The 527,255-nt window shown below is 41.2% G+C and overlaps 13 protein-coding genes and 2 long non-coding RNA genes across 21 annotated transcripts in view; 7 read left to right on the top strand and 8 right to left on the bottom strand.

Annotated features, from left to right (window-relative positions):
* Positions 1 to 3,128: 3,128 nt before the first annotated feature.
* Positions 3,129 to 48,226, bottom strand: LOC309705465 (CD82 antigen-like). Of its 2 annotated transcripts, XM_082531314.1 has the most exons (10): positions 48,075 to 48,226; positions 35,474 to 35,521; positions 29,140 to 29,212; positions 26,673 to 26,745; positions 16,711 to 16,832; positions 12,052 to 12,126; positions 7,565 to 7,663; positions 5,458 to 5,631; positions 5,292 to 5,375; positions 3,129 to 4,654 (listed from the first exon to the last, which is right to left on the bottom strand). In XM_082531314.1, exons 3-10 carry the CDS (start codon positions 29,206 to 29,208, stop codon positions 4,577 to 4,579), a joined length of 774 nt encoding a protein of 257 aa, XP_082387440.1. In that variant the 5' UTR covers positions 29,209 to 29,212; positions 35,474 to 35,521; positions 48,075 to 48,226; the 3' UTR covers positions 3,129 to 4,576. The 2 variants fall into 2 exon arrangements, with proteins under 2 accessions (XP_082387440.1, XP_082387439.1); XM_082531313.1 differs by lacking the exon at positions 35,474 to 35,521.
* A 9,360-nt stretch (positions 48,227 to 57,586) lies between these two features.
* On the bottom strand, positions 57,587 to 62,572 carry LOC309705568. Its single transcript, XR_014276577.1, has 3 exons — positions 62,264 to 62,572; positions 58,112 to 58,230; positions 57,587 to 57,954 (listed from the first exon to the last, which is right to left on the bottom strand). It is a non-coding gene; the product is annotated as an uncharacterized lncRNA (long non-coding RNA).
* A 7,921-nt stretch (positions 62,573 to 70,493) lies between these two features.
* kmt5b (lysine methyltransferase 5B) lies at positions 70,494 to 79,231 on the bottom strand. Its single transcript, XM_082530781.1, has 10 exons — positions 79,089 to 79,231; positions 77,042 to 77,299; positions 76,808 to 76,955; positions 76,541 to 76,706; positions 76,352 to 76,461; positions 75,855 to 76,021; positions 75,727 to 75,746; positions 75,503 to 75,639; positions 75,150 to 75,349; positions 70,494 to 74,927 (listed from the first exon to the last, which is right to left on the bottom strand). The coding sequence occupies exons 1-10, from the start codon at positions 79,096 to 79,098 to the stop codon at positions 73,441 to 73,443; spliced, it is 2,703 nt and encodes a 900-aa protein (XP_082386907.1). The 5' UTR covers positions 79,099 to 79,231; the 3' UTR covers positions 70,494 to 73,440.
* Positions 79,232 to 94,170: 14,939 nt separating this feature from the next.
* Positions 94,171 to 112,858, top strand: pole3 (polymerase (DNA directed), epsilon 3 (p17 subunit)). Its single transcript, XM_082531415.1, has 4 exons — positions 94,171 to 95,320; positions 108,853 to 108,938; positions 110,940 to 111,058; positions 111,923 to 112,858. Exons 1-4 carry the CDS (start codon positions 95,255 to 95,257, stop codon positions 112,102 to 112,104), a joined length of 453 nt encoding a protein of 150 aa, XP_082387541.1. The 5' UTR covers positions 94,171 to 95,254; the 3' UTR covers positions 112,105 to 112,858.
* A 7,704-nt stretch (positions 112,859 to 120,562) lies between these two features.
* Positions 120,563 to 164,157, top strand: tmc3 (transmembrane channel like 3; the record flags this gene model as incomplete). Its single annotated transcript, XM_082530666.1, has 22 exons — positions 120,563 to 120,742; positions 123,660 to 123,806; positions 129,873 to 129,948; positions 130,756 to 130,837; positions 131,701 to 131,807; positions 135,014 to 135,112; positions 135,445 to 135,587; positions 136,015 to 136,162; positions 136,269 to 136,312; positions 137,704 to 137,851; positions 138,848 to 138,957; positions 139,418 to 139,496; positions 142,095 to 142,349; positions 142,911 to 143,039; positions 150,143 to 150,210; positions 150,535 to 150,663; positions 154,061 to 154,171; positions 155,227 to 155,352; positions 155,527 to 155,605; positions 158,942 to 158,984; positions 161,337 to 161,610; positions 163,272 to 164,157. Exons 1-22 carry the CDS (start codon positions 120,621 to 120,623, stop codon positions 164,155 to 164,157), a joined length of 3,405 nt encoding a protein of 1,134 aa, XP_082386792.1. The 5' UTR covers positions 120,563 to 120,620.
* Positions 152,494 to 152,841, top strand: LOC309710506. The gene is made up of 2 exons (XR_014277729.1): positions 152,494 to 152,677; positions 152,720 to 152,841. It is a non-coding gene; the product is annotated as an uncharacterized lncRNA (long non-coding RNA).
* Positions 164,158 to 164,743: 586 nt separating the features above from the next.
* On the top strand, positions 164,744 to 179,315 carry stard5 (StAR related lipid transfer domain containing 5). 2 transcript variants are annotated; one of them, XM_082531339.1, is made up of 6 exons: positions 164,744 to 165,212; positions 167,916 to 167,965; positions 169,552 to 169,774; positions 173,063 to 173,180; positions 175,843 to 175,936; positions 176,022 to 179,315. In XM_082531339.1, exons 1-6 carry the CDS (start codon positions 165,123 to 165,125, stop codon positions 176,170 to 176,172), a joined length of 726 nt encoding a protein of 241 aa, XP_082387465.1. In that variant the 5' UTR covers positions 164,744 to 165,122; the 3' UTR covers positions 176,173 to 179,315. The 2 variants fall into 2 exon arrangements, with proteins under 2 accessions (XP_082387465.1, XP_082387466.1); XM_082531340.1 differs by having other exon boundaries at positions 164,747 to 165,212; positions 169,642 to 169,774.
* A 998-nt stretch (positions 179,316 to 180,313) lies between these two features.
* il16 (interleukin 16) lies at positions 180,314 to 190,265 on the bottom strand. Its single transcript, XM_082530922.1, has 7 exons — positions 189,243 to 190,265; positions 187,778 to 187,923; positions 187,378 to 187,543; positions 183,840 to 183,941; positions 182,131 to 182,362; positions 181,681 to 181,809; positions 180,314 to 181,524 (listed from the first exon to the last, which is right to left on the bottom strand). The coding sequence occupies exons 1-7, from the start codon at positions 190,143 to 190,145 to the stop codon at positions 181,358 to 181,360; spliced, it is 1,845 nt and encodes a 614-aa protein (XP_082387048.1). The 5' UTR covers positions 190,146 to 190,265; the 3' UTR covers positions 180,314 to 181,357.
* A 46,258-nt stretch (positions 190,266 to 236,523) lies between these two features.
* On the top strand, positions 236,524 to 247,986 carry LOC309705445 (hatching enzyme 1.2-like). Its single transcript, XM_082531266.1, has 10 exons — positions 236,524 to 236,642; positions 236,889 to 236,919; positions 237,129 to 237,194; positions 237,348 to 237,497; positions 238,686 to 238,803; positions 238,926 to 239,104; positions 240,765 to 240,846; positions 241,556 to 241,680; positions 247,419 to 247,467; positions 247,779 to 247,986. The coding sequence occupies exons 1-9, from the start codon at positions 236,580 to 236,582 to the stop codon at positions 247,460 to 247,462; spliced, it is 858 nt and encodes a 285-aa protein (XP_082387392.1). The 5' UTR covers positions 236,524 to 236,579; the 3' UTR covers positions 247,463 to 247,467; positions 247,779 to 247,986.
* Positions 247,987 to 248,015: 29 nt separating this feature from the next.
* Positions 248,016 to 289,192, bottom strand: ankdd1a (ankyrin repeat and death domain containing 1A). 2 transcript variants are annotated; one of them, XM_082530935.1, is made up of 15 exons: positions 289,015 to 289,183; positions 272,351 to 272,454; positions 268,252 to 268,350; positions 266,875 to 266,973; positions 266,637 to 266,741; positions 264,643 to 264,741; positions 262,309 to 262,407; positions 258,410 to 258,508; positions 258,227 to 258,325; positions 257,660 to 257,758; positions 257,462 to 257,560; positions 254,998 to 255,093; positions 251,603 to 251,795; positions 249,843 to 249,974; positions 248,026 to 249,194 (listed from the first exon to the last, which is right to left on the bottom strand). In XM_082530935.1, the coding sequence occupies exons 1-15, from the start codon at positions 289,046 to 289,048 to the stop codon at positions 248,932 to 248,934; spliced, it is 1,719 nt and encodes a 572-aa protein (XP_082387061.1). In that variant the 5' UTR covers positions 289,049 to 289,183; the 3' UTR covers positions 248,026 to 248,931. The 2 variants fall into 2 exon arrangements, with proteins under 2 accessions (XP_082387062.1, XP_082387061.1); XM_082530936.1 differs by lacking the exons at positions 268,252 to 268,350; positions 272,351 to 272,454 and having other exon boundaries at positions 248,016 to 249,194; positions 289,015 to 289,192.
* Positions 289,193 to 290,679: 1,487 nt separating this feature from the next.
* Positions 290,680 to 308,466, bottom strand: plekho2 (pleckstrin homology domain containing, family O member 2). The gene is made up of 7 exons (XM_082530915.1): positions 307,955 to 308,466; positions 301,571 to 301,720; positions 301,223 to 301,345; positions 298,666 to 298,770; positions 298,465 to 298,563; positions 295,059 to 295,331; positions 290,680 to 294,951 (listed from the first exon to the last, which is right to left on the bottom strand). The coding sequence occupies exons 1-7, from the start codon at positions 307,961 to 307,963 to the stop codon at positions 293,653 to 293,655; spliced, it is 2,058 nt and encodes a 685-aa protein (XP_082387041.1). The 5' UTR covers positions 307,964 to 308,466; the 3' UTR covers positions 290,680 to 293,652.
* Positions 308,467 to 313,261: 4,795 nt separating this feature from the next.
* znf414 (zinc finger protein 414) lies at positions 313,262 to 317,303 on the top strand. The gene is made up of 5 exons (XM_082531139.1): positions 313,262 to 313,636; positions 315,032 to 315,142; positions 315,952 to 316,057; positions 316,146 to 316,669; positions 316,929 to 317,303. The coding sequence occupies exons 1-5, from the start codon at positions 313,588 to 313,590 to the stop codon at positions 317,096 to 317,098; spliced, it is 960 nt and encodes a 319-aa protein (XP_082387265.1). The 5' UTR covers positions 313,262 to 313,587; the 3' UTR covers positions 317,099 to 317,303.
* Positions 317,304 to 319,550: 2,247 nt separating this feature from the next.
* On the top strand, positions 319,551 to 322,875 carry mesd (mesoderm development LRP chaperone). Its single transcript, XM_082531359.1, has 3 exons — positions 319,551 to 319,754; positions 320,904 to 321,132; positions 322,181 to 322,875. Exons 1-3 carry the CDS (start codon positions 319,595 to 319,597, stop codon positions 322,446 to 322,448), a joined length of 657 nt encoding a protein of 218 aa, XP_082387485.1. The 5' UTR covers positions 319,551 to 319,594; the 3' UTR covers positions 322,449 to 322,875.
* A 936-nt stretch (positions 322,876 to 323,811) lies between these two features.
* cemip (cell migration inducing hyaluronidase 1) lies at positions 323,812 to 480,581 on the bottom strand. 3 transcript variants are annotated; one of them, XM_082530610.1, is made up of 29 exons: positions 480,460 to 480,581; positions 422,121 to 422,306; positions 416,888 to 417,025; positions 414,814 to 414,952; positions 411,836 to 412,072; positions 409,005 to 409,184; positions 401,649 to 401,719; positions 401,413 to 401,508; positions 396,326 to 396,447; positions 390,651 to 390,798; positions 386,607 to 386,798; positions 378,610 to 378,779; positions 372,125 to 372,334; positions 370,003 to 370,208; positions 364,549 to 364,618; positions 363,933 to 364,061; positions 356,964 to 357,049; positions 354,794 to 354,925; positions 354,419 to 354,454; positions 351,772 to 351,927; positions 349,858 to 350,038; positions 349,261 to 349,476; positions 347,343 to 347,554; positions 339,020 to 339,205; positions 338,363 to 338,567; positions 335,353 to 335,439; positions 331,975 to 332,132; positions 331,660 to 331,760; positions 323,812 to 329,282 (listed from the first exon to the last, which is right to left on the bottom strand). In XM_082530610.1, the coding sequence occupies exons 2-29, from the start codon at positions 422,173 to 422,175 to the stop codon at positions 329,155 to 329,157; spliced, it is 4,047 nt and encodes a 1,348-aa protein (XP_082386736.1). In that variant the 5' UTR covers positions 422,176 to 422,306; positions 480,460 to 480,581; the 3' UTR covers positions 323,812 to 329,154. The 3 variants fall into 3 exon arrangements, with proteins under 3 accessions (XP_082386736.1, XP_082386737.1, XP_082386738.1); XM_082530611.1 differs by having other exon boundaries at positions 480,456 to 480,575; XM_082530612.1 differs by lacking the exon at positions 480,460 to 480,581 and adding an exon at positions 480,196 to 480,396.
* Positions 480,582 to 525,539: 44,958 nt separating this feature from the next.
* The window catches only part of abhd17c (abhydrolase domain containing 17C, depalmitoylase), a 37,144-nt gene continuing 35,428 nt past the window's right edge, over positions 525,540 to 527,255 (bottom strand). For both annotated transcript variants that reach the window (XM_082531229.1, XM_082531228.1), the window contains one exon: positions 525,540 to 527,255. This exon is cut by the window's right edge and continues 1,627 nt beyond it. The gene's annotated coding sequence lies outside the window, so the exon portion shown is untranslated.

Consider the following 527,255-nt stretch of genomic DNA (forward strand, 5'->3'; position numbering starts at 1 on the left):
GCAGGAATATAAAAAAATGGACTTCACTGAAATGTGAAATATGTCATCTTCAACTGTACCAGTGTAGACGAACGTAGCATAGCCAGCAGATGGGCCTGAATACCTGGGAAAACAGGCTGGCTGGCTGACGGTGAAGAGGAAGTGTAGTCCTAAACAGACGGCCCCAGTAAACTGTTCATGTCTCTAATCGTTTTCCCCCACTCACCTGCCGAGGAACAAACGCTGGTATTTTCAATTCTGTTTTGAGGCATGTGAAGCTGGAAACACCAGCAACCATAGTGAAATGTCTTCCAGTCGCCAGACACTGAAGGAACCCTGAAACTACTGACTAAAGATACGTGTAAATGATGTCAAATTATCATTTTTGTCAGCATCACACTTGACACCTGGTTACGTCAATTGGAGTTCATTACAATTAATATTTAATCGGTGTGTAACTTTGTGAAAACAATGTCATAGTTTTCTCTTGTCCCCTTCCCAATCGGACCAGGAGGGACATGTTTAGCCACGTGCTCTCCTTAAATTACTGGCTGTCTGAGTGGTGTCCAAAAAATTATGTAGGCTTTATAGATAAAGACTGCATCTGCTCCCAGACCACCAAAAAAAAAAACCCACTAACAAACCAAAAATGAAAAACAAATGATTTAAACATAAAAATTCACAAAGAAAAACACCATAATATCCTCAACTGCAGCAAAGAGTACAAAGCTTAAGTGTAAAACTTTTCTCTCTTCTTATCAGTAAATGATTTAATGATTGATCAAAAAATTGATTTACTCTGTGTTACAGAAACCCAGTTTTACAGGTTTACTGACCCAATCAGCACTTGCAAAACGATGGCTCTCTACTGAGACAATTCAAACTGATCAACACAACCACATCGACTGACGGATGACAAATTCTGAAGGATTGAAGGACCCCCTATGAGCAAACACTTTGGCGACAGTAGGAAAAACTTCCTTTTAACAGGAAGAAACCTCCGGCAGAACCAGGCTCAGGGAGGGGCGGGGCCATCTGCTGTGATTGGTTGGGGTGAGAGAAGGAAGACAGGATAAAGACATGCTGTGGAAGAGAGACAGAGGTTAATAACAGATATGATTCAATGCAGAGAGGTCTGTTAACACATAGTGAGTGAGAAAGGTGACTGGAGAAGAAATACTCAATGTGTCAAGTCTACACCTATTGCAGCATAACTAAGGGAGGATTCAGGGTCACCGGATCCAGCCCTAACTATATGCTTTAGCAAGAAGGGAAGTTTGAAGCCTAATATAAAAGCAGAGTTAGTGTCTTTGACACACCACGGACCCACACAGCGTTCAATTATAGTTACACAGTTCATTTTTACAGCGTGTCAAAACACTAGATGCTTTTCTTCATGGCAGCTCAGCCACACAGCTTCCTGTTCGGTGCTTCGACTGCTCTCGACAGCTTTCCAGCTGTCTCTGCAAACACCCACACCTCCTCTGCAGTCACAGGTAATTCCTATTAACCAAAAGCTCAGGTGTCACATTGCTTGATAGAGTGCTTCATACCTTCCCCGTGTGCTCATACACCCTGTAGAATAGAATTTGGTGTGGATGAAGTGTTTGATAAAGATGGAAAAACAAAAGCAAAACAGTGGAGCTGAAAAGCTAAAAGAGAAAAAGAAAACAGATGAAATCGAAACAGATGGAGCAAACCTTGTCAAATTAACCAACATATGTCCGGGTAGCTGCTGCCGAATCACCATTCTCTTCTGTACTCTCTTCTGCTCATCGAGTTGTGGGGGCACTGGAGCCTATCCCATCTACCACAGGGCGAGAGGTGAGGTACACCCTGGATAGTTCACCAATATGATGCAAGAGTCATTCACACCGATGGGCAATTTAGAATCACCAAATAACCAATTTAGAAACATAACCCCCATTAATGACATGTTTTTATACTGTAGCGGGATGTAGAAGCACCCTGAGGAAACCCATGCAAACATGGACATGCAAAGAGAACTGAAAATAGATAGTGGAGTCAAACTCAGGACCTTATTGCTGTGAGGCAACAGTGAAAACCACTGCAGCAATAACATCAGTATCAGCAATGATTGGTACCAAACCCTGGCAGTTCCAGGAGATTGCTGTTATATAGGTGAGGAGGGTGTACTTAATGCGGCAAGAAACTAGACAGAGGGACAAGGAAGAGATTCAAGTGAAATCAATGTTTCCTTTGACCATGGGCCATTCCTCATGGCTTTTAATTGTAACAGTTTTACCATAATGGTTGTACCATTGAAAACATCCTGACACAAAGTTTGACATCTTGGTTTGTCCAATGAGAAGTGACAACTTAATAGGATTGTTAAGACTGCCAGGAGGATTGTTGGTGCCCCTCTCTCGTCTCTGGAGGAGATCTACAAACAGTGCTGCATACGCAGAGCTATCTCCATCATCAGAGACCCCCACCACCCCTGGCAAGAGGTACAGGAGCATCAGCTGCAGAACCACCAGGATGCTGGAAGCGTTCTTTGCACAAGCCGTGAGACTGATAAACACGGTGCCTTGGTTGTACCTCAGGAGGTAGAGCAGGTCATCAACTGATCAAAATATTAGTTGTTAAATCCCTGGCTGCTCCAGCTAACCCCAAGTTTTTCTCCAGTCCATCCATTGTAGCGTGTATGCTATAGAAAGCACTTAAGGAGAAGAGAAATAAAAGGCTGCTTGAATGAATGGGAGGATGAGGTATGTTATATAAAGCACTTTGAGTTATTAAACTATAGATTATGTTAATTTTACACATTAACTTCATATAATTTAAGACCAAAGAGTCTTGCTGACAGATTTCTTTCATTTACTACTGTATTTTTTTTTACCATGTAGGAAAAACTGGCCGAGGGCCGTTTTCCTATTCTCCTGATTGCTCCTATTTGCAATCAGGAGACGCCCCCTGCTGGTCATTAGAATGAATGCAGTCTTTTAGACTGCAGGATAAACTTATGTAGGTGCATAAACAGTCTAATCTAAGAACAACAGCCACAACAATGTTGTCAGAGATGAAGTTCTGAGTTAGAGACATTTAGAGAGCATGAAAAAAAATTTACACTACATTTAAAATATATATATTAACAACATCGTGAGCAACAAGGAATCACACTGAAGTACTGTAATCAGTTTATTGGCAAAATGAAATATGAATCCATTTGTGAGTACATACTTATGACACCAACAAGCTATAATTGAAGAAGGCCATGTACTTCTAAACAGATGTATCCTTTTGTGTCTTAGAAACCATTACAAGGTTAATGGGATGGTATTTATGCGACTGTAAACAAAACAAAACAAAAAACAGGCCACTGAGAAAACCACATACTGGCTTGAAATTAAAATTGTACACAAATGAATGCCAAGGATCCGTGCTAAAAAATAGTCCCATCATGTCACACAGTTCACAAGTGGTTACAATTAATGTGCTACTCTTCTCAAACGTCTGGATTAAACAAGGTTCCATACTTCAACCTAAAAAGGCTCTATTTGCTTGTTTAAAAATGCCAATAGTAAACTGCAACACTTTTAGAAGACAAGTATCTTTTTAGTACCTTATTATTTCCTTTATTATTTTCAGACTTAAAAGCAATTAGGAGAATGGGAAAGAACATCGTTTAAAAATTGAAGGAGAGACCTGCTGCCATAGAAAATACTGGAAGGAATACTTTGGGGACTCAAATTCTTACAAATAAACACTTAAATTCCAGACAAACTACTATAACTTTACACAATAACTCAAAACACTGGCATATAAAAATAAAACAAAACATCCACCGAGTGGACTTTCCAGAGTCGTCAAAACTTTGCTTTTCTCGACATTTTTACAGTGCTGCAGGCATCTTATCATTAGAAGTAGATACAAACACAGGAATTCCTTTTTCTCTTTTTCTTTTTCAAATGGCCATCATGTGAGATACATGCATATATATTTTTGTGAATGATTTGCTAACAATAGTTTGTGTTTCATTCGAAATTCAGTCTTTTACAGTATATTGTCAAAAGCATTGGAATGATTAACCATAAAGGGTAAAATCTCTGAAATGATTCCATTGGTTGAATTTCTCACAGCTGTTTACCTAAAACGAACATGATGGCCAAACTGGAAAGTTTTAAAATTTTGAAATTTCAATGGCTAATTTTGCTCATTAATGCCTCCAAAGGAAAGGTGAATCCATTTTCACTTCACTATTACAGATGCACAGATGGTTTACTTTCAGATTTTCAAGGGAAACTAAAAGCATGCAGCAGCAAGTTGGCACTGTGGAAACCAGCAACACTGGCAGGGAAAGAAATCCTCCAGTACGACACCTTTCTTTATTAATCTCCTCTAACCCAGTGTCCTCTCAGCATTTTTCAGCTTTGCGCTTTGATCCAAAGTTCAAAACTATAAGTTTTTAAAATAAAACCAGACTGACAAAAAGCCTTAGAGGATAAAATCGAATGAAATCTAAGGAAAAAAATAGACATATTTCATTATTACCCTTGGATACAATTTCGCCAAATACTTTGCTCCCTATTTGTGTGTTTCTTGAGTTCAGTAATGTAACTTCCTCCGCTGAGCTTCAGTATTTTGGCACTTTGGTATAATCCTCCATGTGGACGTTCCTGCACAGGCAGATGGACAGGATCATCCCCAGCAGCTGTTGACCAGAGAAAGACACTTTGAAATTTCTCATTTTTAAGTTATTTATTCATAAACAACTCAGATTGTTCATCTTGAACAAACTCAATCTACAGTTTCAATACATTGGAATTACCAAGATTTCTCCAGTCTGATATGAGCTTATTCTTAGTAGCAAACATTAAAAAACACAGTAAACTAATAACACAAAGAGTCTTTATTCCACTCACTTTGCATCGAAGAACATAATTGTTGGTGAACTTTGCTTTTTTTTTCTTCTTCAAAACAAATATTTGTGACAAAAAATTGTCAGAAATTTGTGAAAAAGTTCTGCATAGCGTAACGCCACAGAAGTGTATGAAAGTGTGTGAGAGCAAAGAAAACATCAGAGCTTTGTGTCACAACACTGTAAATAGAGGAACTGCTCAGCCTTCACTGAGTGATTACTCGGTGTGTTCAACAATGACATGAAGGTGCAGCTGCTTGTTTTATTAAAATTGTATTTGACTTTAATTAACAACATTTTATGATTAACAAAGAATCCTTTAGTGACGTTGAACTGTAACAGGTATTATTTTGCATATTGTTTGTTTCTGTAAACTACTTTCATGGAAACCCAGCTAGTTATAGGTGAATGAGAGTTAATGACGTTGTACCTCAAGAAGAGTCACTCCAAGGCAAATGCCTAACACAACCCCAATGTTGGTGAGGAGCCACCTCTCCACGCTGGCGGCACATCCCTGATTAAGACAAGAACCTTATTGACTGGAAATGCATCTAAGAGACAGCAAGTATGTGAGATGAACGGAAAACACCATTTACCACATCGTATACAGGCCAGTCAGGTGTCTTAGCCTCACAGAATCCACTGTCAGAGAAGTTTCCAGAAATAAGTGAGATGTTCTGGCAGGAGCAGGGAAACAGCAGCTGCGAGCTGTTGACGATGACCATGTTACCACTCCAATCTGTACGATCAATCCAGCCACAACACTCCATCTACAGATGGGGAGAGTTAAGCACAGGTTTCATTTGTAACAGCCAATGTTTTACTCTCAAGGACGTTTGACTGGCACGGCTGATGAAGGGGTTGACACATATCATTCTGGAACAGCTACTTTTGGCCTGATTTCATGTTTTTCAATTTAACACCAATGTAAACATTTCTGAAGAAAATATCAAAGTATTTTATTTACAAATGTTATTAATCTACTTTCATATTTTGAAATGAAATGAAATTCCTGTTAATGTCAACATGTTGCCGGGGAGGTTCTGACATCACACAAACCTTAGTTCTAGTTACTGTTTCACTTGGAAAACACTGGTGTGAACCAGCATTAGACAAGTTAAATGCTCAGTTTGCGCTCATGTAGTGTGAGAATTTTCTGTGATTACAGATGTCTGGAAGCCTTTAAGATCCACACAATGCAGTCAAATGGAGTATTTACAACATGCAGCTATCTTATATTAAACATTATATCGTAAGTGTGTTGAGATAAGGTGACTACACACTAACAGTGCAAAAATTTAAACTCAGGAAATCTGCTGATTAAAATAACTGAGGTTTAGATTACTGAAAATTAAAGGTTGATATTAAGTCATTTTTGCTTATCAAGACTGCAAAGCTATTTTGTCACAAGTGACAGAATCTGTTCATATAAAAATGAAATCTGATTATTTCAGAAGAAACTGGCTGAAAAGAGAAATCTAGAGAGCTATTTTAAGCTACATTACCTTCTTTTGGAAACACATTGATGGAGAAGTGGTAAAAGGCAAAAGTACTGGTCCTTTTATAACCCTTTACTACGTTACCTGAGCACCCTTCCAATGCCCTGCTCTACCTCCTGAGCTCAGTGGAAATTAAGATTGTTATTGCTCAGAGTACAAAATAAATTTTATAATATATTTCAGACAGATTCTCATTAGGATAAAAGATCTGATGTCTCAACAGGACCTGGAAAAACTAGTCCATGCATTCATCTTTAGTAGGCTTGATTACTGTAACAGCATCTTTACAGGTCTACCTAAAAAATCAGTCAGACAACTACAGCTCATTCAGAACTCTGCTGCTCGAGTCCTCACTAAGACCAAAAAAGTGGACCACATCAGTCCAGCTCTGAGGTCCTTACACTGGCTGCCTGTCCGTCAGAGGATAGACTTTAAAGTCCTGATGCTGGCCTATAAAGCTCTGAATGGTTTAGGACCAAAATACATCAGTGACCTCCTGACCCAGTATGAACCTTCCAGATCCCTCAGGTCATCTGGATCCGGTCTTTTATCAGTTCCCAGAGTCAGAACCAGACACGGAGAAGCTGCATTCAGCTTTTATGCTCCTTATATCTGGAACAAACTCCCAGAAAGCCTCAGATCAGCTGAAACACTCAGTTTATTTAAATCCAGGTTGAAGACTCACCTGTTCTCAGCTGCATTTGAATAAAGCACCAAATCCACACTTTTAAGCTTAAATTTCAAAACTTACATTTAACTACTGATTTTATCTGCTGTTCTGATTTTATCTGTTTTGATTGTTTGTTTGTTAATTAGTAATTTTGTTTGTTTGCTTGTTTTAATCAATTTTAAATCATGCTTTTTATTTGTTTTTGTTTCTAATGTCTCTGTAAAGCACTTTGAATCACCTTGTTGTTGAATTGTGCTATACAAATAAATTTGCCTTGCCTAGTCTCTTTAGAAAACGTAAATTCAAGTTAATTTGTCTTCTTTGTCTCATTTAGGTTTTCAATGCATTTTCCAGCATCAGCTGACAAGAGCAAGTCTAACTGTATAGTTACAAAGTGTAAAGCATCAAATTCCCCCTGTTAAAAATGGACTTTCCTGTGCTTCTAGTTTCTAGCTAGGACATTTCTGCCATTTTGTACCACTGAAGATATTTTTATTGATGGGTTTGTATTTCAGGTCCATACTTCCAACTCACGTTAGTCTGGATGAAGTCCCAGGCCTGCTCTGTGATTGAACTGTTCCCAGAGTATTTGTCCAGTACCTTAGTGATGACCTTGGAGATCTGCTCGTTGACCTGAAAGACAGCAGGCTGCCAGAGTTGGTGAAACATGTATTACCATAAACATATAGGCAGCGTAATATGCCCACACTGTATCCATGTTTGAGCCAATGTGTCTCTTTTGTGTCTTCTTTTTGTGAATATATTGTTGGATGGATACCATTCAAATGAACTAAATTAAAACGCCCTCACTACATGCTATGCCAGACGCTAAGTAAAATAAAAATTTCTCAATGTGGCATGTTTTAAATCTTATTAATTAGAAGGACTATGTGAGTTTTTGTCAATCATAACAACAATATTTACAGCCCATCGTTGTATTTTTACTCAGTTGTATATAGTATTTGTATTTGTATTCTATTTTTATCTTATTGTATATTTATTTTATTTTATTCTATTCTGTACAGCTGTGTACTGTATTTATTCTTATTGTATTCTAATTTTTGCCTCATAACTTTTGCACTGTCCACTTCCTGCTGTGACAAAACAAATTTCCCACGTGTGGGACTAATAAAGGTTATCTTATCTTATCTTATCTTATCTTATCTTATCTTCATTTATAATATGATGACTAACATATTGTGTAGGTCTTTCTTGGAAATATTACAGTTCATTTGCAAGAAAGTACAAAAAAGGTTCTTCTGAGAATAATTGGAAAACATAGCTATACTTATTTTACACAAGTTCAAAAAGTTTATGAATGCAAAAAGACAAAAGAAAAAAGAGAAGGACTGTAGGAGCAGTCAGCTTCTTCAGGTCAGCAGATGTTTTATCTCAAAATAAGCCTCTTTTTTTGTTCAGGCTGAACAGCAGACATTTGCATCCAAACTTTTCACCAGAATTTATATTAGTTTACACTCTTTGCTAACAGAATACAGTTTTGCTCCTGCACCCTACGAGCGTCTGCCAGCACAAATGAACCTGCTGCTAGTTGATCAGAGACATCGAAAAAGGCCAACTGAAGACCGGACAGTCCTGATCCTCAAGGACCCCCAGAAAGGGCTGGTCCCATCCAACTACCAGTCTCAATAACCTGCTTCAGCACCACATGGAAGCTCCTGTCAGGCATCATAGTGGCTAAGATGAACAGGCACATGGCTCAATACATGAGCGGGGCATAGAAAGGAAATGGCAAGAATACCAGAGGCGCGAAACACCAGCAACTGGTAGACCGAGCAGTTACCCAAGACTGCAAAACCAGACTGACCAACCTGTGCACTGCCTGGATTGTGACAAGAAGGCCTATGACTCAATGCCCCACACCTGGATCCTGGAATGACCTATACAAGAGCAGAAGAACCCTAAGAGAATTCATCAGGAACTCAATGGGGATGTGGCGGACAACACTGGAGGCCAACCTCAAGCCCATAGCACAAGTCACCATCAAGTGCGGGATCTACCAAGGAGATGCTCTGTCCCCACTGCTGTTCTGCATAGGCCTGAACCCCCTCAGTGAGATCATTAACAAGACTGGCTACGGATACTGACTTCGGAGCAGTTGTCAGCCACCGGCTTCCTGGATGACAAAAAGCTGTATGCCAAGAGAGAGACATGGATTCGCTGATCCACACCACCAGGATATACCGTAACGACATTGCAATGTCATTCGGACTGGAGAAGTGTACTTGGATGATAACAAAGAGAGGGAAGGTAGTCAGAATTGAGGGGATCGAACTAGCAGAAGGCAACATAAAGCGCCTTGAGGTGACTGTTGTTGTGATTTGGCGCTACATAAATAAAATTGAATGGAACTGAACATTGCAGACATTGAGGACAGCTACATGTTCCCACAGGCAAATGGGAACCATGAAGCTCCCCCTAGGAAAGCTGCAGTCACCAAGTACCTGCAGAGGACCAGGCAAAAGAACAAGATCCAGGCTATCTACACCTACACCCTGTGGGGTTAGGTTAATTGGTGATTCTTAATTGCCCATAGGTGTGAATGTGAGTGGTTGCCTGTCTCTCTGTGTCAGATTGGTGATCTGTCCAGTTTGAACCCTGTCTGTCACTATATGGCAGCTGGGATAGGCTTCAGTCACCCGATGACTACAAACTCCCAAGATGTGAAGTTAGTTCAACTCTGATACATAAAGATTATGAGGAAGAATAAATCACCAGCCAAAACAACGTCTGTAGAGACTGAACTGCAGAGGTAGCAAAAGTACAAAAATTCTGCACTTAAGTAGAAGTACAGATACCTAAAAAGTACTCCAGTAAATGTTGAAGTACTGAATGAAATGCACTCAAAGTAAAAAAGTAACTCTTTCGAGGATGTTTTTTTTAACCCTTGTATGGTGTTCGGGTCTGTGAGACCCGTGTTCAGTTTTTTTCAAAAGAAAAATTAAACAATTAATTATTTTTTCACGTGTAAATGTGCTGTGTCTTTCCACTCACTCCACTTGATTATAACTGATTTATTTATAACATTTTATATAAAAGAAAAACGAGAAGCACATTAATTCATAAATGTGATCTAACAAAGGTAAAGGGAAAAAATTAACCATGTTTGCTGTTCATATGTCTTGTAATTGGGATGAAGTAAACATCTGTTGAGTAATTTAACATAAAATTGTTTGATAGTGTTAATTTGGAAAGCCAAAACTCTAGCGGGTCCACCAGACCCATGAACACTGGCTGAGTAACAAAAATACGAACACCACACAAGGGTTAAACAGCTTATTTGTGTAAAGTTAACTGAACCTGTTATGTTAATGTAATAACAAAATAGCAAGTGGGAATACAAACTTTATTTTAGTCAGAGTTTTTTATTCTAATTGTCCTCAGCTTGAACCAATTAAATAGAAATGAGCAGAGAAAAAGAAGGAAATCTATTAAAATCTAAAATCTATTTTCTGTTGCCTACATTGTAGAGGGTGACTTTGCTTCTAAACAGGAAAATGAGTACAGGGTTAAAGTGGGATACAGCAGGTGGGGGAACCCTAAAACTGATTGTAATGGCTCAGTGTGGGGAAAACAACTCATAACTGACGATCATTTCTAATGTGAGCTCCAGTAAACTCTTGGCTCTGACGGAGGCGGTCGCATCTTTCCCCGTGTCCCTCACCTTATCTTTCCTGCTTGGCTTCTCATGTCCTTCTCTAGTCTCAACTAACTTTAAGAGAGAACCTCAGAGAGCTTCTCCATCTTGTTCTCTAAAACCTAAAGAATTATGGATTTGATTAACTGGTCCCTCAACCCAATTGACACCCTTTTGTCGACGAGAAGCCAGGATTCGAGAGAGCCTGATTGTCCTGGAGGGACATTTCCTGCCGGATAAACGATGGATGGGTGGCAGCATTGGCACAGCGTTTTCCTGGCGGGACTGTCGATTGAGGACATAGAAGATTTATACCTATTTGGAACCATGATAACAGGGTTCTTGCTGATCAGAGCTGGCTCGGCGCTGGCTTATCAAAGATTAAAGAAAGCGATTACAGCTGGTCAAAACCCCACAAGGCTGGCCACTATGATCGAAGCGACGGGAAATACCGCTTATGACCTGCAGTCATGCCAGCATTGTGCAAAAAACAAAAACAAAAAATCCCCCAAAAAATCAAAACTCTCAGCCACTTTCAACTCTAACTATAGTGCATGGTTTTGCCTCCTGTTATGTGACATCCTCTGGGATTTACACGTACAGCACTGCCTTTCATGTGTTGCTGTTTAGGATCAAATCGGTTTGATGTTTGAAGCCTTAAATCTGTCAAATCAAAATTAACGAGCCTGTTCTGAAAATGTAAAGAGTAGGAAATACAGATATTGGTTCAAAAATGTAGGGAGTCAATATAAAGAGAACTACTCAGTTAAAGCAGAGATACGTGAAAATTCAAAGTACAGTAACAAAGTATTTGTATGCCATTATTTAACACTTCACATCAGCTAAGCATTTATTGTTGGACCAATGACTGAAATAACTCATAGCAGGAAGGAGGTTTGGCCTGGACTTGAGCAGCAGACAGTGGCTGAGAAGACCTTCCAACAGAAGTTCAGATACAGTAAAAGCTGACGTCCTTTTTCTTGTAGTGTTCTGCTTTCATTTGTCTGTGTGAACACAATCTCCTGGCTCTCTGAGCAAAAGTATAAAACGTAAAGTATAAAACGCTTTGACACCCAGTACCCAGCTCGTATTTGGCAAAAGGACTGACTTTGCAGTTGATATAAACTAAAGAAAACCTCAACCCTCATCTCTCAAAATAAACCAAGAAAAAACAAATAGTAAACACTTTAAAAACTATTCTTAACCATGAAGCTTTCACTGTGTTTTACTTCTGGCTGAAATACCTCAAACTAAATAACTAAGTCTGAACACTGCTACTGTAGATTTTTTTCTTTGCATGGTGGGTACATTTATCACAGCATGTGGATGAACTCAAGCTTGCAATATTTGAAATGCCATCACTCACCACATCCTTCTGAAAGTAGATGAGGGCACCAGCTGCAAACTGAGTGATGAGGATGAGCAGGATGACGCTGAAGTACTGAGGAGGATCACAGAGAACAGTGAATACAAAAATTTAGGGGCATGTGAACAGCTGTATAAATAAAACTGAATTGAATTAAATTGAAATTGAACAGTCAGACCCACCTCTATATGTTAGTTAGTGGTACATACACAAGCATATCCCTCTATTATGTTTTACTGTTGTCAAGAGGGAGAGCAGCAAATAAACTCCATATCCAAATGCAGTTTTCCCCAGGAAGAACATTATATATATATATATACATATATAGTATATACACTGGGTGAATGTGCAGTAGTAGCAGCAAGCAGGTGAATTCTGTACATTAATATGAATAGACATCTGACTATTTTACAGAATATTATACAATGATTGGGTTTAGTGCAAACAACTGCATCCAATTTTTACAATTGGTCTAATGTCCGTCACTGGTCACCAATTCTCTCAATTCTTTTTGTTCTTCTCCAAGATCTTATCTATATTGCGTTCAAAACACAGTCTGAGCACTCACAGTCCTGCCAACCGTCTGTCATGTCGGCCAGCCTTGTGGGATTTTAAACAGCTGTAGCCGCTTCTTGTTCTTCGATAAGCCGGGTCCGAGCCAGCTCCAATCAGCCAGAACTCTGTTATCATGGTTCCGAATTGGTAGATGTCGTTCAATGTCCTCCATCGAGAGCGTCACCAGACACACGACGCAACCGACCATCCAGTATCCGGCAGCAAACGTCTCCGCAGGACACTCGGGCTCTCCCAAGCCCAGGAAGGTGTCAATTCCGTTACGGGACCAGTTGATCAAATCCATAATTCTTTAGGTTTTAGAGAACAAGACTGAGAAACTCTCTGAGGGTCAGAGAATAAGCAAGACTATACAAAAGATGAGAAGCCAAGCAGGAAAGATAAGGGAGAGGGAGAAGGAGAAAAGTGCGACCGCCTCCGTCAAGAGCCAACAGAGAAAAGAGAGCTCAGAGAGAGCTTTTGTGCTCAGAGCTGTTTGTTTGTTGGTCTGAGGCAGCCATTCTTTAAGTTAAAAGCGCTGTGGCTCACTTTAAAAAAACAGAATATGAAGATAAAAAGTCTTTTCCTCCTTCCTGTTTTTTTTTTTTTTTAATATATTGTTAAATTTCAGATCCATCCATCTATGCAACCATGTTTTAAATGTTTGATTTTTAATGGCAACAAAAACTAAAATTAAGCATTTGTGATAATTGGCAATGTGTGTTTCACATCATTGGGAAGGAATTCTGGCCCACTCTTTGCAGAATTATTTTAATTCAGCCCTGCTGGGGTTTTCAAACATGAACAGCTTGCTGAAAGTCCTGCCAGTGCATCTCAAGCTGATTCAAGTCCAGATTCTAACTTCAGAGGTGAACCTGCTGGTGTGCTTTGACTCATTATCCTAACCCAAGAGCACTTGAACATCCTGTCATTCTCCTTCAGAATTTTCTGGTAGAGACCAAAACTCATGGTTCCATCGATTATGACAAGTCACCCAGCTCCTGAAGCTGCAAAGCAGAACACCACACTACCACCACCACGTTTGACTCTGGCATAATATTCTTTTTGTGCAACACTGTGTTAGTAACCAGATACCAGATGTAACACCAGTTGTAACAGGACACAAACCTTCAGTCCAGAGAATATTTTCCCCCAAAATGTTGGGATCGAGATGTTTTTTTGACAAATACACTTTTGTGTTCTTTTTGCTCAGCAGCGCTTTTCGCCTTGGAACTCTCACGTGAAAGCATTTTTTGCCCAGTCTCTTTCTTACTGTTCAATTCAATTCAATTCAATTCAATTTTATTTATATAGCGCCAAATCACAACAAAAGTCGCCTCAAGGCGCTTCATAGATACAGAGAAAAACCCAACAATCATATGACCCCCTATGAGCAAGCACTTTGGCGACAGTGGGAAGGAAAAACTCCCTTTTAACAGGAAGAAACCTCCGGCAGAACCAGGCTCAGGGAGGGGCGGCCATCTGCTGCGACCGGTTGGGGTGAGAGAAGGAAGACAGGATAAAGACATGCTGTGGAAGAGAGACAGAGGTTAATAACAGATATGATTCAATGCAGAGAGGTCTATTAATACATAGTGAGTGAGAAAGGTGACTGGAAAGGAAAAACTCAATGCATCATGGGAATCCCCCGGCAGCCTACATCTATTGCAGCATAACAAAGGGAGGATTCAGGGTCACCTGGTCCAGCCCTAACTATATGCTTTAGCAAAAAGGAAAGTTTGAAGCCTAATCTTGAAAGTAGAGATAGTGTCTGTCTCCCGAATCCAAACTGGAAGCTGGTTCCACAGAAGAGGGGCCTGAAAACTGAAGGCTCTCCCTCCCATTCTACTTTTAAATACTCTAGGAACAACAAGTAGGCCTGCAGAGCGAGAGCGGAGCGCTCTAATAGGGTGATATGGTACTACAAGGTCATTAAGATAAGATGGGGCCTGATTATTTAAGACCTTGTATGTGAGGAGCAGGATTTTGAATTCAATTCTGGATTTAACAGGAAGCCAATGAAGGGAAGCCAAAACAGGAGAAATATGCTCTCTCTTTCTAGTCCCTGTCAGGACTCTTGCTGCAGCATTTTGGATTAGCTGAAGGCTTTTCAGTGAGTTTTTTGGACATCCTGATAATAATGAATTACAGTCGTCCAGCCTGGAAGCAATAAATGCATGAACTAGTTTTTCAGCGTCACTCTGAGACAGGATATTTCTAATTTTAGAGATGTTGCGCAAATGGAAGAAAGCAGTCTTACATATTTGTTTAATATGTGCGTTGAAGGACATGTCCTGGTCAAAAATGACTCCAAGGTTCCTCACCGCGTTACTGGAGGCCAAGGTAATGCCATCCAGAGTAAGAATCTGATTAGATACCATACTGTTGAATCACAAATGATGAATAACTGACCAAATGAGGCCCTATTTATTTCCCCTAATAAATGAAATGACAATTTTGAATTTATTCAGGTTATATTTGTCTTATATATAAGATATATTTAGTTTTATAATCTGAAACATTTAAATATCACAAATAGATGGAAAAAAAAAAAGAAATCAGGAAGGGGGAAAAACTTTTGACAGTATTGTAAATAAATGATGTACAAAGTCTGCTTATTGACAAAGTCTCCTATCATCAAGAAGAATTGGCTGTGTGAAGCCTCAATCACTACTTTCACAACACTTAGAAGAAACATTGAAGAGATGCTAGAAAAAAAGCCACAAAAATTTACAGTGGACTGCTGAACACTGGATAACAACGGTACTGATAAAAGGGCACAAGTGCTCACTGGAAAACACGGTGGCATGTTTCAAGTATGCAAGACACTAACCCAGGTTTAGCCTTACTCTGGCCTGGGTGTAGCTGCTGAATGATGATATTGGATAGAATGGAAGTTGGTAGATAGTTTGGTAAGCGCACGTGCAGATACCAAAGTCCAGATCTCACTGTTTTGATGTCCTTTCTGTTTGTTTCTCTTCAGCTATCTTCTACCTTGTCTCCCTCAGTAATGTATTTGCAGCTATTACTCCACAAGGGTGTGATGCACAATCTCCTCTCAATAGCTAATGCCAAGTTGTGTCTTCTATTTGAACTCTGGGAAACACTGATGTGAACTTCTCTCCAGGTGATGGAACCTCCCTTCCAGGTGAATTGTCAACATATCGTTTGATGTGTTTCTCTGTGTGAACTCGTACACACTTTTATTGTTGTGGAAATCTTCTGGACTTAAAGTACTGCGATTAGCTGAACTGTTCTTTCCAAAACACGCAGTAGTTGAATAAGCTCTTAAAGTAACACAGCTAATGGTCTTCAGTAGTGGTGCAACGGATCACGGTTGATTCATAATCCGAACCGATCCCACTCCACGGTTCGGTACGCACGTGATCCGAAGATTCAAAAACGAAGGAAAAAAAGTATGTGTATGGTGCGCGTGGTGGGTCTGTCAAGCGGTTGCGCCAGCGGTCCAAGTGGAGGAGCAGAGGAGGTTGCGGCATTTAAGCAGCCCTTTGCTGCCCAGTCCGACCGGGCTAAAGCTGTTACAGAAGCTACTGGGGTGTTAGCTGCAGACGGGAGGCCGTATTCTGTTGTGCAAAACAAGGGGTTTAAACGGTGATGAACGTGCTTGAGCCACGCTATGATATCTCGTTGTGCGTCCACTTCCGTGACAAGATCGTTCCAAGCATGTATGAGCAGGAGAAGTTTAAAGTTATGGCTGAACTGTCCCAGGCATCTTCTGTTGCCCTAACTACAAATGGGTGGACCTCCAGGGCAACGGAAAGCTACGTGACCGCTCATTATATCACAGCGGAGTGGTAGATACAAAGCCCTGTACTGTATTGCATGGATTGAGTCTTGAGTTGAATGTTTTTAATAGGCAAAAAATACTTAAATAAGTTAATAAGTTATGTTAAGTTTGCTGATCCGAAAATTGATCCGATCCATGACTTAAAACCGTGATCCGATCCGAACCGTGAGATTTTTGATCCGTTGCACCACTAGTCTTCAGTAAGGATGCAAAAGTTAACTATTGACAGGAAAACCTTTACATCATTTATATTTTTTCATTATCATGTCTAAATGGGGACGGTACACACACATACTCACCAGGCTCAGCAGAGAGCGGACCTCATAAATGGCCCCCAAGCAACCGAAGAAGCTTATGAGAATGGGGAAAGCTCCAACTCCTATCAAAATGTAGCATGCCAACTTCACATCTGTGGAGTTTTCTGAGGATCAGCAACAGAGATCTCAGGTTACAAACTGCAAGCTGTCAGAGCGTGTGACTATGGCTACCATACTGTTAGGATATACATTATGCTTTTTGTTTAAGTAGCAAAGCACATTGGTCACACATGCATGTTTGAGTTGTAACTTGTTTCTAAGGCGATTTCATCACAGTGGTAAGTTTACATTATTCAACTATAACCGAGCAATGTGATCAAATGTCAGACTGAATTTAAGAATGTTACAGCTGACCTACCAGATCCCGACATCCATGGATTGGAATTACACAGTAATTGTGTAAATGTTTTTTTCCTGTATGCCATGAAATGCTAGATATTTACTAAAGTGATTTTTATGTCGTGTAAGATTCAGAAAATAATCTAAGAGACTTTCGATCTTTCTAAGCCCCATTAATTAAACAAAACAAAAAGAGTGAGACAAGAGTTAGTACTTTCCCAGTCCTCCTAAATCTAGCTGTAGGGAGTTATACAAAATATACCTAACACAACAGTTAGACATTAAAGTAAAACAGACTGTGTGGACTTGTTATCAGTGTTGCAATTGATCAACTTTCCCATTAACTGAAGCATTTTGACATTTCAACATTGTATAGTACAGAACTGAGAGAAGAACAAACAACAAACTACATGAAGGTGATTTGAAGTAGATGACTGCACGTCTTCATTATGAACACATTTCTAAAGTTTGACTATAATATCGGAAACACTGCAAACCCATCAGGTAACTTTAAAAAAAATATTGATTCCCAGTCTGCTTTTGTATTGCGGTTCCCATGTGAGCTCTAAAACAAAATCTAAATACTTATTTGAGTATGACCTCAATAATAACGGAGCCCACAGGGCAGATTTAATAATGCTCTGCACAAGTAACGACGTTACCTTTTTCAGTAACGAGTAATCTAAATAATTACTATTCCTATCGTTACAACGCCGTTACCGTTACTAACAAGAAAATGCGGTGCGGTCGTGTTACTATTTTTCAACAAACAGGCGGCTGAAGCTGTCTTCAGCTTACTGCATCTTATATCAGTTGCACGGAAGTAGCTGTAAGTAATCTGGGCGATAACTTTTTGGCACAACACGAGATAAGGCGGCAAAACAATCGCATGAATGCTGCTGTTTGGCTGAGGTAAAACCAGAGTCATGATAAACGATATATACGCGTTTTTTTCTCAATAGTTTCGTCATGTTTAACGTCTAAGGACAGCGCAGCGAGCACTCTCTGCATATGACCAAAAAAATAAAAAAACAAACAAAAATCAGCCCTTTCGTGTTGGTGGAAAAATGTCAACCAATCAAAAAATGATATGGCACCATGACATTTGGTTGTTTAGGAAGAGGGGGAAGTTTTAGGAGTGACGGAGAGAGAGAGAGAGTTTTGAGATGTGAGAGATTTGTGACGTTTAGCGTGTTTGGAGTGTGTACTTAATGTGTTGTCTTGTGTAGTTAGTGTGTAGTGTTGTGGATGATATATATCAAGCTCAGGTCCTCTACCAGAGGCCTGGGAGCTTGAGGGTCCTGCGCAGTATCTTAGCTGTTCCCAGGACTGCGCTCTTCTGGACAGAGATCTCCGATGTTGTTCCCGGGATCTGCTGGAGCCACTCGCCTAGCTTGGGAGTCACCGCACCTAGTGCTCCGATTACCACGGGGACCACCGTTACCTTCACCCTCCACATCCTCTCGAGCTCTTCTCTGAGCCCTTGGTATTTCTCCAGCTTCTCGTGTTCCTTCTTCCTGATATTGCTGTCATTCGGAACCGCTACATCGATCACTACGGCCGTCTTCTTCTGTTTGTCTACCACCACTATGTCCGGTTGGTTAGCCACCACCATTTTGTCCGTCTGTATCTGGAAGTCCCACAGGATCTTAGCTCGGTCATTCTCCACCACCCTTGGGGGCATCTCCCATTTTGACCTCGGGACTTCCAGGTTATACTCGGCACAGATGTTCCTGTACACTATGCCGGCCACTTGGTTATGGCGTTCCATGTATGCCTTGCCTGCTAGCATCTTGCACCCTGCTGTTATGTGCTGGATTGTCTCTGGGGCATCTTTACACAGCCTGCACCTGGGGTCTTGCCTGGTGTGATAGACCCCAGCCTCTATGGATCTTGTGCTCAGAGCTTGTTCTTGTGCTGCCATGATTAGTGCCTCTGTGCTGTCTTTCAGTCCAGCTTTGTCCAGCCACTGGTAGGATTTCTGGATATCAGCCACCTCCTCTATCTGCCGGTGGTACATACCGTGCAGGGGCCTGTCCTTCCATGATGGTTCCTCGTCTCCCTCCTCTTTCTTGGGTTTCTGCTGCCTGAGGTATTCACTGAGCACTCGGTCAGTTGGGGCCATCTTCCCAATGTATTCTTGGATGTTCGTTGTCTCATCCTGGACTGTGGTGCTGACACTCACCAGTCCCCGGCCCCCTTCCTTCCGATTAGCGTACAGCCTCAGGGTGCTGGACTTGGGGTGAAACCCTCCATGCATGGTAAGGAGCTTTCTTGTCTTTATGTCAGTGGCTTCTATCTCCTCCTTTGGCCAGCCTATTACCCCAGCATGGTACCTGATCACGGGCAGGGCGTACGTGTTGATGGCCTGGATCTTGTTCTCACCATTCAGCTGACTCCTCAGGACTTGCCTGACCCTCTGCAGGTACTTGGTGGTTGCAGCTTTTCTAGCGGCCTCTTCATGGTTCCCATTTGCCTGCGGGATCCCCAGGTACTTGTAACTGTCCTCTATGTCTGCAATGTTGCTTTCTGGTAGTTCAATCCCCTCAGTTCTGACTACCTTCCCTCTCTTTGTTTTATATATATATATATATATATATATATATATATATATATATATCTCTGTCCAGAAGAGCGCAGTCCTGGGAACAGCTAAGATACAACGCAGGACCCTCAAGCTCCCAGGCCTCTGGTAGAGGACCCGAGCTTGAAGGATAAACCGCCCGCAGGGGCGTGCTGGGTGTTTTTATATATATATATATATATATATATATATATATATATATATATATATATATATATATATATATATATATATATATGCGCCTCTCTCTCTCCTGAGAGAGAGGCAGTCGCTCCATATATCGGTTATTAAGCTTAACGTGGGAATGCTTTACAAACATTCAGAGATGAACTTACACACTTGCATTACTTCTCTCTGGGATAACTTCCTCGGAGATGAAATGCTGGTTTGGTAGCGAGACTACAAATACACACAGCCGCTCTATCACGTGACCACACTGCTCCGATGTGCTACGGTTGTGAGCCGAGTTACGTGGTGTTGCAAGTTTTGTGAGGTGCTTTTTTGATATTTAATGGATCGGATTACATTTTTTATTTTTCTCCGATATCCGATCCAGTAATTTACGTCAGTATCGGACCGATACCGATACGTAATATCGGATCGATCCATCTCTAATCTGTACATAAGTGAGACATTTCATACGGTTTGCGTTGTATGACCACATTCCTGAGCTCAACTCTCTGGACTTGTGCTATCAGGCCGTCTGTCTATCCTTTCAGCTTTGTCCAGCCAGTGATGTATTGTGGGTTGCGAGTGTGGAGTCATGAGTAAGGGAGTGAGCGCACTAGGCTGATGTGATGCATACTGATGCTGGACAGAGCTGAAAGAGCCCTGTGTCTGATGAGGGCACCTGCTGAGCAGCCATGGCTGACAAACATCCTCAGTGATGTGCGCTGTTCTATTCTTTCTCTATTACACTTGGTCACTGTCTCTATATGTCTTCACTGAACCCTCTTCAGTCATGTCTGTACCTTTTCCCCCCTCATGGACACAACTCATCTTTCTCTTTCTCTTTATCTCTTTTTACCATCTTGACATATTATTACTGCAGGTTAACCTTGTAAGTTTTAAAGATCTTTCTGATGTTAGATTTACAATCTGCTATATCATAACCAACAATGGCTCTTCAGTTACTGAACAACTACAAACAGATGCGTTTCCAAACTGAAACTTTTGGTATATGACTTTGGTTTAAGATTCAGTTTAGTCATGAAAATGTTTCTGTTTTAGTCAGACTTCAAACATCTGACATTTAACCTCCTAGGACCTGGCGTCCACATATGTGGACATCACATTTTGGGTTATTTAGACCAAAATACTAAATCTTGCTCTACAAGGGCCTGATATCCACTTACGAGGACACTATACTGCTACTCTTCTATCGAAATTTTAAATGAATATCCTCATATGTGGCAAAAATTAGGTAAAAAAGAAAAATCTGGTAATTCTTTGTTTTTATATTCATCAGGTCCCAATCAGCCCAAATATCAAAGAGAAATTAATAATGCATGTCATGGAAGCGTTCGGGTCTTAGGAGGTTAATCCAGTTTTCCTCTTTGACACTTTAGTATTCATTCATGGGCTTTAATTTTGTATCCCTCAAGAATTTTGATGTCCCATCAAGTGTTCTTTTGATCTAAAGCAAGGTTATTGAGATTCCTTAGAGACCATGTCCCTCTGGTCTGTACTGCACTGATGCAGACACACAGTCCAGATCAAAGTTTTAAGTTTTGATACCAGTATTAAATCTTTATTTCTATTTGGAAAATATTAACTATTATTGTTAATAATAACTGTTATGTGTAAGGTAGTATCATGCCCAACTTGAACACCTGCAGAAGCAAATATCTGTGAGGAATGCAAAAAAACCCTTCCTAATAAGTATTAAAATAATCATAACCGTTGTTTGTTTTTTGTGATTTTTCCTGACTGACTGAATTCATTAGAGGGTCCTTTTGTCCCTCTTGGGGGGAAACTCCCACTAGGTTTATATCTGGGACTCTCCACCATTTGACCTTAGAACTGAAGAAGCTTCTCGGATGAGAGGTGAAACGTCTTCAAGCAAGTTAAAGAAGTCCAGACTCTTTTCTTTCCAAGCTCCTTAGTTGAAAAAAGCACTTCACAAAAACTTCATGAGAAACTTTAAAACCAATGTCACTGACTGTTATATCTTAATTATCTCATTTAATCATGGCTCAAGGTGCTTTATATCTTAAGGTAAAGACCCTACAGTAATTGAAAGAAAACAGAGAAAACTCCAACAATCACATGAACCCCTATGAGCAAGCATTTTGGCAACAGTGGGAAGGAAAAACTTCCTTTTAACAGGAAGAAACATCCAGCAGAACCAGACTCAGGAATGGATGGCCATCTGCTGCGACCAGTTGGGGCTAGGAAAAGGAAGATGGGACAAAGACACACTGTGGAACAGAGCCAGCGATTAATAATAACTAATAATTAAATGCAGAAAGGTGTGTAAACACGTAGTAAGGGGAATCCCCAAGCAGCCTAGATGCACTGCAGTGTAACTAAGGGAGAATTCAGGATCACTTAATCCTGCCCTAGCTATAGAGTACAAAAACTTCAGTTTTATCTGAATTTAGAAGCAGGTCATCCAGGGCTTTACATCTTTAAGACATTCCTGCAGTTTAACTAATTGGTGTGTGTTATCTGGCTTCATGGACAGATAGAGCTGGGTGTCATCTGCATAGCAGTGTAAATGTATGCTATGTCTTCTAATGATGCTGCCTAAGGGAAGCATGTATAATGTAAACAGAATTGGTCCTAGCACTGAACCTTGTGGAACTCCATAATTAACCTCAGTGTGTGAAGAGGACTCTCCATTTACATGCACAAACTGGAGTCTATTAGATAGATATGATACAAACCACTGCAGTGCAGTACCTGTAATACCTACAGCATGTTCTAATCGCTCTAATAGGATATTATGGTCGACAGTATCGAATGCTGCACTGAGGTCTAGCAGGACAAGCACAGAGATGAGTCCACTGTCAGAGGCCATAAGAAGATCATTTGTAACCTTCACTAAAGCTGTTTCTGTGCTGTGATGAGCTCTGAAACCTGACTGAAACTCTTCAAATAAACCTCTGCAGATGATTTGTTAGCTGTTTGACAACTACTCTTTCAAGGATGTTTGATATGAAAGGAAGGTTGGAGATTGGCCTATAATTAGCTAAGACTGCTGGGTCTAGAGATGCTTTTTGAGTAAAGGTTTAACTACAGCCAGCTTGAAGGCAAAGAGCAAAACAAACAAAAAATTAAGAAAAGTAGCTGGATATATTGGTTTAACTCAACATACTTACAACATATTTTTTAAGATCAATTACTGATAATCCTGTTGCTAATGGAATAACCACATAAAAAAGTACACATAGTCCATACTACTACTTTGAGGAAGTTTAGGAAACAGACAGTTTGTAGCACATACTTCATGTCGATTAAATTATTATAGATTATATTTGACCATCCCCCCAAAAATCACAATCTAAAACCAAAATCTATAACTCATCAGTGTCATAGGCTGTAACATAGTTTCTCTGCACCGGTTTAATGTCTATGATGTATAGTCACAGAAGTATCAATACATTGGATGTAAAAAACATAGATTCATTACTAAAATAATTACTGTAAAAGGGATTTCATGGTAAGCTGTCTCTAAAAATAGATTCTGGTTTTGTTTTACAGATTTTAACCTTATTTTAAATAGGATTTGATGATTGTAAAAAAACAAAACAAAAATCAATTATCCAGAATTCGCTAGAAAGTGTTAAAAAAATGAAATCCTTTGACAAAATAAGAATGGTATGCTTATGTCTGATCATATATTGATACAGTTTTGAGTTTCATAGTTTGTGTTTTAACAATTCAAATAAGTAAACCATAAAATCTGAGGTTCCCAATGTTTGCATTTCTTCTTTTTTCTTCCTGTCACACAAACAAACAGTGATACTTGGAGCTAGAACATGGCCACATTTAGGCTCTTAATCATAGCTTCTTGTTTTTTTGGCCTAAATGCAATCCACAAGGGGTTTAGTGGGAAGTATCCACTGGAGAAAATACAATATAGCATTTCTGTTTTAGTAGGACTCACACCAAACGCTGGTCAAGACAGCAGGTTGTATTTTTATACTCCTATTCAATAAGAGCAGGAAAGTGACTTAAGTAAAGTTAAAACCAGAGGAGGAAAAAGTACAGACTTTCTTACTTAGAACTATAGATACCTATGTCTAAAAAAATACTCCAATAAAAGTAAAAGTACTGAAGCATCTTTTTTACTCAAGTAAAAGTGAAAAAGTAAAGGCTCTGAAATGTACTCTAAGTAGGAAAGTAAAAAGTAGCTCCTTGAAGGACATTTCTAATTCTGTACAAAGGAAACTGATCCCTGTGCTATATTAATATAATAAAATAATATTAGTACATAATAATCCAAATATTTAAATATAAATTCTAATTCAATTGAATGCACTCAGTTTGAATCTGTTATGTAGGGATTCAGCAGGTGGGGAACCCTTAGATCTGTGTAGTGTCTCCGCATAAGGAAAAGAATCACAACTCAAAATGTCTTGGCCGATTCCCATTTTCTAAACTGACTCCACACTGTATATTGTGTTGTTACTAAACTGTTGGTACAAATGTGGATTCAGCAAATTAATCTAACCATGATGGCCCCAAACAGCTGGAGGATACATATGAGAACTGCATGAGAACTTAAATGCAAAACGTAAATGAATATTAGCATATTACAGTTGATTTAAACCAACACTGACCATGGACACCACAGCCACTGTGCACCAGTCCAGCACAGTGCTTTACAATAAATTAACCACAGTACGACAAGCTAACATCTTTATCTCATACAAACAACTATTTTCAGCAACACACGCGTCAAACTGCACACAACAGTTGGTATGTTTATTTATGTTTGTTAAGCTTGAATTTCAAATTACCTGACACTTAAAAAATGTAACTCCCTTCATGTTTTCTCCATGTAATGCTAGCTAGATTTGAAGTACCGCAACCACAACATACGGACACCTGCACTCCTTTCTACAGTGGCTGGGAAGTGCAAATCGCAACAAATTACAAAAACCCACAACAAATTAAAAACCCGCAACAAATTAAAAACCCACAACAAATTACAAAACCCCGCAACAAATTAAAAATCCTTGACGGAAAGGGATTGTCTGAAATACCGGAAGTGACGCAACGATTAGCCTAATAGGGCTTTTGGAGCGTGATGTCACGAGAGGGGGCGTGGCCATGGTTTTTGGTTGTGGTGCCATGTTTCTGGGCCAAACAAAGCGCTAGCGAAAGAGGAGCGAAAGTACACGGATAACACCAGCTATGGTTCGTACTTGCTGTGCGGTCGGTTGTAAAGTTAGATCGCACGACCGGCAAGGGAATAAGGTTGAAAATGGTTTATCTTTTCATTCTTTCCCCATCTGGAAGCAACATGAGGCAGCTCTTGTATCGGATGTTACCAAAAGAAGGCGTCTAGTCTGGATAGCAGCTGTGAGACGAGCTGATATTAATCAATGTATTATAGTAAAAAATGAGACACAGGACACAAACATGGAAGCAAGATATATAATTAGTATTATTTATAATAAATATGAAGAAATAATTGCAATTTCTTTAACCATTGAGAATAACTAAATCCTTCAGGACAATGTCACATCAGTGCACTGAACTCACTATGGCTACGTTCACACTGCAGGTCTTAATGCTCAATTCCGATTTTTATATTTAAATCTGATTTTTTGTGTCTGCTTGTTCACACTACAAATAAAATGTGACAGCAAAAGCGCTCCTTTGTGAACCCTCAAAGTGGCCTGCATGCGCAAAAGCAGACGTCACACACAACACGCTCTGTTCAGACCCAGACCAAACAGTAATGTTTGACTGATGGCCCTTAATATAAAGACTTGTTTTAGACTTTGCGTTCTCCAATTTTGCTTTAAGTTATTTTGTTATTTATATATGGCCTAATAATTATCCTTATTTTTAATTTGTTGCGGGTTTTTGTAATTTGTTGCGGGTTTTTGTAATTTATTGCGGGTTTTTGTAATTTGTTGGGGTTTTTGTAATTTATTGCGGGTTTTTGTAATTTGTTGCGGGTTTTTGTAATTTGTTGCGGGTTTTTTTTAATTTGTTGCGGGTTTTGTAATTTGTTGCGGGTTTTTGTAATTTATTGCGGGTTTTTGTAATTTGTTGTGGGTTTTTGTAATTTGTTGCGGGTTTTTTTTAATTTGTTGCGGGTTTTGTAATTTGTTGCGGGTTTTTGTAATTTATTGCGGGTTTTTGTAATTTGTTGCGGGTTTTTGTAATTTGTTGCGGGTTTTTGTAATTTGTTGCGGGTTTTTTTTAATTTGTTGTGGGGTTTTTGTAATTTGTTGTGGGTTTTTGTAATTTGTTGTGGTTTTTTAATTTGTTGCGATTTGCACTTCCCAGCCACCGTACCTTTCAGCCCACTTTGACTCCCAAGTATACATGCTCTAGATAAGCGGCCCCCAACCTTTTTTGGTCCACGGACCGGTTTAACGTCACCGGTTTAACGGATCGGCCTTTAAGGTGTCGCGGATACATACAACAAAATAAAATGATACCAACAAGACAAAAACTGTTGTATTTTTTAAATATATTAATAGACACGAATTCACTGTGTAATTGTGTAACTTTATTAGCAGCGTCCGCCTGAAATGCGCCAACAATATGAAGAGTTAGATCCTCCTATCTGCCCCTTAATGCTCTCTGGCTGCTATGGTAACGTGTAAATACTTCTTTCAAAATAAGACACACAACTACAACATGGGAAAAGACTCAGGGAAACCATGTCAACAATAAAAACCCTGAAAACCATCAATTTAAATAAACACTCAAGTACAGATACCTAAAAATTCATTCAAGTACAGTAACAAAGTATTTGTACCTCGTTACTTCCCACCACTGGTTCAAACACACAGAGAAGTACAGATGACCTCAAACCTGATCAAGCACTTACTCAGGACAACGATGAAAGTCTGATTGTCCAGGAGAATCCAAAATCCAAAGCCAACGATGACGGCCCCAAACAGCTGGAGGATACATATGAGAACTGCATGAGAACTATCAGAATGAAAGGATGTCACAAGAAATTTGATAGTTACAAGCACCACTTCCTTTCCATGATTTTCATGTATTTAAAAAAACACTTTGATCAAAATGGATTCTAAAAACTCACTAATGAGAAGCATGAAATTATGTGTTTTCAGAAGTATCTGTCAGAACAAATAGGAACACAGTGGAAGCTGCAAATGCAGAGGGTGAAATGCAGGTACAATGAAAACCCACTCTATTAAGAGTTTTAATGCAACAGCGCAAATTGTCCTGAGTTGATTAATTTCTTGACATTTTACCTTTATTTTGACTAAAAGTTGCTGTATTGAATATTCCTAAATATTAGCCAACAAGCCAACAACATGTTTGTCTATGTTTGTTTGGAATTACATTTACATTTACATCCCACTTTCTCAAATTTTTTATTGAAAATTATGCAGTTTAACATCACATTGCACTCTGAAAAGAAAGCATAGTACAAATAAGCCATTGGAGTTAAAAAAGGGAATCATGTAATCGACTTATAGCCCAAAACGTATTCTAAATCTTTGACTCATCAAAGTAGCCACCTTTGGCAGATATAACAGCTGAACACACCTGTGGCATTCTTTCCACAATAGAAATCCAATGCAACTCGTCCTGTCAAACCTGCAGCTCAAAGTCTTGTCTTCATAGTTGAAACTGAGACTTGCTTACGCATATCACACAACCTGTTAACTCTCAGAAACTTGTCCTCTGATTCAGTTGTGGCTTTAGATCTGCCGGACAGAGTTTGTTTCTGAGTGGTGAATGAAACTGTACTCAATGACACCTTGACTTTTTGCTATGATGGTCTGTCTCCATTGATAATGGCCCTCTCACCATTTTTGCAGCAACGCACTACTTTCTGCAGTACAAGACTGTTCAGCTGATTTTTACAGTGCGTTCCAACACTGCTAATATGCACACAGAGGGGGTTGTAAGTAATCTAAAACAGTTGAAACAGCTGTAGGAATTAGTAGCACCAGCTCTCAAGGCTTGATGAACCTCCATTGCTGCAGAACAGCTTTAAATTGTTAACCCATTTTGAAAAGCCTTTTTGTATAATTCTAACATGTAGATTACTTTTCAGTTCTGGGTAACCTTACCTTTTTTTTTAAAAAAAAGGTCTGGCAGTTCACCCACTTACCTTTGTATCATTTCGAGCTATTCATTGGACATGAACGACTTGAATTGCAATAAATAAATGGACAAATTGGGGTGTTCTAAAACTTTTGACCAGTAGTGTATGCCAAAAGTTCAGTGCGCGAAAACCACCCCCAAACTATTGCAAGCACAATTAAATTCCTTACATGTTAATTTTTATAACATGCATGCATAGAACTCACAGCCACTTGCACAAAAAAGCCATCATGCATATGAGAGTGTCTGCGTTGCACTCACTGCTACAGTTTCGCGCAGACAGGTTGCTTAATGTGCTCAAAGCTGAATCCTGCTTGCATAAACTAACTTAACTTTTCACTGTTTGGAGGGCAGAGCCCAAAGGAAGATTGGTCACTTTGGTGGACTGTTAATGTTAGTGCCTTAAACTGCCTTACACTGTCAGAGCAAAATAAGCGCTACTTTAAACCATATTTATATATCCATCCTTTTTCTTCTGCTTATCCAATTTAAGGGGTTGGAAAGTCTATTTCAGCTGTCACAGAGCAAAAGGCAGAGTACACCCTGGACAGGAATGCCTTAAATGCCTGGGCCCTTGGTATCCCAACATAACATTGCATTATCTTCTTACAAATCAATGTAACTGACATTGACACTGCACTGGCAGTCTTCATAAAGTTGAAGGAAGGATGAATGGCAAAATGTACCAAGACATTCTTGATAACAATCGGCTGCCATCCACCAGGATTATGAAGACCAAATGAGGGAGTATGCTTACAAATCATTGTAAGAAGATGATCTGTCCCTAACCACCTGTCAGTGGTTTAATCTTTTGTCATTTTAGTTATATTTACATGTTCAAAATAAACTCTATTCTATTCTATTCTATTCTATTTAGCACCATTTGACAAAATCTAAGATTTATAAAATTCTTCTAAAAAGTAGATCTTAGGCCAAAGCATGATATTCTACAATACAAGCTGGACAGTTTCCCCATGCTTACTTATGTGTTATCAAATGTACTTTGTTATTGTCAGGTTTTTATCTCACCATATTAAGCGCCTTGAGGCGACTCCTGTTGTGATTTGGTGCAATATTAAATCAAACTGACGTGAACTGAATGGAGTAAAAAACTCAATCACAAACATACAGCTGCTCTAACACCATCCTAAAGGTGCATTTTTCTGCAACAGAACACTTTTATGAGTCACTAGTAAATTTAAAATACTTACAAAGAAGATGAGGTTGAAGAAGAACAAGAAGTACTTGCTCGCTGTCATGCAGCCTTTCCCCATGGTCATTTATCTGTGAACATGAGACAAATGAAGAGTCATAATAGAAATTTACATTAACAGCCCCAGAAGCAGAGATTATTACAGGATGCAGTTTAATTGTAACAGCTTTAGATCAGGGATAATCTTGATGTAAAGAAGTGGCGACAGATGCTGTAAGAATTAGAGACCACTGTGGATCATGATGATCAGATCAGGACCAGGGGCTCAAATCTAAAAGATTACAGCAGCAAAACCAGTACGACCTCAATCTGTGAGCATGGGGAGACTGCACTGGCAGTCAGATGTCTATTCATATTAATGTACAGAATTCACCTGCTTGCTGCTACTACTGCACATTCACCCAATGTGTATGTATGTATATATAAAAAAAAAAAAACACCCAGCACGCCCCTGCGGGCGGTTTATCCTTCAAGCTCGATCTTTCGATCTTTCTAAGCCCCATTAATTAAACAAAACAAAAAGAGTGAGACAAGAGTTAGTACTTTCCCAGTCATCCTAAATCTAGCTGTAGGGAGTTATACAAAATATACCTAACACAACAGTTAGACATTAAAGTAAAACAGACTGTGTGGACTTGTTATCAGTGTTGCAATTGATCAACTTTCCCATTAACTGAAGCATTTTGACATTTCAACATTGTATAGTACAGAACTGAGAGAAGAACAAATAACAAACTACATGAAGGTGATTTGAAGTAGATGACTGCACGTCTTCATTATGAACACATTTCTAAAGTTTGACTATAATATCGGAAACACTGCAAACCCATCAGGTAACTTAAAAAAAAATACTGATTCCCAGTCTGCTTTTGTATTGCGGTTCCCATGTGAGCTCCAAAACAAAATCTAAATACTTATTTGAGTATGACCTCAATAATAACGGAGCCCACAGGGCAGATTTAATAATGCTCTGCACAAGTAACGACGTTACCTTTTTCAGTAACGAGTAATCTAAATAATTACTATTCCTATCGTTACAACGCCGTTACCGTTACTAACAAGAAAATGCGGTGCGGTCGTGTTACTATTTTTCAACAAACAGGCGGCTGAAGCTGTCTTCAGCTTACTGCATCTTATATCAGTTGCACGGAAGTAGCTGTAAGTAATCTGGGCGATAACTTTTTGGCACAACACGAGATAAGGCGGCAAAACAATCGCATGAATGCTGCTGTTTGGCTGAGGTAAAACCAGAGTCATGATAAACGATATATACGCGTTTTTTTCTCAATAGTTTCGTCATGTTTAACGTCTAAGGACAGCGCAGCGAGCACTCTCTGCATATGACCAAAAAAATAAAAAAACAAACAAAAATCAGCCCTTTCGTGTTGGTAGAAAAATGTCAACCAATCAAAAAATGATATGGCACCATGACATTTGGTTGTTTAGGAAGAGGGGGAAGTTTTAGGAGTGACGGAGAGAGAGAGAGAGTTTTGAGATGTGAGAGATTTGTGACGTTTAGCGTGTTTGGAGTGTGTACTTAATGTGTTGTCTTGTGTAGTTAGTGTGTAGTGTTGTGGATGATATATATCAAGCTCAGGTCCTCTACCAGAGGCCTGGGAGCTTGAGGGTCCTGCGCAGTATCTTAGCTGTTCCCAGGACTGCGCTCTTCTGGACAGAGATCTCCGATGTTGTTCCCGGGATCTGCTGGAGCCACTCGCCTAGCTTGGGAGTCACCGCACCTAGTGCTCCGATTACCACGGGGACCACCGTTACCTTCACCCTCCACATCCTCTCGAGCTCTTCTCTGAGCCCTTGGTATTTCTCCAGCTTCTCGTGTTCCTTCTTCCTGATATTGCTGTCATTCGGAACCGCTACATCGATCACTACGGCCGTCTTCTTCTGTTTGTCTACCACCACTATGTCCGGTTGGTTAGCCACCACCATTTTGTCCGTCTGTATCTGGAAGTCCCACAGGATCTTAGCTCGGTCATTCTCCACCACCCTTGGGGGCGTCTCCCATTTTGACCTCGGGACTTCCAGGTTATACTCGGCACAGATGTTCCTGTACACTATGCCGGCCACTTGGTTATGGCGTTCCATGTATGCCTTGCCTGCTAGCATCTTGCACCCTGCTGTTATGTGCTGGATTGTCTCTGGGGCATCTTTACACAGCCTGCACCTGGGGTCTTGCCTGGTGTGATAGACCCCAGCCTCTATGGATCTTGTGCTCAGAGCTTGTTCTTGTGCTGCCATGATTAGTGCCTCTGTGCTGTCTTTCAGTCCAGCTTTGTCCAGCCACTGGTAGGATTTCTGGATATCAGCCACCTCCTCTATCTGCCGGTGGTACATACCGAGCAGGGGCCTGTCCTTCCATGATGGTTCCTCGTCTCCCTCCTCTTTCTTGGGTTTCTGCTGCCTGAGGTATTCACTGAGCACTCGGTCAGTTGGGGCCATCTTCCCAATGTATTCTTGGATGTTCGTTGTCTCATCCTGGACTGTGGTGCTGACACTCACCAGTCCCCGGCCCCCTTCCTTCCGCTTAGCGTACAGCCTCAGGGTGCTGGACTTGGGGTGAAACCCTCCATGCATGGTAAGGAGCTTTCTTGTCTTTATGTCAGTGGCTTCTATCTCCTCCTTTGGCCAGCCTATTACCCCAGCAGGGTACCTGATCACGGGTAGGGCGTACGTGTTGATGGCCCGGATCTTGTTCTTACCATTCAGCTGACTCCTCAGGACTTGCCTGACCCTCTGCAGGTACTTGGTGGTTGCAGCTTTTCTAGCGGCCTCTTCATGGTTCCCATTCGCCTGCGGGATCCCCAAGTACTTGTAACTGTCCTCTATGTCTGCAATGTTGCCTTCTGGTAGTTTAATCCCCTCAGTTCTGACTACCTTCCCTCTCTTTGTTACCATCCGGCTACACTTCTCCAGTCCGAACGACATTCCAATGTCATTGCTGTATAGCCTGGTAGTGTGGATCAGTGAATCGATGTCTCGTTCACTCTTGGCATACAGCTTGATGTCATCCATGTACAGGAGGTGGCTGACAACTGCTCCGTTCCGTAGTCGGTATCCGTAGCCAGTCTTGTTAATGATCTCACTGAGGGGGTTCAGGCCTATGCAGAACAGCAGTGGGGACAGAGCATCTCCTTGGTAGATCCCGCACTTGATGGTGACTTGTGCTATGGGCTTGGAGTTGGCCTCTAGTGTTGTACGCCACATCCCCATTGAGTTCCTGATGAAGGCTCTTAGCGTCCCATTGATCTTGTACAATTCTAGGCATTCCAGTATCCAGCTGTGGGGCATTGAGTCATAGGCCTTCTTGTAATCAATCCAGGCAGTGCACAGGTTGGTCAGTCTGGTCTTGCAGTCTCGGCTGATTGTTCTGTCTACCAGTAGCTGGTGTTTTGCGCCTCTGGTATTCTTGCCAATTCCTTTCTGTGTCCCGCTCATGTATTGACCCATGTGCCTGTTCATCTTAGCCGATATGATGCCTGACAGGAGCTTCCATGTAGTACTGAGGCAGGTTATTGGTCGGTAGTTGGAGGGGACCGGTCCCTTCTTGGGGTCCTTGGGGATCAGGACCGTCCGGCCTTCAGTTAGCCATTCCGGGTGTCTCTCGTTAACTAGCAGCTGGTTCATTTGTGCTGCCAGACGCTCGTGGAGTGCAGTCAGCTTCTTCAGCCAGTAGGCGTGAACTATGTCGGGCCCTGGTGCTGTCCAACTCTTCATACTGGAGACCCTTTCTTGGATATCTGCCACTGTGATGGTTACTGGACCCTGTTCAGGGAGGTCGCTGTGGTCTGCCCTCAGATCCTCTAGCCACTGAGCATTGCCGTTATGGGCTGCATCCTTCTCCCATATGCTCTTCCAGTATTGCTCCGTCTCCAGCCTTGGTGGTGCTGTTCTCTTATTGTTCCCTTGCCACTGAGAGTACACCTTTGCTGGTTCTGTGGAGAACAGCTGGTTTATTCTCCTGCCTTCTATCTCTCTGGTGTACCTCCTTAAGCGGCTGGCCAAGGCTGTGAGTCTTTGCTTGGCAGTTTCCAAGGCCTCAGGTATGGACAGCTTGCTGTATTTCTTAGGCACCTTATTTGTCTTAGTATTTAGTATTTATTTATTTATTGTCATTGTCAAGAACAATGAAATTGCGTTTGGGGCTTCCATACAACTCACGGAGGGAGGTTAGTTGGCTAACCTCCCTCCGTGCTACTTTGATCTTGCCCTCTAGCCTCCTTCTCCATGGAGGGTACTGCCCCTTGTCGCTGTTCAACTTGTAGCCAAGCATCTCACTGATCACTGCTGCCGTATTGTAGATCAGCTTGTTAGTGTCGGTAATCGTGGTTGTAGGTATTGCCCGTAGTGCTGCATTAACATCATCTAGCAGACCTTCTGAGGGTACTTCACGTAATCTTGGTAACCGGCTACGGGGGATCCAGGTTTCAAGCTTGGCCATGATCCTATTTTTCAGGTCAGTTCCTCTCGCACTCAACGATCCTTCTCCTATCGCACTTGGGGCTATGTACCCAATCTCGGGTGGGGGTGATGATATCGCCCCCCTGACCTGGCGTCCTGACTCCTCCTTGCCGTAGCATTTGTGTTGTACCTCGTCAATCTCTAGCTGTGAGAGCAGTCCCTTCTTTCGAATGTTGGAACACTGAGCTACTAGTTGTTTCGCCGTCATTGTGGATGTTGGGTATCGAAGAATCCATAGGTCCCTCATCCTATTCATGTAGCCCCTTCCGCCGGGGTTACTTGCGTAGTAGCATTCCAACATTTACAGCAGAAACATAAAATGTACAAAAAAACAAAAAGAATAATAACTACAATAATTAAACAGCAATAAAATAACTGTCAGTTACCCACTGAGTCAAAGGCCAGTGAATAAAAATGAGTTTTTAATCTGGATTTAGAAACCAGCACTGATGCAGATTGCCTAATGTGAAGAGGAAGATCATTCCAAAGCTTTGGGGCAACAGTAGAGTCTCCTCTAAGTTTCAGCCGTGATCTACTGACTGAGAGCAACAGCTCAGCTGACCGGAGTGAATGAGGGGGGACAATGAGGTGCCAGACCATTTAAGGATTTTATAACCAGTGAAAGGATTTTAAAATAGATTCTAAATTCAATTGGAAGCCAATGTAAGGAGGCCAGAACTGGAGTAATATGCTCAAATTATCTTTTTACCAGTTAAAAGCTGTGCCGCAGCATTCTGCAACAGTTGCAGGTGTGACAGAGTGGATGCACTCAGATGGAGAAAACAACAGCCATCGCATCCTGCCCGCGTCCCAAGACCAAAAAAGGTTCTTGGGGCTGGCTGGGTACTACTGTTGGTTTGTGCCTGGGTTTGCAGAGTTATCCAGTCCCTTGACTGAGCTCACCCAAAATGTGAAGCCAGATCTGGTCCAGTGGATGGAGCAGTGCCAGAGGCTGCGGGCCATTTTGTCCCAGCAGGTAAGGAGGCCATTGTGTACATCAGCTGAAAGCTGTCAGAGAGCGTAAGGCCACATATATCACGGAGGAGGAGTGTCTGACCACGTGGTGTCCAGTCCACTCCCTTCGTTATCTGGTCGTTAAGTGATGACGTGACGAATCCTACTTCCGGGCCTAAAGTAGTCTGCGTTTAATATGGCTATGTGTTAACTATGTGTTGTTAACATGTTTAATGTTTTGTATTTTCTTCTATTTGATCTCAAAAAGCTCCTAAAACAGTCAGTGATCACTGTTGACCTCCCTCGGCTTTTATTACCGCTAATCATTTATTTAAGCTCAGTTTTTAAAACCTTAGGATGTAACTACAGCCCAGCCCATGCAGCAGTATATGAATGACTAACCTCGTATTGTGGATGGATTATCTCAGTTGTTCTCCTGACTGAAGTTTGGTCCTTTTACAGCATCCTGCCATGCGATTACATTTGTTCCTGACCACCGAGAACACTCACGTTAACTTTTATCCAGTGGAAAAAAGTTAGCTTGTTTATATTATGCTAACATAGCTGTGTCGCTAGCGGTCACGTAGCACATCATTATATACCAGCTAGCCAAACTTCAGTAACCCTACAAACGTCACTGCTGTTTAGTTTTCTGTCTTCATTTATGCTGGAAGTGATAACAGAGCTGTACGTTTTAATTTGTTTCCAAAACCCCGCAGTCAGGACATGCTATATTGTATTTAGATAGAAGCTAACGAGCTAACTCCCTGCTAACTTCTAACTCCGTTAAATGTCATAAATTCCGTTTTCATGGATGCCTGGATGTTAAACTCAATTGTTACACCTGGTAGAGCAGGTGCAAATCGTCATGGCCAATTTTCTCTCTATTTGCAGGTGTAACTTACTGGATTGCCGTACCAAACTGCAAATTACTTCTGTGTGGTGGCTCATATCTGTGGGGGAAAAAAACAAACCAACCTGAATGGACCATCAATCAGCCCTCACTCCACAGAGTAGTGGCATTTACTGTCCAATAAATCTATGGAAATCTGAGTGAGATATGGAAAACTTGCTCAATGCTTCCCCTGGCAGTGGAGCCCTGTGGGCGACCCACTTTCCTGTTACTGTAAATCGGTTACACCAGTGTTTGTTCCAGCTTGGAAAGGGTGGTACCTGCAGTGATGGCAGTGGGAAGAGACTATCCAGTGAGAAAAATTTTGGTGACTTCCTGTAGCAAAGTCAGATTGAAGTGACTGTCTAACTACACACACACACACACACACACACACACACACACACACACACACACACACACACACACACAATTAAGCCGATCTTCTATGGTCTGATTTCAAACTTTGGATCTTTTAAGGACAAATTGTTAGCGGGGTTGGGCGATCTAAAAGTGAAAGTCAAAAGCATAGACATTTTTTATGAGCCACTCAAGTAACTCTGGCATTCAATATATTTGGAAAGGCGCTACTGAGATGAAACTCTCACCGGTTGCTGGTAAGAACCCATCCAATCCACACATGCAAAGAAATCAAACAATAGATGTCCATAAATTATGTGTCATTATGAGAAATGGCACAAGGAACAATATTGAACACTGTTACTGAAATGTATTTATTACTTTGTACAGAAGCTTTTGTTGGTGACGACAGCTTCAAGACTCCCGTACGGAGAAACTAGTTGCATGCATTGCTCAGGTGTGATTGTGGCCCATTCTTCCACACAAACAACCTTCACATCCTGAAGGCACCTTCTGTGAACTGTGAGTTTTTCAATTGGATTCATGTCAGGTGATTGGCTGGGCCATTCTAGCAGCTTTATTTTCTTTCTCTGAAACCAGTTGACAGTTTCTTTGGCTGTGTGCTTTGGATCATTGCATTGCTGAAAGATCCACCCTTATTTCATCTTCATCATCCTGGTAGATGGCAGTCAATTTTTATCAAGAATGTCTGGGTACATTTTTCCATTCATCCTTCCTTCGATTTTTAGAGGACTGCCAGTGCCATATGCCAATAAACAGCCCTACAGCATAGTTCCACCTTCAAATGTCACTGCTGGTATCGTGTTTTGGGGGTGATACGCAGTGGCTTTTGACGTCCAAACAGGATCTGTATTGTGGCATCCAAACAGTTAAATTTTGGTCCGATCTGATCAGACTCTCCCCAGTATTTCACAGACAGTCTAAATGTTGTTCAGCAAACTTTAAATGCACTTGAACATGCTATTTCTTCAGCAATGGAGTCTTAATTATACAAAGAGCTGACAAAAAAGCTGAAACACAGTCAGCCTTTGGTTTTATTCTGAAACGTAATAAATGAATAAAACTAAGACACGACAAGCAGACTTAACTCTCCTCCTGCCTCTCCTTTTCTACCCCCTCCTCCTTTTTCCCAGCCTCTGCTAGTACCAGGCACAACCCTACATAGCTCAGCAGCTCTCAGTGACGCAACACACTGTGAGATTAGGGCACAAGGGTATACTATGAAAGAAGCTCAACACAGCGAGGCTTTCTTTGCATTAATTGACTTGGCAAGCCCAGTCGAGACAGTAAGTATCACAGTGGTGGTTATCAGCTATATCTGTTAAACTAGGCTTTTTGGTCCAGGCTCTGTGCACACTCACATATAAATGAGCATTTCACATGTCATATGCCTCTTCTTCCACACAAAATTATCCCTAGTGAGTCACGCAGGAGGAGGAAGCAGGATAAACACGCTGGCGTAAAGTTGCTCCTGAGAAAACACCCGGCTTCCCCTGCTCTTGGTTATCATGGCCAACGTTCTGAGGAGCAAACTGAGTGTGCTCCAGGGAAACATTGATTCTAAAAGGATTTTAGAGATTGTGGCATTTTAGCCTTTATAGAGACATTGCTTAGTGGGGCCAAAAAGGATTTCAGACCTTTTTCTGGAGGGATTCAGATTACCCTTTTGTCTAGATCGAAAGGCCGAGGTGACCCAGAAAACTCAAGGAGGCGACGTATGTCTTTATTTTACTGAATGAAACTGTAACTCTGTGACTGTCATGGAACTAATCTGCACAGCAGATGTTGAACTTTTATCAGTATCAGTTTGTCCATTTTACCTGTTCCCACAGCTTTTTATAACAGCAGTGATGTAGTGAATAAACGGCAATCACTTTCACCAGAGGCACCTAACTTCATTCTAGATGATTTTAATCACGTCTCGCTTAAAGACTATTTAACTTCTATCAGTATTCAGTTTTATTTTATTTTATGTATACAGCATCAAATCACAACAACATTTTCTTCAAGCCACTTTACATTGTAAGGTAGACCCTATTATAATACAGACAGAGAAAAGCCCAACAATCATATGACCCCCTATGAGCAAGCACTTTGGTGACAGTGGGAAGGAAAAACTCCCTTTTAACAGGAAGAAAACTCCAGCAGAACCAGGCTCAGGGAGGGGCGGGGCCATTTGCAGCGACCAGTTGGGGTGAGAGAAGGAAGACAGGATAAAGACATGCTGTGGAAGAGAGACAGAGGTTAATAACAAGTATGATTCAGTCCAGAGAGGTCTATTAATACATAGTGAGTGAGAAAAGGAAAAACTCAATGCATCATGGGAATCCACGGCAGCCTACGTCTATTGCAGCATAACTAAGGGAGGATTCAGGGTCACCTGGTCCAGCCCTAAGTATATGCTTTAGCAAAAAGGAAAGTTTGAAGCCTAATCTTAAAAGTAGAGATAGTGTCTGTCTCCTGAATCCAAACTGGAAGCTGGTTCCACAGAAGAGGGGCCTGAAAACTGAAGGCTCTCCCTCCCATTCTACTTTTAAATACTCTAGGAACAACAAGTAGGCCTGCAGAGCGAGAGCGAAGTGCTCTAATAGGGTGATATGGTACTACAAGGCCATTGTTGGACAAATGTATGTATGGATGTCTCCTGTCCTACCAGACAGTCCTACTAGACAAAACGTTGCCTCACTGTACAAGTTAGTCCCACTACCCGCTACCTCCACTTGGTACTGCAGACCACAACCGTGCCCACTTATAAAGCAGTCTTAAAAAGACAGAAAGCACAGATGAAGGAGATAAAGAACTGGACAGAATAATTTGTGCTCTGCTTGCAAGAGTATTATGACTGCACACACTGGGATAAGGGATTTGCTGGAATGATTTGGACACACTTACTCATGTCATATGTTCTTATACTGCACTTTGTAGAGACATGATTATTCCTTCCAGGCAACTTAAAACTTATCCTAACAATAATAATACTAACAATAATAAATCTGTAAAGTCAAGCATACAGAAAAGAGTCAGTAAGAACAGCAAGGACTTCCTCCCGATGTCTAATGTCAGTGTGCTGCTGCCTACCCTGTGGAGGTCTGTGCTTCCCTCCATGGATATGCCTCCCCAGACCATCACTGACCCACCACCATGTTGAACGACATTAAAAGCAGCATAAATACTCCACATCTTACCCAGAAGCTTTCATGTTTGTCATATGTGCTCATAGTAAACAGGCTCTAATCTGTAAAAAGCATAGGATGCCAGTGGTGGACCTGCCACTTCTGGTATTCTATGGCAAATGCCACAAACATCAAGACAAGAAGGCTCCTTACCATACATGGAGGGTTTATCTCCAAATCCAGAACACTAAGCGGAAGGAGGCCGAGGATTACGGTAGTGAGTGTCAGAACCACTATCCAACAACATGAGCACATCAGACAGATGGCCACAACTGATTATGTGATTAATGAATATCTCAAGCAGCAGAAACACGAGAAAGAAGAACTAAAAGACACCCCAGAGGCACTAATCATGGCAGCACAAGAACAAGCTCTAAGCACCAGACTGATAGAGGCTGGGGTCTACCCAAGGGCGTAGATCCGGTTTTGGCGTTGGTGGGGACGGATGATTCAACCACCGAACCCTGCCGTGTTTCCTTTCTTTTTCCTTTTTGTCTTTGCTTCTTGATAAAAAAAAAGGAGAAATATACTTGCCTACATATGCTATTCTACATGCTTTTAAACCATTTAAAATCACAATTCAAAGTTTTATATTTGAATTATATAATGTTAAATTACTATTAAACAAATGACTGAGTATTTTAGGCTTTAGTTTACTTCAGCCATATTCCATATAAATCAGGTATCATTCAAAAATAGCTTCAAATACAGTCATGACAATAAAAGAATATGACCTTAAGGACTTAACAACATTACTTCAGTTACACCAACATCTCTGATGCATTAGCACTAAGCGAACACTGAATGACCTGGTGGGTTTTGTCCATAAAACTACTCATCTAAGATGACCACAAAGTAAAAGATCTCTCAGCAACATTATGCAACATTTTAGGCACTACTGCCCCGATCAGATCAGTGAGCTGGGATTTTTCATTCTAAACATGAACTACTGTTACAGCAACAGACATGGACTACTGGTTCCCCACACAACAACTCAATGTCCACTATGTGAAGGAGCCAAACACATGCCTGCTCCTCTCGTTAACTGAGGTAAACTGCTGGCATATTTGTTTTACATCTATACTGTCCAGTCTCTGCTGGTGGACACGGCAACACTTTTTTCATGGTTACATACAATTTTAGACTAATGTGGGCCAAAGCCTAGCACATACTTGCCAACCTTGAGACCTCAGAATTAGAGAGACATTCAAAAGGGCTGTTGGGGGGGTATACATATACATACCAAAAGTTTTTACAGTGTTTTCTTATCGGATAAAATAAGTTAAATGTCACCGTTATTATTGTCCGGCCGGAAACAGGCCAGGGGTGTCCAAATACAGAAGCTGCGTCCACCTGAGGACCCGGCCTTCGCGGTCTAAGTGGGCCGGGTCGTCTGAAAGCCGGGTGGACCGGAAATGAGCGACTGTGAAATTGGACGGTCTAGCCTTCAGAATTACGTCACCTCTGCCGTCTGCTCCTTTGCTGTCTAAACTATAACCGGATGCTGGTGTAGATTCTCGACCATCTCACACTTCTGTTCAATCAGTTTTCTGTTTAATCAGTTTTCTGTTTGACGTTTATTCAGCTGTGTGAAAACCCCGGAGGAACTCTTCCGAGGGATTAATAAAGTTTTATTTAATCTAATCTAAGATAATAACTTTAATCTCAGCCAAACCGATTTACTCACAAACAAATAAACCACTGAAAAAGGCCAAACAACAACATGTTTAGGTATTTGAAGTTTACACAGCTACATTCTCGCCTGAAAATATGTTAAAAGTTTATTTTGCGACCCTGAGAAATTTATAAGAGTAATATTAAAACTAAGTAGCTGCAGCAGTAGCCATTGTTGGAAACTAGAATTAGCTGGGCCAACCTGAGATATGGTTTTTCAATGTTGTTGTCCGGGTGGAAAATCGGGAGAATGGTGGCTCTGGGAGATTTTCGGGAGGGGCACTGAAATTTGGGATTCTCCCGGAAAAATCAGGAGGGTTGACATGTATGGCCTAGCATAGCCTGTAACGTTATTATGACGGACACATTTTATGAGTGAACTTGACTTTAAGTGATTTACAGGTTTGTTTGAAAAATATTTTTTTTATATCCAGGTTCTTCCTTTTTGCTGCCATCCTCCTCTCCTCATTGCAGCGCAGGCTTGCCGCTGCTAAAACTGAACAGAGCTCCCAGAAAGGCTCAGCCAATCACATTGGCCATATTTGTCACATGAGGTAGGACTCCGGTAGAGAACGTAATTTAACTCTTTCTGCACCGCTGGGTGAATGAGACGTTGACAGATCGTTTTTTTTTTCTTTCTATCGGGTTTGTTTGTCTTTGCTCGAAGAGATCAAATTATTGGTGGGGAAAATTCAATAATCGCTGGATATTGGTGGGGACATGTCCCTTCCGTCCATGCCAAATCTACGCCCTTGGGTCTACCAAATCAGGCAAGACCCAACCCAGATAGGAAGAGAGTCCAGGGCCAATGTGCCGTCAGGTCAGCAGATCTGCATAAATTTCTGGCAATCTGGAGAACGCATTGTTAAACAGCAGACCCTCCAGATAACATGTCTTTTCTTTCTTTTCTTTTTGTTTTCATTCTTACCAGCTGTTCTCACAAAGAAAGTATTGGACAGGATACTTTTCTAAAAGTAGTACTGTAACTATCGTATCAAACACCATTTTAGTGAAATTATACTGGAATGAGATAATTACAGTTACGGGTTATATTCAGAAACGTGAGAAGATTGTTGCGAGTGGAGTTGGGTTATAGCACATTAGCTTATGTGCTCATGCAGGTGGATGGCAATGGAGGAGAAGGAAAAAGGAGGATGAGGCTCCATATCAGGGCTCATCATCGTCTTCTTTCTCTCTCTCTTTCTTTTTATTTGAAAAGCATGATTGGTCTGCCTATAGTTAGAGCACTGAGTCTTTGTTACCTTGTCATGCATTTTCCTTTTGTTTCTGGCCATTTGACAATACAGAAATGTTTTTATGCTTGAGTAAATTAAAGCCCCATTTTAAAAAATCTGGGTAAAAATGTTTTTTATTACAATCTTCCTTTGATTGGAGGCCAAAACCTGTTGGGATGGGTACCAGATATTTTTTGCATGCAGGAAAAACTCAAAACAGCAAAAAACCTTTTAAAGCATACTATAAAAGCAGTTAAAATACAGTCAGACAATTTTATTATGACTCTTACATGTCTGACAGACTAAGGAATGGAATGATACGATATGATATGATATGATAGATTTCCTCCCTGACCTTCATGTATTTGATTGTTACCACTGCACTGCATAGGCTGGGTTCCAAAAAACTAAAAAGTTGAATCAGACTAAAGTTTTTCTACCAAGCAACATAAGCACTTGGCAGCAGAAGAGCTTTAAGTTGGTCCTGATATTTGCATGTGCATATTTCAGGTGGACGCTGTGGCTTAATGTCAAACTTAGTATTACTGAGAAACTGAGGAACTGACAAGGAGACCTCTGGGCTGTAGAGTGGGGGTTAAACAGAGATCGAAGAGGAAGAGGTTTAAACCCTGTGTGCTGGCAGTCATTGTGGGGAATGTAAGGTCCCTAGCTCACCCAGACCCAGAGAAAGTTCAGAGAGTCCAGCATAATGTGCTTCACTGAAATGTGGCTGAACGATCAGATACCGGACTCTGCTGTTTTGATCCCTGGCTTCTTCACGGTTCGGATGGACAGAGATACCGACGCCAGCGGCAGAAAAAAGGAGGTGGGGTGGGTGTGTTTGTGAACTGCAGGTGGTGTAACCCGAGACATATCTCTGTTAGAGTGTTTCTGCTACTGCGATGTCAAGCTACTTGCCATCAGACTTTGCTTGTATTATCTGCCCAGGGAGTTTACTTCTCCTTCCCTGCTGAAGGAGAAGTTGGAGGACATGCAGGTGGAGGCTCCACTGGTCTAGTGGATCCGCGACTACCTGACAGGCAGACCACAGTTTGTGAGACTGCAGAGCTCTGTGTCAGAGAGTCTGAACAGCAACATAGGCGCACCCCATGGAACTGTTCTGTCTCCTTTCCTCTTCACCATCTATACAGCCGACTTCAAGTACATCACAGAAACTTGTCTCCTCCAGAAATTCTCTGATGACACAGCCATAATTGGAAGTGTGGAGATGCGATGGGAAAAGGAGTACAGAGGACTGATTGATCGTTTCGTGAGATGGTGTGAGGTGAATCACCTGCAGCTGAATGTGGCCAAAACAAAGGAGCTGGTGGTGGACTTTGGCAGAAACAGATCCCGACCCTCCCCTTTGTGCAACAGTCACATCCTACAAGTATCTGGGAGTTCAACTGGATCACAAGTGGTCTGCCAATACGGACGCTGCCTACAAAAAGGGTTCGAGCCGGCTTTACTTTCTACGAAGGCTCAGATCTTTCAATGTATTCAGCAGGCTGCTCGATATGTGTTATCAGTCTGTTGTTGCGAGCACCATCTTCTTTGCTGTGGCGTGCTGGGGTGCACGCATCAAAGCAAAGGACACAAACAGACTGAACAAACTCATCAGGAAGGCAGAATCTGTTGTTGGCATGAAGCTCACCTCGCTGGAGGTGGTGATCGGTGACAGAAAGCTGGCAAGACTGCTGGCAATCATGGACAATGACTCCCACCCCCTTCATAACATGCACAACAATCTGAAGAGCAGTTTCAGCAACAGGTTCCTTCAACCTGGCTGTCTGAGGGAACATTACAGGAGGTCGAAATCATAAACGGGACCTTCAGGATTTGAAGACTGTGAACTATAAGTGGCCAAAATTACACCTGGGCAATGCATGCAACTGGTTTCTCCATACAGGAGTCTGTCATCGCCAACAAAGGCTTTTGTACAAAGTATTAAATACAGTTCAATAAATATACATTCTCCCTGTGTCTTTACTCATTATTATACATAGTATAATGTATGGACATCTATGGTTTGACTTCTTTGCAGGTGTGCATTGGATGGCTTTTTAGCAGGTATAGGTTATAGGTTTGATTACAATTACTACCATAATGCCGTTAAATTGGGATGCAACGTCATCTAAACAGCTTTGACAGGCAGAGACGGAGAAACTTGCATATCTCTGTTGTGCAAACGCTAAGAGGAAGTCCAGCGTTTACTTTCCCGCAAAACAAAAACTGACTAAAGAAATCACTCTGAGGTCAAACATTGATTAAGGTCAGTGCCGTAGACGTCACCCAGTGGAAATTTGTATTTGTTTTAATAATAATAATAATAATAATAATAATGGATTGGATTTATATAGCGCTTTTCAAGGCACCCAAAGCGCTTTACAATGCCACTATTCATTCACTCTCACATTCACACACTGGTGGAGGCAGCTATGGTTGTAGCCACAGCTGCCCTGGGGCAGACTGACAGAAGCGAGGCTGCCATATCGCACCATCGGCCCCTCTGGCCATCACCAGTAGGCGGTAGGGTAAAGTGTCTTGCCCAAGGACACAATGACCAGGACAGAGAGCCCAGGGATCGAACCGGCGATCTTCCGGTTACAGATACGCTTCCCAACCCCGGTCGCCCTTTTATAGGGCGACCGTTGTTTATAGAGAGAGACTGGAAACCTCCATCATCTCATCTTTGCAGCTCTCCTTTTAGTATATAAGGCTATATCTTTCTTAACAAACAGCCCACGTGTCAGCTGTCAGGAGAACTGAAAAAAATGTAAGAGCAGAACTTAAGATCGTGAAGTGTGCGAGGAAAGGATCAGCTTTATTTGAGATCTGAGTGACAATCATCACATTTCAGTTTGTGATGATTCTGTTCTCTTTGTGATTACAGAAGCTACTGCCAGATTAGACCTCAGCACCACCCAGTGAGAACAGACAAATCATCCCATATGCTCCCTGTTTGTAGTAACTCCAAAATTAACTGATGAAAAAGGCACAAAGGCCATATTACATGCATACTACTACACCAACAAGCAATATCTCTACTCAAAGGAGACATCTCACAGATGCCAAACGTGCAAGTTTTGTCACCCTCAGATCAAAATTCACTGAACCAGCAGCAAAACATGACCAAAACGATGCTTCAAGTTTGAAAAACATTAGTATGAATTCTTTCATACCCGTGCTGTCTTGCTTCCAAAACTTAAATCCACCGCAATTAAAAGGCATTAACTGAATAACTCGATCTCCCACAATGCCTCAAAGCAGTTCCTTGCCAAAAAAACAAAACAAAACAATTTTATGCCCGGTTACAGAGATTTGTGTGTGGGTAATAAAAAAAAATTCAAAAACAAGCATTGTTTGGAGGCATGTCAATAAAGTTAAATAACTTCTGCTATTCAGTATTTAAGAAACAACTCTCACAGATTGTGCCAAATGTGTTGAGTAAAACCTCTGTAACTTCGCTCTGTTTCACTTCAGCAGCATCAGTCTGTGCAGACATAATGTCAGTATATATGTCTACTGCAGCATGTTTTCAAAAAGGCTATATTCTATAAGATACAGAAAGAATTAGGCGAGGAAAAAATTTCTATGGCTTTATTTTGATATACAGAGTTTTTAAATTGCATGTTGGTCGTGTCATTTTCAATCAGGAGCCTCAGAAAGGCTCTTGGGTTTTAGAGGTTAAACTCATGTTCACATGTTGTTAGCTGTGGAGTAGAATTTTAATGAGGGAGCTAAAAATGGGTAATCCCATAATTAGCTCTAAGGCAATTCCAAAAAGGAAAAACAAGTTGTGGACTCACTATGGGTTAATGTTTGAAATATAGCCCTTCTGTAATCATGCAACACTGATTCAGGAGACAGACACTATCTCTACTTTCAAGATTAGGCTTCAAACTTTCCTTTTTGCTAAAGCATATAGTTAGGGCTGGACCAGGTGACCCTGAATCCTCCCTTAGTTATGCTGCAATGGACGTAGGCTGCCGGGGATTCCCATGATGCATTGAGTTTTTCCTTTCCAGTCACCTTTCTCGCTCACTATGTGTTAACAGACCTCTCTGCATTGAATCATATCTGTTATTAATCTCTGTCTCTCTTCCACAGCATGTCTTTATCCTGTCTTCCTTCTCTCACACCAACCGGTCGCAGCAGATGGCCCCGCCCCTCCCTGAGCCTGGTTCTGCCAGAGGTTTCTTCCTGTTAAAAGGGAGTTTTTCCTTCCCACTGTTGCCAAAGTGCTTGCTCATAGGGGGTCATATGATTGTTGGGTTTTTCTCTGTATCTATGAAGCGCCTTGAGGCGACTTATGTTGTGATTTGGCGCTATATAAATAAAATTGAATTGAATTGAATTGAACACCGAAGAGGTGTAGTACTGAGTTAAACTGTGAGCCCCCCAAGTCTTCTCATCAAATCTTTCTAGAATGGAGCCAAACTGTTGCAGAGCTCGAAGAGATGAAAACATTCTTATCTAACAGTCATTTAGACTTTTAACCTCCAGCTGTATCCAGCGCAGTCCAATTTATCCAACAAGACAGGCTTTTCTGTTCGTGGTATATGGAAAGTCACCAAAGTGAATCGTGGAGCTGGCCCTGGAGCTGAACCGATCTATTGTCTCACATTGTGAGAAAGAGATGAAGGTCCTCTGATGAGCAGGCAGCTAAAATATTGGCTGGGCATTGACGCCACCGTGGAAAAAACAAACTGACCCACATTTTCATCTATAACAGAAACATGTCCTCAAACAGACGGCCCACTCTGCTTTCAGTGAGAGTTAGAGTACACTGTGAACATTAATTTATTATTTATTAATTTGTCGGTGTTTGCTGAAGTGTGTAGCATGATTGCAAAACATCCTAAACATCGTAATATAGTAAAGATGGAGAACTTGGAGAATTAAAGTGAAAGTGCACTGAAGCTTCTGGCTACACGTTTCAGTGGTCAGTGTTTATCTGTTTTGTTTGTCCTTTAGTTTAACTCCTGCTGAGAAGATCACAACATACAAGCACCTTCTTTGTAGTGAAGTGAAACAGTGTGAAAATCACACTGAACTCTGCAAACACTGTCTATACTTGTGCTGCTTTTCTGATCTCTGATTTCTTCATGCTTGTTCCCTTTTGCAGTGAACATGCTATTGTTTCCTTTCCTGCCCAAGCCCATTTTCAACTAATCCAGCTATATCATACTTGCATATAGCATCACCATCATCCACCATTAGACTGGACAGGACTGGACACAAGAATGTCTAAATACCCCAAATCAAGTACAGCATAATGTGAAAAGATGCAGTATTGGTGGCTTGTTCACTGTAAACTTAATTATCCACAAATGGATATGATGATGTCACACATTTCTTTTGTTTAGTTAAAAAAAAATTAATTATTTTTACCAATTTGCTTAAATACACTTCTCAGTAATTACCTTGCAAAACTACTTCTTTTTACCTACAATATTAATGGATCAAGCATAAAAGCTGGTGTAAAAACGTATTTATTCTTTAATTTAAAGTAGATTTATTATAAATGCAGTATCCTGTTAAGTACACTGTATGCATACTATAAAGGCAAGTTTCTTCCTCAGTTTAAACCATTAAATAGTAAGCCGTGCATTAGCGAATATTGGGAATAAATGCCTGGCCATGAAAAGATCCCAGATATTGACTGTACCTGATAAATAAAACTGCACTTCAACAGAGTCCAATGAGTTCATCAAGCCTGCCTTCTGTTTCTCTTTGGACCACATTTGCTCAGGCTTTAAACAGATCACTGCATTTCTGAATGACAAACTTTGCAGCAAGAAAACTTCTGACGTTTATTTTTTGTATTTTATTTTACTTCATTTTTGTGGGGTTTACTACAAGAGACTCTAAGAGATGAGTTTCTAAGCAGTGTAAAAGGAGACTAAACTTTAGCTGTAGAGCAAAGAATGGTCCGACACACAAATCCTCTCCAGAGGCGCCATATCACCAACCCCTCCACCTCACAGCATCCACAAAGCAGCTGATATGTGGCCGATTTTGCGAACTTCCACTCGTGATCAGCTGAACTCAATCACCATAGCTGCTACAGACGCGCACAGGTAAGGAGAACAGGGCTTTAGAGAAGCTGTTTCTCTAAACGCACACAGTCGGAGCAGCGGTTACTCACGTGTTTCGGTGTAAATTGTGAAGAAGAAAAGGTTGAGCGCGACTTCTGTTAGGATCCTGTGCCCTCTGAAAGACCCGCTGCTGGGACTGAAGCAGCGTGCCTCGGCAGCAACAACTGTCAGATACTGTCCCCATCATCCCCCAGGAGGAGGAGCTACGCCGCGCTGTAGCTTGTCGTGTCGGAGCGCAGGACTCCTCTGTCACAGTAAATGCTTCCATTCTTCTGTAGAAACGGCTTGTTGAACCCAAAACTTCATACTGTTACACTTATAATCCCATTTTAACACATTGCTGCCCGGTGAATTCTGCTCGAAACGTAACCGTGTGGAACAGACCTCAGCACGGTGACTATCTTATTTACTCACCAGCAGTGTTGGTCAAGTTACTTGAAAAAAGTAATCAGTAACTAATTACTTCCCCAAAAAGTAATCCAGTTACTTTACTGATTACTTATTTTCAAAAGTAATTAATTATTTACTTTTTAAAAACACGATTTACAACCTGAGTAGGTGATAAAGCGATAGATCTTTCAGACCAATTCTACTTTTTCTGCATAATCCATCATACAAAATGTAATCAAATGGAAAAGTCTCTTTTTAAAACTTGTTTTATTAGTTTTAATCTTTTAACTTTATGCATCACGCAAAAATTTAATTATATGCAACATTCTCTGACTGGAAGAAATTAGTTTAACATTTAAACCTATTTTCTGCACATTCCAGCACATAAAATAAAATATTTTTGTGTTTACACTCAGTCTTTCAAATAGATGCAAGTAAAACACAGCAGAAAATAAATAAAGTCAAAGACTCAGCGGTCCTGTTGCTCTATTTTCACCTGTATAGCAGGCGGAGGGTTACCCTGGTGCAGGTGTGCCGCGGTCAGTGGAAGAATCCGTGAGTTTCTCTGTGAGTTTCCCATTACGTCGTAGCTACTCGGTGCTTGTTTGGAAGTTTAGGGGTTTTTTCGCTGTAAAAAGAAGTTTTCTTCCCACGCACAGCGGACACTAATGTTTTTGTCACTTTTTATGGAATCAAACTCAAAGTAAGGTCAGTACTTCCACGCTTTAAACGCTGCACGCTCATACTCTCTCTGCACTCGATATGTGATCCACTGTTGATCTGCACACAGCTGTTGTCACTAACGGTGCACTCGCTTACGTCACTGTCGTGAGACATTCTCGCAAAAAAATCATGGTTTTAGTAACGCAGTAACGCAGCGTTCCTACGGGAAAGTAACGGTAATCTAATTACCGTTTTTGCAATAGTAATCCCTTACTTTACTCGTTACTTGAAAAAAGTAATCAGATTACAGTAACGCGTTACTGCCCATCTCTGGTCACCAGTGCAAATAACAGCCCCCTGCCCTTTCTAAAATGGCAAATGGTGGGCAAAATGTTAATAAAACTAATAATAAAAATACATTTTGTTTATACACCTGTATTGTGTACCTTCAGCATCCTACTGAAGTACCAGACTGGACGGGGACTGTTCCCGTCCTTTCACAAAGTGTTTTACTTCATCTGAAATAGAGCTTGTTAAACTTAGCAAATATGTTGGTCCAACTCAGCATATTATGCTGTAAGAATTGTGTACAAATATTAACACATGACATCTAATGTCTCTACAGAACATGCTCATCTCTGTTAGCGTTTGGAGTGCTCAGTCACTTTCATGTCACTGACATTACAAAGTGTGTTATGAGAGTGTTCATAAACAAGTAATATCTGAAAAAAAGTCTGAACTATTTTGAAGAGGAATGTAATTTTAAACCAATCTAAAAATTTCTTTTGTTGTTGGAAAAACGGTTCATTGTACCACTTTCAGGGTTTTTTTCTCACATTAAAATCTGGCAATTTTTGAACATGAATGTCTCAAAATGGCTCCCGTACGGAGAAACTAGTCACGTGCATTGCTCAGGCATGATTTTGGCCATTCTTCCACACAAACAAGCTTCAAACGCTGAAGGCACCGTCTGTGAACTGTGAGCTTTAGTTCTCTCCATAGATTTCCAATTTGATTCATGTCAGGTGATTGGCTGGGTCATTCTGGCAGCTATATTTCTTTCCTTGAAACCAGTTGAGAGTTTCTGTGGCTGTGTTTTGTCATCATTGTCTTCATCATCCTGCTACATTTGGTACAGATTTTTCTCAGGAATGTTTCAGTACATTTTTCTAGTAATCCTTCCTTAAATTAAATGAAGCCTGCCAGTGCCATATGCTAAGAAAACAGCCCCACACCATGATGTGCCCGCTTACTCTTTGCAGGGTAATTTTGGGGGTGATATACAATGCGCGTTGACCTCCAAACATAGTGTTTATTATGGAGTCCAAAGAGTTCAATTGGTGAATACCTCATTGTTCCTCATGTATCCAAGTTTTGACTAACGGAGGACCTTCCCAGGGAGCCTGAGGAATGTGATCCCCCTGTCATTGAAGCACACCCTCCAGTCCCCCATCTTAAAGATGGAGACCACCATCCTAGTCTGCAAATCCAGAAGCACCACCCCAGATCTGCACATGATGTTGCAGAGGCTTTATCTAGAGCAGGGGTGTCCAATTCCATGCCAGTGTCCTGCAGCTTTTAGATGTGTCCTCATCACAGCTGATTCAAATGGCTAAATGACCTCCTCAACATGTCCTGAAGTTCTCCAGAGGCCTGTGAATGAACTAACTATTTGATTCAGGTGTGTTGACCCAGGGTGAGATCTAAAGCCTGCAGGACACTGGCCCTTGAGGCCTGGAGTTGGACACCCCTGATGTAGAGCCTTTAGGAACTCAGAGCCAACCTGGTCCACCCCAGGGGTTTGGCCACCAAGGAGTTATTTACAGATAAAGCCACTTAAAATAGCCGCCTCGTCCCTGACAGGACCATGTTGGATGCCCGGACGATTCCTGACTGATTATCATCTGATGATCAGCGGTAATAATATCCTCGCTCATGATGTAGATGACGCAACTGTGAGTAGTAAAGCTGCTAAGTATCTATGAAAATCGGTGGTAATGTTTTGGATATCCACCAGGGGGAGCAGTGTGGCAGCACATTCATTTACAGGCAAATAAAATAGATAGAAGACATAAAGTGACGCTTGCAATCTATAACTTAAAGCATAAAATGATTATTTAACTGCACCGCTAATGTTCTTATATGAAATGTAAACGTGAACGTGAATTAATTAATGGCTGGATCATGCAATACCAAAGGTTTTTGGTTGTTTGTTTGTGTTTAGCCTGTCCTGTTCGGCATTGTAGCAATCAGAATTTATGCAGCACCAAATCACAAAAACTATTGCCTCAAGGTGCTTTGTATTGTAAGGTAGACCCTATAATACGGTGGCCCTGAGAGGCCAAATGGACTGCAACTTAAGAAAACACCAGCAATAAGAAAAATGCTGCAGAGGCACACAAAACACAACGGAAATAGGAAAAACAAAAACTGAAACGGGAAAAAACTGATTTCCAACAGCACAAGGGAAGTGTTTCTGGGAAGACAATAACCCGGCGGACCAGTTGCAGGAACCAAAATATGCTAAGAATTGCACTGGGAGACACAAGAAGTGGAGGATCTATCGCTTTTGTGAGGAAAGAAAATATGAGAGGTAAGTGTGTTAGCCTAACTATTAGCCTAAAAATCCGTCATCAGTATTATATGAATCATGAGATCAAACACACTTACCTAGCATGTTTTTGTTCCTGCAAACTGGTCCGTCGAGAGGCATGAGGAGACCTGGGCCCCAGACACCCTGAGGCCCGCCAGAGAATGAGATGTCTAAGAGAGGTGGAGTCGAAGACCCGACCTGACACATGGACATAGACAAACAGGCACACACAGAAACAATTATGCATTTCCACCCTCATGCACACATATACATATACTCACACACTCGCCCAACATGGAGACACACGTACACCTGCAGCAGCAGGGAAGCCCACCAGTCCAGACCCCGACCAGGTGGTCAGCTCCTCCTCCAGGCCCTCTGCGAACAGAGAAAAGGTTGTGAGATGACTCCATGCCTCCCTCCGCCTGCACATATGTGGAAAATGGAAATATAATCTATCCACTTTTATCTTCTTCAATGCCAGGTGCCAACACAGTGCAGACCAGCTACCTGGACGCTACTTTCAAAGAGTTTGGAATGAAAATTATAACGGAAATTAGTTTCAACTGTGACAAACAGACTTTTAAAAAGTAAAAAATATCCATTAAGTTAATCATGAATAGTGATTTTTTGCATATAGCCACTCAGTGCACACACGCTGATCAGGGGGCTCGAGGGTTATGGTGAGATCAGAGCCAGTTTGAAGAGAACAATGCTTCTCCACAGACCACAGCATATACAATAGTGTAGAACATGAGCTGCGTCCATCTGCCTGTAAATGGTGTCATTCTGTAGCTGAGACACACAATCATGACAGTTGCTTGCTCGCTTCAACGTCAAGCTGTACGAGTCACTTGTGGATCTGTAGGCGTCGCTTGGTTCATGGCAAAGCGTGACATTAAAAACTGGTGACAATCTCTGAGCGCTAAAGCTGAGGACTGACCTCAGAATCGCAGCTGGGACCTCTTCACTCATCGGGTTTCAAAGAGGCTTCATTGATTCTTTCATACATAAGATGTTAAGAGACAAAACTTGAATTTGGATTCTTGAATCTACAAAATGTACTAGGTATCTTGTTTTAACACTCTGGGGCTAAAGATATACAATGATACGTGAAACTTCTGGAAGATTTCCGTTGGACATTCATAGAACATCTTTAAATCATACACAATGTGACTGCAAAACAAATCATTTTAGCAGCTTGTTTAACTCTATCCATTTACTTTGGTCAGACAGGTATATGATTTCAGTGACAAACTCCTTATTTCATACCAAGTCCTTTACGCAATGCAACAAAATCTTAGGTAGTGACAGTAAACAAGTGAGTTTTCAGTAAGGTTCATGATTTGGGTTTATGAGGTTATTTATTTTCCGGTTATTCAGTGTTTCATCCTTGTATTTATTGTTGATCTTAGTTTCCTATCTAGCCTTTAGCTTTCTGTTATCATTCCTCCCTGTGTTCCCCGTCCGCTTGCGTCCTGCGTTAGTTCTTTGTACCTCCCTGTGATTTCAGTTTCCCCAGTCATGTCTCAGTGTCTCTCGCCCTCTCGCTCTCCGTGTCCCTCTTTGTCTGCGTCATCCTTTGACAAAGGTCTGTCATGTGCTCCCATATCTGTTTATCCCCTGTTTATCCCCTGTCCTAATGTCAAGCTTTATTTTGAGGGTACCTCATCTCATGTGTGTTATGTTCAGTTTTGTTCCAGCTGTGTTTCCACCTGTTGCCCATCCTCTCATTATCATGTGTATTTAAGTCCTCGGTCTTCCTCTGTTCCAGGTAATGTCATTTAATCCTGCATTTGGGGTCCTAACCTTGCCTGCCACACAGCAAACCCATAATCCTTACACATATACAGTGGGGCAAAAAAGTATTTAGTCAGCCACCGATTGTGCAAGTTCCCCCACTTAAAATGATGACAGAGGTCAGTAATTTGCACCAGAGGTACACTTCAACTGTGAGAGACAGAATGTGAAAAAATAATCCATGAATCCACATGGTAGGATTTGTAAAGAATTTATTCATAAATTAGGGTGGAAAATAAGTATTTGGTCACCTCAAACAAGGAAAATCTCTGGCTCTCACAGACCTGTAACGTCTTCTGTAAGAAGCTTTTCTGTCCCCCACTCGTTACCTGTATGAATGGCACCTGTTTGAACTCATCATCTGTATAAAAGACACCTGTCCACAGCCTCAAACAGTCAGACTCCAAACGCCGCCATGGCCAAGACCAAAGAGCTTTCGAAGGACACCAGGAAAAGTATTGTAGACCTGCACCAGACTGGGAAGAGTGAATCTACAATAGGCAAGCAGCTTGGTGTGAAAAAATCAACTGTGGGAGCAATCATCAGAAAATGGAAGACATACAAGACCACTGATAATCTCCCTCGATCTGGGGCTCCACGCAAGATCTCATCCCGTGGGGTCAAAATGATCATGAGAACGGTGAGCAAAGATCCCAGAACCACACGGGGGGACCTGGTGAATGACCTGCAGAGAGCTGGGACCAAAGTAACAAAGGTCACCATCAGTAACACACTACAACGGCAGGGAATCAAATCCCGCAGTGCCAGACGTGTTCCGCTGCTGAAGCCAGTGCATGTCCAGGCCCGTCTGAAGTTTGCCAGAGAGCACATGGATGATACAGCAGAGGATTGGGAGAATGTCATGTGGTCAGATGAAACCAAAGTAGAACTTTTTGGTATAAACTCAACTCGTCGTGTTTGGAGGAAGAAGAATACTGAGTTGCATCCCAAGAACACCATACCTACTGTGAAGCATGGGGGTGGAAACATCATGCTATGGGGCTGTTTTTCTGCCAAGGGGACAGGACGACTGATCCGTGTTAAGGACAGAATGAATGGGGCCATGTATCGTGAGATTTTCAGCCAAAACCTCCTTCCATCAGTGAGAACTTTGAAGATGAAACGAGGCTGGGTCTTCCAACATGACAATGATCCAAAACACACGGCCCGGGCAACAAAGGAGTGGCTCCGTAAGAAGCATTTGAAAGTCCTGGAGTGGCCTAGCCAGTCTCCAGACCTCAACCCCATAGAAAATCTGTGGCGGGAGTTGAAAGTCCGTGTTGCTCGGCGACAGCCCCAAAACATCACTGCTCTCGAGAAGATCTGCATGGAGGAATGGGCCAAAATACCAGCTACTGTGTGTGCAAACCTGGTAAAGACCTATAGTAAACGTTTGACCTCTGTTATTGCCAACAAAGGTTATGTTACAAAGTATTGAGTTGTATTTTTGTTATTGACCAAATACTTATTTTCCACCCTGATTTACGAATAAATTCTTTACAAATCCTACCATGTGGATTCATGGATTTTTTTTTCACATTCTGTCTCTCACAGTTGAAGTGTACCTCTGGTGCAAATTACTGACCTCTGTCATCATTTTAGGTGGGGGAACTTGCACAATCGGTGGCTGACTAAATACTTTTTTGCCCCACTGTATATATATTCTTTTTGTATCTTTATTTTGAACATGTTAGCATAACAACAACAGAGAAGAAGAGACAAAGCAAAACACCAATTTAATGTTCTTTCTTTAAGATCAACTTAACTGTTCAAAAAAGGAGTCGGAGGAAGCATATGCTTATTTTACCCCATTTTCACTATTTAGTAACTAATAGTCAACATTTTTTCTTCCTGTTGTGCCCTATCCATCATACATTCTTCCTTACAATTCGTTACATTTGCTTTTATAACTCCAGTAACACATCAAAAGATATACAAATTTACAGATATATAAATTTGAATAAATAATGCATATATAAAAACAATCTGTTCCACAGCTTCACTCCACACACACGCAAAAACTTCAAAGTAAACTTTATTGTCATCTCTGCTATATACAGTACAGTATATAGAGAAAGAAACTAACAAGAAAACGTGTGTTTTACAAATACAGGATTGTTTTAAATTGCATCCTCGTTCCCTTTTGGAAAACCATTTTAGAATATTGTCTCTAGGCAGTGAGAAAAAAAAACAGATCTGTGAATTTTAATTAAGTAGATAAAATGTTTACCACATGAATTTTGCACAACATGGCAAACACATTGCCTGCAGCCCGGCGAAAAGGATGATGGAGCGTAGGGACCACGTTAACAAACAAACAAACATTATAATAATTGTCAATATTGTTTTTCCTTCAGTTCTATGGAAGCTGTTTTATTTTGGGTTATTATTGCTGCCACATGTATGTGTTCTTTGTATATTATTTCTGCAGATGTTCATATATATTCTACTTATATAGTCTACAATAATGCATCATCTTTTATCTGCTTTTTGATCTGCTGTTGAGATGGTCAGCAGTGTGAAGTTCCTGGGTGTGCACATATCAGAGGAACCTGAACATTACCACCATCATGAAGAAAGCCAAACAACATCTTCACTTTCTTAGGAAGCTGAATGAGACTTCCTTCTCCCATCATTTTACCAGGGAACCACTGAGAGTGTCCTCTGCTGCTACATCACTCTCTGGTACGGGAACTGCACTTTCACTGAAAAGAGTCTCTGCAGCGGATAGCGAGGACAGCAGAGAGCATCATCGGAGGCCACTCATCTCCCAACTCTAAGACAAACACATCATCCGACGTGCAAACAGCATAGTGAAGGACGCGTTCCACCCCTCACATGCACTGTTCTCCCCCCTTCCATCTGGCAGATGGTTTCGCAGCATCAAAACCGTGACGGCCAGACACTACAAGAGCTTTTTCTCCCAAGCAGTCAGAACCCTCATCTCACAAGGACTGATAAACACAAACACTTTTACAACATCCAAAAGACTCAAACAACAAAAACTTCCACAAATCCACAACAAACTGAACCTTTTAACAGTATGTTTATTTGCACACCTCAGTCACATCATGCCTTAACACATCTGTATTATACGATATTTGCACATTTTGCACCTTGCACATGTCTTCCTCCCGTCTTGTCTACAATGTCCTGACCATAACTTGAACCTGGCATTCAATACCTACAGCACAGTCATCTCACGTTACTGTAATTGTACATGACCACTTTGTATTATATCTGTCCTGTCTTTGTTTATTGTACATAGATATAGTTAGTAATAGTACCTTTTTATCACGTAATTTTACCCAAATTTAGCGAGTTATTATTTATTTGTAATTTCTAGTTTTATATCTCATGGAGATGTTTTTTATGTTCTTATAAATGCACCATAGGGGGCTTGGGGTGAAACAGCATTTGGGTATGCTGTATACTGTGCATATTGTTGTATTGACAATAAAGACCTTGAATCTTGAATCTTTATGAGGATGCTGTGTGTTTCACCTGCCCTGCTAGACCCACTTAGTAAAAATCATCCCGTTTAAGGCTCTGATATCTTTTCATAATGTGACTTAAGACAGTTTTATGGTATGATTTTCCTCACCCAAGAAAGGGAATATTTAATAAATCAGCCTACTCTTCAGTTTATTAGAAACATGCAACTTGTGAGTTTTCTTTTTATCCAAAATAATGTAGTGGTGCAGATATATTAAAATAATATCCGTTATTCATATACAATATAGCAATAAATACACTGTACACATGTTTCAGCAGCTAGTGTGAGCTGCTAACTGACAGGCCGAATTGGAAACCACCAGTGTTGGAAATTACCATTTAACAATACAAAACTATAGGCTACAGTCACACACACCAACACAAACCACTATCCTAATGAGGAGACACGTGTTATCTTTCTATAGCCACTGTTATGTTCCCACCCCCACATGGTGCGGGCTAAGGCAGTTAGGAGACAGCAGAACATGACAACCAAAATTAATGAAAGAGAGCAGGTTTAAAAATCAGGCAGTGTTTATTTATCATTTTTCATGCCTTAACAACAATACACTTACAAGAAAAAGGTGGGGGAGGAGGACCAGGGGCTTGAGTCAAATCAAAGAAATGAACGAAACAAAAGAGGCCCGGGGCTTCCCTAAAAGCTAAATCAACCAATACCCAAAACTAAAGGCTTGTCTAAGCTGCTCTACAAAAAGGTCAGTCAAAACCATACAAAAGTGGCATCAACCACATAACCTAGTGTTTCTAACAATTGTTGCTCTGTTGCATGTGTACCAGGTACCCCAAACTTACCTGTCCAGCCTCCAACCACAAACACCATTTGCACACAGAACCTACCAAACAGAGGTCAGAGAGACTCAGAAGCAGCCCCAGGGAGCTGCCCTTTTGCAACCATTCCTGGTTAATGATTGGCCTACTGTGCCCAGATCAGCCAATAGACACGTGGCCAATAGGTCGAGGCTTTACACCTGAAAGACAAGAGCAACAGAAAAACAGCAGTGCCACTCATTGTGGCATGTAACACCACAAAGCCAACAACACAAAACAAAGATGAAAACCAGCACAAAGAAACTTTGTGTGATCTCAACAGTGACAAGAGTGAAATATGAAAGAACTAAAACTCACAGTTTACAGAAGGTACCTTCAGGAGTTGAAGACTGCATTTGAAGGCTCAGGTTTGAGCAACGCATGCAACTAGTTTTTCCGTACAGGAGTCTTGAAGCTGTCGTCACCAACAAAGGCTTCTGCATAAAGTAATAAATACATTTTACGGTGTTCAATATTGTTCCTTGTGTCATTTCTCATAATGACACATAATTTATGGACACCTATGGTTTCAGTTCTTTGCATGTGTGGATTGGATGGGTTGCTACTGACATCTGGTGAGAGTTTCATGTTAGTAGCACCTTTAGAAATATATTTAGTTACAAAATTGGTGATGTGTTTAATACTTATTTTACCTGCTGTGTGGTTCATATTTGACATTTAGCACATTTATGAATAACAACCTCGTTCATTTTTGTGATAGATTGTATTAAAAAAAAAAGAAAAACTGGGTCATGACCAAGATATGGGTGGAAATAAGCATGGTTATACTGAAGAAGAAGAAGAAGAAAAAACATTACATGAATGCTACATTATTGTGTACTGGTATTATAGTTGTTCACCTAAGGGATTTCTCAGGATCAAATTTAAGCACTTTTTAAGCACTTTCAAGGTCCATTATCAAGCTTTTCCAGCACATTACCAAAAAAACAGTTTGCATGTTCCACTTTGCATCACCTCAGTAAGACCATGTAAAAATTAAAACAAATCGTCTTAGGTTGACTTAAATGTTCTTTGTTCCTCTTTTGTTAAAACAGAAAAATGCACCACACAAAAATACTGAAAAAGGAAATGGTTGTCTTATATGCATATAGTGCACAAACTCAAAAAACTCATTTCTCTCAAAAATGCAGATGTGCAAATGTGAACAAATCAACTTGTTAGAGATGCTCATCTCCACTTGGAAAAAACAACCACACAAAAGAAGAAATCTGCACAAATGAACAAGTCTGCTCATCAGATATTGATGCTTCTTTCCTACGGGACACAACAACAGGAGACAGATGTTTGGTACTTTAACTAGTTAAGCACCCACACCACCAAAAATGGGGGAAAAGAGAGGAGATCACATTTAATCGGTTATAACACGAGGTCAGAAATATAAGTGCAGACATGAGTGTCCACAGAAAATCTGAATCTCAGCTGTAAACCATTTCTACAAACACCAAACAGTTAAAAGAGCAGTTACATCACCATGAATCTGTGGACAGGTAACATCCATATTTTGATTTATGATTTTCTGGACTTAAATGCAGTGTTGGGACTAACGCGTTATTAAGTAACGCGTTACAGTAACTACGTTATTATTGTGGTAACGAGCACAGTAACTAGTTATTATGCCAAAACCGGGAACGCGTTACTCGTTACTGGGATTTAAATAGGCTCGTTATTCGTTACTTCGTGTGGCGGCATCGCGGAGCTTCAACAGATTCAATAACATTAGCAAGTGGTGGAGGCCAGCAGGTGGATGAAGGAAAAGGGAGGCAAGAGGAGAGACCCGAAGCGGCCGCTGGTCCGAGAGTGTCAGGTGAACTGAACTTCAGGTAAGAAGTTATGACCTGCAGTCCATCTGGGTCAGATATGAACCAAGTTTAGGTGGAGTTTATTTTCGTTGTGCTGACTGCGTGCTAGCTAGCATGACGGAGTTTCTATACAGCTGGGTGGTGCTCTGTTACTGATGTTGAACTTTATTTTGTTCATAAGGTTAATTATTAGAGTTGCCAACCGTCCTGTAAAAAACAGAATCGTCTCGTATTCAGAGAAATTATTACGCGTTTGGTGTTGAGCTGAAAAAGAACACAGTTTGTCCCGAACTTCAGCTAGAATGGAAAAAGACACGAAGCTGGAGTTACTCTGTGTCTTTGCTGCACAGCGGCCTCTTCTTCTCTCATTCTCCCCCCTCCCTCTCCTGTTTGTACTTCAATCATGAAACTGATCAATGATCAGCTGATTGGCTCTCTTGTTTGTTTATCGCCCACTTTGCGCCAGAAAGAGGAAACCAGCAGATGTCGTGGTAAACAACAGCAGCACGTTTAAGCTTGATCAGCTGTTGTTAGAATTTATTTAATATTAATTTCTAGTATCAGCTGATGTTTGCTGGAGCCACAGCTGTAAAGCTGCTGGTCATGATGTTGGTTTGGTTATCTGGTGAGAGGGAAACATGAAGATGAAACCAGGAGACGTCCTTACTGAATCATCAGAGCTGAACAGGTGATGGAGAAACAGGTTTACCTTTCAGGTGACATGAATGAGTTGAAGTTATGAACTGTTTCTGAGAGACAAATAACACCAGGATCCTTTTTTAGGTAGCTGACAGCTGGTAACTGTGCAGGGGCAGGTCTAGCAAAGTGTTGCCAGGGGTCCATGTAGGGCATTAAAAGGGAAAGGGGGGCACAAAGAAATACTTTCTTATTCTCATTTAAAATGTCTCACTTTTAAAAAAATAATTATCTGAGTCTTGCAACAAACGATTGATAGATTGATGCATATATACCATCAGAACAGTGAACATCACTGTCACAACAGTGTTTATTTTCATTCAAAGGCTTTATGATTTTTCCTATAATGGTGGGCCAGTCTCTAGTCAAAATGCCCAGGCCAATTTTCTGTCCCAGTCCAGCCCTGTAAGCAGCTCATCTGCAGTCTGGTGTTGCCTACATCTTCCTATTCAGAAGGCAGAATTTCCGAGTTCTGAGTACAATCGAAAGCACCACGACTGCAGTTTTTGTGTTGGATGTAAAAAGCGAGGATAGAATGGCTAGGATAAAATCAGGCGTGGGATTTCTCTCGTGGAAATGTGCACGTTATCTTTTCCTTTCTATTGGTTGGTGGCACAGTGCACTTGTGGCAAGTAAGCAAGCTAGAAGACTGGCAGTCTTGCTGGGTATCCAGTTAGCAACACATTAACAAGAGAATTCTGAGTTAAACCAAAGTTACTTTCCCTAGTAACTAGTTACTCTGAAAGTAACGAGTAACTTGAAGTAACTGAGTTACTTTTGATAGAAGTAACTAGTAATGTAACCAAGTTACTAATTTAAAGTAACTTACCCAACACTGGTTAAATGTGACCCAAAGTATATTTGATAGCATATAAGCTATAAAATACTTTTAAAAATTAGGTGAGGGAAATAATCATTTTTTTCTATGTTTGAGTCCCAGTAACTTTGACATAGTAACATCTGCAGTAATATTTACCCCTCTGATGACAGCTCACAAGCGTTAGCTTTATTTTGATACCAAGACTGTTTACACAGAGTTTGTAATTGCAGAGAAATACTCCATTTATTTTGGCCTCTTCATTTTCGAGCAGGAAGCTCAGAAAAGCCCTGGGGGCCTAACAGGTCAAAGTTCATTCCCAATAAAACTAACTGTGAGATGTTTGACTACATTGCTCTCTGGATTATTGTTACAGTCCTAAATGATCAGCTTTAAAGTGTTTGTGCTAATAACACCATGTACAGTAAGACAGGCATGGAGAACAGCACTGACGGGAGGCTTTGAACAGATGACACACTCAGTTCAATTCAACATATAAGACTTTAAAAACGCACAAACATCGACCTAAAATCTATTTATTCAGTCCATCACCTGTCATAGAATTATGTCAAATAATAATGTATTGTTCATCTCCCTTAAATAAACAGGCAGCCTTAAAGTATGAAACATTCATTCATTAAAACACTAAAATGTGTCTGTCGTCTCCGTGGCTGATAGAGCCCCACAGGCATCAATGTGAGCTTAAAGCCATTTATAATTTTTAAATGGTTTAATGTGTCGGTGCTCACGATAAACACATTTTGAATGAAAGCCAGGGAACTTCAGCAGCACAAGAAATGGCTTCTTTGTGCCCACATGCATCAGTCCCTCTTTTTACCAGTTTTTCTTTAAGGCTTAAGTTGGCTAGTTAAGTGTCGGACTAACGATTAAAGCTTTCACTTGAGTGAAGTCACTAATATTACTGCTACTGCTAAGTAATGTTAGCCAAGTTTAAAGCACACTGCATAAATCACCATGCCATAACTAACTGCTGTGCTAGCACTGCCGTACTCTATCACACTCAGTGCATTTCAATCATTTCTCCAGCAAGTTTGATAGCTAGCAAAATAATAATCATAGTTTTAAACATTAGCCTGTGTTATGTACACATACTCGAAATTATTTACTAGGACTCACCTGTCATGTGACTCAAATCCCGCCAGTGTCGTTTTCCATCAAACACTCATTAAAACAGCAACGTCAAGTTAGCGCACTCATCCCCGACTGTCCGGAGGGAGGGGCGGGGTCACACATTGAAACAGACTGACATGTGTGCGAGGCAGCCCAGGCGGAGAAATTTAGCTTTTACACTTTGCAACTCATTTTATTTCTCTGATAAGAAAACTATTCGGTCAGATAGTTGTTTGTGGTGAATGAAATACGCGTTTCAAGCACGTTTAAGCACCACATCTGAAATTCAAGCACTTTTCAATCCTTGAAAAGACAATATTAAAATTCAAGCATTTTCAAGGATTTCAAGCACCTGTACGAACCCTGTGTACTCTGGTTTCTTACGTTCTTCTTTCGTTCTTGCTTATTTTCCTGTAGTTTTTCCTTCTTCTTTCTTTCTGTGTCAAGCATGTATGTCTTAGGAACTAGCTAACACTGACACCTGGACTGTCTTACATTGATAGTCTCTCCTCCTGTGTGCATTGTGTTCGGTTTTGCTTCCCGTGTCTCTTTAGTGCACGATTAGTTTCAGCTGTGTTCCCACCTGTCATGGATATCAACAATTATCAAACACTCAGGTGAAGAAACGACACTTAGTCAAAGTCAAAAGTCAAAGTCAGCTTTATTGTCAATTCTGCCACATGTACAGGACATACAGAGAATAGAAACTACGTTACTCTCAATCCCTAGATAAAATAGCAAATGAACATTTAAATATAAGAGTGATTAAAAATGCAAGTAAAATAATTAAAAAGTAAAATTTAAATAAATAAATACAATACAATTTTTACATATAACAAGAAAGCTAACTAACTTAGACACTTGGAGAGATTTTTAACGTGCACGGGTGAGAGCTCAACAGAGCGACTCACACTCAGTTGCAGGCGTTTCCTTTATTTAAAGCATAGATAGCAGTTCCTGTTTTTCCTGTTCGTGTGTATGTGTGTGTGCAGCAAGTCAGTTTCTAAGAATAATAAAGATGTGTATTTTTGTGCTGATCTTGGGCCTCATCACATGGCACACGCGGCTTGCAGTTTCACGTTTATCAAGCTGAGCTGCACAGTGAAAATATGAACATTATCAGTATTGAAGCAAAGCATAAAAACATTTAAACATTATTCTTTGACACCACCTCTGTCCTGTTCCCTTATTATCCTCTGTGTTTATATTCTCTCAGTCTTCCTTTGACCTCTTTTGCAATATCCGTCTAGGCCAGGGGTGGGCAACTCCAGGCCTCGAGTGCCGATGTTCTGCAGGTTTTAGATCTCACCCTGGGTCAACACACCTGAATCAAATGATTAGTTCATTACCAGGCCTCTGGAGAACTGAAGTCACGTTGAGGAGGTTATTTAACAATTTGAATCAGCTGTGTTGGCTCAAGGACACATCTAAAACCTGCAGGACACCGGCACTCAAGGCCTGGAGTTCCCTACCCTTCGTCTAGGCTGTGGAACCTCATGTGATCCTTTGTTTGAGCTGAAGGGAAGGAGTCTGAAGTTGAAATCATAATAAATCACATTTTTCTTTTGGTATTATTGAAAAGGGTCCCACAGATGTGAACATCATATAATGGTTAACAGAGACAGGCAGTAACGCTTACCCGATTACTTTTTTCAAGTAACAAGTAAAGTAATAATTAGGGATGGGTACTGGTATCCGGTGCCATGATGGCACCGGTTCTGACATAAACGGTAGTAACCAGACCGAAAAGCAGCGCATATTTCGGTGCTTTTTTCCCTGAGCTGTGATACACTTTGGATTCTAGCCAATCATTTTATGTTTCCGAGGATAGTAGGCGGGTCCAGGTACGTACGTTCTTTTAGAGCAGAGCTACAGATTAAATGTCCAAGGCAAAGCGGTCAAAAGTCTGGCTGTACTTCACAGCAAAAGATGCAAACTCAGCAGCAACAAGTGCTTTAAGCTGATACTGTGATGCTGTCAAAGGAGGTAACACCTCAAATCCGATGAAACACCTGGCGATGCATAGCGGGTTTTTTTAAAAGCCGAGAAATGCACCGTATTTGATAGCTTGCTGCGAGACCTCACACCGAGCACATCTACTGTGGGTGGGTTGCCAGTTATCGGACCCGGAGTTAGCAACATCCCCCAAAAACCCGAAGAGGAGAGTCCTGGCCCCTAGCCCTGCCAGTGTAGCAGAAATGATGACGGATGATGATGGCAGCAGCAGCAGCCGTTCTTCTCTGCGTGAGTAGCTTAATGTTGTTCGTGTGTAATTTACGTTGAGTAGGCTAACCACGTTATTACATTAATGCATGTAAGGTGAACTAGCAAACATCATCATAGCTACATGCGGCTGTCTTCTTGTTTGATGGCAGATACTCCCTTCACCCTGGCCAAAAAGGCTAAAATGACCAAAGAAAAAGTGGAAAACAGTTAAACATGAGAGGTTTTTGGACCAATTTTGTGTTCTCCATTCTTTAAGCACCGGTTCGAGCACCGTTTAAGCACCGGCACCGTTTCAAAAGTACTGGTTTGGCACCGGTATCGGATAAAACCTAAACGATACCCATCCCTAGTAATAATAAACTTTATTTATAAAGCACACTTAAAAACCAAGGGTATGCCAAGGTGCTTAACAAGTAAGATAGAGAATAGGAAGAGGATAATAGAAATAGGACCAAAGCAAGTACTAAGTATGCAAGTAGGTAGCTGTCACTGATACATAGGAAAGCAACAGGTACAAAGCAAACAAGAAATTAAATGAGCATAAAAGTGCATGACATAAAATCATAAAAGAAATATTAACTAGAGGGAAAGGCAAGCTTGAATAAGTGGGTTTTTAGTCGTGATTTGAACAGTGCAATGGAATCAGATGCGCGGAGGTCAAGAGGAAGGTTATTCCACAGTACCGGGGCAGCCGGAGCAAACGCACGGTCACCCCGGGACTTTAGCCGAGATCTGGGTTGGGTCAGAAGTAGTTGAGTGGCAGATCTGAGTGTTCTAGCAGGAGTATGTGGTTTGAGAAGTTCACTAAGATAACTTGGCGCTAATTTATTAATAGTTTTGAATGTAAGGAGTAATATTTTAAATTGAATACGGTACTTTATGGGCAGCCAATGCAGGCTAGCTAGGACAGGGGTAATATGGCAAAATTTCCTGGTACCAGTCAAGAGGCGGGCTGCTGGATTTTGGACTGTTTGCAGTCTAAGAAGAAGAGAAGAGGGAAGACCGTAGTACAAGGAGTTACAATAATCCAACCTGGAGGTCACAAAAGCGTGAATAAGCCTCTCCAGGTCCTCATGCGGAACATAATGCCTAGCCTTAGAGATAAGGCGCAGTTGGTGGAAGCTAGATCTCACTACAGCAGACACTTGCTTATCGAGTTTGAGCGAGCTATCCAGCAGTGCACCCAAGTTACTGACATAGTCACAAGAAAAACTAGCAAAGGAACCCAGGGCAGCACAGAGTTGGGCACGAGGGATTTTACTGTTGAACACCACAATCTCAGTCTTCTTATCATTCAAAACAAGGGAATTACTCAGGAACCATTCTTTGACCTCCCGCATGCATTCTTGAAAGTAGTGCAGGGACACAGCAAGGTCGTCAGCAAGTTCAAAATAGATCTGTATGTCATCGGCATAACAGTGGAAGGCGATATTGTATTTTTCAAAGATTGAGCCTAGAGGGAGCAAATACAATGAGAAGAGAATAGGGCCTAAAACTGACCGTCTTCTCAGGGGACCCACTTAAGGTCTTAGAGTGGAGCACTAGTTTCAAAGCTTTGATAGAACGGCGATGCACAAATCCAGCTGACAGGTTGTTCTACCTACGCAAATACATCAGTGGAGAAGCACGGTCTGTATTGGAGGGAAGCTTTTACAGAAAAGATGACGAAGCATATGACTAAGCTTGGGAAGCTTTGAATGCTCAGTATGCCCACCCCTTTATAATCCAGCATGCATTTAGGGAAAAACTGAACAACTGGCCAAAGATTCGTTCAAGAGAGTCGCTTAAACTGAGACAATTCAGTGATTTTCTGACAGACTGCAGCAATGCTATGCCATACATCAAAGAACTGCAGGTGTTAAATGACTGTGAAGAGAATCAAAAATTGCTCCAAAAACTTCCTGACTGGGTGACTTCTCGTTGGAATCGTCATGTCACATTGCAGTTACGGCAAACAGAAGAATATCCAAGCTTCAAGCAATTCGCTGATTTTGTTGCACAAGAAGCGGAAGTTGCATGCAATCCTGTAACATCATTTCATGCCTTGAAACACACTGAAGAAAGGTCAGCTAGGGACATAAAGCGTCCAAAGGCTAATGCATACATCACAAATGTGAAAGCATCAGACAGAACAACCACAGGATACAGCGGAGTGGAGAACAATTCAAATGAGCCTGATATAGAAAGAAAAGCAAATGCTTTGCCATCAAACTCAGTCACATGTATCTGCTGTGGAGAAAGCCATTCTATTCACAAATGCCAGACCTTTGCTAAAATGTCCGTGGAGAACAAAAGAAAGGTCATACTTGACAATAACCTGTGCTTTGGCTGTCTGAGAAGAGGACACAATTCAAAAGACTGTAAGCCCAAGGCGACTTGTGGGGTTTGTAAAAAACATCATCCAACAGCTCTTCACGAAGACCGTCCAACGACTGCAGTGAACACATCATCACGTAGAATGCAGGCAGAAGAAAACATATCTGCACTTTCTTGTTGCATGGACAGAGGAGATGGTGGGAGCACATCCATGATCGTGCCTGTGTGGGTTTCTTCAACCACCACTCCAGAGAGAGAGACCTTAGTGTATGCTCTATTAGATGCACAGAGTAGCAACACTTTTGTAGATCAAGGGGTATGTGAGGAGATGGGGATGAGTTTAGAGCCAGTGAAGTTAAAGCTAACCACTATGATGGGAAGAGATTACATTGTTCAGAGCGAAAGAGTTAGTGGGCTCAGAGTTAGAGGGTTTTCCTCCAAAAGCTTTATCAGCTTGCCTAAACCAGAGACTTCATCCCACTTGAACGTTCACACATTCCCACCTCTGAAACTGCCAAAAGATGGGAACATCTAATCAGAATAGCACAGGAAATGCCTGAGTTAATGGATTGCAAGGTCGGGCTGTTAATAGGCTACAACTGTCCTAGAGCACTGGCACCACGGCAAGTAATCGCGGGAAGTGACGAAGAGCCATATGCAATCAAGACAGACCTGGGCTGGAGCATTGTTGGCAGTTCACAAAAAATGGCAACATCAGCAGAAGTGACAGGCCTGTGCCATCGCTTATCTGTTAAGGAACTTCCACCCTTGACACCAGCCACCATCATCAGAGTGCTTGAGTCAGACTTCAAAGACACAGCTCCTGGAGAAAAGAGCATATCACAAGATGACATACAGTTCATGCAACTGCTAAATGAGAAAATACACCAGAATGCTGATGGGCACCTAGAGATGCCACTTCCCTTTAAGGCACGCCCTCAGCTGCCAGAAAATAAACTTCTGGCTCTGGTGTGACTTAAGCACCTGAAAGGGAAGTTTGAGAAAAATCCCAAATTTAAGGACGATTATGTAAGGTTCATGGACAATGTCTTCAAGGAAGGTGATGCTGAAAGAGCTGAAGATGATCCCAGAGAAGGAAATGTGTGGTATATTCCACATCAAGGCGTCTATCACCTGAGAAAACCGTAAAAAATCAGGGTTGTGTTTGACTGCTCTGCAAAGTACAGTGGCACAGCTCTGAATGATCACCTCTTGACTGGACCTGATCTCATTAACAGTTTGACTGGAGTACTCTGCCGATTTCGCCAACACCCAATTGCAATCATCTGTGATGTAGAGAAGATGTTTAACAGATTTCATGTAAACAGAGAGGACAGAAATTACTGTGGTGGGAAAATGGTGAAACAAACACAGAGCCAAAAGAATATCGCATGAAAGTCCATCTTTTCGGGGCCGCATCCTCACCAGGCTGCGCAAATTATGCAATGAAGTATCTTGCGGGCCAAAATGAAAGGGAACATCCCACAGCAGCCAACAGAGAAGTCCTGGAGTTAATTCCAGATAGTGAACGAGCTAGTGGAGCCCAGGAAGTGGACATCAATCATCATGAACTCCCATTTTAGACTGTGTTGGGAGTAAGGTGGAGTGTAAGCAGTGACACCTTCTCCTTTAAAGTTGCCCTGGAGGAGAAACCAGAGGCCTCAGGTTCAAATTGGCTCATTGGACCTCATTTCCTGTGGGAAAGAGAGTTTGTCACACCAGACTCAACTCCAGACCTTCTGGTAGGTGATCCAGAGGTCAAAACGACACAAATACTACAAACAAAGGTAGTAGAGGACAGGAACTTCTTGGAGAGACTCTAAAGGTTCTCAAAATGGCATACAGCAGTAAATGTAGTTGCCAGGATCCAGCAACTAGCCAAAAGAGCCAATGCAACAAAGGGTATAAATGTGGAAGACAGGAGAAAAGCAAGTCACGTGCTTATAAAATTAGCACAAGAAGATGCTTTCAAGGAGGAAATCCAAGCACTGAACCATGGTAAATTACCACAGAGCCATCCTTTGTTCCAACTTGACCCAATATTGCAAGACGGTGTTCTCAGGGTAGGAGGGCGGTTAATGAAGGCTTCCTTACTGCTTGACACGAGGCATCCAATAATCCTACCCAAACATGGCATAATTACACACCTGATTTTAGATCAGTTCCATGAGAAAACCCAGCATCAAGGCAGAGGACAGACACTTAATGAGCTGAGAGCAAATGGTTTCTGGGTTATATGATGGATTATGCAGAAAAAATAAAATTGGTCTGAAAGGTCTATTACTTTATAATGTATTCAGGTTGTGTGTCATGTTTTTAAAAAGTAATAAAGTAACTAATTAGATTTGAAAATAAATAATCATTAAAGTCACAGAATAACTTACTTGGAGAAACAATCAGTAATTAATTACTGTTTTCAAGTAACTTGACCAACACTGTGAATGGCAAAATCTTAACTTTGTTTTGATATCTTCACTTTTTGCATTAAATCATACTGGGATGTTTGTTGTAACAAGCGTGGAACTTCAATATCAGAACTCGAACAAGAGATACAAAGAAACTTCATATAGCTTACATTTTCACTGTGCTACTGTGCCAGAGGGGCCGATGGCACGATATGGCAGCCTCGCTTCTGTCAGTCTGCCCCAGGGCAGCTGTGGCTACAACTGTAGCTGCCTCCACCAGTGTGTGAGAGTGAATGAATAGTGGCATTGTAAAGCGCTTTGGGTGCCTTGAAAAGCGCTATATAAATCCAATCCATTATTATTATTATTATTATTGTGCACAACTCACCTAAGACCCCATCAATTGGGTTAAGGGCATTACTTTGACTGGACCCTTCCACCACTTGATTATTTAGCTTTCAGACAGATAGCTTCACATTTAACTGCAGAATACTTTGGTATATCGGAAGTTTAATCAAATTATCAACCCGGCACCACTGCTTGACAGCTGATGGGGGGGGGGGTATCAATATGCTGTTAAGCTTTCTCAAAACATGGTACTGTGCATTATGGTCAGATATTTACATATTGATTTATTGTCTTTTTTAACTGTCATGAACTTCAACTTTTTTTTTCAACATTTAACATGCTGAGGCCCTTAGAGCCTGAGACTTTTGTCTTCAGATTTTTTTTAAATTATTTCACTATTTCATGGTTTGACTCCCAGGAATACTGACTGTCTCAGGCATTTTCCACTTACTAATGTTTCTCGCTGAAGAATGACACTTTAAACTGTTTGGAATAATAAGTTCATCCAGCACATCTGATTAGCAGAATCTGGCTGCTACCTGCCCTCTTAATAGAAGCAGTAAAGGCAGACTTAGTTTTCACACACTGCTTCTACATTCTGGCTTAGTTTTTGTTGAATAATGGCACTGTGTAATGTGCTGCTATTTATCTGAGGTTGATATGTAAAACCTTAGAACTAAAAGGTACATACTGTTTTTTAGCTATTCCAGTTGAAGTGCTTACAGCAGATTCAGAGCGTTTTTAATATTAGGAAATAACATGCTATATAGAACTTTCATCACAATGGTGTGATTAGTTTGCATCGTGTGTTTAAACTATGTTTTCTAATATTAGTTTGCAATTTCTTCGGAAAATGCACAACTGAACTTTTCAAGGCACATGTCCTAGCACCAATAGGGGGAAATTGTACACTTTAACAGCAGAACTCAAAACGCTCAAGGAACAAGAGTCACAAAGAAACTTTATATAGTTTTCAAGTATTCAAAACTGTTAAATAAGTACAAGATGTGTTCACATGATTTACATATTGGACAATATATGCACTGCCCATTTTTATTTGTCTTTACATGATTCCCACTACCCACGCAACACGCTAAAAATTTCCGCAAATTATTCACATTTGTTTAGATGTTTTTCTTTTTACTTTTTGAGTGAGCTGGTTATTGTGACAGCTTTCTATTGGACAAGGATCACACAGATGGTAACACCTGGAAGAGTTTACAGTGTGGGATGGACAAGTCCAAAGGAGGGGATATTGGGGCCACACTGAGCATGGTCAAAATGGTGATTAGCTGCTGGTGATGTCAACAGTACATATTAAACACAGGAAATAAGATTAACATTGAGTCTCAGTCTTGATCCCTTGGGCTGTTCATTTACATCCACACAATAAGAAAATAATATACAGAAGGACTGACGGTGGGCTTTTGATGAAGTGTTTCTCTGGGAAAAACAGATGGCTTAGCATTTACACTCTTTCATGATTAGCTATGTGAGAAATTTTGTCAAAATGCTCTTTAAGGCACCTAATGCTGTTGGAAAGTATATGCGCTCCTGTAAAGGAAACTAAAAAAACAACAAGTGACTAAACATATAAGTGATACACTGTATTTCTAAATTCTAGGTTAATGCTGCCATTCGTACATGGAAGAGAAAATCAAACAGGTAGGAAGGAAATAAAAGTAGCACCACAGAATGTATATTGGGAAAAAAACAGAAAAAAAGAAAGCCTCAGTACAAGATTCAAAAGTTCAAGAACATTTGAAACAGTGAAAGGTTCCTCTGCAAAGTCTAGTGTCAACAGACATCACTTCTGATTTTACAAACTCTCACAGTGAAGAGTGAGCGTGGAGAAAAACATCATTCAACGATGACACGGAAGCCAGTCATTCTGTACATTACTTTTAACATTTCGGATTTCAAAAGCATATACTGGTAGCCTTTAAAAGTGGATCTGAATGACCTTGAACTACCACATGTGCCATGTTACCATTACAGAGTAGCTCCAGAAATGAAAAACTTTGAAGAATACAATTTTATGTATGCTGGATTATAAAATTGTTTTTGATGTTGTTGTTTTTTAAATTATGCTGCTTAAAGTGTGTATTTACATCACTGAACAAGCTACAGGGATTTACCACAAAGAAATGTGCTCAATGTCTGAACAATGAAAAACACACGTTCCTTGCTGCTAAAGCTGGATTACTTGTTTACTCTGTCAGTTGTTTCCAACACATAACAGAGCCTGACCAATATATAAGCCTACCACAGATCTATCTGTAGACCCACACATATTGTTTGAGAAACCTCAATATTAATACCTTTTAATTAAAAAAAAGAAAGAAAAAAAGATCCTCTTGCTGTCCATATCACTTGCAGCAAAGTAGCATCACGGCGGGGGAAAAATGGTGGGGTGCCTCCACTGCAAGTTCCTAACTACTTTGTGAATTACTGTAGACAAAATATAAAAGTTTATTTAAAGCCTCAGCATTTGCATTATGGCTTGCTTTACTTTTTTTTTTTTTGGTTTGTTTGAAGTGACCATATGACATGACCATATGACCATATGAGTGGCTGGGGTGCTATGTTAACAGCTAATGCTAGCTTTGTTTGGTAGAAAGGTGAATCGCACCTGTTCCTGCAAATTAGTACTGAGTAACACAAAAACACAGGAATCTGACACCCTAAACCTGGAGAACAGACTTCTCAGAAAAATAACCACTCAAAAAAACATTTTGTACTAAAACAGACAACAAAAAACACAGACAAGAGATCCAGTTCTGTGACTTCAATCACCTGAGGTGACATCCTGCAGACAGCGTGTGGCACTATCAGTTATACAAAAAGTGATGCATAATCTTAAGTCGATAAAGACTTGAGCAAAATCTAGAGTCACACAGTTGTTACGAAGGGAGTAATAACCTCCCAAAGTAGCTACCAAAACTCTGCTGTAAAATGTGTAATTGTTCAACTGTGTAACACTTTTTATCATGGGAGTCCACAGAGATTGACTAACTTTTGGAGCTGTAATCATATTACCACAAGAGGAACGTTTGACGTTTCATTCATTTTTCACTTTAAACTAATGCATGTCCCTCTTCCAATACAACTCACTTGCTATTTTTATTTAAGCATGCAATACCGAATTTTTGGGTAGCAAAGATTTAGTATATGGATCGATCAGGCTCTACCTACCTGATATACCATATATAAAAACTGTTCCTGTGGGTAAGCCCATGATAGCCCAAATTTAACATCATAATTCAATTCTACACATACATACACATGATGAACTTAAATTATACTCTGAAAAAAGACATTCTTTCCCAGGAAAACTACTGGAATAATGAGAACATGGCACCTGCATCCTAAAGGACTGTCTGGATGATGTTACAATGCCTCTGGACCAACCACTCTACACTGTTCATTCAGTGCAGTTTGCCTACTGAAACTTACCAACTAGAGACAAAAACCAAAAGTTCAGTAAAATACCTGCCTATGAGACAGAGAGGAATAATCACCATACTGTACACTTTCTACAATATCCACGTCCATTATGAATAAACAAGTGCATTTACTTAAAGGAATAGTTTAGCTTAAAACAAATTCTGTTTTCACTTAGGAGCCAGCTAGATCATTCCCAAAAATGAGAAAGATTCCTATCACGGGATGGACTTGTAAAATTTCCATAAATCAATATTTTGGGTGGTTGGTCTTTATATGAAATAAAGTGACAGAGTGAACAACAAATTTGTTTCAAGTTAACAGCACCCTCTAATAATGTTCAATTTCTCTCTCTCTCTCTCTTTTTAAATTACTGTACTTCTTTTACATCAACACAACAGTTGATTAGCAGGTCGTCTATATTTACAGGGAAAAGTCCACCGCTTATGCATTGAGCCTCAGAGACTGATCCTCTCTCCTCCTGGAGGAGATATCAATGTCTATGGAGTCTTTACCCACAATGAGTCGGAGCCGCTTTGCTGGAGGAAGTGGAATGAAATCGTCTTCAAACTCATTATCAAAGTAGTCATCGTCATCCTCCACTTCCTTGTCCTCATCATCAGACGAAGGGTCTGCCAGGACCTTTTGGGTCAGATGTCCACCATTCCTGGTCTCTAGACCTTGACTCATGTCTCCATTAAAGGAAATCTGGTCCACCTTTGTCTGTGATAGTCTTCGTGCATCATCCTCCCGCTTCAACTGGATGTTCAGCTTGGTGGAATTGCTGTGGACCACAGGGGCAAAACCGTTATTCAGTTTGGCGATGTAGGAGCTGCCTTTATCCTTGTCATGATCCTTGCTGAACTTTATGCTAATTTTGCTCGAAGAAGGTGAATTGACCGTAGATGCCGAAAGATGGGAGGAGCCAACAGGATCGTTGGGGTCAGTGGTCTTGCTACTGCTGCTATCCCTCCGCCGGCGGAGCGTCAGTTTGGGGATGCCTGTGTTATTCTCTAGGATCAACTGAGCATCGTATCTTGTGATCCGACGCTTCTTCTTCCCCTTGTCCTGAGACCGGCAACTACCCTTTCCCTTGTCCCGGTGGAAAGATTTGCTGCCATGGGTGACGCAATTGTAGTCTCTATGTTGGTCAGCAAAGCTCAAAAGCATATTTCCACAATCTGAGAACTCTGCAGCATGGCTGCCAACCACTTGCATGAAGGACTCCCCATATGTGTCTTCGCATTTAATTGTCCGCTCGGCCCTGATCCGTGCTGGCCGTTTCTGCCTGGTGCTTGAGCGTCTTCTGGCATAGCCAGCATCTAATGATGGATGTTCTAGCTCAACTCCGTGGTGGAGGTACTCCTCCATGTCAGCTGGCTCTGTTTTGATGACCACCCCACCAGGGACTGGACTCAAACCATCCATGGCGCTGGGCTCTAGCTTAACACCAGATGCTGTTTCCCGAGCCTTTACAAGGGTCCTTGTGGACCTGCGAGTTCTGTACATCGAACACTGGCTGCCTTCGCTGCTCTGCACAGCTGGGAGGTGGCCATTTTCCTTGGCAGTATGACGTGTCAGATAGCCTTGCTGGCCCAGTGTCTGCTGCACTAGCTCCTGCCCATCCTTCTCCTTCTTTACAGTGACGCCTTTACACAGCGACATCTTTGAGTCCGTGAGACCCAACTGGCAGGTCTCTCGTTTGGCCAGTGCCTTGGGCTCTGCACCCCTTTTCCGACTTCGCAACTGGACTTTACTTAGCGAAGGCTTAGATTGGGATCTTAGTCTCTTTGGTACCCTGTTATTGTTTGCGCGACCTTGTTTTGAACATGAGGTAGTAAGGGCTCTTGACAAAGTCTGTCTGGTTTGAGTCCTGTTTTTATACTTCAGGCCAGATGATGATGACGATGATGATGTTCTTTTTCTGGCAGCTGGAGGAAAAACAGAAAAGGCTGCACATTATAATGTTTTTAGATAAGTAACTGCATATAGAAAAAAATAAATAAAATGTAACATTTTGGACTTCTAGTGGAGTCCTGCAGCACAAATGGGGATGATTCATGGTACAATTAAGAGATATAAGACAGTATTGCCCAAGGAGTTTCACATCTGCAACAGACGAAATACATGTTTAACTGTTAGAGGACTCTTACATTGATGTGTTTTTGGCATTTCCTGAGAGTCTACATCGGTGTGCGAGCCTACAGAGTGACTGTCTGAGGTCCTATTTCCCTCCCCTAGCTTCTTCAGCCTGTTGAGGCGCTTGTCTGTCTCACGCAATCCATACTTGCTGTTGATCACCGGTACTTCCACTGGCAGTCCAGCTTTGGATTTGAAAGCACCAGTACCTCGTCTACATGACAGAAGGGGGGGAAAAAAGAAAGTATGGTTTAATTGTTCTTATCGTACTCAACTGAGATTCTGAGTTTGTTTTACTCAAATTCTTTTGTTTTTCCAACCCACACTCAAACACTGTGTTTAGTTTTCTCATGACGTATACTCCTACCTTTCACACGTATAGCATTCACAAAATTCATTGTTTTCCCCAAAAAAACCATCTCCATAGTAGCACGAGATTTCTTCTCCTGGCTCAATGTCCCTTAAAACTTTCACACAAGCTGTGTCCCGACCTGTTGACACAAACTTAGAAGACAAACGGAAAAAGTCTTAATAACCTGAGTTTCCACATTTAAAAGTGACTGATCCCAAAAGACGCTGAAGAAAGCCTACCTTGCAGTTTGGCCGACAATCTGTGAGGGGAGGGCACAGCAATTAATATACTCGTGAAAAACAGTGATGTCAAAATTTTTAACAAGAGGGTGTGATAAGATTTCCACAAGTAAAACGAAGATTACTACCATGATTGATGAATGCAGCTGGTCCAAGCCACAGCTGCGCACAGTTCTTGCGGGTCGAATACATGACACTGAAGTCATTCTCTCCATGCCGCAGCAGTAAGTTCTCCTCGCTCTCTGAGAGCTCAGCAATGCACCCAACCAAGTACTCAATCTTATCGTTTCTTTTCCTGCGATATTAAATTAGGCAGAAAGGGTTATCACCCAGGTTGAAAACAAGTTTGTAAGTTAACATCACATCCTACCACAACTCTGGTTATCTGTTTCTTCCAACTTCTAATAAACTGCTTATGTTTCTTCTTTTTGCAGTTTTATTTTTTTATGTTTTAATATATTTTACTCACATCCTGTGAAGGACTTTTAATAGTGTTACAATTATTATTATTAGATCAAAAGTTTGAAATCACTGTAACTAGAATTATCTTTGAACTAGACAATGGCCAAGTTTAAACAAAACCAAAGTTCACAGTTATTAATAACATATATCAGTTGGTTCTCACCATTCCTTTGTTGCCACAATTTTAGCTCCATTTTGCTCAGATGAGTAACGGTTACAAGGGAGAATCTCAAACCCACTGTCTGTAGCAAACATGCGCAGATAAACAAACACCTATGGAAAACACATAATGAGCTTTGTGATTGGATGGCTGGCTTGCACAATAGTGGGAAAATAATAATAGTGTATTTACATGCTGCTTGAAGAGCTTTTCTTGAGCCTTCGTCTTGTGGAGAAATATATTTCGAGCCCAGTCTCCTGATGTCAAAGCTTTGAAAGCTTTTTCCAAGTTGTCGTGTTTCTTGAAGCGCTCAATTATCTCTTTCAGCTCTTCTTGCCTTCCCTTAATAGGTCGAAATCTATCAGGAGACATTTGAGATACAAAAGTAACTACAAGCTTATCATCTGGGATAATCTCAGGAGAAGCTGCAAGAAAATTAGCAGATGCATATTTGCTAACCTGGTGTTCATTTTGTGTGTCTGAAAGCCCAGATATGGATCCAGTATGAGGCTCGTGGTTAGATCGTCATTCTCACACAACTCCTTGGCAGTCATTCCAGAGGAGGGTACATAGCGCCTTTCTGCCTCCAGACTGGCTGCATTAAATCCTACAAAAAGCACAAGCATGCTAAAGTTAAAGTATGCTGCAGTTGAAGAATCATTGCATTAGTAAAAGCAAGCATATTGAACTCACTGCGGCTACATCTTCGGTTTCTGGTGTGGCTCTTGCTGTGGCGCAGAGATGCACGTTGTGGATGCTGAGAGCGAGTCTGGCTCGGGCTCACAGTCTGCTCGCCAGTCAACTTGTTTCCATGTCGTCTGCCATTTAATACCATGTTCTTGGATTCGCCCAGCCACTTCATGCCCACAAGACCCCTGGTCCAGTTGCATTTAGTCTCTGAGATGAAGCAACACTCTTGAGTGGGGAAGACTGGGGACAAGACTTTGAAACCTGGTGAAAGAAGAAACGGACGAGAAATTTTTAAACTGCAAAAATTCAATTGATTAACAGAAAATATCTTATAAACTGGAATGATAGAGTTAATCTATCAGGTATAATCAGGTATAAAATATTTTGTTCCTAACTTCAAGGCAAGCTGAATATTTTTTTGACTAAATGACAAACTAATATTGAATTTGCTGGCTACAAACGTTTCATGTTGCATTAAGAACACTATTTGCTCTGTTTAGCATCGCTACATCAAGGCATCTTCATTTTAGATACCTCATCACCTGGGTTTGTAATGTAATGAGAACACAGCGGAACACAGTTACTGTAGGGTTTGTACCAAGGTAACCAATGCTGTGAAATGACGCTATATAAAGAAGACTGATTTGAAAAGTTACTCAGATACCATTTGGCAATCACAGAGGTAGAACAGTGAAGGTAAACATTTCTTGCATTTCTTTCTTTTCTGATTTCACTGATATCTGACCAAACATACATACAAATATTATTCTCTTAATCAATCTCAAACTAATTTCAAGCAAAAAGGACACATTTGCTGCTTTTAGCTTTTCAATGATGACAATTGGTTATTATTTTTGTTTGCCCAGTAAACTGCCATTTAAAACACTACTGGCATAATGTGATCAGCATCAGTGAATGAACCCAGCGCTGTGAGACACTTCAGGTTTGGGCAATGTCAGTACAGAAAAATAATCCTCGAGCGCCGCTTAGCGTTAATTCCACATACTGCATTGGCTTACTGTCAAGTGCACCAGAAATTACTTCTCTCCTGTCATCCATCCACACAGTGCTGCCCTGTTAATGTATGCATCATATGACAGACACGTTTTCGGCTTCATTACCATGCCATGGTGTTTATAAGTCTGTCATACGAGCAGTTTCCAGGGCGCTATAGTGTGGCATCATCGCAGTTGTGATCGAAGCAAATGTGCTTCGTCTTTATGGTTCAAAAGCTAACGTTAGCTACTGGAGAACACAACATCCTCGGGGAATGGGAGAGGCAGTAGAAACCCGGAAGGCCACACCGTAATCTGAGGCCGAAATTGTACCAGAGTTGTGAATATAGCAGGGTATTGTTTGCTGACAACTCCCCTCTCTCCAACCGTTCGCTTCGTTAGCCTGAGGCTAATTACCACGAACGAGGCCAGAGTGGTTAGCTTGCCGGCTACATGCCTAGGTATTTTCCAAAGACTAAGCACGTCTCACAAATACTACCCATCAAACGCAATTAAAAACAAAGACTGATGTCGAGTACTGTTAGACTGATGCACATATTTAAGGACCATCTCATGCCACAATATACCAATTCGACATCACAAACTGCTCTGACGTTTCCCTATCAAGCTGCTAAATTTCAGCAAAAAAAAAAAGACCAAATACGGCTCGTTTGCCGGGCCTGCTGATTTAAACCCTCAGCGTATCCTCAAGCATTAACGCACTCCCCGATTCATGTTAGCCGACATGAAACTTCACCTACTAACTTAACTTGATCGTCAGTGAGCAACGACTAATTGCAGTTATTCAGTCTCTCCTCATCAAATTTATGTCGTCTCAAAAATCATGAAATATTCGGTGATTACACGGCATTTAGCTCCCAGCATGTCCCAACAAATAGTTTACGGTATGCAGTCTACCTACAAACAACTGGAATACACCAGCTAACGCACGCTATCAAACTGCATTAGCACAGGTTGTTTGATATGGAAGCCATTAGCTAGGTCGATGGGCTAAATATTCAGTTTCTCAGCGAATTAAAAGTTACTTAATGTACCTGAATCCATGTAGATACAATATACTGTCGTTATCAAAGAAAGCAAATAACGAGTTACCGGGTGTAAGTAATGTTATACATCATAATGAGTTCAAAAGGAAGCTGAGAGCGTTACACGGCTTGGTATCGTTAAATAACCCCAGTCGACAACAAAAAAACCCCACCAAACACACAAAATACTTACAATCTTAAAACGCTAAACCGTCGCGTAACAAAACAGCTCTTCTTTAAACTAATCCAAATGTAGCACGATACCCTAAAAGAAAATAACACAGGAAACACATTTTTTAAAAGAAATTAACATTAAAATTCAAGATGGCGGCCACGGACAACAGAGGGACAGAGAAAAACGCAGCACAGCCATCCTAAAGAAAATAGGTCCAACAAATACGACGCAATCTCTACCGTCTGTGCTTAAAGGATAAACATAATTAAAAAACGCAATGTAAAACTTGAAAAATGGTCACGATTGGGGATTTTTCTAAACCTTTTTTTTATTAAACAACGCCGAAAATTGGTATCTTAGTTTGTAGCAGTAATTGTCGGAGGTACACAAAAGTAGTGCTGCATAAACAAACCTCGTTACACTTCCTAAAGAATCCACCGGTGTGGGAAGAGCTGGTTCTGCTGCATATTTTATGGAGAACCGTATCTGAACGACATCGGGGTATGGAAACTTCTCTTCCCAAACACAAAAGTCCTTCTTGTTCTGCACTTTTGTTTTTATCCAACATCACTTTGTAATGAGAGTAGTCCTCATTCATATAGGCTTATCCTTATGTATTTATACGCAGAATAGCCCTAACCAATTTTTGTTATAAAATATATTCTGACCTTCCAATATTTGTTACCTTCATTAATTACACCTTACTAATTATAAATGGGTTTCAAAAGTACCCTCCCAATTGGGGTTTATGCATAAACCCCAATACTCCATAAAGCAGAATTAGTATGGGGACTGCACCCTCAGCTCTGTTTCAAGAGGACTGTATGGAGGACCAGAAGCGCCAGATGTATCAAAATAAAGAATTTTTGTGCTTTTGTAATGAATTGTAAAATAAAATATGCATTTTAAAATTTAATCACCATTTATTTTGATTATTTAAACATGACTAAAGTAATTTATTATTTGATAATTTAATTTAAAAGAAAACATTACTTGAGCCAATATTTCAAAATTGATTAATCCATTAATAAACACTTCAAATCAAAAATGGATTTCACATTAAAAAATTAACCTTTCAATAAAAAAATTGTTTTCTGAATTTTAAATCAAATAATAGATTTTCAAAATCTTTTTTAAAATACAATTAAAAAAAGAGAAATAAGTAAAAGGATTTAAAAATCAAAGATTTATTTCATGGTATTAAGTATGGGATTACTTCCATATTAGCTAACAGATTAACAATCAAATTATCTTTCACATTCCCTTTCCCCCCTTTCTATTTTATTATCAGTATTGACATGAAATACAGTTAAGTATATTATATAAAAATATCAATTCGAGACTTATGAAGTTGAGAACATTTACAATGTAAAGCAATAAATAAAAGAAATAGAAAAAGAAATAATGAAACATACAGGAAATACCTGACATGTACCCCACATGTGAGATATTTTAAACACAATCTTTAAAGGCGTTAAAGTTACTTTTTATGGCTTTTCAAATCTGTTAAACCTTTCAAAGTCCCAAGGTGAGCTTTCAGTTCAGCCTTGAATTAAGGGGAATTGAGTTTTGTATCAGAGTTTTCCAAATAGAATCAAAAAATAGAATCTATTTTGTAGGTTCATTTTAATACTAAAATATAGTTGAAATAATTGTTCAGTTTCAGTCCAAAAAACAGAACATTAATACAATCGTAAAAAAAAATGCAAAATTGATTCTCTGACTGTTTTACAGAAGGTAAAAGATTCATCCAAATCATTTCTATATTTTTTTAATAAAATGGTTTGTTGTATATATTTGATGACTTATTTTAAAGTAAATGTCTTTGACCTTGTTGGTGACTAAAGACTTAAGTCACCAACAATTAGTATTCATAACGTTACCATTCCAATAAAACTGACAATGAGCAGTTACAGGACAATGAATCATATACCTAAGAAATTTTTTATTTATGAGAACATCTTTATATCTGGTCCATTTCTTTCTTGTAGCAGCCTTAAAAAAATAATTGCAATTGCATCAAAAACTGTACTGTGTTCTCTCACAGACCCTGGGACATCAAAAGTCCTCAACTCCTGATGTTTTTCATTCATTCGTTTGGATGCATAATTAATATTATTTTAGATCCATTTCTTATAAAACATTGATTTATTTTTGTATTTAATATTTTTGTTATTTCAAATCAGAGATTTATGTTGGGGAAATTTATGCTTGTAGACAAGAATAGAATAGAATAGAATAGAATAATGCCTTTATTGTCATTGTCACATGTCACATGTATAACGAAATTAAAACTGGAATAAAACATAAATAGTAAGACAGCACCAATAAATGACAAAAATGAGAAATTAACACAATCAAGAGGAATATAGACAAACCATAGGAATATATATAAAACAATAGAAAGGCACACTTTGGAGAAAAAAGTGCTTGGAAGTAGTTGGACTGATTGCAGTCAGTTGGTAAGGAAGTCTTTGATCCAGCAGCAGGTGGAACGGGGGATCTGAAGGTGAAAACGCAAAAATGTGCAGAGTAGAAGCCAACATGATCATGCCTGTCTGTGAAAAATAGATAAGTGAATGGGAATTTTGTTGACATCAAAATCACATTTAAGAAGGAATTCTTAAGGTTTGGTGTTAAATATCATAATCTATGTTTGTCTCTAATGAAAAATTTTGATCCAGTTCATCTTGAATATCACATCTGATGTATTGAAATTTAACATATTTAAACCCCCTTGATTATAACGGTAAGTTCATTCATTCTTCTTTTTAATTTTCAGACTGACCCGATGAAGCTGTGCAAAAGCTAGCAAGCCTGCCTACCGTTCTGGTTTTATGCATGTTGTCATATAGGAATATATTGTTTATTAATAATCAGCACACAGTGGTCCTGAACATCCGTCACTGCCTCGCTTTTTCGTTAGCAAATTTAACATATTTAAATTTAAAAACTGACATTCAAAAGGTCACGTGATTAACCGTGGACATGGCTTCCATGTAAAACATGGCTTCCTTGTAAATGTTATGGTTCCTGTAAGCCTATGTAATACATCGGAAGAGCCGTTTTGTCGGCCATCCAAACGTTCAGCAGTAGAACACCCTCAGCAGCTGCAGTCTCCACTTCACAATCGCCGATGGCTTGATAGCAGTGTTAGCTAAACTAGCATAACTAAATTACTTAGCTAGTCCTCACTTTTTCTTTTTAAATTTGGTAGCAGCAGACAGACATCGAACAAAATACAACTTAATTTATTTATTTGGTAGGCAACAGTCATTCTTGATGCAAATATTTCCTTAGGAATCCAGCAATGCACCTGGACCAACAACACCTGCCGTCTCCACTGGGATAACATACCGCTTGGTAGGCTTTCTTACACATGTACAGTGGGGCAAAAAAGTATTTAGTCAGCCACCGATTGTGCAAGTTCCCCCACTTAAAATGATGACAGAGGTCAGTAATTTGCACCAGAGGTACACTTCAACTGTGAGAGACAGAATGTGAAAAACATAATCCTTGAATCCACATGGTAGGATTTGTAAAGAATTTATTCGTAAATCAGGGTGGAAAATAAGTATTTGGTCACCTCAAACAAGGAAAATCTCTGGCTCTCACAGACCTGTAACGTCTTCTGTAAGAAGCTTTTCTGTCCCCCACTCGTTACCTGTATGAATGGCACCTGTTTGAACTCATCATCTGTATAAAAGACACCTGTCCACAGCCTCAAACAGTCAGACTCCAAACTCCGCCATGGCCAAGACCAAAGAGCTTTGGAAGGACACCAGGAAAAGTATTGTAGACCTGCACCAGACTGGGAAGAGTGAATCTACAATAGGCAAGCAGCTTGGTGTGAAAAAATCAACTGTGGGAGCAATCATCAGAAAATGGAAGACATACAAGACCACTGATAATCTCCCTCGATCTGGGGCTCCACGCAAGATCTCATCCCGTGGGGTCAAAATGATCATGAGAACGGTGAGCAAAGATCCCAGAACCACACGGGGGGACCTGGTGAATGACCTGCAGAGAGCTGGGACCAAAGTAACAAAGGTCACCATCAGTAACACACTACAACGGCAGGGAATCAAATCCCGCAGTGCCAGACGTGTTCCGCTGCTGAAGCCAGTGCATGTCCAGGCCCGTCTGAAGTTTGCCAGAGAGCACATGGATGATACAGCAGAGGATTGGGAGAATGTCATGTGGTCAGATGAAACCAAAGTAGAACTTTTTGGTATAAACTCAACTCGTCGTGTTTGGAGGAAGAAGAATACTGAGTTGCATCCCAAGAACACCATACCTACTGTGAAGCATGGGGGTGGAAACATCATGCTATGGGGCTGTTTTCCTGCCAAGGGGACAGGACGACTGATCCGTGTTAAGGACAGAATGAATGGGGCCATGTATCGTGAGATTTTGAGCCAAAACCTCCTTCCATCAGTGAGAACTTTGAAGATGAAACGAGGCTGGGTCTTCCAACATGACAATGATCCAAAACACACCGCCCGGGCAACAAAGGAGTGGCTCCGTAAGAAGCATTTGAAAGTCCTGGAGTGGCCTAGCCAGTCTCCAGACCTCAACCCCATAGAAAATCTGTGGCGGGAGTTGAAAGTCCGTGTTGCTCGGCGACAGCCCCAAAACATCACTGCTCTCGAGAAGATCTGCATGGAGGAATGGGCCAAAATACCAGCTACTGTGTGTGCAAACCTGGTAAAGACCTATAGTAAACGTTTGACCTCTGTTATTGCCAACAAAGGTTATGTTACAAAGTATTGAGTTGTATTTTTGTTATTGACCAAATACTTATTTTCCACCCTGATTTACCAATAAATTCTTTACAAATCCTACCATGTGGATTCATGGATTTTTTTTTTCACATTCTGTCTCTCACAGTTGAAGTGTACCTCTGGTGCAAATTACTGACCTCTGTCATCATTTTAGGAGGGGGAACTTGCACAATCGGTGGCTGACTAAATACTTTTTTGCCCCACTGTACTTTAACTGACTGTTTTTTGTAAATTGTAACTGACAAATAAAGGCTTCATACATCAGAAAGGTTTCGTACATCAACCCACTGATGTTTGTACAACCCGCATCAGTGGGTTGTGTGTATATGTGTGTGTAAAGATACAATATATGAATTCAGCTAACGGCAATAATTTTATGAGTAAAGCTGCTGAGATGATTTCATTGCACTTTTAGTAAGTGTTGAACTTTCTTTGCAATTTCTGTTTTTAGAATCAACAGCCCACATTCTGATTTACTTTTGCAAGTTGCTGATTTCACACAGATCCACTGCTGAAACGTGCCTTTGAGTTTTTCATCATTTAACAAGAACAGTCTCAGGCAATAATTAGGCTTAATGTATGCGACAGTACATAAATGCAAGCGACAGCACAAAATGACTTTCATCTATCTAAATCCAGATTTTAGTCCCTTTTATTGTTGACCATAATGAAAAATATATACTCTTTAGTATATATTCACTCCTAGATGTATAATAATATATACAAAAGGAATTCTGAAACACATTTAGTGTTACATTTTAGATCACCACAATAGGATATCCACAATTTAGGATTCAGGCGTTTGTTTTAGTTCGATATCACAATCATTCTATGAGTATTTTAGAGAACCAGCAGTTAGCAGCAGTTACTTCAGCTGCTTCAATTCATTGACATTTACAAGCATTCCTTTATACACAGCATTTAAGTCAGGTTGAGGTCTGGAGATTTGCTGCTGTGCTTGGGGTCATTATCCTTTTGCATGGCCTAATTTATAAGAAGCTTTAGCTGACACACAGATGTCCTCACATTTGACTCTAGAAAACTTTTAGAAACGGATTGTTTGGCAGTGACAGGTTTCTGGGTGATGGAGCTGACAAAAAGGTGTTATGTAATTGATGCTTCCTTCCTTGTGAAAGTGGGTTCCACTGGACCTGCGTCTGTGAACCATCTATTGAGGGGGATTTTTTTCCTTTGCCTGTGTGTAAGGATCAACCACCAAAGTCTCAGATCTGTTGCATTAAATTTTATGTTCTTTGTAAGAATATTAAGAAAATAGTCAGAATGCTGAATTCTCTGCTATCTAATATGCTGCTCAGTGTCCTTTGCTGCCTGCTTTTAAATCAGATGTCACTCTGAACATAAACACAAGCTACATGCAATGCCTCTGATGTGTATCTGTTTCTACCCGTGCTGATGCTAGCATGACTAAAGTTAGCCAAGCAGCAGTAAATATGTGAAGCAAGGCACAAGGATATACTCATCAAATGAACAGGATCATAAGAATATAAGACCACGAGCACTACTAATGTAACAAAAATATGTTGACATAAAATGGCATGTTATTTGAAATCTACATGAAACAATGACACAACTACTTTTTCCAATTTATTTATTTATTTTTACCAATTGTCCAAATTAGTCTGTGATTGGCCTTAGTGTCCCAGAAATCATATTTATATACAACTAAATATGACTCAGCAAACATGTTTTAAATGGATGATTCCTCATCCATTTATATATTTGCTGAGCCCTAAATTTGACGTCAGTGAGCTTATCAGTGGTTGGTGTTAAAAAAAAAAATCCCCCAAATCCCCTATGAGCAAGCACTTGGCGACAGTGGAGAGGAAAAACTCCCTCTTAATGGGGGAGAAACCTCTGACAGAACTGGGCTCAGGAAGGGGTGGCCTTCTGTCTCAACTGAGTGGGGTTCAAATGTTCACTGACAATTTGGTTGTATATAAATATGATTTTTAGAACGTGATGTTGAGACCAATTAGGTGAACTTGGGGACGCAGACAGTTCCGTTTCTTCTTCTTCTTCTTCTTACTTGGTGGACTCTCTGGCAGGCTCTTAACTTCAGTCTCGAGTTCAGCCACCTTCACAGTGAACATTTTCTGCTTGTCTCGTAGACTTTGCAAAGATTCCTGCACAGACAATGCAGGCGAGTCCTCTTTTTCTTCTTTTTCTTGTTGTCTGGTGTCTTTTTCTTTCAGAGGCTCCTGCAGAGACATTGCAGTGGATGGCAGTGAGTCCTCTTTTTCCATCTTCTCTCCTCCAGCGTGTTTTTCTTTCAGAGGCTCAGATGTTTGCATTTCATTTGCATCGGTGGAATTTTGTTCTTCCGGCTCCTGTGCGATTTTAAGTGAGGAAGCTTTGGCCTCTTTCAGCTCTTGTCCAAGAGACTCTACCTTCAAATCATGAAGGGCCTTGTTGGGGCAGAGCTGGGATTTCAGGTCACTGATTTCCAGGTTGAGTGTCTCCTGCTCCTGCCTATGTTTAATGGCCTGCTCTTCAAGCTGATTTTGAGCTGCTAGGAGCTGTTTCTGGAGCATCTCAATCTGCTCTTGCTGAATCCTACATTGGACCTCAAATTCAGCCTCCTTAGAGGACAACATTCCTACAGAGTCAATGTGTGAAGCCTCTGTGGTTGGAGTGGCAGACTCCACACACTGCTCTGTGGTAGGGTGGCTGATTTGGTCCTGCAGGGTAACCATCACCTCATCCAGTATGACAATAGCTTCATTGTCATTTGTGAGAGTGTCTGTCTCACTGATGTCATTGGGCTTATTGCTAGAAGCCTCCTCCAGCTGCTCTATGAGGTCTTTAATCATTTCCTCATGATTTCTGTTGTTGTCCTTCATTTGTGCATGAAGGTTGTTCACCTGAAACTGGTGATAAGAGGCCCTCTTGTTTGCAGCTACCATTTTCCAGTAAAGGTAGTTCTGATGGTATTGGGAGGCTTCCAGTTGCTGTCTGAGAGCAGCAATCTCGTGCCAGGGATTAAACTGGACACTGTCCTGATGGGGTCTAAATGTGGGATTGGGTTGATATTGCCAAGTCCCTCGATTAGGCCCAGGGTTTGGTCTGCTGGGGTTATTCACATTTCCCTCTCTCTCCATATTCATGTCCTCCTTTGCATTTGAAATGGTGAGGGATTCAGCTTTTTCCCTTTCAGAAGTGGCTTCGGTGTTTTCTTGCATTTCTTCATTTTTCGGGTTTGCTCCATCACCCATGCTGTTTTGAGCTTCAAGAAAAGTCCAGGCATATGCCTGAGTAATTGGTCTTCTTGGTTCTTCGGCCACTCTTTTCTGTTTTTGCTTTTTTTGTTTTCTTTGGTTTCACAACCATTTCCTTTTGTGGTTGTGCCACAGGAGACTTTTCAGGATTTGGTTGTGCGGCTTTTTCAAGCTCAGGTTTTGGCGTTTGCACGATTGTTATTTTTGGTGTGATGACCATTTCTATTTTTGCTTCTGCCATTGTAGATGCGTCAGCGTTTGCGTTTCTCTGTGTCTGCCTTGTCTTTGTTTTAACAACCAGGTTGTTTTGTGTTTTTGCCATCCGAGATCCACTAAAGTTGGTTGAATGTCTCCCCTATTTAAGGGTTTTTCCAGTAGAATGTGCACTCTGACATCACAGGCTGTTCCTTTGAAGTGCCATGATTCGAACAATTCAAATTAAAATGCCCACAAACCTACTGTAAAGGAAAAGCTTTTATTTTGTAGCACATACTGAATCAACACTATCTGGTTGTTCAGTCTGACGTCACTAGTCGTGTCTGGGTGTTACGGTCGCTGACCTCTAGTGGCTCTCCCTCTGTCGAAGAGTTGTTTTTCTCCTTTTCTTGTGTTGCAAGTCTGCCTCATGAGCCGCAGCTGAGGTGTGTTCCAGCTCGTCAGCCACGGCATATAGTCTGCCATCCTAAACTGCCACACCCCCTGCCATTTTCCCCATGTTTGCCAGAGCTGTGAGCTGTAGAGTTTTGGGCAGCGGACCTTTGTGTGTGTGTATGTGTGTGAGAACTTACCCTCTGTGAACTTTGGTTTTTCTTTCTTTTATTGTGAGCGAAGGTGTGCCCTAAACTCCGCTGCAGGTCCATATATCAAACGATCACTATGGCATTACTGAGAGTTGAAAAACTGTCTAAAGTCTTTCATCTTTAATAAAATGATCAGCGTTCTGCTCTACCAGGTGTAACAATTGAGTTTAACATCCAGGCATCCATGAAAACGGAATTTATGACATTTAACGGAGTTAGAAGTTAGCAGGGAGTTAGCTCGCTAGCTTCTATCTAAATACAATATAGCATGTCCTGACTGCGGGGGTTTGGAAACAAATTCAAACGTACAGCTCTGCTATCACTTCCAGCATAAATGAAGACAGAAAACTAAACAGCAGTGACGTTTGTAGGGTTACTGAAGTTGGGCTAGCTGGTATATAACGATGTGCTACGTGACCGCTAGCGACACAGCTATGTTAGCATAATATAAACAAGCTAACTTTTTTTCCACTGGATAAAAGTTAACGTGAGTGTTCTCGGTGGTCAGGAACAAATGTAATCGCATGGCAGGATGCTGTAAAAGGACCAAACTTCAGCCAGGAGAACAACTGAGATAATCCATCCACAATACGAGGTTAGTCATTCATATACTGCTGCATGGGCTGGGCTGTAGTTACATCCTAAGGTTTTAAAAAAAACTGAGCTTAAATAAATGATTAGTGGTAATAAAAGCCGAGGGAGGTCAACAGTGATCAGTGACTGTTTTAGGAGCTTTTTGAGATCAAATAGAAGAAAATACAAAACATTAAACATGTTAACAACACAAAAGCCATATTAAACGCAGACTACTTTAGGCCCGGAAGATTCGTCACGTCATCGCTTAACGACCGGACAGGCCGCAGAGGGAGACTTTAATAGAGGTTTACTAACTCTTACTATCATGTCCATTGTGGAAAAATCTGTCTATATTTAGCATAATATATTTGAACAATCCAAGTATGCAAACTAAAATTGACAGGAGAGCTTATGAGACCACAAACACTGTTGAGGTCCAGTTCAGAGACACAGGTTTTGCACAGGTGAAGCCTAGAGGGGAGCTGGCAGCTACAGATTTGCTGATCTGTTTTTTTCCACACAATATCCACATTTTAAGTAAACAAATGCATGTATGAGAATCAGGCATAGGCTGTGTTCCGAAAAGTGTTTATTAAAATCTGTATTAAATGTGTACGTATTACATTTTTAAAAATTAGAATACAAATTTAATGCCACAAACCTGAGTTGTCATATACATCTGTGAGTTTATGTGCACAACAGTATGCACATGTGGTCTGTGCATGTACACACATGAAGAATTTGACATTGCAGCATCTATGAAAGTGTTCATTGTGTAAAACTCACAACCCAAACCTCTACTAGAAAACTGTCTAAAAGACTAGTTTCAATATTTAAACTGTCATTTGTAGTTTTTCTAAGCAAAATCCCCAACTGTTAAGATCTAATTGATATTTGTGTTGATGCTGTCTCCACTGAGTGAGCAGCAGCGCCCTCTGATGTTTGTGTGTAGAAGATTACAGCACCTGGTATTGCATAAACAGATTATTTGGATTTTGTTCAAGATTGATGATTATTTCACATTTTAATATTTTTAATGATAACATTATAAGTTTTGAATATCCCTTATTGCAGAATGAAGATCTCTTATGAAAGTTTGTTTGGTTTTATTCCAAGAAAATGACCAGCTTCAAATGTCGTCAGTGTAGGACACATACAGGATATCATGTTGAAATATAGAGAACTTACAATAGAAGCCACTAGAAACAAATTATTCCAGCCTAACTGATGAAATTTATGGCATTTTTATATGCTGACTGATATGCTGCTCAGTGCTTTGCTCCCTGCTTTTATCAGATGTTTTTTTTCCCCTCAAACTTTATTGAAATTACAAAGTGAACAGCCAGTCATTCCAGTTCAGCCTGACCAGTAAACATACACGGCAAATAAAAGTAACAATATACAGTACAATGAAATAAGATGGACAAATAAATAAAGGGGGGGGAAAAAAAGGGGGGGGGGGGGAAATGTGACAGACTTCATAACAACTTTGTACTTGAAAGTCGTGACAGCTCATTTGTTAAACATTTCTGAATGAATTTCAATCAATGATAAACCTTTTTTATTGGAAGTTAATTTAAGAGAGTTTAAATAATATTCAATTTCAATCAAAAATAAATTAAATGATGGGGTTGTGTTTTGAAATTTACATTTATGTATGTGGAATTTCCCTAATAAGATATAAAGATTGACAATGGCACATATTTTTTTTTCTTTAGTTTCAAAATAAGTGATAATGTTCTTCCCTTCAATTTTGATTTCGTATGTTGTCTTGCACAGTATATAATTTTCAAGCTCTCTCCAAAATGTAGCACTATATGAACAGCCATAAAACAAATGAGTAACACTTTCAAGTTCAGTTTTACAAAAGGTACATTTTCTATCAATGTCACAGAATCTTGAAATGTACATGTTGGATGGATATATGTTATGTAATATTTTCAAATGTAATTCTCTAACTTTGTTTGTAATACAAAATCTAAAAGGAACAAACCACGCTTTATCCCAGGTGATATTATCAAAAATAGCATTCCAAAAAAACTTCCCCCTTGGAGTTATTTTCTTCGCATTATACAAACATTCTCTAATATGTTTATTGGTGCATTTCTTGCTTAAGAAATCAATACCATTTATATAAAGAGTGTTAACGGATGCATGTGGTGTGTTCTGTTTTATGTAGCTTTTCATCAACTCAGTCAGTCCGCTGGGAACGGACTTTATTACAGAGCTAAAATCTTTAAATTTGATAGGGAATGTTTTTTCTGTAATAAAGTCATTGTAACTAAGTAGCTGGCCTTCAGAGTCAAATAAGTCTTTTAAATAGATTATATTTTTATCAATCCAATTCTGCAAATAGTGATTTGTTCCTCTTAGTAATACATTCGTTATTCCAGATAATAGATCTATGTGGAGAAAAGTTATGTGAATAACATAATTTCCAAGCCAACAATGCCTGTTGATAAAATGCAGACATTTTAACTGGTAACTTTGATATACTGTAACTACAAGACAATAGGAAGTGTAATCCTCCAACATTTCTAAAAATGTTATGTGGAATGAAATGCCATAATGATCCAGGAGATTTTAAGCATTCTTTTAGCCATTTCACCTTAAATGTATAGTTCAGGTCCATGAAGTCCAGAAGGCCAAAACCACCTTTGTCTTTAGGTCCACAAAGCAATGATTTTTTTAGATGATGGTGCTTATTCTTCCATACAAAGTTAACAAATAAGTTATTAACATTTTTACATGTGGAATCATACACATTAAGGGAAAGGGCTGGATACACAAATCTGGAAACACCTTCAGCTTTAGTCAAAAGGATTCTACCAAAAATTGATAGGTCTCTCTGGAGCCATCAGTTCAGTATAGTTTTAGTTTTTCCATCCTGGGAGAAAAGTTGAGTTGTTGACGCTCTGTATCATTCTTACAGACATGAATACCAAGGTATCTAACACAGTTTTTGACAGGAATATTGTGTAAGGATTTGATATTTGATTGGTACAAACATAAAATTTCACATTTAGATTTATTTAGTTTTAATCCAGAGGCAATTGAGAAATCATTTATTAATGAAACAGCATTTTCAATCTGATCTTTGTTTTTTTAAGGATAAAACGGTGTCATCTGCTAGTTGAGTCACTCTGATTTCTTTACCAAAAATAGATAAACCTTTAATGACTGGGCTATTTAAAATGTGTAATGAAAGTAGTTCAGCCACAATCAAAAATAAAAAGGGTGAAATTGGGCAACCCTGGTGAACAGATCTCATGACTGGAAATCTTTTAGTATAGTATAACACAACTGTCAATATTTGTATAAAACATTTCGATAGTTGACACAAAGTTTGGACCAAAACCAAAGGTTTTGAGTGCTTTAAATAAGAAATAATGTTCTACTGTATCGAAAGCTTTATAAAAATCAAGAAACACAATAAGGGAATCATCATCTATATTGTCAGAGTAGTCTAATAGGTCAAAAATAAGCCTTATGTTTGAACTGATATGGCGGTTGGTCATAAATCCGGTTTGCGTTTCAGCTATGATCTCATCCAGATTTTTCTTTAATCTTTTGGCATAGACCAATGAGATAATCTTATAATCTGTTCAAAAGCGTGATAGGTCTCCAATTTTCTATAACAAGAAGATCTTTATCAGGTTTAGGAATTAAAGTTATAATACCCTGTTTCATGCTTGTGGACATTTCTTTCCCATAAAGGCATTCCTTAAACAATTCTAATAAAGGATCAACAATGATATCCCAGAACTGTAAATAAAATTCCACTGACAAACCATCATTACCTGGAGATTTGCCCTTTTTCATTGATCGAATTGCCTCTGAAATTTCTGATTTTGTTATGGGACGTTCACAATTAGTTTTAAAGTTTTCTGAGATAGTTGGTGCAAAGTTTTTAACTGACTCGATAAATCTATCACAATCATTGATATTACAATTTGATTTGTATATATCTTTGTAGAATGAACCAACATGTTTTGAGATATCTAAATAATTAGTGGTTATGTTATTATCAATCTTAAGAGCAGATATATTGTTTCTTCTTTGGTTTCGTTTCTCAAGAGCAAAAAAGTAACTAGAATTTCTTTCACCTAGTTCTAGCCATTTTGCTTTGGACCTTATAAAAGCCCCTTTAGCCATATTAATATATCCATTATCTATTTCTTCCTTTAGTCTTTTCAATTTAATTTCTTCATCATCTGATAGAGCATCTTTCTTCATTAATATGTTTAATTCATTCATAATACTGATTTCTTTAGTGTCATTTCTTTTTTTAATTTCTTTGCTTCGCCTTATTGCCGCTTTCCTTACCTTGAATTTGAAAAATTCCCATTTTAGTGTGTGATTCATATTGGTAAACCCCCGAATATCTGTTCTGCCGTTTTTTCCACTATACTACAAAATGTATCATCATTCAATAAATTATTATTTAGCTTCCAAAAACCACGTAGTTTACTTTGACTTTGTTTATTGCCAACTAAGAGAATTGTGATGAATTTGTGATCAGTTAATGGAGCAAAATCATGAGAAGATTCTGAAACAAAATGTAAACACGAAGAAGATATTAACCACAAATCAATTCTGGATTGTAGAGATCTATTTGCATTGCTCCAGGTAAACTCTTTTGTATCAGAGTTGAAGAATCTCCATACAGCTATAACTGCAAGTTGTTCACAGAAAAATGCAGTGCTTTTAAATTTTGAGTGTTGAGATGTTCTTATTGGTACTCTATCTATAAGATCGTCTGGAGCATCATTATAATCTCCTCCAAGAATCATGTGGGCTCCCTTATATTTTGATTTAAAAAAAATCAAGTTTCTCAGATAATTGTATGCACATAGATTTGGCCTGAGTTGTGTTATTATGACTGTATAAATTACAGACTATAAAGAAGGTGTTGTCCAATTTGAAAACCAGAATAATCCATCTGCCTTCATCTGAAGACAATGATTCAATAATATTACCTTTAAAGTTGTTAAGGAGAATGGCTACGCCTGCCGAATGTTGAGAGGCGTGGCAAAAATAACACTGATCACCCCACTGTGCTTTCCAGAATTTTACATCATTATCACTCGAATGAGTTTCTTGTAGAAAAATCAAATCAGCATTTTTCCGTCTACAGAAAATGAAAATTGACTTTCTTTTGGTACTGTCGCGAATACCTCTAACATTAAGGGATAGTATTTTTAAGGAACTGAAATGTAAGTCTGTCATAAGAGAAGAAGGGAATGAATAAAGTGAACTGGATGTCTGTAAAATTAACTAGAAATTTATAAGGTGCTAAGGTATAAACACCTAAAAGATACTCTCAAACAGGAAAACTAAATGTTGAGTACCTAAGTAAAAGTCTTCAGACTCTATTTGTTTTTCTTTTCCCCATTGAAGTGACCCAAATACTTAAGCAAATTAACATTTATACACCAATAAAAGTAGGATGTTTAACTACTCACGCTGTAAAACATAAGCAAGTCCAAACATAACCATAATAATGTTTGCCAAGTATTGGTACACCTAACTTGGAGGTATGAAAGTTTTATAGAAAATTTAAAGAGGATATTATTGGTTGTAAACATATTACCTAATGAACCTGAGGTATTTCAAGCAAAACAAAACAAACAAAAAAATACAATATACAAGTGCCTCCATCCATCCATCCATTCACTTCCGCTTCTCCTTTTCAGGGTCGCGGGGGGCGCTGGAGCCTATCCCAGCTGTCATAGGGCGAGAGGCGGGGTACACCCTGGACAGGTCGCCAGTCTGTCGCAGGGCCAACACACAGGGACAGACAACCATTCGCACTCACATTCATTCGCACATTCACACCTAGTGGCAATTTGGATTATCCAATTAACCTATCCCCACAAGCTGCATGTCTTTGGACGGTGGGAGGAAGCCGGAGTACCCGGAGAGAACCCACGCAAACACGGGGAGAACATGCAAACTCCACACAGAAAGACCCCGGCCTGATGGTGGAATTGAACTCAGGATCTTCTTGCTGTGCGGCAACAGTGCTAACCACCGTGCCACCGTGCTGCCTGGAGCATATACAAGTGCCTCAAATTATTAAATATTGAACAGTAACATTGGGAGCCTGAGATAGTTGAAATACCTGTTAATGTTAGGTAACTTACAGAGTGAACTTAAAGTATTTCAGTCATCTTGCTGATCTTTTATCAGATGTCAGTCAATGGTCAACAGCGGACATACGTCACAAGAAGGTCAGAGGTCGAAGTTTATTGCTGACGTAGGAGCTTCGTGGTAGTTGGAAGATTCGCGGGAAATGTCTGAAAACAAGTCGGCTCTGACGTGAACGCGTACAACTTCAACCGGAGTTTGTAGTTTAACCTTTCAGACTTACCAGATAAAATATCAGTGTCTTCATATAACGTACGAAACGGAGAGAGTTTTAACGTTGGCTTGCTTAACTGAGGAACTCCACGCACACAGCATTGTCAACGACGCTAATCGGTTAGCTCAGCGGTAACAGCCTTTTAGCAACGATAACGGCTAAACCTGTTCTCCTAGGACGGCGGAAACAGCGGCGCACATACAACGGGCCCAGATAAATGCACATTAAACGGTGAGAACAATGGCAGAGAGGCCAGAAGACCTGAACCTTCCCAACGCGGTAATCACCCGCATCATCAAGGAAGCGGTGAGTGTGAACATCGAAACACGGTAGCAGTCACAATGTCGCGCGCGGTTGGTCTTTTTGTGTGTTTTATACACGCCGGGGATGGTTAAATACGCTAAACAAATACACGACGCAATTCTGGGAGGTCGCCGGTGACCCAGGTTAACTGTTTTTTTTTACGTTAACCGATTAGATTTGTTTACGTATTCCACTCTCCGTTTTTCAGATGTTCCGTTCGCTGTCTTTCTGTAACATAAATAACGTGGTGACATTTCCCTCACGACACCATCGATCAGCTCGCCGGTGTTCCAGATTATCTGGCGTCGCGAATTAACTGGTGACGGTCGAACAGACGTGTGGCAGACTTGCTTTTCAGGAGCCGCTACCGACAAACCAGCATTTGAGTACACACAAACTGCACGCTTTAGTTGTGAAGCGAAAACGCTGAAATCTGAGTAATAAAACGCACGAGGGAAACTATAACGAAGACGAGATTCTCCAGATCGTTTACTCTTGCTGTCTTGTGAACAGCATCGGCGTGGTGACGTTTATTTGTTTGCTGTTTTCGCGGTCGCCTCGTGCACGAGAATATCACCAGGTAAACTCGCAACATTTTTAAATATCTTGTTGTTCACGAGCAACAGGACGGACTGTGTTTGAGGTAACCTCACAAATGTCACAGATGAACTATTTAGTGTTTATTTGCTGGGTTGTCGGTAGCGGCTCCTGAAAACAAAGTCTACCTCACCAGTTAATTCGCGACGCCAGATAATCTGGAACACCGGAAATCCTGTTCACCTGCTTAACAACACCTGCTGATTCAGAAAACACAACTACATTAACTGGTGAAAGTTAATGCGGGCAGCTGCTGATCAATATACTATAACGCCCCACAGTATTCTGCACAAAATAAGCGAATGTAGCTTGTTTCCTCAGTGCAGCGCTGCTGCAGTTTGTGTGCCCCTTCAGAGTGACTCATGTGAGTTAAAAAAGCCAGATGAACACAGCACTGGGGTGAACCAAAGCTCCACACAATCCTGCAGGACATCCAATGTTTGATGTCGTCAAGGCAGCGTAATAAGAGCTGGGGATGGTCTGACCTAGGGGTGGGCGATATAAACAATATCGGCGACCGTGGCTCAGGGGGTTGGGAAGCGTATCTGTAACCGGAAGGTCGCCGGTTCGATCCCCGGGCTCTCTGTCCTGGTTGTTGTGTCCTTGGGCAAGACACTTTACCCTGCTGCCTACTGGTGTTGGCCAGAGGGGCCGATGGCGCGATATGGCAGCCTCGCTTCTGTCAGTCTGCCCCAGGGCAGCTGTGGCTACAACTGTAGCTGCCTCCACCAGTGTATGAATGTGAGAGTGAATGAATAGTGGCATTGTAAAGCGCTTTGGGTGCCTTGAAAAGCGCTATATAAATCCAATCCATTATTATTAATACGAGGTTAGTCATTCATATACTGCTGCATGGGCTGGGCTGTACATCGTAAGGTTTTAAAAACTGAGCTTAAATAAATGATTAGTGGTAATAAAAGCCGAGGGAGGTCAACAGGGATCACTGACTGTTTTAGGAGCTTTTTGAGATCAAATAGAAGAAAATACAAAACATTAAACATGTTCACAACACAAAAGCCATATTAAACGCAGACTACTTTAGGCCCGGAAGTAGGATTCGTCGTGTCATCACTGAACAACCGGATAGTCAAAATCTCTATCGCAATAGGGCATGTTGATGATGTCATCAAGCTGCGCCTGTTTTGGTCAAAAGCATCGCAGCGGCTACAACCATTATCATCTGCAAAGAGATGAAGCACTTTTGAAATATGGGGAAAGCCAAAAACTGCGCTTCCTCCACTTCCGTAACATTTAACATTGATTCATTAATGTTGAATTGTCTCGCAGCTGCTCTGTTCCCATGTTGTTGCAGTATATTAATAACTAACCTCGTATTGTGGATGGATTATCTCAGCTGTTCTCCTGACTGAAGTTTGGCCCGTGTACAGCATCCTGCTATGCGATTGCATTTGTCCCTGACCACCAGAATCCCTCACGTTAACTTTTAATGAGTGGAAAAAAAGTTGGCGTTCATCCTCCAGCTTCACTGTGCTAATGTTATGCTAACATAGCTGTGTCACTAGCAATCCCATAGCACAACATTATATACCAGGTAGTCCAACTTCAGTAACCCTACAAACGTCACTGCTGTTTAGTTTTCTGTCTTCATTTATGTCAGAAGTGGTAGCAGAGCTGTACGTTTGAATTAGTTTAATTAGTCAGCAATGCTGATGATTTTATTAAAGATGAAAGAATTTAGACCGTTTTTAACTCTGTGTTTGTTTGACTTTGGGACCTGAAGGGACGGAGGTTTGGACCCAGATTACTTCGCGAAGCTCCTCACTACAACAGCCGTAATGCTCTGACAATCCATCAAGCAGTGCGGCTTACCAAAGTTGTACTAAAACATTTTTTAACAGATTTCTGCAGCCAAAATCGGTTCGAGGTCAGTAAGCACAACCAGAATTCATACATAAGGCACACTCTAGATTTTTGAGAAAATTAAAGTTTTAGTGTGCCTTATAGTGTGGAAAATAATAAGTTATACAGAAGAAAAGAATATATCGCGATATATATCGTTACCGCAAATGCTTCAAATTATATCGCGATATGAATTTTAGGCCATATCGCCCAGCCCTAGTTTGACCCTGCTTTTTTTTCCAGAGTTCTAAACAGAGGCATTTTCAGAGTTCTTGTTAAAATCAAGGTGGGCCTGCAACTGTAAGTAGACCACTTTCTCCAAAACTTTAGACAGGAAAGGAAGCTTTGAGATTGGCCTGTAATTGGACAGTTGGGTCCAGGTTATGTTTTTTAAGAAGAGGCTGAACTATAGCTTGTTTAAAGCATGATAGGACACAGCCCGTAGCAAGGGACGTATTAATTAATCTCAGGATAAAAGGCCCAACAGTATTAAACGTGTTTTTAAGCAAGCTTGGGGGGAGACAATCAGAGGGGCAGTGTGATGATCTTAGGTTACTAACTACCTCAGTCAAGTCATTAAGGGAGACTGGCTCAAACTGCTCTAAGACAGCTGGGCACATAGGAGAAAGACTAGGATCTGAGGTAGCAGTTGACGAGACAAGGGCCCTAATAGATAGACTCTTGTCGTAAAAAATGCTAAAAAAAATCATCACAAATACTTGGTGAAGAAATGACTCCAACATTATCACGTGAACTAAGAAAAAAGATTAAGGACATTAAAAAGTACCTGAGGCGTGTGACTGTTTACTGACACGAAGTTTGAGACAAACTGTGTCTTTGCAGTTTTTGATGGCACCAGATGTCATGGCACGCCGTCTCTCGGTTCTGCAACGTTTATGTTTTATGTTCTTAGTGGTGTCCCTGCTAGTTTTAAAAACCCACTCCCTGTTGGTATATGAGCGACAGACGCTGCTTAACCCTTTAAGACCTACCATAGAACCAAGTCCGCCAGAGCTTACTTTATATTTTTACATGTTGTAGTGCCATTTTTGGGAGCATTTCAAGTTGCTATACATCAATACAACTGTTATAGCCCATATTTTAATAATATGTATGCATTATGTCCATAGTAACTACATAAATTGCAAAAAAGTTGCAATAAACTACAAAAAAATTGAAAATCGTTTTTGTTTTTTTACATATATTTCTACTTGGAGAAATTTAAGAGGTTTATTCCTCAAAACTTTAAATACAAAAAAGTTGCAAAAAACAGTTTACAACAACAGCAAATTTAGCTCTGGGAAGCGTGTTTGGGTCAGAAATTGGATGCGGTGGGTCCTTACCATCGGTGACTGTGGCTGTTTAGGACTTTATTATGGCCTCAAACAGCGCTGCCTTCTTCCTATTTACCCGACGTCATCGGAGCACGCTCACCTGAGGCTGCTTTATTGGTCGCCATGCTGACGGGATACGAGGGGAGGTGGAGCAAATATGAACAACCTACAAATACTGCCTGCTGCCACGGATGGACAGAGAGTTAAATTAGCTCTCTTAAACTTCACACAATTTGTGTCTGGGCCAACATGCAAGGGCCACACTCTAGACCTTGTCTTGGGCTACGGGCTGAATGTATCAATGACTGAAAATTGTGTTTTACCTATTCTAGACCACTCCGCAATTTTATTTGATATTTTAATCCCTAAATCTCCAGCTTCTGAGAGGGGAAGATTGCCCCTCAGATCATCTCGTAATATTAGCCCCAAAACATTGCTTGGAGTTAAATTACATCTACCTGATGTGTTGGACCCTATTTTTACCCAGGAGTTATGTGTGGACACCTTGACTGCCAATCTTAATAATGCACTTCTTGAACTACTGGACTGTGTTGAAATGTTCAAAAAGGAACCCTAAGCCTTGGTTAAATGAGGAGCTCTTGAACTTGAGAAGAAATTGCAGAAAAGCCGAGCGTCACTGGAGATCTTCCAGACTAGAAGTATTTCTCCAGGCTTGGAAGGACTCATTGTCTTCTCTTCAATCAGCGATGTTGACAGCGAAAGCAAATTATTTCTCAAATCTCATCATGAGCCATAAACCTAACTCAAAACTCATTTTCAACAGTGTGCAAATTAAAGAGAGTAAGTCAACTCTCTGCTGTTCTAATTTGATAGCTTATGACTTTCTTACATTTTTCAGAGACAGGGCTGAAACACTTAGAAATCGTATTACTCACTCTAGGTGTTCATTAGACTACTCAGCTGCTTTGCCTGTTGGTGCTGATAAACTGTTCTCTGACTTCAAGGTTATTTCTCTGTCTGGATTAACTAAGGTTGTAAAAGCAGTTCGATGTACAACCTGTTCTTTGGATCCTCTACCAGCCTGGGTTATAAAGGAACTGTGGTCAGCATTAGGACCCTACATTCTGTTTCTTTTAAATACTTCATTGACGACTGGAGTCTTTCCTGAATGTTTTAAATCGGCTGTGGTAGTGCCGATCTTGAAAAAGCCTGGACTGGATGTTGACATGGTCGCAAACTATAGACCCATCTCACATCTGTCTTTTTTGTCTAAAATCTTTGAAAAAGTGGTTTTTAAGCAGCTCACTGAGCATCTGTCAACTAACAATCTGTTTGAACCATGTCAGTCTGCCTTTAGACCAAATCACTCCACAGAAACAGCTTTAGTCAAAGTGGTAAATGATCTGCTGGTTAATGCAGACAATGATCGCACTTCAGTTTTATTACTGCTGGATCTAAGTGCTGCGTTTGACACTGTGGATCACTGGATTTTATTGGATAGGCTTGAACATTTTATTGGAATTACAGGAAATGTTTTATCATGGCTGAGATCTTACCTGTCTGGGAGGTCTCAGACTGTTGCTTGAAAAATGATCTCTCAGAGACTTGTGCAGTGAGGCATGGGGTCCGTACTTGGACCATTGCTGTTTTCTATGTACCTGCTGCCTCTTGGTGTTCTTTTACGTTCTTTTAATGTAACCTTTCATTGTTACGCTGATGACCTGCAGCTTTATGTCCCTCTAACCATTGGAAATTGTGCTGAAGTCTCTAAACTAGAATGTTGTTTATCTGCAATTAAGGGCTGGTTATCGGATAATTTCTTGCTCCTAAATACTGATAAGACAGAGTTGATGGTCATTGGGCCACACAAATTTCAGCACTTGTCCCAAAATTTCATCTTGAAAATTGATGACAGTGCCATAAATTGCAGGAACAAGGTAAAAACTTGGGTGTGTGGTTCGATATGGTGCTCTCCTTTGAATCTCATGTAAAAGAGATAACAAAGACCGCCTTTTATCATTTGAGGAACATAGCCAGAATCAGACAAGTTTTGTCAAGCGACACTGCAGAGGTTCTTGTCCATGCATTTGTGTCTTCCCAACTCAGATATTTCCGTGACGCACACATACAGTCCGTGGGAAAGCGCCAAGTCTAGTGTGTGACCTTTTTCATGCATGGGACCAGTAACCCACTGGGTCAATTTAAAAGCGTCAATAATATTTAAAAAGTCCTTGACCAGAAGTTCAGAGTCACAGCAGACATGGATGTTAAAATCACCAAGGATTAAAAAACTGTCGAATTCAAGAACAATTCCAGCCATAAAATCTGAAAACTCTTTGATAAAATCCTTATTAAACTTGGGAGGACGATATATGAGGGCACACAAAGGCGCAGCAGAGCTCAGGTGTAACTCAAAGAGCTGGAGATCAAAACTAGAAAATGAATCGTGCTGTAATGTGTGATGGCAATGAAATCGAGCATTGAACAAGCCAACCCCCTACCAGAGGACCGAGGGAGGCTGAAAAATGAGCAATCAGGAGGAACCAGTTCCGAAAAAGCTACAGACTCACCGGGTTGAAGCCATGTTTCTGTCAGAAACAGAAAGTCCAGCTGTTGGGACTTTAGGAAGTCATTTAATACAAATGTCTTGTTTGCTAAAGATCTTACATTTAGTAGAGCCATTTGAAGGGTGTAGATTCTAACATCAGATGCTCCGGCTCGGTTAAGCGTGCAAAGATTTCTGTGGTCTACACCAGCGGTCCCCAACCTTTTTTGTGCCACGGACCGGTTTATGCCCGACATTATTTTCACGGACCGGCCTTTAAGGTGTCGCGGATAAATACAACAAAATAAAACCAGTACCGGTACTGGGAAAAAAAGATTTATTCATAACACACGTGAAAAGACCCAGGAAAACAGAGTTATTGATAAAAACGATAACAAAATAACGCTGAAAACCGACAAAAACCCTGAAAACCAGACATTTCACACCTGAGCCTCAAATCTCACGGCCCGGTACCAAACGACTCACGGACCGGTACCGGGCCGACGCCCGGGGGTTGGGGACCGCTGGTCTACACCACATCCACGGGTCCGAGGCCGCTTGGGGAAATAAAATGCTGACCGCACTAAGCTGGTCAGCATAATGATGCAATGTGTGCTAGGGCTGTTCGATATATATCGGATGACGATATAAAAACGTCTATTTCATTTTACGCTATCGTTTGATTCGTGGTGTTGAAAAATAAACTGTTTACAGCAATATTTTTTCATGGTTCTGATGGACACTGTAGTGGCTATATTCATTTCTTAAAGTTCTCTCTTTCTCTTATATTTAATATAACCACACTACTGACAGACAAGCGCTTGTTTTTATGCGTTGTGGTTAGCAACAACGACGGTAACAGCATCGGGTGTCCGCTTGTTTATGTTCCACATAAACCTTTCACAATAAAGCTCAAGATCCTGTTGAGACTTTTCAAAATAAACTGAATCACGTGAAAGAGCAGATTGTTTACGGATGAGAAGTAAAAAAGAGCCGCCAGGTGCTAAAAAATAAACCTTAGACTCAAACGTTAGAACAGGCTTTTCCCCGCAGCACGCCGTGTAATAAATACTCACAAAGAAAACGGCGGATGTTACAACTTATGTCTAAAAATGTATCGTTTCATTCATCGGTTAAAACACTCGACTCCAGCTACATGACGCACAGCTGGAAACACTTCACGCAAGTCGAGCTGCCCGCGATTCACAGAATTTACAGAAAATGTTACATTTTTGTGATTTATATCGTTATCGGACGATAGATGTCTTATATCGGGATATGAGGTTTTGGTCATATTGCACAGCCCTAATTTATGCCCACAAATGGCATCGGGACCACCAGCTTTAACCCTCTGAAATTAGAGATGATTGACACTATGGAGCCTTGCTCTCAAAAACAGACATAGATGTAGTGCTGCCTGTGAAGCTGGATTTAAGACACAAGTGCTTAAAGTTTTTAGAACACATCAGCTTGTCATTACAGAACTTGACATTACTGGGTTGGTTGTTTGCAGCTAACAGACTTAAATTAGTTTATGTTAGCGATGTTGTTGTTTAGCTAGCTGCACTCACATGGGAAAATCCAGCTGTTAGGATTTGTAAAACGCATTATAAATGAGAACAGCGGAGAGCCCAGTCACCAGACAGACAATTTGGAGTCCAACACTTTAGGTTTTCCTCACTACGCTGTGTGTAAATCAGTCTCCAGCTTGTTGGTCCAGGGAACGACCTGTCACCCGATTCAGACAGGCTCTCCATGACACGGGCCCCATTTAAAGTGCTTTACACACCCAAACATTACAACTAACAGCTGGATTTTTGTGTTTCAGTGCAGTTGGAATAAAAACATAAAGCCACTTACTGCTTTCAAATTCAAATTCAAATTTTATTTGTCACACACACACAACCATACACAGTATGACATGGGGGTGAAATGCTTGTAGCTGTACAATGCCCGACCATTAAATGACAGAAGAAAAGTTTTACAATATTTACAATTTACTACAAAAATTTACAAATTAACTTAGGAATTTACAGTAAAGAATGTGCAAATAGCAGAAGAGATTATAAAGATAAGGATTATAAATTATAGGAATTATAGGATTATAGGAAATGTGTGGTGGTGCGTGTGGTGACGTGTGTGAGAGTCCAGTCTTATAGTGACGTGTGTGGGAGAGTCCAGTCCTACACCTGGTTCAGGCCCCGAATAGCCTGGGGGAAGAAGCTCCTCTTCATTCTCTCTGTTTTGGCCTTAAGGGAGCGGAAGCGCTTCCCAGACCTCAACAGTGAGAAGAGTCCATTGTTGGGATGGGAGAGGTCCATCATAATCTTCCTAGCTTTGGACTTGCACCGCTTGGTGTAGATGGACAGCAGGTCAGGGAGCTCTGATTGAATGATGCGTTCTGCCGAGCGCACCACCCTTTGCAGATCTCGTCTGTCCTGCTTGGTGCTGTTCCCAAACCAGGTGCAGATGTTTGACGTCAGGACGCTCTCGATGGTGCAGGAGTAGAAGTTCTTGAGCACCTTCAGTGGCAGATGGAAGTCTCTAAGTCTTCCGAGGAAGAAGAGACGCTGACGGGCTTTCTTAACCAGGGTGTTGATGTGACAGGACCATGACAGGTCCTGAGTGATGTGGACACCCAGGTATCGGAAACTGTCCACTCTCTCCACTGGCGTGCCACTGATGATGAGGGGTTTGTAATTCCTCGCCTGCTTTGTAGTGAAGTCCACGATCAGCTCCTTAGTCTTGCTGATGTTTAGGAGGAGGTTATTCTCCTGGCACCAGGTCTCCAGGTTCCTAATCTCCTCCAGGTAGGCCGTCTCGATGTTGTCGGAGATCAGGCCCACAACAGCAGTGTCGTCAGCAAACTTGACAATGGAGGTGGTGTCGGATGTGGCAACACAGTCATAAGTGTACAGTGAGTACAGCAGGGGGCTTAAAACACAGCCCTGAGGCACTCCAGTGCTGAGTGAGATGGAGGGGGAGACTTGTTTTCCTACCCTCACTGATTGGGGTCTGTCTGTGAGGAAGTTGAGGATCCACTGACACAGTGATGAGCTGAGTCCTAGATCCGTCAACTTGGTGAAAAGCTTAGAGGGAATTATTGTGTTGAATGCTGAACTGTAGTCCACGAACAGCATCCTAACATAATTCCCTCTGCCAGTGTCCAGGTGACTCAGGGATGTGTGGAGCAGGTGAGATATGGCATCGTCTGTGGAACGATTAGTCCGGTAAGCAAACTGAAGTGAGTCGATGGTGGGAGGAAGTGAAGAAGTGATGTGATCTCTCATCAGTCTTTCAAAACACTTCATCACAATTGAAGTCAGTGCTACTGGACGGTAGAGATGGCACGATACCACTTTTTTATGTCCGATACCGATACCGATATCATAAATTTGGATATCTGCCGATACCGATATGAATCCGATATAGTGTTTTTTAATCAATAAAACTGTTTTTTTAAAATATCTTGCTGCATTTTGCAAGTCTGCAAGTTCATACTCAAGTTTAAAACAACAACTACACTAAAGCTATTCTGTTATACCTGTATGCAAAAAAAATATTTCATAGTTCAGCAATACTGATCAATCTAATAAACTTAAACCTACACCATCCTCCCTATTCTGGTATTTTAAAGAGTACTTAGCATAAATATTAAGCAACCTAACTAATAGGGTTCCAACTCCCAGCAACAACAAAAATAAATAAATAAAAAATAGGGAACCACCCCTCACGCTCCACCTCATGATGCTTAATCGACGTAATCAACCTTAATTTGATGCAGTGTAAAAATGCACAGAAATCAATTATTTTTCAAGAAATATTAAATAGATTCAACATCTTTCTTCAACAAAATTGCAGACTGCACAGATGGTACCTTCCCAAAGTAAAAAGTACTATAGCTTACTAGGGTATATATATTAGACTTAATAGTCACTATATACAGTAATTGACTTCTATTCATTTTACATCAAATTAAAACTTTGGGTTTCAGATAATTATTTATTAAAAGCTCGACATTTTAAATGAGAATAAGAAAGAAAAGTATGTCTTTGTGCCCCCTTTTCCCTGTTCATGCCCTATCGGCCCCCCTGGCTAAACTTTGCTAGATCCGCCCCTGCACAGTTACCAGCGTCAGCTACGTAGAAAAAGATCCTGGTGTAGAAATTAAATAAATTCTAACAACAGCTTATCAAGCTTAAACGTGCTGCTGTTGTTCAGCCGCTGGTTTCCTCTTTCTGGTGCAAACTGGGCCAAAAACAAACCAGAGAGACGGACTCGCGACAGAAAAGCCGATCAGCTGATCATTTAAGCAGTTTCACGATTGAAGTAGCAGCCGGAGAGCGAGAGGCAGTCGCTTGTTAAGCTTAACGCAGGAATGCTTTACAAACATTCAGAGATGGACTTACACACTTGCTTTACTTCTCTCGGGGATAACTTTGTCGGAGATGAAATGCCGGGTTGCTAGCGAAGCTCCACATGCTATCCAGACCACCGACAGGTCCCGCATGCCACAGCTGCTCTATCACGTGATGCATACTGCTCCGAGTGCTAACGTTCTGAGGTGAGTTACGGCGTGTTGCAAGTTTTGTGAGGTGCTTTCGTGATATTTAATGGATCGGATTACATTTTTTATTTTTCTCCGATATCCGATCCAGTAATTTAGGTCAGTATCGGACCGATACCGATACGTAATATCGGATCGGTCCATCTCTACTGGATGGTAGTCATTGTGGCAAGCGGGCTGTTGTTTCTTTGGAACAGGGACAATAATGGACTGTTTGAAGCACGTGGGAACCACAGCTTGGGCCAGGGAGAGGTTGAAGATCTCCGTGAACACCGGTGCTAGTTGATCAGCGCAGGCTCTAAGGACCCGGCCAGGGATTGCATCTGGTCCTGCTGCCTTCCTGGTGTTCACCCTCCTGAAGGTGTTCCTCACGGCATGCTCTGTGATGACGAATGCATTTTCTTCACTGGTGCACTCCGAGCGCGCGCAGCCGTTTGTTGTTTTAATTGCTGCAGCGTCGAAGCGAGCATAAAACGTGTTCAGCTCATCAGCCAGTGAAGCATCTGCATTCATCATTGAAGAAGCTGGTCGTTTATAGTCCGTTATAGTCCGCAGTCCTTTCCACAGGCTCCTAGAGTCGCACTGTCGTAGCTGTGACTCTAGTTTTTCCCCGTAGCTCCGCTTTGCCTTTCGGACCGCGCTGCGCACGTTGTAGGACGCAGCCTTGTATAGGTCCATATTACCGGAGACAAGCCCTTCATTGTAGGCAGCGGTGCGTGATCTCAGAGTGTCGCGGATGTTTTTATCCACCCACGGCTTCTGGTTGGGAAACGTTCGGATGATAGTTCTTTCTGCTGTGTCGTTCGCTAGTTTCCCGATAAATCCCACAACCGCTTCCGTAAACATGTTGATGTCATCAGAGCTGCGCCGAAACATGTCCCAGTCTGCGTCATCCAGTGCGTCCTGCAGCGCGGCTTAAGAGACAGTTGCTTGTTGGTAGTCTCTGCTTTACGGTCAAGATGAAAAGGAATACCAAACCCTGTCAGTTCCAGGTCCTTGCCCCAGTACACAAGTGTTCCTCATTTCATGTTTAAGTGAGTCAAGCTTATAGCTTGTTAAGCTTATAGCAGTCTCTAAGGTTTGTGTACCTGAGTTGCCTTCCAATTTCACCCATTCTCCCTCTTTTCCTACATGAAGATTTTCCGTACAGTCTGAGCTCTGGAGGAATATTCACCGGCTTGACTCAGCTGATAGACCATAGTGACAGGAGGAACCCTCATCTAAGAATGAGTTTACATGTTGGTCGTGGCCTGATATACAGTTCTGCTCAAAAGCAAGAGGAGATAAGACCACAAATAACCTCATTATCAGTAAACCGGCTGACCCGACCGATCATTTTTGGCAAATACTGGAAAGCACATCTGGTACCGGAATATTATAGAGGGATATAAATGTATATAGATTCCATCTCCACAATGAGTCCTAATGGCCACGTTTGCTATCATTACACCTTACTGTAACAAGCATAGCATATGTAAGCATATATGTCTCTGTGTATATTATCTCCTAACCTAATGGGCCAGTCTCAACAAAACTTTGTACACATACGCAGGTTATTGACATCTATATATGCTTTCTTTTTTTGAAAGCATTTATGATAAATTCCAGTTGTTTTGATTTTCATATTCATCATCACCTGTGAATGTAAGCTACATTACGTTCTGTTTTTGTTTGTTTGTTTTTATGTTCAATGGCGATCGCCCTTATGTAACTTCAGTCACCACTCGAAAAAGTAAAGCAGTCAGAAATGTGTTGCATTATCAATGCAGAGAAGCATGGATAAGAATTGCACAGTTCGAGACAGAACTGCAGTGGAACCCCGATTTACAAAATTAATTCGTTCCTTTCGTAAGTCGAAGCACCCATCGTGCCTTTTTGACTGATGCTGAACAATAGGCTAATTGCTAACTAGAACAACAATACGTCGTTCAAGTGCAACAGCGAAGCGCAAGTATGGAAGCCAAGGGATTGTCACATGATTCGGAAGGCATTGTAAGCTCAGCCAATCAAAGCCAGCGGATTTCCCGAGTAACGAAATCAGAGTCAAGTTACGAAGGCACTGAACATTGCCGTTCAGTGCCTTCGTACCTGTAACTTGAATTTTTTGTGAAACGGGGTATTCGTAAGTCGGGGTTCCACTGTACTTATAGAACTAGACTATCAATAATTATGATTGTGTTGTTGGAGAAAAGATAAATGATTATTGCAGGCTTAGCAGGTTATGCTGTGACTAAAAGGTTGTGAATTATTATGCTCTGCCTGACTCAGCTGGTTATGTTTATGGCGTTTCAAACAGGTGTTGCCAACAGGGAAGATGCCAAGTGCCCTCAGGTGGGCAAATTTTGTAACATCGACTCTTATAACCAGGTTAAATGATGTTACTCTTGTCCCTTGTTTCTTTATTGGCTGGTATTGATACTGATTGACCGATGTATCAGTCAGGCTCAATGTTGGACCTGATATTGAGTTTTGGTGAACAACCACCAAATATAAGTTCAACACTTGGAATCGTCTCCAGGTGCAGCTTCATTTGCTTGTTACTTCATGAAAAAATAATTTAATGCAATACTGGCCAACCCCTTATGGGCCTTTGTTGGCTGACTGTGTTTTCTGATAATGTGTATGTAGTGTACCCTTGAGATAACACTTCTGTAATGTTTATTTTCAACAGCTCCCAGATGGGGTGAATGTGTCGAAAGAAGCAAGAAGAGCCATATCCCAAGCAGCCAGTGTGTTTGTGTTATATGCCACCTCCTGGTAAGAACTAATAAATCCCATTTACATAATGTGACCACTATTTATTTATTTTAGCAACTATAATAGGGGCGGGCGATATTTCTAATATACTTGCTGTATCTCGAGTTTTTCCACATATGATGGTTAAAATGGCTTAAACATAATCATCGAGTATAGGTTGCCATGGAAATATTAAGCTGTCTGCATTTAAGTCAGTTTTTATTTTCTCTCACATGCTGTGAATTCATCAATAACCCCCCTGCCCAACACTGAGCATGCGTGTTTATATATATTTATATAGAGAAAAATATGTCAAAGTACAGTAATTTGCAAAACATGCCGTAAAATTATTGGCGCAAAAGGTAGCAGTACCACGAAATTATTCCACCAGCTGAAAAGTCATCCACTGCAAAATTAAGACTGTTTTAAACTCGGCATGTGAACATCTCCCCACACACCAAAGACAACTTTAAACCCGCTGTCATATGAGCTACAACGCCTATCGGCAAGAAGCTGAGACTCTGAGGTTTCTGTGGACCACACATGCTGATATTTTCTTTAAAAGAACAAACAAACAAACAAAAAAAACTGACTTCACTGAGGCTTACACTGCAGCTCACCCCCTTTGCCCCCAGGGGGTGTTGGGGCTCAAGACATATCACGAAATATATCATGTTTTGCGGTATAGCCACACACACAAAAAAAATTGCGATGTTGCATTTTCCTCATATCGCCCAGCCCTAAATTATAATGACTCCGACATACATGCACATATATTTATTAGGGGTGCAACGATACACAAAATTCACGGTTCGGTTCGATACTTTGGTGTCATGGTTCGATATTTTTTTGATACAAAAAATGTTCATGCCTTTTTAATTTGTCATTTATTAAAATTATAAATATATATTTTAACTCAAAAGTACAGTTTTTAAATTTAATGTTGCTGAAACAACAAAGTAATAAAAAAATCTATCTGATGGAGAAATCACTCATCTTTGGAAAAGAGAGTTTATTACAGAGAAATGGCTCTTTCAAAATAAAAGCTCTACTATACGCTTCTTCTGGGCTATATTCTCAGCAGCATATTAAACATATCAGGTCCCCATAAGGAGAATCCTGTGCTAACGGCTGTCTAAACGACTCGGGTAAAGTTTGTAGCATGCGTGCTTGTTGTTTTTGTCTGCTTCCACTTGTCTTTGCACTAGGATGATGTCGGCGTAAATGTGCAGTCATATTCGTTGTGTTCCCACTAGTGCTTTCAGGTTAATCTCGTTGAAATGACATTAACGCGCCATAACGCGGCAAATCGTGCGTGGGGCTGGACGGTGAGACCAATTGAGCATTGCGTGGCACATCCAACATACTGTTTTACTTTAGTCCATGACGCGCTTATCTTCAGGGTCATACTTCACATGAAAACCAAAATAGTTCCAAACACCAGATCTGAATGAGGGTGGGGGAGGTTCAATTTGCCATGTTGCCACGAGCTTAGCTTCTGTCTTGCTAGCTTGCGCTGCGCTCAGTGGATCTGCGCTCGACAGTGCAGCCTAGGCGGAGTAGTCGAACGCAGATCCACTGAGCGCTCAACACAGACAGCATCGTCAGAAGAAAAGTTGATAAAATAAATTAAAAATTTTGTATTGTTCCATACATATGCGTACCGAACCGAAAGCACTGTATCGAACGGTTCAATATCGATACGAGTATTGTTGCACCCCTAATATATATATATATATTTTTTGTACTTTATTTATTCGAAATTCTGTTTTTAAATTTTTTTTTTTATACATAGAATAAAAGTTTATCAAGAGTGCATGTAATTTTGTTGTGCTTTTGGCACGACAATAAAATCAATTTTTATTCTAATTTCCAGCACAGCAGCAAGCTAAGAATGCTATGATGTGAATGTTAATTCACAAACACTGAATCAAACAACTGCTTCAGTTTAAATGTTTTATTGTTTCCCCCCTGCTTTTTTATTTTTTTTTCTTTTTTTTTTCTTCTTCTTCTTCTCCTCAGCGCAAATAATTTTGCTATGAAGGCCAAGCGAAAAACTCTGAATGCAGGAGACGTCTTGGCTGCAATGGAGGAGATGGAGTTCGAAAGGTTCCTGGAGCCCCTCAGAGAAGCTTTGGAAGGTGAAACTTTGAAAATACTCTCAGCTTTTAAAGATATTTTAATAAGTCCACAATAAGTTCAGTGACATCAGGACTTTTATTCATTTCCTTGTGAAGTTGTGAAAACAACACTAATGTTTGTATTAGGGATGTTTTTGTGACTAGTTTCTAAATGAGTGGGACAAAAAGTAAACTCGCCAGACTAAAACTGAGAGACGCTCAGATATCAAGTGAAATTTGAGAATGTTTAATGGAAAATGTCAAAAACTAATAACAGACAACTCTAAAGCTAATATACACTCTGATAGTAAGTTAACTTTAATATTTATTTATTGCCCCAAACTTTCTAAACAGAGGCATTTTAAACCATTTATCACATTCTTCAATAGTATATCATGCTTTTTAACAATGCAGCACCTCTCATTGTGCATTATCAACCTTACACATCCCCAGACAGACAACGAAGAAGGAAACACTTAAAACACACTGATGTTAAATTGCGACTAAGTAGTGTGGTGCATGCACTATAACTAATAGATGTAATCTCTCCAGCGTGTCCCGGGTCTACGCTGGGGCCGCCTCCTGGTAAGACATGCCCATCTGGAGCTTAGTGGGCTCCTTTCAATGTGGAGAAGTAGCAACTCTACCTTGAACCCCTAACCAATGAGTGAAATCCTCACCCTATTGCCCATCCACCTTTTGGAGAAAGCTAATTTCCTCATTAAACATTAAAATCACATGTTGACCCTTTTTAAAAAAAAAAAAAAAATGTATTTATTTATTTTTTTTAGTCAGTATCATCAATTATGTCAACAAATCATCGCAGCCCTAAAGTAAAATATAATTAACTGCAAGTAACAGCAGGTGTTTTTCATTTGTCAACAGTGTATAAACAAGGACAGAAGGGAAAGAAGGTGTCTGAGCAGAAACGGAAAGATAAAGAGAAGAAGGTCGACACAGAGAATAATAAGAGCAGAGATGAGGAAGGAGAGGACGACGATGAGCGCATGGAAGAGGAGCCTGAGGTCGAGAATGAAGCCGAGGAGGAGGAAGAGGTGGAGAACTGATAACATTCTCCCCACAGAGAACTCCGTCACATACTCTGAGATAATTCCTGGCCAAATAGGATATGTGTGCGTGCAGCTCAGCGTCACCATGTATCAAATGATAATGAAATGTGAACTGAAAACGGGTGACTTCTAGCCTGAAAACATGCAACACAAAGCACAAAGAAGTCACCTGTCTAGATATGTCATGTGACCTCCAATTTTGGATAAAAGAATAACAGACAAAAAAAATGCACATTTGATTCTGCTCCCTGATGTGACAGTTTTTCTACATGACAATGAAGGGAATATGTCTGGTTTTCAGACAAAATAAAACGTTTAAAAGATGTCATCTTGTTCAAACGTCTCCCCAAAAAATGTATATTAAATTGCAATGAATAGAATTGAAAACTGTTACCTTTTATCTGTTAAGAATTGAAAAGATGAAATGAAATCACTGATTTCTTTGCATAGTCTCCTAAGCCAAAGTTCTGAAAGTAGAGTTGGAACACGTGTTATCATATAGGAACTTTAAGGCAGATTCTGGCAACATTTGGATTTAAATCTGCGAGATTGAAGTTGTCACTAATATTGGGTACAAAAATGCATGTTTACAGCTTATCCCACAACTACAGCTCAGGTGCATTGAGACAGTGAGCTGCTGTTGGGTTTTATACCTAGAGAAACTAGTTGTTTTGTTGTTTTTGAACCATTTATACTTTTCTAGACTTGTATACAAGTTGCTAAGATTTTTAATAAATTTGTATAAAAAGCATACTTGCAAGCTTTGTCTTGATAAAACCGGTACCTTGGGCTGCTTCTAAAAAAAGCAAAGGTGGGGCTGTCTCTAACCAGGTAATGCATGTCCAAATGGTAAATAGTCTGGCTTTTGTATAGTGCTTTCCTGCTCTATGTGAGCACTGAAAGCACTTTATACAACTTGCCTTATTCTCCCACTCATACATGCATTTGTCCTCCTTTTTTCCAAGTAAGTGTTTTCTAGCGTTCACGCAAATTCGTACTCTGACGGATGCATCGGAGAGCAACTTCATACCTTGCACAAAGATGTTCAGTATGCAGACTGTGTGCGGTCAACCTTCCACCAACCCTCTGATTAGTAGATGACCTGCACTACCTTCTGAGCCTAAAGGATGTCAGCCACTAGCCACTTTTTAGCCCACAACATGGACTAAAAATTGGACAATAGAAAAAAATAAAAACGTTATCTGGTCTAATGTTTCAATTTCTACTGTGACATGGGCACACCATGCGGCCAATCGCATACAAAGACCGACTGGGATCATACCATTTTGTGAAAGACAGAAACAGTGCAGATGTTCAGAATACGGCAAGTGTAGATGTACAGGCCAGGTAGAGAAACGAGGGAGTGGATTTAAATGCAAGGTTGTCAGGAAACATTGAAGAAAAGAGTGAAAATGTAAAATCGGCAGCATCTGGCTGCATTTCAGTCATGCTGAAGACTGCAAAGCTGAGTGCAGAACTGATTCAATTAGGAGCTGGTTAAAGTGATACCTGTTTTTGTTTTCAGCTATTTTCCATTGTGGGGTTGACAAAAGGCTTTAACTTGTTCTGATGCATGTTCTCTCTAGCAGTAGTAAATGTCTTTTATGAAAACACTGAATAAAAAATGGCGCCCTTGTGGTACCCCGCAGGGTAGGGAGGCAATGTTAGAGAACCTGTCGGTTCTAACAGAGATGGTCCGATTAGACAAGTAGGAAGAAAACCAGTCTATGGCATTGCCAGATACACCAGCCAAAACCTTAAGCCTATTAAGTAGGATTTTGTGGTCAATAGTTTCCTCCATTAAAAAAAATCATTATAGGCCATTATAGGAGTGGTTTCAGTGGAGTGCTGCCTCTGAAATCCAGAGTGAAAAGGGTCAAAAATCGCTAATCTTTATAGTAAAGATCTGAACTGATTTTCTAAAAAAATTTTCTAATAATTTGCTTATAAATGACAATTTTGAAATAGGCCGATAATCAGAGCTGGCATCAAAATTCAGTTTCTTCAATGTGGAGTTGCCTCAGCATGTTAAAAATAGGATGGAACATGACCTTGCCTCTGTGAACTCTTGAAGATAGATAGCAATGTGGGGTCGATGCTGGTGAGAGTCCCAGACAGGACAGGGAGGTAATATATCTAAGGAGCACGATGAAGATTTAATTTTACCTGTTACTTTAGTTAAGTCATTCGGTGTAACTGGAGTAAAAGAAGTGTGTCCTTATCTCCCAGAGAAGGCCAAGTTGTTGTCAACAAAGAAACCTACACACAGAAATCCACTGAAAATGGAAACATCAGCCAAAATATCAGCAGGGATTTAATAATATAACTTTATGAACTCTGTGAAAATGATTTCCACATCATTTATTGTATACATTACAGCATTCAGGGCCTTTATAGACACAGACCCTACAGAGAAAATAATAATAAACTGAATTAATTTCAGCCTTGGTTTTTATTAAATATATTTTATTAATAACTACATTTCATATATAATATCTGTATCTTTACCATACTTTTGACTAGGTATGGCACTGTGTTAGAGAGGCTGGGTTTAGGAGAATATGGTCCTTAATGATCATCTTGACCTTGATGTCCAGTTGAGAATGAACATGCACTTCTCAGCAGGTGAGAAGTTTGGCTGTTCGGGAGGGGCTCAGAGTAGAGCCGCTGATCCTCCACATCGAAAGGAGCCAGTTGAGGTGGTTTGGGCATCTGACAAGGATGCCCCCTGGGCGCCTCCTGAGCGAGGTTTTCCGGGCATGTCCCACCGGGGCAGACCCAGGACACGCTGGAGAGATTATATCTCTCAGCTGGCCTGGGAAAGCCTTGGTGTTCCCCCCGATAAACTGGAAGAGGTGGTTGGGGAGAGGGAGGTCTGGGCTTTTCTGCTTGGGCTGCTGCCCCCGCAACACGGGGAAGAAAATGGATGGATGGATGGATGCTCAAACACATGGCCCAGTTATATATTTGACCATCAAAATAAAAGCTGAAATATTTAAAAAGTTTTTCTCTGGGTTTACGTATAGAAAATCCACTATACTGTGATTTTCTCAATCTGCAGCTGAGCCGCTAACCACACTTTAGCACCACAATGGAGTTCATTTAGAAAGACTACTCTTCTACAAAGAAATGAACAGTACCCAATTTTTATTGTAGTTTTACCTTAATTGTAGTAAAATTTCATCCCCAAGCAAACAGCGATTTAGTAGTTGGTACCTGGTTAGTACTTGACTCATTGGCAAGTACTGTGGTAGTCAAGCAGTCTCTGTTATTTTCTCCAGTGGCATCATTAATCTTAGTTTTTGACATTTTTTTTCCCCAAAACACTGATATGAACGTTTTGGCTCTGATGAATTAATGTTTGTGCCTTTTTCAGACAGCGATTAGTCTTTAACATTTTAAACTTGAATCACATTACACAACATCAAGGATTTATAATTAATGATTCTGTTTATCATTAATCATCATTTCAATATTTCTGATCAGTTTGGTCCTCTATCAAATGAAAACAAATGTGTTTTTCTTTTAAAAACAGACTATTTAACATAACTCCAAACCTTTGAGCAGGCGTGAGTAATATATAGGTTTTAAATTGTTTGCCACATTTCCTTTCAGCTCATAACAGAACAAAAAACTGCAGCAGACTAAATCTGATTTCCATTGATCAGCATGATCCTCCTGTTCTATTTTGGAAATTCAGAAAAAATAGCCTCAAACAAACCTATGAGCAATGCTCTCATCGTATCATTTTCACAAGGAAAATACACTTTGAAATGATCGTTCTCCTCTCAGGAGGACTGAACTCAGGTTAAATTGGATTGTTTACTGTAGAGGTGATTAATCAGTTTAATCTTTAAAACGTCATGATCTCTGCAGAGGTAAACATTAAAATATCTGGAGAACATCAAATACTAAGACTGGACTCGGGGTGCTTATACAGCAGTAAGGAGAACTCATATAATTTACAGCTGATGGGACTCATGAGTGTGATCGCTTGGATGACTTCTAATTCTCAGCAAAGGACACAGATGTTAGTATCTCTAAGCAGGTCCTCATGCAGACATGGTAATTTCTACAGAAAAAGCTTTGTGATCAAGAATTATGATATTTATTCATTATCCATATTAGAGGAGTGTTTTTAAACGATAATATGGCTGCACCATACCTAGTTAATCCTTTTTACACAAGCTAACAGACTCATGTATTGTTCTCATAATGTATGTGTTATTTCTTTGAAAAATAAATCACAGAGCTAACACAGAGATACAGACAACCATTCACATCAACAGCCAAGTAGAGTAACCTCAAGGCGCTTTATATTGTCGACCCTAAAATAATACTGTGGTATGACTGAGACACAGCGGGACCACAGAGTCGGTGTTAAAGCCATTTTATTTATTCTGGCTGCAGCTCTCGGCTGTCAGCCGCACATCACACCACAAAAACCAACACACAACAACCCACACAAAATAGTGTTCCCGTCTTTGTTTTGCTCTTTTTTTTGTTTTTCACAACCCTCATATGGTCATGAGCTTCTCAAAATCAAGAGAAGCAAATCCACTAACCTTTAATCACGGAAGAGCTACGAACCACACTGTGAAGCATGGAGAAGGTGTGATGGTGTGGGGGTGCTTTGCTGGTGACACTTTTGGAGACTTATTCAAAATTGTAGGCACACTGAACCAGCAAGGCTACCACAGCATCCTTCAGTGTCAAGCCATTCCATCCAGTTTGCATTAGGTTTGGCCATCATTTATTTCTGATAAGTCTGGAGACTGTGCTGCCACTCCATGTTTTCAAGCTCACCATCTTTTTCCTTTTTCCTGAGGTAGTTCTGGCATAGCTTGGACTTGTGTTTTGGGTCTTCTTGCTGTAGGCGCACACCAGAGGGTCCTGCACGGTGCTGCAGAATGCTGTCGTAGCTGTTTTGGTTCAGGGTGCCTCTCACTCTGTACAAGTCACCGACCCTGGATCTAGCAAAACAGCCCCGGACCATCACACATCCTCCTCCACATTTGACGGTTGATGGCACACACTGTGGAACCATCCTTTCACCTACTTGATGGCGTACAAAGATCCTACGTGATGAACTGAAGATTTCAAATTTTGATTGATGAGCCCATAATACTTTCTTCCAGTCTTCAGTAGTCCAATGGTGGTGTTTCATGCCAAGGCAAGCCTCTGTCTTATTCTGAAGTCTTAGCGATGGCTTTCTTGCTGCAACTTGTCCTGTCAAACCTGCAGCTTGAAGTCTTCTCTTTACAGTTGAAACTGAGACTTTCTTACTACGACCACTATTAAGCTGTGCTTGAAGCTGTTGTCCTTGTGAGCCGCCGATCACACAAGCTGTTAACTCTCAGAAACTTGTCCTCTGATTCAGTTGTGGCTTTGTTTCTGAGTGCCTTTTGATGGTGAAGGAAACTGTACTCACTGACACCTTGACTTTCTTTGAAATTTCTCTGTAGGAAAGATCTACATTTTTAGGTGTTATGATTGTCTGTTATCAAGAAATTCCATTGTTAATTGCCTTTTTCTCGCCATTTTTGTAGCAACACACTACTTTCTGCAGTACAATACTGTTCAATTGATGCTGACGAGGGTATGGTACCACAGTGTATTCCAACACTGCTTTTATACGGACAGAGGGGGTTGTAATTAATCCAGAAAAGTTGGAACACCTGTAGGAATTACTCACACCAGCTTTCAAAGCTTCATGAACCGCCATTGCTGCAGAAGAGCTTTAAATTGTTAACCCATGTTTTCTTCCCTGAAAAAGGCCTGTTTGTATAATTCTGAAATATACATTATGTTTCAGTTTTGGTTAACCTTACCTTTTTTTAACCTCTAGCAGTTCACCTACCTTGAATGTACTTGAATGACTTGAATTGCAATAAATAACTGGACAAATAGGGGTGTTCTTTCGATTGGTAGTGTCTATGTCGTTGTGTCCCTGGGCAAGACACTTTACCCTACTTGCCTACTGGTGTTGGCCAGAGGGGCCGATGGTGCGATATGGCAGCCTCGCTTCTGTCAGTCTGCCCCAGGGCAGCTGTGGCTACACCTGTAGCTGCCTCCACCAGTGTATGAATGTGAGAGTGAATGAATAGTGGCATTGTAAAGCGCTTTGGGTGCCTTGAAAAGCGCTATATAAATCCAATCCATTATTATTATTATTATTATCATTATGTATATGTCTGTGCGTGTAACAAACCTTCATGGTGACATCTGCACACTGTAATGAAACACTACATTTTTTTGTAAGACAGGCAGAAAGGCTGGTGCAATAGTACATTCTCACAGTTTTCACAAAATCTGATTAAGTTGTATACGCAAGGTTTTTTTTTCTGTGCTTAGAAACTGCAATCTGTCCTCAGTGAGAGTGTCACACTGTTCTAAAATACTCCACAGTGTCTAGTTAGAGTCAGTAATTAAACAAGACATCTGCTAGAACGAGGAGCCAACTGAAAATGAAGCAAATTACTTTATTACTGCTGTTCAAAAAAATTGGATACGAGTGTAAAAGTTAATCCACTGCTCGGGTCAATTAAAACCAAGAGAAACGCCTAAGTTAAATTTTTTCCTTTCCCTGTGATTGGATCGGTAGCTGCCCAGTTTGCATGCCAAAGTGTCCTTGGGAAAGATATAGGACCCCAAGTTGGACAGAAAACTCCTTTAAAAAGTGCTCCTTTCAATGAGGCATGTTGTGAAGTGCTTTGAGTACCTAAGTGAAAAAGTGATATATAAGAACTAACTCATGATAAAAAGAAATAAAGTGGACTAACTTAGTTGTAACATTTTATATTCTTTCTAGTTTAGTAGAAAGAACTTGAAGTCACTTTAAGTAGTCATGTATGATTTGATCAGTTTTTTACATCATTGTGGATGAACTTAGGGCCACTCTTCTTTACAGCTTTACTTAAGTTTATTTATGCTCAGCTCTCCTAAGGTCTGATGAGTGCAGTTCAGTTAGGCTTAGGTCTGCTCTTTGACTGGGCCTCCCTTTGAGAAGCAGTCTCAAAGGGAGTTCTGTAGCTCACATGTTGGAGCAGGTCATCAGGTAATCAGAAGGGTAGAGTTCAATCCTTGGCTCCTCCCATCTGCATGCCAAATATCCTTGGGGAAAATACTAATGTCAAGTTGATCTCTGATGCATCCAAAATGTGAATGTGTGTGAATGTTAGATGGAAAGCATTGAAAAAACTGCTTGTATGAATGGATGTGAATAGGTGAATGGGGCATGTTGTATAGAGAAGAAGAGTGCCATCTGGTGATGATCAATTAATCAAGTATGTTTAAAAACCAGCACCTGGCTGCTGCATACCCTCTTGATTCCTAAGGTAACAGTATGGGTGTACTTAGTTTAATATGTCATGTGTTACTGTTCATCTAGCTGGCAAACCTTTAGGACACGCTAAAGATCTGATTATTTTTATGATGTCCTGATTTGTATAATAACCTGCAATTTAAAGATGGTATGTTTTTTTTCACACAACCGAGGACAGAAAAGAAGACTTACTCACTGTGATGCATCAAAATCATGATTGGAGTGCATCCTTATAAACACATGTCAAATACCAACAGTCTGGTGTGGGTCTGGATTCGGTATAATCTTACACATAGGATGTCAGACCCTCAGGCTACCCTCTTGCTCTTGCCACAGTTTTTTCTGTTTCTCTGTTTGGTCAGAGGCATTCATACCAGAGGCCTGTTCAAAGTCATTTGTAGAGCTCTAGCAGTCCTCATCCTGTTTCTTCTTGCACAATGGAGCAGATACCTTTATTGATGATGGCTTAACAACCATCTACAGACCTGTCTGGTTCTCCAAGAGTATGCCTGTCTCCTGGAATCTCCTCCGTGCTCCTGAGACTGTGCTGGCACCTTACAGTAATGCAAAACTCCAGTTAGCTTCAAGGCCTGTGATACACAGATTTTTTAAACCACTTACAGGTCTGCATTTCTCATTTTTGCCATGGAACAGGATGTCCTGCTGCGAACACAGCAGCAAACACCTGGTTACTGTTCAAGCATTTAGATTCTGACGGGCAACCAATCAGAAGAATGTTGCCTTAAAGGGGAGGAGTTAAAACAACGTTCTTTTCTTTCCAAGAATAAAAATAATGAGCAATTAACTTTATAGTTGATCAGCAATCAAGAAGTTACAGCAATTCACAGACATAGATTGATTATAACTATATATTTGTTATTATATTATATAGTAGTAATAAAACAAATGAATCAGAATTTTGAACATATGTCAAATTAAGAACCATTTCAGAAATTGTTGATCAGCAGAAAGCTGGTATATGTTTGGTGAGAGTATTCACATCTCTCTGTTACTGTCCCTTTAAGCAGTCAGTGTAGACTGTGACTGGCCAGCTGAGTGAGTGAGTTTCAGCCTGTACTGCTGTAGTGTCGCAGACAGCACAGGTGCTCAAGTAGAGCTCTCACCCTGATACACACACAAACACAGATTATTCACACACAATCGTGCACATTCTCTGAGTAGAGACAGCATGAGTACAGTGTCTGAGTCTCTAGATGGGAGCAGCAGGTCTCTGTCTGCAGCCAGGAGACACAAGAGTATCAGGAAAACCTCCAGGAGGATTTATTCTGCCTACCAGGACCACCAGGAGGGGTGAGTCTACTCTCTGTTCTTTCTTCACTCTTACTACTATCAGCACTTGTGGAACTCCTCGCTGCTCGGATCTCTCTGTCTATCTGTTTATAGCTGCTCTTTCACTGCAAAGATTTTTACATTCCTCTACAAATACATTTGTTTTGCTTGGCTCATTAATTAATATTACTAAAGAGTCTGACTCCTGGAAAGCAAACACAAAGAGGTACAGAGAGCATACAGATGAGTTTTTGTTTGATGTTTGAAATGTACTGCATGAATGATATATGGAAAAAATACCATCATTTGACGTCCCTTATTGATTGTAATGCATATTTGCATAATAGCTTTGTGACAGTGAATATTGTTTGTGTATAGAAATGCTTGCATCGAGCTGTTCTTCTGTAATGGGGATATATTCAGTCATGACTTTTGCATTCCATATTTCAGCTAAAATAATTTATGTTACTCATTTATTACCATAAGTGTTTACACACAGAACAATTAGATTCACTCCTTTTGGAGATACAGCAAACAGCTGTCTTCTTCAATGCTTTCTTATTAAAAGTGAACTACAAATTTACTACAACAATTAACAACATAGCAAATGCATTTGTATTAATGGGCTATCTAATGGTAGAAAACCACTGGAGATACACTATTTGTAAGCTGTAAGTACTGCATCTGACAATCATATTGATAGGTTTGTAGCTTGAACCTATTCGCTGGAACGTTAAGACAATATAATTACACTGCAAGCAAGACGCAAGTAGGCAAACTTCTTCATGGTACTCGTGCACGGGAGAGAACCGGACAGGCACCGTTCCTTCGCTTGACCCCAGTAGCTCTCGTCCGTTCTCCCATATCACTGTCCTTTTATTGAGGTTACATGAATATGCATAAGTTCATTAACATATGACGTCTACATACACAAAGAGTACCTTGCCTGTGTGTGTGTGTGTGTGTGTGTGTGTGTGTGTGTGTGTGTGTGTGTGTGTGTGTGTGTGTGTGGACTGCTGATCAAAGGGTCAAACATCCTTGGTCAGGAAGAGGGTAGCCTCCCCCTCACCCTAGATGGTTCATCCTAGATAACATGGTGAGGAAGTCCTGCAGTTCATCTAAACAAAGAGCACTTAGACTAGAACAGACGCAACTACGTTAATCCTACCATAAAATAATAAGACACGGTATGACCTCTCATGCTCCCAAAGTGCTGTCTAATACACACAAAGTTTGCAGACTATCAAGGATCAAAACCTCTACCAATCTACAACTAATTACAAAACTCTAAGCATATATAAGTAAATATTTCTAAGCATAAATGACAATCAACAATACAAATCTAACACATATTGGTCATAGTTTTTGTCAGATAGTTTTCTGCATATGAAATCTCTCCTTTGTGGAAAATCAATGTACTGCTTCTGCATTCACCATCGACAAGGGTGTTTTTTGTTTAGGAAAAAAATTCAATAAAATAAAAATTAATAAATAGAAATAACAGCAACTGAATAATTTACTTGCGACCTACTTCACAGTTTCAGTTTAATTCAATAATCACATTAAAATAAGTTTAGATATCTCAACATACAGAAAACATAAACATAAGTACAAGAATACCAGCGACAACCAAGACTTAGAGCTGCTAAATCTCATTCCCGGTGCTTCTAACTTGGCCTCATATGGCTCAAAGTAACCAAACATATGAAATGCCATGAGGCTGCTGCCTCATCAAGCTTTAATAAATGGCAGAAACAAAAAGAGATGGGAGCAATGGCTAAAAAAAAATTAATTCCAAGAACCTTTTTCAAAATATGAAATCAGCAATTTCTTGAATATCAGCAGTCCATCATAGAGGCAAGATTGTAACCCAATCAACTGAACTTAGAAATACCTACATGTGCAAAAGAATGATTCATAATTGAAAAACAGGATTGTGATCTGTCCATCGCTCAGTTCTCATGCACATCCATTAGTGGGTTGGTGTGTCTTTATGCATGTCATTATGTGTATTTGTCTCTGTCCGTGGCATGGCTTCTGACCTGGTCCCCTGGGGGTTGTGTCTGGGGTGGCTCGGGCCTCTTCTGTGTGGGCTGGAGAGGGGGGTGTTTACCTGGTGGTTCTTGGTTTTCTTGGGCCCAAAATTACCATTTGTGATTGTTCGGGGTTCATTAGTTCTTATTGAATTGGCAGCTTGCATATCTTGCATATTTTGAAAACCACCATCCGTGCTGAAAAGTACAGTTGTGGCTGGAAAATCTGAGTGTGACACAAGTATTGGGTTTTCTAAAATTTGCTGCTTCACATCTGCAATTCACCCTGACATGCTGCCAATCAACTTCCTGTCTGATAGCAACCCATTCTTGAAAAGTTAATGCGTGGAGTTTGTCAGAATTAGTGGGATTTTCTCTGTCTGCTTGCTTCTTGAGGATTGACCACAAGTTCTCAGTGGTCTGGGGAGTTTCCTAAACGACTTAGCTATAACTTGTTCAGCAGCTAGAATTAGTTTTGAAACAAGAATAGGACAACATTCCTCTCCCAAAAGTCCAGCACGTGGTCTCATAAGTTCCCAGGTGTTTAGGGAATGTCGTTAAAAAAATGCAAATACTACACAACTATAGATGTATCCCTGTCACAACTTTCCTTTATATGTTACATTTGCTCCATTTAAAAATGTTCTCACTTTATGACATTTTCAAATTATTTGCTTTTATTCACATTTTACACAGCCTCCCAACAATTTTTGTAACGGGGGTTGTATAAAGTGAGCCTGACTGGAAATATAGATTAATATGACACATCAAATGAAAAATATTATCTCAAAGTAGAGACATTGCAGCCATGTTTTTTTTTCCACACTGAAACCTCTTAGATCCATCCTTTGTAACAGAGTAACACAGAACCATATTTCCCTTTGCCCATGTGTCCTATTCTGTAGCTCCTCAGATGAAGAAGACAAAGTAGATGAGAGGGTGGACAGCAATGATCCAGAGGAGATGTTCCAAAACATTCAGTACCAGAAGGAGATCATCGCCAATATTCGGACTAGGCCCTGGCCAATGAGGCGCAAACTCAAAGTCCTAAAGTAACCATCTTTTTGATTGGGATCTCTGTGTAGACTGCTACTCTGTTGCTTTTCTTATTCTCTGTGTACTGTGTATATGGTATATATACCATATATATATAGGTTCCTAGATATATGCTCATACTGCAGACATATGAATAATTAAATATTCTTTTATCTGTCACTAACATACATACATATGTATGGTTTGAAGAGGACTGCATTACATTTAAAAGTGTTTCTGATATTACATACAAGAGTGGCATGCTTTTACAGAATGGCGAACAGAGATGGCCACCTTGCATTATCATACGCACACAAACAACACCACTTATTTCAGAAAAATTCAGCCAAAATTCAGAAGCAGTGTGCGAAAAACTAAGTGCACCCTTACAGCTTCCATAGGATAACTAGCACTGTTTAGTAAGTAAGATAAATTGGATCAGATTAAAACACAACATTTATGCTGCCTATCTGCACACTACACGGACATCTTCACATTTCTGGCCTCCTTCCTGGCTGAAGAATTGTAAAATATTATTTCTTCTGTAGTTAAATTGATATTTGCTAAATTGCAAAAATTATTTATTATTAGCACACAACGACCAGCTGTGGAGGAATTTTTCAAACCATTTCTTAACAAAAAGAAGCAATAAAACATCATTAAAACACCTCGCCACAAATAAAACTGTATTATTGGAAAACTGAGCATAAAATATAAAAACCTAAAATGTACCTTTCTATATGGAGATTTCTGTTATAAGCTGGGAGGAGGATAGACCCACACAGCCTTATTTACTTAAAATAATAAAAATAAATGTCACTGTTACTGATGTGCTGAGGTTTTGCAGGCGGTCCTAAGGCTCACACTCACAGTCTCTTAGTGTTTACTGGTTCCAGACACAGGGAGAGCTCTGCACAGAAACAATGATTATTCCAGGGTAAGATGAATAGGCAGACAGAACGAATTGAGGCCAAGCACGTCACCTGGCTGATCCAACAATCTAGAGGTAGAGCAGGTCATCTACTGATCAGAAGCTTGGTGGTTGGATCCCTGGCTGATCCAGTCTCCATTCCAAATATCCTTGGGCTAACTCCAAGCTCTCTCTGATGCACTGGAGTATGAATGTGTGTAATTGGTAGATAAAAAGCCCTTAATCCTAGAAGAAAACGCTTGTATGAATAGGTGAATGAGGCATATATAAAACGGCTTGAGTGCTCTGGGAGAGTGGAAAAGTGCTATATAAGAATCATTTCATTTAACTCTGGGTACTCTAGCTTTGCAGTATAATTGTTATTTGTAATTTTAAATTGGCCATTAACTTTTGGTAGATGAAGTGCTTGAAGTGTATAAAATCAGTCAATATCAATGGATGTATAATTCAAATCTGATTCCATCTTGATGCATTCTCAATCATCCAGGTAAGTAAATCTCCAAAGGTTGGTTCTGTTCATCTGGACGTAGCATTTTGTGGGAGAAACGTTTCATCACTCATCCAAGTGCCTTCTTCAGTCTCAGCTGACTGCAGGTTTCCCCGATCTTAGAAACAGTACATTTGCACGAAACGTTTCTCCCACTGAAAACGCTACGTCCAGATGAACAGAACCAACTTTTGGAGATCAAATCTGATTTGTTGTATAGCACTTTTTATTTGATTAGTAGGACTAGGAAAGCACTACACTTTATTGTCAAAAATATTCACTCATCTATCTTCACATGCATATGAACTTGAGTGACATCCTATTCTTAAGCCATAGGGTTTAATATGGTGTTGCCTTTATAGCTATAACAACTTGAACTCTTCTGGGAAGGCTTTCCACAAGGTTCAGGAGTGTGTTTGTGTGAATTCGGACCATTCTTTCAGAAGCATATTAGTGAGGTGAGACACAAGTGTTGGACCACAAGGCTTGGTTCACAGCAGGGTCCAGTCTCTGGACCTTACTTTGTGCACTGGTGTGCAGTCAATTTGGAACTGGAGGGGCCATCCTCAAGCTTTTCCCACAAAGTTGAGAGCATGAAATTGTCCAAAATGTCTTGGTATCCTAAAGCATTAAGAGTTACTTTCTGAAAAACAAGCTCACATCGTAATCCCTGCTCAACCAAACGTTACTCTTGGCATAATGCAGTCAAACAAGTACTGTTCTCCTTGCAAATGCCAAGTCCAAACTGATGGAGATGGAGAAGCATGATTCTTTACTCCAGAGAACACATCTCCACTGTTCTGGAGTCCAATGCATCCAATGCTTTGCACTTCACTTGGTGATGTAAGGCTTGGATGTAGTGGGCATGGAAACCCATTCCATGAGGCTGTCTGCAAACTATTCTTGAGCTAATCTGAAGGCCATGAAGTTTGGATGTCTGTAGCATTAGACTCTGCAGAAACCTGGCAACCTCTGTGCACTATGCATCTCAGCATCTCTTGACCACACTCTGTAATTTATATACCCCACCACTTTGTGGCTGAGTTGCTATCGTTCCCAATCATTCCCACTTTGTTTTAATACCCAGCAAGGACATTTCACAAGTGGACTTGTTGCACAGGTGGCATCCTATCATAGTACCACACTGGAATTCAGTGAGCTCATGAGAATGAATCATTCTTTCACAGAAGCATTAGTAGCAGCCTAGGTGCTTGATTTTAAACAGCTGTAGCCATGGAAGATGCCGAGATCAGATGAGATCGGGCGCGCTCAGGATGGTATGGCCGTAAGATAGTTCAATGCATCCATAGCAAACATTTTCACTGCTATGCAGATGACACCCAACTCTATCTGTCCATGAAGCCAGATAACACACACCAATTAGTTAAACTGCAGGAATGTCTTAAAGACATAAAGACCCGGATGGCCGCTAACTTTCTGCTTCTTAATTCAGATAAAACTGAGGTCAGTGTATTCGGCCCTGAAAATCTGGTATATGGACCAGGTGACCATAAATCCTCCCTTAGTCATGATGCAATAGGCGTAGGCTGCCGGGGATTCCCATGATGCATTGAGTATTTCCTTTTCAGTCACCTTTCTCACTCACTACCCACATAGCAAGCAGGTCTGGCCCGGATCTGGTATCAAGTCGGCACTGCTGGTTTACTTCTGGCATGATAAGACGTATGTCATCCAGATATGGGCCAGGTCTAGTAATGACGCCACTGTTTATGTGATGGCATGCCACATCTGGCCCGATTGTGGTTTGATTTATGTGGCCCAGGCTCATAGAAAACAGGTCTTCCCTGGATCTGGCATCAAACTGGCACTTCTGACTGATTAGTGTCATGGCAGGGTGTATGCCAAGTAAATGTGGGCCAGGTCTGGTAATGATGGCACTATTTATGTTCCTATTTTTCTGTTTCAGTCAGAAGACCCAAATGCCATGTTGCAATATGATATTGCTATGGTAGCCAACGTTTCAAATGCAGATTTGACAGGTTTGTGAGTGTACACTTTATCCAAAACCTAGTGAGGTTTTACTCATCTTTGCCAGTGGCTGGCTGTAACTCAGGAGGTAGAGCAGGTTGCCGACTGATCGGTTAGTGGTTCGATCCCCGGCTTCTCCAATCTGCGAGTCTGTGTATGAAAATAGTTAGGAAGCACTCAGTCTAGAGAAAGTGTGCGATTGGGTGAATGTGGCATGTTGTATAGAGCACTTTGAGTAATCCGGGAGAGTAGAAAAGTGCTATATAAGAATCAGTGCATTCACTGTCTGAAGAGAGTTTCGTCATGTTACTTTTGCACTATTATGTTCCGGCACATGTTGTTATTACATGGCTTGATTACGTTACACATTAGGCTGACATCTGGCCAGCAGTGTGTCTGCAACTGGCCCGTGGCTGCACACAACTTACACATGGCCCACATACCACAAAGAATGACGGCCCTTTGGTGGCCCAGATCAGGTTTACCAGAGATAATCCACACATGGGCCAGCACAGGACCATCAATGTGTCTGCAACTGGCCTTGTGCTGGCCCATGTGTGGATTACCTCTGGTAAACCTGATCTGGGCCATACCAATTTTGCTATGTGGGTATGTGTTAACAGACCTCTCTGCACTGAATCACACTTGTTATTAATCTCTGTCTCTCTTCCACAGCATGTCTTTCATCCTGTTTTCCTTCTCTCTCCCCAACCGGTCGCAGCAGATGGCCCCGCCCCTCCCTGAGCTTGGTTCTGCCGGAGGTTTCTTCCTGTTAAAAGGGAGTTTTTCCTTCCCACTGTTGCCAAAGTGCTTGCTCATAGGGGGTCATATGATTGTTGGGTTTTTCTCTGTATGTATTTTTGTAGGGTCTACCTCACAGTATAAAGCATCTTGAGGCACTGTTGTGATTTGGTGCTGTATAAATAAAAGTGAATTGAAATGGAAGATGGATTGGAACACTCCAAAAGTTGATCCTGTTCATGTGGACGCAGCGTTTTGTGGGAGAAATGTTTCATCACTCATCCAGGTGACGTCTTCAGTCTCAGCTGACTGCAGGTTTCCAATCTTATAAACAGAACATTTGCATAATGACTGAAACCAGCCCACTGAAGGAACAATGGGCTGGGAGGTCAGTTCCTCAGTCATAATTATGCAAATTCTCATGACCATTGATCAACAACAATGGATTGGAACACTTAAAGTCACTTTGATGTGTCAGTGAATACTTTTGGCAATATAGTGCATATTAAAGCAAGCAAATTATACAAAAGCATTCTAAAGTCAAATATAAGGGCATCTGTTGCAAAGCTAGGCCAAAATTGTGTAATGGTGCAATTGGGACAATGATCCCAAGCACACCAGCAAATCTACTACAGAACTGTCAAAGTTTCAGAGGACTCAGATGCAGCTGAGAAAGGTTCTACAGGGCTTAATGAACAATTTCAAGAATGACTCCAGCAAAAATGTTTACTACAATTCTTTCACGTGTCAGGATATCACTTTTTCCACAGGGCCAGCTTTGCAATGTCAAAGCCTCTAGAACAGTTTGCAACTGAGAGTGTGTGAGAGACTTGGCCAGACAGGTAAGTACTCAAACAACACAGCAGCTAGGTTTTGACACAGATTAGGGCAACAATGTGGTGACAAAGGGAGAGGAAAGTACTGCCAGTGACAGGAAACAGATAAGCCTGTTTTAAGCTGGCTGAAACAAGTTAAGCATATACACACGCACACAGGGTGATATGCCATGCAATTACATGGCACGTTACACTGTAATTTTAGAATGTGGTAAATACCAGATTATTTTTAATTATTTCCTTGTACATAAAACCTTGGAACTAAAGGAAGGTGGGAGGGTTTTCACATCACTGTACACAAAGAGCATATATGAGGGACACATTTAATTTTACCTTCACCAATTATATCTTTTTGCATAAGGAAATGTAATTTTTTTGATAGTATCAACAAATAGTACCGACTGAGACTACTAACAGAGAACAAGCTGAGCCACAGAGAGACAGAGGGAGTAGATAGAGAGCTCCTGAGATGTGCTGAGTGTGTGCCATGAATAACAGGTTTTATATGGGCAGTTTGCTATTACCGCAGAGGTTTTATTACCATCATCAGGGATGGGATGCTAGCGTGCAGTTTTAAACCCCCTTTAATCTCAGGGTGAGTGTAATTATTTCCACTGCAAGAACAATTTATTTCACACCACAAATTTGTGCTTTTTACCCACATTTCCAGACACGAGTTGTTCTTCAGCCCTGTAAATGAACATGCATTTATTGTAAAGCCGGAGTTTCTTTTTTGAGCCTTGAAAGTCTGTAAATTATTATACAATTCACACACTCAGTACTGAGTGGCTTCCTAGTTGTTCCTTGTGCCATAACAAAAACAGGTTTGATTACTTGAATCAGAGAAATAATATTTATATATTGAAAATCTTTGTGATGTAAAAATGTTGGGGCTACTTCAAGAACATTTAATTAAGATTTCATTTAATTTAGAGTTATGCTCACTTGGTTATTGATTACTTGATTGCACTTGATTATGTGTACTGCGTAAGTATTCACAAAATTTTCATTTGTAAAAATGCAAGTAACTGAATGGAAAGATCTTTTTCTGTTTAAATAAATAAATGTACTTGGTGGACTTTATCTGTGTGATTCCCAGGCAGGCCAGAGAGATTGTTCTGAGATATGAGGGCCGACTAACCAGAACCAGAGGTTACCAGACCGCAGGAGCTGATGTACGTCCACCAGCCTTTCATCCACTGACTTTTTTTTTTGCACTAACAATCTAATCCTGCTGGACTGGAGATTGGAGAAACAGATTGCTTAATGTATTTATAGTGCATTATAGATCTTGTCCACAACAGGATAAAGTGCTATTTCAGGGCAGTTTTATTTCTCTGCACTGCAGTGGCCTGATGATTACAGCCAAAACAGTAAATTGTGTTGGATTTCTTATATAAAGGCTGCTGAGTTTTGATCTTTCAAGGCTCTTCTCCTCTGTGGGCTGAACACACATGTGTATAACTCTTTATTCGTATTTGCAAAAAGATTAAGTCAGACAGTGAGAAAGATAGTTGTGCTGCAATAATCCATGGAGCAGCACAAGTGAATTTATAGCCCATGTTACGGCGCAGTTAATTCAATGTTTGGGCTGCTTCCCACCCATTAGAATAAATTGACTTTCAGTGAGCAGTCTGACGATCAGGTATCAGTTCTACAGTTTGGCTCACGGTTAATTGAAAATCAGAATCAATGGCCCAGCTGACCTTCTCTTGATTAACAATTAACAGCTTAGTTGTGTTTCTTATCTTTCAGCACTCTAAAAATGATACAGCCACACTGTTTCAGATCTCAGGTGTCTGCTACTTTATTATATGCTGAAAATTGAAAATTAGACAGTTCATCAACACACAATAAATAAAAAATGTAACTGCTGTTATAATTTTAGACTTTACTGAGAGCTTTTCATCACAGAAACAATGGTAGAAGTAGTTTTTTGTTAAACCTCTGTCAGTGTTTCTCAGCTTGATTCTCTCCTGCAGCTGCTGAAGAAACTTTCCCGTTTGCTTTACAACATTGTGGTGCTGTTCATTCCTTGGGAAGTCAGGATCAAGAAAATTGAAAGTGAGTTATCTGTTTTCTTTGTTCATGAAAACGTGTTTCCTACATCTGCTGGCTAAAAAGAAAAGAACAAAGGAGCAGGGTGTGTGTGTGTGTGGGGGGGGGGATAAGAAATCACTCATGATGTTCAACAGGACAGAAAATGGGAAATTTGCTAGAAATAACTTTGAAAATAGCATCTTTTCATCAAGGAAAGTCATTGCTTTCCACATCGGCTTTGCTGTGATATATTCAAACATTAGATGGCCTTATTAAACTGGATTTAGCAACAAAGAAATATTTGTGATTTTAGCTCAGAATCAACACATTACCATAAGCATATGGACTTTGAAGAGACGTTGTTGTGAACTGGGGCCATTCAAGAGAAAATAACACACTGATTTAAATGCATATCAAGAACAACAGCACAACAGATCCAAGGATACTGCTGGTTACTTGTTTAAGCTATTCAAATTTGTGGTACAGCAGAACACAGTCCAACAGACTGTTATATCCAAAGTGTTATATGCTTGGATGGTTGTCCGGAGAGGAGTCGTGTTATGGCGTATTAGGCCACCACAGTAAGCTGGCCCAGTACAACTGCCTAATTTGACATATTTTTCTCAAAAACAAATTTTTATTTCTTTGTCATTAATGTACCAAATAGTGTTTGCTTCCAGGCACCATGAATGTGAAAAGTTTATTCGGTGAGCTGTGTTTATTATTAAGTTAGATTAAGCTTTGAAAGAAACCACCAAGCTTTTTGATCAAACAGCACCATTAAAATGCATTACTGTCAGTGGTGTACACCTACAGCAGTGTTTGTGTGTGAACTATGTGCAACGTATTAATCAGTCTTATTTTGATGTTTCCTCTGACTTGCTGAGGTCACTTTGGGTCAGGCGTGGCCTCCTACTTTATCTTCCTCCGCTGGTTGTTTGGGATCAACATTGTTCTCACCATCATGACTGGAGCCTTCATTGTCCTACCAGAGGTCAGAAAATCTCTCATACCATATATGGATGGATGGACTAGAAAGTTCTAGTTTCTTTAGAATGGTAATCCAGCTGCAAAACTACACAGGCACTTGACAACCTTGCTTTTATACAGGAATATAATCCTAATACAACCACTTAGCAGCAGCTAAGTTAAGTCCCCTGCTGGACAGAGAGATATCATAGATGAATTGCACTCATTGGCGCCAACTAATTCAGACTCATTGCAAGATTTATGACTCTTAGAGATATCTATGATAGCAATTTTCTATTCATAAATGCGTGTTAACTTCTATTTCTCATACGGTGCTGTGAAAATGTTGAGTTTAACTGGCAATGAGTCTTTCACATCCTGCTGGAATTTGCTCCACTCTTCTTTACAGATATCAGTTACATTTAAGTCCAGAGTTTGACGAGTCTGCACCAAAACCACCAAAAAAGATCCATTTTTGATAAAGCATATAGTTCGTGCTGGATCGACTGTCATCTGTCAGATGATCTGGGGTCTTTGACCCTGCACTTGTTATTATACCCTCTGCATATCCCTCTTTATTCTTGTTTGGATTTTCATATTCTAGCCTTAATTTCTGGGGTTTTTTTTGTTGTTTTGTTGTTTTGTTTTGTTTTCGGGGGGGTCCATGATATTTTCAGGTTGTATTTTGTTTTCATAGTTGGATGTTTTCTGCCCATCTGTGTTCTCCATATCAAGTTTGCATTCTTGTGTCCTGTGTTTAGTTACGTCCTGTTTTCATTTGTTACCATGGTAATGTTGTGTGCATTGTCTTTAGTTTTGCTTGCCCTTCTCTCGTTAGCTAGATTTGATCTTTTATCCACCTGTGTCTTGTCTTCCCCAGCTTCCTCCCCTCTCCCTAATTACCTTGAGTGTATTTAAGCGCTTAGTTTTCCTCAGGTATTTGTTGTACTGTACTGTTTGACAATATTTTCTTGCAGGACTCTTTCAGCACATATCCTGTCCTTTTCTTTTCTTTTAAATTTAAATGTTAAATATCTTAAATAATAAAACCTACACAAATGGTCAATGATGAGTTTTGTATTTAATTTTTACCCCAGTAAATATATTGTTGATTTGTCCTTTAGTACAGATTATAGAATATTTGCAAGGCAAGGCACGGACAGTAATAGTGGGATGGGGGTGCACCTGGATATATATCTAACACTGACATGCAGACACAAGCAATTTTCTCAGACATAACTTACAATGTCATTCCCACTGCATATCTTGATCCTCCATTTTTCTGCTTTCTCACTTCATGGTTTGTTGGAATTACCACTCTGCTGTTCCTATTTGCACGTCTCACCTTTATCTCACCTTGCTTAGTGAATAATATTGTTTGCTATCAAACATTATAGGTTCTCATTTTCATGTTTCTGTATTGTACTGGGAATTGAGTGGGTGGCCGTAGCTCAGGTAGCAGAGCAGGCCACTTACTAATCAGAAGCTTGGTAGTTTGAGCTCTTCTTGTCAAATGTCCTTGGGCAAGACACTAAACCCATGTTGCTCTCTAATGCATCCATTGGAGCATGAATGCATGTTAATGTTAAATAGAAATCACTAGCATAGAAAGAGTACAGAAAAACAGTGTTTGTGTGAATGAGGCAAGTTTGACATAGAGTATTAAAGAACCAGTCCATTTACCAATTATTCAACAGAGTTTGAATGTAGGGTCAGTCCACCGGAGTTATCACTGTCTTTCTTTAATAACACACTCTCAAAAACATTTACAGTGCTCCTCAGTCAATGTTCAATGTTCAGTTGTTCAATGTACTGCACACAGTGGAACACAGGCTTGTTTGAGCCTGTGCTGCTGAAGCTGTAGGTTTGCTCACTTATAAAGAAATTAACATCCTCCAAAAAACAAACATTTAATTTTAATCAAAAAAACCCCAGTAGAAAACATATTGGCTAAAAGTTAGAAATTGACTTGCATGGCCAACTGAAATAAGTATTTGATCCCCAGGGAAAACATGGTGGAGAAACCCTTGTTGGTAACAATGTTTCTACCTCCGTATTTGACTGTGGGGACAGTGCAAGATTTCAATCTAATATGGCGCACTGTGCTTCAAATTGTGTTCTTTGTTTCTACGGTACTACCTTTAAATCATTAACATGCTCCTCCTGGTTGTTGTTTTATAATAATCACACCAACAGTTGGTTGATTTTTGAAAATAATAATACTCACAAAGCTTCTGGGTGACGATCTTTAAGCTCATTCCAAAAGGCAGATCTACAACCCCTCACATCCCATATGGAAAAGAAATAGTAAAAACTTATATGTGATTACTCATGAAAGTGGCCACTTTCTCATTACTTTCATATATTGTTTTAGTAAGTATACAAAACATACAAGTTTCATTATATAATTTTTCAAGGGATCTTATATCTGTTTTTACTCTTGTATGCTTTTCATACAAGTTTCACACAAGACAGATACAAACTTTATAAGATTTATATACTGTATATCTTTTCCATTTGGGATGCTTTGACATTGCTAGGCCATTTGTATTGTTAACACCTGAACAACTGTCTAAGTAAACCTCATCACTCGGGCCACTCACACTCAGAGGCTACTCAGACCAAGTCCTTTGCAACTTGTTCTTCTATTGTATATATTTCTCATGTCTTTTTATCCCTGCTGTCTTACTATTTATGCTTCACACCTGCACAGTTGTTGTGGAGCACCAACAGTTAGGTTGTACATGTACAATGTCAATAAAGGGCTATTATATTGTATTAAATTATCTTGTTATGCAGGTAGATGGATGGAGGGATGAAAGGGTTATCAAAAATCCAACAGTAACACCAAGTTTTTTTTAATTTTAAAAATCACAACAGAGTTTCTGTAACCTTGCACTGATCTTTACCTAACACTAACGCTGCCATGTGCCTAAACCTAGCAAAACCGTAACCAGGAGGCATGGACTAAAAAAATCAAGCATAATGTTACAAAGTCCAGCTGCAGATCAGTAGGCGATCTTAATATCAGCTCAGCTCAGCTGTCAGCGAAACTGATGTCCTTGTACGAATTGTCAAGTCTTGCTATTGCTCTCTGGCTCTGGATGAAGGAAGGGGAAGTCCCAGAAGAGTCATACCACCAAATAGATATGGTCACCTGTAGATAACATGACTGAAATGCATTTTATTTATTACAATTACAGTGCACTGAACTATGTTTGTGTGCACTAGCTGCTGGCTGGAGCACCATTTGGAACAACAAGAAGTAAAACTATTCCCAAGGAACACCTGGCTTCAGCCCAGGACCTGGACACCATCTGGTCTCTTGGGGCAAGCTTCTTTCTTTTTACTGTTCTATCAATAGCACATTACTTACAGATAGACTAGAACATTATTTAAACATTATTTTACTCCCTTTCTGACCAATTAAGATAAAACCGATTGAAACCTCTTCCAGTCCAAAAGTTGCATTAGAGTTAGAATATAGGACTGAGCAAGTAAAGACATAATTCTTTCATCCCTATATAAACATTTCATCTAATGGATACTAATGATCATGCTCCAACTGATTTCCTTTACTGTTTTCCTTTTCACCATTTTTATCTCTTTGTGTGCATTGCCATGTGTGTTTGTGAAAATGTGTTGTCTTTGATTCTTCACAGGGCTACCTCCAGTACTCTGTGTTATTCTATGGTTACTATGGCAGGGTGAGGAAAATCGGCAGTGCAGGGTACCGATTACCCCTTGCCTACTTCCTGGTTGGAATGGCTGTCTTTGCCTACAGTTTCATCATTCTGTTGCGAAAGTAATCATTATGCTCTTTAAAACTTATACTGATGCTATAATTATCTGATGGGTTAGCAATGTGATGTCTTAGAATGATTTCAAGTTTGTTAAAAATTGAGGAAAAACTGGGAAAAAAGAGTTAAAAGTTAATCTAATCTTTACTTATCCCTACTGAATCTATAACATTTCACAATAACATGGTCAGAGTAATGTTTAGCATAATTTCCAATCTTTGCAACATTTAATAATCAGCAACTTAATATAAAATAAAAAGGTCAGGACCCAATGTTTCCCAGCATAACATCGCACAAGGCATCACATTGTTCTCTTCTCCCTGTTGCTGTTAATGCTTCACTGATGGTGAAGGACTGTTATTATTAAAATGAAAACAAGATGTGCAAAATATATCGTCTGATAACATGCCCTGAAAAATAATATTTCTGCAGAATGGCAAAGAATTCACGCCTGAGCCTGGCCAGTGCTTCTGATGAAAGCTTCACTTTCTGCTGGAGAGTGTTCTGTGCCTGGGATTACCTGATAGGAAACCCAGAGGCTGCAGAGAGCAAAGGAGCTGCCATTGTTAACAACATCAGGGTCAGAGAAGAATGTAACTTGAACTGTGCAATTAATTTCTTTTTTAAGAACAAGATATTTAAATTATGACCTAAGCACAAGTGACTATCAATATTTTTCTGCACAGGAAGCCATTGTCGAGGAGCAAGAAAAGAAGAAGGATACCAGTCTGTAAGTGCTTGTTTGTGAGCATTGTTTTGTATGTTTTCTGTTTGTCCAGCTTCCTCCAGCTCAGTCTATTGAAGCTATAGGTGAGTGACTGTTTATTTACTACCCCAAGAAGTTGCTTCTGTTCATCTGGACGTAGCGTTCAATGCAGAAGCGTTTCGTCACTCAGCCAAGTGACTTTTTCAGCCTCAGCTGACTGCAGGTTTCCCCAACCTTATAAACAGTACATTTAGTGCATAATGACTGAAACCAGCCCACAGAATGAACAATGGGCTATGAGGTCAGTTTCATGATCATTAATATGCAAATATTCATGACCATTGATCAAAAACCATTGATTTGGTGAATGGCTGCAATCACAGCATTGTAAGATGGGCAGGTACCTCAGGCTAGGCTCAAGGCATGCTGAAAGATGCCTTTTGCTGCTACACTAAGGAATGTTTACTGTTCCTCCACTACCTCAACTCATCATCATAAAACCTTATTATTATGTTACGTTGTGTGTGTTTTTTTGTCACACTGTCACTTTGTTGCTCTTGTTTGCACATTTGCACGTGCACTTTGTTGTCTGCTGTCTGTTAACAAAAAAAAAAAGTCTTCCTTAGATAGTTAGTTTTTGTTATTTATGTTGTAATTTATGTTAGGTCAGTCTGTCTTGTCTCTGCTAGCCAGCTAACTAGGCCTCTTAGTTAGCTAGTTTAGTGTTTTCTGTTAATTTATGTTGTAAATTTATGTTGCATGTAGCACCTTGGTCCTGGAGGAACGTTGTTTCGCTTCACTGTGTACTATCTGTATATGGTTGAAGTGACAATAAAGCCAACTTGACTTGACTTGACTTGAAGAGATTTCTTAGATTATCTCAGAAGATAACGATGAGGTGGCTGGGGAAGGGGAGGTAAATTCTGCTTAGACTGCTGTGCTTGGATAAATGACAGGAGATGGATGGATACAGATCTTTAAGTAGCCACAATTCCTTGAAAAACAAGTGCATGTCCTGAAACTGAAAATGGCAGTGACATGTAAATCATTGGTGACACTGAGCTACAATACTTTACTTTAGGCAGAAGTCTAAGTTGATTAAACCCAAAGATTTTCTAATGTTTAAAATCTATACATGTCCAAATCCTTGACATTTTATATTCTAGGTTCTGTGTTGGTATAGGGAGGCTAAAATCCTACAGACAGACTCATGGCTGAAGGTGGTCCTTTTGAAAGTCTATGTAAATAATGAAAGAGTCAGCAATAGCAAAAAGAGGCTGCAGTGACACCTTATCCGAAGTGTATGTTGTTCAGAACATCCAACATACACTTCAGATGTCTACTAAGAATAGTGCATCACAATTACATCCACTTTTCTAACTGATCATTGCCAATGACACTGTGTTTTCCCTCAGTGCAGTTCTGATCAGTCTACGGATCTTGGCCAACATCCTGGTGCTCCTCTCTTTAGCAGGGAGCATATACATCATTTACTTTGTGGTGGATCGTTCTCAGAAACTGGAGCAGGAGAAGCCGGAGCTGACGCTATGGGAGAAGAATGAGGTACAGGAACAGACTGGACGTCACCATCCTTATCATCAGTTATTTTAATTGGATAATCCAATATACAATACAGTTCTAAGGAACCACTGAAAGTGGAGACTTGACATGGATCCAGTGGAAGGCAACTACTAAATGTATATATCCATCTGCCAGGTTTAGAGAGCTTTAGTCACCTTACAGCAACCAGCTCACTCTCACAACAAAATGTGTAAGCTATGCTAATCAACTGTGCAACACACGTACATGTGTACTCTGTGTGCATACACACATACAGAATTTCTTTTTCTCAAAAGAAGCTGTAAAACTGCTACATGCCTACATCTTTTGACCTGTTTTTTATAACACACATTGTTGCCCAAAGGATTTACTCATTCATTCAAATTATTGAATTCAGGTGTTCCAATCACTTTCATGGTCACAGTTGTAGAGGCATGCAGACTGCTTATACAAACATTTGTGAAATAATCGTTCTTTCTCAGGAGCTCAGTGAGAGGGCATTGCAGTACCGTGCAACCATCAAATACTCCGCAGTCAACCGCTAGTGGCATTATGCCACACTGGAAGTGACTGAAAAAGGCACGGAAAATTGCAAAGCGGGGTCAGCGGATACTGTGGGATGTAGTGGCCATCAGAGCTCAGGAACATTGCATAGAGCTTCATAGGTTTTCATGGGCAAGCAGCTGTATCCAAGCATTACGTCACTAAAGTGACTGATGTAGTGGTGAAAAGTACACTGCCACTGCCACTTGGGTGCTTATAGCCGAACTTCTTGCCACACACGCATAACTGAAAACTGCACCTAATGAGCATGTTCAGTTATTATAAACATTCAATGAATGAATTAATCAATGAATCAATTAATTAGGACCCTCGGAAATCACTGAAATTGTTAGAAACAATGAGACATATTTGTTACATGCATTTCAGTTAAAATAACAAACTTTTCTCCAACTACCAACTACCCATCAGTTACTTATGTATCCATCTACATTCCAGGTGAGTGTAGTGGTTTCTCTCATCACCATGATTGCTCCATCTGCTTTTGAACTGGTGGCTCAGCTGGAGATGTACCACCCACGAACCTCACTGCGATTCCAGTTGGCCAGGTACCATTGTCTAACCACAGCCTATAATGACACAATAATGGCATACTATACTATTCAGAAAATGAACGGAACCCTTACACTTTTATGCCAAAAATTCTAAGCTAAAATTTTCCCTTAACTTTGGTTAGTTATGTGACAAGTGATACGAGTTGCAACTTACTCAGGCCCTGCATGTTTTTAAAGTCTTTAATTTAAAACCTAAGTAGTACAAAAACTGGTTTTATGGTTTTTTAAAGTTTGTGGTGATTTTATGGGTAACTGGTATTAATAATATAGTTTCTACTAACCAAAGTTAGTTTGGTTTGTGGGTTAGGTTGTTTTGTTCTCAACAAATTATACAATGTTTGTCAGTAACAATTTTTACTTTGACTATTTCATTCATCAAGATCTGATGAGAGCCCTCATTGGAGCAGTATTTATATAATAACTGAAAGGTCTTACAATGCTCATCAATTTACAGGGTCCTTGTCTTATACCTTGGGAATCTCTACAGTCTCATCATTGCTCTCCTTGATAAAGTCAACAGTATGAGCTCTGCTGTGAGTATGTTAACTAGCCCCAGTTAAGAATTTGTTATCTAGTTTCAAATTTGAACACTATTTAGAAAATAATATAAGATTAATAATTTAATTTGCTGGTCATTCATTTTGCCACAGTTACTAGAAAATAGCACAAACAAGTTACCAAAATATTTAACCATGGAAGAATTGCTACAAAAATCATGTTTTGAAAATGCAGTATTTAGTGGACCTTCTGATGAAATTAAAAAAGTAAATGGTAAATGGCCTGTATTTATATAGTGCTTTACTGGTCCCTAAGGACCCCAAAGCGCTTTACACATCCAGTCATCCACCCATTCACACACACATTCACACACTGGTGATGGCAAGCTACATTGTAGCCACAGCCACCCTGGGGCGCACTGACAGAGGCGAATATTGATGAATATTAATATGAGTTTAAATCTGTATTGTGACTCAGGCATTTTATTTATTTTTTGTTGCAATTTATTATTTAAAAATATAGTGTGGAATTGATTGTTAAGGGGAGAAATATCACTGATGTAAAAGTCCCTAACTCACAAAATCTCATCAAATACAATACATATGGCTTTAAACAGTTAAACTGAGATACATATCATTCAAGTGAAAATTCAGTATGTAGGTTATTTTAATGTTGACATGAGCAACACATTGGACAGAAAATAACTGGTAAACTTGTTATGCTAACAACACAATTCCAGTGGTATTACTTTGCTACATTTTAAAGCCAAAGTTGAGACTTTAAGAAGGTAAACACAGTTCATTCTATCTTCAGTGTCTTTAAAATGTGTCCAGGTATTCTGTTTACTTTTTATGCACATAAACTAACTAGTTTGGAATTATTTTCTACTATCTTTATACTAATGCTAATGCTAATTGTGTAGGCTAAATAAGCTAATATGCTACAATGCTCAGTCCTACATTTTAGACGTCTAAATTCAGGGGTTGCATCCTTCAAAGGCCACATTTGAAGGCTGATTATGTCACAGCAATGCGAAGAAGACTGTTTTCCCGGGATCTGAAGGATCCATGAGGCGGAACCTTGGTGGCCCACTCTATCCCAAGATTCATTGCGCATTGGTGGTTCTAGAATATTTTTTGAAAAGGATGGTCCAAGGAATGCAGTCAAGGAATAAACTCAAATGTAATTGTTTTTATCTCACTCAAATATCCTGTAGCAAAAATATTAACAAGAGTCTAAAATGTCAAAATTCTACAGTTTCAGATGTGTAACGAGTTAGTGATGCTTTTAAAGCTTTTACATTAAAATATAGGCAGTCAAAAAACCAACTTACATGTTTTAGAGTTTGTGTAGATGCTATGGAAAATTGATACTAAATAAATCCAGATTTCCCTTCAGTTGTGTATAACTTTTAAAATCTTCTGCACATACAATTCAGTTTTGATACCAAAGCTGGGTCTGTTTAGTGGTGTGAAGTTTAATATGCTTCAGTGTTTGGCGGGGCCATCTGCCGTGACTGGTTGGGGTGAGAGAGAGAAGACGGAACAAAAGACATGCTGTGGAATAGAGCGACTGAAGGCTTTTCAGGGAGTTTTTAGGACATCCTGACATAACAAATTACAGTAGTCCAGCCTAGAAGTGATAAATGCACGAACAGGTTTTTCAGCTTCACTTTGAGACAGGGCATCTCTACGGGCTGAAATCTGTGCCATCAGAAACTGAAGTTGAATAAGTTAAATTTGAATTTGAATTGCTCGGATTGAATCTGAATTGTAACTTGAATAAATGTTTTTAAAAACTGAATTTGAATTAGCCTAATTTGAAATTCAATTTATTGGTTTGAAAAGGATCATCACTAAATTGAAATTGAATTTTATATTTTGAAATTGAATTCATTTGCTTTGAAACTGTATTTTATCCTTTAAAAATTTAGTTCTTGAATAATTTCAGATTCACTTCTCACCATTCAGTTTCAGTTCTCCAATTCAGTTTTTTGGGACTTACATCCGGTTCCGGTTCGAGAGTAATGAGCGCAGATTAATAGAACTACGTTTTACTAGCGGACCGAAAGTGTTACTGACGGGAATCTACAGCATCTTGAGCAGTGATTTGGCGCTGTATAAATATATAAAACATATAAATATATAAAAAATACATAAAAAATACATAAAAAATACATAATTATATATATATATATATATATATATATATATATATATATATATATATATGTATATATATAAATTGAGTTTAGTATCTTTAGCATTTTAAACATCTTTTCTTGACCTAAGTTCACACATAACTTAGGTTATTCTCATTTATTAACAGAAACCATTAATTGGTGGAAACTGCCATTAATCACAAGTAAATGTTATCTAACAAATCAATACACTACATCGCTGACAATTAAAATAGTTGTCTGTATTATAATTTGTGTATCTTTTCCTAGACTTACTAGGAACTATAGTTTGTGCATTGTTTTTCACAAATACGCTGTGATAAAGAGAAGAAGCTCCTTCTCGGTCATCATGGAGCTTCTAAGGATGCAGACCTTGAATTAAGAAATACCTTTGAAGTCACTCATATAATTAAAGCATAGCACACAGCTGTATGGATTGTGATCTGTCTTCAAGGTCCACGTGAGTAACAGTAACTGGAATGAGTCCAGCTCCTTTCTGGCCACAATATCTCATCCTGAGGGAAACAGCCTCTCCACCCTAGTGTCAGATATCTCCCTCTCTAAGAATCACAACAGCACCACAGCAACCATCGCCACAGTGCTGGCTGTAACCAGCAGGAGCAGCTCAGGGGACGTCTACAACCAGACAGCTGTGTTTGAAAAGAACACCCGACAACAGGATCAGTGCTGGGAGACCTATGTTGGACAGGTTTTGCTTTCTGATTGGATAACGGTGTATATTTGTGGAAATGATAAAAATATATATAAACATTATGACCACCTGCCTGTTGCCAAAACATCAAATGATAGTGATGCATTGTGTATTCTAACACCTTTCTATCAGAACCACTTTTTCAGAATTGCTTGAGCTACAGTAGCTCATCTGTTAGATCGGAACACGTAGGCAAGCTCTCCTCGCCATGTGCATCAATGAGCCACACGAGCCCATAACCCTGTCGCTGGTTCCCAACTGTGAAAGTGGGAACACCCCAAAAGCTTTGGAGCTCCTCTGAACCAGTCCTTCAGGTTGCTCAAATCCTTACGCTTGCCAAACTTTGAGGGCAAAATATTAACTTGCTCACTAATGTATTCCACCCAGTAGCAGGAGAGATAATCAGTATTATTCACTTAACCTGTCAGTGGTCATAATGTTATGCCTGGAATATATGATATATATATGTATGTGTGTGTGTGTGTGTATGTAAAATAAAATACTTGTATATAGTATTTGTAAATTTCCCTGATGAATATGTGTATATTGTGTCTTTAGGAGATGTTGAAGCTGTCCATCATTGACATGATCTTCACAGTGGCGAGCATCCTGCTCATTGACTTCATCAGAGGTCTAGTGGTTCGCTACCTCAGTGACTGCTGCTGCTGGGATTTAGAGAGCAAATTTGTAAGTTGGTTGCAAGCTTTTGCTTTTACAAAATTTAGCAAGTAAATGCTAAACATGAGAATTAAGGTATTTATTCTTATTCTATTGAATGGAATTCTGTATACATACACAATACACAGGTCATGATGTTTCAGACCTGAAAAAGGAAATAGACCCAGAGAATGATTTCTTCTCCAATACTGAAGACATCAGCTGTTGCTGCCACAGTGATGAACAGTTTAATCACACCATTAAATGATAATGATAAATGATCAATAACGTTAAAGAATATTTAAATCAGTTCACAAAAGCTTTCAAAATTATTGCTGTATCTGAAATATGGATTAATGCAGAAACAGGGATGGACTTTCAACTGGACTTTTCAACCCAGGAAAAGGGGGGGGGGGGGGGGGGGCTGTGTACGTGGATAAAAAATAGATTACAAGGTGGTGGAAGCTATGATAACTGTGTTTGATAACTTATTAGTCAATGTATAACAATTGAAATTTGCAAGGAATATAAAAAAATGTTCTCATATTTGCTGTATATATAAAGCACCAGGGTCTAGCGTTCAAATTATATCAAATCAGATATATTTATCTGTGGTGACTTTAACATTGTCCTGTTGAATTAAAAAAACTCATAAAAAACGAACGAATTAACACAACAGTTGGGCTATCCTAAAATCACTAGGCCAAACAGAATTACACTTTATTGTGCCACCCTAATTGATAATAGTTTCAATAATTTTTTTTTTTCAGTTTTTGCAGTTTGACAGTAATCACAAGAGACCACAACCAGGGGAAAACCAGAAAACCAGAAACATCTGACAGTCAGTATGGATTCAGACTGAACCATTCAACTGCACGGGCATTAATTGGATCAGTCGAGCAGATTATAATTCAATTCAATTCAATTTTATTTATATAGCGCCAAATCACAACAAAAGTCGCCTCAAGGCGCTTCATAGATACAGAGAAAAACCCAACAATCATATGACCCCCTATGAGCAGCACTTTGGCAACAGTGGGAAGGAAAAACTCCCTTTTAACAGGAAGAAACCTCCGGCAGAACCAGGCTCAGGGAGGGGCGGGGCCATCTGCTGTGATTGGTTGGGGTGATAATAATAATAATAATGGATTGGATTTATATAGCGCTTTTCAAGGCACCCAAAGCGCTTTACAATGCCACTATTCATTCACTCTCACATCCACACACTGGTGGAGGCAGCTACAGTTGTAGCCACAGCTGCCCTGGGGCAGACTGACAGAAGCGAGGCTGCCATATCGCACCATCGGCCCCTCTGGCCAACACCAGTAGGCAAGTAGGGTAAAGTGTCTTGCCCAAGGACACAACGACCAGGACAGAGAGCCCGGGGATCGAACCGGCGACCTTCCGGTTACAGATGCAATTCCCAACCCCCTGAGCCACAGTCGCCCCTGGGTGAGAGAAGGAAGACAGGATAAAGACATGCTGTGGAAGAGAGACAGAGGTTAATAACAATGCAGAGAGGTCTGTTAACACATAGTGAGTGAGAAAGGTGACTGGAAAGGAAAAACTCAATGCATCATGGGAATCCCCGGCAGCCTACGTCTATTGCAGCATAACTAAGGGAGGATTCAGGGTCACCTGGTCCAGCCCTAACTATATGCTTTAGCAAAAAGGAAAGTTTGAAGCCTAATCTTGAAAGTAGAGATAGTGTCTGTCTCCTGAATCCAAACTGGAAGCTGGTTCCACAGAAGAGGGGCCTGAAAACTGAAGGCTCTGCCTCCCATTCTACTTTTAAATACTCTAGGAACAACAAGTAGGCCTGCAGAGCGAGAGCGGAGCGCTCTAATAGGGTGATATGGTACTACAAGGTCATTAAGATAAGATGGGGCCTGATTATTTAAGACCTTGTATGTGAGGAGCAGGATTTTGAATTGTGGATTTAACAGGAAGCCAAAACAGGAGAAATATGCTCTCTCTTTCTAGTCCCTGTCAGGACTCTTGGTGCAGCATTTTGGATTAGCTGAAGGCTTTTCAGGGAGTTTTTTGGACTTCCTGATAATAATGAATTACAGTCGTCCAGCCTGGAAGTAATAAATGCATGAACTAGTTTTTCAGCGTCACTCTGAGACAGGATATTTCTAATTTTAGAGATGTTGCACAAATGGAAGAAAGCAGTCTTACATATTTGTTTAATATGTGCGTTGAAGGACATGTCCTGGTCAAAAATGACTCCAAGGTTCCTCACAGCGTTACTGGAGGCCAAGGTAATGACATCCAGAGTAAGAATCTGCTTAGATACCATATTTCTAAGATTTTCAGGGCCGAGTACAATAACCTCAGTTTTAGCTGAATTAAGAAGCAGAAAGTTAGCGGCCATCCAGGTCTTTATGTCTTTAAGACATTCCTGCAGTTTAACTCATTGGTGTGTGTTATCTGGCTTCATGGACAGATAGAGCTGGGTGTCATCAGCATAGCGGTGTAAATGTATGCTATGTCTTCTGATGATGCTGCCTAAGGGAAGCATGTATAATGTAAACAGAATTGGTCCTAGCACTGAACCCTGTGGAACTCCATAATTAACCTCAGTGTGTGAAGAGGACTCTCCATTTACATGCACAAACTGGAGTCTATTAGATAGATATGATACAAACCACTGCAGTGCAGTACCTGTAATACCTACAGCATGTTCTAATCGCTCTAATAGGATATTATGGTCGACAGTATCGAACGCTGCACTGAGGTCTAGCAGGACAAGCACAGAGATGAGTCCACTGTCAGAGGCCATAAGAAGATCATTTGTAACCTTCACTAAAGCTGTTTCTGTGCTGTGATGAGCTCTGAAACCTGACTGAAACTCTTCAAATAAGCCTCTGCAGATGATCTGTTAGCTGTTTGACAACTACTCTTTCAAGGATGTTTGATATAAAGGAAGGTTGGAGATTGGCCTATAATTAGCTAAGACTGCTGGGTCTAGAGATGCTTTTTGAGTAAAGGTTTAACTACAGCCAGCTTGAAGGCCTGTGGTACATAGCCGATCATTAGAGATAGGTTGATCATATTTAAGATCGAAGCATTAATTAATGGCAGGACTTCTTTGAGCAGTTTTGTAGGAATGGGGTCTAAAAGACACGTTGATGGTTTGGAGGAAGTAATTATTGAAGTTGACTCAGAAAGATCAATTGGAGAAAAAGAGTCTAACTTAATATCAATGGTACTAAGAGTAGCTGTAGATAATATTACATCTGTGGGATGATTACTGGTAATTTTTTCTCTAATGATTAAAATTTTATTTGTGAAGAAGTTCATGAAGTCATTACTAGTTAACGTTAAAGGGATGGTTGGCTCAAAAGAGCTCTGACTTTTTGTCAGCCTGGCTACAGAGCTGAAGAGAAACCTGGGGTTGTTCTTATTTTCTTCAATCAGTGATGAATAGTAAGATGTTCTGGCTTTGCGGAGGGCTTTCTTATAAAGCAAAAAACTATTTCTCCAGGCTAAATGATGATCCTCTAAATTTGTGACACGCCATTTCCTCTCCAGCTTACGAGTCATCTGCTTTAGGCTACGTGTTTGAGAATTATACCGCGGAGTCAGGTACTTCTGATTAGAGACCTTAGTTTTCACAGGAGCTACAGTATCCAGAGTCGTACGTAGTGAGGAGGTGAAATTATTAACAAGATAATCGACCTCTGTTGGAGCAGCGTTCAGATAGCTGCTCTGCTCTGTGTTGGTACAGGGCATTGGAGATGATAACAGTGGGTGGATTATATTCTTAAACTTAGTTACAGCGCTTTCAGAAAGACGTCTACTTTGATAAAGTCTACTCTTCACTGTTGTGTAATCAATTATTGTAAATGTAAATGTTATCAGGAAATGATCAGACAGGAGAGGGTTTTCAGGAAACACTGTTAAATGTTCAGTTTCTATGCCATATGTTAAAACAATATCTAGAGTGTGATTAAAGTGGTGGGTGGGTTCTTTTACATTTTGAGAGAAGCCAATTGAGTCTAATAACAGATTAAATGCCATGTTGAGGCTGTCATTTTTAGCATCTACATGGATGTTAAAATCACCCACAATAATTATTTTATCTGAGCTGAGAACTAAATCAGATACAAAGTCTGAGAAATCAGAACTCTGTGTAAGGCCCAGGTGTATAGATGATAACAAGTAAGACTGGTTTCTGAGTTTCACAGCTGGGGTGGATGAGGCTAAGCATCAGGCTTTCTTTGTGATTGTTTGTGTTTAAATTGCTTGTTGCTGGTTTTTAGTTTGTTTTTTGTCTTTTTGGGAGGGTATAAATGCTACACAGTAGAAACGACATGCAGCCGGAGTATTCCTAAATCTTACAATATTTGATGCAAGTGATTATGAAATATTAATTAATAAACTGGAACGATATTTAATCAGAGGGGTTGTACTACATTGCGTGAAAAATTATTTGACCAGCAGGAAACAATTTGTGAGATGGGAGAGTAATACTCCTCATGTTTGGATGTTATCCAGAGTTCTGTCCCGGATCCAAAACTATTCACTATTTAAATAAATGACATTTGAAGGGTATGTGATCTATTAAAAATACACATTTTTGCTGATAACACAAATATTTTTGATATTGGGGGAAATCTAATGGAAATGCTGAATATGATTGCTATGATAAAATATAGTAAAAATGTTAAAAATAAAAGTGGTTTGAGAGGAAAAAACTATCATTAAATCCAGAGGTGTGGACTCGAGTCACATGACTTGGACTCGAGTCAGACTCGAGTCATTAATTTTATGACTTTAGACTTGACTTGAAAAAATGTTGTAAGACTTGTGACTTGACTTGGACTTTTACACCAATGACCTGGGACTTGAATTGGACTTGAACCGGTTTACTTGAAAAGACTTGATATTTTACCCCAAATATAAAATGTAACATGCATATTATATAGATATTGAAAATGTGATGTCATTCTGGGGTAGAACCACAAAGGATTCTGGGAACTCGTGGCAAGCGGTACTAGCGCACGCAGGCTTTCAATTGAAATCAGTTATACAGCGATAAAAAGAAACACAAAAATGTCAAGAAGCTGTTGTATTATTAACTGCAATAGCCGGTCGCATGACAGCCACGGGAAGCCGACGGGTAAAGAGATCGGTTGTTATCGGATTACCTCGTTGAAGAGAAATTGTTCAAGGCATGTTTCCGAAGTAACAAAGACGCGACGGGTGGCCTGGATTGCAGCCATTCAAAGATCAAATATAACGTCCCAGAACACTCCAGCTCACAGGTTAGTCTGCTCCAAGCATTTACACGAAGGTCAGTGTTTTTTAGTACTTAATACGTCATTTTCATAACATAATTGGTGATATAGGTTACAAGCAAGTCTGGCGCTGAACAGAAATTGTCGCGCTATGCTCCTTTGTTTATTGTGCATAAATAGTGAATTGTCCTGACACAATATTGCGTTTCGCTTCTGTTATTATGGTACATTGACAAAAACATATACTTTTATTCACAGGGTAAAACAGGTTTTTTGTATCACTAATTGTCCAGTACAATTACAGCATACAGTATTATTGTCACTGCTACATTTCTGTAACGCTACCAGAAATTATTTCCACTACTAATTAATTACCATTGAGCTCAAAGGTCCTATTAATAAACGGTTAAGGAATGTGTATTTATGACGACGATTTGTGAGACTGGTAAACTTATGATACGTACGATGGTCTTTCGTTCTACACGCTGCATTTCAAGGTCCTGTACCCATCCGTCGGTAAACTGTACCTGGGCTTGTTGCACTGACCTGAAGTTACTAAACTTCATGAGTGTATGCACTCACTCCAAGAACCGTATGATTATAAATATGCATATAAATATGCTAAGATGAGATAGCTGACTTCATCTAACTAGCAAATGTTGTCCAGGCTACGTTGGTGATACAGTTTTTTTTAATGTGTATGATATTTTTGTCATGCGATTTTAAAGCCGGTCCTACAACCGCATCCAAGAATAACATGCAGCTTATCTCAGAACTGTCGGTGAAAATTATTCTTGGAGCTAGGTTTAATTGAGCTGCATTTTAAAGAGGTGCAATTTCACAATTTGTGTATATTTTCTAAGTTCACTATTTTGTCATGTGTTGAGAAAAACACAGATTTTAAAATTACATGGTCTAATATTTACATTTAGCATAACTGCAACATGCTTTTTTCGTTTTTTTTAAAGACTCGAAAGGACTTGAAATTCAAAATTTCAGACTTGTGACTTTACTTGGACTTTTACACCAGTGACTTGAGACTCGACTCTGACTTGCCTGACATTACTTGAGACTTGACTTGAGACTTGAGGATAAAGACTTGAGACTTACTTGAGACTTGCAAAACAATGACTTGGTCCCACCTCTGATTAAATCTATCCCACGTTTTCTTAAGCCTCAGTAGAGAAGCTGAGAATTCCCTGTCCCCAGTCACCTCCTCTAGCATGTATGGAGGAACAGCAAGGCATTCCCAGACCGAGTGAGAGATATGATCTCTCCAGGGTGTCCTGGGGCCTCCTCTCAGTGGGACATGCCTGGAACACTCCACCCAGGAAGCATCCTGGTCAGATGCCTGAACCACCTGAACCGGCTCCTTTCAATGTGGAGGAGCAGTGGTTCTACTCTGAGCCCTTCCCAAATGGCCGACTTCTTCACCCTATCTCAAAGAGAGAGGCCATTCAATCTTCAGAGAAAGCTCATTTCTGCCGCTTATATCTGCAGTATTATTCCTTTGGTCACTACCCAGTAGGGATGGGAAGCTGGTTCAGGTTCAAAAGCTGGATTTGTCATACTGTGTTGCTTACAAAACCACCATGAAAGCTCAAAGGTCTATATGCATATTTTAGAGCAATATATGATTTGATCCAGATGTCGTTTTCAGGGAAGACCTTGCAAATTTTAACCTAAGACAATGCTAATGCTGTATCTTTTACAAGAGTATGTCTTCATAGCACAGGAGTCCTGGTAATGACCGGGCATCCCTGCAAACCAGACCTTTGCAGTAACTGAAAACATTTGGCATGTCATGAAAAGACAATAAAGACCCTGAGAGACTCTTGTCTGACTCAGGATTGTTGCAGTGATTACTTTTGTTTTGTCTGTTTTCAGCCTGAATATGGAGAATTCAAAATAGCCGAGAATGTCTTGCATCTAATTTATAACCAAGGAATGATCTGGTAAGTCTGAAAAACATTTTACAATTCCAGAACCACAGGACCTATTTCAGAGCTAATGGCCTGACTGGTGCTGACAGGTCTCCATTACCCTGTTTAACGGACTGTAGCTCTCTGTAATCTTTCCACTACACCTCTTGATTGTATTTTCTCATCCAATTTCAGAAACGTCTCCTTGCAGCAATAAATGTAATGAAGTGAAATCATGAGCCACTGAATGTCATATCTTTTATATGAAGTGTGACCTTATTGCCTGTGTGTGTGTGTGTGTGTGTGTGTGTGTGTGTGTGTGTGTGTGTGGCTGGTCTATCTCTTTCTTTCCTTCAGGATGGGGGCATTTTTTTCTCCCTGTCTTCCTGCCTTTAATGTGCTGAAGCTGATTGGTCTGATGTATCTGAGGAGCTGGGCTGTACTTACCTGTAATGTTCCCCATCAGCAGGTCTTTCGAGCATCCAGGTTAGATGCGCACACCACACACACACACACACACACACACACACACACACACACACACACACAGATGAAACATACCCAAATTTCCAGTATAGTTAAAAAAAATCATTTGATGACTTTTATTTGGCCTAAATATTAGTGTTTTTTCTACCACCGTGTTGGCATTTTGAACACAGAATTTCCCACATCTGGATGAAAGTAAAGGTAAATTCAGGTAATCTTATCTGCACAGGTTTAATGCTGTGATGCTACTGAATAATGGACTAATTACATATTAAATTTTCACTCACCAAAACTGAAGCACAAACCTTTTGGACTGTCTTTTCCTTACAGCACAATTTGTTAAAACAAAATCCATTAAAAATGCTGCAAAAAGGCATAAATGGTGCAAACGCTATGGAGAAATCAAGGTCAGTGGGAGGTGCAGCCCAGCACTTTTCATAACCACCATCAAAACACCAAGAATGTCTTTGTCCAGACATTCTCTTATATTACATCCTTGGCTCTTTGCAGTTTGACAAAGATTTAAAGTTGCCACCAAAGGCTTGTACAGTATATTGTCAGCAAAGGGGGTATTTTTCTTAAGGCTGTTCACTTATCAGCCTGTGCAGCAACTTACGTATAATTCAATTCAATTCAATTCAATTCAATTTTATTTATATAGCGCCAAATCACAACATAAGTCGCCTCAAGGCGCTTCATAGATACAGAGAAAAACCCAACAATCATATGACCCCCTATGAGCAGCACTTTGGCAACAGTGGGAAGGAAAAACTCCCTTTTAACAGGAAGAAACCTCCGGCAGAACCAGGCTCAGGGAGGGGCGGGGCCATCTGCTGCGACTGGTTGGGGTGAGAGAAGGAAGACAGGATAAAGACATGCTGTGGAAGAGAGACAGAGGTTAATAACAAGTATGATTCAATGCAGAGAGGTCTGTTAACACATAGTGAGTGAGAAAAGGAAATACTCAATGCATCATGGGAATCCCCCGGCAGCCTACGTCTATTGCAGCATAACTAAGGGAGGATTCAGGGTCACCTGGTCCAGCCCTAACTATATGCTTTAGCAAAAAGGAAAGTTTGAAGCCTAATCTTGAAAGTAGAGATAGTGTCTGTCTCCTGAATCCAAACTGGAAGCTGGTTCCACAGAAGAGGGGCCTGAAAACTGAAGGCTCTGCCTCCCATTCTACTTTTAAATACTCTAGGAACAACAAGTAGGCCTGCAGAGCGAGAGCGAAGTGCTCTAATAGGGTGATATGGTACTACAAGGTCATTAAGATAAGATGGGGCCTGATTATTTAAGACCTTGTATGTGAGGAGCAGGATTTTGAATTGTGGATTTAACAGGAAGCCAAAACAGGAGAAATCTGCTCTCTCTTTCTAGTCCCTGTCAGGACTCTTGCTGCAGCATTTATACACACATATACTCAGTCAGGCTACTCTGATTTAAGTTTTTTAAAAAAAAGCTGTGATTGCCTCTTTCAGTCCTTATCAGCCACTCCCAGATGTGGTGGAAAATCACACAAGACACATGTGCATATCGATAGCATCGACAGTTCACTGTGTAAAAGGAAAATACAGTGGTGTGAAAACGTTTTTGTCCACTTCCTGATTTCCTATTGTGGAGATACAGAAATTCTTTTATTGCTGCCATATAATCTGCATCATTATAACTGCATTAATAACATTCTTTACAGCATTATTTCATCTAATAATATTTCTCACAGTATTGATACTGCATTACAGCTGTTGATTGAAGATGTCCATTTGAGGATCCTTCCATTATGTTAACTTTTATTACAAGTACGGTTAGAAGTATTTTACACACATTGCATATCTGAGCTTATTTTGAGTTGATGTTCGGTTCATTAAGGGTCTTAAGCTTCACTGGCGTGACTGTCCAGGTGATCCATGCTGAGGGAAACTAGAACATAGAAGGATAGCTGCAATGCATGCTTACAGTACATATAATACATATAATCTAGGAATGTGTCCGGCCTGAGGCCTTAACTCATTTGGTGTCTTACTATATTTTACTCTACTTGGTAACAGACGACCAGAGTCAATAATTAGCCTCAGAGACCCTGAGGGCTTGAAGTTTATTACCTTGTATGGAAGGTGTTATAGAAAAGAGAAGTTCTATGTCTGCTTATAGCTATTAAAGATGTACGATTAACTGTGACTAATGTCTGGAACCTATTTTAATCTGTCATTGACGCAATGGGGGGCCTTGTACCCCACTGCTTTATAAGTGTCCACAACATGTATTTTGGTCAGAAGACATATGTTGATGTTTTCTCCGGGCTGTTAATAAACTCATCGTTTGATTCCACTTTTCTGGGGCCTCCGTGGTTTGTGACACTGCTCTACATTGATTGATTTCGCGACACTATATTTTGTATCTGTCACATTTAAATTTTTCAGATCATCAAACAAATTTAAATATTAGACAAAGATAACACAAGTAAACACAAAATGCAGCTTCTGAATGAAGGTGTTTATTATTAAGGGGGAACAAATCCAAACATACATGAATTCTGCTGTCTACCAAACTTCCTGCAGGAGAATATCTGGCCATCTCTTTTTGACCGCCAGCTGAAGCACACTTCAGTTCTGCAGTTGGACAATGATCCGAAATACACCAGCAAGTCCACCTCTGAATGACTATAAAAAAGAAGACTTTAGAGAGGCCAGTCAAAGTCAAGACATGAAAAAATTTAGACAGTCTCACTTGCTAGTTAGATTTAAGCACCACACACTATTTGGTGTGTTTTAAGAAATGATCCTGTCATGAGTAAACACTGCCTGAGTATTATTTGGACTTAGCAGCCACTCATGATTCACCATTCGTTCAAGATTTGTCAGAATATTTTTTTCTATGATCTTTATTGCTCAAAAAGGGAACAGTGCTTATCCTGTTACTCGTTGCACAAAGGAACAGATTCTAGCTCTGCTGATAGGTCGGGACCTTTTACAGCCCTGTCAGCTCTCCTGTAATAACGCCCACTTAGCTACTTAGCTGATCAGATTAAGATCCCAGAAGTTCAAGTGACTCGATGCTATACTTTGATGAAAAATCTTCCTTAGTTTATTTATTTATTGAGCAGTGTATTTTGGCAAGTAGAATAGTCACAACACTTAATCTAGTTACTTTGTCAATTTTCAGTTAGATGTTACAGATATGTGGTCAGATACACAGAAAAAACAAAGAAAAAAATGTTCACCTTTTGAAGATGACAAACTGTTTAGAGCATATTTGCAGATATACTCTGGGATACTTCTGCTAAGTTGATTCACATGAATTGTAATTTTCTACTGAACTGCTCAGGAGCATGAAGGAAAGACAGTAATGTAAAAATGAATCATATCAACACATCCATGTTCTCACGTTGCTTTTTTAGGTCAAACAACTTCTACCTGGCTATGCTGCTTTTCATGCTGTTTTTGTGTATGCTGCCCACCATCTTTGCTATAGTGAGATACAGACCATCACAACACTGCGGACCTTTCAGGTAAGGAATTAAAATTTATCTTACATCCATCGAGACCTTCAAGGTCAACTTAACAATTTATTGGTGAGAAACTGACAAAAGACTTTATGGAAACTATGACTCTTGGAATTTTGGTGTCAACATATACAGTAGAACGCACTGTATAAAGATTTTGAATATCGTGTCACGTTTCACCTCTGACCTCTCCCAAAGGTCAATAAATTGACCTAAAGGTCAAAGTGATAATGCAGGCAAAATACAATACTATTTCCCTAAAGTAAATACTGCTCAGGGAAGCAAGCCTCTGACTGTTTCTTGTTTTTAATGAACAGATTCCCTTTTTTATTTACTGTGCTGAGAATGTAAGACAGAAGTGGATGTTTTACCACATGTACCAATGAGGGATATATGCATATTTTAGAGAATTCCCAATTTTGGTGTCTTCCATCCTCAGCCTGCACAATACATATTTATGTGTGTTTTGAAACGGGACATATTTTAATTTACGAGCGTAGCATCATAGTTTGGAAAAGATCTTTCTTTGCATAGTATACAAAGTCAAATCCTGTTTCCAAAAAGGCTGGTAGGGTATTTAAATAAAATCAAAATGTAGTAATTTTCATACCATTTAAAGACTATATTTAAATACTTCAGAAAGATCATATTAAATAACTGAAATTGAAAAATATCATTCAATTCATATGAAATGTTGATTAAACTCCATTGCCAGATACACATTAAAACAGTAGGAAACATCTCCATTTCCTTCTGTGTTGTGTCTCCTTGTTGGAACGAGTTGCTGCAGTTTGAAAGCGATGCCCATTGTTGTCCCTTTTGGAGCTATACTATTGAAATGGATGCAGAATGTTCTGGACTGTCTTGCTGAAATAAGCAAAGCCTTCCCTGAAGTTGTCAACTGGATGGCAATATATGTTGTCATGCAGCTGTATATATTTTATTCAGCATTATTTTTGCTTCCATCGATGTGGAAGTTAGCAGCTCTTTTGTTTTTCCCCTTCTTGTGTGGTTGTGTTTCAGTGTTCAGACAAAGAAAAATGCTTAAATTTGTGTTTCAGTGGTCAAGAGAAGATTTACGACATCATCTCTGAGACAGTGGCCACTGACTTCCCGGTGTGGTTCAGTAAAGTAATAAGTTACATCACCAGTCCTGTCGTCGTACTGCCAGCACTGCTGCTGCTGTTGTGAGGCTGCACACGACACATATTGCATATATCTGTCACGTATACATGCGCTCTCTCACTCACAATTTCTCTCTAATTCTCTCTCACACACACATATACACATACACTCACAATATGCAAATACGCAAACATCTGTATCCTACATGACTTGTGAATTGTTCAACTGTGTTTCAGCATGCTGATATACTATCTCCAGTCTATCGCCAGATCCCTCAAATTCACCAACAACCAGCTAAGGATGCAGCTCCAGACTGTAAGTTGAATCACTTTCAGCATTTTTTCACATAAAAATAAGAGCGAGAAAGGCATTTACAGATGAGGACAAAGTTATTAGCCCCTCTATGAAATTTAAAGTTTTTGTCAAAAATTTCCCAAGTGCTATTTAACAGAACAAATGATTTTCCAGATAGCATTTTAAACATATGGTATCTTTCCTGGGACTGGGTCCTTCTGGACATAGACATCTGATGTTGTGCCTGGGATCTGCTGGAAGCTACTATCTGCTGGATTGTCTCTCAAGTACCTTTTGCAGACCCTAACTTGGGTCCTGTTGTCTGTAGTAGATTCTTCCTGTGGATCTACCACCACCATCCCTCTGTGCTGTCCTTTAAGCCAGCTTTTCCCAGCAACTGTGGGATTTGTTCATGTCAGCCACTTCCTCCGCCTTTCAAAGGTACATCCCATGCATAAGCTTGGTCATCTATAATGGTTCCTGGTCCTGTTCTGCATCACTGTCTGTCTTGATGGGCCTGATCTGTTTGCATATGTTCTATGCTATATCCTGGATGGTGACTTTGATAGTCACTAATCCTCACTCGCTCTTTTTACTGCTCATAGAGCCTCAAGGTCCTGGACTTCATGTGGATTGGATGGACATTATGAGGAATGTTTGTATCTTCACATTAGCGGCATCCGTCTCCTCTTTTAGCTAGCTTTTTATTCAGATAACTGGTAGGGAATCTCTACTGATGGCATGGATCCTATTCTTACTGTTTAGCTGCCTTCTCAGCACCTATCTTACCTTCTGGAGGTATTTGGCTGTGCCTGACCTTTTTGCATCTTTATCATGGTTCCCACTGGCCTGTGGGATACCCAGGCACTTGTACAGTGGGGCAAAAAAGTATTTAGTCAGCCACCGATTGTGCAAGTTCCCCCACTTAAAATGATGACAGAGGTCAGTAATTTGCACCAGAGGTACACTTCAACTGTGAGAGACAGAATGTGAAAAAAAAATCCATGAATCCACATGGTAGGATTTGTAAAGAATTTATTCGTAAATCAGGGTGGAAAATAAGTATTTGGTCACCTCAAACAAGGAAAATCTCTGGCTCTCACAGACCTGTAACGTCTTCTGTAAGAAGCTTTTCTGTCCCCCACTCGTTACCTGTATGAATGGCACCTGTTTGAACTCATCATCTGTATCAAAGACACCTGTCCACAGCCTCAAACAGTCAGACTCCAAACTCCGCCATGGCCAAGACCAAAGAGCTTTGGAAGGACACCAGGAAAAGTATTGTAGACCTGCACCAGACTGGGAAGAGTGAATCTACAATAGGCAAGCAGCTTGGTGTGAAAAAATCAACTGTGGGAGCAATCATCAGAAAATGAAGACATACAAGACCACTGATAATCTCCCTCGATCTGGGGCTCCACGCAAGATCTCATCCCATGGGGTCAAAATGATCATGAGAACGGTGAGCAAAGATCCCAGAACCACACGGGGGGACCTGGTGAATGACCTGCAGAGAGCTGGGACCAAAGTAACAAAGGTCACCATCAGTAACACACTACAACGGCAGGGAATCAAATCCCGCAGTGCCAGACGTGTTCCGCTGCTGAAGCCAGTGCATGTCCAGGCCCGTCTGAAGTTTGCCAGAGAGCACATGGATGATACAGCAGAGGATTGGGAGAATGTCATGTGGTCAGATGAAACCAAAGTAGAACTTTTTGGTATAAACTCAACTCGTCGTGTTTGGAGGAAGAAGAATACTGAGTTGCATCCCAAGAACACCATACCTACTGTGAAGCATGGGGGTGGAAACATCATGCTATGGGGCTGTTTTTCTGCCAAGGGGACAGGACGACTGATCCGTGTTAAGGACAGAATGAATGGGGCCATGTATCGTGAGATTTTGAGCCAAAACCTCCTTCCATCAGTGAGAACTTTGAAGATGAAACGAGGCTGGGTCTTCCAACATGACAATGATCCAAAACACACCGCCCGGGCAACAAAGGAGTGGCTCCGTAAGAAGCATTTGAAAGTCCTGGAGTGGCCTAGCCAGTCTCCAGACCTCAACCCCATAGAAAATCTGTGGCGGGAGTTGAAAGTCCGTGTTGCTCGGCGACAGCCCCAAAACATCACTGCTCTCGAGAAGATCTGCATGGAGGAATGGGCCAAAATACCAGCTACTGTGTGTGCAAACCTGGTAAAGACCTATAGTAAACGTTTGACCTCTGTTATTGCCAACAAAGGTTATGTTACAAAGTATTGAGTTGTATTTTTGTTATTGACCAAATACTTATTTTCCACCCTGATTTACGAATAAATTCTTTACAAATCCTACCATGTGGATTCATGGATTTTTTTTTCACATTCTGTCTCTCACAGTTGAAGTGTACCTCTGGTGCAAATTACTGACCTCTGTCATCATTTTAGGTGGGGGAACTTGCACAGTCGGTGGCTGACTAAATACTTTTTTGCCCCACTGTATCTGCTATTCTCCTTTCTGGCTTAATAGTCTGCATCACCTTTCCTCTGTTTTCAACCAAACTTATCCAGTTCGAATAAAATCACGATGTCCTCACAGTAGATGCTGAAGTGGATCTCCTGGTGTACATCATAATTTCTTTGTACAGGAGATGGCTGATGGTCACTCCAGACCTAAATATATATTCCTATCCAATCCTACTGATAAACTGCTTTAGAGGGTTGAGGCCTATCCAGAAGTGGGCATCACCTTGGTATGCCCACACTTGATGGTGACCTCTGTGATTGTCTTTGACTTTGTCTTCCAAAGTCCCATTAAGTACACTGTTAGCCTTTTAAAGTGCCAAGCACCCTAGTATCCATAATTAAGTATCCTCTTAATTGCCCCTTGGGGATAAATAAAGTCTTTCTGATTCTGATTCTGATGTGTGCAGCATTCAGGCTTTTTTGGTGTCAATTCAGGCAGTAAACATATCATTGGCGAGATATTTGACTACAAGATAAACAGCCACAAGGAGCAGTACCCTCAGTTGGGAAGGAACAAAGATATTGTGAAGGACCGTCAACCTCCCAGGTCTCTGTTAGAGGGCCTTAGCTAGAAGGATGAAGACCACACACAGGGGGAGTGGAAATGTTTATCATTTTTAATTTTGTAAACATAAATACTGTCTGTACGCATTTGTGTTTTGTATTTACTCAGGTTGTCAGTATTACAATTTGTTTGACCTAAAACATTTAAGTCTCACACATATGCAAAAGAAGGGAGGGAGCAAATACTTTGTCATGTCACTGCGTATATATAGTGCAGCCTTAAACTGGCCATTACATAATGATAGTATAATGGTGTGCGTCTGAAGTCAGTGTTTTTTCAAACCTTCTCAGGAGCGCACTGAAGACAAGAAGAAAGTCTTCCAGATGGCTGCAGGTATCTCTCGTCTTCTATGTTTGCCCCCTTATTGATGACCTTTTTTTGTATGTTTGTCACCCTTAAATGTTTCAGATCATAAAACAAATAAAAATATTAAAAATAAAACACAAGTAAACACAAAATACAGTTTCTAAAGGTGTTTATTTTTAAGGGGAAAAAAATCCAATGTGTGAAAAAGTGATTACCCCCTAAACCTAATAACGAGTTGGGCCACCCTCAGCAGCAATCACATGTTTGCCATAACTGACAACGAGTCTTTTACAGCACTGTGGAGGAATTTTGGCCCCCTCATCTTTGCATAATCGTTGTAATTCAGACACTTTGGAGAGTTTTCGACATGAACCGTCTTTTTAAGGTCATGCCACAGCATCTCAGTCATGTTCAGGTCAGCACTTTAACTAGGCCTGTCCAAAGTCTTCATTTTGTTTTTTTCTAAGCCAGGGGTGTCCAACTCCAGACCTCAGGGACCCGTGTCCTGCAGGTTTAGATCTCATACTGGGTCAACACACCCGAATCAAAGGATTAGTTCATCACCTCTGGAGAACTTAAAGGCTGTATCCCAATTCAGGGTCTGCAGCCTTAACGGTCCTCAAGGGCCACGTACTCAAAGACCGCTAAGGCCGGAAGTGAGAGGCTTGTGAAATGGGACGGTCTAGCCTCCCTCGCGCTGCCCAGGTTGCCTATCAACCGTTATACTAAAAGCGGGAAACGTTTCATACAGCTTTGTTTGACAGAAACGGAGTAGAACATATTTTGTTCATTTGTTTCTACATGAGCTTTGTGTGATGTGATAAGTATCTGAGGCTGAGACCACACGAGTGTAAAACATGATTGTTGGGCTTCATTTTTGTACTGAACAGTCATTTTAAGATTAGCTAGTAAATAACAATTAGCTCATGTTGTTCATGAGACTAAAGTCATCTTACTTTGGTAATGTAAATATAATATGGCCAATATGATAGTTATTATCTTAATCATTATTAGTTATCACAGCAGTGAATGACTCTGTTTCAAATACTGAGCTTCAGTAAAGATTCAAGCTGCATTTATTTATATCATTTATATTTCCTGTCACCTTAAATCTTCACTCAAAGACAGGTTTCTTTGACACTGTATATATAACTGTGTTATATATATGAGAGACAAATATTGTTCTTTTAATATGTTGGCATTACTAAATTTGTCTCAGTGCTGACTTTAAATATCCATAGAATCATCACATTCTCTGTGAGATTAAGCTCAGCTATTGAACGGTGTTTATTTTAAAGTAAAGGCTTTAAAACCAAGTTAGTACAAAGTGTAAAGTAAAGTGTGCGTGTTAGTCCCCCATAAGGAAATAGTTCCTCTGCATTTAACCCATTCACCCAGTGAAGTAGTGGGCAGCCACCAGTGCAGCGCCCGGGGAGCAGTGTGTAGGGACGGTACCTTGCTCAGGGGTACCTCAGGGTAGCCGTTCAGTGGAGTCGAACCCCCGACCTTCCGATCATGGGGCCACCACTCTACCTACTGAGCTATCCCTGCCCAAACGTCACTAATGTCACATAACTTTGCCGACATGTGGCCAACAGTAATGTTTTCATGTTCTTCGTTATTAAACACTCGCACATAAATAAGTGACATAATATTCAGTACTTACTTTTGAAAGTTTACTCTTCGGCCGGCCCTCTTTTTCTGGCAAAATTATCCACACACACCGCCGCGCTATGCAGTCTGGGATATGTTGGGCCACAAAGTCTGCACCGCCACATCCTTAACATTCAGTGAAATGAAGGACGCATTTGAGGGCCGCATTTCGAGCAGCCTTTGAATTGGGACAGCCTTCGTCGCGTTGCTGTGACGTAATCGGCCTTAAAATGCGGCCTTTAAGGCTGCAGACCCTGGATTGGGATACAGCCAAAGACATGTTGAGGAGGTAATTTAGCCATTCAAATCAGCTGCGTTGGATTAAGGACACATCTAAAACCTGCAGGACACCGGCCCTTGAGGTCTGGAGTTGGACACCGCTGTTCTACGCCATGGACTCGCTGTTGGACTTTTCAAAACTTGCAGAAATCATGGTTCCATTTATCACAGCAAGTCCCGAGGCATCAATAAAGGCCCAGCTGACTGCTGGCCCAACCCATTATTAGGTTAAGGGCTTAACTTTTTCACACAGGGCCATACAGGTATGGATATTTTTTTACCCTTAATAATAAACACCTTCATTTAGAAACTGCATTTTGTGTTTACTTGTGTTATCTTTGTCTAATTTTTAAATTTGTGTGATGATTTGAAACATTTTAGTGTGACAAACATACAAAATCAGGAAGGGCAGACACTTTTTCACACCACTGTATCGCTCTTCTACAGCGAGACTACAGATTCCAGAGGCTGCTGCAGACAAAAAGTCAGATCATGAGGAAAACAACATCGCCAGCCAAGAGTCCTCTAACCACACCCCATCTCCCTGTCAGAATAGCAGCACCACAAACTTTGAATCCCCTGTTCATCGTGGGAATTGCATCCGCACCATCACGAAATCAGTATCTAGAGGAGACCTGAACAGAGGAGGTGTGGCCGGATCTATCAGAAGTCCAGCAGTAACCGTACTGCCCAAACATTGGCTGGAGCACATTCCTAACAGGTCTCACACACTGACATGTTGCTTTAACCAGTCAGGTTTACTTTAGGGGACCTCTTAAAGGCTGAATATAGTGAAACTGTGTTATAAATTTCCTGTATCATATATTCACTATGAAATTATAGCCAGGAGCGATGCCTAATGATATGTTTTGATAAAGTCTCAGTCTAGTTTGCCAATGGAAGAACTCAGACTTGGTCAAACCTGGTAAAACATATACAGCCTGTTGAGAAAGTTTCTTTTTGATGTCCACTTTAAAATATTGGTAACGAAAAAAACGTAAATTAAAAATGATCAAGCAATTCAAATAGTTTCTTTTATACATATTTAAAAGATTAACTGTTATTTCTAACTTATGACATTTCAGAAGTGAACTTCTCTCATGCTGCCCATTATGTAAATCTGTAATCTGTATAGATTTCACTATAATCTAAAAAAATAGGTCTATAATTTTTCATGCAAAGACATAAAACATTAAGTCATGACTATGGCATCCTGCTAGTATGTGTCTCTGCCTCTTCCACATCCCCTAAAGTCAGCTTATTAACATGTATATAGAGATACTATTAATAATATGTATATATCAGGCCCCAAAGTATTTGGACATTGACACAATTCTTTTATAGTTTTGCCTCTGTACACCATAGTAGTGAATTTCAAATTATTTCAAAGCTTTTAACTGTATTTTAAATATGAGGGCCAAAGACAGGAGACTATCACTGGGCCGATAAAACAAAATACAAATATTAGAAAGAACTCCAAAAGTTTAGGGGTGGTCAAATCAACACTTTGGTACAATCAAATAAGAATGAAGGCACTCACAACACCAAGAAACTTGAAAGGCCACAGGAAGACAATGAAAGTGAACAATGACAAAATGATTTCCATGGTTTAGAAAAACAAAAGCATAACGTCTAGCTAAGTCAAGAACACTCTCAAGGCAAGAGACACCAAAATTAAAGAGGTTTACAACAAGGTGCAAGCCACTGGTTACACCAGAACAAGAGGGCCAGGACTTCTCCAGAAAACATCTAACAGAGTGAACATATTTCTGAAAAAAAAAATGTTTGACAGATGAACAAGATTAACTAGTACCAAAATGACGAGAAGAGAAATGTGTGGCAGAGAAAAGGAACAGCTCGTGATCCACAACATGCTAAATTATCTGTCAAACATGGTAGAGACAAAGTTTGTATTGTGGCAAAGGGAACCGAGTTATACTACGCAGATTCGACGAAATGCTGCCAAACTGATCGTCCATGGGTTCCAGGCTTTAGTCAATCATTGACTACAAACGGCTGCCAATCAAGTGCCTCTTGATTTTGATATAACAAGGATTAAACGTTCAGCCCCAATTTGCAGCTAAATAATCCTTAATCAGCATTTTATCAGGGGGCAGAGATATGTAAAGACAGTATCATTTTCCCCTGTTCGACAACACTAGTGTTCTGTGGAGAGCACTGACATTTGTAATCCATGGAAAACAACGAAATGTAATCTGCTGTAACACAAAAGCTGATTGTTATTGTTGTCCTTTTTCATTATAGGCCTCCACCTTTTCTTGGTGGTCCTAGTGGTACCTGCAGATCCAAGTCCTACCATCACATGGTATACAATTCTCCACCTCACTGTTCTGAGAGCATTCACTCTGACCCCTTGTGCAGGAAGACTGTACATTCTGTTCATCCAGTTGAAGCTGCTGGGATCATTACTGCACAGAGTTATAGAGGACGCCGTGGTCACACCACCCGCTATGTGATTGTCAATGAGCATGAACCCAGGAAAAAGTTGCTGCGCTCAGCCACACGGATCCCACGCCATTATTTCATGGAGGAACCCACAGAGATCATGGAACTGTACCCACGTAATGTCAGACGCTACACACCACGCAATGCTCACAGTAAACCACGTCCTTACCAGTCCCACGCATCACAGCAACATCCAAGTGAAGAGGATGAGGAGGAAGACCAAGGGAAAGGCAGGAGAAAGATGTCACTAGGGAAAACTCATCGGGCCCGCTCACCGTCTAACCTCCAACAGCCAGCACATTTCTACATTGGTGACCGTCTAGAAACCTACATAACTATATCTAAAGAAAACCACACAGCTCAAGGAAGATATGGGGCTCAAGACGTAGATGAAGAGGAGAATGGAGTAGGAGAAATAGCCTGTGGAGATGAAGAGTCACACTCTGAGTCACAGGCTAATGTGAGAGTAGTTGACCCTCTTCTTCTGCAAACCAGATGTCACATTCATTCCCCGAGAAGACAGTATCTGTCTCAAACTCGGGCCAGACATGTTGAGCCTCATGTGAAGTCCAAGACAAAGCAAAAGCTGGAGAATGTGCAGACTGAGTCAGACTCAGCTTCCCTGGCCTCTAGCAGTGACCAGCAGAATAGCAGCAATGACCAGTATATTCAGGTTATCCACAACAAGGAGCGCTATTTGAAGTCTGGAGCCAGGCAAGGACAAATGGCCAAAAAGAAATCCAAAACCAGCTTTGATCTAAAAATCACTGAATCAAATGATCTGGTCTGCTCCAATGTTTGAAATGTTGGTTTCTGTTAAATAATATATGTAGCATTAGGCATTAACTGACACTCTGCACTGAAAGCACACAAAAATGTCATTTCCTTTCTGTGTTTGTGTGATTCCATATCCTTTTGATGCTGTTAAATAATTGCACTAGCTATTGTGGAAGTGCAAAGAACAATAGAAGAATGTGTCTACTTGTGTAACATCAGCAATAAAAACATAAACAACTTAAATAATTACATTTGGTTGCCTTTTATTATAGATGGATAGATAAAATTGTATCCGAGCTGACTAAAAATACCCAGCTTAATTTGCTGTAATCACGGAAGAGGGTGTTCACGGGTGCGTGTGAAGCTGGAGAAATTTCTATGAGGACTGAGGGACTTCAAAATATGATAGATGTGAGCTTGCTCTCCCTAAATCAAAAGTATATCACTTTATTAAAAGCCACTGGGCTTTTTATCATGGGAATACTGGAATCACGTTTTCTAAAAGTTCACTGAAATCTATTTGTTAACGTTTAATGAATGAATGAATGAAAAGTAATTAAATAAGGTTTAAAGGTGTTTTGTTTTGAAAGCTACCGGAAGTTTATTGTTTTTGATGACGCGATATCTCAGTAACTGATTCCGGTGCTTTGTTTGTACTTTGGGGAAATTAATTGTGCAAAATTACAATTTTGATGCTTTGAATCAGGCAGGGACAAAAGTCACACCACCCTAAGCCAATGGAAGATAGTTGCTCCGCGATGCGGCCGCTGCGCAGCTCGTCTCATTCATTCTGGCTAACGCTAGCTTTGTAGCGGTGGTCCACACTAACCTGACCAGGGTTTGCGTTTCTAGCCTTCGTTAGGTACTTTTAGCCGCTGGACCTGACTTGTATTGTTAAGATCCAGCGTGACTTCAGTTTTGTGTTTCCCGTCAGCTATTTAATCAGTCTCCTTTGGATTAGGTGAGCAACATTAATTGTTATTCCCAAAAATGGATTTTGAACATAAAGCGAAAGCAGTGGCCGACTGCTTGATGAGCTACAGGAAGGATGAGTCTGGATGGAAAGTCTGCAAGAAATCGGTAAATGTTTCTTACATCCTCATATGAGCTCAACACTATTTCCCTACGTTTTCCAGATACATGCTGTTCTCTGGTCTAGTGGGTTAACTGACGTGGCCCGCGTCGGTAGTTCAAAGTTCACAAACGTTAGTTTGGGATTTCTAACTTGAAAGCTTCGCTAATAACATTTTGCATCCCACTCATTCACCACAGAGAAGTAAAACGTGTGTTTTACTACTGACTAGAATACATATTGGTGGTTTGTCAGTACCGGAGTCCGGACTTTCCGTACTCGTACAGGTCAGCTGTTCACACAGGTAGGTTTATAGTATGGAAGCGTTCCTACTGCAGCTCTCCTCTGGATAAATCTGTACTGAGTCCCAATCCTCTGAACCCTTTGCACAGTACTCTGTGAATTTTATTTCTTATATCGATTCTCCTTCAGCCTCATTTATCTGAATTGCCTCGCTGTTCTCAGAGACGCAATTTAGTTTGCATTGAATTTTTGAGTCTCTAATTCACATTCTCCCGTCACAATGCTGGTTTTCACTGAAGTGAACTACCTGCATCTCTGTACAGAAGTTACAGTGCATTGTTAGATCATCCTGCAATTGCGACATGACAGTAATTTGCCTCACATAGTAAATCTGTCCCATATCTATAAAATGAGATCAATCTTATTTTCTCATATTTTTCTTTTGTCATTTAGTGGAACTTCTTTCCTCCTCCCTGCTAAGAGTTTCTGTAACTGCAGTAAAATCCCCTCCATCCATCACTGATCCCAGCTGACTTGTACTGAAGTAAAAAATAAATCCTAAGACTAAAACTACATTAAAGTGCGTTACCAATGAACACTGATTATACAGAACGTTAAGCACATTTTTATCAGTGAATGTAAATCATAATCTTCAGCTGATGGAGAAACAACTCAACAAGCAGTTTTTATTCCACCAACGTGATGTTCAGAGTTCAGCTGTGACTTTAACAAACTGTTGTTAAAAACTCTAAATATATCAGGAATTTATGCTATGACTTCCGTGATCTGAGCAATTGTTTATTATGTCTGTTGCAATGAATTATGGGACACTGTTCTCTCCCACCTTTTCATAAAGGATGGTCCAGTGTACCCTCTGCTAATGGAAGCATTGAAACTCCTTTCTTTATTATTTGGAGAATTGGAACAGCTCTTGTTAAGGCTGCCACACAGATACTTCCAGGTCACATCTCTCAGTTAGGAGCCTGCCGAATCAAAATGAATTCTGTTTTCTGGCAGGCGGTGACATTCTACTTTATTTAACAAAAATTCAAAAGAAAAAAACAGGAATACAGAGGAAGTCCAGATGTCATGGTTTCCTAGTAGCAGGTGATTCATGCACATCCATTTAAGGTTTTGTAAGTGAGTTGTTACTTCTATTTTTAGACATTTGTATAAAAGTTAAAAATTGAGGTTAAATGATCACAATTCAGGTTTGGATTTACACATCTGTCAAATTGCTTTGTATTTGTATGTGGATTGGAATTTGTGAGTCCTCAAAAGTTAGACAGAAATCACTGTACACTGTACAGTACATGACTATAGGTCAGGAGCAGGTCATCTGTTAATCGAAAGCTTGGCAGTTCGATACCTGGCTGCTCCAAGGTGCATGCCAAATATCCTTGGACAAGATGCTAACCCCAAATTCTCTGATGCACATCGATGTGTGAATGTGCGTGAATGTTAGATAGAAAGTTGTTAAATATAGAAAAAAAGAGAAAACATGCTACATAAGAACCAGTCCATTTATCATGCGTAAATCTTACATGTATGCATTTGTAACACTGAGGTAAATCTCTCTGCTAGGAGAGACCTGGCAGATTGCTAGCAGTCTCTGGTGGGTAAGTCTACTGGTAGAAATTCATCATCATCTGCAGGGTTTATTTAAGCTGATGCTAGCTGAGAGCAGAAAACGTTTAACTTAGTGATGAATTCAGATGACAAACTTCATCATTAGTTATTAAGCTGATATCAGTGTTAGCCTGCTGTTATCCAAGAAGAGTAGGATCAACATCAAAGTGTTCCACACTACCTGGTTTATCCATATTCAAATATACAGAGATTCGTTTGCATATACCTAGTTCAGAGGATGAGCCACAGGGATATTCAACCGTAGTGTTCCCCCATCTGCAGCTACGCGCTGACTGAAGAACATTAACCTTTAGAGGTTAATGTATTTGTGGGGTTTGTAACTTGTAAATCTATGTTTTCTAATAGAGGGTTGATGAACTGGTCTGTTTATTTAGAAAATGAAACGGGAACAGAGTGGAAGCCCAGATGTCACAGTTTTCCTATGGGACTTGAACATAACATACATTTGTGGATCTCATGTATTTTAGACACATGTATGCACAAGAAGCTTTTAAAAAGAAAAATGATTCGATTTGTGCAACTCCAATTAAAAAAGTTGCACACAGATGATCGCTGTTTATTTTAAATGTGTGCATCAAGTTTGGATGGACACATTTGTAAAATTGTTTTTTTTTGTATGTGAATTGAAGCACACATTTGTGTGTACCCAAAGGTCACACACAAATCACTGTGCACATTTGTAAATCTTACACACTTGTGTATCATATACATGTGTAACTCTTTTCATGCAAATTTCTCTGCATAGGTTTTCAACAGACCTGACACGGTCCAGTATAACCAAATGCTGTTCACAGTTATTGTTCCGTTTTCTTTGGCAGAACGATGTCATTGTGTCGTGGCGACCCTCGTCTGAGTTCCCGGGGAATCTGTGAGGAATCTGTCCTTTTTTCACTTCTTTTGCACTATTGGTTTCCTGAAGTATTAAGCACGCATCAAATATACAGATTAGTGCTTTTCTGGAGAAAACATTGCTGTGCAGGTGCAAGAATAAAAACAGACATAAGGATAATAGTGACTTCTTAAACATGTCAAAGCAGAAATGCCTCAGAAAAACGTTTGTGCTTGTTGGGGTTCCTGGAATATTGGTTTTTTGCACTTCTGTTCATCAGTAATTGTAATCATACATTTATCTGTGGAGGGTTTTATTCAACTTCTAGTTTAACTCAGATAAAAAAAATAGAGTAGTGTGTGTTCTTGACTTTAAAGTGCAGGTATCAAGGGGAATCTACCAGTTCATGGTGGAAATTCCCTTTTCAGTGCAGCTGGCCAAACGATAAGGAACCCATTTACTGGTTAAGAGACACAGATAGTGGACAGCATATACTCAGTTTCTTAAGATAAAACTAACTCCTTGTTACTGCAAGGGGCAGCACAAAAGTGACCCTCTGGGACTGATTTTTAGTTTTAGTGTTCTTATTTTCCACCAAGTTATCAGTTATGTTACTAGTTAGCTAACAGAAACCAGTGCAAGTCTGTTGACTGCAACCAGCCAACAAACCCAATGATGTCACATTCTGTTCTGCCACAAGATGGCGTTAAGTGATTCAAGTTTTTAAAGCACGTTTATTTCTTAAGTCCAGCTACATAGACAAGTTTTACATCTGTGTCTGTTTTTGAGGGCAGAGCTAGGACCTGGCGTGCACATATGTGGACATCACAGTTTGGGTTGTCTAGGCCAAAATACAAAGTTTTGCTCTGGGGCCTGATATCCACGCACGAGGACATAAAACTACCACTGTTCTTTTGAAATTTAAAGCGAATGTCCTCATATGTGGATCTCATCTTTCTCAGAAACAAATATTAAAAAAAGCCAAAACATCTAATTCTTTGTTTTTACATTCATCAGGTCCCAAAGAGAAATGAAAAACGAAATGAAAGAGTTTGGGTCTTAGGAGCTTAAATATGTGTAGAATATAAATTATTTCATTACACTGGCCTCATAATGAAAGCTTGTAAAGTTACAGCCGATCATTATTACTTATCCTAATGTCTGATGACGATATGAACCTAAAAATTGGCATATAGCTGAACTGCATTGCATAAATCAGAGTGTATTATTATGCTGAGTTCTTTTATTCGTGTAGCACAAGTGTACAACAACAGTTGTTTCAATGTTCTTTACAACATAAAGTAAAGACCCTACAAAATGATCCAATAATCCTCTTTAAGCCAGAAACTGGTTACAGTGGGAGGAAAAACTGCACTCAGGAAAGACACTGAGGGTAAAAATGGGCTGCTCTCTAATTAGATATCTTTTTTTTAAATTGATCATTTCATAGCTCCTATTTAAAGGAATCAGTTTGGAGCCATTGCAGTTTTCAGAAAAGCTAGTGAGTCCACTTTACATACTTAAATGCAGAGCTTTAATAATGCTCAGTGCATCACCTGCATGCGAATGTTTTTGCAAGTGGCATTTCTAACAGAATGTTTTGCTTCTGTTATCTGTGTGCGTAGGTCAAATTGTTTTCTTATACAACAGTGTGGTAGTCCTGCCTTCATAATCTTCTCTCCTCACTATGTGCCATTATCTGATTACACTGGCAGTTATAAGGGTGACGGGATTGTCAACGGCACTCCTGAAAAAGTGTGGGAATGTCTTAAACCGGTGCCCAATGGACTCAGAGTCAAATGGGACAACAATGTCAAAAGGTTTGAGGTTCTGGAACAAATTACAGAGGTGTGTTATTTTTTGTCTCCTTTCTGTTCAAACAATGTTTTGTGATTATTTTCATTATTATTATTTATTTAACCATAGAGTTTTCATGTACACTGGGGGAAATACTTATTTGATCCCAAGCTGAAGTTTGCACAAAAACAAATGTTTTTTTTTTTTTTTTTTCAATTTACAGTAGTTTTCTTTAATAACAAGAGACTGAATATCAACCAAAAATCCAGAAAAACACATCACATAAAGGTTATAAATTGATTTGCATGCCTTTGAATTTCACTGAGATAAGTATTTGATCAATCAGAATTCAGTCTCCCACAGATTAGTCATCCAACAACATACTACTGATCTCAACGTGTTGATGAAATGAGATCGATGAAAATGACACCTGTTGGTGCAAATATTTGGAAATGGAAGAAATATAAAATGACAACAAGTCTCTCTTAGTCGGGAGTCCATGCAAGATCTTGCCTCATGGGTAAATCATGAGAAAGGTGCTGGACCAGTTCACAGCTACATGGGAGAAACTTGTTAATGATTAAGACAGATTAGGGGACCATGACATCTAGAACAGCATTGTTCGCATTATGCTTTGGGACTGTTTTTCTGCTAAGGGTACAGGACAGTTTGACTGTATTGAGGGGCCAATGGACAGGTCTGTGTACCATAAAATGAGTCATCCAGAATGACGGTGATCCAAAACATACTGCAATGGCAATAAAGGAGCGACTTAACACAAAACGCACTTGGTCATAGATTGGCTCAGCCAGTCTCCAGACCCGTTTTCATATAGAAAGTCTGGAACGAGTTGAAACTTCAAATTTAGAGAGTTTCTAGAGGAGTGGGCCAAAGCCCGTCCTGAGATGCATGCAAACCTGGCAACCAGGAAGAGTTTCACTACAAAGTCGTGTTTGCTTGGATCAAATACTTTTTCCCCTCAATAACAAGCAGATCAGTTTCCAACTTTTATGTAATGTGTTGTTTCTCTGCATTTCTGAGTAACTATTCTGTCTCTCTCTTCATTAAAATGAAACCACCAGAAAAATTAGGAACTGTTCATTTCTTTGTGAATAAACTTATAAATGCAGTTGGGATCAAATCATTTTTTGCCCCACTGTAGTTTTCCCCTCACATTCTTTAAAGTTCCATCAAGTCATTCAATTTTTAATTTTATTTAAAGCTGCATCAGTTTTTTGTGTTTTGTTTTGTTTTTGCTTTCCTCAAAACTATTTGGAAATCTTATATTAACCAGCATCTATTAATAAGTAGTATGAATGAAAGCACTTCTCACATCTCTTGCCATGGTTACGTGTTTGTCTGTTAATGAAAACTGATAAATTGGACCAATTAGGAAAAGTCACTTACTTTATTTTAAAATGAAATTCTTGCCTGGTGCAGTTTTAAGTGCTTATGCGCTTCACTTGTTCCACATTTGCTCACATTACAGCCGCACTCCACAATGGGTTAAATGTATTTTTCACCTCAGAGTTCTACACACAACACCCCATAATGATGAAATGTAAAAGAAAATAAAATAAAAATGTTGGCTTGAAATTCTTGCAAGTTTATTAAAAATAGAAAAACAAAAGTAACTTGACAGTCTTTGCCGTGACAGGTACAACTGAGCTCGGGTGCATCCTGTTCCCACTGATCATTTTTTAGATCTCCACCTGTGACATGTTCAGTTAATTGGACGTGATTTGGAAACGAACACATCTATCTAAGATCCTCTGGCAGTCTATGTCAGAGCACAAACCGAGTCATAAAATCCAAGGAATTGTCTGTAGACCTTCAAGACAGGATTGTATGAAGGCACAGATCTGGAGAAGCGTACAGGAAGAAATCTGCAGCATTGAAAGTCCCAGTGAGCACAGTGATCTTCATCATCTGTACATGGAAGAACTTTGGGACCACCAGTTATCTTCCTAGAGCAATCTGATCCTTAGTCAAGGAGGTGACAGTCCACTCACTCTCCAGCATTGCTATGTGGAGAGAGAATGAAAGCCACTTGTTTGTAAAAGGCATATGACAGCTGGAGTTTGCCAAAAGGCACCTGAAAGACTCGGATTAGAGAAACAAGATTCTCTGATACGATGAAACAAAGATTTAACTCTTTGGTCTGAATGCTAAATGTCATATCTGGAGGAAACATGGCACGCTCATCACCTGGTCAACCGTCAAGAGACAGGTGGGACTGAAAGATATTGAAGTGCTCCTGGTTTACCTCTCATTACATCTGAGAGAGGGTAAAAGTGCTTAATGTCTACAGGTGATACAGAGTTTATCTGTGTGTCAGTTTGCTATTAGTGAATCATCTTTCATTTTAGTCAAAAATGACAGAATCAAACACAGAATCCAAAGGTGTATGTGATTTTACTCATAGTTAACTGCTTCTTACAGGTTGCTCTATTCGGGGCCTACTTTTCCAGACCACTGTATCCTAATCCAGTTGGTTACCAGGTGCACGGATTTAGAGGAGAGCTACTGATAACTGGTGTGACTGAGAGGAATGCTTGAGCATAGGAACACTGGCAAATGTTCATGTTGGGTCTGTGTTTCCACAAGTCCCGCTAATTCTAGAGACTTATTCATCATGAAGAAAACAAGACAGTCGATCGATCGATTATTTGCACAAGGGAGGCCTCGTCTGTGTCCACCACGAAAGTGACCCCCAGATCTGACCACCTCCTGCTACCTTTTATTGGGAGACAGTTCACACAAAACACGTCAGAACAAAGCCACGCCCCCTTGGTTCTAAGACAAAGCATTTTATGTATATGTGTGGACTTGTGTAAGAGTGTGTGTGTGTGTGTGTGCGCGTGAGACCTCCTGCTGACCAAAGGGTCGTAAACCCAGGAAGTCTACATCAAAGAAACAGATCTTTCAGATAGGATGTATCTACAATAAAACCTCCCCCAGCACAGAGTGGTTGGAGAGGTGGTCAGGATCAAAGCTTTGATCCTACTGCTTGAACTAAGACTGTACAAATTTAAGAAACACAATGGCAACATTCAACAATTAGACTTAACATCTCAGATGGAGCAGGGTTGGCAAACAGAGGGTTGAGTAAATTTGCAATAATTTCAAGCAAACTTTTTGACTTTGTCATTATAGGATGTTGTGTGTGGAGGTTAGGGGTAAAAAATACTTTAATTCATTTTGGAATAAGGTTGAACCATGATAAACATGATAAACACTGCGAATACTTTCTGGATGAACTGATATCAAAATGTGGATCATATTTGTTCTTTGTTAAGCTTTATTGAGTACGTCCCCTTGTCGTCCACTCTTGTGCAGGACATCTCGATCTGCCGAACAGTCACGCCCTCTGCAGCTATGGGCATCATAGCACCACGAGACTTTGTAGATGTTATTTTAATTAAGCAATACGAAGATGGCAGCATTTCTTCAAATGGTGCGTAATGACTCAATGTTTGTCTCTCACTCTTCTTGTACTTCTGTCTTTTTTTACTCTCTAAGGTTGATTGTGATGCGCACTTAAGCACCGTTTTTACTTCCATGGCTCTTTGAGATGTTATGATGATTGGGATAAATCGTGGGAGAAATAATTATCTGATCGCCTGTAAACTTGCACAGAAACGAACAGCGCTGGCTGCTTCAGCACCGTGCTGACCCAATCATGTGGTTAGAGTCAGAGCCAAGTCAGGTTAGTTTGAGGCACACAGTTTACGGTGCCACTCAACATGTCGTCCACCTCTCAGTTTTTGTAAGCTGGGTTGAAGAAACGAGTGATTGATCTTGAAGGGTTTTTTGCACCATTTTAGTTACATTTTAGCAAAGAAGCTCAGAGACGTACAGATACACAGATGGAGGCCCGAGCCTCGGCCATAACAACATATCAAAGCTTATGTGGTGATACTGTCTGAGTAGCGACACTTATGGTTATACCTATATTGTTATATACCGCAGCAGCTTTCTGCAGCGTAATGGTGGGTATAAATACAAGTGTCTGTGAAATGAGGTTTCGGCAGAGGGCAACGCGACCATTACAGCGAGTATACTGTGGCCTTTAAGGTGCCCATATACCCTCTGCAGTGGTTGCTTCGCTCGCCGCCCCACAGTCATCACACAGATGCAGTCATTTATACCCGCTGATAAGGCACAAGAAGACGCTGCAGTTTTCTCCTAAATGATAGGTATCGCCACTCAGATAATATTGCATCATACTTGCTGATAAAGTCGAGAAGAAGTCAAAACCAGAAGCCAGGACTTTGTCAAGTGGTTGCTTTTTGCAAAGTTCCTTCCACAAACTCAAATTTGTAAATGGTTGCAACATCTTCCTCTGTGTGTCAGTGTATCTCTGAAAACGGTGGTTAAAAAAACCTGCATGATCGTACACTTCTCTTCAACGCACCAGGCTGCAAAAAAATAAATAAATAAATGGTGCAAGACCGGCCGACGTGCCACAAAAATGATGTCTTGCAACGCAGGATGTGATGTGAAAATCGCCATGTGACACAAGCAACACGGTGAGCATAAAACAGCCTTAGGAGGAGCAGCCAGGAGCAGTGTGTGTGCCGTTTGGGCTGCTGCAGCCGTATACACCAGTACACTCGTAAAGTGAGAGCAGTACGACAGCACTCTGACAGACAGCCCAAGTTCTAAAGACGACGACACTTGGTGATGTAAAGATGTATGACAAAGAAGCAGAGTGGTATACGCAAAGACAACTAACTTTATGAATCATTTTTTATTATTTTAAGCAGTGCTGTCCATGTGCAATGCACAGTTGACTTTTACCTGCACAATGCAGCGCATGAACAGTCTGGGACACTTTCTCCCTGACAGTGATATCACAAATGTCGACTTTATTGTAAAAGACATGATAACAGTGGAGTTGAAAATACTGGCTGTAACTGGATGATTAAAGCAGCTGACCTACTCCCTGGCCATAAAGTCAATTCAGTTTTTGTCGTGAATCGCTGTGTGGCAGGCAGGAGATTGGACCAAATGCAGGACTCACGGACATTGAAGGAGAGAACTGAAGAAGGCAGCTTTATTTTGGCTGTAAAACTCTTCATACAGAAAACAACCTGAAAACAGGGAACTAGAAATACCAACGTAAATATATACACTAAGACACTGGAAACCAGAGCTAGAAACTACAAGGAGCACAGAAGGAAAAACAGCATATTGAGGGTACGACGCGACAACGAGCAGGCGAAGACAGAGGACTAAAATGCACAACAGAGAAATCAGGGAATGGGAGACTGGAGGGAAACACAGCTGGAAATAATCAGGCAGACGAGACTGGGACAGAAGCTGAGCACAGAACAGAACTATCAAAAAACAGGAAGCACATGACAGGGACAGCAATGGGGTTATATGGTGCTACAAGGTCATTAAGATAAGATGGGGCCTGATTATTTAAGACCTTGTATGTGAGGAGCAGGATTTTGAATTCTGGATTTAACAGGAAGCCAAAACAGGAGAAATATGCTCTCTCTTTCTAGTCCCTGTCAGGACTCTTGCTGCAGCATTTTGGATCAGCTGAAGGCTTTTCAGGGAGTTTTTTGGACTTCCTGATAATAATGAATTACAGTCGTCCAGCCTGGAAGTAATAAATGCATGAACTAGTTTTTCAGCGTCACTCTGAGACAGGATATTTCTAACTTTGGAGATGTTGCACAAATGGAAGAAAGCAGTCTTACATATTTGTTTAATATGTGCGTTGAAGGACATGTCCTGGTCAAAAACAGACATAATAAATAAATGAATAGGACATTCGTCAGAGAAAGGTATAGAAGAAAATAACTGAGGTAAAATCACTATATTATCAGAAGCATTTGCCTGTTCTGAAGACGCCATCAGTTTCAGTGATCAGTGGAGCGTTAGGAACTACAATGCAACAAACTGATGCAAAATATGCTGGTTACTGTTCATATGCGTGAGACATGCAATAGCATTTTTATTGTGATGAGGTTAAAGTGCACGTTTACATTGTTACAATCTAATATTCTCAAAAACGTTATGAATCTTTGATTTATTCTCACATGGACCGGTATAAATAGACTCATATGGTTATGTGCTTGTATCTTTTGTGTGATATCAAAAAGCTACCAATACAATTCACCCGAGCTGCGCTCCCCAGTCTGGCTACGTGAGAGGATTCAACCATCCCTGTGGTTGCATCTGTGTCCCCGTCTCAGGGTGAGTAACTAAACAATGCATTTCATTTGTGTGTGTTTGTGTGTGTGTTAAAAGTTTCTCTCTTTTCCCCCCTTGTTTTTTCCAGAGAGCCCAACAAAACCCAGGTGCTGACTTTTTTCCAAACCGACCTAGGAGGCTACCTCCCTCGCTCTGTGGTTGACTCATTCTTCCCCTCCAGCATGGCGGAGTTCTACAGCAACCTGGCCAAGTCTGTTAAATCACTCAAGGACTTTTGACACAAAGAGTTGAATTCCTGCCTGAGGGCTGCTCACGAGTAGTTCAGATGTTCATGCCATTTTTAACAGTCTAAGTCAACAGTAACGAACAAGCTCAGATTATCAGATGATCACATGAACATAGACGTATTTGTACACGTGTTAAAAGCATGAAAAACATTCCTTTTTTATGAGAATAGTGTGGCATTAGACATTTCCTCTTCTTACTTGCGTGTATAGTAAACATGCACATTGCACGGCTCTTAGTCAACGTATGCTGATATCGTTTATTGGTTTTAACTTCATACCTCACATTTACAGCTGGTAAAAGAAGTATGAAACACATCACCGATGTTTCAAGTAAATATATTTCTAAAGTTCCTATTGACCCTTAAATTTTTACTATGTGTGTAACAACCCAGTTAATCCACACATGCAAAGAAATCAAACCATAGAGGTTCATAAAGTTATTTATAATAACAAAAAGGGGCAGAGGTTAAACACGTGAAGAAAGTCATGACTGCAACTGAAATCCATCAGTAATTAGAACGCAATCCTGCCACTCAGTGCAAATTAATATGAGCTTGTTCAGTCCCACCTGATGGCTTATAAAAAGTAACATTACCAAGGTGTCACACAAGAATCTCATGATGCTCTGCAGCAACTTTATTGTTGCAAACGATACTGATGGCACTGGTTACAGAGGAGGTTTTAAAATACTGAAGGTTCCAGTGAGCACTGTTGGGACCATAATCTGACCAAAAACCAGCCACAACCAGGTGATTCCTGCAACATTTCAGACAGAGGAGTGAAAAGAATAATCAGAGGAGTTTTCCAGCAGTGAAGGACCACTTGTAGAAAGCTACAGAAACACCTGGATCAGTAGGTACTGTTATTTCAAAGAAAAAATGAATGCACTCCACCCCCATGGCCTGTATCCATGTTCACCATGCGTAACTTCATTGCTGAATAAAAAGCATGTTGAAATACGTTTAAAGTTTGCTGAACTTTTAAACAAATGCTGGGAGAATAAAGTCTGTTCAGATGAGACCAAAACTGAACTGTTTGATGCCATAATAGAGATCATCAGAATCAGAATACTTTATTAATCCCGAAGGAAATTATGGAAAATTATCAAATTATTATCATCATCATATTATCCAAGAAACGCTATACCAACGGTGAAGTTTGGTGACAGGAACATCAAGGTGTGGGGCTGTGTTTTCAGCTTAGGGTGCTGGCATGCTTCACATAAGTAAATGAAGGATGTGTGGGGAATGTACGGAGACATTCTTGATAAGAATCTGCTGCTTAAAGACTGTTTATGGGGAAGAGTGGGCCACAACTCCCAGCAATGCATAGTTCTTCGACTTGAAGCTGCCATCACCAACAAAGGCTTCTGGATAAATTTCAGTAACCATGTTCAATACTTACACATCATTTTTTGACATCTATGGTTTGATTTCTTTGCATGTGTGGATTGGATGGGCTGTTACTGACATCTGTTAGAATTTCATGACAGTAGCACTGTTTCAAATATTTACTTAAAAAATGAGTGACATTTTCTATACTTATTTTACCTGCTTGTTCGTGTTGTACTTGAATTCCTGTGGTTTTGTTCACCTGCAAACGATGAATATCTACCTCTTTTATCAGTTATACTAAAACGATGAAGTATACATTGGAATTCGTGGGGAGCCCTTGTAAGCAAAACTTTTTTTTTTCCTTCTGGCGAACCTAAAATGCCTTTAAATTGGATATTTTTAATGCTGTTCACCTGAGCAGAAGCGTCTTCCTGTGACTTTCATGGCTGTGTTTTCTGAAGCACAGTTTCCATTCAGTGGAACTTTGGTAGACTGGTTCAGTAATGACCAAATCAATTATATTTCATTTAGGAAAACCTAAAAAGGTTTTTCTTTTTTGTTGTTGTCAATTTTATACCAATTTATAAAACTATGATTGACAGATTTGATGTAAAAAGTTTTGAAAATTAACTATTTTAAGTGGCATGAGGTAACTGCATGTGTAAGACAGAATGATAAGAATAACTGCTGTGTAACTGGCTTAAGATATCAAACTGTTACAACCCAATTCAAAAGAAAAAGGAAATTTTCGGTGACGGTGAAGTATCGGCAAGGTACGGTAAACGTCACACGTGAAACAAACATAATGATGAAATGAAAGTGAGACAGAAAATAAAAATAAGTGGTATTTATAAGATGAATATAAGAGATAAAAATCACAGATGTTAATAAACGCTGTACGCGTCGTGATATTTGGACAAAGTTTTGTTCTGATTGGCTGACCCATTATGGAGGATAGCTGAATATGGGTAAGAGCTTATTTCATCTTTTTCTGTTTTAACAAGTAAGCAAACATTCAATTGAATCTGTAGAAACTACAGTAGTCTATTTGCAGTGTTTTGGGGTTTTTTACGGGGAGGGGTTACAGTTTGTAAATCCTAAAGACAAACGTACGTTTCTGAATGGAAGTGCACTGATTTTAATCTTAATTTAATCTAATTTCATTTTCAAGACAGAGTGGGGGACTTTGCTAGCACTTAATAATAATGCATAATAGTGTCATACTAAGCATTATCAAGGTATTAGCAAGAGCTTAATTCACCTTTTACATTGCATTACACTGTATTATGCCATTTATAAATATAGCTATATTATTATGAATATGACCATGACTATGATTATTGCTAGCAGTGATGTAGTGTCAGTGATTGCTGTACACGGTGTCCGTATACAAAACCACATACTAGGGAGGATTAATTACATATAAAAAAATAAGTACTTGCTAATAGGCTAATGCTTAATAGTGTGACACTATAAAGTGCTACTGGAGCTTCACATTAATTTATAGTGTTTTGTTTCTTCAAATTCTATTGATGGAACACATGGATTAGGAATTTTTATTTCTTCAGCATTATGACAATTTTTGCCAATTTGGATTTCCTTTCGAAGAACCATAACTGACAGCATAGACAAATAAAATCCCATTATGATTAATTACCTACAATTATCAACACTTTAATGAACCAAGTTCAAACCAACACGTGTATAATAGTCCCCACTGTATTCACTGATTTGAGAGGTTGTAATCACAGAGTTGTGGTTGTAATCAGTAAAAATAAATGAATATGAGTAAACTTTGAATGCAGCTCTCAGTATATTTGTGAAAACGTCAATCAACACATTTGTGAATATTTTTTCTGTAACTGTATATCATAAAAAGTTATGAAAATATTTTTCAAGTGAAAATGTCAGAATACAAGAACATTTTTTTTCTGCACTTTTTATTCTTCAAGCTCTCACGTTTTCCAACACATTCAGGCTCTGTGGTGCCTCGAGGCCACCCTCGTGAAATCTGCTATTGATTGTTTTGTCAAAGACATTCACACCATTGGCCTGCTGGTGTGAATGTCAGTATCCAAGACATTTTTGTGTAGGGCTCTTCCAGTGCTCATCCTGCTTCTCCTTGAATAAAGAAGCAGATGATGGTCCCGTTGATGCGTTAGGACCTGTCCAGTTCTCTGGCTGTCTCCTGGAATTTCCTTCATAATCTTGAACAAACCTTCTGGCTATGGCACGTATTGATGTGCTTGGAGGATTTGGACTAGCTGTGCAAGGGTCCAAGTTTCACTTCACACTTACTATAGTTTCACTGACCCTAGCAAAATGCAAAACTGGTAAAAAAACAAAACAGAAACTATGAGAAGACAAAATGTCAGTGGCCTCCGCCTGTAAAACCGTTCCTATTTTGGGGGTCGTCTAATTGTTGCCCCTCCAGTGCACCTGATGTTAATTTCATCAACCCCAAACAGCTGAAACCCCCTGACAAGATCAAAATCCAAGAAGCTTAAGTGACTTCGTGCTATACTTTCATTAAAAAGGTGTTCCTTTCATTTGTTACTTATGACTGCATAATTGTTTTTCAGACATTAAAAACACCTTTACCTAAAACATGACAAATTTCACTATAACAGCCCAGCACAGGACTGCTGTGGTCAGTTGCATCGTTAACGGTGTTTCTTTTTTTGTGGCGGTTTTCTGTAGTTTTTTCAATCTCTTTCATCAAAAATCTCAAATGATTGTCAATTTCAAAGGCAGCTGTGGTAGCAAGTAGGAGTGAAAACAATCAGACATCACCTGAATCCCAGTGACTAAAGCCATTTATTGAAGATACAGGAAGTTGTTCATATGACCTGATTGGTGGCAGAGGGAGTAAAACTGCTTGTTATCACATACTTCAAATGTAGTCCAGTGTCTAATTTCAGGTTTTCATGTACTGCATATATGCTTGGACAATGGTGACACTTGTCATTCTAGATGTAACAAACACAGGCTACATAACTTTGTAGGTGTCATGGAGCAAAAAAATGTCTTCACAAATTTGCAAAGACACTAGTGATCATCTTAATCATCTCTATGACCATTAATTACCATTAATATTGTTATTTCAGGCACATGACTTAGACTGTGAGCACAGAAACTCTTTTTAATAATATTAATTTAAAAATAAAATTCAATCTAGTATATCAATTTCTGTAATTAATTGAATCTCTTAATAAGATTCAGTGTCAAGCTACTGCAGCAGTAGGCAGGCACAGGTACCTGCAGCTGTTGAGCTGCCTCCAGATTCCAAATTGGTTTTGTTTGTCGCCACATTACAAGCTTTTACTGTACAAATATCATTAAGCAAGCAAGTTAAAGCAAAACGAACCTTGCAGTGTTCAAACCCTTGCCAATTAACTGGGTTTTGTATTATTTCTCGAGATGTGCAGTTGTCCTTTAATTCTGAGAAATATTGTTTTGTGTGTTTCTTTAACCAATTTGACAGTTTTAGAGTCTTGTTTGCATATGTGGGATGTTTCCTTTTTCTCGCCACAAGATTGAAAAGCAACAGCTTGTGAAATTTCACTCTTTTCTTCTGAAATTCAAACTAAGTAGATGCAAAATTACTGCATAAAAATGAAAAAAATTGCAATGTCTTTGGTATAAAACTAAAAGAATTATTAACCTGATGAGATTTTTTAAAAAACAAAAAAGAGAAAAAGTCCAACATCTGTGTCCTTGTTTGCTGCTGAGGCTGCTGTATGCTGCTGTTTTTTTGTTTGTTGTTTTTGTTTGTTTGTCCTGGGGTATTTGTTTTTGTTTTTTTGTTTTTTACTTCAATCAGTGCCCATAAGCTGTGCCGGTCATTCTGCACCCCCCAGCCTCCTCTTGAGGACCACTGTGATGGGTCCTTCAGGCAAAGCCTTGATCATGTTCCATGCCTCAAATCGAGTCATGTCTTGCAGACTTATTCCCTGGACCTGCAACACTTCATCTCCACTCTGCAGACCACTCTGCTCTGCCGCTCCCCCTGAAATATCCAAAAGACATTTTTTTTAATAACTGTCCAAATATTACGATTACTGCTCTTTTTTTTGGAATCAAATTCATTTTTTCCCCAAAATAAACTACGAAAGAAACACTTGTGATTACGTTTTTGTGAATACTGCCAGCTTCGTGAGCGCACCTGTAAAGATCCTGTTGATGACTAAAGGTCTGTCTCCATGGATTGAGCCTTTTCCTCCCTCCAGAGTGAAGCCAACACCACCAGCACATTTCTCCAGCTCCACACTCATTGGAGCGCCCCATTCCTCCACTGCGACAGCAAAGACACAGAGTATATGTAGCCTGCATAGTATTTATAATAAAAATGTCTATTCTGACCTGGACAAACCTACAGAGCTATGTCTGCATTTTGTCAATGTTTCTCAGTTTAAACATTTGATGTTTTCTGTGTTCTGTTGTGAATATTTGAATAAAACATATGTGCATGATATTTGCAGTCTTTGCATTCTGTTTTTATTTATTTTGCACAGACCCCCAATTCTTTGGAAGTATTGCATTTTGCTTGATGGTTGTGTGATTTCTGCTAAAATAAATTGGGGATAATAAATGTATTCCCAGTTGTCTGACTGACCAGCAGGATTTGGCTCTTCGCTCCTACAGCTTCCTTCCTCTCTTCCCTCCTCCACGACTCTCTTGCAGATGACAACGACAGCCAGCTTCAGATTCCGGGCCTGACGCAGAGCAGTGGTGGCATCAGTGTGCGTGACACCCCACAGTGTTTGTCCATTTATAGACAATATCTCATCGCCTTTCTGAATTGTGCCCTCTTGAGCTGCCAGGCCACTGAGAAACACTTTGTGGACCTAAACACAAGATAATCAGTGAGACACATAGACACAAGTAGGAAACAGCGGCAAATTCAGAGATCAGGTAGAACTAGCCTTAACACAGTTTGGGAGAAGTTGATTTCATATTTGTTTTATTGTTGTTTTGTTAGATTGGTATAAAAATGAATAAAGCCAGATTTGACCCACACACTGTGGATAACGCAAATCCTGACTAGATTGGAGTAAGTATCGGAGTACTGGTAAACAGATGAACAGATTTTGTTTACTCGATTACTTGAATATGAATACATGAATCTATTAGTAAAGAACTTCTAATGCTGAATTACAAGATAAGGAGAAGTCCCAACTCCACTTATTACCTTCACTAAGGATCAGAGAAAGTAGAGCCTGAAATGACAGCTTCACTACCTCATTACATTTTTTATTAGACTCAAAATTTAAATGAGCATTTTCAGTTCTTATGCAGCTGCTGGTAATAACTCAAACTTGTTCCTAGTGGGTGTTGGACTCTGCCAGGGTTGCACTTTGTCGCCAATTCTGTTTATAATTTTTACAGGCAGAATTTCTAGGCATAGCCACGTGATGGAAGGCTTCCACTTGGGTGGCCTCAGAGTCTCGTCTCTGCTTTTTGCAGATGGTGTGGTTCTGTTGGCTTCATCAGGTGCTTCCCTCCAGTTTACACTGGAGTGGCTCGGAGCAGAGTGTCACCACCTCCAAGTCTGAGGCCTTGGATTGGATAAGAGTGGAGTGCCCACTTTGGGTCAGTGACGAGTTGCTGCCCAAGTGAAGGAGGGTCTTGTTCACGAGTGAGGGGTGAGGGGAGCAGGAGATTGGCAGGGGGGCATCTATGGGAGTAGAGCTGCTACTTTTCCACACTGAAAGGAGGCAGTGGAGGTGGTTCAGTCTTCTGGCAAGGATACCTGCTGGGCGCCTCCTGGGTACAGTGGTTCGGCATGTCCCACCGGGAGGAGGCCCAGGGACAGACCCAGGACACTGGAGAGATTACATGTTTTTGCTGGCCTGGGAATGCCTTGGTGTTCCCCTGGACAAGCTAGAGGAGGTGGCTGGGGAGAGGGAGGTCTGGACTTCTCTGCTTAGGCTGCTGCCCACGTGATCCAGGCCCAGATAAACGGAGGAAAATGGATGGATGGTATGGCTCATTATCACCAACAGATGTGACGGATATATCTGTTGGTGAAGCCAACTGAATATGTCGCAGAATATCAGCTGAGCAATCAGTTGATGTGGGCTTGCAATTCGATGACCTGATTTGCTGTGATTGCTGTCAATCACTGTTTCATGTTTTCTTTTAAACATTATTTTCAGTGGATATTCACAGGGTTCGATTGCACATTTTTATACTGCATTTTAAACTAATGCCAACTTTTCAGTGAATACAGTTGCAATGCTTTTTATTTCACATTAGACAGAATAACATTTTGGAAAAAATAGATTAGAATTCAGTAATATAAATGTGTAGTGTGTATCTTACAGTAACAGCTTTGTTCTCCAGGTCAGACCCTCCAGCAATGGTAAAGCCAAGCCCAGCTCCCTCGTCTTTATGAAGAATCACAACATGGATGTCCACTAGTTGCTGTGGAAAGATGTAGGTTTACTTGAGCGGCCATTTTTAAGGCATTTTTTCAACAGTAATCCACACATTTTTCTATTTTCTGGATCATGTTTTTCAAATGTAATATTTTTACATGTAATAATAATAATAATAATAATAATAATAATAATGTATACTTTATTGATCCCCGTGGGGAAATTCCTCTCTGCATTTAACCCATTCACTCAGTGAAGCGGTGGGCAGCCATTGGGCGCCCGGGGAGCAGTGTGTAGGGACGTGTATATGTAATATTTATTACATAAATATTTATGTAATATTTATGCATATGAAATGTTGCACTTGCTTATTTGAATTTTGAGGGGTTTTTTTTAATATTTAGTTTCAGGAAAGTTGTTAAGATTCACTGTAGGGTATAATTTAATATTAAAATATGTATAATATAATACATTGTCAGAGGCCAATTTAAAAGGTTCAAAACAGGTTTGAAATACAACCATCCTTGTCATTTTGTTCCAAACACCAACTACAATATCCTACACAATATAGCAGAATCCAGTAAACTACGACACTGCAAAAATATTTAGAGCATGTATGATACTGTGTGGTAAAGAAAATCTCCAGAAGACAAACTGCACAGCGTAACAAAATCAATCATGAATAATTTGTTAACATTTTTCAGTATCCCTCATCCCACACCACTCTGCATTTAATCATAATTATTATTAACCTCTGTCTCTCTTCCACAGCATGTCTTTATCCTGTCTTCCTTCTCTCACCCCAACCAATCACAGCAGATGGCCCCGCCCCTCCCTGAGCCTGATTCTGCCGGAGGTTTCTTCCTGTTAAAAGGGAGTTTTTCCTTCCCACTGTCTCCACAGTGCTTGATCATAGGGGCTCATATGATTGGTGGGTTTTTCTCTGCATGTGTTATTGTGGGGTCTGTCTTAAATACACTCAACAAAAATATAAACGCAACACCTTTGTTACTGCTCCCATTCCCCATGGGATGGACGTAGAGACCTAAAATTCATTCCAGATACACAATATAACCATCCCTCCCAAACAGTGGTCACAAATCAGTCCAAATGTGTGGTAGTGGGCACATCTGCTATATTGAGATAATCCATCCCACCTCACAGGTGTGCCACATCAGGATGCTGATCTGACATCATGAGTAGTGCACAGGTGTACCTCAGACTGCCCACAACAAAAGGCCACCCTGGAATGTGCAGTTTTGTCTCACAGCAAAATGCCACAGATGCCACAAGCAATGAGGGAGCGTGCAATTGGCATGCTGACAGCAGGAATGTCAACCAGATCTGTCGCCCGTGCATTGAATGTTCATTTCTCAACCATAAGCCGTCTCCACAGGCGTTTCAGAGAATATGGCAGCACATCCAACCGGCCTCACAACCGCAGACCTCGTGTAACCACACCAGCCCAGGACCTCCACATCCAGCAGGTTCACCTCCAAGATCGTCTGAGACCAGCCACCCAGACAGCTGCTGGAACAATTGGTTTGCACAACCAAACAATTTCTGCACAAACTGTCAGAAACCGTCTCAGGGAAGCTCAACTGCATGCCCGTCGTCCTCATCGGGGTCTTGACCTGACTCCAGCTCGTCGCCGTAACAGACTTGTGTGGGCAAATGCTCACATTCGATGGCGTCTGGCACGTTGGAGAGGTGTGCGCTTCACGGATGAATCATGGTTCACATTGTTCAGGGCAGATGGCAGCTGAGAATGTCCCAGTTCTTGCATGGCCAGCATACTCACCGGACATGTCACCCATTGAGCATGTTCGGGATGTGCTTGACCGGCGTATACGACAGCGTGTACCAGTTCCCACGAATATCCAACAACCTCGCACAGCCATTGAAGTGGAGTGGACCAACATTCCACAGGCCACAATTGACAATCTGATAGACTCCATGCGACGATGTGTTGCACTGCATGAGGCAAATGGTGGTCACACCAGATACTGACCGGTTCTGGGTCCCCAGACCCCCAATAGCGCAAAAAACTGCACATTCCAGGGTGGCCTTTTGTTGTGGGCAGTCTGAGGTACACCTGTGCACTACTCATGATGTCAGATCAGCATCCTGATGTGGCACACCTGTGAGGTGGGATGGATTATCTCAATATAGCAGATGTGCCCACTACCACACATTTGGACTGATTTGTGACCACTGTTTGGGAGGGATGGTTATATTGTGTATCTGGAATGAATTTTAGGTCTCTACGTCCATCCCATGGGGAATGGGAGCAGTAACAAAGGTGTTGCGTTTATATTTTTGTTGAGTGTATAAAGCGTGCTTAATATAAAGCACCTTGAGGCGACTGTTGTGGTGATTTGGCGCTGTATAAATAAAATATTTTTTTATTTATGCACACAAGTAACAAACGTATTGTTCAAGAGAAATGTTAAATCCTCAACCTATCTTTCAACATGTCTGGTGAAAATATGTGCACTTTATTGGTCTTGGACAAGGGCATTTCAAAATTGCTCAATAGTGCCACTTACAACATCTTTATCAAAGTACTACAGACATGTAGCACACAGTGAGCAATGTTTATTAGTCCTTTATTTATCCAGGTAAAATCTCATTGAGATTAAAAATCTCATTTCCAAGAGAGACCTGGCATCATGGCAGCAAATGTTAATGTTATGTAAATGTTAATGAATTTTCGTACACATGTGTAATATGGCAGGTTGGATGCAATGACCCAAACCCAACATAAAGTCCACCATTTTGAATTAAAGATAACATTTTAGTACCAATTTTATCATTTCCTGTGGTCACACATTTTCACATATCAGACCAGCCTAATATTTGGCCCAATACTTGGGTGATGTTAAATTATGATGCTTTTGAGCTTTTGTTGAAAGGCATATCCGTGGCATCATGGCAGATTTCTACCATTTGCCATGAAATTTATTTTGCAGGCATTCACTTATATATCTATTTCATTTATATTCTGCCAAATCACAACAGCAGTTGCCTCAAGATGCTTTATATTGTAAGATAAAGACCCAATACAGAGAAAACCCCAACATCAATCAAATGACCCCCTTGGAGCAAGCACTCGAGCGCACCATTTCTGAGTAAAACTTTAAAGTTAATTTTTCCTAAGTTCATTGACGAGGATGTATGCAAATGGGATCACTGGTTAGACCCTCTGTTGTTTGCAGTGCAGGAGATGTCCCCGGTCTCCACAGGATTTTGCTCCTTTCGGTTGTTGTTTAGCAGGAAGCCGTGGTGGGTTGGATTTAATTACAGAAAATTGGGAGGAAGATACTTCATTTCAGTCTTTTTTTGTGTCCATTACTAAAGTTTCATTTTGTTACTTCATGATGTATAACTGAAAATGTTAATCTCTTACAGTTTTTACAACTTGTCTCTAAAGATGTTGTGAATTAATGGAACTGTGATATACGACATGTTTGTTTTTTTACCTTCAGTGTTTCTTCATCTAAAGCCTCAACTTCCTGAATCATCTTCTGTATTTCCTGTGAATTGATAGCTGTGATGACAGAGTGCGCAGAAGCAGAAACAGAAGCAGTCTCGTTGTGAACTCCACCCTCCCCTCGATCAGTGATGCACTCCTTCAAAGTGAACAGGCTGTATTTATGGAGACAGAAAGGCATTAGATCTGACGAGTGTCAGGTACCCATGAGCGCAAGCATAGGTACAAGTATAGAACTGTGCTCTATTTAACATGTTTTTAAAAATTAACTACTCCTTCTTTGATTAAACTGGGAGTATTTGTTAACTTAAGCCAAATTCCCTGAGAACAAAAGTTAAACAACAAAGCAGTGCATTTTGCATGTCCACATGTCTCAACTGAAGTGATACCTGAAAGAGAATCCTCTGCCTGACGTGTCCAAGGCTAGATCAGACTCCTGCTGGTTAATGGAGTCCAGTGAAGAGGTGTCCTGCAGGTTTGTGGAGGAAGGATTACCTCCACAGACGGTCAAAGAGCACATCAATGCTTGTGACACCTGTAACAAAAACACACTAAATCAGACACAAATTTAAAATCATGTTATTTTTGTGGGGAAACTGTAAACATACAAAGAGAATTACATCGGAAAGTCCAACAAATATTTTGAATCTGTAGATTGTAAATCGACCTTTGCTGATTTATGTGGAAGCCTTTTTCTTTCAAAACCCCTTCTTCTGTTTAGGTTAGGGAGACAGGTAAGAGGCCTGGATTTTCTTTTGGATTCCTCGTGATGGGTAAGTTAGTTTTGTTTTATTTCTAGAGCTTTTTCTTTGTTGTTTTGGTGATGCCCACCAGACTAATAAAATATTTGGTTGTTGTAAAACTGGAAACTCTGTGGCAGCCTTGGTCCTCCCCTGGGACCAGGAAGCAGGTGCAATGTCTTCTTGTGTTGCTCTCTGGCTTTCTCTAGGCTGGGGTGTAGCAGCACACACAACAGATACACAACATACATTCACCCTGCAGGAAAACGAGTGAAGGAGACCATTACAACCAAGCTGGGTTTGTTGGGTGCAGAGGTTGAAGAAACTTCCTCCCTTTCTTTAATCACACCTGCCCTGTGTCAGATGTTCCATTGACCCACTGAGAGGAATCACTTCAGAAACATCAGGAAAACGAGCTCATCCCAGGGATCAACTAGGATCATAATCTTCACCAGGGGCTCCCTCAGAGAGAAATCTCCTTCTCTACTGTAGATGAACAAACCCAGCACTTTAGGAGCACTCTTATACTGATGTTTGCTTTGTGTGATGGTAGAGTCACTTCCCATCATCCTCAGATAAAGCGCAGAGGCTCTGGACTTTTACAGAATGGTTTTATATCCAGTCCTGTAGAAAGTGCCAGGTGGTTCGTGCCAGGGTGTTGGGCCTCAGATGGGTTCAGCTGCCTGTCGCCTGTGGTTCGTTGAGACTCTCACTCTTAGGCCGTGGGTAACCCATCTGGGGCCTCCCTTCTTTTCCTGCTGGGATGGACACACAGCCAGTATGTGTGGTCTTATGTCTTCTGTACTCCTGGGGCTATGGATGGCCCGGATCTTTCTCTGTCTGCCTCTGGCTCCTGGGGGGCGCTATAATAACTTCCCACCCCTCATTATCAAGTACACTTCGTAACAAACAAAAATACAAAGAGACTCACTCCTACTCACAAACACCACAAAAAGATTGTTGATTTGTGTATCTGTCCATTTTCACATGTAAGCGAAGCTGGTAGAGGAACAAAATAATATTGTACTGATAAATGTTAAGGCTGAATATTCCCAAACGTGGGAATATTCAGCCTTGACAATATAAAATAAACACAATATATGTGTGAGATTACCTGATTACTGAAGGTAATTATTTTCCCCAGGCTTTCACTCTCTGGGTTGCTCACGGTGTTACTCTCTGTGGCCGGAGCAGCATTCCCAGCAGTCCTTGACAGCTTTCCTTCCTCCTCTGTCCAGTCAGAGCTATTTTGACCTTCAGTTTGATTGGATCTCATAGATGTTTCAGAACACTCAGAATCCACAAGCTCAGACTCCAGGTTGGTGGGTAAGGCTTCACTGCTGTCATGCACTGGAGCAGACTGATAATCATTTATCCCTGACTCCACATCAGTGTTGATAGTCTGAGAATACATGGAATCAGTGGTAGACTGATTAAAATGAGTTTCATCTTCAGAGGACTTTTCTGTTGTTTGTTGACAAGCTTCATTGCTGGCTGAGGCAATGGCACAGGGCGCAACAGAGGCAGGTATGTTGTCTTCCTCCTTACTAGGTGCTGGATCTCTGGACTGGATCTCTCTGGAAAATTCAGTTTTGTTCTTCACATTATCTCCATTTGAGGCAGAATAGGAAGAGCAAGGGGCTCGGGATCCCTTCTCCACTGGAGAGAGGGTTGTTGAAGGAGCCAATGGTCTTCTGTTGCTCCCCTTTTCTGGAGCTTCTGGACTGGAAAAAGTCTCAAAAGAGTGAATCCTTTGCTTGATTGATTGGTTGGTTGCAGATGATGCAGATCTGATGGCAAAGTTTCTGCTGAAGCTTGCAGCAGATGTTTGCTCTGATGGTTTTGCTTGCGTCTTCTGGTCCTGCTCATCCTTAATTTTCCTCAGACTCTGGCGAAACCAGGCAGGTTTGGGTGCCACTGGAGGCGCCTTTTTAAGTTCTGAAGGAGTTTCAGATTTATTTTCAGGAGTCATTGCGACTGTGTCATCGACCTCAAGGACATTCTCTTCGTCATTCATTGTAGCAGAAAGGCCGTGTACATTAACAGTAACTCTACTGTCTGTAAGGTGTGGGTAGTGATTCTCGCAGCTTTTCAGAGGAGGTGTTCTCGTGAACCCAGGGATCCCAAAGCTGTTCTTGGATAGAGTGACCAACACAGGCCTGTCTCTTTAGAGTTTTTCTCTTTGGCTGTGAGCAGTGAACAGCTGATGAACTACCTGTACACAAGACACAGACAAAAACAAAAGAATTTATTGTGCATTTGAAACATTTCATGTCACAAACTCAAAATCTGAATAGTTTTAACTTAAAGGTGGATGCATCTTAAAATCCACCAGCTTAAGAAAGACCTCTTGGGTTGGAATCAGAGTTAGGGTATGTCAACTTCTTTGTAAGGCATTTTTCTGTAGACACTGTAATGTCAAATTGTATAAGACTTCATTTGAATTGTTATATCTAGTTCAGGGGTGTCAAACTAATTTTACATTATGGGCTACATACACCACACTTTGCTCTCAAGTGGGCCTGACCAATCTAAAGAAGTTACATATTTAACTGCTTTTCTACATAATAAAGAAAAAGCTGCTGTGGTAAATAAAGAAATCTGTCAGCACGAATCTTTGAACTTCTTCTTTTTCTGTTTTTTAACTGTTGTAAGAAACATGAAATTTCTATAGTAGAAAGTGAAAACAGAAAGTTACAGAGGTTTTATTGGAGACATAGCTTAGGATTTGCAATTTGCTATAATTTGTGAAAGTAGATATTTTTCCCATATTGAACAGCAGGAATTAGGTTTTCTTGTCAGAGGTGGTTTTTAGGGAAAAAACAAACAAACAAACAAAACAAAAACAGCAGCCGACAACACTGTACACAACAGCAGACCAGTGCATAATAAGCATGGGAAACTGGCCTCAACGTACACCGAGAGATAGAGCTGTGCAGGAAATGGGATTTTATTCTGGTGGAAGCAAAACTGCAAAGTAACATGAAGTGCAGTCTTGGTCTTCTTTTGCTGCTGGTTCAGTGAATTTTGGTTGGAAAGTGACAAAACTGCAAAATTACAAACAATTACAACATTTAAAAAACAAAACAAAAAAGCAGCCCCTGCACTATGTTTAATCTATAAATCTGAAATTTGACAGCCTCATATAAAAAACAGTCTCTTAGAGCCATCTCATAGAATCTCTTAGAACCCAACAGGAAGTCAGCCATGTTGAGTCTGCTGACTAATTTTGGCTACATATCTCGCCATTTCTGGACCTCGTACTTTAACAAACTCCTTGTAGGGATTTCATCAGATCAGCGTGATCTTCAGTGAACGGAATGGCTGGAAAGCAAAGCTTTTGAGGTTTTTGTGAAAGGACATTGTCATGGCAGCACACCAAATTACGATCACTTAAAACGAGTCTGCTGTAACTCAGTGACAGATTCTGCAAACTCCAGCAGACTTGACAGACATGATGAGAATCCGGATTGATATGCCATATATGACATATTTTATTGGTTTCATACATAAGAGTTTCAAAATGGCACCTTATGCATTTAGAAAGTCCTAAGGAAACACAGCATGAGCTACAAGAATGAAATTTGGTACACCTGTGTAAAATAATAAGGAGGGAAGGACACAAAAGTGCTTCCTAACAGACTTCCTTATTAAGTCTGTTGGGCCCTTGTTGGGACCATTTTTGCAGGATGTTTTACACAGTTTCAAGGCAACAGCCTCACACTGGTACAGGGAAGCCTTAGGGAGTTGGTCTTATGCTTCTTAGTTGTAGCAATCACAATAACACTCTTTTTTTTTTTTTTTTTTTTTTTAGGGTTAAGCACAATATCATACTGGGCACCATAACTAGCACAAACTCTTAAGTAATCAGCACTGTGGTGGGACAAAATGACCACATCATCAACGTACATTAAATGATTAATAAGGTTGCCCACCATATACAGACAGACACATTTGTAGGATCATAAATCCCACTTTATTCACCTCATTCTCACAAAGTCTTTTTTCTATGTAACATTTACACTCATACTCCAGAAGACGTATCAGAGAGCAACAGGGGTTAGTATCTTGGCCAAGGTTCTTTGGCATGCAGCCGGGATCAAACCAGCGACCTACTGAGCTACAGCCACCAGATAAAACCAGTTTGCAGGGAAATCTACACTGACAGGTCCTTATAAAGTCCGCTAACATGACAAACCACTTTCACCACCTTCAAAAATACCAAGGCGGTTTTCTTACCCACCTATCCACACACACAGTGAAATATAGTCACACACAGAAACACACACCTCACCCACACACACACGGTACACACAGACTATATAAGCCAAGACAGCAGAGTTCTGTTCTGTATTTCAGCATGTAAATGAAAACAAATATGGCATCTCAGACTGACCAGGAATCTCTCTCTTCATTATCTCAGGGATAAAATAAGCACACATCATTACACATTTTTTTTAATATTATGACATATTTTCACTGTTAAACTGTAGTTTTTTTCAAAACACATCTACATTTTGAGAAAATGTATTTGTTAGACTGAATTACTGCCTACCTCATATTTTTATTTGAAGAAATATACGAGATAGAAAAGAAATTGCATCTAGTAATCAGCCATTCCTGGATTTGCGTTGTTTTATTCTTGCACAAACACAAAACAATGCTGGTCCTACACATTTTATCACCATGGTTGTGGGGGAACGTTGTCTCGATTCACTCTGTATTGTACCACTGCACATGGTTGAAATGACAGTAAAGCCACTTGGCCTGACTTGACTTGATAAAACAATGCAGATCAGTACTCAGTACAGTGCAGCACTGATTAACAATGCTGCACATTGTTTGATTGCCAGTTAATTTGAGTGTATTTTTAAAACATGTATACAAATAACAATACTTAAGAGAATTGTGTATTTGGTTTGTGTCAGTTGTTGAAAATAAATCTTATTAGTTATTAAAAATGTTAACGTAACATGTTCTTTCAGTTTGTATCAAACCAGAGAGATGCTAGCTTAGAATACTAATATGAATTTATGCAATGCAGAAAAACAATGTTGTGGTAATATTTTGTCCATATTGTCCAGCTCTACTGAAATGCTTTGTCTAATATGATGATCGCTGTGTGATTATTAGGTGATTCTAATGATTCTCACTAATTCTCATGATTTGTGTCAAGCAGAACTGATAGAGTACATAAGTGTTTACAACCAACCTTACTTGACATCTTTGACATTGTGTGATGTCATCAGGAAAGTATGTATGATGCTGTTAAGACTAATTTTTTCCAAGCTGTATACCCACGTATCATCATTCCTCTTTTGCTTTGTTATTATTACACTTTTTGACAGCTAAGCAGTGAACAGAAAAGGACACCAGGGTCCAAGGATTCATCTTTTTCCTTTCATTTGATATTCTTCCTTGAAGAATGAAAGGAGCTGACAAACACTGACAATTTTAGTACAGCTCCAACCTGTTATTAGGAGCACTGCTGCTGCCCTGGATAAAGTCACACCTTTTCTTTTTGTTTGGTGCTTATGGGTGTGTGGATGTTGTGTGTGTTTTGTGATGTATTTATCCTGTATGGCAAACTATACAGAGAAAGACAAATCCTGTATTGAAAAGGAAATGAACAGTCTTTTACTTTCTGATTAAATGCTAATCGCCGCAGTACCAGGCTGAGTTTGCTGTAACATTTTTGGAACAATTGCATTGTCAGCTTGTTCTATAGTTGCATTTATGTGGATAAATAATAGGTAACAGTACCTTGCCTCCGTCCTGTATCTCGACTGTTGTCGCTGCACAGCACAATGTCTGCCTGAGCGAAAGCCTTGCTCGTCTTCGAGTGTTCACGTTCTTCTTCCTGCTTCACAAACAGGAAGCATTGTATCACAAGAACTTCTCTAGCAGCAACCACAGAGAGGTGCAACAACGTACCATACTTCCGTTCAGACATTCAGCTGAGCAACTGTTACTTGACTTTTCGAATCAATACCTTCACACACATATGTATGCACAGACATGGCGATATCGATACAAAAACTAAATGAATTAATAAAAGGAAATCACAATGCTGTTTAACTATAACTGTGCTGTAGTTGTTATGCACAGCACTCGAGTAGAAAAGCAACAACCATCATATTTACCTTTCACACTCTTGAGCAGCACACTAGGTTTGTCAGAGTGGGCAATAAACTGAACTGAGGCTTTGATATCTTGCCCAGGGATACTTTGGCATACAGACTGCAGCAGCCACGGCTCAGACCACCATTAGTGGATGACCTTCTCTAGCTTCTACACGAGAGTCAGCCCACTCGCTTAATAATCCAATGAGTTCCAACTAACAAACCAAATAAAGGCTGCTTTATTAGAAGGCAGATGTAAAAGTGTAGATATTAAGCACTTTACTGCCAAATGATATTAATACAGTAATTAAGTTAAATGACAGGGTTAGGTTTCCTCACATTTCTAAAAGCCGAACCACACAGCGAACCACACACTTCTTCACATACAATTCTTAAGAGTAATCCCAGAATCTTTTGCAGGGTTTTTATATACTGATAAAGAGCTACAGGAGGCGTGAGGAGTGCAGTGAGTCACATGGTAGGTCACTCGTTGCATCTGTAGGATCATTAGTGCACTGAGAGAAACATGATTACTTACACAGGTTTAGCGTGCTAAGAAAAGGCAGCACAGTACGATGGCAGCCGTTTCTGCTGATACATTTCAGGGTAGGAACTTAGAGTGGAAGTGAAACGATTGTGATCTGTCAGTTTCATCTCGCATGCATGTTTTCAACTTCCTTATATGGGCACTAAGCTTAGACACTGTTTGCTAAACAAACATGAACGATGAGACACGGATGTCTCAAAGCAGAAGGCCAATACAGCAAAACCAGAAAACAACAACGCTTTGCCTGAGTGTGTCCCTCTCAGCTTTCATCATTCAAATTGCTTCTTAAACACAGAGAGCACCCAATTTAAGCTTGAAGGTTTCAGAGCTCATCACAGCACAGAAACAGCTTTAGTGAAGCTTATAAATGATCTTCTTATGGCCTCTGACAGTGGACTCATCTCTGTGCTTGTCCTGCTAGACCTCAGTGTGCATTTGATATTGATCAATAATATTTTATTACAGAGATTAGATCATGCTGTAGGTATTAAAGGTATTGATCAGCAGTAGATTAAATCATATCTTTCTAATAGTCTCCAATTTGTTCACATAAATGTTTTTACATGCAGAGCGCACTTTACATACTAAATTTAATTTTAGAAACCACACAGTTTCACGCTAAGACCAATTCTGTTTGCATTATAAATGTTTCCCTCAGGCAGTATTATTAGAAGGCACAGCATGTATTTTCACTGTTATGCAGATGATGCCGAGCTTTATCTGTCCATGAAGCCAGAAATCACACTGTGGAATACACCAGGCACAAACACACGCACACACAGGTATGTACTGCCAACTTCCACATTTATTGACGCTTTGAGTGTTGAGTTTTGACAGCTGACTCAGTCGTACAGTCTGACAGCTCACGAGCCCAGCTGATCTCTCCTCTGGCCGCCCCTCCCCGTCTCACTATAAACACAGCGGAGGGAGACCATCATCAGTACATAAACACCATCAGCTGTTCTTACCGGCCTCGCAGCGCCGCCCTGTTGAGCCTTCTGCTGCACTCCTCCCCTGCAGCTGCGCCCGGGGCCACGCCTCCGCCACACACCCCCACCGCCCGTTCGAGGCCGGGGAGCCGTCCGGCCGAGCCAACTCCCCCCCCCCCCCCCCGCGAGCGAGAGAGGAAATCGGCCACCGCCATCTGCGCCCCCGGCCTATGGATCACCTTGAACTTAAAGGGCTGCAATGCCAGATACCACCGGGTGATCCGGGCGTTGGCATCCTTCATGCGGTGGAGCCACTGCAGCGGGGCGTGGTCCGAACAGAGGGTGAATGAGCGTCCCAGGAGGTAATAGCGCAGGGAGCCGACCGCCCACCGGATGGCCAGGCACTCCTTCTCCACGGTGCTGTACCGGCGCTCGCGCTCCGCTAGCTTCCGGCTGATGTATAGGACAGGGCGGTCAGCCCCCCTCACCTGCTGGGACAAAACGGCTCCCAGCCCTCTGTCCGAGGCGTCAGTCTGCAGAACAAAAGGGAGGGAAAAGTTAGGAGTGTGAAGCAGCGGCTCCCCACAGAGAGCCTTTTTCACCTGCACAAACGCCGCCTGGCACGGCCCCGTCCACTGGACCAGATCCGGGGTACCCTTTCGAGTGAGATCGGTCAGGGGGCTGGTTAGCTGCGCAAACCCCGGCACAAAGCGACGATAGTAACCCGCCAACCCCAAGAACCGTCTCACCTCCTTTTTCGTCCTGGGGCGCGGGCAGGATGCGATAGCCGCCGTCTTCTCCACCTGTGGACGCACCTGCCCGCCCCCCAGGTGGTACCCCAGATACTGCACCTCCCTCCGTCCAACCGCGCACTTCTTCGGATTGGCCGTGAGCCCCGCCCCCCTCAGGGACTCCAGGACCGCGGCCACCCGCAGCACATGCAGGTGTCGCTGTGGATGATCACGTCATCCAGGTAGGCGGCAGCATACGCTGCGTGCGGACGCAGTACCCGGTCCATGAGACGCTGGAAAGTGGCCGGGGCCCCGAACAGGCCGAACGGAAGTGTCACGAACTGGTACAAACAGTACGGAGTGGAGAAGGCCGTTTTCTCCCTGGCCTCGGCAGACAAGGGAATCTGCCAATAGCCCTTGGTTAAGTCCAGTGTCGTGAAAAAGCGGGCCGTGCCTAACCGGTCCAGGAGCTCGTCGACCCGAGGCATGGGGTAGGCATCAAAGCGTGACACTTCGTTCACCCTGCGATAGTCGACACAGAACCGTATAGACCCATCCTTCTTCGCCACCAGAACGATGGGGCTACACCAGGCGCTGTGCGACTCTTCTATTACTCCCATCCTCAGCATTTCCGCCAATTCCCTCTGCACGATTTTTCGCTTGTGCTCCGGGAGCCTGTAGGGCCGTGAACGCACCGTCACGCCAGGCTGCGTCACGAAATGGTGCTCGATGAGGGACGTCCGGCCGGGCAGGGGGGAGAACACGTCCGCAAAACGCTGTTGCAACGCGACAACATCCGCTCTCTGGGCCTGTGTGAGATGGTCATCACAAGGGAGGGAGGCGGGAATGATAGAATTTGGCACCTCAGGCCCCAACTCATCTCTCTCCTTCACCAAGCTCACCAGAGAAGCGGTTTCAACCTCTCGCCACAGTTTGAGGAGATTGAGGTGATAAATCTGCGTGGCTCCTCCCCTGTCCGACCGAGCGACCTCATAGTCCACGTCCCCGACTCGCCGTGTGACCACAAAGGGTCCTTGCCACTTGGCGAGCAACTTCGAGCTGGAAGTAGGGAGTAACACAAGCACTTTATCTCCCGGTGAGAATTGCCTGAGCCTAGCCCCTCTGTCATACAGGCGTTGCTGACGCTGCTGAGCCTGGAGCAAATTCTCCCGTGACAACCTCCCCAAAGTGTGGAGTTTTGCTCTCAGGTCCAACACGTACTGAATCTCATTTTTGGCGGGGCTCGGACCGTCCTCCCAGCTTTCTTTAATCAGGTCGAGCACCCCACGTGGCCTCCTGCCGAACAGCAGTTCAAAGGGAGAAAATCCCGTGGAGGCCTGGGGCACCTCCCGCACTGCGAATAACAGAGGGTCTAGCCAGTGATCCCAATTGCGTTCATCCTCGTTAATGAACTTCCGAATCATGGACTTTAAAGTCTTATTCAGCCGCTCCACCAGCCCGTCAGTCTGAGGGTGGTAGACGCTGGTCCGAATAGATTTAATGCCCAGTAATTCGTACAGTTCCCGCAGTGTACGAGACATAAACGACGTGCCCTGGTCAGTCAGTATCTCTTTCGGGATTCCGACTCGGGAGATGACCTGAAACAGTGCCTGCGCCACACTCTTTGCAGAGATGGTGCGCAGCGGAACTGCTTCCGGGTACCGCGTTGCGTAATCCACCAGGACTAACACAAAGCGGTAGCCGCGTGCACTCCGGTGAAACGGCCCGATGAGGTCCATGCCGATGCGCTCAAACGGGACCTCAATGAGGGGGAGAGGGCGCAGAGGCGCTTTCGGTATGGCCGGCTGGTTAACAAGTTGGCAGTCCGGGCAGGACGCGCACCAGCGGCGCACATCCGCTCGGATGCCCGGCCAATAAAATCGGGCCGTTATTCGCTCCAGAGTTTTCTCGTAGCCCATATGCCCTGCCATGGGGTTATAGTGGGCCGCCTGGAAAAGCGTTTCCCGGCGGCCCTGCGGCACCAACAACTGGGTGTGTGTTTCCTCGGTCTGAGTGTCACGACTCACTCGATATAACCGGTCGTTTAATAAGACGAAACGCGGGTAGGTCTGCGCGGCCTCAGGGCGCACCACGTGACCATCAATAGCCATCACTTGGTCAAAGGCTGAGCGTAGGGTGCCGTCACGAGACTGCTCCAGTGGGAAATCACCCATGGGGGACACTTCCGGGGCTCCTCCCCCCCCCGGAGTCGGTGTCGGACGACCCCGCGTCACCGCTGAATGCCGCGCACACGCTACACCCCGCTTCCGGTCGTGATCGCACCCCCGCGTACTGCCCCAGTAGCTGATGAAACCCCGGCCAATTGGTACCCAGAATCAGGGGGTGCGACAGGCGCGGGCTAACCACCGCCGTTACTCTATGCATTTTGCCCTTATACTTTAATAACAGCGGCACTATGGGATACCTGTGAACATCACCATGCACACACCTCACCTCCACCCATTCTGCCTCCAGCAATGCCCCGGGGCGAACCAAGCTTTGGTGTACGAGGGTCTGCGTGCAGCCCGTGTCCACCAACGCCTGGCGTATACCCCCTCGAGTCCTTACCGGAATACTGTATGTCCCTCCTGGACCGGGGGAGGGTGCTGGGGCGCCAGCAACGCGGAACACCTGCCCCACTTCCATAAGCGGACAATCCCTCCTCAGGTGCCCCGGCTGCCCGCACTTCCAACACTCCGGCCCCGGCGTCTGTGCTGCTCTCCGTGGCTCGGGGGCGGCTCCACTTGGCTCGGCTCCCCTGGACGGCACCAACGCCGCGAAAGGGTTAGTGGGGCTCAGCGCCGGCAGCCGCTCGGCCTGCCCTGGTGCCGGCACACGGCGCCTCGGGGCCGGCACTGGGGCCTGTTTGTTCGGCCTCCGTCCGGCGTCCCCGGGTTCCCCTGCTCCAGCGGCAAGGTGGTCCTCCGCCAGCGTCACCGCTACCTCCAAGCTTGCGGGCCGGTGGCACCGGACCCATCTCGCCGTCTCCGCTGGCAATCCCTCCGTGAACTGCTCCAGCACCACCTTGTCCACCAGCTTCGTCTCGCCCTCCGATGCCCCCGGTTGCAGCCAGCACACCGCCGCGTCGCGCAGCTGCCGGGCCCAGGCGAATGGTCGGTCCGTTGTAGCCAGCCGATAGGCCCGGAACCGCCGGCGATGGTCTTCGGCGGTGAGCCCCAGCCTGTCCACCACCACCCGGCTCACGTCCGGGAAGCTGCTCCTCGACGCCGGAGGCAGACTCAGGGCCGCTGTTTGTGCCTCCCCAGACAGCAGGGGGAGCAGCCGCGGAGCCCACTCCTCCCGCAGCCATTGGCAAGCCTCCGCCGTGGCACGGAAGGTCTCCAAAAAAACTTGTGGGTCGTCCCCGTCCCCCATCCGGGGCACCGCCACCGACAGTGGCGAGGGCTTCGGCGTGGCAGCGGCCCCGACCAGCTGTTCCAGAATTTGCGTCTGTCGGTCCGTCTGCTCCTGCAGCGCGGCCAGGTGGGCACGCTGGTCGGCCGCCTGATCCCGGCTCATCGTCGCCATCTCCGCTAGCATCTGCGCCAAGAATTGCAGAGGCTGGGCGGGTGGCGCGGCCTGTGGGTCGGACATTCCCCCACCGGCACTTTCCTGGGTTTCGGCACCACTTGTGGAATACACCAGGCACAGACACACGCACACACAGGTATGTACTGCCAACTTCCACATTTATTGACGCTTTGAGTGTTGAGTTTTGACAGCTGACTCAGTCGTACAGTCTGACAGCTCACGAGCCCAGCTGATCTCTCCTCTGGCCGCCCCTCCCCGTCTCACTATAAACACAGCGGAGGGAGACCATCATCAGTACATAAACACCATCAGCTGTTCTTACCGGCCTCGCAGCGCCGCCCTGTTGAGCCTTCTGCTGCACTCCTCCCCTGCAGCTGCGCCCGGGGCCACGCCTCCGCCACACACACCATTTAGTTTATGCCTCTGAGGGAACCTCAAAGGCATAAAGACCTGGATGACCTCTAATGTCCTGCTTCTAAATCTGGATCAAACTGAGGTTATTGTGCTCAGCCCTAAAATGTTTAGAAACATGGTGTCTAACCAGATGCTTACAATGGATGGAATTACCTCAGCCTCCAGCAACGCTGTGAGGAACCTTGGTTTTGTTTTTGACCAGGACATGTCCTTCAATATGCATATTAAACAAATATGTAGGAGTTCTTATTTCCATTTATACAACATCTCTAAAATTAGAAATATCCTGTCTTAAAATGATGTTGAAAAACTAGTTCATGCATTTATTACTTTCAGGCTGAACTGCTGTAATTCATTATTTTCAGGATGTCCTAAAAGCCTTCAGCTGATACAAGATGCTGCAGAAAGAGTCCTGACAGGGACTAGAAATAAAGAGCATATTTCTCTTCTGGCTTCTCTTCATTGGCTCCCTGTTTAATCCAGAATCCGATTTAAAACCCTTCTCCTCCCATACAAGGTGTTTCATGATCAGGGCTAATCTTATCTTAACCTCATAGTACAATATCACCCCAAAAGAGCACTTTGCTCTCAGACTTAAACTTTACTCGTGGTTTCTATGATATTTAAAAGTAGAATGGGAGGCAGAGGCTTCAGCTTTAAGGCCCCTCTTTGGTGGAACTAGCACCCAGAATGGATTTGGGAGATTTGGGGCCTTGTGGGGGCTAGCTTTTAGACTAACAGCAAATTTAGCACAAGTCCAGCTGAGAGGCCAGCGGTGGAGACAGAGCAACTCTGGGTGCTGACCCGGGAGGCCAGAGGCAGAGAAAACAAGCTCCCATCGCTTTGCTGAATGTTGTTGATCCTCCTGTGGCTGAGCAGGCACTCGGTGTCAGCGGGGACCTACTAATGCTGACAGGGATGGCACTGGAGAGCCACTGGAGGTCAGTGACACAGGGACCCCTCTGGCTCAGGTTCAGCTGGACTATGACCCACAGGCTCTGGGACCTATTCGCAGTAAGGACCCTCAGACAGTGAGGAACCAAGAGCTTGGGATCTTGCAAGTACAAGAGGCCTTACAGGTTGTGGGTTTGTTGGCACTGAAGTCACTGAAGGCTCTGGGTTCGCTGGGAATACAGGGAACTAAGGGTTCACTGGGGATATCAAAAGTCTAGAGCTGAGCGGCGTGGGACGTAGGCTGCAGCAATGGAGAAGAGCTGGCACGTGTGGAGGCTGGTGAGTTGGTAGCAGGTATGGCAGTGCAGGGTTGCAGTAGCAAAGAGCAGACCGATGGTGAGACTGGTGAATGAGTGTTCCCCTCTCTCATCTCAAGCAGAGGAGAAGCAGTCGGCCAAAACATGGACCTGCCATGAAGTCCAATAACCTATCCATTCCATCCATCCATCCATTTTCTTCCACTTATCCAGGGCCAGGTCGCAGAGGCAGCAGCCTAAGCAGAGAAGCATTTCTGGTCATTTCTGCTGCTTGTAGCCGGGATCGTGTTCTTTGGGTCACTACCCAAAGCTCGTGACCATAGGTGAGGGTAGGGATATCGATCGACCGGTAAATCAGAAGCTTCACTTTTATGCTCAGCTCTCGCTTCACCACGATGGTGACAGTGGTACTGTTCAGGCAGATGGGATTTATTTACAGTGAATCGATGCACAGTGAAAAACAGTTCAAAAAACGTGATCCTTGTGACTCACAGTGAATTCCAACTTCCTCAAATCCCACACCAATATTTACAAAACACCACTTGACTCTCCTCACGTGCTGGCCCCACGGTTTCCTGAACATAAGACACAAGACACAGTCGTTAGTTTCACTACTTGCCAAAAATGTTATTTTCACCATGATGAAATGGTGATTCACCAACAGTGTTAGGGAGTAACGGAATACATGTACCAGTGTTACGTATTTAAAATACAAGACATGAGTAACTGAGTATTCAGAATGCAGTTACTTTGTTGAAATAAATGGATTACACGGCGGTATTTTCCTGTTTGATATGTTAGGCTATGCTCTCTCTATTTTTGGTAATTCCACGCCATTGGAAACCCAAACAAACACGCAATAAGAGGATCTAATCATAATGACGTGAAGAAATATTTAAACAAATTATTAAATATGAAGGCAATAAGAGAGTGTTACAGGCATCGCCCTAAAGCATGCAGCCTGATGGGCAGTGTAGTCCGTGCTGCAGGGAGAATGGACGGCCATACCTGTGATGTGTCTGTGAGCGAGGAGGGAGAAAAAGGAAAAGTACGAGCTGTCACCGAGCAGAAACGGGAGCTGGAAGCATGTAAATATAATAATAACCACTGCAGCCTGACGAGCCCAGCTGTAAGTAAGCTGTTAAGACTCGACTGTACACCGTGTTCGTGTTTTCCTCCGAAACAATAAGCTCTGTTGCAGCAGTCTTTCAACGCCTCTCTCTGTCTCCCACTAGCAAAGTTGACCCAGACAACAAAGTAAAGCTAGTTTTCAGCTACGAGCTCAACACGAACCCGACGTATCAGCCAGAGGTCCCTTTACTACGGTTCGGAGCCGCAGACCTGTTTTATAGGGCTTTGGAGCGTGATGTCACGGGGGTGGGCGTGGAAAGGATTTTGGCCCGATCCGCCATTTTGGGGGTCTAGCGCAAGTGAAGGGGGAGCGAAGGCACACACAACAGCCATGGTTCGTTCTTGCTGTGTGGTCGGCTGCAATGTTCGATCACACGACCGGCAAGAGAATAAGCTTGAAAAGGGTTTATCTTTTAATTCTTTCCCAACCCGGAAGCAACATGACGCAGCTCGTGTATCGATGTTACCAAACGAAGGCGTCCAGCCTGGATAGCAGCTGTGAGACGAGCTGATATCCAGTTCTCTTCCATCTCCAAATATCTGTTGGTGCTCCGGACATTTTCATTCCGGTAAGTTCTAAATATGTTCATATCTTTATAGCCTATTAGTTTTATTTTCAATGCGCTCTGAGCTCATAGCAAATTAGAACAAACATCCTACTGACTGATTTTGCAGAACTACCTTCTATTTATAGACTTGCTAATTATTTGGCATTATTGCAGCAAACCAGCCGATGAAATGGATGAAACATTGTGACTGGGTTCCAGCGCTACACAAGGGACCTGCTTCAAACATACCACCATGCCAATCAGATTACTTCTTCCATGTGAGGGTGAAGAGGTGACCCTCATGGATAAGACGGTGAAGGTTTGCTGGGTTTGGTGAACAGTGTGATAATAAAACCAGGGAAAAATGAAACCTGCTCCTGTTAAATATTCCTAAGTATTGTGTTGTTAAAATTGCTGTATTTTTTCAAAAGATACAGTAAATAAAGTAATGTTAGTAGTGGGTGATATCATGTAAACACTGTCATGATTTTGTGTAAACATTTTGTCATTTGTAAACTATAAATTACATCATCATTGTAACTGATGTGATGTTCTATAAGGCGAGGAATAGTTTTCTATACGAGATCGCTGCAAAAAGTGCAGCCTTACCTAATGTGCACCTACTGTTACTCATTTATATTAAGATTTAAACATCTAGTTGGTGTTGGTGTGGAGAGTAGCCTTCAGTAATAGTAATAAATCACATTCATGTAGTTGTAAAAAGCATGATAATATATTAAGTAATCCAAAGTATTTGAAATACGTTACTCTCATTTGAGTAACGTAACGGAATACGTTACAAAATACATTTTGGAGCATGTAATCTGTAATCTGTAGTGGAATACATTTTAAAAGTAACCTTCCCAACACTGTTCACCGAAGCACAAGTTGGGGTTCACTGACTGTTGTCACGCAACGTTCCAGCATCGACTGAAGCTACACTGTTAGATAGTGCCCAGGTAATGATCCATCAGCAGAAGGTGTGGCTGGCTCAAGAGCACATCAGCATATCTTTTCTGTTTGACGAGTGGAGCATTACACAGGGTGGTCTGCAAAGAGTGCTTTAGGAACCTTCCTGCCACTGTCTACAGCATCGTCCATTAACAGGGTTTGCAGGGCTAAGATGTATTCAGAAATATGCAAGCAGGAGATGGTGAATAAAGTATCACTACTATAGTATAATACTTGTAACTCCTGGGAAAAAAAACAGGTAATGCTTTTCCTTATGTTTGATAAACAGGTTATTGATCAAAAGTTGGAGGAAAGCCACATTTCTCCTTATTTGGGTGAAATCCACCACTCAGGTTTCTTCTTCTGCAGCTTCCTAGGCATCCCCTTATGTCGAGACGCCACTTCAACCATCACCAGGACAGCCACCTCATGGCCTCTGTCAGGCCTGTAGAGCGTCCACATTCCTGTAAAGGGTCTTAGTCTTGTCTGTTGTATCAGAGTAACAGACTGCTTCCAAAACTACACTGTGTGCAACAAAGTACAAAACACAAATATGTGGTGTTAATTATGAGATATTAGTCTTACAGATAAAAATAAATCCCAGCAGGTCTCATTTGTGGCACCCCAACCATGTTTCCAATCTTGGTTCAGGAGACAGCGCTGCCAGAGTCTCCCTGCTTAGTTGAAAATCAGGCCTGGGATCCATTTTATATATATTACATACTAGTTTATATACTGTAGTAAATGTATACAAATTCAGTCCCAGAAATTATCCAGAAACTAACTAAAGGTAACATGTAATTCCTAAAAGCTTGTAGATTAAACAAAGTTATTTTAACTGGATAGGATTATCTCGTAGCTGAGGTACAAAACATGCTGGTGACAACAGTGCAACTGCTGTAGGTCCTGGGAGATTAAAAAACAGAGCAAGATTTCGAGCTCCATTTTTACAAGCCTGTGCTTCACACTGTAACGGTTGCTAGGCGACAGGAGATAAACCCAGGTGAGGGTGGGAATAGATCGAAGGCTAGAGCATCCAATTTCACTCTCAATTCCAGCCTTCACGGTCCACGAGGAACTCGGCCTATGAAGGACCGAGGCTACATAGACTGGGTAGGCTGGGTCCTTTGAAAGATGCAGCCCCTGAATTTGTACACAGTCTTTGTGTGTGTTGGAGGGAGATGGATATGTTTAAAGAACCACAAGCTCTGTATCAAACAGGGCTTTCATGAGAAACCGAGGTGCCAAATTGCCACGCTGGTCATGTGCCACCTTGTGTCATCTACATCAAGAAGATGTAACCTCGTTTGATCTAATCACGTGTAAAGTAAGCGACTTCATCTTTGGTCAGTTCAATTACACAACACTGATTATTCTGAATACTTTAATGTTTTTGTATCTCTGCAACTAATTTCTTCTTAAAGCTGGCAGTCATGATTTTGAAGCAAGAGGTGGCAGATCCCCCGTTAATGAACAGACCATCAGTGAACACTGATGAAATAGACCAAACACTAATTAAAGCAACAGGTTGGCTCATATTGTGTTTTTTAGTTACCTAAAGTGTTCTTTGTTTCAGGACACAACTATAAATATTTGTAATCAACAGATTATTTAAGTGCAGGGTGTTTGGCCAACATGACACACATGAGCAATGAGTAAGAGCATTTTGAGAACACTTGCTCTTAGTTATAGAGCTGGCCTACCATGTGACTGATGTTTCCTTCGCTGCCAGATTGACTTCACCCTTTGCAGCAGTTGGTTTCACTGGTTCTGCATTTGTTTTGCACCCCCCCCCCCCCCCCCCTCCCATATGTACTAGGACATATGCCCTATGTTGAAATATATAGAGCACTTATTGGCCTTCTAAGTATTTGTGCCTGGTTCCTTAAACGTATGGCCTGTTTCTATGCTGCCCAGTGTCCATCAGTCCCTCCTTTTAAACGCTGTTAAACAATTTGAAATCAGATGAGTCATTCTGAGGGTAAACAGAAGCTCCAGCAGCTCTGTGCTGAGGAAACATGGTACATTCACTTATTTTGCACAAAATTCGTGTGTCTTGTCATCATCACTAACCTATGTATTTAAGTCCTTAGTTTCCTCCCGTCCATGGTCTTGTCATTGTCGATCCCTCACATGTGTTCTCATCTCAGTGTAGTTCAGTTGCTGAGTTCAGTTCAGTTTGTCATCTTCTGTTTTCATAATCAATCCTCTGTAGTCCTGCATTTGGGCTCTTTCTTTATATCCACACACCTGAATCATGACACAAGGCTGAAGTTCAGCAGGTTCGAGTCCAGTCCATGTGTTTTTCCCTACTTTCCTGTCTACTGCCCACTATCTTTCTATCTAAAAAAGGTTTTAGCAACCCTGCTATAACTTGCATTATTGTAGGGTCTTTTTATATTGTTGTGGGGTCTTTAACCTAAAATATAAAGGACCGTGAGGTGACTGTTGTGATTTGGTACCATGTAAATGAAAATGAACTGAATTGAATTATTCTTTGTGTAATCAAGAGTTGATATGAGTAATGAGTAATACACTTTTCCCGTGATTAAAGCGGGGGTTACGTTCTGGGGCCACCCCTCGAAGAAGAAACCTTATGTTTGTTTTATTTTTACATATTTTAAGCCATAAAAATCCTCCACACACTTTTGAGATACATCCTTACGTGTTCAGTGAAAAGTTCATAACCTCGACCAGGTGGTGCATTTCAAATATAAAGCCTAAATTAAATAAATAACTAAACCTAAATAACGCCCTGATCATAGGCTGCATCAGCGACATGATGTTTGACGATAAGACTGTATTTATATTATACATTTTAAATTAAATGCCTGCAGGCCACAGAAACCAGATATAAATTTACAAATAAATCCGTGATGTAGTGTCCTCGAAAGGTGAACTACGATTTGGCGCGGGAATACTGTATTTAGCTAACTAAATTTATATATTGGATAAGGTGTAACAGATGTTTATTTATGCTTCTTATTCTGATTAACATGGAAAACAAAAGTGTAACACACATGAATCTACTGTATACACACAGATAGAAAATAAAAATAGGAGCAGACTGTCTGTGGGTGTAAGCTTGAATTAAAGCTTGATTTAAATGTCACTGATCCACTATTTATGCAGCCATAATAATAGACCACCTATCCTCGTTTGTTTATTGTGTGCAGTGTTTCTGCCAGAGGTGTGGACTCGAGTCACATGACTTGGACTCGAGTCAGACTCGAGTCATTAATTTTATGACTTTAGACTTGACTTGAAAAAATGTTCTAAGACTTGTGACTTGACTTGGACTTTTACACCAATGACTTGGGACTTGAATTGGACTTGAACCGGTTTACTTGAAAAGACTTGATATTTTACCCCAAATATAAAATTTAACATGCATATTATATAGAGATTGAAAATGTGACGTCATTCACGGGTAGAACCGCAAAGGATTCTGGGAACTCGTGGCAAGCGGTACTAGCGCACGCAGGCTTTCAATTAAAATCAGTTATACAGCGATAAAAAGAAACACAAAAATGTCAAGAAGCTGTTGTATTATTAACTGCAATAGCCGGTCGCATGACAGCCACGGGAAGCCGACGGGTAAAGAGATCGGTTGTTATCGGATTACGTCGTTGAAGAGAAATTGTTCAGCCATGTTTCCGAAGTAACAAAGACGCGACTGGATTGCAGCCATTCAAAGAGCAAATATAACGTCCCAGAACACCAGCTCACAGGTTAGTCTGCTCCAAGCATTTACACGAAGGTCAGTGTTTTTTAGTAGTTAATACGTCATTTTCATAACATAATTAGTGATATAGGTTACAAGCAAGTCTGGCGCTGAACAGAAATTGTCGCGCTATGCTCCTTTATTTATTGTGCATAAATAGTAAATTATCCTGACACAATATTGCGTTTCGCTTCTGTTATTATGGTACATTGACAAAAACATATACTTTTATTCACAGAATAAAACAGTTGTTTTGTATCACTAATTGTCCAGTGCGATTACAACATACAATATTATTGTCACTGCTACATTTCTGTGATGCTACCAGAAATTATTTCCACTGCTAATTAATTACCGTTGAGCTCAAAGGTCCTATTAATAAACGGTTAATGAATGTGTATTTATGACGACAATTTGTGAGACTGGTAAACTTATGATACGTACGATGGTCTTTCGTTCTACACGGTGCATTTCAAGGTCCTGTACCCATCCGTCGGTAAACTGTACCTGGGCTTGTTGCAGTGACCTGAAGTTACTAAACTTCATGAGTGTGTGCACTCACTCCAAGAACCGTATGATTATAAATATGCATATAAATATGCTAAGATGAGATAGCTGACTTCATCTAACTAGCAAATGTTGTCCAGGCTACGTTGGTGATACAGTTTTTTTTAATATGTATGATATTTTTGTCATGCGATTTTAAAGCTGGTCCTACAACCGCATCCAAGAATAACATGCAGCTTATCTCAGAACTGTCGGTGAAAATTATTCTTGGAGCTAGGTTTAATTGAGCTGCATTTTAAAGAGGTGCAATTTCACAATTTGTGTATATTTTCTACGTTCACTTTTGTCATGTGTTGAGAAAAACACAGATTTAAAATTACATGGTCTAATATTTACATTTAGCATAACTGCAACATTATTTTTTCGTTGTTTTTTTTTTTTAAAGACTCGAAAGGACTTGAAATTCAAAGTTTCAGACTTGTGACTTGACTCGGACTTTTACACCAGTGACTTGAGACTCGACTCTGACTTGCCTGACATTACTTGAGACTTGACTTGAGACTTGAGGATAAAGACTTGAGACTTACTTGAGACTTGCAAAACAATGACTTGGTCCCACCTCTGGTTTCTGCCCATATGAACAACCACAGTGCACAGACTAATATTTCTGTCCTCTGTTAGACTTGGAGAAACCTGTAAAATGGAGACTAGTAAAGCATAATTTGACTGTCCATCCATCCATCCATCCATCCATCCATCCGTTTTCTTCCGCTTATCCAGGCCCGGGTTGTGGGGGCAGCAGCCCAAGCAAAGAGGCCCAGACCTCCCTCTCCCCAGCCACCTCCTCCAGCTTATCCGGGGGAATACCAAGGCGTTCCCAGGCCAGCCGAGAGATATAATCTCTCCAGCGTGTCCTGGGTCTGCCCCGGGGCCTCCTCCCGGTGGGACATGCCTGGAACACCTCACCCAGGAGGCGCCCAGGGGGCATCCTTGTCAGATTCCCGAACCACCTCAGCTGGCTCCTTTCGATGTGGAGCAGCAGCTGCTCTACTCTGAGCCCCTCCCGGATGGCCGAACTTCTCACCCTATCTCTAAGGGAGAGGCCAGCCACCCTTCAGAGGAAGCTCATTTCTGCCGCTTGTATCCACGATCTCGTTCTTTCGGTCACTACCCACAGCTCGTGGCCATAGGTGAGGGTAGGGACGTAGATCGACCGGTAAATTGAGAGCTTCGCTTTTACACTCAGCTCCCTCTTCACCACGACGGACCGGTGCAGCGTCCGCATCACTGCAGCCGCAGCACCGATCCGTCTGTTGATCTCCGGCTCCCTTCTCCCATCACTCGCGATCAAGACTCCGAGATACTTAAACTCCTCCACTTGGGGCAGGAACTCGTCCCTGACCCGGAGTGGGCACTCCACCCTTTTCCAGCTGAGGACCATGGCTTCAGATTTGGAGGTGCTGATTCTCAGAATTTGACTGTGTAATATGTAAAGTGTTTTAGAGCATAACTGCAGAGGAACTTTCCATTCTGGTAATGCTACCCACCCTCTGTAACATACCCTGTGTGGCCCAAACAAGCACAACAAAGGCACAATGAGTTTTTCTCTCTTTCAGCATGAAGAAAAGTTTGCATAGTGACATGAGTGTGAGTCGTTACGTAAGCCAACGTTAATGAGTGAACATAAGTGGCTGAATATCAGCTGAGCAGCTAGAATGTTAAATCATCACATTTACTGGTGTTTGCCTTAGACCCACACTTCTATAGTGTTGTCCAGATAAACATGCGTCTCTGCAAATGAACAATTACATGAAAACGTGAAAATCAGCCTAGCAGTAAGAACTATCCTAATTCTGTTTCCTCTCATTTGATCATGATTATGATGGATCTGTTTTGCCTCAACTGTTTACATGCAGACACATCTGTGTCGGTTATATGTGGAGTTGGACTGTAGTAATTCAATTCAATTCAATTTTATTTATTTACCGCCAAATCACAATAACAGTCGCATCAAGGCGCTTTATATTGCACAGTAGATCGTACAATAATAGATTCAGAGAAAAACCCACCAATCATATGACCCCCTATGAGCAGCACTTTGGCAACAGTGGGAAGGAAAAACTCCCTTTTAACAGGAAGAAACCTCCGGCAGAACCAGGCTCAGGGAGGGGCGGGGCCATCTGCTGCGACCGGTTGGGGAGAGAGAAGGAAGACAGGATAAAGACATGCTGTGGAAGAGAGACAGAGATTAATAACAGATATGATTCAATGCAGAGAGGTCTGTTAACACATAGTGTTTGAGAAAAGGAAAAACTCAATGCATCATGGGAATCCCCCGGCAGCCTACGTCTATTGCAGCATAACTAAGGGAGGATTCAGGGTCACCTGGTCCAGCCCTAACTATATGCTTTAGCAAAAAGGAACGTTTGAAGCCTAATCTTAAAAGTAGAGATAGTGTCTGTCTCCCGAATCCAAACTGGAAGCTGGTTCCACAGAAGAGGGGCCTGCAGAGCGAGAGCGAAGTGCTCTAATAGGGTGATATGGTACTACAAGGTCATTAAGATAAGATAGGGCCTGATTATTTAAGACCTTGTATGTGAGGAATCAGGATTTTGAATCCTGGATTTAACAGGAAGCCAATGAAGGGAAGCCAAAACAGGAGAAATCTGCTCTCTCTTTCTAGTCCCTGTCAGGACTCTTGCTGCAGCATTTTGGATTAGCTGAAGGCTTTTCAGCGAGGACCATCCTGATAATAATGAATTACAGTCGTCCAGCCTGGAAGTAATAAATGCATGAATATTTCTAATTTTAGAGATGTTGCACAAATGGAAGAAAGCAGTCCTACATATTTGTTTAATATGTGCATTGAATAGAATAGAATAGAATAGAATAGAATAGAATAGAATAGAATTCAACTTTATTGTCATTGTACATGTCACAGGTACAGGGCAACGAAATGCAGTTTGCATCCATCCAGAGTGTCACAGGCTGGGTCTCCGACCCAGCACTCTGAGTTCTCTTTGTTTTTTTCTCATTTTTTGATATGTTATTAGTTTTTGTGTTATTTCCTATTTTGCCTTTAGTTTGGGCAGTTATTGTTCCTGTTTGGGGTTTTGTATTCATTCATCACGTATTAGGTCTGTCTTATTGTGTTGTCATGTTTAGTTTTCAGTGTTTCCTGTTTTATTCTGACAGTGTCGTGTGTTCTTTGGTCATTGTATTTAGTTTCACTCTCTCTTGTCTCAATTTTGTCCAGGTTCCTTGTCACCGGGCCTCAGCTTCTGCTTCGCCTGGTTCAGCTTCAGCCTCGGCTTCTGCTTCGCCTGGTCCAGCTTCAGCCTGTACTTCGCCTGGTCCAGCTTCAGCCTCGGCTTCTGCTTCGCCTGGTCCGGCTTCAGCCTGTGCTTCGCCTAGTCCAGCTTCAGCCTCGGCTTCTGTTTCGCCTGGTCCAGCTTCAGCCTCAGCTTCTGCTTCGCCTGGTCCAGCCTCTGCTTCGGCCTCGCCTGGTCCAGTCTCTGTTTCTGCCTCGCCTGGTCCAGCTTCTGCTTCTGTCTCGCCTGTTCCGGCCTCTGTTTCTGCCTCGCCTGGTCCGGCTCTAGCCTTTGCTTCTGCTTCATCTGGTCCAGCCTCTGCTTCTGCCTCGCCTGGTCCAGCCTCTGCTGCTGCCTCGCCTGGTCCAGCTTCTGCTTCGGCCTCGCCTGGTCCAGTCTCTGTTTCTGCCTCACCTGGTCCAGCTTCTGATTCTGTCTCGCCTGGTCCTGCCTCTGCTGCTGCCTCGCCTGGTCCTGCCTCTGCTTCTGCCTCGCCTGGTCCTGCTCCTGCTTCGCCGTCACCTGGTCCGGCCTCTGCTTTTGCCTCGCCTGGTCCTGCTCCTGCTTCGCTGTCACCTGGTCCAGCCTCGGCTTCTGCTTCTGGTTCGTCTGGTCCGGCTTCAGCCTGTGTTTCGCCTGGTCCGGCTTCGCCCTCGACTCCTGTTTCGCTGTCGTCAGTTCCAGCCTTCGGTTTTGTTCCTGCTTCGCCTCCGCCTGGTCCAGCTTCGGCCTCTGTTTCTGTGTCGGCCTCGCCTGGTTCTGCGGTTGTGTTGCTGTTGCCCGAGCCTCGTTTTGCCCCTCGGGATCGCCGGCCGCTTTCCGGGCCTTCTGCTGGACATCATTGCCATCGGGGTCGGCCCCCTGAATCTTTGACCTGTGACCTGCTGTGCTCTCGATCTTCGGGTCGGCCCCCTGAGCTCGTGGGCTATGGACTACTGGACCATTGGCCTCCGGGTCGGCCCCCTGAACTTTTGATCTCTGGCCTGCTGTGCTCTCGACCTCTGGGTCGGCCCCCGGAACTCATGGATTTTGGCCTGCTGGACCGTTGGCCTCCTGGTCGACCTCCCGAACTTTTGGACTCTATTTTGTTTTGCTGTCGACCTCCGGGACGGCCGCCTGAACCGCTTCGCCTTTCGCTCCTGTTCTGCCGGGTTCGTGGCCGCCCTCCTGAAGCTGGGTCTCGGTCTTTTGTGCCCTTGTTTTTTTTGGCCTGTGTGCTTCTGGTGTTTTGTTTTTGGTTTTGTTTCCATTCACATCGGCGCACCCCGCCGTGACACAGAGGTGCTTTAGCCATGATATAGATATATTACAATATATATTAGCAATAGTATAGATATGTGAGTATATTACAGAAATGGGTCTATTATGGTATGTTATAATGTACACGGTATGAAGTATGTTGTGAATATTCTATAACTATAAGTATGTACAGGCTGTAGTGAGTACAAGCTATGAACAGGATATAAATATGAAAAACTATACAGAATCTGAGATATACAGCTATACGGAAATGTGAACTATGCAGGTTATAAACAGTTGTAGGATTTAAAATTATCGTATGTACAGAATGACTATTTACACAGAGCTATACAGTAGTGCAGTTAAGATAAGTGAGATATAATTCCTACAGAGGCTATATAAAGTGCTGGTGGTTGTGAGTGGTGGTTCAGTCCATGTTATTATTGTGTGTTTGAGGGTACAGTTGTCCATTGTGTGTGTGTGTGCAGGTGGTTGTGGGTGTGTGTATGTTCAGTCCATGTGTTAACGTGGGTCAGATGTCAGGAGGCAGAGTTCAGGAGTCTGACAGCTGTGGGGAAGAAGCTGTTCCGGTACCTGGTGGTCTTAGTCTGGAGGCTCCTGTAGCGCCTCCCAGAGGGCAGGAGGGTGAAGAGTCCATGTGATGGGTGACTGGGGTCTTTGATGATTTTCCCAGCCCTTTTCAGACACCGCTTCCTGTAGATGTCTTTTATGGCAGGAAGTGGTGCTCCGGCGATGCGCTGGGCAGTTTTCACGACCCTCTGCAACGCCTTCCGGTCCGAGGTAGAGCAGTTCCCATACCAGACTGTTATACAGTTGGTCAGGATGCTCTCGATGGTGCAGCGATAGAAGTTCACCAGGATGTCTGAGGACAGGTGGTTCTTCCTCAGAGTCCTCAAGAAGAGGCGCTGGTGAGCCTTCTTGACCAGCTTGGAGCAGTTGGTTGTCCAGATGAGATCCTCGGAGATGTGGACTCCCAGGAACTTGAAGCTGCTCACATGCTCCACAGCCGTCCCCTTAATGTGGATGGGTGGATGTGGATCAGCATTCCTCCTGTAGTCCACGATGAGCTCCTTGGTCTTCTCGGTGTTAAGCAGCAGGTTGTTTGTGTCGCACCACTCAGCCACCTCCTCCCTGTAGGCAGCCTCATCGTTGTCACTGATGAGGCCAATCACCGTGGTGTCATCTGCAAACTTAATGATGGTGTTGGAACCATCAGCAGGTCTGCAGTCGTGGGTGAAGAGGGAGTAGAGGAAAGGGCTCATCACACAGCCTTGTGGTACACCGGTGTTCATTGTGAAGGTAGATGAGCAGCGGTTATCCAGCCGGACATGTTGGGGGCGGTTGGTCAGGAAGTCCAGAAACCATTTGCAGATGAGGGAACTGATGCCCAGGTCTGTCAGTTGTGAGTTGTGAGGGGTGGATTGTATTGAATGCTGAACTGAAGTCTATAAAAAGCATTCTGGCGTAGGTGTTGTTGTTGTCCAGGTGTGAGAGGACAGAGTGCAGTGCGATGGAGACTGCATCCTCTGTGCTCCTGTTCTGGCAGTATGCGAATTGGTGGAGGTCCAGGGTGGGGGGAGACAGGATTTGAAGTGTGCTAGGACCAGCTGCTCTAAGCACTTAGTGATGATGGAGGTGAGTGCTACTGGGGGGTAATCATTGAGGCTAGATGGGTTGGAGTTTTTGGGTATCAGGACGATGGAGGTGGATTTGAAGCAGGCCGGTACCACAGCGTGGGCCAAGGACAGGTTGAGTATGTCTGTGAGCACTCCTGCAGGCTCCCCAGAACACGCTCTGAGAACACGCCCGGGGATGCCATCAGGACCTGCAGCCTTGTAGACATTGAACCGGCTCAGAAGGACATATCCTGGTCAAAAATGACTCCAAGGTTCCTCACAGCGTTACTGGAGGCCAAGGTAATGCCATCCAGAGTAAGAATCTGGTTAGATACCATATTTCTAAGATTTTCAGGGCCGAGTACAATAACCTCAGTTTGATCTGAATTAAGAAGCAGAAAGTTAGCGGTCATCCAGGTCTTTATGTCTTTAAGACATTCCTGCAGTTTAACTCATTGGTGTGTGTTATCTGGCTTCATGGACAGATAGAGCTGGGTGTCATCTGCATAGCAGTGTAAATGTATGCTATGTCTTCTAATGATGCTGCCTAAGGGAAGCATGTATAATGTAAACAGAATTGGTCCTAGCACTGAACCCTGTGGAACTCCATAATTAACCTCAGTGTGTGAAGAGGACTCTCCATTTACATGCACAAACTGGAGTCTATTAGATAGATATGATACAAACCACTGCAGCACAGTACCTGTAATACCTACAGCATGTTCTAATCGCTCTAATAGGATATTATGGTCGACAGTATCGAACGCTGCACTGAGGTCTAGCAGGACAAGCACAGAGATGAGTCCACTGTCAGAGGCCATAAGAAGATCATTTGTAACCTTCACTAAAGCTGTTTCTGTGCTGTGATGAGCTCTGAAACCTGACTGAAACTCTTCAAATAAACCTCTGCAGATGATCTGTTAGCTGTTTGACAACTACTCTTTCAAGGATGTTTGATATGAAAGGAAGGTTGGAGATTGGCCTATAATTAGCTAAGACTGCTGGGTCTAGAGATACTTTTTGAGTAAAGGTTTAACTACAGCCAGTTTGAAGGCCAAGTAAGGTAATTGAATTTATTAGGAATCTCATAATGATGATAATCATATCACTTGAATGCATCAGTGGGGAAGCTTGATAAAAATGACGTCAGTGAGCTCTCACCATTTACTTCAACCATCGCCAGTTTGGCACGACTGTAGTCATGCTGATGCAGTTACAGTGGGAACAGAAAACTGTATTAATACATATATTCATTTTTTACCTGTATATATTTTAAATATAATTATAATGACTAACTGATGAACAGGATGTTCTGATAGATGGATAAACTGTCATAGTATAACAGCAGTCTGGAGCAGGAAGGAGGTCCAGCAGGCATGCAGCGTGGAGGTTAGCCAGACGACTCGTAGGCCAGTCAGTTAGATAGAACAACAGACCTTTATTTGGCAATAGCAGAACAAGACCATACAACCAGGTCTGTATGGCTCTACACTACATACATGTACAGGTAGTTACCAGGTAGCACCAGCCTGTTACAATGGTAAGGTCTCTCTAAAACAGGTGTGTGAAAAGCAGCATGCTTAATTGTAATGGGTACTGGCGCACTCACTCTAGGACACTCTCCAACTACTTGTCACGGCTGGCGGAGTGAGCCGTGTGGTGTGAAGGGAAGGGAGGACCCAAAATGCAGCAGTGACTGATGATACGAGTGATGTTTATTTACAACGTGACAATGGCAGAAACAGGCAGTGAGGCATGACAAAACAACTGAAGAAACCTAAACTGGGAGAACTAAATGACAAACCTGAGACCATACAAAAGGGGTGCGGGGCAGAGAGACGCAGAGACAGGAACACCATAGAACGCAGAGATACACGGAGGAACGCAGACGAGCCGACAACGAACACAGACCGACACCCACTAAATATACACACACAAGGTAATCAGGTAATCACACACAGGAGGGAAGAACAGCTGAACCTAATACACATGGGGACCGGAGGAGACAAGCTGAACACAATAACAACAGACACAGACCTTCAGAACAGAACAGGAAATCCAGAACACGAGCCTTCAAAATAAAACAGGAAACAGACTGATGTACAACACAACACGGGGACATGAACAGAGCACCAAGGACAGACACAGGTAGGGCTGACAATACACCAACCGAGGGCGGGCGGCGGGGGCCCAGGACGGAGGGACCAACACCGAGCAAAACAAGCTCCAGCGGACCGAGGGAATTGTCCAAAACAAAACACACATGCTGGAGTACAAGGACAAAAACACAGTTCAGGAGGCCGGCCCAGGGGCTGACAGCTCAGAAGTCCAGGACAGTTCATCTTCTGAGGCCGGCCACGTCGGCGACGCAGATCCATAAGCCGACTGAGCGGAAGGCAGCGGTGGCGGAGTGGAGGCAGTTCAGGGGGCCGACCGTGCACACGGCAGCGGCGGCAACAGGGAAACCGTTCAGGGGGCCGACCGTGCGGACAGCAACGGCGGTGATGACACAAGTCTGGAGGCCGACCGCGCGGAAGGCAACGGCGGCGTCTAGGAGGTCGTCCATATCGACGATGATGCTCCAGCAGCGGCCCGACAGACGACCGCTAATGTCGAGGCGGCAGTCCGGGACCCGATGGCGGCGTGGCCTTCGTAGCACCAGACGAGACTGAAGCAGAGGCTGGACCAGGCGACGCTGAACCAGACGAGGCTAAAGACGCTGAAGCTGGACCCGGCGACGCTGAAGAGGATGATAAGGATGCGGAGGGTGGACCAGGCGACGCTGATGAGGGTGCTGGAGCCGGACCAGGCCACGCTGAAGACACGGAGGCTGGAGCCGGACCAGGCCACGCTGAAGACACGGAGGCTGGAGCCGGACCAGGCGAGGATGAAGCAGCGGCTGGACCAGGCGACGGTGTGGGTGAAGACAGGGAGGCTGGACCAGGCGACGGTGTGGGTGAAGACAGGGAGGCTGGACCAGGCGACGGTGTGGGTGAAGACAGGGAGGCCGGACCAGGCGACGCTGAAGCCGAAGCTGGACCGGGCGAGGATGAAGGCTCGGAGGCTGCAGCTGGCGAGGATGATGAGGCTGCAGCTGGCAGCTGGACGGGCTCCTCGGGCCCCCCAGCAGGCGAAGCAGGAGGCTGGACGGGCTCCTCGGGCCCCCCAGCGAAAACAGTCTCTGGACCAGTGGGCACCGGGGCCCCTGGAACACACAGGTCAGAACCAGTAGGCGCACGGGCCTCTGGCAGGCACAGTTCAGAACCAGGAGGCGCACGGGCCTCTGGCAGGCACAGTTCAGAACCAGCAGACGCACGGGCCTCTGGCAGGCACAGAACAGAACCAGTAGGCGCACGGGCCTCTGGCAAACACAAGGCAGACTGCAGCTGCACAGAGCATTGACCCAGCTCAGGCAACGACAGCCGGATGCAGTCCTCAGCTGGCTTCTTAATCTCCAGGGGTCCAGAGTCGGCCGGGGGCTGGGACCCAGCCTCTGGGGAGGCCCTGGAGTGCGTCACAGTCTCTGGGCTGGCCAGCTGTTGCGGACTGACAACTGCGTTATGTGGTGTGTCTCTCTGCTTGACATGAACAGGTGAAAAAACAGTGCTTTTCCGGTTGGATGGACTCAACTTGTAGTACAGGCAGAGCTGGTGAAGATGGTGGCTGAATAGGTGGCTGGGTAGATAATAAAGCTGATGAGTCTCTTGCCAACTGAGCTATTGACTGAGCTATGGATCGTAACCAAGTGTCTAATAGGTCTGGCTGTAACTGTAATGGAGGTGGCGATTGAGTGGCTAACAGAGCTAGTGGCTGCTGGGCGGCTAACTGAGCTACCTGCTGGGCAGCTGGCTCAACAAACACAGCCCCGGAATAAACAGTCATTCGAGCTGGCGAAACAGACGGAGTGTCTTTTCCACTCACCACAGCCGGCAGTTCCGAAGTCCTAATCTCCGGCTGTGGGGCGACGCGCCGACGGCGCGATCGTCGCTTCCTCCCGGGCGAAACCTCCGGCGGGCCGGGCAAAACCTCCGGCGGGCCGGGCAAAATCTTCACGGCCGGGCTGGGCAAAATCTTCACCGCCGGGCTGGATTGGGAAGCGGTAGCGGCTGGAGGGCGAAGGTGCAGCTCATGAAGGAGGAAGTCCCGTGCCAGCGGGTGAAGCGAGTCTAGCAGCCAGGAGTGTGCAGAGAGTAGCTGCTGTAGCCTGGCTTCTACAGCACGGTGGAACTCTTCTTCCTCCTGCTCGAGCCACAGGTTTACCAACCTTGCGACCGTGTCGGTTACCTCCTCCCGAAACTCCTGGGTAGGTGCGAATGCTGCTGGGTCCATGTTGGTCGGCTCGTACTGTCACGGCTGGCGGAGTGAGCCGTGTGGTGTGAAGGGAAGGGAGGACCCAAAATGCAGCAGTGACTGATGATACGAGTGATGTTTATTTACAACGTGACAATGGCAGAAACAGGCAGTGAGGCATGACAAAACAACTGAAGAAACCTAAACTGGGAGAACTAAATGACAAACCTGAGACCATACAAAAGGGGTGCGGGGCAGAGAGACGCAGAGACAGGAACACCATAGAACGCAGAGATACACGGAGGAACGCAGACGAGCCGACAACGAACACAGACCGACACCCACTAAATATACACACACAAGGTAATCAGGTAATCACACACAGGAGGGAAGAACAGCTGAACCTAATACACATGGGGACCGGAGGAGACAAGCTGAACACAATAACAACAGACACAGACCTTCAGAACAGAACAGGAAATCCAGAACACGAGCCTTCAAAATAAAACAGGAAACAGACTGATGTACAACACAACACGGGGACATGAACAGAGCACCAAGGACAGACACAGGTAGGGCTGACAATACACCAAACTTCAGGTTAACCCTAAACTAATACAGATCAGAAAAAACGCAAAACGCTGGGTCAACGACCCAGGACCATGACACTACTACACTAATGGGAGGACAACCCCTAGCAGTCCTATGCAATAATAATGGTTGTCACAATGGTCAATGGTTCCTCTGTCCTCGCTGGCTGAACTTGCCATTTCTGTGTTTCTTTTCCTCCATCCTGGACCTCACTGTGTCTCCCTCCCCTATCTGTGTGTGTGTGTCTGTATCCTCTTCTTTGTGTAGCGTCAGGTGCCAAAAGGATCCTGCACTAAAGCCACACCTTGTTGTTGAACCGATCACAAGAGCACTATTTAAAAGAGTGGCTGAGCTTCAGTCAACACTGGATCATTAAGTGGCAATAGTCAGTTTTTTTATTTCGCCAAGTTGGAGGAGACTCGTTGTTGTGCTTTGTTGCATCCAGGAAACTGTGGAGAGTGTTGGAGAGAGCTGTGAGCACATTGTAAATATTTCTGTGAGAATGAAGGAGAATCTGTGTGAGAGATGGATTGTTTGCATCTGGAGCTGGGATTGTCATCACAGAGGGATTCAAGATTTATTGGAACTGTTTCCACCTTGTTGTTTTTTGCATTGTAAATAAACTCACTGTTACCATTCAGCATGTCCTGTGATTGGGTCCTGCTTTCTGCTGCACAACCTGATATGAATACCATTTCAGAGATAAACATTGCTGGAGCCTCCTCAGTCAGTTTGATTGAATTATAAAATGGTGTAATGGGTTTGTCATCTCCCCAGAAATCTGATCCCTTTGGTGCTTTGGCTGGTAAGTGTAGGAATATTAGTAATACAGTAATACAAGAGATTAGTAAAATTTGAATACGATAGAAACACAATTTAATTCCAGCATAATTTAACACAGCTGTTAAATGCTGCAAAAGCCTTAAAATCTGGGCTGTCAAATATATCTTGCGGGTCACATTCAATTATATCCAGCCCACAAGATCATTTCATGTACATGCACTTTCTCTGAAGGTGTTCTTGTGGATGATGATCAGACTGTTTTGGATTTTATAAACAAATACATCACAGTTTAGCTGCCTGATCCACATACACAACATGAACTGTACAAACAAGTAACAGAAGTGCAAAAACAGAACCACTCAAAGACATGAGTTTGAGCTCTGGATGCCGTTTTGGTTTCCCAAACCAACCTGCAATGAGATTACAAGACCCTGTGAAGATGATGAACTGAAAGTAGATTTGCACCACCAGGTGAAAAAATTCAAACTTCTAAACCAAGTTTTGATACCATGACGTACAAGAAAGTTATTTAGCTGTAAGAAACCATCCAACTGTAAGCGGAAACAAACTCCGCTTTGCTGACGATCTGTCACAGCAGGTGATAAAGTCCCAGATGCAGCTGTGGCCAGCGGCCATGAAGGCACGGGTTGAAGTTGAGGCTGCATATTACACTGGACAGGAACTCACCTGCTAAATCAGGTGACACAGAATCAAATGTCTGTAAAAGCATACTGTCTTATACATTTAAGTTTCCTATTTAAAATATATTCTTGTTATTTTTGTGAAGAATCTTATTCTATCTCAAAAGATGTTAACTTTTGGAGAACTTAATGGGGTAATGATCTGTGGTTTTCTCATGGTTCAGAGCATTCAGCAGGTGTTTTAATATTTAAAAAAATACTTTTAATGGTGGCATTTTGCTCACATATACAAATCCTAAAGGTCATTTATGATTGTTCAGCTATTTGCTGATAAACTTTACTGGAAATAACCTCAAGTCATAGTTCCAGGAGACTTTAATATCACCCTCAATGCTATGATGGATAGATTGCCACCTATCTGCAATAGTAGAAACACATTCCTTGTCTCCGCCCTTCTGGACCAGCTGGTGAGCATTGTGAGGGTCATGTTTTTCGACTTTTCCAGTGCACTCAGTACCACCAGGCTGACACTCCTGGGTGATAAGCTGACAACATGCAGGTGGATGCCTTTCTTGTGTCCTGAATTGTTGATCGCTTTACAGAAAAACCACAGTGTGCATCTTCAACACTAGTTCCCTGACAGGTTATCAGCAACACAGGGGCACCACAAAGGACTGTCCTCTCCTCCTCCCTCTTCACCCTCTACACCACAGACTTCCTCCACTGCACAGAGACCTGCCACTTCAGAGGTTTTCTGATAACTCTGCTGCCACGGTTGTTGGATGCATGTGAGGGTGATGAGATGAAGTACTGGGCTGTGGTTGATTCTTTGGCACATGGTGTGAGCAGGATCTGCAGCTCAGCTTGACAAAGACCTAAAAGACTGTGGACTTTAGGAGGACCAGGAAACCTGTGTCCCCTGTTTCAATCCAGGAGGTCAGTGTGGACATTGTGGAGGACTTTAAATACCTCAGAGTACACACTGATAACAAACTGGGCTGGGTCAAAAACACCAGTGCACTCCACAGGCAGTGTTGGGGAGTAACGGAATACATGTACCGCCGTTACGTATTTAAAATACAAAATATGAGTAACTGTATTCCGTTACAGTTACCGTTTAAAAAGGTGGTATTCAGAATACAGTTACTTTGTTGAAATAAATGGATTACACTGCGGTACTTTCCTGTTTCATATTGTCGCAGGTCAGGACTGTTTGGGTTTTGTTTGACAGCTACGTTCTGTTGTTCCAGCCGGCAGCGTTACGGTTGCCATGGTTACAGGGCGACGCTCTCTCTCTCTCTGCGACTGTGTGTTTCCTGGGTGAGAGAGCGCCTTTTCGTTGTTGTTGTTGTGCTAAGCTAACAGGCAGAATGCTACAAGCATAGCTCTAAAGAATGTAGCATCATGGGCAGTGTAGTCCGTGTTGCAGGGAGAATGGACTGCCATACACGTTATGTGTCTGTGAGCGAGGAGGGAGAAAAAGGGGAGTGGAAAGGTACGAGTTGTCGTCGAGGAAAAACGGGAGCTGGAAGCATGTAAATATAATAATAACCACTTCAGCCAAGAAGAGTGCCTGACGAGCCCAGTTGTAAGTAAGCTATTAAGACTCGACTGTACACCATGTTCGTGTTTTCCTCCAAAAACAATAAGTTCCGTTGGAGCAGCCTTTCAACGCCTCTCTCTGTCTGTCGCAAGAAAAGTTGACCCACACAACAAAGTAAAGCTATTTTTCGGCTATGAGCCGACAGGGACCCCGCCGTATTAGCCAGAGGTCCCTTTACTACAGTTCGGAGTCGCGGACCTTCAGTAACAGTAATAAATCACACAGCAATAGTACATTCACGTTGTTGTAAAAAGCATGATAATATATTAAGTAATCCAAAGTATTCAGAATACGTTACTGTCATTGAGTAACGTAACGGAATACGTTACAGAATACATTTTGGGGCATGTATTCTGTATTCTGTAACGGAATACATTTTAAAAGTAACCTTCCCAACACTGTCCACAGGAAGGGCCAGAGTTGTCTCAATTTTCTGAGGTGGCTGAGGTCTGTTAACATCTGTTGGACAACACTCAGTCTGTTGTGGCCAATGCCATGCTATTGCATGCTAGGCCCGCATGTTGAGGGTACCAACAGACTCAACAAACTGATCTGCAAGGCCCGTAATACTGTGGGGATGGAGCTGGACTCCCTGAAGGTGGTGTTGGAGTGGCAGATGTTGTCCAAGGTAAGGACAATGCTAGGACAACACCTCCCACCCACTCCATCACGTTCTGGCCAGTCACAGGAACACGTTCAGTGAGAGACTGAGATTACCCAAATGCACCCCTGAGCAGCACAGGAAATCACTTCTGCTCCTTGTACAACTCCGCCATCTAATGCACAGTACACAGTGCAACAGCTACACCCTTTTGCACACAGTGAAAATAACAAAGAACAAGTTTTACAGTTTAGAGTAAAATGTTGATCATATATATTTCATTTCTGTAACATTCTGGAAATTTATAATTGAGCTATTTGAGCAATAAAATCATATTTTCTAAACTTTTATATTTTATTATTTAATTTAGTTTGCTCTGTTCCTACTGTCTTGGAGCAAGTGTAACCACATAATTTCCTTGGGGATTAATAAAGTATTCTGATTCAGATTCTTAATCTTCAGTAGTCATTTTAACGAGATTAAAACTGACAGCACTACCTTTCAGTGATAGATTTGACTTAATAGAAATATGGAGTAATAAGGACAATACAAGACTTTCTAGACTAGACTATTACTTGCTTTCTAAAAATATTATACTGTTAAAATTTTTTCCTTGCCCTAACTGATCATCAGTCTGTTCATATTGCTGTATGTCCTGACCATATAGGTCTGACTACAGCAACCCTGAGTTCAATTCAGAGCAGAATTCCTCTTACTTGATAAGTTAGAAAAGTATTATACAAAATTGAATACAAGTACTCATCTGGCGTTTCTAAACTCTTTACAAAACACTCCCAAACTTGAGATGAGGTCTGGGAAGCGCTTCCGCTCCCTTAAGGCCAAAACAGAGAGAATGAGGAGGAGCTTCTTCCCCCAGGCTATTCGGGCCCTGAACCAGGTGTAGGACTGGACTCTCACACACGTCACCACACGCACCACCACACATTTCCTATAATCCTATAATTCCTATAATTTATAATCCTTATCTTTATAATCTCTTCTGCTATTTGCACATTCTTTACTGTAAATTCCTACGTTAATTTGTAAATTTTTGTAGTAAATTGTAAATATTGTAAAACTTTTCTTCTGTCATTTAATGGTCGGGCATTGTACAGCTACAAGCATTTCACCCCCATGTCATACTGTGTATGGTTGTGTGTGTGTGACAAATAAAATTTGAATTTGAATTTGAATTTGAATTTGAATTTGAATTTGAATTTGAATTTGAATTTGAGATGAGGATGAGGATCTATGTGATGTTTCATTATTACCCTAAAGGACAGCTGAAAAATAAAAAATCAATAGGGACAGATGGCTTCTCATCTGAAGTCTTTAAATTATTAGCTCCTCAATTAGCTCCTGTTTTATTACAACTGTTTAATGAATGCCTATCAGTTAGTGCATTACCCTGGAGTATGACTCGAGGATTGATTACTGACAATTAATTCTCAAACCTAAAATAGATTTGCTTGATGATTCCATCTTGGCACTTATCTTTGTTTTTACACCATTTATTTAACAGACATTGCTTTGGGGAGTTTTTTTGCAGTGCTGTTAGAATGCCAACTGCTCTATTCATCCAGATTTGATGTGCAACGGGGCATCAGAGAACGGTGTCCAATTGCACCACATCTTTTTCTTCTTGTTGCTCAGCTGCTTTGCTCCCATATAAAATAAAGCAGCATTTCTATCACTAACAGGACAATTCTTATTGGTCACCTTGCTGATGACACAACATCGTTTTTAAAAGATAACTCACAGACTTCTGCAATTCGTCTGTTAGAATCCTTCTCTAAAGCTTCTGGTCTTTGTCCTAATCTTTAAAAGCGTGAATTATAAGCAGTTAAAGAGTGTAATGCTGATCCTGTCTCAAATATCCCTGTGAAAAATTCACTTACTTTTCTAGGCATTAATATTGAACATCATGAATCACAGCAATGTTTCAATAACTTCAATCCCATATTAGAAAAAACTAACAAAGATTAAACTCGTGACTTCTATGAGATTTGAAATTAAAAGGAAGGTTTTTACTATCAAAGGCTGAAGGAATCCTAAGACTAGCATCCATCGCATAATCCCTCATATATGTGAAACTACAGATAAAGCTCTGCTAGATTTTGTATGGAATACCTGGACTCATTTTCTGAAACAATCAATCTTGATGAATGATGACTGATGATGAAATTTCTGGACCACATTTTCTTGATGTTATCACAATAAATTATACTTTCAAAATTAACTGGATAGATAATTAATTAAAGATCCCGCCTTCCTTATGGATTTTTATTCCACATTATGTATTTTTATAGGTAGACGGCCTTGATTTTCTTTTCCTCTGCAATTACAAAATTAACAAAATTCCTCTACAATGATCATCTTTTCATAAACAGATGCTACTTGCATCTGGCTAATTTGTAAACATAAACATGTTTTGCTCTTCTTAACCCTTTCACGCATGAATTATGACAACCTCAATCTAGATTTTTTTCAATATTCATATTTATGCATGAAAAAAGATTTTTGAACTTCATTTTTTTTAAACATGTACTTTTCAAAGAGTTTTTTGCATGTCCACTTAGGTGTACAGCGTGTTTTTAATGTGTGGCAGGGTATGGAGTGACACATCAGTGCCCAATGTAGTGGTTTATGTACAAGTGTACCATCAGCACTGACACAAATACACGGAAACAGCCTTTGAATAGCTGTAACTGTAGAGACCACTATGCATGAAAGGGTGTACCTGGCCTGTACCGCTACGCTGGCTGTCTTCCAAACGTCATCCCCCCTTCCTTGTTTCACTGGTATGGTAATGGTATGATCCAAGTCTACTTGCATGAGATTCACCGCATTGTGTGCCGATTGAAATAATGTCTCACCTCTGCCTGGATGGATTCTCAGCAGTGTTGAAGATTCAACTCCCACATACAGACGCACCATTAATAACTGACATATAAAATTATCTTGCGGGCCAGACATAACTGCGTCAAGGTTTGACACCCCTGATGTAGATAGTAATCCAGGAGGTAGTGGGTGGATGGCTGTGTTGATTTGGCACTATATAAATAAAACTGACTTGAATTGGTCTGAGCTGTGTCAACATGAAGGATCAGTCTGAGAATACATCGTCAACAAAAGTACGTTTTCAAAATCGCTTTATTCAGTTACTCTACTTGAGGATACTTCTGTGACATCAGTGGAAGGATGAAACATTATTTCTGTGTGTGAGTGATTGACTGATCTGTTACTGCTCCTCTCTTTTCCCACTTTCCTTTATTTTGGTCACTTCAGGTAAACTCATTAAGACTGTTGCTGCTGTTATTTAAAAACCTGCTTCTTTATAGAGCACCTAGCAGTGTTGTGCCAATGTGGTTATCCTTTTACACACTTTCCCAGAAATGTGCAATTGTGGTTTGTCCACTAGAGGGCACCTGAGAGGCACCATAGTGAGTTGTGGTCTTTTTCTCTTGCCAGCATCACAGGCCAAACCCTGTTTTATGTGGACTACAAAGTTCCAGTTGCTTGGCCTTAGATATAAACACACAGCATAAAACTGCAAGTTACAAACATTCTCATCATGGAGACAAGTCCTTAACTGTTAGAGAGCAGCTGTGGCTCAGAATACAGAGCCATCTACTAACTGAGTGGTTGATGGGCCAATCCTCAGCTCCTCAACAGACTGTAAAGCTGCTACACAAGTGCCAGTCCAAACAGACTGGCACAGCACTCAGAGCACTTCCTACTACAAGTCTGAGAGAGGAGTCTGGGCCAATTCATAAACCTTCTGATAACTACCACTACCACCTCAGCCACAACCTGATCCAGATTCTCCATTTAAAAAAAGGTTTTAAATAAAAAATAAATATAAATATAAATAAATAAAATAGTAAATAAAATAAAAAATGCTAAAAGCAGTCAGCTAACGTACTTAGAAAATGCCTTGGTAAAACAGATTTGTTTAAGTCTCTGTGGACTTGGTGAAGGAGATGTATATGCATAGAGTTTAAACTGCATTTCCATAGTGTTTACACTTCAGTTGGAGTCAAAGAATGCAATCCTGCTGTCATCAGTTAATAGGGCCAAACTGAATGGGGGGTTTGGAGTTAGATAGCCTTTGTATTATTTTAGTTACCGTCTTTTTTTTAACCCTTGTTTTTTTGCTAGCCACTATGAGTTTGTGTATCCTTAACTAGGGATATTTATTCATGTACTGCATCACAGTATCACATGGGCCATCTGCCATAACCGGTTGGGGTGAGCAGAGGAAGACAGAACAAAGAAGAGAGAAGAGAACCAGAGAGTGATAAAAACTAATACCTGAATGAAGCAAGGGCTTTGATTTTGTGTAAACCGGACACAATGCAATTCTGCCCACAATTTGGAGAAGTAGATAAACACAAAACTGGCTTTTGCAACTTTAGCCCTCAGATGTTCAACTACACTGAGGTTGGGAAAATGTGCAATCTATAAAATGATCAGATGAAAACAATAAATAGTTTTTCAGTGATTAAACTTTATTAGTCGCAGCATTAAGTACAGTTGGAGTCAAAGCCAGAAATGCAATCCTGCTGTTATCAGTTAGCTATCAGGGCCAAACTAAGAGCCATTAAGGGATTTTAAGTTAGAAAGTGTTTCTTTCTATTGTTTTAGTCGCCATGACATTTTTTTTGTTTGTGGGTATACGTCAACTGTGAGAGACAGAATGTAAAAAAGAAATCAAGGATATCACGTTGCATGATTTTTAAACAATCCCAAGCTTTTTGGATAAGCTGAACTTTCATTGAAGAAGCCTGATGGGAGTCAGCACTCCCAGTGCTCAAGCTTTCTGTTTCTAAATTTAGTTAAAACTGAGGTTATTGTACTCGGCCCTGAAAATCTTACAAATCTGGTCTCTAACCAGATTCTTACTCTGGATGTCATTACTTTGGCCTCCAGTAACGCTGTGAGGAACCTTTGAGTCATTTTTGACCAGGACATGTCCTTTAATGCACAAATTAAACAATTATGTAGGACTGCTTTCTTCCAGTTGCTCAGTATCTTTTTTTCTTTCTTTTGCCTGTCCCGTTTGCCATCAGAATTATTGTCTAAAGGCAAACAAAGATGCCCAACAGATTTACTTTACCAAATGGACCATCCCAGCCTTGCCATAATGGTTTATTTGATTCACCTTTTATTGTTTATTTTATTTTCACTTGCTAAATACGGGACAGACTTGACTGGGGAAAAGAAAGAGGGAAAGAAAAACAGCGGAGAAGAGGGATGGGGATAAGGGGCAAAAAACAAACACCAACAAAATAAGCAGACAAAAAATCCATCTATCGATCACCTGGATCACCTGTTGAGAAAGAAAAAAGAAAACAAGCAGACGAAAAAAAAAGAGCAACATAATAAACAACATCACAATGATATATGTGAATATGACAGTAAATACTAAATATTAAACATTATTGTGCAGCACATAAGATCAACAGAACACAGTGTGCTTTGAGGTAGGAGCCAAAAAGGGTGTAGTTTGTGTGTGTGATCACCCGTGTGTACACCTGTGAGCATGGACGCGCTTGTTTTTTTAAAAGGTTCCTTCATGTAATGATCTGCTAGAGGGTGTGGGGGGGCCACAGCCCCGTCCTCCAGGGCGTGAAGCAGGTGTGGAGGAGATCAAAACTCCAGACATCCAGAGGCCCCCAGAACACAAGAGACCAAGGAAGACCAACAGAGGGGCAGCCGCGCCACTGTTCCAGAAAGAGCTGAGTATCTCTAAAACTAGAAATGTCCTGTCTCAGAGTGACGCAGCAAAACTAGTTCATGCATTTATTACTTCCAGGCTGGACGACTGTAATTCATTATTATCAGGATGTCCTAAAAACTCCCTGAAAAGCCTTCAGCTGATCCAAAATGCTGCAGCAAGAGTCCTGACAGGGACTAGAAAGAGAGCAGATTTCTCCTGTGCTGGCTTCTCTTCATTGGCTGTATGTTCATTTTTGTTCATTCACCTCTCTGCATTTAATTATTAGTTATTATTAATTTTTGTCTCTCTTTTACAACATCTTTGTCCTTTCTTCATCCGCTCACCCCTAACCGCTCATGGCAGATGACCCCCCTCCCTGAGCCTGGTTCTGCCGGAGGTTTCTTCCTGTTCTTTGTCCACTGTCGCCAAAGCGCTTGCTCATAGGGGCCATATGATTGCTGGGATTCTCATTGTTTTATTGTATTACCGTAGGGTCTTTAGCTTACAACAGCAGTCCCCACCCCCCAGGCCATGTATTGGTCCGTGAGTCGTTTGGTACCGGGCCACGAGAGTTGAGACTCGGGTGTGAAATTCATGGTTTTCAGGGTTTTTATCAGTTTTTAGTGTTTGTTTTTTTTAATCGTGTTTATCGTTAACTCTGTTTCAGTTCAGTTCTTGTGTAACGTGGTATACCTCAGCCTTTTTTCCCTGTTTGTATTCCTTAAGTATGGCTTCTTGATAGCCACCCTTCCACTGAGACCATTTCTGATGAGGCTTCAGTGAATAGTCGATGGATCAGCTGAAGGGCAATGACATGACTTTGAGATACTGTTCATCTGCTGTAGATAGTTTACAGCAGATGAACAGTATCTGCTGTAAACTATAGCACATATATCCTCCACTTGTTCAGTTTCCTTTGATTTTTTAAGAACACACTGCACACTGAGATGTACCAGGTTTTCAGCTAAAAGCTCTTTGTTGGAGCAAAAATACAACTTTATGCTGTCAAACTGTTATTTTTGGCAATTTTAATAGATTCAACAGAAGGAATCCCTTGGACTGAAATTAAGTGCAGCAGAAAATGTTGCAGAAAACAGGATAATCTGGGATATCATTGGCTAATGACAGGTGATTAACAAGATTTTAGCAAATGAGTGTGCAGTTACAGCCAGACTCAAAACACCAAAGCTGCAAATGCTAATCTAAAGGTTTAGAAATGGGATTTCACAAACCCAATTATGCGTCTTAGTTTTTAATTTATATTAAATATGTTTGGTTTTTTTTGGTTTTTTTCCAACAATATCTTTATTGCGTTTCAGAATTACATACAGAAATTGGAGTACTTCCACAGCAAAGGAGACATCCAGGGCAGCTAAATTATTGTATAACAGTCAATCGCCCTCCCTTGCAAATCAGACACTTATAAGGTGTTAGAGAGCAACAGTTAAGTGGAAGTACGAACTATATGACCTGTAAATAATAACTTAGTCAAACGAAGGAAAAAGAAAACACAACCCCCCCCCCCCCCCCCCCAAAAAAAAAAAAAAAATAATAATAATAATAATAATAATAATAATAATAAGCTTCTCTATTTCCAAGGGTTGCTCAACATCAACTCAGGTACACTGTTGTGCATGGTTCAAAGTTACAAACTCAAATGTACAATTCACACAGCATTAAAGATCAAGTATAAAAGAGATTAATTTAGGAAACTGCAGAGGACCACCAACATTTACACCCCATCTGCCCCATCCACCATACTGCCAAGATCCACATTTCCCATGTATTGCATAAAGGGACCCCAGATGTTTTGAAAAAGTGGTAGTTTCCCCTTGATAATCTAAGTAATTTTTTCCATAGGTAAAGTTGTGGACAATTCCTTAATCCAGTTAATGTATTTTGGTTTACTGGTCTCCCTCCATGAGAGTGCTATGACTCTTTTTGCCAGCAGTAGACATAAGTCCAGGGCGGTAATTACCTTTCTAGACATAAGATGTCCATCAGGATATAACCCTAAAATAAAAAGTTTAGGGTCAAGAGCTAGTTGTGTACCCAATATAATATCCAGAGCTTGTTTAATCTCTTTCCAAAACCGTTGTACTTTATTGCATTCCCAGACACAGTGGAAAAACGTCCCTTTCTCCTCTCCACACCTGAAACACAAGTCTGGGATATCACCATTATACTTATTAAGCTTTTCTGGAGTCACATACGTCCTCATTAGCCAATTATATTGCAATACTTTGAGACGAGTATTGGTAGTTTGTGTTTGTGCTTCAGCACATGCCTCCTCCCAGTCTTCGGAGGATAAGTCCTCCTGTAAATCTTCCCTCCAGGCATTAAGTTTTCCTAAAGAAGATTCAGGGGAACCCCCTACTAACATATTATATAATTTGGAGATTATTCCCTTTCCAAAGCAATCTCTTTTCATTTCTGTTTCCAAAGTGGAAAGCGGAGGGATTGACAAACACTGATTTTGAGATGATCTAATAAAGTTTCTCACTTGTAGATATTTAAATCGGTGTTTGCATGGGATATCATACTTGGAAATCAACTCCTCAAATGACATCAAAATCTCACCCTCTGATCCCACGAGATCCCCTATTGTCTTTAAGCCTTTGTCAGCCCACTTCCCAAAACCAGGGTCTGCTCTGCCTGGAGGGAAAAATTGATTACCCCATATTGGGCTAAAGCGTGCGAAAGAGATGGGTTCACCCAGGTACTTTTTAACCTGATACCAGATCATAATCATATTTCTGACTATAGGATTTTTTGTCTTTTTTTTCAACATTTTGACTTTTGCTGAGTATAGGTACTGGGGAAGGGGAAGAGGTACTGAACTGTTTTCCATATTTGTCCAAGGCGGGGGGGGGATTTATCTGTAAAATAATACATCATAGTCCTCAATTGGGCTGCCCAATAGTACCAAAGTGGATTGGGACATTTGAGGCCTCCTCTTTCATACGGTAAGTACAAGAGTGATAAACGAAGCCTTGGTCGTCTATCATTCCACAAAAAACGTACAAAAATTGTCTTCAGGTGTGAAAATAAGTTAGCAGGGGGTGACAATGGGATGTTCTGGAACAGGTACAAAAGTTTGGGCATTATGTTTAACTTAAGAACATTAATTCTCGCTATAAGTGACAAGGGCAAGGGCTTCCATCTATCTAGGGATGAGGTGATTGAGTCTACCATAGGGGTGTAGTTAGCTCCAACAATGTCTCTCAAACATGGCACTATCTTAATCCCCAGATAGGTAAAACAGTCTACCATTTTGAATTGGAAAGAATTTCCAGCACCCTCTCTCTCTTCTGAGTTAAGTATCATTAGTGAAGATTTTTTCTTTGTTCACTTTATATCCTGATATCCGTCCAAATACGTGTAGTAGATCCAACAAGGCTGGGATAGACTCCTTCAGCTTTTCCAAGAAAAGAATAACAGCATCTGCAAATAAAGCAATTCTGTGTTCCTGTTGGTTTACTGATAGACCAGTTATGCTCTTATGGGACCGCACCACAATGGCAAACGGTTCGATTGCTAAAATAAACAATAAAGGGGACAAAGGGCACCCTTGTCTACAGCCCCGTTTGATTTCAAATGGTTTAGATATAATTCCATTTGTCAGTATTTCAGCATATGGCTCATTATATAAAAGTCTAATCCACCGACAGAAATGATCCCCACAGCCAAATCTTTTTAATATTTCAAATAAATAGGGCCACTCAACTCTATCAAAGGCCTTTTCGGCATCTAATGATAGTAGAGCAGTGTCCGGTTTTCCCTCCTGACTATGAAGAATATCCAACACTCTCCTCACATTATGAAATCCCTGCCTGCCCGCAATAAACCCATTCTGATCACAGGTAATTAGATCAGGTAAAAATCTCTCCAGTCTTCGAGCCAAAATTTTGCAAAGTATCTTTAGATCCACATTAAGGAGACTTATCGGTCTTAGGTTACCACATTTATTGCACGGTTTACCAGGTTTGGGCAGTAAAGTTATCAGGGCTCCTCTTAATGAGACCGGAAGGATTCCCTTTTCAAATGAATCCGAAAACATGTCAAAAAGAGGGGACAGCAGTTTAGTTTTAAATTCCCTATAAATTTCTGTCGGCAGCCCATCTGGGCCTGGGGTATATTAAATATGTTATAAAAAATATAAAAACATCAGTTATTTTTAAACTGTATTTTTTAATTGGCTGTAAAAAATGAATGTATTTCATTTTTCAGTACTGCGTGAAATGCTTATGTATAAAAGTGGCTAACTTGGGATTTTTATAACATTCAAAAAAGTATAGCAATGATGCAGACGTTAAGGAAAAATAAAATTAGCGTTTACGTGTTGCTTAAAACAGATTTAGTGGGACACTGAGTCAAATATTGATTTTAACTGGTTGCTTCAACAAAGTTTTCCAAACGGAGAGTAAAATACTACATGTGGTGACTTTTACTAACGCAACATTTTTCTAGTTTTTGTGTGCTCATGAACTGTGAAATATTCATGTTAACAAATCCTGATTCACCCCTTTTAGCACTTAAATTCACCCCTCCACAGACAGCAGTAATGGAAACAGCCAGGAGTGTTGCTTTACCAGCATACAACGATACAAATCTAAGACAGTGCTGAACATCCTCAGCACAAAATGACTCTTAGTTAATTCTGTGGTTTGTGGGGTGTACCAGCAACTGAAGAAATGGGTTGAAAGAGGAAGAACTAGTTCGAACAACAATGTTGGACAATTGCAGAAGAAATGTTACTTTTCTTTGGATGTATTAATAATGCACTTTATCTTTGGTAAACTTTGATATCTAAGTAAAGGAATATAATCGAAACAACATTGATATTCATCATGTTTTCTGTTTAATAATTCATTTAATAAGACTGACACTGACACAAAGTACATAATAGTTGATATAGTTTTCGCTTTGATGTATTTTTCACTGATGCTCAGTAAATTAACACAAATCCTGACAGATTTTCTAAAACCAAATATTTGGACTCAATGAAAGGTTAATAAATTAAAGCTACATAACCAAATGAAATTTAACTGGTGAGCGTGCCATGTTAATGCCATGTTCATTGAACTAATCGAGACACCTGCAGCAAACTTAAAATTTTAGATGGAAATATGGTGGCAGGATAAAATTTAATTAATTCAAAGGATCTTTTTTTTTTAGTGTACTGATTCATAGTGCATGCAATGGCTGTTTTCTCATATTCACTGCTTCTGCTTTTGCAAAACTATGTGTAAACAGGACACAATGCAATTGTGCCCACAATTTGGAGAAGTATATAAACACAAAATTGGCTTTTGCAAGTTTTGCCCTCAGAAGAATTTCATCAGTGGGCAGTTTTTGTACTTATACCTCAGTACATCACCACTTTGTAGTTTAAATTAAACAATCAAGATGTGACTGAAGCAAAGACTTTAATTTAAGGGGTTTAACAAAACATTTGCGTTGACTGTTTAGGAATGGCAGTCTCTGAAATGAGCAGAGACTCAAAAGCAACAGGAAAAATCTGATTTTTTTCATTACTCCAATGAAAATGTCAGTGCCTTTATTGCAGACACCTCCAATTTAGAATAGAACAGAATAGAATAATCCTTTAATTGTCCCACAACGGGAAATTTGGTTGTAACAGCGGCCAAAAAGACACATATACAAACAAACAGGACACAGGACAGAAACATACACAATTTTTCTTACATATTTACATTAAGGACAGTGGTTACTATATACAGAGAGTACTGTACAGTTATTAAATAAAATAAAAATAACTACAGATAAGAGGCAAACCAGGTTGTACTGCGAATCGGTTAATTAACTTATTGCAGTTACAGCGCAGATGTGAACATCTGTGTTTGTTGGGAGCAGTTCTGATTGTACAGTCTGACAGCTGCAGGGAGGAAGGAGCTGCAGAAACGCTCCTTCATGCATCGAGGATGCAGCAGTCTGTCACTGAAGCAGCTCTGCAGCAACATCTACATGCATGGGCTGGGAGACTCTGTCCATCAGAGATGCTATTTTGGCCACAGTCCTTCTGTCTCCCACCACCTGCACTGGGTCCAGGGTGCATCCCAGAACACAGCTGGCCTTCCTCATGAGTTTATCCAACCTCTTCCTCTCAGCTGCAGATAAACTGCTGCTCCAACAAACCACACTGTAAAAAATGACAGATGCCACCACAGAGTCATAGAAGGTCTTTAAAAGCGCTCCCTGGACTCCAAATGACCTCAGCCGCCTCAGCAGGTAGCGTCTGCTCTGACCCTTCCTGTAAAGAGCATCAGTGTTGTGACTCCAGTCCAGTTTATTACTCAGGTGAACACCCAGGTACCTATAAGAGTCCACTATCTCAATGTCCACTCCCTGGATGTTCACATACTGTGGACGTCCTGTGAGGTAGTCCAGTATCCACTGGGACATGTGGTGGTCCACTCCCAATAGCTCCAGCCTGTCTCTCAGAAGTCGTGGCTGGATGGTGTTGAAAGCACTGGAGAAATCAAAGAACATGATCCTCACAGAGCTTCCAGGCTTCTCCAGGTGAGTCAGAGCTCGGTGCAGGAGGTAGATGATGGCGTCCTCCACCCCGATGCCAGGCTGGTAAGCAAACTGCAGCGGATCCAATGAAGACCTCACCAGGGAGCGCAGATGGTTTAGAACCAACCTCTCGAGGGTCTTCATCAGATGCGATGTCAGGGCTACCGGCCTGTAGCTGCTGAGGTCCTTGGGACGGGAGGTCTTTGGTAGCGGTACCACAGGAGGTCTTCCACAGCTGTGGTACTTTCCCCAGTGACAGGCTCAGGTTGAACAGATATCCTAGGATGCCACACAGTTCATCTGCACAGCATCTCAGGAGCCTGGAGCTGACGCCATCTGGACCTGCAGCCTTCTGCACCTTGATCTTGCGAAGCTCATTCCTCACTTGAAGTGCTGAGATAGAAAGAGTGGATTTTGGGGGAGGGGTGTGTATGTTGGAGTCCACAGAAGCCTGGGGTGGGTGTGATGGCTGGGAGCTGAGAGGTGTGAAGTCCTGAGATGAAGGACAGGCGGTCCCTGAAGATGAAGGAGATTGCAGCAGGGGGGACGATGCTGTGGTGGGCGTTTGATCAAACCTATTAAAATATTTATTTAGGTCATTCACCCACCCCAAGTCTCCTGCAGCCTGGGAGGTTGGTTTTTGTCCTGAGATTGTCTTCAGGCTGTTCCAATTTCATCTTCAGAAAATGAACAGCATGCTCTGGTTAGTCACTAGGAGAGTTTTGAAGCAGTTGGCTAAATGTTAGCAGAGTATAAGGCTGTAAACTTAAGAATTCACCCTATAACTTCTATCAGCAACCACATCTTCAGTGAACACTGACCCCGTGCCACTAACAGCCGCACATACATGCCTGTGCCATAACACTCCTCCACCATGTTTGACAGATTTAAATACATTGATGGTAACTATAATATTTGGACTGTGACATAATATAAAGACAGCAACAGCCTTTTTGTCTAATTTCATAATATGTTGAAACAGACGTGTTTAAGTAACAACTGTCATTTTCAGTTGAGTAATGAGTACTGGTTGAACAGCATGCCATATTAGGACAGAATTCAGCTGGCCTTTCTAACTATATAAGCCGAACACTTGTGTTTTCAGCAGGTATTTTCTCAGTCGGCTGCTCTTCTTCAGTAACCAGCCATGATCCTCCAGGCGGCTGTGCTCAGCGTGTTCTTGTGCTTCGCCCACACTTTTGTTATAGAGGTAAGCGTTGTAGTTAAGTATGCAGACGTAGATTTCCTCTCTGATTTGACCAAGATGTTTTATTTTGTTAAAATGGAATACAAGCTTTCTTCAAAACAAAACATAAGAACACAAAGAGAATACTTCTGTTTTTCATTTTATTAATTTATTGTATAAATTGGAATTTGCAATTTTAATCTTCAAGCATTTTTGAACTTGCAAACAAATCAAATACTAGTCCTTATAAACCCTTTTATCTTATTACAGGCACCTTTTAAAAAAAGTGTTGAAAACTCCGGTAAGACTTTGCTATTTTTTACATTTAGCACTTGTATGTCATCACACTATGAGATATGCTCTTATTCATGTTGATTTGTATTCATTTATTTATTTATTATAATTGGTCCATATTGGATTTGCCTGACTCCTTGACATGTCTTTGTGATGTTGTAACATGTGACCTTGTCCTTATAGAACAGTCAAACATATGTGCTTCATATTGAACAGGAAACAACACTGAGGGTGATGATTTCAGTATCTCGACACTGCTGGAGAAGGCTAATGCTAATCTTGGTATGTTCAACTTCACTTCAGTTCCTATTCATCAGTAGTAAATATACAGCTTTAGTAACAACATCCAGGGGCTAACCTTAAAAACTGAGTTGATGTGTTAATGAAACCATCGAAAGTACACGGAAAATATGTTTTTCTTTCCATACTTTACAGGAAAGAACTTGGATGAACCTCTGGTCATATTTGGAGACATAGCAGTGCCAACAGGTCTACAGAACGCTGATCCGTGTACGGCTCGAGGCTGTTTGTGGCCTAAAAACAATGGCAGAGTTGTTGTACCTTATCTAATCTCCGACCAGTACTGTAAGTCTAGATACATGGAAACATTCCTTTTTATTGAGCTTTCTGCTAATTTTTCAGGTTTAACTGAAAACTATTAGAATGATTTTCTCCGTCTGTAGGGTTTGTTTTGGGGTTTGTTTTTTTTTCCATTAGTGGGCAAAGCTGCTTCCCAAACCTTTTCCCTCTGAGATTCCACATTTTAGTGTCCTCTAAATACAAAGAGAAATCAACGGGTTCTCATCTCAGGGCTTCAAATACAGCTGTTTGGTCAAAAGACTAAACACTAAACAAGTATTTTAATGACATACAGAAAGGTTTTTGTGTACAGAGAATACAAAGAGTTTAAAAATACTACCAAGGAAACTGAAAAGGACAGTTTATTAAAAAAGGAATTAGTCAGTTACACATAAATTTCCTCCGATATATAAAAAAAAACAACCTAAATATACATCAATCTGTATCAGATAGATGTAATATAAAATTATATATAAAGCTTTGCCAAAGCTTAGCATGGAGACTGATACAAGATATTCAGTCGCAATTTTGAAGACCTTAATGTTGCAGATAAAATTGCTGTTTTCTCGGTTCTAATGCCTTTTTCCTTCCATTGTGCTTTTGGCTCAATCCAACCCAAGAGGCGCTCTTTAATTCAAAAGTGCAGGAACTAGTTAGAGGAAACTACAAATCAAATTTACACCTTCTTCCAGTGTCACAATCAAAAAAAAATTATTTATTTTTTTTGGCAAGTTTGACAAGTTTTCTCCAGGGAATTACCTGACAAAGCATCCAGAGTGCCACAGACATTACACTGGGGGTGTCTTGTTATTGAACCTATGATATATCCCAATATAATAACACTCAAAGTTAGTTATAGTTAAGATATGTAGATAAAATGGGACAGATGTATTTTACCCTGAAAATTTCTGTTAGCTATGCCACATCAAAGATACTGGGGGGGAGCAGTTCAATGTTATGACCAATCTTTACAAGCTTCAAGCCAACATAATGAAGAATATTTTATGCTTTCTATAAATTCATTAAAGTTGTACAAAAACATCAGCTGATTTTGAGGCAGTAACATAGATTTGATTGATTTATAGGCCAGTGTAAGTAGTAAGCAGTTACTCAGGAGTAGCAGCATTGTGCTCAGTCTTAGTTGAATATAATGCCACAACAAACTAGAACCACAATACATGTTTTTCTGTGAAGCCCGCAGGGAACGTAACGTCATCGAGCAAGGTCTGAGGTCATTTGAAGCAGCCACGTGCGTCAGCTTTAGGCCCCAGAGCGGAGAAAGAGACTTTCTGGACATTCAGTCTCGTGATGGGTAAGTCCAACACAAAGTAGGCATTTATACTTGAATTCTACAGGCAAACTTTTCATCTAACGCAGGATGTTCTGAGTGAGGAAGCTGTTTTACTGGTTTGTCATAAAAATTTTATTTTTCAGGTGTTACTCTTTTGTTGGGCGTCGTGGGGGTGGCCAGACAGTGTCACTGAGTCGCCAGGGCTGTGTTTTCCACCAGATAGTCCAACACGAGGTGCTCCATGCCCTGGGCTTCGACCATGAACAGACGCGTTCAGACAGAGACCAACATGTACGCATCTTGCTAGAGAACGTCATCCCAGGTGGGTCACATGACAAACAACAGCCAGAAACAACAGTCAGAAAAAATCTTTAAGTGGTCAGGATGACAAAAAAAACTTCTACATAAATGACAGTTCATTTACCAACAGTAGAGCAATAATCATGTTTTTTTAGGATATTTCAAACAACCCAAAGTACAAACAATGTAGGGCAAAATGTGAAACATTCACAATAATCAAATCTGTCTGTGGAATTCTTTTATTTATTTATTAAATTTATTTATAAGTTTGAGACTAATCTATTTGAATTGGAAGAATGTTTTGTTCCTCTGTGCTTTTCAAAAAAAGATGTATGTATATGTGTGTGCAGCACGGTGGCACGATGGTTAGCACTGCTGCCGCACAGCAAGAAGGTCCTGAGTTCAATTCCACCATCAGGCCGGGGTCTTTCTGTGTGGAGTTTGCATGTTCTCCCCGTATTTGCGTGGGTTCTCTCCGGGTACTCCGGCTTCCTCCCACCGTCCAAAGACATGCAGCTTGTGGGGATAGGTTAATTGGTTAATCCAAATTGTCACTAAGTGTGAATGTGTTAGTGAGTGTGAATGGTTGTCTGTCCCTGTGTGTTGGCCCTGCGACAGACTGGCGACCTGTCCAGGGTGTACCCCGCCTCTCGCCCTATGACAGCTGGGATAGGCTCCAGCGCCCCCCGCGACCCTGAAAAGGATAAGTGGACGCGAATGGATGGATGGATATGTGTTGTATATTAGTCTTTTGACCTGCATTCCTTCACTCACCCCAACCTGTCACGGCGGATGGCGCCCCTCCCTGAGCCACTGTCGCCAGAGTGCTTGCTCAAAGGGGGTCATATGATTGTTGGGTTTTTCTCTGTATGTATTACTGGAGGGTCTACCTTTCAATATAAAGTGCCTTGTTATGCTTTGGTGCTGTATAAATAAAATTGAATTGAATATTAACAAAAAGTATTAAAGTTAACCAAGTAATTTTATTGTCCAAACCTGAGTAGTTTTTGTATATTAACCCTGTCATGCATGAATTATGACAAACTCAATCAGGATTTATTTTCTTAAGTATTTGTATTCATCTTTAGGCATGAAAAGATGAACACAAATAAATCCTGATTGAGTTTGTCATAATTCATGCATGACAGGGTTAAATAATAAAATTACAATGAAACATTTCATACATCTATTGTAACATTAAACGACCAGTGGGTGTGACACATCAGTGTGTAATGGTTTATTTTGCAAGTATACCATCAGCAGTGACACAAATACAAGAACACAGCCTTTAAATAGCTGTAAACTGTAGCAACCACCATGCGTGAAAGGGTTAACATAGGCAAACATTATTCAAAATGGAAGTCAGCAGCAAAAGAAGTCACACCTCTTAAGTGTAAAAGTAGCATCAAAATAAATGCACAAGTCACTATGTGGAAGCGCAAGGTGAAATGACTTACAACTGTCCCAGCCCTCCCATGTCCATATGGAGAGCTCTCTCTTTAAAGCTGGAAAGCTCTTGTGTCCATGGACACAAATCAATAGATTTCTTTGTTTTTGTGCAAAGGAAAAAAGTTACCCAGGTGCTCTCACACAGCTGTAGGGTGAACTGAACTTTTGTGACATTTTAATGCTCAGCCTGGAGTAAGAGACAAACATTGACTGAGTTGTTTGAACCCCCACAGGGATGGAGCATAACTTTAGGAAAATCAACACAAGGAACCTTGATACTCCCTATGACTACAACTCTGTTATGCACTATGGAAGGTAAGATATCAGTTCACTCCCTGAACATGCTTCAAATGTATATTTATTTAAAAATTATGTCATAATAACACAGTTTTATTTGACACAGTTTTATCTGTTTTCAGTCCTTTCATTTTCAAGATTTTAATTTTCTACATCCTGTGTACATGTGTGTTGTAATCAACTTCTCTTACCACACTGGCCATTGAGAAAACCAGTAATTCAAACCAGTATAAAGCTGTGGTAACCAATGAAACAGTTTACACATTGAGTGCTATAACAATAATAATAATAACAATAATAATGATGATAATTTTATTATCAGTAATAATATTGCAGCTGCCTACAACGCACACATTTATAGACAAAAGCCACATTAGCTCGTCACAGAGTGCTAGCTTGCTGCCTAACGAGCAAATGCTACATGATGGACAATAATGGCGTGCAGGACTTTGCCTTTGGGCTCTTTTTGGGCAGATGATAAACCTTGAAACATTTATATCCCATTCTGTTAAATGTTTGAAATGGCAATAAGGACTCTGTTTGGCAGAGTCAATTAGGTAATAATTAGGTAGATAATCCTCTTGACTGACCTTTCCCTGCTGCATTGCTCAAGCTGAAGCCCATATTATAATTTCATGTTTTTAGCCTTCTCTTTGTAGTTGTTATAATGACACTTGTTTGAGACTACAATCACAATTTGCCTTACTACTGTGTGTTTGCACCCCAGGTTTGCCTTCTCAAGAGACAGGGAGCCAACCATCGTTCCCATACCCGATGAGAATGTAGCCATTGGCAGAGCTACAGAGATGAGTGCCAATGACATCCTTCGAGTGAATCGCCTTTATACCTGCAGTATGTACCTCGTTTCTTTTCGTTTCTTTTTCTTTCCTTTTTTATAAAGAAAAAAGGAAGCTGGATTAACAGTTGGAAGGTCAGTGGTTCAGTTCTTGGCTACTCCACTCTAAATTCAATTAGTTTAATTCAATTTTATTTTTATAGCGTCAAATCACAACAACAGTTGCCTCAAAGCACTTTATATTGTAAGGTAAAGACCTCCCTCCTGTCTTATAAACAAGTAAACAGAGGTCATGGCAGCCATCTGCTTCGACCGGATGGAGGTTGCAGGAAGTGAGTTTTAGTTTCTGCAGCACTTGGACAGTATTGGACAGTATTTACATATAAATAGTTATTGCACAGTGGTGGTTTATAGAGGGAATCCTTGGAATGTGGGTGGGACTGTGTTTATCAGTGCATGTGTGAGTTCTCTAAAAACTTTAGATAATATCTTTAAAATGATAGCGGCACAAACGAAAATTTTTGTAGCACAAACCAGCAGAAATGTAGCACAATTGATTGACACCAATTTTGTTTGATTTTGTTTGGAGTGGTTAGCACCAGAGTGTGAACAGACAGGAAGTCAGAACATCCAAGTCTGAGGCTCTCGATTTACTGGTGGATTTATGTCCCTGCTCTCACCTATGGTCACGAGCTTTGGGTAGTGACCGAAAGAATGAGATAGTGGATACAAGCGTCAGAAATGAGCTTCCTCCAAAGGGTGGCTGCCCTCTACCCTAGAGATAGGGTGAGGATTTCAGCCATCCGGGAGGGGTTCAGAGTAGAGCCGCTGCTCCTCCACATCGGACGAAGCCAGTTGAGGTTGTTCGGGCATCTGACAAGGATGCCTCCTGGGTGAGGTGTTCTGGGCATGTCCCACTGGGACAAGCCCTGGAGTAGACCCACTGGTGAGATAATATTACACTTGTAGTCAAGCCCGCCTAATCCGAGACCAAGAAATAACCAAGTTAAGATGAGACAAAGACCGAGACAAAAAAAGTCTTTAAACTGCAGCCAGATGCTGTTTCGTTTACGGGTGTCAGGCATATTTATGTGTTTTTGCTTTCACACAGCCCTCCTCACCGCTGTCCACTATCTTACTCACTGAGAGGACAGACGCACGCTCCACGTGACTGTCGCGTCTCTCACCCTCTCTGTTTTTCACATAATGATATTATCCTATATCCTCGCATGTGATTGGCCGCAGTATGGAGGGATTGGAGCATAGCTGAGCCCCTGTGTGAGAGCCGAGCAGCTCTCACACAGGAATTTAAGGAAATTAGGTGAGGGTAGAAATGACTGAAAGATTATCAGGCTCTATTTTGAGTTTTGTTCAAAAAAGAATGACTTCATATAGGAAAAAAAAATCACATATGCAGGACACCTTAAACTATTTTTTTAATTAAGCAGCAAGGCAGAACAAAGTCGGGGCTGCATCAAACTGTCTGTATTTCTTAATTGCAAATGGCACCAAATTGTATTCAAACTGAGCCACACTTATGGAGCTCCACAATTCTGTTCCTGGTGTTTTGGTTGACATCTCCTGATGTTCCCATGTCACAGAAACAGGCTCTGTGTTTTGCCTTATATGCATCCACAGCTGTGCCACCAGTTTACTCACATGGACTCTACGAACCAATCAGAAGCTTCTTCAGCTCAGAATGGAATCGTCTGCAGTTTTCTTATTAATTAACAATAAACTTAGTGTACATGTACTCCTACATTTGATGAAAGTGATAAAAATAGAAGCTCTGTCTCTCTTTATTCTGACATTTAACTAATTCGAAAGATATTTCAATATTTATTTATCTAAAACAGAAGTTTACTCTAAACTGATGTTTAACAGTAAAAAAAAGTTTTTATGTTTTTTCCATAAAGTGTAAACATCTGGTTTCAACTGTGAATATCCTGCTGTGTATTGAAATCCCTCTTGTTTTGCATAGATATACTGAACAACATCCAAAGCATAATATATAAAATAACATCTACCAGAGTTTTTTCTTTGAAAGAAGCTCCTTATGTCCATTGTTGTGTTCATCAGTACACAACTGAAACCGATTGAGAGGGTTTGTTTAGCCGTGGAGGGAAACAACTGAAAATATGAAATGAAAGCTAAGACTCTAAAAAATCAGCGTTGCTGTTCGGCTTTTTATTTGTCTATTTGTTGATTCACTCGAAGAGCAAGTAACGCAACCAAGTGATCAGCTTGATATCAATCTTTTGTGATACACCGTCATATTTACATTATTAGTTCAGTATGAATGATTTGCTTTGGTACCTGGTCAAACTTAAGCTCTCCTCTGTCTGCAGCAAACTCGCAGGCAGCAGCTTCTCGCTCACATGTGTGCTGTGCTCAGTCGCCTAGTGCCTGAGCTCGGATCATATCAAAATTAGGGGGAATTTACGACGGTGCGCTCTGTGCTTCGTGTAGAGATGGCACGATACCACTTTTTTATGTCCGATACCGATACCGATATCATAAATTTGGATATCTGCCGATACCGATATGAATCCGATATAGTGTTTTTTAATCAACAAAACTGTTTTTTTAAATATCTTGCTGCATTTTGCAAGTCTGCAAGTTCATACTCAAGTTTAAAACAACAACTACACTAAAGCTATTCTGTCATACCTGTATACAAAAAAAATATTTCATAGTTCAGCAATACTGATCAATCTAATAAACTTAGACCTACACCATCCTCCCTATTCTGGTATTTTAAAGAGTACTTAGCGTAAATATTAAGCAACCTAACTAATAGGGTTCCAACTCCCAGCAACAACAAAAATAAATAAATAAAAAATAGGGAACCACCCCTCACGCTCCACCTCATGATGCTTAATCGACGTAATCAACCTTAATTTGATGCAGTGTGAAAAAAAATGCACAGAAATCAATTATTTTTCAAGAAATATTAAATAGATTCAACATCTTTCTTCAACAAAATTGCAGACTGCACAGATGGTACCTTCCCAAAGTAAAAAGTACTATAGCTTACTAGGGTATATATTAGACTTAATAGTCACTATATACAGTAATGGACTTCTATTCATTTTACATCAAATTAAAACTTTGGGTGTCAGATAATTATTTATTAAAAGCGAGACATTTTAAATGAGAATAAGAAAGAAAAGTATGTCTTTGTGCCCCCTTTTCCCTGTTCATGCCCTATCGGCCCCCCTGGCTAAACTTTGCTAGATCCGCCCCTGCACAGTTACCAGCGTCAGCTGCGTAGAAAAAGATCCTGGAGTAGAAAGTAATATTAAATAAATTCTAACAACAGCTTATCAAGCTTAAACGTGCTGCTGTTGTTCAGCCGCTGGTTTCCTCTTTCTGGTGCAAAGTGGGCCAAAAACAAACAAGAGAGACGGACTCGCGACAGAAAAGCCGATCAGCTGATCATTAAGCAGTTTCATGATTGAAGTAGCAGCAAGAAGAGGCAGTCGCTCCATATATCGCTTGTTAAGCTTAACGCAGGAATGCTTTACAAACATTCAGAGATGGACTTACACACTTGCTTTACTTCTCTCGGGGATAACTTTGTCGGAGATGAAATGCCAGGTTGCTAGCGAAGCTCCACATGCTATCCAGACCACCGACAGGTCCGGCATGCCACAGCCGCTCTATCACGTGATGCATACTGCTCCGAGTGCTAACGTGCTGAGGTGAGTTACGGCGTGTTGCAAGTTTTGTGAGGTGCTTTCGTGATATTTAATGGATCGGATTACATTTTTTATTTTTCTCCGATATCCGATCCAGTAATTTAGGTCAGTATCGGACCGATACCGATACGTAATATCGGATCGGTCCATCTCTAGCTTCGTGTGTTGTTTTTGTTTTATACAGTTGTCAGTCAGGCATCTAACTAACAAATTACACTCCAAAAGACCCCATGCTTCTGAAAAAATGACCCGGGCTTAAGCCCAGTAAGCCACCCCCCCGCTCCGCTGATGGTTGACTCCAAATCTCCCGAACACTATGTCGATTTGAGAATGCAAGACCGAAACAGCGAGACCAAGACCGAGACCAAAGTCAGTCGAGACCAAGACCACGTAAAAGTGGTCTCGAGACCAAGACCAGTCTCGAGACATCCAACTCTAGATAATATCTCTTGGGTGGTATGGGAACTCCTTGGTGTTCCCCTGGACAAGCTGGAGGAGGCAGCTAGGGCAGGGGTGGGCATTCTCAGTCCACGAGGGCCGGTGTCCCTGCAGGTTTTAGATCTCACCTTGGGTCAACACACCTGAATCACATGATTAGTTCGTTACCAGGCCTCTGAAGAACTTCAGGACAGGTTGAGGAGCTAATTTAGCCGTTTAAATCAGCTGTGTTGGTTCGAGGACACATCTAAAACCTGCAGGGACACCGGCCCTCGAAGCCTGGAGTTGCCCACCCCTGAGCTAGGGAGAGGGAGGTCTGGGCTTTTCTGCTTAGGTTGCTACCCGGCCCCAGAGAATCTGAAGAAAATGGATGGATGTATAGATGTTCCAGGTGTGTCGCCATGTGGGGAAAAATGCTTCAACACATGGTTGGGTTGGTAGTGTACCGGGGGCTTCTATTTAGGACTACGCTTCCTCCTCACCATCACTCAGCAATCATGTTTTCCCAACTGCTCGGGAAAATCCGATGGAAGAGAACTGACGGGGCCTCCGGAGCTACAAACAAGCTACATTTATAACAAGTATAGTTATTAGTAAAGTAGGCCAAGGGGTAACTAAACATCTGAGCAGGAAAGAGTAGGAGAGACAGGTGAAGAGCTAATGCTAAGCTAGCGAATCCCTAAAGACACAGTGACTGAACACTGTAAATATAATTAGTGGGTGATTCAACAGAGTGTGCTTTGGATAAAGCGCAGGAAGATTACACTATGAAATAAGACGTTATCTATAAGTTTTTAATTAAATTGGCTACACAGATAAGCAATGCAAAAATACCACTGTAAGATAGAACAGGAAGTGATACTCCAGACTGAGACAACACCAAGAAGTATTTTGAAATGACCTTGAGCAAGATACTGAACTCTGAGTCGCTATTGATAAATTTGTGCAAATGTGTGTCTGGTACTTAAGTATAAGAAAGAGCATTTACATGAATGTTTGTGCGACTGGCTAATAAGAATTTTGAGTGCTCAATTAGAGCACAAAAACACTGTATAAGTGCCAGTCTACTTGCCGTTTTTCTGCACCACCTTTAGTTTCCAAACCTACTACTGCACCCATTTGTGCTTAAAGGTTGAGAGGTTTTCAAAATTCAAACAAAATGTAACTGTACTATGAAGCTGTCTCCTCCTCAAATAATAATTATATAAATAGAAAAAGTTGGGACAAGCACAAAAACCTGGAATCCTGTTAACAAACAAGCAGAAAAACCAACGTCACTGGGGTAAAACGTGTTTGAAGATCAAATATGTACACAAAACTGACATTGGGTGATGCAAAATGGAGGGAAGAGGAAGCAATTTCTGTTTGGTATTATTGTCTATAGATAATAATATGCTTCAGAATATCATAACCATGAGAGCATGCTTATTTAATTATCTGCTTTGTGTGCTGAAGACCTTAAATTCTTTCAACCTATCTGCTCAGCCCCCGGCTTACTTTTCTACCTCCACTAGTTTCACAGAACAATCATGGAGACTAGTAAACACCAACATAGATATAGTACATCAAACTGTTCATCAAACTCAGATGTTCATGTGGTGTCTTAAAGAAATGCAGCAGCGTTTAAAGATTTCTCTCTGTTTGTTGTTTGACAGGCTCAAATGTGCCCATACCTGTGCAAAGGAACAAGTTGTTCTAGAAAAAGTAAGTAAATAAGCTCGGATGTTTTCGAATTTTGTTTACTTCATTATAATAGAAAATCATGTTCCTATACATTTATTTTACCAATTAAAGCTTTGTCAGGATAACTTTAGTGGAAACATTTGGTTTAAAACAAAAAACAATGAAATGTCATATATTTTAATTGATCAGGGTCAGAAGCATGTAGCTGGGATGAGTGAAAGGCATATAAACCAGAACACCAGACGAACACATCTCCTCAATTTACAGCCTGTGTTTGTGATTTTTTTGTGCAGATACTACATATGTGTAACATCTTCTTTCTGTTTCCACAGACAACCAAGAGATGGGAGAGATTGATGCAGCTTGAATTTTATGCTTTTCAAATTTGCCTGAAATAGCTTTGTTTAAAGTGAGAAATGAAAATGTATCATTGTCTATACTTTTCACCTGTCCGTTGACTTAATCCCAATCACGCTTGTGTAATTGCTAGTCAGCTGTATGAAATACTAAAAAATGAACAAAAATAAACATTCATTTTCATTTCTAGTAAGTTTGTTTCTTTATTCCACAAATCCTACAAGTCTACAGGTCAAAAATACACATTTAACAAGTAAAGATATGAACTCAGTCTTGTACTAGTATTTTCCTGACAAAAAGATATAAAACCAAAGGTTAATCTACTTAAGTAACAGTCAAACAGAGTGGAAATGGCTTTCAGTGAGAAAAACAATATTATTTTCCCAGTATTACTCTCCTCAAAGTAAGAGTAAGGCCAGTCAAAAGAGTAAGTGAAATGCACACCGCCTTCGCTCCATGTTGCTTTACTGTTGACTGAACTGCTAACTTGGGGTTTGCTCTCTCTGTTAGTACAAGAATTAATAATTGATCAACAAATTGATTTACTCTGACTTACAGAAACCTGGTTGCAGCAGGATGATTATATTAGTTTAAATAAATCAACCACCAATCATCAATCAAATGTGTTATGTACTGCTGTACTTTATTCACAATGAGTAAATAAGAATTTCATTAAAATGACTTTATTTTGGACTGTCACTTTAATTTTGTTTATACAGTACCAAATCCAAACAACAGTCGCCTCATGGTGCTTTATGTTTAAGATAAAGACCCTACAATAAACCCCAACAGTAAGATGAGCCCCTGTTAACAAGCACCTGGAGTCAGTGTGGAGGAAGAACTCCATTTTAACAGGAAGAAACCTCCAGCAGACCACGGCTTAGGGAGTGACAGCCGGTTTGAGGGGAGGACAAAGGGCAGAGAGGCAAATATTAACTTCATGTGGCCTACAGATTAGCTCGACAACAGTGCATAGAGGGCTTCATGGAATGGGTTTATATGGCCAAGCAGCTGCATCCAAGCCTTACAACATCAAGTGCAACACAAAACATCAGATGCAGTGTTGTAAAGCATCATTGTGAGGGGCGCTTTTTGTTAGGAGCTGGGCTCTGTCTTAGATCCAGTGAACTAGTGTTGGTGTGAGGGTCTTGGGGTTTGGGGTCTGGGATGCAGGGGGCCTGCAAGGAGTATGGAGCACCAGTGCCCGGAGTCGCCAGTTTCATGGTTTGGTCTCTCCATGCGCAGGGGGGGTCCACGCCTCCGCAGGGGGGTCCACGCCTCCTCGGATGCACTATCATGTGGAGCGAGCTGGCCCATGTTGGGAGGTACGATCTGCGCTTTAGGGAATCTCAGGAACCTCAAGGACCTTTGGGGGAAGCAAAATCCCACACCTAAGCAGCAGGCGTGGGGCATTTTGGGTAGGTTAGGGGCAGCTTGTCTTGTCCTTTCTTTGTGTGTGGATAACTGGCATGGGATGCAGCACATGGAAATCTGCAGCAGTGCAAGGCTGTTGTTACAGCCCTTCTAGGTAAACACAGTTCAAGTGCTGCAGTAGAGAAAACCTGACAAAATTGCACGGCAAAAAAAAAAGAAATAAATAGAGAGCAACTTTCCCCTGGCTGCTACACACCTATCTTTCATTAAAAAATGTAAACCATTATGTGACTCACAATTCAAATCATGTAATTTTATTTATAGAAAATAACATTTTTATTTCTTTAAATAAAGAAAGTTTTAACAAAGCTAACACAATAGCTCGATGATAAGCATAAACTTGTTGCCGTCACATTACGCAGCACATTTTAGGAGAGCTGGTCTGGGAGTTTGCCTTCTGTCGGATGAGACTCTGGATAACAAACCAGAAGAGGAAAACAGAGTAAAGAAAAAAAGTAGACACATTCCAGTGAACAAACAGAAAAACAGTCTTACGGCATTATTGGTCTTTCTGTGGAGAAATATTGTTAACTAATATTGTATGACTGTTAAAACTGACAAATAGTCTGACCAGTGAAAGGAAGTGACCTCCCTGATTAGCTCACCTGCCAAATCTGTCCGGGAGATTTCCACCAACCCCTCATAGAGGCCTTTGGTAGGGTTTTCTCCAGCTACGAGCACTCCATGAAGCCAGATTAACAGCATCCGGTGACCATGATCTTTGAAGCTTTTCTTACCTTCAATTTAGATTTATATCAAGCATTATCCATCTGAACTTTTAGTTAAACACAGTCACTGTAGACAGTTCTTATACCATCAGAACATTTATAGAATCACAGTAACTAACTAGTTCATATAGTCCACTGGGTCTGTATTGTAACCACAGACCAGCGTTAAGCAAGCGAGGTACTTGGCCAGTAAGCAAAGCTGAATGACATCCTGATATCTTACATTTTAAGTGCTCCAACAAAATGAAACAATATTTTATTTTATATAATTTAATATTTTATTTAAAGTTCAACTTTAAATTAAAAAAAAGGTTCAACAGGTTAAAAGTCAAATAGAGTTTAAAAGCAAGGTGTCAAAGATCTGGCATTTGGAATTAAAGAAAAAAGCTGTGCCCAGAATGTAACTCTTGCAACAGTGTACAAAAGCTGAAAAACTTATTACAATCCATGTTGCAAACTGCTGTCATCTTGGAGAGACTGCTCTTGGTTGGAGGACCAATCTACCCAAAGAGAAAGATTAGCAATTATATCCAACTATGTCCAACAAGGACAAGTGTGGGTTTGGATGGACGGAGGTACAGTATCTACCATTCAGGAGGAGGGCAATCTGGTGGGCAGTTTAGCCAAGTTATTGGCCAGTAGTTGGATGGGACCGGCCCCTTCTTGGGATCCTTGGGGATCAGGACAGCCTTCGGTTAGACATTCCGGGTGGGTCTCAACCATTAGCACCTGGTTCATTTGTGCTGCAGGATGCTAATGGAGTTAGCTTGTTAGCTTCCCTATCCAGTAGGTGTTAAACATGGCAGGGAATGGTGCTGTCCAATCCCTCTGCTTGACATGTCTGCCACTGTGATGGTTACTGGATCCTTTCAGGGAGGTTGTTGCAGTCTGCTCTTAGATCCACTAGGCACTGAGCATTTCTGTTATGTGTTGCATCCTTCTTACATATACTCTTCAGTATTGCTCTGTCTCCAGCGTTGGCGGGGCTGTTCTCATTTTGTTCTGCTGCCATTCAGACTATACTTTGGGTAGTTCAGTGGAGAACATCTGGTTTATTCTCCTGGCTTTTATCTCTCTGGTTAACCAAGATTCAGGTATCAGGTATAGGCAGTTGTAGTTGTGCTTCAGGTCATCATTATAAGACAAGATATTGTATGATAATAGACGTTTTTCTACAAAAAAGTGATGTTGTAAAAAAACCAAAAGAAAAACAACACCATCTGCTCTCTGAAATATTAAGGATTAAGCATCCATTTACTCATGTCAGACTATCCATATATTCTAAATAGATCTGTAGTTCATTTGTTGTAGTAGAATTGTAGAAAGAATTCTTGATCTGGGTTAAATTTGACCTAGACCAGAGTTAATCACCTCAGGTACTCAGAATGCTGTAGAGTGAATCAGTCAGTGCCAAATTTGAGAATTTATTTTCAATAAAATCACTGGACCCATGAAACAGTGCTTCTATGGTTCTAGACATTACAGGCCTTATATTACAGTTTTTCAAACTTGTATGATTTCCTGTGTAAAGATTTATATATATATATATATATGAAAAAACCCAACAAGTACAAAAAAGGTAATAAAAATAGCAATAAAACTGTCAATAATTTTTTTAGGAACTCAGCACTGCTCACCTGTCCACTGTTGTTCTATAGCTTGTATATGTGCTTCACTAAAGTCCCAATGCTGAGCGAGAATCTTCCACTCCCCATAACACAGATGCTTTGTGGCGAGGGTCCATAAGACAGAACGGAAGTGCTGTGTCTCTGGCTGATGGTCCTGTTTGAAGCTCAGAGGTCTTCTTACCTGCTCACATCCCCCGTGATCCTGAATTCAACAGGGAGAAAGTTTTGTGAGTCGTTCGAAGTTAAAAGGATGTTATCACGTTTTATGCATATGATGTACAAAGAAAACAAACTCTCAGTACCTCTTGCTTTTAAAACTAGCACAAAGAATTTACAAGATACTTAGCTGGTTTGTTAAATACCTTCTCCAGGAACAAAAGGCAGTACACAGCTGTTTTACACCTTAAGCTTCACACTCCCTTGCTACCTCCAAAAGTCATTTCCTTCTATACCTAATACGTGGTTTTGTCATCTAGCAAGAACTGCAATCAAGCATTTGCAATAACTAATAAAAAAAGCACTTGGGACAATTGTGTTGGTGACAGCTTTTGTTATAATATCAATAATATTCATATGAATATGGGATACTGTTACATGTTTGCACAGACTTTTGTGGAATATGGAGACACTCCTGGCATTATATGAGCAAAGTGAGACTCATTTTTTAGGGTTGGTGGAGATGAGTGTGAAGATCCAAACAATCCCTGTCAGTGATGGAGAAGCTTTGATGGAAATATTTGGTAAAAAGTTCACCAGCATGAAGGAAATGAAGTTTCAAACTTTCCTTAGGAGGAGCCCAGCACGCCTGCTTAAAGAAAAGTGAGTGTGGCGATGTGGATGCTTGCAGCGACTGCTGTATAGAGGCCATCCTGCTACACATGAAACACATCAGAGTCATAACTGTTATTTTAGTCACGTGTTTGTTTATTATCCTTATTGTTTTATCTGGGACTGTTTGCAGACATCTCAGAGAGAGGAGACACCAGCATCTGAACAGAGACTCAAACCAGCAACCTGCAGCTCCCTGCTTGGCTGCTCCAGTTTTCTCCTCACTCATGTTGCCCACCAGTGATTTCTAGCTGCCCACCCACACAGCAGGCTAGAATATGCGCTGAGCCTCAGCACCCAATACTTGGACATGTTTTCTTTATTAAATAATGAACCAGACCCCAAAAGTAAACAGCTGTTATTGCTAGGCAACGGGAGCAGCCTTTGGCGATGCAGCACCTGACATTCCTGACCATGTGGGCGGAGCATGCATGAAATGGAATGTTCAGTAGAACTGTGCAACACAAGCACTTAGTTCCAGCATGTTTCATTGTATCCAGACACAGCTAGAGACACATCTACAGCAGCATCTCTGTGCAGGACAAACGACAGTTGACGAAGAAACATCGAAAACTTCACTTCACTCCTCTACAAAACGTTGGCTCCTTTGTTTAAAAGGCCAAAATGAATCAGGGGAGAACGAGAAGAGGATCGGCGAGTGCTTCACCTCACAATTCAGTACAGCTGATTAACCTGCAAGAAGAACTTCAAATGATACAGGCTGAAAATATCAAATTAAAAGAAGAGGCAGAAAAATCAAGAGGAGAAGCTAAAGATTCACAGTTTGAAACTGATGTAGTATTGCAGGAATTACTGCATGTGGGTCTCAGACTTAAAGGAGAGAAAATGGGAAAACAACAGGCAGAAAAGGAGAATGAAAAGATGAAGAAAGAACTGTTGGAAGCTCAAAAAGCATTGGAGGAAGAGAAAAGCACAGCACAAGAAGCCAACAATAAATATCAAACTGCAAAGAAGGAGGCAGGAAATGTGATGCAGGAATTACAGGAGGTGCAGGAAGCTTTTGAAGAGGGAAAAAAGAAAATGCAGTTGGCAACACAAGAAGCTGCAAATGTAACAGCTGAAGCTGAAACACTAAGGAAGGAATTACTGCATGTAAAGCAACAACTTGAAGAGGAGAAAAGACGTAAAGATGAGGCAGAAAATGAGATTGAAAATTTGAAGAAAGAATTGTTGGAAGCTCAAAAAGTGTTGGAGGAAGAGAAAATGAAAATACAGGAAGCAAAGAAAGAAATGGAAGATACAAAGAGTCACACTGAAAACATGAAGAAGGAACTGATGAAAGTGCAAGAAGAACTTGCAGAAGAGAAAATTGAGGTGAAGGTATTCAAGAAAGAAATGACGGTGACCAAGAAAGACTGCAAAGACGCACTGAAAGAACTACGAAAGCACAAAAAGGAAGCTAAAGAGCTCCTCAAACACAAAGGGAAACTGGCCAAACAGCAGCTGAAAGAAAAATTTAAAGATGCCGAGGAGCAGCTCAACAAGACCTTAAACGAACTGAAGGCAAAAGAAAAAGAAAAGCAAGCTGAGGACAGGAGGGGATTCTGGAGCAGACTGCTGAGAAAGAACTGACTCAGCAGCATCAATAGTTTCTTCCTCCTAATGTTAAAATCTCCACCTTTCTTTCACCCCATCCTTCTTCTTGGGACGTTTGCTTGTTTTTTAAAAACTGAAATGCACAAATAAAATTGCCATAACTTGACCTCATGTTGCCTGCTTCTTTTCTTGTGTGTCTGTGGATGTAAAACAGTAACACACTTTCTGCTCTGTGTCTTTAATTGTAAATAAATGCAATATGTTTTCATTTTAAAATGCAGTGCAAAAAACTTCTGCTCTGAATCTTTTTTTTAGCAAAAAGCTTTTTTTTTGCCTGTTGTGGAAGTTTTCCATTTAAATAAAGCCTGCAGACGAGCGGTGAGCGGTAGCTAACATTCTTTAATCAAACACACAAAGAACAGACAACCAAGCTTGATGAAGTCCCTGCATGACCGCGGGACAGACGGTCAGCAGAGTCTGAGCCCAGCATGGCTCTCAGTTAAATACCTTCTCCAGGAACAAAAGGCAGTACACAGCTGTTTCACACTCCCTTGCTGCCTCCCAGAGTCCTCAAAGACACAAAAGACTCTTCCTGTGGAGTCGTCTGCTTCCCCCAACTTCCTTACTACACCCCCACCATTTGTCTTACTGTATGAGTGTGAGACATGTTAAAATCCAGTGGCACCAAGGCATCATACAATAAAATAATGTGATTAATACATAAGTAAAAGAAATTCCTTTACATGCCCCTTCCTGATTTCTTATGTTTTAAGCATCTTGGAGACCTAGTCATAGTGTATGCTCTGAGTTGTTCTCGTTCTTTATAACTATGCCTGTATGCCAGGATTTTTTTTTTATTACAAAATCCAAAACAATTAATATGTATATAATGTGAAAAACTCAACAGGACATGGGTGCTGATACGCTGGAAAAGAGTGAAAATGTATTTATCGAATATGAGCACAGATTTCATATAAGGAGAGTGTATTTAGTATTAATATAGCGTTAGCAACACTTACCTTCTCCCATTTAGAAAAACGGTCAGCTTTAATTATCATGTCCACCAGGACGACATGGTTTCCTCTTGCTGCCACTTCCAGACATGTTTTTCCCTGCTGTGTACATTAGATGGCCAGAAAAGCATTGCTTTGTTAGAAGACACAGCTATGAGTGTCATAGATCTGAATCTATACTAAAACAGTTATCATGATGCTGTGCTACAAGATTAACTTTGTCCGGACAAAGAAAAAGTGAACTACGCATCAAGGTTTCAAATGGTGTGAAAAAAGATAAATATTCTACTTAAGACTAGCGTAACAAAGATCTTAATTAATATGATATAGAAGGATCAATGCACCAACTGAAAACTGTTTTTATTTGTTAGTGTACAATGTGAAATACACAGCTCAAAAAAGTAAAGGAACACTTGATCATCAACCACAAGTTAAACTTTACGGATATCAAGCTGTCGTCTTCGGAAGTGTAAGTGAATCAATTAATTTCACCTTTTTTTGGTGCAAATCAAACAGGTGTACTGAAGACGTTCCAAGACAAACCTTACTGTGTTATAGCACCACTAGAGGGGGTTGCCCTACTTTACTAAGGAGGTGGCAGATGACATCAACAGGATGTACAGCGTTGGTAGGGAGGCATTACAGTATTCACATGCAGGTAAAGGGGGTGTGAGTGTGTATATGGGTGTGTGTGGTCATACAGGAATGCAAGTAAATACGTTATCCTCCGACACACCTCTCATCTGTGCAGAACTGCGCTGAACACGTTCCCAACCGGAAGTACAGATACCGAGGTGCATCATGGGTAACGTAGTATAAACAGTTACAATGAACAAGCGGACTTTTAACAACTGTAGTAGTTGGGGGAGTCTCGTAGTGGGTGTGTGAGTATAGTGTGGCAGCCATTACATGCTTGTGTGTCTGTTCTGAGAGAAACCATACCTTTGTAACGGGCTGGCGCCGGTGACTACCCATCTCCGCACATGTACGTACGGACAGAGTAGAGCCGTGGAGACTTGGCTTGTATGGTCTTATGTTGCTAACATCAAATAAATGTGTTGTTCGATTTAACTGACTGACTTTGAGTTATCCAGCTAACCTCCACACCACATGCTCGCTGGACCTGCTAGCTGTTCTTCCTCGCCAAACTGCTCTTACAGTTCCAAGACAATCTCCATAAAGTAAATGATTCTGCAGGTGATGGGACAGACCATTATTCTCTCCTAGAATTGCTTTTTGATATCCTCGTCAGTACTGGTTTGATGAGAGAGTACCTGCAGCACATCCAGGTTACACTGTGGCCATGTCCACACTGAGACGCCGTTTTCGGTGAAGGAAAACGCAGCGTTTTGAAAACGCTATCCAAAGCCGTTTTCGTGTTGCAGTGTGGACAGCGAATCCCGAGCCTTTTCAAAAACGATGACACATTTTAGTGATGTGATGCAGTCATGTGACCAATCAAACTAAGATAGCGGAGGGCATTATACAGCGTTTGTTTTGTTTGCTCTCAGTTTTGACAGCGCTATTAAAGATTAATATCAGTCTGTACGTGCTCCAGAGCTTTTCTTCAAATTCTTTAACTCTCACTCGCTTTTGCAACTTTGTACTTTTGTGTTACTCGCAGCAACAACTCCAGCTCATTGTTAGTCCATTTAAAAAACTCGGTGCTTTTCCTCAACATTTGCCGCGACGTTTCAAAGAGCCGGAAAAGTAAATAAATGGCAGACGGAAATGAGGCAGGCCGAATCTTCTTGCGTTTCACGCATGCGCAGGACTGGAACGGAAGCGTTTTCGGCTGTTTCAATGTGGACGCACAACTCTGTGAAAACGACTGAAAACGATAGTGTGGACGAGGAGCGTTTTCAGACAAAAACGCCATTTTCAAATTTTAGTGTGGACGTAGCCTGTGTTTCCCAGCACAGTCTGAAGAGTGAGGAGCAGATAGTAGGAGACAGGCCAGAGCTGAAAGTTCATCGCAGTGTGAATGCTAGATAGAATTGTGTGTATGCAGGTTTGAATTGGTAAATTATGTTGTGTAAAGCTCCTTTATCATTAACCATGCTAGCCAACAGTACCCTGTACTGCTGGGATGAAATCCTCAGAGCTTGTCTTAATGCACTCGGTCCTGGGTTTGTGTTGCAGGGCAATACCCAGTGACCTGGCAATTATATAATGATGAAGACACTGATGTCACTGCCTGGCCCTCATGTTTCACACACCTGAATCCCTCATCCAAATCTGGGAGGAGATCCCCCCACCACCATCCACCATCTCATCCAGCCTTCAAAAGGCTGATGATTATGGTTTTCACTGACCTTTGTGACCCCTGACCCCTTCTTGTTTTCAATGAATTTCAAAACGTACGTCAAAGTAACATGAATATTTTTTAAGGTCTGATGTGTGACTTTAGTACTCCATTTATTGTTTTGAGCAGTGTACATAATATTCTGTGTGAAGCTGTGTGTGGTACCTTATCAGTTAGACTGAGACTAACTCTAGAAATCAGCATCATCTCAGCCAGGTCATGCCAGCCATGTTCTGAGGCAATGTGTAGTGCGGTCTGCTGCCTCTGTCGCCCACATGACAGACAACCATTAAGTAAAATTACTGTATTATAGGACATTTTATTATGCATTGTGTTCATGTGGCTGTGGAACTTTGTACTTACAATGTCAGTGGCATTCAGGTTGCTGCCAGCATCGATAAGCAATCGTACAACTTTTGTGTGATTGTTGAAAACAGCCAGGTGGAGTGGTGTGCAGTGTTGCTGTTTCAAAGAGAAACAGGTATTAAAAAGCTGCTCTCTATGATATTAACTTTTAAAACGTTTACAAGTGTTTACTGCCTAATTTTAGATTTCTTCTTCATTTTATGCACCAAAATGCTAACATGCTAACATACCACTGTGTAAGAATACCCATATGGAAAAGATATATATAAATCTTATAAAGCTTTGTGTTATGTGAAACTTGTGTGAAAAGCATACAAGAGTGAAAACAGATATAAGATCCTTTGATAAATTATATAAATGAAACTTGTTTTGGATACTTACTAAAACAATATATGAAAGTAATGAGAAAGTGGCCACTTTCATGAGTAAATCATATAAGCCTTATATGAAGTAAGCCAAATCTTATGCAAGTCTTTTATAAATTTCTTCTATTTCTTTTGCATATGGGTACTTTAAAAGAATTATCATAATTATTTTTTTCCGGAGATAGCTAACAGTGCTTACATTGTTTATAGCATCTACATTGATTCCTGCCTTCAGCAGCAAGCTGGCCTCTCTGTCATGACCATGCTGTGCCACATAATGGAGAGCATTCATTTTTCTCTACAGACAGAAGATAAATATTAATTCATGAAAATAACACTGCCAACCCACTCTTGAATTGCATATTTAAGTAAACAAGCATACATTAGTTTGTGCATTGACATTACAGCCAGAATCCAGCAGAAGTCTAACGCATTCATAGTGACCTCCGTCAGCTGCCGTGTGCAATGGTGTGAGATCATCCTACAACAACACAATACAACAGGTACAATCAAGGTCAAAGGTTTTTACAGTTTAAAGCTTATTATTCACAAGCATGAAGAAATGTGTTTTTTCAGGTTCAAAATGCTTGAGTGATCCCAAGAGTTTGGTGAGTAGGAATCATTTTTGCTTAGAAGGGTCTTGCAAGGCCAACAGGTCCTGGGTCAAAGGGCCAGGCTACTTGAAACTAGAGAAATCGCTGTGATTAGGAGTCAGCTACCTCACCCAGTTTACTGAGGAAACCACATAAACTAACATTACTAATAGTTTTTCCCCATGCTGTGAAAGTTCTTTTATTTTTTGGCAAATTCAAATCTGGTCTTCCTGTTCTTGAGCGTAACCAGTGGTGTACACCTTGTTGTAAACTGTCTGAGCTGGCTAGTATATTCCTTCTGGTTGAAAATGTCCCAAATGTTATTTTGGCTCCTCATAAAACTTTTTAATCTCTCTCTGATATGTTTATTTAGTTTTTCATTTAATGATGGCTTCTGTTGCTTCATCAACATCTCCTTAAAACTCATATTAAGTGTTCCAGTAAACAGCTACCCAATGCCAAGTGTAAATGGTTGTCTGCCTCTCTGTGTTAGCACTGTAACAGATTGGCAGACTGTTCAAGGTATACCCTGCATCTCTCCCCATGGAGGTGAGATAGGCTCCAGCCCATCAATGACCCTGAATGGGTGAGTGGATGGCTAAAAAGAAAACAAGAAAAATGCTTCAGTGGCAGGACCCACTGATTGATAGGATTCACCCTTCTTTAAGGTTCTGGACATCATAAGGCTGCTCTGGTCTGCAACACAACACACAGTTAGGTACACAAGTGTTTTGGCAATTACAATTTCTGTAATTTGTTCAATCTTAGCCTTCGCTTGTGTCAGCATCTCTTTGGACCTCATACAAAGGGTTTCACTGGACATCTACTAAATGTAAGTTCAACACTTATCTCTATATCTCTGCTTAATTACTGATAGAATAATTATGGGAAAAGTCTTAAATGGCCACAAAACTGCTTGGCAGCCATGTATCCAAATGCTTTTGAGCCTCAAAGGTTTAAAAGAGTATAAAAATTTCTATAATTCCTAAACAATTAATGCAACACTTCTGTTAAACCCTTTATAACAACCCTGTTTCCTGCACCCTGTCCAGAGGTGCTGGATCTGGGGGGCATCCGTTCATCTGGGTCTATGGCTTGCAAAGCCTTGCTCCCTGTGGGACGCTGTTCTTGATGGTGGGATTGGTTTGGGATGGCAGAATGGGTGGCTTCAGGGGTGGGCACACGGTTGTCATAGAGATGTATGGGCTCTTTCTTCGGTACTCTTAGGGGTGCATAACAAGTAAACTATCATGGTAACGGTAAATGGTAAATGGACTCACACCCATTCGCACATGCTCTTTGGTAAATGGTAAATGGCCTGTATTTGTATAGCGCTTTCTATGTAAGTCCTTTTTATCTAATGTTCACACACATTCTTCGCGCGCTGGATGCATCTGAGAGAAACTTGGGGTTACTATCTTGCCCCAAGATAATTGCCATGCAACCTTGTTTGGTTTCCCAGATGTACAAATCATGGCAAACCTCCTGGCACTTAACAGCGAACACTATATTATTCTATTTGTGTTGGTGGAACCAATTTTTGGCACAGTGTGTTTTGGGGTTTAAAAGCCATAGTAACTCTGTGTTTAGAAAAAAATGTGTCTCAATTATGGCCTGGCCTGTATTTATAGCGCTTTACTAGTCCCTAAGGACCCCAAAGCGCTTTACATATCCTGTCACACACACATTCACACACTGGTGATGGCAGCTACGGCGTCTTGCAAGCAATGTTTTAACGCTCAAAACATGAATTTGTTTGTTATTTAAGTTTTTAACTGTAGCTACACCAAAAAGTGCCATTACTGGGTCTGGGGGGAGCTGTTTTTTTAAAAATATCAGACAATGTTTTAAATATTTTAGACCAGTAGGTGGCGATGCTGGGACATGTCCAAACACAGTGAGGCAGAATTCTGGCCACATCGATCACATCTTGAGTCAGCCCCTGGAAACATCCTTGAAACCTTCAGTTTTGACAGATGGAGCCTATGCAGGACCTTAAATTGTAGCAGTCCGTGCCTGCAGCAGACAGAAGTGGAGTGAACCAGTTCTTGTGCTTTGGTCCATTGATCTTCAGTGATGTTAGTACCCAGTTCCTCACTCCAACTGTTTCTCAAGTGATCAAATGTAGTTGTACTGTCTATTTGCGAAAGTTGGTTGTAGATCCTGGAAATAGCTCCTTTCTTTAGCGGGTTCATCGGGAACAGATCATCTGAAACTAGCTTTTGTGGTTCATTGGGAAAGGATGGAAACGTTTCTTTAATAAAATGACGTATTTGTAAATACTTGAAAAATCTTTTTCTATGGAAAATTTTTTTGCTGAAGTTGTTGAAACGAAGGAAAGAGATTATCAATAAACAGATCCTTGATTGTGTGTATCCCTTTGGAAGTCCATAACTGGAATGTGGATCCTGAGAACAATGTGTATGCTTGATTATGAATTAATGGTGTAAAGATTGAACATTGACGCCAATGAAAATGCTTTCTAATTTGAGACCAAACTTTTAGTGAGTCAGACACTACCGGATTTTTACATTTATGCTTACCCAGATCTGAGTTTGAATGAACCAAAGATTTAAGAGTATTAGAGAAAAAAGTCATACTTTCCATCCGTTCCCAATCAGGTCTATGTTCCCCACCCCAGAATGACATACAACGTATGTTACAGGCCCAATAACAGAGCTGAAAGCAAGGCAACCCCATTCCTCCTGTAATCTTGGGTCTTTGGAGAAATGTCTTTTTCATTCTGGGTGTCTTCTTGTTCCAGATAAACTAAGAGATTAACTGGTCTATTTTCTTGAAAAAAGTTTTTGTGATCAATATTGGGATACATTGAAACAAAAATAAAAATTTGGGTAAAGTGCTCATCCTAATGATATTTACTCGTCCAGCAAGCGAGATGGGCAGTTTAGACAGTCTTTCCAAGTTCTGTTCAGTTTGATGGTATAAATTAATAAAATTAAGTTTGAAAAGGCCAGAGAATTCACGGGTTACAGTTATTCCAAGATATTTGAAAGTATTTGAGACGGTAAAAGGAAACAAAGTCAATGTAGCGCTATCTAACTTTTCTAAAGAACTAACAGGAAACAATATGCTTTTTGTTAGGTTGATTTTGTATCCAGAAATTTTCCCAAATTCAGTTAAAACTGTCAGAATTTTTGGCACAGAGAGACACCTTATGTTCTACACCAAATCTCCTTATTCCTTTATAATCCTTTGTAGAGCGTAATTGAATGGCGAGAGGTTCTATGACAAGTGAAAATAGCAATGGGGACAGAAGGCACCCTTGTCTTGTAGAGCGGTGGAGGAGGAAAGGACTAGAAGTTATATTATTTGTGTTAACCGAGGTTTTGTGTAAAGCAGCTTAGCAAGGGAAATATAATTAGGGCCTATGCCAAACTTTGACAGGGTCGAGAAGAGGAAACCTACTCGACCTGTCAAAGGCCTTCTCCGCATCTAGTGAGAGTAGTATTTCTGACATGTTTTTAAAAAATGTTGGTTTGTGTTTTTTAAGAAATATTCTAGATTTACTAAGACACGTTTTAACATCGTCATTATGGGTTTTTCACTGTGGGCTGATAGAAAATGTAATTTATACCGCTTAAAATGAATAAACATGTACAAAAGAGAAGGATTCGTAAATGTTTCTGAACATACCCCTTTAAGTGTACAGGCTCATCATCATACTTACTATATTCCTTTTATCCACACTGACACCAGTCTCTAGGATCTTCTGTAGGATCTCTGCGTGCCCTTTGCTTGCTGCTAGGTGCATAGGCGTGTGTTCTTTCTGTAATCCAGACATAACAATATATAATAACTAATATATATATATATATATATATATATATATATTCCTGCCTGGGGCGTCTGTATCCAGTAAGGGTCCTAAGGCTAGACCCCCTATGCTAAGCAAGCCTACCGCAGACATGAGCGAGACAGATAAATATGAAGGCATGCCGGCTCGGACGTCGCCCGGATCAACAAGGTCCGCGTCAGGTGTTGAGGAACCAGGGCACCCTGACGAAAAGTGGGCTACTGGAACAAGAAGGCATCGGTGGGCAAGGGACGCATTGGGAAGATGGCCCCAACTGACCGAGTGCTCAGTGAATACCTCAGGCAGCAGAAACCCAAGAAAGAGGAGGGAGACGAGGAACCAGCATGGAAGGACAGGCCCCTGCACGGTATGTACCACCGGCAGATAGAGGAGGTGGCTGATATCCAGAAATCCTACCAGTGGCTGGACAAAGCTGGACTGAAAGACAGCACAGAGGCACTAATCATGGCAGCACAAGAACAAGCTCTGAGCACAAGATCCATAGAGGCTGGGGTCTATCACACCAGGCAAGACCCCAGGTGCAGGCTGTGTAAAGATGCCCCAGAGACAATCCAGCACATAACAGCAGGGTGCAAGATGCTAGCAGGCAAGGCATACATGGAACGCCATAACCAAGTGGCCGGCATAGTGTACAGGAACATCTGTGCCGAGTATAACCTGGAAGTCCCGAGGTCAAAATGGGAGATGCCCCCAAGGGTGATGGAGAATGACCGAGCTAAGATCCTGTGGGACTTCCAGATACAGACGGACAAAATGGTGGTGGCTAACCAACCGGACATAGTGGTGGTAGACAAACAGAAGAAGACGGCCGTAGTGATCGATGTAGCGGTTCCGAATGACAGCAATATCAGGAAGAAGGAACACGAGAAGCTGGAGAAATACCAAGGGCTCAGAGAAGAGCTCGAGAGGATGTGGAGGGTGAAGGTAACGGTGGTCCCCGTGGTAATCGGAGCACTAGGTGCGGTGACTCCCAAGATAGGCGAGTGGCTCCAGCAGATCCCGGGAATAACATCGGAGATCTCTGTCCAGAAGAGCGCAGTCCTGGGAACAGCTAAGATACTGCGCAGGACCCTCAAGCTCCCAGGCCTCTGGTAGAGGACCCGAGCTTGAAGGATAAACCGCCCGCAGGGGCGTGCTGGGTGTGTATATATATATATATATATATATATATATATATATACATACATATACACAAATCACATCCAGTTTGCGTTTAGTTAGACCATCATTTATTTTTCACACACCTCCAGGCTGTGTAAGGGCTATCTGACCAAGAAGGACAGTGATGGTGCGCTGCACCAAATGGCCTGGCCTCTACAGTCACCTGACCTAAACTTAGTGGAGATGGTTTGGGATGAGATGGAGCGCAGAGTGAAGGCAAAAGGACCAACAAGTGCTCAGCATCTCTGGGAACTCCTTCAAGGCTGTTGGAAAACCATTTCAGGTAATGACCACATGAAGCTCGTCCAGAGAATGCCAACAGTGTGCAAAGCAGTAATTAAAGCAAAGGGTGGCTGTTTTGATCTGAATGAAAATATACAATATAAAAAATGTTTTGAGTTATTTCTCACTTTTTCGTTTACTTCATAATTCCATGTGTGTTCATTCATAGTTCTGATGCCTTCATTGAGAATCTACAATGTAAATAGTCATGGTTCTCACTTGGCCTTGTTTTTATAAACATTTCAACACATCTTTTCAAGTCAGTTTCAAAACTCTGAAATGCTGGCTGCTGCTCAGCACAAATTACCTTGGCAGAAGTATGGGAGAGCCTAACAAAGCTTTTTTGCACAGCTTCTGCTTGTATGGCTAAACACATCTGCTGATTCAAAGTGTGTGTATGTGTGTCCATGTCTAGCTATCTTTGTGAGGACCGAAATCTGCATTCTGCTATACTTGTGAGAACCAACAGTCACTTGTGAGGACACACAACCTGGTCCTCACAAATTTGAAGGCATTTCAAGGCATTTTTGAGGCTCAAAATGTGGTTTTAGTGTCAGGGTTACAATTAGGTTATGTTTAGGTTTAGGGTAAGGGTTAGGGTTAGGCATTCATATTTAATGGTTAGGGTAAGGGGCTAGGGAAAGCATTATGTCAATGAAGGTCCTCACTAAGATAGCTGAACGGGGTTGTGTGTGTGTGTGTGTGTGTGTGTGTGTGTGTGTGTGTGTGTGTGTGTGTGTGTACCTTGTCCTTCAAACCAGGCATGTAACCCATTCCAATCAGAAATTCAACTGCTTCAAGCTGTCCATGTTCAGCAGCTAGGTGTAGAGCTGTCTTCCCTGACTGAGCAGAAAGACATACACATATGTTACATATAGTGTATACAATAGTGCTTCACTGAGTGCTTCACTGAGTGAATGGGTTAAATGCAGAGCAGGATTTCCCCACAGGGATCAATAAAGTATGCATTAGTATTATTATTATTACAAACAAGATATAATAATTCCATTAATATCCATATAATAAAAATTCCATTCATTTTCAGCTTGATTTATTGATATACTGCTTATACACTGCTCAAACATGTAAGGAAACACTTAATCTGAGTATAGCATCAACTAAATAAAATTTCTGGGATGTTGATCTGGTCAGCTAAGTAGTAAAGCACTCAAAGCGCTTTGTACCGGATTCAATAGTGATGGGCTAAAGCTTAGGTCTCCCAGTTTGCCTACCAGATGCTGTGGGATGATGGTATTCTTCTCCATGTGTGCAAGGTTCTGGTACAGAGCCAAGGAGATGGCATCCTCAATGGAGTGAGTTTGCCAGTAGGCAAACTGGAAGGGGTCGAATTTGGAAGGGAATCTAGAGCTAATTGACCAGGAAACATCTCCTGGACCGCGAGTCTTCTATGAAGAGCCGTTTTTCTTTGTCACCAGCGGTCGCGGCCGCTACTGTGTGCTGGCGGGGCCCGTGTCCCGGGGACGGAAAAGCATGAGGCAGCAGGCAGCGGCCCGCTCTGGCGCCAAAACGCTGATGGTAGAAACAGAGGTCCTGTCCACGGCGCCGCTGCGCCACGATCTCTGCCATGAGCAAAGGGTGGGATGCTCCGGGGCAGGTCGGCGGGGAAGTGGAAGGTGCCGCCGGCGAGGCAGGAGAATACGATCCGCTACCTCAGCCAGGGAGCGATAATCGTTCGCACCCAGGAGCGGAGAGTTGGCGAGGCTGGGTCTCACGGCTACCGGCAGCTGTCGGAAGAAGATGTGGGCGAAGAGCGAAGAGGAATCCCCTGTTGTCCAGTCCAAGCAAGGATAGCATGTGCTCCATCAGTTCCAGAGCCGTACCGCCACCCAGGCCTGAGAGGGAGAGGAGCTTTTCGGCTCGCTCTGCGTCAAAAAGGGCATAGCGCCGAAGAAGCAGGTCCTTAAGGGCGGTGTATTTCCCTTGGGTCCCAGAGGAGAGTCAATGCACGACGGGTGGCTAGCGGGTCGAGCAAGGCCACCACATAGTGATATTTCGTGTCGTCGTCAGCCAAGATGCCACGAAGAGCGAACTAAGCCTCCATGTGCACGAACCACGACGGGGGATCGTGAAGCCAAAAGTCCGGCAGCTCAAGCGTGGCGCTTGAGCTGCCGGACTTTTGGCACGGACTTGGCACGGACTTTTGGCAAAGGCAGCTGCAGCAGGAGGCAGAGGTCTGGCAGCCGCTGATGCATCCAGAGCGGAGCCGGTGCCACCATCAGGCTGCAGCATGCTTGAGTCAGGGGTGGAGGTAAACACAGGCGACACGAGGGCTCTTGACTAACACTCCTCATGTATTACTCATTACCACACAACTGAATACTTTTCCCTCCAAAACACAGCAACAACACTTCCTCAGAACTGGGTGTGAGTCGAGCCTCCAGTGGTCCACCACAGTAGGATTATATTTAACTGCTAAAACTTTCTGAACAAGTTTTACACCACTGAAAAAATAATATGTGAGGGCATCATTTTTTATATTTTGACTTTCACTTCCACTCCATTAAGTGACGTGGCATCCTTTATTCCTAGCACATTACTTAGTCCATATCAGTATAGATATCCAACATGATTTTATGTTTTGAAAATGTTCCTTTTTGGGGGGCAGTGTATTTTGCGCAAATAATTTTTTGCTAGGAGATGAGAAAAGAAAGGAAGTGTTTGTTCTTTTTATGACTCAGTTAGTACAAAATTGCTCTGTAAAGCTAGTAGTCCGTCACCTTTTCAACTCCATCTAGACTGATGCCTTCTAGGTGCGCCAAGATGAACTCCAATACTCTGATGTGTCCTCGCTGAGCAGCACAGTGCAGCATATTCAGACCGTCCTAAGATGAAAAGGATATCAGGTCAAGACAATAACCTTGTTATAAATAAGTTGCATTGCAACCCAATAAAAAAAAAAGAAACCCTGTTAAATTCAGATTTTTTAACAGTTCAATGAAATATGGCAGCTCTTACTTTGTTTTCAGAGTTGAGCTTGGCTCCACAGGACACCAGGATCTGTAGGATGTTTAGGTGACCAAACCAGGATGCCAGAAGCAGAGCATTCATCCCAAACTGTGGACGATATTTACAAACTAATGAATCAGAACACAGAGAAAAATGTCTGACATAGGAATGGGAATCAAAAACCGGTTCTATTAGAAGACTGGTTCCCAGTAGTTTAATTCCTTGGAATTTAGTCTGCCTGCCTATCGATTCCAGTTGCACTTGCGCTACAATCAGCTGAATTTAGTGTGTGCTGGAGGACGAAAATAGTGGCACAGTCCACAGTTTGTATATGTACATTGCTATTATTCTTATTGCACAAAAAGGACAAGACCGTGACAGTAAGATGGAAACTGCATCCAGGACAGAAACAACTGCATTATGTTGCTAACACAACTTTGGCTCTTTGCATGCACAGACAGCATAACAAACCCATCATTGTCAAATTTCTCTAAGATTATGTTAAATGATGGTTTTCACAAGGTATAGCAATTCTATTTTCAATTCAGTTTTATTCATATAGTGCCAAATCACATAACCAGTTGCTGCAAGTCACTTTATATTTAAAGGTAAAGACCCTACAATAATACAGAGAAAACAGACAGCCAAATGACCCCCAGTGTCTGACAACTGATGGTACCCCCTGAAAACCAGAACCAATGCAGGGGAATACTGATGTATGACTACCAGTTGAACAACTTTGGCAAACATTGGTGTGGCTGCTCATTGGAAGACACAGTGGATTCGAGCATGTCAGGTGAGTATGGGAACTACCCTCAACCATTTCAACTGAAGGCATGTTTTTTAGCTAACTGTTAGATTACTGAATTCTTATTGTACACATGGGCTTACAAGCAGGATATGGCTGTAGGGCTATTCACAGACAAAGCTACTAGCTATAATTCTAACTATTCTAAAAATGTCACTACCCATTATGAACTAAATATCAATTTAATTAGTGTTAATTAGTGTGGTAGATGTATCAGACTGACAGCAAAACCCAGGGTAAAATAACTTCAGCAACAATACAAATCCACAGTGAGTTATTCCCCATATCAAGGAATGGTGTTATGGGCGTGTTATCGTTACCACGTTTGCGAGACTAGTAGGGTCCGCATGAGCGCAACATCTGCATGCATGCACAGACTAGCCTATGCCGACAACCCCACAATGTTCCAACTATGAATGCACCGAACCAAACTGTAACAGGAACAGGTGTGTGCCGCTGTCTTTATCCACATCTGTAACAGAATACAATCCCCTTTCAGCTTCCCCCTTGAACTTACAAAGGAATTTTGTAACTAAGGAAGTGAGAAATTGTTCTTGTATCAGTTCAAGTTTACTTACACTGTCAGTCTCATTAATGTCCATATCATGCTCCAGTAGGAGACGCAAAGCCTGTTCATTCCCAGCTCCTGCTGCCCAGTGCAGTGCTTTTCGGCCTACCTACACACACACACACACACAAAAGACAATAACAGCACAGCGTATTTCTTGTTTGTTAGTGCTGACATTTTGGATTAAAATCACTTGTCCATAATAATTCCTTTGAGCTCATTCATTCGTTCTTGTGGCAGCTGAGTGCGATGCGGCAGGAATGAGAATCAGGACACCCAAGTCTGAGGCCGTGGTCCTTAGCTGGGAAAGGGTAGAGTGCCCATTCTGGGTAACGGACAAGTTACTGCCCCAAGTGGAGGAGTTTAAGTATCTCGGGTCTTGTTCACAAGTGAGGGGAGATCGACAGATGGATTGGCTGCAGTGATGCGGACGCTGTACCGGTCTGTTGTGCTGAAGAGAGAGCTGAGTGTAAAAGCCAAGCTCTCAATTTACCGGCCGATCTACATCCCCACCTTCACCTAAGGACATGAGCTTTGGGTAGTGAAAGAACAAGATTGCGGTCAGCCATCCGGGAGGGGTTCAAAGTAGAGCCGCTATGCTTCCACATCAAAATGAGCCAGTTAAGGTGGTTCGGGCATCTGACAAGGATGCCTCCTGGGTGCCTCCTGGGTGAGGTATTCCGGGCATGTCCCACTGGGTGGAGGTCCCAGGGCAGACCCAGGACACGCTGGAGAAAGTGTCTGGGGAGAAGGAGGTCTGGGCTTCTCTGCTTAATAATAATAATAATAATAATAATAATAATGGATTGCATTTATATAGCGCTTTTTGAGACCCTCAAAGTCCTTTTCAATTCCACTATTCATTCACTCTCACATTCACTGGTGGAGGCAGCTACAGTTGTAGCCACAGCTGCCCTGGGACAGACTGACAGAAGCGAGGCTGTCATATCGCACCATCGGCCCCTCTGGCCAACACCAGTAGGCGGTAGGGTAAAGTGTCTTGCCCAAGGACACAACGACCAGGATCGAACCGGTTGTAAATAACAAATATACATTTCAAAAAACATGGTGCAGAAACATTTTGTACAAGTCAAAGGAGCTTGCAAAGAAAAGCGTCTGGACTTCTTTAAGTTGCTTGAAGACGTTTCACCTCTCATCCAAGAAGCTTCTTCAGTTCTAAGGTCAAATGGTGGAGAGTCCCAGATATAAACCCAGTGGGAGTTTCCCCCCACAGAGGGACAAAAGGACCCCCTGATGATCCTCTAATCGCCTGAGCCAAGGTGTGAAACTGGGTGTGGGTCCCAATCAGCCAGAGTTTTGGGTGTGTTCATTGTGAAACCTGGCCCCACCTTATCATGCGAATTCCTGAGGTCAGATGGCCCAGGATGTGAGTGGGCGTTAAGGCGTCTGGGGAGGGATCTCAAAACTGGATTATAGATGGCAGAGAGTTGGTGTCGTAAACCCCGCCTCTGTTCAAAGATGGTCGCTCACAGTGGACACACCATCTTTGATGATCTTTGATCACCGTCTCTGATTATCACTGGTTCAAATGTTTAGGGATAACTGGTAATTAAATTTGATAAGTAATTACATAAAAACAACAACAACAACAACACTACATAGTCCACATTTTGACAAACATGCTAATAAGGTCTTCTTTAATTTCCGTACATAATCTGGCTACAATGTAGCTTGCCATCGCCAGTGTGTGAATGTGTGTGTTAATGGGTGAATGACTGAATGTAGTGTGAAGCGCTTTGGGGTCCTTAGGGACTAGAAAAGCGCTATACAAATGCAGGCCATTTACCATGTACCATGAGTCTGTACCAAGCATGTCACGACCTGCAGGATCAGCCAGGTGCTGATCAGAATCTCTCCACTCCTAGCCCTCCTCTCTTCTCTTTTTCCCTCTCTCTCCCCCTCTCTCCTTCTCTCCCCTGTTTTGCCAGGGCGGAACTCATGGCTCAGCCCCGCCTGTTGGGTTATCATATAGCCCGACGGGCGGGGCTGAGATAGATTTTGGTCGCCCGCCCGGAGATATCGCTAGCTCTGGGACGTCGGGCTAGCGATTTTGCGAGCCCTGTGGCGGGTTCACGCCCTCGGTCCACGCCTTCCTGGATTGTGAACACCTGGGCCTCATCAGACCAGCTGGTATATTAGAGGGAGGAGATCAGCTGTTCAACGCTGGATTGTTGTGAAGGCTCTAGTCAGTACACGTCTAGCTCAAGTTTCCTGTGCCTCTGTCTCAGAGACTTAACGAGTGTTTCTTTGTTCCTAGATTCCCCGGACCCGGATTGAACTGAGCGCATGTGTGATTTCCCCGTTTTCCCTGGAGTCCTGGACCCATGCCCCTCACGTCTTGTATATAGCACTAATCCCGCACTGTCTGTACATACACTTGGTGAAGATCTGTAAATAAACAGTCTCTGTTTAAACGCTACTCAGGAGTCCTGCGAGTGGATCCTCTAAGCAACCCGTGACAAAGCAAGACAATAACCAGGGCATTATCTCAAAAAGGACTTTAGTATAACATATAATATATTATGTTATAAAATATTATCCATCAATGCATATAGGTGGACCAAAGTCCAGGACAGCTTAGTTATTCTAAGACAAATTTACAAATTTTAAGTGCCGACGGCCCGCTAACATGCTCTATCAAAAATGTGCTTTGTTGTGTATCTGACGGACGAAAGCTAAACCAGTTCCACATCACTGAAGCTGCAGCATTTTTACAAACCAATTCTGGTTCATCCGTTTCATTCAACGATCCGCTCTCGCCCTTCTCATTCTCCATCGCTGCCATGCTTTTTCCACCATGTGCGTATGAAAACAAAGGCACTGCGCATGCGCGTTTCACCCATACTCTATCGCGATATTTCATTTTCTTATCGTTGCCCAACATTATACCGGTATTACCGTGAACGGTATGATATGGCCCAGCCCTACAATTAACTTCATCATACATAAATAACCCAGGAGTCTTCGAAGTAACTTTGGTCCATCGAGACGACAATAAAATGATAATATGGTCTCCTGTTAGTTTGGAATTGAATATTGGTCAAGGGTTCCCTTTGTTCACTTCAGACTTTCAGTACAACTGTGTATCACACCAGTTACAAAATACTGATGAGCAGGACAAGGAACTGAGAGCAGTAGCAGTCAATGAGAAATCTGTTCCAGATCGTGAATAAAACCAGAAAGATAGTGACCGACTCTAGACAACAGAGGACAGATATTTATCAGAGCCTGTGTTTATCCTGGGACAGGACGTTAGTATACAGTTGTGTTCATAAATGGCCTGTATTTATATAGCGCTTTACTAGTCCCTAAGGACCCCAAAGCGCTTTACATATCCAGTCATCCACCCATTCACACACACAGGTGATGGCAAGCTACATTGTTGCCACAGCCACCCTGGGGCGCACTGACAGAGGCGAGGCTGCCGGACACTGGCGCCACCGGGCCCTCTGACCACCACCAGTAGGCAACGGGTGAAGTGTCTTGCCCAAGGACACAACGACCGAGACTGACCAAGCCGGGGCTCGAACCGGCAACCTTCCAATTACAAGGCGAACTCCCAACTCTTGAGCCACGATCGCCCAAGTTTACATACTCTGGTATATGCATATAGATGATAAAAGAAAAACATTTCTTTCACTCATGGTTAGTGGTTGGCTGATGCCATTTATTGTCAAACAACTGTGGGAAAAGGTAGTTGACTTCTATAAAACAGGACAAGGAAATAAGAAAATATCAGCAGTGTCAAACTCCAGTTAAGAAGTGAAAAATGGGGGTTCTGCTGAAACCAAACCACAGTCAAGTAGACCAACTAAAATTTCAGCCACAACTGCCAGACATATTGTTTGGGATGCAGCTCCCCCAATCAGAAGCAGGACCTGCAGACTCTTAAAGGTGCAGAACACTCATACACAACAGACCAGACATACTGACACACCGATTCAAAACATGGCCAGGGCCACATAACAGAGTAAGCCAGAATGAGACTAGGCAAGAAAAGAAAATGAGAATTTAGAGGACCCAAGGCTTGGATTTTTAAAGCCATCAACTGCTGACATCCAGAAAAGTCTGTGCTTCAGCATGCTTACTTTGTTTTTGGCATTGACGTCCACACCCTTCTTGATGAGTTCTTGCATTTTCCATGTGTCATTTCTTCTGGCAGCATCGTGAAAATCCTTTTCAGACCACAACACTGAAATCAGACAAAGAAAAAACCTTAAGCGTCAAATCTGTGCTGGAGTTGGAATGTCATTTGCCACCTTTGAACCTAACCCCACTCATTGCATAAAAGTTAATAATCCAAGAAAAAGTTTACAAGAGGAAGACGGGGGTGCAGAAAGAGTGAAATAAGCTACATGAATGTGTGAGCCTGAGTGATGCTCAGGCCACAGGTAAATGGCCTGAGCCAAGTGGCACCAAGTGGCACAACAATTCACTTCTGCCACAGTTTCTTTTGACATAAAGGGACTTTAGCATGACATTCAAGTTCCAGCACCACTCTGCTTGAAGCTAAAACTAAGTCTTTGATCTCTATTGGCATTCATAACCTGTGCTACCATTTGTAACTGTGGAGACACGTATGGCTGCAAAGGAAATGAATTTAGTATGGTTGTTAGCTGTACTTTCTTTCACCCTCATGTTGAGTTCTGGTCAAATTTGACTGATTTAAAACATTTAGCTTTGAAAAAAGTTTCATCAGACTGACCTGAACATTCCATGACTTTGTCCACAAAAGAGTCCACACACTCAAACGCAAAACACACTCCTTGGGTTCCCTGGCAACCACTACAGAAACATTTTCCCTAGTAGAGCCTCTCTTCCACGGAACAACTCCAACTGTGTTGGCAGTTCTCACAAACAGTTGAAACATTGTTTCAAAGGCATCAAACTTGTTTCATAAATTTGGTTTATAATACTTTTTTGGAAGCAAAGCCCCCCCAAAAAAGCAAAGAGGCAACTATGTGGCAACACCAGGGCAGGTTGATATACCCTAAGTGAGGCTCTTGATTACACAGTTGATCACTACACTGGTGAGGACAAGTGAGAGAATGAAACTGACAATGAGGATGAAATAGAGGAGGAAGTGTCAGAAGCTAAAGACAGCACTGAATATAATTTGTGCAATCCAGACCAAGATAAGATGAGGAGGAATTCAGTGATGAAGATGACGCTGCTGTCACATTCAAGAACTTCAGGAACTTATCCCCACCTGACAATCACGTTAGGTTTTCTGCTGAAAATTTCATTAGAACCTGCAAAATTTGCTGTGTCCTGGATGATGACATCAAATCCTGCTTCGAACAGTTACTGACTGTGTTGATCTAAACCATAGCGGCAAACTTTGAAGGGGAAACAAAAACAGAGTTACAAAGACAGTTGGAAGGAAGTAACCCAGAAACAGATCAAAGCACAGATGAATCTTTGGATGTTGAGTAATGAATTCAGATCCAGAAATATTCAACCAGCAGTTTATGGGATGCAGCGTCTGGTCAGTCAATGTTTCAGGCCACCATGTCACTCCAATAATCTTACATGTTTTTTCGGGTGATTCTCTTTGACAGCCACGATACAGGACCAGGTTGTCATCACGAAGACAAACTGTCGGTGATCGGAGAGGTCTGGGGCAAGTGTGTGGAGTGCCAGCCACTATATTTCAAGTCCAAACGTCACAGTGAAGGAGCATCTGCTGGCTTTTAGGGGACACTGCCCTTTTAAACAGTATGTGCCAAGCAAGCATTCTAAATACAGCATAAAGAAATGGGCAACATATGAAATATAAAGTATTCCCAGTCACTTTTGACACAATAGGTGTTACTCTGTTTGACTGTAAAAATATTGTAAATGGTTAAAAAAAAAAACCTGTTCCTGGTAACTTTGACCCAATGTAATCTGTGACAATTGTTTCTCGTAGTCAAAACAATGCAGAAATTACTTTTTAGTAGTCGAATTCACAGGTTATAACCTCGGATTAATGAAACATAAATAACAAACAGAAGTTTAGAAATGGTTTATATGAGAAACAGAAAAGCCACTGGGCTGCTCAGTCACTAACTAACATTACTGTACTTTTATTATGAGTGTTAGACTGTAAGAGTAACAGCTGAATACTAAATGTGTTCAAACAGCAGCATATTTCTCTCTCTCCACATCTGTAAGGACAGGTGAGAATGAGACTTTATTCGAGCTTTGAGGGATAAACTTCACATCTGACACTGATTCTTCTCTCTGATTACAGGAGCTGCACTCAGATTAGGGCTGCCACAAACGATTATTTTGATAGTCGACTAGTCACCGATTATTTATGCGATTAGTCGACTAATCAGATCATCATCCATTGGACGTAAAACTACAGCTTATTGCACCAGCAGCATCTGCTCTTATATAACTATCATTAGCTTACAGCTTTAAGCTTTTAAGGTGCTAACTAAAAATAAAGACAAGATGATAGTTTATTCAATTTTAATGAAATTTGCAGATTGTTTCGGTGAAGTTTAATAAACTCCTTGCTATCTAAAATATAACAGGACAACGGAGTATATTCTCCAGCATCTCACACTTCTGATGATCAGCTGTCTGCTTGACGTTTATTCAGCTGTGTAAAAACTATAACTTTAATCTCAGACAAACCGATTTACTCAGGAACAAATAAAATACTAAAAAAAAAAAGCCAAACAATAACATTTTAAGTTATCTAAGTGACTCATATATATTTAACCTGACTAGCGAAAGACGGCGGTGGGTTTGAAAACGATTTGCCGGGAGTCCGGTGCTCTCACGGCGCTAGTGACCTAGCCCCCAGCTCGCTATCGAGCTAGTGGGTAACAGACGTCTCCGAAAACGTCGGAGCGCTTTTGAAAATATGTGGTGTCCTGATAAACTGAGCAGATATTTGAGGTTTGCACAGCTACATTCTCGCCTGAAAATATGTTAAACGTTTATTTTGTGACCCAGAAAGAATAATAAGAGTAATATTAAAACTAACTAGCTACCGCCATTGTTGGAAACTGAGCTGGGCCGCGCTATGAATTCTGGGACACAGCTGCTTCTCTTCTTCTTCTTCTTCGGGGTTTAACGGCAGCTGGCATCCTTGTACATGCAGTGCTGCCATCTTCTGTTTCAGTCCGTTATTACACTCTTAAATCCTGCTACTTTATTCCTGCGTGTTTTGCGATCTTACAAACCTTCAAACGACGTGTCGACTATTAAATTTGTCGTCGACGATTTTGATAGTCGACGTAATCGTGACTAGTCGACAAATCGTGGCAGCCCTAACTCAGATTCAGACATCAGCAACACCCAGTGATGATTTATGCTGAAAACAGTTTTTTAGTACTGGAAAAAATTAACTGATGAAAAAAGAACAAAGGCTAAACTAAGTTAGCCCTAAGTTATTAAGCCGTATTGTATCACGCACTTAACTGTAGATTGTTATTCATACATTCATTTCATTACGTTTGGACAACTGTATTTCACTGTTTATATGTGTAAGAAAAAACTCCCTGGAATTCCTGCAGGTTGTTCAAAACGCTGCAGCAAGGCTTCTGACCAAATCTTCCAGTACTCACATGTGACGCCATCTTGGCATTGGCTCCCCATTGAATTCACATTCCACTTTAAGATTCTGATTCTGACTTTTAGAGCTCTCCATGGACAAGCAGCAGTTTACATTATTGAACTTCTACAACCCTATGTCCCTAGCAGGTCCCTGAGGTCATGTGATCAGGGCCTACTTATTATACAGCATACGAGGCTTAGAACTAAGGCAGACAGAGCTTTTGCCTCTGTGGGCCCTAGAGGAACCCAGAGGCAGTAAATCGAGAGTAGTAGTAGTAGTAGTCAAGTATTTATTTATTGTCATTGTCAAAGAACAATGAAATTGCGTTTGGGGCTTCCGTACAACCCGTAAAAAAAAACAAATACCCCTTAAAACCCAAGTGTAAATATTTAACCCAGTGTGACTTCAGTGCAATGAGACAATCCTTAGCAACAACACTGGCCTACAGCACTGGCCTAAATCTCGGCAGTGTCTCTTCTTCCTCAAAAGACTTAAAGACTTCCATCTGCCTCTGAAGGTGCTCAAGAACTTCTACTCCTACACCATCCTGACGGGAAATACCTGCACCTGGTATGGGTAAAGCACCAAGCAGGACGAGCTCTCCAAAGAGTGCTTTGCTCTGCCGAACACATCATTCCCTCAGAGCTTCCTGACCTGCAGTCTGTTTACACCAAGTTGTGCAGTACCACAACCAGGAAGATTATGAAGGACCTCTTCCATCCCCACAATGGACTCTTCTCACTGTTGAGGTCAGGGAAGCGCTTCTGCTCCTTTAAGGCCAAAACAGGGAGAATGAGGAGGAGCTTCTTCCCCCAGGCTATTCAGGCCCTGAACCAGGTGTAGGACTGCAATCTCTACACATCACTGTACATGCACTTAACAACAACAATAATCGTCAGTTTTGACTGTTTGATCCAAGACTGTCAATCTGCACACGGCTGATTTGCACACCTTTTTATTTTAATTTTTAATTTCAGTGTGTTCTTGTATTTTTAATGGTTGAGAATTGCACAGCAATAAGCATTTCACTGCATGTTGTACTGTGTATGATTGTGTATGATAAATAAAATTTGAATTTGAAAATTGAGCCCTGTGGAGTGCCACATGACATAAGCATTAGATGCTTCAGAACTGCAAAGGTTTACAGACAAAGATCTATCTGCCAGATAAGACCTAAACCATTTAAGCACAGTGCAATGCAATGATGTAGCAAAGATATTAAAAATGTTGTGGTCTATTGTGTCAGAGGCAGCAGTTAAGTCAAACAAAACCAGAACAACAAGTTTACCAGTCACATGCGATAAGGATGTTGTTAAACACCCTTAATAATACAGATTATGTGCTATAAAGAGTTTTACCCAGCCTCCCTGGGAAAGTCTATGCCAGGGTGCTGGAAAGGAGAGTTCGTCTGCTAGTCGAACCTCGGATACAGGAGGAACAGTGCGGTTTTCGTCCTGGTCGCGGAACACTGGACCAGCTCTTTACCCTCTCCAGGATACTTGAGGGTGCATGGGAGTTTGCCCAACCAGTCTACATGTGTTTTGTGGACTTGGAGAAGGCATTCGACTGTGTCCCTCGGGGTGTCCTGTGGGAGGTGTTGCGGGAGTATGGGGTGTCTGGCCCATTGCTACGGGCCATTCGATCCCTATACGACCGTTGCAAGAGCTTGGTTCGCATTGCCGCCAATAAGTCGGACTTGTTCCCGGTGGGTGATGGGCTCCGCCAGGGCTGCCCTTCGTCTCCGGTTCTGTTCATAAATTTTATGGACAGGATTTCTAGGCGCAGCCAAGTGGCAGAGGGCTTTCGCTTTGGTGGCCTCAGAATCTCATCTCTGCTTTTTGTAGATGATGTGGTTCTGTTGGCTTCATCGGGTGAAGGCCTCCAGCTCGCACTGGAACGGTTCGCAGCCGAGTGTGAAGCAGCGGGAATGAGGATCAGCACCTCCAAATCTGAGGCCATGGTTCTGGGTGGAGTGCCCACTCCGGGTCAGGGACGAGTTCCTGCCCCAAGTGGAGGAGTTCAAGTATCTCGGGGTCTTGTTCGCGAGTGATGGGAGAAGGGAGCAGGAGATCGACAGACGGATTGGTGCTGCGGCTGCAGTAATGCGGACGCTGCACCGGTCCGTCGTGGTGAAGAGGGAGCTGAGTGTAAAAGCGAAGCTCTCAATTTACCGGTCGATCTACGTCCCTACCCTCACCTATGGCCACGAGCTGTGGGTAGTGACCGAAAGAACGAGATCGCGGATACAAGCGGCAGAAATTAGCTTCCTCCGAAGGGTGGCTGGCCTCTCCCTTAGAGATAGGGTGAGAAGTTCGGCCATCCGGGAGGGGCTCAGAGTAGAGCAGCTGCTGCTCCACATCGAAAGGAGCCAGCTGAGGTGGTTCGGGCATCTGACAAGGATGCCTCCTGGGCGCCTCCTGAGGTGAGGTGTTCCAGGCATGTCCCACCGGGAGGAGGCCCCGGGGCAGACCCAGGACACGCTGGAGAGATTATATCTCTCGGCTGGCCTGGGAACGCCTTGGTATTCCCCTGGATAAGCTGGAGGAGGTGGCTGGGGAGAGGGAGGTCTGGGCCTCTTTGCTTAAGCTGCTGCCCCCGCGACCCGACCTCGGATAAAGCGGATGAAGATGGATGGATGGATGGATGGATGGATGGATGGATGGATGGATGGAAAGAGTTTTACCCGACCCACAGGAGGTTATTCATATATAGAAAATGTTTTAGTTGACATGATACAATTTTCTCTAAAACTTTGGTAAGAAAAGGCAGCTTGGACTGAGGCCTATATTTAGCCAGTTCAGTGTGCTCAAGAACAGGTTTCCTAAGCAATGGCTGCATTACTGCACATTTAAAATTTACAGGAACTAGACCAGAGGACAGACTGCTGTTTATAATAGCAAGAACAGACTGCCTGCCCTATAGCAGTCAAAAAAAAAGAAGAGCTGAGGCCTTAATATAGCGAACCACATCCTCTAAGAGTGAGAGGGTCACCGGCTCAAACTGAGTAAAAACAGCAGAAGGGACAGAGGCAGAGAGGCGAGTCAGCAGCTGTGATAACAGCCCTTGTGGTAGCAACCTTTAAAAGAAAACACACAGAAAACCATTGCATATATCAGGAGAAGCGTCTAAACAGAAACAGAGGCAAAGGTGTTAAATAACGTGGGCTATGGCTGTTTTAAGAAATGAAATCTGTAAAATATTCCTTTTTTGCCTCTTTAACAGTATTCTGGTAGTGACACTGGCAGTCTTACAATTTGAAATGACAGCTTTTCCATCTGTGCTCTGCTCTGTGACATTCCCTCCTGATAGCATGAGCTCTGTCATTAAACCAAGGTTCAGGTTTAGAATTAGGCTGCCTGACGTTACTAGCCAGAGATGAACTATTTGTTATTAATCTCCCGCTCTCTTCAACAGCTTGTCCTTTCCTCCAAGGATGGTTTGACAGGAAGAATAAAACCAGGAACAGGAAGGGCCACAAAGCTGATTAAAATCAGCAAAAAACTGAGAGGCAATGGGAGAGATAATAGCCCAACATTGCTGAACAGGAGGGCGAGCTGCAGTACATGTAAAACCCACATTAAATAAAACACACATCTGAGAGTACAGAGGTACAGACAGGTTAGTCACAGGGAGACTATATGAAAGAATAAGGTCTATTGTGTGTCTCCGCTTATGAAGGGCCCAGTACAGAGTGAGCAACAATAAATAAAAACAAGTTGCCCCCCCCCCTGTACTGGATAGAACAACAGGGGGAGACGAGCAACTCCTTTTTCCCACAGGATGCAAAATGCAGTCAGCTTATTGTCCCTGAAGCGTCCCGAGCAGGTGAACCTGTCATTAAATGGACATTAGCGCGTGATAATAGCAATAGAGGGGATCATAGCATTAAATGTGACCCATCCTTTCTTGTTGCCAATAAATGTCTTGAGCAGTAGATGGCAGCTAGAACTGGAATTAAATGTAGGCTCTTATCTTCACTTCATCTACGTCCATCCAATCCTCGCACCTTTGCGTCCCATGCAAGTCAGACTTCATGCTGCTGATGTGAGCAATTGCATAGAGTATGTGTCCTGGTGTGAAACCAGTTACTAGTGGTTTGCAGTGCATGCTCTCTGCATTAGTGGGAAACCACTAACTATTCTAGAGCACTCAAAGCACTTTATACAACATGCCTCATCCACCCATTCATACAAGGGTTTTTTTCAATGCTTAATTGCTTTCCATCTAACATTCACACATATTCATACTCCAGTGGTTGCATCATAGAGCAGCTTGGTATTAGTGTCTTGCTAGAGGATATTTGGCATGCAGACTGTCGCAGCCAGGGAACCACAAACCTTCCTATCAGTAGGCGACCCAGTCTACCTCCTAACTAGACACACCATCACGAGACATCCACTCACCATCCACTGCTCAGCCTCCTAGTAGATACACCTATGGTAACAACTTCAAAAATCCTACATAACCTTGTTCAAGTTATTTCATTCACAAGTTTTAAAAAAAATTGACCTCTAACCTTGACCATGAGGTCGATGTCACCGAGATTTGAAGTTCTCCAAGATTTGTAATAGATACACCCATGGTATCGATTTCAAAATCCTCATTATGGAGTTATCACAATCACAAATTTGTATGTCCGTACTGCTCGCCTATCTGGTGGGCAACTATAACCCATCATATAACCCTGTACACCTCTGACTTCTGCTACAACTCTGAATTATGCCACATTCAGAAGTTTGCAGACGACACAGCCATCATGGGGTGTATCTGGGATGATCAGGAAGAGGAGTACAGAAGTCTGGTGAGGAACTTTGTCGCATGGAGTCACACAAACCACCTGCAACTCAACACCTCAAAGACTAAGGAACTGGTTGTGGACTTCGGGAGGTCCAGAGAAGGTCCACTGCCGGTTCAGATAGAGGGGGAGGAGGTGGAGGTGGTCAACAAGTACAAGTACCTCGGGCTGTGGGTGGACAATAAACTGGACTGGTCATGCAACACAGAGCACCTGTATAAAAAAGCCCAAAGCCGACTGTACTTCCTCAGGAGGCTGAGGTCTTTTAACATCTGCAGGAAGCTCCTGAGGATGTTTTACCAGTCAGTGGTTGCTGGAGTACTTTTCTATGCTGTGGTGTGCTGGGGGAGCAGCACAGCAAAGAAGGACTCATCCAGGCTGGAGAAACTGATCAGGAGGGCTAGCTCTGTGGTCGGCATGAAGCTGGACACTCTGGTGACAGTGGCAGAGAAAAGGACATTAAAGAAACTGATGGACATTATGAACAATGCTGGGCATCCTCTGCACACGGCCATTAACAACCAGAAGAGTCTGTTCAGTGACAGGTTGCTTCTCCCCAAGACAAGAACTAACAGACTTAAAAACTCCTTTGTCCCACACGCCATCAAACTGTTTAACTCCTCTCTGGAGGGGAGAGGGAGGGGAAACAGGAGGACAAAGGAGGGGGGAACAACTAAGCTGTAGTGCCTCTTCACCTCACTGTGCAATACCTTTTGTGCAATACTTTTGTAAATAGTCAACGGTGCAATAGACTCAATACTTGAAATGTGCAATTCACTTGTATTTTTATTTTTATTCCTATTTATTCTATTTATCCCCTTTGTATATTTTATTTATATTTGTTTCTGTATTTATATATGTGTGTGTGTGTGTGTGTGTGTGTGTGTGTGTGTGTGTGTGTGTGTATATATATAACAATTCTGTAACTGTAACTTCGGTCGTTGCTGTGCTTTTTTTGGAAGTCGAATTTCCCAGAGGAACCCACCCGAGGGATTAATAAAGTTCTATCTTATCTCTTATCTTATCTCTTATCAGCTTTTTACAGCTGAAGGGGGAAAAAATTTAGTTTTCATGGTTTTCAATTCCGCAATTCAGCAAAAATGGTCAAGGGGGGGGGCAGACACAAATGGCCAGCATGAAGCCCAGAGGGCTAACTTAATCTAATGCAATGTTTAAACTAGAAAAATTTGCATTTCCTGCGAAAATGCAGTGTGGATGCCTTAACGCTGAAGATGTCTGCTGAAAAAAGCTGAAAAAGTTGAAACAAAAAAAAAAAAGCTGCCCTGAGCAGGATTCGAACCTGGCCCTTCTGGTCAAAGGGCAGCTATTTAGCTCACTGAGCCAAACACTTTCTCACAAATAAATGGTGGAGAGATTGACAATTGTGCTGAAATGAGCAGAAGCTGCTGAGAATTGTGCTGATAAGAGGTGGAAAGGCTGAAAATTTTTCAGAAGAGGTGAATAAGCAGAATTTGGGCAAAAGAAGAGGTGAAAATTCTGCTGAAAAGAGTTCAATCAACAGAATTCCTGCTGAAAAGAGGTGAATGAGCAGAATTCTGCTGAAAAGAGTTTTTTTCTGAAAACAGCAGAAACAACTGAAAATTTTGCTGAAAAGAGTTGAATGGGCAGAATTCTGCTGAAAAGAGGTTTTTGCTGAAAAAGAGCTGAAAAAGTTTGGATTTGTGCTGAAAAGGGGTTAAAAAAACTGAAAATTTTGCTGAAAAGGGGTGAAAATGATGAAATTTGTGTTGAAAAGAGTTAAACTGTTAATTGAAAGAAATGTTGCCATAAGCTGGATTTGAACCCAGGCCTCCCAGTCTGAGAACGGATGCTTATCTCACTGAGCTAAAACACAGCTCAGCCCATCATGCAAAATCAGTGACCACATTGATAATGTGTTCCATTCATTTCAATGGTCAAAAGTCATAACACACATCAGCAGAAATAGCAGAATTTTTTAAAGTTTAAACATAGTATTTCTGCTAAAACTTAGTATTTATACTAAATAATATTTTTTTTGTGCCAAATCATAGCATTTGTGCTGGAACACAGAAAGTTCTGCCAAATCATACAATTTGTACTAAAACATTATTTATGATTAAGCAGAAACACTGGGACTTGGTAGAAATACTATGATTTACATGAAATACTTTGACTTAGCAGAAGTACTACAATCTAGGAAAAAAGTACTACAGCATAGCAGAAATTCTATCATTGAGCAGAATTACTAGGATTTAGAAGAAATACTAAGATTTGGCACAAACACTGATGTGGCTCAAGAACCTTTATTGTGCAGTTATACTATGATTTGGAAGAAATACTATACTTTGGCACAAATACTATGATTTGGAAGAAATACTATGTTTTAGCACAAATACTATGATTTGGCTCAAATACTATAACTATCCTCGGTCAGAAGGAGAGGCTGACATCCAGGGATTAGATTACCACAGGTGGAGTTTATTGCGGTCAGATGGATGGTACAGGGAGGTATGGCATACAGTAGGAGGATGTGGAGAGGTGATATGGTGTGGTTTCTATGATTAAGAACAGGGTATGCATTACAACATGCATACAGATTAAAGATTAAGAAAACTGGCAACAAATTCCTCCACTACAAATCAGTCTGATGCCACTTTTTACAGGGTTCCCGTTTACTAAGGCACTACCCAAAAGGCGCCACAAGAGGGCACTCCAACACAAGAGATGACCTATTTACACTGATGCACTTAGTAAACAGCCCCTACTTAGCCACTACATAATACAGTGATATTACAGTATACAAATTCACACAAATACTATGATTTGGCAGAAATACTATGACTTAGTAGTAATACTATAACATAACAGATTTCCTAAAAAAAACTATGAAATTGCAGTAATTCTATGACTTGGCAGAGATACTACGTTTTAGCACAAATACTATAACAACGCAGAAATACTATGACTTAGTAGTAATACTATAACATAACAGTTCAATGTTCTTGCACAAATACCACAATATGGCAGAAATACTATGTTTTAGCACAAATACTGTGATTTGGTATAAATACTATGATTTGGCACACATACTATATTCCGCAGATACACTATAACATAACAGATATTCTACAACTTAGTAGTAATACTATAACATAACAGAATTATTATTTGGGCACAAATACCACGATTTGGCAAAAATACTATGATTGGGTGCAAATACTATGATTTGGCAATAATACTGCATTTTAACACAACTACTGAGATTTGATTGAAATACTATGATTTAGAAGAAATACTATTACTCCATACAAATACGATACTTTGGGACAAATACTATGTTTTGGTTCCAATACTATGATGTGCAACAAATACTATGATTTGGCACAAGTACTATGATTTAGTACAAATACTATGATTTGGCAGAAATACTATGACTTAGTAGTAATACTATAACATAACAGATTTCCTAAAAAAAAACTATGAAATTGCATTAATTCTATGACTTGGCAGAGATACTACGTTTTAGCACAAATACTATAACAACGCAGAAATACTATGACTTAGTAGTAATACTATAACATAACAGTTCAATGTTCTTGCACAAATACCACAATATGGCAGAAATACTATGTTTTAGCACAAATACTGTGATTTGCTATAAATACTACGATTTGGCACACATACTATATTCTGCAGATACACTATAACATAACAGATATTCTACGACTTAGTAGTAATACTATAACATAACAGAATTATTAATTGGGCACAAATACCACGATTTGGCAAAAATACTATGATTGGGTACAAATACTATGATTTGGCAATAATACTGCATTTTAACACAACTACTGAGATTTGATTGAAATACTATGATTTAGAAGAAATACTATTACTCAATACAAATACGATGCTTTGGGACAAATACTATGTTTTGGTTCCAATACTATGATGTTCAACAAATACTATGATTTGGCACAAGTACTATGATTTAGTACAAATACTATGATTTGGCAGAAATACTATGCCTTAGTAGTAATACTATAACATAAGAGATATACTATGGTTTTGCAGACATACTATGTTTTTGCACAAATACCATGATTTGGCACAAATGCTATGATTTAGCAGAAATACTATGATTGGGTACAAATACTATGATTTGGCAATAATACTGCGTTTTAACAACAACTACTGAGATTTGATTGAAATACATACTATGACTTAAAAGAAATACTATGACTCCATACAAATACGGTGCTTTGGCACAAATACTATGATTTGGCAGAAGTACTATCATTTAGTACAAATACTATGATTGGGCAGAAGTACCATGTTTCAGTACAAATACTATGATTTGGCAGGAATACTCTGGTTTAGCAGAAATACTCTGATTTAGCAGAAGTACTATCTTTTGGTAGAAATTCCTGCTAAAAGGTACTATTTCTGCGTTTTAGCAGAAATACTGTAATTTGGCATAAATACTATAATTTGGGATAAATACTATGATTTGGCACATATAATATATTCAGCACATACATTATAAAATAACAGAAATATTTGGCCCCAAAACCATGATTTTGCGCAAATACCATGATTTTTGCAAAAATACTATGATTTAGCAGAAATACTATGATTTGGCAAAAGTACTTAGATGTAGTAGAAGTACTTTGCTTTAGCAGAAATACTATGATTGAGGAGTAATACTTAAACATAGGAGAAATATTGATACACAGACACACATACACAGAGAGTAAAGGGAACAGGAGCTGTGGAGAGTCTGGGCTTGGTATATGTAGGTCAGTTAAATTAGCTGCACCTGCTGTAGTCAGCCCTTACACACACAGACACAGAGAGAGGTGTGAGTTTTCTTCAGTGTATTTCTGACATTCAGGATTCCCCTCGAACAAATGGCCATAATTTCCTAACCGTAGAGGCTAGAACGGTCATTCAGACATCGTTTTGTTCAGAAGAGATGGGGGAATCTTCAGGTCTTCATAATTCAGAGATAAAATATAAATTATTAAAGATATATGACTTGTAATACACTATAACTGAGTAGAGGCGAAGCAAAAACTGCATTGACTTGCTCTCAAACAACCTTTGGTAACTCTAAATCTATATGGAGCATCAAAATCATTCTTTCACCGTAAGAAACAGCAGGCTTTGGTGAACAGTCATGGAAATTTTCAGGGCTCTGTGGAAATCCATCAAAAAGATATGATGAGAGAAAAAAGTGACTCATTTCCAGAATTTGAAATCTGATGAAATCTGAGCGAGGGACAAATTTCCTACCCTCAAACAAGTCTAACTCATCTCAGAACGGTAATAGGTGAGAAAATAATTCTTGAATTGTGAGCATCAGGAGTGTCTGAAGACATACGGGGACAAGCCTCATGTCTTAACTTCGCTTCGTTAAGGAGATATGACAATTTGAAAATGCCTCTCATTACAGAAATCCAGCGGTGATTTTGAACAAACTCTCCATTGAGTTTATATGGAGAGTTTTCACACTTTGTGTTACTCTGAGGAGATTTGCAAAATATCTATGAGTCCCACAACAATGATAGGGACATTTTCTGAAAGCCAGCAAAAATACCTACGTTTTGATGTATAATTTGTGCGGCTTGAGTGGAAATTGAGCGAGTAGCAAGAAGTTGTTTGGACATGAAGAGAAAATTCAAACAGTTTCACTGTCCCCTCTGAGTTAATTGCATAGCAACCATAGCAACGCATGTATTTTCTGAAAAATCACAATTTTGCAACTGAAGACTTAAAGAGAGATAAGATGAAAACGGTAGAAGATCTGAAAAAGCTGAATCACACAGGAATAGCCCAATCATTTGAGAACGTTTTAAAGTTTGAATGGAGTTTCTAGGTGAAAGTATGAGGCAGTAGTTAAGTTTCAAAGACAAGAAAGTTTTAGCAGAATTGTGGAAGTTTCCCATTCATTTCAATGGGACAAATTAAAGGAAAAAAGTGTAATATTTTAAAAAGTATAATAGTAATAAACACCAAAAGTCATAGCCGGCATAAGCAGAAAGAGCAGAACAGTTTAGAGTTTGAACGGTGAAAATAGCACAAAAATTGTGGAAGTAGATCCACGGCGAAAAGTGTACGGAAACACCCGGAATAATAAAGAATAAAGAGAAACAGGAACTCAATAGTGTGGATGCCTATTAAGGCATCCACACAATTAAGGTCCCAGTATGCCTGCCACAACATCATCTCACAGTCACTTGTACCTGTAGGACTATTGTTCCAACATCTCACTCTGTGTCTCTAAGCTCCTGTATTTGAAATATCACTGAAATGGTAGGAAAAACCGTTACAAAGCACACTTGTGTCTTCAACCCAGCTGGATCAGGAAAAGCCTGATGCACCAGGTTATAACAATTGAGACCTGGTAACACAAAGACTGTGTTCTAACTTCTCAACATGACATGAGAACATGACATTGACTAAAATCATCCACATTTTTCTAACCGAAAACCTTAGATGACGAGTACAGGCTGTGAGGGACAGTTCCCTGTACAGCGGTATCCAAGCCCTCACTAACTACAAAGGATAGAGCCCCCCCAAGCCCCAAAATCACCCTCAAACTCGCGAAAGGAGCTCAACACCTTCTTTGCTTAGGTTGAGGTGGACTGCTCAGTTTGCTCTCTGTGGACTAAAGCTCAGCATTCAACACTATAAAGCCAGACATCCTCATCATCAAACTGGACCATCTTCATATCCCCCCCTACCAACTGCTCCTGGATCAAAGACTTCCTCACAAACCGGCCTCAATCAGTCCAACTCGGACCCCAAACTGGGTGTTTGGTACACAGACCACTACTGAGAAAAGCAAGGCTACGCAGAGGGTAATGACACTGCCCAGAAAAATCATTGGCTGTACTCTGCTACAAATTTTGTGGAGGGTGGCACACTGGTCTGGTGCTCATTGGTCTGGTCTAGAACAATGACGAGTGACGAGTCTGCATACAGACAGGAAATAGCAGTCAGAACCACCTGGAGCTGAACCTGCTCAAGATTGTGGCGATATTGGATTGTCGGAGACCCCCCCACGCCTTCGTCCCTCTCACCATCCTGAACAATAAAGTATCCGATGTGGATCACGGATTTGAAGTGGTCCTCACATCAGTCTGTCTGGAACAAGGCCCAGCAGAGGTTGTATTCCCTGCAGCAATTCAGGAAGTTCCACCTGCCACAGGAGCTGATGGTCATCTTCTACACTGCAGTCATCCAGTCTGTCCTGTGTACATCAATCATTGTCTGGTTTGGCTTAGCCACGAAGCAGGACAGGGCCAGACTGCAACAGACAATCAGAGAGGATCCTCAAGCAGAAAACATCTCTGCAGATCCTGGACATAAACTGTTCTATTTTTACAAAAACCAGCCACCACTCAGCCATGACTCAGGTCATATGCATATTGTACTGCACAATCTGCACTATTCAAAATTAATACTTAAGGTTCATCCAGGTTGCTCTATGTTCAGCCTATTTATATCTATCATTCATGCCCAGCTGCAACTTGTCATAGTTTGTATAGTTTCTTAAGACCTTCCACAACTTGCACTTTTCTAACTTTCTAACCTCGTATTTATGTTCTCCTTCTGTATATATGACTTATTTGCTTATTTAAAAATGTTTATTTTTTACATGCAGAGAGTAAAGCGAACCTGAGTCAAATTCCTTGTTTGTGTGCACAAACGTGGCCAAATAAAGAAGATTTTGGTTTTGAATCAATGCATGCAACACCTGTTTCAGGTAGAGAAAGGCAGCAGTGTCCTCAAGATTGCTTGTTTATTTCTTTTCATTCAAAAGACCCTCAACGGCAGTAAATGTTTCTAAAATAGACAGTATAAAACTGTGGGTGATTATCTACATCCATCTTTTATACTGAGTATAGTTACATCTCCTGTTCCAAATGTATCCTGAGCTATGAATGGTTTCTTATTATCCTACAAAGTATCAACAGGCTTTTTCAGTGCAAAATCTAAACAATTAAATGAATAGATACAAAAAAAATAGAACAAAAAAGAAATCTCAGAAATCATATTGACTTTAAATGTTGATGACAGGAATTTAAACTCCTCAACAGTTTACTCAGTCACACAAAGAAATCTGTGAAATTGCACTTTTAATTCCTGTTTCCTGTTAATTGCAGTGTGGAGAGCAAATGATCAGGATACTCCAGTCACTCTTTTGTCAAACTTGAGCAGCAACACAACCATCACAGGGGCTTTAATGGGGACAAATAAAATGTGATAGGCTAAGATAACAGCCACTATACAGATAAGATTACCCAAACTGCTAATACATAAACTGTGCCTCTAGGCTGTTGGCTGAGCGTGAGGGTGGGCTTCCCTGCGCCACAGACGGACATCCTGCGCTGAGCGAGGACAGAAATACTTACAGAAGTCGTCCTCCGACAGCAGCTCATCGCCCATGACTGCTGCTCCTCAGAGCCGCTTCTACCGGCCCGGCTCCTCTTCCATCACTCGAGCCCGTTATCCTTCTCCAGCACAAGTTTATCTTGCGTGCTAACGTCAGTACATTTGTCAAGCTACACATGTCAAAACCAAAGAACCACCATATCCGGTCTATACCTTCAAAATAAAGCGAGCACGTCTTCAAAGCAGAAACGACGCTTCTCGGTCTTTTTCTGGCAGACAGCGAAGCGTGACATTCCCGTCACCAACTGCTGTGATCTATGGACTCAACTCACCATAAACCACATATTTAATAAACAGATAGATCTATCTAAAATAGACTTTTGGCCTGATAGATTTCACTTGGGACCAGCTCCCAATTTGGATTCTGGAGACAGACACTATCTCTACTTTTGAGATCAGGGTTAAAACTTTTCTTTTTGATGAAGCATATAGTTAGGGCTGGACCAGGTGACCTTGAATCCTCCCTTAGTTAAGCTGCAGCAGGTGTGGGGATTCTGTGTTTCTTCTTCACTCACCTCTCTGTACTCAGTTATTAGTCATTATTAATCTCTGGCTCTTTACCAGAGTGTCTTTATCCTCTCTCCCCCTCCTCACCCATTCAGTAATGCCGATGGCTGCCCCTCCCTGAACATTGTTCAGCTACAAGTTTCTTCCTTTTAGAAGGTTTTTCCTTCCCACTGACTCCAAGTGCACGCTCAGAGGAGCGTCGTCTGATTGTTGGGTCTCTCAGTATTATTGCTCTGGTGTAAACTTAGAGCTACATAAATAAAACTGAACTGAAATGAATATTGCAATTTTTAAAGCGTGTCCGAGTCATAATGGGGCTGTTTCCTCTCTGTTTCTTCCTGTTTCTCATGTCTCCTGCTTACTTTGGAGTTTATAAAACCATCTCCACCTCTCTTCTTCCTGGCATGGTTTTGGAGCAAAAAGGCAGCTGGTAACTGGCCAGTCATATTGATTCTGTAACGTGTTTGTTGAATCTCTATCTGAATATCTGGTGTGCTGTCTGAATGGCTATCCCACAAAATGACCAATAATGAATTTGAATCTGAACAAATTAATGAAGCTAATGATCTTGTGTGTCTTTAATCCACTAAAAACAGCTAAAAGGTACTGCAACCATTCCTCATCACTGGCCCAAGTAGAAGATCTCTCCTTGAGGAACAATTTAACCCAGCGCTGTTGTCATTTTAATTTCTATTGTGAAACTGTTATTAATATAAAATGACAAACTTCACACTACAGTCACAACAGTCCAAGTAACCCGCTAATCACATAAAAACTGTAAATTTGAAGCTGCAAGCAGCAAGTGATGTAATTTTATTGAAACACTTATTGTTTCATTACATTTTTTAATGATCAAATATACTTTCATTTTGCATTGGTTGACCATCACACCACATTAGCCAGTGTTTATTTCTAAAAAGGGTTTTTAAAAATCGCTGTTGGGATGTTAACAAATTTTAACAAAGGTGCAAAAAACAATCGAAGAAATTTCAACCCTCACCTCAGCAGGATGATTATATCAGGCTACAGTATAACAGAAGGAAGCTACAGTGCAGCATGTGTAACACTGTTGATAAATGCTTCAAATGGTTTGTAAGACTGAAGACATAACAACAAAAGTAAATCATTTATCTTTATTTAAGCAATAGCAAACTTAATCAAAGAGTACAAAACTTCAGTCGATCTACTGTTATGAAAATATGCTTACATATTCTGGAGGACATAAAAATTACATTTCTACCACTAGAAAAACCCGGAAGATTCTTCATTAATAATCAGTTCAACATTCAGACAGGGGAGAATGATGCACATACCCCCCATACAAAAGACAAGTATTAGAGAATAGTAATAGGCATTAGTGAGAGCTGCTCTAAGTGCGTTTCTGTGCAATATACAGTACATTAATGAAATGATATTACTAATGATAAAAAAACCCTGTAAAGTAAAAATATTCCTTTATTTGCTTTATCAATGTTAAGAGTCTGAACAGATCCTTACCTACACCGTACATCTTCACCTTCACCAGTGACAAACACCATGAAGGCGGTGATTAAAGTATAATTTCTCTAATAGCAACTTGTCAGCAAAAACTTCCCAATGAAAAGGAGAGAAAAAAGCTTCTGAGGTTCACAAATGATTAGAAATGCTTTTAGGCATTAACAGAAGTGCTTATTTGTAGCTGTATATATTTAACCTATATTTATATATTATATATTTAACCTCTTAGGACCTGGCGTCCACATATGTGGTCATCACATTTTGGGTTGTCTAGACCAAAATACTAAATTTTGCTCTACAAGGGCCTGATATCCACTCACGAGGACGTCATCCTCCCACTGTTCTATCGAAATTTAAAACGGATGTCCTCATATGTGGATCAGGTAAAAAAAGAAATCAGGTAATTCTTTGTTTTTACATTCATCAGGTCCCAATGAACCCAAATAGCAAAGAGAAATTAAAAATGCTGCCATGAAAGAGTTCGGGTCTTAGGAGGCTAAAGCATTGATTCATCGATACTTTGTTAGTCCTCACAGCTCAGGTGAACAGAACCTTCAAAGACCTGCTGTGTACCAACACTTCTCCTGGATTTGAAACATTGATCCGTCTAGAAGAGCTCACAACATAAGAGATGACTAAAGCCAGATGCTATGCTTCCAGTTTTTTTTTTTACATAAATCCCTTTGGATAGCAAGAAAATTACCTTAAGAAACATTAAAGGTGTTAAGGCACACAGACAAATCTGTGCGTAGCAAGAGTTCACACACAAATCCATGATTTATCAATATTTTCGTACCTGAATTTGTTTGCACTGTAGAAACAAATGAAGAAGTACCATGTGTACAAACAAACACAAATGGCTGCCGAAGGACATTTAATGAAATGAATACTACTATAACTAAAGCTACTATTAATAGTATTAAGAATTGTTATCATTATTATTATTGTTGTTGTTGCTTTCATGTAATATTAACAGTTTTACAAAACACAACATGCTCAGTTACAATTAAATAAAAAAGTAAATCGTATGCAAAGAAAACAAAATACTAAATTGAAACATTTTTAATTGCAACATATTCCAGTATTTCTTTGATCTTTTTTTGTCTTTTATCAGTTTATCCTCCCTAAAATTATCTTATTGTTCATTTTAAAAAAAAAGACTTCTATCACTTGCGGTCTAATTTTTTTGTTCGTTCATACAGTCAGTTTTGTCACGTGGAGCCGACAGACTTTCCAGCTGCTTATACTCTGTCGGGTCTTTTTACATCAGTTTCAAACTTTTTTTACTTGAGTCACAGTGAGTGTGTCTCTGCCTTAGCGGTGCAGGCTGCTGCCTCATGACATTACTGCATTTTCCACTTCACCTCCAGGTAAACTAATTTATTTATACAGGGAAATTGAGGAGTGGCTGTATGTTTTATGCATATTGCACACGGCAAGCATGAGCGTGCTGATTTAGAGTCTGATTGACTACCAAAAGTAAATCATTTATCAAACACGTGCAAGAACAAAATCAGCCAGTGCATTTGTTGCATAGGGTAAGGCTGTTCCCACGCACATATTAGTAATGAGGGCCATTATTTTGTATCTACAAAAGAAAACACAGTAGTAAAAAAAATACAGTAACACATTACTTTCCGCTGCAGAAAAACATCCATTAGAAATAATTCCACAAAAAGTTCCAAGTGCAGCAAAACCATCGACAATAACACAGTTTTGTCCATCAGACTATTCCAGCCATTCATTCAAACCCTCTTTAATACTGTTGCACACCACAGCGCATTTAAAAAGCATAACGCTCAAAAACCTTAAAAGCACTTTGAGGTGACTGTTGTTGTGATTTTCTATATACAGTACTGTGCAAAAGTGTTAGGCAGGTGTGAAAAACTGTTATAAAGAACGTTTTCAGAAATATAAATGCTTGTTTATTGAACCCAAATGTATTCTGCAGCAGGACAACAACCCCAAACACGCAGCCACAGTCATTAAGAACAAGTACTGGAAGTGATGCTCTGGCCCCCACAGAGCCCTGATCCCAGCATCATTGAGTGTGTCTGGGATTACATGAAGAGACAGAAGGATGTGAGGAAGCCTGCATCCACAGATCTGTGGTTAACAACCGACCAGCCGAGTTCCTTCAAAAACTCTGCAAGTGTACCTAGAAGAATTGATGCTGTTTTGAAGGCAAAGGGTGGTCACACCAAATACTGACTAGATTTAGATTTCTCTTTTGTTCCTTCACTTCATTTTGTTGACTGATGAAAATAAATGATAAACACTTCCATTTTTCAAAGCATTCTTTGTTTATAGCATTTTTTCCTCACCTGCCTAAAACCTTTGCACAGTACTGTAAATAAAGTTGAACTGAATTGAATCCAGTACAGTGTCCAGGTCAGGCCTGCACACCATGATCATACAGAGTGAATAAGCTCATCATAAACGACCATCTGTGATGATACAGAATACCACTGGCCCTTCACTTTTAGGCAAATTGTATTTAGTGGGGTCTTTTTACATTTTCCATGATGTGACTGCACTATCACTGTCTAGGTAAAGGGTTTATCAGTTGGTCAATTTCAGTCAGTGTGTGACGTTCACCAACTCTTCCTTTTGCTTCCGTTTGTTGCAAATTTCAGTTTCTTGACCTCCCTGAGGACGTGGTCTGCCTTCTTCAGCTTCTCCATGGCCTCAGCCAGCAAATCCCCCGGTACATCCTCCTCTTCACTTCCATGGTCCTGGGACACTTTGCTCAAGAGCTTGCTCGTCTTTTCCATCTCTAGAGCCACTTCAGTCTCAAGTTTAATGACATCATCACTAGAACCCCCAGCACTCACAGCTCCACCTCTGCTAGACTCTTTCATCTGATTACAGACATCAGATTCAGACAGCAAATTTCCAATTGAGGCTGACCTGCCCTTGGCTGAGGGCTTGAGAGGAGGGATGGGTTTTATGTTCTTAGAGCTAACCTGAGGCACTGTTGTGACCTGTGCTGGTCTTAAAATAACAGATACCTGAATGCTGTCCTCACTAGCATCCACCACATCCAAAGCAGAATGGCTTCCCCTGAGTGCAGCTGTCGCAGCTACCAATGTGTCTTGACTTCCAGAGCCTTCACTCTCATCATCTGAGTGCTGACCACTGTCTACAGATTTCTCATCTTGCTTTTTTTTCTCCCCGGACAAGTGATAAAGCAGTGGACTCAGGGTAAGGGTCTCAGTGGTTGAGTCATTCAAAGAGGGGACTTCACTCTCGGCCAGTGCGTCTTTTGAATCGACAGAATTGAGTGAGGCAGTATTGTCGGGTCCCTCTTTAGGATTACTCTTAGCCGAGGTGCTCTCTATCCGCTGTATGTCAGGCTCGGCACATTCATCAGGCTTTTTGTTGAATTTTGGATGGGAACTTGGACTCTTTCTCAGTGACTCTGTGGGTATTTGTTCCCCACAGTCAGATACCATCTTTGTGTTGCTGCTAACTGTTTCTTCTGTGCAGTGACTCTCGTGTTTATCATCTTTCACATCAGGTGACGTTTCTTTAGCAATCAGCTGCACTGCCTCATCTGTTTCCACGGCTGTTTCTATAGTCTCCTTCCTACTTTCATCTTCCTTCTCATTATCCTCATTACTAATCCCTTCAACCTGCTGGTCTGTCTCAGAGCCAGAATGGGAGGGCTTCTTCTCCTTGGATGGAGGCATAGGAGGGTGAGAGTGTGGCTTGGACTGTAAAGCATCAACATTACTCACAGAGCTGGGTTTATTGGGAGGCATTGGTGGTGGAGCTGCCTTTTTACTGGCATCAGAACTTGTTTCAGAAATCTTCTCATGTTTTGCCTCTTCTGTAGTTTCTTCAACAGGTGAAGTAGAGAGTTTTGCTTCTTTCGATGGGGGCATTGGTACCTTCAAATAATATAGCAATTATAGCAAGGCCATGATATCCAAACACAAAGACATGCACAAATGTTACAACATTTCACAATTACAATTTTTAGAAAATTTTGACATACCTTTTTCTCTGAACCATCATTCTTTTGAGGTTCATCTTCATGTGCTGTGCTGGGTTTAGCCTCCTTGATAGGCGGCATTGGAGGTTTGATGACCTTTTTTTGGGGACTGACGTCTGGATCTGGCTGAGCTTCCTCCTCGGTAATTGACACCAACTGTTTCTCTTTGGAGGTCTCACTGCCATCAACATTGGCATAATGTGCTCCATTAGGCATTACGGCATCTTCAAGATCAAGATCCAAGCGCAGGATTCCATCAGATGACACATCAGCTACCTAGAAGAAAAATATACGATTAAATGACACAGAGCACACGGACAGGAAAGAACTGAGTAGAGTTCACCTAAGGGTGAAGCTCAGGAAATTTAAGGAACCTACGGGAACAAGATCAAGGCCAAACTAGAATACCAAGGATTTGTGGAGTAGTGCAAATTAAATCAGTAGGTTCAAGGTGAGAGACAAGCAGTGGGCAAATAAGCTAAAAGTTTCCTTATGATAATCTGTTTACAAGCCTCTGCTGCCTCCTCCATCACACACCCTTGCCTTCACAGACCATCACTACCCTCACTGGGTTTGCTATTCTCCTTTCACCCCATGTGAACTCTGTGAATTAGACTCCACCCCCTTATCTGATAAACAGTCCCTGCTTGATCGTGATAGCTGACACAGCGGTATTCTAGGGACCTGTACTGCTAGCCAACACGTTTAGAACCTGAGTGTCAAACAGGAGAATATACCAGTGTTTCAGATAACATTCACCTCATGGAGGAAGCTGTACTGCAGAATGTTGCTCAATTTGAGAACTATTTGCCGTATCGTACGATATCATCCACATACATAAACTAAGATTTACAAATGTGTACAGTGATTTGTGTCTAACTTTAATCATTTTGGGGGCAGATTTCAGCACTCTTTCTTGTGTCTTCTTGTCAGAATGGTCTCCACTACACAATAATAAACAGAAGTCAGCACAGCTGCACCAAAACCATGCTGCGTCAACCTCATTATTAAAACAAAACAAACAAACAAACAAAAACAGCTGTTGATGGCCTCATGAGATATGCAGACCAACACTGTGAGTTGATGATGCAATCATCTTCATGATGCAGAGACCTTACTTTCATGTAGAATAGAATAGAAAAAAGTAGAAAAGCCCACAAACAAACAACAACTGAATGCTGCAGTAAAGGCCTGCAGAGCATTAAAAAGGAGGAAACCAGCATCTGGTGATGTCCACGAGTTTAAGACTTCAGGCTGTCATTGCCAGCAAAGGGTTTTCAGCCAAGTATGAGAAATGAACATTTTATTTTCAGTTAGCTAATTTTTCCAATTACCTTTGAGCCCCTGAAATGAATAGGTTGTCTTAAAAATGCTTTAGTTCTTCACATTTTGATGCAATCTTTTTGTTTAACCTGCTGAGTTAAAGTTGGAAGTCTGAACTTCAATTGTATTTCTTTCACTTAAAATTCATTGTGGTAAAAAATGTCTTAGCCTTTTTAATTATTATTGTAATGAGGGCATAAATCAGAGGCAAGCTTTAGGAAAAGCAGTACACTAATTATTTTTTGACTCAGTCTTGTAGACATCCAGAGTTTCAGGAAACAAATTCATCAATACGTCATCAATGCCAGTCAAGTAACAAAATTGTAGGCCAACAAACTGACCTTATTTATTTATTTTCACTTTTTTAGTTCACAGATCGAGATTCAACCCAGAACCAGGAAATGGAGAGGATTATGGGTTATGGGCCTGGATCCGTTCATAGTGGCTTATTTTGTTCTGGGATGATCTGTTAAAAAACGTCATCCTTCCAAAACTGTCCTGAAATATGTCAAATCTAGATGATCAGTTTACAAACAGCTCTATAAAAGCCAAGGCACTTGTGACATATTTGCCTTTTTCTGAGGAAACCTTACATTCAAAAAACTTTTTTTTAGTTAAATGTGAAACAGCAACTATCAGTGAAGACTGACATCAGATCAAATCATCAATACTCACACTGGGAACATTAAAGTTTTTCTGATCTCAAACATTTAATTTAATAATGGCAGAAACAATTGAATTCTTTATTATTGGAATTATAGAAAAAATGAAATGTTCATAAATAAGTGCAGAAAAACCTTTTATTGAATAAATCTGAGCAGAGGGTGGATCCACCTCTTGTCTGTTGCTCTCACAGGTCCATCAGCAAACTGTCTAATCTGTTCCTTCACACCTTTTCTCTTATATACATTATGTACATTTTGAATAAATACATTCAAAATGAATGTAAAATTAGGATTCAGCTTCATCTAATGAAAGTTCAAGCTGGCTGCATGATGATCGTGGATATAATAAAATGATACGTATTATGTCAGACTCATTCTGTCTGTGATGATGACAAAGTTGCCCAAGCTGATTAAAATGACTCTTTTTATATCGTGGTAAGCACTGAAACTTGTTCATATTCCTTAGATCACATGACCTTAAAACTCACTTTTTGTTTACATGTTGCCATGGTGAATGATAATCACACCTAACTCATGCTTAACATCCTCGGAGCTAATTGAACTTGCTCTGATTGGCTGTTTTGGAACAGGAAACTCTGTGTTTTGCCAATGTCAGAGTTAATTAACTCAGAACATGCTTACAGAAACAGGAGCCTGCTTTTCTACCCCACCATGTAAGCCTCAGTAATTTCCATCCACTATCTGCGCTTCCTGTGATATGCAATGCAACCTGCCAGTTCTTCAGTGACATTCGGTAGAGTCATTTCCTTTCTTGCATAAGTACTGTGCCTTGTTGGAGATTGTTGGAGTCGCTCCTTTTTAGGTACTAAATTATTATCAGAGGGTGATACGTTGCTCTTACTCTCAGACATGGCTGGGCTTGTGTTATTGTTGCACAAGCAATGACATTGTGACAATATAAGTAAAATTGATATTGTGAAAAATTTATAACAATATTATCACAGGCATTATTATATGGCACAGCTGCAGTCAAAGCCCCTTACTACCATAAATGGTCAATATGATATCAAATTTAAATAATATAAATCTATCTAAAACCACAGTGACTCACTATTCTAACTCACTGCGGTTGGCAGCTTATTTTTAATGTACTGGGCCCAAACAAATAGCCTTTCTATTAGAATATAGCATCCAGTGGCATACAGCATGGACATTTTTGATTTTAAATAACAGGTAAATCCTGGCGTTACTAATCACATTCATTCTGGCTCTGCATCTTAACACAACACAACCTTAGTAATGTAGTTACGTTGATTAGTTACGATGTGGGTTTCATGTCAGTTAATACAAATCAATCAAAGACCCAGGTAACCACGGAAGCAAAGTTTGTATTAAGAGCAAATTAAAACAAAAGACACGTTACAACAATACTACAAGCACTATTTCAATTTGACACGCACCTCTTTCATGTGTATCCTGGTCGGTGGACGCCGGTTGCGGTTCCCTTTGGGTCTTGTTCGAGTAACGTGCTCTAAGTTGCTGCTTTGATCAATCTTCACCTGTGAAAATAAGAAATAATTTGAGTTTTAAAACTACATGCTTATTAAAACCGAGACAAAGACAAGATTTAAGATAAATTTATGGCTCTATCGCATGTTTACCTCATCAAAAATTTTATTCTTTGCTCGATTAATGCCATCACTGAGGGCTTTAATCCAAGCCTCCTTGTCCTCCACTGTCTGAGCCTGGAATTTAACATCATGGACCTGTGAATGAATGAAGCAGACAATAGTCAACTCAAACTAAGGTAGATAATCGAACTGCGACACAATAACAGGAGTATTGACAGTTTTTTCTTCTATTTTTAAAAACTGTGCTCATTATTGTGTTTTTTTTAAGAATAAGAAATAATCTATTTAGGCCACAGGCCCTTACGTAGGAATTCTGGTTGTGCTTACTGACCATGAACCGATTTTATGTGGTACATGGCGCTCAAAAATCTGTCAAAAAATGTTTTAGTACGACTTTACTAAGCTACGAAGCCGCACTACTTGATGGATTGTTGGAGCATTACGTCAGGAGCCTCACGGAGTCATCTGGGTCCAAAACTCCGTCAGCTTCTGTCTAAAAACTGAATTCTTTCATCTTTAATAAAATGATCAGCGTTGCTGCTTTACCAGGTGTAACTATTAAGTTTAACATCCAGGCATCCATGAAAACAGAATTTATTAAATTTAATGGAGTTAGAAGTTAACAGGAAGTTAGCTCGCTAGTTTCCACCTAAGCATGATATAGCACGTTCTGACTGAGAGATTTATGAAAGAATTAAAACGTACAGCTCTGCTATCACTTCCAACATAAATGAAGACAGAAAACTAAACAGCAGTGACGTTTGTAGGGTTACTGAAGTTGGGCTAGCTGCTATATAATGATGTGCTACGTGACCGCTAGCGACACAGCTATGTTAGCATAACATAAACAGTGAAGCTGGAGGATGAACACTAACTTTTTTTCCACTCGATAAAAGTTAACGTGAGGGATTCTGGTGGTCAGGGACAAATGCAATCGCATGGCAGGATGCTGTAAACGGACCAAACCTCAGTCAGGAGAACAACTGAGATAATCCATCCACAATACGAGGTTAGTCATTAATATACTGCAACAACATGGAACTAGAGCAGCTGCGAGACAATTCAACATTAATGAATCAATGTTACAGAAGTGGAGGAAGCAAGAAGAATGACTGAGTAAAGTTTGACTTATCAATTTATCTGTTTCGCTTAATGCGCCTTATAATCCGGTGCGCCTTGTCATCCGAAAAATACGGTAGGTTTAATAAACATGTGCAGATCAGGAAAAGAACTCTAACTTCTCTAACTCCCAAAGGTTTTATTAGAAAATAGGAAATTTCCTGTAGGGAGTATGACTGTTGATGCTCGTCCCGTGACACTATGTCTGAGAACTGTGAAACACCAAAAACTACCTGCAGCCTCAACTGTCATTCCTCTCGTCTGCCGGCTACCTTGATTTTCAGCCACTTATCACATTTGCCAGCGTCTAAGCAGTCCTTGATATCATTTTCCTGTCATATTCCTTCATCATTTATCAAATCAGCCTTTGGAGAACTGGATGCAGCTTCCACCATATCATTCTGAGCCATTTGTGACAGCACTGGTAACCGTGACCCGCTGTTCATTCGCATCACTGGCTGCAGGCTATCCGGTTGTTCAGTCTGACGTCACTAGCCGTGTCTGGGCCTAAACTCCGCTGCAGGTCCATATATCAAACGATCACTATGGCATTACTGAGAGTTGAAAAACTGTCTAAAGTCTTTCATCTTTAATAAAATGATCAGCGTTCTGCTCTACCAGGTGTAACAATTGAGTTTAACATCCAGGCATCCATGAAAACGGAATTTATGACATTTAACGGAGTTAGAAGTTAGCAGGGAGTTAGCTCGCTAGCTTCTATCTAAATACAATATAGCATGTCCTGACTGCGGGGTTTGGAAACAAATTAAAACGTACAGCTCTGCTATCACTTCCAACATAAATGAAGACAGAAAACTAAACAGCAGGGACGTTTGTAGGGTTACTGAAGTTGGGCTAGCTGGTATATAATGATGTGCTACGTGACTGCTAGCGACACAGCTATGTTAGCATAATATAAACAAGCTAACTTTTTTTCCACTCGATAAAAGTTAACGTGAGTGTTCTGGGTGGTCAGGAACAAATGTAATCGCATGGCAGGATGCTGTAAAAGGACCAAACTTCAGCCAGGAGAACAACTGAGATAATCCATCCACAATACGAGGTTAGTCATTCATATACTGCTGCATGGGCTGGGCTGTAGTTACATCCTAAGGTTTTAAAAACTGAGCTTAAATAAATGATTAGCGGTAATAAAAGCCGAGGGAGGTCAACAGTGATCACTGACTGTTTTAGGAGCTGTTTGAGATCAAATAGAAGAAAATACATAACATTAAACATGTTAACAACACAAAAGCCATATTAAACGCAGACTACTTTAGACCCAGAAGTAGGATTCGTCACGTCATCACTGAACAACCGGATTGCTCACCAGCATCACTGCAACCAGCACCACTAATCTGAGCCTGCTGCTTACCTGCACCACGATCTACAACGTGTTCTTTGTGCAGGCAGGACAAATGTTTGTGACAGGGACAGAAAGAGATAGAGAGACAGACTCTTCTCTCACCTTATTTGTGGACTTTGCCGATCGTATGAGTATAAGTCTTTGCTTCTTCGTGAAGGGGCTCTTTAATTCATGACATTTGTCATAGTTTTCCAGGTCAAGCCTCTCCAAGCAGTTCTGTAGGTCCTGCAACACAAATGACTGATATTTGAAAATTTGTGTGTATAATTTAAGGATAAAGCCAACATCATTTTAGCTTATTATCTTATCAAGAAGCAAGAGAGAAATTAGACCATCTACTTGATTATCTGATGTTAAATAAAAGTTAACAGCTGCAAGACTACAAGAATTAAATGGCAATATTGATATAAGTTCATATTCTCACACCCGATGTATTGAAACTTTATATACCTCATTTTCATACACCACAATCTCTGTCTTCTCCACCTGGATGTAGCGGTCTTTATAGCTTGCCAGCAGTCTGCCATAGCCCTTCTTCAACCAGCCAGCCTTACTCAGGAACTTAGGCTCTTTCTGGAGGGCTGGGTCCTCTTTTGCACCCTGTATTGATACAGAGGAAGGAAGTCACACTCAGTACACACCAGCATACTTACAGGATGCAGACAATTATATTCACTTTCATTTTATCACTGCTCTAAATGACGGTCGTACAATATACCTGTACAGGAAAAGAACAGAGGTGTTGATTCTCTTCTGCACATTTTCACCAACGTGGAATCCAAATTTATGAGCAACTAAAGTGATTTATTAGCATGAGCACATATTAAAGGTTATATCAAGTAGTGTTACTGTCATTTGTCACCCACAGCCCACAGAAACTGTCAAGATACTGAAGCCTGGATGTGTCAATGTGATAAAAGTGCTGTTTTTCCTGGAGTTTTGTAGAGTCCTCATTTTCCTCTGCGTCGTCGATTCTGTCACTAGTTAGTAAACATAAACTAATATGTCTATCAGCTGCAACCAACCAATCACATGGCGTCACGTTCAATGACAGAAGATGGCTCTAAACATGTTTTTAAAACTTTATGTACTTATTTCTTAAATCCAACTTTTACATCTATGTCGGTTTTTGAGAGCAGGGCTCTCCTCATATATCAGCACCTATGTGGTGACATCGTCTGAGTGGCAACAACTACCATCCAGGAGAATACTGCGGCAGCTTTCTGGATGGGCTCCTACAAGTGACGTCACAAAGGACACTCCAGTCATTATTAGAGGCACAAGAGTCGTCAAACAACAGTGTGCAGTGCACCGAATTTGGATTATTCCAGGCAACTGAGTCATACCACTGAGGATATCACCCTCACCAAGGAGGTTTTGTTTTTGGTAGCATTTGTATGTCATTCTGAATGTTAACAGGATCGCTTTGACCTCTCCTGATAATAATGTTATATAGAGCTATATAAAAAATGTGTTTGTATGGACATTTGGGAAATGACACTGGAAAATGGGAATCTAAATATCACATTATAGTTTGCATCCAATATCATATTTGACCTCTGACCTCACTTTTACATTTCACATCTGCCTTTCTCTCAAGTTGATACAGATGTATAACAGATTGTGAGAGCAGCTGAGAAGATCATTGGAGCCTCTCTTCCCCCCACCACAGACACCTGGAGCACCCGCTGCATCCACAAAACCTCACTGTCAGACTGCGAAACAGTTTCTTTCCCAAGCCGTCAGACTCCTGAACACTCGGTGACTGGACTGACACACACACACCTTTATACACAAAGTGACTTTTTGCACAATGCTCAGTCTTTTGCACATTTCTATTGCACTGCTGTGCCTGCACTGTCTTGTGTCTGTATCATTCTGTTCTGTTGGCTGTTGCACTGTCTTTGTTTTGGTTTTTTGCAACTTTTGCACATTGCCCTTTGCGTGTTGTTTGTCTGTTATATGTCATTTGTAGCACCAAGCTCTTGGAGGAATGTTGTCTCGTTTCACTGTGTACTGGACAGTTCTTAAGAACAAACCTTTGGTTTCAAGTGAGACTGCTTGCAGACGTGCAGACCTTTAACATCTGCTGTCAGGTGTCTTCCTATACAGACTGCTGAGACAATACTAGCGCTAAAAACTGTGTAATCTCCAGTGTGAGGAAGAAACTATGGGTCATTATGTGATATTTAAGTCAAAGTCAGACTCAACTTAGACATAGATTGGTTGAGTTGTAGATAAGTAGATGGCTGATTTGACCACAGACTGTGGTGAAATTAGCAACTACTGCAAACTCAAAAATAAAACCTGCTGGTGTATGTAAGGTGAAATACCTCAACGCTGCTGTCACTTTGCTGTTAACTTCCTCTGTGCATGGTTTTTTCTGGCTTTAAAAACCTGTGTGCTGTTGCTCATGCTTTGGGTATTACACAGCAACACGGCACAGAATTCAGTGGATCAGCTGTGGTCTGGCACACCGTGCAGCTTTCTAAGTCGGAAATGATATCCAACCTATCCATTCCTATTCAATCCCATGTTGAAAATGCCAATATTTTTGAATGTGGAGCCTTGTGATAAATCTGATCCTAGTTTTTAAGCCAATTTTTAAGGTGCTTCTGAATGTAGAGTGCAGGTAGATGACATTCAATGTTTAAACTTTGAGCAATAATGTTTAACCCTCCTGCCATCCTTTAAAAAACTCACACCCATCACCCTAGGGACCATTCTCAGCCACGCCATAAAAAGACCATATATCCATATTTTATTCCACTTTAAATTAGCCAACCTTGTAAAACTACTTCTCCCTGAAATATTCATGTAAAGTTTTAATTATATTTTCGTTGTTTTAACCCTTCAAATCCCAGTGTTATTACATGAGCGCCCTGTGTTATAAGCCCCAAAAACCAAAAAACGAAACTAAATATTTCCACAAAAAAACAGTTGAAGTAATATGTGATTGTCATTATAAGTAGGCCTTTAGATGGACCAAAGATTGGCACCAACATACATTTTGACCTGCCATTATTTTTTTTGCATTTTTTTTGCAATTTAAAAATTAAAACTTCAAGGCCCTGAGTCTTCATTGACATCCAAGAAAAGAAGAAAAAATAAAATCATATGATGATAATTTGGGGTTGAAAAATAGCGTTTATAATGGAAGTCAATGGGCAGAAAATGGTCCCCAGGGTGATGGGTGTGGGGATTTCTGCTGCTCAGCCATTTTAGGCTGATTTAAGGAATTCACACTGGAATATTAACATTGACAGGTAAAAACTATCCTGTGGCAAGTTTGGTTATATTCCACTGAACACAGTGGAAATGGCAGCCATTTAACACATAGCAGTGGCACAAAAAGGTCCCAAGAAGGCAGGAAGGTTAAATACTGCTGAGCAACATTTTGTTCATGGAAATGTTTGGTCAGTTTAAACCGTGATCCTCTTCCAACTGCAAATAATCTAAGATTTCTTATTATGGGTTAGGCTAAGTGGGAGCACTCTTAAGCACTTTTACTGTAACTCAGAGTATCTCTTATCTTAGTGAAGAGCACCGCAGCAGCAAATGAAGGGTAAAAGGGCAAAACTGAAAAGCTAGCTTTCAAAATAAAGTGATAGCACAACTAGAATAGTCATTGGTGCTCCTGGATGGAATTACTGTGTAGGGCTGATCAAACCCTTGGAACACAGAAAGGTTTCCATTACTCAAGCCTGAGCCGACTGCTGCAGCTCTGCACTATGATATCAGATGGTAAGTTACAAAGTTCCAATTTTGGACTTAGACAGGAAGTCAGACGCGAAACAATGTTTTACCTAAAACTGCCCACACATGCTTGTGATCTATTACCTCTCCTATCTGTGGTGTTGTGGTTGCTGCAAAAATGGATCAACACCTACCTACCATTGCTCTGTTAAAAAAACATGCAGGGATAAATTATAGTACAGTTACAAAGTGACAAGATACTAAGCAAAGGTATCTCATGCAAGTTGGGTCTTAGAAGAGGATTAGAAAACAGAGTAGGTGCTTTTGTGGAAGTGGTACTTTAAGTTTAGGGTGTATCTGGCATTCATTCCCAGTTTAAGTCTCAGCGTAACTCACACTTTAACCCCCGACAGGCTGGAAGAAGACAGCAGGGTTAAGTGGGGGGGTTTTTTTGTTTGGTTTTTTTTTTGGAGAGGGGGGGGGGTCAGAACATATTGTTAGCAAGTCAATTAGCCAGTCAGTATGAGTACCTACCACATGTCTGAAGTTTAAAAAGGTGCAGCTTCACTGTTTAAGCCTTAGTAGGTTCCACACACAACTGTAGAGTGAATAACACTATCAGTGTTATCAGAAATCAGTGTAGCACTATTATTCAATAAGTCAACTTATTGTATAAAATTGCAGTCCATTCTAGATTTAAACCTAATTTATAGGCCTACATATATATATATAACATATATATATATGTGTACATATAACACCACAGACCACAGTGGTGTCCTAAAGTTTTGATAGCAACTGACCTCACAAAAATTTCCACTTTGTGGTCCTTACTCTTTAGTCAGTGTTTGCAAAGCAGCATCTCTCTTTATTTCTAGTGAAAACTGAGTCAACTTTCTATGGTAAAGAGCCACAAAACTCTGCAGAACAGCTGATATTCTGTAGGCCAAAGAAGTAAAAGATGATGGGGACAACACCTTTTTTAGAACACTCTTGCAGCCGTGACACATAGCACATTAACACCCACAGTCTTGTGTTTATAATAAAGTGTCATGCTATATTAGTGCACACAGTTCTTCATTATGAATTCCCAAATGTAAATAGTAAAAAAAAAAATGTACTGCTTCTCATTAGCATTACAAATGTATTTTTCATATTGAATACAGGGGATGAAAACTACTGAAATGCACTCTGGACTCACTGTTCTCCAAACAAAGATTAGCGCAACCAAAAGCACCAGTCCAACACCTCCTGTTATAGCATTTATCTGCCAGTACACTGGCTGTGTTTATGACTGTTAATGACTTACATATCATTGAGACTCATAGTTATGAATCGGGCCTCTTTTTTGTATGCATCAGTGTCGGCTAGCTGCCACTCGTAGTATTAAATATTCCTTACATTTTATTACAATTAAACTTACACAATATGAGATCCTTGATGTCCTGGTATGTTTTGTGCTGGTGTTTTAAAAGAGGTTTATGCCCTTCTTGATATGGAAACAGCATATTGTCCATTGCTTACTATGAAAGGTGGACCCAAAGTATGATGGTGTGCAGACATTCATCCATTGTAGGGAAGAAAGCTTGACTGTGATGATGAGAGAGAGCTGTTTTCTGCCCGACAACAATGTGAGTTTCTTTTCTTTTCTCTGACGAGGTCAGAGAGGAATGGAGAGTGTAGATGACTCAGAGCCAAGGCGATTGGTCATCACAGAAGGGCTGTGACGCTTTCTGGGTGCAAGTTTAAGAAAATAGGTGAGCAGGGAAGTGCAAATTAAAAATACAGAAACACAGTCACATGGTGGGACTCTCCAGGCATAAACATGCCCATGTACTCGTTTCAGTTCTGCTTTACATGCAGATCACAGAGTGACCCGCTGATGAGCTAGAGACAACCTTTAGTGAAGCTAGCCCACACAGTGAAAATGTAGGACTCAAATCTTACTGATCTCTGACACATTCTTAAATCTTCCAGCAGTTCTACTTCAGGCAGTTTCTATGGCGTCTTCCTCAGTGAACCCGAGCCAAGCTGGATGTGACGATCGCCACAGAGTCACACTGATGTTTTCAAATGCATTAACTGATTTCACCATCAGCACTGCAAATTCCAGACTGAACAGATTGCAAAAGAGAGGCTGCTGCTTTAATCGTGACACTGTAGACTGAAGGTAGAGAGCAGCTAACAAACAGCATACTTTTGATGAATCCCACTCAAAGGGCGTGGCACCACATGCATTAAGTGTGCACAACAAGTTCCTTACATACAGTAGTTGACATAGTATGTGTCTTTCTGACTTCCCTATTCTGGTAAACTGGCTTCCTCAAAATGCCCAAATGTAACTGAGGTATGCAGGTCATATATAGAATACTGTGACTTGGGTAACTGTGATGTTTTTGAATGAAAAGCGTCAAGTTTTCAGCAGATGACCAGACTATCTGATCCTGAGACTGCGGCCGCAGGTTGTCATAAATCATAACGTACTAAGATAAGAGAGGCCCTCACTAACGCAGCCTTAAAACTCAGAGAACAACTGCCGAACGTACACTTCAGCTACTTTCTTCCGTTTGATTCTATTCTGCCTTTTTATCCTGTTTGTGTAGCCGTGCGAGGCTCGGCATGTCCTGCTGCTGTCCTGCCAGAACCAACCAGGCAGCCAGTGATGAACCGCTAATCGCGTTTACCAGAGTTTCTCTCTGAAAGGCTCCACATTTTCTCTCTGCGCTCTTTCATTAACGCGGTCAGTTTGTGGGTGGAATTAGCCGCCCTGCCCTGGCTGTGGTCCTTCCACCCTGACTCTGTGCTGGAAGGAGCAGATTCCGTGGATCGGTGACGTGGAGACAGGTGAACAGGTGTTTCCAGCCCCAGAACGTTTTCACTGCAGTTGACTGAAGCAGGCAAGCCCGTCTGCTGGAAACGTCACCTAACAACTTGTTGCTTCGCATGACTCTCCCATGAAAAGTGCTCCAGCTTCACTCTTTGGGCCTCAGAAGCTGATCGCGCCTTTGCAAAGTACATTATTCTAACGTCACGGGGTGCTTTGATTCAACGCTTCTGTCAAAAGTGGTGAAACTGTCACAAAACAAAAGCACAACAAGGGCAGGCAGCACACGCAGTAAGACTCAAGGGACTACTCACATCTTCCATGATAAAGACTGGGCTCCGTTATGTGGCTGCTGACTAGCCCAGAATCACTCGACGTCGCCCTTTCTCACCAAAAACGCTTGAGTTGTCGCCTGCGGGCCGGCAGCTGACACATTTCCAGCGCACACGTTAATGAGCAAAAATAAGGAAATAGTCAGTTTATGACAAGGAGGGTCGGCCCGTTTTCCTTTTTTTCTGACAGAAAAAGTTCGAAGAAAAAAAAAGTAGTTTCCGGTTAAAGTCCCTTTACACTCTTGAACTGAAAAATCTGCAAGGAGGAGCAACGCGAGCAGTGTGTGCGCGTGCAGCAGCCACGCATCCTCGCAGCACGCTTGCGTTAAAGTGGACATCTGCGTCTGCGGCCCCGCGTCTGCGTCTGCAGCGGACCAACAAGACCCGCAGCTGCAGCTCCAGCATCCTTTGACAAGCAGACTCACAGCTCGGCCATCACTCCGTGGATGAAACCGCAGGAAACTTTTCCACTGCTTGGCAGACAGCGGGAGGGGGAGGGGTTTGTTGTTTGTTTGTTTACTTTCTTTTCAAAGTCGTTGTACATAATAACTAACATCACAGTGCTGTGACCTAGCATGTTCGCTATAGTCACTACTTCATTCACTCAGCACTTCCTGGTAGGTGTGGCTGTTCCTGTTGGTTTGTGAGGTAATGTTTGAAATCTGTAGCACGCATCTTTCTAATCCGCAATCGAAGTGGTCGCACAAATTCTGAAATAGAATGAAAATAGACGGCGTATCACCCCAACAAAATATAAAGAAAGCAAAGGATTTAGTCATTTATTTAGTTATATTTATTTTAAAAGACATTTTAAGAGTTTTCAGGGAGCAATACCTCAAATGAGGCCAGTGTGGTAAAAAAAAAGTTTTGATGCCAGCTACATCCTTGGAAAAGGTGTGTAATTCCAAAGACAGGGAAAAGAAAAGTCAGTCAATCATAGTGAATTGGCAACAGGTCAGTAAAAAGAACTGGTATAAAAATGCATATGAGTCACTCTGATAGAAATGTGTTAGCCCTGCAACAGACTGTTGAGACCTGCACAGCGTGTACACTTCCTCTTGCCCCATGGTAGCTGGGAAAGGCTGATAAGGATAAGTGAAAGAGAGTGGATATATTTTTATTTCTTCTAGAGTGTGGGGCGAGAGAAGAAGATTGGCAACGAGCTCTACAAGGCAACCCTAACCATGTTTAAAGAGTCTGGCAATCCCACAGGTAGAAGAAGAGGAAGCTCCAGAAACAGCATAATGTGACCTTGATTACACTGTTTTCAGTGCAATCAGAGAAGACTGAGCTAAAGACTGCCACAACAAGGACAACACTAGAGCAGGGCGATATGGCCAAAAATATTTATCACGATATATATTTGAAAATTTGCGATAACGATATAACCGACGATATAATTGATGCGAGACAAAATACAACTCCACAACATTACTAGCGCAAAAAGACAACCTTCCATTTATTTTCACTTAAACAAGAAGCTGGTTTTTGAAAGAAATCTCCGTCCCGGGTCATCCGTGGATCGGGTTTCCTCCGAGGCGTGGGCACCTATAAGCAGAGTTTTGTCTTTATCCTATAAGATTCAAAATTATTCAAAGTAACACTCAGGTATGCCGTTCAGCAGGTTAGTTACGACGTCGGGAGTAGCTTGGGAGAACAAGGAAACACAGACTGCTTCAGGTTGCTTTCCCAAAATCAACTCAAAGGTTTATTCATCAGACAACAGTTTATATAGAGGAAAAAGGTTCGTGTGTCAGCAGATTCTCAGTTCAAACCGGTACAGACCAAATAAGGAAGCGTCTTCCTGCCCTCTGAGCAAAGAAGTATCCTTTGTATAGTTTATCAGTTCAGCTACAATTTATGATCATCCCAGCGAAATACACTCCTAGACATAGAATACAGAGTTCTTTCATTAGTGAATTCTGAAACAAACCACCTGGCCTTTAACAAGCCTTTTCTAGGAGATAAAGAAGGGAGGATGGGAATAAGGAAGTGATCTCTGTGGTGTTTTCAACCTTGAGGTACCATCCTGTGATTCTTACACATTAATTCTTGGGTCACAGAGAAAGAGAAAAACAACTAGTAAATGGGCCTTATTGAGTAAGTTTTCCTGTATAATATCACTACAAAACAATATCCTGTAAATGCTACCATGGTATCAAAATATCACAACAGTTTTTATGTACATTAAAGCTTTATAAAAATGTAACAGTGCAAATGCAAATTCCTTGCTGAAAGTTTAACCAAAAGGCATTTCCAGTAGAAATGGGCTGACATATCCTGAGCATAACCATGTATAATATCCACTGAAGTTAAAAAGAGGTGCTTTGCAACATTAAACTGCAGTGTGCAGTACGTATTTTTCGGACCATAAGGTGCACGGGATTATAAGGCACATTAAGCAAAACAAAGCAGTCAGATAAATCAAACTTTATTAAACTCATTCTTCTTGCTTCCTCCACTTCTGTACCATTGATTCATTAATGTTGAATTCTCTGGCAGCTGCTCTATTCCCATGTTGTTGCAGTATATTAATGACTAACCTGGTATTGTGGATGGATTATGTCAGTTGTTCTCCTGACTGAAGTTTGGTCCGTTTACAACATCCTGCCATGTGATTGCATTTGTCTCTAACCATGAAGAACCTTCACGTTAACTTTTATAAGTGGAAAAAAGTTAGCGTTCATCCTCCAGCTTCACTGTTTATGTTATGCTAACATAGCTGTGTCGCTAGCGATCACGTAGCACATCATTATATAGCAGCTAGCCCAACTTCAGTAACCCTACAAACGTCACTGCTGTTTAGTTTCCTGTCTTCATTTATGTTGGAAGTGATAGCAGAGCTGTACGTTTGATTTTTTTCAGAAATCTCTCCGTCAGAACATGCTATATCATGCTTAGGTAACTAGCGAAACTAGCAAACTAACTTCCGCTAGCTTCCTGCTAACTTCTAACTCCGTTAAATGTAATAACTTTTGTTTTCATGGATGCCTGGAAGTTAAACTTCATAGTTACACCTGGTAAAGCAGCAATGCTGATCGTTTTATTAAAGATGAAAGAATTTAGACAGTTTTTAACTCTCAGTGATGCTGCAGTGTTGTTTGACCTGAAGTCAAATATACGGAGTTTGGGAACCAGATTACTCCCAGATTTAAGAGCATCTTAGTCCGACAAATACGACAATAACAACGGCCGCTTGCATGTTCTGCAAAAAAATGTGCTTTGTTGTGTATCTGACGGACAAACACCAAACCAGTTCCACATCACGGAAGTTGTACCATTTTTACAAACCAATTCTGGTTCCTCAACAATCGGCCATGTGCGTATGAAAACAAAGGCACTGCGCATGCGCGTTTTACTCCCATTCTATCGCGATATTTCATTTTCCTATCGTTGCCTAACATTATACCGGTATTACCGTGAACGGTATAATATGGCCCAGCCCTAGACAACACTGCTGATGATGCTCATGGCCAGAGGAACTCACACCCAAGGTTGAAGGTACACACTTGCAGCTCACATACCCGGTAGCATACAGCCTTTGTTCACATTAGTTATGTCCTATCTTGAAAATTCAGGTGCCACACACTCAGTCGTTAAGGGAATTTCCAACTCCTCCAAAGGTTAGTGGCAACTATTTGTCAGGGTGTCAGGACACATGATGAGAGAAAGTTTCACTGTACCACTTACGATGGTGCAATGATGAACTGGGGAAAACTTTTAAAAAACAAAAACTTGAATAGAAGTGAAGTGAACTGCAAGTTGCTGGAGCAAGTACTGGGCTACCAGTCTGATCAAGCACCACTACAGCCATGGATCCAGATGGGGGACACAGCAGAGAGCAAGCTTGGAAGTTGACCTTCATATGTATCGATTCATATTTTTGTAAACAGTCATCACTTCCATTGAAAGAGAGGAAAGCTGCAGCTCTTCCTCCTTGGACCCTATTATTCCATTTGCTACAGTCAGATTTTCACTGCACAGCGTATGCTGTGTTGTTTAGCTTGTGTTTGGGAGTTTTGTCCTTGGAATGAACCAGTTTGTGTGTGAGTGTGTGGCTCGGATGTCGTTCTTGGAGAAGTTTCTCTGATAAACCTGCTATGTAAGGCATGACAGTGTTGTTCCGTTTGTCAGTCTGATGCTCCCTCGTTGGTGTCTGACCTTTACTGTGCATCTTCGCTGATTTGATGAAGGCCCAGTTGGGATAACATGTCTGTGTTCCTTTTCTTTCCCTGTGTGTGGTCTGTGTGTGTGGGCTTCCTTCAGTGTTGAGGTTTTCATTCTCCTTGATATGGACACAGACACAGCATTTTTTAGATGGATTATCGTGGAATGTAATTAATTTGTGGTTAAAAACTACGAGTGACGAGTGACTAGATCGTTGATAATGTAAAGGTGATGAAGAATATTTTACCTTTCATAAGAGAGGCAGAGATTAATAATAACTAATGCGTAAGTGCAGAATGGTGCACAAACACAGAGTGAGTAAAAAGGTGAGAGGAGAAGAAGCACTCAGTTCCTGATCCAGCACTAACTAAAGCCCTATGCTGGTTCCACAGAAGAGGGGCCTGAAAGCTCAATGCTTTGCCTCCCATTCTGCTTTTACAAACCCTTCAAGTAGGCCCCCAGTCTGAGAGTAAAGGCTCTATTGGGGTGATACAGTTCTATAACGTTGTTAAGATAAGATGGGGCCTGATTACCAAAGATATTTTACTTAAGGAGCAGGATATTGAATTCAATTCTGTATTCAACAGGGAGCCAGTGAAGGGAAGCCAAGATAGGAGAAATATGCTTGGGGAGGGAAACAGATTAACTACAGATACTGATACTGTGACAGCCTTCGAATTTGAAGTTCCCAACACCCCCTCAATTAAAGAGAGCCTAGGAAATCTGATTTAAAAAGTCACATTTTTATTTTTTATCAACAACAACAAATACAATTAAGGGGAAATAATCCTATGTAATGCTGTAAACAGCAGGTCTGTTCAATAGTTTAGTTCCAAAGGGTCACTTCCCTGTTCATTTGTTCCCCTTTTGGCAACAAGGGAACAGCCAACGAGTAGTCCCTCTTCCTCTGCACAGCAGCTCCTCCCAGTACTGCTTCCTGATCCACTCTGTGGTACAGAAACAAACAAAGACTGGTACTTTGCTTTTAAACAAACTGCATCACAGACATCCCAGCTGATACCAACTATGGATATCACTCTCAAAAACAGATTTAAATGGTGCTTTATTGGCATGACAGTTTATAAAAACTATAGCTACAATCTGTGAATGCTCAAACTACTAACTTGGTTTGTTATAATTGCCACTGAAAGATGGTGAAAGCTGTAATCTAAGGCTAAGGCTACATCTTTGCAGTGTTGTGATTGCAGACATTCCCAGCTCTCTGTGAACAGCGCTAATCGGTGGTCATGAGAAACTTTCTTGACGCATGCTCGTCATCCAAGTTAATCCCTGTAAATCCCAGAAAGCTGATTGGGAGAAAGTCACTTCTTCAGCGCTTCTTTGTAACTGTTGATTGGTTCACAGTCCACACCACACGGTGGCGGTAATCCACTGTGTGGTTTCTTGCCAAACACCAATAAACGCGAAGAAGAAGGAGCAGGAGCAGCATGTCTGCAGACAGTGTCCCCGCACAGACGTCTGAATATGCAAACGGAGGTTAGTAATGAAGTCATTCTGAAAGATACCTATAGTTTCGGTTTGGTTCCGTTTTTTAATGATATCTGTACGCACGTATGTGACGTATTTCCTCTGCTGTTTCTCAAAGTGGTCGCCATATTGCGGGGCGGGGGGGGCAGCGGTCTGTATACAGAGGAAACCGTCACAAGTTCCAAAATCCAGCGATTTCTAAGCGTTTCGTGTGGTTTGCTTTGCTCTGTTGTCTTGTCCGTGTTTGACTGACACATGCGGACCGATCATCTGCTGTCTGGCTGTGCTGCGCACCATTAATGCGCAGAAAACAAAGACTTCAATAATGTGATCGCAGATACAGACTGGCAGCTTTGCCCTGGTTGTTCAACTGAAAGCGTGAATGGCTGATTGAGGCAGGCTGTTAAAGGCGTTACACAAGAACCAGGCTGCTTCCAGTTTCCATTGACTTTGTGCTGCTGCTGTTTGGGTTGCTGTGATAACACAGCTGTTGTTACACGTGACTGAACTGTAAAGACGCCTGTGTGACAGCTCAGCGGTCTAAGGTGATGCTGACCCCTCACTATATCATGACTTAGTATTAGCTATGATGTTATTAAACGCTGAGAGCATTCAGAGTCGTAAGAGGGTTACGGGACGGTCCAGTCAGCTGGGGGAGGGAAGCCCAGGCTGGACTATTAAAATGCAGCACTCAGTGTAACTACATATTGGGTCGAAGCAGCAAACAACAACTTGAATGGCGTGGAAGGTTGCAGTGTAGTAAACAATGGGCTTTCCAGGAAATACAATTAGAAATTAGGAAGTAGATTTCAAATTGAGCTTTACTTTCCCTGCAGTGTCCAGCTGCTTTCACACCCTCTGACCCAAATCCTCTCTCTCTGCGGGTTTAAGACACTGACCGACTTGTTGGGGTTTTTTAATCGGACTCTTGCGAAAAGGCCTAAATAAAAAGTCAGTTTTGTAGTTACATGTGTGAAAATACTAACTTAACGTTGCTCAGAAGTTAATGAAATTTGGAGAGTTCAGTGTCAGTCTGGTGTCCTGGTCAGTGATGGAGACAGGCAGCATCGTCCCTGCAGCAGTTTTAGAGAAGGATTACTTAATCAAACATGTTTGTAAGGCTGGAAAAACATTGAGCTTCTCGCCTGTGAAACTTAGACCTGCTTCTTTCATTCAAACATCAACGGTAGTGTCAAAGTCTGGCATTTTATACTTTATAGCAATGCCTCACAAGCCATAGTCACGAGCAAGATGGCAAAACCACGTCTGTGTTCACTAACATTAGCCCGGCTAGCTAAGCAGCTCCAGACAAGTTACTAAATTCTTGATGTGATTTACATGATGTTGGGTTCCATGAATAGTTGTGTTTGTGTCAGCTTTTAAAGTCGTCTTTGTCCATTTCAGGAAACAAGAGGATACCGTGTCCGTTGCACGCCTGTAAGAGAGTGTACCGCGACACAAGTGCTCTGGAGAGCCACATCAAAGATCATGATATCCCGGCTCAGTCTCTACCTGGTGAGGTCCTGCACTCCAACTGTGGACATAAACAAATAAGGTTGCGGCTGGAAATAAACCAGTATTGAAGCGCATAATAAAAGCAAACATGGTTTATTTCTATCAGTCTCCAGTCCTGAACAGTGCTTTCCATCAAAACATGTTTTTGTGTTCATGGTATGAAACTTGGTATAATTTCTTTAGACAGTGTGACTGCGTTGTTTGCTGTAACACATGTGGCAGTGATGGCTGTACTGTGGACGTGCTGTTGTCTGCTGTACTGCACTGGGACTCTTAAAGTAACTGGTCATCATTAATGGTTAACAGTCTGAGTTTTGCTGTTATTCACGGCTGTGGTTTTGTTCAGTGAGACTTTTCGCACCGTCTCCGTGTTTTTAGTCTATTTGTTATGTTGCTTTAGAATAAAGTGTAACCGAATCCTGAAAACACTCAAATGATGTTCAAGTGTGTGACGATGTTTTTCCTGTTCAGAAGTACACCACTGTCGTCCAAAGTTATTCCTCTAATAAATGATAGATACTCAAATGTTATTTGAACCATAGTGATAAAAAGAGCGTAGGAAATAAGCAGAAACTAACAACCGTGATGTTAGAAGAGAAGTAAGCTAGGAACCCATCAGATAACCTGCTGACTTATGGTTCTGCACATGTGTCGGGCAGAGGGGAGGGCTTTTCACCCAGTACCCTAATAGTATATTCTAAATGTCAGATTATAGCTGAACCCCAAAAATCTTGCCTTACAGTTTCTGCATGTTCCTGTGGACAACAAAGGTTGTATCAGATGACAAACACTATTTTTGATCTCCTTAGGTAAAGTGCTGCTGTGCTCTACTGTCGGCTGCGGTGGTTCTTTCTCCAACATGCAGAAACTGATGGAGCACATGAGGCATCATCACAAACCCAACATTTTCTTCCAGTGAGTTGGCCTGTGTTCTCCGGATGTGCTGATGTGCTGTCAGTGAGCTGTAGACATGTTTACAATCGTCTGGCTTCTCTTTCTGCAGGTGTGAAAGCTGTCGCACTAAGTTGCGCTCATACCGTGGCCTGCTGACTCACCTGCACACCTGTTCTAAAGTCACACGGAGTAAAACGAAGCCTGTTGAACAGACACCCCCTCAGCTTGCTGCTGTTACCAACCCAAAACCCACAGAGCAGCACCTCCCACGGCTGGAGTCGGTGTCTGCACCCCAGCAACTGCCGCCTCAAATCCCAAACCCAGATGGAGCCATCCGCCCTGCTGATCCTCAGGCACACTCCTCAGCCCCACCTCTGCTCAGTTCCCCTATCTTGCATCTCCAAGAAACCTCCCCTCTTCAAAACATTAATGAAGCTCGTACTTTGCCTAAGGAAAAAGCCCCTAACATGCCCCCATGTCTAAAGATGGATGGTCCAAAAGCAAGCGCTGACCCTCCTGAGTTCCAGGTTCAGCACCAGCCACAGACCAGGTCACCTGAGCCCATCCCTCCTGCTCCAGGATCAGCACCTCATTCTCCTCCTGGGTCATCGGCTATCTGGAAGAAGAGTCCAGGTGAGTTCGGGTTCACTGCAGACTAGCACCATGGGAACAGTTACTCAGCCCAGCGCAAGTGCAGCAGTAGTTAAATAAAGTAGTTTCCTGGTTGATCATTGTTTTTGAAAGGATGATTAAAAATGGTCGCAGATGAAACCCGTCACCTTTTGCAAAGCCTTAAATGTATCCTGTGACGTTAGCATGCTTTTGACTGCTTTTGTGTAAGTTTAATCAGTGAGCAAATCAAACACTCACAGTTATTTGTTTTGTGCATTAGGTTTGGCCTGCAGCAGACGCATCCTTTGGGAGCACACCAGGGGGCGCTATACATGTGTACAGTGTGGCCATGTAGTAACCAACCGCAAGGAAATGACCCTGCACATCAGCAGTAAACACGGCACCATCAAAGCTGTAGAAGATACAGGGAGCTCTGCTACTAACACTTAGTGTGGCAACTCTAGTTGTCTGTATGTGTCGAGGTTTTAGCCAAATTCTGAGTGCTGGCTGTGCACAGCAGGGTTGACTCAGAGCGAAACACCCGCAGGAGTTATGTGCATGTATCTGCTTGGGTAATGATGCTAAGAAAATTGTATATTACTGTTTCTGTAGAGCATCTAACATCTTCACCTCTTGAATAAAAGGTTCAGACGTTTTTGTGAAAGTTTTTGTTTAAATATCTGACTTTTGGGTCACTCCAGTACAAACAAGAAGACCACAGAGAAGATTGAAGGAGGACATGCAGAGGTTTGGCGTGGCATGAGATGAAGGCAGATGTGACCAACTCTAAAGAAAAGCTGAAAGACGAAGAGGAGTGCAATAGTTTTAGATCACTAAACCCTGTTCAGTGAATGAACAGTGAGTTAACTTAAGTAGTTACTTCCTCCAAAACATCACCTTGTCTTTTAGACCCCATTCATGCAAGACTGTGTTGACACACCTCTCTGCATTGAGTCATTACTTATTATCTTTGGCTCTCTTCTATAGTGTTGTCTTATCTCTCACCTCCAGCCAATTCTTAAAAGGGAGTTTTTCCTTCCCACTGTCGCCCAATGCTTTCTCATACGGGGTTATCTGTATTGTTGGGTTTTTACCTTACAGTATTAAGCACCTGTAGCTCACTGTTCTTGTGATTTGGTGCTGTGTAAATAAAACTGAATTGAATTGGTTCGATCCTTGGCTGCTCCAGTCTGCATGCCAAATATCTTTTGACAATATACGGAACCCAAGTTCCCCTCTGATGCATCCAAAAGCACTTCCATATAGAAGTGCTTGCATGAATGGGTAAATGAGGGAAGTTGTATAAAGTGCTTTTACTCTACAGGTAGAGTAAAAGCACTTTATACAAAAACCAGTCAACTAGATTACAAATCCAAGATCACTTATTCTACAGTAATAGTTGTGCACTGCACATGCATCACACTCCCATCACCAACAGGTGTTTAACACAAGTCCCAGAACTGCTCCTTAATAAATGTCCAGCTATTAGAGGGGTGGGTGGTGTACTCAAGCCTTTTTCAGATTTTGTAGGTGGCACTGTTGGGCCAATTTGTAACATCCAATGAAAAGAGTTAACCTGAAAAGTTCACATCACATTCAAGGTGCGTGCTAAATCTCACGACCTTTTAAGCTTTCCAAACCCCTCGATTATCATGTCACCAGGGTGCACCATTAAATAAAAACAAATTTCATGTCAAAGCATCATTAAAACCTGATGTACATAAACTAAACATACGGTACACTAAGACCAGCTCCTTAAGGCTTTTCATGTCCAAAGTTCAAGTTGCTCAAGTGTAACCACCTTGAAGCTATACCTCAAAGTGTAAAACATGATATTTTCTGTGCGTACTAAGTGGAGATGTGATGATTGTTAAACACTCCAAATAAAAAATGTGTTCAGGGGCACACCCTTATCACAATTGAGAAGATTGAGCCAGATTGGACACGGTATTATAATAAAAATGTTATGGCAAATGATTGAAATTTGCTGTGGCGCCACAGATGCACCCTATAGCCCAGGTCTGTAGTGTACACTGAACAATTATTCAAGATTCAAAAGCTTTATTGTCAATACAGCAGTATACAAAGTATAATCAAATGCTGTTTCACCCCAAGCCCCCTATGGTGCATTTATGAGTATATAAAAGATATATCTCCAAGAGATATACAACTAGGAATTACAAATAAATAATAGGCTAAGTTTCGGTAAAATTAAGGGATAAAAATATATCAATTACTAACTATACAATACTATAATGATAACTATACAATACTGCCTGTACGATAAACAAAGGCAGGACAGAGACAATACAAAGTGGGTTGTGCAGTGTAATTGCATACCATGTTCAAGTTATTGTCAGGATATTATAGACGAGACAAAGACATGTGCAAGATGCAAAGTGTGCAAATATAGTATAGTATAATTATAATATAATTATAACGTTTATTGAATGAACACTTTGAAAATAGTAAAATCGGCACCAGTTTTATCTTCAATTCAAAATATTGGACTTCCTGTTTGGTTTGATCAAGGAGCCCAGAGGCTTTTTGTCCCTCTTAGCTTGTTATATGTGTACATTTTTCATTCATGTAGCTCAAACTACGTGTCCGTCCGTAGTACTTCATTATAGTCTGCATAGGTGGCGCTCTAGAGCCATTTTCAAATGTCCCAAACAATAACGTATCTGTGTATTTGAGCACGTTAAGGCCCCGGAAAGTCGATTAATTTGCCTGAAAAACAATAACAATAATAACGATTAAGGGAGCAGTGCTCGGTAATAATAGTAGACTGTAGTAGTCCTCCCGGTGGGTCCCCCCGGTGGGTCCTCCCGGCTTTACTTTGAAATTCTCCACCGGTCTGCAATGCCGGCCGGACTCTTTTGACACGCCCCTCTCGTCTTGTGACCGGCAGACTTCACAGCCAATCACAGGGTACCATCTGGAAACATGGCGTCTGGCTTTCTGTGGAGATGCGCGGTGCTTGTGCTCTGCACACACATGCTTTGTGCTGTAGAGACCGAGACTAAAGCAAAGGCCAAGAAAAAGAAGGACATCCGAGACTACAATGATGCTGACATGGCACGGCTCCTGGAACAGTGGGAGGCAAGTTTTCCCGTCCACAGCCTTCAGATGTTAGCAGCTGTTAGCCGCTGGCTAGGTGTCGTGAGCCCAGCTAAGTCTGAGTGTTTAACTGATGTATTGGTGGAAGTGCTAGGGGTTACTATTAGATGCCGGACTCTTTCGTCGCTACAGAAAGACTAAACACCACAGTCATTATAAGAGAGAGACGTGGCACACATTCCACAGTGGGAGAGATGCGGGGTATTCTTTCCAGAGGAAGTTGTTTTAGTTTAAACTCCACAAGAGGTTATTATAATTTCACTGGTTAATCAATACATACAGTTTTTTTGGTTCCGGTGATCCTTTTAAAATGTTTATTTTTCAAAAGCAGTTTTTCCTTTTCACTGTAGCCAAGTGCTTGCTCATCATTTGATTGTTGGGGTTGTCCGTTATTGTACCTTTACCTTACTGTATTAAGCACCTTGAGGCGACTGCTGTTGTGCTTTGGTGTTAAATAAGTCAAACTGAATTCAAAGTAAGCCAGCAGTCTGATAGCAAAGTGCTCTGTTGAGTGATATGAAGTTATCCACATTGTAAAGACTGAGTGTATAGATATAGGTTAGCTTAAGTATATGATTGTCTCTTTTGCTTAGCTTGATTTTATTGTCAGTCCTACTTTTCAGAAGGAGGTACCTCCTACTTTCAGTCTGAAATGATCACTAAATGATACAATGAGTCATCATATTTCCGAATATTCCGTTCGGTCTCTTTTAAACCAGTTATTTTAGGGATAAAAAACATGAATTAAAAAAACAAGAGTGCCATTTGTTTAAAATAAAAAACAAAACTCAACATCATCTAAATATTTGTGTCTAGAGTGCAGGGGTGGGGGAAGTCCAGGCCTCAAGGTGCCCTGCAGGGTTTAGATCTCACCCTGGTTCAACACACTGAATCAAATGATTAGTTCATTACCAGGCCTCTGGAGAGCTTCATGGCATGTTGAGGAGTTAATTTAGCCATTTAAATCAGCTGTGTTGGATCAAGGACACATCGGCCCTTGAGGCCTGGAGTTTCGTCCACAGAGTGGAAAGTATAAAATAGATTCAAACGAGTGAGACGCAGTATTAGCTGCTGTTTCATCTTAAACTGTTGTCATGTGTTTTGTTTTTTTCTCTCCATGTGGTTTAATAGGCAGACGATGACATCGAGGAAGGTGACCTTCCAGAGCACAAAAGGTCTCCTCCTCCCATCGACTTCTCTAAGGTGAACCCCTCCAAACCAGAGGAGCTGCTTAAGATGTCCAAAAAAGGTCGGACTCTGATGGTTTTTGCCACAGTTTCAGGAGATCCTACAGAGAAAGAGACAGAGGAGATCACAGGCCTGTGGCAGGGCAGCCTTTTCAATGCCAACTTTGATATTCAGAGGTATTTCCTTTCTGACCTTGTTTCGTTTTTTGTTTCTTGTTGTCGTTTGCGTGGGAGTGATTTCTATTTGTAGAGCAGTAACAAACAAACTGTTCACTGACAGTCATTTTCAGAACAGTTTAAGAGCCCATTCTGTGATACTGATCAATACTGAAGCATGCATTTATTTATTTTTTATTCCAGAATTATCATCACTCTGCCCAATTCATCCCACAGATGTAATATTATCTACAGCTACTCTTAGTACCATTGATGTTAAGTTAGACTCTTTTTCTCCAATTGATCTTTCTGAGTTAGCTTCAATAATTACTTCCTCCAAACCATCAACGTGTCTTTTAGACCCCATTCCTACAAAGCTGCTCAAAGAAGTCCTGCCATTAATTAATGCTTTGATCTTAAATATGATCAACCTATCTCTAATAATCGGCTATGTACCACAGGCCTTCAAGCTGGCTGTAGTTAAACCTTTACTCAAAAAGCATCTCTAGACCCAGCAGTCTTAGCTAATTATAGGCCAATCTCCAACCTTCCTTTATATCAAACATCCTTGAAAGAGTAGTTGTCAAACAGCTAACAGATCATCTGCAGAGGCTTATTTGAAGAGTTTCAGTCAGGTTTCAGAGCTCATCACAGCACAGAAACAGCTTTAGTGAAGGTTACAAATGATCTTCTTATGGCCTCTGACAGTGGACTCATCTCTGTGCTTGTCCTGCTAGACCTCAGTGCAGCGTTCGATACTGTCGACCATAATATCCTATTAGAGCGATTAGAACATGCTGTAGGTATTACAAGTACTGCGCTGCAGTGGTTTGTATCATATCTATCTAATAGACTCCAGTTTGTGCATGTAAATGGAGAGTCCTCTTCACACACTGAGGTTAATTATTTTTCCTTCCCACTGTCGCCAAAGCTCTTGCTCAGAGCGGGGCGTCTAATAGTTGGGGTCTTTGCATTATTGTAGGGTCTACCTTACAATACAAAGGGCCTTGAGGCAACTGCTGTTGTTATTTGGTGCTTTATTAATAAAACTGAATGTTTCCTCTTGTAGGTTCGTGGTGGGTTCCAACAGGGTGATCTTCATGCTGCGAGATGGTAGTTTTGCCTGGGAGGTGAAAGACTTCCTTGTGGCTCAAGAGCGCTGCGTAGATGTTACTGTAGAGGGACAGGTGTTTCCAGGGAAGGCTGCCAACAAGGATGATGCCAAATACAAGCAGCAGAATGAGGTCGACACTAAGAGAAAGAGCAAGAAGAAAACGGAGAGCAAGAAGCCTGATTTGGAGGGAAACCGTGCAAACTCTCTGAAACAGGAGCTCTGATGAGTTTGTGAGTTAGTAATTAACCTTGTGGTCTCATAAATGATGCTTCCCACATCCACTCTGTGAGCAGTGAACTGGTGAGGGCCCACTGGACCACCTGGAGATGTGGAGGGATGAGTGAACTAATGAATTCTGATGGGTAACGTCAGCTGGAATCGTCACTCTTTCAGATCATTTTCAATGGAAGCCATATTGATTTCTGTTAAGTCATCACCAGATCAAAAGGAGCACATGCATTTATTGTTAACAAGGTACTCCACATGAGCACTGTCAAACATTTAATCCTTTGTATCCATGATTGGTTGTGGAATAATTTTTGTGTGGTGCAGGCATGGAGGCACAGATCTCACCGTCCTGTCCTCGTGTGTTTGTAGCATCCACATTTTCTATTTGATTTGATGAGAAAATAAACTTTTGATATCTTTGACTTCCACTGTGAAAACATTGCATTCAGTAACAAGTGCAGACTTGCTTTCGATTGAGAGGCATGCGTGCAGATATATACAGCAGCGGTCCCCAATCCCCGGGCCTCGGACCGAGTCGTTTGGGTCGGATGTTCCCTGGGTCTTTTCCTGTGTTGTAGTTGTGTCTTATTTTGAAAGAAATATTTATGCATTGCCATGGCAACCAGAAAGCATTAAGGGGCAGAGAGAAGGATGTTACACTCAATGTTGTGGGCGCATTTCAGGAGGATGCTGCTAACAAAGTAACACAATTACACATTGTGTTCATTATTATGTTTACAAAATCCCAGAGTCTGTCTTGGTTGTATCATTTTATTTTGTTGTTTTTATCCGCGACACCTTTTTCACACCTGTGAAAATATTGTCTGACAGTAAACTGGTCCGTGGCACAAAAAAGGTTGAGGACCGCTGATGTTCAGTACAGCCACGTGATGCTGCTGCTGATACCAGCATAAACAAACGCAGCTGAACTTGAAACCCAAGTTTTAGTAAAGCTACTGACAGTACATTGTAATTAAAGCTTTGGCCAACAGGGGGCACACAAGCTTTTTGTGTAGGTATAGATGCAGTGGATCCTAAAAGGCATCAAGCTGTCACTGGGTGAGAGGCAGGTTGTGTACATATCTGTACAGACTTTATTCACAAAACAGGCTAAAATTAGCAGAAGTGTAGGGATGTCACATGGATGGTGCAGCTGCAACTCAGCTATTACATATTACTCTTCAGTAGAATTATTGTGGTCTTGATCTTAAAATGTGCAGTCAGTCTGATTTTGTGTTTTTTAAGCAGTAAAATTATATTTTGTTCATCCCAGTATTGTATCCCAGTTAACGTCCACTGCTGTGGTTGCTAGTCACGCTGGGGTCCACTGTGTTGGTTTAATCAGGGACACAGAGATGTGCAGACAAACTGTCTTTATTTATGTGCAAAAATCCTCAAAGAAATTCAGAGTCATGGAGTTTCATCACCTTAGCCACTTATACAACACATCCATTTGGTATACAGTTAAAACAAGGCAACTATACCAGGAGTCATAGGCATGTATGCAATAAGTGGACCTATGATGGTTTTTGTTTCCTACATCCAGTATACATACAGGACAGTAATAACATTACAACTCAAAACAAGTCCCTCGTAGATTTACATCAAGAGTGTCTGTACAATAAATAAGTATAAAATATATCTCTTAGCAACCTGTGGATCTTTAAAAACACATACACGCATACAAAACGCTAAATTACTGCTACAACCTCCGAAAAAAGACCAGCTATTTCGGTAAAGGGAGAAGAATCGTTTTTTCTGGTCACATTGGAATCATTTTGAGGAGGGGGGAGCGACACATTTAAAAACAACCTGATTAAACATTCAGTGGACTGCTCAATTTCATCTTTTATATCTTTATGGGCTTCTTGCTGGTTCATTCCAACTGACAGGCAGATGGATCGCAAACACTGACGAAAACAAAAGAACCCAAACCATCAGCAGAAGACTACATCACAATATCAAGTGAGCGAGTGCTCGGAATGCAACAAAGCAAGTTAACCACCAGCTGGGATGCAAACCAGGAATGTTTTTGTTTCTTCTCTTCTGTTGTTTAAACGGAGCAGAACATTAGACTCACTTAACTGTTACACATCACAGGATGATTAATTATGCACATGCATCACACATGTGCTTGAAAAGACAACTGAAACTTAGTATTTGCTCCAGAAACTGCCTAGTAACCGTGGCTGACATGAAGGTCTGCTGGAGAATTGTCCAGCAGTTCATAATGTACACATATCAACCAGGCTACAAAGTACCGGACTGTATCCAAGTACCTCCTGTCCTGTTAATAGAAGGACAGTTGTGTTGTTTGTAATCTGGCTTTAGTTGCCATGTGCATATATTAAGAAATGATCTAACTGAAAAGCATCAGCTTAATCTGAATGGCACCTCACCTGATAACACAAAATAGATGCAATTCATTCAGATTTATGTATAGCTCAATTACAGACTTCCATATCGGCCCATATACAGGGAGTGCGTAATTATTAGCAAGTTGTATTTTTGAGGAATAATGTTATTATTGAACAACAACCATGTTCTCAATGAACCCAAAAAACTCATTAATATCAAAGCTGAATGTTTTTGGAAGTAGTTTTTAGTTTTAGCTATTTTAGGGGGATATCTGTGTGCAGGTGACTATTACTGTGCATAATTATTAGGCAACTTAACAAAAAACAAATATATACCCATTTCAATGATTTATTTTTACCAGTGAAACCAATATAACATCTCCACATTCACAAATATACATTTCTGACATTCAAAAACAAAACAAAAACAAATCAGCGACCAATATAGCCACCTTTCTTTGCAAGGACACTCAAAAGCCTGCCATCCATGGATTCTGTCAGTGTTTTGATCTGTTCACCATCAACATTGCGTGCAGCAGCAACCACAGCCTCCCAGACACTGTTCAGAGAGGTGTACTGTTTTCCCTCCTTGTAAATCTCACATTTGATGATGGACCACAGGTTCTCAATGGGGTTCAGATCAGGTGAACAAGGAGGCCATGTCATTAGTTTTTCTTCTTTTATACCCTTTCTTGCAGCCACGCTGTGGAGTACTTGGACACGTGTGATGGAGCATTGTCCTGCATGAAAATCATGTTTTTCTTGAAGGATGCAGACTTCTTCCTGTACCACTGCTTGAAGAAGGTGTCTTCCAGAAACTGGCAGTAGGACTGGGAGTTGAGCTTGACTCCATCCTCAACCCGAAAAGGCCCCACAAGCTCATCTTTGATGATACCAGCCCAAACCAGTACTCCACCTCCACCTTGCTGGCGTCTGAGTCGGACTGGAGCTCTCTGGCCTTTACCAATCCAGCCACGGGCCCATCCATCTGGCCCATCAAGACTCACTCTCATTTCATCAGTCCATAAAACCTTAGAAAAACCAGTCTTGAGATATTTCTTGGCCCAGTCTTGACGTTTCAGCTTGTGTGTCTTGTTCAGTGGTGGTCGTCTTTCAGCCTTTCTTACCTTGGCCATGTCTCTGAGTATTGCACACCTTGTGCTTTTGGGCACTCCAGTGATGTTGCAGCTCTGAAATATGGCCAAACTGGTGGCAAGTGGCATCTTGGCAGCTGCACGCTTGACTTTTCTCAGTTCATGGGCAGTTATTTTGCGCCTTGGTTTTTCCACATGCTTCTTGCGACCCTGTTGACTATTTTGAATGAAACGCTTGATTGTTCGATGATCACGCTTCAGAAGCTTTGCAATTTTGAGACTGCTGCATCCCTCTGCAAGATATCTCACTGTTTTTGACTTTTCTGAGCCTGTCAAGTCCTTCTTTTGACCCATTTTGCCAAAGGAAAGGACGTTGCCTAATAATTATGCACACCTGATATAGGGTGTTGGTGTCATTAGACCACACCCCTTCTCATTACAGAGACGCACATCACCTAATATGCTTAATTGGTAGTAGGCTTTCGAGCCTATACAGCTTGGAGTAAGACAACATGCATGAAGAGGATGATGTGGACAAAATACTCATTTGCCTAATAATTCTGCACTCCCTGTATATGTCAGAGTGCTGTCTCAGTGCTCTGTGAAAAACTTTGTAACCAGTTAATTTTATACTGCTCTCCTTATCCAACCATTAACTGTCCCAGTGACACATGCAAACAAGTATGAAATGAGTTCCAGTTATTTTGCAAGCAGTCATGAACCTCGGAGGGAACATGCTGTTCAGCTGCTACACCAAATGTGCAGATCAAAAACTGGCTTGTCTGTTAGTCTGATGACAATGTGCTGTCAGTGTGGCTGCTGTTGGGATTTAAACTAGTATCCTGTGTCATCCTGTCTTTGAAATGGGAAACAATCATTTGGTGAAAGAAGAACTTGTTCTTAGTTTTTGTGTTCCAAACGACTCCTAGAACTGCAACTGTAGCAGCTCACAGCTGTCTTCGTCATGCAGTTATTTTAAAGCCCATCTGGGGACAGAGCTCTAACTTTCATTTCAACAGCTGCAAAAAAAGTCCTCATCACTATACAATTAATGTTTTTTTGAGTGTACAAACAGGTCAAGACAAAGCCTTCAAGAAGAGACTGACCTAATGATGAGTCAAAGTTTCCCATTTTACACTTATCAATGACTTCCACCTTCAAGTGCGTGTTTTCATTTACTTTCTGTACTCTTTGGATGACCCATATGGGTCAGATTTAAAGATTTTAGCTGGGTGATGAGGTACATGAGCACAATCCCCAAATAACGCTCACACGTGTGGCTAGTTTTAGCAGCGATCTACAATTTGTGCTGTTTTTAAAACAAACATTTCAATATCAAGTGCAAATAATAAGACAGTTTTTTTTCACTACAGGTTGAAGACTGATTTCTGTGCTAAAGCTCAAATCTGTGAAAGATTTAATTAAGATTTTTGGTTGTGTCAGAGACCTGATGACCTTTAGTAAAGGGAGCCAATCCCAGCTGCTGGGAACAAACGTGTCAAAACACTGATTGTTAGTCCTAAAATTGGTAAGTGCCAAAAACCTGTTCAGGATTAAAGTTGGAGTCTGGTTGTGCAAGCACGTTTTCAGAAATGGTTAGCTGTTGCTGTCCCAATCAAATCTTATAGATGCATTTTGGCCTCACAATGCCTCTGTTACAAGCTTTTCCTCTTGTACAGAAAAAAACATCCTAAAAAAGGCGTGAATGTTAGAGGTTAACTGCAGTTGCTCTCTTAACATCTACCAGGTTTGCAAAATCCAATGGTGACTTTAGCCAGCAAGCTAGCATTATGTAAACAAATCAATGTTGTTGGCAGTGTTCTGTCAGAAAAAAAGATTCAACAGTGACCATCATCATCTATCATCACCTATTAATATTTTTCTAGAGACACTTGCGTAGACACCATTGGCTGTTCTGAGCTACTGCTGCCATGAGCTGACCGCTAACATGGCTGCCAGAGAGGGTGTTATCACCTGACAGTTCATCCCAGGCAGTGCTAGCTCTGTGAGGGGTGCCTCCACCTTTTACATACTTTCACATCATCCTTTCTCATAACCAAACACAGAATAAGCACCACATGATCCTGGATCAGTGGCTCGGAGCAACTGACTGTAGTGTGCATGTGTGTGTGACTGTGCATTTATATTAAGGAGTTGATAGTGGACTTCCGGAGGTGCAGAGAAGTACACACCCCCATCACCATCAGCGGCGCTGCTGTGGAGAGAGTGAGCAGCTTCCGGTTCCTTGGTGTACACCTGGCTGAGGATCTTACGTGGTCAGTACACACAAACAAAACAGTGAAGAAGGCGCAGCAGCGCCTCTTCTTTCTCAGGAGACTGAAAAGATTCGGCATGAGCCCCCGCATCCTCAGGACCTTCTATCACTGTGCCATTGAGAGCATCCTCACTGGATGCATCACCACCTGGTATGGCAACAGCACCGCCTACAACTGCAAAGCTCTCCAGCGAGTAGTGCGGTGCTCTGAACGGATAATTGGAGGTGAGCTTCCCTCCCTCCAAGACATCTACAGGAAGCGCTGCCTGAGGAAAGCGGGGAGGATCATCAAGGACTCCAGTCACCCCAGCCATAAACTGTTCAGACTGCTTCCATCAGGAAGGAGGTTCTGCAGCATCCGGTCCCGTACCAGCAGACTGAGAGACAGCTTCTTCCACCAGGCCATCAGACTGCTGAACACGTCATAGACACCTCAGCTTCACTACTGGAACTTCAACATTATGCACTCCATACTGTATATAAATGCCACTGTTTTGCACATATTCAACTCTGTATATTTTATTTTATATATTTTATTTATTGTTTACTCTATTTAATTTGTAAAATATGTGTACACACACACACACACACACACACATACACACACACACACACACATACACACACACACACACACACACACACACACACACGCAGAAAAACATATTTAGTATACACATCCAGAAATGCATATACTGTATGCATTTATATATATTGTACATATATTTGTTAGTTTCAGATTTAGCCATTGTTATATTTTGCTTGTTTACATTATTGTATTTTGCACAACTCTGTTCCTTGTGAAGCTTGCACACAAGAATTTCACTCACATGTACCTGCACATGTGATGTGACAATAAAAGTGATTTGATTTGATTTGATTTGATTTGATTTGATTTGATTTTGTGGGGGTGTTGTGTTTCAGTATCCAGGCCCAAATGGTCACTTGGCTGATCCTCCCCACTCTGACTGCCACTCATAGCTTCATCTTGTGGATCACAGGGATGGGCAAAACTTGATGGATCTTGGCTTGTTCGCTGTCCGCCTCCAGATAGACCCAGTCAGGGTGGAAGGAGCCCTTAAAGCCCACAAATGCCAGCTTATCTGCAGAAAAGCCAGATGACACCAATAAAAGAGACATAAGTGGAGTACAAGTGGGATTCCACAGGATGTCCTAAAGCTGATTACTGTTTCTAACAATTCCTATAGTTTTACACTTTCTGCTTTCATTAACTTAACCATCTAGAGTATTTTTTTTAAAATCAGTAGTATTTCCTCATTCCTCAAAGAAAAAGTTAAACTCGTAGCAGGTGCTTATACATTTGCCCTACAACTGCTCACTTCATGCTCTCCTTCATTGAAAAGGACAGATTTTATGCTTCTTTGATAGAACAACTTCTGGCATAATTCAGTATTCACTGTTAAGTCTGTGATGGAGTGCTGTCCTGGATTGGATGCAGTGGATCCGGTAAAATTCTTACACTCCCACTTCCATGTTTCACAAAGAGTTCTGATGCTAAATTGAAGTGTTTTCTCTAAAGAAGACGTCTCATTCAAACAAAGAAGTTCTATGTTGGTCTCATCTGCAGAGATGGGCAGTAACGCGTTACAAGTAACGCGTTATTGTAATCTGATTACTTTTTTCAAGTAACGAGTAAAGTAAGGGATTACTATTGCAAAAACGGTAATTAGATTACCGTTACTTTCCCGTAGGAACGCTGCGTTACTGCGTTACTAAAACCGTGATTTTTTGCGAGAATGTCTCATGACGTAAGCGAGTGTGACGTTGGTGACAACAGCTGTGTGCAGATCAACAATGGATCACATATCGATTGTGGGAGAGAGTATGAGCATGCAGCGTTTAAAGCGTGGAAGTACTGACCTTACTTTGAGTTTGATTCCATAAAAAGTGACAAAAACATTAGTGTCCGCTGTGCGTGGGAAGAAAACTTCTTTTTACAGCGAAAAACCCCTAAACTTCCAACAAGCACCGAGTAGCTACGACGTAATGGGAAACTCACAGAGAAACTCGCAGATTCTTGGCACACCTGCACCAGGGTAAACCTCCGCCTGCCCCACTCCTGCTTTACAGGTGAAAATAGAGCAACAGGACCGCTGAGTCTTTGACTTTATTTATTTTCTGCTGTGTTTTACTTGCATCTATTTGAAAGACTGAGTGTAAACACAAAAAATATTTTATTTTATGTGCTGGAATGTGCAGAAAATAGGTTTAAATGTTAAACTAATTTATTCAACTCAGAGAATGTTGCATATAATTAAATTTTTGCTTCATGCATAAAGTTAAAAGATTAAAACTGATAAAACAAGTTTTAAAAAGAGACTTTTCCATTTGATTACATTTTGTATGATGGATTATGCAGAAAAAGTAGAATTGGGCTGAAAGATCTATCGCTTTATGGTAAATGGTAAATGGCCTGCATTTGTATAGTGCTTTTCTAGTCCCTAAGGACCGCAAAGCGCTTCACACTACATTCACCCATTCACACACTGACAATGACATGCTACATGCTTTATCTCCTATTCAGGTTGTAAATCGTGTTTTTAAAAAGTAACTAAGTAACTAAGTAATTAATTACTTTTGAAAATAAGTAATCAGTAAAGTAACGGGATTACTTTTGGGGGAAGTACTGATTACTTTTTTCAAGTAACTTGACCAACACTGCCCATCTGTAAACAAAGAAGCCTTTTTGGCCCGATGTGATCTTTTTGTTTTTGAATAGCAGAGCTTTCTCTATGCAGCCATGAACATTAGTCAATATTAGAGAGACTAGTTGATTAAAAGTTACTGTGCCTGATGGGTAAGGAAACAATTAACTACTCATGCCATGTAATAGAAGTTTTCCATCCTGTTATTTTTATTTGTGGCATTAACGATAGATAAGATCGATTAGGCAGCCATGCTCCAAGAAAGAACAGTCTATACCAGGGGTAGGCAACTCCAGGTCTCGAGGGCTGGTGTCCTGCAGGTTTTAGATCTCACACCTGAATCAAATGATTAGTTCATTATCAACTTCAAGACATGTTGAGGTCATTTAGCCATTTGAATCAGCTGTGTTGGATCAAGGACACATCTAAAACCTGCAGGACACCGGCCCTCGAGGTCTGGAGTTGCCTACCCCTGGTATATATAAATAAAATTTTTACCAATTTTAAAAGTTGGCAGGAGAAACCAGTGCTACCCCTCAGCCTCTGAGCAGACCCACCTACAGTATCACATTCAAAATCCTACATCTCAAGTTATCACATTCACGAGACTTTTGGAACACTTACTCTGACCTTGATGTCAAGGTCACTGAGATAGTCGAGGCACTTTCAGTATCAATTTGAAACTCCTACGTTGGCTCGTTCTCAAGTTATTGGGTGTCCACACCACCCGCCCACTCAGCAGGGTGATGGCAATACTCCATCAGCCTTTACAGAGTAAAAAGACAAGATAATAGAATAAGCACATAACAGCTACCTTTCAAACGGACGCTTTTCTCTGCGCCAAGTTTCCCCAGGACTTTGGTCCAGGATCCTCTGGTAACCAGGCGACCCTTGGATGTCATGAGGACAATTGAACTAGTGAAAGAGGGAGAGACACATTGATTGATATTTTAATGCAGCAAAATACATTTTTTGATCTGAAAAGCATTTAGATGAGTTTAACACACAATGTCAATGTAAATCAATTTTTGGAGGTCCTTTTATGTCCCCAAAGGACACAGTCTATCAGAACATGAAACAGCAATGTACCTCAGGGTGTTTGTCAGTGTAGGTGGAGAGAGTTTCTTACTTGTCTCTCAGTCCACTGATGTAGTTGTCTATCTCTGCAGGAATTCCCTGGAGGATGGAATTCCTGAAGCCTTTCGTGTCCACCACCTTCCCATCATGCCCATCAATTACTGTCAGGTGCACTCCATCTTCAGGTTGGTGCAACGTCTTGCCATTTACCTGTCACAACAGAGGCAGCCAATCACACTGCAGCTCCGAGATGTGTTAAGCCAATAATTTCTTTTTCACCTTTCTCTTTTGACTCCATAAGCATATACCGCTCCGTACATTACATTATTAGTCTTTAATATGTGTCTCTCTTTGTCTCTCTGCTCTTTTTCCCCCGAACCCCCAAACTATCGCAGAACATGACTGTCCCTCCCTGAGCCTGGATCTGCTCCCCCATGAGGGGGCTGATTGTTGGGGTTTCTACTGTATGGTTTACCTTACAATATAAAACACATTGAGGTGACTGTATTCAAATGATCACTTTAAGGATGTGACATCACAGAGCACCAGAGTTGTACAGCCTATCAGAATAAGTAAAAGGAAATAAAACTCTTACAGAGCGGAGTTGCACAATCTATGCTGCTTTTTTACAGAAACGTAAATAAATGATTCCTCTGGCGTCCCTGCTGGAAAGGAGCTGTGAACATTTGTTTCCCTCTTTATTTATAGACTTTTTACATGTAATTTGACATATCAGAACATAACATGTTCCAGCCAACGTGATCGGGCAGGAGGGTGAGGAGTTTTCCAAGCCAGCAAAATTCCACGCCGTGCCAGCAATAAAGGGAAAGCGATGACATCCAGCTGCTAACGATGAAGGTTTAGGGTGGAATCTTCAGAAACATGAGAGAGCACTTTAAAATAAAAAGTGCAGTATAACTGAAGTGTTGGGCAGGTAAAAACGAGTTAAACCACAGGGGGAGGTGTTGCATCTGTTGCACAGGTCAGGAATACCGGGATATATTTTAGATCTAGTCTACATCTTGAGAAGTGTAATCTGTATACCGTCGTAAACTGAATAAGGGAGAGTCTTGCACACGAGGATGAGGTATGAATTATGTCAGTGACTTTGTCCCAGTAATCTTCCACAAACTTAAGACCCAAATCCTGTTCCCAACTGGAAGCAATTTTTTGGGTTGAATAATTGCCCGATGCCGTAATGAAAGTATATATTTGTGATATAAGAGCCTTATGGTGAGGCTTTAGCTCAAATAAGTCTTCCTACCAATGATTGGGGGCATGACTTGGAAACTCGGGCCAGATAGAAGATGCACATGTCTTTGAAAATAGCGGAACAACTGACACGAGGGCAAATCGTACAAAGAAGTCAGGTCACTAAAGCTGAGGAAAGTGTTATCTTTAAAAAAACATTTAATACCGTTTCTTGCCCATTTACAGAAGGACGAGTCCACCAGGGAGGGGGGAGGAGGTGGTTGTTACAGATTGGGGCCAGAGCAGAGGCTGAACTGAAGTGATGCCAGAATTAATACCATATTTTTAGAGAGGCAATTAGAACAGGGTTGTCTGTAAACTGTAACAGGGAAACAGGGAGGGATGAAAATAATAGTGCTGAAGGTGTAAGAAGGTGAGGTAGAGAGACACGATTAAGCCTCAGGGCAACACCAAGTAGCCTGAAGATCATTCAGCCAGTAAGTAAACTTTTGAAGAGCGAGACCACCACTGAGCCTACCCTGTTGTAGTGAGGTCATACTAATCCTGGGGGTTTTGTTTGTCCAAATAAATGATGAAATCATTCGATTCACAGATTTGAAAAAGGATTTAGGTAAAAACAGAGGGATGCACTGAAAACCACAGAGAAATATGGGTAGATTATTCATTTCCTACCAAGAAGAGATAGAGGAAGGTTTGCCCACCTTTGAAAGCCAACCTTACATAGTTTAGCAAAGGATTACCATCTGCAGCTTTAAATGAAGTGGTAATATGTACCTGAAGAAGCCAGGTGGAAATCAAAATGGGTTTGATTTGATTGATTTCTCACGGACAATAACCATATCCAACTTCTTGATAGCACTGAACTGGTTTGCATTGGTGCATTATATCTTTTATATCTTTATTCTCTCCCCCCCCCCCTTTCTTAAATAGACAACCATCATATCTCACAGTACAATAATATTGAACGGGTTGCATTGTTGCATTTTGTCATGTTTCTCAGGTCTTTGTCTGAATGTCCTATGAACATTACCTGTCTTGTTCTCATGTTGTTGCTAAGGATTGTCTCATTGCACTGAAGTCACACTGGGTTAAATATTTACACTTGGGTTTTAAGGGTTTTTTGTTTTTTTGTTTTTTACGGGTTGCACGGAAGCCCCAAACGCAATTTCATTGTTCTTTGACAATGACAATAAATAAATACTTGACTTTGTCTAAGCTCGTGTGCAGCTGGGCTTGCAGGAAAGCGTTCACTCTTTTGTACAGCCGTGAACACTTTAGATCCAACCTTTAGAACTGCTCATCTCACAGAAGACAAAAGGGAAAAAGCTCATATCCTTTTGTACCTGCTCACCCTTTCTGCCCACTCTCACACTGGATGTCACATCTTCTGACATCTAACCACACACAGGGACATCCAATCACATTATTAACGCCTAATCACCTGATGTGGACCCACATCTTCTTCTCTCTGTCTGTGTGTAATTCTACTTCAATTAGATATGAATTTAATTAGTTACTTCATCAGGCCATGTGCTCTGAATCTCAGTTTGTTGCACTTTGGAGGAGCATGAGGCTGAACACGGTGACAGTCTAGCACACAGCTGTCAGGTGGCTGAGGCAGAGTACTGAAAAGAGTCTGGGACCTGAGCGCAGGAGTTCAAGAGTTTTGTGAAAAGAAAGACACTCCAGACGAAGCTCTCAGGTGCAGAACGGGAGGCTGATCGTGCTTGCTGTACTAACAAATGAACTTAACACCAAACTGCAATGCAAGGGCCTATTTGCACATGAAACATACAGCCTGAAGGCTTTCATGAGAAAGAGAGCAACTTTCTCACTCTGTCTCATCAGCTGATCGTCTCAGCTCCTGCTCATCCACTCCCTGCAAGATGAGTTTCAAGGTGATTTGCCTTCAAACATTCGAAGTGAAAAGCACATGGTTTAATCTCCCTTTACTTGCAGTGTAGATAAATAATCCAGTGATGTTCGGCTTGAACTCCTTGACTTGCAGTCTGACTCACTACATGCGGCACTTCAAGTCAGCAACACTGCTGGAACTTTCCACACAAAAGCTCAGAAGATGTTTGTTGTCCTTATTTGTATCTTTAAATAAAAACATTCTGAGTGATGAGGTTTAACAAAAGTAGATACAGGTTCAATCAAACTCTCGGTAACTAGATCATTAGAGCCATTCTTCAGGTGTGTCTGAGAGAGAGGTTACCTCAGTAAAGGCAACGTCCTTCTTGATGTGGAAGTGGCGGGTGTTGTAGGACTCCAGTTTGATCTCCAGGAAGTGCTCTGAGGAGTGCTAGGAGCAAGTCCACAAAGAAACAGTGATGATAGTATATTCACAGCAGCAAAAACACATTTAACATGGGGAAAATATGACATCGTGAATGACTGTTCAGGGGAAACCAGCGGCAGGGAAAATAAGAGGAAAACAGTGTGTATCAGATGGTGCTTGGAATATATATCTTTGAAATACAACCACAGAATTTAAAATATCAATCACACAGCAAGCAGCAAAAACATGAGTAGATGGTCTGCTTCTGAAAAACAAACAATATCAATACGCTCACTATGAAACTAATATAAGTGAAGAAATATGTGTCAGACAGCAGCAAATCCTCTGGATTTCCACCAATAATGTACAAACTGTGTAATATGTCCAAATCTAGATGAAGTTGGTGTGTATTTGTCTGCATGCCTCTCTTTTCACTCATGTATTTGTTCTGTAGTTCGTTTTTTGTCCCGCTTGTTGTTTGTTTGTATTTTCTTGCCTCAAACCCAGCAGCAGTAGATGGCTGTCGCTTGCTGAGCCTGATTCTGCCATTTCCTGTTAAAAGAGTCTTTTTTCAGAGTGGACAACTAAATCTCTCTGTTATACTGTACGTCTTTACCTTACATTATGAAGCGGCTTGAGACAACTCAAGCTGTGTATGCAGTGTTCAAGTAGTCCAAAGATCATTGATGGCCAAGGCTCACTGATGCTCGTGGGCAGTGAAGACTGGCCCTTGTGGTCTGACTCAACAGATGAGATACTATCAGTCAAATTGCTGAAAAAAGTTGATTCTGGTTCTGACAGAAAGATGTCAGAATACACAGCGTATCACAGTGTGTTGCACATGTGGCTGCAGACCAGTCAGGATGCTCATGCTGACCTCTGTGCACCACTGAAAACACCAGCAATGGACACATGAGCGTCAGAATTGGAGCGATGGAAGAAGGTAGGCTAATATGATGAGTCACATTTTCTTTTACATCACGTGGCTGGCCAGGGTTGGAATTTATGTAGGCAATATTTGATATTGTATAAATTTGATACTGCGCGTCATTTCCTGGGGAACACCTGACTGGATGCACCATGGGAAAAAGACGAGCTAGCAGTGTGACGCTTTAGACAATGTTCTGCTGCGAAACGTCGGGTAATTCATCAATCTGGATGTTACTTTGACACGTTCCACCTGTCTAAGTCTTGTTGCAGACCATGTACACCCTTTCATGGAAATGGTGCTCCCTGATGGCTGTGGTGTCTTTAGGCAGGATAATTCACCCAGCCACAGAGCAATGGTTTGAGGCGCACAACAATGCATTTGAGGGTTTGACCTCCATATTCCCCAAATCTCAGTCAAATCAGGCATCTGTGGGATATGCTAGAGTCTGATCCATCAAGGCTCAACCTCGCAACTCACAGGACTTACAGGATCTGTTACATTGGAAGCAAAAGGGGGACCAAGACAATATTAGGCAGGTGGTCAATAAAATTAAATTAAATTTTATTTATACAGCGCCAACCAGGCTCAGGGAGGGGCGGGGCCATCTGCTGCGACCGGTTGGGGTGAGAGAAGGAAGACAGGATAAAGACATGCTGTACGTATGATTCAGTGCAGAGAGGTCTATTCACACATAGTGAGTGAGAAAGGTGACTGAAGAAGGAAAAACTCAATGCATCATGGGAATCCCCCGGCAGCCTACGTCTATTGCAGCATAACTAAGGGAGGATTCAGGGTCACCTGGTCCAGCCCTAATTATATGCTTTAGCAAAAAGGAAAGTTTGAAGCCTAATCTTGAAAGTAGAGATAGTGTCTGTCTCCTGAATCCAAACTGGAAGCTGGTTCCACAGAAGAGGGGCCTGAAAACTGAAGGCTCTGCCTCCCATTCTACTTTTAAATACTCTAGGAACAACAAGTAGGCCTGCAGAGCGAGAGCCAAGTGCTCTAATAGGGTGATATGGTACTACAAGGTCATTAAGATAAGATGGGGCCTGATTACTGATACCATATTAATGAGATTTTTAGGACCGAGTACAATAACCTCAGTTTTATATTACTTTTTATGTCGTCCTAGCACTGAACCCTGTGGAACTCCATAATTAACCTCAGTGTGTGAAGAGGACTCTCCATTTACATGCACAAACTGGAGTCTATTAGATAGATATGATACAAACCACTGCAGTGCAGTACCTGTAATACCTACAGCATGTTCTAATCGCTCTAATAGGATATTATGGTCGACAGTATCGAACGCTGCACTGAGGTCTAGCAGGACAAGCACAGAGATGAGTCCACTGTCAGAGGCCATAAGAAGATCATTTGTAACCTTCACTAAAGCTGTTTCTGTGCTGTGATGAGCTCTGAAACCTGACTGAAACTCTTCAAATAAGCCTCTGCAGATGATCTGTTAGCTGTTTGACAACTACTCTTAGGTTGATCATATTTAAGATCGAAGCATTAATTAATGGCAGGACTTCTTTGAGCAGTCTTGTAGGAATGGGGTCTGACAGACACGCTGATGGTTTGGAGGAAGAGAGAAACCTTTTCTTCAATCAGTGATGAATAGTAAGATGTTCTAGCTTTCTTATAAAGCAGGAAACTATTTCTCCAGGCTAAATGATGATCTTCTAAATTTGTGATATGTCATTTTCTCTCCAGCTTACGAGTTATGTGCTTTAAGGTGCGTGTTTGAGAATTATACCAGGGATCAAGTGGTATGATTGTCACAGTACTATACCTGGTTACTGTATATTGCACCTCTACTGAATCTCTCCACTCTCCCTCTCTCTTTACGGTGTTTCAGAGTGGATTTTAACACCAAGAGAAGAAAATAAGCATTTCTTTTAATCTTCCATCTAGCCAGGACATATATTCTTTCTATACTTCTAATGACATGAATAATGCCAATTCCACAGGAAAATAGTGGGGAGTTGGAATCATTTTAATTTCATTGCTCACCAGCCTGGCAGTGGGAATTTTTCTGGGCATTGGAACATCGACAATGGGCAGCTCAGCATGTTTGGGGTACGCCTTAGCCAAGCAGTTGCTGGGTGGACTGCCTTTTGGTACGATTGCTGTGATCTTCACCCTCTCACAACCCTTCACAGAGCAGAAGGCAAACGTCTCTCTGTGATTGTGGGCTTTCACCTTCAGGAAGAGGAGGCTGCGAGACACACAATGAATGACAGGCATCATATGCTTTCCCTGACACTTAGCAACCAAAAACAAATCACACTGTTAAAGGTATTCCTGACATCTGACATTGCAATGCACAGAGGTTTCACAGTACACTCATGTCATCTAACCCTGAGCAGTCAGGTGATCAGTAATACCTACAGGTACACTTTTTTGTGAAATCTTACAGTGCCATCCATCCATCCTCTTAACAGTATATCAGTATATATCCAGGGTATGCCCAGCTTTATGTGTGCTTAGTCACAAAGGTCACACCTTTGCATCTTTTATTGTAGGAATGCCACATTTCACTTTGGGCTGATGTAGCTCTTATTTTACTGTAAGAGTGATCTTTTCTGTGTGTCTAATCCCTGTATATTTTTCCTAGTTGTCCTACTTCTGGTAATGAGTGTAATGTAGTGGTCTGTGCATGTGTCGGACCCAGTGTCTTCTTCCCAGTAGAAATATCCTCTGGCCAAGTGCAAGTGGTTGATCTTCTCCTTGTGAGTCGTCCTCACGAAGACGCCAGTCTTGCGGGTTTGTTTGGTCAGCCGATTGTGGATGTCTGACAGGATTGTGAAGGTGGTACCTTGTGGATAGCAGAGGCCCACATTGATCCAGTCATTCCTGAAACACAAGGGAAACACCAATCCAATCCAAATCCAATATGATCTGATTTAATTTCAAAAGCAAAAACATGGGGACATCACTATCAGGTATTTTTGTGTAAATGAAACTGAACCTTATGATTTACACAACAACACATGTACAGACTTAAAGTCAACATGATATAAGCTGATGTTAAACGAGCTACTGTGGCTGATTTCTAGCCTGCAGACACTACGAGGCAGGTTGAAAGGTGGAATTCAGCGAGCGACTAATGAGTATTACCTTTAATATCAGCTTAAATTCTAATTGACTGGTACCTTGATGTAACCTAAAACTGCAACCACCACAGCTTACCAACCTGTCCAACAAAATGCATTACCATAAACAGAATGCTGTTTAGACTGCATGAACTGCCAAGTATATTCATGCAACCTTCAAATAATGCAGAGTTCAACTTGCTGTCAAACATATTTCATTATATGAAAAACCATTCACATCTTATACTGATGCAATATCTGATTTAAAAACTCTAAAATGATTTAAATGCAGTCCTTATATTGACTGTTTATCAGATGTCACTGAGCAGTCCTGACATTTCTCTGACCTTCCTCTTAATTTAAAATTGGTTTAACACTGAAAAGAAAAGCAGTGATGTGAACAAGTGGCTTCAGATGAACTAAGTGCAAAGTAACAAGCCTGCTTTGAAAATGTAAGGAGTGGAACGTAGATGTATTGCTGTTCAAATGTAGGGAGTGAGCATTAAAAGTTGCCAGTTGCATAATGACTGAAACTAGCACCACTGGGCTGTGAGGTCAGTTCCTTGATCATTAATGTGCAAATCGTCGTGACCATTAATTAACAACAACTAATCAAAGCCCACTGATCACTGATCAAAGACCAAATGTACCGTTACAAACTGTCACGGTGGGGAAACCTGCAGTCGGCTGAGACTGAAGAAGTCACCTGGATGAGTGACGAAACGTTTCTCCCACTGAAAACGTCCAGATGAGCAGACTCAACCTTTTGGGATTGTTAGAGGGTAAGATGCAGGGCGCACCATTTAAAGACTCACCAGTCTATCACAGATATGCATTAGTATTCAAAAATCAAAGTGTTTAATTTATACACTGTGGCATGGGGCTGATTCTCAGTCATTTGTGTGCAGCATACAGAATGCATGTTATTTGCATTTACATTGCAAAACGTTCTGATTACCTTAATGACTCTTCTGTCAGCTGCTCAGCTTAACTATTCAGGATCTGACTTCACAAAGCCACGCATGCTGTTTATCAATCATCAGTTCCCCTTAGTGGTCTGCTGAAAGGTGCCAGCTCTACTTAAAGACTAAATACATGAAAAAACACTAAATAAGGTCAAATATTACGTGAAATAAAACCTGCCATATAAACTGACTCAAATCAGATCTCTTTAACTCAAAAGCTTCTTCAAAATGAATCTTCTACAAGATTTTTTGTCAAATATTTTAAAACAAACAAACGAAAACTGTGTCATTATATGAAAGTCAGACAAAAACATAATTAAACTCGTCAGTTTACTCTCAAAACAGAGGTTTTGAGTCAAAACAGGAACAAGATGTGGTTCGCTTCTTTTTACAGAAGTTTGCCTCACTTGCTAAACACCACAATGAGCTGTAGATGGAGCCATTGTTCTTTGCACAATCAGTGAAAATGAGTCGTATTAGTTCTGTCATGTTTTGATTCAGGCCATCAGGGATTAACTGACAAGCTTGAAATAACAAACAGACTTCATGCAGTTTAAATAGCTCAGGGCCGCACCATGAAAGCCAGCTGAAGAGAGGCCAAAGCTCAAAAAGAAACTTTTCCTATTTTTGCAGCGAATCGTTGGAAAGAATGTTGAGAGGTGAAGGGGCTGATGGGCTCCATTTCATTCAAATTAATAACAGAAATCCTCTAAATATAGACTCTAGTTTCAAAGCAGAATCCATGTGTTCAATAAACTCCCATCATGTTCCCAATTACTTTAAAACTGTTTCATCTTTCTGTGCTAAGGTCAAGGGTCGACTCACCACAGTAGCCTGACACCTACCTACATTCCAACAGTCCATTTTGCTTAGGAAGTTTCCTAACTGACAGACCTGGAATTATCTGTGTGGTGGCCATAATCAAAGCTCTTCCAATTCTCCAAATTTGTTTGAAGATTTGAAGAACTGGAACAGGAAATGACAATAAACCCCCTTTAAACTGGAAACAGGAAAGGAAAGGGGGCTTCAGTGCTTCCTTTATTGCTTCCTTATCATAGGATACACTGGACCATCCTGGGTCCACTGGGAGGAAAAAACATCCCGTCTAATAAGTCATCGTGATGGACCATCCAACCAATTATGAAAACAATCGACATAATAAACAAAGCAGATGATGGAAATGTTCACTGTAACTGCACGTTCATCCAAAACATCCTGATAGATTTAACAACAGTTTGTTAAACTCACAGCTGAACTTGTTGTAATAAGAGCTGAAGAACACCATGTGAGCTCAAGATTATGATCTACATTAATGTTAATGTTCCGTATATTCAGCTTTCACCAGCAATGTCCTTGTTTTTAAGATTCATTCTTACTTGAGGTCAGCTGGGATAAGTGACGGACTGAGGGAATTTTACGGCAGTCAGGGAGGAGGAACTACTTTTGATCAACAACAGTAAAATACAAGAAAACAAGATGGATCTAATTTATATGCTATGGGACAGATTTACTAAGTGAGGAAATTTATTTTCATGTCACAATTGCAGGATGATCTAACAATGCACTGTGATTTATATACAACGAGGCAGCTGGTTCACTTCAGTAAAAACCAGCATTCTGCTGAGATTCAGTGGCTCAAAAATCCAGTGTGAGCTCAAGTTTCACACTCTAAAAACAGCGAGGGAAAATAAATAAATCAATATACTTTTAATATAAGAAATATCTCTTATGATAGAAATCACTAAGCACCGGTGCAGAGGGTTCTGAGGATTAGGAGTCAGGTGGAGCTCAGGGTTTATCTAGAGGAGAGCTGCATTATTACAAACTATTCAACCATATAAACCTGAACTCTGTGTGGAACGGCTGAGCTGTACAATGTGCAGAAGAACTGATGGCACATGCAGTCCTTGCTGTCTCTCACAGTGGTGTCCAGAAAACCATGAAATCCTGGTCTTATTAGAGAGGACGTCCATGCTGCTTCAGAAAGTGTAGCTGGATGGATAAGCTACATAAAAATTCTTAGGCATGGAAACAGACGCAGAACTGCAGTCTTACATAGTTCTCTCAACTATTTCCTCCAGCTTCAGCCAAAGATTTGATCAATTTATCTTTATTTAACGTTTAGTTAAAACAACTGTGCTTGACTTGTGCCACGATATGCGGAGGCAGATTGTTTGGATTCTTTTTACGTGAGGACCCAAATGCAAACATGACAGACAGGGGGGGCCTGGAATAGTCACGAGGAGGGGAACATGGGAACTAAATGTTGGAAAACTCAGACATGAGGATCAAACGCACAGAGGGGCACAGAGGACAAAGACACAAGGGGAACATAATGTCACGGTCTGCAGAGACAGGCCGTGCGGTGGTGTGTGTGATGGACCCAGGTGCATACACAAGTGAGTGGACAGGAGTGAACTTAACAGAAAGCGAGCCTTTATTATGGCTGAAGACAAAGTGCACAAACAAAGCAGGGATGGCGTGACTAGACTATAACTAAACTGGGAAAACTAATACTGCGACAACCTAAGAAAACTCAGACTATGATGATCACTGCAAGGACTGACCGTGAGAACATGGAGGTGAGAACACAGACGACGCGACACAGACTGTACGAAACACAGAGACTAAATACACATGAGGGATGATCAGGGGAAGTGGATGCACACGGGGAACACAGGTGACACTGATAATCATAACAAGACACGGCAGGAGTGAACGTAACACTGATGGGAGATGGGCAAAGTAAAGCAGGAAGTACACAGAGGTTCAAACAGGAGGAGAGAGAGCACGGGGAGAACGCAGACATAACGGGCAGGGGAAACATGGAATAAAACATAAGGAGAGACGAGGGCTCATAAATACACAGAGGGGCACACAGGGGGTAAGAGTCACGAAGGGAAAACACATAAGGAACAACGTAACAGATCAACCCAGGAAGCATGGCCTAAATAAAGAACAAAATACAAAAATACATGAAAACTAAGAATACTGGGCCCACATGGCCCAGGACCATGACACCACCCCCCCCTAAAGGGCTGGCTCCCGACAGCCCAAACCCGAGAAACAAAACACAAGCGAAACAGAAAACACCCCACCCAGGGCGGGAGGCGGGGGACCAGGACGGAGGGAACAAAACGAACCAAAAACAAGGAGCACGAGAACAAAACTGAGTCCACAAATACACAAAAGAGTCCAGAACAGGAAGGCGAATGTCCAAAGAGGCCCGAAGGCCAACCCGAGAGGCGACAACACAAAAGTCCAGTCCAACCGTTCCGGAGGCCGGCCACGGGAAAGGTGGCCACGGTGACAGAACAGATCCGGAGGCCGACTGCGCGGAAGGCAGCGGCGGCGGAGCAGTTCAGGGGGCCGGCCGCGCGGAAGGCAGCGGCGGCGGCGAAGCAGTTCAGGGGGCCGGCAGTGCGCAAGGCAGCGGCACAGGCTGAGGCGGGGCCAGACGAAGACCCTGAGGCTGCAGCAGACGAAGACTCTGAGGCTGAAGCCGGAGCCGGACCAGGCGGAGCAGGAGCAGCTGATGCAGAGGCCGGACCGGGCGAGGATGACGGCTCTGAGGCTGCAGCTGACGAAGCGCAGGCCGGAGCTGCAGCAGACGAAGCACAGGCCGGAGCTGCAGCAGACGAAGCACAGGCTGGACCAGGCGTAGCAGAAGGTGGCTGGATGGGCTCCTCGGGCCCTCCAGCTGATGTGGCATGGTGCTGGACGGGCTCCTCGGGCCCTCCAGCAGACGAGGCGTGAGGCCGGACGGGCTCCTCGGGCCCTCCAGCTGAGACAGGAGGCTGAACGGGCCCCTCGGACCCTCCAGCGGAGACAGAAGGCTGAACGGGCCCCTCGGACCCTCCAGCTGACGTGGCATGAGGCTGGTGCGGTTCTCCAGAACCCCCAGCTGACGAGGAAGGTTGCTGAACGGGCCCCTCGGACCCTCCAGCGGAGACAGGAGGCTGAACGGGCCCCTCGGACCCTCCAGCAGAGACAGGAGGCTGAACGGGCCCCTCGGACCCTCCAGCTGACGAGGTAGGTGGCGGCGTGGGAGCCGCGGAGTCCTGGATGAGCTCATCCGAGCTCCCAGCAGGAGCTGATGCAGAGCCAGAGAGATTTGAGACCCCTGGCTGAATGTTAAGCTGACCAGCGGACCGTACTGCTATCGGGGACTGGGCTACGGGAGCTACTGGGGCCTGGGCTACAGGCGGCACTGGAGACTGAACTGAGGGTGGCTGCGAGGGAGCTAACTGAACTGAGGGTGACTGCGAGGGAGCTAACTGAACTGAGGGTGACTGCGAGGGAGCTAACTGAACTGAGGGTGACTGCGAGGGAGCTAACTGAACTGAGGGTGGCTACGAGGGAGCTAACTGAACTGAGGGTGACTGCGAGGGAGCTAACTGAACTGAGGGTGACTGCGAGGGAGCTAACTGAACTGAGGGTGGCTGCGAGGGAGCTAACTGAACTGAGGGTGGCTGCGAGGGAGCTAACTGAACTGAGGGTGGCTGCGAGGGAGCTAACTGAGCTGTGAAGGGCTGCGAGGGAGCTAACTGAGTTGTGAGAGGCTGCAGACCCTGGCGGCTCCGAGGGCCCCCGAGAGCCAGGCGTGTTCCCCGAAAGATGTGCTGACAATCGGGGGTAGGCCACGGCTTTCCCCGGAGCTCCTCCTCTACGTGGGTGCAAGCTGCTTGCTGCTGCTCACAGAGACCGGACTCCATGATTTCCTTAGTAGGTCTTTCTAAACAACTAAACACTGTACTGTCAGTCTCCGAACACGATTCAGTCATAGTGTCCGGCCCCGGCAAATCAATGCTCATCTCACTCTGCTTCATAGAGGGGACGTGAGGCACGAAAACGCAGTCACTCACCGGAGTTAATGCGGTGCCACGGCGGCGCCGGCGCCGCCCCCTTCTGGTAGCTGGCGCGATGGGCGCTGATGGCACCAATGCAGGGGGTGATGTAGCGGCGATCTCCCGGTCGTCCGCCCACATCCTTGCCAGAAATGAGGCAGGCGAAGTAAAGTCTAAGCGGATTGGAGACGGCGAGCGGCTGGTAGGCTGTGCAGCAGGTGAGAGGTCCTCCTCCGGGATGAGCCAGGGCTTCCACCGGAGCTCGTCCTCCCGATAAGCCCGTAACACCTGCTGCCGCTCTTCCTCGCCAAAGTCTATGGCCTCCGTCGTCTCCGTGTGCCACGCCGTGCGGCCAGACCGCGGTGAAGACGCGGAAGCCGACGGGGCGCGAGCGGAGGGTGTGTCGGTGGCGAGCCTCACCGTTCCAACCGCAACTGCTTCTGGCTCGCGAAGCAGCGGGGAAACGGGACAACAGCAGGGCTCTGGCGGCATAGCCTGCGCACTAGGCAGCCGTGGCTGCGGACGGAGTTGGAGAGCGGTGACGAGAAGGTCGGTGATCAGCGGGTGTAGTGCCTCCCATAGCCAGGGAAACACAGACACGCATACTCCCACTTGGCGGGCCAACTCCTCCCGTTCCTCCTCTCCGGAGCACCGCAGCCATCTCCCACATAGCGACTCCACCGTCTGGAGGATCTCCCTCTCTTGTGTCGCTGGGTCCGACATGGTCGCGTCGTACTGTCACGGTCTGCAGAGACAGGCCGTGCGGTGGTGTGTGTGATGGACCCAGGTGCATACACAAGTGAGTGGACGGGAGTGAACTTAACAGAAAGCGAGCCTTTATTATGGCTGAAGACAAAGTGCACAAACAAAGCAGGGATGGCGTGACTAGACTATAACTAAACTGGGAAAACTAATACTGCGACAACCTAAGAAAACTCAGACTATGATGATCACTGCAAGGACTGACCGTGAGAACATGGAGGTGAGAACACAGACGACGCGACACAGACTGTACGAAACACAGAGACTAAATACACATGAGGGATGATCAGGGGAAGTGGATGCACACGGGGAACACAGGTGACACTGATAATCATAACAAGACACGGCAGGAGTGAACGTAACACTGATGGGAGATGGGCAAAGTAAAGCAGGAAGTACACAGAGGTTCAAACAGGAGGAGAGAGAGCACGGGGAGAATGCAGACATAACGGGCTGGGGAAAACATAGAATAAAGCACAAAGAGAGACGAGGGCTCATAAATACACAGAGGGGCACACAGGGGGTAAGAGTCACGAAGGGAAAACACATAAGGAACAACGTAACAGATCAACCCAGGAAGCATGGCCTAAATAAAGAACAAAATACAAAAATACATGAAAACTAAGAATACTGGGCCCACATGGCCCAGGACCATGACACATAAAAAACAAATAACTGAACTGATCATAAGTAAACTCAGAGACGTAATAAGAATGAACTCAGAACTAACCAGTGAAAATAATAATAATACATAGCAGATACCAAAACATCATGTGACGTTATGCACCGTAGAGGCTGAAATACCCTGTGAAGTCGAGGCACACAACTGATGATGTGTTCCGATGGTAAAGCTTCTGGGCTGCTTTCTCACAGCAGCCGTCCCTCGAGACTTTCTCCATTTGAAGCAATGCATCATCGGGGACTGTAACATCCAGTCCTTTTATACTTCTAAACTAAGACTAAAGTTACTGGATTAGACACACTTAAACTTTGTCAGGATGGCGCTATGTTGAGCTCTACTGCTATTATGAGGAACCAAATTTATGAAAAGTCTGTGAAAAAATAACCTACCATTATACTTCCATCAGACCAGGACACCCAATAGCACAAGGGTAAGTATTCAAAGGAAATTGAAAACACTGAAGAACCATGTTAGCTTCTCTTAATTGGCTCCCAGGATAGAATTTCAAATCTTTCTATTTATATACAAAGTGTTTAATGACCAACCTCACACAGTGTGTGTGGTACAATGGTCCAACAGTACAGACACTGGTGCTGTTAACGTGCTTTGAGTAAAAAAATGTTTCTAAGTTTATTCACTGACTTGTTGAAGTTGATGAGCCAGATGGTGACCTCAGCAGGTGCCGCCTGGTCCCAGTGGATGGTGTAGCCTTTGGCCAGGGTGACCACTGGCTGGAACTGCTGGTAAACTTTCCGCTTGTCCAGGGCGCCTTCAAGTGTTAGGGGTCGATCAGGGTATTCATCCCTCACTATCTGCATGTTAAGGTTGGCAGGGTTTCGTGTTTGAACATAGATCTGAAAAAAAAAGAAAAGAATGCATTGCATATAATAATATATAAAATCATAGAAGTACCTGATTTAGTAGAAGTATCACGTTTTAGTTATTCAATTAGTATAGCCACTCTGACTTCACTCTGTGACAATCCTTTCTCTTTGTTCACTCTATACATGTTCGGTGCTCTGTATTGTAAACCCGACACCCTCATTGTGGCGTCTCTACTTTACAATATAAAGTGCTGTGAGGTGACTGTTGTGAATTGGTACAGGTCACTATGTTTGTTCATACACTGAATACCTGTACATGATGCACACAGATATGGATCCAGATTCAACACTAGCCTCTAATTCACTTTGAAAGATGGGAAGTCATGACTATGGATGCATTGGTTCACTTTGCTTGTGCTACTGCAATATAGGTGTCAGCTAATTGAATCACATTTACTTAAAATGCCCAGAAGCGTGAGGTTGACGCTTGTGCAGCTGGTTGGTTCGATTTAATATGAAGGAGATGAAGTTGACCTTGGTGGTGTGCAGTGGCATGAGTCACTAGTTGTTGTTGCTATGATGAGCCCCCCAGGAAAGATACCACACCAAGACATCAGGCACACACCCACTGAAGTAATACATGTATTTGAATCCTGGCTAAGAACTGAAGTGCCTCTGGTTTAGTGACTAATGACAACCTTTCTAAAACAGGTTGTCATTAGTCACTAAAAGGGAGAAAGGTGCTAGAGTGTGGTCATGGTGCATTTTAGTGTAAGAAGGTCTGTCCTTGTGATTTTGTGTCCCACTGGGTTTGACTGCCACCAGTCAACTGTCCAGCTGTCGAAGCTCCTGCTCCTCGTTGGTCCGGGCTGGTGGCTGGTGTACATTCCCTTCTGGGCCCAGTTTAATGTAAGGGTAAAGCTTTCTGTGGCTTGGCTTCTTTTTTTACACAATGAGGTTGCTGGCGTTATGTCCAACCCATGTGCAGTTTGGGAGGTTTGTCAGTTTAAGTACTATGTTTCCTTTAACCTAGGTGGCCTGCCTAACATGACCTCCCACCTAGGCTAAAGAAAACATTTTACATTGGACTGTCCTTTTTCTAGCCAGAAGGTTATTGAACTCCTTTACATTTGGGGCATTGGTGTGAACCAGGAAGTATATGCATGCTAGTGGGCCCTGTTTGGAACACCTTTTGGCCTCCAACATGCTCCAGGATCCCAGATGTTCTGCCTGTGCATACAAAGCGGGAGGTGATGGAATCACTGAGGAGGCTGAATGACAAGTGAGGTCAACTTATGCCCTTCACTCTTTTTCAGCTAGCATTTAATTATAATTAATTATAATTATGAGAAGTCAACACCTGACTATTTGTGTTGTGGAGTATAAACAAATACAGCTTTGCACACAAAGACTGTTTGTGATCGAGGCTCATTGTGAGGGAATGCAAAATCCATTGTGTATTTGTTGGCTTTATTGCACAAAGAAGCAGACATTTCCCAAAACATATTCAGAACATCAGAAAATAACTGGTGTTAAGAAGGACTTGAAACAGCACTTTATTCTTATCCCTTCTGACTCTTTTTTTTCAAGAGTTTTCAGATACCCCAACAAACAAGTTTCACGGGCTGATATAAATGAAAATGCACACAATCAAGCAGAAATGACATTTGTGTTTGTGAAGACTGATATATGAAGATGAATGAATGAGGAATCGGGTGTGACACCTGCTGACCCACCTGTGCATAGTGCCCACTGCAGATAGCACCCTTCCAGTCAGGCACATCAATGCAGTCAGGGTGACGAAGCAGCCAGTTGTCTTCTTTAACCAGGAAAGCTCCGGGATACTCACTGACCGATCCATCAATATCATGGAAGATGGTCGTCTTGTCCCCGTCCATCTGCATTTTACTGAACCAGGGACCCGGCTCCCCAAAAAATACCCGAGATGTAATCTATAAGAGAGGGATGCATTAGTCTAGAGCCATTTACTGTGGCTTTCTGTGGTGCTACGCATCATTCACATTCAATATTCCAAATGTGTTCAGTGTTTCTTTATTTTCAACATTTAAAACATGGCTCTATATTTGAATATATTTGACATTTAGCTGAGAAATATCCAGAATTATTCAGTCGATCTGATAATCTACAAAAGTGGAACATACAGGACAATGGAACTGGAATACAGTTTTCAAATAACAAGAGTATTTTAAAATGCTTTTGTGTAAAGCTACAGTTGTCGGTTTTTCTTCCAAATGAAGCAAAGATTCAAGTTTGTAAAAACGTGTTAAACCAGTGTCTCTGGTTTTGTGTATTTCACACAGAAGTGGACTCACAGGTACATGGTCAAAGGTGATGTTGGTGACATTATTGTTGGGGCAGCTCTGCCACGAGTTGTTGAGCCTGAAGCCAAAGGCGCTGGTGTGCCTTCCGTTTAGTGCCGTGTATTTCCTAAATGTACAGTTCTGTACATTGATCGGCCCATCGTAGATCTGCATGCCTCGGATTGGAAAATCACTGCTCAAACACAGATGCACAAACGTCGTCATTGATGTTTGGCTCTACATACACGGGAACAGAAGCTTCAGAAAGTCACTGAACTGAAAAGAGACGCGCAACTACAGCACAATGTGTTTCTTTGAGACAAGCCTTCAAGGAGCTATAAAGGCAAGTTTTATTTTCATGTGCAGCAAAATGCATGGCTGTATGACACATGTAGTCAACATCATCAAAGATGTTGTGTGTTAGCTAACTACAAGAGAAAGTACTACACAAAAATAAAGAGTAACCAGCATGTCAGCAAGTCTTTGGTGAAACATGTTATTAACTGGCTCTGTGGGAGAACTTTAATCAGAACGTACTCTTTTGTTATACTAATTCTTGTTGTGTAGATTTTTTGAGGACGTTCTGTTATTAAATTGCATTTAAAAAGGATGCATCAAGTACACATTTTGATGAAAAAAAATGTCCACAAATGACTCCCCGCTGTGGGTGTCACTAAAAAGCTTTTCTTTACAGCAGCTCTCAAGAAGTGGTCAGCAATGCAGAACATGAGAGCGCAATAGTGTCAGAGAATGTTAGTCTGAACTGCAGATTAAGGCAGAAGTGGTTTCAATTATATTCATTTTTCCAATAAAGGGATCTCTAATAATACCACTGGTGAGACGTTCTTTTTGTACACTGCCCAGGTGGCCAGAGCACGGGACTGATTTCTGAGCATACAAATCTGGCTCTCACACATGCCAGCCTCGATCAAACTGTTATTTGACACAGACTAAAAAAGTGCAGTCAAATAAGGTGTTAACTGCAATGGCCACACATACTTTGTTTTTGCAAAACAGGTTCTTATGAACCGAGTAGTTCCAGAGTCATTACTGACGCAGAAAAACTAGTCCATGCAAATTTTTATGATCCCTATAATTATCATGCAGTTAAAAGCTACCTGGAAAGCATTCAAATGCTGCTGCAATGGTACTGATTAGAATTACAAAGAGAGACCACTTTCTCCCACATTAGTTTCTTGTGATTGGTTCCCTGTTAAATAGAAACATGGAATTAAAATACTTTTCAGAAATAAAGTCTTAAATGACACGGTTCCATCTTGAAGACCTCATATGTTAGTATGATTTTAATACAGCATTATGCTCTGTGGGTGAAGGCTGAAGTCCTCAAAGTAAACACGGGAGGCTATCAGGACTTGCTCACGAGGAAATAGCTCCTTTTGGGTTCAGAAGACCGACAGACTCAAGTTTTCTCTCTCCCATAGTTTGTGTTTTTCCTCATTTGTCTTTACTCCTTCTTTTGTCTCGTCTTTTCCCTTCCCCTCCGCCCAGTCATAGCAGAAGGCTGCCTGGACCTGCTTCTGTACTCTCTTCTTGTTAAAAGGGAGTTCTTCCTCCCCACTGTCACCAAGTGCTTCATAAATGGTGTCATAATACAATTTGAAAAACATTGTAAAAAATACAGTTGTGACCTTGTAATAAATAAAACTGATGTGAACAGAATATTATAAGCATAGTGAAGTAAATCAACCTTACCACGACATAGTGACAGTGTAAACATAAAAAACCACAATATCTGTGTTTTTAAAGCAATTATTAAATGTACATTTTGCTTTTCAAACAGAGGTTTTTTTTATCAGTTGCTAAGAGTAAAAAAAAACTAAAAATAAAACTTCTGAAACACCACTATTGAGAAGAGAGTTTGTGAGCTTAAAAACAAAAATAAAATTAGCTGTAATCACCACTTACATGCCACGTGGCAGGGTCCTGTCAGTAAGGTCAGGACCCCCAGGGCCCCAAATCCTCTTGTCTGGGAAAGGCATACCACGATTGTCACTTTCACCCACAAAAAGTGAATTCTTCACCTGCTGATGAGAGCCGTCATCTTCTGGAAATGTGCCTCCACTGCACACAGACAGTGTGAGTAAAGTCATGTAGTTAAAATCTGTTTTCTGTTGTTGATTATGTAAAGCTTAAACATCCAAGGCCCTGAAAATATACAATACAACATGCCAAAGCTAAAAAACAATGGAAAAGCACATCACTGTGATTTAAATGCGTGTCAGAAGCTACACACTAACATCTTGGTTACACTCTGCTATTATAATTGCAGAGTTTATGCATCGGTTATTAAGCAATCCTTGTGCAGCACAGTAAGAATATATGAGTTGGTTCACAAAAGATAAAAAGAATAGTTGTTATTTATAACAAATTAAAATGTAACAGTGTGTGCTTTTCCAAACATTTTAGCTTAGCTGCTATATACAAGCTAACCGGCAACCAAGGTAACATGTAGCAATATGTTCACCAGAAACAGAAGAAATCATTTGCAAGCAGCGTCTCTCAAGGGCACCTGCCTATCTAACATCTGCCTGTAGTTGTGGTCAGAAGTTTACACTCATGTCAGGGTCATTTTAGGATTTCTGGTTTGAATTGTTCCTTTTCAAGGGTTGAATGATCATAGAGCTGGATTCTAAGTATAGTCCACAAATTTCCAACATGGCTGATGTTGGGGATTTGGGAAGGCCTTAATGTTAGCCTGCTTTATCCACTCCAAAACCAGTTTTGATGTATATTTAAAATCACTTTCCCGTTGAGCTTAAAAATGCTGAATTTGGAGCAGAAGCATCTCTCTTGGTCAGCACCCTCTCAGTCCATGGCAATGTAAACGTGCTTCACTGTAGACAGTGACGATAGTGTTCCTGCAGTTTCCAGCTCATTGCGAGCTTGAGCCCTTTTGGTTCCTGGGTTGTTCCTGAACATCCAAACCGATTTCCTCTCGTCTCTGGGTGACAGTTTGGGTCTTCTTACAGAGCCAGGCAAAGTTTTGACACATTGACACAACTGTACTCGTGTGCAGTTATTTGAACTGATGATCTCAGAATCTGCAGTTGCTTAGAAATGGCTCCAAGAGAACTTTTCAAACTTCTGTTGAGCTCTTAGACTTTCCTATTGTCCTGGGAAGAGAAACTACCAGCTGTTGTCAATCATATTCACTAACCAGGAGTTAATAAGCCTTGTAAACTTAAAAGACATTGTAGAACTTCAGCACGACCTGTTAGTTCCCAAATCCACACACGACTGTGTGGATTTGGGAACATCAAAATTCAATTCAAACTTATGCACCCAATTCTTGGTGTTGTTTTTAAGTCATTAATGTATGCTACACCCTTGAAATAGAAAAGTTCAGAGACATAATTAAAAGCCTAAAATTACCCTGACATTCATGCCCATGATGCGTGCATGTAAACTTCTCACCACAGCTGTGAGTTATATAACAACAGGAAATTCTGGTATCCATTAACCCTTTAAGACCTACCAAGTCCACCAGAGCTTATATTATATTTTTACATGCTGTAGTGCCATTTTTGGGAGCATTTCAAGTTGCCATCAATACAACTGTTATAGCCCAGATTTTAATAATATGTCTGCATTAAGTGCATAGCAATTACATAAATTGCAAAAAAGTGCAATAAACTATAACAAAATTTAAAATCATTTTTGTTTTTTTTAACATATATTTCTAGTTAGAGAAATTTAAGAGGTTTATCCCTCAAAACTGTAAATACAAAAAAGTTGCACAAAATAGTTTCCTACCACAGGAAATTTATTTTGAGTGTCTTCATAGTTTTATTTTTGAAATACACCAATTTTTAAACACTGCAGGAAAAACGAAAATAAATATAATAGTGCAAATTTGCAAAAAAACAGCATGTGCATCAAAATGTTTCTGTATTAAACATGGAGTTTCTTTTTAGGTTATATTTAAGTCTCCCTAAAAAGCTGATTCTGTTCATCTGGACGTAGTGTTTTCAGTGGGAGAAACGTTTCATCACTCAGCCGAGTCGCTTCTTCACTTTCAGCTGACTGCAGGCTTGGTCAATGGTCAATTTATGTGAAAAGTCTGAGGAGGGGGCCTAACGACACATCTTTCACCATCATACAATGCTGTGATTGCAACCATTCCCCAAATCTCTGTGAATGGTACTAAGGTGGTGGTTTTCACATCTTAAGTTGTTTTCAATAAATTGCATGCTCAAAAAAAAAGTTTTTGTCCTTTGTGTCTGTGTGTGTGTGTGTGTGGGGGGGGGGGCACAAACACTGATTTAGTATGGATAGAAGGCTGAGCCTTAGGTATTTGCAAATTTAGGTATTAGGTTAGTATTGATAATGTCTCCTGTCAGGAGAAAACGTTTTGTCAATTCTTGCCATCACACTCCTAAGCTACTTCTCACTCTGCATCAGAGCACGCCTTTTCTAACAGGATCCTGAGGAGACTCCATATAAGGCATTTTCCAATTAGGCAGAGAGAGAGAGAGAAAGTGAGCAGGAGAACAATAAACGCATACAACAGCCCTTTTATTTCTAACATGATTTAATAAAAGGGGAGTCTTACCTTGCTAAAGTGAGGCCAATGCCATTATCAGCAAATCTACCGAAAAAAGGAATATTATCATTAGAAGCACAGAAACACAGGAACAATGTGATGTTCCCATGGATACACACACACACACACACACACACACACACACACACACACACACACACACACACACACACACACACACACTAAGAGACTAAAGCAGATAGCAAGTTATTGTTAGATGGGAATGAACGTGCAGAAAAAACACTTGCTTTGTTCGACATGCATCACTTTCAGTGACATTCACTTGCACTAGAAGTTGATCAACTTTACTTATTCACTTGTTTATTTTACTTGGGTGACAAGTAAAATAAACAAGTAAAATCACTCAGTGTGTGTATCACTCACTGGCAGTCATCTAACCACACATCCCCTCCTCTCAGCCAAGCTCCATGGTACTGGTTCTTATAGGCAGTGAAGTGATGGATGAGAGCTGGGACTCTAGGTTTGAACGGGTCAGAATCCTGATGGGGGCCATACCTAAACAACAGAAGGACATACAGTGCTAATATTTAACAATATTTTTCAAGGCTGCAAAGGAGCAATTTATATAAACTGTAATGTTGTAGCTTTTTAAATGGTCATTCATCCATCCATCCATTTTCTTTTGCTTATCTGGGGCCAGGTTGCTTGGGCAGCAGCCACAGCATTGAAGCCCAGACGTCCCTCTCCCTAGCCACCTCCAACATCTTATCTGGGGGAACACTGAGGTATTCCCAGGCCAGTTGAGAAATACAGTTTCTCCAACGTGTCCTGCATCTGCCCTGGGGCCTCCTCCTGGTGGGACATGCCCAGAAGACCGAACTCAGGAGGCGCCCAAGATGCATCTATGTGGAGGAGTAGCTCGTGACCATAGGTGAGGGTAGGGACATCGATCTGGTAAATCGAGAGCTTCGTTTAAATACTCAGCTCTCTCTTCACCATGACAGACCAGTGCAGCACCCGCATCACTGCAGTTGCAGCAACAATCCGTCCGTCCGCTCCCCTGTCTCCGCACTTGTGAACAAGACACTGAGACACTTAAACTCCTCCACTTGGGGCAGCAACTTGTTCCTGACCTGGGCGCTCCAGCCGTTTCCGGCTAAGGAACATGGCTTCAGTCTTGGAAGTGTTAATTCTCATTACCATTGCTTTACACTCAGATGCGAACCACTCTAATGTGAGCAGGAGGCCTCCACCTGGTGAAACCAGAAGAACCACATCATCTGCAAAAAGCTGAGACAACAGTCTGAGACCACCAAAGTGGAAGCCTTCTGCCACTTGACTACACCCTCTGTCATCACTGAATCGAAAAAATTCTAAAAATTATGCTCAGAATCGCTGACAAAGGGCAGTCCCGGCATGGTCAACATCCACTGGGAATTAGTCAGCCTTATTGCCGTCGATGTGGACCAAGCTCTCGCAGTGCTTGTTCAAGGACTGAACGCTCATAGCAGCCCCATACTCCCAAAGCACCTCACACAGAATACCCAGAGGGATGTGGTCAAATATCCAAGTCCACAAATCACATGTAGACCAGTTAGGCCTACTCCCACCCACCATCAAATATTCTTGAGAAGATAAAGAGCTGGTCCAGTGTTTCATGACCAGGATGAAAAGTGTATTGTTCCTCCTGCATCCAAGCTTCGACTAATGGTAAGAGTCTTATTTCTAGCACCTTGGCGAAGACTTTGCCGGGGAGGATGAGGAGTGTGATCATCTTACAGTTGGAGCACACTCTCCGGTCCTACTTCTTCAACATGGAAACAACCACCCCAGTCTGCCAATCCAGAGGCACTGTCCAAGATCTCTATGTGACAGATCTCACCCCCAGTGATGGATGAGTCATCCCACATGAGTCTCCAGGTGGAGCAACCTCGAGAACCCCACCTATGGACTCCAAGAATGCTGGGTAATTTAAACTATCATTTGGCACATAATTTTAATCCACAAGAGTAAAAGAGCAGTTCAACAAACGGGATGGTAAGTAGTAAACGGACTGGTTCTTATACAGTGCTTTTCTATCTGAGCACTCAAAGCACTTTACACAACTTGTACATTCACCCATTTGCACAAACACTTTTTTCTAAGTGCTTCCTGTCCAATAATCACATGCATTCATCGGAGAGCAACATGGGGTTAGTATCTTGCCCAAGGCATTTGGCATGCAGACTGGAGCAGACTGGGATCAAACCAGTCTTTGAGTAAATTAATAATTTTTAATTTTATTTATTTATTTTTACCAGATAGCCATATGTGTGCAACTAGTATCTTTTATTACTTGACAGCATCTTTATCTTATTAATGATTAATAACACAAAAACCTTCATTGCACTGACAGATCTACACTTTCTTTCTCCAGTAAAAAGTTTTTCTGCCCATTTAATTGGCCTGTGCACTGACAATATGAAAAAGAGCACACCCAGTGCTCACGAAAACATTAACAGGAAATGTCATCATTACAGACTAAACTCATCACACTGAATCACACTGGGTGGGATGTGATTTCTCATGCAGGGTGTTTGTTACAGGGTCTGACCTGGCTCCTATCAGAGACAGGAAGGGTCTCTTGTCCTTGTTGTTTGCCTGGGTCGTCTTAACTCCATTATCAAGGATCATTCCAGCCTAAAATAAAAAAGACAACAGAAATTGTGAGTTTGTTTGCCCTGTATGTAGAATTTTTAAAAAGACATGGACTTTATTTATTTATGCGAGAGGTAAAGCCGTGTGCTTGGAGAGCAGATCGCTGTGTTCAAGGATTATTCAAAGATTATCACCGTTATGAGACGAAACACATGAAGGAATCCAAGAACCCGACTGATGCAGAGCAGGAATAGACTTGAGACTAGCAAAAGGGCTTTTTCACAAAGTTTACACATCCAGGGACAGAGCAGTCAAGACCAACTTTGTGATTTCCCACAACATTACAAAAACCAATAAGCCTTTGACTGATTTAGAGTTTATCAAAGAGTATTTGGTGGTGCTCTAACACGCCCCTCTCCAGGTAAACCAAGATGGACTGTGGGCATTATGGGAAATCTGGAGCTTCAGTTTAAAAACAAAGAGGACAGTTTTCATGTTTTCCTACTTAGTCAAGGACCAGAGCAGCATGGTTACTCATCTTTATACAAAAGAGGTACCAGCAGAACTTTAAGTCGATGTTACAGTTGGATTTTTATTTGTCTCTCAAAGGGGAGAAGTTTCCACACATGAGCAGACATGTGAAGATGTTGGCTCTCTTTGGAGCTACCTTTATAAGCGAACAAGCATTCTCAGGGGTGAAGTTTAACAAATCCAGGTGCAGATTCTGTGTCAGTGACGATGTCCACTGTCTCATGCATTTCCGCCTCAGATGAACGTGACTTTAATCTGCTTGTTCAAGCCCAAAACAGACCAGATTTCTCTCAGTGAAAAAGAAAAAAGAACTTAAAAACTGCAGATAAGTAAAAAAGCAACAGCACTTAGTATAACAGTTCTACATCTTTAAAATATTGCAAAAACAGTTTTAGAAATATTGATTAAACAGTGATAAAATGCTGGTACTACACCTATTTCACATTTTCCATAATTGTAATATCAACTCTTACCAGTAGCAGTTTATAAAGAGATCAAATTAATATTGAGAAGAATTGACAGGCCCCCTGGGTAAATTAATTGGTTTAGCGCTGATTTAACAAATGGTTTGTGGTTAATTTTGCATGTAACTCTTGTCATTATTTGGAAAAATGTCAAAAGTATAATAAATAAAAATATATATACTGTCAACAAGTTTCCAACTGAAGGTACAATTTTTATTCAGCAAATGAATTTTGAGTTGAAACCACTACCTTCGTCCTGTTTCCCTCCCTTAGCTGCAGGAGAAATGCATGAATGTTATGAAACATTTTTATTGGCTTCTTCAAGCAATAAATCAGGCTCAGTAGCAGAAGACTTCTTCTTTGCACCCTTTTCCAGACACATGTTGAGCAGCCCAGCATCAGGTCGTAATTTGCAGTAAACCAGCAACAGCTGCTAGCTCGTATAATCCCTTTTAGTAAAAACTCTGTTAACTCTTTTGGCCCCAACATATTTCATAGGTTTTTTAAAAAGCTGACCATTAACTTGACCTGCATTACTTTCCGTGGCATTTAATAATTGTAGATGTCAGGTGGCAGTGAAAACCCAAATGTTCCAAAAACCTGTGTTGGATCTAAAAGGGAGTCTATAGGGATTCCCTTTCTAACCTTAAGGAACTGCAGGTTCTGGAACATTTGTGTTTTCGTTAAAACGCTCGACTTTATAGTAGAGTTAAAATATTTTATAGCATGCTACAAAAAACACTTTAGTCTTTCATTTCAACATCTTTTCTTGTCTTCGTTTGTTCCTAGCTGACAGTCGACAGGGGAGGTCGTCAACGAAGCGAATACGTTGCCGTGGGTGCCGTAGGGTTTCCATCTTGGTCAGCGATCCACTTCCCGGCCTTGCGATCTTTGGCCTTGACCTTTGCTTGCTCCAGGGTTAGATGTCGTTTTTTAAGATCGTCATCAATTTGCTTGATCCAAGTCTTCTTGGATGCTTGATTCTTCAGCGGGCGGAGAGGTGATGCAGCAGAAGTCGATATTGGAGGCGATGGTTGCTCATGCAACAGACGTGTCCAAACCAGATTGCAGTCGTTTCTTCTGGATCAGCTCTTCCATCGAGGGTTGCTGGTGACATTGATTACGTTTTGTGCTGTTGGTAAGATGGTCGAGGAGGGACACTCTGATAACCTGATGCAAACAGTGGAAGACCTCAAACTTGTTGAGGTCGTGCTTGAGGATAGCAACTGCATAGTAAGTGACAACTCTGGGTTGTAATCAGTCTTAACTTAGAAGTGTGCCTGCTGTGGCTGACAGGCAGCTGTAGCCTGCAGCTGTGTGCTGGGTCTGCCCACGTTTGTGTACTTGTTTCCTTTTGGAACAGTTTTCATTATTAATTCCTTTCTTAGCTTACTTCTTAGTTATACAGGTTTGTTAGCATCAGGATGATAAGTCTTAGCTCCTCAACATGCCACTGACTACATCCATATTTTTTATACACTCCAACGTGTCTAAAATGGTAAATGGCCTGTATTTGTATAACGCTTTACTAGTCCCTAAGGACCCCAAAGTGCTTTACACATCCAGTCATCCACCCATTCACACACTGGTGATGGCAGCTACGTTGTAGCCACAGCCACCCTGGGGCGCACTGACAGAGGCGAGGCTGCCGGACACTGGCGCCACCGGGCCCTCTGACCACCACCAGTAGGCAACGGGTGAAGTGTCTTGCCCAAGGACACAACGACCGAGACTGTCCAAGCCGGGGCTCGAACCAGCAACCTTCCGATTACAAGGCGAACTCCCAACTCTTGAGCCACGATCGCCCCATTAAAATATAATAAAACATCTCTTCCTGTTAATCAAGCCACTTGTCACCACTTGTATACCAGTGTCACCAGTGTCACTAGACTGCTCTTCATAAATTCTGCTAACCTTACCATGACATCATGTAAATTTAGTGAGCAGCAGCAAATTGGGGATATACATGTGAGGGGCACAGAGATAAAAATCAATCAATAAATAAATGAAATCAATTTTACTTTATAAATTGTTTTAGACATTACATACAGGAAGAAAATAGGGATGAAGACTATAGAGTGAGAGCCGGGCTTTGAGTGTCATATTATCTCAAACAGTGACAAAGGTTTCTGTTGGACTGAAAAAGGTGACAGGCCTTTAGGTGAAGTGAGGTGTTATTTATAATTCCTTCTGTTTTATAACACTAGTTTATCAAGTTTCAAGGTGAAGCCTCAGCTGACTGATTCCTGTTTGCTGAAGTAACATTACACTGTTAACACTGTTGAGACTTGCTTTTGGTTGGCATGCATCTGTCTCTGCTGATATAAGACCAGTCATCATCACAGTCATGCCCCTAAAGCCTGAAAAGAGCTGCAGATTTTCAAATCAATCACCATAGATTTAGGAGGCAAGTAAAACTATGAAAAAATACAGTTACAGAGAACTGGGAAACATTTAAATAAAGGATAAATACACTGCATGAAATGTTCCCATATCTCACTTAACGAAGCTTTAAATCCAATCATCTGATAAGAAACATTTATTGAAACTTTCCTAAATCAAGCAAAGAATAACCCTACATGCTTCCCAATTTCTAATCCAGCCTTCTGTAGCATTTTCTTAAATAAAATAAAAAGTATCACAACAATAAAAGTATCCTAATGGCAGTGTGCTGCTTCTAAACAAAGACACTGCCATTGTGTTGCTGTTGAACACTCAACCAGCAGCCCTGAAACAACCTTTTCTCTCACACCAACCTCACATGATTTATGCTCCTGTTAGGATGATCCAAATTAAAAGTGCAGAAGGGAACGAGAGAGTGAGATGGAACAGGAAAGAAATCACTGTAGGGCTTGAGAAAGTAAGGCAATAACAACAGCGGTTCCCTTTCAGTGGTGCCTCATAAATCTCTCTCTGCTCCAGCTGTGCTGTGTTAGGAGCCACAGGTAACTCCAAACTCGGTCCTATCTCACCACCAATCTCATTCCACTCATCTGGCTTGCTTTCCTCCGTTTCTGTTATCTTGACTTTTTCCAACTATCTCTCTTTTTTTCTAACAGTTTGACCATTTCTCAGTTCTTGCACAAAAGTGTGTTCACACTATCACTGTGACTAAGTTACCGGTCGCTGCAGATGGCCCCGCCCCTCTCTGAGCCTGGTTCTGCTGGAGGTTTCTTCCTGTTAAAAGGGAGTTTTTCCTTCCCACTGTTGCCAGAGTGCTTGCTCATAGGGGGTCATATGATTGTGGGGTTTTCTCTGTATGTATTATTGTACGGTCTACCTTACAATATAAAGCGCCTCGAGGCGACTGATGTTGTGATTTGATGCTGTGTAAATAAAATTGAATTGAAGTGGGGACCACTGTATAACCATCAGTATCTTTGCTGGCTTTGTGGAAAAATGGATCCAATCCAATTCCACCATTTAAGGGAGGACAGGCCATCAGCACTGATGATGACGGCACTTTTAACATTAAGTGTTCATGTTTGGTGAGCTGTGAATTTAGCATTATCTGTGATATTCTTAGGGACTGTATTCTTTGAAATGTTCTACACGCACTTGTAAATGACAAGTGAAAGAAAATATTGCAAAGTAAGTTAACTATATACTATATGACAATTAAAACTCTGGAACTCTGGTCTGTCCTGAAAGAACTGGCTTACTGAGACTGCTTTCTGGGTCACAGGCAGGAGGATGGAGGAGTAGAAACAAATGAAGCTGACATTTGTATAGGATCAGCAATTTTCTTTCTTTAGTCTGATGTTCTTTATTATTCACCACATAAAACGTTACATCAAGTAGGCCCACAAAACACTGTTAAAGCTAGGGTAGGTATAAGTCCTAAGCCCAAAGCTCTTCTCCACTCTTACTTTGAAACACCAAATAAAATAAGCCTGTGCATGTGTCACAGGTTTGATTCAGAGGTGAGTGGGAGTTTGTCATTGTTTGTTTTTTTTACCATGGTGGAGTCTTAAGTAAGAAAACATTTTTCATAAATGGATTGGTTCTTATATAGTGGTTTTCTACTCTACTGGAGCACTCAAAGCACTTCCCATTCATACAAACAAGCTTTCTTCTATGCTTACTATCTAACATTTACACACATTTGTAGTCTGATTGATGCATTGGAGAGTAACATGGCCTGGCCTGTATTTATATAGCGCTTTTCTAGTCCCTAAGGACCCCAACCAGTCATCCACCCAGTCATTCACACACAGGTGATGGCAGCTACATTGTAGCCACAGCCACCCTGGGGCGCACTGACAGAGGCGAGGCTGCCGGACACTGGCGCCACCGGGCCCTCTGACCACCACCAGTAGGTAACGGGTGAAGTGTCTTGCCCAAGGACACAACAACTGAGACTGTCCAAGCCGGGGCTCGAACCGGCAACCTTCCGATTACAAGGTGAACTCCCAACTCGTGAGCCACGATCACACCGTGGGGTTAGTATCTTGCCCAAAGATATTTGGCATGCAGACTAAAGCAGCTGGGGATCAAACTGCCAACTTTCTGATGACCTGCTGTATGTTTGACCATAATTAGCTACCCTGAACAATTCGGAACAAACGAATGAACAACAGTGTTTTCACACTTAGTGTAAATTACTGAGAGAGGTCTAACAAAAAAAGCTGATGTGTTGTTTGCTAGATTCAACTTTCAGTATACTTGTCGGGCAAAAACAAAATCCATGTTGCTACAAATTTTGGGGGGACAGGGTTTTGTATGATAAGGGATGCAAATTGATTCCAATATCGATATCACTTATTCGTTTAATTCTCTATTGATTGTCATTGCGAAACCAATGAGAGCTATTGGCTCTGCTTTGATAATCAAACACCAAATGAGTCAAATGAAGAACACCTCATTTCAATTATCTGGATGGGTGAGGCCATAGGTTTTGCAAAACTGTGTATTTGGATTGTGAAGTGAACCATTTAAATACATAATAGTGGGAGTAAACAAAATAATCATCCAAGCAATCAGATCACCTGAAATCAGTGTCATTGACCCAGTGTTTTGTGTTTGGCATTATGTTTATTATTATTAGCTCATCTGATGTTTAATTTCTTCATGGTTATCTTTATTAGTATGTAGGTTTCATTCTCAGGGTTTCCAGTTCTGGGTTTATTTCCTGTGTCGTTCTCCTGGTGCTTTGTTCGTGTCCCTGACTTTGTCTTTAAAGGTCTGTGTCTGTTATCACTGTGTCAGCTTGTGTCTTCCTGTCGTCTTGTGAATTAGGATCAGCTGTGCTTCCCTCCTGTGTGTCATTACCTGATTACCTTGTGTGTGTGTATATAGTTGGTGTCGGTCTGTCTGTGTAACTGTGTATTTCCGTGTCTCTTTTCCTGACATTCTCCGTGCCGTTTTCCCGTGTTTGTATGATTTCAGGTTTGTTCTCTAGTTTTCCTCAGTTTAGGTTATCGCTTAATTTTGTCCTCACTTCTGTTCATTGTCACTCACTGTAAATAAACTCACTCGCATCACCGCCGTTGTCTGATACTTTGGTCCTCCTTCACAACACCACACGACTGCTGCCCCAGCCGTGACACACAGTTGGTTTCTACTTTCCCCTTTTTTAATATTGGTTATAATCTTATTGTAGACTGATGAACACTTACGTCTTTAAGAATCCTTTTATAGATTTTATCCTTTCCCAGATTTGTGGAAGTTGTTGTGATAGAGGCACAGTTTACATGGTCATGGAAAGAAAAGACTTTGCCAGTACCCAGTAACTTCAACCTTATCTCCAAGCAGAAGACTGAACTTCTTTTCGTTAGCTCACTTCCTGCTTGCTCTTTCCAACAGTAAATAACTGATTACTTAATGTGTTGAACAAGTAGAGACAAATTCCAACTTTTTATTCATTTTTTAGTCAAATTCCCTATCACAGCTTTCTTTATCTCCCCACAGCAGTTCATCCTCAGACTCACCCTGAAGTTGGAATGGGCTCTGTTGTTGGTGAACTGGCCCATAGGTGTGTGCTCTGTATATCCAGGCGAGTATGACCCATTTGAGGGGCCTGTCGCCATATGGTGGAAAAGGAACCAGAAGCCTGTTTCCTGAGGGTTTACACACAAATAGACATGTAGTTACAAACAGAGCTATTAGGATAAAATGTTTTAGTTTAGAGTAACTACTTTATCTGTAAAACAAAAACTATCTGTATTTCTGTTCATACACAAACATGTGCAGACTCCTATACATAAACATAACCACAGAATCAGTTTTGCACTTTGCATGTCAGCCTCTGTTTTGCTATTGTTCTTTACAAGTGTGTAAATGAGAAAAGTTCTTATACTGGTGAGGATAATTGACACTTCCTCCCAATGGATCCTGGTGAAATCCTCAAAGTAAGATCATAATTGGCACTCTATCATAGTGAAAGTATGGCAGGGCGACTGTTGTCTGCTTGTTCCAGACGGTGATAGAAGTATACAGCCATTAATCTGACCTGGCAATGTGGTAATGAGAAAGAGCTCCACCTGGAGAAACAGGGGATATAGGAGGGGTGGGGAAGGGTTGAGAGATGAGAAAGTGACAACTCACCTCCGAGCCTGCAGCCGCACAGTTGATGAGGTTGTTATTAGGGTTGGCAATCCAGAACGTGGAAGTTGCACTATAGAAGAAGATTGTTGTAAAAGAAAAAAAATGTTGGATTTCACATAAATAGTTTAAATCAGTAATGCAGAGGAGAAGAAGGAGAGAAAATAGCTTCTAAATTGTCAGAGTGTTGTATGTGCAAAAATGGACATAATTTACGTCTATGTCTGGATCTGAAATCAGTCCTGCAGGGTGCTAGAACAAGAAGGAAACTCTACACGAGTAAGGACGTATGTTCTGTTCCCAAAATGAGGGAAACTGTCCAAATGTCACTACTGTCATGGTCCCTGTGCCTCACCAGCTGATTCTGTATTAGGCAACATGTGCTCTCTCTCTCCCCCCTGCCGGGGCGATGCTCATTATGGGCTCCCGCCCCTGGCCCACGCACCTGCTGCCTATCGGGATGATCACAAGGCCGATTTAAGACAGCAGCACTGTGTCACTCGTCGCTGGATCGTTGAGTTATCAGCGTCAGTCGCTCAGTAGATTGTAAATAAGGATCTGTGAGTTCGTTCCGTCTGTTCGCCTCTAACTATAATCTCTGTGTACAGATCTATCCCGGACCTTTCCCTGCCTGTCTGTCATCCCGTGGACGAGTGAGTGGATGGTGTTTCCCCAGTGTGGGGAGTGAAGAGAGAGAGAGCCTTTGGAGGACGTCAGATTCCCGTCTTTTCCCTCACATACCCCGGAACCCTGGACCCCCCTCCCCTCCCTCCAGCACTTTGTAAATAGCATCACCTGGTGTCGTTGTGTAAATAAAATCTGTAAATCCTGTAAGGAGTCCCGGTCTGCGCCTGAGTCCGTTAACTGAAACCTGACAACTACAGTACACATTTTCTAATGAACTTGGAAAGAAAAGCATCTGGACTTCTTTAGGTTGCTTGAAGACGTTTCACCTCTCATCCGAGAAGCTTCTTCAGATCGAAGGTCAAATGGTGGAGTGGTTGGGGTACTTCTAGCTGTGCTCGATGTCTGCAATGTTGCCTTCTGGTAGTTCGATGTGCTCAGTTCTGACTACCCTCCCTCTCTTTGTTACCATCTGACTACACTTCTTCGATCTGAACAACATTCCGATGTCCTTGCTGCAGATCCTGGTGGTGTGGATCCGTGAATCGATGTATCGTTCATGCCTGACATACAACTTGATATCATACATGTGCTTCATTAGTGCTCCATTCTGTAGTCAGTATCTGCAGCCAGTCTTGTCAGTGATCTCACTGAGGGGGTTCAGGCCTATGCATAATAGTAGTGGGGGCAGAGGACTTCCTTGGTAGATCCCGCATTTGATGGTGACTTGTGCTATGGGCTTGAAGTTGGCCTCTAGTGTTGTACACCCTATCCACACTGAGTTCCTGAAGAAGGCTCTTAGGGTCCTGTTGATCTTGTATAGTTCTAGGCATTCCAGGATCTAGGTGAGGGGCAAGTTATGAGTCCAGACAGTGCACAGTCTGGTGGGCCTGGTCTTACAGTCTTAGATGACTGTTCTGTCTACCAGTAGCTGGTGTTTTGCTCCTATGGTATTCATACTAATTCCTGTTCAGGGACATTTCAGTGGTCTGCTCTAAGGTCCACCAGCCACTGAGCGTTGGCGTTATGTGTTGCATCCTTCTGCCATATGCTCTTCCTGTTGTAGGCTTGAGATGGAGTTAGCCTAGCCTTGGTGGTGCTGTTCCACTAAGAGTAGACCTTGGATGGTTCTGTCGAGAACAGCTGATTTATTCTCCTGTCCTCTATTTCTCTCGCTCATTGTTAGTATGGTGGGTCCTAGGGACCCTTACTGGATGCAGATGCCCCAGTTGGGATTTGAACCCACAACTCTCATAAGATGGAAATGGCTCCAGAACAGCATCAGCGTGAAGTAGGTGAAGGAGGAATAATAGATGCATTAAACATACATTACATTTACAGGGTTCTCCTTTTGTCCAGTAGTTCAATATCCATGCTAGAAAGTTTTGCTTGTCATTCATCTTTATTTAGCAAAAAATGATCCTCATGAAGTACCCAATACACACCCAGCAGGTGCATGTAATGATTGGGACAGAGATTGTGTCACCACCTCATATCATGATCACAGAGCTTTTAACCACCGTCTTTATCAATGAACGGAGCTACTGGTTCAGTTATCATGGAGTCACAGGGTTGGAATATCATGAGAATATTTGAAAGCTCTCTCATTATCCGTGCTCTACCTTTCCACCAAGTTTCATGATGTACAAATTGTACTGATCACAGACCTCCACCTCTGCTTTTGCCTTTTGCAGAAGAACAGAGTGTGTTTGCTTTCTTTCACAGTTCTCAACTTGACCTATCTGTTAACATCGCCTCTCCATTATGCAGCCTTAACAATGATTTACGCTTGTCAACTCATCACCCCCTGCTGCAGCTCAATTGAGGTGAGAACGATATTAGCTCAATGTAATCAACGTCTCAACCAGTCCCAATCAAGGCTTAGCCCCCCTCCAGCCTGCTTGATGTGATTTCTGTCACAAGTGATGGGAGGGAGGAAGGTCTGAGAGCTGAGCTAAACGTCACCATGCTCAATTGTACGACAATGATGTGACTTGCACAGCCCCATTATAGGAATTTGTAGTTAGTCTTAAAATCTTAAAAGGATGAATACAACAACAGTGCAATGCAAAAGAATCATTTACATAAGAAGTCTGCAAATAACCCAAAACACTTTTACTGTAGGCATGGTAACATGATTCAAGGGAGAGCAAACTATATTCTTCAGCCAAGTTAGCTTCTATCAAGGGAAATCATGTCCAGGTTTAATGGCAAAACTGGGATTTTTTTCAAATTATTATGGTTATAATTAATAACACACATTGACAGTGCATTAATAACATCACCAAATTACTGAAAAACATTATCACTTCCCACTAGTGGGAATACTAGTGCTGGTGCTTATTTTACCATAGAGCAGAGTTAAGAAGAAAGTCACCTCAGTCACGCTGAAAATAGTAATAAACAAATGAATGAGATATTAAAGTGTGCATTTAGTGGAGCACTCTATTGGCTCAGGCAGACCTAAAGTTACTTTAACAGGACACCAAACCAACTTTCTAGCATGTCATCATGTTCCTGACTTGGTGCAAAGCAACCACTTTCTCAATGAGTGTGAATTTCAGCCTTATCCACAAACATTAGTGGAGCTACTTTTCTTCAAACTCTATGTTGAAGCTATTCTAAACAAAAGGAAAGAGTAAATATATCTGCAGGAGAAAAAGTGAAGCATAGAAAGACCATGACCATAAAATGAGGAAAAACTACATGTGAGAACAGGCAAAAGTTACTAACATGCAATAGTGGCTTTACTATTCAGTCGTGTCAGCTCTATGGATATCCACTGGAACCATCTGAAAGCCCACAACACTGGCTGTTACCCAGTGACTGAGTCATCACACAATAGTAGCTTATTCATCAGCTTGCACACTCCTGTTTCTGTCTAATAGCCCCACTATAATATATGTTTATCTTTTTATTGTAGAATTAAGCTTTCAGTTCAGAGTTTCATTTTTGGCCACACTCTTACTTCAAAGAGGGAAGTGGATTTCAACTCACCTCTGTCAAGACTGTAAGTGACTCACTGCCTGTCAGTGCATTGTTAAACAATATCTTACTACTTGCAAAGAATGTTTTGTTAAGTTTTATATACAATATATACACAAGTTGTTTTTTAAAATAATTTACCCATTAATCATACATCAAATAACTGAAGTATAAACAAAATGCAATTTTTAAATAGCGACGTAACAAAGGGAAAAATCCAAACCTACCCCTCTATGAAAACCAATTATTCCCTCAACCTAATAACTTATTGTGCCATCGTTATCGTTGAAATAATCAAGCAGTTTCAATAACTGGCAATGAGTCTTTCACTTCACTTATATGCAGAATTGCTCCAACTGAAAGGGTTTTTCAGCATGAACGGCCTCTTTAAAGCCACGTCAAAGCATCTCAGTATTTACATGGCAGGACTGTTAAATATGAATATCAACAGAAGATGACAAGATAAGACAGAAAGGCAAAAGACACATGCAGGACTCGACGTATATTTAATAACTCAGATCATTTTTTTGTGTTGTTACTTTCTTGAATTTCTTGAAATTCAGCATTTGCACCGTGTTAAGGTTGCTGCCTGTTTTATCCTTAACTATTAACTGATGAAGGTCTCGTATCAAAACTAAGCAAATAAAAATAGTCACTGTGTGGGAGTCAGCAGTAGAACACTGAAACATATCCATACAATGTAGAGGTAGAAATAAATACCTTAGTAGAAAAATGTAATTGCTTTTCATTCACTCATGTGTGTTGATGCTAAAACAGGTCTGCTGGGAATTAAAAAATCAAAAAACCAAAAAAGGAAGCTTGAAGCATCTTCACTGATGCTTATATAACCAAGTGCCATGTCTTACTGTTTAATCTGAAGAGCATGATTTGGATGAATGATTTTGCCCGATGCATACTCACACTCATGCACATAAAAACACACATGCTCAAAAACAGTGAAAGCACTTGAGCCCTAAATGACTGTTTTAAGTAACTGTTTTCATCCCCGTCATGCAGAGACAGTGGTGAGATAGAAAGTCATGTGACCTGGACTAAGCTGCTATGTATTCTGAGTGGGTCTACCTTACAATACAAAGCACCTTGTTGTGATTTGGCGCTGTATAAATACAATTGCGTTGAATTGATGATAGGATGAGCATGTAGTTCTCAACAGTCTACATTCAAAAACCGTAATGTCTCTGTTTTGTTCATAATGGAAATGAAGTGATGTGAAGACATGCTGCTTGCATTTTTATAGTCCAACATCTGGTCATAATTTTACTAAAATACCTAATAATGGATGGATGGATAGCTGCTACTTAATATTTATCATCTCTGGAGGTTTATGCGTCATTGTTTGACACACACAAACCAGCTCAGCACTGTGGCACCAGCACAGTTGTTACCTGTAAATGTGGTATCAAATCTAAAGTGCTTTACAAAATAAGTGATTCTGGATTCTCCAGTGCAGCAGTGGAGCATCTGTCCTCGTTTTTGTACAAACACGTCACATCTAACAATGAGCCCCTTGGACTGCTCTTCAGTTTTAGTTTCAGTTGGTTCAGTCGTTACTCAGCCAACACAAGATGCAGCTAGTAACTGCAACCAACCAACCAACCAACCAACCAAATGAATTACATCATAAGTCATACTTGGACAAGATGGTGGCACACTTGTTAAAAACTCAATACTGAAACTTCTTTTTAGAACAGGTATCATGAACAATGACCTTTTAAAAAAAGAAGACAGTGTAGGCACTGTAAGTACACAGTTACAACTAAACAAGAGAGTCTAAAAAAATCTATTTAAAACATGTCGTTTATGTACAATCAAACTTTCTTTGTGTACCTGCAATCTTGACGTGGATTGGGCACATATCCTGGATATGCTCCATCAGTGATGTCACGACACATTTTGCTATCTCTGTCTGAAGGCAGCAGGGTCCCTGCTCGAACCATCAGACCCAAACAGTGCTCAAATGTATTCCTTTCTTCTGGACCATCCTCCGTGAAGAAACAGTGGCCCAGTGTGTCATATCCCACCACATCCTTTACCTGGGAGGCAACACAGTACATTACTGATTGTAGAGTAGGTCACCATAGTGCATGGGGTCCATTTCAAATCTAACTGTAGAAAAAAATGTCTATAACAAAAGTGTGAACTTTCTAAAGTGTAATTGCTCATCAGAAGCTCCATTATTTATCAAATGCGTTTCTTTTGTGGCTTAGGAAGCAAATTCTTGCACCAAATTTAACCCAACTTCAGCTTTGAATTCTAGTCAACGAAAATGGTTTAGTGCAGTGGTTCCCAAACTTTTTCATGTTTACGTGAGATGAATTGCAGAATGATGACAAAATACTGTTAATCTGACTGTCTGCAGGTTTTACACGCAGTTACTGTCCCTCCATTTACAAAGGCAGAGGCGTCACGGTGTCATTATTTTATGTGTTGTTGTTTTTTTCCTGTGTAATAATGTTCAACATTGCATCAATACATTTTTCAAAAAATGCCTCTCTGTGCAACATGGGTTCAAAAACATAAACAGCTGTGGGATCCTGTTTGTCTGTGACTTGAACCGGGGGAACAAATCGTGGCAGGATCAGCCTGATGTTATTTGTATCCTGCTGTAACTTTACTGTATAAAGAGCAAACATCTCCAACATGTCAGGAGCAGTTAGTCATTACAACAAGTGTTTGAACTAAAAATCAAGAATGTGGGATCCTGTTTGTCTGTGATTTAAACAGCCTGGCGAAAACCAACCCTGCAGGGAGACCTACCTCGGCACCTGTGCAGGTGAAGCCAAAGGGCAGATTTGCTTCACCATATTTTCTAGTCTTTGTTTTAGAATGAAGTTGGTTTGGAAACATATTCAGCGACGTTTCATCTCCTGCTTTGCGTTTGTGTGGGCGCCCCGTGCTAGCAGTGTCCAAGCTTTCTGTTTTTTCCCCTTTTTATACCGAGCCCCCCCTGCAATGGCTCTGCAGCCCCCTAGTGGGGCAGGCCCCACACTTTGGGAAGCTCTGGTTTAGTGGATAAATGCAAACTGATAAGTGGATGAAGTTAGGTTGAATTTGTGCTTGTTATTCGCTTTCCCTTTTCGGCCAAATTTAGGATACATCAGTTTAAAGTCTGTGAAAGGCTGAACAAATGTAGCCAGACAGAAACACACATGGGCAGCCGGTGCAGGACAGAGTAGCACTAATGCTACACAAGCGACAGCAGGGAATCTTGGAATATGATGAGCAAAGAAGCAACCTGCTTGATATGAACCTGAAAACTGACTCAGCTGGACCCTTTCAATTTGGAGGAGTAGCCACTCTGAGTCCAACATGAATGACTCCTCAGCCTATCACTAAGCCAGAGCCTAGACACCCTTCAGAGATGTCAGTGGTCTACCCAGACCCTGTGACCATAGGTGACAGTAAGAACATTAATTAACCGCTTCAATTTAATACTCAGCTCTCTTCACCACAACAGATCTAATCTCCCGCTCCACTCTTCTTTGGCTCATGAACAAGACCCCAAGATACTTATAGTCGTGCACTTGTCTTTAATAGCTTGAATCCCCCTATTATCCATGTCACACAGTGCCCAATCTCCTGCGTTTTAATTCATATATTTCATATACATCTTCATACAAACTGTTTCTTTCAGAGATTTAAAATTATATGCCTGTCACTATAATAATGATTTTATGAGACATTACTGGAGACTAAAAAGAATATAAAACCCTTTAAATGAGGTCATCGTATCTGCCTTAGTAAGAGTCACCAACACCAATAAGTACGGCGCTATACGAATACAAAAACACTGTCCCTAACATTACCAGGTTGCTTCTGAGCCAGTGAAGGTTAAGAGCTGCAATAATGACTCTTAACAATAAATTACACATTTTTATGTATGCGTTCTTATATATGCATTAATACATACAAAAAATACAGAAATAAATTATACAGCTTCCTAACTGACCATCAGTCCATTGGAGCCGTGGATAGTGACGCAGCGGGAGAAAGAGTGGTGAATGGATAAATCGCTGACAGACGTTGGAGGGTCATAGCCTCCCCTCTCATCCACATCTCCATTCATGTGAAAATGGACAGGATAGTGTCCCATGGTCTGCTGGCCCATGTGCTGCAGCTCCATCCCAGATATGTGGACTGCCCTAAAACCATGCTCCACCTGGTGATGACAGTGGACACATTGCAGTCAGAGAGCTCCAGTTACTGCATCAATCAGACACGAGCAAAAAAACAAAAGTACATGAAAAGCAGGACTAGAAACACTAGAGTCAGATTTAGATTTTTAAATCATTATTTTATGTTTTTTTATTCTAATGTTCAATTTCTTTGTTTTGCACATAGACTGTAAATAAAAGATGGACGTAGCTACCAGTGTTGGGTGTAATTTATTTCTTTGTACTTTTTTACTGTGATCACATGACATTGTTGATTAACGCAATAATGGGACTCCAGTTTGGTCATGTGAATCAGGGCTCTTAAACTTGCGGCCCAGGGGCCACTTGCATTAACATATTAATGTTGAGAAATATAGTGCAATTTGTCCCTTGAAGTGACTTTTTTGTTGTTTGTTGTTGAGTGTAATGTTAGGATAAGTTCTTTAAAAAGCAAAAAATTATTTAACATGACGGCGATATGAGCAGAGCGCACAAACATGTTGAGGCTGAGTTCAGTGAGCGAGTCAAAAACTAAAGTGAACACTTAGGTCTTCATTTTGATTTTGTTAAATACAAACAAAACGATAGCAGAAGTGCTGCCACGTGTCTGGCCACAAAGAGAGGACCGATGTGTTTATTTGGTAGTTCAATGTAAGGCTTCAGTTAAGAGTGAGGGAAAAAAAATGTTCACGTTTGCGGTTTTGTCTTGTTATACAATATTTGAAATTAAAAAAACAAAAACAAAATGCTACATTTTAGGAAATATTTCTCAGTGTTTTCATGTTAGTTTTTTGCATTACTTGAACACTACAGTGGCTCTCACATGAGATGACAGTGGCAGCAGGGGCCCACAGCTCATTTTAGTTTGAGACCTCTGATGGAGAGTCCTCGTCACAGTTTAATTATGGAGTTCCACAGGGTTCAGTGCTAGGACCAATTCTGTTTACATTATACATGCTTCCCTTAGGCAGCATCATTAGAAGACATAGCATACATTTACACTGCTATTCAGATGACACCCAGCTCTATCTATCCATGAAGCCAGATAACACACACCAATGAGTTAAACTGCAGGAATGTCTTAAAGACATAAAGACCTGGATGGCCGCTAACTTTCTGCTTCTTAATTCAGATCAAACTGAGGTTATTGTACTCGGCCCTGAAAATCTTAGAAATATGGTATCTAAGCAGATTCTTACTCTGGATGGCATTACCTTGGCCTCCAGTAACACTGTGAGGAACCTTGGAGTCATTTTTGACCAGGACATGTCCTTCAACGCACATATTAAACAAATATGTAAGACTGCGTTCTTCCATTTGCACACTCACTGAAACTCCCTGAAAAGCCTTCAGCTGATCCAAAATGCTGCAGCAAGAGTCCTGACAGGGACTAGAAAGAGAGAGCAGATTTCTCCTGTTTTGGCTTCCCTTCATTGGCTTCCTGTTAAATCCAGAATTCAAAATCCTGCTCCTCACATACAAGGTCTTAAATAATCAGGCCCCATCTTATCTTAATGACCTTGTAGTACCATATCACCCTATTAGAGCACTTGGCTCTCGCTCTGCAGGCCTACTTGTTGTTCCTAGAGTATTTAAAAGTAGAATGTTAGGGAGAGCCTTCAGTTTTCAGGCCCCTAGTTATGCTGCAATAAGCCTACGTTGCCCTTTAGCCATTGAGTGTTTGTTTTTCACTCACTATGTATTTATACACCTCTCTGCATTTAACCATTAATTATTATTAGTATCTAGCTCTCTCTCTATTAATGTAGGATCTTTATCTTATAATAGAAAGCACCTCGAGGTAACTGGTGCTGGTGCTATATAAATAAAATTGAACTGAATCAAGTATGTCTTGTAATGTAGTGTAATGTAACTCATTGCAGTACTAAACTCAATAATTACATCACGGTTACAATGATGTCATTCTTCAGTTCTCTGCCAGCCGGGCGAACAGAAAGAAACATGTTTTTTATTTCCTGGACACTCTCGCGGCTACAATCAGCTGATTTCCGTGCATGTGTGGGAGGTAGAAAGTGGTACAGAGATGCAGATTTTGAGTAGCGGGTATAGACATGACTTTTTTTCAAGTGCAGAGAAGGACAAGAGTGAGACGGTAAAGTGGGAGATACTGAATTACTTTTTAAAGTAACGAGTGATGTGTAATACGTGACTCTTCCTGAGTAATGACCCCAACACTTGTAATCACTATTACAACAGCCATTGTTCAGTGAAAACTTTAAATCAATGTAACAAAACTGGAACAAGACAAATCCCCGACTCCCGCGTTGAAATACGCATGTCTGCAAGCATCTTCACAGCCTGGTAGATAACAAAACACAAACGAACAAACCACAAGTCGACACCATGCATCGTTTTCTTCCAGGTAACATGTTTGTATTAATTAGTCACACTTTTGGATCCTGATAAGTCCTGAAATTTGGCAGGTTGACATCAGTGTCTGCTAGGCCTCACCTCTGCTACTTCGAGTCACCACATTTGTTTCCACTTCACTGAAGTATTTTTAAAGGAGTTATATGATCAATGACATAACTTGCTATTAAAGCAGCAACAATACTACGAGAGAGGAACAGAACAGGACGTTAAAATAATGAAAACACTGAAATTTGGACAAATAAAAGATGAAGTTACAGACAGGTATGGGTTGATGTGGAGAACGAAGCAGGATGGCAGATGCCAGGAGACTGTGACGCCATGCAGCTATGTCCCAAAAAACCCAGAGAATCATGAGAACCAACACTTCTTGCAGTCACACTGGTTTTCATTACATCATAGTGTTTGTGAAAAGGCTAAAAAATGAAAGAAATATCACCCGGATCACAGTCAGCGACATTCAGCTTGCGACCAGCTAATAATTCTGGAGATGGGAGGTTTTCACACGACAGGACTTGTCCTGAGGCATTTAGTGTTTCTCACCCTCTGTGTGTGTGTGCTCATGTGTGTGTTATGCTATTTCATGCTCTACACACACCCATGCATGAGAAATATGTGACATGAGGCTGTGATGGAAATTTATAATGGAATATGATATCTTGCCCTGGGGAAAGGGAGGCATTGAGGCAGCAGGAAGACAACCACACACTCCCCCCTCTCCTTCCTGCGTCAGTGTCTCTGTTGCCTCTTTCTGATGATAGGGTGCACGAGGCTGACAGAAAGAAGGACGTTTCAGTGATGAACACATACAGAGGCCCGAGAGTCTTAATGAGCCTTAAACTAAATTAAGATTTTAGATGTTAATGTGGATTATTTGCTGTAGTGGTGCATTAACGTGGAGGAAGTCAGAAGAAACAAAAGACTAGCTTCAGTATAACAACGATGCTCAAAAATGTGTTTTTTTAAAGGATCTTTTTAACTTATTGCCTTTAATATGCTCTAAACACACATTCCTACCAAAGCAGCAACATTTTTATTGTTTAAAATATTTTAAATGTATAATACATATTACACCTATAATGTGCAAAGCACTCTGGGTGCAATTCAGAGCTGCTATTTCTAATGACCCAGAGTTTTAGTGTAAAAACATACTTTGAGTGCCACCGAGCTGCATTTAGTTGTGATTTCTGGCAGAGAGAAAAAGTGTCGGCTGTGAAGGCTACGCAGAAAAAATGACAGAGCAGGAGCACGACTTTTGAAAAGTCAGCGTCCAAAAGAGCTGCTGCTGTGTCCTTTTCACTTTTCTCCCAATTTATTTGACGCATTTAAAAGAGCTCAAAAACAGTGCAGGTTACAAACAGTGACAATTACCAGATTCTGCACTTGTGTAGAAAATGATCATCACTGATTATCACTGTGCGGTTCCTGAGCAGAGCTCATTAGTGAATGGTAAATGGACTGATTCTTCTGTAGGCTTTTCACAGTGCTTCATACAACATGCCTTTTTAAAGCCATTCATACAGCCACTTCTTCTATGCTTAAGCTCTTTCTAGCTACCATTCACACACATTCATGGATGCATCGGAGAGCAACTTGGGGTTAGTGTCTTGCCCAAGGATGTTTGGCATGCAGAATGGACCAGATGGGGATTGAACCACCAACCTTCTAATTCATAGATGACCTGCACTACCTTCTGCCCTTGGGAAGATGGATCTAGGATTAAGACTGGTTCTTAATTACGCAGATGCATGCTCTGATGCACCTGTAACATTTGCTTGAGTGCAGATGTTCAAACAGCTGGTGAGACGAGTCCTTTAGGATGCAGTGTACTTTCTGCAGGCAGTGTAATATGCACATGTCTTCAAGGGCAGGCAGCTGTGTGTTCTTTATCTTTTGTGAAGGTTTATGACTCTGCAGTGTTCTTATCTGCTGCGGAGTTGTTTCCATATCATGTCAGCATGTCGTGAGTGAGGATGCTTTGAATGGTGCAGCAGTACAAAAACACCAGAAGGCTTTAAGCCACTCAGGGTGCACAGGAAGTGCAGACTGTTTTAGAGGGACACAGTGTCCATGTGAGGTCTTCTGTGATGTGTGTACCCAGAAACCTGAAACAAGAGACTCTCCACATTGTTGGTGTTCAGAGCCAGATTATTATGACTCTGAACATAGAAGATAAAATAACCTCTTGTCTGTATGCACACTTATCTCCATTAGATGATCCGTCCTGTGTTTTCTTTAAATGTAATGAAGCTGTTATGAGATGATCAACAGTCATATGTGTACTGAGAACAGAAAGGGCTCAAAAACAGTATGATGGAGCTCCTCCCCCAAGTAAGAGTTTGGAGGAGCAGTAGGGAACCTGAAATTCGTTCAGTGTTATCCAACTTAGTCTGGTCCAGGTACTCAGATGGATAAAGACACACTAGGTGTCACAATACAGTGTCCAGCAAATGTGTGCAAGTCAGTAATTATGGAGCACGATTCCATCTGTGAGCATGAAAGGACAAATATTCTTCCTCTGTGTCTCTGAGGAAGAGTACTGGACTTGTTGGTATACAGTCTGAGTAATGTCTTTTATGTTTTCAAATTCAAATTGGGACCCTATGTTCATCTAGCTGTAGGATCTACAGATGGGACCAAGGCTTGTCCAACCACCTGACAGTTTTTCAAATGTTGACAAAAGCTAATATATCTGTTATCGTCAATGAAAAATGTATTTTATTAAAGCTTGTGTTACTAAATAATCAGGTTTCCTTATAAAGTTCCAGAGTAAATGATGAAAAATGCTGCGATTGGCTAGAGTCCTGGTCAAACACACAGCTGTGGTGTTTGGTATGGTTTGTGGAGGTAGAGGTGGGACAGTATGGCTGAGCAGAAACACTTTAAAGCTGGGCAGCTGTAAAGCACTGGCCTGGGCGTGTGCACTAATCACTCCATCTCTGGGGTTACTGAGGCAAACATGCTTCACTGGTTCCAACGTACCTCAGTAACAGCGAACCGTCGGGTCACAGCCAGCGCAGAAGGCAAAGACTTTGGAACAGATGTGGGCAGGCACACTCAGGTGCTGCCCTCTATGTGAAGTATCTGCTTCACACCCCAAAGCACCGGGATACATGGGATACACATACGTGGGATTGACCATCCAGTTCTTTACACCAGTGGGAACCTGAAATTCGCTAAAGCATGATACATGGTAAAAGAGTGTTTGGCAATCTGGTGGCTGATTTCCTATGGCGAGGAGTAGATCAGGCTGGATAGATCCCAGGCCTAAGTTAGGCAGTGGGTGGATGTGATGGCAGGGTATCGCCTGTGGATTGGTTGTAGGAGGGAATGGGACGGCAGAATGGCTGAGGGTGTGGCACACCTGGAGTGCATTTACTAATTTCTCTGTGTAGTAGCTATGAGGGCGCAGGACGAGGAGTTTTGGCAGAGCACGCGAGCAAGAATGCACCGAAGCTTGGCAGCTTTATACCGTTTTCCTGTGTATGTGTGCAGTAATCACTCCCACTCTGTGGAGCTCTGCAGTTCCTGAGAAAAGTAGCTGTCATTGGTCTGGAATAAAACGTTTTTTGTTGCTTGAATCACAGGTCATAACCTTCTTTTTAACAGGTTTTTTTTCTACTCTTGGGTCCATATCCCTAACTTCACCTCAGACAGCTGAGGCAGAAGCCCTGCATATCTGCTTTTACAATCTTATAAAAGGATTATCATTATCATCATTAAGCAGATGGCAGAACACTATTCTATAGTATAGCCCAAGAATTAAAGTATGAAGCTGGGAATAAATGGCTACGACAGGTTCTCTTTAAAGGGATCGTTTTTCCTCCTTTTCAAGCCTGTTCACACGGTGTTGCCTATTCTGCAAACGACAGCTAACAGAAGAGTTTACCTTCAAATGTCCTCCGAAAGTGTCAAAGTTGAAGAACTTGCAGGCCTCATTGCCATAGCAGCTGGGCTCCATCTCACCACAAAGCAGGATATTACGACTCAGCAGGCCGACCTCGGCCCTCATGTCTACCCCATCCACCTCCTCTCCCATGTGGATAAACTTGGCTTTACCTGCATACACAGAACACATGCACAGTAAAAAAGAACCGTTGGTGTGAAAACACACTGACCTACAACACATCAGCGTCAGAGACAAAGAAGACGAGTTCAACTCTGAGTCAAGCACAGGAGCACTTCTTTACCTCTGCCTTACCCACACTCAGACTGAACTTATTAACATCCACGCTGCACCTGCTGATAACCTTGTTGGCCAGTGAGGACGACTTTCCTCAGCCTGCTGCAACCAAAAGGCAGCGTGCCCTTTTACTCCTTGAGCAGTTGCAAGGTTTAAGGGCCTATTCCTGTGGAAATGCAACTACTTCATCAATGTGGTATTTTCCTTTCTTTTAGTCTGACGTTGCCCATCGCTTTTTGATGCCCAGTGCAGATCCCATAACACAGACGCAGGTGCTTAATCAAGTCAAAAAGCACAAAACAATTTGTGCAAACATCAAATGTAACAATTTAATGCAGGAGAATCAGGGAGTTGGAAAAGGGATAGAGCCAGTGCAATTCCAATCCATTACAGTATCAGTTTTTTCCTACAAAGCCACCAAAAGAAATCAATAGCATCATAATATCTACAGATGTAAAAAAGAAAGAAAGAAAGAAAGAAAGAAAGAAAGAAAGAAAGAAACAAAAGAAAGAAAGAAAGAAAGAAAGAAAGAAAGAAAGCATTAAATAAGAATCATCCTTAAGTTCACAGTGGGTTTTTTTTGGAATTCAAAATAACAATAACAGCATCAACAAAGTGTTAAAACATTTAAAAAGACTAGAATGTAGAAAAACGGCAATTAGTTAATCCTGTGGCTGCAGTAGTTCTTATAAGTTAAAGGCAGGATAAAATAAAAGACCTTTTACAGGTAAGTCTTCCAACCACACAGGCACAAACCCAGGTGTTTGCTTTGATGGCCTCTCTCTCAATTTTGTTCAGCAACAAGGTTAAAAATGCTAAATGGCCTGTATTCGTATAGCGCTTTACACTACATTCAGTCATTCACACACACTGGTGATGGCAGCTACATTGCAGCCACAGATACACTGACAGAGGCGAGGCTGGGCCCTCTGACCACCACCAGTAGGCAACGGGTGAAGTGTCTCGCCCACGGACACAACGACCGAGACTGTCAGAGCCGGGGCTCGAACCGGCAACCTTCCGATTACAAGATGAACTGCCAACTGTTGAGCCACGATCGCCCCAAAAAGACAGGTTACACCTTGACCAGTTCCCCAACATTCAAGAAGAAAATTCTCTGATTATGGCTTTGGGAATACCAGCACAAGTCACTACGCTGACTGATTCTTTGGGGGAAAAGGCAGGAGACCATTCTGTTTATCCAAGATGGACTCAGTCACTGTGCCATCATCTATGAGTTTGGGGCATTTTTGATCAATGCCACCATGATAGTGTTTTTGAGTCAAAATTTATTTACATGCTCTGACATGTAATCACTGTAATATTATTTGTCAGATACTTTCATGAAAAATGCTCCAAAGGTACCAACAGCAGGTACAAAACAACAACAAAGTGTTTCTGAATTCTGCAATCATTCTAAAACTCTGTAGCGAGCAAAAAACCCAAAGCGTCCCCCACACCTACAGTCACACTGGGCCTCATAGGCAAGCTACAGTATTATGTTTTTTGTAATTAAAATAAAGCCTTGGAAGGACCATTTATACCTCAGTAAAAAAGCAGTGAAGGAAAAGCAAAAATGATCCCATGAAAAGCAGTGAGAAGTAGAAAGGACAACAAGATCAGAGTAAGTGGAAGACGGCTCTTAGAAACGATAACAGTTCTCGTCCGCCCTCCTCCACATACATATCCTCAACAACACAAACGTGCTGATTAGAAAAACTGAAGCCAAGCCAGGAAAAAACTGTCAAAGAAATATTCAAGTGTGAAATCTGAGAGAGTGAGCATCATACACCCACACATGCTTAATCTCTTTTCTCCACCTACTCCCTCCACCAGAGCAGCCAGAGCTTAAAAAGTACAAAAGAACATTTTCATTCTGATTTAAAGCATCAACAGCCCAGACTTAAAGGTTTTAGATCCCTGTTCTTTACAATGCAAACAAAAGAAGAATTACTGAATGCTGCAATTTCTTCTGCATTACAAAGGGATGCGCTAAAGAGGTTTCACTTGTATTTGCTCAATAAAAAGCAATACATTGTTTTAAGTTGGTTACCTGCAGCAGTACCGTATACTTCTTTGCGATCCCTTTGACGCTGTTGACTCGCAGATAGCACTTTGCACACTTTAGCCTAGTGACTGGTGATTGATAGGGGTCACCGCCAGCAGCATTCAGTGACTGCTCACAATTAATCGTTTGCAGTTAGGACAGTCAGGAACTGTTCCCCTGAAGGAAAACAAGCCTCTTACCCCACTGGGAGAAACCCCAGCGTACAGGTCAATCGCCCCATCTCTCACCGAGGCAATTCCATGCTGGTAAAAGTCCAGCCCTTCTCCAGGAGACTGGTTTTTGAGTCCAAGAGATCCACTGAAGTGAGCACAAGGTTAACTCGTATCGTCCAACATCAGACACCAACTGGGGCTCTTACGTCACCAGAGCGATGAGTTGTGAGGAAGTTGTAGATTTGACCTCTGACTGCACACTGCACCTGACTCCTACAACACCTCCTCCAGGTGATGAGCCAATGAGAGGGCTGCACCTCATAGACTTAGGCCTGTGAGCTCAGAACTGGCTCCATGGTGGGGCCCTGTTAATCTTGTCCTGGGCACTATAGTGTGGTCATGGACTCAACTGAAGCTACCAGGGGCAAAAGCCCCCTACAACATATCTCCTGGGATCACTGGGACACACAAACCACCATGACTCAAGGAGGCATAACCAATATGCCTGTTAGAACTGTCAAATGTTCAGATGATTGAAGTCATACTGATAAATAGCCTCAGGCTGTCTCGCTCTCTTTCTCATCTATCTCCCAGCTCTCTGCTGGGACAACAAAAACAACACTCTTCCTGTTTGTGTATAACCTCAAGGGTGGAGGACAAACTCGATTATCAGCGTGTGTTCAAAAATAGTGCTGCAAAGTGGCACGTGAGCAGGAATTATTTTAAAACTTAGACTCTTCCAGTCAGGACTCTCTGAGAGAGCAGTGGCATGGTTCTCAAACTACCTCAGTAACAGGACTCAGTGCATTAAATCTGACGGTCTATGTTCTGACTTTGTTACAGTGCACAGCGGAGTGCCACAGGGTTCTGTATTAGGTCCCCTTCTATTTATCATTTACGTAAACAATCTTAGTCTACATGTGCCAGATGCAAACTTGCACTTCTATGCTGATGATACAGTTATTTACAGCTGTGGTTCAACTCTTGTCCAAGCCATCGACTCCTTGCAGAAAGCCTTTTCTGCTGTCCAGCACTCATTACATCAGCTTAAACTTGTTCTCAACGCAGACAAAACAAAGCTCATGTTGTTTTCTAAATCAAGGAAACGAGCCCAAACAATCCCATCAGTAACCACTCTTGAAGGTAATGGTTACTTGTTGCTTTCTGTTCCATTTGCCCGAACTGAACTTGGTAAAAGAGCTTTTGTCCATTTAGCACCCTCGGCCTGGAACAAACTGCAGAAGGAATGGAAAATGACTGAATTCATTTCATTAAGTGATTTTAAATCTAAACTACGAATCCTTGAGGCCAAGTCCATAACATGCAACTGTTTCAATTAGATTGATTGTCATTTTAACTGACTTTTTATTTTATTTGAATTTTATTGAATTTTATTTTTATTTTATTTGTATTCTTTCACTTATTGTTGCATGTGTGTTGTTGCTGCCTGTGTTTGAGTAATTTCTGTAACTGTGAGACATCTGCTGCTGCCTATCTTGGCCAGGTCTCCCTTGAAAAAGAGGTTTTTAATCTCAATGGGATCTTCCTGGTTAAATAAAGGTTAATAAAAAAAAAAAAATTAATTAATGTAACAGATTATAGTCGTGCTGAGAGTGACAAGCGCTCTGAGGAAAAGCCTCGGGCTGGTAAAAGCAGGGCTTTCACTTAGCAAAATAACAAGTGATGTCAGAGACCTAAGGAAAAAAGAGAGCGCTACTAGGTCTGATATTTTTATGCAGCCATGCAGAAAAGAAATTCCAGCAGCTTCAGTGGAGACTTGAAAATAAATCTGTTAATACTGAAATGCAAACTTATCTTTTTGGTGTGTGAATTAGTGTCAGGAATTGACAGGTAGGAAAGAAGATGCCATGCCAGTTTTAGCTTCTGCAAGCACCAGGGGCTTTTCCGAAGAGCTATAGCATGTGAATGCAGCGAGACAGAAAGAAAAATAGTCTGGAAGTGAATGTTTTCATATCAGTATGCGTGATGGTATCCAAGTGTGTGTGTGCCAACATGAATGGGCTCAGTCAAGAACATACAGTCCTCCAGGATACAGGCTAAGACTTTTCCTTGGCCCTGAGTCAGACCAAACACCTTCCACCAACTCCCACACACTGCTATAGGCTGTCTCCACCTGGCCTCTATCACACTGCATATTTAGAAATACACATACCCACAGAGGATGTGTTACCATCCTTTCACTCGGCTTACATTCATTTCCTGATATCTTTTTCTAGCTCTAGTTCCCTAGTGATGAACTATCCTTATTCTGGCAAGTCTTGGTTTAATGATTTAAGCAACATGGAACTGTCCTCTATAAGGGAGGCAAGTCCTCACAATGTGGCAAATACACAATTGTCATGACAGGAGTTCTAGATAAATAAATACATACAATAAAAAAACTAAACAATAAATAGCAACTTCAGTGCCTCAATAAAATGTCTTTACATGCTGTGGGTAAAAAACAGTTGATCTGTGCTTGCAGGTAAGTGAACATCAGAGAAAGTGAAGCCTGTGTGACCAAATGGACATTTGTGCATTAGGTTAAAACTATTGTGATGTGCATCAGCGAGACAGGACATTTAATTGGTGAAGCAAACTTCTTTTGGCTAACGTTAGCCTGATGGATCACAGGCCAGCTAATGTATCTAGGCTGGCTACGTTGGCTATACGCTGCATGATGATCTTGTAACTTGGCTGGCCATCAGAAGATTCACAGTATATAACCACATAGAGTTATACCTAACAATTACATCATCCGAGTGACTTTGTGAAGAAGTCCAGATGAACAGAATTAGCTTTTTGGAATTTCCTTAATTTCCTTACATGTATCGAGACATTTTAACAGTAACAGTTAGTTGGCTAATCCTAGATTGACTGTTAGTGTTACTGCTACCAAATGCTAAAGTCTAATATGACTTCATGATAATAACTTACCTCTACAATAATCGTCAATATGGAGATAAATTAGCCAGCTAGCTGTAACTTAGCTACAGTGCAAGAATCTTGTGTGCAAGTCAACATTATTGTTGCAAGTGAAGAACAATAGTGCAGGACAGACTCGTGCACATCTTATCATTTTCATTTTGTTTTTGTGGCCAGTGGAGGAAAAAATAGAAACAGAATGCTGACTGCAGCTTACCTAATGACTAGGTGTGACATGAATTATGCTAAATTATGGTTCAGTGGGAACAGTAAACTGGCTGTGCACTTGGCAGTCTGAAAGCATTCGTTGCCAGCTCAGGGTGTGTAGTGTACAAACTGGTCTGAGGGTCACTCTTGCTCGTGCTGTTGTTGCGCCACCAGTTAAATGTGACAAGTGACAACAACGGTTCCTAAAAGCTTTATATTGTAAGGCAAACACATTAGAGCACCAACAATAATTATTAGTTGATAAAATGATGCCACAGGATCACACCTGCCATAATGCCATGTTGTTCTCAGACCACACCTGAATCAGTTGTGCTAAGTCACTTCAAAAGAAACACCTTCAAATGTTCAAAATGTTCACATTGCACACTCCGATTGCTTTTGCTTTGAGATAAACCTGCATTAATGCACACAGCAGACACAAAAGTGTGTGTGTATCTAAAGGGTGAAAGAAGCTGCCTCAGTGTGTTAAAGCTGACCAGACTGCCTTGCAGTTACAAGAAATTGATTGAGGGTCCCTCACCTTATCCTTCAGTGATAAGTTTCCACTGGGCTCAGCCTTTTTTCATTAGCTTAGCTTCTTTCTTGTGGCTACAGCTCTCACTTTTCACCTTGTGGTACATTTGGCAGCTTTTTAAGTCTTTTAGTGCCATAAAAGTAAACTTAGTAACTTAGCAACACACTTGTCTTGACGCATTCTCAATCAATCCAGGTAAGTAAATCTCCAAAGGTTGATTCTGTTCATCTGAAAACGCTACGTCCAGATGAACAGAATCAACCTTTGGAGAGTTAGCAACACACTTGGTTTTATTTTTCAATGTAGAATCAGTTCTGTCAAATAAAAAGAAGATGTGTGTTTATGACTAATGTTGAATGTTTACTTGGTACAAACCTCTTTCAGCCATTCACACAAACACATTTTTCTCAGCGTAGGTGCTTTCTATCGAGCATCCACACTCTGATAAACACATCAGGAGCACCTCAGCATCAGTGCCCAGGGATTCTCCTTTAACACATTACAGTTCCTGAATTCAGACATTTCAGGTGAATGTCTGAATTGTTCAAAGTACAACTTCCAGGCGGTTTCCCATCTAAATTACACAAAATGGGTTTAATTAATGATGTTTAATGTTGCAAATTTAAGATAGAAAGAGGCACCTATGTGCATGCATTATGGGAGTCTTCCAAAGTTTTTCTTTTCTGGAGAGATGTTTTGGATTATATGAGCCAATGGCTAAAGAATGATTTGCCCAGGTCATCAAGACTGCGCCTCCTTGGAAACAGTCTAAAAGTATGTAATGGGAGAACTGATGGTTGGTTTAGTGGTCACTGACTGTGACCATGGAAGAATCTGTGACTTCATATCCAAAGACAAAGTGGAAACATAACTTCATGTGAACCAGATAGTGTATACTGGATATCTGACAGATGAATATTACCCAGTAACTTAGTATTGGGTCAAATTTCCTTGCACTCTATGTCAGTGTCTTTAAACTGTCTTGTTATGTGTTAATGTTTTTATGTCTAATTCAATCAAATCTGAATGATTAAAATGTTTTTGTGTGAGTCTCAGTCTTAATCTTAGTGGGTCAGTGGCCACTTACTAAGGGACAAGCCCCACTAGTTAAAATACCTGGGACTCAGCATTTGGTTTTAGAACTGAAAATGTCTCTTGGATGAGGTGAAAGAGCTTCAGATAATTTAAAGAAGTCCAGCTGCCTTCTTACAAGCTCTTAAGATTAAATTTCATGTAGATGCTTCTAGAAGGATTTTTAGATTATGTGAAGGCAACAGTATAATCATAAAACGCCTTGGACACATACTCCATTAATACAGGCGTCTGTTCTAATACACGTTTAGTTAATCGTTTAATGAAACTGAAGCAGAGTTGTCATTCAGAAAAATGAAAAATATTCAGTGTTCACCACTAAACTAATCTGACTCTGGATACAATCAAAGAATGGCATTCCAGTTTCTTCAGAGGTAATGACAGCTTACATTTTTAAATTAGTTTCACTCGTTTCAAGGCAGTGGGACTCGAGTCATGACGTACTTTTTAGTCAGTAAATGGTAAATGGCCTGCATTTGTATAGCGCTTTTCTAGTCCCTAAGGACCCCAAAGCGCTTCACACTACATTCAGTCATTCACCCATTCACACACTGGTGATGGCAGACCACAGCTACAACTCTTTTTCAAAGACCTGTCTAGGACACTATGTGCCACAACTCTGAGTGAAAGCTGACATTTGACTGTGGTGCAGAATTACCAGCAGCATAAATTCCCGTCCTTGCAGCCTAGAACTGCAGCACACTGTCAGCTGCTGCACTCTTACCTCTGACCTTCAACTGGTTGGATGCGCAGGTCGGACAGGGCAACAGTGTAAACTCTTCAGCCTGGTGCATTGAGTAGTCTGTACTGGCCACCACCACCCGATCCCCAGGCCCCCAGCCCGCAGGGTGGTCAGCCAGCTCCAGGATGCTGCTGTTTGACATCATGTCGATGGAAACAGAGGCCTGTGGACGAACTACAGGGTGAGATGGAAAGAGTTAGGCGAAAACATGCAGCAACGCTGACACACCCATAATGTTATGCAATAAATATAGTCCTCACAACAATTGTGTTAGCCAAGTTTGTCAATCATCACAGCAATCAGGAAAAAAGAGAAAACTTTCAGACAACTTGACCTCTGACCTCTAGCCTTGAGGTCGAGGTTACTGAGATTGATTCCTTATGGAGTTACCGCATTCAAAAGAATTTCATAGAACTTGAACTCTGACCTTCAGAATCAGCATACTTTATAAATCCCTGAGGAAATCATGTGGGTTACAGTTGCTCCAACGCAGTAACAGAAACAGACTATTTAGCAATACAATATGTTACAGATCTACAAATTTAAGAAATAACACAATATATACAAATCACTCAATAATAAATATCAAGGACTGACAGAGGTGATTATAGTATTGACGGGAATATTACTGAGTAGAAAAGCGCGTGTGCAGAAAGGGTGCAACTACTGCAGTGTTTACAGTGTGTTAGATGGAGGAGATGTGCAGGTAGAAGGCCACGCGCAGGAATGATCTCACAGTCGCTGAGATTAGAACTAAGCTGAGGTTTCTAGCAGATACACCTGTGGTATCAGTTTCAAAGTCCTGTGGTGCTCCGTTCTCGAGTTATCGCATTCACAAACCTTGGCATCCACACCGCCTCTGCCCGCTCAGCAGGATGATGACAAAACCCCATCGCCTTTAACTGCTAAAAACTGTATATGTGAAGGTGAAGCTGAGGCTCTTATGTAACTGCTTGAATTCTGAAATGCCTCAGAAATACTTCTACCACTACCAAGTTAATCATCATTCCCTGTCCTCACACTTTGACAATGAAGTGTTCTCACACTGGAGGTCTACAGCTGGGCTCCTGTTAGGAAAGGGATTGGTTATCAGAACCAATTAAAGATTTCACATTATATTGTCACCTGGCAATTAATTCACAATACATCTGAGGGGACCTCAACGAGTAACACAATGCCATGAGCAGAGTAACAAATTACTCTCTACACAGAGTCAGGGCCTATTTCCTGATGAACAAACTAACTAGAGACTGCAGCGTGTTGTGCGCTCTGCTGAGAAGGTGATTGGCTGCAGACTCCCATCTCTGCAGGACCTGTACACCTCCAGGACACTGGGGCGTGCAGCTCAGATCTTAGCTGGCCCTTCGCACCCTGGACACAGTCTGTTTGACCTGCTCCCCTCAGGCAGGAGGCTCCGGTCCATTCGCACCAGAACCTCTCGCCATAAGAACAGTTTCTTCCCCTCATGTTGGACTCATGAACAATAACCGTATGACTGTTCCCACCACTAACATGTATATATCTATCTGCTTAGCACTTTTAAATTACATTTTATGTTTATTTAAGTGTTTGTTTAACAGTATGTTTCGCACTAAGTACCGAAGCAATTTCCTAATGTTGTAAACCTGCTCAACATTTGGCAATAAAACTCTTTCTGATTCTGACACTTATGGTCACACATGGACCCTGTATAGACACCTTATAAATGTCCCTGAAGGCTGATGATATGGTTTTACAGACAAGGTCAAACTGATGGTAGAAAGTGTAAATTCAGCAGTAATCTTTTGTCAAATAACTTAAAATGTTGATGGAAGTGAGGCTGTGGTAAGAAGGACCCGGCACTCGGGAGAACAGTGTTTTGATTCACACGCAGCTTTTCCGCTGCCCTCTTCACACACACCGCACAGCTCTCTCCACCAGGACCCGGCTGCTACCTAAACAGGGAAGGAGTGATTGGTGTGATGGCTGACAGCTGTGCCAGTCGGCCTCCTCTGGCACTGCCCCCATGAACATACTGCTCCACCCCTTCCCTGCAGCTGAGCCACAAACCACACGCCGCCACTGGCACACCAGATATGATGGAAGAAGTGACGGAGGTCAAAAATGCTTTTTGCAGCAGGCTGTAAACATGCCTTTCACTGGTGTAAGTTTGGGCATTTTGAAATAGGAGTCTGTGAGGACTAAAACACTTTCTGAACTGCAGACTTTGGACGTTCTGTGTTAGCTTTTCCCGCCCTGCACTTCCCTGCTTGTAATGGGTGAATGGTAAATGGACTGGTTCTAATATTGTGATTTTTAGCTGAGAAACAACTGAGTCTTTAAAGTTATGAAAGCACTTATTAACCAGAATAAATCTTTTCCTGAGATCACATCCTCAGCTCAGAGAAAAGCCAAGCAGACGCTTTCGTAGAATGACAGCTAGCCTACAACTGTAGTTTAATACGTTGTGGGAGCGTGTTTGCGGGGTAAATCACAGAGTGTATAGAGTGCTTGTAGCCACTGTCAACCTTGACAAAAGACAACACTCGAAAGCCCATCTCTATATAACAAAAATATAGGGACAAGTCCAGACAAAGGACTGTAAATCTCTGCACAGATGGAGCTCCATGCATTCCAGTCATAGCAGCCCGCCCCCACAGAACATGTTCTCTGAAGCACAACAAGATTGTATGTCTATATAGACTCAGTGGCCACTGTATTCAGCTGCTCATTAACACAAAGATGTGATGAGCCAATCACACGACTGCAACTCAATGTGACATGTAGACGTGGTCAGCAGCCCCGTTGAAGTTCAAATAGACCATCAGACTGGGGATGAAAGGTGATGATGACTTTAAATGTGGCTTGTTTGTTGGTGCCAGATGGGCTGGCTTTCAGAATCTGTTGATCTGCTGGGATTTTCCTGCACAGCGAGTTCTCTTGTTGATAAAGAATGGTCTAAAACAATAAGAATATGCAGTTAGCCACAGTTGTTTTAGTGAAATGAGACATCGCATGAGCGGAACGGCCAGAATGATTCGAGCTGTTAGCAACAGAACTTTAGCTCAAATGACCACTTGTTACAACCAAGGTATGCACAAGGGCTCTAAACATAATATGTTGATGTTCTCTTTACTGACCGCACTCGGTGCTACCCCTGTAAACAAAAAGGGGGAACCGGGGCTACAGCTTGCATGGGTAGCAAAATTGAACAACATAACATTGTGAGTTTAAATTTCTGCTGCCATATTCAGAAGGCATGCTCTGAACGTAGCATAATCCACATGAAAGCAGGCTTATTACAAATTCATAGAGCTGATGGTGGTGTAATGGTATAGGGAATATTTTCTTGGCACACTTTGGACCCCTTAGTACCAAGTGACCATCATCAGTGCCAAAGCCTACCTGGGTATTGTTTCTCACCCTCCCCTTACAACAACAGTATACCCATCTTCTGATTGCTGCTTCCAGAATGATGATGTGTCCTGTCACACAACTTAAATCACCTGAAACTGGTTTCTTGAACATAAACAATTTTAAACTGTATCTTTGTAGCTAGAAGTGTGTCACAAAAATATATAGTTTGTTCAAATCTATTTTGTTGAATCTACAAAAGATGCAAAGGCAATGTAGTCTGGCAGGAATAAAGTATTTCTATACCAACGACGTGATTCCAAAGAGCTATTACCCCAAAAAGTGGCATATCTCAGCCTGGTCTGCAGTGCATCCTTAAAATGAAGGAAAATGAAAAACAAAAGACAAAGCAGGCCGAAAACTACCTACAGATGATCAATACCTGAAATTCGTGTTCTTAAGAAATAAGAAAAGACCTGATGCAGGACCTGCGAGCTATGTCTGGACCATCAGTTTATCAAAGCCTCGTCAGAAATGATGTCAGTGGCTGTCAAGAAGCCATTCTTAAGGAAGGGAAACAGGGCAAAAATGCAGGGGTATGGTGTACTGTGAGAAGAAGTCTACGAGTGGAAAATATATACTCGTGCTACGCTTAAAGGTATAAACACAATATACACAGTCAAATGATTATACCTAGTTTTCCACAGAGGAAGCGGACCCTGTAGTTGTGACACAGGCCATGAGTCTGGTCTTTGTTGAGACAGACAAAGCCATAGTCCTTGTGTTTCTTGTGGATCACATCTCCCGTCTGGTTGGATGGAATGCCGTCATGGGTTTCAGCCTGGACAGTGGAAACATGAGAGACACGTGGATAAAAAGTGCTATTTTTACATTTTGCGACACACTGTTGGTTTTATTCCAGCTGTCAACTGTCCTCAAGAGGACCGTCTCAAAATGTTGGGCAACATGCTTGCTCACAGCTTGAGAGAAAAAGACAGAGAAATGTCTGGTGACTTGGCAATAGGACATTTTCTTTTATTGGGTGGCTTCTAAACGTGTTTGTTTTCATAAACTACATCTGAAATTTGTCTGCTGGCTGGCTTATGTTATTGGCAAACAGCAGGAATTTCATTTTTGGAACTCTAACCTCATTCATTTTCAAACAGCTGTCACAGAAAGAATAGCATGCACCTTACTTAATTATTTTAGCCTACTGATAAGGTACTGGGGCCCAACAGCAATGCTGGGGAAAGTGGTGCAGCAGCATGGAACAACACAGCGGAAAGGCCAGCGTAGCACAAACTGCCAACTCTCCTTGTTTTCATATGCGGTTTCAGTTATTTAATGATAATCTATAAATTTATGTGGTAACCTTTGCTTGACCGTTTCAATTGCTGTAAATCCCTGCTTCTGATTAAACTTTCCAACAGGGGCAATAATAAAACTGTGACCTCTTAAACTCAGCAAACTGTGCTGTGACCACTAAAGCGAGAGGAAAGTATAGACATTTAGCATCTGGCACTGAGCCTCTTCACATACCTTCAGGATGTGTCAGATAATCCAAAACAAATTTGACCCAAATTACACAACATACTGGAAGAACACCACTTGGCTGCTAGAACTAGAGATCCTGCTGTTTTAGAATGAGAACGGCAAACTTAGGACTGTCACGGTTCTGGGTCATGTTGACCCAGCTTTCTGTTTTTCATGCTTTGGTGTTTTTCTAGATTATGATTTATGATTTGATTTATCAGTGATACTGTTTTGATTATGATGATTATTTAGTAGACTTTGGTCAGTGTCAAGTCTGTCTCTCTCTGTCTAGTCCGTGTCTTAGTAAAGTGTGTTTTGTTTCCTGTTTTACTTTGAAGGTTCTTGTTCCTGTCTGATGTCAGTGTTCCGGCTTTGCTCTCCCTGTCTCGTTAGGTCTTATTTCTCCCAGCTGTGTCCCCCTTCTGTCTCTAATTCCTTGATGACTCCCTCAGTGTATTTAAGCCCAGTGTGTCTTTGTGTCAGCGTTGTGTCGTTAACGGCTGTTCACCCTCACTTGCTGTGTGTTGATTTCCAGTCCTGCATCTCAGTTTAGAGTTTTGTTTGCTTTTGTGAGTTTTATTTTATGTTGAAGTTTTGTTCCAGCAATAAAGCTGCATTTTCAGTTGAAACCTCGTTTCCTAAGAGTCCTGCATTTTGGGTCCACCACTCCTGCCTGCCACACAGCCGACCATGACACAGACGTTGTCATTTTTTCCGTGAACCTGTTCAGAGGCACGCGGGCTCTCTAAATCTTCATCATTTAAAGCCCCTCATAAGAAAGAAAGCCAGAAAACCTAAAACTAATTTTTTTTTTTTTAAGTTCAGTTCAGCAAAGGAACAAAAGAGACATAAGGGAACTGGTAGTATGGTTGTTGGAATCAGCATGCCAGAACTGCAGGCCTGGCATCACATGGAAAGCTAACAGCTGGCTGTGACATGTCCCAGCAGTACACTCATGTTGCAGCCATGTTTGACTGAGGACAGATCTGTTCGTCCAACTGGCCAAAGACAACTGCTCACAGGAGCAGCCTCAGCTGACCCCGGTGTAGTGACTCTTCACTGAGACACTTTTAACCTGACTTTAGCATTGCTACAAGGTTTTTGGGCTATCCTCCAGGGGGCAATTTACTAGCATGGTTTTATTTTAGTCACAAAATCAGGCTTCATCTGTTATTGAAATGAAACTTGCCATTATATTTGAAAGGTTACAGTTTGTGGCACATCCAGTGAGGAGGTTGATTTCCTTTTGCAGTGTTTTAAGTGTAACAGAGTTATTTTTATGTCTTACTTTGATCTAGTATTAGAGAAAGATTTTATTTTAAATTTCCCTTGTTTTATCCATAGAGTCCAAAGTTTTCTTTGGACAATAAAGACTTAAACCTTAAAAAGAAAACCCCTGGGCTTGGGGGGCTAATGATGTAGGTCAGAGTCAGAGAGACTTTATTTATCCCCAAGGGGAAATTAAGATAGATACCTAGACCGTACATGCAATACACAAACATCACATTACATAACATGGAAAAGTCACATGACATGCAGGTTAAGGATACATGAAAAGATCAGCAAGCAGCAGTATGGCTCCAGGCCACTACTACTACTACTAGATGTTTACTTTGAGAGTGCTGATGCAGAAGTGTAGAGAAGGTCAGAAGGAGTTAAAGCAGTTGCACTGTGTCTTGTGGATCGAGAGAAAGCATATGGTATTGTGCTCAGAGAGAAACTTTTGTACTGCATAAGGGAGTCAGAAGTGGCACAAAAGTATGTGAGGGTGGTGCAGGACAGTGAGACACTTTTAAGGCGTGCAAAAGAAGTGACAGATGACTTCAAGGTGAGGAGGGGATCATATCAGGAATCAGCTGCGATCTCCTTCCTGTTTGCAATACTGATGGAGAGGCTGACAGATGAGGTCAGGCTGGAGTCTCCGTAGGTTGCGGTGTTTGCAGATGATATTGTGATGTGTAATGAGACTAGGGAGCAAGTGGAGAGGTTGAGATATGCTGTAGGGAGAAGAGGAATGAAACTCAGCCGAAGCGAGACAGATACATGCGTGTGAATGAGAGTGAGGTGTAACAGTGGAAAAGCAAGGGGTAAGAGGTAGCGAAGGTAGATGAGTTTAAATACATGCCATCCAAAAGGTGGAGTGGGTCGAGATGAGTGTCAGGGGTGATTTGTGACAGAGGGATAGCAGCAAGAGTGAAAGATGGTATCCTTGCTATGATGTCTGGTTTGGAGACAGTAGTACTGACAAAAAGACTGGAGGCTGAGCTGGTGGTGGCAGACTTGAATTTGCAAACAATTCCTTTGAGAGTGACCAGGATCGACAAGATTAAAAGCAGCAGCTCAAATTGAGCGGTTTGGAGACAAAGTTAGAGACACGACTGTGATGGTTTGGACTTGTGCAGTGGGACAGTGGATATAATGGGCAAAGGACATTGATGATGGAGCTGCCAGGCAGCGAGAAAAGAGGAACACATCCGAGAAGTTTAATCGATGTAGTGAAGGAGGAGATGAAGAGGGTCGGCATGACAGAGGAGAATGCCAGCGATTGGATAAGACAGAGGCAGATGGTATGCTGTGGTGTCGCCTAAAGGGAGAAGCTAAAAGAAGATCAAGATATGGTACAAGATAATGTCAGGGTTACTGTAAATCATCTAAAGCGTAGTACAAGCTGACAGTGAACCTGTATATAAGCAGAATTACTTCTATTGAAGAAAATTGACTGTTCAGTGACAGATCTAAGCTTGTGACCTTGTAAACGTGAAAGAGGAAGATGGTTACAAAGAGATGCATAAAATGCCTTTTCAGTCAGTGATGATCTAGTATTATTGGTGAATTATATCAACAGCAAGCTGACTGTATAAAATGTATGAAGGTCGCACAGAGATTTCTACACTTCTTAGGGAATTCAGAAACTGCAGAATAGGACAGCACATTTCTTTGTTTCATTTTGTTTCCTGGGGCCAGCTCTTTGCTCCGATTTTAGAGCCATGAGCAATGCAATTAAAGACCATCCCTAGTTCAAACTAAAAGGCTAAACAAATCACAAACTATTACCAGACAACTAAATAAAAGCTGCTTTGTGATAGCTCAGCCTCCTGTTTGTTTTATGGTTTTATGGTGATTTACACCACTCACCACTATGATTAACAGTTGTTTTTTTAACAATACTCGTGATCACAATGGGCAAACATACATTAATATTAAAAATCTAAGCACATTCAATTAAATTAAAGGAAGAACAGCAACTCAGAAACAAAGTGGTAGGACCCATAAACTCACAGAGTGGAGTCAGCGGATGCTGAGGTGCATGGTGCACAGAGGTCACCAACTTTCTGCAGAGTCAGTCCCTACAGACATCCAAACGTAGATCCAATGAAAGAAACTCTAAACGATTTAGCGTAACAAGACATTTTGGACAGTTTTTTTTCTCCCAAATTTGTGGGAACAGCTTTAGGGATGGCCTCCTTCCTGTTCCAACATGACCGGACACCAGTGCACAAAGCAAGGTCCATGGATGAGTGAGTTTGGTGTGGAAGAACGTGACTGGCCTGCACAAAGTTCTGACCTCAGCCCAGAAAGTTGATTGTCTTCACGTGGCCATTAAAACAACACCACATCCAGATGAACAGAATCTGATTTGAGGATATGTTTACCTGATGAGCATGAATCAAGACCTTTGGGATGAATTAGAACGGTGACTGTGAGCCAGGCCAACGTCAGTCTGACCTCACAAATGCACTTTTGGAAGAATGATCGAAAATTCTCCAACACTCACAGACCTTGTGGAAAGCCTCGCAGAAGAGTTGAAGCTATTAAAGATTAATGTGCAGATATAATGGTTAACTCTATGGGTTAAGACTAGGATGTTACTCAAGTATGCATGTGAAGTCAGACCAGTGATTTACAATACTAACCACATAATATGCCTTAATATGATTGGTGTGACTGGTGCACAGCTGGGGGTTATATTTCTTGCTGAAGTGAAATTTGCATTCATAAATAATATCTACACAATAAATGTAAGAAAAACAGCTGCGTGAGGGTATAATACAAAAATATGTTTGGGATCTTCTGCCTGACAGGTGTGTTCACCTGTCACAGAATAGAGAGTTATTATACGGCTTTATATCAACGGTAGGAATGATTTCCAGATGGATTCTCTACGGCAGCACGGTTGAAGGAGCTGGTATGCTTTAGAAGTGTGGAGCAGTTTGTTCAGTGACTCGAAGGAATCAAACCTTCCAAAAAGTTCAGCTTTTGTGAGTGCCTTTCTGAATCATGGCCAACCCACTGAGCTGACCACAGGTGGACTCCAATCAGTTTGCAGACATCTGACAGATGATCAGATGGCTGCAACAGATCACCAGTGGAAGCTGGACGCAATACTTATGCACGTGTTGTATTTCAATTTTTTATTATGTCACATATGTAGAATTTTGACATGAAATATTAATTCCATCCACTTTGGAGGTTGTAACGTGACAAAATGTGGAACGAGTGAATACTTTTTGGATGCACTGCAGTAAAGTTCAGCAAGTTAACATTAACGCACACATCCAAGCATAGATGCAAGGATGGAGTCATTAACACATTAATAGTGAGAACTTTTAATTAGGGACAGTAGTAATATTTTAAATTGAACTTTTAGGAACCAACGTTGGATCGTGAAATACACACTGAATTTATTTCTTAGTATTTTCTGTGAAAGATAAACTCATTTCATTTAGATTCCTCTTTTTCTTGAGCGTATTGATGCTTAATTGCATTGTCTTACTCCTAATGAAAGTGTCACTTATTGTAAGTTAGGTTGTGTTGTTCTCTAAGAATATCTTTACCTGAATGTCCAGCGGGCTGCTACATAGGCGGTCTGGATAGGCTTTATGCAGATCAGACAATTTCTCCCAGTCTCCAGATCCCCTTTCATCATCCCTGTCAAACCAGTTTGACCATTCTGCCTCTGTAGACACAAAGAAACACAAACACACACTTCTATATTGGTGGGAAGATGATGTGGGGATGACATCACCAATCAATTACAGCTCGGACAGAATACCCGGTGCCCAAATGAAATACTGGAGAGCTGAGCTGACATAACGACATACTGATTGATTGATAATACTTTACTGATCCTGAAGGAAATTGGGTTAAGGCTGCTGGCAACCAGCGCCATCTTACCCTTCCGAACATACATACATTACACAAACATCACATAGGGAAGACGGGTCGGAGAGGTAGAACAATGGAAATACACAATATGAGGAAAGACGGGGAGAAAAAAGGACTCCACCCAGACTGATATCAGATCAGCTCATATGATTAAGAAAATAAATGGTGTAGCTCGGGTGTTAGAACAGGTCACCTACTAACCAGGAGGTTGGTGGTTCGATTCCTGGCTGCTCTGTTCTGCGTACCAAATATCCTCGGGCACAATACTAACCGCATGTTGCTCTCTGGTGCATTCAGTGGTGTGTGAATGCTAAAAATATTTTCTGTTTTAAGTCAACACAAAGCGTTGTGGGGATCCCCAGGATTTCTCTGGCAACAGCTGAAGAATGACCATATTCTGCAGGTGCTGCTGTGCAGCGTGCTGACTAGTGTCCTCGCTGAACTCTATTACAACCTTTCACCATTTAATCTTTGCCTCAGCCTTCACTTACTTTCTCTTCTTCATGTCCAGAGTTATCCTACAGACTACTATCTGATGCTGACTAACTACATTGTTGCCTGACAGCAGCTTGCAGTCTCCTGTCTCTTTGAGATTGCACCTTCTGTCCACCTGTATGCACCGTTATCCACTCTTATAGGTCATCCTATGTTCCTCCCTCTTCTTAAAGTATGTTTTCAACAAAGCCATTTCTATCCTTTTTGAAAAAATTGCTGCCATCTGTCCATCTGCATGTCTCTTTTTAACCCACCCATGAGAACCACGAGTCAGCTCAGATAAATGAGGAGGGTTGCGTCAGGAAGGGCATCAGGCGTAAAATCTTGGGAAAATTAAACAAGGTGATCATAAAGAACGAGATTTCCAAACTGAACAGACTCTTGAAATAATTAAGTGCTTTGGGCAAGTTTGTGTCAGAGGAAAGACCTTTGATTCCAGATCAGACACCCTGATGGTCTTGTGTGAACTGAAGGGAACCTGATCTGGTGTAAGTCTTCTTTCTGAGGTGCATCTTTGTGAGGAAGCAGAGCTCTGGCCCTTATTTTTTTTATAAGAAACTCCTCTGCCACTCCTGATGAAGACTTTAATAAACGGCTGAAAGAGCTAAATGAAGGACTATGGACGGCCCTGAAGCTCTGCTGACTACCACTCAACTACCTACTAACGCTACCTATTTAGCACACCAATATATTGCCGATGTATATCCTCTGTGTGGGTAGTGGTAGGTGTTTGCATATTGGGAAGCGATTGTTTCTCTGTTTCTTAGTACTACCCACACAGATTTAATGTAGCTTTTTCCTGAGCAAGACCTCGGGATGATGTCGCACACCTCTGTTTCACCAACGCCTTTTCTCTGTCTGCACGATCTGACTGGAGAGACATTATGTAGCACAAACATTGTTTTCCCACTGAAAAGATGTAGCACTGACGAGGCATTAACATAGCTTATTGACACAGCAAATATAGTCTATGTCAGCAATATGTTGCTGCACTTTGTTTGATTGAACACAGTTTACTGACTATATTCCTCTGTAACACCAATGTTGCAGCGACAGAGGTTGGAGTCGAGATACTGAGTCTATACTCCAAGCAGGGGGGGATGGGCTGTTTATTTGTATATTTGTCCCTACAAAATACTTTTGACAGCAGAAAATGTTACTGCCTGTTGGTGAGGTGAGCAGCTAATTAGCAAAGCAACCAGACTGTAAGCTGATAGTAGCTAACACAGCCTGGCCTGGAAGATGGACAGCAATCAAGCAATGCTCAGAGTATCGTGGGGATGCCAGGATTTGTCTGGGTGTGTTTATTGTATCTCACCACACTGCATAGATACCTACAAAGAACACCAGGTTCTACTTGGAATTTAATATTTCCCTGTAATAATATTGTTACATGTTCTGCCTTGTTGTTGCACTAAGCTGTAGTGTGAATCTTAAACACAGAAGTCCTTCAGATATGAAGTAGTTTTTTATTATAGCACAATGTGTCATTGCAACACTTGTGCAGGACATTTACTGGTCAGAAGCTGCCACAACTACCTCTGTGTGTCTGCAGTGCAACAATAGTACCCAGTGTCAATAACATGAGCCAGTCTGCCTGAAACAAAAGCATGAAGATTTTGCTTGTGTTAGCTATGTTGCACCCCGGCAGCCTGTAACAATATAACAGTTTGATGGAAAATGTTTCTATGTTTTAAAAAACATGGAGCATAGAGACTTTCTTTCATTCTAGAGTAGCCATGTGGCTACAGCCAAGATAACTGCTAAGATGTAGCACAGCCCCACAGCATGTAACAGCTGATAACTAGAACTTTCCAGGAGGACAGTGTGGTGATCACAGGAGTGTAGTAAAGTGATGTTTTTCCTTCTCTTAACTGCTAACAAATGTAACGTGTTGCTGGCTTCATGACCTCAGCTACTTCTACATCTTGCTCTGTTCTGTGAATGCTTCCATTTCGGTCACATGTGGGAATTCTTCCATTTTACAGCAGTTTCTGATGTCTTCAGTGTCCATGTGGCTTATGTTATGTTCCCAAAATCTATAATGTGTAATTCGTTTAAACGTTCAAATTACACATAACCAGGCTAAGCTAGCGATCGTACAATTAGTAAGTAGTAATGAACAATGGTTTGTTTTTTTGTTTTTTTACATACAGTGACTTGCAAAAGTGTTCGGCCCCCTTGAACTTTCCCACATTTTGTCACATTACAGCCACAAACATGAATCAATGTTATTGGAATTCCAGGTGAAAGACCAACACAAAGTGGTGCACACGTGAGAAGTGGAACGAAAATCAGACATGACTCCAAACATTTGTTACAAATAAATAACTGCAAAGTGGGGTGTTCGTAATTATTCAGCCCCCTTTAGTCTGAGTGCAGTCAGTTGCACATAGACGTTGCCTGATGGGTGCTAATGACTAAATAGAGTGCACCTGTGTGTGATCTAATGTCAGTACAAATACAGCTGCTCTGCGACGGCCTCAGAGGTTGTCTAAGAGAATATTGGGAGCAACAACACCATGAAGTTTTTGCACATGTTTTTTGCACATGTCGAGGAGCGTGTCAGGCTACATTTCACTGTGTGTTATACTTGTATAACTATGCATGTGACAAATAAAGAACCTTGAACCTTGAACACAGCAGACAAGTCAGGGATAAAGTTACTGAGAAATTTAAAGCAGGCTTAGGCTACAAAAAGATTTCCCAAGCCTCAAACATCGCACGGAGCACTGTTCAAGCCATCATTCAGAAATGGAAGGAGTATGGCACAACTGTAAACCTACCAAGACAAGGCCGTCCACCTAAACTCACAGGCCGAACAAGGAGAGCGCTGATCAGAAATGCAGCCAAGAGGCCCATGGTGACTCTGGACGAGCTGCAGAGATCTACAGCTCAGGTGGGGGAATCTGTCCATAGGACAACTATTAGGCCAACGTTGTGCAGTGCACGACTGCACAACGTTGGCCTTTATGGAAGAGTGGCAAGAAGAAAGCCATTGTTAACAGAAAACCATAAGAAGTCCAGTTTGCAGTTTGCCACAAGCCATGTGGGGACACAGCAAACATGTGGAAGAAGGTGCTCTGGTCAGATGAGACCAAAATGCAAAACGCTATGTGTGGAAAACTAACACTGCACATCACTCTGAACACACCATCCCCACTGTCAGATATGGTGGTGGCAGCATCATGCTCTGGGGGGGTGCTTCTCTTCAGCAGGGACAGGGAAGCTGGTCAGAGTTGATGGGAAGATGGATGGAGCCAAATACAGGGCAGTCTTGGAAGAAAACCTCTTGGAGTCTGCAAAAGACTTGAGACTGGGGCGACCCTAAACATGAAGCCAGGGCAACGATGGGACGGTTTAAAACAAAACATATCCATGTGTTAGAATGGCCCAGTCAAAGTCCAGATCTAAATCCAATCGAGAATCTGTGGCAAGATCTGAAAACTGCTGTTCACAAACGCTGTCCATCTAATCTGACTGAGCTGGAGCTGTTTCAAAGAAGAATGGGCAAAGATTTCAGTCTGTAGATGTGCACAGCTGGTAGAGACAGACCCTAAAAGACTGGCAGCTGGAACTGCAGCAAAAGCTGGTTCTACAAAGTATTGACTCGGGGCTGAATAATTACACACACCCCACTTTGCAGTTATTTATTTGTAAAAAATGTTTGGAATCATGTGTGATTTTGTTCCACTTCTCACGTGTGCACCACTTTGTGTTGGTCCTTCACGTGCAATTACAATAACATTGATTCATGTTTGTGGCTGTAATGTGACAAAATGTGGGAAAGTTCAAGGGGGCCGAATACTTTTGCAAGCCACTGTATGTAAAAAAACAAAAAAACAAACCATTGTTCATTACTTAGTTGGTAATAATGGGAACTGTTTGGGCTACCCTTGTGGGTGACTGTAACAAAGGTTTGTGGTCACTAGTGCAAGTTTTGGGAGATATATATGTATATGGTATAACTAGCAAGGTAAAGAGCACTGGAAACAGGCTCTATAAGGGAAAAGGCTCTGTTCATATTAGTGCACCAGTAAAACCTGTTGCTTTGGCTGCCCCTATTCTTTGGGTACCATTGTGGTTAAATCCAAATGACTTCTGCTGCATTTATTTTGGATGGCAGTGTGTCCCTGATAAAAACTAAGTGGTGTTTAACATCTTGAGAGACACTGAGGCGCTGCATACTTTTGTCTGTGTATCTGCTCTCCCATTCTTTTCAGAAAGAAACACTGGTGTGGCTATGTGTCCGCAGAGTTACCTTGGACCCACTGGCTGCTGGCGGTGACGGTGAAATGCTCCCCAAAACTTGACTGAAAAACTTGAGCGCTCCGGGCCTCTGAAGACGCCTTAGTCCCTGTTACAACAAATGCTGTTAGTGCCGTAACATAAAACTTGCTGGGTTTCCTGGATGAAAAATGCTTTGATCATGTCATATCCCATTAAAATCATGCTAGTGGCAGGGTTAGGTTTTTAAAAAAAAAAAAAAATTCCTACCTTGATAGACAGCAGTGTCCTCCACAACAGAAGACACATCACCTTTTGTCACTATAAAGGTCCAGGGATGCCTGTAGATAACAAAAAAAAAAGCATATGAAGAAAGAAGCCAGAAAATGGTAGCAAATCAGACAGATGAAAGCAGTAGAACGAGGGCAGAGAGTGGAATGAAAAAATGTACAGAAGGCACAGAAAGAACAGAAGCGAGAGATGAAATGAATAAGAAATGAAGCTGAGCCAGAAGCAAAACTGTCTGGACTAAGAACTGCCAATAATGATTGTTCTTTTCACAGGTTCAGCGTGTGCCATGTTGCAGAACCCAAAGTTTTCAAATCTTGTTTCAAGATTCAACAAGACCAATAAAATAATGCTGTCATTGTGCTGACAGCTCAACTCAACTGTGAATGCAACTGCGTTTGCATTCACAGGATGAGGTTCTCTCAGAAGTAGTGACAGCAAGGGAATGACTTCTGAAACTAAAACATGTTGATCCCTCTCTTGTAACTACAGGACATTAATAAAGAACCCAATCATGGTCCAGTCTGCTTCCCTTAAGCACAGTGACCTCTTTCTGAGAAGAATTAAATACAATTGTATTTATATAGCACCAAATCACAACAACAGTCGCCTTGAGGAGTTTTATACTGTAAGGTAAAGACCCCACAATAATACATACAGAGAAAACCCCAACAGTCAGATGACCCCCTATGAGCAAGCACTTTGGTGACAGTGAGAAAGAAAAACTCCTTTTTAACAGGAAGAAACTTCCAGCAGAACCAGGCTCAGGGAGGGGCGGGGCCATCTGCTGTGATTGGTTGGGGGTGAGGGGATGGAAACAAGACAAAAGACAGGCTGTAGAAGAGAGCTAGAAAATAATTATAACTCATAATTAAATGTAGAGTGGTGTATAAACAGTTGGTGAGTGAAAAAAGGTTAAGAGCTGGTTTAACAGAAGGGGGCCTGAAAGCTGGAGGCTCTGCCTCCTATTTTAAAATACTCTAGAAACAACAAGTAAGCCTGCAGTACGAGAGCGAAGTGCTCTAATAGGGTGATATGGTACTACAAGGTCATTAAGATAAGATGGGGCCTTATTATTTAAGACCTTGTATGTGAGGAGCAGGATTTTGAATTTGTTTCTGGATTTAACAGGAAGCCAATGAAGGGAAGCCAAAACAGGAGCAATCTGCTCTCTCTTTCTAGTCCCTGTCAGGACTCTTGCTGCAGCATTTTGGATCAGCTGAAGGCTTTTCAGGGAGTTTTTTGGACATCCTGATAATAATGAATCACAGTCGTCCAGCCTGGAATAAATCCACAAGATATGATGTTGAGACAGGATTTTAGAGATTTTAGAATTTGTTCAATATGCACATTGAAGGACATGTCCCGGTCAAAACTGACTCCAAGATCCCTCATGGTGTCATTGCAGGCCAAGGTTTTTCTATCCAGAGTAAGTATCTGGTTAGATACCATGTTTTTAAGATTTTCATAGTCGAGTATAATAACCTACAATAACCAGTTTTATCTGAATTTAGAAGCAGAAAATTAGAGGTTATCCAGGGCTTTATGTCTTTAAGACATTCCTGCAGTTTAACTAATTAGTGTTTTAATGACTTCATGGATCGATGAAAGTGGGTATCATCTGCATAGCAGTGTAAATGTATGCTATGTCTTCTAATGATGCTGCCTAAGGGAAGCATGTATAATGTAAACAGAATTGGTCCTAGCACTGAACCCTGTGGAACTCCATAATTAACCTCAGTGTGTGAAGAGGACTCTCCATTTACATGCACAAACTGGAGTCTATTAGATAGATATGATACAAACCACTGCAGTGCAGTACCTGTAATACCTACAGCATGTTCTAATCGCTCTAATAGGATATTATGGTCGACAGTATCGAACGCTGCACTGAGGTCTAGCAGGACAAGCACAGAGATGAGTCCACTGTCAGAGGCCATAAGAAGATCATTTGTAACCTTCACTAAAGCTGTTTCTGTGCTGTGATGAGCTCTGAAACCTGACTGAAACTCTTCAATAAGCCTCTGCAGATGATCTGTTAGCTGTTTGACAACTACTCTTTCAAGGATGTTTGATATAAAGGAAGGTTGGAGATTGGCCTATAATTAGCTAAGACTGCTGGGTCTAGAGATGCTTTTTGAGTAAAGGTTTAACTACAGCCAGCTTGAAGGCCTGTGGTACATAGCTGATTATTAGAGATAGTTGATCATATTTAAGATCAAAGAATTAATTAATGGCAGGACTTCTTTGAGCAGTTTTGTAGGAATGGGGTCTAAAAGACACGTTGATGGTTTGGAGGAAGTAATTATTGAAGTTGACTCAGAAAGATCAATTGGAAAAAAGACTAAATAAATATCAATAATATTGAAAGCAGCTGTACGTAATGTTCCATCTGTTAGATAGTTATGAGCAATTTTTTCTCTAACAGTTAAAATTGTATTTGGGAAGAAAATCATGAAGTCATTACTAGTGAGCGTTAAAAGAATGGTTGGGTAAACAGAGCTCCGACAGTTTGTGGGGCTACAATGCTGAAGAGAAATCTAGGGTTGTCTTTATTTTCTTCAATCATTGATGAATAAGAAGGTGACACTTTTTTAGATGGTTTATACTCTTGAGGTCCTATAAGTTGGGAGGTGGGGCAGGACCCAAAGTTTCCCAGTAGGAGATTGTCCAAAGCACCACACTGCCTTCGCTGGTTTGCCTTCTATCCATAGTGCATCCTGACGCTGGGTGTTCCCTAGGTAAGTGATACTCATGCACCCGGTCCACTTCTGATGCTCGCTTGCAAATTGTTGGTGTTTTCAGTGGTGGACAGAGGTGAGCATGGGCACTCTGTCTCGTCTGCAGCTATGTAATGCCATATCAAACAAACTGTGCATTCTGACACCTTTCACCAAGAACCAGCATGAACTTTTTCAGCAATTTGAGCTGTAATAGCTCATCTGTTGGATATGACTACACTGACCCTCACTCTTGGCCTCACTCCATCTATGACGCTGTTGCTGGTTCACCACTGCTCCATTAAGGACCAATTTTGATAGATACTGACCACTGCAGACCAAGAACAGCCCACAAAAACTGGGGTGTCTTAGCATGGAGAGTGAGATGTTTGGACTCTAATGCAGCAAAGATAGCATTGTCACTCATTCTGGGTAAACACTGTTTATTTATTTAACCATTTGAAATCATGTACTTTTTCTCCCAGGATCCTTCTACTTGACTTGAACAGAATGATTTATATAATAAAAACAGTTATCATATGGTGATGAACTGCTGTGGGCAATCCCAACAAACAAAAACACAATGACTTCCTACCTCACCCCATACAAGCTGAGGCCAATTGATGTTTATTTTTGTATTTCTTCACTTTCCAAATAATCAAACTAGCAGTTGCTCGTTGCACTTCTCACCAAGCTTTTTGCTGCTGGTCTTTTAGCACATTCCAGCTTTGTGCAGATCTACAGTCTCACCCCTGACATCCTTTGACAGCTCTTTGGTCTTGCCCATAGTGATGTAGAGGTTGAAATAGAAGAAACTGATTTTGTGGATGGTGGTACAGTTGAGATCAGGAGTATCTGTAATTGATTAACTGTAATCTGTGATAGGCAGCCAACCTGTGAGAGCCTAAGGTTTGGCTGGGTTGTAGGGGATCAAATATTTATTTTTCCCACTGACATGCAAATCAATTCATAACTTTTGTATTTTTCTGGATTTCTTGCTGATATTCTGTCTCAATGAAACTACAATAGAAAATTCCTGTTTCATTCTGTGGAAGTGAGCAAACTTACAAACTCTGCAGGGCATTTGGGTAATTATTGTTCCTTTGTTAGTATGTCTAAAGAGCTTTGACTGAGAACCTTCACAGACATTTGTTAGTATGGTTGAACCATTTGTTTGGTGCAGTTTTTATACATATAAAATGAGTCTATTTTAAAAATATCAAATTACTTTGGATAAATTAAAAGTGGACATTTTTAAGAAAACAATTGGGTTGGTATCTACACCTTAAAGCTCATCTGTACATGCTGATTTACTTAAATTGATTTTTATGGAGCAAATAAGCATTGTGTTGCTGTATTTCTGCATGCTGCCACAAGTACTGCTGTGACAGCTGCAGTAAAGATATGCAAATGACATAACTGAAAATGTATTGCAGAGTCTCATAAATTCCAGCTTATTAAAATGTCTCTGGGTGCACCACAAATTACACAGCCTCTCTCTCCTGATGACACCAGTGTCTGCCTGTTTGGCAATAGTGTAAGGAGAGCTGGCGACAAGAGTCGTTAGGCAGGAATCCCTCTGTCGCCTCAACACTGCTCCGATCGTCCTCCACAGCATCTACAACTGTGGAAGAAAGTGCAAATTGGCAAAGGAATGTTAACTTGTGTCTCTGTCCTCAAGTCATTTATAAAACCCTCTCAGTGTTTCCCGGCTCTCATCTGCAGCATTCATTTTCATAATGCTGCGCGGCTCAGGGGCTAACCACAGGGCCTGCACTGCCAACATTAACCAACATCTCCTCTCAGCCCACAACAAGGCAGCTGACATTACAACTAACAAACACGGTGCAAAGCACAATCGCACAGGCCTGTATTTTACCATGCAAAGTCACCTTTCTTTTCTTTTTCTCAAAAACAGAAGAGCACAGTAGTGTTGTTTGAAAAAGGTCTCAGTTTACAAGTATGAACACTAATGTTAGAAAATCGGAGACCTCAGCAGTCGTTTGGTCGTGATTCATGATTCAGTTTCCATTTCCCATGCATGATACACACTGACACAGTGAGTGCAGCATAACTTCACACAGTGCTCTTAGCTTCCACAGCTTCCATAATATGTAAATGTGTGTCTTTTAATCAGCACACGTATGCACATTTAGTCTTTGTAGTAGGTATGTCAAGCCCACTTTACCTGAATGACAACAGTGATGCTGTGTACAGGAAGGAGATGAGCAGACACGCCTTTCTGAGGACACTCAGATCCTTTAATGTGTCCAGCATCATGTTGGAGATCTTCTACCAAGTAAGTGCTGTTTACTCTGCTGTTGTCTGCTGGGGGGCAGCTTCAGTGCCAGAGATGCCGCAGGATCAAAAAACTAATCCACAAGGCTGGAAGCATCAGTGGTCAGAATTTACAGGCATTTGTCAGTGAGGGTCAGGGGTCACTGAACAAACGCCTTTTCTATCACGGACAACACACCCACTCCACTCCACACTACTGAATAAGCACAGGTCCTTCTCCTCAGACTAATCCAACCATAAAGACCGCTTCACTCTTACCGTTCTCGTTAAAGCTATATAACAACTCTTCATTCTTTCACAGGTGAACACACCTTTCAGGCAGAAGATCCCAAACATGTCTGATGTTTATAGTCTACATATTATTTATTACTGCCATTTGCACTTCTCTCTTGAACACTGCAAGTCTTACTTTTACTGTTTTTAACCAACTTCATTTTTACTTTCTCCATTTTTTATGAGTGTATAAATTCCTACAGTATCTCATAGTGCATGGTCCTTACAAGGCGCTCGTGGTACTTTTATTCTAAATGTGTTGTTTTTTGTTTATTGCAGACTGTACAGTTTTTTAAAATCAACAACCTTTCACCTTCCACCACCTGAGGCACAGCCACCGATCTTAGATAAGTGCATAACATTTGAATCAAAGCACGTTTTCTCAAATGGTGGTAAACTGAACTGAACTTGTCTGTGTGCTACTTAAACCTTATATTAAACCTTATAAACCATAATGAACAAATCTAAATCGTAATATTTGGCTATTGTCAGCAGGTAGACTTGAAACACAGCTAAAAATGGTCTGCCTGAAACAGTGAATGTGAAAGCCGTTTAGTTTAATGTAAATCTGGAAAAATACACTACCAGTAGAAGCTTTAAGAACACCCCAATTCTTCCAGTTTTTTTAATTGCAATTCATGTCATTCAAGTCCAATGAATAGCTTGAAATGGTACAAAGGTAACTGGTGAACTGCCAGAGCTTTGAAAAAAAGAAGTTAAGGTTAACCCAAACTGAATATAATGTACATTTGAGAATTATAAAAAAAGGCCTTTTTCAGGGAGCAAAACCTGGGTTAACTATTTAAAGCTGCTCTGCAGCAATGGAGGTTGATGAAGCTCTGAAAGCTGTTGTACTACTAATTCCTACAGGTGTTCCAACTTTTCTGGATTACTTACAGCCCCTCTGTCTGCATAAAAGCAGTGTTGGCTTGGAGCACACCGTGGTATCATACCCTCGTGAGCATCTGTTGAACAGTATTGTACTGCAGAAAGTAGCGTGTTGCTAAAACAATGGTGAGAAAAAGGCAATTAACAATGGAAGAGAGACAGACCATCATCCGGGGCTGTTTTGCTAGAAGAGTGAAAGCAAAGCAGCTACAAGGTCCACATTTATGGGAAGTTCTGCAACAGACATGGGAAGAACGTTCTGAAGAATATTTGATTTCTATTTTAGAAAGAACGCCACAGGTGTGTTCAGCTGTTATAGCTGCCAAAGGTGTCTACATTGATGAGTCAAAAGTTTAGCATACATTCGATGATTTCTTTTTTAACTCCAATTGCTTATTTGTACTGTGCTTTCATTTAAGAGTGCAATGAGACATTAAACTGCATAATTTTCAATAAAAAACTGGAAAAAATGGGGTGTTCTAAAACTTTTGACCGGTAGGAAACTCAGTAGGAAACAAAGACGAACACTGTCTGCTCTCCCATGGCACATTATTCTCTAAATGATCAAGAAGACTTTATAACCAGATATAAAAGTACAAGTCTTCCAATCAGGAGTTGCTGCAGCAGACTGCAGTTGTCTCTTAGAAAACAAATGTCCTTTCTTTGTTTCCAATACTTCTCACCTTTTTAAAGTTATATTTTAGATTGCTATTTTATCACTGTGCAAGCAAAAGAAAAGTGGCCAGTGTTAGTTTGCCTAACAAATATTACCCTTGACATAGTTTGTAGAAAATCATTAATCACCAAGAGATCCCCAAAAGCTTCAGGCATTGATTAGAGAAAAGGACAACTATTCAAGGTGCTTCACCTGAGGTTCTAACATTTTCTCATTAAATCAAAGCAGTCCATGAAATGAATGCTCTGGACAATACTGTGCTGAGAGCTCAAAAACACATTTTCTTTCCTGACATGGTTTGAGCTCAGAAGTTTACACACACTCGTCAGGGACAAGAGAATTAGTATCATTTAGAATATGCTTTGGTAGAATTGGGGGAGTGTATTTAAATGAATCAACTTCCTGTGACACACCTGGCAAAATGACAGGTTCGGTTACAGAGGTTGATGGACTTCATTTTAAAATTGTGTTTCAATAGCCTACCGAAAGCCGAGACTCCCGATGTGTTTGCTGCCAAGCCTGGATATACTCTTCTTAGCGGAGTCCTCCAAGTTGTTGGAGCCCTCGTCATTGACCATCATCGCCAGTATGAGCCCAGGCTTGATGCCATCGACATATTTTGCAAGGCGATAACTCTCGTTTTTGCTGCGGTACGTGTCAAACCTGTGAGAATGATGCAGAGATTAAAAGAGAGACAGATAAAAGAGGAAAAGCACCAAATTCTTACGCCTTCTGTTCAGGGGACTTTTGAAAGCTGTGCTATTTTGCAAACAGTCTGCCATCATGAGATGACATGGAGAACACGAGCTATTTTGCACACTTGCCACTTTGCATTTTTTGCTTCAGAGCGGTTCACAGCTTGAATGAATCTCTGACGCATTTTTACTTGTAATTAAATGGTTTAAAACAAAGTTTAAAAACCTAACCAATAATGTTTCAGTCACGCTTGAGTAAAAATTGAATTGGCATTCTCCTTGTAACTAGAATAAAATTAGGAGAGTTACGACTGCATTTCACTTTTGACAACTGATTTTAAGTAGCTGCTGCAACCATTTCTACCCCTATGTACAGGTAAGTCTGCCGAGCGCCTCTCTCATTTTGCAGTAAAATCGCCGTCCTGCAGGTTTTAGCTTTAGGAGACTTTAGCTTTCTGGCACCTCGTTTGTGGAACCAGCTCCCAGTTTCAGAAGACAGACATCCTCTCTACTTTTAAGAGTTTTTGATGAAGCCCATGGTTAGGGATGGATTAGTGACCTTAAACCCTGGACCCGGTTTCTTCTTTATTCTGTCTACACCCATCTGGACCAGCCGGCGAGCACTGTGAGGGTCATGTTTTTTGACTTTTCCAGTGCTTTCAACACCATCAGGCCGACCCTCCTGGGTGATAAGTTAGCAGCGATGCAGGTGGATGCTTCTCTGGTGTCCTGGATTGTTGATTACCTGACAGGAAGACCACAATATGTACGTCTCCCACAGTGTGTGTCTGACAAGGTGATCAGCAACACAGGGGCACCACAGGGGACTGTCCTCTCCCCCTTCCTCTTCACCCTCTACACCACAGACTTCAGCCACTGCACAGAGACCTCCATCTTCAGAAGTTTTCTGATGACTCTGCGGTGGTTGGATGCATCAGCAGGGATGATGAGACAGAGTACCGGGCTGTGGTCGACTCCTTTGTCACGTGGTGTGAGCAGAATCATCTGCAGCTCAACGTGGCAAAGACCAAGGAACTGATCGTGGACTTCAGGAAGACCAGGAAACACTTGACCCCTGTTTCAATCCAGGGGGTCAGTGTTGACATTGTGGAGGACTATAAATACCTTGGAGTACACATTGACAATAAACTGGACTGGGCTAAAAACACCACAGCACTTTACAGGAAGGGCCAGAGTCGTCTCTATTTTTTGAGGCGACTGAGGTCCTTCAACATCTGCCAGAAAATGCTGAGGATTTTCTGAGTCTGTTGTGGCCAGTGCGATCCTCTATGCTGTTGCATGCTGGGGGAGCAGGCTGAGGGTCGCAGATGCCAACAGACTTAATAAACTGATCCGTAAGGCCAGCAATGTTGTGGGGATGGAGCTGGACTCCCTCAAGGTGGTGTCGGAGAGGCGGATGCTGTCCAAGATAAAGACAATGTTGGATAACACCTCCCACCCACTCCATGACATGCTGGTCAGTCACAGGAGCTCGTTCAGTGAGAGACTGAGATTACCGAAAAGCACCACTGAACGACACAGGAAATCTTTCCTGCCTGTGGCTCCCTGTACAACGCATCCACTTAACACACTGTTTGCTGCTACAGCTACACATGTTTCTTTTCCAACTATTTATTTATGAGTGACTTATGTATGTATATATATGTATATATTGTACTATTCTTAGTTAGTGTATTGTCTGTCTTGTCTTAATGTTGGTTTAAAATGGAGCACTGTAACAAAAAATAATTTCCCCCAGGGATCAATAAAGTATTCTGATTCTGATTCTGATTCTGATTCATCTCTGGCTTTCTTTCACAACATGTCTTTTTCCTGCCTTCCCCACTTCACCCTCGACCACTCACACATCCCCTCCATGAGCCTTACTCTGCTGGAGGTTATATCCTGTTAAAAGGCAGTTTTTCTTTCCCACTGTCACCAAGTGCTTGACTTGTTTCATTGTTCTCTGTAGGTTGACTGTGGTTGTGATTTGGACCTATATAAATAAAACTGAATCAAATTGAATTCAAGGACAGTAACTGTGGTCTTTATTCATCAATGTCACCACCAAACATGAAAATCATTGTCACTGTATAGAAAAAGAAACTCTGTTTCAGCCTTTCTGACTGCCAAAGTGCATTTCTGTGACAGGAATGGCAGTTGGTAAGACTTCACTCATGAAATGAGAATTTTTTGATGTTATGTTTTAGCATAAAATGTCCGTTGTAAATGACACTTTTGAAATAAATGTTACTAAAGAGTCATGATAAATGACCCTTTAGTAACAACCGACATTCACTGGTAACAATCTCTCTTCGAAAGAGGGCTGACACTAATATTGCTCAATAATATATTTATGTCACTTTACTGGACCTATTGACCTGATGGCTGAATAGATTTTATTATTAATGAAAGGATATTAAGCATGTCATTGATTTCTAAATGTAATATCCGTCTGTAAAACACCGTTAGATTTATTAAGAGCACATTTGTCTACTTCATTACAACCCTTCATTAGAAGCTTATGATCTGACAGTTACCAGATCATTACTTCTCTAATTAAGTCTCCAGATTTTACTGCAGCTCTGATGCAGCCCTTATGTTCAAGAGGAACTTCACCTGTCATCATGCAGCACCTCCCCTGTCTTGGGGTCGATTACGTGGATTATGATGCCTCGATTCCCCCAGCTTCTTTGGAACAGATAGTTGTTTTGACTGCTCTCTCTGGGATGGAGGGTCTTGTTGAGGAATGTCCAGGACAGCTTCCTTTCTCCGTGAATCTCCAGTGTCCCCCCACTCCCCACGCCAATGTACTTCCTCCCAAAGTAGCTGTGCTCCTCATCGCTGTCATCCAGTCTATGGACAAGAATGGAGAATGATAAATGTTTGGACAGTATGCCAGTTTTCAAGTGGCTTTGAGACACAGAGTGCACTTTAGTTAGCCTTGATGTCGGTTTATACAAACAAATTATTGCAGAATAATTATTAAGAGTTTGTTTTCTTTCTCTTCCAAGAATTAAAAAACCCAAAAATCTTTTATGTGTGTCAGTTTTGTTAGATAGTTGGTCTTAAGGAGAGACAGAAGAATCAAATAACAAGAGAGCACAAGTCCTGTACAACAGGCTGTGACTCGTGATTACTTTACCTAAAAATTAGTCTGTTTTATTAATCTAAATTAATTTTTAGAAAAAATTCCGTTAGAGTTTGTGTCTGATTAGGTGAAAACTATGCAGTCAAATTCATGAAACCTGATGAAGACAACAAAGATGGCATCAATTAATACTTTTTAATAACTATAACAGGTATTAAGTAAATGAGTAAATAGATCTTTTACTAACAGCAAAATGATAATAAATATTTTTCTTACTAATCACAAGTAGTCTAATATGATAATGTTTGTCATTAGTTTGTGTGCAACAACAAATTCACTATTTAATACGCTATCATCACTGATAACAAAAGACAACACATTGGGATATCGAACATATTTGTTTATTACTACCGTATGTTGAGGTCGTTCTCTGTTAAAAGTTTCATTACTGGTCTTATTCTTCTGCTGCCTCATTCTACCTTCCCGTCACAGTCACGTGGCGTCACACGAGCCTCAGTCAGTCCCCTGATGTGTGCGTCACAAGAATTCTCGGATGGGTCTCAGGACCAAGTCGCTCCATTTTAACCAAACCACAATCCTTTCTTTACCACTCAGTTTACTTTTAGTCTTGTGATTCACACTGCTACCTTCTTCCAAACAAGTATAATCACTGCTTTTTAAACACGGTGTATCCACCAATTAGTAAACGTGGTAAAAATCTTACACTTACTTTTTTTCTTAACAGTAAATACCAGAGGTGGGACCAAGTCATTGTTTTGCAAGTCTCAAGTAAGTCTCAAGTCTTTATCCTCAAGTCTCAAGTCAAGTCTCAAGTAATGTCAGGCAAGTCAGAGTCGAGTCTCAAGTCACTGGTGTAAAAGTCCGAGTCAAGTCACAAGTCTGAAACTTTGAATTTCAAGTCCTTTCAAGTCTTTAAAAAAAAAAAACAACGAAAAAAAGCATGTTGCAGTTATATGCTAAATGTAAATATTAGACCATGTAGTTTTTAAATCTGTGTTTTTCTCAACACATGACAAAATAGTGAACTTAGAAAATATACACAAATTGTGAAATTGCACCTCTTTAAAATGCAGCTCAATTAAACCTAGCTCCAATAATAATTTTCACCGACAGTTGTGAGATAAGCTGCATGTTATTCTTGGATGCGGTTGTAGGACCAGCTTTAAAATCGCATGACAAAAATATCATACACATTAAAAAAAACTGTATCACCAACGTAGCCTGGACAACATTTGCTAGTTAGATGAAGTCAGCTATCTCATCGTAGCATATTTATATGCATATTTATAATCATACGGTTCTTGGAGTGAGTGCATACACTCATGAAGTTTAGTAACTTCAGGTCACTGCAACAAGCCCAGGTACAGTTTACCGACGGATGGGTGCAGGACCTTGAAATGCACCGTGTAGAACGAAAGACCATCGTACGTATCATAAGTTTACCAGTCTCACAAATCGTCTTCATAAATACACATTCATTAACCGTTTATTAATAGGACCTTTGAGCTCAACGGTAATTAATTAGTAGTGGAAATAATTTCTGGTAGCATCACAGAAATGTAGCAGTGACAATAATATTGTATGCTGTAATCGCACTGGGCAATTAGTGATACAAAAAACCTGTTTTATCCTGTGAATAAAAGTATATGTTTTTGTCAATGTACCATAATAACAGAAGCGAAACGCAATATTGTGTCAGGACAATTTACTATTTATGCACAATAAATAAAGGAGCATAGCGCGACAATTTCTGTTCAGCGCCAGACTTGCTTGTAACCTATATCACCAATTATGTTATGAAAGTGACGTATTAACTACTAAAAAACACTGACCTTCGTGTAAATGCTTGGAGCAGACTAACCTGTGAGCTGGAGTGTTCTGGGACGTTATATTTGATCTTTGAATGGCTGCAATCCAGGCCATCCGTCGCATCTTTGTTACTTCGGAAACATGGCTTGAACAATTTCTCTTCAACGACGTAATCCGATAACAACCGATCTCTTTACCCGTCGGCTTCCCGTGGCTGTCATGCGACCGGCTATTGCAGTTAATAATACAACAGCTTCTTGACATTTTTGTGTTTCTTTTTATCGCTGTGTGACTGATTTTAATTGAAAGCCTGCGTGCGCTAGTACCGCTTGCCACGAGTTCCCAGAATCCTTTGCGGTTCTACCCGTGAATGACGTCACATTTTCAATCTCTATATAATATGCATGTTAAATTTTATATTTGGGGTAAAATATCAAGTCTTTTCAAGTCAACCGGTTCAAGTCCAATTCAAGTCCCAAGTCATTGGTGTAAAAGTCCAAGTCAAGTCACAAGTCTTAGAACATTTTTTCAAGTCAAGTCTAAAGTCATAAAATTAATGACTCGAGTCTGACTCGAGTCCAAGTCATGTGACTCGAGTCCACACCTCTGGTAAATACCTAATAACTCATTTTTAACAAATAGTGTTTTTATTCTGCTACGTTTTATAAACCCTCACCTTCCAAATAGCAAGATGGTGAGGTTGCCTTTATAAGGACAGTCTGGGCTTCCAATGTGCAGCTCCCCCTTGTTCCCAATCAGAATGTGTTTTGTCCGAAGCAGTATAGGCCGGTTGGTGTCAGCAATCACCAGCTTTCCTGTGGGGAAGAGAGGAGGGTGGGTGAGTGATGAAGCCTCCTGGCAGGTCTTTCATGCCCCTGTGCCCACAAACTCCTTCTGTCTTCCTACCATTTATGGCCCTGAATTCAGGCTTTCCACACAAACACATACATGGATGTAGCTTGACAGCTATCTCTTTTACTTTGTCTGTAGTTCAATGATTTCAGCTCAGTAGTAAATAAGCATTCAGTGATACATCCTGCATGTATTACTTCTCTCAGAACGACCGTAGCCCTTTGTTTACCACATTTCTGTCATTAATTAAAATGATTTCTTTTGCACAATATACTCTATATACTTTTCACTTTTTAATTAAATTCAGACCATCAAGCAATCCCACAGGGAACTGGGAAAAATGAAGAAGCTGCTAAGAAACTGCAACCATCAAATACCTGCAGAGTCAGGGACAATCAGCAACTACACTCTGCCAGTAATCAGATAACCTGCTGCAACAATCAGCTGGCCAACAGAAGAGAAACAAGCCACTGACATCAAGACAAAGAAGCTCCTTACTATGCATGGAGGGTTTCACCCCAAAGCCAGCACCCTGAGTCTGTACGCTAAACAGAAGAAAGGTGGCCAAGGACTAGTGGATGTCAGAACTGCTAGCGAAGATAAAAGAACAAAGATCTATGAGTAAATCAGGAAGATTAATAGTTTTCTTAGTGAATATCTCAGGTAGCAGAAACGCAAGCAAGAGAAGGAGCAAGAAGAGGAAGCATCATGGAAGGACAAGCCCCTGTAAGGCTTCTCATTTGTGACCCCTGCACAGGGGCGTAAGTTCCAGGGGGGTTAGGGGGGTTATGACCCCCCGAACCAATATAACCCCCCAATAAAACTATGAATTATCTTGCATAAATAGGCTGTTGATTTTCTTTACTCATTTCAGGTATTACCAGCAAAATAGTCGCATGTTTAATCATCTGGGAATTTACCCACAAAGTTACGCTGATGCCCCTGCGTATCAAAAACCCAGGCAGTAGGAGAGCATGCTTTCCACTGAGGAGCAGTAGAAGGCCAGCAGCAGCTTCTGGTTCAAGTTACTCTTCCTCAGGACATGGAGAAAGTGCAGCTGCTGTTGATCCTGCTGTTCTTTACCAGGGCAATGGTGTTGTGAACGAGATCAGCAGAGATGAGATCAGGTGTCCAGAAATCTGAAGGTGGAGACAGATTCCACCAGTTCCCCATTTATAATGAGAGGGGAGGGGACCAGTCCGTGCCTCCTGAAGTCCATTATAAGTTCTTTTGTTTGAAGGATATTCAGCTTCAGGCTATTTTCGGAGCAACAGCCAGACATGTTTTCCATCTCTGCCCAGTACACTGTCTCACCTCCATCAGAGATGAGCCCTACCATGGTGTTGTCATCAGCATACTTGACAATGACGTTAGTTGAGGTGGGCTGGTGAGCAGTCATCGATGTACAGGGTGTATAGTAGGGGGTTGAGAATGTGCTTGGACCAACTGGTAGAGTGGCAAAATTTGTTGAGCTCCTCTGAGACTGAAGCTGCAGGTTTGGGGGGTTCTGGTAAGGGCTACGAGTTCAGTGACTGTAAATCCCAGTGTAGCTGCAGCCTTAGTTAGACTGAAAGACTTTTCCTGGAGTATTTCAAACACAGATAAGCTATGCCCCCCTACTCCTCACCAAAACACCTACTGCTCATATTACACAGTCCAAATGTTACTTTTCTCTGGTGGGTCTGTGTTGGGTTCAGCTAAATTCAAACCACAATCCCAAACCACTGCAACTATGGGACACCTTTTGTTATCTCTGAAGCATGTAAGAATCATGGTCTCTTTCTTCTTCCTTTCTCTTGCTAGTTTTCTTCCTATGCTGAAGCTTTTCTTCACCGGTCTCCTGAAATATCACTTCAGTTTAGAGAAAGATAAAGAGATGATAGATTTGTCCAGTTTACCTCCGCTGAGAATCTCAATAGAGTGGACAGTAGCTGAAGTTGTGAGAAGGACCGTGCTGTTATTACTGATCGTCACACGGTGGTCTTCACTGTGTCCTGGCATCCATGGTTGCAGTCCTGGCTCCTTATCTGGGCATACTGAATGACACAGAAAAAAACACCGTTAACTTTGATCAGCTCATCAGTCAATGAGATCAACATGTGTACATTTCACTCATGAAAAGATTTCAGAACAGTTGGTTCAGCATCATTTTTACATCCATGTTTAGGGACAAATATTGTACACTGTTATATACTGAATGTTTTTCAGTTACATTTTATAGACATCAAAAAATACAAACGTTTAAAATATACAGATGGCCAACAAAGCAGAGGAAAATGAAATATAGAGTTTCTTAGCACATCTTCAGTGCTCCCTAACATTGATTGTCCTTCTTTGGTGAAGCCCAGACTGACTTCCCTGCAGCAGAAAGAAGTGATGATGCTAGTCACAGCTGTCAGAACAAATATTGCTGTGCCCTCACATATGTGGATCACAGACTTTCATTGATTACAGATAAATATCAAATCTGAGAACTTTGTTGATTGCACCTTGTTTTTTGTATCCAACTCTGAAGCTGTGGGATCATTTCACAGAAGGACTACAAAGCTGGTGATCTTTTTAACCGCTTTTTCACTGTTGGTCACTAAAAGCAGATTATTTCATGAAAAAAGTATTAAAAACTACACTACATTACCACAATCTTCATCCTCCTGTCTATGACTCACTACTCTATGTTGGTGCTTAAATGAAGGATGTCTCAGCTCCTAAAATTCACCAAGTGAAAGTGAAGTGAAAGATGGGGCTGCAGGTGGAGCTTCAACTGTAAATGCACAAGTGTATCTTTTAGGTGTTTTTACCTTCAGTGAGGCATGGCACACATATGGCTTTACAACACATGGTAAGAGAAGGACTTTAAACAGCTGATCCTTTTCATTCATGTTTTTTAAGTTACTTAAAATGATCAGGTTTTCTGCCCATCACTGTTTCAGTGTTCAAAAATAAATTCTTGTTCATAAGAAATATGTGTCTGTCATATTTCACAATGCTTTTCTTAATTAAATTTGTCTGTCCATGTGATAAAACCCATTGGAAGTCAAAAAAGAATGAAAAGGTTCTATACCAAAAGAGCCAAGCTAGGACAAGTTCTTAAAAATGCAATCAAACAGGACACCACTGTAAGTGGATTAAGAGACAGCCCCAGGTCAGTGCCTCAGTCTTACAGCCCTTGCACATTTTTATTGGCCTGCAAAAAAAACTTTTTAATTTATATTTTTAAATATGAATGCAGTTATTATTATTGTATTTGTTACACTTTAAATCTGAAAAATAAAGACAATATGGTACAGCTTCCAATTTCTCAACAAGCCTGTCTTTTAAAGTGGCCTCTAACTATAAGCATTAAAAAATCCAGGTAAGTTGAAAAACCTTACCTGCTGTGGAGTTATTATGGAGTAAATTATTCATAGCCATGAAAATAATCTTTTGTAACAGGCTGCAAACCCAGCAACATTGCTGGAAATATAGACATTAACATTACTCATGTTTTATTACACAGCCACACGGGATTGATGTTAGAGTAACAATGATCAAGTTAGGCCCGTGTGGCCTCCTACACATTGTTTCCAAGCAGCTCCCTCTTCTAAAGACGCTCAGACACTGAGTATGTCCAGTAGGGCTGCACGATTAATCGTTAGAAAACCGCGATCTCGATTCATACTTATGTGCGATCTCATTTCCAAATGACAACGATTAAAAAAATAAAATAAAAAAAGACGACGATTGTAGCGTATTTTGATCCGGGACGTACTCTGCATGAAAACAAGCGCTCACTCTTCCTGCTCAACAAATGACGAGGGCGGAGCCTTATACCACGTGATACAGAAGCTGTGCCGTGTGATGCTAAAATTAGCAGGAAAAAACAACGGCGAGCACGTCAGCGATGACGAGAAAGTGACAGGAGAAAATCCGTCCCGGTCAACCACCCAAACAAACGGGAACCTTATACAGCGCTTCCCTTTACCCGTCGACCTCAAAGAAATTACGGAGGCTATCACTTATCACCTGACCACAGATATGGCTCCATCAACACTGCAAAACGAGGGATTTAGGAAAACGATCAACACCCTAGACAAACGCTACACAGTGCCGTCCCGCAACTATTTTTCTATTGTTGCACTACCTGCTCTGTACAGGCAGCGTCGAGCAACGGTGGAGACGGAATTTCAAGCAGGACAACATTTTGCAGCAACAACAAAACGTGAGACATTTGTTGTTTTTATGTTTATTTATTGTTTTTATTTTCAGTCTCAACTGTTACGAAGTTGATGTGCAGTTAATAAGTGCGATAAATATTTATACTGGAAAAGAAAATGGTGAGAGAATCGTGATCTCAATTCTAAGCCAAAAAATCGTGATTCTCATTTTATGCAAAATCGAACAGCCCTACTGTCCAGTAATGCGAATTCTTCTGAAGTACATCCTGTTGTGTACTATATGGGAGAAGGCCACTTTGGCATCAGCGTCCTCTACTACATGATATCTCATTGTCATTCACATTCTGAATCATTAAAGTCCATCTCCCATATATTTTTCAGGTCATACTGGTTATAAAACCGACTGCAAACAGCAATATTGGCAGTTGAATCCAGCTGCATTAAATGGTGAACCAGGACATAAGACTAAAATCATTCTTCATCAGTCATTCTTTGCCTGCCCACTAATTCATAGAAGAAAGAACAACTAAACTAAACTAAAAAAAATTCAGATTACTTCCAGTTATGCTCACGTATCATGATGTCACCAAATTCCTCAGAGTTCGAGCCGCTCATTGATATGCAGCACCATTACTAAGCCTCTAATAAAAAGTAGATCTGCATCAGATTGGAGAGCTCTTATGGTTGTGATGAGAAAGATTTTCTCCGTTTGCAGTCTGACTAAAGCTGCATTAAAAAAGAGCCATGAAGAAAGATGCAGATACGTGTGTTAAGTTTAAAGTGGAAGAACTTTTGTAATGCTTTAGGCACACTCTCTCTCTCACACACACACACACACACACACACAATGTTGGGTCAGGATTGGTTGTGACCTTGCTTGGCCCAATGCCTTTGAGATAAAGAATTCTACTTTCTCGTACAAAATCCAGGTAAACACAAGCCTGTAGTGTGTGTGTGTGTGTGTGTGTGTGTGTGTGTGTGTGTGTGTGTGTGTGTGTGTTTAGACGTCTTTGTGATACTTGTGGAGACCAACTGTCCCTTATGGGGACAAAACGCCCGTCTCATTGAGTTTGAAGACATTTTTGAGGCTCAAAATGTTGTTTTAATGTCAGGTTTAGGGTTCAGGCAAAGGGTCAGGGTTAGGCATTCTGTTCTGATGGGTAGGGTAAGCGGCTGGGGAAAGCATTATGTCAATTAGATGTCCTCACTAAGATATGAAAACGAGTGTGTGTATGTGTGTGAGAGAGAGAGATTGAATGTCTTTTCTTTCTGTCCACAGGCATGTACGCAGAGTGTATGCGCATGCATATGTCATACATGTGCATGCACTGTATTTTACTATGTGTGAGGAAGGGGTTGGTGGAAATCTTTGGTTATTTAATTCAGCGTCCCTAAATCATCCAATTTTGCTGCTCAGTTCAGTCAAGCCAAACAACAGCTCTCCTCTCACTGCCTCCCCCGTTCCTTCTCTCCCAGTCTGGGACATCAATCTGATGAAAAACATTAGCATCCATCAAACCTCTTTAGCTGTAAATCCACAAGTTGATAATAGTATTCTTGCAGGTGAACATCATAGATCACAGTGCTTCCTGCTGATTGATTTCACTACAGCCAGCACTTGTTATTTTATCTATGTTCTGCACATCTGTTATTTTTTCTTTAAGCATGTATTTACATCCATTAGTATGCCAAAGAGGGACGGTGTCTGATGAAATGTATGTTTTAGAAATGCTATTGTGTAGCTCACTTATATTACCACGTTACACAAAATGTTCATATTACCTGTCAGTGCCACAGAAAAAATGTCATTTCAAGTCAATTAAGAACGTCATGATGATGAAGGAAGAAATTCTCTGGTTGCTTTTAGAGAAAGGGATGGATCAGCTGATAAAATGTTCCTACGCTGACCCTGAAGAGTGGGGAAAACACTGCACAGAACAGTGCAAGCATCAGTGTCAATATCCTTTATACTGATTAAGTCAGAACTATAAATAGCATGAAATGAAAGAGCTGGGGTGGAGATGAGGTGTAGCGAGTCCATGCTGACTGCAGCAGCTTCAATAGCATCCCCGAAATGGAATTTGTCAGTAGGTTATCACTCAGACAAGCTGATATGTCCAGATTACCGGTTGATTTGTGGCCTACCACAAATATGCTCAATTGTCATGAAAATAAAAGGAGAAATTAGGTTTTTCTGTTGATGTATTTCATTTGGGCACCGGAGAACTGCTGTAGTCCAACACATCTTTCTGGCTGTTACGGTCACAGTCGGGCAGACTCACGAGTAGAAAAGATTTGTCTTTAAATGAAAACAGCATGCAATTTCCAAATCCAGCTCAAAGAGAGCAACATTGGTATTCTGTCAGCGGCAGAGCGGCTGGTCTTCTTTCCACCTTGTCAGTCTATGTGTGTATGCAGGGAGGTGTTCATGGCAATATGTGGTCCTGGGGACATTAGCCCACAGACCACTATGTAAGATCCACTGTAGTCCAAAAGCCAAAAGGCCGGGAAGATTCAACAACATAGCAGAAAAAGCATGAAAGCAGGAACTGGGGTGGAAATGGGTTGCAGAGGCAGCACTAACACCATATTCTAACTCATTTCATAATAGTTTTCATGTCTGCTTCGACATGAAAATTATTGTGACTGTGACATCTCAGACTCGGTTAGCATGTTAAAGTTCATGACAGTGCAATTAGACTGAGCAAATATGGCTTGGTTAGAAAAGTCGTCAAGTGATAAAAACCTCTTTTTAAAAAAAAGAACATGGCAGCACATCTTAGGTTTCAAAGGTTATATCAGAATATACCAAACGACTTCTGAAACATGTTCAATTAAATTTGTGTGAAAACATTCTTACCCTATACAAAAAACACATGCCTATGCAAATTTACCATAAGTTTCATGAAACGTGCACTTCCCACTGTGGGTAAGTACATACACACACTCAGACACAGAGTAAATTGGCTTTTCTTACCTGCGTGGATGGTCGGGAGCAGCAGAGCTGCCAGGAACACGACGCACGTCTTCATCTCTGTCAGCCTGCCGCTGACCAACTTTGCACCTGAGGCTTTCAAAGGCTGCGGCAGACCTCCCAGTGGGCTTCAGAGGTGGTTTCAGAGTACCAAGTGCCAAGTTCACAGAGGGAGGCCACCAAAAGCACCTACAATATCACATTGAAATGCAAAGGGATCAGTCAGACATGTACAAATAGACAAAGATTGAATGAACAAACCTGTAATGGAACATCACACGCTATCCACATTTCAGGATAGCTTTGTCATACACTTTATTTAGCATTTCAGAACATTAGATTTTTTTTTTACTATGTCTTACAGGCTTATGTAACTTCATATAGCTCTGTTAACGATATACTGGATAGTTTTGTAAAGTAGAAATAAATCACATTCACTGTTGCTGCTATTTTTCCTTCAGTTTTCATAACTGACTGCAGCAGCCACTGTCTCACACTATGCTATACTTTAAATCCATCCAAATGTTTGGACAGACACAGACAGCACAAGTGAACTGTGGGAGGATCTGCCATTTTGCCATCAGATTTACGGTGGCGTTCCCAGGTGTCCTAAAAGTGGTACCAGCATCCACAGTCTCCCCATCCATAAAGAAGCCAAGCTGGAAGCAGTGACTGAGGTTGTTACTGACCACAGCTGCTGCACAGGGATACAACCGCATCCTAAAAATATGCTGCAACATTTTGCATTTTCAATTACTTATTTAATATCTGTGCAATGTTCACTGCAGATTAATTAATGGAAAGTGTGTTCTGTTTTTGAAAAAAAGTCACTTAATGACAAAACACAGTATCCTGATGCTTTGATTAGATTTAATTAGTTCATGCTGCCATGTGGGAAATGCAGCAAGATGCTGTGAGCATAAAAGAGTGCTATAATAATTAATCATCATTTATTTTATCTTATAATTAGCTTGCTGTTTGTCTATGGGGGACACAGTTAGTGTGACTTTCTCAGTGCAGTCAGCTATGGTACACTGGCCGACGATGAGCTCTGAATCACTGTTCACAACAATGCTAACTTAATGAACTATGGACTCAGTCTGTTTGCTAGACTTCATTTTGTTAATGCTACTTATTTCCTTCCCCTTTTTTCAAATATACTTTATCAGTGTCCAGTATGAATGAAAGATTGTGAAAATGCTCTGCCATTCGTCTTGGCTGTATTCATGTGTGCGCTCACAGCAAACATTTCTCCCAGGTTTCCTCCCCTGCGTATTAGTGTAATATGTTTATCTTGTCTGGCAGCAAATAATTAATGATGAGGCGGTTGCAACAAAAGGAAAATAAAAGATTGTTTTTCTTTCTTGCGAGGAGCCCATTTAAGCAAATATGAGGTTTGTGGATGTCATAGTTGAACAACAAAATTTCCATGTGGAAATCACTGTTTATTTAATCTGGCCTCTAATCTTGCTGTGGATACAAGTGGCAGAAATGAGCTTTTTCCGAAGGGTGGCTGGCTTTCTCTTTAGAGGTAAGGTACCGGTACTGATTTTCAAGTATAAGGGTAATGTGCAGAACTGCATCAGCTACAAAGGGATACAACTGAGGAGCCCTACTGTTATGCTATGGGAAAGACTTGCTGAAGCTAGGTTAAGAAGAGAGGTGTTGATCTGTGAGCAGCGGTTCCGCTTCGTGCCAGATCAGATTTCTTTGGGAAATACATTTGCTGTCAGTTTGTCTAACCTACGGGACTGTTTCGTAGGGCTGAACGATATATCGCATTTGCGATAATATCGCGACATGATCAAGTGCAATTTTCTAACCGCAAAGGCTGCGATTATACGCTGCGATTATACTCCGTTTACGTGACATGCGCGAGTAAAACATGTGATATGATCAAACGAGATTGTCTAACCACAGAGGCTGCACTCTGGTCACGTGACACGGGGAGCAAAGTTTTGAAACAGTCTACCGAGAGTGAACTAGCAAGCAAAGCTGTAGCCTACACAATGGCCTCAGGTTCAACAGAACCAGAGCCTGCGGGGATGCTAGTACCAAAGAGGAATGGAACATCAGCCGTGTGGGAATATTTTGGGTTTAAAACAGATGATGTCGCACAGAGTCAGGTACTGTGTAAAACCTGTCTTGGTAGAGTTTCTACATCTCGCAGAAACACTACGAATTTGTACCAGCACCTTAAGACTCGGCACAAAACAGAGTATGGTAGATGTATGGCTAAAAAATCTAGTAGTGTGCAGAATAAACCTAGTAACGTTACTCGGCAAGGATCACTGACCGAACTGTTTGATGGTGTTACGCCATATGAACGCACTTCAAAACGGCACGTGGAAATCACCAAAGCAGTAACCCACTGCATCGCGAAAGACATGATGCCCGTCAATACGGTGACCAAGCCTGGGTTCAATAATTTGGTAACTACACTGGATAAGAGGTACAGAATGCCCTCCCGCACGTATTTCAGTCAGACTGCAATACCCGAGCTACATATGCAATGTAGGCGGAGGGTCGCAGCGGAGTTAAAGGCTGTTGAGTTTTTTGCGGCGACAACAGACATGTGGTCAAGCCGTACAGCAGAGCCCTATCAAAGTCTGACGGTGCATTACATTACCGAAGACCTCCACCTCGAAGCTCGCAGCCTACAAACGGCCTACTTCCCCGAAGACCACACAGGGGAAAACATTGCTGCTGGCCTGAGAGAGGGGCTTGCGTGTTGGGATCTCCCTGAAGACAACCTTGTCTAACGACGGACAACGCGTCAAATATGGTGAAAGCAGCACAGCTGAACGAATGGACCAGGCTCCAGTGTTTCGGACACAGATTACATCTTGCTATTGGTAAGTTACTGCCGTGAGAGAGAGAGAGAGAGAGAGAGAGAGAGTGTGTGCGTGTGCATGCATGTATGTGCGAGCCTGTGTATCACTCTCTCCTACAAACACACCACACTATTATTTATCTTGTTCTTTACTGCTGTTAATTCTAGATATGTTATGTCAACCCCACCCTGATGTACCCACCTCTTCTTATGTATTTTCTTTTTTGTTTTTGTCTTATGGTCTTATGTTCTTGTATGTCATGATGTATGTAACAATAGCTTTGGCAACACTGTTCCCATAGTCATGCTAATAAAGCAACTTTGAATTTGAGAGAGAGAGAGAGAAATGGTGAAACCTTGCATCATAACTGCAATTGTATGTCTAACACTAATTTTACTTTTTACTTTATTTTTTTTCCCTCCAGAAAATGCAATCAAAGATGGTAGAGTATCAAGAGCAATTGGGCTGTGCAAGAAGTTGGTGGGGCACTTCTCGCACAGTTGGAAGAAAAAGGCAGCACTCACTGAGGCACAGAAGGAGCTTAAGCTTCCTGAGCACTCTCTCATTACTGAGTGCGCTACAAGATGGGGGTCCAAAGAGAAAATGATTGCCAGAGTGCTGGAACAGATGAAAGCCATATCGCAGGTATTGACAGGTGACCGACATGCACGCTCCCTCATCCCAACCTGGCAGGATGCTGAAGTGTTGGAGTCCATTCATAAGGCACTGCATCCTCTCTCCGAATTTACTGATGCTCTTTCTGGAGAAGAGTATGTGAGCATCTCCTACCTCAAGCCAGTTCTCCATCTTCTGGCAACATCAGTCTTGGCTGAAGATGCTGCGGACACTGATCTGACTAGATCAATTAAAACCAAGGTCCTGGCATACCTCAACGACAAGTATAGTGACCTCAACACCCAGGAGCTTTTGGATGTTGCGTCGTTCATGGACCCTAGGTTCAAAACGCAATACATCAGCGCAGACAACCTTCCTGCCATTAAGGCCCGACTGAAGACAGAAATGGTGGAATCGGCTAGACGTACACATAATCAGGTAAATCCTTGAAAATTATATTTCCACAAACACATAATATTTAAAAATAAGCTAACTGCAAAAGTAATGTCTCTCTTCCCATCTGGCAGGAGAAGAGGTCTCGCACTGAAACTGCTCAAAATTCTCCAAGTGCACAGGCCTCTGGGGGAAAGGCAAAGAAGACTCTTGGTAGTCTTTTTAAAACCAGTGCGGCCTCTTCAGCTTTGCCTCTGCCACTTGAAGATGTCGTGGAGGCAGAGTTGAATAGTTACCTGTTGACCCCTGTCATTGACGGAGAGGATGATCCCTTAGCCTGGTGGAAGTCGCACAACATTCACTTTCCACGACTGTGCAAGATGGCCCGCAAATATCTGTGTGTGCCAGCCACAAGTGCCCCCTCAGAGTGTCTGTTCAGCACTGGAGGGAATATAGTGACCTGCACTCGCTCATCCTTAAAGCCAGCAAAAGTAGATATGCTAGTCTTCCTAGCAAAAAACCTGTGAGCTAGGATGATTATGGCTAACTGAGCCATACTCATTGTGCACTTTAGTTTGTGCTGTGTTGCTGTTACTTACTGCAGATAATCAAGATGTTCAGCCAGTTTTAATTTAAAGGCGTGTTTGTGTGTGTGTTTATACAATTGCTATTATGTTTGCACTTTATGTGTAATGTTACTGACTGCAGAGATCAGTAAGATGTGTGTATTTTTTATTTATTAGTTTTATTTATTTAATATTATTTTTTAATTGAATGACTGTCTAGTAGTTCACAGATGTCGAAAAACTGAGTGTGGTAAAGCCACTGATTTTGTTTATGTATATTTCTGCAATCTGCACATTGTACTGACTTTCATTTTAATGTTTACACCAGGGTTCCTTGTCACCACTTTATGCTCAGATGTTTGTAAGCTAAAAATAAACTGTTGTGTATGTTCAAATATACTGTTGTGATTGAAGAAGTTAAATAAAAATGTCAGTCATCAATTCATGCATCACCTCATGTCATCATAACAGAGGTCTGTCTTCCAGGAAAGAACAGTTTAAAATTAATGTAATATAGTATTGGCCATACTATATGATGTATTGCTTGTCTTTGTTTAATAATACAGAAGACAAAGACCTTAAAAAATAATCGCATATCGCATCGCAATCGCAATATTGGGGCAAAAAATCGCAATTAGATTATTTTCCATAATCGTTCAGCCCTACTGTTTCGTTTCCTAGTGACATCACTGCACAGTTTTATTTTTAGAAATGAAAGTCTTGTCTCCATATTAACCGAATCGTCTCAAAATCTTTTGTTGTAAATGTAAGTCATACGTAACTCAAATCTAAGTTTTCACTTGTTGAAAAGATAAGCATGGAAAAATCACATCAGAATGTTTTTTTATTCCACTAAAAAGACAGCACTACCTGAATCTGAATGCACAAAAGATTCTTCCATTTGCAGCTGAGGGTATAGTATATTTGGGAAACATTATCATCAGCAGTGCAATACCACACAAGAACAACAATAATAATAACATCATAAGTAAGAACAGATGTGTTATACCATCATAAATTGTGCAAGTTGTCAAATCCAATGCGATGCATTATAGTAAAGTTGCTTGGTGGATAAGGGGATTTACAGAAGTAAATCAAAACCAGTTGTTTAAAATAATGATTTAGTGCATAAGTGAGACCCTGTATGTGCAGCCGTTTTTAAACTGCATTTATTATTGTGACTGTGCAATCTAAATACTCCTCGAGGAGCTGGACTGATGCACACTTAAGACGGTGTAGAAGTTCATATAAATGAGCTTGCAGAGCTGTTCAGATTACCCTTTAGTTTGTGTTCTCGTTGATGCATTGAGTGTGAGTGCCTCATGAGTGAGTTCACATGCTGTCTTCTCTAAGGACTAAAAGGCTCCTGACTTGGCAGTGAAAACAGGTTCAGTGCATGTGTTTCTGTTAGTAGTACTCTAGAATCAAACGGGGGGTCTGAAAAAGCTCCAGTACCATGATAAGACAAAAAAAAAACAAGTAAATCCCATAGACTCTCATGTTAATATGCATGTTTACAGCCTAGGTCAAAAACAGTTTCAACTTCCCATGGGAGCTGATTTTTCTCATAACTCACCCCTCTGGATACCAGTAAGGCTTAAAGTTAGGGCCATGATCACTTAGATTGGGGTTACTTAGCAAATCCCCATCTCATTCAAATTTTGTAACTTCTGGTTTTAAAGAACCAATACGGTAACTGCCAAATGGTTAGTGAGGATTGAAAATGTGGAGAACAGAACCTGATGGGTGGGTGAAATAGAAAGAGGTATGTAAATCAATCTTCTACATACAGTCCATGCTTTAACTTGAGCCTTACAAGCTACTCTTCTAAGTACAGGACATGCTACTTGATTCAAATTATGAGGTGTGGAATCTTACAGAAGTTATTATCAGTCATTTAAACCTAACGGTATTCTCACAAAAATATCAAATAGAACCAATTAAAATCCAGCCCAATGCTAAGGCCAAAATGAACAGCTGTGGTCTGTATGGATAAGAGGCTTTCAAATACAATAGAGCTGCCTTTGTATTACCTAGCCCAAGAGATATGAAAAACTCTGAAAACTGTGATTTAAATTTCTACCTCCACTTTATCAAAATGAAAACCTTATGATAGTAAGCGGTCAGTAACCACTGACAAAAGTGAACTTCTCAGCTGCAACTCTAGCACATCTGATATAACAGATGGCCATTTGGATGCAAAGGTACAGCATTTTTGTCAGCTTTTAAGTAATGTATGTTCTATTTGTATGCATCTTTTAGCAAACAATATTGTACACAACACACTGTACACTATTGTCATTTATACCAAAGGGTCTACAAAGAACAACTTAGAACAGTGTTCTGACACTTTCATTTAATTAATAATTACCGTATTTTCTGCACTATAAGGTGCACTTAAAATCGACAGTGTGCCTCATAATCCGGTATGAATTCTGGTTGTGCTTAGTGACCTCGAACCAATTTTATGTGGCACACGGCGCTCAAAAATTTGTTTTGTTACCACTAAATTTAGCTACGAAGCCCCACCGCTTGATGGATTGTCGGAGCATTACGGTTACTGTAGTCAGGAGCCTTGCGGACTCGGAGTAATCTGGGTCGAAAACTCCGTCAGCTTCAGGTCCCAAAGTCAAACAAACACTGCGGCATCACTGAGAGTTAAAAACTGTCTAAATTCTTTCATCTTTAATAAAATGATCAGCGTTGCTGCTTTACCAGGTATAACAATTAAGTTTAACATCCAGGCATCCATGAAAACAGGATTTATTAAATTTAATGGAGTTAGAAGTTAACAGGAAGTTAGCTCGCTAGTTTCCACCTAAGCATGATATAGCATGTTCTGACTGAGAGATTTATGAAAGAATTCAAACGTACAGCTCTGCTATCACTTCCAACATAAATGAAGACAGAAAACTAAACAGCAGTGACGTTTGTAGGGTTACTGAAGTTGGGCTAGCTGCTATATAATGATGTGCTACGTGGTGGCTAGCGACACAGCTATGTTAGCATAACATAAACAGTGAAGCTGGAGGATGAACGCTAACTTTTTTCCACTTAATGAAAGTTAATGTGAGGGTTCCTGATGGTTAGAGACAAATGCATGGCAGGATGCTGTAAATGGACCAAACTTCAGTCAGGAGAACAACTGAGATAATCCATCCACAATACGAGGATGGAGCAACCGAGCCGAATTCAACATTAATGAATCAATGGTGCGGAAGTGAAGAAAGCAAGAAGAATGAGTTGAGTAAAGTTTGACTTATCTGATTGTTTAGTTTTGCTTAATGCGCCTTATACAGCGGGGAAAATAAGTATTTGACACATCAGCATTTTTATCAGTAAGGGGATTTCCAAGTGGACCATTGACACAACATTTCCACCAGATGTTGCCATCAAGCCAAATATTGACGTCATACAAACAAATCAGAACATATAAGTATACAAGTTAAACCACAATAAATAAAGTGAAATGACACAGGGAATAAGTATTGAATACATGGAGATAACAAGGGGCAAAATGACATAGAAAGCCAGGAGATCACCTGAAATCTGTCAGTATTGATAGAGAAATCCTGTCCCCTATCAGTACTAATTGATATCAGCTGCTTTAGTCCTAATTGATGGCCTATAAAGGCTCCTCATTACCCAGAAGGCACACAGGAAAGACTTCATGATGGGTAAAAGCAAAGAACTCTCTCAAGATCTTCGTAATCTTATCGTTGAAAAGCATTTTGATGGGAATGGTTATAGGTGCATTTCCAGAATGCTGAATGTTCCTGTGAGCACTGTGGGGGCCATTATCCGGAAATGGAAAGTGCATCAGTTCACCATAAACCTGCCACGATCAGGTGCTCCACGCAAGATCCCTGTCCGAGGAGTCCAAAGAATAATCAGGAGGGTTCTCCAAGAGCCAAGAACCACTCGGACAGAACTTCAGGAAGACCTTGCATCAGCAGGTACTGTTGTTTCAAAGAAAACTATAAGCAATGCACTGAACCGCCATGGCATCCATGCACGCTCACCACGCAAGACTCCATTGCTGAACAAAAAGCATGTCAAGGCTCGGTTAAAATTTGCGCAACAGCATTTGGAGAAGCCTGTGGATTATTGGACGACTATAGTATGGTCAGATGAAAGCAAAATTGAACTTTTTGGCAGTCATTCTACACACCATGTTTGGAGAAGAAATGGCACTGCTCACCACCCCAAGAACACCATACCAACAGTCAAGTTTGGGGGTGGAAGCATCATGGTTTGGGGCTGCTTTTCAGCAAGGGGTACTGGCAGACTTCATATTATTGAAGGCAGGATGAATGGAGAGATGTACCGGGACATTCTGGATAAAAATCTGCTGCCATCTACCAGGAAGCTAAAAATGAAAAGAGGGTGGACATTTCAGCAAGACAATGATCCCAAACACAAGGCCAAGGAAACAATGAAGTGGTTTCAAAGAAAGAAAATCAAGTTGCTTGAATGGCCCAGTCAATCACCTGACCTAAATCCCATAGAAAATCTATGGAGAGAACTGAAGATTAAAGTTCATAAAAGAGGCCCAAGGAACCTTCAAGATTTAAAGACCGTTTGTGTGGAAGAATGGGCCAGAATCACTCCTGAGCAATGCAGACGACTGGTCTATCCATACAAGAGGCGTCTAGAAGCTGTAATCACCAACAAAGGCTTTTCTACAAAGTATTGAATAAAGTGTGTTCAATACTTATTCCCTGTGTCATTTCACTTTATTTATTATGGTTTAACTTGTATACTTATATGTTCTGATTTGATTGTATGACTTCAATATTTGGCTTGATGGCAACATCTGGTGGAAATGTTGTGTCAATAGTCCACTTGGAAATCCCCTTACTGATAAAAATGCTGATGTGTCAAATACTTATTTTCCCCGCTGTAATCCGGTGCACCTTATGGTCTGAAAAATACACTAAATCTGACAGAAAGACTTATTAACAATACTGTAGAGAGTTAATTTTTCATGTAACTGCTGCTGCTTCCACCTGAGACCTTAAAGTTACTTGCTCAGGAACAATGTTCCCTCTAATTTTTCATGTGTCTGAACAAACACACAAACTCCCTGAGCAGTCCCGTACCATAAATAAAACACCGAGTTGTATTATGAGTATGAATCTGTAGTCTGGGAGAGAGTCTTTAACTCTCTGTCAGCAAAATACAGTATATAAAGACCAATGTTGGCAATTAATTATATAGTTACTTCTTCAAAAAAGGTAACTGAGTTTTTTGCAGCTGTTTACCTAAAAATGCAGCCAATGTGTTTTTTTAAATAAACATTTAACACTATTTACAGAACAATCAGCTGTTCTGCATCAAATTTGATGCCACACAAATTATTTGTGCCACTCCAAAACATAATTTCTCTGCACTATGAGATGAAGGAGAACAACAGCCTGATACCTGCAGCCCTGACAACAGCAGATGTATCACTCCTGTAACACCTGTAACACTCAGCAGTCGCCTCATTGTTCTGACACACACAACAACACTACTGACTACACTACACACTAACTACACAAGACAACACACTAACTAAATCTCTCACATCTCAAAGCACGCCGTCACTCCTAAAACTTCCCCCTTCCTAAACAACTAAATGCCATGTTGCCATACCATTTTTTGATTGGTCGACATGGTACATTTTTCCACCAATAGGAAAGGCTGGGGTTTTTTTGTTTTTGTTTTTGCTCATAGGCGGAGAGTGCCAAACGTTTCCCGTGAATTGTGCCATCTGTGACGGCTCACATCTCCAGTGGTTGTACACGTTGTCATTAACGTGGCTTCACTCCACATCAGCCACGCCGTTTGCTCGCTAAAACACCGGTGTCGGCACATAAGGACGCTGTCATGGCCTGTCAACGACGTTGATTAGCTGCGTATATACGAATGTGAATCGCATCATTGTCTGGAGCAGCCAGTCACTGATCACTTACTGACTCACACTGCAGAACAGAATGAATTGTTAACATATTTATTTTAATTTCAATTCAGGTTAGATTTTTTTTGTGCACAAAGCAGATTTTCTGTGCGCGGAGACCGTGCCAGTGCGTGATTGCGCAGGTGTGCAGCTTAGAGGGACCACTGCTCAAGAATAAGGAAATAATGTTATACCCCATTTCCCTTGTACCTGCAACACACCCTTCATCCCTACTCACCCCTATTATGTGTTCATGGACAGTTGACAAGGGACTGCAGGGGAAGAGGGTTTGTTTTGTGTTTTTAGCACAGGAATGGAAAAAGACCATGGCAGTAAATGCTAATATTTAATAAAAAAAAATAAATAATTGTTTCTCCTGTTCTCAGCTTTAGTGACATTATTAACCCTTTCATGCATGCATTATGACAACCTCAATCTGGATTTTTTTTCTCAAGTATTTTTATTCATCTTTAGACATGAAAAAAAGATTTTTGAACTTCAGTTTTTAAACATGTACTTTTCAAAAAGTGTTTTACATGTCCACTTATACATGTCCACTGGCTGACAAGTGGGTGGCAGGGTATGGAGTGACACATCAGTGCCCAATGGAGTGGTTTATGTACAAGTATACCATCAACACTGACACGAATACAAGAAAACAGCTTTTGAATAGCTGTCCACTGTAGTGACCACTATGTGTGAAAGGGATAAAGCATATTGTCAAGAATTGTGACATACAGCTAAGTGGAAAAGCTATTTGCTATTGCGCTGCTCAGCTTTTAGCAAGGTTAGTAATTACTCTTGACCTCCTATTCAGTTGACATCCATGTTCTAGCTGAGCAAAACTTGTTTTAAAAGAATAAAGGCTCAAGTGGAAATGGATTCACATCGCGATACCACTTGTAGAACAAAAAGAAAAGAAAGCAGGAAACGAAAGGCAGCAATATGGAGGTGACGAAAATGAAGGTGGTTTTAAATCCAGTGGTATTGTTTCTCCAGGGCTGGCTCCTGCTGTTGTATTCCTCTCCAAACAGCAGTCAGCCTTTGCAAAAGCCTTATTGTTGCACTGCTTTGTGCTGGCTGACAGAAAGTGATTCACACATTCATCACTTACAGCCTTTTGCGTGAAAGACATGAACATAAAGGAGGAAAGCCACAAGGGAAAAGAGCATGTCATTAAACAGTGTATCAAAAGAATAGAAAATGTGCCCTGATGCTGGAGAGTTTTTAAGCAAACAAATATTTTCCATGCAACCTCTCTCCAAGGAAGACAGACGGCTAGTTATATAACTTCAGAATATTAACAAAACGTTGTTAATCATGTGCTCATCAAGGGAGAGTCAAAATAAGGGCAAAAAGATGCATCACAACAGGGATCAGTGGCAGATAACTATTAAACCTGAAGAGGCCTGAATGCTGAGAACGTTTTCAAAATTCCATGAAAAATATATGTAAACCTTTTTTAGTGTCTTTTTATTTTTCCTTATAGCATCACAAGTTATTACCATCAGGGGGACAACGAGAAATACCCACAAATCTATCACATTGTAACCATAAAATCATGCATCCTGCTCAGAGTGATGTCAAGCTTAAACAACAGCTGCTCTCCTTTTCTCTTCTCAAATTGTGAGCATACATTTGTTCACAAGAATGAGTAACCATGGTTACAGGGAGACGCTCTGTCACTCTGCAGTTCTTATGATTCCTTATAAACAATCTGTGGTTTTTATTTCCATGCATGACAAATTGGCCAAAGAACGGCAGGAGACAGATGCTGTCCAGTGTAGCAGGTGATTTATTTATCATCATTGTGACCAAAATTATTTATAAAAATAAGAAAAGCTTAATAACTCCAAAGTTAACTTGGTACAAATAAACACAACTGAACTTAAGCCAACCAAAATGACTGTCACATGCACTCAGCTACACTAACCTGGTCCTCCTCTCTCAAACACCTGAGTTCTTCTGCTTCAATACTCTACCCAAAGCTACCCAACCACAATGTTCTCCTGTGGAATATTCCATTCAATGGGTGTTACTAAACATTACAATCATAATCAAACACTTATGATGCTACGCTGTACCAGCAATAAAACACAATTCAAAGGTATAGCCATTGCATTTTACAACAGTACATATAACTCTCAAGCAAACAAACCCCTAAAACTGATTTTGTTTGCTTGAGATCATCATCCCCCCTCTTCACCCGGTCCCTTCCTGTGACATCAGCACTAGGAAGCTATAAATACAGGAAGTGAGGCAGCACTTCCTCCCTTTGCTCCTGGAACACAGGTAAGTAAGGTGAGCTCTAACAAAGCAAACTGGACAAACTAACAGTTGAAATAAATAAAATGTTAACTTAACAAACTTGTCCAAGTTAATTTAAACCGAGATGTGGAAAACATAAACAAACCTGGGATAGTAAGTGTTTGCGTTACTACAGAATAAGGATTAGGTAAATCAAAACAACAATCTTAACTAAGAATAGCAAGCCTGGGCGAATGATGCTGTCACGCATTTTGTCGCAATGCAAATTCAAGAATGTATGTACCTGATTGACACACAGTGAAGAAGTTATACTGTGTTTATATGGTGTATATGTGGGCTACTGGAACAAGAAGGCACATGTGGGAAGAGATGAAAATAGGGCGCTGTTGGACTGCTACTACGCAAGTAACCCCAGCAGGCGGGGTTACACAAATAGGATGAAGGAACTATGGAATCATCGATACCCAGCAAAACAGTAGTTCAGTGTTCCATCATTTCATTATTAAATGTGGCCTACCACTTTTTGGCTAAATTGCTGCTCTTACTAATCACTTCCACTTTGTTACAAAACCACTAAAGGTTGAAAAATAGTTCAATGTGAAATATTCAGTAGGAAAGAAAGTTAATGACTAGGCTTGTTGCACAGGTGCCATCCTATCATGGTACCATGCTGGAATTCACTGAGCTTCTGGGAGTCATCCATTCTTTCACTAATCTGTGTAGAAGCAGTCTGCATGCCTAGGTGCATGACTTTATACACCAGTGACCGTGGAAGTAATTAGTGCAGCTGAATTCATTGACCTGGATGGGTGATTGAATACTTTTGGTAATATAGTGTAAAAATGCATTTCCTGTAGTGAAAATCTAAAAGGAAATGTCAGCTTTTTCCACCTATTGTTTCATATGAGAAACCATAAATCTGGTTACTGTAAACTGCAGACATTAACATATTTGTGGGGACGAATGGATCATATTTTGCTTAGGGCACATGGAGAGCCTAACTCGGTGCTAAAAATATGTATATCATTAGCAACATCCTGAGGTCTGCAGTGACAATGGGTAATATGATTCACTCAGCAGTCAGCCAGTTTTGATAGCAGACCTGCCTCAACACACATTCTAACAGGCGTGAGGGGGTGGAGCAGGTATGGATGCGTGTGTGTGTGAGTGAGTTCAGACTGGATTCGTTTGCAGGAAAATAAGTCGCACATTAAGTGTTCAGTGCAAACAAACACGCACAGGAATCCTTAACTTCAGGACCTTACACTGACTGACAGTAATTTCCTGTCACCACAAACCAATCATCACTAAATACTAAAAGGTCTAGACATTAAAATTTAATGAAGAACTTGTTATTTCCCCATATAAGGAATACCCATGCCTACAATGTTAGTCTTCACAACACAAGTAATATGATAAATATGATGATTTTTGTATACATTTACCCATGAGCCAATGTTGCATGACGTTATGTGAAATAGTATTAATTAATACATATTCAGTGCTATAGAATAATGTGCAATCAGTACTTGAACTTACACATTTCTTGTTAGCGTAAGCATTGTGTAGCAGGGTGTGGTCAGCTGCAGGGGAAGGGTGGAGCAGTGGGTTCAGCAGAGGACAAACACTGGCTGCTTTACGGTAATCTTGAATGAAAGGGAGTGATTTATAATAGAGAGGAGCCGGGGGGAGATGACTTTAATGAATTTAGGAGGGATAATGTCCACTGGGCAGGATTAAGTGTGCATGTATGAGACTGTCAAAAAGCTTTGAGGAATTTAGTTTGAACTTGGACAACAGAACTGGGTGAGAGACTTGAAGAAGTACAGACTTGAACTGTGACCTGATGCTGTTTATCTTTCCAGTGAAGAAATCAGAAATGTTTTTACAGTAATTAGAGGACATGGGAGGGAAAACGGATTGAGGAGGATTAGGGAGTCTGCTGATGGTTTCAAACGGGAATCCTTGGGTTATGTTTGTTATCGTAAAGCAAACTAGCAACATATGATGTTTCCACAGTTGACAACTCGGCTCATCTTTTCAGATTGGGTTGGCTGTTCCTCTCAATACATGAGAGGAGCACAGAAAGGAATTGGCAAGAATACCAGAGGCGCAAAACACAAGCTACTGGTAGACCGAGCAGTCAGCCGAGACTGCAAGACCAGGCTGACCAACCTGCACTGCCTGGACTGATTACAAGAAGGCCCATGACATGATGCCCCACACGGGGATCCTGGCATACCTAGACCAAGATCAACATAACCCTAAATACCCTTATTTAATCTTTAGGCATTTGCCATTACTTCTCAGTGATTACAAAGGGCTGTGGTCATTGAGTGACTTTGGGTTTTGTTTGTCAACTGCACAATAATGCACTTTCTCCAAATGCAAGGAACCCTGTTGTGACAACATGACCAGCACCCACGTGACGAAAAAGAAAATATTAAATCTGCTAACTCATAAGCACAGTTAGTAAGGATTTGCCCTCCAATAACATTAGGACCAGACCTTTTCCTGTCCTTCAGACCTCTGAAAAGTTTCAACATCTTATCCTTGGTAACCTGCACACAATTTTTTTAAAAAGCCCGTAGACGAAACAAACTGTTCAAGACTAAAATCATGGATTTTAAAACAACTGTAAAAGAAATTCTGTAAATTAGAAAGTTCAAATTCTGACTTCAAATTGCGAGAAATGCAATCTTTCTCCAATTATGGGTGTCACACTGCCAGCTGTGACTTACCAGTACTGAGCATTATTTAATAATAATAATGATAATAATAATGGATTGCATTTATATAGCGCTTTTCGAGACCCTCAAAGCGCTTTACAATTCCACTATTCATTCACTCTCACATTCACACACTTTTCAACAAAGACTTGATATCTTACTTACTTGTTCAGGCAATTCCTTACTACGTGGAGTGCAGATACAAAGCTGACAGACCGCTGGTGCTCACAAGTAGTTTTATATTAATATTTATTCTTTACTGGAAATAAGATAAGCAATCACTTTGTTTGGCAGTGAGAGGCTAACTGATTCTGTTGCACAGGGCATAATTCTAATCATTTCTGTCTGTATACTTTGGAGCCTGTATTTTCAGCCTGGTACAGTGACTGGTGTATACTGCCAGGCATTCGCTTTTCTTCCCATGAGACCCTTGGGCTTCCTCGTGCTTTTTGTGTTTACATCTGCATGTCTTATTGCATTATCCATCATTTCCCTGTTTTATTTTGAAAAGTCAGAAACAGCAACATGAGAAACAAAGATTTAATTTCCTTTGAAAACATTCATGATAATAATAATGGATTGGATTTATATAGCGCTTTCCAAGGCACCCAAAGCGCTTTACAATGCTACTATTCATTCACTTTCACATTCACACACTGGTGGAGGCAGCTACAGTTGTAGCCACAGCTGCCCTGGGGCAGACTGACAGAAGCAAGGCTGCCATATCGCGCCATCGGCCCCTCTGGCCAACACCAGTAGGCAAGTAGGGTAAAGTGTCTTGCCCAAGGACACAACGACCAGGACAGAGAGCCCGGGGATCGAATCGGCGACCTTCCGGTTACAGATACGCTTCCCAACCCCCTGAGCCACGGTCGAGCCACAAATCATGAGTGCTCGAAAATCAGTTTTAGCTCTTAATATTTCTTCTTGTTTCTGAAACCTCCACTATGTTTAGCTCTGCCTCCCTACTTCCAGTTACTCTGGCTGTCCTAATTAGATTAGGTTTAGTTTCTGTGCCACCTCCGGCCAGAGCATTGTGTTTCATTCTAAACTGAAAACATTACTTAATGCTGACAGCAGTCTAATATGACTTTTGACTGACTGAGAAATGGCTTCAATGCGAGCAGACTGGCAGGTGCAGTTATCAGTCCTGGCTGGCATAGCACGTGGCCAGCAGCTCATTGCTGATGCGATAAATACATATATAAGAGATTTGTTTTAATCACTTTTTGCCATTAAGGAGAAAGTCTCTCACTTCATGAGAGGGGAAGTGCGAGACCACTGATGGAGTTCCTACTCATGGTTTCAAAAGAAGACGTGGTGCACCAAGACAGGCAGTCATACAGATATACAAGTGGTCCACGACTTTGTTCACCACGACAGAGTTCCCAAAGAGCAGACTACAGCAGCCAATCAATAGCCTCAAGCAGTGACACATTCACACATAAAAAAAGTTTTAACATTGGCCATATTCGGCAACACTATAGTCAAAAGAAGATTATTTCCATCTCCAGTAATTTATATGGTAGTATAGTGGTACAGTGGTCCCTTGTTTACCCCAAGCACATCCTAAATCACCACAAGTACCAAATCATAAAACTATCATAAAGCAGAGCTGTATCAGCTCCAGGAAGTCATAACAAATACATTTGGATTCTCTTTGAATCAAAATGAAAAGATTACACCAGAAAATAGTCACACAAGTTCAGTGCTGAAAGGACAGAATCTATGGCAGATGTTGCTATAATTCAGCATGTTCACTCAGCACATGTCATTATCCAAACTGCTGAGCATCCTGCCCTGCCCTCTGTCACAATGATTTCTCTCTGCTGGAATGACAAATTCCCATTTCAATGACCTGGAAACCACCAGAATTTGCCTTCACTGCACATCCGCATTCATCCTGCTATAATATAAATGTCCCCCAAATCCTCTCTGGGTCTATTTGCTTCAATTCACTATGCTTTATTGGAATGAAATTAAACACCCTTCAACTAAGTTGGACAAATCGAATAGTCCATCTTTACACAAAGCACTGACAGTAAAAACTACCAAACATATCTATCAAGATTGACTTACAGCTAACATATGTTTTATTTAGAAACAAAGATTGTGTCACGATGTCTATGATATAACTCAATTTTTATTTGCAGAACATATGCTCATCAGTGCAAACACTTATATCAGTGCTGCTTTACCCCGACGTAAATCGATGCAAACCAAAAGCAGATCTGACATTAAAAATCAGCAAAGCAAACCGGACTATAACTCAAACCATACACACTGCAGGGCTCTGCACCTCAGGGAAACCTGGATATTGTTGAGTCTTGTTCCTGAGCATAGTGCCCTCGTTAGACACTGTCGTGGTAGCTGCTTTTCTTGGGATAGGTGCCTACAGTGTTGTCTCTTTCAGAGTGTAATTTCTGCTTATCGTGGTTCCTTGGTTGACGACCCAGTCTTTTTAGTTTTGTTTGTTTATGAAGTGATATGGAATTCTAGTTCTGTAGGGCTTCATCCCTGAGTATAGTATTATTTATTTCTGAGTTTGTTAACCATGTTTTTAGTTCAGTTCCTTGGTTGTTAGATCTCTGTCTCCAGGTGTCTGTCATTCTCTGTGTTCTTTCTCAGTTGCTGTATGTGTTTCCACTCTTGTCGTGATAATCCATGTGTAGTCTTGCTCCATGTTATTCTGTTTCCCCTTTTGTCTCCAGTCTGTCACATCTCCATGTCTGTTTATCCCCAGTCCCCAGAGTCAATTTCACGTGTCCTTGTCTGAGTCTCAGAATGGATGTGTAACTTCCTGATCTCGTGAGCATCATGTTTAGTTTTGCTTCTCCTGTGTCACAAGTTTGATTATGTCCTTTCTACCCTCATTCCCTCTTGTGTATATATCGTCTGTTTCGCCCATTGTTCTTGGTCACATCCCCGTCTTACATTTCCTCTCTTTAGCAAATTCTTTACCTTCCTAGTTCAAGTTCTTATTTTTAAATCCTACTGTATTTTGAGTTCAGTCCTGTATCTCAGTCCTTCAACTCTGGCACACACACAGCGTAATATGACACTGGTTAATATGACGATAACAAAGCTTTCTTTTAAGCTGACAGAAAGCTACAAGTCTATCCCATCAATTACCTAAATGGGTATCCTAACCTGATTTATGTAAGACTGTGGGTGGGTGTAGCTCAGGGTTTGGGCTGCATCTGTCCAGGGCTTGTGAGTGAAGGCCCAGCCACAAGCTCCGTCCTGAGGCCTGGTTCCAGTGTGGAGCACCAGTAACCCTGGGAGATGCTGGAGAAACTGTTCCTTTGATCATTTATTCTTTCACTGTTTTCACATTTATAATTATATTTTTACCGTATGTTTCAGACCATAAGGCGCACCGGATTATAAACACACTGTCGATGAACAGGTGTGTTTTCATACATAAGGCACACCGGATTATAAGGCGCATTAAGCGAAACAAAACAGTCAGATAAGTCAAATTTTACTCAACTCGTTCTTCTTGCTTCCTCCGCTTCCGTACCATTGATTCATTAATGTTGAATTCTCTCACAGCTGCTCTAGTTCCATGTTGTTGCAGTATATTAATGACTAACCTCGTATTGTGGATGGATTATCTCAGTTGTTCTCCTGACTGAAGTTTGGTCCGTTTACAGCATCCTGCCATGGGCATTTGTCCCTAACCATCAGGAACCCTCACATTAACTTTCATCGAGTGGAAAAAAGTTAGCGTTCATCCTCCAGCTTCACTGTGTTTATGTTATGCTAACATACCTGTGTAGCTAGCGATCACGTAGCACATCATTATATACCAGCTAGCCCAACTTCAGTAACCCTACAAACGTCACTGCTGTTTAGTTTTCTGTCTTCATTTATGCTGGAAGTGATAGCAGAGCTGTACGTTTGAATTCTTTCAGAAATCTCTCAGTCAGAACATGCTATATCATGTTTAGGTGGAAACTAGCGAGCTAACTTCCTGCTAACTTCTAACTGTTAAATTTAATAAATTCTATTTTCATGGATGCCTGGATGTTAAACTTGGTTTGTTACACCTGGTAAAGCAGCAACGCTGATCATTTTATTAACCTCCTAAGACCTGAACTCTTCCACAGCATGCATTTTTAATTTCTCTTTGATATCTGGGCATATTGGGACCAGATGAATGCAAAAACAAAGAATTACCCTTTTTTTTTCTAAGAAAAATGAGAGCCACATATGAGGATATTCGTTTAAAATTTCGATAGAACAGTAGCAGTATAATATCCTCGTAAGTGGATATCAGGCCATTGTTGAGTAAAATTGAGTATTTTGAGTATTTTTTGACAGATTTTTGAGCTCCGCGTACCACATAAAATATATGTTTTATGTTTGACACTGTTCTCAGTGTTGACTTGAGGTTTTAGGGAGGTTTTGAATACTGGAACTATATGCCCAACCACAACTACATCACCAAAACCACTGATGTCTGCAGATTTCATTTCATTTTACATAGACAGCACTTGATCAGTATGTACTTTCTGTCTGCTCTGCTCTTTTACCATGATAGTTGCAGTCAAGCGAGTCAAGCTTGAATGTTTTGTTGAGATGAATTCTTGAGTCTTGTTTCTCTCTCTCAGACAAAGTATATTTCCTTTGTTTTTCATGCTATACCATGGAGTGACCGGAGTTCTTATACTTATTGTATATTTTTGATATTTCTTTTTTACCCATCGGCATAAGACCAGCAGTCAGTTTGTTAGGGCTTCTCAATGCTTTCAACCTATAGACATCAGGCCAGATGAAACCCCCAGGGTTATTAAACAAAGCCTGACTGAAATGCTGAGTTGAATACAGAAGTCACGCTAACATGCGTGCAACAGATATAAAACTGTCTAACCCAGGCGCAAAGGAACTCCTTCATATTAATCAGTGCCTTCTCAACATCCACCAGAGAAAGAAACTGCCAGAGAAAGAAGCACTAAGATATGCTTCAATGTGATATTGGCTGTGTGGAAGCAGGGAAACACTGGAGAGGTGCGAAAGGAGTGTGGAAAGAAGCAAGGAAATGGCTATTGATCTTTGTGGAGGTGTTGCAGAACTAAACCAAAGTATTTAACAAACTCACTCCTTGTCCGTTTCACTCATTTCACATTCTGCATGCGCATCAGCAACATTCCTTCAACCATGCTTGATAAGAGGCTTGACTAAACCACTCGCAAATCTCAATTTCCTGATAAATGACTCCTGACACGGCACGGAGCTTCTTTGATATCCTCCCTGGACACATCACCGATGGTTTTTAATAGGATCATCTCATCTCAATGGGATCCTTGCCAAATGGTCCAGCAGAAAGTCAGATGAGAGGAAGACATACAGACACGCACACACACACACACACGGAAAGCCAAACCAGACTTTATTAGCAAGTCCATTGCACGGTGGGAAATAAAATGTTTGCAACATCAAGCTGAGCTGACAGAACATGGAACGTTCTCCTATTAATCTGACTACATCTCTCCCACCTGACATGTTTACCTGTTAATGCTGGCTGCCCCACTGCATCATACATCCATAATGTATATCACATCTGATGCTTATATCTAACCTTACCTTACAGGTAAGCTGATACCAAAGCTACAGATACATATCAGTGCATCAGGGACATCTAAATCCACAAGGACAACCTTGACAGCACATAGGAACACAGTGATTTAAACAACAGGATCATTTTCTGGACATGACTATATTTCTTGTTCTTTTACCTTTTTTGGTCTGTACTTAGCAGCTTTTCTTGCACAATACCGTCTAAGAATCAGTGTAAATGTCCATTTAGGGAATGATACTTAGAAGAAGAAGAATTTAATCTCATTTAGCCTTCATGTCCTATTAATGTGTTTAAATTAAATAAAGTTCACTAGCCTTAAATGCAGGGCGAAGCTGGGCCATAATCTGATCAACTTCAGTTGGCCGTTAAGGAGAACAAAGCACTGCTGGATCACACAGAGTCAATCTGGAGAACAAGCTCTAATCTAGGTGCTCTGGTAGTTACAAACCTATTTGGAGTGGTATAGGAAGACAGTATATCACTATTGAACACATTAAATTATTATCATGCGGGTGACTAAGGACACCAAAGTGCTCCTCAATGAATGATGAGGAGCAGGCAACAGAGAGGAGGTGAAAATGATTCAGGCATTATTTAAGGCTAAGGACAATTAAAGGAGAAAGATTGAGTGGAAACTCCAGCCCAGCAGCATGATAGACGTGTGGAGTGGCAGCAAGACCATCACTGGATTCAGGCCATCCAACAATAGAGGAGCTGAGGACAATGAGGATAGAGCTAACGAGTTGAATTTGTTCTTCAACAAAATCGACACTGCAGTGAATGCTCACCCCCCTACAGCCTTACATGGAAGACGTCGTACCTCGTCCTTGTACCAAAAACGCCACGTTCCAGTGGCCACCAGGATTAAAGACCTGTGACACTGACCTCCCACATCATGAAGACCGTGCAAAGACTCATCCTTGACCAGCTACGACCTATTGTCAGGCCACATCAGGATCCCTTTCAGTTATGCTTACCAGCCCCATCTCGGAGCTGAGGACATCATGATCTACCTTCTCAATCCTGTCTACGCCCATCTGGTGAACACTGTGAGGGTCATGTTTGTTGACTTTTCCAGTGTATTAAACACTATCAGGCCACCCCTCCTGGGTAATAAGCTGACAGCAATTCAAGTGGATGCCTCTCGTGTCCTGAATTGTTTATTACCTGACAGAAAGACCACAATATGTGCGTTTTTGTCATGCTTGCGTGATAAGGAACCCATGGCCACCACAAGGGACGGTCTTGTCCCCTTGCCTCTTCACCCTCTACACCACAGACTTCAGCCACTGGACAGAGACCTGCGATATTCAGACGTTTTCTGATGACTGTCATGGTTGGATGCATCAGGGTGATGACACAGAGTACCAGGCTGTGGTTGACTCCTTTGTCACGTGGTGAGAGCAGGATCATCAGCTCAACGTGTCAAGACCAAAAAATGGATTAAGGACTTAAGGAGGACGAGGAAACCTATGACATTTCTGGACAATACCTCCACCCAGTCACAGGACCACATTCAGTGAAAGACTCAGATTATCCAAATGTACCACAGAACGACACAGAAAATCATTCCTCCTAGAACAAGTGCCACCCCCTTAATATTCTGGGATATTTACAGTTGAGCTTTTTGTATATATTGGAGTTATTTCTTATATTTTATAACTTTGTAATATATTGTGTTATTTAATTTAGTTCAGTCTGTTACTGTTGTTACTCTCTTGGAGCAACTGTAACAACTGATTCTAATTGAAACTGATTAAGTTCTTTCAAGATATTTAGAGACATTGGCCTCTCACAATTATCCATATTATTATTATTGTTGTGTGCTGACAAACTGGCAATCATTTTGTGGAAATAAAAATAGAACAGCTGCATGGAAATGTGTCCAGTAAGCACTAAAAGCCAAGATGAAAGAGAGATGTTTTCATGGTAATGAACATTACATTACAGGTTATACTTTCACTTAAAAACAAGCAGCGCAGTGCTGGGGAAAAACTACAGTACCTGGTCCTTTATTTAACAGCACGGAAAATGAAAAGTATGTTTCTTCTTTCTTCTTCTTTCTTTGCCTTTAGACAATAATGCTGATGGCAAAAGAGCCAAACGGGACAGGCAAAAAAAAAAAGAAAAAAAAAAGATTTTAAGGCAATGTCAAATGACTTAAATACGGCTAATTCAGGCTGCACCTGTTTGAATGTCTGAAATGTCTGAATATTATTCCTTTATTTCTGGCATTAGACAAGTACTTTTACCAAGGTATCCATTTTTTATTGATACTTAAGCATATAATCTTTTTTTTTCTCTTTTCTTTTTATGGATTAACTAAGAAATAACTAAGGAATCCTCCTTTAGTTATGCTGCAGTATCTGTAGGATGCTGGAGGATTCCCATGATGCACTGAGTTTTTCCTTTTCAGTCACCTTTCTCACTCACTATGTGTTAATAGACTTCTCTGGACTAAATAATACGTGTTATTAACCTCTGTCTCTCTTCCACAGCATGTCTTTATCCTGTCTTCCTTCTCTCACCCCAACCAATCACAGCAGATGGCCCCGCCCCTCCCTGAGCCTGGTTCTGCCGGAGGTTTCTTCCTGTTAAAAGGGAGTTTTTCCTTCCCACTGTTGCCAAAGTGCTGCTCATAGGGGGTCTTATGATTGTTGGGTTTCTCTCTGTATGTATTACTGTAGGATCTACCTTACAATATAAAGCACCTTGAAGCAACTGTTGTGATTTGGTGCTGTATAAATAACATTGAACTAAATTGTATGTGTATGTTCTATTAACTTATGCAACTTATGATTGTACTGCTGTCCTTCTCGACCAGGATACTCTTGGAAAAGAGGTTTTGATGTCAAAGTTTTTTCCTTTTTTAAATAAACAAATAATCATAATAATAATACATGTGACCAACTCAGATCCTCATTGATGTTAATTCCCAGGAACCTAAAGCACCGACTCTCTCTAACAGTAAAAAGAAGTTAATTGTCTGTCAATAACATACACCCTCATTTATGTCAGTGAAGCTGAGGCAGAGAATGTGCACAGTTTTGGGTTCCTGCAAATCAGTGCAAGACAAACTGTAATTAAGGAAATAAAGCTAAATAAGACTAAATTCATACTGTTTTTTTGTCTATAGTAAGCTCCTCAGTCTTGCTGATGTTGAGCAGCAGATTCTTGTCCCGACACCATGATATCAGGGCTCTCACCTCTGCTCGGTAAGCAAACTCATCTACATCTATGCAGCTGATGAAGACATGGGCAGATCCCAAAACTTCATGATAAGCCTAGATAGAATCATAGTGTTAAAAATGGAGCTGCTGTCAGCAAACAGCATCCGCATATATGTGTTGTTATGGTCCAGGTGGGAGATGGCGGTGTGCAGAGTGATATTGCTATCTGCAGGCCTGTAGGCAAACTGAAAAGGATCAAGTGTAGCAGGCAGTGAAGATGTGATGTGAGCTTTGACTATACTCTCAAAGCACTTCATAACAATGGAGGTGAGTGCCTGTGGGCAACAGTCATTGAGGAAATTCACATTATGTGTCATTGTTTTGGGGATGATGGTGGTCCTCTTGAAGGATGAGGGGACAACAGACAAAAGCAGGGAGAGGCTGAAAATGTCTGTGACAACATCTGCCAGTTCGTGAGCGCATATTTCTGAGAGCACAACCTGTCTAATCCAGGAGCTTTCTCTATGTTTACTTTTTAGAAGTACTTACAGGCGTCTGCCTGAGGGATCTGAAAAGGACAGCTGTGCTCCTCTGACAGAAGCACTGGCTTGCTGCTTTGGCCTCTCAAAGAAGGCTTAGAAAGTGTTCAGCTCCTCAGGTAGAGAAGCCGTCTCCCCCTCCATGCTGTAGCCCTTCCCCTTGTAGTCTGTTATAACCTTTAACCACTCCACATATGCCTGCTGTTTTAGCCGCTGCAGCAGGACTCACTGATTATTGATAGTTATTTAGACTTTTGAGTTAACTTCAGGAATTATATCCTTCCAACCATCAACATGTATTTTAGACCCCATTCCTAATAGACTGCTCTAAGAAGTCCTACCAGTAATTATTGCTTTAGTTCTAAATATGATTAACCTATCTCTATGTATTGGCTATGTACCACAGGCCTTCAAGCTGGCAGGAGTTAAACCATTACTTGAAAAGACATCACTTCACCCAGCAGTCTTAGCTAATTATAGGCCAATCTCCAACCTTCCTTTATATCAAACATCCTTGAAAGAGTAGTTGTCAAACAGCTAACAAATCATCTGCAGAGGCTTATTTGAAGAGTTTCAGTCAGGTTTCAGAGCTCATCACAGCACAGAAACAGCTTTAGTGAAGGTTACAAATGATCTTCTTATGGCCTCTGACAGTGGACTCATCTCTGTGCTTGTCCTGCTAGACCTCAGTGCAGCGTTCGATACTGTCGACCATAATATCCTATTAGAGCGATTAGAACATGCTGTAGGTATTACAGGTACTGCACTGCAGTGGTTTGTATCATATCTATCTAATAGACTCCAGTTTGTGCATGTAAATGGAGAGTCCTCTTCACACACTGAGGTTAATTATGGAGTTCCACAGGGTTCAGTGCACATATTAAAAACTGTTTCTTCTATTTCTTCTATTTGTATTATAAAATCACTAAAATTAGAAACATCCTGTCTCAGAGTGGTGCTGAAAACTAGTTCATGCATATCTTGACTGGACTATGTGTCTGCACTGGCAGAACGTGTGGACTTGAATTGAAAATTGAGAACCCAAGCTTGACACAAGAGACCAAGAGAGGGAGCTACAGAGGGAGAGAGGAAACTTAACCACAGGGTCATGAGAAAGAGGCAACGATGGGTGAAGAAACATATATGGATACACATGACAGACAGGGAAGACATGAAACATAGCCCAGGGAGAAGACGTGTAAACTGGAAGGAAAGACGAGACACCTTGCCTAGACAACATGGAAATAAAAATAACTAAACATGAACGCAAAGCAACGAATAACTTAAAACTAATAGAAAACTAAAACATTTTAGACACAGGAGACTTCAGAATTCACAAAAAGACAATAACCTCAAAATGTTGGGTCTGTCACTATGTGTGGAATATGCCCTGATAAGAAGGTACACAGAAAGGAAAGAATACTTTAACAAAACTGCAACCTCAGTGACTGAAAAATCAAGCAAAATACTACAGTGTGTGTTTTGACCAACAACTGTGTCACCAGAGAGCGATCCAAGATGAGATGAGATAAGATAACCTTTATTAGTCCCACACGTGGGAAATTTGTTTTGTTACAGCAGAAAGTGGACAGTGCAAAGTTATATAGCAAAAATTTGAGAAGACTGGAATAGAATAAGAACAATGATAAATGGCCTGTATTTGTATAGCGCCTTACTAGTCCCTAAGGACCCCAAAGCGCTTTACACATCCTGTCATCCACCCATTCACACACTGGTGATGGCACAGCTGCCCTGGGGCGCACTGACAGAGGCGAGGCTGCCGGACACTGGCATCACCGGGCCCTCTTGAGCCACGATCGCCCCTCAAGATGCTGTACACAACTGTACAGAACAGAATAGAATAAAATAAAATACTATATACAATAAGATAAAAATAGAATACAAATGCTATATACACCTTTGTCAGAAAAAAAGTATTGCACTTAGTCTTATTGCACATGTGTGGGTTTGTGTGTTTGATCAGCTGCAAAGTCTTTGTTGTGGAGTCACTAAGGTCTTATATATGCCATTCTACCAGAACTCCAATATTCCAAAAAGAAAACTGGAAATCATCACATTTTCAGAGTTTACATATCTGCTTCAATCAGCCTCTTTAATCAGCTTCACACATTATTTAATTGCTGGACTTCCTTTAATTATTACCTTTTAAATCTTCACTGCTACTGATATTTTTTAATTAATTATTTGTACCTGCTTGGCATTTTTTCTTATCTGTATTTGATGTGATGCGGTATTGGCTGGACTCATAATTTCCCTGAGGGGACCTCCCCAAGGGATTAAACAAATTATATTCTATTCTATGCTACATTCAGTTATTGCAAATTCTTATTTTTATATTTGCTAAACATTATATTACAACATGAACCTTATCTGAAAATGGAAGACTTGAAATATGCAGCTCACCTTTTGTACCTGCATTTTCTTTTCACATTTTTTAAACACACTCATCCAATCTCTTACAGGGACACCCAGATATGGATGGCTGTTAAAATGTTCCAAAAAGACACTTCAAATGTAATAGTCTGCTATCTTAAAACTGTTTGAAGGTCAACATGTTCATTGTTCCATGTGCTACATTGCACTCTCTGACGATCAAAGGTAATTACCACACAGAAAAGTGCACTACCTTCGGAGCAGTGTTAGACTACTCAGAGCTGAGTGGGGTTTTTTCTTTCTTTAAAAAAGAAATAGTAATTCCGATCTGTAAAGTCTTTTATGTGTTCTTCAGTTGGAATTTGGGTTCCATATTGTTTTAAGCAGCCTTAAAAACATGGTCACAGTTCCTGTGTTTTCAAAGCACGCTGACCTAAAACAGCATTTTTTTTATCAGGCTTGATTATTATACATGAGACTGAGTATCTACATTTTATACAGTTCCACTCTTAAATTTTTATGATATATAACATTCAGTGCTGGTGCCCTGTTGCTTAAGCATAGTGAGGTATTGTGAGAGTTTAATCAATGCAGAGACTATGGAGATGCACTTGCATGCATTCCTTGAAAAAGCCAACAGAACATCCCAGTCGCAATAATGCTCTACTCTGATAAGATTCTAGTTGGCTAAAATGGACTGCTACTTACATAGTGCTTTGGCTGGACAACGAAAATAACCCACAGCAAAGTCAGTTCGAAAGAATATGAATGAGAAGCAAAAACAACACTGTTTTCGACATTCTGCATCACTTTACTACAAAGAAGTTCTTGTTATGACGTTTGTTGGCTCCACAACAGGGAAAAAGGACCAGCAACAGCACAATCATAAATGAGAGTAGCCCACAATACTAGCTGTTACACATATTTGCAAACCTGCCCCTTTGTGACAATACAAACATTTAGATGTAAATGGTAAATGGCCTGTATTTGTATAGCGCTTTATTAGTCCCTAAGGACCCCAAAGCACGTTACACATCCAGTCATCCACCCATTCACACACACATTCACCCACTAGGTCAACAAAGCTGTTCAGGTCACCAACGTACCACTATGGTGGTTGCTTAACAGCAGCCCTCGTGCAGGATTGTGCTTTGAGTCCTCATCTTTCTGTGTGAATGGTACTGAGACAGAAAGAAGAGGCACTGTTGCATATTTAAACTGGCTTTGATTGGTGCGAAAAGGTTTAGCAAAGGTGGCATAATGAGGTGACCTGCTTTGCAGTATTATAGCACCACCTACATGTGAAAAGACTCAGTCAGTGAGACTGACTGAGTCACTGACTGAGTTATTTCAACATTTCCCAGATACATTAATTTATTACAGACAGAGAGGAGGAATAAACATCATGGCAAGAATACTTGGAATCAGTACTCTGTGCATGCATATCATTGCAAGTGCAGAAGCAGTGAAATACTAATGCCAGTGAACACGGATGCCAGAGGGCAAAGGCAAGGACTGGAGAGAGTTTCCTGTGCATGCTAAAGCTGCCAGAACTAACTCAATATCTGCACTTTACTGACTTAGCATTTTCTCTGAATCTTGAGAAGTGAGACAGCAAAGGAAGCTGGAGAACTTTAGTGAGACCGAGAAAAAAGACTCCATTGATGGGTTCGTCTTTCTAAAGTGTTCCTTTATATTGCAGACAATGAAACAATCACAGGAAAATGAAAGGGGCACAGAAACAAACATGAGAGATTCTTCACCTCTCTTTTGAAATATTAATCATTGTCCCTTTCCTTCCATTTTCTTCTATAAATCTGCATTAAGCAATTCATCCACTGTAAAGAAAGAAAGAGCCTGCAGCAACTGGCCATGTGTTTAGCAGAATGAATGGCTAGTCGGGACCATTTAAATCCCACGTCTTCCTTTGTGGGATGCCTGCTAGCGAGTTACTCATGATCACTCAAAGAACAGCCACATAAAATAGATACAACTGTGAGAATCTTAACCCTTTAAGACCTACCATAGAACCAAGTCCGCCAGAGCTTATATTATATTTTTACATGCTGTAGCGCCATTTTTGGGAGCATTTCAAGTTGCTATACATCAATACAACCATTATAGCCCAGATTTTAATAATATGTATGCATTAAGTGCATAGTAACCACATAAATTGCAAAAAAGTGCAATAAACTACAAAAAAATTGAAAATCATTTTTGCTTTTTTAACATATATTTCTATCCATCCATCCATTCGCTTCCGCTTCTCCTTTTCAGGGTCACGGGGGGCGCTGGAGCCTATCCCAGCTGTCATAGTGCGAGAGGCGGGGTACACCCTGGACAGGTCGCCAGTCTGTCGCAGGGCCAACACACAGAGACAGACAACCATTCGCTCTCACATTCATTCGCACATTCACACATAGTGGCAATTTGGATTATCCAATTAACCTATCCCCACAAGCTGCATGTCTTTGGACGGTGGGAGGAAGCCGGATAGCCATATATTTCTAGTTAGAGAAATTTTAATTTGTATTTAAATTTAAATTTAAATACAAAAAAGTTGCACAAAATAGTTTCCTACCACAGGAAATTTATTTTGAGTGTCTTCATAGTTTTATTTTTGAAATACACCAATTTTTATACACTGCAGGAAAAACGAAAATAAATATTATAATGCAAATTTGCAACAAAACAGCATATGCATCAAAATAAACTATTTCCAGCAGTGCAATATGAGTCCTAAGCATCCCAGAAACGACACAGGAAGTCATAAAGTCAAAGATAACTTTTAAAAACACCAGTATAGACTCATGAGGATATATGGTAAAAAAAAAACTGATAGTTGGCTAACTTCCCTGAGTGCTACCTGGGTCTTGGCCTCTATTCTCCTTCTCCATGGAGGGTATTGCCCCTTGTGGCTGTTCATCTTGTAGCCAAGAATCTTAGTGATCACTGCCGCCGTGGTCTAGATCACCTTTTTTGTTTTGGTGAAGGTCGCAGTCGGAAATACATATAATGTTTTCGAACAACTGTGATCAATTAGGTTGTTGTTGTGTTTTGTTGATTTTTAAGTGAAAAATATCAGCCTCACAACGCCACACTGAGATAAATGCTCTCTCCCTCTCTCTCTAAAGACTCATTCACCCTTCTGTATATGAAAGTTCAAAGTACACACCAACAGGGGTCCTCAGAAAATAAGTTCAAGACAGCCAAGTCATGACTTGGAGTGAAAATTCATTTCTTGCTGTAAACTACATACCACCCTCAGAGACATCACATTAAATACTCCAATCAGCTGACAAGATGCACTTAAAAAGCTAAAGTAAGAAAAATCTTGAACAGAACTGACAGAGCAAAGCTTAACATGGCACATGAGACGAAGGACTCTCAAAATGAGCACAGGAAGTAACGAACACTGAGACCAGGACTAAGACCTATGAGCTTGACAGAACAAACAGGATGACCAGAAAATAACGAGACAGGAAACAGGGAGAGCAGACAGACATGGGGAGATGATTGGTATGACGAAAATGTATCCAAAAAAGTGATAACTACAGTGCTAGATAGGGATGGGTATCGAAACCCGGTTCTTGTTGAGAACCGGTTCCCACTGTCGATTCCAGTCGCCCCGAATGACGTCACCACGTTGCGGAGCGTCATTTACCCGGCAGGAAACACGCCGCCTAAGTGGCTCAAACGCTCAAAAGTTTGGTTATACTTTACGAGAACGGATGACAACAGGGCAACTTGCAATACTTGCAAAGTAGATACTTCATTTAAGGGAGGAAACACTACGAATATGCAAAAGCATTTGCTCACAAAACACGCGATGACCTTAAATGAATGTCGTGTTTTTAATTCTGGACTCGTGAATCTCAACCCAGCAGCAGCGGTAACGTTTGCACGTCCTCTCCCGTTAATGCGGCAGGTAAATAATCAACTAACAGTGCATATTATGTTAGCGCGATCTGCCTTATTACAAACCTGCCATTACTGTGCATTTAGTGACCATGATGAGACAGAGTCTGGCTCAGATGCTGGCAGTTCTCGCTGCAGTCTACCAGTAGCGTCTCCTTTCAGGCCAGGATAGACGAATGTCACCGAGCAGTGACTCAGTTTGTGGTCAAAGGTTTGCACCCGTTTGCCACAGCAGATGATTTTCAGTAAGTGAATGTGTTTAATTGTAGGCAGGGACATTACTGGATATTCTTGTGTAATTGCTACAGAATAATTTATGTTACACTTTGTTATTGCTACAGAAGAATATTTATTTTATTATTTTACATTTACAATTTTTTTTCCTGGGGACCCTGTGACACCCCATTGAAGAGCCGCAGGCTGGATCTCTTAAGATCTCACTGTTGGGTTTGTAAGGCCATGTTACTCCTAAATTTCTATCTTGTTCAAAGAGAAGATATAAAACAAAGTTCTGAGCTAATCGACCTTAGTGTTCTCCTTTTTTAAAAAGAATCGATAAGAGAATCGATAAAGAATCGAATCGTTAAACAGAATCGAAAATGGAATCGGAATCGTGAAAATCTTATCAGTACCCATCCCTAGTGCTAGAACACTGGCAGCAGCCAACCAAGCTAGAGTGTGTCTGGTAGTACCTGTCCAGACATCTCTGTGAACATCTGTATTTACACCTGTGTGCAAACCTGTGTTTGTGTTCATAAGGTCTCCATGTAAATGTATAATAGTGGGTGTGGGGAGCTATAGCCCTGCCACCCAGAACATAAAGTAGGCATGGAGGAGATCCAGGTCCTAGCCATCCAGAGGCCCCCCAGAACATGAGAGCCCAAGGAGGACCACCTCAGGGGCAATCATGTCACCCACCTAGAAACGAGCTGAGGAGAGCCCCGGACTAGGCCGCCCAGCAGCCACAGTGCAGAAGTAGTGCTCTACCCGCACTATACACAGTTCAGGCAGAGCACTGCTTTCCCCTCCTGAGTCGCCTGATGGTTTGCCAGAATCTTTTTCTATGGCCTCTCTGAACTCCTCCCACACCTGTGTTTTTGTTTTAGCCACTGCCTTAGTCATGTTCCGCTTGGTCAGTTGGTACGTATCAGCTGCCTCCAAAGTCCCAAGGCTAACCAAGCCCAATAGGACTTCTTCTTCAGCCCGGTGGCTCCCTTCACCTCTTGTGTCCACCATCTGGTTCGGAGATACCAATGACACACACAACGACAGGCACCAACCACCACCGCTGTATCTACAGCTCAGTGCAGCGACTTCGCCAATGGAGGTGCTAAACATGGCCCATTCGGACTCACTCTCCCCAGTCTCCCTCAGAATGCTGCTGAATCTCTGCCAGAGGTGTGAGTTGAAATCTTGCGGACCGGGGCCTCTGCCAGGCATTCTCAGTGCACCCTCACCATATGTTTAGGTGCACCAGGTCTGTCCAGCATCCTCCCCCACTATTTGATCCAATTCATCACCAGGTGGTGATCAGCCCCTCTCTTCACCCAAGTGTCCAGAACATTTGGCTGTAATTCTGGGGGTATGATTATAAAATTCATCATCAACCTGCATCAACCTGCAGCCTAGGGTGTCCTGGTGCCACGTGCAGTTATAGACACCCTTATGTTCAAACATGATGTTTGTTATGGACAAACTGTGGTTTGCACAGAAGTCAAAAAACAAAACACCACTTGGGTTCAGATTCCCACCCCAACCAACCCACTGCCTCTCACCAAAGGCAACTCCAGACTGAGACAGTCCAGCTCCTCTCCAGGAAACTGGTTCCAGAGCCCAAGCCATGTTGGGGTGAGCCTGACTATATCTTACTGGTACCTCTCAACCTCACGCACTAACTCAGGCTCCTTCCCCACCAGAGAGGTGTTATTCCATGTCCCAATCACTAGTTTTAGTAGTCACCAGGGCCAACACACATTGGATCCAACCCCTACAGCACCTCATGTGGGTGGTGGGCCCAAAGGAGGATGGGCCCATGTCGCTTTTTTAGGTGGGCCTGGCCAGGATCCATGGACTAAGGCCCGGCTTCCAGACGGTCACCCTTGGGCACCCTCCTTGAGCCTGGCTCCAGGGCAGGGCCCCAGTAACCCTATCCTGGGAAGGGTGAACTCTTCCCTTGATGTTCTACTCACAGGGGTCTTTTGAATCGCTCTTTCTCTGGTCCCTCACCCATGACCAATTTGCACTGGGTGATCCTACCAGGGGGCAAAAGCCCCGTGACAACATAGCCCCTGGGATCCCTGGGACTCACAAACCCCTCCACCATGATAAGGTAGCGATTTACAGAGGGATATTAAATTTTCGGAATTTCTTTGTAGACTAGGATAACGTAACCATCCTAACACTGTAAAAAAATCATTTATTTTTATTTGTGGTGCTCATTATTCTGAAAGAGATCAGCACAATTAAATTTCTCCCAGAAAACTGACAGTTACTGTTCTAGTAGCCATCATTGCCCTGGTTTGTTAGAAACCAAGGATTTTAAGGGCAGAAATTTTTGAAAATGTTTGAAAAGCAGACATCTTGCAGGTTCCTTCACACTGTAACAAGCACATACTTGCCCAAACTATTAGCCACCTGGCCAATAGATCCAACCTCCTCGCAGCACCCAGTATTATTCATTTTAGGCTTTTGAAAAAGCAACTGGCGCTGTAATATTGTTAGTTATTCAGACAGTGTTGCCCTGAAAAGAGTCATTAGGATTTTCTCCATGTCTTTCTTTTCACTTTCTATAACAAGATGGTTATCTTTCCCGTTATCAATAGAAGCAAGAGGAATCTTAATTGTGTGTGAAACTATCAGGGTGAAATTTTATAAATATCAATCGAAACAGCAATGAATTAGATAATAAGTTATTCTAAATTTAGGTCTTCAAATGTGTGTTTGTTTCTGTGTGGTGTAGCCCTAGCACTCAAGCACACATGATTCATATGAAAGTAGGTTTTGATCGGTGAAGGAACATGTTAAAATCAGGTTTTTCTTTCCAGTATCTTATGTGGATCAGTGACACTTCTCTTTGGACACACATACCCCAACAGACCGAAGGGTGAGCAACAGCAACCAGTGTGGGTTCTATGTAGACTATAATAGTAAACAACGATGCACATATATACGAGTAAGTGAATGTGCGTACCTGTGATATTTTTTGTATGTTCTTGAAATGTATTCACTGGCTAAAAAATTAAAGGAACACTTTAAAAACACATCAAATCAATAGGGGGAAAAAATCATGCTGGATATCTATACTGATATGTACTGGGTAATGTATTAGGAATGAAAGGATGCCACATTGTTTGATGAAAATTAAAAAATATCAACCTACAGAGGGATGAATTCAAGGACACCCCAAGAATCGAAGTAAAAAAATTATCCAGCAGGCTAGTTGAGGGATGCTCCCAATGCTCAGACAACGGATGATGTCGTTCCTGATTTGGACCAGGACATTAGTGAGGTCTTCGACAGTCTGACGTACAACCTGACAGTCAGATGGACTGAATCATAATGTCTCAGAGGTATTCCATTGGATTTAGGTCAGGTGAACCTGGGAGTCAGTAAGTGGTATCAATTCCTTCATCCTCCAGGAACTGCCTGGATACTCTTACCACATGCCTAGCCCCTGAGTTAAATGGCTTCTTCATACAGAAAGACTGCATAAGTATGATGTTGCATTTTAATGCTGCAGATATTTAAGGCTGTGCATTAATTCTCACCAATAATGTATTTTCTTTTTGGCATTGCAGTCCTATTAAAAACAAGTCTGATTTGGTCATGAGCTCAAACCTTAACTGAAAACAAAAAACAAGGCTAAGTTTGAAACGTCAAGTGTGGAAGTGCCTGAAATCTGTTTAGTATAGCAATTGAGTAAAATCTACTTTGTTCAGGACTGACTATGTGTTTGTTGTTTCAATATATCACACTCTTTTTATGTTGTCCTCTCTACACACAAACTTCATGGGGTAGAGCAATAAAAAAGTCCTCCAGATTAAACAGAATTTCAGAATTATATGTTAACATTTTAAGTGTTCCCAAATGAACTCACTGAACATGGATCATTTATAGAAGTCATAGATTATCTTCTCATGAAGATAATCTGTCTGGATATATGTAAAGCTTCTCATGAGCTTTACATATATCCAGATAATTGTTTTTTAAACACTATTCTTAAGGTTTTTTTAATACTACGCCAACCATAAGCCTCAGTCACAATTGCTATGGAGAAGAAGCCAATAAGACAAATGAATCACACCATATTAAAAACACTGTGCCGTCACAGTTGGCCACATAATGCCAGCCTCTAAAATGGTATTAGAATGTTAAATACAGGCTTTTGGTACAGCTTGCCATTTCTGCAGAACAGATTCTTTAAGCCAAGTGACTGGATGTTTATGTCAATATAGTATAGCGATGCAATGACTTGACAATAGTTTTAGATAGTTGTTTAAATAACTGTGTTAAGCACAATGGTACTGCTATGTATTTGTGCAACTTTATTTTCTTTCAAAATAACTGTTAGAAATTTGCTCTAATAATGACAAAGAGTGACTGACATTTGATGTTTACCATCTGGATTATGTGATTGTGGTTAGAGGGTCAGAATGTTCACATTTGATGGTCTTCTCTGCGACATTTAACAAAGCTAAACACAATATACTGAATGATAAAGGTTTGCACTTATGACTCACAAATGTGGTCTTCTTTAAACGCGGTGCAGCATGTTTTGCTGCTTTAGTAAATCAGCTGCTCCATACTAGACTGTAATGTCTGGGGTGTGATGCAGATGTTAAACTGAAAATGTCTCCGTCACAGAGATATCCCTATACATTTGTTTTTTAGCATAGCTGACAACCAGAAGGACCCAATTTTCTTTTGGTAATGGTTAATATTTTGAACTGTAGGGAAATTGCCATAGTATTTGGTACACAGTCATTGGTGTTTACCACACACCTTTATACCTTCTTAGGACGAAACAAAGATTTGAAAACAATAACATAACTTTACATGCATGAACATCATGCTAATTTTGGATTTTACTGATGTCTCTGAACTGTTCCTTTTTTGGAATAACTGAATTTATTTTGATTTTTTGGGGATTATCTCTGATCTACACAGGGTCAAAACTATTCAAAGAAACTTATTTACACTTCCAGTAATATTTGGCTAAACATCTGGTGAATGTGAATGTTGGCACATTGACCAGAGGTTTTTGGTACCCTTCAACAAGCTCCCAGCATAATTCTGGCTGCATGTCAGAAACTGTTCTCGGCAGAATTAGGAGAGTTCATTCCAATCTGCTTCTTTCCTGGCATGAGCGTCGCTTTTAAGCATTGTCTTGTCATTTTGGTTGAATAACATCCTGAACATCCTAACCAATTTCCTCATCTAAGGGATACATTTTGGATTATCTTCCAGACCTCAACAGAGTGGTGACACATCCAAATAACTTGTATTTACATACAGTTGTTTCAACTGATGAGCTTGGAATCTGCACTTGTTTAGGAGACCTCACCAAGTTGCTTGAATCTGTAGTTCTGCAGTTCAGTGTGTGATGTCAAAAAAACATTTTTATGCTGGAAACACCCCAAAAAAGTGTTTTTGTTCTGTTACCCTTTTTTGAAAACACAATTATCAGAAAGATTTATAAGTTACTAAAAAACAGCAGATAAAGCAAAAAAAACAACAACAAAAAAAAAACGTCCAACCAAACAAATTGTTGTGTTATTTTATTATTGACCAGAAGAGTTGAATGTCAATGAAGTGTCGGAGTCATGCTGATGACACAGATAATCAGCATGACTCAAAATATCAAACACTTATATTAAATATATATTAAACATGAAGTGTGAAAGCCAGAAGGCTGCCCTGCAGTGTGTTTGTTCTTATTTCCATGCCCACCTAGAGCTATCCAGCTAAATTACACTGATTTGATGTGGTAGGAGTGGTGAGCCAGTTTATTCCCTTTCTTACCTTTCATGAGCCAACTGCACTGTGCCTGTGTGCTAACACATCAGCTCATCACTGCAGACATTTTAAAGCAGAAAGCACAAATATCTGTATCACGCAGCTCTATAAGCTTCTGCAGCATACACCTGCTGTTCTCCATATGACGTTCCTTAATAACCATTTCCCCTTACAAACTGGTAATTATGTTCCTGCAGATCCCGGGCTTTGTTAATATGCACCGTCTCCCCATGCACCAGTGCTCTGGAATACATTCATGTTCTGAAAACCTTCCACTGCATTGTTATCATTTCACATACCTAATCCTCAATTCACTGACCTGTCAACACTCGTACTGGTAAGCAGTCACACACACGCAGCACTCACATGAGTTTCAACATGATCACAACAACAATATTCAGAGCCCAATTTAGATCCGAACAAGCTGGGGCATGCTAAAAAAATATATATTAAAAAAGGTTGAACAATTTGGCAGTAAAGTATGTGTTCCTGCGTCTTTGTGTGCATTTCTCAAAGGGCTTGTCAGCACTAAATAATGGAGCACAACATTCTGTGTTATATTAAATTACAGTACAAAGAAGACATGATGTTACTACCATCACTCTTACTTTGAGACCTACTCTGCTCTGACAGACACCACCAAGTGTGTCTCAGAGCAAAACACCAGCTTTTTTTCCCAGGAAGGCTGTTTCTTCATTTGTGACATATTGCTGCAGCCAGAGACAAAACCCTCGGTGTCATGACCCCTGGGTTTCGTCTCTGAGGTTTAAGGCCAGTGTTCTTATGTGGATTTTGGGCTGAGTTAAAATAGTGTTCCTAGTTATTTAAGTCTAGCTTATTTTTAGTTTAGACTGGTGCTTTTAAATACCTTCCAGGGTTTTGAGTTTCTTCTAAATTTTATTTATGTAGTCCCAACTCAAGCTGCTTTATATTGTAAGGTAAAGACCCTACAATAATACTCGGAAAACCCCCAACTACAACTGAGCAAGCATTTGGTAACAGTGGGAAGGAAAATCTGCAACAGGCTGTGGGTGAGGGCAGGTAGACAGGATGAGAAGTACACTGGGGAAGAGTTTCCTAGTTGGTGTATGATATTCCCAGTTTATTCTTTGGTGGTGCTTAGCCTTTGGTTTTGTTGCCTTTTTGGAAATCTATTTAGGTTTGGTACTTTAACCAGCTACCAGTATTTCTGTGTTAAGTTGCCACATATACCTGTGTATATGTAGGTACTTCTGTAGTCTGTAGTTTAAATTAGCCTGTCTCGTTGTCTTGATTATTTTCAGCTGTAATAATCACCAAGGTGTCCCATCTACCTGATTACTCTCTATGTATTTAAACCCTGAGTTCAGTGGTGTTTGATGTGGTGTCATATGGTGTTCCTGATTGCCATTCCTTGGGTATTTTGTACTTATGGACTTTTTCTGCTGCTATTTGAACTACTACTCTTTCTGAATAAAGGTTTCTCTTTTGCTGCTAAAACATGTCTCAGTGTCAGGGGAGGCTGCTCGACATGGTCGACCCATCGTGCTGATCAATGGAGGTGCCTTTTGAATGCATTGGCACGGGGCTATCGTTTTGCATTAGTGCTGGTGGATGGACGCAATATCCCAAAGCAGTGCCAGTGCACACCATTTCTGCATAGGGTGTGGCACAGGTGCAATTTCAGGTCATCTCCCAAGTCTGTATCTTGAAAGAGACACTGACCGATTAGGGTCTGTCAGTGTCTCTTTCACGTGGCATGTTGGTCATGTCTCACACACTAGAAACACAGACAAACAAATTACATTTGGACCAGTGTCTATAACCTGTACAGTGAATCCTGGTCACAGGTACGAGCCCAGCTAAGGATGAAATTCAATACGTTCTGGGCCAAAGTTACACACGTTGGGGAGGTTATCACGGGAGAAGATGCCCCAGGACCATCAGCAGCCCCTGTACAAAAGTAAGATTAGACAAACTGCTAGTATTAGTCCCTTCTTCTAGTTCAAAGTTACTGGCCAAGTTGCTTTGTGGTCATAGGGGATTTTGACTATGAAGTGTTGCAGTCGGACAGGAGAGGAGCCACACAGGTATATCACCTCAACCTGCTCTGAATCCGCTGCTCTTTTCACAGTCGGACGGATTTTCTTTACTTTTGTAGACCGAACACTCAAACACAAACATAACAAAGAGACATCACTGAAGCTTGCTTTAGACTTTGGGAGTTGTGCTATGTGTCGACCGGACATGCAGTTACATTTCTTTTGCACGTCAGGTTATGTAGAAGGTTGCAGTGTGGCGTTCAAATGGGGTTCCAGTTATGGTGCAAGTTAATGCGTACACCTGATACACATGTATAATTTACATGTAATGGGATGGCAGGATCTCCTTGAAATTTGACAAACTGGTCTGTTGATAATGAAAACCATTAGAACTTGGCAGTTTTTAAATGATCTTTATTATGATACGACTTGGTATTAATTTGTGATAGAACTGAAAGGATTAGAGCAAATCTAAAACTGGACATGTACTAGTTCGATCCCACAGAGGTGTAGGTGGGTGGACTTTACTAATACGGAGCACTTATTAGATTAAAATAACTATTTATGCCACAATAGGCAATTTAGTTTGACAGTCCAAAATGAAAATAAGAACGAAGTGCTACTACTGACATTTAACACCTTAATAGATGGTGTGAAAGGATTTAGTAGTGTTTTGTTTTTCTAAAGGGTGCATGGTAACATGACCCGAAGGCAATGAAATAAATTCACTTGAGAGAACATGTTCAGGTTGACAAGTAATAAAAAGGTCTTTTAACCTGCTGTTAGGACTGTTTCTATCCTTCAGACAATGCACTAAACCAGCATATGAAAGAAAATGTTGAAACGCTTTGAATAAACAAATGTTTAAAATGTATTTTTTTTTTTAGAAACACTTAAATAGTTTCACTTGTGCAACAAGTAAATTCTTCGTTGTCCTTGTTTAACCACTGACTGACTCAAAAACTGTTCCCATAAATTAAATGGACTGATTCTTACATAGCGCTTTTCTACTCTGCCAGAGCACTCAAAGCACTTTAGACAACATGCCACATTCACACAAGCACTTTCTTCTATGCTTTAAGTGCTTTCATACACATTCATGCTCCGATGGGGATTGAATCCACCAACCTTCTGATCAGTAGATGACCTCCTGAGCTACAGCAACCCCCATACTAAGCCTAGGAATTTTTCATTGTGTCATAATGACTTTTGGCTTACCATAAATCAGTCACTAAGTAATTATTTCGTTTTAGCCAAATTAAGGTTGAGAAAGGCATCACCACCCCATTTGGTAAATGAAGACAAGGCGCCACCATGATCAGACTGAACTCTGAAGGAAACACACCAGTGCACTATCATCAGAAAACTGCACTCTTGAAAAGACCTGCAGCCGTCTGCGTAAATTATAAAAAGAACACATATTGCGAATCCAATGTTTCAGATGATACATGGATAATTAAGTTAGGTGCATGGCAGCATTAACTGGCAGGTGCCCTAACACAGGCATCTGTAGCCAAAAAGCATTTGCTAAGCCTCATCTACTACTATAAGTCATTAAAAGTGACCTATTTACTGTTTGTGCACTATTAGAGCCTTTAGCGTTTGTAATGGATTATCTAATACTATGGTTTGTGTGTGGCACTGACCATCCAAGAAGTTTCTTTTGGTGAGTGAAATTCTTATTAGTCAGTTACTAAACACAATTTACCTGTGCTGCACCCATACAGTTTACACGGATCCATGAAAGCACAACAATCTGCTTTGTTACGTCTAGGCGAAGAGGGTGGGGGACAGTAACAGTTGGATCCGGGTCGAAATGAAAGGGACGCCAGGCAGAGGTGTTTAACACAAAATAAATCTTTATTATAATTAATTAACCCAATAATCATATAAGCAGTAACAACAGAAAGAGACAGCAACGCTGCTTTAATGATAAATTAGACAGGCCAACCCAAAGAGATGGTGACCGCTTCAGCTAAGAAAACAACTATAAGGATTCAACAGAAAAAGACAGCAACGCTGCTATTAGCAATAACCAGGAAGGCCAAACCAAGTAATGGAGGCCGCCGTCACTTAAGCAAAACCACTGCTCAGTTGAGTTACTCACAACAAGCCACGCACGGTGGGGCTGGTCACACACACACAGCAGGCCTTTTCCACACCTAGACCAGAAGCACACCCTGACCAGCACAGTGGAAATCCACCAGAAGCCTCTCCCACACCCACACTGCTCTCCTCCAGCTTATATCACCTCTGGAGGGTAATTGGTGATAAACGAGGGCAGATGGTGTGTCCTAAAGGAGAATGCAGGGGCAGAGAGAAACAAGGGGAGGGGCAAGAAAGAAGGAGGAGGAGAGGACAACACCACGTCCACACACTCCCACATCCTCACAGGATGTAACAGCTTTATTTAATGAGAGGCTAAGTGCCACTATATTAAAAAAACTATGATGCACTGTGTGTGGATTCTGTGCGATGGTAGCTCTTCTGAAGGAGCCAGGTCTTTGATCCCATTTTGTTCTCCTTCCTTTGAACTCTTTTGGTTGTACCAACCACAGCCTATCAAAATCATCCGAGAAGACCTATGACTTCATGCAATCCCACTTTGGTGCCTAATGTATCCACTCCCTTGACAAGTTACAAGATGATTGATGTGATTAATACTGACCTCTTGGTGTTTTTAATTATGTGACTATCAGTAAAGCCTACATTAAACTCTGTTGTGAACACAGACACGCACACCAGGAGACCAAACAGCCAGGTAGTCAATCCTGTTATATTGACATCTGCTGCATGAGGAGCAAGTGTAGTTGGTGCATTATAAATTCTTTAAAACGAGTCTGTGCAGTCACAAAAAACAGGCAGGCATCCGGATATCCACTTGGAACCTTGCACTAACCTTCTGATGACACCATTTACATCACTGGGACCCAAGCAGACTTGCAGATGTGGAAAGTATAATCGCTGCTTAAGACTGAATGAAATACAGAGCACATTCCCCAATCCAACATTTGGTTGTTTCAGTGCATGTTATAAAACTTAAATGGATGCAAAAAAATCACAAAAATAACAACAACTAGGTCAGATCCACACATGACACAGTAATAGCAGACCAGTTTCCTTTTATAGCAAAGCAGCTGACAGATTCTTGGTTTTAGGTGCTAGCAGCAACAACTCAGCATCTTCTGGGACGTATTCTGGCATCCTGCCACAATTTACAGAGCAAACAACAGACAGCGTACAGCAAACAATAGGCAGAAGATAAATGTGTGAGCGCATAACAGGCAGTCCTCAAAGTGAAGCATTTCTCCCCAGGCAAAGAACAAATCGCAGGTTCAGTTATTCCAGTCAGTGTGAAGATCAGCCTCTGTTCAAACAGCCATCGTCAGCATGTTTGTGTAAAACAGGTCAGAGTGGGAAACCACAATTCATCATCATTTGTGTACAGTTTTAAGGGCTTAATAATCATCACACATTTACTAGAACTCAGTGCTGTATGGTGACTTTTACATAAAGGCAAGCAGAGACAATCCCCCATCCCCCTATGGACAAACTAAAACATCTTCCTCCACCATTTAACCAGATAAACTGCATCAGATTACAACAAAAAGAACGACATCAGAGCCCATTATAACTGTCACAGATCGAACTGTGAAAAGTGCCTTCTATATAACATTTATACACATTTAATGGGCTGCATTAGAGAGCAATTTGGGGATCATTATCTTGCCCAAGGATACTTTGGCATGCTGGAGCAGCCAGGGCTCACCACCAACCTTCCAATCAGTGGATAACCTGCTCTACCTCCTGAGCTCCAGCCACCCTGAGATTTAGTGTCTGGACACTTGTGTGGTTACTGTTATGCAATTGTACACACACACACACACACACGCACGCACGCACGCACGCACGCACGCACACACACACACACACACATATACACACACACAGAGGTGCAGCTGTGCACGCCTACAAATATCGACTGTCTGGTTTGGTAATCTCCTGCACTCTTAGGTGACAGCAGAGAAAGAAATTATCTGTGAGAGACAGAGAGACAAGAGTGCAACAGAACCATGGTTCAACTACCTCAAGTAGTTTGACAAATTACTGCGAAAGGCTAAGTAAATATGACACTGAATATGTTATTTAGGGAGTATTCTTATTATAAGAGATTAAATCCAAATTAGCCCAGAAGGACATAGTAAGTCCAAAAACATCCATGACAAATAGCAAGGCAAGTTTTACAATAAGAATGAAGTTGTAACCTGGCTATTTTCTAACAGAGAGTAATAGACTGAAGTCTGTGAGATAGTTAAGGCAGTCAGCTGGAGCTGTGTTGCATCAAAAACATGTAAGATCTGAGCGCAACCAGGCTGAACAAGAGAGAAAAATCATGTGATGGTGTGAAGTGTGAAGAAACACACACATTTGCTCTTGAGTCAAAAGGAGCTGTAGAGTTATTTTTTGCTTTGGGATCCCCAAATGGTTTTCCCAATCACCCAATTACTTATCAATTTACCCAGTAGCAAGATTTCCAAAATCTAACATTCTTGCAATCAAAACAGATGTGATTAAAATCTTTGGATTTGAGTGATTTCACCCGCTCCTCACATACGCTCATATAAACCTAAAGGTTATAAGTGTATAGAACACAAATCTTGCTTAATGTAGCAGAAAGTGTAGCAAATATTAACAAATAGCTAATCTGGTTTTATTTAATTATTAGTCTTGTGTGGTGGAATCAATTTTTTATTTTTATTTTTCCAATTCATCTGCGTTAACTTGTTAGCCCGTTTCAACGAGTTTATGCGTTAACGCTGACAGCACTACTTATTTCACACGCCAATAAAAATATAAATGGGCCATTAAAGCCACTGACCTAAGGATTGTTAGGTTGGACATTGAATTATAATTAATATTAAATAACATCTACACCATCATAAGTTCTTTTAAAACAGCACAAAAATTTGCCTCCTATAATGTCAGAAGTGCTTCCAAGAAGACTAAATAAAGAACAGTAAAGGTAATTTTTTATGCCTCACTTTAGATTGTATATATATTAGAGCTGGGCGATATATCGAGTTTTTTAAAAATATCAATATATTTTTATACGAGATATAAGCTGTGACAATATCGTTTATATCGATATAGTCTATGTTACGTTATAATTATACTTGTGGAGCCGCAGGTTTGCCTCTCTTTCGTCCACTTTTGTCTTTACGCAACGTTACTCGACCTCGCCTCTCCTTCACTGAACACAACTCCCCCTCCTCCCCCATCGCTTCACCTGCAGGCAGCGACAAGATGGACACGGCAAATCTGCGTTAACGAGTTACTGCGCATCGCCCCGTGCGTGGGGCTGGACGGCGTCAACGTGTTAACAAGCTAACCACGCTAACGAGCTAACCCCGCTAACGCCATGCAGCCCAGAGGGGCTGCACAGCCTAAAATCCTTTCATTCTCTCAAAAGTTGACAGCGCGCCTTTTGTATGAATTCTGGTTGTGCTTGATGACCGCGAACCGATTTTATGTGGAACACGGCGCTCAGCAATCTGTCAAAAAATGTTTTAGTACGACTTTGGTCAGCTACGGAGCTGCAGCGCTTGATGGATTGTCGGAGCATTACGGCTGAGCCTGGCGGAGTGATACGTACTGTGCTTCAACGTAATATTACCGTATTGTGTATAAGGACCATAAATGGCACCTGTTAAGAGACGTGGTTACGAAGTGGATTTCAAACTCCAGGCTGTCAGTCACGCAGTACAAGTTGGGAACAGAGCAGCTGTGAAATCTTTGTTATTACGCTCAGCGTCTGTTAGTTTACATTCTGACTGCACAGTGGTGAGCTCTTTGTTATGCACAAAAACAACAGTTTTCTTTTATTTATGGAGCATTATTATTTAATAAATGCTCATAATTTATTTTTGAGTAGTTTTTTTCATGTACATCTGTGCTGTATGTTAATAAAAGTGCCTGTGTGACATCTGGGACACAGCTTTGACTATGAACTCTCTTTTGTTCTTACTTTATGGCTTTAAAAATATATATATATCGAGATATATATCGTATATCGCCATCCAGTTAAAAAATATCAAGATATGAATTTTGGGTCATATCGCCCAGCCCTAATATATATCTTATTTTATTTGACTTTGACTGTACTTGACATTATTTATATGTTTTTGCATTTAAAAAATTATTCCTTTAAAAATGGACCTCCTTAATCCCACTGACACATCTTCCATAGAGGAAGCAGAGTCTGGGTGTGATGGGGACAACTCGTCCATCACTGGGGTTGAGGTCACCAGGCAGTTAAAAAATACTCCTTTATGGCGGGGACGCTGGGGGGGGGGGATGAGGTTTGCCCTGAATTACTGAAGGCTTTGGATGTTATAGGGCTGTCTTGGATGATACACCTCTACAATGTTGCGTGAAGATCGACAACGGGTTGGTGCTGCATATACAGTGATCTGGACGCTGTACCGGTCCATCTTGGTAAAAAGAGAGCTGAGCAAAAAATAGAGGTCTCAATTTAACAGTCGCTCTACATCTACACCCTCACCTATGATCACGATCTTTGGGTAGTGTCTGAAAGAACGAGATTGTGGATACAAGCAGTGGAAATAAGCTTTGTCTGTAGAGTGGCTGGCCTTTCTGCGATATGGTGAGGAGTTCAGTGATCTGGATGGGGCTCCAAGTTGAGCTGCTTCTCCTCCACATCAAAAGGAGCCAGTTGAGGTGTTTCGGGCATCTGACAACAATGCCTCGTGGTTGTTCCAGGCATGTCCCACTGGGATGAGTCCCCGGGGCAGACCCAGGACACGCTCAAGAGATCATATCTCTTGGCTGGCCTGGTAGCGCTTGGTTTTCCCCCGGATAAGGTGGAGGAGGTGGTCGGGGAGAGGGAGGTCTAGGCCTCTCTGCTCAGGCTGCTGCCTAAGCAATGAAGCCCAGACTGATGCCTAAGCGACCCACGATCTGGCCCCAGATAAGCAGAAGAAGATAGATGGACAGTTATAACTGCAATCACACATCCTTCCTTCCATCCTCCTTCCTTTTTGAGCCCTGAGTTGGGGCTATGATGACATCAAGTGTTGCCGCTGCTTTCACACATAGCAGTATTATAGCCAATCCCTGAATTCGTTTCAAGACAGATAGACACTTTCAATTTCACACATAACCACCCATGTCCGACTGCATACATTAGAGCCATCGATTTGACATCACAGTGAATTATGAGCTTGAAACGTACAGGTTTCCATTTAACTGCATCAGATTATTGATGAAAATCTGTACGCGGCAGGTTGTCATTAGCCAGGCATTATCTTCGGGTCGTCTATTGGCTTTTAAATAAGCAGATGCTTTCGTCAGAAAAATAGAAGGTAATTAAAATCAACCACAGAAAGAGACTTCAGAGACCACAGAAACCACATCTACCAGTATGTATTTCTGGGCTAAACGTCAGCATGTTTCAACTGTAATGCTAGTACTTTGACAGGAAATGGCATAGTTAGATATATGCTGCACTTTTTGTGCCACAATCATTCCCTTCACCCTAGGAGGGAAATCATACACACAGACACACACTGTGTGGACGACCTGTAGATAGAGGAACATTTTCAGTTCGTCTTCCAACGTCTGGTGGGTCTTATGAATACAAAATACTACTGCTGTGACTAAGAGGATGTTTGAACCGACAATTCACACAACAGTAAAGAAAATAGGTTCTCTCAGTACCCTCAGAAATATCTCTAATATGCCTCGCTGAGCATCTATTTACCCAGTTTTTGAGATACAATGTGGGAAGCGTCTGTTTCTAAACATCTCCTTTTTCCTGAAACTGCAGAATCGACATTTCAGTGTTTAAAACACAAAAATGTAGAGAACAAATTACCTTTAATAGTCCCATATATTTCTTGATAAAATTTGGTAAAATCCCATTAGTACAAAAAAATGTAATTAACATTGCTGTAACACAGTTGCAGCACTAGAATATGTTGTGGGCGGGGCACAGCTCAAAGATCATGAGTCAGGTTCCATATGGGTCAAAGCACAACTCACCTGACATCTGACCCATATTAGGACTTGAGTTGAGTTGAGTAATTCAGATCTACACTGCCAATCAAATATAATAACAAGTGACAACATTTGGAAAACTTTCAATCTGGATTGTTCATTTAACATTTAATTTCTAAACTCTGTATCATTCCTCAAATTATCATTTCATGTGTAATTTTGTAATTTAGCCTCTATGCACCACCAAACTTTCAGCTTTAGTTTAGGAAGTTTAAGTACTGAATTACCTGTTTTGCAATACAGCAAGTTTTACAAATAGAGCCTCAACATTAAATGGACAAACTAGCATAATTTAAATTGTAAAGAATTTTGTTAATAATACTTGGATAAAAATCTTTTGAAGCCAATGACTACCTGAAGTCTGGAATTCATTACATTATAAATGCTGCATTTTCTCCCATTAAATACTCTCAGGCTTTTACTGCCCATACATTCAGTTTCTTCTTGTGTGGGGGTCTTTGTGGCCCCCAACTGCACATTTCTTCTGAATGTGAGCAGAAACTTTACATCCTATTACTTCTGTCAGCAGTCACATCATCAATAAACACAAGTTAGCCAGCTCCACTAGCAACCACAAACAAATGTCCAAACAAATGGCTGTAAATATTGTCCTCACTCTACCACAAGTTTATTTGAGATCGGAGACCTTGCTTGGTCAATAAGGGAATATAAATTACTAATAGCTATGAAAAGACAACACTGTCACTGTCCATAAGATGTTAAGGATGTCTAAGACATAGGGTAGCTAATGAGCTATTACATGCTTATATGTGGTACAGATGGATCCAACCATCTCTCCATCCAAATCAAGTTTGCAGGAGCCCATCCCAGCTGCCACTGGGCAAAAGGCAGAGATTAATAATAACTAATCATTACATTTGTTTTTATATCACAAAGATTGTTGAGTGAAAATCAACTGCCTCAATCATACTAGTCCACTGCTATGCACACATGCGCGTGTAGATTAGCCAGCTTTGGGTCATGGCAAAGACGGAGAGCTGAATAAACCTGTTTTTGTTTATTGGCTAAAGTTTTAATAACGGATTGGTTGCAACAAAGTCTTCCACAAATATACTGCAAACATTCCTACTGTCCCTTTAACATGACAATCTACCAACAAATGAGAACAGACAAAGATTTTAAATCAATTCTTGCAATACAAAGTTAAATCTGTTGGTGCTGCTGGTGAATATGAGGAGATTAAAGTTAATTAACTAAAGCCTGGACCAGCTGGAAAAGACAAACAGGATTAGTGTTTATGTGGTGGTGATGATGTGAAGGTGATATTCTCTTCTGATAAACAATCACATCATCAGGTGCAGGGAGGCATCCTCTAATATGAAAATGCAGGAGTCTCTCAGGTCGACGTCAAAGCTGTTTTAGATAGAGTAAGTACATCAGAAGATGTAAGAGACCATAATGCATCCGTGAATCTGGCAGTGGTGAGCCGTTGGGAGGAATCTAAAAATAGGAATAAATCAAAACCTACAAAAGTAAAGCGATCTCTCTTTCCTTTAATCTCAGACAGCAACTGTCATAAAGCTCCTTGCCCATTTGAATTCATCCTTTACATTATAGCTATTTTGTGGCTACAATTGTCTATTTTCACTGAAAGCTCAGCTTATTTTGTGCTCATTGAGGACTAGGGCTGAACGATATATCGCATTTGCGATAATATCGCGACATGATCAAGTGCAATTTTCTAACCGCAAAGGCTGCGATTATACTGCGATTATAAGGCTGTCCAAATTACTACCATATCCCAGAATTCATAGTGCGGCCCAGCCAAACTCCAGTTTCCAGCAATGGCGGCCGCTACTAAGTTTTAAAATTACTCCTACTAATCTTTCTGGGTCACAAAATAAACTTTTAACATATTTTCAGGCGAGAAAGTAGTTGTGTAAACATCAAATATCTGCTCGGTTTATCAAGATATCCCATATTTGCAAAAGTGCTTCGACGTTTTCAGAGGCGTCTGCTACCCACCAGCTCGACAGCTAGCCGGGAGCTCGAGGGTTACTGATGCGGCCGAGAACGGCACAACTCCCGGCACATCATTTTCAGATCACCGCGGAGTTTCGCTGCTCGGGTTAAACGTAATATATAAGTCACTTAGACAACCTAAAAATGTTATTGTTGGGCTTTTTTCAGTGTTTTGTTTGTTCGTGAGTAAATTGGTTTGGCTGAGATTAAAGTTATTAGATTAGATAAAATAAAACTTTATTAATCCCCCGGGTGGGTTCCTCCTTGGTTTTCACACAGCTGACTAAACGTCAAACAGAAAACTTATTAAACAGAAGTATGAGACAGTCGAGAATTTACACCAGTGTCTGGTTATATTTTAGATAGCAAGAAGCAGACGGCCGAGTTTATTAAACTCCACCGAGACAGCGGTGACGCTAATCAGAACTAGACCGTCCAATTTCACGCCTTTAAACTTTAAAGGCGTGTTTGTGTGTGTGTTTATACAATTGCTATTATGTTTGCACTTTATGTGTAATGTTACTGACTGCAGAGATCAGTAAGATGTGTGTATTTTTTATTTATTAGTTTTATTTATTTAATATTATTTTTTAATTGAATGACTGTCTAGTAGTTCACAGATGTCGAAAAACTGAGTGTGGTAAAGCCACTGATTTTGTTTATGTATATTTCTGCAATCTGCACATTGTACTGACTTTCATTTTAATGTTTACACCAGGGTTCCTTGTCAGCACTTTATGCTCAGATGTTTGTAAGCTAAAAATAAACTATTGTGTATGTTCAAATATACTGTTGTGATTGAAGAAGTTAAATAAAAATGTCAGTCATCAATTCATGCATCACCTCATGTCATCATAACAGAGGTCTGTCTTCCAGGAAAGAACAGTTTAAAATTAATGTAATATAGTATTGGCCATACTATATGATGTATTGCTTGTCTTTGTTTAATAATACAGAAGACAAAGACCTTAAAAAATAATCGCATATCGCATCGCAATCGCAATATTGGGGCAAAAAATCGCAATTAGATTATTTTCCATAATCGTTCAGCCCTATTGAGGACTGTAGCTCTCTCTGTTATACAAGTGTGTCTGCCTCCAATTAACAATGACTGAAGCTGGGCGAGCCGAGCGGCCAGCAGCTTGTTCAAAGTTATGGTCTGTGCTTCATACACATCAAGTAATTAGCAAGTACAAAAACGTCAGTGATTTAGCATCATAACAGATAAGTTTCATCTTGCTTCTCTACACATGTTAATAACTCCTTTGGTACATTAACAAGGAACTCTCTGAAAGGGGACGGCACTTCTGACCACATCCGTAAAATAGGAAAGTTGACCAAGTTCAGGCTCAGCGGTACGTTTAAGTTAGCATGTAAAAGAATGTCTGAATGCAGCACTTTTAACCAGCCGTTTTAACAACACGCCACTTTCAAATTTCATTCATATTCTGAACGCCTCCGAAGAAACTGACAGAACCATATCACACTTTCCTCAAGCCTTTTAATTTAGCTGATTTTCTTGTTAATATATTTTAATATAAACGTGCATACCAGACTTCTGAGCATATAAGCAGCTTTTTTAGAGACATGTGGTCCTCACAGGAAAGCCACTGCAAACATGATTTATTAACATGATGCTGAACATCGAATGAAATATAAAGTTTTTAAAATGACTCTCATCTCATGCAGCAGTTATATTAATCCATTTGCCACAGATGAAGAACATTTTTCTGCAGAATACTCATAATCACGATTTTCCACTAAGTTTTATGTCTAGTGAGGCATTTTATTTTTATATACACTCTAAGGGGAATCGTGACAAGGATGGTAGGACGTCAACCACAGTGAAAAATCAGAAGAAGAAAAGACCGTAATCATCACAACACAGGCAGTTCCACGCAAAACTCTGAGAGCAATGGGAAGAAGGAAGGTGAGAGTTAGTGAGTGAGCGAGCAGCCATCAGGAAGATGCACAGATATAGTGAAGAATCTGCACAGAGACCTAAGGCAAAAGTCTGAGGAAGGCAAACAAACCACCACCCAGGGTGGAGCGAGGCCTTTCTTTTTTATACACGATGGATCTGAAGGTTTTATCATTGAAGCTTTAATGACCATCTTTAAAGCTTCAGTGTGAGGGAGCATAAATTATTGATCTAGCAGGCAGTACATTTCTTTCTCTCTCACTCGCTGCATGTTTCACCTTGTTCTGTTGCAGCTCGTTCACTTCAGTGAATTTAGACTGTAAATGATATATTACAATAACTACATGAGAGCAACAGAATAAATTGGTGTTCATTACAAAGCAAAATTGAATTTCCACAATATAGCAAAGCACCAAGGATAACAAAGAGCTTGAATGGGCCATTAATAAATTAATGGCTAGAATAATATTTCTGTGCATATCTGGTGAGCAGGTGCTAGTTTGTGGCAAGACAGTCTTTGTTGTTCAAAATAATCTGCTCGTCAGCCATTTATCAACCTGCTGTATGTATGTGTCCGATATATTCTGGAAACTTCTGGAAGTCCTTTCTTAGTCTACAAAGGTAAATTGAATATTGCAACTCAAAAAGTGGATAAACAAAAATTCCATTGGGTGTATGCTACACTACACCCTTTTCTCAGTACTTTGATCTAAATTGGGCTCCTGAGATCCAAACAAAAAGGGTGTGGCATACGTGTGTGTGTGTGTGTCTAATTTCAGCACCAGCTTTTAAGCTGCTGAATGTGCATTTTAGGCAGCAGAGGCACGTGCACACGCAGGTTGAGGTGGATCTCTCTCTGTATTCTGTCTGTCTGGATCACATCATCCACAAAAATAACAGGCTTGCACACAAAGCCAAAATAGCTGTCTGTTACAATGCCAGGGCAATGCCTGGAATCAATTTATACCCAGTTGTTCATGCAAGCTTCTCATTGCATGTCATTAAGAACATGGACTGGGTGGAGGTGCTTTAAGTCAGGGTGATCCAGCTTCTGTTGCAGACTACAAAGTCCAGACAAGAAAGGAGCCAATCTAAACAATTTCACATCAAATTAAGAAACTGATGGAAGCGTCAAGGGTATAAAAAAAAAGACAAAAAGGATCAAAAGCTTTTGTCTTTGTCACTTCATTTATGAATACGACGTTCTTCTTAAAAATATACCAGAGGAGAAAGCAAAGAGAAGTACAGCTGACAGGCCTGACTGGAAGGGAGAGAAATTTTCCTCTTTCAGTTGAGGCTAAAAAGCTGATGGTTTCCTCAAGTAAACTGTGGCCTTTGGCTGCCGGCCCAGTCATGCACGGCAGTAGCGCTTTGCCAGTTCTTCCCACTGACTATACGTCGTTGACTGTGTGTGTGGAAAGTAAATGTTTTTTTTCCCCTGCCAACAGTTGTGTTCCTCACTTTGGAAATGGAATGCTTACAGTAGACATAATACAAGAGAAGCCAGAGATTTCAGACATATTTGTGTGTGTGTGTGTGTGTGTGTGTGTGTGTGTGTGTGTGTGTGTGTGTGTGTTTTCTTACTCACTTGCTATGAGAAATGCGATTCTGAGATCTTAAGACTAGTTCAAGTACAGCTCTATGAACATTTTTTAAAGGGCATTTCTACAAGTATCGTCACGAACAAGGTGAAAACATGCTGTATTGCTTTTAGATTCTATTTTACATTATATACATTATAAGTGAAATACATGAATAAATCAAATGAACATAAAGTTATACCACCAAGCTTGCAATTCCCTCTGAACACAAGCAAGAGTTTAGTCAGAAATAAGATAAGATAGAACTTTATTAATCCCTCGGGTGGGTTCCTCTGGGAAATTCGATTTCCAAAAAAGCACAGCACCGACAGAAGTTACAGTTACAGAATATCATATATATATATATATATATACACACACACACATACACACACATATATAAATACAGAGACAAATATAAATAAAATATACGAAGGGGATAAATAGAATAAATAGGAATTAAAATAAAAATACAAGTGAAATAGCCATGGACTAAGAGAGAAAAGCAAACTTTTTCAAAGACAAGATTGTTTTTCTCAGAAAAGCAGAAGCGAATGAAAGTAGGAAAGAATATTTTTGGTGGGTGAACTGTGAGCTGACAAAGCCAAATCTGAAATTTGAGTGTGTCCACTGTAGCAGTGTGCTGTATACAGGTAACACTGAGAAACGAATGCTAGTTTAGGAAAAGAACTCAAGCTACCCTCATTTCAGCCTGATGTCTTGTACTTTTAACAGGTCTGTAGGCTTTCTGAAGGTCTTTCTAAACATAATCTGCCACTTCACTCATATTTAGTCCAGTCCTTGTATCTAAACATTTTCAGAGGAATGTCTTTTGTTGTTCGTTTGCTACTTATTACTGACCACTGAAGAATACAAAAGGCTCCTAACATCCTAAAGAATGAAACAGTGTCGTGTCCACACATAACAACTTAGCAAAGAACCAATTTTAAATTGTATTTTTAAGCACTTTGTCACGAGCAGCCTGTCACAAAAAACATAATTTGTTTACATTTCTTCATTTGAATCTATGAATCTTGAATCTTACTGCTGCACCAAGAAGGTGATTCCCAAAGAGCTACTACCTACAAACTGTTGGCATGTATCTACTAGGGCTGGGCCATATTATACCGTTCACGGTAATACCGGTATAATGTTAGGCAACGATAGGAAAATGAAATATCGCGATAGAATGGGAGTAAAACGCGCATGCGCAGTGCCTTTGTTTTCATACGCACATGGCCGATTGTTGAGTGAAACAGATGATCCAGAATTGGTTTGTAAAAATGGTGCAACTTCCGTGATGTGGAACTGGTTTGGTGTTTGTCCGTCAGATACACAACAAAGCACATTTTTTTGCAGAACATGCAAGCGGCCGTTGTTATTGTCGTATTTGTCGGACTAAGATGCTCTTAAATCTGGGAGTAATCTGGGTCCTAAACTCCGTATGCTTCAGGTCAAACAACACTGCAGCATCACTTAGAGTTAAAAACTGTCTAAATTCTTTCATCTTTAATAAAACGATCAGCATTGCTGCTTTACCAGGTGTAACTATAAAGTTTAACTTCCAGGCATCCATGAAAACAAAAGTTATTACATTTAACGGAGTTAGAAGTTAGCAGGAAGCTAGCGGAAGTTAGCTCGCTAGTTTCGCTAGTTACCTAAGCATGATATAGCATGTTCTGACTGAGAGATTTCTGAAAAAAATCAAACGTACAGCTCTGCTATCACTTGCAACATAAATGAAGACAGGAAACTAAACAGCAGTGACGTTTGTAGGGTTACTGAAGTTGGGCTAGCTGGTATATAATGATGTGCTACGTGATCGCTAGCGACACAGCTATGTTAGCATAACATAAACAGTGAAGCTGGAGGACGAACACTAACACTTTTCCACTTATAAAAGTTAACGTGAAGGTTCTTCATGGTTAGAGACAAATGCAATCGCATGGCAGGATGCTGTAAACGGACCAAACTTCAGTCAGGAGAACAACTGAGATAATCCATCTACAATACGAGGTTAGTCATTAATATACTGCAACAACATGGGAATAGAGCAGCTGCCAGAGAATTCAACATTAAGGAATCAATGGTACAGAAGTGGAGGAAGGAAGAAGAATGAGTTTAATAAAGTTTGATTTATCTGACTGCTTTGTTTCGCTTAATGTGCCTTATAATCCCGTGCACCTTATGGTCCGAAAAATGCGTACTGCACACTGCAGTTTAATGTTGCAAAGCACCTCTTTTTAACTTCAGTGGATATTATACATGGTTATGCTCAGGACATGTCAGCCCATTTCTAGTGGAAATGCCTTTTGGTTAAACTTTCAGCAAGGAATTTGCATTTGCACTGTTACATTTTTATAAAGCTTTAATGTACATAAAAACCAGCTTCTTGTTTAAGTGAATATAAATGGAAGGTTGTCTTTTTGCGCTAGTAATGTTGTGGAGTTGTATTTTGTCTCGCATCAATTATATCGTCGGTTATATCGTTATCGCAAATTTTCAAATATATATCGTGATAAATATTTTTGGCCATATCGCCCTGCTCTAGTATCTACAGCAAATGAGCAGCATCCAAAATTCATCTTCTTAAGAAACAGGGCAGGAAAAAAGACGCAGCAAAGCCCTGAAACAACACCTGACTGAAACAGAAATGGTGCCAGCGGAAAGGGCAAAAAGTTTGATGTAGTGATAAATCCAATCTTAACGTTTTTGGTTCAATTTTCAAATTCTTTGTCAGTATGTACAGAGGAGGTCAGGAAAGAGGTCCAATGAGTGTCTACAGCAATCTGTAAAAAATGGTCAGTTACTGCTACATTTTACCCAATGTGGGGGGTCTTGTCAAAATCGATGGCAATAAAAGTAGTGTGAGGTTTCAGTCCACCAAGTATCTGATTGGCAGTGGCTATGTGATACTGAAAAAGAACCACAAAAAATACAGGGTGTATGAAAAGGAATGATTTGATTTCAATGTGCTCTTTACTGCCATTCAGTGGTAATGATCGAAACGTACTGTTAGAGGGGATTTGCAAGTTTCAAGTGGTTGGCAGCGGGTAGCATAACAACAGCACTGATGGAGACATGGAACAAATTGTGTCCAGAGGCTAACACACTGAGCACTTGTAAACATTTCAAGTTTTGTATTTTAAAATTTATCACAGGTTTCACGTGTACATTACTTTAAGAAAACAGATGATTCTTTTTGATTCACCCTATAGATGTTTTCACCTGTGGTTTGGGGTAAATACCACCCTTTACCACCCCAACATTAGCCAACCTTTAGAAAACGTTTCTTTTTTAACCTATGACAATGTACAAACAATACAACACTTCAGCTATCAGACCATACTCCTACGTTCAACACATCACACACTGTGTCCGCTTGACTAGAAGCAGCAGCATTTCTTGAGCAAAGAACAACTGTATCAGTTCTTTGAGGCTTAAATTACATGTTGATGTAAGTGACAAACGCCTCTAGTTTAACACAGTAATTACAACAAAAGTAAAGAAGCTGGTCAGATAGTACAAAACCACAGAGTGTCTGTTAGAAATGAGTTGGTGGTGGGAATAAACAAAACAGTGGATTAGACCAAATTACTTCTTCCTCATTCCCAACAGAAAGTCACTGCAATGAAATATTAGTCTTTGATAGACCAAGCCGCAGCAGCTGATCCCAGACCAGTCCCTGAGGATCAGACACATCAGAGCAGCTGCCGATTCAGAAGTGATGCAAGTCTAGAATAAGAAGAAGCTCTCTGACAGCACAGACACACACAGACAAACACCAGATCTTGCAACAGCTTGTACATTTGCAAGTCAGCTATAGATGAAAGGAAATTCCACAGGCTTACACCTTCACTCGTGTAACCCGTGCTCCTAACTCCAGCTGCACAGCCCAGCACTCATCTCTCCCACTCAGCTCATTTATGTTCAAGATTTTCTACACGCCTTCATATTCTCTGCTGATATTCTGACAACCACCCCAGCCTGAGTCTCTTTTTGCTAGCACTTTAGTCAGTCTCAGTTAGTTGCATAACCATTTTTGTAAGAGCAGGCCACTCAGAACCAAATGATTTTGACAAGAATGCTACATATTGTACATATGAATGTAAACTGTGGTTTTGTATATGTATATCGAATTAATTGTTGTCCAGAGAGGATGCCGTGGTGATGACAAGTTGAACAGCACCACGATAAGACAGCAGTGAGCCACAGACAGCTCTGCAGCATCATCACTCCATCAGGCCAAGCACATGTTCCAAATGACTTGCACATTTTGTAGCAGAAACACTTATCAAGATTTAAAGAAGGCAGTACAGACACATGCTCAAGTAATAATTATTTGTATGTCAAAATGCTGACATGAAGACAGTGCAATAGTACGGTGTCATTAACATGGTTTTAAACTGAAATTAGTTTAATCTCATTTTGTTACAGGCTCTAAACAAAAGTGAGCTAACTAGGAACAACTAAAAAACACAGTTACATATTGATATTTGCATTAGGTTTTGAGATCTGAGCTTACTCTGAAATGATGCACCGCCTGGCTTAGATGACCCATTTGTCTTAAATTTGTGTTTGTGTATATCCAAGACATCAAACACTTACCCGAGTCATTTAACTTCTTAATGCAATACACTCTATGTTAAACAAAAACCCAATTTAATACTCGGAACTGTTTGGCTATGCTCACTATAGTTATACTACAGCTAGCGCTGGCTGTGGAGTTCCACGCATGAAAGGCTTTTGCACGTTTCTCCTGCTAATCCAGCAGCAGAAAATCTTAGTGTTACACATCAGTTTGGGAGATGGCAGTAAATTTTTCCTCTAATTTTTTTCTCCCTTTTTTTGTTTGTTTTGTTTTCTCAATGATGGCTAGCAAATGTGCATGACCACCACCTGCAGGTGGTAGCGGAATATTGCATCCAACCGTTCCATCAATTTGTTTCACATTCTTTTGTCTCACCCGTTAATGTGGTCTGACAGAGAATGTTACAAACAGTTGTTGAGTGCATGCATAGACAGAAGCTTTGGGGAGCTGTGTTTGAGAAGTTTAAACTTTAAACTACTACTCAGCTACCGCCCGGAGATTATGTAGGATGATGGTCACTACCTGTTGGAGCAGAGTGCAGAGCAGACTCCGCTTGCTTCCTCTGGTGGTGAACAGCAGCGCGGGAGTAAAACGTGCTCAAAGGGGGTTTTTTTGCTCTATTTGTGGCTGAGCTTGTAACATTCTCAGACAGACGTACTGTCACACTCTTGAGCTCAGGTTATATTTTATAGATGCTGCCCACAAATGAAGAGATGCTCCTGGCAGCATCTGAAGGCGCAGCCGCCACAGAGGACCTCTCTAAGCCCGGCTGCGTTCAGAAAGGTGCTCACCACATCACGGCCAGCATTTGTACTCTCACAGTTTCAGCCTGCGGCTTACAGCTGCACGCAGCTGGCGCGGGCTGTTTGGTGGGCAAGTTATCAGGCGTGTGCCGAATGCTGCGCGGTCCAATCAGCACCAAGTGTTCGGGAGTGCTTACCTTTGCCCGCAAGTCGTGGCAGGACGGGCAACGTGCGTTCAGCAAACCTGCCCGGACCCGCTGCTGAGTCCACCTGGTGAACTGCGATCTCCTCGGTAACACGCGATAAGCGCACTTAAAACACATTCACACGCATGTTTTTCCCTGCACACCTGTGGATCGCCGTGACCAACAAATACATAACCCCTCACCACAACCTCACCATGTACAGCTCGCCCACGCCCAGAGAGAGAGGTTAAAGAATCCGTAGACACACCTACCTACCTCATACAATCCGTGTCTCGTCCCAGAGTCCGCAAAGGCGCAGGGTGGAGCAGAGCAGTGATGGAGGGAGCGCTCATGTGTCAGCCGGTGTCCCTGTCCGAGCGCATGCTGCAGAGCCGCCTCTATTTACTCCAGCTGGAAGAACGACACGCCCACTGTGCGTGTGGGTGGGTGACAGAGAGAGAAAGAGAAAGAAATTTGGAACCATGTTTACATTTTTGTCTGTTTGGAAGCGCTGTGCATGGATGTTGCCAGGATTTTTAAACTGATGTGGAAAAAAGGGTATTAGGAAAAAGTCTATAAATAAATGAAAACATATATAATAAAACGCACAGGCCACGAACTCGTACATTTATTTGTTGTAAGATGTCAATTTGTTTGAAAGCCTTCTCTGTACTGCCAGAAATCATCATCAGGAGATACTGTGTGTCCGTTTAGGTGATTTTAAGACCGCAGTAAAAAGTAATAAAATGTTCATAACTGTGCTTCACACCACAGAGAGGACTTGCATGATTAGGTCTATCTGCAAACTTCAGAACACTTCCTCCAAGTTACTGGGAAAATACATCAAAAATAAGCTGTGTAAAGATCTTTAAATGTAAAATGTTAAATGAAATAACTTCACATAGTATCAAAATAAAAGTCATAATACAACAATAATATAATAATATGATATAAGGACTGAATTCACCCATCCACATTGGTAAAACTGCTGAGGAACAGTCAAAAGAAAACAACAAAGAGCCCAAGGCGATGACCTGACCAGACTTCCCATATCCTAGTCTATCTGTGGATCTGTATGATGCACTGGAACAAGCTGAGGCACAGAGACCCTACCCCGCAACCAACAGGACCAGAAGGATTAACTGGCACAAGAAGGTGGGTTTGTTGCTGACTTCATTTTCATAATAAGATCTCTTTTTTTTTTCACTTTAGAATTCGCCTTTTAAAAAGTTCTATTGTGGCATTTCACATAATTTAAGGCAAGTTTTATTTATTAAGTGAAAGAAGCTATTGCAAACAGGTCTGGACTTGCTGATCTTTCCATCAGTCCTATTATCATGAACACGGCACACAGAACATCAGTGAAGAATTTCTTCAACTCTTTTCTTGGAAATACTCAGAGGTGGAAGGTCACAAGGTTAGCTAGTGGGCTGTGTTCTGAAGGTAGAGCAGGTTGCACACTAATCGAAGGGTCATTGGCTTGATGACTGACTCCCTCAAACTGCATGCTGATTGCACCTGATGCATGCATTAGTTTGTGAGTGGAAAGTTTACTGGTGGAGGCCACTGACATCTTTTCTGATGTTGTTGTTGCTGTTTTTTTCCACCATTTTTTGTTGTTGTCGTCTTTGCATTTTGCATTTTGCTAGGGTCAGTGTCGCCGCTGGTAGCAAGGAGGAACAAGATGAGCATACAAAACGACCTCCAGCAGGGTCGTGGTGTAAATATCTCTGACCAAACAATCAGAAACAGACTTCCCAAGGGTGGTCTGAGGGCCTAACATCCTCTAGTGGGCCCTGTGCTCACTGTTCAGCACCATGGAGCCCAACTGGCATTTACCACAGAATACCAGAATTGGTAGGTCTACCACTGGCATCCTGTGGTTTTCACAGATGAGAACAGGTTCACTTTTTTTTTTTTCTTTGGCTCTCGGAGGAGGCGGACGCACTTTTTCTCCTCTCCCTTATCTTCCCTGCTTATATCCTTGTCTAGTATTGAGAGTGGAGAGATATTTTGCTGCTATTGTTAATAATCATCATCATTACCATTGCATTATTAATATAATTTACAGTATTGATAGTGCATTCAGATGTTTAAACATTTTGGTACCCAATTAGCCTTTAAGATAAGAGATAAGATAAGATAGAACTTTATTAATCCCTCGGGTGGGTTCCTCTGGGAAATTCGATTTCCAAAAAGCGCAGCACCGACAGAAGTTACAGTTACAGAATATTATATATATATATATACACACACACACATACACACACATATATAAATACAGAGACAAATATAAATAAAATATACGAAGGGGATAAATAGAATAAATAGGAATAAAGATAAAAATACAAGTGAATTGCACATTTCAAGTATTTATTACAGGTGCAGTGATAACCACTTTAAACTGTTGAGTTGAATCTATAATCTTAAATGCTTTTGAATGCTTGTTATAATCTTAAGTGTGTATGTGATGATCCTGTTGATTTTGAGTACATCCTGTACAGAGTCAGAGTGACAGGAAACTGCAGGGTTGCAGAGCATTTGCTGAAGTGAAAGGTTATTCTGAGGAGCTGGTTAGACGAGGCTATGTGAATAACTAGGTTATTCAAATTGTCTTTTATACTTTTATATTCTTTTATTAAGCTTTTAGTAGAGGTTCTTGATTAAAACATTTATTCAACATAGTACATATAGTTTCAGTTAGGTTGTTACACATAAGGATGAGCCTCTGTTCTTGTGAAAGGTCAGAAGTGCAACGGGTGAGATGAGAGAGCATGTAAGGATGAGACACACATATAGTTAGTGAGTGTTAGTACGCGAGAAGTGACATAGAGGCCGAGTGAGGTCGTGACATATACACACACACACACACACACATTAGTTAGACTCTTTTATGGGTGAGAGGTTAGTCATGTCTGGTTGTAAATGTGAAATTGTCTCTGTAAAAGAGAAACGGTGACTTGCAGGATGAGTGTCTTGAACGGGAAGTCAAAAGGTTGACAGGAAGAACCGGCCATAAAGATAGAAGACAATGTTCTTTGGAACTGTATTAAAAGTCATTGTGGTTTTGACCTGACCTATGTATGGAATTGATCTGACGTATGAAGGGGCATCATTAATTCAAACCCTGATGCTATAAAATAATTGTTTGTGCTTTGATTAAGTCGAAGATCAATTCCTGTCTGCGTACAGAGTGAGCTTCCCACACGTGTATTCATTAAAATCAATTGTTTGACCAAGTTCTGGACCATGGTTGTTTGTACTCTCCTTCCCCAATATTTGAACCCCAACACTAGTCTCGTGTTTTTTTTGTATTTTCCCTGGAACACTCTCTCACAGTCTGTTCTCTAAAACCTAAAAGAGGAATTATGGATTTGATCAACTGGTCCCTAAATGCAATTGACACCCCTTTCTCATCGAGAAGTTTGGGCTTGGGTGAGCCTGAGTGCTGAAGATATCTACCTATTCTGAACCATGGTAACAGGGTTCTTGCTGATCGGAGCTGGCTTGGCCCTGACTTATCGAAGAATTAAGGAAGCGGAACCAGCTGTTCAAACCCCCACAAGGCTGCCCGCTGGGATTGGAACGATGGGAGAGGCGTGAGTTTCTCAAAATGGGCTCATTGAGTGCAGCACGGATAAGATCTTGGAGAAGCTATGGCTGCTGTGAACACTCAGAACAAGATCTCTGACTGCAGACTGGATACATCTCGGAAGGGCTCGCTCGGAATGAGATCTCTGGGCGCAAAATCGGATGACATCTGCCAGGAGTGAACAAGACATTCATTTACTGATCCACACCAGTAGGATCTACAACAATAACACTGGAATGCTGCTCTGACTGAAATAGAGGAGTCAGGGATCCAAAAGTCTGAAAGTGAATCCGCATCCCCACTTGTCTTGGTTGTCAAGCTGAATGGTTACCTACACATTTCTAATGACTTCACATGGTTGAATGTAAGAACAGTTAAAGACACACATAATAATAATAATAATAATAATAAACTTTATTTATAAAGCACACTTAAAAACCAAGGGTATGCCAAGGTGCTTAACAAGTAAAATAGAGTATAGGAGGAGGATAATAGAAATAGGACCAAAGCAAGTACTAAATATGCAAGCAGATAACTGTCACTAATACATAGGAAAGCAACAGGTACAGAGCAAACAAGAATTTAAATGAGCATAAAAGTGCATGATATAAAATCATAAAAGAAATATTAACTAGAGGGAAAGGCAAGATTGAATAAGTGGGTTTTTAATCGTGATTTGAACAGTGCAATGGAATCAGATGCGCGGAGGTCGAGAGGAAGGGTATTCCACAGTACCGGGGCAGCCAGAGCAAACGCACGGTCACCCCGGGACTTCAGTCGAGATCTGGGTTGGGTCAGAAGTAGTTGAGTGGCAGATCTGAGTGTTCTAGCAGGAGTATGTGGTTTGAGAAGTTCACTAAGATAACTTGGCGCTAATTGCCTCATGAGTCGGATGCACTTTGCTGTACTCGGTGGAAATGTCTTCTATACACTGGATCTCACAGGGTTGTACAATGTCAAATACAAGCATTCTCCTCCCCATTTGGCCTTAATGAGTTCAACAGGATGATCATGCTACCTGGACAACCTTATGGTCTGTACGTCATCTGAACAGGTAGAACTTGAGCATCAACAGATGGTTTTCTCATGTACAGTGCAGACAAGCATTCAGGGCTTTGAAACAAGAACTTGTCCGTAGTGTCACATGAGCCCATCTGGATTTTAATGCAGATGGGCTTCATCCTTGCAGCTCTTGTTTCTTTTGATGGCCTTGGAGCCGTCCCCTTACAAACTGCTCAAAGAAGTCCTGACATTAATTAATTCTTCGATCTTAAATATGATCAACCTATCTCTAATGATCGGCTATGTACCACAGGCCTTCAAGCTGGCTGTAGTTAAACCTTTACTCAAAAAGCATCTCTAGACCCAGCAGTCTTAGCTAATTATAGGCCAATCTCCAACCTTCCTTTCATATCAAACATCCTTGAAAGAGTAGTTGTCAAACAGCTAACAGATTATCTGCAGAGGCTTATTGAAGAGTTTCAGTCAGGTTTCAGAGCTCATCACAGCACAGAAACAGCTTTAGTGAAGGTTACAAATGATCTTCTTATGGCCTCTGACAGTGGACTCATCTCTGTGCTTGTCCTGCTAGACCTCAGTGCAGCGTTCGATACTGTCGACCATAATATCCTATTAGAGCGATTAGAACATGCTGTAGGTATTACAGGTACTGTGCTGCAGTGGTTTGTATCATATCTATCTAATAGACTCCAGTTTGTACATGTAAATGGAGAGTCCTCTTCACACACTGAGGTTAATTATGGAGTTCCACAGGGTTCAGTGCTAGGACCAATTCTGTTTACATTGTACATGCTTCCCTTAGGCAGCATCATTAGAAGACATAGCATACATTTACACTGCTATGCAGATGACACCCAGCTCTATCTGTCCATGAAGCCAGATAACACACACCAATGAGTTAAACTGCAGGAATGTCTTAAAGACATAAAGACCTGGATGGCCGCTAACTTTCTGCTTCTTAATTCAGATCAAACTGAGGTTATTGTACTCGGCCCTGAAAAGCTTAGAAATATGGTATCTAATCAGATTCTTACTCTGGATGGCATTACCTTGGCCTCCAGTAACGCTGTGAGGAACCTTGGAGTCATTTTTGACCAGGACATGTCCTTCAACGCACATATTAAACAAATATGTAAGACTGCTTTCTTCCATTTGCGCAACATCTCTAAAATTAGAAACATCCTGTCTCAGAGTGACGCTGAAAAACTAGCTCATGCATTTATTACTTCCAGGCTGGACGACTGTAATTCATTATTATCAGGATGTCCAAAAAACTCCCTGAAAAGCCTTCAGCTGATCCAAAATGCTGCAGCAAGAGTCCTGACAGGGACTAGAAAGAGAGAGCAGATTTCTCCTGTTTTGGCTTCCTGTTAAATCCAGAATTGAATTCAAAATCCTGCTCCTCACATACAAGGTCTTAAATAATCAGGCCCCATCTTATCTTAATGACCTTGTAGTACCATATCACCCTATTAGAGCACTTCGCTCTCACACTGCAGGCCTACTTGTTGTTCCTAGAGTATTTAAAAGTAGAATGGGAGGCAGAGCCTTCAGTTTTCAGGCCCCTCTTCTGTGGAACCAGCTTCCAGTTTGGATTCAGGAGACAGACACTATCTCTACTTTCAAGATTAGGCTTCAAACTTTCCTTTTTGCTAAAGCATATAGTTAGGGCTGGACCAGGTGACCCTGAATCCTCCCTTAGTTATGCTGCAATAGACGTAGGCTGCCGGGGGATTCCCATGATGCATTGAGTTTTTCCTTTCCAGTCACCTTTCTCGCTCACTATGTATTAACAGACCTCTCTGCATTGAATCATATCTGTTATTAACCTCTGTCTCTCTTCCACAGCATGTTTCTTATCCTGTCTTCCTTCTCTCACCCCAACCAGTCGCAGCAGATGGCCCCGCCCCTCCCTGAGCCTGGTTCTGCCGGAGGTTTGTTCCTGTTAAAAGGGAGTTTTTCCTTCCCACTGTTGCCAAAGTGCTTGCTCATAGGGGGTCATATGATTGTTGGGTTTTTCTCTGTATCTATGAAGCGCCTTGAGGTGACTTTTGTTGTGATTTGGCGCTATATAAATAAAATTGAATTGAATTGAATTGAATTGAATTACAGTTTCCCCCTGATGGAAAGATTGCCAGACCAGTGGCATTTGCCAGCAGGACCTTCTGACACTCTCAGCTAAACTATCCAGTGCATCATTTGGACTTTCTTTCTCTGAAATGGGCAATCTGTTAAATTTTACTGACAAAACCACCAGTCTATTCAGGAAAAACCCAGTCTGGGAAGCTATAAAAGACAGGAAAACTGAGGACTTAAAAAAAGGGTAATTAGAAAGACTGAACACACTCGGGGGGAAAGTCACAGGTAAAGTGAATCAGTAGACAAGACTATCAAAATAACACAGGCAGTAGCTTAGCAAAGAAAGGAGATACAAAAAACAGTTGAAAATACAGCCAAAACTCTACGGACTGATCTGAGCGTAAAACCAAGGAGATCTAAAAATTTATTTAAAAAAAAAAAAAGCAAAATTCAAAACACTATACAAAGGAAACAATCTCAGCTAAGGACAAGGTAAAAGCAGAAACCAAGAACTCAAAATGCTCCGGAGAGATGACAAAAAGTAAACAATAACTTCAATCAGATCATTACAAAAGAAATTGTATGTTTAGTTAAAAGCATTAACTAAAGCCCCAGGCTTTAGTTAATGCCTGAGTTAGTGCTCGGTCACTCAGGCACGGCTGGCTGCCGGCGGAGCTCACGGGCGCGTCACTGCAACCCCCCCTGGCTTCTGCTCCGCGGCTGCTGAGTGAGCCCTCATCTGGGACTCTCCTCAGCTCTTTCCGGGACAGTGGCGCGGCTGCCCCTCTGTTGGTCTTCCTTGGTCTCTTGTGTTCTGGGGGCCTCTGGATGTCTGGAGTTTTGATCTCCTCCACACCTGCTTCACGCCCTGGAGGACGGGGCTGTGGCCCCCCCACACCCTCTAGCAGATTATTACATGAAGGAACCTTTTAAAAAAACAAAAAACAAGCGCGTCCATGCTCACAGGTGTACACACGGGTGATCACACCCACAAACTACACCCTTTTTGGCTCCTACCTCAAAGCACACTGTGTTCTGTTGATCGTATGTGCTGCACAATAATGTTTAATATTTAGTATTTACTGTCATATTCCCATATATCATTGTGATGTTGTTTATTCTATTACTCTTGTTCTCTTCTGCTTGCTTTCTTTTTTCTTTCTCAGCAGGTGACCCAGGTGATTGATATATGCATTTTTTTTCTTTTTTTCTTCTTTTTTTTTCTTTTTCTGCTCATTCTGTTGGTTTTTGTCTTTTGCCCTTCTCCCCCGTCCCTCTTCTCAGCTGTTTCTCTTTCCCTCTTTCTTTCTCCCCTTCTTTCCCCCAGTCAAGTCTGTCCCGTATTCAGCAAGTGAAAATAAAATGAACAATAAAAGGTGAATCAAATGGACCATTACGGCAAGGCTGGGATGGTCAATTTGGTAAAGTAAATCCGTTGGGCATCTTTCTTTGCCTTTAGACAACAATTCTGATGCAAAAGAGCCAAACGGGACAGGCAAAAAAACAAAAATAGAATGCTTTTAAAGGGTTCAGCCCACTTACAATGAAAATGACAAAAGTCTTGTTTGTGGCCTGTGTAGTATGTTAATGTATTTGGATGTATAAATATTTATTTTTAGCAATGGCAAACATAAACTGCTAACCAAACCAAGCAGACTATAAACTCCAATATTGAAAACATGATTAGGATTTTTATTAAAAAGCTCTGACTTCAAGGTTCAAGGTTCTTTATTTGTCACATGCATAGTTATACAAGTATAACACACAGTGAAATGTAGCCTGACACGCTCCTCGACATGTGCAAAAATTGGGGGGGGGGGGGGGGGTGTGTAGAGGAAGAACATTATATATATCTACATATAGTATATACACTGGGTGAATGTGCAGTAGTAGCAGCAAGCAGGTGAATTCTGTACATTAATATGAATAGACATCTGACTATTTTACAGGATAGACAATATAAACATATTTAAAATTAAAGGAATTGAAATGTACATTGTGCCTTGGTTTAGTGTCTGGAAGAGTCCTGTCTCAGTCAATTATAGATGATGTGAGAGGGCGGGTGTGTGTGTTTAGGGCACGGATGGCTTGGGGATAGAAGCTCCTCTTGAGTCTCTCTGTCCTTGCCCAGAAGATGCGGAACCTTCTACCAGATTGCAGAAGTTGGAACAGTTTGTTGCCAGGATGGGACGGGTCCTTCAGTATCTGCGCTGCTCTAGTCCGGCATTTCCTGGTGTAGGTGTCCTGAAGCGGGGGGAGAGCAATCCTGCAGCAGCATTCTGCTGTACGGATCACTCTCTGGAGAGCTTTTTGGTCCTTCACACAGCTGTTCCCAAACCACGATGTGATGTTCTGTGTGAGGATGCTCTCCACAGCGCCTGTATAGAAGATCCTGAGGATCTTTGGAGAGACCCTGAACTTCCTCAGTTGTCGTAGGTGATACTTGTATTATGAGTCAGTTTGTGAAGCTATGCTGCTATGCACTGGGTGAGATTGTCCTACTGTGGTCTGGGAGAGAGTCCTGTAACTCTCCCAGACCACAGTAGGACAATAAAAATTGTAAATAAATGACATTACACTGTAAAAACGATAACTAGTAATTGTTGATTTGATTAAAGTTTTCTGACTTAGAAATAAAACTTTCCATTTACAACCTAAAAAAGCTTGTCTGCCCAACAAATTTCTTCCATTGTTGTCCTAACTAAGATTTTCTAGAGAGCATAACAAAGATCATCAACTCTTGAGTAGATTTTTTTGAGTCAAGTTGGGAACCAGTGGGAAACCCCGTAGATGACTGGCACACGTGGTCTTTGCTAAGTTTGAACTAGACCAAACGAGCCTGAGCAGACCTGAGCTGTGTGATAGATAGTGGTTTGTCAATGTTTCCTGGACTGAAAACCTGCTAAGAAAATGTGAAGAAACGTGTCCAAAGTTGGATGGAAATTACAATTTTTCGACTATTACGGATTTTACCTGGTCTGAAGTTGGAGTGTATTTTTTGACCATTTTTGGACAGGACAAGCTGACTATTTGCCCTAGCAGGTAAGCTAACGAGATCTATTATTAGGATTTTCTACAAGCGCCTAGGCTGCATCCTCCTCAGGACCCAGGAGGGTGGAATGAGTAAAACACTGAAAAAAAGCCAAACAATAACATATTTAAGTTATCTAAGTGACTTATATATCATGTTTAAGCTAGCGAAGGACCGCGTGGGGGGGTTGAAAATGATATGCCAGCTAGCTACCGAAGCCGGTGGTAACAGACGTCTCCGAAAACGTAGAAGCATGTTTGCAAATATGTGTTGTCTTAATAAACTGAGCAGATATTTGAAATTTACACAGCTACATTCTCGCCTGAAAATATCTTAAAAGTTTACTTTGTGACCCAGAAAGGGTAATAAGAGTAATATTAAAACTAAGTGGCTTCCACCATTGTTGGAGACTAGAATCAGCTGGGCCGCACTATGAATTCTGGCATAGGGTGGGCCACGAAGGATACACCTGACCATCCTTCAAAGCTGTGGAAAGTATTGCATTGTTTTGAGAGCCTTTTTGTTGGTGGAGTATTGATTTTATGTACAATTCCACAGGCAGACGCGATCTGTACTGTCCGACTTTGCACATGCGCAGTAAGGATCAGGGAGTCCGATCCGTAACTCGTCTTTTTTCTCTTTTTTTTTCTACGTTATATTGAAATGTTTCATTATTGCAAACATTTTCTCTCAGGTGGAGAGAGGTCGTGGAGTGTCAGCCCATGGTGTCCAGTGTGTGTGTGTGTCCAGGAGAGATGACCTGCGCTGTTTTACTCTGAGGAGGTAAGACTGTCCTAATCTATTTATAATTTAATTATTATTCAAATTGGGCATGATTTATACTAGATTGACTATATTGAAGTAGTGCAGTATTTGCTGGGGTAATGCATTGGCCAACTTTATTATATTGTGCTACTATTGCAGTCAAGACCCTTGTCAGTGTTACATTGAAATCCTTACCCTGAACTTTTCTTTACACAGAAAATGTGTAAAGAAATTTCTTTCAAGAAAAGAGTCCCCATGCTAAATCGAAATTGTGAAACAGAAAGGCAATCTCATAAGTTTGACTTGGCATGTTTTGGGTTTTTTTTGTTGTTGTTTTGTTTTTCTTTTAGTGGTAGAAATAGGACTTCTATAGACTGAGATGGTTAGGGAAAGAATACTAAGGCAGGTCACAGATTTTGGTGCAACTTAGAACATAATATGTATTTGCATATTGATACTGGGTTTTGTGGAGGGTATTTCTATTCCTGTGCAAAATACATATTCATGAGAGATTTTTGAAGTAGGTTTTGCTGTTGATAACACAGTCAGGCATATAGCATGGTGCAGACTGTCCAAGACCGCTACACAGCAAATCCAGCATGTCCAAATTAACACTGTCGGATTTGATTTCAACACTATTAAAGTGTCTATATGGGTCCACACCAGAGAGTGTTAATTTAACTCTTTTTGGAGAGTTGGTACGTTAACTCTGATTTAGTGTTAAACACCAAATCTGTCTGGAGTTGATAATTTAACACTTGGTGTTAAGAGTTTATATATTAACTCTCAAAGAGTATTTTAGTTTAACTACGTAAGAGTTATCTTCTAATTCATTCTAAAAAGCGGGAATTTTACTGTTCTGAACTTCTAGAAATTTCTTTTGGAAATAAACATTTACTAAAAAGATGCAATGGTTTTTGAAAAACATTTATTCTGAACTGTGCACCACAATTTCAAAACATTTTCTGAAAGATGTAACAGTGTACATGTTCTCACTTTCATTAGAATTTTGTTTATCAAAAGGTCTGACATGGTAAATGCAAATAACAGCATTCTCATCACTTATTTCTTCAATACAATATGCATGTCCTTCATTCATCCCTTTGTGGAACTTCAACGCACTTCTGCTCTCCCCCATATTCCATCTTCACAAGCATATCCTGTGTGGAGATCGAATAAAAATTAGTTGACACTAATTAATGGCACAAATAATCCAGTAATCAATTGCAGCACAGTAAAAAAAAAAAGGAATCCTCTTTGAGCCATTACTTGTGTAAAGTATTTTCCCAAAAAACAAGGACACAGGCAACAGGTAATACTGAACTAAATGTAAAACCTCAACCTTTTTCATTTTTACCTAAACCGTGTGCACAAAACTCTGGAGGGATCTAAATGCTACCGTAGAATCGAGTCAGGACGTCTGCTACTGCTGTTTGCTCGCTTTTTTTATGGGCGATCGTTTTCAGGCTTCAAGTAGCACCATTATACCAACATTTCACATTCTAGACATTGTTTTAGGTGTATTTGACCAAAAGTTTGACTGAACCCATACGGTAAAAAAATACATTTTTCCTGGCCAAAATATATTTCAAATATATGGTAAATATATTTTGTATTTGTGATGCTCCAAAAAAATATATTTTTGAAATTGAAAATATATTTCTTTCAAACCAAAATACATTTCAAAACATATTTTAGGGTGAAGAAAATACATTTCCAACCTTACAGTAGAATGTATATCAAAGTATCCTTTATTTAAAATATATTTAGTGCAATAATGATGATAATGATAACAATACTAAAAGTAACATGTTTTATGCACATCTGCAAAAAACAGTTGGATTCAAACAAAACAGAGTCAAAGGTCTATCACGAATTAGGTTGTTTATTCATTTGCTTACAGTATTTCACATTACACAATATCTCACTATAATGTAGCGTTCATTGACTTTGAAATTATCTGTCAGTGATACAGTAAACAAGATACAACAACTGCTATGTACACTTTAGTTTTTGACAATATATACAATTTAGTACTTAAAGGAACACACTCCACTGTTTTGGAAATAGGCTCATTCTCCATCTCCCTCAGAGTTAAAAATGCAGCGTCTTCTTTCTAGATCCGTACGTTAATAGGGCTCTGGAGCGTGATCTTACGGGATGGGGCGTAGCCAGGATTTTTGGTCAAGGCGCCATATTAGCAGGCCAAACAAATGCTTGCTGTGTGGTCGGTTGTAATGTTAGATTGCACTACCGACAAAGGAATAAGCTTGAAAACAGGCTCTCTTTTCATTGTTTCCTCACCTGGAAACATCATGAGGGAGCTTATGTGTTGGATGTTACCAAAAGAAGGCGTCTAGCCTGGATAGCAGCTGCGAGACGAGCTGATATTCAGTTCTCTACCAGCCACAGATATCTGTTGGTGTGCTCCAGTATTTTCATTCAGGTAAGTTCTAAATAAGTTCATATTATTATTTATAGCCTGTTAATTTTATTTTCAATAGCACAAACTTAGAACAAACATGCAGAACTACCTTCTATTTATAGAGTTGCTAATTATTTGGCATTATTGCAACAAACCAGCCTATGAAATGAATGAAACAAATCCTGACTGGGTTCCAACACTACACATGGGGCACTAAGAAATCCCTGCTTCAAACTACATGCTACATACCACCATGCCAATCAGATTACTTCTTCCATGTGAGGGTAAAAAGGTGACCTTCCTGGATAAGATGGCAAAGGTTTGCTGCGTTTTGGTGAACATGTGCCCCAGTGTGGTAGTAAAACCAGGGAAAAATGCTCTTGTTAAATACTTTTAAGTCTTGTGCTGTTTATGTAGTGATAAGTTTTCAAAAGAGACAGTAAATTACAGAATGCTAGTAGTGGGTGATATTATACAAATGCTGTCATGATTTTATGTGAACATTTTGTCATTTGTAAACTATACATAACATTTTTTCTACATTGTAACTGATGTGATGTTCGACAAAGTGCTTTTAATTAAAAATAGGCAAACATTTCTTTGTTTCTTTATTCAACTTTTGAACAGTGGTATTTAGTAAGTACATATTCAGTAAATGCAAAGTATTTACATGGCCCCCTAAATTAAAACATTATGGGTTATTCAGAACAGAACTATGCTTGGAAAAATATTGTCCCATCAGTTGATCCAACTCCTCCACAGTAGCAGGTGGAACCTTTCTTTTTTGAGGATGGCTTCTTTTACCTGTCACAACGAATGGTCTGTTTATGTTTTGATCAAGAACCTTTTTTTTGGGCAGCTGAAGAGGAGAAGTCTATCTTATGGCCAACCTCTGGCTGTATCTTGGTCATATTACCCAGCAAAACCCAGTATGCAGGTTCATCTGTAACAGTCCTTGTGCCACAGATCCTCACTGTTGCTTCTACATTAAACAGAAGAGCAGTGACATGGCTGCAAGTCTCCACGACTCTAGCCATACAGCTGCAGTGGGCGGCTTCAACCTTCCCTGTGATGCTCACAATGACCTGTGGCTGCAATTCAGTCTTTAAGAGTGCAGGACCTAAAACACACACAGACAAAGTTCATTTAAAGACAAGAACTTTAATAAGCCAAGTCCGACACAAATGTGTTTTATTTACTTTCAAATCCATTTATCATAAATGTAACAAATAAAGTGTTTTTATGTATCCATCTATAGAACGCTGCATGTTATATTCTAAATCTGCATGTTTCTTTTTAGAAACCTATCAGCAAAAAATGAATCTAAAGTATGTAATGCAAGGATGTAATCACTTTCAAGAGGGAGAAAACATAAAGTTCGACTTTAAGTGACAACTATGGACACCTAATATGACAAGCAGATTCTGCAGGTCATTAATCAATGTATAAAACTAAAACAGAATGTATTTTTAGTGACACAGGACACAAACAAGGAAGCAAGATGTGTAATTAGGATTATTTATAATAAATATGAATTAATTAGGGCAATTTCTTTAACCATAAAGAATAACTAAATCCTTCAGGACAATGTCACATCAATGCACTGAACTCACTATGTTATCCCTCTAACAGAGCCTCTACATGTTCTCACTGTAATTTCCCCCTCACGAATGAATTTTTGCTAGCACTAATTTGAATGCTGGGGGGAATCAAACGCATTTTACTCGCAGTACTCAAGCTGACTTACCTTTGCTTGAATGACGCCGTACTCACAACGTGGAGGCTTAAAAATAGCCAAATCTTGTACCCAGTCCTTGGTGAATTGGATGTGCGCCTCCAGAGATTTATAATTGCGAAATTGGTGCGCCGTGTATGCTCTGACTCCACAGACAAGGTATGAGAGTAGATCATGCTAAGTCAATAGCGGTTTGGTCTTCAGGGTTTCTACTCCACGGCTATATTTCATACGGGTCCACATTTCAACAATCAAGTACCGTCTCTTTGCATCTGGACAGAATCTGTCTCTATACCGTCATTTTCTTTTGAGCTACGTTTCAGAATGGTTCGTAGCAATCTTGTTTTGATTCGTGACCTGCCAAGATGGTGCTGCGCTCCCACAATGCATTGCGACATTACGTCAACTCCAAAGCCCTTTGCGTGCAGGAGTGTATGCGCATGCGCATTGCCACGGTGGTTTAAAAAATAAAGATATAATGAAAAGTAATTAATAAAAATTAAATATTTAAACATTCCCACAAATGTGCAATGAACGTGCAAAAACTCTCTTTAGTAGTTGTTGCTGTTTCTTTCTTTCTTCTTTTTTTTTTTTGAAAAATAACGACGTCTCTGAGGCGCGAAATCTGACAGCGAGAGGAACGGCCGGATACAGGAGACGGGAAGAAACAAGCCGATTATGTTCGCGTTAATTAAGTGGTTGGAAGATGTAAAATTCTCAATTCTGCCAACTGAACATATACGAGATTTTAATGAGGATGAATAATTAGCCGGCATGGAGGAAACGGACCTTTATTTCGTGGAGTGGCGACAAGAAGCCAAGGCGGGTGGCCAGTCTAAGAAGCCTCCATCATCAAGCTAGCAGGTGCCTTTTCCCATATAATATTACTTTATTCTCGTGTATTTGGAACGGAAGCGTAGAGCTGCCACCCAGGCAAAAGAGAAATATAAGTATATCACGTTATAACGTGAAAAGTTTATCGTTCTAACAATATACTATCATGTTTGAACAACATTGTACGAAAAATGTACATAATTATCACGTCCGTACAATATTGTGCGAACGTGACAATTATGTATATTATAATAACGTGATATTATATTATACAAACATGAAAAGCATAATGTTAGAACAATAAACATTTCACGTCATAACGTGATACAGCTCTATTTTTCTTTTGCCTGGGTGGCAGCTCCACGCTTCCATAATTTGGTAATCAAAATATGTAACTTAATTAATTATATTGTGACGTACTTTTGCCTTTTCTTATTATTCTGCCTTCTCAATAACTATCAAAGCCTATTCACATTTAATTTGGCTTTCACAGAAATCCTACCTCTCCTTCTGGCTACAGAGTACTTACCAAGGTTAGAAACAAAGAACAGTTATGCTTTATTAATGTTCGCTAATTACAATGTTCCACATTTCCTTGCTTTTTAAGTCATTTTTAGGCTTTTTAGAGTTTTTGTTTTTTATTTTTTTAGCAGTAATGTTTCTGCCTATTTATTTCAGCCCATGAAATCGAATGCAGATCTTCCTAATGTGAGATTTACATAAATGTAAGTAATTTTGTTTGTCATTGTCATTAATGTTGTTGCTGTTGTTGTTTTTGTGCAGTTTGCAATCATATAAACCTAGCAAGCATCAGTCAGCACAGTGACTAACCTAAACAGATTCTTGCTTTATTCACATATATTATATGTAATTATATATACCTGCACATTGTACCTAGGGTTGCAGCCACTTGGCCCCACCCCATTGTTGTGACAGCCCTGATTGTACTTATACACTGCATCTGAACAGGGAACAGTCTGCCACATTAATGTATTTTTAAGTGACTTGTTTGTAATACATGAATTTGTTTCTTACAGATGTCAAAGTCTCAACCTCATGCTGCCCTCCCCCATCCTCCTAAAGTAAGTATTTGTTGTTGTGGTTTTTTATGCGGTGTCTGTGTCACATGCTAATCATAATTATTGAAATAACTGTTTTCTAACAGGTTTTCCAAAACACTAGTTATGTTTGTTGTCATTCAGACCAATACTACTGCTTAGACATTGTTTAGTGGTCATGCATGTTTGACAAGCTCGTTATGATACCAAAACAGTAGGCCTATCACAATAATCGATATATCGACTTAACACACAATACATGTACATGACCTCAATAATTGTTGATGATGTAATTTATGTGCCATTATATTTACAAAAATAAAATATAATGATAACAAAACAATAACATTAAATATCATTGTTTTCTATTTGTTAGAAAATTTACTATTTATTCAAGTTTTTAAGGTATCTAATATTTTGATTCCTAATTTCAATGATCTAAATACTTTAAGAATTAGATGTTGGTTTGTCAATTGAAAGTGTGTAGATCTTGCATTATTATGGTGTTATATTATGATTATACATTCAAAGACATAAAATGGTCTTAAAATGACAATGACATAACTTGTCGCAATTGTTTATGGGGCAATATACCGACCAACAAAAAGTCGCTATCGTAACAGGCCTTCAAAACAGACGGTTTTATGATTGATAAATTCAAAAAATAAATACATTTAATTTCTCTGAGATTCTCTAATATTCAGTTACAGTTCACAACACAGTTACCCGTACATGCAGTATTATACTGTAAATATAAATCTCTGCATTTAGCATCCCACTAGAAGCGTCACAGTTACTGCCTCTTTTTTTTTTTTTTTTTTTTTACAAATACCTGTACTATCACTAACACATTTACTGTTTTACTTTTAGCCTGTGGATACAAATGCAGATTTCCTTAATGTAAGTTGTGCATTTTAATTACATCATGTTATTTTTATTATTATTTATTTATTTATTTTATTTTACATTCAAATATTTCAAGCTTCTTGGTTAAAGAAGCTTGATTGCTAGTAGGTAAAGAATAGTTCACCTATAATTCATATTCCCAATTAATTTCTCACCTCTGATTGAATGCCTTTGTTTGTTTTCCTTTTGACTATAACAAAACATTTTTGCTGGATATATATGGTGAATTTATATGCATAGATACAGTCGTAGTGCTTGACACATGCAAACAGCAGTAGATGTACTAAAAAGGAAATAATTACAATCATGATGTTGATTGCTGATGTCAGTATATATATTTTAGAGGAATGTTTTGTTTTTCACCCAAAATGAACTATATTGCTTCAGAAGAGATTTATTACCCTATATAAACAGTATCTATATATTGTTCTGTTTTTTGTTTGTTTTTGTTATTTTCAGGTTCAATGGTGCGTGTTCTTCTAATGGCCGCCTTCCCACTGGAGGTTTTGATCCACAGCAATTTAAAAGGTAATCAGCTTTGAAAGTCAGTTCAAATGGTTAGCTAATAGTACTTTAAAAAGCCTACTTCTCTGTCACCAGTTTCTTTACCAAAAAGCATAATATTGTAGTTCAAATGTTTAGATGAACAAAGATCAGATTTTTGGAAATTTAACTAGCCAGACACTCAAATGTTAATGCTTTTTATAGGAGGACACAGCAAAACAGACATCGGCGCAGAGCGAAGAACTGCCCTTGATAAAGAAACCATGACAGCCATATATAGTAAGTGAAGACTGTGTATCTAAAATTGCATACTGCACAAGTAACTCACTTTGCAACAATAAAAATTGCACAGATAGGTGATGAAGCATTGAAGTGGTTGGACTCAGACAAAGAAGGTCAACAGATTGAATGATGGAGAGTAAGGATAGATGACCAAAAGGGGTGTTAGTATTACTGTAATGTGAACTGGATAGACTTTCCATCGAGGGGGGAAAAAAAGGTAAAATTATGTGGAAAATATATCTGTATCTCTATAAACGGAAATATCTGTTTGCTAAATGAAGCTAGCTAATTTAAATCATGTTTTTATTTTAACTCTGATAAAAGTACTAGAACTGTGACTTTTGTTTGTTACAGTGGCGGTAAGGAAGAGGTTCCCCAATGTATCCAGAGGGGCTTTGGGGATTGCAGTCAATTCAAAGCTGGGGGAACTCAGACTGTTGGAAAAGAAAAAAAAAGTTACATTTTAAATATGTTTTATGTTCGTACACACCCACATATATATATCTATATATATATGTGTGTGTGTGTATTCCTCTGCTTGTTATTGATCAGTAAACATCTTTGAGTGATCACATTTTTATTGTGTTAATAGCAGTTCACATCAAATTCACAGTATCGTTACTTATAAGTGTTTGTTGCAGTTGCATTTTGTATAGTAAAATGTATGTATATATATATATGTGTGTGTGTGTGTGTGTGTGTGTGTGTGTGTATACATATATATATATATATATATATATATATATATATATATATATATATAATTTTTATTTTTTAAAAATTTTACAATTTTTAAGAATGTTATGAAAATAAAGTTGTATAATGTATGTTCCTAGCTTGATTTATATGCTGTGTTTGTTTTAGATATCAAATAAAGATTTTCAGTTGTTACATGTGAATGTGTTTTCTTCGACTGAAATATATGAAGGGTAAAATATATTTTTGAAAGATTTTTAATTAATTTTCAATTATATTTTGAAATATATTTCAAAATATACAAAAATTGGCCAAAAAATATATGCGCTAAAATACATTTCAAAATATATAAATATATTTTGAAATGTATTTTAGCGCATATATTTTTTGGCCAATTTTTGTATATTTTGAAATATATTTCAAAATATATTTCAAAATATATTTTTTTACCGTATGGGAAAATTCACATGCAAGCTTTTTTTCAAGGCTGTGGTATTTGCCCGCAAACAATACCTTTCAGCTAGCTAAAACAGAATATTATGCTATCAGCGAGCAACATGGCTAATGCCTTTCACACAGCTTTGTCTCAACTCCAAAGAGCCACAGAAGTAAAAGCTAATAATAATTGAAACAATCTTTGAAAAAATGACTTACCAAGCATGGCAAACAACTCAAATATGTAGAGCAAAATGTTCTGAAACGGCTTCACTTCAGCTTCGATTGGAGCCGTGCTGGGGGCGGAGTCTGTGAATTTACTCTGTTGGTGTCATAGCCCCTCTAGGAGTTCAGAGTTAAGAGGTCAAGAGTTAATGTTTCCATTGTAACACCTCCAGATTTGACAGAGAAACACTCATTTTTAACACTCGATTTTAACTACTATCATTTTACACCTCAGAGTTACATTAAAAGAATGCGACTCTGCTTAGAGTAAAATTAACTCTACTTTTGCAAGGAGACTATTAACACCAAAACATTTAACACTTTTGAATTTGCTGTGTACCCAGGAATTTTCTGTGCTGAATAAATGACAATATTTTGGTGAATGTCTTGTTTAGATATCTGAAAAATTTCATCGGATCACAAGCAAAGACCTCCTGGGGACCTTCAATGCATCCCTTGACAAATTTGTGCCTGGCCTGCTGAAACTGTACCGGTCTAACGGTGTGTTCACACCGAACGCGATGGATGCGAATAGAGCGTCAGGTTTACATGTAAAGTCAATGGAAAGGCGCGATGACGCGCGATTGCGGGTCCCGCGAAAATTCGGAAGCAGATTTGCGTCGCCAAAACGCGTGAAACGCGCGTCAGTGTAGCGCGTCTGGCGCATTTGACGCGCGAATAAAACCACGCGCGTCAGTTTTTGTGTTGCATTTTGTGCATACGCGCGTTTCGCATCTACCGCTCGAGTTGGAAAAATCTGAACTCCAGCGTCAAATCGTGCCGCGACAACCAATCAGGAGCCTGGTGACGTGGCTGTGACCTAGGTCAAAGGGGCAGGTCCAGCCAAAGCCTTTCATACGTGAATGGAGGGGAAGGCTAATCAATGCGGTAGCAAACAACCCGGAGCTGTACGACACCAGCTGCTTTCTGTACCGAGACAGGAATATAAAGGACCGAGCTTGGAGGAAGATATGTGAAGAGATCGGGCAACCTGGTAAGTTCATTCACAGTGTTGGGAAGGTTACTTTTAAAATGTATTCCATTACAGAATACAGAATACATGCCCCAAAATGTATTCTGTAACGTATTCCGTTACGTTACTCAATGACAGTAACGTATTCTGAATACTTTGGATTACTTAATATATTATCATGCTTTTTACAACAACGTGAATGCACTATTGCTGTGTGATTTATTACTGTTACTGAAGGGCCGCGACTCCGAACTGTAGTAAAGGGACCTCTGACTAATACGGCGGGGTCCCTGTCAGCTCGTAGCCAAAAAATAGCTTTACTTTGTTGTGTGGGTCAACTTTTCTTGCGAGAGACAGAGAGAGGCGTTGAAAGGCTGCTCCAACGGAACTTATTGTTTCGGAGGAAAACACGAACACGGTGTACAGTCGAGTCTTAATAGCTTACTTACAACTGGGCTCGTCAGGCACTCTTCTTGGCTGCAGTGGTTATTATTATATTTACATGCTTCCAGCTCCCGTTTTTCCTCGACGACAACTCGTACCTTTCCACTCGCCTTTTTCTCCCTCCTCGCTCACAGACACATAACGTGTATGGCAGTGCATTCTCCCTGCAACACGGACTACACTGCCCATGATGCTACATTCTTTAGAGCTATGCTTGTAGCATTCTGCCTGTTAGCTTAGCACAACAACAACAACGAAAAGGCGCTCTCTCACCCAGGAAACACACAGTCGCAGAGAGAGAGAGAGCGTCGCCCTGTAACCATGGCAACCGTAACGCTGCCACCTGGAACAACAGAACGTAGCTGTCAAACAAAACCCAAACAGTCCTGACCCGCGACAAAATGAAACAGGAAAGTACCGCAGTGTAATCCATTTATTTCAACAAAGTAACTGTATTCTGAATACCACCTTTTTAAACGGTAACTGTAACTGAATACAGTTACTCATATTTTGTATTCTAAATACGTAACGGCGGTACATGTATTCCGTTACTCCCCAATACTGTTCATTCATTTCTCTTTTGAAAGTTTTTACTGACCTGGGGAAGCCGCACAAAAGCTAGCAAGCCACCGCTATTTTCCCACTGACGTACAAATACCGTTCTGCTTTTATCCATGTTGTCATTTAGGAATATATTTTCTTTATTAATAAGCAGCACACAGTGGTCCCGCTGTTCATCCGTCACTGCTTCGCTTTTCCGCTGATTTTCTTTTTCTTTTCTTTTTTTTGCACCGTACAGCATTGCATTCTGCAGCCTGATTGACAAATCTGCTCCGTGTCGTGTCTCCTGCGCTTGCCAAATTTATCACGTTTGGTTTTGATAACCATCACATTCAATAGAAAAAACAGCACAAAAACACCCATAACTATGACCCTCATTCGGAAATACACACCTGCACCGCGAGGGGAAAAAGGCGCACGAAAGTGGCGGGCAGATGAAGACAAAACGCGGCATAATACCGTATTTCCCGGACTACAAAGCGCACCTGAATATTAGCCGCACAAGCTAAAATCAGGGGAAAATCCTGTTTTGTACATACATTAGCCGCACCTGACCAAAAGCCGCAGGTGTTTCAATATTGACTTATCATATGTAAGAGAATATGCACAAAGGGAATTGTCAGGAAAGAGATGGCTGTTTGGAGACATCACTTTTATTAATATTTTGAAAATCAAGTTATGGGTACATATTTGCACATGTGCTGTGCTTCATAAATGAGTAACAAATGTAGTACATAACAGTAACCTACAGCACACCAGAAAAATAAATTCAGACTACCTTTTAGGCTCAGGTGCAGTGACACGGCTTTAACAAGAAGAAAAGTCAGTCATTCACCATCTTTCTCTTCTTCCTGCGCTCTAAAACCACCAAAGTCCTCTCCTCCAGTGTCGGAAACGAACAGGCTCAGGATGGCTTCGTCATCCACTCTCAGCTTCTTTCCTTTGTTGTCACTTTCAAAACCAAAGAAATCCTCGTTGTCAGTGTCAGAGTCGAACACCCTCAGAAGGGCCGTGGCGGTGTCCTCCTCACCATCATGCAGCAGTCCAGCCCTTCGAAATCCGTTGGTGATCGTGGATGTTTGCACACTTTTCCAGTGATATTTGAGAAGTGAAAAGAAGTTTACTGGATTTACAGAAAGTGTGCAATAATTGTTTAAACAAAATCAAGCAGGTGCATAAATTTGGGCACCACAAAAAAGAAATGAAATAAATATTTAGTGTATATCAATGTGTGTGTCTCCTATATGATATATGGGGTGCCTTTGTCTGGACGTGCTTCCCATCCAGAGCTGCACAGCACAGAGGGAAGTTCCAGCGCTCCTGGAATCCCTCTGTGATGGAGCGCCAGTCTCCAGGTGAAGGCACAGCCATGAAGTCGTCCACTAGACAGTCCCAGATGGCCGTCGCTGCCTGGGGGGTGATCTGGCTCACCGTGGACACACCGACTCTGTAACTGAACGCTTGGTTGTGAAGGAGTCCCCGGTGACAAGGAACCTGGACAAAATTGTTCAAAATCAGTATTATGTGTACTGCAGTTACAAAATACATTATTCAAATTCCAAAATACTTTTGTGATGTCAGATTTAAATCACAAAACATGAATCTTACATAAAACATTTTGTAATTATAAGGATAATTACAAAATGTATATTAGATCATATCTAAAACAGTTGTGTTTTGTTTTAACTTTAACATATCATAATTTGATTGGTAGCAACTTTCACAACTACAGTGTGCCAATCACTCATAATTCCTAAACATGTCAATCAGGTAGGAATGAAGTAAGACATTAATAGAAATACAGAGTTGTGTGTTGACATGTAGCCCTTTCCTTGCTTAAATCATTAATATTTTTGAAAAATTAATCTGTGATAAGACAGTTTATCAAGATAGAACCATGTAACTAGAGATGAACCAAACTGTTCACAGTTTTATCTAACTGTTTTAATAAAGGCTGTGACCCCTGCTATAGAGTCTGACAGCTGCAGGGATTATATACAAATATTCAACTATCCCAGAATTAAACCAGGTCTAAATAAAAAGGAGTGAGTATCACTACAAGGTTAACTCAGTGGTCCTAATGCTACAGTTTGATATCAGCAAACACCGAGCGCATACATTGATGTGACACCACAGCCATGCTATCATGCAAACACTGATAACAGCATAAATCGAATTAAATCGGGACTTGATGAGAGCTTCTGAGTATCACTAGAAATATTATAAAGAGTCGTCTCTGTACCACAGTTTGCTTTCAGTAAACACCGACAGCATTCACTGTTAGCATAGCACATCCATGTTAGCAGTGTATAAATGGATGGTTTAGCATATTAGCACAGGTATCAATAAAGGACTACCGTATTAAACACTTTTACTAACCTCAGGCAGACGGACAGCCGCTCTGCAGGTGGGATTGAGCGCCTGTAGTTGGTGTCTAGGCGGGCGATGCTGGGACCGACTAGGAAAAGCAGGTCCTCAAACTGGCCGACGGTGATAGCGCTGGAATCGGCCGTCATCCAGGCGCAGCTCCTGGAGCAAATGGTGAAACTCACCAAACTGCTCACGCCTCTGGAGGACCTGATGGACCCAGGTACGGCGAGGACGTCTTTTACGCCGCTGCTCTGCTCTCCACAGTACATAGAGAAGGGAGACTCTCTCTTCAAGCGCTAGCTCGACAGCTGCCATCTTGCAAAGATACCGGTCTGGCACAACTTCCTCCCACATTCCTCCCACATTTCCGGTTCACGCGCGTCAAAATATGATATTTTGACGCGCGATGGATTTTTCTTGGACACGCGTTGAGACGCGAATGTGCACGCGTCAAATTAGGGGCGTTTGGGGCGTTTTGTTCGCGTCCATCGCGTTCGGTGTGAACACACCGTAAGAAGGGAGCTCTTTGTGAGGAGATGGAAGACCTCCTGGATAAACTTGACGAACAGGTGAGTGAAGTGCTTCTTTAGCTGACATTTTTAGAAGAGAGTATACTTTTCTCTTAACAGAAACTGAAAAAAATGTTGGCTTCAAACAAAACACATCAGTGGACATGTCAGTAAAAAATAATGTCATCAGTCATTGCTTTGTTCTTATTTGGCAGTATTTCTATTTAATTTGTAAATAGAAAGTAAAATTGTTAACATGATGTTGTTGTTGGGGTTTTTTTGTAAGTTTTGTGTGGTGCTGGGTCTGACCTGTGCTTTATTTTCATTACTATGAGAGTTCTGATTTTGCATTGTGTATAGTACACCATGTTACTACACTAATTGAAATTCTTGTTTTCCACTGAATACTTTTTAGGCATCTGACATTGTGTCCCACCGGCACTGAGAGGCCAGCCCATTTTCCTCAGAGAGGATGCAACAGAGGTTTTCCTGAAATGCTTAGTAAGTACAAAAAAGTAATGCAAGTAAAACTAATTGCTATGAGATGTTTTTAAAGGATGAGTTAATCCAAAATGGAAATGTACACGTCCTCAGTGCAGTCCAGATAATTTTATAGTGGGGATTGCAGTTGTCATAACTCTCACTCCTTTTTTTTCTGCTGAGCAGCAGCTGGGCATTGTTAGTGGGTGTTCCATAGCAGAAAATATTTCTTGTACAAAACTCACAAGGTGGCATTAAGGAAAATAAGCTTTTTCTTCTTAAAACTTCTATGAGTCAAATGACCAGCATGGTATAGAGGTTACAGTTAAAATCTTTAGAAATTTGTTTGGTCTTTAGTTTTTCTTAGCTTTCAATAATTCATATTTTACTTATCTTCAGGACACTGACATTTTGGAACCAGTGTTGAACGGTGTATCAGTTGCCATCCTCACCATCCTACAAGATGACGATGCCGATACGTCTGTGCGAGAACATGCAGTTGTGTTGGAAGGGGACATCGTGCTACATAACATTCCAGATCTCTCTACTGCCTTGGCATACCTCTTTGGCCTTCTGTATGCCCTCAACATTGATTATCCAAAGCAGATGAGTTACACCTTTAAAGCAATTGAGGCCATCTTATTTTGACCTGGTCGGACTTTATGAAGGTGAAGTGGATAAATCATTATTTGAAATGTAAATTTTAGTCAGATGAATCTGTATTGTTGAGAATATATGGTGAAAAATTGTCTTGTAGTATTTTAAAAGATTTGTTATAGTGTTTTCCATATGAAGCATAGAACTGGTGTTTTACCTGTTAGTTTCCTCTTCATTGATGGTAACATTTCTAATCACTTTTAACTTCCATAGTTCATCATAGTAAGCCCATGTAAAATGTCAGTGTCTGGGTACATAGGCACTCGTTTGTGGCACTACCCTATTTAAGGTGCAATAGTTATGTTCAGCTTTTACAAGACGGTCAGGGTGTGTGCGTGAATTATTAAGTTGCTGGACACTTTGCTTTTTTGGTTCTGGACTCTGGAATTTTAACGTCTCTGCTCAAAGCACCCAAAAGAAACTGGCAACACGTTTTTGTTTCTTTCTTTCTTTCTTTTTTAACAGAAATTCACCCTACTGCCCATGACATTCTGAAATGTACTGAAAGCACTGTTGAACAAAATAAATAAGCTTTTAGATAACATTGAATTGTGCTTTGTTTTATTCTATATCTATTTATTGAGTGTTCTTTCAAGTATAATCACAGCATACATTTTCCTTTGTTTATATAGGTACATTTTCAACTCACTGGAGTAAGAATTGTATGATTACTCAACAAGAATGTCCTTGTTTGGTGAAGGCAGAAAAACATGGCATTGAAACCAGAATTTCTTCGTTAGACTTCCAGGATTATCCTAATTAGGTGAACAAGAAGAACCAAGTTGGCAGAACTTGTGAATCTTAGTTAAGTCAACAACAGTTGCAAAAGTTGAGAAAACTCAAATCTCTTGCATCATGTTGCCTTGAAATTTTACGTTTTCTCAACTTTTTCTTTTTTACAGTGTAGATGAGCAGAATTCTAATTGAGAACTTAAATTTCATCTCATTTTTCCTGTGTCCTTCTCACTTCTCCAGTGGTTGCACACTTTGTCCCAGCTGAACCCCCCTCTGCTTCTTTCACATTTTGTCATGAATCGCTGTGTAGCAGGCACTCAGACACGAGGTTTAAACACAAAGAACTCAGCTTTATTTGCTGGCAGGGGAAAGTCATACAAAAGCAAACTAAACTAGAAAAATTTGCATTTCCTGCGAAAATGCAGTGGGATGCCTTAACGCTGAAGATGTCTGTTGAAAAAAGCTGAAAAAATTGAAAGTCGAAAAAAATGCTGCCCTGAGTAGGATTCGAATCTGGCCATACTGGTCTAAGTGCGGCTAATTACTCACTGAGCCAAACTCATTCTCAGAAAGAAGAGGTGGAGACACTGACAATTGTGCTGAAATGAGCAGAAGCTGCTGAGAATTGTGCTAATAAGAGGAGAAAAGGCTGCAAATTTTGCAGAAAAGAGGTGAATCAGAAGAATTTCTGCTGAAAAGAGATGAAGCAGCAGAATTTCTGGAAAAGCTTAAAATTCTAATGAAAACAGCAGAAGAGGCTGAGATTTGTGCTGATAAGAGGAGAAAATGCTGAACCAAACAGAGGTAGTGCTTCTGTCTGTTTCAGCAGCCTGTACTTGTATGTATTTCTGCCATGGACTGTTAACAAGAATCTGAGGTCCATACTTTGCAGAATTGTAATAAATTATCATTATGAATTATTTGTCTGTGATAGTGTATTAATTTGTAGTGAAAAAAAACATGTGGACAAGGTGGAATTGAACCCACGACCTTTGGGCTTCAGACCCGTGTCATTACCAACTGCGGCACTGGGAAACAGGGTGATGAGCAGTCAGAATTAGATCCCGGTAAGAGGCGAAAAACGCCGTTTTTTGGAGTTACAAAACGTCGTGTAACACAAAAACTAGGTGGACTAGAAACATAATTCTTGCACTGGGTGAATCAGCGGACTGGAAACTGAAACTAAACTCACAGTGAGATCCACACAGCATGAGACGAAAGGAGAGCACAGCTGGGGGAAATCAGAACTGACGAGACAAGGAGGCATAACCTGAACACACTGAGATCAGACGCGGACTATCAAAATAAAACAGGAAGCAAACACAAAGGCAGACTAAGAGACACAGGCTTAACACAGAGACCTGACTACATTACAGGGGATACACAGGCGTAGACGACGGAAAACAGAGGGAGCACAGAATAAACACTGGGAAACCAAAACACAAACTTTCATAATTCATAATATCAAAAATAAGAGTAGAAAAATCAAAAACACGGGGTCACCGACCCAGAACCAGGACACATTGGGTGTGAAGGTCCTCCTTCTGGGCTCCTGTTCTGGAAGACTTGAGACATGTGCCCCTATTAGAGATAACATTTTGTTCTCATTAAAACTTTCACATTTTGCACAATTACATATGTACTGTAGCACAAGCATGTGATACTGTAAACGCTGTAAAATATATAATTACACTGTTTTCATTAGCATTTCTACTACTCATAGTAACAGCATTTAATTAACCATTATAGATGAACATTCCTAATAAATTACACTAGAAAAAGCACAAAGCTGATTGAGAACTTAAATTTCGCCTTATTTTTTCCGTCTGTCCTTCTCACATCTCTAATGGTTGTACACGTTGTCATTAGCGTGTCTTCACTCCACATCGGCCACACCATTTTGCTTGCTAACGCAGTGCAGATTTTCTGTGTTCAGAGACCACGTCAGCATGCGCACAGCTTAGAGGAAACAGTGGTCCCACAGTGTTTTGATGATGTTGCACTGTCATTTCTTCCCTGGGCCTAAGGCTGTGAAATCAGGTCAGGGCAGGGACCTTTCTGTGTGGACTTTGCATTTTTCTTTCTGTGATTGTGTGGGTTCTCTCCCATTTCCTCCCACAGACAAAGGCATGCATGTTGGGCTAATTAGTGACCATCTGTTGTTATCTGTGCCCTGTGATGGACTGGCAACCTGTACAGAGTCTACCCTGTATAGAATGCACCTGACAACTGGGAGAAGCTCCAGCCCCCCTGGAACCCAAGTGTTTAAAAAGGTGGAGGAATGGAAAGAACAATCCCAGTGGATGCAGTGGTCAGCCATTAGATAGCATCAGCTATTTAATTTGTCATTGACTCAGTCAGTGCATTTAAGTCGGTACATCTTCCACAACAGCTGAGAGCAGAGATTGACAGTATAAAATACACACTATAAGAGAGCCAGAGATTAATAATACCTAATAGTTAAATGCAAACTGGTGTATAAACAAACACAGAGTTAAAAGAGGTGAATGAAGGAGAAATGCTCAGTGAATGATGGGAAGCCCCCAGCAGCCTAGGCGTATTGTAGTATATCCAAGGAAGGAGTCAGGTTCAACATCCCATCCCTAACAATATGCCTAATGAATAAGGAAAGTTTAAGCCTAATCTTAAAAGTACAGAGAGTGTCTGTCTCCTGAATCCAAGGTTAGAGCTGCTTCTACAGAAAATGGACCTGAAAACTAAAGGCTCCGCCTCCCATTCTAGTACTAGTAACCTAGGAACCACAAGTAAGCTCGCAGTCTGATAGCAAAACACCGCCGTCACTCCTAAAACTTCCTCCTTCCTAAACAACTAAATGCCATGTTCCCATATCATTTTTTGATTGGTCGACATGGTACATTTTTCCACCAATAGGAAAGGGTGGGGGGGTTTTGTTTTTGCTCGCAGGCTTTCGAGCGTTTTCCTTATAAAACCCCGTTTTTACCGTTTCTTCCCGCAGTAAATATAAACAACGACAGTATTCAGGAAGAAAACCAAACATTGCAGATATTTTGATTAGGGCTGGGACAACGCGTCGACGTAATCGATTACGTCGACGCAAAAAATACGTCGACATAAAAAAATCTGCGTCGATGCGTCGTCACTTTCAAAAAAAGACATGGCGGCAGCGAGTAGCGAAATCATGAGTGAGGCAGTTGCAGTCAACTTAAATCACTCCACCCGAACACGCAGCTCTACAGTATGGGGATATTTTAACAGAAAAGGAAGTGATTCAGTCGTCTGCCGGCTTTGTGAGGTGGAAATGGCCTATCATAAAAGCACGACGGCTATGCACCAGCACCTCAAACGACTGCATCCAGGAGCAGCTTCTGCAAAGGACAAACCACCGTAAGTTTTCAACTTTTTTACTAACACTAGTTTTTACCCGTTAATTCATCCAGACCCCCCCGCCCCACGTAGACGTACACTCACTCATAGACACAGAGATAAACACCCAACCTCCGTAAATACAAAACTAATTTAAGCTGCTTAGCAGTAACATACAGCAGCTGCTGTTTAGTTGTTGTTGTTTTGTTTGTGGCCCATGCTGGCAAAATGAGTCGGAATGCGCGCAGGCTGATTATCAGAATCGGCGAAAGACAAAAATGTGAGACAGCGAATTGGCCGCAGGAGAAATGTTAACAAGGATAATGCACCACCTGCTAAACGTAGCCGTCATGGACACTATTACAACATTGTTAAAGTGCTTGCAAAAGCAAAATGACAATGAACTCTTGATTTGTCAAATTTAATGTGTTTCATCCTATTTGAACGCTGTTTTTATACATAATGCTTCTCCAGCTTGATCTTATAGGTCCAAGTTATGCCATCTAATGACTAGAAAGCAGTGCACCAGTAAAGGTGCCATCAGCCCTGGGTGTTTAAACGTTATCTTTTCCAGCCATCATGATTACTGCATATCATATGTTCAACATTGGGGATTATCATTAACCTCTTACTGTTATGCTATGAAAGCACATGGCATAACAGTGTGTGTGTATCTATCTATCTCAACCAGATCCTTATCAAATTATTTTGATATTATGCTTTCCATATAATTATTTAGTAATTATTCGAATTCATCTGTGTGCTGTGTGTGATTTATGATTTCAGGAATAAACAGAAAAGTCTGGAGGACTACTGTCAGAGAAGAAGTACACCATGCACCCCCCAGGAGGTGGCTGTACTTACTGAGAGCGTCTTAGCTATGATTTTAAAAGACAAGAGACCACTTGCTGTGGGTGAGGGATTCAAAGAAATGCTGACCACTTTCCAACCAGGTTACACTCTGCCGTCTAAGCGTCATTTTACAAGCATGATGGAGAGAAAGTATGAAACTTCAGTGGAGAAACTAAGGAATGAATTAAAAAAGGCCACATCCAAAATCTCCCTTACCACTTATGCTTGGACAAGTCTGGTCACAGAGTCCTACTTAGGGGTAACTTGTCATTTCATTATTTGTTCAAAGACGCCATTGCTGCTGTTTGTATATTATTAATTTTTTGCTATGATTTCCTTTGTTATATTTGTTTTGCAAAACATTTAATTTTTTGTTAAAAACAGAAGATTGTAGTACAATGTTATTGTGGATTTTGTTTTGTGAATGAAGAGCACTTTTTGGCAGAAAGCAAAGTGAATGTTACATTTTGTTTGTTTAAAGACACCATTGTTGCTATTTATTTGAAATGTTTTGTTAACTTTTCCTTAATTTTATATATGTTTGCACATTTCATTTCTTGTTAAATGCTATCTCTATTGTATTGATTGTACGACCTCTACAACTTTATTTTGCAATTTTTTTTTTTTATTAAAAGGTCTTCAAATGAATAAATTTGTGTTTTTCATTTATATACATAAATTAGTAAATGTGAAATTGCTATACAAGTCAAATAATGGGGGAAAAAATCATTAATCGAATCGAATCAAAATCGAATCGGATTGAAAAATGACTCGTTAGATTAATCGATGCATCGAAAAATTAATCGCTAGATTCATCGATTAGGAAAATAATCGTTTTGCCCAGCCCTAATTTTGATCATAACTCTGGTTTTTTATTAATTTTAATTTCAATTCAGGTTAGATTTTTTTTGTGCATAACGCAGATTTTATGTGCGCAGAGACGTGCCAGCAGTGCGCAATTGCACACGCGCGCAGCTCAGAGAGAACATTGGATGCCGCTATAATATATTAAGTATTATTTTGATATTCTGTATTTGTCAGTCATAAATGTGGTTTGAGGATAATTCAAAAGATTAATCACGACTCAGTTCTGAATTATAGGCTCATAATCATGCACATCCATTGCAGCTGCTTTAGAATTGCCTGTTTTCACCACTGCACACCATTACTGACAGGAGGAAGCAGTGAGCAATTTGAAACAGTATGCAACCTCTAGCAAGGCTCAGAAAGCAGCCTAGAGCAGCAGCAGTCAGTGTAGAGGCAGACAAACTCTGAGAGTAGCTGCTGCTATGTACTCACACTGTGCTCCACTCAGCTCCCACACACTCCGGGAGGGGTTTGTTGTTCCACAGATCAACTTCCTCCAAAAACACATTACTACACACACTGTCATTCATTCAATAGGGTCATACATACTGTGACTCGGACAGTAATTATGTTGTCAAAAGATATGATAAGGCACTGATCAGATATTCATGAACTAGCTTCTTTTTGTCTAGTTGCTTCTGTCTGGTTAATATGCTGCCAACAGTATCATTTGTTCATTTTTCAAAATCAAGGCTACTATGCTAGTCTAAGGATGTGGCATGGGTCCAGGCTGATGGAGCAGCAGTCTAAACAAGTGTATACTTTCCATGTCTGTGAGTCTCTGAGGTATTGTCATTGCAGGTCTTATGTATTCTGACCTCCCCATGCCCTAAAACAGGGGTGTCGAACTCCAGGCCTTGAGGGCCGGTGTCCTGCAAGGTTTTAGATCTCACCCTGGGTCAACACACCTGAATCAAATAATTAATTCATTACCAGGCCTCTGGAGAACTTCAAGATATGTTGAGGAGGTCATTCATTTATTTATTTTATTGTTTTTCTCTTTTTCATTTTTTTTTCTCCTCTTTCTTCATTCATTGTCCGGGATGACTTCCATCCTCTTCACCGACAGTACACTTTAAAGTTGATATTGAGTTGGAATTTGATTAACGTAATTAGCTTAACTTCAGACTCATCTCTGCTACACTTGATGTAGCCTAACACTGACCATGAAACCACAGCCACTGTGAAAAGAAGGCCACGGGTTTGCAGCGCAGTTTTTTCTTTGTTACATAATTCCATATATTTTGCATCATATATTTGATGTCTTCAGTATGTATCTACAATGTAGAAATGAGTAAAAATAAAGAAAAAAGACTGGATGAGAAGGCGTGTTAAAACATTTGAACAGTAGTGTACAGCACCTTTCTTCTCTCCCACAGTTTCAAAGCACTTTGTACAACATGCCTTATTCACCTATTCACAGAACTTTCTTCTATGCTTAAGATCTAACATTTACATGCATTTATAGTCCGATGAGTATAAATGCTTCCAACCTTCCAATCACCAGCTGTATTATTATTATTATCATTATTGTTGTTGTTGTTGTTTTTATTTATTTATTAGATTTTTTTTTGTTTTATTCTTTTAATGTTAATCACTTTGATGAGCACTTGTTGTTTTAAAGCGCTTTATCAGTAAAGTTGGCTTGGCTTGCCTAGCCGGCGGGGTAGGCTGCCCGGTCCTCCATTTCGTTGGGGCTCTTGCCCTTTGGCTGAAAGAGTTCAGTCTGGCCTCTTTCCTTCATCTGCTGGGGCAGGCAGTCAGTCTTCATCGAGGTGAATAGCCTCAGGTCTTCAGTACTCTTGGGTGGTTGTGGACTGCACAGCTCTGTCTTTCTGCCTCTGGCTCCTGGGGGAGGGCGTTGTTGTGGCTTCTCACCCTCATTATAAAGTATGTTTCTTGACAAAGACATTTACACACACACAGGTCATACACTCACTCATCCACACATATCTACACAAATACCTCACATACCTCAAAGCTGTGAGCGTGGTGCTAAAACTTTGGCTCTGTGTGCAGCTATTCACGGAGTTTTAACACTCCATTCATCACACCAAAATTTGGTAAGACATCTCAGTGTTGTTGGAGGAATTGTAGAGAGTTAGGTGACTTTATTCACATATTTTGGGATTGGCCTGGAATTTTTGAGTTTTGGAAATCTGTGCAAATAGATATAAAAAGTATTCTAGGGTTTGATTTATACTTGGACCCATGCGTATACATTTTGGGAATAGTCCCCAGGGATGTAGTGGACAAAGACTGTAAATATGTACTGAGAGTTCTGCTTCTGATTGTGAAGAAATGTATTACATCTGCATCACATTCTCTCAGTATCACACAATGATGAGATAGAATTAAAAAGGTCTACATTATGGAAAAAACAACATGGGAACCAATAGTAAGATTTATGGCACCTCTATGTATTCTTTAAAAAAAAAAGATTTATTACTATTTCCCCTGTGTTTATCTTAGTCATTTTTTTATACAGGGAGTGCAGAATTATTAGGCAAGTTGTATTTCTGAGGAATAATTTTATTATTGAACAACAACCATGTTCTCAATGAACCCAAAAAACTCATTAATATCAAAGCTGAATGTTTTTGGAAGTAGTTTTTAGTTTGTTTTTAGTTTTAGCTATTTTAGGGGGATATCTGTGTGTGCAGGTGACTATTACTGTGCATAATTATTAGGCAACTTAACAAAAAACAAATATATACCCATTTCAATGATTTCTTTTTACCAGTGAAACCAATATAACATTTCCACATTCACAAATATACATTTCTGACATTCAAAAACAAAACAAAAACAAATCAGCGACCAATATAGCCACCTTTCTTTGCAAGGACACTCAAAAGCCTGCCATCCATGGATTCTGTCAGTGTTTTGATCTGTTCACCATCAACATTGCGTGCAGCAGCAACCACAGCCTCCCAGACACTGTTCAGAGAGGTGTACTGTTTTCCCTCCTTGTAAATCTCACATTTGATGATGGACCACAGGTTCTCAATGGGGTTCAGATCAGGTGAACAAGGAGGCCATGTCATTAGTTTTTCTTCTTTTATACCCTTTCTTGCAGCCACGCTGTGGAGTACTTGGACGCGTGTGATGGAGCATTGTCCTGCATGAAAATCATGTTTTTCTTGAAGGATGCAGACTTCTTCCTGTACCACTGCTTGAAGAAGGTGTCTTCCAGAAACTGGCAGTAGGACTGGGAGTTGAGCTTGACTCCATCCTCAACCCGAAAAGGCCCCACAAGCTCATCTTTGATGATACCAGCCCAAACCAGTACTCCACCTCCACCTTGCTGGCGTCTGAGTGGGACTGGAGCTCTCTGCCCTTTACCAATCCAGCCACGGGCCCATCCATCTGGCCCATCAAGACTCACTCTCATTTCATCAGTCCATAAAACCTTAGAAAAACCAGTCTTGAGATATTTCTTGGCCCAGTCTTGACGTTTCAGCTTGTGTGTCTTGTTCAGTGGTGGTCGTCTTTCAGCCTTTCTTACCTTGGCCATGTCTCTGAGTATTGCACACCTTGTGCTTTTGGGCACTCCAGTGATGTTGCAGCTCTGAAATATGGCCAAACTGGTGGCAAGTGGCATCTTGGCAGCTGCACGCTTGACTTTTCTCAGTTCATGGGCAGTTATTTTGCGCCTTGGTTTTTCCACACGCTTCTTGCGACCCTGTTGACTATTTTGAATGAAACGCTTGATTGTTCGATGATCACGCTTCAGAAGCTTTGCAATTTTGAGACTGCTGCATCCCTCTGCAAGATATCTCACTGTTTTTGACTTTTCTGAGCCTGTCAAGTCCTTCTTTTGACCCATTTTGCCAAAGGAAAGGACGTTGCCTAATAATTATGCACACCTGATATAGGGTGTTGATGTCATTAGACCACACCCCTTCTCATTACAGGGATGCACATCACCTAATATGCTTAATTGGTAGTAGGCTTTCGAGCCTATACAGCTTGGAGTAAGACAACATGCATGAAGAGGATGATGTGGACAAAATACTCATTTGCCTAATAATTCTGCACTCCCTGTATTTTGATTTTGGCCTTTTTCAGCTTTATTGGACAGAGCAGTAAAGAGTGACAGGAAAGCGGAGGGAGAGAAAAGGGAAGACATGCAGTAAAGGACCGCTCATCCCTGAACCAGCACCCATCTCAGTCATTCTTTATATAGTAATTGTTTTTTGTTTCACTGTTTATGTGTGTAGTTATTTCAATATTATTTTTACATCATAAGGTTATGGTTTATTTTGGGGAAGTGTAGTTTGGCCAGATGTTTTGTTATTGTGTTCATTGGTAGTTTGCAGAACACCGGAATGACAATTAAAAGGTATGACCACATACGATTTAACTACCAAGACTAATGATTATAATGGATGATCGTAAGGGGTAAAAAAGCTAATAAAGCTGTTTAAAGTGAAACGGGGCAAGGATGGACGACTGTACATGCTTGTATAAAACAGTTTGAAGATAAATAAAAAGTAAAAAAAAAAATGCTGCCAAAACAGTGGACTTCAGGGTGAAACCAGCTCCTCTAGATCCCACTTTCCTCCATGCCTGGCCAGTGGAGGCAACAAAATCCTTCCACTTTCTGGAAACAGTCACCTTCCGGGACCCAAGGTAGGAGCAAAATATCAGCTCCCTCATCAAGATAGCACAGCAGAGTATGTACCTCCACCTGTAAAAGGAGAACCTGCTGAAGTCAATGATAGTGCAGTTTTACTCCTTACTCACTCAAGTCTCAGCTCCTCCTGCATCCTCTGGTATGCTGCTGCAATTTCCAAGGACTAAGGCAAACTATATCATAGTGGTGCAATGGATCACTGTTAATCCGTGATGAACCGATCCCACACCACAGTTCGGCACACACGTGATCCAAAGATTCGAAAAAGAGAAAGAAAAAAGTGTGTGTATGGTGCACATGGTGAGTCTGTCAAGCGATAGTCATGGCCAGCGATAGTCATGGCCAGCGATAGTCATGGCCAGCGCTAGCGGTCCAAGTGGAGGAGCAGCGGCATTTAAGCAGCCCTTTGCTGCCCAATCCGACCGGGCTAAAGCTATTACAAAAGTTATTGAGATGTTTATAACTGCAGACATGAGGCCATATTCTTTTGTGCAAAACAAGGGGTTTAAACATAAGATGGACGTGCTTGAACCACGCTATGACATCCCGTTGCACGTCCACTTCGGTGACAAGATCGCTCCAAGCATGTATGAGCAGGAAAGGTCTAAAGTTATGGCTGAACTATCCCAGGAATCTTCTGTTGCCCTAACTACAGATGGGAGGACCTCCAGGACAACGAAAAGCTACGTGACCGCTCGTTATATCACAGCGGAGTGGTAGATACAAAGCCGTGTACTGCCCTATATTGCACCTTAATTTGTTTTTATATAATTGTGTGGAATGAGTCTGAGTTGAATGTTTTTCAATGGGAAAAAAATACTTAAATGGCAAGTTAAATTTTTCTTGTCTTTTTTCTTTTTTTGCTGATCCAAAGATTTATCCGATCTGAACCGTGAGTCTTTTGATCCGTTGCACATGTATGTATGTATGTATGTATGTATGTATGGATGGATAGATGGATAGAAAAAATTCCCCACTCACCCCTGTGGGCGGTCAATCCTTCAAGCTCGGGTCCTCTACCAGAGGCCTGGGAGCTTGAGGGTCCTGCGCAGTATCTTAGCTGTTCCCAGGACTGCGCTCTTCTGGACAGAGATCTCCGATGTTGTTCCCGGGATCTGCTGGAGCCACTCGCCTAGCTTGGGAGTCACCGCACCTAGTGCTCCGATTACCACGGGGACCACTGTTACCTTCACCCTCCACATCCTCTCGAGCTCTTCTCTGAGCCCTTGGTATTTCTCCAGCTTCTCGTGTTCCTTCTTCCTGATATTGCTGTCATTCGGAACCGCTACATCGATCACTACGGCCGTCTGCTTCTGTTTGTCTACCACCACTATGTCCGGTTGGTTAGCCACCACCATTTTGTCCGTCTGTATCTGGAAGTCCCACAGGATCTTAGCTCGGTCATTCTCCACCACCCTTGGGGGCGTCTCCCATTTTGACCTCGGGACTTCCAGGTTATACTCGGCACAGATGTTCCTGTACACTATGCCGGCCACTTGGTTATGGCGTTCCATGTATGCCTTGCCTGCTAGCATCTTGCACCCTGCTGTTATGTGCTGGATTGTCTCTGGGGCATCTTTACACAGCCTGCACCTGGGGTCTTGTCTGGTGTGATAGACCCCAGCCTCTATGGATCTTGTGCTCAGAGCTTGTTCTTGTGCTGCCATGATTAGTGCCTCTGTGCTGTCTTTCAGTCCAGCTTTGTCCAGCCACTGGTAGGATTTCTGGATGTCAGCCACCTCCTCTATCTGCCGGTGGTACATACCGTGCAGGGGCCTGTCCTTCCATGATGGTTCCTCGTCTCCCTCCTCTTTCTTGGGTTTCTGCTGCCTGAGGTATTCACTGAGCACTCGGTCAGTTGGGGCCATCTTCCCAATGTATTCTTGGATGTTCGTTGTCTCATCCTGGACTGTGGTGCTGACACTCACCAGTCCCCGGTCTCCTTCCTTCCGCTTAGCGTACAGCCTCAGGGTGAAACCCTCCATGCATGGTAAGGAGCTTTCTTGTCTTGATGTCAGTGGCTTCTATCTCCTCCTTTGGCCAGCCTATTACCCCAGCATGGTACCTGATCACGGGCAGGGCGTGCGTGTTGATGCCCCGGATCTTGTTCTTACCGTTCAGCTGACTCCTCAGGACTTGCCTGACCCTCTGCAGGTACTTGGTGGTTGCAGCTTTTCTAGTGGCCTCTTCATGTTTCTCATTCGCCTGCGGGATCCCCAGGTACTTGTAACTGTCCTCTATGTCTGCAATGTTGCCTTCTGGTAGTTCGACCCCCTCAGTTCTGACTACCTTCCCTCTCTTTGTTACCATCCGACTACACTTCTCCAGCCTGAACGACATTCCAATGTCATTGCTGTATAGCCTGGTAGTGTGGATCAGTGAATCGATGTCTTGTTCACTCTTGGCATACAACTTGATGTCATCCATGTACAGGAGGTGGCTGACAACTGCTCCGTTCCGTAGTCGGTATCCGTAGCCAGTCTTGTTAATGATCTCACTGAGGGGGTTCAGGCCTATGCAGAACAGCAGTGGGGACAGAGCATCTCCTTGGTAGATCCCGCACTTGATGGTGACTTGTGCTATGGGCTTGAGGATGGCCTCCAGTGTTGTTTGCCACATCCCCATTGAGTTCCTGATGAAGGCTTTCAGGGTCCTGTTGATCTTGTATAGTTCTAGGCATTCCAGTATCCAGCTGTGGGGCATTGAGTCATAGGCCTTCTTGTAATCAACCCAGGCAGTGCACAGGTTGGTCAGTCTGGTCCTGCAGTCTCGGCTGACTGCTGCCAGTAGCTGGTGTTTTGCGCCTCTGGTATTCTTGCCCATCCCTTTCTGTGCCCCGCTCATGTATTGACCCATGTGCCTGTTCATCTTAGCCGCTATGATACCTGACAGGAGCTTCCATGTAGTACTGAGGCAGGTTATTGGTCGGTAGTTGGAGGGGACCGGTCCCTTCTGGGGGTCCTTGAGGATCAGGACTGTCCGGCCTTCGGTTAGCTGGTTCATTTGTGCTGCCAGGCGCTCGTGGAGTGCAGTCAGCTTCTTCAGCCGGTAGGCGTGAACCATGTCAGGGCCTGGTGCTTGCTGTCCGACTCTTCATACTGGAGACCCTTTCTTGGATATCTGCCACGGATATGGATATATGGATATGGATATATATATATATATATATATATATATATATAGCGTTAATCAGGTTTTTATGCACAAATAGCTGCTAAGAAACCACGAATAAGGAAAAGCAACAAGCAGAGGAGATTTGTTTGAGCCAAGAAACACAAGGAATGGACATTAGAACAGTGGAAATCTGTGCTTTAGTCTGATGAGTCCAAATTTGAGATCTTTGTGGTTCCACCTATCGTGTCTTTTTGCAATGCAGAAAAGGTAAATGAATGGTCTCTACATGTGGGGGTGGTTTGCTGGTCACACTGTTTTGTGACTGCTCAGTGACAAAAACACTTATGAGTAGGGATGGGTACCGGTGTCCGGTGCCATGATGGCACCGGTTCTGACATAAACGGTAGTAACCAGACCGAAAAGCAGCGCACATTTCGGTGCTTTATTTCGGTGCTTTTTTTTCCTGAGCTGTGATACACTTCTAGCCGATCATTTTACGTTTCCGAGGATAGTAGGCGGGGCCAGGTATGTACGTTCTTTTATGCAGAGCTACAGATTAAAAATGCCCAAGGCGAAGCGGTCAAAAGTCTGGCTGTACTTCACAGCAAAATATGCAAACTCAGCAGCCTGCAACAAGTGCTTTAAGCTGATACTGTGATACTGTCAAAGGAGGTAACACCTCGAATCCGATGAAACACCTGGCGACGCATAGCGGGTTTTTTTTAAAAGCCGAGAAATGCGCCGTATTTGATGGCAGCAGCAGCCGTTCTTCTCTGCGTGAGTAGCTTAATGTTGTTCGTGTGTAATTTACGTTGAGTAGGCTAACCACGTTATTACATTAATGCATGTAAGGTGAACTAGCAAACATCATCATAGCTACATGCGGCTGTCTTCTTGTTTGATGGCAGATACTCCCTTCACCCTGGCCAAAAAGGCTAAAATGACCAAAGAAAAAGAGGGAAACAGCTGAACATGAGAGGTTTAGGACAAAGTTTGTGTTTTTGCCATTGTTTAAGCACTGCTTCCAGCCAAGAGTGATACCATATATGCCCCATAGCTGCAGAAAAGGCTAACATTGTTATCTTTTTACAAAAAACCAGCTGAACATGAGAGGTTTTTGGACCAATTTTGTGTTCTCCATTCTTTAAGCACCGGTTTGAGCACCGTTTGAGCACCGGCACCGTTTCAAAAGTACCGATTTGGCACCGGTATCAGATAAAACCTAAACGATACCCATCCCTACTTATGAGCCTCTGAAACAAGCCCAGGAAGTGGTTACAGGAAGAGAGTGATAAATTGTCTAAAACAGTTAGATGGTCTTGTATGATGTTACACTTCTCTTCACTTGTGTTCCAGTCACTGAAGCGTTGGAGGTAGTTCGCAAGAGATTACAGGATGATCCCAACCTCAGTAACAGGACCACTCTCAGCATCGACCAAGTGTGTTTGCTTTTGGAACTGTCTTAGTTCCACCTATTTCAAATACAAGGGTCAGTTCTACAGACAGAAACATGGGTACTCCATGGGTTCCCCAGTTTCACCCATTTTGGCCCTGTTATGTGACTCTGTCATCCACCTCTTGAAGACCACCAAGTCATTGGTTCAGGTATGTGGATGACACCTGGATGAAAATCAAATCTCAGGACGTACCACAATTCACAGATCACATTAACTCGGTGGACCAACACATCAAATTCACCAGGGAGGATATGAAAAGTGGAAGGTCAGACTTCTTAAACTGTGAGATTTCCATCAGTAATGGGGGACATCTAAAAGCTGATGTGTACCGTAAACCTACACATACGGATCAGTATTTGAGGTTTGACTCTCATCATCCACTGGAGCACAAACTGAGCTTTATCAGGACACTACAACATTGAGCGAACACCATCCCCACAGACACAGCGGCCAGGGAAGCAGAAAAACACCAGTTCAAGAAGGCCCTGAGTAAATGTGGTTATCCCAGCAGGACTTTTGTCAAAGCTGGGAAGGCGCCAAAAGAAGGCTCCAGCCGATCCAGGAGAGAAGGACAACCGCTGCCTAAGCGAAAACCCTTAGCGAGCCCATATCTGTCAGGCGTTTCGGAACAGTTGAGACGCATTTTTTTCTAAACACCGGGTCTCTGTGGCTATTAAACCCCAAAATATGCTGCAACAAAAACCGGTCCACCCCAAGGATCGGGTCCCCCGACACAAACAGAAGTGTACACTGTTAAATGCCAGGAGGATTGCCAGGATTTATACATCGGGGAAACCAAACAACATCTGGTGAAGTGGATGGCACAACACAGAAGAGCTCCCTCGTCAGGCCTGGACTCTGCAGTCTATTCACACCTACAGGCCAGTGGACACTCTTTCAATGATGAGGATGTAACATCCATAGGGAGGAACGCTGGCTTGAGTGCGGAGTCAAGGAGGCCATTTACGTAAATAGGGAAAGACCATCTCTGAATCGAAGAGGGGGCCTCAGAGTACATCTTTCTCCATCTTCCAATGCTGTGATTGGAGCCATTCTCCAACTCTCTGTTAATGGTATTTATGGCCATTGATCAGTGGTCTATGATCAATGGTTGTTGATCAGTGGTCATGACAGTTTGCATATTAATTACAACAGACTTTGTTGGTGATGACAGCTTCAAGACACCTCCTACATGGAGAACCTGGTATCATGCATTACTCAGGTGTGGCACATTCTTCCATAAAAACAGTTCAAATTCTGAAGGTTTTGTGGGCCCCTTCTATGAACTCAAATGTCTATCAGCTTTGCTTCTTACCACAGATTTTCAATTAGATTCGGTTCAGGTGATTGGCTGGGCGATTCTAGTAGCTTTATTTTCTTTTCTGAGTTTTCTTGGCTTGTGTTTGGAATCATGGTCTTCCTGAATGCCTACCCTCGTTTGTCCACCACCATTATTTTGGTTGATAGCAGCAAATTTTTATCAAGAATGTATCAAGAACAGGCCCACAACTTGATATTTCCAACTCAAAAGGCACTGCGTAACAACCTAAGACAACAAAGTTTGAACCTCCAAACATGTTGTGTATTACGGTTTGGAGTTCAAGTTTTGGCCTACCTGACCAGACTATATGTCTGTGTGTCTTTCTGTGTCTTTCTGGCTGCTGCCAAATTTCCCCTTGTGGGACAATTAAAGGATTATTCTATTCTATTCTACAGGGTGGGCCATTTATATTGATACACCATAATAACATGGAAATGGCTGGTGATATGTTAAAGTCCTGTTTGTTGCACATTAGTATATGTGAGGGGGTAAAAGAGAATAAAGTTACGTTTGTGGACTTCAGCTCTGCCTTCAACACCATCCTTCCAGACCATCTCTGAGACAAGCTTTCCCAGATGAATGTGCCTGATCCCATCTGCCGGTGGATCACTGACTTCCTGACGGACAGGAAGCAGCACGTGAGGCTGGGAAAGAATGTCTCGGACTCCCGGACCATCAGCACCGGCTCCCCTCAGGGCTGTGTTCTTTCTCCTCTGCTCTTCTCCCTGTACACCAACTGCTGCACCTCCACCCACCAGTCTGTCAAGCTAATCAAGTTTGCAGATGACACCACCGTTATTGGGCTCATCTCGGACGGGGACGAGTCTGCCTACAGGAGGGAGGTTGAACGTCTGGTGACTTGGTGCAGCCACAACAACCTGGTGCTGAATGCCCAGAAGACAGTGGAGATTATTGTGGACTTCAGGAAGCACACAGCCCCACTCCCCCCCATCATCCTGACTGACACCCCCATCACCTCTGTGGACTCATTCCGCTTCCTGGGTACCACCATCACCCAGGACCTGAAGTGGGAGCCCACCATCACCTCCGTCATCAAGAAAGCCCAGCAGAGGATGTACTTCCTGAGGCAGCTGAAGAAATTCAACCTGCCAACACGGACGATGATGCAGTTCTACACTGCAATCATCGAGTCCATCCTCACCTCCTCCATCACCGTGTGGTACGCTGGAGCCACTATCAGGGACAAACAGAGACTGCAGCGTGTTGTGCGCTCTGCTGAGAAGGTGATTGGCTGCAGACTCCCATCTTTGCAGGACCTGTACACCTCCAGGACACTGCGGCCTCTCGCCATAAGAACAGTTTCTTCCCCTCTGCTGTTGGACACATGAACAATAACCGTATGACTGTTCCCACCACTAACACATGACCCTACGCTGTGTTCACTGCATCATTCCATGTTTGGCACTGATCACCACCTGCACTCATGTATATATCTTTCTACGTAGCACTTTTAATTCTTATTCTCATGTATATATCTCATGTATATCTCATGCATATATCTTTCTACGTAGCACTTTTAATTCTTATTCTTACTTTTATTTTTTCATGTCTATTTAAGCGCAATTTATGACAGTATGTTTGCACTGAAGCACCGCAGCAATTTCCTAATGTTGTAAACCTGCTCAACATTTGGCAATAAAACCCTTTCTGATTCTGATTCTGAAACCAAGCACACCATTGTTTTTCTTGTGACATTACCAATAAGTTTGATGTGTCACATGGCCCTCTTCCTATTGAAAAAACAAAAGTTTTATCCAAGATGGCCGACTTCTAAATGGCCACCATGGTCACCACCCAGCTTGAGGAGTTTGCCCCCTCACATATACTAATGTGCCACAAACAGGACTTTAATATCACCAACCATTCCCATGTTATTACAGTGTATCCATATAAATGGTCCACCCTGTATATTCTCCTGGTATTTCACAGGCTTGTCTAAATATTGTTAAACTGTTGTATGTTTAACACAGCCTTGGCTCCCATGGGACATCATCGTGGAGGGAGGGGTTTCCTCTCTCTACCTCTCCCTGCTGCCCCTCCTTGGAATGCAGCTGGATGTTCTGGTGTGGTCGTTAACACCCTTCCTTGGTCATCTGGTTTGACTAGGAGCTCTTCCTTGTTATATTTTCTCCCCCCTTCATTAGAGCCAATTTGGGAAAAGAAAAATGTGTTTGGCACAACAGTCCATTCAGTTAATAATTCTAATGGCAACAGCTGCCAGACAGAAAGGATGGGAGTTTACATTCTTTTGTAACCAATGCCATCAGTATGTCTTAGCTGTCCATATCTGAGGCCTCGGAAACTGCCAGGCAAAGACTCACAGCTTTGGCCAGCTGCTATTCCACTTAACCATCCAAGGTGTACTCTCAGTGGCAGCGGAACAACATGAGAACAGCCCAACCAAGGCTGGAAATGAAGCAATATTGGATAAGCGTATGGGACATGGACACAACCCATGACAAGAATGCTCAGTGGCTAGTGGATCTAAGAGGAAACCACAGCAACCTCCCTGAATAGGATCCAGTAACCATCACAGTGGCAGACATCCAAGAAAGGGTCTCAAGCATGAAAACCTGGACAGCACGAGGCCCAGACATGATTCACATCTACTGACTATAGAAGCTAACTGCACTGCATGAGTATCTGGCAGCACCTGTGAATCAGGTACTAATAGATGAGTCATACCCAGAATGGCTAATGGAAGGCCAGGCAGCGCCTATCCCAAAAGATCCAAAGGGACCAGTCCCTCTACCACACTATTATCAAGCACAGGTAGAGTTGCACAAATTAAATATATTAAAAGCCTTCAGAAAAGTGAAAGTAGAAGAGTGAGTCAAAAAACAGAGAGACATGCTGTAGACGGAAACTGATGAACTCAAAAGTCAATACAAGATTTTGTTTTACTGATTTATGTACTGTCACATACAGGCACAGACTACAACCTGAAAAAGTTAGAACAATATAAAATTAATAGCTCATTTAAAGCATAAAGTTAATTAGACATATTGGAATTTAAGGCTGAAATTGTTTTGCGATGCCAGGAAAAAAATAAAATACCAAACAAACAAAAAGAATTACCCAATAACTGGGAGAAGGTCTCTCTTGTAGATGAGGAAAAGTTCAACTAGGGATACAGCTAAAATGTATGAATACAGTTTATCAATAGGAAAGCAAAATATTAGGAGATTTTATCAATGACACTTTTGACAAATTTCTGTAGAAAAGAGAAAACCACTACTGAATGGCTGTTATGTTCACTGCAGATTGTGGAATGGAAGTCATGGCATGGATCAAAATACTTCTGAAAACCACATTCTGTCACGTTGTTCACAGTTTCCAAAGTACTCAGAAATATGGTTGTATTACTACAATATTGGTATTTCATCACCCTAACATGGTGGTGAGACAAAGAAAAGATCAGAAACACAATTCCACATGTCCTTTATTCCACTATAACCAATGAAACATCCATTGTGCTGCTTCTTGCAACCACTACATGTATGATGTATCCATTTCACAGCATATTTAAGGCTTATTTCATTGTTTTACACACCATGATCAATATACGATTCTACTAGCTGTCTTTCATTTGCATAATAAAATCAATAAAAACTAGCCAGCCTTATGAAAGGCCTAATATGTACCGAGTACTGAAGTATACCATTACAGAGGATTACTGTACAAACCATTTTCAGAAACGGTGTAAATCTTTCAACATTTAGATTGGACAAATGTGTAAAAATGTCAGTATCAAAAGAAGAATCGGGTCCTAAGAGGATCTTCATTTCCTTTTAGAAGAGAAACTAAAGGAAATACACTGGAGATGATTGAGGACTTTTTACTCAAAAGTCCAACATTAGCTATGATCGGAAAACACGAATATCCAACTGACAAATTACAGCAGTGCACCAAATCATCATTACAAGTTGCTATGCAAATATTCCCCAAACACAATCCTGAAAAGATTCAGCATTTACTTCAAAGTGTTAGTTTGTTTTGTTTAAATCTGATCTTAGTGTCATATAGCTTCATTTTTTTTGTCCACTTGCAGGCAACAAAAAATAAATTATTCAAATACAACTGATGCAACATCCAAAACCAGGAGTGATCATTTGCATGCGTCGGTCATTTTCACAGCATTCCATTTCCTCGTTGTGGTTTTGTCTTTGAAAGTTAAAATTATCAAAGGGTTCAGCAGACACCTGCTTTGTAGGCTGATTTCTATCATTCTACAGGCAGGAACACGAGTCAGAGGATTACTAGTCAGGCTGAAGTTGATTTTTGTACCTTGCTCTCATTTTGGTATTCCCCAAACTGTCTGGCTTTCACAGTGATCGATTCCTGCGATAAATAGCAGCAGTCAGTCCCCCTGAAGACCACAAGCTTCTTGCAGTTCACAGGAATGTCTGACTGAAATACAAACATAAGGCTTTGTTCTTAGTGAGGAATTACAGATAATTAAGCACAACCCCCAAACCAGTAAATGTATGTTCACTTTGAACAACCTAAACACAGCAGAATTCAGTGTCTTCAGACGGCAAGCAAACCCACTCTATGCTGCCTGGCAGCTTGCAAGACTTGTTTTCATGTGAATCAGCTGTCTTACCAGCCAATCAACAGTTAACACAGCTCTGATACCCGCTGCTCTCTCTTCCACAGAGGTAGGTTTTCTTATTTGGGATGTTTCCCTTTTGTGTTGCTTAAAGGCCAAGGTGCACACATGGTGTGAGACTGCTGCATATGAGACGACAATGAGAATTTTCGATATGTACCAGGTGCAATCAAAATTTCTGACAGTTCTCTTTTCTTTGTGCAGCAAACCTCCAGGAGCTCCTAGTACTTGGATTGCTCCCTGATAGTCGTACTCTGACCATTTGACTTTCATGTTCCAGGTCAAATCTGGCAAGTAGGACTGTTTGGGCCAAAATAGATGTGTGTGTTTCCTGTGTGGTGTGAGAAGCAGACTGTCCTGTTGGCTTGCACTCGATCTTCTCCGCTGGACGGCTGGATGATTTAACTGTGCTTAAACGGTTATCATTAGGGATGCTCCTGACCAAACATTTTCCTAGTCAATGAGTTGGGTTTTTTTTGTTACATCAAACCATTAGTGACCTAAGTGTTATATATTCTGGACTTTCTC

The sequence above is a fragment of the Aulonocara stuartgranti genome, assembly GCF_965226115.1.
Source record: "Aulonocara stuartgranti genome assembly, chromosome: 1".
NCBI classification, from domain to species: domain Eukaryota; kingdom Metazoa; phylum Chordata; class Actinopteri; order Cichliformes; family Cichlidae; genus Aulonocara; species Aulonocara stuartgranti.

Excerpts from the sequence above, each read along its gene's own strand:
- LOC309705465 (XM_082531313.1), bottom strand. The coding sequence starts at position 29,208 with ATGACCATGGGGAAAGGCTGCATGACAGCGAGCAAGTACTTCTTGTTC. Across the intron at positions 7,664-12,051 it reads TCTACTTTCAGAAGGATGTG|GTCAACGAGCAGATCTCCAA; the intron begins GTGAGTGATGGC and ends GCTGTCTTTCAG. Across the intron at positions 5,632-7,564 it reads GGGACTTCATCCAGACTAAC|ATGGAGTGTTGTGGCTGGAT; the intron begins GTGAGTTGGAAG and ends CCCCATCTGTAG.
- kmt5b (XM_082530781.1), bottom strand. Across the intron at positions 76,022-76,351 it reads ATTGTGGCAACAAAGGAATG|GAAAAGAAACGATAAGATTG; the intron begins GTGAGAACCAAC and ends TTAATATCGCAG. Across the intron at positions 75,747-75,854 it reads AGCTGCATTCATCAATCATG|ATTGTCGGCCAAACTGCAAG; the intron begins GTAGTAATCTTC and ends CTCCCCTCACAG.
- pole3 (XM_082531415.1), top strand. The coding sequence starts at position 95,255 with ATGGCAGAGAGGCCAGAAGACCTGAACCTTCCCAACGCGGTAATCACC. Across the intron at positions 95,321-108,852 it reads CCCGCATCATCAAGGAAGCG|CTCCCAGATGGGGTGAATGT; the intron begins GTGAGTGTGAAC and ends TATTTTCAACAG. Across the intron at positions 108,939-110,939 it reads GTGTTATATGCCACCTCCTG|CGCAAATAATTTTGCTATGA; the intron begins GTAAGAACTAAT and ends TCTTCTCCTCAG.
- stard5 (XM_082531339.1), top strand. The coding sequence starts at position 165,123 with ATGGATTTTGAACATAAAGCGAAAGCAGTGGCCGACTGCTTGATGAGC. Across the intron at positions 165,213-167,915 it reads GGAAAGTCTGCAAGAAATCG|AACGATGTCATTGTGTCGTG; the intron begins GTAAATGTTTCT and ends TTTCTTTGGCAG. Across the intron at positions 173,181-175,842 it reads TGGCAGCATTTCTTCAAATG|CTACCAATACAATTCACCCG; the intron begins GTGCGTAATGAC and ends GATATCAAAAAG.
- il16 (XM_082530922.1), bottom strand. The coding sequence starts at position 190,145 with ATGAATGACGAAGAGAATGTCCTTGAGGTCGATGACACAGTCGCAATG. Across the intron at positions 187,924-189,242 it reads TAATTACCTTCAGTAATCAG|GTGTCACAAGCATTGATGTG; the intron begins GTAATCTCACAC and ends TTTTTGTTACAG. Across the intron at positions 183,942-187,377 it reads TAGATGAAGAAACACTGAAG|CAACTAGTGGACATCCATGT; the intron begins GTAAAAAAACAA and ends ATCTTTCCACAG.
- LOC309705445 (XM_082531266.1), top strand. The coding sequence starts at position 236,580 with ATGATCCTCCAGGCGGCTGTGCTCAGCGTGTTCTTGTGCTTCGCCCAC. Across the intron at positions 236,643-236,888 it reads CCCACACTTTTGTTATAGAG|GCACCTTTTAAAAAAAGTGT; the intron begins GTAAGCGTTGTA and ends ATCTTATTACAG. Across the intron at positions 237,498-238,685 it reads TCTAATCTCCGACCAGTACT|CCCGCAGGGAACGTAACGTC; the intron begins GTAAGTCTAGAT and ends TTTTCTGTGAAG.
- ankdd1a (XM_082530935.1), bottom strand. The coding sequence starts at position 289,048 with ATGGGCGATGAGCTGCTGTCGGAGGACGACTTCT. Across the intron at positions 266,742-266,874 it reads AGCTCAACTCTGAAAACAAA|GACGGTCTGAATATGCTGCA; the intron begins GTAAGAGCTGCC and ends TTTTCATCTTAG. Across the intron at positions 249,195-249,842 it reads CTCCCGGACAGATTTGGCAG|GTGTGGGATTTTGCTTCCCC; the intron begins GTGAGCTAATCA and ends CCTGCTGCTTAG.
- plekho2 (XM_082530915.1), bottom strand. Across the intron at positions 298,564-298,665 it reads AGAATAAAATTTTTGATGAG|GTGAAGATTGATCAAAGCAG; the intron begins GTAAACATGCGA and ends TTATTTTCACAG. Across the intron at positions 295,332-298,464 it reads CCAGGATACACATGAAAGAG|GTAGCTGATGTGTCATCTGA; the intron begins GTGCGTGTCAAA and ends TTTTTCTTCTAG.
- znf414 (XM_082531139.1), top strand. The coding sequence starts at position 313,588 with ATGTCTGCAGACAGTGTCCCCGCACAGACGTCTGAATATGCAAACGGA. Across the intron at positions 316,058-316,145 it reads AAACCCAACATTTTCTTCCA|GTGTGAAAGCTGTCGCACTA; the intron begins GTGAGTTGGCCT and ends CTCTTTCTGCAG. Across the intron at positions 316,670-316,928 it reads TATCTGGAAGAAGAGTCCAG|GTTTGGCCTGCAGCAGACGC; the intron begins GTGAGTTCGGGT and ends TTTGTGCATTAG.
- mesd (XM_082531359.1), top strand. The coding sequence starts at position 319,595 with ATGGCGTCTGGCTTTCTGTGGAGATGCGCGGTGCTTGTGCTCTGCACA. Across the intron at positions 319,755-320,903 it reads CCTGGAACAGTGGGAGGCAA|ACGATGACATCGAGGAAGGT; the intron begins GTTTTCCCGTCC and ends TTTAATAGGCAG. Across the intron at positions 321,133-322,180 it reads GCCAACTTTGATATTCAGAG|GTTCGTGGTGGGTTCCAACA; the intron begins GTATTTCCTTTC and ends TTCCTCTTGTAG.
- cemip (XM_082530610.1), bottom strand. The coding sequence starts at position 422,175 with ATGAAGACGTGCGTCGTGTTCCTGGCAGCTCTGCTGCTCCCGACCATC. Across the intron at positions 351,928-354,418 it reads ATTGGCCTCACTTTAGCAAG|TGGAGGCACATTTCCAGAAG; the intron begins GTAAGACTCCCC and ends GTCTGTGTGCAG. Across the intron at positions 331,761-331,974 it reads ATCAGTGGACTGAGAGACAA|TTCAATTGTCCTCATGACAT; the intron begins GTAAGAAACTCT and ends CTCTTTCACTAG.